At 44.2% G+C, this 506778-nt stretch overlaps 2 protein-coding genes and 1 long non-coding RNA gene across 15 annotated transcripts; all 3 read left to right on the top strand.

The window, feature by feature from the left end:
• The first annotated feature begins 609 nt into the window (after positions 1-609).
• Positions 610-74077, top strand: LOC104846213 (uncharacterized). The gene is made up of 3 exons (XR_775819.2): positions 610-783; positions 42637-42784; positions 69007-74077. It is a non-coding gene; the product is annotated as an uncharacterized LOC104846213 (long non-coding RNA).
• Positions 74078-93951: 19874 nt separating this feature from the next.
• On the top strand, positions 93952-184974 carry ZNF638 (zinc finger protein 638). Of its 6 annotated transcripts, none has more exons than XM_023552755.2 (28): positions 93952-94079; positions 118974-120492; positions 125413-125474; positions 128588-128626; positions 129848-130134; positions 131596-131858; positions 132891-133037; positions 133991-134113; positions 137429-137487; positions 137710-137762; positions 144533-144580; positions 147057-147128; positions 147927-148013; positions 148274-148342; positions 148556-148599; positions 149895-150026; positions 151001-151129; positions 153058-153099; positions 153594-153728; positions 155083-155208; positions 160132-160169; positions 166268-167492; positions 168097-168162; positions 169808-170756; positions 171534-171653; positions 175123-175227; positions 176091-176209; positions 177608-184974. In XM_023552755.2, the coding sequence occupies exons 2-28, from the start codon at positions 119176-119178 to the stop codon at positions 177671-177673; spliced, it is 5922 nt and encodes a 1973-aa protein (XP_023408523.1). In that variant the 5' UTR covers positions 93952-94079; positions 118974-119175; the 3' UTR covers positions 177674-184974. The 6 variants fall into 6 exon arrangements, with proteins under 6 accessions (XP_023408523.1, XP_010591944.1, XP_064124774.1 ...); XM_010593642.2 differs by having other exon boundaries at positions 171549-171653; XM_064268704.1 differs by lacking the exon at positions 177608-184974 and adding an exon at positions 177352-177575.
• A 23893-nt stretch (positions 184975-208867) lies between these two features.
• Positions 208868-451057, top strand: DYSF (dysferlin). 8 transcript variants are annotated; one of them, XM_064268707.1, is made up of 56 exons: positions 208868-209337; positions 236446-236501; positions 237456-237547; positions 265768-265873; positions 275331-275445; positions 277036-277128; positions 277489-277694; positions 280984-281112; positions 281561-281623; positions 282601-282651; positions 283945-283975; positions 284579-284694; positions 285470-285596; positions 288244-288347; positions 294507-294575; positions 294744-294787; positions 299650-299732; positions 309901-310016; positions 310445-310558; positions 312198-312375; positions 312927-313051; positions 315352-315458; positions 321198-321390; positions 323581-323736; positions 326361-326492; positions 326595-326761; positions 327553-327667; positions 327988-328093; positions 328363-328505; positions 330938-331111; positions 349154-349247; positions 349978-350055; positions 358284-358465; positions 361280-361420; positions 362155-362184; positions 363587-363616; positions 373664-373765; positions 373885-374046; positions 375126-375291; positions 375827-375903; positions 387745-387807; positions 413350-413448; positions 424718-424846; positions 425174-425329; positions 427106-427197; positions 429966-430136; positions 430780-430922; positions 433023-433162; positions 435320-435408; positions 435683-435778; positions 436213-436354; positions 439780-439879; positions 443531-443709; positions 445501-445610; positions 447195-447342; positions 450744-451057. In XM_064268707.1, the coding sequence occupies exons 1-56, from the start codon at positions 209250-209252 to the stop codon at positions 450780-450782; spliced, it is 6357 nt and encodes a 2118-aa protein (XP_064124777.1). In that variant the 5' UTR covers positions 208868-209249; the 3' UTR covers positions 450783-451057. The 8 variants fall into 8 exon arrangements, with proteins under 8 accessions (XP_064124777.1, XP_064124779.1, XP_064124781.1 ...); XM_064268706.1 differs by lacking the exon at positions 208868-209337 and adding an exon at positions 225149-225320; XM_064268709.1 differs by lacking the exon at positions 387745-387807.
• Positions 451058-506778: the final 55721 nt, after the last annotated feature.

Here is a 506778-nt window from a genome sequence, read left to right on the forward strand (position 1 = left end):
AATTTAACCATGTCAAACATATTACCTAATTGTCACTAAATTAAGAAAGAAAAATGGATTGTTCTCCACTCTCAATCCTGAACATGAGAATTACAGGGTAAAATGCCTTTTAGTCCTCACCAGGCCCAAATCTCTTCCCTTTCCTGCAATTTATCAACAATGAGACTGCAAATTAGGTCTTTTGATATTCGAACGTATCATACGGGAGCTCCTTTAGTTATCTGCTTCCGTATCTGCTCACCCACACGGGTGACTGGGAACTCCTTCAAAGTAAGGGCTGCTTCTCATTCACGTGTGTCCTCAGGCACTTGTGGCTGGCCCTCAATACATGTTCTGCAAATAGAGGACAGAGAAATATTTGTCAAAAAAAAGAGAGCGAGAGTCCCCCACAATATCAGCAGCGTGTCCCAAACGTCTAGGAATCTCGGCGGGCGCCCAGGACCTCAGAGCCTCTGGCGTCGCTCGTCGGGGCTCACAGCCGCTGAGAGAAGCGCACGGCCCGGCCCACTCCCGCCCCGCCCCCCGGATTCCCGCGCTCCGCGCCCATTGGCTGGCCTCGGAAGTGGGCGGGCCCAACCGCGCGGATCGCCGCGCCCCCGGGCCGAAGGGGCTGCGTGCGCCGATCGCCTAGAGCAGCGCGAGAGCTACGTGCGTGTGTTGGCGCGCGATGTCCCGGGACCGCGTTCTCGCCGGGGCTGCAACCCCGGGCGCAGCGGGGGCAGCGGAGCCGATCCCCCTCTCCGCAACCGCCGCGGCGCCGCGGGTTTCGGATCCGCTGAGGCGGTGAGCGCTTGTTTTTCCTGCGTGCTCCCGGCGCTCGCCCGTCTTCAGGGGCAGTTGGCAGGCGGTGGGCTGGAAGGGGGCGGGCAGGCCTCCAAGGCCTCGGGAGGCGCTTCGCACCGGCGTCCTCGCGTCGCGTGGCTCGGGTCCACATTTCTCCTGGGGACGGTCATCCTCCGGCTTGTCTGTCTTCAGTGCTTAGCAAGTCGTCTGCGTATGTGTGTCAGTCAGCGAATAGCTGGGGAACACCTCGTCCGGGCCGGCGCCCTTCTGGGCACTGTTGGTTGACTTTGCTGTTCCAGCAACTTTTCCTGCTTTGGCTCGCTTGGCCGGCAGCCTTCTGCGGGCGGGTCTTAAGGGAGATCACGATTAATTTAATGATTATTTACACTGCGGGGATGTCCTGGGAGTATGTGAGGGGTTGCTAAATATAGAGTTCGCTTACAAGGGAATGAAATAACTCGGTCAAGTTCGAGCTTTCTTTCCTCTTTTTTTTTTTTTATGTTGTGTTCATTATGATTTGCATGGAATGCCGCATCTCATCCAAAAAATAGATGTTGATGTTCACGGTAATTATTTGAAGGCCACATTGACACTTTTGGTTTCCTAAACAGTAAGCTTTGAGTTTTCTTATTTTCTGGTAACACATTTCTTCCATTAAAAAAATTTTGCAAATTACAGGAACATAAAAGAAAAAAAAAATCATGCCTAGTGTTTCGGGTCCTGAATTTAGAAGGAATATCTTCTTTTCCAGTTTGCTTAGGCTTGCTTTCACCCGCAACTACATACCCAGGTTCCAAATTTTGGAATGGTGTAAATAGCAACGCGTACAACCCCACCTCCTCCTGCCCCAATCCCATTTAACAGCAGAGAGGGAAAATCGGTCACACCCCCGAGCCCGGCTTGGCTTGCAGGCAGTGGGGTCCCCAGCGTTGGAGGGGCTATCCGGCCGCCCCGGGAAGGACAGGAGGACGTGGGTCTGGCTGAGCTGTTGATAGCAGCGATTTGATTTGGATGTTGCGTGAGTCACAAGGAAGCCCAGGCGCATAACTGGTAGGACTCTGTTCTTGTACTAACCCGGGGTGGGCATGGGGAGGGGGGCACGGCATGTTCGTAACAGCATCGGCTCTTTCTCTTCAGCCTTCTGGCCTTGTTCTCCCTCCGGTCCTCTCGCAGGTTTAGTGCGGATGGAGCAGCATGAACTGATTCTTAGAGTAATTAAGTGTGTTGCGCTGGCAGCTGAATACCAGTACTGTACTGCCCTCTCCCAAGTGTTTGTGTGAGTTGATGAGAGCCGGGAGTGGAAAGAATGATAGATATTTTGCAGAAGCGGAATGCTCTAGTGTTGTGTCATCGTTCTTGGCGCTCGTTTCTAGATCCCAGTTCTGGTGACATTGTTCCAGCCTACTTTACCCTTTCCTAAGCCCCCGTGGATTTGTATGAGTCGAAAAGGAGTGCCTCTCTCTTTTCCAGTGAGGTTTAGGAGAAGAGATTGCTGGTTTGAGAAAAGGATGCTATAGTTCAGTCTGCCTCCTCCTGAAGATCAGAAGATTAGGGGATTTTTTTTAATGAAGGCATATTGGAGATTGTAGAATACTGTAATTGTTCTTTCTAGGGTGTCGGAAAAATAGAAATGCTTCTGTTTTATTCAGTGATTAGGAAAAGCTTAAGTACTTTAAATGTACCCTTTAAAATTTTCAGTGCTGCTGTGAATTCTCTTGTAAAATCAAAAAGCACCCCTAGTTTTATCTTTTCTGCAAATCATATTTGCTTATGTTTAAAGGACCTGGGTAGTGTTTTGCAGCCCTAGTTGTCAGGATTCTTAGTGTCTTATTATTTAAACTCTAATGTATTTTTGGAAGAAGAGGTAAGGAGAACTATAAAATGTGGTATTTCCTTACCTTTTGCCTCTGGGGATGTTTGTGGTGGCAAGGAAAACTTATTTAGTACTGATCTATGAGAATAGACTAGTTTAAAAATTTTCTTGGAGACTTCTCTTTTTTTAGAAAATTTACATCGTGTATTATGATTTGTAGAATTGCATAGTATGCCATGTCTCATCCAAAAATAGATTTTTGTATAGGTCACTATGAGTCTGAAGCGATTCAACAACACCTAGCAATTACATATCAATGTAATCATTTGAATGCAACATTAACACTTGTTTCCTAAATAAGTTTTGAGCTTTCTTATTTTATAATAATGCTTTCATTAAAGAATTTTTGCAAACTGCAGAAAAATTAAAAAAAAACTATGCATACTGATTTTTTTTTCCTCCAGTTTGCTGAGGCTTGCTTTCATCCACAACTACATACTCAGGCTCCAAATTTTGGAATGGTGTTAATAGTGTTGAATATGCAATTAGGGGGAGGAGGAGATCACTATTTTATCTTTCTCTATTGCAGTGTCAGCACCACCAAAGAATAATGTGACATTTTCTCCTTCAAGAAAGGGATGTGATGATATAATGCTTTAGTAATTTCTAATGTTACAACCACTAACTTGGATGTGATGATTTTATAATAGCATTAACTCAGAAAACTTTGAGAACTTGAGTCTTTCTATAATCTTTGTAACTTGCCACAACTAAAAGAGTTTTCTTTTTCCCTCTCTCTGAAGCTTCAACATTTTCGTTGCAGCATTCATCTGAGGGTTCTGGTTTTGATATCAAGGTTTATTCACCCCCTATTTTTTACTTACATGTACAAAATTTTGCAGCTTGAGATTTGGGGATTCACTTCTGGAGTAGCTGATGACTCACAGACTGAATGAGGAAAGCACCTTGTCATTTCCCTAAATGTATTTAGAGTCCCTGGGTGGTGCAAATAACATGTTTGGCTGCCATCTGAAAGATTGGAGGTTCGTGTCCACACTGAGGCACCTTGGAAGAAAGGCCTGGTAGTTTACTTCTGAAAAACCAGCCATTGAAAATTCTATGGAGCCCAGTTCTACTCTGACATACTTGGGATCACTGTGAGTCGGAATTGATGCCACAGCAATTGGTACTAGTGTTTTATTGGAGCCTTTATAATCTTAATATGTGTTACTAAATTTACTGTTGTGAGGATTAAGAGACTGATGGTTAGGTTTTCAAGTCAAGATGTAAGTGTGCAAGTTCAGTATGTGCAATGTGATTGCACTGTACATCAAAATGTTAGAAGTAGTTATATCTGGAGAGTTGAGATTTTAGGGGTATCTTTTTTTTCATCATTTTAAAATTTTTTGAAAATAAATTTGTGCCAAAATAAAGAGGTATCATTAACTTTTTAGAAGATTATTTGAGTAGGCAATAATTTCACAAGGCTAAAGATCAAAAAGTTAAAAAAAGATATACAATGGAAAATCTTCTTTCCCTTGTTCTTTATTCCTCCAGTTTCCCTGCCTGGGTATTCATTATTACTACTTTATTGTTAGTCCTTCCAGAGATGTTTTATACATATAAAAGCCAAAATAGATTTACATTTTTTCCTTCTTACGTGTATTTGCAGTTTCCTTCCCTTTTTCTACTTGACAATGTATCTTAGAGGTCTTTTTCACATCAATACATAGAGAATATTCTCAATAAAAGGTTTTTTTCCTAAAAAGTGGTTAGCACAGAAATAGAGGCTAAAGAAAGAAGATGGACCTTGATCAAAACTTTGAAGAGAGAATTAAAGGAAGGATTTTCTTCATGGTTGGGGTGTTGGAGTTCAAGGCTCTCTTGCCATGTGAAGAGGAAGTCACTTGGGGTACTTGTACATGAGGGAAGGAGCTGTAAAGTCTTCCAGTTTTGTTAATCATTAAGTTATTTTTTTTAATTTTACTTTAAAATAAAAGGAATATGTGTAGCTTATTAAAAAAAAAAGTAAAGCGGTTCTTAAAGACTTACTACAAAAATATGAGACATTTGTTCATTCCTCCTTACTCATGTTGCTCTACTGGAAAACAACCGCTTTCAACTCTTTTAGATTTTTCTTCTAGTATCTACCTCTGTCTAGCCAAAAAGTATGCTTTGTAGCTATCTCTTGACTTAAATTATTTAGATATTATTTACTGACTTTTTAAGTAAGTTGAGAGTTGAAATATTAAGATGAGGATTTAACTTCTTTCCCTTCTTCCATCCTCCCAATTGAGACTTTTGTCTTACTATATAGTTAAATCAATAGTTAGGTTTTATATTATTATGTGTAGGTAAATATGAATAACTGATGAGCTGAATGATAAACTAAGATCGTTTGTTTCATTTACCTAATTTTCTATTCAATCTATAGTTAGTTTTTTCCAAAATGCTCAAACACAGTCAAGCGCTTAAACACATTAAAGAATCTATCAATTTAGTTTTTTTTCTTAAGTCTTCTTTCCTATGGCTTTTATTCTTCATGCTCAATCTGGGCTGGTTCTAGGTTTGTAACATGAATTAATATCTTTAAAGAGATAAGAAAAGATACTTCACCCATAAAATAGAACAAGATGTTATGGAAAGAATAATCAGAGAACAAGAAAGAGCTTTATGAAATTAATAAAATTAATCAAAATGAAATACTGAATAAAAGGGCTAGAACATTAAGCTGGAAAAAAAAATGGCCAGAAAAGTTGAAAAAGAGAGAGCTGGAAAATGGAGAAAGATAAAATAATAAAAAGATCGATCCAGGCAGTCCAAAATCCAACTAAGGAAAAAGAGAATAAATCAAAAGGAGGAAATTATTAAAGTAAATTTTACCAAACTGAAAAATAAAAAGGATCTTCAGGTTGAAAGAGCCTGCTAAGTGTGCAGCACAATGGAAGAAAAAGAGAATCACACAAGGTCACATAATCATAAAATTTCAGAATACCCTGAAAAGCTTTCAGACTTTTCAGAAGCACCCTGCGGTTTGGTGATTTGCCAGGAGGACTTACAAGACTCACAATGCAGTCATACTCACAGCTATGATTTGTTACAGCGAAAGGATACAAAGGAAAATCAGCAAAGAGGGGCGCAGAGCCAACATGGCACTATAGACAGAAGCACCATGCCATCCGTCCACAGCGAAGACCCAAAAAAGTAAGTAAAACAGAGACAAACGTCAATCCTGGAACCTTAAGCATCAAATGAAGAGATGAAGAACTCAGCCAAGTACCAAATGGAATAAGAAACTGACAGAGAAGAGAGAGTAGAGAGAGATACACACAGAGGTCCCCTATCAGCTAACGCAGCACGGATTTGCCATCTTGGACTCCTGTTGGAGATTGGTGGACAGGGAGTACAGGAAAGCAGCTTCATGGAGCTCCCAGTAGGAGACAGAGCACCAGTGATAAACGCTTTCCCACTCGCCATCCTTCTCCCTCCTGCTGCTTGGCCTCCACCGCTTCCTAACTGGCTGCAGTCACTCGGCCAGCCAGGAAGAGCAGGGTCCGTGCCTCTTGGATCCACCCCACCCACATTGGAGATTGACGGGGAGGGAGTACAGGAAAACTGTTTCACAGAGCTCCCAGCAGGAGACAGAGCACCCAGTAACCAGTGATATATGCTTTCCAACTCCCTACCCTTCTTCCCCCTCACTGGGCCTCTTCCGCTTCCTGCTGGCTGCAGTCTCTTGGCTGGGAAGCACTGCCTCCAGCCCCGTGCCATTTGGATTCACCCTGCTCACACTGGCCGACTCTGTCAGTGCCATTTGCTTGTTGCTGATGTTGTTTTTTTCTGTTTCTTTTGGTTTCCTCCCTGCCCCTCACCACCTCCCCCTCCTTTCTCTTGAACACCTGGCTCCATGTGCTAGCTTTGCTTCTTCTTGAAAGGCTGTGAAGCCGCACTCGGCTGGGGAACTGCTTTCCACTTTGTACTACCATGTTGGGAGGATCCCTGGGCCTTTTTCTCCTTTTTTGTTTTGTTTGTTTTCTTTTTCTTTTCACGGCTTGGGAACCTCTTCTAGCCAGGCTGTACTGCATGGCCTGGGATCCACTTCCTCGGTCTTTGCAGCTGCACCAGTGGGATCCCTGTAGGCTTTTCTTTTTTTTTTTTTTCCTAATTATTATTATTTTCTTTTTGTTTTTCTCCATTTCTTGATTTCTTGTCTCTCCACTCCAATGGCAAGCTCTCTTAGCACTTTTTATTTGTCTGTTTCTTTTGTTTGTTTGTTTTTTGCTCGTGTTTCTCCTCTCTCTCTTCTGTCCCATGCCCATCTTAGCTCCTCACATCACAACCTCCCCGCTTCTTCCTGGTTACCTGCATCATGCACTGCATCACACCCCCAAGCAGCACAGGCACGGTCTAATGGAACCCGCCCTGCACTGAGTCCCAGCCCACCTGGTAGGCCCTAGTACTTGCCACAAACAACACATCCCAGCCCCTTCCCTTCAGCTGGGCCTGCCCTGCTGCACTGTAGCTGAGTGACTGGGATGCCCATTGGACAAGGAGGTAAAAAGTGTCATGCCCACAGATGAGCAAACAACAAAGAATGCGCAACCTGCCTGCTCAGACATAACCAAATAAAAAAGCAAGACAAAACAAATCTACAATCAATAAACGAAGAAAATAACTTCTGAATGTCCCGAAGACAGCAGACAATATCAAAACATGTAAAAAACAGGACAGGGTGGTTCCAGTAGGCGTCCAAAATAAAACACCAGATGGCTTTCCAGTAGAAGAAAAGGTACTGGAACTACCTGATAAGGAATTCAAATCTCTAATATTCAGAGCTATCCAAGAATTGAAGCAAAAAGCAGACAAAAATGAGGAAAAAATAGACAAATTCATGGAAAAGGCAGAGAAACCCATGGAAAATACAAGAAAATGGAAGAATTCAGGAAAATGATACAGGAACAAAATGTCAAAATAAATTCACTGCTAGAAATCATACAAAAACAACAATTAGAAATTTTAAAAAATCGGATTTCAGAAATGGACAGTGTTATAGAAGGACTGAGGAGCAGGTTTGAAACAATGGAAGACACATCAGCAAAATTGAGGACAAACACTCATATACAACTTTGTTTGAGAAAAAAACCTGAAAAAAAAAACAAAGACAAATGAAGAAACCCTGAGAATTATGTGAGATACAATCAAAAGCAAAAATTTTCAAGTGACTGGAGTTCCAGAACAGGGGGAGAAAATGGAAAATGTAGAGAGGATCACTGAAGAATTGCTGACAGAAAACTTCCCTAATATCATGAAAGATGAAAAATGGACCATCCAAGAAGCTCAGTGAACCCCATATAGGATAGACCCCAAAAGAAAATCAGCAAGGCTTATCATAATTACACTTGCTAAAACCAAAGAAAAGAAATAGTCCTGAGAGCAGCTTGAGAAAAACAAAAAGTCACATACAGAGGGGACATGATAAGACTAAGCTATTATTACTTGGCAGAAACCGTGCAGGCAAGAAGGCGATGGGATGACGTATATAATACCTTGAAAGAAAGAAGTGCCAGCCAAGAATAAAATATCCTGCAAAACTCTTTCAGATATCACGGTGAAATTAGGACATTTTTGGATGAACAGAAATTAAAGGACTATGTAAAAACCAAACCAAACTTACAAGAATTATTAAAGGGAGTCCTTCAGTTTGAGAACAAACGTCAGACCACAGCCTGAATCTAGGATGCAAGATCGTACCAGCCAGATATGAATCTAGGAAATGAACTTTCAAGGACTATTCAAAACTAAAAGAATTACAACGGGGAAACAGAGACGCTAATCTGTAAATGACAACAACGTCAGAATAATAAAAGAGGGAATAAACGATGTCAGTATAGAACTTTCTAATGGAGCAGAAGGCAAGGCAACACCAAGTAATAATAGACTGGATCAAACCTAGGAAGATAAGGGTAAATTTAAAGGTAACCACAAAGAAAGTTGACAAACTTACTCATCAAAGTAAAGAAGAAAAACATAAAGTCTCAGTAAACACAAAATCTACAAAAAACAAAGGAAATAAAAAAAAATCCACGAACAAAAGAAACAGCACAGGAGAGTAAAGGAACAAAGAAAACGTCAGCACCACGCACACAAAAAAAAAAGCACTACAAAATGACAGCAATAAACTCACACCTATCAATAATTACACTGGATATTAATGGCCTAAACGCACCCATAGACAGAGTAACAGAATAAATTAAAAAAAAAAAACAGAATCCATCTGCCTACAAGAGACACACCTTAGAAACAAAGACATAAATTTATTAAAAGTGAAAGGATGGGAAAGAATAGATCAAGCAAAGATCAAAAAAGAGCAGGAGTGGCAGTACTGATTTCAGATAAAATAGACTTTAAAACAAAATCCACCATAAAAGACAAAGGATGGCACTATATAATGATTAAAGGTATGATCCATCATGAAGACATAACCATAATAAACATCTACACACCCAATGACGAGCTCCAAGATACATAAAACAAACTCTAATAGCACTGGGAAGAGAAACTGACAGTTCCACAATAATAGTAGGAGACTACAACACACCACTCTCGGTAAAGGACAGAACATCTAGACAGAAACTCAGCAAAAATACAGAAGATCTAAAGGCCACGATCAGCCAACTTGACCTTATGGATGTATATAGAACACTCCTCCCAACAGCTGCAAAGTACATATTCTTTTCCAACACACATGGAATGTTCTTGAGAACAGACTACATCTTAGGCCACAGAGCAAGCATCAACAAAATCCAAAATACTGAGATAATACAAAGTATCTTCTCTTACCACAATGCAATTAAGATAGAAATGAGCAACAGGAAGAACAAGGAAAAAAAAAAATCAATTACATGGAAACTGAATAACACCATGCTTAAAAACCACTGGGTAATAGAAGAAATCAGAGATGGAATAAAAACATTCCTAGAATCGAACAAGAATGAAAACACATCATACCAAAACCTAAGGGACACAGCAAAGGCAGCCCTCAGAGGTCAATTTATAGCAATAGATGCACACATCAAGAAAGAAGAAAGGGACAAAAGCAAAACATTAGCTACACAACTCAAACAGATAGAAAGAGAACAGCAAAAGAAGCCCACAGCCACCAGAAGAAAGGCAATAATAAAGATCAGAGCAGAAATAAATGAAATAGAGAACAGAAAAACAACAGAATCAACACAACCAAAAGTTGGTTCTTGGAAAGGATCAACAAAATCAACAAACTACCAGCCAAATTGACAGAAGAAAACAGAAGAGGGTTCAAAAAACTCAAATAAGAAATGAAATGGGGGACATTACAACAGACCCAAGTGAAATAAAAAAGATCATAACAAAGTGTTGTGAAAAACTATACTCCAACAAATTTGAAAACCTAGAGGAAATGGATAAATTTCTGGAAACACACTACCTACCTAAAGTAACACAAAATGACGGTGAAAATCTGAACAGATCCGTAACAGGAGAAGAGATTGAAAGGTAATAAAAAATAACTCCCAACAAAAAAAAGCCCTGGCCCAGATGCCTTTCACTAGAGAATTTTACCAAACATTCAGAGAACAGCTTACACTAGTACTACTCAAACTATTTCAGAACATAGAAAAGGAAACGATACTTCCGAATTCATTCTGTGAAGCCAGCATAACCCAGATACCAAAACCATCACAAAAAAAGAAAATTACAGACCAACATCTCTCGTGCTTATAGATGCAGAAATTCTAGCCAATAGAATTCAGCATCATATCAAAAAAATAGTACACCATGACCAAGTGCGATTCATACCAGGTGTGCAAGGATGGTTCAACATTAGAAAATCAATCACCATAATCCACCACATAAATAAAAGGAAAGAAAAGAATCATGTGATCATCAATCAACACAGGAAAGGCATTTGACAAAGTAGAACACCCATTCCTGAATAAAAACACTCAATAGAATAGGTATAGAAGGAGAATTTATTACACAATAAAGGGCATCTATGTAAAACCAGCAGCCAACATCATTCTTAATGGAGAGAGGCTGAAAACGTTCTCCTTGAGAACAGGAACAAGACAAGGATGCCCTTGATCACCACTCCTATTTTACATTGTGCTAGAAGTTCTAGCTAGAGAAATAAGGCAAGAAAAAGAAATACAGGGCATCTGAATTGGTAATGAAGAAGTTAAACTGCCCGTATTTGTGGATGATATGATACTAAAAAAAAAAAAACTCAGTAGAAAACCCAAAAGACTCTGTGAGAAAACTACTGAAACTAGTAGAAAGATTCAGCAGAGTTGTCGGATACAAGATAAACATACAAAAATCAGTTGGATTCCCATACATCAATAAAGAGAATGATGAAATCAGGAAAACAATACCATTTATAATACCTCTAAAAAATAAAATACTTAGGAATAAATCTAACCAGGGATATAAAAGACCTATACAAAGAAAAATACAAAACGGTACTGCAAGAAACCAAGAGAGATCTACATAAATGGAAAAGCATAACATGCTCATGGGTAAGTAGAGTCTACATTGTGAAAATGATAATTCTACCCAAATCAGTTTACAAATACAATGCAATCCCAATCCAAATACCAACAACATTCTTTAAAGAGATGGAAAAACTAATCATTAACTTAATATGGAAAGGGAAGAGGCCCTGGATAAGTAAAGCACCGTTGGAGAAGAAGATAAAGTAGGAGGACTTGCACTACCTGACTTCAGAACCTACTCTACAGCTACGGTAGTCGAAACAGTCCGGTACTGGTACAACAATGGATACATTGACCAGTGGAAGAAAATTGAGAATCTAGATGTAAATCCCTCCACCTATAGTCACCTGATCTTCAACATTGGCCCAAAGTCCATCGAATGGGGAAAAGACAGTCTTTTTATCAATTGGAACTGGCAAAACTGGATGTCCATAAGCAAAAAATGTAACAGGGCCCATACCTCACACCATACACAAAAACTGATTCAAAATGGATCAAAGACCGAAATGTAAAGCCTAAAACTAGAAAGCTCATAGAAGAAAAAATAGAATCAACACTAGAGGTCCTAATACAAGGCATTTACAGGATACAAAGCATAACCAACAACACACAAGCTCCAGAGGATACGCTAGATAACTGGGATCTTCTAAAAATTAAACACTTATGCTCATCAAAAGATTTCACCAAAAGAGTCCAAAGAGAACCTTCAGACTGGGAAAAAAAAATTTGGCTATCACAAATCAGATGAAGGTCTAATCTCTAAAATCTACAGGAAAACTGAACACCTCTACAACAAAAAGACAAATAATCCAATTAAAAAATGGGCAAAGGAAATGAACAGACACTTCACCAAAGAAGTCATTAAAGCAGTCAACAGATACAGGAAGAAATGCTTGAGATCACTAGCCTTTAGAGAAATGCAAATCAAAACCACAGTGATTCACACAATAGAATACTACGCATCGATAAAGAACAACGATGAATCTGCGAAACATTTCATAACAAAACATTTCATAGCGTGGAAGAGTCTAGAAGGCATTATGCTGAGTGAAATCAGTCAGTTGCAAAGGGACAAATATTATATGAGACCGCTATTATAAGAACTCGAGAAATAGTTTAAACAGAGAAGAAAATATTCTTTGATGACTACAAAAGAGGGAAGGTAGGAAGGGAGGGAAAGGGGGATTCACTAATTAGATAGTAGACAAGAACTAATTTAGAGGAAGGGAAGGACAACACACAATACAGGAGAGGTCAGCACAACTGGACTAATCCAAAAGCAAAGAAGTTTCCTGAATAAACTGAACGTTTCGAAGGCCAGTGTAGCAGGGGAGGGGCTTTGGGGACCATGGTTTCAGGGGACAGTCAGGTCAATTGGCATAATAAAATCTGTTAAGAAAACATTCTGCATCCCATTTTGGAGAGTGGCATCTGGGGTCTTAAATGCTAGCAAGCGGCCATCTAAGATGCATCAATTGGTCTCAACCCACATGGAACAGAGGAGATAGAAGACCACCAAAGACACAAGGTAAGTATGAGCCCAAGAGTCAGAATGGTCCACATAAATCAGAGACTACATCACCGTGAGACCAGAAGAACTAGATAGTGCCTGGCTACAACCGACGATTGCCATGACAAGGAACACAACAGAGAGTCCCTGAAGGAGCAGGAGAGCAATGGAAGGCAGACCTCAAATTCTCGTAAAAAGATCAGACTTAATGGTCTGACTGAGACTAGAAGGACCCAGAGGTCATGGTCCCCTGACCTTCTGTTAGCCCAAGACAGGAACCATTCCCAGAGCCAACTCTTCAGACAGGGATTGGGCTGGACTATAAAACAGAAAATGATACTGGTGAGGCGTGAGCTTCTTGGATCAAGTAGACACATGAGACTATGTGTGCAGACCCTGTCTGGAGGGGAGATGTGAAGTCCAAGGGGGACAGAAGCTGACTGAATGGACACGGAAGTACAAGGTGGATAAAAGGAGTGTGCTGTCTCATTAGGGGGAGAGCATCTAGGAATATATAGCAAGGTGTATGTAAGGTTTTGTATGAGAGACTGACTTGATTTATAAACCTTCACTTAAAGCACAAAAAATTAAAAAAAAAAAAAAAGAACTGCCTCTCTTTGCATCCCATCCCACTCCAGCAACCCTGATCTATCTGCCCCAGACCTTCCCAAAGGCACTGTGCTCCTTCCACTTCTGGCCTTAGCCATGAAGCTCTTCCTTCTGCACCCACCTGGTAAATTCCTCCCTATCCCTCAGGACCCAGCTCAAATATCACCTCCTTAAAGATTAAGTCTGTGGAACCATTCCCAAAACCAATTCTACAGACAGGGATTGGCCTGGACTATAAGATAGACAATGAAGCTGGTGAGGAGTGAACTTCATGGTTCAGTTAGACACATGAGACTATGTGGGCAACGCCTGTCTGGTGGTGAGATGAGAAGGAAGAGGGGGACCAGAGTTGGAGGAGTGGAGAGGAAGAAGGTGCTGTCTCATTGAGGGGAGAGCAGCTGGGAGTGTACAGCAGGGTGTGTATGGCTTTTTGTATGAGAGACTGACTTAATTTGTAAACTTTCACCTAAAGCACAATAAATTAAAAACAAAAAAACACGGTGAGACACCATCTCACCCTGGCATTACTGGCACACAGACACAGACACACACACACAAACAGGAAATAACGTGTTGGAGAGGCTGTGGGGAGATCAGAACTCTTATACATTGCTGGGGGACTGCAAAGTGATAAAACCATTTTGGAAAATGATATGGTGCTTCTTTAGAAAGCTACAAGTAGAAATACCGTATGATCCAGCAATCCCTCTCCTAGGAATGTATCCTACAGAAATAAGAGTAGTCACACGGACAGACATATGCATACCCATGTTCATTGCAGCATTGTTCACAATAGAAAAAGATGGAAACAATCTAGATTTCCACCAACAGATGAATGGATAAACTATGGTACATACACACACTTGAGTATTACACAGTGATAAAGAACAATGAAGAATCTGCAAAGCCCCTCATAACATGGATGAATCTGGAGGGCATTGTGCTCAGTGAAATAAGTCAATCACAAAGGGTCAAATATTGTATGAGACCACAACTGTAAAAACTAATGAAAAGGTTTACACTTAAAAAGAAACAGTCTCCCATCTAAGTAAAAAGATTACCTACAGACTGGGAAAAAGCTTTTAGCAATGATACTTCTAATCAGCATCTGATGTCTAAAATCTACATGATACTACAAAACTCAACTACAAAAAGACAAATAACCCAATTAAAAAAATGGGCAAAGGATATGAACGGCCACTTCACTAAAGAAGACGTTCAAGGAGCTAACAGATACATGAGGAAATGCTCACGATCATTAGCCATTAAAAAAAAAAAAAAAAACCCAGTGTTATCGAGTCGATTCCAACTCATAGCGACCCTATAGGACAGAGTAGAACTGCCCCATAGAGTTTCCAAGGAGCGCCTGGCAGATTCGAACAGCCGGCTCTTTGGTTAGCATCCATAGCACTTCCCTATGCCACCAGGGTTTCCTCATTAGTCATTAGAGAAATGCAAATCAAAACTACAATGAGATTCCATCTCACTTCAACAAGGCTGGCATTAATCCAAAAAACACAAAATAATAAATATTAGACTGGAACACTTATACATGGCTAGTGGGAATGTAAAATGATACAACTGCTTTGGAAATTGATTTGGTGCTTCCTTAAAAAACTAGAAGTAGAACCACCAAATGATCCAGCAATCCCACTCCTCAGAATATAACCTAGAGAAATAAGAGCCTTTACACGAACAAATATATACACACCCATGTTCATTGCAGCATTGTTTACAGTAGCAAAAAGATGGAAGCAACCAAGGTGCCCATCAACGGATGAATGGATAAATCAGTTATGGTATATTCACACAATGGAATACTACACATCGATAAAGAACAGTGAGGAATCCGTGAAACATTTCATAACATGGAGGAATCTGGAAGGCATTATGCTGAGTGAAATTAGACAGTTGCAAAAGGACAAATACTGTATTTTCACTAATTAGATAAGAACTATTTTAGGTGAAGGGAAAGACAACATACAATACAGGAGAGGTCAGCACAACTGGACTAAACCAAAAGCAAAGAAGTTTCCTGAATAAACTGAGCAATTCAAAGACCAGTGTAGCAAACCCTGAGAGTATGGCCCCTGGACACCTTTTTAGCTCAGTAATGAATTCGCTCCTGAGGTTCACCCTCCAGCCACGTAAAACAAAAAGAGACTAAAGGAGCACAACAGCCCAGGGGCAAGAACTAGAAGGCAGAAGGGGAACAGGAAAGCTGTTAATAGGGAAACCAAGGTCGAGAAGGGAGAGTGTTGACATGTCGTGGGCTTGTTAACCAATGTCATAAAATGATATGTGTACTAACTGTTTAATGAGAAACTGGTCCTGTAAACCTTCACTTAAAGTACAAAAGAAAGAAAATCAGCAAAGGGAAAAGGCACATGAGGCAAAGCACAGAGCAAACTACATTCAACATTCCAAGAATCCTCCTCCACTGGAGTCACACAGGTCACAATTTCCCCAGCATCAAATTGTGACTGATGTAAAGTTTTGTCTACCATGGCAGCTTGTTATTGGCTCAGTCAAGGATGGAGTACATAATAAGCGAGGTATGCACGGGCTTACTTGTGCTTACTTACTAATATGTAGTGCACAGTTTCACCTGTTTTTCACCCACAAAGGTGTGGTGAAACTCATGTGAAATTGTGTACTACAGATTAGTAAGTAAACACAGTTAAGCCCACTTGTACTTTGCTTCCTGTAAGCCTGTGTGTACTTTACTTACTGGTTAATCTGCTGTTGCACAGTGTCCAAACTTTTTACTGGGGCCTGGTAATGTAGACACTTTCTGCCTGGCAGGTACCAAGACTCCAAGAAGGAAAGCAGGTGTTCAGCATAAACCACATTGTTTGCACAATGTTCAAGCTCAGTAAACCACTCTTATCAGTTAGGGAATGGTTGGAACTTTCCACAGATCGAAATCCCAGATGCCAGCCACTGGCCAAACTTGCAAGCAGATCTTTCAAGGCTAAAAGCCTCAGGCCTGCTGTATTAACTTTTTTCTGCACAGGGCCTGAGGGTCCCACAGTTTACTATGTAGGCTTTCACGTAACCTCGTAACCTCTTTATCATCTGCCTCGTGCCTTATTCTTGCCCTCTACTGGTAACCTGGAGGCCAGAGCCTCTCTGGCTTAATTTCTCCAGACTCAATCTTCAGATTTCTGCTCTGGGGGCTGACAAAGCCAGCTGGCTAACAGAGCAGGAGAGTGGCCCTGGGAAGGGGATATACACCCATTTGTATAAATCCAGTGGTTCTCAAAGTGGGATCCCAGAGACTTTTAGGAGTACCTGATACCCTTTCCAAGGAACCCTGGTGGCACAGTAGTTAAGTGCTCCGCTGCTAACTGAAAGGTCAGTGATTCAAACCTGCCAGCCGCTCCACAAAAGAAAGATGGCTGTCTGCTTCCATAAAAGATTTACAGCCTTGGAAACCCTGTAGGACAGTTCTATTCTGTCCTATGGGTTGCTATGAGTCAGATGGGTGGGGATACCCTTTTCGTAATAATACCGTCTGAGGCTGGGTTCTCTAGAAAACCAGTAAAGTGTATAATTATATATATAGAGATATTTACATCAAGGAAATGGCTCACGAGTTCGTAGCAGCTGGAACATCCTGAGTTTATGGGTCAGAATAGAGGCTTCTCCTGACTCACTTACCTGCAGGGGCTGACAAAGCCAAGATTGGCAGGTCAGAGGCAGGGCTCTTGCTCAGAGGCTGTGGAGGCTGACAAATCCGAAGATCGACGGGCAAGACCACAGGTGAGCCGCTAGCTCAAGCCCCAAGAACCAGAGGTCAGATGAACAGGAGCCAGCTGCAGGGTCCAGAGCAAGAAAAAGCCCATGAGCCTTGCCAGAATGTCCACTTATATTGTTGCAGGCCACATGCTCAAGGAAACTTCTTTTCAACTGATTGGCTACTCACATTAGATCCCATCATAGAGATGATCAGATTAGATGAAATCTCATTTTGGAAGTGATCAAAACATCATAACTGCCAAACCACTGGGAATCATGGCCCAGCCAAGTTGGCACACAACCTTAACAATTATAAATACTAATATGGTATTTGCCTCTTACTCGTGTGTGTAGAGTGAAGTTTTCTGAAGGCTACATGATGTATGATATTGCAATAGACTTAATGTCTATTGTAAAACAATGACACTTCTCACTTTTTAATAAAATATGTGTCTCATAAAAATAATGGGTTTATTACTACTTTTAAATGAAGTAATTGTCACAGAGGAAAAAGTAAAATAATGAGGTTTATTGGAAGTATAGGAATCATTCGAATGGGGAAATGTGGGTTCCGTGGAACTGAAACTGATGAATCCAAGGTGGGGCTATGGCAGAGTCCCAGTTATAGGGCAAAATCAGAAGACACAATCTACAGTAATCCAATTGGTGAACAATGAGGTAAGAGAATCAAAGTGGGGACATTGAAAAGTGGAGCTTTGGATATCATTGGTTACAGAGTCACATTTGGCGGGATGGGATTGGTTGACATTAAAAAAACGAATGATTAGTGTTTAATGACAAGTCCTGGTTATAAGACTTTCATATATGATTACTCAGAGAAACATTCCATATATGAATATATCTTCCTGGGGGTGGTCTATGTGTAGTCACAAGATGACTATAAGGCAGATACCCTGAGAACTGATTGTTAGAATAACTTGCTTAAAGCAGAGCATTTCCTGAGGATGTCTTATATAAATGGTTTGATAACCATTTTCATCAATATACCTGGAAACAATGCATGCCAGCCTTGCAGGCTGACCATGGAGACAAACAATTTAGTAACCAGGTCTAGCTTCCGTTACAAAAGTCAACTACTTCTGTAGTTAAAGCTAGGGTCAAAGATGGAGGTTGGGTCCTGACTTTAGCCATTTTACTTTTAGTTAAGTGCCTCTAAAGTTTAGATAAAATTACTCCCCAATCAAAAATATATTTTTTGTCTGTTTTCTTAAGACAATATTGATAGCTATAACCCACTGTCATGGATTGAATTGTGTTCTGCCAAAACATGTGCCAACTTGGTTAAGCCGTGATTCCCAGATTTATGTTGTCCATTTTATGATCTGATATAATTATCCTCCATTTTGTGATACTATGTAACTATCCTCCATTTTATGTGTCATAAATCCTAAAACTTTTGTGAGGCAGGATTAGGGTAGAGTGTCACCACCTTACTTAAATCACTTTTACTCATCATCTGACTCAAGTCACACCCTTGCTTGAGTCACATCTTTTATCTTACAAAAGATAAAAATGGAGAGTGAAGCAAACAAGAGTAAGGGGGGCCTACATCTGGGTTCTCAGTTCTGTTCCATTGGTCAATGTATCCATTGCTGTACCAGTACCAGGCTGTTTTGACTACCATAGCTGTATAGTAGGTTCTGAAGTCAGGTAGTGCAAGTCCTCCTACTTTATTCTTCTTCTTCAACAGTGTTTTACTTATCCAGGGCCTCTTCCCTTTCCATACAAAGTTAATGATTAGTTTTTCCATAGGTTCGCTATGAGTCGGAATCAACTCGACAGCACTGGGTTTAAAGAATGTTGTTGGTATTTGGATTGGGATTGCATTGTATTTGTAAATTGCTTTGGGTAGAATTGTCATTTTCACAATGTTGACTCTGCTTATCCATGAGCATAGTATGTTTTTCCACTTCTGTAGATCTCTTTTGGTTTCTTGCAGTAGTGTTTTGTAGCTTTCTTTGTATAGGTCCTTTACATCCCTGGTTAGATTTATTCCTAAGTTTTTTTTTTTTTTTTTTTTTAGGGGCTATTATAAATGGTATTGTTTTCCTGATTTCCTTTTCATTGTTCTCTTTATTGGTGTACAGGAATCCAACTAATTTTTGTATGTTTATCTTGTATCTGACAACTCTGCTGAATCTTTCTACTAGTTCCAGTAGTTTTCTCGTGGAGTCTTCTGGGTTTTCTATGTATAGTATCATATCATCCGCAAATATGGACAGTTTAATTTCTTCATTACCAATTTGGATGCCCTTTATTTCTTTTTCTTGCCTTATTTCTCTAGCTAGAACTTCTAGCACAATGTAAAATAGGAGTGGTGATCAAGGGCATCCTTGTCCTGTTCCTGTTTTCAAGGAGAATGTTTTCAGCCTCTCTCCATTAAGACTGATATTGGCTATTGGTTTTACATAGATGCCCTTTATTATGTTGAGAAATTTTCCTTCTATACCTATTCTATTGAGTGTTTTTATTCAGGAATGGGTGTTGGACTTTGTCGAATGCCTTTTCTGCATTGATTGATGATCATGTGATTCTTTTCTTTCCTTTTATTTATGTGGTGGATTATGGTGATTGATTTTCTGATGTTGACCCATCCTTGCATACCTGGTATGAATCCTGCTTGATCATGGTGTATTATTCTTTTTGATATGATGCTGAATTCTATTCGCTAGAATTTTGTTGAGAATTTTTGCATCTATAATCATGAGAGATGTTGGTCTGTAATTTTCTTTTTTTGTGATGTCTTTGCCTTGTTTTGGTATTGGGGTTATTGTCATGGATTGAATTATGTCCCCTGAAAAATGTGTGTATCAACTTGGTTAGGCCATGATTCCCAGTATTGTGTGATTGTATCCTCCGTTTTGTGATTGTAATTTTATGTTGAGAGGATTAGGGTAGAATTTTAATACCACACTTACTCAGGTCACCTCCCTGATCCAAGGTAAAGGGAGTTTCCCTGGGGTGTGGCCTGCGCCACCTTTTATTTCTCAGGAGTTGAAAGGGAAGCAAGCAGAGAGTTGGAGACCTCATACCACCAAGAAAGCAGCACCAGGAGCAGAGCACATCCTTTGGACCAGGAGTTCCTGTGCCTGAGAAGCTCCTCAACCATGGGAAGATTGAGGACAAGGACCTTCTTCCAGAGCCGACAGAGAGAGAAAGCCTTCCCCTGGAGCTGACGCCTTGAATTTGGACTTTTAGCCTACTTTACTTTGAGGAAATAAATTTCTCTTTGTTAAAGCCATCCACTTGTGGGTATTTCTGTTACAGCAGTACTGGATGACTAAGACAGTTATTCTGGCTTCATAGAATGAATTCAGAAGTATCATTTCCATTTCTGTGTTCTGAAATAGTTCGAGTAGTACTGGTGTAAGCTCTTCTATAAATGTCTGGTAAAATTCTCTAGCGAAGCCATCTGGGCCAGGGCTTTTTTTTGTTGGGAGTTTTTTTTTTTTTTTTTTTAGTTACCTTTCAGTCTCTTCTCTTGTTACGGATCTGTTCAGATTTTCACCATCATTTTGTGTTAGTTTGGGTAGGTAGTGTGTTTCTAGAAATTTGTCCATTTCCTTTAGGTTTTCAAATTTGTTGGAGTATAGTTTTTCATAATACTCTGTTATAATCCTTTTTATTTCACTTGAGTCTGTTGTAATGGCCCCCATTTCATTTATTTGGAGTATTTGCACCCTCTTCTGTTTTCTTCTGTCAGTTTGGCCAGTGGCTTGTCAATTTTGTTGATCCTTTCAAAGAACCAACTTTTGGTTGTGTTGATTCTTTCTGTTGTTTTTCTGTTCTCTATTTCGTTTATTTCTGCTCTGATCTTTATTATTTCCTTTCTTCCGGTGGCTGTGGGCTTCTTTTGCTGTTCTCTTTCTATCTGTTTGAGTTGTGTAGCTAATGTTTTGCTTTTGTCCCTTTCTTCTTTTTTGATGTGTGCATCTATTGCTATAAATTGACCTCTGAGGGCTGCCTTTGCTGTGTCCCTTAGGTTTTGGTATGATGTGTTTTCATTCTTGTTTGATTCTAGGAATATTTTTATTCCATCTCTGATTTCTTCTATTACCCAGTGGTTTTTAAGCATGATGTTATTCAGTTTCCATGTAATTGATTTTTTTTTCCCTTGCTCTTCCTGTTGTTAATTTCTACTTTGATGGTGTTGTGATCAGAGAAGATACTTTATATTATCTCACTGTTTTGGATTTTGTGGCCTAAGATGTGGTGTACTCTGGAAAACAGTCCATGTGCATTGGACAAAAATGTGTACTTTACAGCTGTTGGGTGGAGTGTCCCATATATGTCTATGAGGTCAAGTTGGCTGATCGTGGCCTTTAGATCTTCTGTATCTTTGTTGAGTTTCTTTCTAGATGTTCTGTCCTTTACCGACAGTGGAGTATTGAAGTCTGCTACTATTGCTATGGAACTGTCATTTCTCTTTTCAGTGCTGTTAAAGTTTGTTTTATGTATTTTGGAGCTGTGTCATTGGGTGTGTAGGTGTTTGTTATGGTTATGTCTTCATGGTGGATCATACTTTTAATCATTATATAGTGCCCTTCTTTATCTTTTATGGTGGATTTTGTTTTAATGTCTGTTTTGTCTGAGATTTGTATTGCTACTCTTGCTCTTTTTTGGTAGCTGTTTGTTTGATCTTTTCTTTTCTATCCTTTGATTTTTAATAAATTTATGTCTTTGTTTCTAAAGTGTGTCTTTTGTAGACAGTATATTAAGACATCCTGTTTTTTATCCATTCTATCACTCTCTGTCTCTTTGTGGGTGCATTTAGGCCATTTATGTTCACTGTAATTATTGATAGGTGTGGGTTTATTGCTGTCATTTTGTAGTGGCTTTTTGGGGGGTACTGACGTTTTCTTGCTCCTCTTACTCTCCTATGCTAAATTTCTTTTGTTGGTGGATTTTTTTTTTTCATTTCTTTTGTTTTTGTAGATTTTTGTTTTTATTGAGACTTTTGATTTTCTTCTTTATTTTGATGAGTACGCTTGTTAACTTTCTTTGTGATTACCTTAAATTTACCCTTCTCCTCCTAGGTTTGAACCAGTCTGCTATTACTTGGTATTGCCTTCCCTTCTTCTCCATTAGAAAGTTCTATATGTATACCATTTATTCTCTCTTTTATTCTTCTGTCATTGTAGTCATTTATAGATTAACCCTGTTGTAAATCTTTTGGTTTTGAATAGTCCTTGAGAGTTCATTTGCTAGGTTGGTGTCTGGCTGGAGCAATCTTGTGTCCTAGATTCAGGCTCTCGTCTGATGTTGTTTGTTCTCAAACTGATGGACTCCTTTAATAATTCTTGTAAGTTTGGTTTGATTTCTGGATATTCCCTTAATTTCTGCTTATCTGGAAATGTCCTAATTTCACTGTTGTATTTGAATGAGAATTTTGCAAGCTATATTATTCTTGGTTGGTGTCTTAGTTATCTAGTGCTGTTGTAACTGAAATACCACAAAGGGGTGGGTTTAACAAAGAGAAGTTTATTCTGTCACAGTCTAGTAGGCTAGGCTACAAATCCAAGTTCAGGGCATTAGCTCCAGGAGAAGGCTTTCTCTCTCTGTTGACTCTGAAGGAAATCCTTCTTATCAAACTTCCCCTGGACTGGGAGCTTCTCTGCACAGGAACCCCGGGTCCAAAGGACACATTCTGCTCCTGGCACTACTTTCTTGGTGGTATGAGGTCCCCCACTCTGTGCTTGCTTCCCTTTCCTGTTACCTCGTAAGATAGAAGGTGGTGCAGGCCACACTCCAAGGAAACTCCCTTTACATTGGATCGGGAATGTGACCTGAGCAAGGGTGTTATAATCCCACCCTGATTCTTTTTGACATAATCCAATCTTGCCTTATTAACCACAGGCAGAGATTAGGATTTACAACATATAGGTAAATTATATCAATCACAAAATGGAGGAGAGCCACACAATACTGGGAATCATAGCCTAACCAAGTTGACACATATTTTGGGGGGAGACAATTCAATCCGTGACACTTGGCAATTTTTTTCATTCAAGGTTTTATATATGTCATTCCATTGCCTTCTCGCCTGCATGGTTTCTGCTGAGTAATCGAGCTTAGTCTTATTTTTTCCCCCTCTGTAGGTGACTTTTCGTTTTTCTCTATCTGCTCTCAGCATTCTTTCTTTGTCTTTGGTTTTAGTCAGTGTAATTATGATATGCCTTGGTGATTTTCTTTTGGGGTCTATCCTATATGGAGTTCATTGAGATTCTTGGATGGTCTGCTTTTCATCTTTCATGATATTAAGGAGTCTTTCTGCCAGCAATTCTTCAATGATCCTCTCTGTGTTTTACATTTTCTCCCCGTTCTGGAACTCCAATCACGTGCACATTTTTGCTTTTGATTGTATCCCACTTCATTCTCAGGGTTTCTTCATTTTTCTTTGTTCTTTTTTTCTGATTTTTCCTCAAACAAAGTGGTATCCAAGTATTTGTCTTCAGTTTCACTGATCCTTTTCTTCTATTGTTTCAAACCTGCTCTTCAGCCCTTGTATGACATTATCCATTTCTGAAGTCTTGTTTAGCATTTGGATTTCTAATTGTTTTTTTATGGTTTCTGGTTGTGAATTTATTTTGACATTTTGTTCCTGTATTATTTTCCTGAATTCTTCCATTGTTTAGTCTGAATTTTCCATGAATTTGTCTATTTTTTCCTCATTTTTGTCTGCTTTTTCATTCAACTCTTGGATAGCTCTGAATATTAGAGATTTGAATTCCCTATCAGGTAGTTCCAGTGCCTTTTCTTCTACTTGCCATCTGGTTATCTGGTGTTTTATTTTGGACACCTAGTGAAACCATCCTGTCTTTTTTTTAAATATGTTTTGATATTTTCTGCTGTCTTTGAGACATTCAGTAGTTGTTTCCTTCATTTATTGATTGTAGATTTGTTTGTTTTATCCTGATTTTTGTTTTATCTGGTTATGTCTGAGCAGGTGGGTCGTATGTCTGAGCAGGTGGGTTGTGTGTTCTTTGTTATTTGCTTGTCTGTGGGAATGATACTTTTCACTTCCATGTCCAAAGGTCAGGGCCAGTCACTCAACTATGGTGCAGCAGAGCAGGTCCAGCTGAAGGGGAGAGGCTGGAATGGGTTGTTTGTGGCATGTACTGGATTCGACAAGGCACACCAGGGGTCAGTGTAGAGCAGGTTCCGGTAGATTGTGCCTGTGCTGCTCAGGGGTGCGATGTTCAATGCATGGTCCACATAGGCAGGAGGGAGGGGGCAGGTTGTGATGTGTGGAGCTAAGTTGCATATGGGAATGAAGAAAAAGAGGAGAGAGAAACAGGAGCTAAAGAAAAAAAAAAGTGCTGAGGGAGCCTGCTGCTGGAGTGGAGAGATGAGAAACAGAAATTAAGAAAAATTAAAAGGAAAAAAAGAAAAAGAATAAATAAATAAAAATTAAAAAAAAAAAAAGGAAACATCCCCAGGATCCCACCAGCAACTAGGTAACTGGCTCCCAGGCCTTGAGGCACAGCCCATTTAGAAGGGGTGGAGACGGCACACAACAGGTATTCAGAAGACAGGAAAAGAAGGAAAGTAAAGATAGACGAGACTCTGAGAAATGAAGAAAAAAAATAAAAATAAAAAGGAAAAAAGAGCCCCAGAAATCCCACTGGTGTGGCTGTGCAGACCGGGGAAGTGGCTCCCAAGCTGTGCAGTACAGCCTGGCTGGAGGGGCGGAGATGATGCAGAGCTCCACGTATTCAGGAGACAGGAAAAGATGGTAAATAGAGATAATAAACTGAGAAATGAAGAAAAACAAAAATGAGAAAAGAAAAAATAAATACCTTGAGGGATCCCACCAGCGCAGCTTCACAGACGCAGGAAGTGACCCCCAAGCCATGCTGTACATCCCAGCTAGAAGGGGCAGAGATGGCACACAGTGTCATGTATTTAGGAGACAGGAAAAGAAGATACGTAGGGAGAGAGAGAAGAGAAACCGGGAAATGAAGGAAAACAAAGAGGGAAAAAAGAAACCCCAGGGATTCCATCAGCATGGCGGTGTGGACCGAGGAAGCAGTTTCCCAGCTCAGTGGTGCTTCACAGAAAGAAGCTGAAAAAAAGCAACACCAGTAGCAAAGAAATGGCACTGAAGGAGTCAGGGAGTGTAGGTGGGGCAAATCCAAGTGGCACGGAGCCAACGCCTCCCTGCCAGCCAAGCAACCTCAGTCCACTGGGAAGTGGTGAAGGCCAAGCAGGGGGAAGAAGGGTGGGGGGTGGGGAAGCAAGTACCACTGGTTACTGGGTGCTGTGTTTCCTATTGGGAGCTCCATGAAGGTGCTTTCCTATACTCCCCATCTACCGACATCTGACAGGAGTCCAAGATGGTGAATCTGTGCTGCGTTAGCTGATAGGGGACCTCTGCTCATATCTCCTTACTGTCTGTTCTCCGTCAGTTTCTTATTGCATTCAGTGCTTCATTGAGTTATCTCTTCATTTGATCCTTAGGGTTCCAGGGCTGACATTTCTCCCTGTTTTACTTAGTTTTTCAGGTCTTTGCTGTGGAGGGACAGCGTGGTGCTTCTGTCTATAGTGCCATGTTGGTTCTGCCTCTCTAACAGAGGAATCTTTTAATTAAGAAAAATTATGGTCTGTAGTTACATATCATCCTACAGTATCTTTAACCCAAATACAAACCTGATTAGCCTATGAAATAACACCATATGTTTGGATGAATTATTTCCACCACCCCTCATAGAATACATGCACAAAGTAAACATGGCAAATTATATTAATGATATTTTATTACAATACTTTTGCTTTTTTTGACACTTAGCTGTTGTTTCGCTCAATCCAAGGCATAGGTTTGTATGACTTCAGTCTGGGAAAGCCCTAGCCACTGCTCCTCTCTCTAGAATGGGATAGAATTTTTTTTTTAATTGTGCTTTAAGTGAAAGTTTACAGCTCAAGTTAGTTTCTCATAAAAAATTTATACACATATTGTTATGTCAATAAAAAAAATTTTTTTTTAGTATGTGGGGATAGACCAGTATTAGGGAGATGTCATGACACAAAACATGTGTCAACTTGGTTAGGTCCTGATTCCCAGTATTGTATGATTATCTACCATTTTGTCATCTGATGTGATTTTCCTGTGTGTTGTAAATCCTATCACTATGATGTAATGAGATGGATTAGTGGCAGTTATATTGATGAGATCTACAAGATTAGATAGCGTCTTAAGCCAATCTCTCTTGAGCTATAAAAGAGAGAGGTGAGCAGAGAGACATGGGGACCTCATAACACCAAGAAAGCAGTGCTAGGAGTAGACCACATCCTTTGGACCTGAGGTTCCTGTGCTGAGATGCTCTCAGACCAAGGGAAGACTGATGCATCCCAAGGAACTTCCTCCAGAGCCAACAGAGAGAGAAAACCTTCCCCTGGGGCCAGTGCCCTGAATTCGGACTTCTAGCCTACTGGACTGTGAGAGAATAAACTTTGTTAAAGCCATCCACTTGTGGTATTTCTGTTATAGCAGCACTAGATGCCTAAGACAGTAGACTTTCAAGTGGTTTCTCTAGGCAGTCTTATTTGCTTCTAGGAACAAGTTTCCCCTCCAGGCCTGACAATGCCTGAAGGGGTCAGTTTCCTTCCTTCTTACAGTTCAGGAAGCATCTATTCAGCCACCAAGTAGCTCCCTCCTCCATTGTACTAGTGGCCGAGGGCACTAAAATCAATGTAGTTGTGTCAATCTTGATTTTAGTGCCCTCTGAGTTGATGATGAAAGCCAGTTCCTCTGTTCAGATGCCAGAAAAAGCTTTAATGTCTTACAGAAATCTTATGGAACAGTAAAGAGTATTGGACAATGACACTTCATTGTGCAAAAGATTTGCATTTCATGAATATGAAAGAGAATAAGTACATTAATTTTATCACTCACATAGCTGCTGCCTCATAAAACGTAAAATCTACCCCGTAGCTCTTGAGCCAGACAGGAAGGACAGAGGGATCTCCATCTCAACTCAGCAATGTGTTTCCCCCCCCCCAATACTTCCCTTGTCAAAAGATGGTGTCTCTGCCCATCTACTACCACCTGTAGTAGCTGGTTGAATGGAGAGATAGTTGTTGTTGTCAGGTATTGTCGAGTCTGTTGCGACTCATAGTGACCATAAGCGCAACCGAACGAAACACTGCCTGGTCAAGCATCATCCTGACAATTGTTGCTGTGCTTGAGCCCATTGTTGCAGGCACTGTGTCAATCCATTTCGTTGACGGTCTTTCTCTTTTTCGCTGACCCTCTACCTTACCAAGCCTGATGTCCTTCTCCAGGGACTGATCCCTCCTGATAACATATCCAAAGATGTGAGATGCAGTCTCGCCATCCTTGCTTCTAAGGAGCTTTCTGGTTGTCCTTCTTCCAAGACAGATTTTGTTCGTTCTTTTGGCAGTCTGTGGTATATTCAACATTCTTCGCCAATACCCCTATTCAAAGGTGTCAATTCTTCTTCGGTCTTCCTTATTCACCTTTTGCATGCATGTAAGGTGATTGAAAACACCATAGCTTGGGTCAGGCACCCCTCAGTTCTCAAGGTGACATCTTTGCTTTTAAACGCCTTAAAGAGGTCTTTTGCAGCCAATTTGCCCAGTGCAATGCGTCTTTTGATTTCTTTTTTTTTTTTTTTACTTCCATGGGTGTTGATTGTGGAGCCAATAAAATGAAATCCTTGACAACCTCAGTCTTTGCTTATCATGATGTTGCTTATTGGTCCAGTTGTGAGGGTTTTTCTTTTCTTTACATTGAGGTGTAATCCATACTGAAGGCTGTGGTCTTTGATCTTCATCAGTAAGTGCTTCAAGTCATCTTTACTTTCAGCAACCCAGGTTGTGTCATATGCATAATATAGGTTGTTAGTGAGTCTTCCTCCAAACCGGATGCACCGTTCTTCTTTGTATAGCCCATGTTCTCAGATTATTTGCTCAGCATACAGACTGAATAGGTATGGTGAAAGCATACAACCCTGACACACACCTTTCCTGACTAAACCAATCACAGTATCCTCTTGTTCTGTTCTAATGAATGCCTCTTGATCCATATACAGATTCCTCATGAGGACAATTAAGTGTTCTGAAATTCCCATTCTCCTTAATGTTATTTGTAATTTGTTATGATCCATACCGTCGAATGCCTTAGCATAGTCAGTGAAACACAAGGTAAACATCTTTCTTGTATTCTCTGCTTTCAGCCAGAATCCATCTGACATCAACGATGATATCCCTGGTTCCATGTTCTCTTTTAAATCTGGCTTGAATTTCTGGCAGTTTCCTATCAATATACTGCTGCAGCTGCTTTTAAATGGTCTTCAGCAAAATGTTGCTTCCATGTGGTATTAATGATATTTTTTCAATAATTTCCACATTTGGTGGGATCACCTTTCTTGGCAATAGGCATAAATAGGGATCTCTTCCAGTCGATTGGCCAAGTGGCTGTATTCCAAATTTCTTGGCATAGACGTGTGAGCACTTCCAGCACTGCATGCATTTGTTGAAACATCTCAGTTGGTATTCTATCAATTCCTGGAGACTTGTTTTCCACCAATGCCTTCAGTGCAGCTTCGACTTCGTCCTTCAGTATCATCTATTACTGATCATATGTTACTTCCTGAAATGGTTGAACATCGACCAATTCTTCTCGGTATGGTGACTCTGTGTATTCCTTCCATCTTCTTTTGATGCTTCCTGCATCGTTTAACATTTCCCTGTAGAATCCTTCAATGTTGCAACTCAGGGCTTGAATTTTTTCGTTAGTTCTTTCAGCTTGAGAAATGCTGAGTGTTCTTCCCTTTTGGTTTTCTATCTCCAGGTCTTTTCACATGTCATCATAATACTTTGTCTTCTTGAGCCGCCCTTTGAAATCTTCTGTTCAGCTTTTTTACTTCCTCATTTTTTCCTTTTGCTTTAGCTACTCAATGTTCAATAGCAAGTTTCAGAGTCTCTTCTGATATCCACTTAGGTCTTTTCTTTCTCTCCTGTTTTTTTAATGGCGTCTTACTTTCTTCATGTATGATGTCCTTGATGTCATTCCACAGCTGGTCTGGTCTTCGATCATTTGTATTCAACGTATCAAATCTGTTCTTGAGATGGTCTTTAAATTCAGGCAGGATATACTGAAGGTCTTAGTGGGCCGGAGGAATAAAGTCCAACATCTGACATGAAACGGAGTTCTAAGATAAAGAAATAGTGAGGTAGAATGGAGAGAGTTCAGTTAGATTTTTTGAGCATAGACCTTTTTGCACATTCCAAAAGTACATACTCACTATCAATTTCTCCTTTATAATGCCTTCACAAAGTGCCGGCAACTTAGAAATCTTGGATCTATTTAGGAAACACCTATGTAAAACTAATAGAATACAGTCATTTGAAGAAATCTATTCCTGGCACTTTGGCTGTCATTTATCCCCATATTAAAGCAGATAGAAACAATGCTATCCATTTGCTGAATTTATTTAAACAAATCAACTTAGAAGTATCACTGAAGTAAACAAAACTTATATGTAAACATATTGCCATGTTCCTGAAACAGATGTTAACACTTGTAAACATTAATAATCACTTGTTAGGAAAGCTGTCTGTTAATAAGGCCAGTCTTTAGCTAAAGGCCAGTCTTTAACTAAAGCCATTTTGTTTCTTTAGCTTTCCAAGTCTGACAATGCAATACCATCAAACCCCAATCAAATAAAATAAAGACAACATTGGATAGATAGATCAGTACCATTGGCTATAGCTGTTAAAACAGGTTCATTCTTGGCATCACATAAAAACAAGCCAGTGGAAATCAATAACAGAAAAATTAGGGAAAAGAAATCAAATACTTGGAAACTGAAAAATACCCTGCTGAAAAAAGACTGGGTTATAGAAGACATTAAGGAGGGAATAAAGAAATTCGAGAACAGAAAAAGAATTGAAAGAATTAACAAAGCCAAAAGCTGGTTCTTTGAAAAAATTAACAAAATTGATAAACCATTGGCCAGACTGACGAAAGAAATACAGGAAAGGAAACAAATAACCCGAATAAGAAACGAGATGGGCCACATCACAACAGACCCAACTGAAATTAAAAGAATCATATCAGATTATTACGAAAAATTGTACTGTAACAAATTTGTAAACCTAGAAGAAATGGATGAATTCCTAGAAAAACACTACCTACCTAAACTAACACAATCAGAAGTAGAACAACTAAATAGACCCATAACAAAAAAAAAGATTGAAACGGTAATCAAAAAACTCCCAACAAAAAAAAAGCCCTGGCCCGGATGGCTTTACTGCAGAGTTCTACCAAACTTTCAGAGAAGAGTTAACACCACTACTACTAAAAGTATTTCAAAGCGTAGAAAATGACAGAATATTGCCTAACTCATTCTATGAAGCCACCATATCCCTGATTCCAAAACCAAGTAAAGACATCACAAAAAAAGAAAATTACAGACCTATATCCCTCATGAACATAGATGCAAAAATCCTCAACAAAATTCTAGCCAATAGAATTCAACAACATATCAAAAAAATAATCCACCATGACCAAGTGGGATTTATACCAGGTATGCAAGGCTGGTTTAATATTAGAAAAACCATTAATGTAATCCACCACATAAATAAAACAAAAGACAAAAACCACATGATCTTATCAATTGATGCAGAAAAGGCATTTGACAAAGTCCAACACCCATGTATGATAAAAACTCTCAGCAAAATAGGAATTGAAGGAAAATTCCTCAGCATAATAAAGGGCATCTTTTTTATACAAAGCCAACAGCCAACATCATTCTAAATGGAGAGAGCCTGAAAGCATTTCCCTTGAGAATGGGAACCAGACAAGGATGCCCTTTATCACCGCTCTTATTCAACATTGTGCTAGAGGTCCTAGCCAGAGCAATTAGGCTAGACAAAGAAATAAAGGGCATCAGGATTGGCAAAGTGGAAGTAAAATTATCTCTATTTCCAGATGACATGATCTTATACACAGAAAACCCTAAGGAATCCTCCAGAAAACTACTGAAACTAATAGAAGAGTTTGGCAGAGTCTCAGGTTATAAGATAAACATACAAAAATCACTTGGATTCCTCTACATCAACAAAAAGAACATTGAAGAGGAAATCACCAAATCAATACCATTCACAGTAGCCCCCAAGAAGATAAAATACTTAGGAATAAATCTTACCAAAGATGTAAAAGACCTATGTAAAGAAAACTACAAAGTACTAGTACAAGAAACTAAAAAGGACCTACTTAAGTGGAAAAACATACCTTGCTCATGGATAGGAAGACTTAACATAGTAAAAATGTCTATTCTACCAAAAGCCATCTATACATACAATGCACTTCTGATCCAAATTCCAATGACATTTTTTAATGTGATGGAGAAACAAATCACCAACTTCATATGGAAGGGAAAGAAGCCTCAGATAAGTAAAGCATTACTGAAAAAGAAGAAGAAAGTGGGAGGCCTCACTCTACCTGATTTTAGAACCTATTATACAGCCACAGTAGTCAAAACAGCCTGGTACTGGTACAATAACAGGCACATAGACCAATGGAACAGAATTGAGAACCCAGAGATAAATCCATCCACATATGAGCAGCTGATATTTGACAAAGCCCAGGGTCAGTTAATTGGGGAAAAGATAGTCTTTTTAACAAATGGTGCTGGCATAACTGGATATCCATTTGCAAAAAAATGAAACAGGACCCATACCTCACACCATGCACAAAAACTAACTCCAAGTGGATCAAAGACCTAAACATAAAGACTAAAACGATAAAGATCATGGAAGAAAAAATAGGGACAACGTTAGGAGCCCTAATACAAGGCATAAACAGAATACAAAACATTACCAAAAATGACGAAGAGAAACCAGGTAACTGGGAGCTGCTAAAAATCAAACACCTATGCTCATCTAAAGACTTCACCAAAAGAGTAAAAAGACCACCTACAGATTGGGAAAGAATTTTCAGCTATGACATCTCTGACCAGTGCCTGATCTCTAAAATCTATATGATTCTGTTAAAACTCAACCACAAAAAGACAACCCAATCAAGAATTGGGCAAAGGATATGAACACATACTTCACTAAAGAAGATATTCAGGCAGTTAACAGATACATGAGAAAATGCTCTCGATCATTAGCCATTAGAGAAATGCAAATTAAAACTACGATGAGATTCCATCTCACTCCAACAAGGCTGGCATTAATCCAAAAAACACAAAATAATAAATGTTGGAGAGGCCGCGGAGAGATTGGAACTCTTATACACTGCTGGTGGGAATGTAAAATGGTACAACCACTTTGGAAATCTATCTGGTGTTTTCTTAAAAAGTTAGAAATACTACTACCATACAACCCAGAAACCCCAGTTCTTGGAATATACCCTAGAGAAATAACCGCCTTCACATGAACAGATGTATGCACACCCATGTTCATTGCAGCTCTGTTTACAATAGCAAAAAGCTGGAAGCAACCAAGGTGTCCATCAACGGATGAATGGTTAAATAAATTGTGGTATATTCACACAATGAAATACTACGCATCGATAAAGAACAGTGAGGAATCTGTGAAATATTTCATAACTTGGAGGAACCTGGAAGGCATTATGCTGAGTGAAATTAGAGGCAAAAGGACAAATATTATATAAGACCACTATTATAAGATCTTGAGAAATAGTATAACCTGAGAAGAACACATACTTTTGTGGTTAAGGCGGGGGGGGAGGGAGGGAGGGGGGAGAGGGTTATTTACTGCTTAGTTAGTAGATAAGAACTACTTTAGGTGAAGGGAGGGACAATACTCAATACACAGAAGGTCAGCTCAACTGGACTGGACCAAAAGCAAAAAAGTTTCCGGGATAAACTGAATGCTTCAAAGGTCAGCGGAGCAAGGGTGGGGGTTTGGGGACTATGGCTGAAGGGGACTTCTAAGTCAATTGGCAAAATAATTCTATTATGAAAACATTCTATATCCCACTTTGAAATGTGACGTCTGGGGTCTTAAATGCTAACAAGCAGCCATCCAAAGAAAAAAAAAAATTTTTTTTTTTTTTTTTTAAACGAGCGGCCATCTAAGATGCATCAGTTGGTCTCAACCTACCTGGATCAAAGGAGAATGAAGAACACCAAGGTCACACGATAACAATGAGCCCAAGAGACAGAAAGGGCCACATGAACCAGAGACTTACATCATCCTGAGACCAGAAGAACTAGATGGTGTCCGGCCACAACCGATGACTGCCCTGACAGGGACCACAACAGAGAACCCCTCAGGGAGCAGGAGATCAGTGGGATGCAGACCCCAATTTCTCATAAAAAGACCAGACTTAATGGTCTGACTGAGACTAGAGGAATCCTGGCGGTCATGGTCCCCAAACCTTCTGTTGGCCCAGGACAGGAACCATTCCCTAAGACAACTCTTCAGACATGGAAGGGACTGGACAATGGGTTGGAGAGAGATGCTGATGAAGAGTGAGCTACTTGTATCAGGTGGACATCGAGACTGTGTTGGCATCTCCTGTCTGGAGGGGAGATAGGAGGGTAGAGACGGTTAGAAACTGGCAAAATGGTCACGAAAGGAGAGACTGGAGGGGCTGACTCATTAGGGGAAGAGTAAGTGGGAGTATGGAGTAAGGTGTGTATAAGCTTATATGTGAGAGACTGACTTGATTTGTAAACGTTCACTTAAAGCTCAATAAAAATTATTAAAAAAAAAAAAGCCAATCACATCAAATAAGTCACGGCTTTTTTTTTTGTCACAATTTGCTAAGTGACGTTAATTATGGTCCTTGTTAAACACATTGGTAAAGGCTGTATACAGTGTACATAATCGAAGATGCACTATTTATATTTACAAAGATACCTGCCAGTTTATTACGATAGAATTATACAGTGCCTGAAAAAGGTGAAACATCTCACACAGCATTGTAATCAATACAGTTTCAAGCAGGAAATGTTCCTTATTTGATCACGATTGCAATAATTACATGAAAATTCTTATAAAAACACTAATGCTCTTCAGGAAATTGATGCATTTTCTACGCACTACAGGTTAAGGCAATAAAAAAATGCATTCCTGATAACTGGAAGTCTTGACAATGTCAATTAAAGCTGTCTGATGCTAGTTTTTGTTCTCCGTCACATCCTCAAAGTTCTGTCTGAATAACTAGTTTGTGCATAATTTTATTTTTAAAGGCAAAAAAGCATTAGTAGCTAAAAAGAGTTGAGAGTGGAAAATACATATATATATATTTAAATGCCAACTTTCAAGAACAAGTAAAATCATGATTTTCATAGAGATATAAAATGCGCACGTTTAAAGATTTTATTTAATTCATTAATTAAATGAGGGACCTGGCATGACGTTACAGCAGTTCAAAGGGAGAATCCAAAGAACAGACAATTTTATTGATTAGGAATATTTAAATGAATATGCAAATGAAGATAGAAGTGGCCTCTTCCACAGTGAAAGAGGAAAGTAAATTGAACCTCCACCATATAGAATTTACATGCCTGTTGTTATTAGGTGCTGTTGAGTTGATTTTCAACCCATAGCGACTCCATGTGACAGAGTAGAACTGTCCCATAGGGTTTTCTAGACGACTCCATGGAAGAAAGACCTGGCAATCTGCTCCCATAAAGTTTGTTGCTATTGTTGTTAGGTTGGTTCCGATTCATGGCAATCCTGTGTAAGACAACGAAATGCTGCCCGGTCCTGCACCATCCTCACAATAATTATGCATGAGCCCGTTCTTGCAGCCACTGTGTCAGTCCGTCTTGTTGAGGGTCTTCCTCTTTTTTGATGACCTCCTACTTTACCAAGCATGATGTCTTTCTCCAGCGACTGGTCCCTCCTGATAACATATCCAAAGTATGTGAGACGAAGCCTTGCCATTCTTGCTTCTAAGGAGCATTCTGGCTGTACTTTTTCCAAAACAGATTTGTTTCTTCTTTCGGCAGTCCATGGTACATTGGGCTAATCTACTGCAAAAGACCTCTTTAAAGTATTAAAAAGCAAAGATGTTATTGTGGGAACTAAGGTGCACCTAACCCAAGCCATGATATTTTCAATTGCTTCATATGCGTGCAAAAGAGGGACAGTGAATAAGGAAGACTGAAGAAGAATCGATGCCTATGGTGTTGGTGAAGAATATTGAATATACCATAGACTGCCCGTAAAGATTACAGGCTAGGATACCCCATATGGCAATCCTACTCTGTCACATGGGTAGAAAATCTACTCAATGCACCTAACAACAGCAGTCTTTATAGGAGCAGATGCCAGGTCTTTCTCGCTCAGGCTGCTGGGTGGGTTCAAGCCAAGTGCTTAACCATTGCACCATGTTCCTAGAGGCAAGAATATTTTGCATTGCTTAGTTTTCTACAATAAAGATTGTTGTTATTAGTTGCCTTTGAGTGGATTCCAACTCATGATGACCCCATGTGTGTAGAATAGAAGTGCTCCATAGGGTCTTCAAAGCTGTGACCTTTTGGAAGCAGATCACCAAGCCATTCTTCCAAGGTACCTCTGGGTAGGTTCAAATCACCAGCCTTTCGGCTAGTAGTCAAGCACTTAATTGACTGTGTCATCTAGGCACTCCTTAGTGAGCCTAACCTCTTGGTACACACGCTGTGTAGTCCCCCTCCTCCCCCACCCAGTGTATCAGGGTTGGTCTGTATACCCATCCAATATAGTAGAAGTGACAGTGTGCAAATTCCAAGGCTTGGTCATAAGATATATTGCTGCTTCTATCGTGATTTCTTGGATTGTCTGCTCTGAGGGAAACGACTGTCATGTTGTGAGGACACACAAGCAGCCCTATGAAAAAGGCTAACTGAAACTCAGTCTAAGCTGCGCAAGTGGCCACCCACCCAACCAAACCAAACCTGTTGCCTTCAAGTTGATTCTGACTCACAGCGACCCTGTAGGACAGAGTAGAACTGCCTGAGATCTATTTCTTAGCTTCCCTGGCAGGTGGGTTTATCTTTCTAAGTTCTTGGCAGCAGAAGGGGTATGTGTAACTTGTGGCTCTTGCCTTTAAAAAAGAATTTCTCAATCTTTTCTTCATTATCTTTCCTGCAAGGAGCATTTTTAGACTTTTTTTTTTTTTTTGCTAATTGCCCACACCCTTGAAATTTTAATAACCACAAATAAATACTGTTATGTCTGTTTATGCATTGTATATGTATATCTGCATTATCCATAAAAAGACTAAAACTACCCCAAACCAGCATTTGCCCCCTTGGGGGCGATATTACCCTGTTGAGAATGCATGCTTTAAAAGGACAGAGTGTGCTCTTCTTTCTGTCTCCCTTTTGATGGGCTGAAATGCAGACTTGTGTGGTGAGCTAACTTCAACCGCGAAGACCGGGGAAACACGAGCAACAAGACAGAAGGAACCTGGAGGCCTAGACAACATCACAAAGCAGAGCTGGTAGCCCTTGTCTAGAAAGTTGATTGAGAAAAAAAAACTTTAAGAGCTCGACTGTGAACCAAAAAGTCGGAAGTTCAAATCCACCAGCTGCTCCTTGGAAACCCTACGGGGCAGTTCTGCTCTGTCTTATAGGGTCGCTATGAGTTGGAATCAACTCGATGGCAACAGGTTTGGTTTTTTTAGTTTGTTTTGGAACCTTTGTTTCAACAGCATAGCCTGTGTTGTAACAAATAAGGTCCCTGGGTGGTGCAAACGGTTTGCACTCAACCACTTAACATAAAATGGGACTTGGGGAGAAAGGCCTGGTGATCTGTTTCTGTAAATATTGCAGCTAAGAAAACCTTACGGAGCAGTTTTACTCTGTCACACGTTGGGTTGCCATGAGTCAGAATCGACTCAATGGCAGCGAATTTATTTATTTTTTTTTTTGGTTTGGTCTTAAAAACTGCTGAGCTTTAAAAAAAATGCTCTTCTTTTACTTATATGTCAACCAGACCTGTTTATATTCTAGAAATATCTGCAAATGCCTTATGATTGCCAGTACTAGGAATTGTATAAATATTAACATTACTTGATCCAAAATTTGGGCACCTCTAAGAGATTAAAAAAAAATTTATTTTTTTAAGAGATATATATATATTTTTAAGTGATATTTTGGAGCCCTAGCGGTGCAGTGGTTAAGAGCTGCTTAACCAAAAGGTTGGCAGCTCGAATCCAATCGACTTGACGGCAATGGGTTTTATTAAGTGATATTCACAATCACTTAACCACGATGTTACCATGGTTTATCTGGTTGCAAATATTCCAAGTTTGCAATAGAGTAGTTTTGTTTGTTGGGTTTTTTGTAACCAGTAGTTTTGAAACAGTAGAGTGTACTAAGAGTACACACAGGATCTTCTCTAAATTCAGTTCCCTCAGGGGTAAAATTGGTCTAATAATAGTACGTAATAGATTAGATGAGATCATTGTAAATTACTGAACATACTACCTAATTTGTGCTAAGTGCCAATACATGGTAATTACTATTAATACAATGAACATTTCTAGGTACATTTGAGAAACTTGAAAAGAGTCTGTTGTTAAAAATTTAATTCTCAAAAAATTCAATAAAATGATAGTGTAAAGGAATAAATAAGGATAAACGAGAGTGGAAAAGGAAACCACAGAGATTTCAAACTTTTAGAACATTAAAAGTTGCCTTAGAACAGTGGTTCTCAAAGTGTGATCCCTTTGGCAGCAGCAGCGTCAACGGGGAATTTGTTGGAAATGAAAGCCTCACACCTACTGAATCAGAAGCTCTAGGGGTGAGGCCCAGCAATCTGTTTTAACAAGACCTTCAGGAGATTCCGACGTATGTTAATGTTTGAACTGCACTTCCTTAGCAGAATGGAGATTCTCTTGAAAAGTAAGCCAGTTCCCCAACACCCCCTCAGCCCCCAGTATCTGCAGGCACCAAGTGCCAAAGAAGGCAGGGGTATCCCATCATCTTGAGGTAACAACAATTAACACTCTGGTTGTCACCTTTTATGCATATATTTAATTTTACAGATACAAGATCATATTGACACTTAGAAGTTTTTTTATTGTGGTAAAATACATGCAACATAAAATTTGCAATCGTAACCATTTTAAGTATGTATTTCAGAAGCATTAATTATAATGTTGTGTAGCCATCACTGTTATGTTTCCAAAACTTTTCCACCATCACTGATGCTTTCTAATAGTTCCTTTTTTATTTATCTATCTTTTTTCCTGTTCCACATTCCCCTATAACCAATGTTAGCATTGTAATATATGTATATTTCCATACTTTTCTTCATGCTCATATAGATTATATATAGATACAATGCACAGAGGTTTTTCTCTTTTTTAGAAATTTAACTAATCAAGTTTTCTATTACTTCTTGAGTCATTTTTATAATTTATATTTTTTAAAGAAATCATTTGTTTTCTTCAGGTTTTTAAATTTGTTGACATGGACTTGCATATATAATATTCATTTGCAATTTAATCTCTTTGATATCAACTTTATTTCTGATTTTATATTTTTGTTCAAACCTTTACCCATGTCCTACTTCACCAAAATCAGAATTTGTCTGTTTTACTGTTCTTTCAAAAAACAAGTTTTAGAGTTTATATATTTTGCTGTTATTTTTTAAATTTATCTCAGGTTTATTTTATCGTTATTAAAGGAGCCCTAGTGGTGCAGTGGTTAAGCGATTGGCTGCTAACTGAATGCTGGGCATTTTGAACCCACCAGTCATGCAAGGGGAGAAAGATGTGGCAGTCTGCTTCTGTAAAGATCACAGCCTTCGAAATCCTATGAGGCAGTTCTGCTCTGCCCTGTAGGGTCCCTGTGAGTTGGTATCAATTCAATGGCAATGGGTTTGGTTTTGGATATCTTTATTTAAAGACCCTCTTCTTTTTTTTTTTGGTTCTTATTCTTTTTCTTTATTATGAATAATAATTCCTTCACTAAAAAAAAAAACAAAACAAAATAACTTTATTTAATGATGAAGGCATTTATACCTCTAGAATTTCTTGTGAGGACTACTTTAACTCCTAGGTCAATATTCCATTGGTTTTGGTCAAAATTTTTCTCCATATCATCACTTTCTAGATGGTTTGTGATTTCAGTTCTGATTTTTTTCTTTGATCCAACAGTTATTTAGGGACACTTTGTTTATTTCCTTTTTGTTATGATTTTTAAAAATCTTTTTTATTATTTGTAATTTTATTGAACGATTAGAGAATATGGCATATAAAATTTCCACTTTAAAAATTTTTTGATCTGTTGTTTATTTTAAATGACATAGTTTCTTGAGCATTTTTAATCTGCAGGTTTTTCACTTTTCATAGGGAAGAATGACATTGCTAATTTCTTCTCAGATAGGCAAGCAGAATTTCTGCCATGTGGCACTAGTTTTTTTTTTTTTTTTTTTTTTTTTTTTATGGAAGGGTTAGGAGGCCATTGGTGGCTCAGCGGTGGAATTCACGTCTTCCATGCAGGAGATCTAGGTTTGCTTCCGGGCCAAGGCCCTTCACTCTCAGCCACCACCTGTGTGTCATTGGAGCCTTGCATGTTGCTACAATGCTGAACATGTTTCAGTGGAGCTTCCAAACTAAGAAGACTAGGAAGAAAGGCCTGACAATCTACTTGTGAAAATCAGCCACTGAAAGCCAGCCGTATGGGTCAGAGCATCTGACCTGTAACAGGTCATGAGGACGACACAGGACCTGGCAGCATTTCACTCCCTGGTGCATCCTTCGTGCGTGTGATCTCCATAAGCCAAGGTGGCCTCGACAACAGCTAATGATGTGTAAGAGTTATGACGCAAACCAGCTACAGAGACAGGATGAGAGTTTTTCTTCCCAGGAGTTTTTTTAATTTATTTTTTTTCCTCTACAGGCTTAGTTTAGAAGAGAGAGTATCCCCGTTTGGAACTCTGTTTTGATTAGTATAAAGACATTTTGAATGACAAAAAGTTAGGAGACCGAAGCCATTAAAAATAAAAAGCAAAAACAAAAAACAGGCTTTTTGGAAGAAACTGGGTGTTCTAGGAAGTTGGCCAAAGTTTGGTAGAAGGCTGCTAAGCCCCAGCCAAAAAAAAAAGGGGGAGGCCTTTTTGTTGAAAAGAGTTTGCTGTTTGCTTTGCTAGTTTTACTAAGAATATAGACTGATGTTGGTAGAATTTAAATCTCATGATGCTTAGAGGGAGGTGATTGAGGCAAGATGTTCCAAAGTGATGGGCTGTGGACCATTTGCTCTTCACAGTGTTTTAAAAGTTTTTGAATTAGTTACCAACACTTTAAAACAAACCAATTTCACAAACACACACACATGCACTCAAGTCCGAATTTCCAGGGTTTAAGTGTTAGTAGTCATTTATCCATTGTACTTGTGCTGCTGTTTTTCCACTGGATTTCAGAAGGAAGGGAAGTATATTTTGGGTCCAGTTTTCTCCCAAAAGTGGGGAAAGAAAGAGTTCCTTTAATTCTTTTAAAAAAAAAAAAAGTTTTTTGGATTTTTTTTTTTTTTGGTAGAAGTGAAGGAAAAAGCAAAAATTCAATGAATATAGTAATTATCACCATGAATTGGATACTAGGACTTGAACTTCAGATAGTTCAAGGCTTTGCATAACACCCTGATCTCCCATATGTAGTTTAAAGGCTAAATATAATATAATATATATATATATATATATATATATATATATATATATAAAATCTGTTAAAAGAAACCAATCTGTACATATCATCCAAGGGAGAATCTTTGCCTCAGTTTACCAGTAAGGAATGGCTCAAAGATTTGGGTTTTTTGGTTGATATTACAGCCAATCTAAATACTGCAGATATTTCTTTACAAGGGTGTTCATAAGCAGTGCCACATTTATATGATTGATTTCTCTCATTTCTAGCAAATATGTGTTTTGGGGCAAATTTTTTTGAGGGGGGCAGCAAGGAATAATCTGGATCACTTTCCTATGCTGAAATTGGTTTCCAGATATAAAAATTATGGCCTTAACTTCTTTCCCAAAATTGTGGAATTTAAAACAACGGTTCTTTGGTTTTATAGTTTATAAAAATGAACTAACGTTTCTTAATAACAATAATATGAATTGTTGTTGTTGTGTGCCATTGAGTCAATTCTGACTTATGGGCACCCTACAGGACAGAGTAGAACTGCCTCATAGGGTTTTCAAAGCTGTAATCTTTATGAAAGCAGACTGCCACATCTTTCTCTTGCCGGGCCGCTGGTGGGTTCCAACTGCCAACCTTTTGCTTAACAGCCAAGCACTTAACTAAGGTGCCACCAACTTATACCAAACCAAACCCAGTGAGTTGATTCTGACTCATAGTGACCCCACAGGGCAGAGTAGAACTGCCCCATAGAGTTTCCAAGATTGTAATCTTTATGGAACAGGCTGTCACATCTTTCTCCTGAGCAGCTGAGAGCTTAAACATTGAGCCACCAGGGCTCCTTAGTGCACCACCAGGACTCCTTAATAATATGAATACCCAGTGCCGTTGAGTCGATTCTGACTCATGGCGACCGTATAGGACAGAGTAGAACTGCCCCATAGAGTTTCCAAGGAGCACCTGGCGGATTCAAACTGCCATCCCTTTGGTTGCAGCTGTAGCACTTAACCACTACGTCACCAGGGATTCCAATAATATGAATAAAAATAGAGAGCTACAAATGAAAGCACCAAAAACTACGTATTGTAATACTGGGCACCAGAATCCTACAAATACTTCCAGAGTAATTGCCCTAAATTTAAAAATCACTATGCAAAAATTTCATCTTTGTTTGAAAGTGTTTGCGTTTAAGGGGAGTGATTTTCTATGATGAAACTCAGTTAAAAAAAATTTGCTGTTCTTCGTTCAAGGATCCAGGCCTGAATTCTGTACACATTGCATGCAGTTCTAAAAACAAGGCCTCACGCTGAGATTTTGGTACAGGAAAGGGTGCTAGGTTTTTGGTTTTAGATCCAAGATGTTAGGAGCTATAAGAAAAACTTAATAGTAATAAAGTGTTCCTTTTTTTATGTGTATTTTTTCAGTTTCAAGTGTATAATTTCTAATATCATACATGCTTGTATTATGTCACATGTCTGAATCACACAGTTCATTAAAAATAATGTTTGATCCTATTTCTGGAGTTTGATTTTTCTTTTATTTTGCTCACTTTAACTGTTTAGGTTACCAGCTTGGCCCTTACAGGTATTTGAGTTTGTGACCTTTATAGGTGAAAAGTAAAATCTCAGCTATACCCTCGGGCGAGATTGCTGTGAAAATATGGCAACCACTTTGTTCTAACGGACCTTATACTGTTACCAGTTGCCCTTAACTTAAGCACTAAACATTTTCATGGTGGTTTGCTTCATGATGACGGTTCAAGGAGGTGAATGTTGAAAATTCCTTCTTATTTAATCTCAACATTGTAAATACATATTAGACTGCCCCATATCATGTAACAAGATTTTTTTCCCTTCGCGCATCCTGCATCTCCCAAAGAATCCTCAGTGGACAATTCTCTGAAAGCTTCAGGGCAAACCATTTAAAAACTAACACCCACAAGCTGTTTAGACATGTAACTGTGTTTGGACATGAAGCGTTCAGGTGAAGACCCAGAGTCTGTGTTTTCTTTTGCAATAACTCCTGAGTTTCTGTTGTCTGATTGCCATTTTTGGTTTAACAGATGTCTGCAGTCTATGAGAAGCTGCTTTGTCCTCCCCTCTCCCTGGCAGTGCTATCCTCACCCTGGCTCGGATGCAGTTATGGCTCTGCCCTTCAATTGCTTGCTGTGTGTTGCCTTTTCGTAGAATTATAGACCATAAAGACTCTAGGTAAGCTTTTGACCACAGAATTTTTTTTTTTTCTCTAAAGTTCCCAGGCTCTCCCAAGGAAAACAAAGAGAAGGGGAATGGAAAATGTTTTTCTAAACCTTAAATACTTTGTAGGTACTGAATTATTACTATTAATACATCCTTTTTTTTCCTCCCTAAAGTTGAGTGTCTGTTGGGGTGTTTTCAGGTTCATTTTGGTGAATGTTTCAGGAAAAAATGTATTTATATAAAGAAATGACAATACCAAAGGGTAAAATGTTTACCTTCCACTCTTCACATTTCTCTTTGTTTCCTTTTGATTCTCTAAATGAATAATTTCTTTTATAAGGACCAGCACAAAGCTGGTTCCTATGAGCCAGAGGTTAAAGATGTCCCAAATGTCCAAATTTTCCAAGCTGCTGTACCATTCTATCATCTAACATCAGCTATTCCCTGTCACCTCAGCACTCTCCCTCCTGCCTTTGGGTTCCCTAATTTGCTACAAAGTCTCATAGAACTCATGATCCAAAATGTATAAAGGAATTGGCTCATGCAGTTGTGGAGGCTGGCAAGTCCCAAATTCATGGGTCAGGTGTAGATGTTACCCTGGCCCTCAGTCTCTCCACACAGGCACTCAGCTTTCTTGCTCCGTGGACCGGGAAGCCAGCTGAGCCATCTCCTATGGGTCTCCTGCCGATTTCTCCTTCCTTAATGGTGGTGGGCTCTTCTCTTTCCCACCTCTGGGGTGTCTCATTTCAAGCTCAGCGGGATGGCAAAACTGACCAATCCCCTTACCATGAAAAAAAAAAAAAACCTTTGCCGTTGAGTCAATTCCGACTCATAGTGACCCTACAGGACAGAGGAGAACTGCCCCATAGAGTTTCCAAAGAGTACCTGGTGGATTCGAACTGCCAGTCCTTTGGTTAGCAGCCATAGCACTTAACCACTACACCACCAGGATTTCCGACCAATCCCTTTCCCCAAACCAAACCTATTGCTGTCAAGTCAATTCCGACTCCTAGCAAGTCTATAGGACAGAGTAGAACTGCCCCATAGAGTTTCCAAGGAGCACCTGGCAGATTCAAACTGCTGATCCTTTGGTTAGCAGCCATAGCACTTAACCACTATGCCACCAGGGTTTCCCGAATCTCCTTAGTGGATCACAATTACCCTATCACGTAGTCCCACCCAGTCATGTGGGAGGAAATTACAAGACCATGGCTAGAAAGGCCACACAAAAAGCAATCCATTACACTGCATTCTTATTTGGAGTCAGATAGGTATAATGGGAGGTATGTTTCTGAATGCTGCCTTCAGCGGTTCTCCAAGTGTGCTTCCTGGACCAGCAGCATCGGCATCACCAGGGAACCTCTTGGAAATGTTAAATCTTGGACTCCAACCCAGACCTACTGAATCAGAACTCTATTGGGTGGTGGGGTGGACAGCAACCTGTGTTTCAACAAGCCCTTTGGGTGATTCTGATGCACGCTAAAGTCTGAACATCATTGCTTTATGTAACTTGAATTAGACCTATATTGAAATTGTACGTGGATACCTATAAAAGTTCTCAAACTCCTTCAGCATCTTCTGTTGTTTTGGAAGACTGGGATAAAGTGTAGACTGTGTGATGAACTGTGGGCCTTTACCCTAGCTGGTTAGAGCTTTGTGGTAGTTACCATAAGCTGATCTACTTAATTGTGCTCATGCAGAACCTGTACAAAGATCAAGAGGCAGAACAAGGGGATACAAGATTTAAAATTAGAAAAGATGTGCAGGAGATTTGTATCCTTTCACCTTACCTATTCAGTCTATCTGCTGAGCAAATACTCTGAGAAGCTGGACTATGTAAAGAAGAACATGGCACCAGGATTGGAGGAATACTCATTAACAACCTATGAAATGCAGATGACGCAACTTGGCTTGCTGAAAATGAAGATTACCTGAAGCACTTACTGATGAGGGTAAAAGACCTTCAACAGGGATTACACCTGAATGTGAAGAAAATGGAAATCCTCACCATTGGGCCCATAGACAACATTATGATAAATGGTGAAGATATTGAAGTTGTCAAGGATTTCATTCTACTTGTATCAACCATCAACGCTCATGGAAGCAGCAGTCAAGATATCAAACAACTTATTACATTGGGCAAATCTGTGGCAAAAGACCTCTTTAAAATTTTAAAAAGCAAAGCTGTCACTTTGATAACTAAGGTGCACTTGACCCAAGCCACGATATTTTCAATCAGCTCATAGTATGTAAAAGTTGGATAACGGAAAAAGACCTAAGAAGAATTGACACATTCAAGTTGTCATGTTGGCAAAGAATATTGAATATACCATGGACTTCCAGAAGAATGCACATATCAGTCTCGGAGGAAGTATGTCCAGAATGTTCCTCGGTAGCATTGGGAGACTTTATCTTGCTTACTTTGGACGCATCATCAGGAGGGACCCATCACTGGAGAAAGACATCATGTTTGGTAAAGTAGAGGTCAGCAAAAAAGGAGACCCTCCATGAAATGGATTGATGCAGTGGCTGCAACAATGGCCTCAAACATGGCAATAATTGTGAAGATGGCATAGGACTGGGTAACATTTCATTCTGATATACATAGGGTCATCATGAGTCAGGACCCACTCAGATGGCACCTAACAACAACCTTCGTCAGACTGCCTTGAATGACAAGAACTAATTGTTGAGGTAATGGATGAGCCGGAGCTGCCTTAGGCATTTCCAGAAGTCATTTAGCTCTGTCCTCACAGAAACTATGGAGCAGAAGGGAACCTAGGTTTTGAGACATGGCCTAGAGCAATTATTCTCGTCTTGGTTACTTAATGTGAGTAACTCACTGGGGGAAAAAAAAAAAAACTCTGAGTAGGTACCATTCAGATTAAATTTTACACACTTTCTTAGTCAAGTTATCTATATTTTGCACAGCCTTTCTATGTAATTTCAATCTAATTTTTTACTGAACAATTTAGGTTTTAGTATAAACAATGTTATTTTAAAGAGTTTTACTGTAAACTTCTTTATGTACATAGCTTTTCTCATTTATTTGAATTGTTTCCCTAATATTCCTTAATACTAATATATTTCTGGGAGCTAATACATAAGAACATAGAGAGATTTTTATACTTCCCGGTAAGGAATATGATAAGGAGTATAAATATGAATTTTATCATTTTTCTTTATTTTATTTTAGTAGGTATTAAATGGTACTTTCTTTTTATAACTTTTTTTTCTTTTTTTGATGATTACCAAGGCTGAACACGTTTCTACATGTTTATTTCCTGTATGTATTTCCTTGGACTTCATCTATTTGCGAGTTTTCTAGATATAAAATTATATACATATAATTTCTATATATTATTTCATGACACTGGTTCCATTTACCTTGTTTTTTTTTTTTTTTAAACTCTACCGTAGTTGGGATTATAGAAACCCTTGTTACAAAAAGGAGCCCTCATGGTTAAAGCACTGAGCTGCTAACCAAAAGGTTGGCGGTTTGAACCCACCAGCTGCTCCGAGGGAAACAGATGTGGCAGTCTTCTTCTGTAAAGATTACAGCCTTGGAAACTCTATGGGGCAGTTTTACTCTGTCCTTTAGCATCACCATGAGTTGGAGTTGACTGGACAGCAGTGGGCTTGGTTTTTGGTTTTTGAGTGTTGCGAAGAGTTAACACACTTGGCTGCTCACAGAAAGTTGGACTTTTGAGTCCACCAAGAGGCGCCTTAAGAAAAGACGTGGCCGCTGAAAACCCTGTGGAGCACAGTTCTACTCTGGCACATGTCGGGTGGCCCTGAGTCGGAATTGACTTGATAGCAGCTGGTACTGTAGTTAGAATAGAGCTGAGTTTGCTTTTCTTTTAATTTTTTGAATGCTTGGTTAGTAAAATAGACCTACTTAGTTTTGTTTGATTTACTGTGACACGGATTTGTAGATTTATTAACTTTTCTCCAAATAGCAATCAATTTATTCCAGTAAACTTTTATTAAATAATGAATCTCTTCGGTTACTTTATCATGCTTTGAACTATCCTATATTCAATACTATTTTTAAGATCTATTTCTGGGACTCTACTGTGATCCAGGAGCCCTGGTGGCACAGCAGTTAAGCACTTGACTGCTAACTGAAAGGTCGGCGGTTTGAACCCACTAGCCCCTGGGAAAGATGTAGCAGTCTGCTTCTGTAAAGTTTATAGCCTTGGAAACCCTCTGGGGCAGTTCTGCTCTGCCCTATTGGTCGCTCTAAGTCAAAATCGACTCGACCGCAATGACTTTGGCTGGGGTTTACTGTGATCCATGAATTGACTTGAGGGCACCTAATAGCAACAACAACTTTGATCCATTGTTCTGTATTTCTGATTTTATACCCAAACTGTATCATTTTAGCTGTTTTTGCTTTATTTTATTTTTGCAATGTGATATAATTTGATGAGTAAGAGCATGGACTTCAAAGTCGTAAAGAGCTGGGTTGGATTCTGTATTTCTGCAGGATTTACCTGCTGTGGGATCATGGGTAAATTATTTAACCTTTCTGAGTCTTAGTTTTCCTATCTTTAAAATGATAATGTAGGGCTGTTGTATTAAGTGAAATAATATTTTTAAAGTTCCATACATTATACTAAGGAATTAGTAATAATAAATGGTAGTTATTAATGTTATTAATAATAAATAATATGTGATAAAAGTGATGGGCAGCCCTTGATGTAGTTTAATTTTATACTACCAGTGAGTGGAAAGAGTTTTGTGTAACAACTGTATATTATAAATAAGATTTTGATTATGTTTTTAATCAAGAGCACCAACTTTTTAAAAAATACTTTGTGTCTAAGAACTTAATTATAAATTAATAAAATTTTTCTCTATTTTAGCAGGTATTAAATGGCACTTTCTTTTTATAATTAGGTTGGTGCTTTGGGAATTAATGCAAAGTAAAGTGCTATGGAAAGCAGCATAGAAGAGTAGCTTTCAAATTTTTTATATAAATCTTATTTGAGAGGGAATATGTGTACAGCAGAACATCTACCAATTCAATAATTTCTGCATGTACAGTTCAGTTACGTTGATTACATTCTTCAGATTGTGCAACCATTCTTGCTATCCTTTTCAAATTATTCCTCCACCATCAACATAAACTCACTGCCCCCTGAGCTTCTCATCTAACCTTTCAAATTCTTGTGGTCACTTTTATCCCATATAGGTAGTTCTTCAAAAAAGCACGATGTTCAAGTAAAATGTTTTTTACTAAATAAGTTAACTTATTGTTTGGTTTAAAGACAACTTCAGGGGATAGTTTAGGTGTAAGGTTTAAGTTTAAAGATTATCTCAGGGCAGTAGCTTCAGGGAATCCTGTAGCCAACTGTTTTTGCTTTATAATAGAATTTCATTACTAATAGAGCTAGTTCTTTGTCATTGTTCTTCCCCACTCCAAATAATTCTTTCACATTTTTATCTCTTAATATTTCCAAATGAAATTTAGAACAATTTTTGTAGTTATAGAAAAATCTTATTGGTATTTTAATTAATCATACTAAATTAATTGTAATCATTTCCTTCTCATATTATTTTCCAATTTCATGTGTTACATAGTGACTAAAACAGTCAGGTAATATTTCAGAAGACTGCAGTTTAAGAGGTGGTGAAAAAAAAATGCTAACACGAACTACAGACTTGAATTGCTTGACTCAAAAGTCTCCAATTCTAAGAATGAAGAAAACCAAAGACACTAGGAAAATATTAGCCCAAAGGACTAAAGGACCAAATGAACCAGAGACTCCACCCACCTGAGACCAGAAGAACTAGATGGGACCTGGCTACCACCAATGACTGCCCTAACAGGGAACACGAGAGAATACCGACCAGAGCAGGAGAAAAATGTAGAACAGTACTCAAATTCATGTAGAAGGACCAGACTTAATGGTCTGACAGAGACTGGAGGAATTCCCGAAACTGTGGCTCCCGGACACTCCGTTAACCCAGAATTGAAACCGTTCCTGAAGCCCATCGTTCAAAGATTAGACAAGACTATAAAACAAAAAACAAGACATGTGAGGAACGTGCTTTTTAGTTCATTCAAATATACAACACCAAATGGGCAGCTCCTGTCCAAATGCAGAATGAGAAGGCAGAAAGGGACAGAAACTGGTCAAATGGACACAGGGAACCTGGAGCAGAAAGGGGGAGTGTGCTGCCACATTGTGGGTATTGCAACCAATGTCACAAAGCAATACATGTGTAAATTTTTGAACGAGAAATTAACTTGAACTGTAAACCTTCACCTAAATCACAATTTAAAAAAAATTTTTTAAGTGTCTAATTCTAGGTCAGCCTAAAGTGAAAAAGGAATTCTATTTTGGAAAGTAAATGTAAATAAAAGAACATTTACGTTTTGTAGCTTTATGATATTTCTGCAGTGATTTTGTTGTCTCAGGCTAAGATATATTTGTGAAAAATGTGTGTATATCCTTGTGTGTATTCATGGGTATGGATATGCTTTTCTGTCTGTCTTAGTCATCTAGTGCTGCTGTAACAGAAATACCACAAGTGGATGTCTTTAACAAAGAGAGATTTATTCTCGCACAGTCTAGTAGGCTACAAGTCCAAATTCAGGGCGTCAGCTTCAGGGGAAGGCTTTCTCTTCTCTGTCGGCTTTGGTAGAAGGTCCTTGTCATCAATCTTCCCTAGTCTAGGAGCTTCTCAGGTACAGGGACCTGGGTTCCAAAGGGCATGCTGTGCTCCCTGCACTGCTTTCTTGGTGGTAGGAGGCTCCTCTCTGCCAGGTTCCCTCTTTGATACCTCAGAAGAGATTGGCTCAAAGCACAATCCAGTCTTTTTTTTTAATTGTACTTTAAGTGAAAGTTTGCAGATCAGTTAGTTTCTCATACAAAAATTTACACACACGTTGTTATGTTACCCTAGTTGCTCTCTCTATAATGTGACAGCACACTCTTTCCACCCTGGATTTCCTGTGTCTGTTCAACCATCTTCTGTCCCTTTCTGCCTTCTCATCTCACCTCTGGACCGGAGTTGCCCGTTTAATCTCATGTATCTCTCATCTACCTGAGGTAAGAAGCACACTCTTCACAAGTATCACTTAATCTCTTATAGCCCAGTCTAATCTTTGTCTGAAGAGTTAGCTTTGGGAATGGTTTTAGTTCTGGGTTAACAGAGAGTCTGGGGGCCATGATTCTGGGTTTTCTCCAGTCTCAGTCAGACCATTTAGTCTGGTGTTTTTACTAGAATTTGAGCTCTGCACCCCACTTTTCTCCTGCTCCATCAGGGACTCTCTGTTGTGTTCCCTGTCAGGGCAGTCATTGGTGGTAGCCAGGCACCATATAGTTCTTCTGGTCTCAGGCTGATGGAGTCTCTGGTTTACGTGGCCCTTTCTGTCTCTTGGGCTCTTATTTTCCACAGCATAACCAGAATGATCTTTTCAAAATACACATCTGATCATGTTATTCTTTGGCTTAAAATTCTTCAACCAAGAGTGGTTAAGTAAATTCTAGGCTCTCCATAAAATGAAATATCCTGCAGTTGTTAAAAAGAATGAGGTAAAGCTCTTTGTACTGATATAGAATAATTTCAAGAAATTATTGTTAAGAAAAAGAAATGTGCACACTGCATGTTTTAAAAAGGGTAGGAAAATAGATAGAGTAGAATCATGTATTAAGTTACTCAAAATCACTAAATCACGTAAGTAAAGAGAAGATAAATATATACAGTATTACTAAACAGGGGGAGGGGCCTGCCACTGCCCTTTTTTCTACTTCATGACTGTATACTCCATCCTGTAACAGTCTATGGAAATAGCATGTAAATAATTTTAAGGGTTTTCCTGACCATTTATAAAAAAGGCATATGTATAATTCAGGAGGCCAGACAAGCGGACAGTAGTGGTTTTCTTACCACACTGTGCAGGGCAATTCATTTTGAGATTGTCTCACACACTGAAAGATTTTTAATATATTTGATTTCAACCATTAAATGCCATTATTTCCTCAGTAGGTCCCTGGGTGGTGCAAATGGTTTTCACTTGACTGTAAACCAAATCCCTGGTGGCATAGTGGTTAAGTACTACCGTCACTAGCCAAAAGGTCGCCAGTTCAAATCCACCAGGCGCTCCTTGGAAACTCTGTGGGGCAGTTCTGTCCTAGAGGGTCACTCTCTTATAGGGTCCCTATGAGTCAGGATTGACTCGACGGCAATGGGTTTGGTTTTATGAGTTTTTATAAACTGAAAGGTTGCTGATTTGACCCCACCCAGTGGCACCACAGAAGAAAGACCTGGTAAATCTGGTTCCTTAAAGATTACAGTCAAGAAAACTGTATGGACTTCGTTTCTACTCTGTACCACATGCGGTCGCCATGAGTTGGAACTCACTTGTGGCAATGGGTTTAGATCCTGTTATCGGGTCAACCAAAGGATCACTCCTACAGATTTTCAAACATTGGCGGGTGGAGGGATAGGAGTATATGGCTCAGGTCTAGAACACTAGAGAGAAGAAAAAAGAAATAATAAAGATTCAAAAAGAAAACTGAATGAAAAAGAATTAGAGGAATTGACAAACTTGTCTTTAGGATTGTGTCTTGGTCATCTAGTCCTGCTATAACAGAAGTACCACAAGTGGATGGCTCTGACAAAGAGAAGTTTATTCTCTCATGGTACAGTAGGCTAGAAGTCCGAATTCAGGGCTCCGGCTCCAGGGGAAGGCTTTCTCTCTCTGTCGGCTCTGGAGGAAGGTCCTTGTGATGCATCAGTCTTCCCTTGGTCCGGGAGCATCTCAGCGCAGGAACCTCAGGTCCAAAGGACACATCCTGCTCCTGGCTTTCTTGGTGGTATGAGGTCCCCATGTCTCTCTGTTTGCTTCTTTCTTCTATGTCTCAAAAGAGATTGGCTTAAGACACTATCCCATCTTGAAGATTTCATCAATATAACTGCCACTAATCTATCTCATTACATCATCATGATAGGATTTACAACACAGGGAAATCACATCAGATCACAAAAATGGTAGACAGTCATACAATACTGGGAATCATGACCTAGCCAAGTTGACAGATATTTTGGGGGGACACTATTCAATCCATGACAGATTGGTTGCACAGAACTGTCTATACTGTACTCGAATAATGAATTTAAGGGATTTTCAAAGGTTACTTTGACCACAAACAAGGCAGAAAAGCAGGAAAACTGGGTGCACTTAAGTCTTACCTGGAGTCAGCTGGAAGTTTAAGTTGAGCTCTTAGTCACCAGTGCCAGGGAGCTGCAGGGAAGTAGACATATGCCTGAAGATCTCATCAGTCCTCACCCTCAGACCCTCACCCTGAAGTGTTCCTCTGGGACCTGCACTTGGCTTATCCCCCAGTGCCAGCCTGTTCCTCCTCTTCCCAAAGAAGGGAAGGGGAAGTACTCCTGAGAGGGGAGACCAGCCCTGAGACGAGGAACTAGGGTAGTGACTAACTTTCTACTTCTGACTTGACTTAATGTATTACTAAATTAGACTAAGGAAACCCAGGGCCAATTCAGCATAAAGAAATGTCTTGAGACTGTTGTAACTGTGAATTCACACAGGCTTCTGCTCAGCAGGGACTTGGTGGGATAACTTTCTTTAAAAAGGGATGGCAGGCCTTGGTCTCGTTCTTCAGTAATAGAGTAGACTGCGCCCAGTTTAGTCACCACAATTCAAAACCGATGTAGATAAACTTAGAAGCCCACAGAATGTGACCAAAATGATCAAATGCAGGCAAAATATCAGCCCTAAGATTGGCACTGGAGGCAGGGATGACTTGGTGTGGAATTCTTGCCTTCCATGCAGGAGACCTCTGTTTGAGCCTGTCCAACGCACCTCATGTGTCGCCTGTTAATGGAGGCTTGTGTGGTGCTATGATGCTGAACAGGTTGCAGGGGAGCTTCCAGACTAAAATGGACTAGGGAGAAAGACCTAGTGACCTACTTCTGAAAATCAGCCAGTGAAAACCCTATGGATCTCAACGGTCTGAACCGCGGGACTGGAATGTATTTCTTTCCATTGTGCATGGGGTTGCCAGGAAAGGCCACAAGATGGCGACAGAACTCTAAAATGCCTGTTTTTTGTTTTTTAATGAAAGAGGAATTATCCAGTAAGATGTTCCCTGATGAAAAGCTGGGAACATATTTATATTATAGATATTTAAGCATATCTATATATTTTTTCTTTTTTGATAGATTTTTTTTATCATGCTTCAGATGAAGGTTTACAGAGCAAATTATTTTGTCCTTAAACGATACACGTATTGTTTTGTGACCCTGGCTGCCAACCCCACAGCCTGTCAACACTCTCTCCTTCTTGACCTTGGGTTCCCCATTATCACCTTTCCTGTCCCCTCCTGCCTTTCTCATCCTTGCCTCAGGGTTAGTGTGCCCATTTAGTCTCCTTTTGTTTTATGTGCCTGTCTAATCTTTGGCTGAAGGGTGAACCTCAGGAGTGACTTTAAAAACCAAAAAACAAACAAACAAACCTATTGTCCTTGAGTTAATTCTGACTCATAGTGACCCTCTAGGACAGAATAGAACTGCCCCATAGGGTTTCCAAAGAGCAGCTGGTGGATTTGAACTGCAGACCTTTTGGTTAGCAGCTGAGCTCTTAACCACTACACCAGCAGGCCTCTGGGAGTGACTTTGGTACTGAGTGAAAAGGGTGTCAGTGGACCATACTCTCTGGGTTGCTCTGGTCTCTGTCAGACCGGGAAGTCTGGTCTTTTTTTTTGAGTTAGAATTTTGTTCTACATTTTTCTCCTGCTCTGTCCAGGACCCTCTATTGGGATCCCTGTCAGAACAGTCAGTGGTGGCAGCCAGGTACCATCTAGTTGTACTGGACTCAGCCTGGTGGAAAAAAAAAAACAGCCTGGTGGAGGCTGTGGTAATTGTGGCCCATTAGTTCTTCGGATTAATCTTTCCCTTGTGCCTTTGATTTTCTTCATTCTAAGAGTATATTTCATAACTTAAGAAATGTTCGGAATACTTGCTCTGACATTTTTGCAATACTGTTCCATTGTTTAGGTGAAGGATTTCATACCTGTTAAAGAACAACATTGGTGAATGAAGTAGATAATTGTCTCCCAGGCTTTAGGAGATGACAGTCTTGCCTCCTTAGCTTTCTGCACTCCTTTTTTTCTGCCATCTGTCCCTTTCCACCAAGACTTCATAACATGAGGAAGGCAATATTGTGTAGTGGTTAAGGGCATGGATTCTGGAGCCCAGCTGCTTGAGTTCAAATAGATTCTACCAATTACAAACTGTGTGACATTCAGTGAGTTACGTAACTCTGTGCCTCAATTCCTTTTTCTGTAAAATGGGGATAAAATATTGCCCACTTCGTTGGATCACTCTCAGGATTAAACGAATCGATACATGTAAAAAGCACTTAGGATAAAGCCTGGCAAATAAAAATGTGAAATTTTTTATGGAATTGAAGTTTAAACATTTTTGTGTTTTTTTATGGAGTTGCCTTGTTTTAATTTATGAAGTATACGAATGACATGTTAGAGAATTTTCTTGTAGAAAAACCTTCAAAGTCAAATCCAGTTGCTTTTGATTTCAGTGGTATTTGATAATTTTTCTTTTTCCTCTCCGTCATATTTCCCTATTTCCTACCTTTAAATTAGTCACTGGAGAGAGTTAGGATTAGTCACTAGATAAAAAAATTATTTTAGGATTTTGTTTACCTTACTTATATAAGTTTACTTTATATATTTTTGAAAAAGAATATTAGTTGCTATGTTCCCAGAAAGTGAAAACAAGAATAAGAAAAGACAAAGCTAGATAGATTTTTATTCTATAGGTATTGCTATCTGTACAGAAGAAAGACCTTTTTGATAATCAAGAAGTAGTTTTTAAATGATACTATGCCTTACTTTAAGGAGCTCTGGTGGCATAAGGATTAAGTGCTGGGCTGTTAGCCAAAAGGGCAGGGTTCAACCCACCAGTGGCTTTGTGGGAGAAAAGACCCGGCCATCTGCTCCCATGAAGATTACAGCCTGGGAAACCCTATGGGGCAGATCTACTTTGTCACACGGGGCCGCTGTGAGCCATAATTGACTTGATGGCACACAACATCACTCAGTTGAAGAAATAGAATGTTACTAATACTTCTGAAGCTCTAGATACCCCTACAGATCCCAGGCCCAACCCTGACTTCATGATTTCTTATTCTCGTACATTAAAAAATCTTTTACCATTTATGGACATGTTCACAATGATTGTTTAGATTTGCATGTTTGAAAACTTTACATGAATTGACTAGTATTTTAGGTATTTTGCAACTTGCTTTTTAAGTCAACATTGTATTCCTGAGGCTTATCTAGGTAGATACATTTAACCACAGTTCATTCATTTTCACTACTGTATGGTATTCTATTATGTGACCATACCATTTGTTTTGCCAGTGGCCTGTCAGTGAAAAATCGTACTAAAATCAAGAAGACTTTTAATTTTCCTTTTAAAAATCAATGTTGCTATGAACCCTTTATACCTGTCTCCTGGTACAGGTGTGCAGGAGTTTTTGTAGACTTCATACATAGGAGGATTATGCTGGATATCTACGAGTAGTTTTCCAAGGGGACTTATCACCATACCCTCCTGCCAACAGTGTATGAGTGTTCCTCTGTATCATCACCAATATTTGGGTTTTTAGGTTTTGCCTAGTGTGTGCAAGATGGTCTCGCCCTTTGCTCTAATCATTTTGACCTGCTTCTCATTCCTCAGGACCTTTGCACTTAACTCTTTTCTCTGCCTGGAATGCCCTCCATCTCCCAACCCTATAGCCTCCTCTTTCACCTCCTTCAGACCTTTACTCCACCGTTGTGTTCTCTGTGAGGCATTCCCCGTGGATTCCATTTAAACTTTGACACCCCTTGCTTTACTGCTTGTCGTCCTTTACTGCTATACTTTTCTCCACAGCGCTCGTTACCATTGCCTTTCCCCCACTGAAACATAAGCTCCACAAGGGCAGGGATTATTATTATTTTTTTTAATAATTTTTATTGTGCTTTAAGTGAAAGTTTACAAATCAAGTCAGTCTCTCACATATAAACTTTTATACACCTTACTACATACTCCCATTTACTCTCCCCCTAATGAGTTAGCCTTCTCCTTCCTTCCAGTCTCTCCTTTCATGACCATTTTGCCAGTTTCTAACCCCCTCTACCCTCCCACCTCCCCTTCATATAGGAGATGCCAACATAGTCCCAAGTGTCCACATGGTGCAAGTAGCTCACTCCTCATCAGCATCTCTCTCCAACCCATTGTCCAGTCCAATCCATGTCTGATGAGTTGGCTTCGGGAATGGTTCCTGTCCTGGGCCAACAGAAGGTTTGGGGACCATGACTGCCGGGATTCTTCTAGTCTCACTCAGACCATTAAGTCTAGTCTTTTTATGAGAATTTGGGGTCTGCATTCCAGTGTTCTCCTGCTCCCTCAGGGGCTCTCTGTTGTGTTCCCTGTCAGGGCAGTCATCAGTTGTGGCTGGGCACCATCTAGTTCTTCTGGTCTCAGGATGAGGTAGTCTCTAGTTCATGTAGCCCTTTCTGTCTCTTGGGCTCATAATTACCTTGTGAGCTTGGCGTTCTTCAGTCTTCTTTGATCCAGGTGGGTTGAGACTCACTGATGCATCTTAGATGGCTGCTTGCTAGCATTTAAGACCCCAGACGCCACACTTCAAAGTGGGATGCAGAATGTTTTCTTAATAGATCTTATTTTGCCAGTTGACTTAGATGTCCCCTGAAGCCATAGTCCCCAAACCCCTGAAGGGCAGGGATTTTTATACGTTGGGTTCACTGCTGTATATCTGCAGCCTAGAGTACTATCTGCATCATAGGTTTTACTACATCTTTTGTTGAATGAATTGAATGAATCTCATTGAAATTTCATTTGTGTTTTCTTCATGATTATCAAATTGAGCATATTTTTATTGGCCAGTGGTGTTTCTTCATCTGGTCAAATCTTTTAATACTTCCTTACTAATTTGTTGGGGCACTTTAAAAATTCAGATTTTAACTCTTTGTCAATTACTTGTATTAAAAATATTCTTCTACTTTGTGACCTAACTTTCTTTTTTTAATTTTGTTGTCTTTTGATATACGGTTTTAATTCCAAGTGGTGACGTTCGTTACTGTTTCCCTTTATGGTTTTGTTGTTGGAGTGTTGTGTGAGTAATTATTCCTTATCCTGAGGTCATAAAGCTATTTTCCTATATTTTTTCTAAAAGTTTTAAAGCTTTGCCTTTTATTTTCAGGTATCTAACATACATGGAATAAACTTTGGGGAATGGTGTGAGATAGGAATCCATTTTCTTTCATATGAATAAGAAAGCACCACTCATGGCTTAGTCCATCTCTTCTCTAGTGATCTCACATTTCTGCTTCATTATTTTTTTGTCTGTCTTTACACAATATCACACTTTTTTATATAACTTTTACTCCTGATAGCTGGTGGAAGAGTGCTTTTCTCCTTAATCTTCTTCCATAGGCATATCTTGGCTATTCTTGAGCCATTATTCTTCCTTATAGATTTTAGAATTAGCCTATCAATTCCCAAAACATGCCCAGTTGATATTTTGATTGAAATTCTATTAAATGTATACATGTATTTGGGGGAGAATCCATATATTTATTATATTGACTGTTCATATTTATGGAGCCCTGGTGGCACAGTGGTTAAGAGCTCAGCTGCCCACCAAGAGGTTGGCAGTTCAGATTCACCAGCCACTTCTTGGAAACCCCATGGGGCAGTTCTACTCTGTCCTATAGGGTCACTAGGAGACAGAATTGACTCAACGGCCATGTTTTTTTTTTTTTAATTCGTATTTATAAATGTAATATATAGCTCACATTTGTTTAGGTCTTCTTTAATATGTTTTCAGTAAAGTTTTTAATTTTCTCCACGAAGAAACTTATCATTTTAAAGATTTACTCTCAGTACCTTGATTTTTATCACTGCCATAAAAAGTTGTTTTTTCAGTACATGTATTGGCTTTTTGTTGGTGTGTAAAAGTGCTGTTGATTTTGTAATTTGACCTTATGCTCAGTTACTTCGTTAAGCTATTTTATTAATTCTAGTTATTTCTCTGTAGATTTTTTGCAGTTTTCTATATGGACAGTTAGAGCATCTGCAAAGAATGATAATTCTATTTCTTTTTTTCTAATCCTTATGTCTTTTATTTCTTTTTCTTGTCTTACCTCATTGACAAGACCCTCCAATGTAATTCCAAAAAAAAAGAAAAGCAGGGATAATAGACATCTTTGTCTTTTTCTGATTTCTGCACCTTGTTTATTTAATTAATTTCTATATGTGTATTGTTCACCTTACATTTGAAAGACCTTTTTTTTTAATCACATTCTTTATCTAGAAAAACTATTTTAAATAGGTCATGTTATCCACACAGTGTTCAAAATAAAAAAGATATGAAAGGGTGTATCCCAGCCACCCACTGTACACAGTGTTCTTTCTTATGTATTTTTTTTCACCAAATGTAGCTCAGTGAGGATTCCTGATCATTATGCAAACTGATTTCTTTCCTTGGAATCCAAAGTGCTAGTGTGTCCAGAAAGTGCTAGGGGCAAGCCCAGAAACAATGCAAATTTAGCATACCTGAGAGATTATGTTTTCAAAGAATCCTCTGTGACTGTGGCACTCTTTAGTCAAAACCTGAGGACTCTTATTCTCTATACTTTTGGTGTTTCAGGTGAAATTTTAAATCTGAGGACTGTGTTGTCACCTGCACAGAAAATTTTAAAAACTAGCTTTTGCCACAAGAAAAAGCATGATCATCGTAGAAAAATTAGAAAGCAGAAACGAAAATAAGTGAGGAGAAAAAAATAAACACCTCAATCTCTGCCACCCAGAGACAAACACTGTTAACACCTTGTATATCTTTTCAGACTTTTTATGAGATGTGTCTGTGGATATATGATTACATATATATATTTTTTCGTGTGTAAAAATTGGAATATACCGGAAGTATTTTACAATAAACCTTTTCAGTAAATCTTATAAATCTAAAAAACATTTAAATCTTATAAATCTAAAAAACTTTTAGTTGGTGAATAATATCCTATTATATGGACATAAAGCTATTGTCTGGTTTGTCCTCAATTGTTTTTGCAAGCTCATCCTTCCTTCATAAAAAAAAAAAATCCTTCATAGTCATTGTATATTGCCTATTTTCAACACTTGGCCTTGACCATCATCTCTTCTCACTCTATATCTCCCTAGGTAATTTCAGCCAGGGCCCACAGCTTCACTTATCAGAAACATGCCAGTGACTTTCAGGTTGATGTCTCTAACTCACAAGCCTCTTTTGAGCCCCAGCCTATGTATCTAACTGCCTACCAAGTATTTCCACTTGCTTGTATCAAAGATACCTCAAACTCTACATGCCCAAGTGAAACAGAACTCATGAATTCCAGCCCCACTCCCCAAACCTGGTCGTCTTCCTGTGCTCCCTGTCTAAGTGAATGGCGTGATCATCTATCTACTGAATAAGCCATGAGCCTTGGAATCACCACGGGTATATGCTTCACCCATCCCCCATACCTGCTGAGTTACCAAACAGGCCAATTTTTCCTTGTAAATATCTCAAATCTTTCCATTTCTGAGTGTCTTCACTGCCTGCATCTTAGCCTACCTTATTGTCTTTGAACAGACCAACTGGTCTCCCCGCATTCACTCGTTCTATAAATTCTTTACACCAGTATATTTCAAAGTACTGTGCTGAAGGACCAGTTTTAAAAATAATGTTTTAAATCTGTCATAGACCAGTACTTCTATAAAATACAATAAAAATAAATAACTACAAAAAATGAAATAAAAAAGACAGATAAATTGCATGCCTCATTTTTTTACTGTTAGATTTAATTAATAACATATGCAAAGGAAAACCCTGTTTCCCCAGACAGGATCACTTCCACTGGTGCAGGAGTTAGGACTTCAACATATCTTTTTGAGGGACACAATTCAATCCATAATAGAAGATTTCGAATTGTTATTATATAATTGTCTACTTCTCCCTTTAATTCTGTCAGCTTTTGCTTTATGAGAGGGGTTGGTTCAACAGCAGATTACATCAGGCAAAAGAAAAAATCAGCAGGCTTGAAGATAGTTTAGTTGAGATTACGCAATCTGAGGAGCCGAGAGAGAAAATAATGAAGAAAAATAAGGAGTCTAACAGACCTGAGGGACATCATCAAGCATACCAACATAAACACAATGAAAGTCTCAGAGGGAGACTAGAGAGAGTAAGATGTAGAAAGAATATTTGAAGAAATCATGGCTGAAAACTTCCCAAATTTGATGAAAGACATGAATTTGCACATCTGAGAGAGAGAGAGAGATTTATTCTGAGGAATTAACTCATGCTATTGTAAAAAAAAAAAAAAAAAAAAAAATTTTTTTTTTTTTTTTTATTGTACTGTCAAGTCGAAAATTCATAGGTCAGGCAATGGGCTGGAAATTCCAGCAGTCTTGTGTCTGAAATCTGTAGGTCACATAGTAGAGAAGGGAGGGAAATTCTGGCAGGATGTCTATTTATACTCTGGAGGCAGAATCCTCCCTTGGGAAACCTCTGGTTTTGCTCTTAATTCCTTCAGTTGATTGGATGAGGCCCACCCACATTATGGAGGGGAACCTGCTTTACTTAAGGCTAATGGATTTAAATGTTAGTCACATCTAAGTATTTCATAGCAACATCCAGACTAACGTATGACCAAACAGCTGGGCACTGTGGCCTAACCAAGTTGTTCCTGTAGGTAGTGTATAGTTTCATATGCATTTTTATGCAGTCTGACAATATCTGCCTTTTGATTGAAGTCTTCAATCCATTCAGATTTAATGTGATTATTGATAAATTTGGATTTACATTTGCCATTTTACTTTTCATTCTCTGTATCTCATGACTTGTTTTTTGTCTCTCTATTCCTTCTTTACTGCATTCTTTTGCATTAAATGAATATTTTCTAGTGTAACATTCTAATTTCTTTAATGATTTAATATATTACATATATTAAATATATATATGTATGTGTGTGCATATATATATATATGAAATGTGTGAGTGCATCTGTAGGATAAAACTCCTAGCAGTGGTGTTGCTGGTTCAAAGAGTATGTGCATTTGTAGTTTTGATAAAACAAAAAAACCAAACCCGTTGCCATTGATTCCAACTATAGTGACCTATAGGATGGAGTAGAACTGCCCCATGAGGTTTCCAAGGTCCGGCTGGTGGATTCGAACTGCCGACCTTTTGGTTAGTAGCCGAGCTTTTAACCACTGTGCCACCAGAGCTCTGTAGTTTTGATAGATATTGCCAAACTGTCCTCCATAGAGGTTATAACGATTTATACTGCAAATAAGAATATATGAGAGGGCTGATCACCCACACCCTAACCAACATAATCATATTTTTTTTAATCTATGCCAATATGAGAGAAGAGATAGTGTCTCAATTTATATATATGTGTATGAGAGGGGAGATACAGTGTCTCAGTTTATATATACATAAACAATCTGTTGCCGTTGAGTCGATTCCAACTCATAGCAACCCTATAGGACAGAGTATATATACATATACATATACATATACATATACATATACATATACAGATACAGATACAGATACAGATACAGATACAGATACAGATACAGATACAGATACATATACATATACATATACATGTCCTCGGGTGGTGCAGATGGTTTGTGCTCAACTACTAACCTAAAGGTTAGAGGTTCAAACTCACCCAGCTTGCTACAGCAAAAAGGCTTGGCAATATGCTTCTGTAAAGCCTACAGCCAAGGAGGGGAGATGAAAAGTCAGAGGGGGACAGAAACTGGCTGAATGGACATGGGAATATAGAGTGGAGAGAAGGAGTGTGCTGTCTCATTAGGGGGAGAGCAAGTAGGAGTTTATAGCAAGGTCTATATAAATTTTTGTATGAGACTGACTTGATTTGTAAACTTTCACTTAAAGCACAATTAAAAAAAAAGCTTACAGCAAAAAAAACCCTATGGAACAGTTCTGCTTTGTAACCCATGGGGTCAGCAAGAGCCAGAATCCACTCAATGGCCATGGATTTGTCTGGCTTTGGTTATACATAATATGTTATGGATTGAAATGTGTTCCTCAAAAATATGCGTAGTAGATTCTACCCCTTTAGCTGTGAATATAAACTCATTTTGGAATAGGGTTTTCTGTGTTATGTTAATGAGGCCTTACCAAGGTATATCTTAGGCCAATCGCTTTTGAGATATAAAAGAGCAGTTTAGGCACAGAAGCAAGCAAGGACAAACTGGGGAAGATAGATGTCGCACAAAGATCACAAGGAACCAAGGTACAGAAGCTGAAAGAGACAAAGATCTCCTCCTAGAGCTTACAGAGAAAGAGCCTTTCCCCCAATAATATACACATAATAATTTTTTTTAATAATATAAGTTTAAGTTGAAGCTGAAGAAAATTGAAACAAGTCCACGAGAACCAAAATGACTTCGAGTATATCCCACATGAATTTGGAGACCATCTCAAGAATAGATTTGACACATTGAACACTAATGACCAAAGACCAGACAAATTGTGGAATGACAAGGACAGCATACATAAAGAAGCCAGAGGTCATTAAAAAGACAAAAAAGAAAGAAAAGACCAAAATGGATGTCAGGAGAGTCTCTGAAACTTGCCCTCGAACGTAGAGTAGCTAAAGCAAATGGAAGGTGAAGAAAAAGAGCTGAACAGAAGATTTCAAAGGATGGCTCCAGAAGACAAACTAAAGTATTATGATGAAATGTACAAGGGCCTGGAATTAGAAAACCAAAAGGGAAGAACACACTTGGCATTTCTCAAGCTCAAAGAACTGAAGAAAAAGTTCAAGCTTCAAGTTGCAATTTTGAAGGATTCTATGGGCAAAATATTGAATGATGCAGGAAGCATTAAAAGAAGATGGAAGGAATACACTGTCAGTCACTGTACCGGAAAGAATTGGTCGACATTCAACCATTTCAGGAAGTAGCATATGATCAAGAATTGATAGTATTGAAGGAAGAAGTCCAAGCTGCACTGAAGGCATCAGTGAAAAACAAGGCTCCAGGAACTGACAAAATACCAATTGAAATGTTTCAACAAAGGGATTCAGTGCTGGAGGTGTCTAGGCCAAGAAATTTGGAAGATAGCTACCTGGCCATCCAATTGGAAAAGATCCATATTTGTGCCCATTCCAGAGAAAGGTGATCCAAAAGAATGTGAAAATTATCAAACAGTATCATTAATATCACACAGAAATAAAATTTTGCTGAAGATATTTCAAAAACAGAACTGCCAGAAATTCAAGCCAGATTCAGAAGAGGGTGTAGAATGAGGGATATCATTGCTAATGTCAGGAGGATCTTGGCTGGAAGCAGAGAATACCAGAAAGATGCTTTCCTGTGTTTTATTGACTACACAAAGGTATTTGATTGTGTGGGTCATAGCAAATTATGGATAACATTGCAACAAATGGGAATTCCAGAACACTTAATTGTGCTCATGTGCAACCTGTAACTAGGCTAAGAAGCAGTCGTTCACAGAACAAGGGGATACTATGTGATTTAAAGTCAGGAAAGGTGTGTGTCCAGGTTGTATCCTTTCACCATACTTATTCAATCTGTACACTGAGGAAATAATCCAAGAAGCTGGACTATAAGAAGAAGATACGGCATCAGGATTGGAGGAAGACTCGTTAAGGACCTGTGATATGCATATGACACAACCTTGCTTGCTGAAAGTGAAGAGGACTTGAAGCATTTACTAATGAAGATCAAAGACCACAGCTTTCAGTATGAATTACACCTCAACAAAAAACAAAAATTCTCACAACTGGACCCATAAGTGACACTATGATAAACAGAGAAAGTATTGACGTTGTCAAGAATTTCATTTTACTTAGATCCACAATCAACGTCCATGGAAGCAGCAGTCGAGAAATCAAATGATGCATTGAATTGGGCAAATCTGCAAAAGATCTCTTTAAATTGTTAAAAAGCAAAGATGTCTCTTTAAGGGCTAATGTGCGCCTGCCCCAAGCCATGGTGTTTTCAATTACCTCATATGCATGTGAAAGCTGGACAATGAATCAGGAAGAATTGATTCCTTTGAATTATGGTGTTCGCAAAGAATATTGAATATACCATGGGCTGCCAGAGGAACAAACAGATCTGTCTTGGAAGAAGTACAGCCATAATGCTCATTAGAAGCAAGGATAGGGAGACTTCATCTCATATACTTTGGGCATGTTATCGGGAGGCACCAGTCTCTGAAGAAGGACATCCTGCTTGGTAAAATAGTTGGTCAGTGAAAAAGAGGAAGACTCAACGAGATGTGTTGACACAGTGGCTGCCACCATGAGCTCAAGCATAATGATTTTGAGGATGGCACATGACTGGGCAGTGTTTTGTTCTGCTGTACAAAGTGTTGCAATGAGTTGGAACCAACCTGATGGCACCTAACAACAACAGTTTTCCGTTGTATGTGTATACAATATTTGTTTATTCATTCATCTGTTCATGCATGTTTGGGTTGTTTCCACCTTTTGCCTAGTGTGAATAGCGCTGCAATATACATTAGTAGGCAAGTTTCTGTTAGCATTCCTGCTTTCAATTCTTTTAAGTATGTATCTAGGATTGGGATTGCTGGGTTACGTGGCAGTTCTATGTACAACTTTTTTAGAAACTGCCAAACTCTTTTCCACAGTGGCTGTATCATTTTTGCATTCCCAGTATCAATGAGTGAGGGTTCTAATTTCTCCACAGCTTTACCATTCGTTGTTTTTTTTTTTTTTTTATCATAACCATTCTAGTGGTTTTGATTTGCATCTTCTAAAGGTAATATTTTATTAATAAAAAATTGTTAAGTTCAGCACAAATGTAAAGTAAACAAAATATTTTTGATGGACATCTGGTCTGAAATTGGGTTAATGGATTTTATCTACAGTCTCATGTCAGCCTTTGCATTAAATTTATATTAGTTGCATAAAATGGAGAACATCCTGATTCACATGGATAAAAAGGCACAAATTCTAACAATATTTTTGGTTTGTTTAATAGATTTTATTTTAAGCATTAATGTATAAACACCAACCAGATAGCAGAAATACATTTTTTAAAAAGTGTGTAAAATCTGATAAGCTTTGAGTTTTTTGTAAAGCCATCTCAATAATCAGAATAATGAACATATCCGTGACCTGCAAAACTTTCCTTGGTGCTCCTTTTTATCCCTCCCTTTCCATCCCTCATATGTAGTCTCAGCAACCACAGATCTGCTTTTTCTTATTATAGACCAGTTTTCGTTTTCTAGAATTTTATGTAAATTTTAAAGGAATCAGACAAAAAAGTAAATACTGTGTGACACATTTACATAAACGTAGTATTTTGACATTCATCTATGTAGTTGTGTGTATCAATAGTTCATTCACTTTTACTGATGAGTTGTTTTCCATAGCATGTATATACCACACTTTTTTTTTTTTACCCATACACCTGTAGAAGGTCATCTGGATTGTTTCCAGGTTTTGGCTATTACAGTAAAGCTGTTATGAACATTTGCATACTAGACCTTAGTTTGGACAGACAGTTTCGTATGAAATGGCTGGGTCATATGGAAAGTGTATGCTTAACTATTTAAGAAACTGCCAAACTGTTTTCCAAAGCAGTTGTACCATTTTACGTAACCTCCAATAGTGTATGAGAGTTACAGTTCTTCCATATCCTGACCAATACTTGGTATTGTCAGTCTTTTGAATTTTAGCCATTCTAATAGGTGTGTAAGGAACCCTGGTGGCACATGGTTAAGCACTTGGCTGTTAACTGAAAAGCTGGTGATTCGAATGCACCCAGCAGCTCTGAGGAAGAAAGACCTGGCAATCTGCTGCTTTAAAGATTATAGCCTAGAGAACCCTATGGGCCACTTCTACTCTGTCACATGGAGTCACTATGAATCAAAATCAACTTGATAACACCTAAAAACAACACTAGGCGTGTAGTGGTATATCACTGCAGTTCCCTAATGACTAAATGGTTTTTTTTTGTTTTTTTTTTTTTAAATGTGCATATAAGAGTTTGGCTGACTCCACCAGGTGCTCCTTGGAAACCCTATAAGGCAGCTCTACTCTCTCCTACAGAGTTGCTATGAGTCCGAATTGACTTGACGGCAGTGGGTTTGGTTTTTTTGTTTGTTTGTTTTTTTGCCATCTGTATATCTACCTTGGTGACATGTCTGTTCAAATCTTTTGCCCATTTGAAAAATTGGGTTGTTTGTTTTATTGTTGAATTTTGAGAGTTCTTTTTTTATTTATTTTTAAATTGTACTTTAGATGAAGGTCCACAGAACAAACCAGCCTCCCAGCCTCTCATCAAACAATCAGTACACATATTATTCTGGGACATTGGCCACCAACCCCATGACATGTCAACATCTCCCTTCTCAATCCTGAGTTTCCTATCAGCAGCTTTCCTTTCCCCTCCTGCCCTCTTACTCCTGAGGTTCACCCTTCAGCCAGGGGTTAGACAGACCCATAATGCAAAGCAAGACTGGAGAGGCGCACCAGCCCAGGGGTGAGGACTACAAGGACTAGAGAGTTCTTTATGTATCCTTGGTATAAGTTTTTTGTCAGATATATAATTGGTAAATATTTTCCCCCAGTCTGGGACTGTGTTTTTATTCTCTTAACAGTGTCTTTTGAAGAGCTAAAGTTCTTAATTTTGATGAAATCCAATTATCAATATTCTTCTTTTATGAATCATGTGTTTGGTGTTGTATCTAAGAAATATTTGCCTATCCTAGGGTCACTAGATTTCCTCCTTTGTTTTCTTTTAGAAGTTTTATAGTTTGGGGTTTTACATCTAAATCTATGATTCATTTTGGGTTAATTTTTGTATATGGTGTAATTTACGGATCAAGGTTCAATTTGTTTTGCATGTAGATATCCAGTTGTTCCAGTGTACCACTTGTTGAAAAGGTGATTTTTTTTTTTAATCTATTGATTAAAAAAATACACTGCCTTTACACTTCTGTTAAAAATCAATTGACCATATGTGTGTGGGCTTATTTTGGCATTCTTTATTTTGTTCCATTTATCTATTTATGGCCAATATCCTGCTTATTGTAGCTTTATAATACATCTTTAACACAGGTATTCTAAGTTCTCCAAACTTATTCTTTTCTAAAGTTGATTTTGGCTATACTAGGTCCTTTATATTTCCACCTGAGTTTTAGAATCAGCTTGCCAATTTCTATTAAAAAATACTCTGGGATTTTCATTGAAATTGTGTTGAATCTATAGATCGATGTGCGGAGAGTTACATCTTAGCATTATTGAGTCTTCTGATCTATGAACATGGTATATCTTTGCATTTATTTAGCTCTTTTAAAAGTTCAGCAATGCTTTGTAGTCTTAGGTATGCAGGTCTAACACATTTTTAGTCAGATTTACCCCTAAATATTTAATATTTTTAAATTTTAAATTTCCATTTTTTGTCACCAGCATAGAGAAATGCAATTGATTTTGTATGTTAATATCATATCTTGCAACATTGCCAAACTACTATGTTAGTTCTAGTTGCTTTTCTGTAGATTCCATAACATTAACCTAAAATATGTGGCATTAGTTTAGCCAGCAGGCAGCAGACATCAAGGACAGGGATATTACAGGCTGGAAAACTAGTGAAGTTTTTATGTCACCACAAAACATTAGAAAAAATTGTCAACTCAACACTTTGGAAGGCAGAGCATGTCCTCTTTCAATCTGCAGCTGTAGGGAAAATGGTTGGAAAGATGATTCTTTGACCAATGAGAGAGTATTGGCTGCTTCCTTCCTCTCTTAGTAAAGTCTTTTGAGAAAGATAAACTCAGGTAAAAGCAAGTTGTTTTGTAAACAGAGATGAAAGTGAGCCAAGTAGTAAATTAAGAGGTTGCCTTTCCAACCAAACCTACTGTATCTGCTGGCTGCAAGTGCACTGCCATCAAGTTAACAGATACAGAAGAGAGTCTTTCAAATAGAAAAACAGTTAGGGATAAGAAATATAACTAGATGAAATCTTTAGCTATGGTTATTTGCAGAAGGAATTGTCTGGAAGCAAATAGATCAGAAATCTATTCAGTACTTATTTTTAAAAATTTAATTGACAGTGAAGCTACAATCCAGCTGAAGTTTCTGGGGCAAATGTCTGTGTTTATTTGACTCTAAAGGAGCCCATTGGTGCAACAGTCAAGTGCTTAGTTGCTAACCAAAAGGTCGGTGATTCAAACCACTCAGTAGAGCCATGGAAGAAAGACCTGACGATCTGCTCCTGTAAAGATTACAGCCTAGAAAAGACTACAGGGCAGCTCTACTCTGTCATATGGGGTCACTATGAGTTGCAAACTGATGCGACAGCACCTAAGAACAATTTGACCCTGAAATAACTCACAGCAAAATGACACCAGTAAGAAACAGGGTATAAAAAGATGTACATTCCTTTCAGTGTACACTTCAGATGCAATCATGGAGGATCATAGTTTAGAACCTCCCAGTGGGTAAAGCCAGGACCTTCAGATGCAACGAGCAGGGAATTCCTTCTAGAAAGCAGAACTAGGGTCTAATCAAGAATTTACTCCTACTGCCTGGGAAGTCTTTGAAATTTCCCCTTTGCGACAATTACTTAGGCTATGGACCAGTGTCTACTCCTCTGTCTCCATTATTCTTTTTCCAAGTTGATTTTCATATTCCTACTTCACCATTCTGTATTGGGTGTGTGGTGTAGGATAGGAGAATAGATAATTCATCTTTTAGTTTATTGGTCAGTGGACCCCAGGAGTTACATCCAGATTTGTAAAAGACTGAACATCATCTTCAGATCATGGACTTTAAACTAGATGCAATAATTGCTCAGAACTTGGGATTTTCTTCCTTTAGGATGTGATGTCTTCTATATGTCAGAAGAAGTATATGTATGATGGTTAAGGTTATGTGTCAAGTTGGCTAGGCTATGACTTTCAGTGGTTTTGGAAGATATTATGTAATCATCCTCTATTTTGTGATCTGATGTGAGCAGCCAGCCAGTTGAATGTGAAGTTTCCTTCGGGGTGTGGACTGCATCCAATACACATGGATGTTATGGCAAAGCTCTCTCTCTCGGTTCTGCATTTGATCCTGCATTTGCCTCGTCATCCTCTGACCTCTGGTTCTTGAAATGTAATCCAACAGCGTGCAGATTTTGGATTCGCCAGTTCCCATAACCCTGTGAGTCAGCAGCCTGCTGCCTGACCTGAAGATTTTGGGTTCGTCAGCCCCTGCTATCATGTGAATCAGGAGAAGCCTCCAGCCTGCCGCTGACCCGTGCATTTGGGACTTGCCAGCCTCCACCATTGCGTGAGCCATTTCCTTGAAATAAATCTATTTATTTACATATATGCTTCACTGGTTTTGCTCTTCTAGAAAACCCAGCCTAAGACATTATGCATGGATATTTGGTGGCCGGAGGAGTAGACTGTGGTAGAGTTGTTCGCCAAGGTACATTCTCACCTTCTTCCCTTATTATTTATCAATTATTGTCGAGTTGATTCTGACTCTGGCAACCCTGTGTGTTTGAGTAGAGCCATACTTAATACGGTTTTCAATGGCCGTGATCTTTCAGAAAGAGTTTGCCAGTGCCTCTGGGTAGATTTAGACTGCCAACCTTTTTATTAGTACTGCCAAGTATTAGCTGGATCCATGGCTGCCCAGCTGGAGAACTTTATCACTTATCTTTCCAGTAGATGTAGCTGACTCTAACCAAGGCAATGGAATGAATGGAAATGATATGTGCTACTTCTGGTGCGCTTTTTCTTTCTTCCTTTTGCCTGGCTAAGATGTAAATGTGATTGCAGGGGATGAGATGGTCACTTAGTACCCAGAGATGGAAGTCATGTATTAAGGATGGCAGAGTTGCCTTACCAGTCCTGGAACAGCTAGCTCTAGACAAGTACATGAGAGAAAAAAAAAAAAAAAGACTATTTTCAGATGTTATCTTTTGGTCTCGATTAATCTCTTAATCTATATCTCAACTAAAAGGTTTTAGATTAAAGCATTAAGTATCTTTACCTACAAGAGCAAGGCAGAGCAATTCTTGAGCAAATGCAGAAGACATTTTTGCTAATGTAAGTCAGAATTTAGGTCCAATTAAATTCACTGCATAACCATTTGTTATGGATTGAATCGTGTCCTCAAAAATATATGTTGTAAATTCTAATACCTTTTATACCTGTGTTTATAGTCCTATTTGGGAATGAGTTTTTTTATTATGTTAATGAGACAGTATCACTATAGGGTATATTTTAAGTCAACCTCTTTTGAAACGTAAAAGAGCAGATTAAACAGGCAGCAAGTAAGCATAGATGGGGATGATAGGTGTCACACCACATGTCTTAGTTGTCTATTGCTGCTGTAACAGATATAGTACAAGTAGGTGGCTTTAAAAAACAGAAATTTATTTTCTCACAGTTAGGAGGCTGGAAGTCTGAATTCAGGACATGGGTTCTATGGGAAGACATTGTTTGCTCTGCGGTAAGATCCTTGCCCCTTGGTTCCTTGGTGATCTTCATGTGACGTGGCATCTATCTTTTCCTGTCTCTGCTTGCTTAATCTTCTCCTATTATATCTCAAAAGAGATTGACTCAAGACATACCCTACTTTAATACTGCCTCAGTAACATAGCGAAGAAAACCCATTCCCAAATGAGATTATAGCCACATGTATAAACACCCATTGCCATCAAGTCAATTCTGACTCATAATGACCCTATAGGCCAGAGTAGAACTGCTCCATAGGGTTTCCAAGGAGCAGCTGGTGGATTTGAACTGATAACCTTCTGGTTAGCAGACAAGCTCTTAACCACTATGCCACCAGGGCTCCACCACATGTATAGGAGTTAGGATTTATAACACATATTTCTTAGGGATGCAATTCAGTCTATAACATTCTACCCTTTGGCCCTTAAAAATTCGTGTCCTTCCTACATACAAAACATAATCATCCATTACATCATCCCAAAAGTCTTATATTAACTCCAAGACCAAAATCTCATCTTCTGAGTTATCTAAATCAAATATGGGTAAGATTTTAGGCATATTTCATCCTGGGACAAAATTCCTCTTTATCTGTAAACCTGTGAAATCTAGAATACAAGTTTTATGCTTCCAAAGTAAAATGGTGGAACTGACACAGGGTAGACATAGTCATTACAAATGGGAGAAATTTGAGGGAAAGAAGCAATAATGGGTACCAGCAGAACAAATTACAGTAGCTCTTAAGACTTGAAAATAATTCTCTGTTCTCTGAGACCATCTGGGCAATGGCCCTGCCCTTCAGACTCTGAGGGTTGGCCATGCTTTCTGGTTTCTGGGTGTAGGCCCCTAGGCTTTGGGTGGAGGCCCCACCTTCCAGGTCTACTAATATAGAAACCCTGCCTCCTCTGCTTTGTTTGGCCCCGTTCTTCTGGTCCATCTAAGTGGCAACCCCACGACCTCAGCCTCAGTAGGCTCCGTTCTTCTGCCCTTTGGGCATTGCAACCCTGCCACCTCATCTCTGGGTGAAGGCCCCATACTGCTGTCACACCTGAACAGCAGCCCCATGCTCTGGAACTGAGTTGGTGGAGTTCTGACTCTTTGAAACCCAAGAGGCTGTGACTCCACCCTTTGATGCCTAGTAGTTTGTGGCTCCACCCTCTGCTCCTTCACACAGTTCTGTTTATCTCTACACTCCTTCAGGGATGGTCCTTGTCTTTTCTTGAAGGACAACGGATATAGCTCCTTTGGCCTGTTCCCTGCCTGCAGAATTCCAGGAGGCAGACAGCTTTCCTTTCTTTCATCCTGCCTCTGTCCCCTTCAGTCTAAGAAGATGGGTTTTCTGCTGTGATAGTTGGTTAGATCCATCAGTCACAGGCTTAACCTCTTTAACAAAAGATTGTGTAGCCTCGTCCTTGGTAAAAATTCTAGAACACATATCCTGAGTTTGTACAACAGAATTTTCCAAATCTTTATAAGTTTTGTTTTCTTTGAGCATAGTTCATTTTTAAGTCCATACCTTTCCTTTCACATTTTACTACAAGCAGCAAGGAGAAACCGTGCAGCCCCTTTAAGATATTGCTTAGAAATCTCCTCAGCCAAAAATCCAAGTTCATCACTTAAAATTCTACCATCCACCAAACATTTGAACATAATTCAGACAAGTTCTCTGCCACTGCATAAAAACAAGTTCTCTGCCACTGCTCATACTCCTCCCCTGTCCAACCACATGTTCACCATTTTCTTTTGAAGTCTCACCAGCAAATCATTTAATGTCCACATTTCTAGTAACATTTTGTTGCTGGCACCATACGTATTCTCTGAGACAATAGAGACTTTCTCTGTGGCTCTCCTTACTTGCTTCTGCACCGTCATTGATTGAATTTTTTCCCCCGGAAATATCTGTCAACTTAGCTAGGTCATGATTCCCAGTATTGTCATCTGATGTGATTTCCCTATGTGTTGTAAATCCTATCACTAGATGTAATAAGATGGATTAGTGGCAGTTATATTGATGAGGTCTACAAGATTAGATACTGTCTTAAGCCAATCTCTTTTGAGATGTAAAAGAATCGAGCGGAGAGAGACAGGGACCTCATACCACCAAGAAAGCAGTGCCGGGAGCAGACTGTGTCCTTTGGACCTGAGGTTCCTGCGCCGATATCCTCCTGGACCAAGGGAAGTCTAAAGCATCACAAGGACCTTCCTGCAGAGCTGACAGAGAGAGCCTTCCCCTGGAGCTGGTGCCCTGAATTCGGACTTCTAGCCTATTGTACTGTGAGAGAATGAACTTCTCTTTGTTAAAGCCATCCACTTGTGGTATTTCTGTTATAACAGTACTAGATGACCAAGACATGAGCCCTCACCAGAATTGCCTTTGATGTCCATAATTCTTCCAGCAGTCTATTCAAGGCAATCTAGGCACCTTAAAATTCTTCCAGCCTCTACCCATTACTCAATTCCAAAATTGCTTCCATGTTTTAGGTATCTGTTACAGCAGCGCCTCATTCTTCTGGTACTAAATTCTGTCTTAGTTATCTAGTGTTGCTATAACAAAATGCCACAAGCGGATGGCTTTAACAAACAGGAATTTATTTTCTCACAGTTGGAGGCTAGAATTCAGAATTCAGGGTGCTCGCTCTAGGAGAAGGCCTTTCTCTCTGTCGGCTCTAGAGAAAGATCCTTGTCTCTTTGAACTTCTGCTTCTGAGAGACCTTCACATGACTTAGCATCTCTTTTACCCCAACTCTCCTTCTCTTGCTTAATTTCTTTTAAATCTAAAAAGAAATTGACTCAAGATACACCCTATACAAATCCTGCCTCATTAACAAAGACAACCCATTCCTAAATAAGAGTATAACCACAGGCATAGAGGTTAGGATTTACGGGACAAAATTTTTTTGAGACACAAATTCAATCCATAACACCATAGTACACTTAATGTGATCTGATCCTGTATGTGATATTATGGAAGAAGACCCAGCGCTTGACCACCTATTTCTGGATTGTTATATAGAAAGAAACTTTTCTGTTTAAACTGCTGCATTTTGGGTTTCTTTGTTATACCACAGAGGATACTTACACAGCGTGCTAAGGAATAAACATTGTTAGAATTTGTGGGAAGACCAGAGCCTAATCACAAAAGTAACAAATCAAAGCAGTGTATGTCAGATCGGGAGGTGTGTAAAGCAAAGACTGTCTCAGTGTAGAGGAGCTCAGAAGGAACTACGTGGAGAGTCTGAAGAAAAGGAATTTCCAGTGATGAATATGGAATGATTGAGGGCAGGAATACTTAATTCTCTCCTTAAAACAACAACAAAAAGCTTGTTGCAACTTTTCTTGCTATTATTCTGGTAAATGAAATAAGAAACCCCAGTTTTATAAAAAGAAACTTTGAATAATAAATTACCACATCCTTAAAAATGTTTATTTTTTATAATTATAGCAGGAACACATATCCGTTGGAACACTTTACTGTAACCATGTATAACATTTTCAAAGAAGTTTAAAGGAAATAAAAATCAGCAGAATCCCACTATCCTGAACAACAAAACTGCAAACATTTTTATTTCTTCTTGTCTTTTTTCAATGAGTGTACAAGTGGTTGTATGTGTATTTTTGTATAGTTGAGATCATACTGTAGTTCTGTTGTGTTTTCTCATTTGACTTTACGTAAGTACTTGTCCTTGATATTAAAAAATTTTCACTTCTTAGTTGCCGAGTATTTCTAGCATTTGCTTAACTTCATACAATCCACTAGAAAACATATAAAAAGCAAATCAGTATATATCAACAGGCAGCAATTTTGTAAAAGAACAGAATATTTCCTTTGACAGACAATGACCTTATTATTACTATTATTTTTTTCAAATTACTCATTTGACCAAGCTTTCACAAGCCTAGAAGAGACAGTTTAGGGTGTTTTCAGGAAAGGACTGTAGAAATTACTTCACGTAATCTTATAGCAAAAACAAATGAAAAGTAAATATTGATGGATCACAATAGAAGGTCCTGGACAGAGCTAGAGAAAAATGTAGAACAAAATTCTAACTCACAAAAAAAGGCCAGACTTACTGGGCTGACAGAGACTGGAGAAACCCCGAGAGTATGGCCCCTGGACACCCTTTTAGCTCAGTAATGAAGTCATTCCTGTGATTCACCCTTCGGCCAAAGATTAGACAGGCCCATAAAACAAAACAAGACTTAAAAAAAAAAAAGTAAATATTGAAGTACACTTTTGTCCAAGGGAAATCTAAATTACAAATAAGACAATAAATGCTTTAATGCTATTTGTCTGGCAATATCCTACAATACAGTAGGGCTAATCCTCCTGTCCTTCTTATGCTATAGTCCAGACCACATTAAAACAAGGAGATAACTAAACCCATGGGGGAGGGCGGGTCAGAGTTTTCTCATTTCTGTGGGTATAATTCGAAGTTTCTTCCCTCATCAGGGATTATCCACCACTTTGGTAGAACAGGAGCCCTGGTGGCACAGTGGTTAAGAACTGGGCTGCTAACCAGAAAGGTCAGCAGTTGGAATCTACCAGCTGCTCCTTGGAAGCCCTATGGGGCAGTTCTACTCTGTCCTATAGGGTTGCTATGAGTTGGAATCAACTCAATGGCAACAGGACTTGGTAGAACAATTGTATAAAACCAAAATTTTACATATGGAAGTCCCAGTTTACTTACCTGGCTCCATCTGTTGCCAGTTGGAAACCCCAGGTTCTGCTCGGCATGGCTCATCTCAGCCAACAAACCAGAGACCAAGGTGGAAGAATAGAAATGTGCCTTTATTTTGTTGGACAAGGAAAGGAACAGTCAGGGCTGCTGCCACCAAGACTGCTCAGCAAGGGTGAGGGGGAAGGTTGCTTTTAAGGGGCCTACAAGTAGGAAGTTCACACAAGTTACATCAGCAACATTCTTAATCATACTTCACAGGCGCAATGGCGTTTACAATAACTTCATGCATCACATGTTCAGACAATAACTGTTAAACTCGACCCAGAGGTGGGGAAGTTACTATGTATGAAGTATTCAATGAGCTAAAAGGTTACTGGATGTCACCATGGCCCCAACCCAGTTTCCATCAAGTTCCTCTAATTGTGGGCAGTGGTTAAGGAAAGGGGAACCAGGATTTTAATATAAAGCTACAGGGGATGCCAGCCAAGCTTCCTGAGACAGTGGTATTTTCTGTAGCCTGGAGACCTCTGTCTCACATCCACCTTATTTAGGCTGAAAATCTGTCAGAGGAACAAATGCTATTTCTTCTGATTTGAGCAACAATAATGATCCGACCACAAAACCAAACCAAAGCTAATGTCATCAAGTCGATCCCGACTCATAGCGACCCTACAGGACAGACTAGAACTGCCCCATATAGTTTCCAAGGAGCGCGTGGCGGATTTGAACTGCCAACCCTTTGGTTCGCAGCCATAGCACTTAACCACTACACCACCAGGGTTTCCAGTGATCCAACAGCACCATCAAATTCACCTAAACTGCACTAATGGTATGAGTGCCTTGCTCCTCTATTCCCCCCTCCTGTGCGATGAGTTTAAAGTATATTTTATTACCTAAAAAAAAAGAAAAAAATTTTATTTTATTACCTATCTACTGTTAAAATTAAACAACTCCCCAGAAGCTTGGACAACACTCCAAGAACCCTGGGCATCTTACCATTAAAATGTACCGCTGCGAACCAGCTTCATTAATCTCTCAAGAATGCCCCTTCTTGTTTTCCTAAGGACTTGATCACTTTGAAGTAACAGATGGTAGATGTTTAACCTAAAAGTTTCTTTTTTCCCAAGACCTGTATTTTGTGTATTCCATGTGACTTGTTCTTCTGAGCGAGTGTATAATCTTCAAAGAACAAACTATATTCTTTCTTTTATCACAAGATTATAAATGGCTTATAAGCCAAAAAAAAAAAACACTTTGCTATAGTTGATAGCTTCTCCAGAATTGTTTCTTTTGCAAACGTGTCTCTCTCTGTCTCCCTATCTTTGGCTTTCTCTTCATAGTTGTTGGCTTTAATTGTCAAAGTCTTACTGTTTTTAACACTACCCCAAAAAAAAAAAAATTTTTTTTTTTTTTTTTACACAGTCCTGGGGCCCTGGTGGCACAGTGGCTAAGAGCTCAGGCTGCTAACCAAAAGATCTGCAGATGGAATCCAGCAGCTGCTCCTTGGAAACCCTGGGAGGCAGTTCTAATGCTAATCTGTCCTACAGGGTTGCTATTAGTTGGAATCAGCTCTTCAACAGTGGGTTTTGTACCTTAACAAAGAGCCCAGGTGCTGCAGTGGTTAAGCTTATAGCTGCTAACTCAAAGTTTGGTGGTTGCACCTGCTCCATTCGAGAAAGACGTGGCAGTTTGCTTCCTTAAAGACTTAAGCCTTGGGAACTCTACTCTGGCCTACAGGGTCACTATGAGTCAGGATTGACTCCTTGGCAAGGGTTTTTTTTTTTTTTTTGGTATACATCTAACATACAGTATATTGTTACATTGAATGTATCTTCTCTTTCCTAGCTTCTTGAGAATTGCGCTTAGTTTCCATTTTGGATACGTACCTGGTGGCGTAGTGGTTAAGTGCTACGGCTGCCAACCAAATGGTCGGCAGTTCAAATCCGTCAGGCGCTCCTTGGATATTCTATTGGGCAGTTCTACTCTGTCCTATAGGGTCGCTATGAGTCGGAATCGACTGGACAGCACTGGGTTTGGTTTTTGGTTTTTTGACTAATTCTTTTAGTAATTTATCATTGTAATAGCTCCAGCGGAAATAATACATAAATTCCAGTAGTCCCTAAGGAGATGATGAAATGTGAACAAACTTTAAAATCAAATTACAGCACAAAGGCTAGGCATTATTAACTCTTGGCCATTGTCGCTGTACTTCGTGCGGCAATTAGTACATTTGTACTTTCAGCAGAGAGCCAGAAAAAAATGGCTCGGTGCCACCTTGACCAGATACTCCCTTCAGGGAAAGAACACACCAACAGTCCGTTCTTGACAGAGTAGAACTGCCCAATAGAATATCCAAGGAGCGCCTGACGGAATCGAACTGCCGACCCTTTCGTTGGCAGCCGTAGCACTTAAGCACTACACCACCAGGTACGCATCTAAAAGGAAAACTAAGCGCAATTCTCAAGAAGCTAGGAAAGAGAAGATACATTCAATATAACAATATACTGTATGTTAGATGTATACAAAAAAAAAAAAAAAAAACCTTCGCCAAGGAGTCAATTCTGACTCATAGTGACCCTATAGGCCAGAGTAGAGTTCCCAAGGCTTAAGTCTTTAAGGAAGCAAACTGCCGTCCTAGGTAACCTAGGCTCGAGGGCGGCCGCTGGCATCATCAGGAACTCACGCGGCCTCAGAGACCCGCGCCCGCCTGCAGCGCGTCGGAGCGCAAGCGGGTTCCGCGCCGCCGCCTCCGAAGGGCGTCAATCTCGGGCTCTGCCGGCTGCAGGTCCGCTGTCCCCTGTGGTCTTCTGAGTCACAGCGCCCTTCACCTAGCGCCCCGCCCATGCTCTTGGCCACGAAGAGGGTTCACTAGCTCTTCTACAGACTTTTTCCCGTCCCAAGAATGGGCAATTCTGCTTCTAAGATCGTCAGCCCTCAGCAGGCCTTGCCCTGCGGGAAAGATCCGATATTAGTAGCGGGTAAGGACGCCTGCACGCACAAAGGGCGCCGAAACAGCCGCTGCGCAAGCGCACGAGCTTCGAGCGGCTGTTTTTGTTTACCCAGCGGGGAAGGAAGACTTGGGCCCGCTCGGGTCTGGTTTTTAGGCTGGGGTTTCGCGCAGGCGCGATGAGGCGCCAGCAGGGGAAGAGAAACAGTAGGGTCTGCTCTGGTGGGTTCGAGCTGTCTCTCCTTTCTTTTTCTTAGCTTCTCACCTTGCTAAAACAAAACACTCTGAAGGAATCTAGTGTGTTGATATAAGTCGCGTAGTCTGTAAATACCCTGGCGGCTTCAAACTTTGGTTAGGAAAAGCACTGACCTAACCTCCCACCCTTTCTGACAGGTGTGCGCCTACGGTGATGTGTTGTGTTCCCCCTATCTTTTCTCTTTTTCGCGGGGCGCTGCTCTGGCCACTTGCAGTGATAGTACAGTGCTGTGCTGGCATCACTGGGAGGATACAGAACGATGAAAACTTGAGCGTTGGAATTGTATCTCAAGCCAGTGTTGTGGCTGCTGAAATTATTCTCAGCCTCAGGTTATCCTCTAGGACACCCCAGGTTTCCCCAGTTGGTAGAAGCTGCTCTGGCCCTACTCCTTACTCTGCGTGGGCCTAAGTGGGCGCTCTGCGTTCTTCAGTCAGGTGGGACCCTGTGCGTTAGTGGTGCTAAGGTTATTTACTTTTTAAAATAATTTTTATTGAGCTTTAAGTGAACGTTTACAAATCAAGTCAGTCTGTCACCTATAAGCTTATATACACCTTACTCCATACTCCCACTTACTCTTCCCCTAATGAGTCAGCCCTTCCAGTCTCTCCTTTCATGACAGTTTTGCCAGTTTCTAACCATCTCTACCCTCCTATTTCCCCTCCAGACAAGAAATGCCAACACAGTCTCAAGTGTCCACCTGATCCAAGTACCTCACTCTTCATCAGCATCTCTCTCCAACCCATTGTCTAGTCCCTTCCATGTCTGACGAGTTGTCTTCAGGAATGGTTCCTGTCCTGGGCCAACAGAAGGTTTGGGGACCATGACCACCAGGATTCCTCTAGTTTCAGTAAGACCATTAAGTCTGGTCTTTTTATGAGAATTTGGGGTCTGCATCCCACTGTTCTCCTGCTCCCTCAGGGGTTCTCTGTTGTGCTCCCTGTCAGGGCAGTCATCGGTTGTGGCTGGGCACCATCTAGTTCTTCTGGTCTCAGGATGATGTAAGTCTCTGGTTCATGTGGCCCTTTCTGTCTCTTGGGCTCATAGTTATCGTGTGACCTTGGTGTTCTTCATTCTCCTTTGATCCAGGTGGGTTGAGACCAATTGATGCATCTCAGATGGCCGCTTGTTAGCATTTAAGACCCCAGACGCCACATTTCAAAGTGGGATTCAGAATGTTTTCATAATAGTATTATTTTGCCAGTTGACTTAGAAGTCCCCTTAAGCCATAGTCCCCAAACCCCCGCCCTTGCTCCGCTGACCTTTGAAGCATTCAGTTTATCCCGGAAACTTCTTTGCTTTTGGTCCAGTCTAGTTGAGCTGACCTTCTGTGTATTGAGCATTGTCCTTCCCTTCACCTAAAGTAGTTCTTATCTACTAACTAATCAGTAAATAACCCTCTCCCACCTTCCCTCCCTCCCCGCCTCGTAACCACAAAAGTATGTATTCTTCTCAGTTTATACTATTTCTCAAGATCTTATAATAGTGGTCTTATACAATATTTGTCCTTTTGCCTCTGACTAATTTCACTCAGCATAATGCCTTCCAGGTTCCTCCATGTTATGAAATGTTTCACAGATTCCTCACTGTTCTTTATCGATGTGTAGTATTCCATTGTGTGACTGTAACATAATTTATTTATCCACTTATCTGTTGATGGGCACCTTGGTCCCTTCCAGCTTTTTGCTATTGTAAACAGTGCTGCAATAAGCGTGGGTGTGCATGTATCTGTTTGTGTAAAGGCTTTTATTTCTCTAGGGTATATTCCGAGGACTGGGATTTCTGGGTTGTATGGTAGTAGTATTTCTAACTTTTTAAGAAAATGCCAGATTGATTTCCAAAGTGGTTGTACCATTTTACATTCCCACCAGCAGTGTATAAGAGTTCCAATCTCTCCGCAGCCTCTCCAACATTTATTATTTTGTGTTTTTTGGATTAATGCCAGCCTTGTTGGAGTGAGATGGAATCTCATCGTAGTTTTAATTTGCATTTCTCTAATGGATCTAGTCTGAGACTGTCTCTTTATTGGTGCATTTAGTCCATTTACATTCAACGTAATTATAGATAAGTATGTGTTTTTTTTATGTGTTCAGTGCTGTCATTTTGATGTCTTTTTAGTGTGTTGTTGACAATTTCATTTTTCCACTTACTTTTTTGTGCTGAGACGTTTTTCTTTGTAAATTGTGTGTTCCTCATTTTCATAGTATTTGACTTTATGTATGCTGAGTTGTTATGTTTTTCTTGGTTTTTATTTTGAGTTATGGAGTTGTTATACCTCTTTGTGGTTACCTTAATATTTACCCCTATTTTTCTAAGTAAAAACCTAACTTGTATTGTCTTATATCGCCTTGTATCCCTCTCCATATGGCAGTTCTATGCCACCTGTATTTAGTCCCTCTTTTTGATTATTGTGGTCTTTTACATATTGACTTCAATGATTCCCTGTTTTGAGCCTTTTTTTCTTTTTAAAATTAATCTTAATTTGTTTTTGTGATTTCCCTATTTGAGTTGATATCAGCATGTTCTGTTCTGTGACCTTGTGTTGTGCTGGTATCTGATATTATTGGTTTTCTGACCAAACAATTTCCTTTAGTATTTCTTGTAGCTTTGGTTTGGTTTTTGCAAATTTTCTAAGCTTGTGTTTATCTATAAATGTTTTAATTTCACCTTCATATTTTAGACAGAGTTTTGCTGGATATATGATCCTTGGCTGGCAGTTTTTCTCCTTCAGTGCTCTATATATGTCATACCATTGCCTTCTTGACTGCATGGTTTCTGCTGAGTAGTCTGAACTTATTCTTATTGGTTCTCCTTTGTAGGAGACCTTTCTTTTATCCCTGGCTGCTTTTAAAATTTTCTCTTTATCTTTGGTTTTGGCAAGTTTGATGATAATATGTCTTGGTGTTTTTCTTTTTGGATCAATCTGAAATGGGGTTCGATGAGCATCTTGGATAGATATTCTTTCGTCTTTCATGATGTCAGGGAAGTTTTCTGCCAACAGATCTTCAACTATTCTCTCTGTGTTTTCTGATATCCCTCCCTGTTCTGGGACTCCAATCACACGCAAGTTATTCTTCTTGATAGAGTCCCACATGATTCTTAGGGTTTCTTCATTTTTTTTAATTCTTTTATCTGATTTTTTTTCAGCTATATTGCTGTCAATTCCCTGGTCCTCCAGATTTTCCACTCTGCATTCCAACTGCTCGAGTCTGCTCCTCTGACTTGCTATTGCATTGTCTAATTCTGTAATTTTATTGTTAATCTTTTGGATTTCTGAATGCTGTCTCTCTATGGATTCTTGCAACTTATTAATTTTTCCACTATGTTCTTGAATAATCTTTTTGAGTTCTTCAACTGCTTTATCAGTGTGTTCCTTGGCTTTTTCTGTAGATTGCCTTATTTAATTTCTGAGGTCATCCCTGATGTCTTGAAGCATTCTGTAAATTAGTTTTTTATATTCTGTATCTGGCAATTACGGGATTGTATCTTCATTTGGGAAAGATTTTGATTCTTTAATTTGGGGAGTTGTAGAAGCAATCATGGTCTGCTTCTTTATGTGGTTTGATATCGACTGCTGTCTCTGAGCCATCTCTAAGATATTGTAGTGATATTTGCTCACCGAGTCTTATCTTGTTTTGTTTTCTTTCAATATACGTAGATGGGCTACTAGATTGCGCTGTCTTGATTGTTGTAGCCCTTGAATCACTTATGTCCTATTACCAGCTGGTTTGGGCTGTTACCAGATGTATAAGCCTAAGAGTCCATTCACTATTCTTGAGTAGAATCTGATTTTGTGACACCAAGTGTATGGTGCAGACTGTCACCTATCCACCTAGAGAAGTAGTGGTGATAGTTGTGTGCACCAGATTCTAGTAGCAGCAGGGTTTCACACTCCAGGCGGGGCAGGATGCTGACAGGCTTCCGCCAAGTGCCAGTGAGGTAGGTATGTCTCTATTCCTAAAGCACTTTGGTGAGTGGGCTCTGCAGCTGTACCTCAGGCCCCCAATGCAAGTACCTCTACAGATTGGTAGTTGTCACCCTCCTTAGACCCCTAAGGCAGGAGGCTAGGTGATCTGGGGGGAGCTTCAGCCCTCAGTTCCCTGTTGTGGGTCAGTGAGGGCTCTGTTGAATACGCAGAGATATCAGACCTGGGAAACTTGTCTTTCCAGTAATCCGCTAAAACAATTACAGTCAGATCCCTATCAGAAATGCCTTTGCATTATAATAGCCACCTTGTTCCCTGTAGGGATGAAAGCCCAAGACTGTGGATCACATGTGCTTGGCTGGAGCTGGTTCTTGTTTTTAGTCCAATTAGGGAAGGATTTTTGGTCCCTGGGTTTTTTGTAGCTGCTTCCCTCAGGCCAGTAGAATGGGTTAGGAAAAGACCAAAAAAAAAAAAAAAAAAGGAAAAGAAAGAAAAACTGCAGGGCAGTTCACTCTCTGGCTCAGGAAATTCCAATGTTAATGAAGCTGCCTGGGAAGGGGAGCGGAGGGTTCAGATAAATAGGAGAGAGTAGCACCCCAGAATATAGACAAAGTTACTTATCTTGCTTGGGATGACTGTTTTATCTGAGAGTCCCGAGGGGCGTGTTGACTGTGTGCGCTGGCTGGGTAGAGATTGCCCCCGAGGGTCAGGCCGCGTCCCGTGCTTGCGCTGTCTCTGTAGCCGTGGTTAGTTCTTCCGCTCCCAGTCCAAAGCCCATCCCAGTCCAAAGCCCAGCACCAGGGTTCCCCGGCTGGGACGCTGCACTCCCAGCTCCGAAACCAGTCGCTGCTTCCCGGTGGCTTCTCCTCCTGTCAGCCGCATCGCCGCACTGCCTGCGTGCACTGGCTGGGCTTCCCCCGAGGTCAATTCTGGGTGGTAGGGCTGCGTCCCGTGTTTGCGCTGTCTCAGGATGCCGTGCTCAGCTCCCCTGCGCCCAGTCCAAAGCCTGGCGCCAAGGTTTCCTGACTGGGACACGGGCTCCAGGCTCTGAAAACAGTCGCTGCTTCCCCGTGGTTGTTCGTTCTCAGTCTCTGTCACTCAGGTCAAGTCTTTAGATCTGTGTTTGATGGTCAGGGTTCGTAGATTGTCATGTATGTGATCGATTCACTTGTTTTTCCGAGTCTTTGTTGCAAGAGGGATCCGAGGTAGCTTCTACCTAGTCAGCCATCTTGGCCCCGCCTCCTGATTACAGCTTTATTATCAAGGATTCAAATCAGGATCAGCACAAAGAAGAAACGCATGAGGCAGGTCTGGGAGGTCTACCAACAGGAAGCTTCTATATCCCAAAGAGGGCACATGTCTTTGTGCTAAGGTTATTTTTGAGCAGGGCTTCTCAAACTAAAAAAAAAAAAAAAAACTCTAGTCAATAGCATACAAATACTTTCGGAAAATACAATAAAAATGAATAACTAGAAAAATGACCATGTGTTTCCATATTCCCTCGAGTTGATTCTGACTCATGGCGACCACTGCCCTTGTAGTGCAGTGGTTAAACTGTTGTGAACCCACCAACCACTCTACGGGAGAAAGATGTGGCAGTTTGTTTCAGTAAAGATTACAGCCTTGGAAAATTTGTGGGGTAGTTAACTTGACATGTTGTTGGGTACCATGGAGTCAGCTCAGACTCACAGCGACCCTAGGTATAACAAAACGAAACACCGCCCGACTCTGTGCCGTCCTCACAATCGTTGTTATGCTTGAGCCCATTGTTGCAGCATGTGTCAATCCGTCACATTGAAGGTCTTCCTCTTTTTTGCTGATCCTCTACCAAGCATGATGTACTTCTCCAGGGACTGATCCTTCTTGATAACATGTCCAAAATAGGTGAGACTAGCATCCTGGTTGTGCTTTTTCCAAGACAGATTTGTTTGTTCTTTTGGCAGTTCATGGTATATTCAATATTCTTCTCCAACACCACAGTTCAAAGACGTCAATTCTTCTTCTGTCTCCTTTTTTTTTTCCTCCTTATTATTAAACGTAAACCAAAAAACCAAACCTGCTGCCTTCGAGTTGATTCCGACTCATATAGTGACCCTATAGGACAGTGTAGAACTGCCCCATAGAGTTTCCAAGGAGCGCCTGGTAGATTTGAACTGCTGACCTCTTGGTTAGCAGCCGTAGCACTTAACCACTATGCCACCAGGGTTTCCATTATTTAACATAGTAATGTTAAATTGCTAGAAAAGTCTTCAAAAGCATACTGATTTCTGTCTCAGCCTGGTGACAAACATTTCCTACACAGCACTGGTCTACCTGACCAAGGACCATATTTTGAGTAGATTACCTTAGTACAGTGATTCTGAAAGTGTGGCCCCCAAAACAGCAGCATCACTTAGGGGGCCTTGCCCCTGACTACTGAATCAGAGACTGGGGTGGAGACCAACCTGATTTTAAACCAAACCCAATGCCATCGAATCAATTCTGACTCATAGCGACCCTGTAGGACAGAGTAGAACTGCTTCATAGGGTTTCCAAAGGAGGGCTGGTAGATTTGAACTGCTGACATTTTGGATAGCAGCGAAATGGAAACAAGCCCTCTAGGTGGTTCTAATGCACCCTGTAGTTTGTAAACCACTGTCTTAGAGCTCTGGAGGGTTAAGTGATGAATAATCTTTTACTTCTGGTTTAATGCCAAGGTAATTCCTGCATTTAAAAATGTTCTATGAATGCTTCCAATTTTCTTTTCCTTAAAGCATTTTTGAGTATAGGAGGAGGTCATGGTGAACATTTGTACTATCTTATGTATACTCAGTATGAGATTAGAGAAGGTAGAGGTTTGTTGGATTTGACGCAGTTTGGAAACTGACACTGTGTGACCAGTTTCTCATTCACCTACGTTAGCAGCCTCTATTCCCTCCTTCTCTGATAACTTCACCTCCAATCCTATGCCACCTATTCCCAGCCCTAGAAGTTTACTTATTTTTTACTTAAAATCAGATAATGAATTTTGAAAAAAAATCAGATTTTTCTTTAATTTTATCTAAATTTTATAATTAAAAAAAAATCCCTCTTACAAACCAGGATTCATAAATGGACATTTAAAGGCAATACTTCTAAATGCTGAACTTCCCCAGCTTGTTTACTGTTTTTACATACTACAGTGTCTTTGGTATGCCCTCCCAGACACCTACAAAACAAACAAAAAACTATTAGATTTCTCAGCCAGTTCAAGATTTTACCTTTATCTATGTGTGCTGTCCACTACTCTTCTGTCAGTTCATTGTACTGTGGTGGCTTGCATGTTACTGTGATGCTGGAAGTAATGCCAGCAGGGTCACTGTCTTAGTTATCTAGTGCTCGTCCATCTGAGTGGCAACTCCATGCTTAGAAACTCCAGAGACCATGGCTCCACCCTTTGAAACTCCTGAGGTCATGGCCATACCTTTTGAGACTGAGGCAGCTTGGCTTCTTGTGTTGTCTCTTCAGCTTCTGCTTCCTAGTTTCTGGGCCTCTTGGCTCCTGGGGCCTCACTCCCACATCTGCCCTGCTGAGGCAAGTGCTCCGAAGCTCTGTAGCTCCACCAATAAGTGCCTGGAGGCACCCCACTGTGCCAGGAAGCCGCCTGTGCACAGGCACTTGGCTTTCTTGCTCTGTGGGTCAGCAAGTCTAGCTTCACCAAAAAGTGCCCAGAGGCACCCCACTCCACCGAGAAGCCTCCTATGCACAAGCACTCAGCTCTCTTGCTCCATGGGTCAGCTCCGGTGCTGTCTGGTGTTGGTCTCCTGGTTCTGTTGCTGCTGGTTCACTGCAGTTGCTGGCTCTCTGCTGCTGCTGCTGCTACTGCTCTTCTATCCATTCACAGTTTCAAAACCACTTCCACATTTTAGGTATCTGTTAGAGCAGCACCCCACTCTTGGCACCAAATTCTTTCTTAGTTATCTGGTGCTGCTATAACAGAAATACTATAAACGGATGGCTTTAACAAATAGAAGTTTATTTCTCCACAGTAAAGTAGGCTAAAAGTCCAAATTCAGGGTGTCAGCTCCAGGGGAAGGCTTTTTCTCTTGGCTCTGGAGGAAGGTCCTTGTCATCCACCTTCCCCTGTGCTAGGAGCATCTCTGTGCAGGAACCCTGGGTCCAAAGGACACAGCCTGCTCCCAGTGCTTCTTTCTTGGTGGTGTGATGTCCCCCATCTCTGCTCACTTCCCTTTCCTTTTGTTCCTTGTAAGATAAAAGGTGGTGCAGGCCATACCCTAGGGAAATTTCCTTTACATTGGGTCAGGGATATGACCTTTGTAAGGGTGTTAGGATCCCACCTTAATCCTTTTTAACATAAAATTGCAATCATAAAATGGAGGACAACCACACAATACTGGGAATCATGACCTAACCAAGCAGACACATATTTTGGGGGGATACAATTAAGTCCATGACAGGATTATTCACATTTTACTGTTGAGGAAGCTAATTATTCATATCACTTAAATTAAAGCTCAAGCTAAAATTCTCCTGTTGTTTCTAAATTTCATGTCATTGTTCACTAATTGAAGCATCATACTTTTAAATCATGTTTTTAATGAGTTGAGGCCCTAATCTACAGATAACCAGTGCACTAATTAGGTATAAAAAAAAAATTTTTTTTATTAGGTATAGCTATTTTTTTAAAAAATTACTCTAAAATTTAGTGACTTAATATAATAACATACTTTTTTTTTTTTTTAATCCTCACTGTTTCTATGCATTAGAAATTCTGGAGTAACTTAGCTAGACAGTTCTTGTCTAGGGTATCTCATGAGGTTGTATTCAGAATGTTGTTGACTTAGGCTGTAGTCATCTGAAGGCTGAACTGAGACTGAAGGTCTGTTTCTAAAGTAGCTCATTGAAGTGGCTGGCAATTTGGTGGTGGTTGTTGGCAGGAGGCTTTAATTCTTCCCCTTATTGGCTTCTCCACAGCCTGTTAGAATGTTCTCACAACATGGCAGGTGGCTTTCCCCAAGGAGCTATCCAAGAGAGGGAGGGAGAGACAGGCAGAAGTTATCCTTTTTAGGATCTAACCTCGGAAGTCATAGGATGTCTTTCTGCCACATTCTGTTCATTAGAAACAATTTACTAAGTCTGGCCCACATTTGAGGAAAGGGGAAGTTGCTTCGTTCTTGAAGGGAAGTGTGTGAAAGAATTGTGTACATATTTAAAAACTACCTTAACAAGAAGAGGCAATGTGATGTCTGGTCATCATTGCATCAGCTTTGATAAAATCTCAGAAGAGTAATTGCCTGTTTTCTTGTGTTAGTAATATATATATATCCGGATACCTTGTAACCTGGAACAAAAACTGCAAAATTCAAGTATCAGTAAGAACCCAATTTTCTTGATGTTTATGTTATTTTGCAGGACGGGAAATGGCTCCAGGATTTCTCAAACTTTTCATCATGGCCCTGTGTCTATCCCTATAGTTTAGATTTGGATTCTGAAGACAGAAGGGCAGTCATTGCTCCAGAACTTTATGTATTGTAACACTTGCATTTGAGCTGAAATGGTGATGAGATTCTTCATGTCATTGAGACAAAGCCCCATTGACACACAGAAGAACGTTTGTGATGACTATTTTTTTTTTCAATACTTTCAGGCATTGGGCTGTGAACGTTCCGAGCAGATAAAAGCTGAGCTCTGAATAGAGTTCAGATAGAGCTGGATAGAGCTGCTTAGTATTTATTGTCTGGCCACGCAGAAAACAGAGTACGTGAAAGAAAACAATGGGGAATTGTGGAAGAGCGTGATGGTAAGGAAAGAATGGGGAGTAGGATACCTTTTTTTAATGTCAATAATATTGGTAATTTGCCAACAAAAAAGACAACACAGTCATAAAATAGGCAAAGGACTTGTAGGGACATTTCACCAAAGAGGACATTCAAACGGCCACCAAGTATGTGAAAAGATGCATAATGGCATGAGCCATCAGAGAGATGCAAATCAAAACCCCAACGGAATACTATTTCACCACCCTGGTGGTGCAGTGGTTAAGAGCTATGGCTGCTAACCAAAAGGTCAGCAGTTTAAGTCCACCAGCTGCTCCTTGAAGCCTTATGGGGCAGTTTTTCTCTGTCCTATGGGGTCAACTCGATGGCATTGGGTTTTATAGGGTCGATATGAGTCGGAATCAACTCAACGGCAACAGGTATCGTTTTGGTTTTTTGGTTTTAGGATGGCTAATGTTAAAAATAAAGCAAAGAAAAACAATCAAAAAAACCCAGAAAATAAAGGTTGGCATGGATGTGGGGAAATTGGAATCCTTGTCTATTACTGGGAACACAAAGTGGTACAACTGTTGTGGAAAACAGTGTGGTGGTTCCTCAAAATCTTAAAAATAGAACTACCATAAAAAAAAGGACCCAGCAATTCCACATTTAGACATACACCCAAAAGACTTGAAAGCAGAGACCCAAAAAGAGACTTGTATACCAATGTTCACTGTAGCACTGTCTACAATAGCCAAAAGGTGGAAACAACCTAAATGCCCATCAACAGATGAATGGATAAAAACAATGTGGTACCTACATATGATGGAATACTACTCAGAGAGTAGAAGAAACAAAGTCTTGATAGATGCTACAATACAGACGTAGCTTGAAGACATTATGCTGAGTGAAATAAGTCAATCACAAAAGGATGAGTATTGTATGACCTCACTTGTATAAAAAGACAAGAGAATGCCAAAGTATAGAGACTAAAGTTTATTAGTGGTTACCAGGGGCAGCAAGCAGGGGGAAAGGGAGGGGAGAGGCTAATGGTGATGGAACAATTGCATTGATTAAGGATGGGATTGCACAGACAATTACTGTAATTGTTGTCAGTAAGTTGTACACCTGTAAAAAGAACTGGCAAAGTTGTGTGATAGATATGCTTGTAACAACAACAACATAAGAGTAACTGCTGAGGCTGCTTATGTTCAGTCAAATACCTCATGGGATTTGGTTCCTTGGTTTGGAGGTTTAGGGTCATGGTTTCATGGGACTCCTGAGATAATTGGCCTACTAACATGTTTAGTACTTCTGTTCTATCTCCAAGTGCACTGGTAGTGCCCGGGGTCTTAAAAGCTTGCAAGTGACCATCCAAGGCTTGACAACTGGTCTGTATTCACCCGGAGCAGCAGAGGAAGGAGAGTCAGGAAAAGGAGGATGTGATGGTTAAGGTTATGTGTCAACTTGGCTAGGCCATGATTCTCAGTAGTTTGTCGGATATATGTAATCATCCTCCATTTTGTGATCTGATGTGAGCAACCAATCAGTTGAAAGCCAATCAGTTTCCTTGGGGATATATATGTCCTGTAGGCAATATATATGGATGTCTGGCAAAGCTTTCTCTGGATCCTGCATCCAACTAGTCATCCTCTGACTTCCTGTCGTTGGGATGTGAGCCAATAGCCTGCTGCCTGACTTGTAGATCTTGGGATTTGCTAGCTACCGCAACTCTGTGAGCCAGCAGCCTTCTGCTTAACCTGCTGATTTTTGATTCATGAGCCCCTGCAACCACTCGAGTCAGGAGAAGCCTGCAGCCTGATGGCTTACCCATGGACTTGAAGAATATATATATCCATATATATATATTCTTCACTGGTTTTGCTCCTCTAGAGAACCTAGCCTAAGACAGAGGGTATGGAATGTGTTGCCTTCATGAAAAACTGCCTCCTCTGCCACAAGACCAGAAGAACTGGATGGTGCCTGGCTACCATTACTGAATATTTTGAGCAAAGATGCTGTAGAAGAATCCTATCAAAAAGGGGAAAATGCAGAACGGAATTTAAAATTCTTATAGATTCTAGACTTTCTGGAGCCATAGGGGCTGGATGAACCACTGAAACTATTGCTCTGAGATAATCTTTAAAACTTAAACCAAAAATATCCCCTGAAATCTTCTTAAAATGAAACAATGGTTTAACTTAACTAGTAAGAAATGTCTGCCTTGAGCACTATGCTCTTTTAAGAACTGTCTGTATGGGATTAAAGTGACAGTGGCAACTCAGAAGATTAGATAGGAACCTTAGGGGGCAGTGAGTTTATGCAAATGGGAGAGGAACAACTCAGAAAAGGAGGGTGAGAATGGTTACACAACTTGAAGAATGTAATCAACTTCACTGAATTGTTTGTGTAGAGACAGACCATTGAATTGGTGTATGTTTTGCTGTATATATGATCAATAAAAGATAAAAAGATTTACTACAGGGGGAAAAAAGAATATTGACAAATTTCTGGAAGTGGTCTAGGGTGATTAGAAGGCATAAAAGCTTGGAGTGGCATGAATATAGTAGACCAAAGATAACCAATCTTTTTCTTAGGAATGCCATGAATATTGATAAGCATCTTCCAGTTTACAGACATCTTTGGGCAACATAGTCTAGCCCTCTTCCCGTTCCTCTTTACTTGAAAGAAAACCGAAGTATGTACAGTGAGGTTAGTATCAGAGTAGGAGCTAGAAAGGTAACTCTTGTGATTCCTAACCCAGTGTTTCATTCAATATTACCCTTTGTCTTAAGATGCCTATAAGACTCTGCATTATCTGGTTCCTCATGACTTCCCCATCCTCATGTTGTCCTTCTTCTCCATCATTCCACCTCAGCTGAGCTGGCCTCCTTGTTATTCCTCCAATACCCAACTTGTTCCTACCCCAGGATCTTTGCACTTGATGTTTCCTCTGGTTGGAGAATTCTTCCTGTGGGTATCTGCATGGCTTTTCCCCCGTCTTCCTTTACATCTCTGCTCAAATGTCACCTGATGAGAGAGGACTTCCCTGACTACCATATCAAAAGTGTTTTCCAGCCCCTGCTTCATCATTTTCTCTTTATCTGCTTTATTTTCTTCGTTTTATGTTACCATATTATTTTCACTAAAATGTAAGCTTTCCACTAAATGTAAACTCTAAAATATTTTCACTAAAATATAAACTCTGTAAGGGCAGGTACTTGATTTTTGTTCATTGATGTGCCTTCCAATGCTTAGAATAGTGGCACAAAGTAAGTATTTGATATAAGTCAAATTACATCAGTTCTTTGCTCAAAATTATCCTATCTTATTTGCTGTAACAATGAAAGCTCTTAAAATGGCCTGTAAGTATGCCCAATTCCCCTCCACCTCATTTCCTCTGTCCCCACTTGCTCATGCTATTGTGGCTTTGACAGGCTTCTTGCTATTTCTCAAGTACACCAAGCTGGCTTACACCTTAGAACTTTTGTATTTTCTGTTTACCCTGCCTGGAACACTCTTTCTGCCAGATATCTCTACTACTTATTTGCTCACTTCAGTCAGGTTTCTGCTCAAATGCTGCTTTCTTCATGATGTCTTAAGGACTTGACCAGCCGATTTCAAATTGTGGCCTCCCTCACCTCTGCCTGCCGTGCGTCCTAATCTTGCTTTATTTTTTCTCCATAGCACTTATCACCATCTGACATACTGTATATTTACTTGTTTATTGTCTGTCTCCCTCACTAAGGCTATATGTGCCATGAAGGCAGGACTTAGTGCTTTTAGCTTGCCATTAGTTCTCTGGTGCCTAGAACAAAACCCCTGGCACAGAATATGCCCTCAGGTAATATTTATTTAATTAGTTAATGAATGAACTGACCCATAGGTAGACAAATACATTGGTTAGACAGACTGGAGGGCCCATAAATCCATTTTTATATATGAGAACTTAATAGATTTTTAATTAAAAATTTAATAAGGTATATTTTTTAAAAAGACTTTCCCCCCATCCTTTCCTATGCTTATTATAATGTGAATAAAAGAAACACATCTGCTTGGGTGCTGGGTGAAACCAATGTGTAAGGTGCAGGGTAGATAGTGTGATTTGTGTCAATTTGACCAGATTTTGCCCAGTGATTGAGTTTTTGTATTGGTGCAATAGAATAACCTTAAGTTATTCAACTTCTCTCAATACAGGGTTTTTCATTGGTAAAATGAGTATTAAAAATATCTACCACACAGGTGTACCTGTTGCCATCTAGTTGATTCTGACTCCTGGTGACCCCATGTGTTACAGAATAGAACTTCTACGTGGGTTTTTCTTGACTGTAATCTTTTTGGATCCCAAGCCTTTCTTCCATGGCACTGCTGGATGGATTCAAACTACCAACCTTTAGGTTAGTAGTCTAGTACTCAAAAAAACCAAAACCATTGCCATCCAGTCCATTCCAACTCATAGCAACCCTACAGGACAGAGTAGAACTGCCCCATAGGTCTCCAAGGCTGTAATTGTTGCAGAATCAGACTGCCTCATTTTTCTCCCGCAGTCCAGCACAAACCATGTGTCATGGATTGAATGATGTCCCCCCAAAAATGTGTGTATCAACATGGTTGTGCCATGATTCCCTGTATTACATGGTTGTCCTCCATTTTATGATTGTAATTTTATGTTGAGAAGATTAGGGTGGGATTGTAACACCACCCTTACTCAGGTCACCTCCCTGATCCAATGTAAAGGGAGTTTCCCTAGGGTATGGCCTGCACCACCTTTTATCTCTCAAGAGATAATAGGAAAGGGAACCAAGCAGAGAGCCGGGACCTCATTCCACCACCTGCGCCTGAGAACCTCCTCAACCATGGGAAGATTGAGGACAAGGACCTTCCTTCCTCCAGAGCTGACAGAGAGAGAAAGCCTTCCCCGGGAGCTGATGCTCTGAATTTGGACTTTTAGCCTACTTTACTGTGATAAAATAAACTTCTCTTTGCTGAAGTCATCCACTGGTGGTATTTCTGTTATGGCAGCACTGGCTAACTAACACCAACCTTTAGGTTAGTAGTCCAGTACTCAAAAAAACCAAACCCACTGCCATCCAGTCCGTTCCATAGCAACCCTACAGGACAGAGTAGAACTGCCCCATAGGCTCTCCAAGGCTGTAATCTTTGCAGAATCGGACTGCCTCATCTTTTTCCTGCAATCCAGCACAAACCATGTGAAATGACATATAAAAGGTTTTTCAGAGTGTTGGGCTTTTAGCTCAAGAAGCTTTAATTGAATTCTAGTTTCCTGATGTTTTGAGTGGCTGATACGTATCAAATCATTGCTATAGGAATGCAAAAATTAAAAAAGAAAAAGTAAAAGGTGAGAGGATAAAGGAAACAAAATCTTAATAAATGTACAAAACATCCTAGTATCAAATACCAGGTATTACCTATTTTAATGTTGTTACTGAAGGCAAGAGGTCCCTGGGTGGCACAGGGTGGCACAAACTGCTTGTGCTGGGGGGCAGTGGTTAACAGCTGGCTGCTAACCAAAAGGTGAGCAGTTAGACTCCACCAGCCACTCCTTGGAAACCCTATGCGGCAATTCTACTGTATGCCTTGGAATGACTCAAGGGCAACGTTGTTTTTTTTTTTTAAACTACCCAAAAGTTTGAGAGTTCAAATCCACCTAGCGACACCACAGAAAAAAGGCCTAGCGATCTGTTTCTGTAAAGGTGACAGCCAAGAAAACCCTATGGAGCAGTTCTCTGTAACACATGGGGGTCATCATGAATCTGAACGACTGGACAGCAACGGGTTTGGTTTTGGTTACTGAAGGCAAGAATGATCAGGGAAGACTTAATGGAGGCGGTCACACTTAATATAGGTCTCAAAGATGTGCATAATTTTGCACAGGATAGGCAAAGACACTGTATTGCTGTCGGTACTTGAGTTTTGCAGTAGACGTCTTGGAACGCCACACTCGCGGGGGCGACCCCTTCCGGAACTAAGCTTCTTGGCCCCTTGTGCCTTGTAGAGAGTGCGGTGCCGGTGGCACGCAGGCGCCGGGAGTAGATGAGGGCTCGCAAAGGCTTCATAGCGCGCATGCGTGAAGCTCTCTGGAGGCGGTAGCTTCTTCGTCGTCGAGACTGGAGGCTGAGTGTTAAACTTTGCCGGGCAGATATGGGATTCGGCTGTTAGTCGGGTGGCCATAGGTATGACTGCTGCTTTGTGGGGAGTAGGGCTAGAGGGTGGGAGCCCGTAGCGTGGGGGTCCTGAGCCTTTTCTGTGAGATCCGGCCCGACTATTGTATCTGTGTCGCAGCGGCTGCGCACAAAATGGCGGCGGGCAGACGGGGAGCGCGGGAGGAGGTCGGGGGGCCCTGGGGGTGAGAAGGAAAGCTCTTCTGCCCGGCCGCCGCGTTTATTCACCTCACTGCCCCGGAGGGCCGGGTCGGGCACCGTTTCCAGGAAGCTGTCTCAGGAAGAGTCGCCTGACGCCGTTGCTTTGGGCCAAAGGACGAGAACAGCCCTTTCACTAGGCCGTAGCGGCCCCTTCCCCATCGGCGCAGGGCTGCCGAGGCCGCGCCAGGCCTGGCAGTCGGAGGAAGCGGTGCTGAGGAAGCACGGAGAAGGGAGTAACCATTCCCATCGCGCCTTGAAGAGAGGCTTGAATTGAGCCTTTTTACAAGCGACGTTGTGCAAGAAGCATGGAGAGAAGAGCATGTTTGTATATGGGGCTGAGGAAGGGAGAGTTGGGATGAAGGAGGGGATGTTACCATCCAGCGGCGGCTTTTGCGGGTCGGTGTTCTCTGCCTGCGTTGTGCGGGTATGAAAGCAAAGAAAATGGCACCTCTCTGGGGGATACAGAGGGCATAAATGGCTGTGATACTTATTTACAAATTCCTCACGAATCGTGAATGTGGAACGTTAGTGATTTTGTTGTTTTTTTTATGTTGATTCCTAGGTTGGGCCCCGTTCTCCTAAAAGGGGGAAATGTATACCACACACTTGGATCTTTGAGGACATTTGAAACAGTTAGAGGTTTTGTAGTATGAGGCAATTGCTAAATGAGGGTGGCTTTTGTTACTACAAAATCTGTACTCGAACTAGACAGTGAAGACTGCCTCAAGATAATTTTTCTTAATCTTAAAATTTGTCCGAGGCGAAATTTGAATAAAAAAACAAAACTTTAATCCGAAGGAGTTCTCAAGCGCTTTATGTTGATTCAAATTATTTTTTTAACCAGCTATGGAATTGTGCACAAAATTTTTTTTTACTCTTGTTACAAAGGGTTAACTTTTAATTTTCAGGGATGCTGTGTTTGCTGGTTTAGATTGCAATTAAAATTGATAGCCTGGGGAAAAAGTTTAGCAAAAAAAAAAAAGATGAATTTAAGGACGTTTTCACAGAAAAAGGCATGATTTACATCACTTCAAAATAGCTTTAGATTTTTGGTAATGATTGGACATTCTTGGCCTGTGTTGTACTCATCTTAAGATTTTTTTTTTTTAACAGCATTTCATATGCATTTTATTTTGTATTACTGTACTCAGTAGTGTGTATTTTTAAATATTTATTGTGGGGTCCAATGTGTAAAACACTTAAAATATGCTTGGGCATTCCCTCCTTGGTCATTCGTGTTGAAGCCAAATGGGGTACAGATAAAACAGTTGAAAAAAATAAAAGAATCTTATTGGCTTGTTTTCAGAGTATATTTACTCATGTCACACATGTATTATGCTGAGTATTAAGTTTTGTAATCTTGTATCTTGTTCTGGAGGGTGTGTACAGCAGATGCTCTGGTTTGAAAAAAGGCTTCTCACAATCAGTCCTCAGTTTGTACTTCATGGACGTCTTAGGAGTTTTTCTTTTTAGTTCTCTTAAAAAGGTGATCCCTGGATTTTTTTTTTTTTTTTTTTTTTACGTAGAGAAAGAAAATGAGAGACAAATAGTGTAGTGGAAAGAGACTAGGCTTTGGAATCAGAAGATCTGGATTCAAAACCTTTTTTCCTCTTAACTCTGTGTGTGAATTTGGGTAAGTTATTTTAGCCTTATGAACTTTTGTTTATCTGTAATATGGTGATAATTTCTTTCTGGCCTGGGATTGTTGTGAAAAATAAACAAAACAGTGTATGGAAAGCTCCTAGCCCTTGGCACAGAGTAGATGTTTAATATATGTTAGCTGCTATTTTTATTAGAACTATTGAAGTGTTTAGGCAGCATCTTTTGATTAAAAAGTGCAACTGTAGATACCCTGTTTTAATTAAAAAAGAAAAAAGTCAAAGGAATTTAGACTAAGTAAAATTTTGGAACTGCGAGATCATCTAACTTTCATGTGTTTTGTGCCTTTATAAACTTTATACATAACCTTTCGTATTGGACTTATCAAAATAGGTTGTAACTATTTGCTTATATGATTGTTAGGTTCATCTTTATGTCTGCCCCAGTTCCTGATATTAGATACCCAGATGTTGAGTGAATGAACTCAGCTTATTAGTTGGCAGAGCCTAGGCAATAACACAGAACCTTGGACTTCAAATAATGCTCTTTCCACTCTGCCTTAATGGTCGGTCATAGATTTGAATGGTCAGGGTTTGGATAAATCTGTCCAAATTCTTAATAAAACACTTTATGTAGTTAAACAGTGCTTCTGGTATGGGTACTCAGTAACGTAGTTTGGACTGTTTTGCAAGGAAGCAGGTAATGAATGTTGAAACGTGATGGTTTAAAGATCCTCCAGACTGTTTCTAAGTTTATTTAGTCTTTCTTTGCTGCAACTTATTTGGTCTAAACTTTTGTAGTTGAAAATGGAAGGAAAATAAGTACGTGGAAGATGAGAAAATAATGGAAAGGAAGAAGAATGAGGAAAAAGTGAGGTATAGAAATAAAACACATAGGGTCAGGAATAATAAAGTTTTGGAATTGAAAAGAAAGTTCGGGGAGCATAGGAGATACAGCTATAAAAGTACATAAATTTTGGAGTATTGCTTGCAAACTTTAGGACCTCCTAAATATCAAAATGTATTTACTGTTCCAGTCTTCTTCCAGTTTTTATACATTTTTCCTGCCTTATTTCCACAGTCTTTGTTTTATTAAACTTTCAACTGATTTCCCCATTGTCCCTGTTAATGAGAAATGTTTGCAACTTTCTTTTGAATTTCTTTCTAAAAAAAAATTTATTATGGAAAATACTAAACATGCAAAAACAGAATTATATAATGATTTTCCCACATACATATCATCAAACTTCAACAGTTACCAGCTAATGATGGCAGTCTTGTTTTGTCTTTACTTCTCACCCATTCGATTATTTTTAAGCAAATCCTATGTCATATCATTTCATCAATACGTAGTTAAGTATTTTTCCCTAAAATATTTAAAAACATTACACCTAAAATTAATAATCATTCCTTAATATTAGATATTCATTCAGTATTCAAAAGTCAGTGTGTATGTGTATCTGTACACATACACACAAACATTTAATCATGTTATGCCATAAATTTATGTTATGGCATAACATGATTAAGTGTGTGTGTGTGTATGTATATGTATGTATGTATATGTTGCAGCTAAGATCCAAGTAAGGTTTATATGTTGCAATTGGTTGATGTCTCAAATCTATTTATAAGCTCCCCATCCACCATTTTTTCCCCCTGTAATTTACTTGTTGAAGAAAAACTTGTCTTTTTTATACATTGTTTTGGTAATGTTTTGCTTCTTCAACATCTTCTGAATCCATGAGTTTGATGTGAATTTAAAAATGTACTCATTTTTAGGAAATACTATAAGAGCTGGAAGTAAACAATTCCTGTTTCTAATACTATTTTGTAATTTTCAGAAATTACCCATCTTAATGAAAGGAATAAACACCTACCAGATTTTTAAATAAAGTATTTTGTTTAATATCTTACCTTTTTTTGAGCTTCTTTTGAGTGTTAGGAGTTTAATTAAACTTCGTAACAACATTTTGAGGTGGATACACTGTTTTTGCCTCCATTTTTGACATGGCAAAACTCAGGTTAACCAGCTTGCTCAGGGTTATATTGTTAGCAAGCAGGAGGACTAGAATTAAGGCACTGAATCTATGGTCTAAGTTCATAAAAACACTACCCTATACTTCTTCTCTAAAGCTGAATTAATAGTGCTAGATTTTACTTAGGGGAGTTAACCAATTTTGTATGAAGTCATTCACTGGCTGCTCTCCTGACGACAGGGTGGGTATCTTCAGATCAGTGGAAATTTCCCCAAAGATCAGATTATTATGGATTGCATAACAGGCTGACTAACAGTCAATAGTTAGGGAGTAAACATACAGAGAACGAGAAGAACCAAATCCAAAGATTTGTTCGGGGCTGATGCTCTTTATCATAGTGTAGATTCTTTGCCTCTTAGCCATACTTGGTTATAGTCTTTTTGACTTGGTGTATTATTGAGTTAAATAAGAACTCTTTAATGTTGGCCATAAAATGTTGGGTCATTAACTAGTTTTGAATGAATTCAAGCTCTGGGTGCAAGGGAATTCTCTTTCTCTTCCAACTTTCCCTCTTCCACTTTTCCTCTATACATAAACACACACGGTTGTTTTTTTCTGAAACTGTTTGAAAGTAAGTTATATAGATCAGGGTTCGTTATCCCTAAATACTTCAGTATGTGTTTCCACAGAATAGGATATTTCTCTTTCATTACTGTAGTACAGTTATCACCTTCAGTAAATTTAACAGTGATAAAATTTATTTAATGTACCATCCGTCCATATTCCAGTTTTGTTGGTTGATCTGATAATGTCCTTTATAGCAGTTTTTCCCCCAGTACATCTGGAATCAATATTGAATTTTAATTGTCATGTCTTTTTACTGTTCCTTAATTTGGAATGTTTCCACGGCTTTATCTTCTGTGAAGTTGACATTTTTGAAGAATACAGTCTGCTTTTTTTTGGTAGAACATTTCTCACTTTGGATTTCATGTGACCTTTTGATTAGATTCAGATTATGCATTCCTGGCCAGAAAACTCACATAAGTGATGTCATGTATGGAGGTATATGATGTCCACCTACTCCTCATTGGTGATATTAGTTAACATGTCCGATACTCTTTTTTCCCTTTTAATCAATCTGTGGGAGATAGTTTAAGACCATACAAATGTCCTTGTCATCAAAATTTCCCCCTTGATTTAATACCCACTTAATGATTCATACCGGAGCTAGTCTTTACTATGATGGTGGCAAAATGATGGTTTTTAAGTCCAGGAGTTACTCTACATATACCGTGGTACTCGGCACTCTACAAGAGCCCTCCTTTCTCCTTTCTTCTTTGTTGTTACATTCATTGGTATGGATTTATGGACTCCTGGTTTTTTCAGTGGTGTATAGTTTGCCATTCTTTCTTTCCCCTACTTCATATTTGTATGTATTTTCTTCTATAGTGAGAGTCCTGGTTCTTAACATCATCAAAACATTCACACATTTCAGCCCATACGCATTGATAACATATCTTAAGTAGTTTCAGAATTGCTTTGCCCATTGCCCACACCACCGCAAAAAACAAGCCTACTAAAAAGAATTTGTTTGCAGTTCTCTCCCTTTCCCCAGCTCCAGCCAAGACTGAAGGTATATAAATCACATATTGTGTTCACAAATTACTTGGATTAATTTTCTTTTTCCCCATCAGTGGGTTATGATACTTAGATTTGGAATACGATCGATTTAATTCATTCAGTTTGCTTTCAGTTTTAGATCCCCCCCTTCCCATCCTTGATGATTTTATTGTATTTTTTTTCATAATGGCAGATAATTAGTATGTTTCCAAAAGTCAAAACTATGCAATGAATTGTACTTAGTGAAATGTCCTATATTTCTTGCATACTTTGTATCCAATACCCCTTGTAGGTAACCAGCCTCATTATTTTCAGCTTTATCCTTCCAGTTACTCTTTGTAACCATAAGCAGATTTTATATGTGTATATATACTTTTTTTTTTCTTATTTTTTCTTTTTTACACAAAAGTTGGCATACTATATATGCCCTTTTGTACTTTAGACTTCTGATGCATTTGGCCAGATTGTTTTAGGTATGTTTAATTGAAGACTTTGGAAAAAAACAAAGCTAAACCCATTTCCATTGAGTTGGTTCCAACTATCAGCAACCAGATAAGTAGGACAGAGTAAAACTGCCCCGTAAGGTTTTCAAGGGGTGGCTGGTGGATTTGAACTGCTGACCTTTTGATTAGCAGCCGACCTCTTAACCACTGCATCACCAGACTTTGGAAACCCACCTTTAATTACCTTAGGCCAAGTGGGAACATTTTTTAGTCCATGCAGTTCATGAAAGACATGAACAACCGAATGGCAGGGGGGTCAAGGATGCAGTTAGTCCTCAGAAACAGTTGGAACTGGGCATTGAAAGTTCTTACTGTAGTTATCTCTTGACCCTGCTTACCTCTATTATGTTGGCTTTATTTTGTTTCAGTGCTTGTGCTTTCTCACTAAAGCAGTAAATATGGCTATCACAGCATTTGTGTTTTATACTACATCTACCACTTTTTCTCATTTCTTGTTAAAAAAAAATTTGCAGCAAGATTTCTTGAATCTTCCAGCTTGAATCAGGTGGTTTCTCTTTGACTATTTATTGAGATGGCAGGGCACTCATGTACTGGTGTTCTTGTTGTTACATGCTGTAGAGTCGGTTCTGACTCATAGTGACCCTGTGCACAACAGAATGAAATGCTGCCCAGTCCGGTGCCATCTTCAGAATCATTATGCGTGAGTCCATTGTTGCATCTACTATGTCTGTCTATCTCCTTGAGGGCCTTCCTCTTTTTCGCTGACCCTCTACTTTGCCAAGCATGATGTCCTTCTCTAGGGACTGATCCATTACTAATAATGTATCCAAAGTATGTGAGGTGTAGTCTTGCTATCCTTGCTCCTAAGGAGCATTCTGGCTGTACTTCTTCCAAGACAGATTTGTCCATTCTTTTGGCAGTCCATGGTATATTCAACATTCTTCTCCAACGCCACAATTCGAAGTTGTCAATTCTTTGGTCTTCCTTATTCATTGTCCAGCTTTCACATGCATGAGGCTGTTGAAAACACCATGGCTTGTGTCACGCACACCTTAATCTTCAAGGTGACATCTTTGCTTTTTGATACTTAAAAGAGGTCTTTTGCAGCATATTTGCCTAGTGCAGTGGGTGGTTTGATTTCTTGACTGCTGATTCCATGGGGGTTGATTGTGGATCCAATAAAATGAAATCCTTGACAACTTCACTATTTTCTCTGCTTGTCATGATGTTGCTTATTGGTCCAGTTGTGAGGAATTTTGTGTTGAGGTGTAATCCATACTGAAGGCTGTAGTCTTTGATCTTCATCAGTAAGTGCTTCAAGTCCTCTTCACTTTCAGCAAGCAAGGTTGTGTCACCTGCATCATACAGGTTATTAATGAGTCTCCCACGAATCCTGATAGCCTGTTTTTCTTCTATAGTCCAGCTTCTCAGATTATTTTTTCAGTGTACAGATGGAGTAAGTACGGTGAAAGGATGCAATCTCAACATAACACCTTTCCTGAATTTAAACCATGCAGTATCCCCTTATTCTGTTTGAACAACTGTCTCTTGATCAATGTACAGGTTCCTCATGAAAATAATTAAAGAGTTCTGGAATTCCCACTCTTTGTAATGTTATCCATAATTTGTTCTGATCTACACAGTCGAATGCCTTTGCACAGTCAGTAAAACACAGCTGAGCATCTTTTTGGTATTCTCTGCTTTGAGCTAGGATCCATCTGACATCAGCAGTAATAACCCTAGTTCCAAGTCTTCTGAGTCTGGCTTGAATTTCTGTCAGTTCCCTGTTGATGTACTGCTGCAACCGCTCTGAATGATCTTCAGCAAAATTTTGCTTGCATGTGATGTTAATGATATTGTTCAGTAATTTCCAGATTCAATTGGATCACCAGTATGTATGTGGTGTGCATGCTGTTAAAAGAAGAAATAAGATACATATGAGGGGAAAAAAAAAACCCATTGCCAGCGAGTCGATTCCATCTCATAGCGACTGTATAGGGTGGAGTAGGACTGCCACATAGGGTTTCCAAGGAGCACCTGGTGGATTCGAACTGCTGACCTTTTCGTTAGCAGCGGTAGCGCTTAACCACTATACCACCAGGGTTTCCTATACGAGTATACTCACACGTTTATCAAAAAAAGTTGTTTTCCTGGAAAAAATAATACCAAAGCATTGTCATACGAGATTACATGATCCTCATGGAGATGTCTTCATGGGATTGTGCATTTTGTTTATATCTCATGAAATGATGCTTATCATTCCTTCCAGATCGCAGTGAAGTTTGTGATGCTCTTTGTAATGCAGCATGTTTCTGATTGCTTACATTTGCTTTGTTTCTTTGACCATTTCCTGAAGGCACCACATTTTTGGCGTTTTACTCTCCGGCTTGATGCTGTCTCCACACTGGTGACACCGTCAACATTTTGACTTGCATACCTTTTATAAGATATGAGAGGACAAAACTAATGTTAGAAAAAGAGTTTGCCAAGTGGATCTGTCTACATGGTAGCGATTAGCAGATTGTTAGTTAAACTGAGGAAAGCAGAGAAAATCATCTTAGTGTTTTGTGACTGTACAGTAGGACTCAGTGTTGAATGAACTGGCTTGTGCAATAACCGCATTTTCAGGTACCAGAACACCACCAAGTAAGGTATATAGGTATGTACCTAGAAAAATGTTAATGCTGGTTTTCTCTTTGTGGTAGGATTATTGAAAATTCTTCTTTTCTGCATAGAATTAAGGTGGTTTTTCTTTCCTTTTTTTTCTCTGACAAGGGTGGGAGAAATGAAATCTGTATTTTTTTGTATTAGAAAAACAAAGTATACAAGATAAATTTGCATTTCCATCTCTAGGCTGACACATGTAAAGAACACTGAGAGGTACAGGTTCTTGTGATCTTGCCACTTGCTGGTTAAGTTGGAAGGCTTCCCTTAGTCCAGGGTTGTCGTGTGACTCAGATGAGATAATGAATATGAAAATGCTTTGTAAACCATGAAGTGCTGTCAGATCCAAGTGCCAGGCTTGATAGAGTCCTTTTCATTATGAATCTAATGGAGCAATTATGATCTGGCTGGTTAAATTTTAATGATGCTTTTGAATGTTGAGAGATTTCAGGTCTGCTGATACCTGTAAGGAAAAATTAAGGGTTCCCTTCCTTCCTGAAAGAGTGCATCAAAATAACAGGCAGTTCTTGACTGTCCATAGTAGTGGACGTCTCAGAAACACCTCATGGGATCTAATGGTGATATCTTCTGAATCCATTAAGCCATTTCTTTATGCCTCAAGCAGTCAATTCCTACCTGGTGCTTCTAAAATAATTTTTATTTATATTGAGCATTTCTTACTTTGGAGTGGCATGTTTTAGTTCTTAAAAAGACAGAGTTTTGGACTGCTACGTGTCAAAATTACATGTCAAAATCATAAACCAGTCTTAAGGAGTTCAGAATGTTTTGTGACCATTAAATATCCTGTTTTAAAGAATATTAAATATGGGAAAATAAAACGTCAGTTGAAAATAGCAAGTAATGCAGTTCTGATTTCGTACAGTAAAGTTTGGTATATTTGTCTCCTCCCCACACATGTGCATGCGAGCACATACAACTAGGAGAAACTGTATCAAAATACTAGTTTACTTTGGATGATGGTTTTATTGGCAAGGACTTCACTTACTGCTGTTTTAGCTTCTGTAACAAGCATATATTATATAATCAAGAATTAGAATTTATTTTAAAGGTTTAATATTATTCGTGGTTGTTTTCAGAGTTAATAATTAAGAACTCAGATCTCAAGTCAGTTTTTCCAGGTTTAACGATTTCAGAAGTTGGCCATCTGTAAATTCTAGATGAGCAAACTTCAAGACCAGAGCTCCTGGGGCTAAGCAAAAAAGGGTATTGTAATTTTGTTGTTTTTCAGGTGTTAATACCAAATTTAAATCAGTTGCTGCCTAGTCAATTCTGACTCACAGTGACCCCGTGTATGTCAGAGTAGAAGTGTGCTCTATGGAGATTTTTCCCCCCAGAAATAGATCACCAGGCCTTTCTTCCGAGGTACCTCTGGATAGACTTGAACCTTCAACCTTTCAGTTGTATCAGTATCATTTTCCGAAGGCAGAGAGCTCATTTATTTATTTTGGTGTGGCATAACCTAAATTTTAATCAGAGAATTCTTGTCAATAACTCTGTTTTGCTTAATTTTACTTTATCTCACAAGTTAACTTTTTCCACTGAAAGGTAGAATGAAACAGAGACAGATAGTGAAATATGAAGTTTTTAATAGCCGATTAAAAAAAATCAGTTGGGAAGGAAGGGTATAGAGAATAACTACAATGAGATATTAGACTTAAACTTGAATTTATTCATACATTACTTGTTAATCATAACAAATTAGGTAATTTTAGCTTTTGTTAGATCTTGGTGTGGTAATGTTAGATTAGATTGCGAAGAATGAAAATTTCAATAACCCAAGTTGGTTTTATACTCTCTTCCTCCTCTTTGTTTTCTGTTAAAAAGATCGTACGTGGCACCTAAAATTTTTTTTATTATGGAATTTTCAAACATGCAGAAAATAGAGGAAAAGGTAATGAATCCCTATAACTGTAGATTTTTAGTTCATAATAGCCAAAGAAAGGATACAGCTTTACATTGGAGTATACGATTGTGTATTGAGGGAGCTTGTCCCACCCCCCCACCCCAGTCTCTACACTTTTAGGTGTTTTTTTTTTTTTTTAATAATTTTTATTGAGCTTTAAGTGAGCATTTACAAATCGTCAGTCTGTCATAAGCTCACATATAAGCTTATATACACCTTACTCCATACTCCCACCCTAATGAGTCAGCCCTTCCAGTCTCTCCTTTCGTGACAATTTTGCCAGTTTCTAACCCTCTCTACCCTCCTATCTCCCCGCCAGACAGGAGATGCCAACATAGTCTCATGTGCCCACCTGATCCAAGTAGCTCACTCTTCATCAGCATCTCTCTCCAACCCATTGTCCAGTCCCTTCCATGTCTAATGAGTTGTCTTCGGGAATGGTTCCTGTCCTGGGCCAACAGAAGGTTTGGGGACCATGACCGCCGGGATTCCTCTACAACTGACTATCATGATTCCATTTACCAGAAGAGCAATTAACATTGTGGTTTTTCTAGGATAGGGTTTGTTCTCTAGAAATTTAACTGCATTCTTTTGAATCCGTTCAGCTAGAGATTGTGTTTTGTATGAATACGGATAACCTAACCCGTTGCCATCCAGTCGTTTCCAACTCATAGCGACCCTCTAGGACAGAGTAGAACTGCCCCATAGAGTTCCCAAGGAGCACCTGGTGGATTTGAACTGGCCTTTTGGTTAGCAGCCGTAACACTTAACCACGATGCCACCAGGGTTTCCATGAATAGGGATATAAGTGTTTTTCTTACAATTTCTGTTTTGCTTACCTCTTTCCCTTTTTTTTCTAAATTTAAATACTTTCTTCTTTGCAGAGGCAGAGATTTAAAAGGCACTGATGCTCGAGAGTATGGCTTGGCTTGGCTGCCTGCCAAGCCCCTGCTCAGCAAAGGAGAGTGGAAGGGAGAAAGAAACGTTAAGCACTCCTTGGTCAAAGACTGTACTTATTTATGTTTCATCTAATTCAGTTCTTAAAATAATTCAGAGAGGTAGATACTTTTCCCATTTCACATGAGAAAACTGATGCCCAGAAGGTTAATAGCTTGTTGAAGTTATCTGTAGTAAATGGTGAATATGGTAGAATTCAAACTCAGGCCTATATGATCAGACTTCTTCTCTGTCTCATCAGCTGTGCTGTGTCTTAAGGAATCCTCCATTCTTAACCTAACTTACACTCCTCATTTGGTATATAGAAATAAGCGCTTTTTTTCTTTAATTGTGCAAAAATTTACACACACCTTGCTATGTACTGCTAGCTGCTCTCCCCCTAATGAGACATCACACTCCTCCTCTCTACCCTGTATTTCCCGTGACCATTCAAACAGCTCCTGTCCCCCTCTGCCTTCTCATCTCGCCTCCAGACAGGAGCTGCCCACATAGTCTCAGGTGTTTACTCGCACCAAGAAGCTCAGTCCTCAGGGGTATCATTTTCCCTCTTATAGTCCAGTCCAGTTTCTGAAGAGTTGGCTTCAGGAATGGTTCCAGTCTTGGGCTAACAGAGGGTCTAGGGAATAGGGACCATGACCTCTGGGGTCCCTCTAGTTTCAGACCATTAAGTCTAGTCTTTACAAGAAATTTGAGCTCTGCATCCCCCTGTTCTCCCACTCCATCGGAGACTCTGTTGTGTTGCCTGTCAGGGCAGTCATCGGTGGTAGCTGGGCACCATCTAGTTCTTCTGGTCTCAGGCTGATGTAGTCCTTGGTTTATGTCACCCTTTCTGTCTCTTGGGCTCATATTTACCTTGCATCTTTGGTATTCTTCATTCTCCTTTGCTCCAGGTGGGTTGAGACCAATTGGTGCATCTTAGGTGGCTGCTTGCTAACGTTTAAGACCCCAGATGCCACTCACCAAAGTGGAAGTAAGTGCTTTTGAGTATGGCTGAAAAAATTCTATTGGTACTATATTTTAGTACTAAGAATAATAGATGTCATGCAGTGATCTAGGATCTTTTCTGATGTTAATAATCTTTAAAACTTTGAGGAAGATGATGTCTTCATTTTATAAATGAGGGAACTGGCCACTAAGCACAGCAGGGATTTAAATCTGTGTCTTTTTGCCCTCGTATTTATTTTACCCTGTCTTGGTGCCTAGTTGTAGTTCCTCTTTTCATATCCCTGAAATAATAACCTAACATTGCAAATATTCTTTAAATATTTAAGTGAATTCAATTACTGAATAAAAAGTTTTTCAAATACCAAAGTATCAGCTTAGAAATGAATTTGAAAGACTGTATATTACTTCATTGAGTTATGTCAGTTTAATGTGTGCCATAGGAGATGATCAGAAGGATTCTTCTAGGCTGGCACTTCACAAGAAGTGGATTTGATTCAGAGACAGGAGTAATCTAGGTGGTGAGGTATGAATGAAAGTATGGAAGCAAGATTTGTGGGACATGGTGGTGGTTGTTAGTTGCTGTTAAGTCGATTCCGACTCAGGGAGCCCCTGGGTAGACCAAATGGTTAAGTACTCAAATACTAACCGAAAGGTTGGTGGCTCAGACCCACCCAGAGGTGCCTCAGAAGACAGACCTGGCAATCTGCTTCCCAAAGGTCATAGTATTAAACACCCTATGGAGTAGTATGACTCTGCACTGATGGGGTTCACCATGGAAATGGTTGTTGTTGGGTGCCATCAGGTCAGTTTTGACTCAGCGACCTCATGTGATAGAGTAGAACTGCTCCCGTAGAGGTTTCTTGACCGTAATCTTTATGGAGGCAGATCCCCAGACCTTTCTGTCACAGGGCCACTGGATGGGTTCAAACCACCAACCTTTCAGTTAGCAGCCAAGTGCTTAACCTAGCAAATAGACTGATTTGGCTTTAGCAGAAGGTTTGAGTTAAGTATTACTAGCTAGTAAGATGTGAAGGGTAGGTTGAGATTAAACCCAAAGCCGTTGCTGTTGAGTAGATCCTGACTTATAGTCAGTCACCTTATAGGACAGTGTAGAACTGCCCCATAGAGTTTCCAAGGAGCACCTGGTGGATTTGAACTGCTGACCTTTTGGTTAGCAGCCGTAGCACTTAACCACTATGCCACCAGGGTTTCCAGATTGAGATTAGGTTATAAATACTAAATGCCAGGCTGAGGCATTCGGACAGTATCTTCTAGGCAGTGGTTAAGTGAAGATTTTAATGTAGAGAATGATATGCTGAAAGAAATGTTTTAAGGATATTAATCTGACAGGAGCCCTGGTAACGCAGTGGATAAGAGCTCGGCTGCTAACTGAAAGATTGTCAGTTTGAATCCACCAGGTGCTGCTTGGAAACCCTATGGGGCAATTCTATTCTGTCCTACAGGGTTACTATGAGTCAAAATCGACTCTACAGCAGTGGGGTAATCTGACAGTGACAGAATGAGTTGGAATGGAGGCCAGCTGTGGTGTAGGATGATGAAAGCTTAAAGGGCTGTAGTTGTGAGGGAGAAAAGAACGTATGCGTGAGAGGTATTGACAGGAATACATAGAAGTTTATGAGTATTTAGAAATGAAGAATACAGAGCTTTTTTAAAAAACCTTGGTGGCTAAGAGAATTGCTGTAGAGAGAGGCAGAAGATTAAGGATGGATAGTTTTTGGACCCAGTCCAAAAGCCAGTAAAAACAGTAGCTAACATAGCAGTTGCCATAAAGGAAATAGGTTCCCATCACATATTTCTATCTCCATAGATAATTTTATCAAATAGTTAATAGACAATGTGGATATTTTATGTAACTGAAGCTATACTTTGTCTTGGTCCAGAACTTTATAGCTTTGTCAGATATATGCCATTAATAGATTAGCTTATTTATAACTTGCTTTTTATCATTCCAGCGCAGCTGTTTCTTTTTATTATAGCATTTTGTTCAGAGGAGTCCTGGTGGCACAGTGGTTAAGACCTCAGCTGCTAACCAAAAGGTTGGCAGTTCTAATTCCCCAGGTGCTCCTTGAAAATCCTATGGGGCAGTTCTCCTCTGTCCTGTAGGGTTAGAATCGACTCGATAGCAATGGGTTTATTTTATTTAGAAACTTTGCCCATAAAATTATAAATTTTCTGAAATTTGGTAAGCACATGTTAATAGGACCTTGTTGTCTGAAATCTCAATTTTCCCAGTTCTCTAAAAAGCTTTGAAGGCGCTCATCCTATACAACTCAACTAAAGCATCCGTTACCTCTTGCAGCAACCTTTTTCTGATGCCTTAGTATTTTTGTGATACTGACAAACTGTACTGCAGTTGATTTACTTTCTTTTTATTGTTGGATTGTAAGCCTTTGGCTGTAGGAACCATTTTTAAAACTCCAGGAACTAGAATAGTGACTATCATGTAATGTTGTTGTTAGGTGCAGTGGAATTGGTTCCAACTTGTATATACAACAGCATGAAGCACTCCCCAGTCCTGTACCATCCTCACAATTGTTGCTATGTTGGAGCCGATTGTTGGAGCCACTGTGTCAGTCCATCGTTTTGAGGGTTTTCCGTCTTTTTTGCTAACCCCCTGCCTTACCAAGCATGATGTCCTTCTCCAGGGACCGGTCCCTTCTGATAACATGTCCAAAGTATGTGAGACAAAGTCTTGGCACCCTCACTTTCAAGGAGCACTCTGGCTATACTTCTTCCAAGACAAAAGACTTGTTTGTTCTTCTGGCAGTCCGTGGTATAATTAATATTCTTCGCCAACAGCGTAATTTGAAGGCATCAGTCATATAGTAGGATCTTAAAAATAAAAAATTGGGATCTCAAAAATAAAAATGAATGAATGACTCTGAATTTCCCTTTCCACCACAATTGAAAAGAAAGAAGGGGAAAAGGCCTATGAAATAAAGAAACAGTCTCTGAGAAGTTATTGGCCACAGCAAGCAAATATGTCCTCGCCTTCCCTCACCCTACAGTAGCCTGCAGGATTTGCATACTTGTGAGAAGGAACTTTCTAAACTAGTGACATTGCCTGTTAAATAGTTCTTTTTAATTAAAAAACCAACAACAATATTTAGCAAAGCCGAGGTGTACAGAAATGGTAATAGCAGCAAAAGGCAAAAGCACATGCTAGTGTAGGACAGCCAGAAGCTAAAAATTGGGTAAGGAAAGGTGAGAGGGGGAGAGGGAGTTGTCATTTTTGTTGTTAGTTGTTCTTGAGATGGCTCTGACTCATGGTGACCTATGTATAACAAAATGAAGTGTTGCCCAGCCCTGTACCATCTTCATGATTGCATTGGCATGTTTGATTCCATTGTTGCAGCCATTGTGTAGTGCCCTACAACCTAGGGGGTTCATCTTTTAGCACTATAATGGACAGTGTTCTGTTGTGATCCGTATGTTTTCACTGGCTAATTTTCTGAGGTAGATCGCCAGGCCTTTTTTCCTAGTCTGTCTAAGTAGGTGTCATGGTTAAGGTTATTTGTCACCTTGGCTAGGCCATGATTCTCAGTGACTTGGCAGATATTATGTAATCATCCTCCATTTTGTGATCTGATAGGAGCAGCCAGTCAGTTGATAGGGGGGTTTCCATGGGGGTGTGGCCTGCATCCAATGTATAGGAATGTTCTGGCAAAGCTTGCCTGCTCTCAATCCTGTATGTGACTCGTCATCCTCTGACTCTGGTTCTTGGGACGTGAACCAGCAGCCTGCTGTCTGACCTGCAGATTTTGGGATTCGCCAGCCCCTGCGGTGCAGTGAGGCAGCAGCCTGCTGTTGGACCTGCCGATTTTGGGTTCGTCACACCCCTACAACCATGTGAGTCATGAGGAGCCTCTAGCCTGATGCCTGAGCGACCTGTTTGGAACTGGCCAGCCTCCACAACTGCCTGAGCTAGTTCCTTGAAATAAATCTGTCTCTCTGTATATTTACATTTATATATGTGTGTGTGTGTATTTATACATGTTTCACTGTTTCGCTTGTCTAAGAGAAACCAGTCTAAGACAGTAGGGAATCTGTGCTGAAACCTTGCCATCATGGGTGACCCTGCTGGTATTTGAAATACCAGCAGCATAATTTTCAGCATCATAGCAACACCCAATCCACTACAGTATGCCAAACCAACAGTTGGCGATTGAGTGAGTTGGCACAACCACCTAAGTTTAGCCTTCAAGTCCTAGGTTCTGAAACTCCCTATCATAAGCCTTTTTGACGACTAGGTGAAAGTTAGATTCTTTCAGTTTGAATTTATTCTCCCCTTCCCCTTCTTTCCCCAAAATCACTTTTCCGAGGTATTACTCCACTTCCTGGTTTCAGTACTAACAACTTAACCTCTGATTGAAATTCGGAAGCTCTTCTCCAACCCAGAAGGAGCTTTCATGTCTTTTCTCTGTGGTTCCTGACCCTAATCATAAAAAAAAAAAATCATTAGAAACCTTTAATTCCAATACTATGGTGTATGCTCTGGGCCTGTAAAAAAATTTTAGAACCTCGGCTGATTTTTATTCTAATCTGTATTTCTCACTACGGCAATGGATGCTATGTATTCCATGACTGGGAGAAAAAAAATGAAAAGCTTACTTAGGAAAACCGCTTATCCAGAAAGTGGCGTATTCTTTAATGATTATGGATAATAAAGGGTAATATAGTAAAACCTGTGAAAGCTGGAACTTGTGTAAGGAAAACCTGCCAGAGAGGGAAAAGCAAAATATTTTCTAGTACTAGAGAACAATAGAAAAGTGGCAAAACTGCACCCTGTCAAAAGCGGAAAACTTGAGACCCTTAAAACAAGGCAGCCCTGTTGAGTTCTGGCTGTCACAGGTTTCACTGTATTTACTGCATTAAGCATTTGTTGTAAGTTTCTGGCTATTGGTTTTTACCTTGATGATTATATGAATCCTATGATATTAGCAATATTTTCAGATTATCAGCAAATCAGTGAATGTCATCCTTGGTGAAACCCCTTGGTCTTTATATTCTAATAGCAAATTTGGAGAACCTGGAGCACTGTCAAATTTCCTGGTTTAGGATTAGAAGCCTGCTTGACTTTGTTTTTTTTTTAATTGTGCTTTAGGTGAAAGTTTACAGCTCAGGTTAATTTCTCGTACAAAAATTCATACACATACTGTTATGTGCCACTAGTTGCAGTCCCTGTAATGTGACAGCACATTCTCCCTTTCCACCCCACGTGTTCCATGTGCATCCAACCAGCTCCTGTCCCTTTCTGCTTTCTCATCCTGCCTCTGGACAGGAGCTGCCCGTTTAGTCTTGTGTAGCTGTTTGAACTAAGAAAGAAGCACATTCTTCAGGGATATTATTTTATGTTTTATAGTCTAGTCTAATCTTTGTCTGAAGAGTTGGCTTTGGGAATGGTTTTAGGTTTGGGTTAACAGAGTCTGGGGCCATGTCTTCGAGGACTCCTCTAGTCTCAGACCATTAAGTGTGGTCTTTTCACGTGAATTTCAGTTCTGCACCACACTTTTCTCTTGCTCCATCAGGGACGCTCTGCTGTGCTCCCTGTCAGGGCAGTCATTGGTGGTAGCTGGGCACCATCTAGTTCTTCTGGTATCAGGCTGATGGAGCCTCTGGTTTATGTGGCCCTTTTGAGCCTGCTTGACTTTAGACATAGGTGATGGTAATACCATAACCAAGAAACCAAACCCAGTGCTCTCGAGTCGATTCCAACTAATAGCGACCCTATAGGACAGAGTATAACTGCCCCATACAGTTTCCAAGGAGCATGTGGCAGATTCGAATTGCCAACCCTTTGGTTAGCAGCCATAGCACTTAAGCACTACGCCACCAGGATAATACTATATACATATGTAATTCTGTTTACTTACATACATATGTAATACTTTTATATGGGTATTTCATCATTAACTAGCATTTTATTTTTTCTCCATAATGGTAGTTAATTAAAAATAACTTATAGTTAAAACATTATTGTAGTTTCGTATTTTGAGCGATATTTTTGAATCCCCCTCAGATTGGCATTAGCAGTTACCCGTTTTTTAATCTGTTTGTATACTCCTATAGTTAACGTAGTTTAAATATACAGTAAAATGATTGAAGAAATAAAATCAGGAATAAACCAAAACCCTGTTGCCATCAAGTTGGTTATGACTCGTAGCGACCCTGTGGGACAGAGTAGAACTGTCATATGGGGTTTCCAAGACTGTAAACTTTACGGAAGGAAACTACCACATCTTTCTCCTGCAGAGTGGCTGGTGAAAATCAAGGAATAAAAGATCTATTAAAACGAAGTAGCCCTTAAATGCCAATAGTGAAATTTGGCAATAAAAAAGGAAGTAGGGAATACAAGAGTATAAACAAAGCTGTAATAGTCAATTGTTAAAGGAATTGATGAATGGAAGTATTTCTAAAATACAATATTGAAGCAGGAAAGTACTTTCTAGCTTTTTTTTCAAGTAAGCTCATTACTTTGGAGTCTGTTTTAAAACCCATATTTTGTCTCTTTTTTTCCTGTATAAGCAATTTTTGTAGAAAAAAGTCTAGTGAACAGTATGCTTTTTATTGCTATAAATTTGTTGTTGATATTTGTTAGTGTTCATACATACATAGATGGATTTTAAGACTAAGACAGTTGCAGTCATGGCCCACGATACGCTTTTTTGTAAGTGTCATTTCATATATTCATTTTTCCAATACTAGCATAATCCACATGCTTTTCTGTCTACCAGTCAGGTAACTGAATGGTAAAAGATACTTCGGTTTCTCTTTGTATATTTATGTCTTAGCAAAGAGCAGTGATAAGTTTGAATTAATAATTTAAGAATAACTAGCTAATATGCCAGGCTTAGTTCCTTGCCCTAAATTCTCAAACATCTACTCATTGAACCAAGAGCGTTAAAACTTGTGTAGCTTTTGTTATTGCTAGATTGATCCAAAAAAAATAAAAAAGAATTTGCAGTACCGTGATGCTTGTGGATGTTTTTCCTTTACCCTGCCAACATTTGATTTTGTTTTTTGTTAACCAAAGAACCTAATATATATAATATTAAAGCTAATTTCAACTAGAGGCTACTGTACAAGTTTGTGCAGCCAAAATGAGTGCAAGAGATGATTGATAACAGAATTATTTTATTTACAAGATAAATTCAAATAAAGATATTAAATCAAGGATATAGTTACATTTTTTAAGTGGTGGTTTCTCATCTTCTAGAGAGTTGGAACATTGTAGTGACTTTTTTTGTTAATTTCAGGGTTACCTTGGAACATTGCTTTATTTAAGTAAAGTGGTCTTTAGATTTCTGAAAGACTTGTGTGCTATTTTTTTTCTGTTTGTAATGGTAAATTTCACACATACCAATATGATAGTGAAACCCCAGTACCTATCACCTAACTTCTGTAGTTATCAGCTCATGACAATATTGTTGATCTCCATCCCTTTTGATTATTTCGAAGCATAATGCAGGCATATTGTTTTATCATAAATATTTTAGTATGCATTTCCAAAAGGTGTCTCTAAAAACAGTACCATTTTCAAACCTACATTAATAATGCCTGAATATCAAATAGTGAGTTGTTAAAATTTCTCATTTACCTCATTTTTTAAGATAGTTTGTTCAAATCAAGATCCATACATTGAGTATACTGAGAATTTAATAGATTTCTGGTGCAGTGGTTAAGAGCTTGGCTGCTTACCAAAAGGTTGGCAGTTTGATTCTTTCTACCAGCCACTCCTTGAAAACCCTGTGGGACGGTTCCAGTCTGTCCTGTGGTTGCTGTGAGTTGAAGTTAACTAGACGGCAGTGGGGTTTTTTTTTTTTTTTTTGGTCCTTTAAATTCATAGCATTGTGGTTTTTAACCTTTTATAGGCCATGAATTCCTTTGTGGTTCTGATGAAAGCTATGGATCTTTTGTGCAGGAAATGCTCACAAGTACACTTAACACTCATCCCCCCCAAGAAAAAATCAAACCTGTTGCTGTCAAGTTGTTTCTGACTCACAGCAACCCTAAAAGACAGAGTAGAACTGCCTCATAGGGTTTCCAAGGAGCACCTGGTGGATTCGAACTGCTGACGTTTTGGTTAGCAGCTGTAGCTCTTAACCACTACACCATCAGGGTTTCCCCACCTTCACCCCAGCCACCTAAATTTGTGTATACTTTTCAAGGAGTTGATGTTCCTTCCAAAGTCCACAAATCCACAGGTTCAGAACCCTTGATACGTATCCCTTCTCTCGCCCTCCGCCTCCTTATATTTTTGTTGTTGTTGAAGAAACCAGTTGTTTTGTTGTGTAGCTTTTTCAAGACAAGCCTAGCGTTGACTTCATCCCTGTGGTATTGTTTAACATGATTCTCTAACATCCCCTCTCCCCCTATTTCCTTTAAACTGGTAGTTACATCTAGAGGTTTAATTACATTCAGATTCAGGTTCTTTTTGCTTCCCAAGAATACTTCATAGTGCACGTCCATTAGGAAGCACATAAAAATACGGTTGTCTTTCTTTGCAGTGTTAACAGCTTTTAATTACGATTGTACAGATCCAATAATTTGTTATTTGGAAAATACAGTTTTCTAATTTAGTCATTCTTTCTTTATTAGCTGGAATACTTCTATAACGAGAAACTTCCCTGTGCCAACTATTTAGTTACCCTGAAGTATAGTTTTTAAAGGAAAAGCAGAAAAAGTGTGTTTTTGTTTTTTTCCCTTTATTTTTTAACCAGTTTTCAAAATAATGAGTGATTTCCTCATATCCTATAAGGGCAACAAATGAATTTTTTTTTTTAATATTAATTAACTCGTGTGTTTAGATGTTTTGATATGTTTCGACCCATAGCAGTTAGCTTGTCGATGCTCGGATTGTTGTGATTTTGGCCAGTGAGAGTCTCTAAGTTGGGTCCCAAGTTCTTTTGATACGACTTCAGTGGCTTTTGGTAGCGTCCTTGCTGTGTACAAAGTGTCGCAGGTTAATCTTAAAACATTCTCTGTTCCGTACGTGGAATAAGCTATTTTCCCAGGGAGTCCTCATTTCTATTAGTTAGGAAATGGTATTTAGGAATCCTAGTCTTAGCAATAAGGTACTGCCTTAGTATTTTCTAGTCCTTTTCACACTTAAATATTATTAAGATTAAACATGTCATGAGTCCATAGAGTGTTACCTTATTGATCTTAAAATTTGTATCTCCCATTTCCCATGAGAGATAGTTTTACCAATATAATTGTGTTCACTTTAACACATAATTCACCCACAACAATCTCAGAATATCAACATTCAATACTATGATTACTGAAATCAGTTTAAGGTTTTTCCCCTTAGTTCTTGTCCTTAGGGTATATCCTACCAAGGTTGTATAATAGTATTTTCCTCATTCCTTTTTACAGCTATGCAGTATGGATATACCACAGTTTATTCAACCAATTTTGAGTCTCTGCATACCCTGTTAATTGCAGAGGCATGTAAAGGGAAAATTTCAGGAGGTAATTCTGCCCTGATTAATAAATAATGACTGTCCCAAGGGTACACCAGTGTTTCCCCTACTCTTTCAGTCCTTCCCTCAGACCACCCCACCACCACCACCCCATGATCTAGCAACTAAAAGGTTGAGGGGGAATGGGAGGAGGAGGGGCTTAGGACTCTGCTTCCACAGTATAAGGCAAGTTACTGATCTGATTGTCCATCGTTTGTGCTTTACCAGTGTCAACCCTGGAGAGATGCGTGAAGGAAAACTCAGCTTTGGGAAATGTAAAGTGAAAACAGGTTTTTGGTAAACAACAGGGCTTTTAGAGCGTTTAATGTGCTAACAGAAATTGTGCACCTCTAAGAAATGGTGGCATGTGCATTGCTTTTCAAACTTCCTTGACAAGGGAACTCTTGGCAAAGACTTACACAGTCTTAAAACAGAACATTAGTATTCTGCAGAATACAGTTTGTGAAGAACTGCTCTGCAGTGCTAGGCACGTTAGGAAATACATAGATCTTTCCTTTAAAATTTAAAATGTAGATGCTTTAAACTGATACTTGTTCACAGTTGCACGTAGTAATCGCTATGAGTCAGAATCGACTCAACAGCAATAGGTTTGGGTTGGGATTGAAATCTGTACCTTTTCTGTTTTATTATGGAAGAGAGACAGTATCTGGAGGAGCTCGTGCACCTGAAGTCGGGAGAGCAGTCTTCACCAAGTGGGGAAAATGGTGCAGAAAGAGTTTCAGTAACTTTGACAAATTGCTTGCTTAAGAAAGGATTGTATTTGTTTAAGGATTTTGGTTAAAGAAAGTTGTTTTTGGAGGTATTTTTATTATGTAGAAGGTAGGCACAGTTTCACATGAGTTAGGATTGTTTACAAAACCTGGAGTTTGTTATAAATGAACATTATTTACAGAGAATTTGAGTATCATTGTACAGTAAGATTGTGTCTGCTGCTGTGTAATTTTTGTTTTTGTGTTTCATTCTAATTTGAAAATGAATAATCTGTGGGGAAAATGAGGATTTTTGATATGATCATTCAAGTGGTTTAACATATTTGGGGGTCTTTTGAGAAGAGTGGGATCATATACTTGGGAAATAAGATAATTAAAATTAAATCCAAAATTAGCAAGATGGAGATTGACTAAATTTGATTGGACCTGAAAGTAAAGCTAAGAAGAAAAGGGAATGAGATACTCTAGATTTTTAAACAGAGAAGTGATGTGGTAAAAATGTTCTTTTGCAAAGATTAAATCTAGTGGCAACATGCAAGATGGTTGGAAGGGAGAGTGTTAACCAGATAAAGCCCATTTCTCAGCCAGATTAACATTTTACTTATGTACATAATGTGTAAGTAAAGAAAAAAGTTCAGTAAAAGCTGCAAGAGCCAGAAACCTGTCAGAGAAGAAAAACACAAATATTTTCCACCAAAACAAGTGATAGAAAAGTGGCAGACTGTACCCTGTCAAAGGCGGAAAACTTACCAGACCCAGGAAAACAAGGCAGTCCCATTGAGTTCCAGCGCTTATAGGTTTCACTTTACATAGTAGAGTTATAGGTGAAATTGTTGCTTGGACTGGATAGTTATTATCAAGTAGTATCCATAGTGTGGGTTTTCCATAGCAGGCATAGATGTCTCAAGATCTCACATTTCCCACTCTGCATTTCTATCAGGTGTGAAAGTAGGGACCTGATGGGAAGTATAACCAAAACCCACTGGTGTCAGGTTGATTTCTACTCATAGTTACATTATAGCACAGGGTAGAACTGCCCCAAGGCTGTGATCTTTATGGAAACAGACTGCCACATTTTTCTCCCTCGGAGCAGCTGGTGGGCTCAAACCACTGACCTTTTTTGTTAGCAACCAAGCACTCTGTAACCACTGGCCAACCGGGCACTTTGATAGGAAATACAGGTATAATCTATACTTTTTTTTTTTTTATTAACTGGGAGCATGAAGACAAGTAATGTGACTGCTGACCTTGGTCCTGAACGATAGTTAAAGGAGTATTTCTCTGGGAGGGGAAGTAAGTCGGGGTGGATAGTGTTGCGCTCTGATAGGCTGGGCAACAACCAGTTTTAACTGTTCGAGTGTTTGAGAACTGCAAGATATTCTTGCTCACATCTATTAGTGGTTAAAAGCAAGCTTGGCTTTGGGGGCCAGATTACTTCAACTGAAAATCCTGACCCAGCCATTTATTAACTGTGTAACCTTAGGAATATTACTTAACTTTCTGTGCCTTAGTGTCTTCCTCTGTAAAACTGACCGTGTCTCAGAGGGTTGTGAGAATTAAATGAATCAATCAATCCGTGTAAAGTGCTTAGAATAGCATTCAGTGTCTGGACAATGCTCAGTAAAGTTAGCCATTGTTACTCTATCAGTATATATTTGTTCTCTCACTACGGAGAGAGTCTAAGAGTAGCGTGACTAGTTTCGTTACATATTATGTTGTATGTTAAAACCAGTTCTGTTATGTATACTGCTTTGTCAAATTGTGTAGTTGAGTTATTGGCAACATGTTTTTAACCGTAGGAGAAACAGCTTTTAATAACAAACCAAAGCATAGTTTAATTGCATTGTGAAAATTACTAGATGTAAAGGCTGATTATAGGGAAGAAGGTATCTTAGAGAAATGAGTCTTATAAAACTTGAGGTTTACAGTTCCTGTTTTCATTGTTTGCAGGTTTGATGACATTAAATGTATATTCATTTCTAAGTATTTAAATGTCTTCATTTTTTCTTTCACTATTAAAGTGTGAAATAAATTCCTGATTTTTTTTCAAGATTATTTAAAAGAAATTATAATTAGCACTCAGCACCTAGGACAGCATCCAGCACACCGTAACATACATGAAGTCTGCCTTGAAGTTTGAGGTGTGTGTTTTGGATTCAGGAAAGAATAGAAGAAAAAGTTTGGGGGAAGTTTTAAATCCTCATAAGCCCTTACTCTAAAATATGTGAAATGCAGAATGGGTTTCATGGCTTTATTTCAAAATGTTTTACACTGCCTGTAGAACCCACTTCATGAAGTAGTTTGAGTTAAAATGATCTAATGTTTGTGTTTTAACTTTCAGCTTTGTGTTATTCTTGGAAAATTTCGCACCACTTGTGAATTCCTTGAACCTGGGCATTGCAAACCCACTTCTGTTGGGCCCATCTCCTTTGCACTTTGCTCAGATTAAGACTCAGTTGGCGCTTCAGCAGCTGAATGCCGTTGCCTCACATGGTTCAACACCACCTTATACTTTATTAAATCAGGCTTTCTTGAAAATAGCCATGTCGAGACCCAGGTTTAATCCTCGAGGAAACTTTCCACTTCAGAGGCCACGAGCACCTAACCCTTCTGGGATGAGGCCTCCAGGACCATTTATGAGACCTGGATCTATGGGTCTTCCAAGATACTACACAGCAGGAAGAGCCCGTGGAATTCCACACAGATTTGCTGGTCATGAATCTTATCAGAACATGGGACCACAGAGAATGAATGTTCAGGTAACTCAACACCGAACTGATCCAAGATTGACCAAAGAAAAATTGGATTTTCATGAAGCACAGCAAAAGAAGGGGAAGCCTCATGGTAGCCGGTGGGATGATGAGACTCATATATCTGCATCAGTAGGAATGAAACAGAGTTCTTTAGCACAGGCTACAGAGCAGAGTCCTAAAGTACAGAGTCGATATACAAAAGAGAGTGCCTCAAGTATCTTAGCAAGTTTTGGATTATCTAATGAAGATTTAGAAGAACTCAGTCGCTATCCTGATGAACAGCTAACTCCTGAAAATATGCCATTAATTTTGAGGGATATAAGAATGCGGAAAATGGGGCGCCGATTACCTAATTTACCTTCTCAGAGCAGAGGTAAAGAAACACTTGGTAGTGAGGCAGTTTCAAGTAATGTGATTGATTATGGGCATGCGAGCAAATACGGCTACACAGAAGATCCACTTGAAGTACGTATTTATGACCCCGAAATTCCAACTGATGAGGTCGAGAATGAATTTCGGTCGCAGCAGAGCATTTCTGCATCTGTTCCTGCTTCAAATATGATGTGTAATTCTGTGTTTCCTGTTGAAGATGTGTTCAGACAGATGGACTTCCCCAGTGAGTCCTCCAGTAATCAGTCTTATTTCCCAGTTGAAAGTGGAACCAAGATGTCAGGCTTACACATTTCAGGAGGACAGTCAGTCCTAGAACCTGTAAAATCCGTGAGCCAACGCATTAGCCAAACAGGTAGCCAGTCAACGAGTCAGTCTCTCATTACTCCATCTATGAACCAGCAACCTTTTTCTTCTGAATTAATTTCAACTGTAAGCCAACAAGAGCGGATCCCCCATGAACCTGTGATTAATTCATCTAATGTACACGTTGGATCAGGAGGAAGTAAAAAGAATTACCAGTCAGAGGATGACGCTCCCATTCAGTCTCCCTTTGGGATTGTGAAAGCATCATGGCTACCAAAGTTTTCACATGCTGATGCCCAGAAGATGAAGAGACTTCCAACTCCTTCTATGATGAATGATTATTATGCAGCATCTCCAAGAATATTTCCACATTTGTGTTCTCTGTGTAACGTAGAATGTAGTCATTTGAAGGTGAGTGTTTTTAAAGATCACTGTATAATGATACTCAGCGCCTAAAGTTCCCTCTAAATTCTGATATGTATCCTGTGTTAACTAAGCATTATGGAAATGGAAGAATTAATTTTTACTTCAACATCAACACTTAGTGGTACTCTGTAAGTAACTCTGGCTTAAGTACTGAATGGAGTGTTAGGTTTTCTGAATTCCTGTTACTGGGCATAGCACATAATTTGCCAATTTATTTTGAACTTTTAATTAGTTATGGTGAATTCCAGAAAATACTTATACAACATAAGCTTCGTATTTATGACAGTGTCACCTGAATCACCTTTATCTAAATAAGGATTACTTCTCTGTTAGTGTGAAAATATAAAATGTCGACATAACACATTTGTTCTGCACGCTTTTAAGAGACACTGTATTGTATAGCCTTGCATGTATCTGCCTATCTTGGGCTAACAACAGTTAATGTGGATTTATATATTTTCTGACTGTACCATCTAGAGACTTCAGTATCTCATGAGAAGAAGCTTCCTAAACCCATAGGAAAATTTGAGTCAATGTGAGTGAACTATTTGAGGACCACTCATAAGCAGGAATAAAGTATAAAAGGATGGAAATTTTGAGAGAAAGATCTTCAAAAAATAAACTCTACCTTCATGATCATATAGATAGAAGTTAGTATTTTGCAAAGATGTTGAAGAATGTAGAATACAGTATACTGTTTGATAGTAATAATTGGTGGATTTAAGTAGGAATTTCCAAGTAAGTTTTATTTACTTATATATGTTCAGAAGCCATTGTTTCTAATTACTGAGGTATATTTATATATGTGTATACTAATGTGTAAATATGCCTCCTGACATTAAATTATAAAGGGTCAGGAGGGACCGTACTTTCCAAAGGAACAAGCATTGGTTCAAGGCCATAGCATTGGTTATGTACTTCAGTACACAAATCTGTAGGTGATAAGCCTCTTACTGTTTTTTCTTCTTCCATTGCTGTCCTTTTATTGTTTTTCTGTACCCACCCACAGGGCTTCAGCCAACAAGATGTCTTAAGGTTAACTCTGGCCAAGGAAAACAGCCTTGCTGCTTGTCAGCAATACTCATTCTAGCCAAATTTGCTGAGTTCAAGTAAAGGGAGTAATTGCCTTATCCCCACTAAAAGGGATAGCAAAGCCTTTACCTTAAAAAATCTCAATAATTCAGAAGACTTAATCTATAAGTAGCTCTGGCCTATGTACTGAATAAAGTATTAGGATTTCTGTATTCTTGTGATGGAGCACACCACAATTTCTCCAGTTATTTAGAACTTTTAATTAATCATGGTGAATCACATAGTAAAAATAAATATAAAAATAAAGATTTAATTTTTATTTTGTGCAGTAGAAGGTATGCATTTACTGAGTAAATATTTAACGATTACCAGTTTTGTACACGACTGTGTTAGATGCTAGGAGCCCTGCACTTGGCTGCTAACTGAAAGGTTGTTGGTTTGAACCCACCAGCCACTCTGCAGGAGAAAGATGTGGCAGTTTGCTTCTATAAAGATGACAGCCTTAGAAATCCTATGGGGCAGTTCTACACTGTCCTGTAGGGTGGCTATGAGTCAGAATAGACTCAACGGTGGTGGATTTGGTTTATATTAGATGCTAGGCAGAAATGAACTATATAAAATTTTGTCCTTTTTCTTAAGCAGTTTATACAGTCTCATTGAGGGGAGAAATTATACATCTAAAGAGTTAAACATTAGAGGGAAACAAATGGTTCAGTGATTGTATTCTACTTGTCTGAGTGTGGTGTGGGAGAGATATTTAATATTTCTGTCTCAATTTCAGGCTTATAGCAGTTGAGGCCAGCATTGTTAATTTATTAACATTTACTGTGTATCTAGCAGTATGTGATTTCAAAAAAGTGTAAATATGCTTTCTGGTATCACAGGGCTTTTATAGCCTAGATAGCTAAGACTATAATTGACAATGACTAAGTCTTTCTGAACTGGAATTATTGGGGAGTGAAGTCTTTATGGAATAGGTTGAAGGTAGGTCTTGAGTGATGAAGTAGGCTTTAGATATGCCTAGGAACAAAGGGATGACATTCCAGATAGGAGCAACAGTGTGCAGATAGGCAAAAGTTCTGAGAAATGACAGGTTGCATTGGAATGGAATGATGATCATATTAGATACGTATGAAGACCTTGAAAAGCTAGCCTGAGGAGGTTAAACTTGAGGTGAGAGGCATTAGGAAGCTAATTAAGTTTCTTGATATGTGAAGTGACATGTTAAAAAGTAGATTTTAAGAGAGAAATCTGGCTGAAGTGTGCAGGGTGAATAGAGATGAGAACAAGTAGGGTAGGATGCCTAATTAAGAAGCTTCTCTAGTTATTCAAGTGTGAGGTGGTGAAAGCTGGCATTAATATGGTAACAGTAAAAATTTGAGAGGAATAGAAAGCATTTAGTGATCACTCATTAGAGCTCACTGGTACTGTTGGATGTGGTGGAGTCGATTCCTCCTCATAACAACCGCATGTGATGGAGTAAATCTGCCCTGGAAGGTTTTTTTGGCTGTAATCATTATGGAAACAGATCACCAGGTCTGTCTCCCGCAGAGCTGCTGGGTGGGTTTGAACAGCCAAGCTTTGGGTTAGCAGTCAAGCACTTAACCGTTATGCCACCAAGGCTCCTTTAGAGCTCGTAGAGATTGCATTAAAAACAACCTTTTAACAGTCTGAACAGCACAACGAAACGGATGATCAGAGTAACGAATTCTTTCTTCACTAACGGATGGCCAGATGATAGGATTTTACGAACATGGACTTTAATGGTACAAATGACCTCTCTCGTTTCTGTGATACATTTTTGCTGCCTTGTAAGAATGCAAATATATGACATTATAAATATGTAGTCAATAAATGTAAATTAGTAATTGTAAATTTTTTCCTGCTAAGTAACAGCTGACAAATGTTTGTCCCCTACCTCGCAATCTTTAAAACTATAGCCTGAAGGTGATGTACTTTGAGAAGGCAACAATAGAAAGTGAAATAAATTTCTTTTCCAAACTGGGGTTCAGACTTCGGAGGAGGCGGAAATAAATGCTCATATAACCTGTCCTTGGTTTAGAAATGATATTTTTCTGACTGATAGAAATAATTCAGTTTGAGAAAATACTGACCAATGTAAAAGATTTTTGAGGTAGTTGGAGCTCTGATATGGGTGGTAGGTATTTTCAGTTTCATTCTGGATCCACTCAAGTCTATAGCCGTTGCAGTAATTCCTGCATAGTATGTAATTAGCACTTTTTCTCTGAATAGGCAGTGCTACTGTGGATCCTGATCAAATCTGGATGCTGTTAACTAGACAGAGTCTAGAAATTGAGATGACATAGACAAATTTACTGAGTTGAAACAGTAATGTCATTGAGTGAGGTGGGTCTTTTAAGACAGTAGGAAGTGGGTGTGTGTATATCTGTGTTGAACTAAAGACAGTATGCCTAAAATAAAGAAGGCAGCTACCAGCTTCAGCTGATAGATGCTAGGTAGTATGCATGTCCAGTATCTTGTTTCTTTCAAGAAAAGCTGGAAACCTGGATTTGAGGGCAAAATCTCTGTGTTTTTAAGAGTTGGCAATTTATTCAAATAAAACATTTTATGGTCCAAATAAATCACACCCAGTGCACTACCTGCCAGTGTGTCTGTTTGATGTAAACAGTATCCAGTTAATAACAAAGACCGGTGTTTAGCCTACTAGGGAATCTTAACTGCCAGTCTCTTCTGGCTTTTTATTTGTATCACTGAGCAGGATATGTAAACATTTCCTTTTTGCAGTCCACAGTTAGTTTCATGGCTTAATGGAATAGTTCGGGAGTAGCGCATAACTTGTTGCTAACTTGTGGCTGGATATTGCAAGTAGCATGCACCTATTTTCAGATAGTTCTGGCTAAGGCAGAATCCAAAATTGTGTCAACTGTGGCTTAAACTGTGGAAACTGCTAGTTCATCTTTAACAGTGATATAAACTAAAATTTTTGAAATGGAAATGAATAACGTTTTTCTCAAGAAAGTTTTAAAATACAAGACTATATAGTAACTTTTTTGCCTTTTTAGATGCTGGAGGAACAAAATACATTGAATAATATACACATTGCATTCAACTAATTATTTCACTTTTGGGACCGTATCTTTGAAAACTGTACTGTCCCCCCCCCATCAGATGTATCTTCCAGGAGCTATTTATGGGTACAGATTGTAATTTTAAGGCAGATTTGTTTGTTAATGAAGTAATGTATAAGAAAGCATTTTGTTAACTGTAAAGCTCTATGTGTAAGGGCCATTGTTCCTTTGAAATGGTGTTACTTTCCCTTAAATATTGAAAATCTATTTAATCAACAGGAGTTTTTCCCATTTTTACTAGCCTTATCATTTGCCAATATAGTATTGGAATGTTACTGGCTTAAGAGGTAGGATTTTTTATTGATGTTGATGTTGTTAGCTTGAACTCTAAAGGTGTGAGTCATTGAGACCCTGTTTTGAAGATCCCATTTCACAGATGCCATTTTGTATGTAGAATTTTTGGTGTTCTTCAGGGTGTTGATTTTATGTTTGAGATGAGTTATTTTTTGATCCATGCCTTTAATTGCTTCCAAGTTTAAATATATATTTGCTTTCAAAATGAGTGTTCATGGGTATGATTTCTAGAATGCTTTTCATACTGAAATAGTTTAAAATGAGATCAGTGAGTATGGTATTAAGTGCATTTGTTTGGGGCCTTTAAATTTTGTGAAAATTTTATTGAGCAGTTAAATGCTATTTATAACTAGATCTGCTTAATTTTTAGAAAAGAAAAAAGAATCTTGGTGTGTCATTCTGAAAAGCCTAGTTCACTAGTCATCATGAGGACTATTCTAATTTCAGCCCTCTTCTCCTTTTACAATAGGATTGGATTCAGCATCAAAATACATCAACACATATTGAGAGCTGCCGACAGTTACGTCAACAGTAAGAACATTTTTTCCCGTTTTTTACAGATAGCACATTTATAAGATAGTTCATGTTGAGATAGGGTTGTTAAATACTTCTACTGTGATACTTCGAAAAAAAACATTTTTGGAAAGCTATTGCCTGCTTAAAATATTAATTTTATAGAAGTACATTTAATGTTTTTTCAAAGGGGGTGAATTAAATAAGATCAACAGAGTGATAATAACATGTTCTTGGGCAAATGCATTTGTGGCACCTGTTTTGGTTTTTACATTGTTCTTTATGAAAACATCACAAAATTTTTTTGAGATTGTTATCCAGAACTCTTTTAGTCATGAGTGACAAATCCAATTCAAAACAGTTTTTAGAAAGTGAAAAGGACTTTATTAGCTCATTTAACTAAGATGTTGAAGGAAGTTAAATTAGTTCTAGTTTCAGGACAGCTGAATTGGGTGCTCAGACAAAAACCAGAGTGTCAGAAATGTCTCCATTTCTTACCTCTTTTCTTCTGCATTGGCTTCGTGAAATGTCAGGCAGACTTTCTTCACATGGCAAAATGGCCTCCATACTTCTAGACTATAAAAATGGCGTAGGGGAAGTGTCCGACCTCCTCCCACCCCATAAGGGGGAAGGAGAACCAAGATCAAAAGCACAAGGCTGATTGCTCTGAGGTGGTGGTGAGACACATCTCTCCACCATCTCTATCAGTTCTTACACCAAACTGTGCTTCCCACAGCATTCTCTACTGGGCTTGATGATTGATTGCAGTGGCCACACAGAACTCAAAGAAGAAACTCACAATTATGGGGTTTATTATGAGGGAAGTAACAGTTACAATTCAGGCACAAGAATACTCAAGATATAGTTCTTCCATCAGGATAGCCCCTCCCCACCTATGCTCGCAGGCATGCCTCTTTCTGGCCCTCAGTCTCTGCCCAAAGCTTTCTCTCTCCATGGGCCAGGAAGCCCACCGCGCCATCTCTGGCTGCTGGGTCCCTCCTGCTGGTCTCTCCTTCCTTGGTGGTGGTGGGCTCTTTCTCTCTGCTCTGGAATTGGCTGTCTCTTAAGGCAAAACTGACAGTCCCCTTAGTAGGCCACAGCTACCCTATGACGCAGTCACCTGGATGGGAGTTCCAAGACCACGGGTAGAAAGGCCACACACAAAAGTAATTAATGCACTGCATGGACTTCAGTGATCTGTGTAGTTGGCTCTTCCAGGAGTCAAAACAAAAGTTACCTCTTCCCCCAACTCCTGCAGAAGTCCTTGGTTTGACTCTTTTGGTCTACTCAGTCAGTGTCAGGCGCCTATTCCTGGAGTTGAGAGTGGAATAAACCCCACCTAAATTATAGATTAAGATTAGAAATTGATGTTGGTTCCCAGTATGAAGGCTATGGATAGGCCTTACTGCCAGTGTAAATGGAGAATCTCTCCTAAGCCGTATATCTTCCCGCGGGCACCCATTTTTTTATGAAGGTGAGGCATTTAGGTGGGAATGAGCTATTTACATGCCAGGAGCCCTGGTGGCGTAGTGGTTAAGTGCTTGACTGCTAACTGAAAAATTGATAGTTTGAATCCACCCAGCGAATCCTTGGGAGAAAAGACCTAGCGATGTGCTCCCATAAACATTACAGTCTAGAAAACCCTATGGAGCAGTTTTGCTCTTGTCACGTTGGGTCACTATGAGTCCAAAATGAACAGCACCTAATGAGAAGAGGATTTTACGCCCAGACTCAGAACTGAAGCAACTCAGGAAATTCATCCTTCAGCCTAGGATTAGATAGGTCTATAAAACAAAAGTAATGCACGTGAGAAACATGCATATTAGTTAAGTCATGTATATGAGACCAAAAGCAATGATGAGAAGGCAGGAAGGGACAGGAAAAATGGATGGATGGAAAATGGGGAATTGGTGTGGAAGGGGGAGAGTGTTGACACATGGTGGAAATTGGAACCAGTGTCACAAAACAATTTGTGTATAAATTGTTGAATGAGAAACTTATTTTTCTGTAAAGTTTCAGGTAAAGTGCAATTAAAAAAAAAAAGATTCTAGCTGCGTGCACTGCCATCATGTTAAGGCCAACAGCACTGTATACCTATTAAAGCCTTTGTCTACATAGGCCTATTATTTTTTTCATCAACATAGGACTCGGATTTTAAAAGCATATGCTTTCCATGCCTGCCACTTTAATGCTGTACCCTATTAATAATTTTTTTTTTTACCTTAGTCAGATTGTGTGCTCTTGAATAATACTCTTCATTACTTTCTCTCCTCTGCAAAAAAAAAATTTCACAAATCAACTCAATTTGATTACGTGCTTGGAATCTTGCCATGGCAAAATGTGATACCCCATTCTTTAAAAGTGCTGCACGGTGTTCCATTGTGTGGATATACCTTAATCTGTTTAGTCATTCCTCTGTTGACATAGATTTAGGTTCTTATTCCTTTTGTTAAGGCTTACCGTCTCCTCCCTCTCTTTTTCATAAATGTAACCTTGTTATCTTTATGGATTATGACACAAGGGTAGTTTATGGAGAGAAAGTCCAGTGCATCAGACTTCTAGTATTAACAGTATAATAAATATAATAGTTATCGTTAAGTGGTAGACATTATTCTGAGTGTATTACATAATTCATTTAATCTAAAACAACCTTATTAGGTGTAGGTATAACGTTTATTCCTGGTTTCACCAGTGAGGAAACAGCAGAGAAGTAACTTCCCTACTGTCATACAGCAAATAAGAGGCACAACTTGTCTGTCTGACTCCTGGATCTTTGCTCCTTTTTTTCCCTCAGCATATTATTTTGAAAATTTTCTAAGTCTCAAAGTATTGAAAGGATAGTAAACGTTCATATACTTTTGACCTGTATTTATCGGTTATGAATTCTGAGGCCTTTAAGTATAAGGGATGTGTCTCCTTTCCCTGATGTGTCTACTGGTGTAATACTTTTATTGTTTATTGAATTAGACGTTCAATAAGTAATAAAAGGAAATTTTCTTATTTTACTGTACTAATAAATTATTATGCAAACTTAGCTTTTGAGCAATCCTTCTGGTATTTTGCAGGAAAAAAATTGGTCTTTATCGTCTTATTTTAGCTGTTTTTTTTTTTTTTGTTTATTCTTGAAATAGGTATCCTGATTGGAATCCTGAGATCCTCCCGTCAAGAAGGTAATTCTTTTTTAAATAGTGATATTATTAAAACTTGATTTTCTTTTAAGATTAAACAAGTACTTTTTAAAAAAATACTATTTTAAATCGAGTCCTACTATTCATCATTTTTGGAGCCCTAGTGGCACAGTGTTTAAGAGCTCAGCTGCTTGCCAAAAGGTTAGCGGTTTGAATCCACCAGCCACTCCTTCAAAAACCCTATGGGGCAGCTCTGCTCTGTCCTGTATGGTCACTGAGTCGGAGTCGACTTGACGGCAGCAGGCTTATTCATCATTTTTAGGAGCCCTTGTGGCACAGTGATTAAGAGCTCAGCTGCCAACTGAAAGGGTGGCAGTTCGAATTCACCAGCTGCTCCTTGGAAACCCTATGAATTTCTACTCTGTCTACTCTGTCCTTATACGGTTGCTATGAGTCAGAATTGACTTGATGGCAACGAGTTTGGTTTTTTGGAGGGGCTTATACATCATTTTTATTTTTAAAGAGTGGACAAATGCAACAGACTCTATGAATCTTTATTTAATCACTCCAGCTCAAAAATGGTAGCTCTCATCTTTGGACTTCTACTTTCTCTAGTCTTTTCTGAAAATATTTTATGCTGACTTTTACTACTATTTTATGAGATCTGAGATTGTAAATGTCTTGAAGGCCAAGAGCGGCCTTATTAAGCTCACTGAATATAGGAACCCTATGTAAAATACCCCTTTGAATAAACAGAGACCAATATTTTTTCCTTTTCTCTGTGGTTCCCTAGGGCGCCATACTCAGTGTGTATATATACAAATACGACAGTCAAGAAACATTTGTAGACAGTGTAAACTTTCAGGATAAAAATGATTGAAAAACACTTGTTTATTAAAGTTGTTTCCTAAATTGTGTAATTGATACTTTCAAAACGAAATTAGATGCAACATTTTTATGGAAAAAGCTCAAGAAATTGATGATGATATTCTTCTATAAATTAGTAAAACAGAGGGATCCAGTGGAGCCCGAGAGGACTGATTATCTGTTCTAATTGTTGCATATTTACCCACAAGCCTGAATTTAGACATAAAAAACAGGGCTTTTTGTTTTTGTTTTTTTAAATGTAAATACACATTAGAGTTTGGTATTGCTAATAATCTGTTTCTAAGAAGATACTTTTGTCATTTAATATAATTTAAATTTACATTAAATTCTTTAATCCTGCCTGTTTGTTTTCTTTGTTTTCTCCCTGTTTTGTAGAAATGAGGGCAGTAGGAAAGAGGATCAAACTCCTAGAAGACGTTCCCATTCTCCCACTCCTAGGCGTTCTAGGAGATCAAGTTCAAGTCACAGGTTCCATCGATCCCGAAGCCCAATACGTTACATATATAGACCGAGAAGTCGAAGTCCAAGAATTTGCCATCGTTTCTTTCCTAGATACAGATCCAGGTCCAGATCCCCTAATCCAGCATACCGAGTTAGAGTTCCATTTAGCCCAGAGTATTATCGATCACTTCGCCCTGAAAGGACATCAAGGAGATCATCAGGTATACTGATGGCCATGAAATAATAAATCTACTTCTTTTGACCAAAGTTTTTGTTTTGTTTTGTTTTTTTATTTGCATTTTCTTATTTCTGTATTTCCAGTATATTTGAAATGATGACTTAGGTACTACTGCCAATATTTAACAAAAGTTCACATTTTGAGTTATTTGTTTCAGCTCTTTAGAAGGTTCTTAAGATATGAAATGGTCTGTATTTTTAAATTTTATAACTGCTATATGATATTTGACCCACACCTCAACCTAGTTATTCTTCTTTCCTCCAGAAGCTGTAGGAACAAATGTGGCAGAGTAGTACACCTGTTCATCCAGTATCAAATTCAGAAATAAAGGATATACAAACATCTTAGCTTGGCTAAATTGATTAGAGATTTATCTTCCATAAATTTATTGAAAACTTTTTTGAAATTATTTATATTTTCAACCTGTTTCTTAATAATCAGCTTAGTGACCTTTGTAGAAATAGGCCATAGATATTAAAGTACACCTGTACAATGAAAGAGATCAATTGTTAGCATTTAGGAAATAACTGTGAATAGATCTCTTATTGTATTCAATATATTCTAAAAGATGGAACGTATATATAGTTACATTAACATGTATAAGGCAGTAGTTCTTGAAGTGTGGTCCAGGAACCCCTAGAGTATTCCCGATATCTTCTCAGGGGTCCCTTGAGGTCCTCTCTTTCCCAACTACTATCTGTGTGAGGCGGATGTTCTGTATATACTTCAGTCAAAACAATGTATCCAGCAGATTGACTACAGAAGCAGACAAGAGAATCTGGGTGTTTTCAGTGCAATATAAATATTTTTGCAAAACTGTACAGTGGTGCTACTCTTCACATTAGTTTTGGGTTTTTTTTAAATACAATTATTTTTCATAAAATGTGTTATATATAGGAAACCCTGGTGGCGTAGTGGTTAAGTGCTCTGGCTGCTAACCAAAGGGTTGGCAGTTCGAATCTGCCAGATGCTCCTTGGAAACGCTATGGGGCAGTTCTACTCTGTCCTGTAGGGTCACTATAAGTGGGAATCAACTTGATCACACTGGGTTTGGTTTGGTTTTTTGGATGTTATACATGTTAACATGAGTTTTTTACATTAATGAATTAGTATTCGTAAAACTGTATTTTAATTTCTAACATGATAAATATAACATAAACAGAAGCTCTTTGGGATCCTCAGTTTTTAACAGTATAAAAGGATCCTGAAACAAAAATGTAAGGGAAGTTCCCTGAATATAGGAACCCCACATAAAATAGCTTTTCGAGTAAACAAAGACTATTAATTTTTTCCTGTGTGTATGATTCCTGTTTAGCTTAAGAATGACTCTTCGTGATAAATATTTGAGCATCCTGAGGAATTATTATTTATTTTATAATTTCCTGAGATGATTCCTACCTTAAGTTCTTTTCAACTGAAATTTTATTTATATTCTTTTTACTAGATAGGAAAAAAGCCTCAGAAGATACAGTACAACGATCAAGACATGGATCAGAATCAAGTAAAAAGAAGCATGCTGAAGCAGTTGATAAAGGACATTCACCAGCACAAAAGCCCAAAACTAGCAGTGGGTCAAAATCATCAGTTAAATCTACGAGCTCTACAAAGAGTGATTCAAATACTCGTTATAAGTCAAAGAATCCTGAAGATGGTAGCTTACCAGAATGTAAACAGGTGTCTGATAAAGGTGTTTCTGTTCAGCGTAAGGTTAGTAATTGATCGTTTGTTAGCACAAGTATGCATACATTTGTTATTATGGCAAATAGAAAACAAAGATGACTGAATTTTATTTCCAGTAAGTTTGAAATGGTGACTTGTTAAATTATGTTGATACAGAATATTTGTAATATTAAAAAGTATTCAGGTATTTAGGTACAAGTTCTCAGTATTTATATACATTAAAGACTTTCAGCTACTATTCCCTGCCCACAAAGAGCTTATATTCAGAAGGATAAACTCAATATAATCAATCTGCAGTTATAGAATTTTGAAGGGAATTGAGAAGAAATTGAATATGGGGAAAAGTTTAAGGATGCTAAATTTGTCTGATAATATATAAAGATGGTTTCCTTTTATTTCAAAACTTCTGGGTGGTTTCAGTAGAACGTTTAAAGTTTTTAGTCAATTTTTAACATAGGTGGTTTAATGATTGGCAGTTTAAGACCATCCGGCAGTGCTGCAAAAGAAAGGCCTGCCAGACTGCTTCCGTAAAGATTACAGACAAAATCCTACAGAGCAGTTTTACTCTGTAACACTTCGGGTTGCCATGAGTCGGAGGCTGACTGAATAGCAGCTAAAAACAACATATATTAATATAAAAATATTATACTTATCTAGGATATCATTGTCAGTTATTAAAATACAAGGCAAATAAAGCTATAATTTTTGGCTTCGTTACTTCATGGGCCATACAAGTTCATTAAATACTCTTTAATAGCTCTGTTCCGTAGGTCTTGATCATTACAAAATGCTTAGTGACAGAAAGGGGTCTACAAGAGCATCTTTGACTAGTTACCTATGAACTTTTTACCACTGTTGGGTGTGAATGGTGTAACATCAACACGTATGTCTTTTTACTTTTATTTAAAATTTTTTCTAAAGCGGTGCAAAAATACTTAGGCAACACCCTTTAAAGGACTAAGATTACTGGTAAAAGAAATTATATTGGGAATTATTGCCGTTATTATCATTGTACTCAGTGACTTAGTTTATTTTTAATTTCTTCTCCTGCAAACATAGCTGCGGAAAGACCAGTCTTTGAATTATGGTTCAGTTCTTGTTGTATCTGAGTTACCAGAGGATGGCTGTACTGAAGAAGATATTAGAAAAGTATTTCAACCATTTGGAAAAGTTAGTGATGTACTGATTGTTCCCTATAGAAAGGAGGTGAGTCAGTAGATCTATTCTAAAAATGCATAGAGTCATTACTTAAGTGATTATTTAAAGACAGATGTTGGAGCTCTTAGCCGCTTTATCACATAAAATTGTTCATTGAGAGTTACATAAACTTTTGGATTTGAATGTACAGAAGTTCTAAAATACTATTTTTTATGTATTTTAGAACAAAGATTGGCGTACTTTTTCTGTAAAGGGCCAGATAGTAAATATTCAGGCTTTACCGGTGGACCATATGGTTGCAACTACTCAAATCTGCCATTGTAGTGTGAAAGTAGCCATAGATGATATATGTAAAGGAATGAGGATGGCTATGTTCCAGTGAAACTTTATTTACAAAAACAAGTGGCAAGCCATAGTTTGCCAACCCTTGTTTTAGAATACCAGTCAAGTTGTACTACAACAAATAATTTCATTTGTGCAGTAAGGATTTATTTGCTTATGTGTTGTTTTCCTGTAACTTACCTGATAAAGTTAATCAAAACTATGAACAACTCTGAGCTAAGCAAAACATAAATTTGTGAGATAAGGGAACATGGTGATAATTTCTTCTTTATTGCAGGAAGCCTTAAAAATTTTGGACTTGAAGCAAGGTAGACTAGATCCTGTCTTCCTTTTGTTGTTTCATGAGCTCTGTCTTCCCATTTCCTCTTGTTCCAAGAGCCTGCCATGGAACATTGTGTCCCTCTTCTTAACCTAGGTAGTGGTATAGAAATTCTGAAAGTAGACAAGGTTAAATGTCCATTTTGTATGTGATAACATCTTAAAGATTAAAATATACTTTTAACAAAGCAAAAAGAAAGGACTTGAGGTGATTTCACAGCCTGTATTCCACAAGGAAGTGTTAAGTCCATTTAAAAATTCGTGGAGTTCTTTGTTTTTATAAAATGCATAGAAATTTAAAGTAGATTTTGGAGTAAAAAGGGAATAAATTTGCTTTTTAGGCTTACTTGAAAATGGAATTTAAAGAGGCAATTACTGCAGTCATGAAGTATGCTGAAACAATGCCTCTTCTGATAAAAGGAAAAAGTGTGAAAGTATGTGTTCCAGGAAAGAAAAAATCACAGGTAAACTAGATTTAGATATAGATGATTCATTGTTATTAATGATGAGTTTAACTTCTGTTAAATATAAAAAACCTGTTGCCATCGAGTCGATTCTGGCTCATAGCGACCATATAGGACAGAGTAGAACTGCCCCATAGAATTTTCAGGGAGGGCCTGGTGAATGAATTCGAACTGATGTTCTTCTAGTTAGTGTCCATAACTCTTAACCACTGTACCACCAAGGGTTTCTGTTCTTAAGTATAGTACAGAGAAGTATCCAAAACATAAATATGTATCACTCAACAGATCATATGTATAAATTCAAACACACTGAAATTAAAACAAACACACATTATTCAATGTTAATGGCAAGCAATAGACTTGGAGAATATATTTATATATACCCTTTGCTGTTGAGTCAATTCCAACTCATATGACCCTATAGGACAGAGTAGAACTGCCCCACAGAGTTTCCACAGCTGTAAATCTGTGGAAGTAGACTGTGACATAGTTCTCCCTCAAAGTGGTTAGCAGCAGAGCACTTAACCACTGTGCCACCAAGGCTCCTTACTTATCCTATATAATATAAAATTAGCAAACATCCGTGAAACTGCTTTCTAGGTCACAAAATAGAACATCGATAACATCCTAGAAGCCCCCTGCATGGTTATTCCCGATCTTTATACCCTCTCTTCTCTCCATATGTAACCACTAATTTGATTTCTAACGCCATAGTTATATAATCACATAGTGTATATATAGTATATATCCTTTTGCGCCTTTGCTTCCTTAGAGGTACCATGTTTATGAGTTTCGTCTTTCTAGATAATCTTCTATATTTTAGCTTATGTGTCAATAATAATACCTATAGGATTGTTTTGTTGATGTTAATTGCAATCCAGCCACCTCTAACTCATGACTTATGTTTAAGAATGAAGCATTGCCCAGTCCTTTGCCATCTCCGTGCTCTTTGATGTGTTTGAGGCCATTGTTCAGGTTATTGATTAAAATTGATAAAATGCTCCAGTAATTTTTGCTTGCATATGTGTATTCTTTTAACTTTGTATTTTTATTTCCATGTTTTTTTATTTTTACTTTTCCAGTCAGTGCTTTGATTTGGAAAGCTAACCATGTTAGTACACACAAGTTTTCCTCACTCTTTTTAACTTCTGTGTGGTATTACTTTGTATGAAGTGCCACAGTTTATTTTGCCAGTTTCTTACTGATAGACATGTAGATTATTTATAGATAACACCAGATTGCTCTCTAAGTAGCTGTAATAATTTACATTCTGGCAGTTTATGAGGATATATCACCAACATCTTAATATTTTTAGTCTTAAAAATCCAGTATGTAAAAAATACCATCTAGTTTTAATTTGTATTTTCTTGATTATTGGTGAACTCCAGCATAACTCATTTCTGTTATTAAGTGAGATGTCTTTATTGCTTCCCATTTTTTTTATTGGATTATTCGTTCTTAAAAAAATTGATTTGTAGGTATTCGTTATTTTAGATACTAATTTTTTGTTATATATGAGAAGTGACCTTTTTCAGAAGCGGATCGCCAGGCCTGTCTCTTGAGGTGTCTCTGGGTAGGTTCAAACCACCAACCTTTCAGCTAGTAGCCCAACGCTGAATTGTTTGTGCCACCCAGGGACTCCTTGAAAACCCTGTGGAGCAGTTCTGGTCTGCACACGTGAGGTCACTATGAGTCAGGATCGACTCTACGGCAACTAACGACATTTAAGAAGTGTAATCCTCTAGTCTCTTGCTTGTCATTTCCTGCTGTTTGCAGTGATATATGTGTGTGTGTGTATATATATATATAGGAAGTTTTTAATTTCAGTGTACTCAAATATTTGGTGTTTTCCTCTTAAGCCTTTTGCTTTTGTTTGTTCACTTAACGTATCTTTCCCAAAACATTACAATCAAAATGAGGAACTTAGGAAATGGAGAAATTATGATATAAGCTGAGTGACAGTGAAAGTGAAACCATTTACACATAGAGTAAAATCTAAATCATATTTTTATAAAATAACGTAAATTGCAGAGTATATCACTGAAAATTAAAAAAAAATTTTTTTTTGGTCTAAAATAACATTATCAAAAACTAAAATGTATCCAAGAGACAAGGGTTAAGCTTTTAACTTACACAGAGGGAATCAATAATTTCATATTTCTTTAACAATTTAAGGTAACCACCTAGTAGAATAAAAACAGGAGGACAGGTATCTTATCATGGAGGGGGGAGGTAGGTGATTTGGATAAAATCCCATATATTGTCCAGGAAAAAAAAAAGGGCAAAGACACTCTAAAAGGACAGGGAATGCTAAAATAAGATGAAAATAATTATGAAATTCAGATGAATTCAGCTAGTATTTATTGAACATCTACTATTTGCTGAATAGTACTTTAGGCCCTGGGAATAGATTAGTAAATAAAACCAGAAGACCGTGCACTCACAGAGTTTATTTTCAAAGCCTGGGAGAGAAAAAAACACAAGCAAATAAATATGTATGTGTATGTGTGTGTAGGCACACACATACATGTTAGTTGGCAGCAAGTGGTGTGGAGAAAGACATTAAGAAAGGGCAGTAGAAGTGCTCTTACTGGAAATGAGAAACTATAACTTCCAATAACATAGTTGGAGAAGGTCTCATCGACAAGGTGATTTTGAGCAAAGACCTTGAAGGGTGTGAGGAAGCAAGCCACATGCCCTGGGTCACTAGCTATCCAGACAGGAGGAACAGCAACTCCAAAAGACTTTGAGATGTAAAGATACTCAGAGTACAGGAAGAAGGTTATAGTGGTTAAGGATGGGTGGGGCATATGGTGTAAACTCTTACAGGCCATTTTAAGTATTGGCTTTTTCTCTGAGAGTGATGGAGGTTTTTCAGTTTAGGAGTGGCAAGACTAATCCGGCTTTCATTGAAAATAGATTGGGAGTGGGTTAAATGACAAGAAGCAAGAAAGGACAATTAGGAGGCTACTGTAGTAATCAAAGCAAAAGATGATAGTCATGGGCCAGGGTGTTAGCAGTTACACATCTGAAATGACGTAGATGTGTTAGAAATAATATTCTTGAAAGATAGTAAATGATAAAATATGGGTGAGTGGTAAAAGGCAAGTTGTAAAGTTATGCTGAAATTGAGGAAAATAATTTTATTCTATTTCTGTATAAAAAGAGAAAGGTAGTAAGCATCTATACTTTCAGGGTTTTAGAGATTTTAGATATTTTAGTTGGATTCTATGCTTTTCTGTATTTTCTAAATTGCTTTTTATAATTGGGGAGAAGAAACTGAATTTTTTTGTTCAAAATATTATTCCTTCATAGAGCAAAGAGGTGAAGAAAAAGACTTCAGATTCAAAGAAAACATCTGCATCTACTTTAAAGTAAGTGATTCCATGATTTCATATGTGGAAACGAATATATATATGAAATAGGAGATTTTAATATTTGAAACAGTTTTTAATATATTTTATCACTCTACAGTTTAATGGGCATTGTTCAGATTTAGTCATTTTGAACTTTTAGATTTAAGCATCACATTTTTAGAAGTTCATAGAACTTAGAATTTCTAAGTTTCTGCTGATTTTTTTTCTTCTTTTAAATAGAAAAGATACAGATGCTTCGAAAGCTGTTGAAACTGTGACTTCAACTTCTACTGGTAAGTTGTTGCTTTACTTGTGTGTATAGGAAGTTTTTAGTTTCAGTGAACTCAAATTTTTGGTGTTTTTCTTTTATGCCTTTTGTTTTTCTTGATTATTGGTGAACTCCAGCAACTTTTTGTATAATTATTAGTCATTTTTATTGTTTAAGTGAATTGTCTATATCACTTTCCATTTTTCTGTTGGATTATGAGTATGGGTGTATATATTTTTTAAAATTTTTTATTGTAAACATACATGTAACAGATCATTTGCCTTTTGAACATTCTTCATATGTAAAAATCAGTGACATGAGTTGTTATGCATGTCATGTTGTTCAACCATTATCTGTTTCCAAATTTTCTCATCACCCTTAACAGAAGCTCGGTGTCCCCTAAGCAGTGTGTCTCCAAACTAGCATGTCCCCCTTTTCCCTTCCCTCCCTCCTGCCTGATAACCAGTAATAAACTTTGGTCTCTGTATACTTGTCTGTCTTGGATATTTCATATAAGTGAAATCATACAGTATTTGTCCCTTTGTGACTGACTGACTTCACGCAGTATAATGTTTCCAGGGTTCATTCATGTCGTGGCATGTATTAGGACTGCACTTCTTTTTATGTATGCATGTGCCACATTTATCCATTCATTGGTTGATGGACATTTCGGCTGTTTTTACCTTTTGGCTGTTGTGACTGCTGCTACAGTGAACATTGGTGTACAGGTACCTGTTTGTGTTCCTGCTTTCAGTTCTTTTGGATATATACATACCTAGGACTGGAATGGAAACTCCGGTGGCGTAATAGTCGGCAGTTTGAATCCACCAGGTGGTCCTTGGAAACTCTATGGGGCAGTTCTACTCTGTCCTCTAGGGTTGCGATGAGTCGGAATTGACTCGATGGCACTGGGTTTGGTTTGTGTTTTTTAGGACTGGAATTGTTGGCTCATATGGTAATTCTATGTTTAACTTTTAGAGGAACTGCCAAACACTTTTTCCACTGTGGTTGTACCGTTTTATAGTCCCATCATCAATGGACAAGTGTTCTAATTTCTCCCCAACCTCACCAACACTTGTGTTTTGTCCTTTTAATCAGCCATTTTGATGAGTATGAAGTGATATCTCATTGTGGTTTTGATTTATATCTAATGACTAATGATGTTGAGCATCTTTTCATGTGCTTATTGGTCATTTGGATTTATTCTTTGGTGAAATGTGTGTCAGATGAGTATACTTTGCCAGTTTACTAGAAACTTGCTAAAAGATGATATTAGATTATTTATTGTGTTTTAATGGAAGAGACTTAAATTGCGTTCTTTAGGCACCGGTACTAACCAGTTAATATTTAATACTGTAATTATGGAATCCTTCTGGAGTAAATATAAGGACTAGTGAGATAATGTATGTAAAACATCTGTTACAGTTCCTAGATTTTAATAGCATTTTTTTTTAAGTGTTTAAGTTGTTTACAACACCTCCTTCTAAATGGACTGGCAAAGTATAGAGAATAAAAAGTTGCTGCCAAGACATATACTCTTAAGACTAGTAAAAATAAACAGCTTTATACTAAAAAAAATCAAACTCATTGCCATCAAATTGGTTCCAACTCATCGTGACCCTGTAGGACAGAGTAGAACTGTCCCATAGGGTTTCCAAGGAGCGCTTAGAGGATTTGAATTGCTGACATTTTGGTTAGCAGCCATAGCTCTTAACCACTATACCACCACGGTTTCCAAGACAGAAGAGCTAAAATAAACAAAAACTCAGAAAGTTAAGTTGTTAAGTATGTTCTGTTTTAGGAAGGCATGTGTGTAGTGTTTTAGATTTCTATTTAGAATAGGTTAGGAGTTTAAACTGTGACTTGAAAATTGGATTTATAGGGCACCTCATTTCCCCATAATGTTTAGTTGGGTTGTGTACTGAAGTTATTGGAAATTAGTAGAAGTAACTACGCATGACGTCTAGAGGGCAGTAAGTTTTGACTGAGGTTTTAAATTAGATTAGACAATGCATATGAGAAGATTACTTCAGCTGGGAAGATGACATAAAAATAACAAAATTGAGATATCACAGAAGGCTTCGAAGGGTTTAAGTTTGACTCCATTAGTAGCATTTCTCAAAATATGTTGTGTGAAAGACTAATTCCTAGGAGATATTTTGGGTCAGATAAAGTTTGAGGTGTGTATTACAACTTTTTAAAAAAAATATTTGCAGAACACAAGTCGTGCATAAAGTAAACTTATTTAGCTTTCTAACTTGGCTATGGTGCAGCCTATTTTTTGTGTAAAAGACTTAGGAACAATTGATATAGACTCTGGGAAACTACCGTAGAGAAAAAGGAAAATTGTTTTTGTTTTTTTAGATTTCTTTGTGCTTTAAGTGAAAGTTTATAAATCAAGTCAGTCTCTCATACAAAAAATTTATATACCCCTTGCTATATACTCCTAATTGCTCTCCCCCTAATGAGACAGTATGCTCCTTCTCTCCACTCAAAAATTAGTTGTTTAAGATTCTTATATAGGTTGGATAAATCAGAGAGGTGGAAAAATCCTATTGAAAGAACCAGGTGTGATTCACTTTGAGGTAATGAAGACTGGATATAAGGTTACTTAGAATGTGTGGTAGGGTAACATCTGAATTTTGTTATATACAGTTTTTTTAGTTGATTAGATATAAAAAATAAGAGAGAAATTTTTTTTTTTTTTATAAGATTTCATTCTGGGTGGATTTGGTTAGAAGGATGTTGTAATATTACTGACTATAATAGGAAAAGTAACATCATGATAAAACAGAGAAAATATTAAAGTTGTCAGGAATTTTATTTTACTTGGATCAACAATCAATGCCTGTGGAAGCAGCAGTCAAGAAATCAAATGACAGATTGCATTGAGCAAATGTGCTGCAAAAGACCTCCTTAACATCTTAAAATACAAGGTTGTCACTTTGATGACTAAACTGTGTCTTACCCAAGCCATGGTATTTTTCATATGGATGCAACAACTGGACGATGAAAAAAGAATACCAAAAAAGAATTGCCACATTTGAATTATAGTGTTGGAGAAGAATATTGAATATACCAAGGACTGCCAAAAGAAGGAACAAATCTGTCTTAAAAGAAGTACAACCAGAATGCTCCTTAGAAGCAAGGATGGCGAGACTATATCTCACATACTTTGGACATGTCAGGAGGGATCAGTCCCTGGAGAAAGACATGCTTGGTAAAGTATAGGGTCGTTGAAAAAGAGGATGACCCTCAACATGGTGGATTGACACAGTGGCTGCAAGAATGGGCTCAAACAATGGTTGCTGGGCATGGTGCAGGACTGGGCAGTGTTTCATTCTGTTGTACATAGGGTTGCTATGAACTGACTTGACAGCACCTAACAGCAACAACAACAAAATGGTTTTGAAGACCCTAAACCCAGACTCTCACAGCACTGGACTGTGAATGGGATATAGGCAGGAGAAGCAGAAGACATGGCTCTGGGCACAGCCTTTCCAGCTTTGCCCTTTGGGCAGGCAGATGCCTATGGCAGGGTTGTGGGGCTTCGGGGCTAGGGTTGCTTCTGCTCTTCAGGTCACGGAACATTGGGGCAGGGCTGGGCACACTGTACTTCCTCCTCACATGCTTCCTCTCAGTTTCCTCGATGGTAGCCCCAAGCGGGGGTAGTCTTGCTCCTGAATATTTAGCAACTTGCTGAAGTTCATCCCTAAAGACAAACTTCTGCCTCCCAGGGAAAGTAAGTCGGCAACCCACACCCCCTAAGTAGCCACACACATTGGATACTCTCTGGCCATGGTGATGCAATGGTTAAGAGCTCGGCTGCCAACCAAAAGATCGGCAGTTCGAATCCACCAGCCAGTCCTTGGAAACCTTATGGGGCAGTTCTCCTGTGTCCTATAGGGGGTATGTGTATGCGTGAGAGAAAGAGAGAAAAAATCAGATGGGGAGGGTTAGGGGTCAGGATGGGGCTGAGGGGCCCAGCAAGTGGCTTGTCTTGGCCTTAGAATCTTGAGGTCATGACTCTGGGCTTAACATGTCTTGAATAACCTCATACCCTCAGCTTTTCTCCTCAGCTTGGCTGTCCCCCCTTCTCCCGGCCCAGTTGACTTACTCCAGCGGGGCCCAATTGACTCACTCCAGCGGAGCCCAGTTGCCAGAGGGTCTCCAGCCCTTGCCGAGGCCTGTGCTGACACCCAAGCTGTGTGAGCAGGTGCAGTGTAAGCGGAGGCTATCCTGGCCAGCTGGTCCAGCCCCAGTCACTGCATGATTCACTCTGTTTAAACCCTTCCAGCCGGCCAGGGCACTGATGGTTCGTGACCTGCTGGGAGACCAGGCCTATGGCATAGCCCCCAACCTTAGTCTATGAGAGGCAAACCCCTGAACCCCAGGTCACAATCTGCGTGGACACAGCTGCCTCACCTGGCTTGGGAAGGCAACTATCACTCCCATGACATCCTACCAGCCCCAGGAAGGGCCGTGGAGATTGTATCCTACAGTCTACACCTGCAAAGTCTCTCCCCAGGAGACAGTGGCTGTGCCTTGATGTGTGTGCTCCAGAGCTCTTGCTGTCCCTGGCAGTGGAAGAGGCTGGAGTCTCCCTCCCTCTTAAATACTTTCTGGATCGATCAGATGGAAATCATTAAAATAAGGATGCACACTGGAGATGGTGACCAGAAGCGGGCTCCCGTGAGGTTTTAATATAGGGGGCTTTATGGGGATTGTCCCAACCCAGGACTGCCTGTACCTAATACACAGTTTCCACAATGTCCAAATCACATAACATCCCATTTCACAGAATGTGTCACGGACGTTAAGCGATGCAGTAAGAGAAATGAAATCTTTGTACATGCTACGATATGGATATAGCTGGAGGACATTATGCTGAGTGAAATAAGTCAATCACAAAAGGACAAATACTCTGTGACCTCACTTATAAAAAGACAAGAAGAGGCAGATGCACAGAGACTAAAGTTTATTGGTGGTTACCAGCGGTGGGAGGAGGGGGAACGGGTGGGTTAACAGTGATGGAAAAATTGCATTGATTTAAGGATAGAGTTGCACACTCGATGATTGTAATTGCTATCAATACATTGTATACCTGTAAAGAAAAAAGCTGAATTGGCGAAAGTTGTGTGATATATTTACAACAACAACAAAATGGCTGCCGAGGCTGCTTATGTACAACCAAACACCTCAGGGAATTTGGTTCCTTGGTTTGGCGGTTTGGGGTCATGGCTCCATGGGACATCCCAGTTAATTGGCTTTATATCATGTTTAGTGCTTCTGTTCTACCTCCTAGTTTGTTGTGTAGTGCCTGGGGTCTTAAAAGCTTGCAAGTGGCCATCCAAGGCACAGTTGGTCTCTATTCATCTGGAGCAACAGAAGGAGAGTCAGGAATAGGAGGAGGATATGGAATGTGTGGCAGATTGCTTCCATGAACAACTGCATTGCTATGAGACCACACAAAAAAAAACTGGATGGTGCCTGCCTACCATTACTGAAGTTTTTGATCGAAGATTCCATAGAAGAACCCTGATCAAAAGGGGCAAAATGTCGAACAGAATGTCAGATTCTTGTAGACTGCAGATTTTCTGGAGCCATGGAAGCTGGAAGAGCCCCTGAGACTGTTGCCCTGAGAGATTGTATTTTTATGTAAATAATGTGTGCCTTCTACGTTTATTTGCCAACTGCTCACTCCCCGTACGAGGTATTTTTGTAATTGCACTAAGCTTATTTCTTTTTTACAGCAACATGTTTAAAAAAAAAAAAACGACATAGTAGTGCTTCTGAAAATACTTCAAGGGAGGAGAGAGCAGCTGGTAAACAGATGTTGAAGGAGCATGGTTTTTGCATAAAAAATATGTTAATATTTAAACCTTAAACCAAAAATACTTTTGAAATCTTCTTAAAATCAAACAGTAGTTTAGCTTAACTAGTCAGAAAGGTTGCTTTGAACATTATGCTCTTTTAAGAACTATCCATTTGGGATCAAAGTGACAACAGCAGTTCAAAAGATGGGAACCTTAGGATGCAGTGAGATTATGTTAATGAGGGAGAAACAACTCAGAAAAGGAAGACGAGAATGGTTGCACAACTCGAAGAATGTGGTTGATGTCACCTAATTGTACGTCAAGAAACCGTTGAATTGGTGTATGTTTTGCTGTGTGTATTCTCAACAACAAAGTAAAATTTAGAGGAAAATGTTTTTGCATAATTTTTTTTTTTAATTACCTGTGTGACATAGGCTGAATTTGTTAATATATAAATAACTCTAATAAATCATTAAGGAAAACTTCAACAACTTAAAAGGTAAATTGGCAAATATTATAAATAGGCAGATCACAGAAAAAGTTACAGGTGACTCATAAACAGGAAAATAGACATAGCTTTACTCTTAGACAAAAATGAAATTATAGTAATTTCCATTGCAGATTAGAGATTAATAATTTCTTTAATATTATGTGTAGAAATGGGAAAGCCACACTCTCGTATACTGTTGATGGGAATATTAATTGGCACAGCCTTTCTGGGGGGACAGTATGATGTTCATCGTTAAAATTTAAATCCCTGTGCTTTTTGACTCAACAAGTCCATGTCTGAGACATATCCTACAGTTGTAGTACCATGGGCATAAATAGATGTGTGTAGGAATGTTTTTTGGCAGTGTTCTTTGTAAGAGCAAATGGCTCTGAACTGAATGATAGCTTTCAAAATCATTGCCAGATTAGCTCTTTCTTAAAACCAAATGTTATTTGTAATGAACATTGATATATTTTCCTGTCATTCTAGCCAAGAGTGGGCAAACCAAGACATCAGCCAAAGTGAATAAATCTTCAGGTATGTTTCTGATTTGAATTCTAGACATACTGTTGTTAGGTGCCTTGAGTCAGTTCCTACTCATAGCGAGCCTGTCTGTGTACAACAGAATGAAACACTGTCCAGCCCTGTGCCATGCTCACAATCGTTGCTATGTTAGAGCTCATTGTTACAGCCACTCTGTTTGTCCATCTTGTTGATGGTCTTCCTGTTTTTTGTTGACCTTCTGCTTAACCAACCATGATGTCCTTCTCCAAGGACTGGTCTCTCCTGATAACATGTCCAAAGCACGTGAGTCTAAGACTTGTCATTCTGGCTCCTACAGAGCGTTCTGGCTGTACTTCTGAGACAGATTTGTTCTTCTGGCACTCCATGGTACATTCAGTACTCTTTGCCAGCACCATAATTCAGAGGCATCAATTCTTCCTCAGCCTTCCCTTATTCATTGTCCAGCTTTCGCGTGCATATGAAACAGTTGAAAATACCATGGCTTATATCAGGGGCTCCTTAATCCTCAAAGTGACATCTTTGCTTTTTAACACTTTAAAGAGGTCTTTTGCACCAGATTTGCCCAGTGCCGTACATTGTTTGATTTCTTAACTGCTGCTTCCGTGGGCATTGATTGTGGATCCAAGTAAAATGAAATTTTTGATACCTTCACTATTTTCTGTTTATCATGGTGTTGCCTATTAGTTAGCTTAATTATTTAAGAAGCATGTAGTATTAGTATTAGATTTCATGTGACATAGTATGTGCTGAGTTTATATTAATCTTTGAAATTTATGATATCCAAATTTTTTTTAAATGACAGCTAATAGATAGTGCTCTTTCCTTGTAGTAATTATGAAAATAAGACAATTTAACTGGAGAAACTATTTCTTAGGAAGAATATCACATATTTCACAACGTTGCTCTCTGTTTACTGTCTTTTACATAATAGGCCAGGTAGCAAATATGCAGCAAATTACAGGTTGTTTTTTCAGTTTTTAAAACTATAATGGGTTTTAAAGAAGCTAATAAATTTATTCTCTTTCCCCTAGCATTATCTATCCTCCTTTCCGATTTCTCTCGCATTTTTGCTAAATGCTGGTTAATTCAGGGTCACCTCTTTAAGTGGATTAAATTATCTGCCCTGTAATGTTAGAAAGGATATAGTCTTGAACTGGCAAATACCATTATTGTTAGTGGCAGCTCCAGATTTTCAGATAGTAGTGTGGGGGACGGCTAGGAAACTTGTCGTGAAGCTGTATATACTTAGCAAACACATTGATATTACTTAGATAGAAAATTTATAGGAGTCACAGACGGAGGTTAGGGCCAGGGGTGCCCCATCAGCCATCTCTTAACTCTTGGCGGTTAATTCTGGCTGTTCTTTCCTTAAACTCTGATACCGAGACAGAAGTCAGAACTAATAAAGTGAATTGGCTTGTGATAATAACGTAGTGACAGTGAAAGAAGTATCTTAAGGGCTCACTAAGGCTCAGCTTACTGCAATGTGGAAAACTTGTAAATAACTTAAAACAATAGAAAAAAACCAACTTGTGAATGACTAAGCTAAGTGGCAGTCTAAGGATTGGTATTACTATTTTTGAGCAAAGTTGTTTTTTTTTTGTCTGTCTTTGAATATAAGGGGTGGATTTTTAAATGATTTGATTCATTTTTGTGAATATCAGTTCTTTTTATTTGTATGATAATTTTTCAAAAGCATTATTATATTCTCATAGAGTTCCTGTTAAGTACTAATGGCAGTCACCACCTTTGTTTATAAATTGAGAAACCTACATAGAAATCAGTTGAAATTCTCTCAGAGGTTTTACGGTTAAACTTAGAATTCTCCTTAGGTCTACTGACTTCTGATCCTGGGTTCCGTACTCATGTTACCTCACGAGCTGTTATGAATCCTGATTTTCAGACCTAAATCTTTGCTATTGCTCTCTGTGTGGAAAGGATTTTAACTCCCTGGTGATCTTCTCAGCCACATTCTGATGATCACAGTCTTTATAAATAGCATCATCTTAGAAAATAACAGTAATAGATGCTTGTGTACAAATAAGGGTCAGAGCAATTTAAATAATATTGTACGAATAGGACCCAATGAGAATGAGTCAAAGCAATCTTTATGTGGCCTGACCATGATGTAGATATTCCTGAAGGCTTTTCAATCACCCGAGGACCAAGGAAGCATGGAATTGTTTTTGTCCTTGGAGTTAGCATTTTTGCTTCCAGTTGATCCACACATAGATTTATTTAACTTGCCTGAATGTTACTTTCAGAACCCTTGTGGGGAGATGAATTCTTACGGTGTGATATTTTTCTTCCTAAAGAAATGATCATTGCTAGATTTAGAAAATGGCCTATATTCCCAAAGATGATAGCATTTTATGTTTTTGCATAAGATATAGTCTGTAGCTTTCATATTCCTTCTCTACAAGATTCTTTGGGGGATTGTTGATACTAGCTAAATAAACCAGTTTTGACCACAGCTTTTGTGATTTAGGGAAATCGGCAAGTTCTGTAAAATCTGTGATAACAGTAGCTGCTAAAGGTAATAAAGCTTCAGTTAAAACAGGTAAGATTATTGGGAAGGAGAGATTTTTATTAAGCTTATTCTTAATTCTGCTTTAAAGAATATAGCATCAAAAGTAAGTTTTAAACTCAGACAATTTAAAGCTTGATAATTTATAACATGTATAAAATGTTTAAGAGTTTAGTAGCTGCTTTGATACTTAAAATTTGACATGTATGGGACTTTTTTGGGGAGGGCTGCTTTGATCTTGTACAATATTTGCCATTGTAGGTATGTTTTTGACAGCTATATAATTGTGGGCTGCTCTGGTATTTTGGTCCTAGAAATTGCTTAATCTTTGTTTTCCTTAGTTTAAGACAGTTAATTCATATTCTCTTCCCTGGCTTATATACTTCCTGATGTTTGTTACTTTTTAAAAAAGGATTCTTCCATGTTATGAGAATGTATTTCCTCCATAAAGAAATGGTACACTATTTAAAATAAATGTAGCGTGTTGAAACTAGCATGATTTCTTTATTAATAATATCTTCTTCCAACTAACTGTCATTTTAAGGAACCTTTTCAGAAATTACAAAACATGATTTTTCACGTGTGTGATTATGGTATGTTTCTACCACACGAGGGTTAAACTTGTGACTCATTTATGGCCCTCTACAAAAATTATATCAGTTTAAATGTGCTTTTAATCTTTTGGGTAAACAGTTACTGAAAGTTAATAGAAATAATATATGGAAAAGAACTACTTTTATAATGTTTATTTATTTACTAATACACTAGCGTGAAACATGCTGAATGATTGAATAGACCCTGAGAATAATGGTGCATTTCTACTTTTAAAAGCAAAATCTAGTGGAAAGAAGTCTCTGGAAGTCAAAAAGGCTGGCAGTGTCAAAAGCAAAGACCCCAGTAAACCTGTGACTGTACCAGGTAAGCTTGAAATATAGTCATTCCCTGCTTTCTTTCTTTTAGATCATTTTGGTGTACATTTTGAAATTATTGTTTGAAAATCCTAAAAGGGATTGTTTTGTTTTTCAAGGAGAAAACTTGTCTTGGCTTTGGTTTAAGTCAGCCTAAGGAGACTTGATATAACAAAATAAACTAAACCAACTTAAGGTCATGTTCAGATTCATCAGTTTAATTATATTAGTGTGCTTTTCTAGACTACTAAAGCAGACTGTTTCATGCAGAAAATTCTGAAACAAAGACCAGTACGGAAGCCAAAGCCACTGAAAACAGTATTAAAGAAGCTGTTTCAGGTAGGTCAATAAAAAAAAAAATAGGTTATCTCATTTCATTCTAATAGTTTTATAAGTAGAAAGGAAATTAATATTTTAAGAAATTAAGTACTTAATTGTGTATTAGTCAAGTGTATACGTAGCATATATATGTACACATGTATATTGCAGTACTGGGGTCATACCTAAGTGAAACGTATCTGTATGAAATGTTATTTTATTTTGTGTCTCAAGAAGCTGCTTTGGAGGCCACAGAAAACCAAGAACCAGTTAGCAAGGTCAGTTTTTCTATTTTACTTCTTTAAAGTTTAAGAAATTTTGACACAACATGATACTTTTGATACTATAAATACAGATATATTTGTGTAAAAAAAAATGTATAGGATTTGGCATGTTGAAAGATTTCAGTAGTTTGTGTCTTTATTAATACGGTTTCAGCTCAGAAACCTTGAATGGCAGAGTAAGTCACAGAAATGAAATAATAGATTATCAGTAAATATACATATTTTTGAGGACTGCTTTTCAGTGAGAATAACACATTAAGACAAAATGGCTTTTTGAGTAAACAAGAGGTTGTCAAATTAAAACTGATAAAATTTTGTGTAGTCTTTATAGAGGTGAATGGGAGATATTTTAATATTTAGAGTACGAGTTCTTTTTTGGAGTAGGGAGGGGTTTGCAGTTGTATTTGAACGGAATAAAGTTTACTTCATTATGTCCCTGTGGTTACATCTGTCATTACAAGTATATTAAAATCTCATTAAATTAGATTTCACTGATGTAGATTTTAAGATTATTCAAGTGCTAAGCATAAGGTTGTTTTCCTTGTAGATCCATTGATCAAGCAGTTACTAAGTAGTATGTCTTACTTATATTACTGTTGTATTTTAAGAGTATTTTAAAGTACCAATAGAGTATTTTAGATTCGTTTATGAAGACAGTTGTCATGATAGTGAAATTACTCTCAGCTGGTTTATGAAAATTATAACTTCCCATCTTTTTTTCAAAGAAGAGTTACAAATTGCCAAATTTACTATAGTATACCTTTGGAGATTTTCTTAGCATCCACCAAAGGAGAAATTGGCACTGATGAGAGAATTGCTTTGAATAGAAAAAATTCAAGAGACTGAAAGGCAGTGGGGATTGCTAAGGGATAAGCTCATTTACATAACCTAAAAGTGATCATCTTGTTCAGGAAGGTTGGAAGGATATACATGATTTAAAGTTTGGAAATATGTTAGCATCACAAGGCACAGGAGTAACAATATTATGTGAAGGGAAGGAGTTGCAGTCAGAAACAAGAGAACTTATGTTTTTAAACACTGTTTGAAAAAGAGACCTAAAGACCTGTAATTATTCTGTGCACTTGAAAAGAGTAAATTAGCATTTTGTTTTTGTTTTCTTTTTTAATTTGAGGTTCTCTCCAGCCTCCTGAATTGATCAGGCTTTACCCAGTGTTAGATGCAGTTTAAGTACTAATGTAACATATGATCTGCAATATAAATTTAAATAAATATAAAAGTAGTTAAAAAAAAATTTTAATGTGAGTTTGATTTTTTAACTCATTTTGAAGGAAACAGAAGAAATGTGCGTGGTCCTTGTGTCTAATTTGCCTATTAAAGGATATTCTATAGAAGACGTTTACAACCTAGCAAAACCGTTCGGTGGTTTGAATGATATTTTGGTTTTGTCATCTCATAAAAAGGTAAGAATTGATAATAGCTGTTCATACTATCTGCAAGCATATTTTGAAAAATATAAAATTCACAAAACTAGAAAAAAAAGGGGCTTTTAAAAGCTGTAACTCAAAGTAATTAAACTGTTTCAAGCCAAGGGATTTTTAAATGTAAAACATATATCCCTTATTTTAGTATTGTTTTAATCAAGACATAATTCTGATGAGGAGGAGAAATGGTTTACTGATGTCAATTTTTTTTTTTTTAACCACATTTTCATTTAATAGAAAATGTTTTACATCTTTAATATGTTTAATGCAGAGTTTTTAAATTTACCTTATAAAACTTTATGGAATCTTATCTAACTAGTATTTCTAACCATTTTGAGACCTCAGATTTATGTCATCAATACTTAGAATCACCTAGGCTTATCTGTGCATCTAAATTTTCTCTAATACATATTTTATAATTTCAGAACCACACAATAATATTTATTTTTCATACTAAACTTGCAGAAGGTGTTTTAAAGGAGGAGGGATTTGAGGAAAGAGTTTAAGTAATGGAAATGACACTATTAGAGTGGTAGAAAGTGATGTTCTTACAATAGAAAGCAGTTGGCAATTAGTAGAAATCTTTGAAAGTAGAGTTAGGGTATCTCTTTGCTGGTAATTGGAGCTAATGTGCTTGAGAAAAACTCTAGGAGAGGAGACTCAATACGAGTGGTAAATGTAGCTTCCTGTGTCAAAATTAGATTATTTGGATGGTTGCACAGCTCTAAATATATGAAAAACCATTGAATTGTATACTTTAAGCAGGTTACTTTATAGTATATAAATTACATCTCAATAAAACTAATAAAATATAGATTATTTGTCATACGCAGAGACAATAAAAATGTTTTTATCTTAAAATAGGTTATTTACTTGACTCTATTAAATGTTTTCAAGGAAAAGTCATTTGAATAAGATTTATTTTTTCACTCTTATAATTTCTGTTTTAAAAGGCATATATAGAAATAAGTAGAAAATCTGGAGATTCTATGGTAAAATTTTATACCTGCTTCCCAATATCAATGGATGGAAATCAACTCTCAATAAGTATGGCTCCTGAAGACATGAACATAAAAGATGAGGTAAATGTCACTTTACCAACATTTTTACTAGCATGTCATTAAGTTTCTTAACAGATGTATTGACATCTGTTATCTTTTTTAGTTTTCTTCTTTGGATCTTGAATACAGTGAAATACCCTTTTAGAAATTTCTTAACTGTTTTTCTAATCTTCCAGGCCATTATTTCATGAAATCTTTTTATCTAATTTATTAAGCATTCCATCACCAAATCCTGTTGAAGCTTTCTTTGATCTGTGTTTAGTATAAAGTCTGATTAAGAGCAACAGTTCTAAAGAGTAGACAGCCTGGGTTCAGATTTACTTGACAGCTTTGTGAACTTGGGCAAGGTTGTTCTGTTCTCTAAGTCCTTGTTTCTTCATCTGTAAACTAGGGAAGGCCTGCCTCATAAGGTGTTTGTTGAGTTTGGAAGAAGGAAACCACATGAAGTGCTTACGTTTAGCACATAGTAAGCACTCTATCGATGTCAGTTATAATTTTTCTTTTTTATCCTTTTATCCCTACTGTAACTAGCCCTTGACCCCTATGTGACAATTTTGGAATCATCTAGCAGTCTTTTGTAAATCTCACCTGTTTTCTTTTAGGTACTGTGAAAGCTTCTCCCTGCCCCTCCATACTCTACTATCCCACTGTTCAAAGTTACTTCCATAGTGTAGGAATCCTATTACTCATGCCTGTTGGGGTGGAAACAAAGTTGAAACCTATTGTCCGAGAACAGGCTTCTCATTTATATACTGTGTATCTCACTGCTGTTTTCTGTTATCCAAACTGGAAACCTGGAAATTATCTTTAACTTCTTCTCTCATCCTTCAGACATTTAATCAGTCACCGAGTTTCATCTGTTTTAATTCCTAAATATTTCTGATTTTTTTTCTCTTATCATCATCCCATCAGCCATTACTTCATCTTTTAAAAACTGTGGGCTACTAAAGTAACCATCTAATTTTTCTTTTTACCTTCAGCTTTGTCTCCCTCAAATATTTTCTTTACAAAGCCATGAAACTTACGTAAAATTCAAATCTGTTCAAAATCATCTGATTCAGAAACCATGCAGTGTCTCCTTGTACCTGCAGACATTTACTTCTGAATGCCAGGAGGCACTAGGTAGGGTTATTAGAATCTCTAGGGCAAGGCGGGAATCTGTAATTTGAAAAAGCCTTTCCTTGAAAACTACTCTAACGTGACATAATTGCTAGGATTGTATTATACGTGCCTGTCCCTGGTGGCACTGTGGTTAGGTGTTGGGCTGCTAACCAAAAGATCGGTAGTTCAGGTCCACCAGCCACTCCTTGGAAACCCTATGGGGCAGTTCTCTGTCCTGTAGGGGTAGCTAATGAGTTGGAATCAACTCAATGACCATGGGTAACGGGTAATGTCGAAGTATGTTTAAGAACCGTAGTCTGAGTCTCCACATTCTTTTCTGGCATACGTCAGCTTTCCATTAGCTGGCATTCGCTAGCTTTAACGTCATTGTCTCATGCCACTCTTGACCTCTTATTTTATAATTGTGTAGCTCCAAATCACTGTATATGTATGGTGTGCTGTTTTTCATTAGCCTGCATCTCTGCTCTTCCTCATCCCCTACTTAGCTAAGTTTTTGCTTTATAATTTCAGTTCTCTTCCGTCTTCTAAATTAAATCTGTGATTCCTTTCTTGTAAACTTGAATGTCCTCCCCTAAATGTTACTACCTCATTAATCTTCATGCATGTAGGGGAGTAGAAAGAATGAAGGTGTTCATGGAGGGTGGGACTTGGATAACTAGTTTAGGAAGAGGGAAACATTTTTGGAAGGAACAGAACTTTTGCTTTCTCCTTGTTTTATGAAATACTGTTAGATGCATATTTATATAGATTATTATTTTATAAATCTTGACTAATTAAATATATGAATTAGAATGAATTTACACCTTCAGCCTTTATTTATTTTTTAGGAAGCTGTATTTACAAACTTGATTAAAGAAAATGACCCAGAGGTGAGTTTTGCATTTAAATTCTTTTTGTATACTTCTTTAATTTGTAGAAAATTTTTTTGTTTGTTTGGTTTTTTTGAAATGTAAAGAAAGAAAACCTTAGTACTAATTTTAAGATACTGAGGTGATGGAGCTGTCAGATGGGTCTTCTTATTAGCCAAAGATAAGAAATCAAGGGTTAGTCCCTAATATGAATTATATTTCCAGATAATGGAATGTATATTAAGTGGTGAAATAGAGAAATTACTTTGAGGATGTTTTGACTATATACTATGTTGATAGAAGAAAAGATTATACCTCCTGTTTTAGTATATTGTTTTACTGATAATGTAGATCTAAAATGAAGGCTCCATGGTCTTAACCCACGTGGTCATTTTCTTATTCTTCAGAGAGGACATCATCTGACCTCTGAAATATTAAATTACTGTTAATCTGTGTTTTACAGTTTGATACTATAGCTGCGTTTTTCTTTTTCTATGCTGTCCCTTAAACTATAGGCAGATACAGATAAAAGTTACAATCGATTTGTACATCTTGATAACTTACCAGAAGATGGACTCCAGTGTGTACTTTGTATTGGACTTCAGTTTGGAAAAGTGGATCACCACATATTTATGAGTAATAAAAACAAGGTAACAGAATGGTCTGTGTTTTGTAAATAATATGTTGCTGAATCATATTCTCATGGTCTGCAGTTTTTAATTTAGCCTCTGAACTGATGCATTTATAAATATTACTCAGCCTCTTAGCAGAACTGTGATGGATCAGGATATTTTCTTCTGGACTGTGACAAGAAAGATGAAATATGGTCTTTCTCCTCAGAACTCCTAGTTTTTAAGGGGGAAATAAGACTAACACAAGGGAGCAGAAAGGTAATTTAGTACAAAGACAGGAAGTTTAGACCTTAACCTTTATGGTCCCTTAGTTAACCTTTGTGACCTTGGCTAAATCAGTTTATACTTTGAGTTCTAATTTATAAAATGAGATGTTGTCAGGTATTTTCTAAAATCTCTTCCAGCTGTAAAACGCACAGCTTTAACTTTGTTTAGATACATGGAAAGAATAATAAAATAACCATTTCTTACTTTCATGATTTGGCCCTTTCCTTAAAAGATCCAGAAATTGTTAATCTATTTACATTTACTGTGCCTTCTGCATATAATGTTTATTTCAGGTATGTATCCATTATAAAAAAAAAAAATTTTTTTTTATCCATTATAATTAAATTTTGATGAACTGTACCCTATAATGGAAACCCTGGTGGCCTAGTGGTTAAGTGCTACGAGGCAGGTCAAATCCGCCAGGTGCTTCTTGGAAACTCTATGGGGCAGTTCTACTCTGTCATATAGGGTCACTACGAGTCGGAATCGACTCGACGGCACTGGGTTTGGTTTTTGTGTTTTTTTTGTTCCCTATAAAGTCAGGGTTTCATGTTAAAGTTGGTAGTGCTGTCAAATTGATTTCAACTCTTGGTGACCCCATGTGTGACGACAGAGTGGAACTCTGCTCCAAAGGGTTCTCAGCGGCTGGTTTTTCAGATGTAGATCACCAGGCCTTTCCTCCAAAGTGCCTCTGGGTGGGCTTGAACCTCTAACCTTTCAGTTAGTAGCCAAGCATATTAACTGTTCGCACCAACCAGGGAACTCCTTGCCAATACTTACTTCATAAAAAAATACCTAACTGACCAACAACTGGCTCCATATGTCTTTTGACATGCCTCCTACTGATACATAGAGTGTGTTTGGTTGCTTTTGAAATAGTGTGATATAGGATGGAAGAGGATGTCACAAATGGCATGTAGGAATGCTGTAATCATCTTTAATCTTCTCTTTTTAAGTTACGTGTCAACTCTCTTCAATTGTGCCTTGCAGCATTCCAAGAATTTTCTCTTGTTGACTTTGAAATAAGGATTAACCTTAACCTTTGTGGTCACATATTTGGGATTGAAAGGAAAAAATATTGATACTGTTTCTTCTTTATTCAAAGGCAATTCTTCAATTAGATAGTCCTGAATCTGCTCAGTCAATGTACAACTTTCTGAATCAGAATCCACAGAACATAGGTGACTATGTATTGACCTGCACATTATCTCCAAAACTGGACTCAGCAGAGGTAAGATTTTTTTGTATCAACTCCTGTACTTTAAGAAATTGAGGAAAGTGTAAGAGGTTATTGTTCCAAAGCACAGATACATATTTTCTGAAGGTAATTTCAAGAATTATTCTCAGGCGGTAGTCAAACTGATTTTGAATTTAGATATTCCTTTTTAAAATTTGTTTTGCAGTCTATTCAGTACGAAGCAGTATTGTTGTTTACCTGCTATCAGTTTGGCCCCTGACTCATGGCAACCCCGTGCACCACAGAATGAAAACATTGCCAGTTCCTACACCATTTTCCTGACTGGCTGCAGATTGGACTGTTGTGATCCGTAGAGTTTTCATTGGCTGATGTTCAGATGTAGATCACCAGGCCTTTCCTCCTACTCTGTCTTAGTCTGGAAGTTCTGCTGCATGGCAACACACAAGCCTCCGCTGACAGACTAGGTGGTGGCCTCACATGAGGCGCGTTGGCTGGCAGTTGAGCCCGGGTCTCTACCACCGAACCACCACTACTCCGTGGAGCAGTGTAAATTTGTCTCATTGAAAATGGGATAATTTCGAAACTGTAGGCTAGTAAATCTTAAAACTTATTATGGACATAAGTGTAGAGTGAATTCATATATGTAGCATGATTGTTTCTTTCAGGTTGAAGCTATTTTGAATCTATTTTGGTTTTATCCTGGTATATTATAAACTGTTTTTATATAATAAATAAGATTTTACAGATTCTTGGCTTACATAATAATACATGTATGAAAGCTATGAATAGTCCCCCTTTGAAAGAATTAAATTCTAACTTATATATGTTTTCTCTAATAAAAAATCCTGTTGCTGTCGAGTGGATTCCGACTAAAAGTGACCTTATGGGACAGAGTAGAACTGCCCCATGCGGTTTCCAAGGAGCAACTGATTGATGGATTCAGAGTGCCGACCTTTTTGATTAGCAGCCGTAGCTCTAAGGACTGTGCCACCAGGGGTTGATTTGAACATATAGTGTCCGTTATACCCATTCAACAAATGACAAAAATTCATAAAACGAACGAATACTGGAGGCAGGTAGACTAATTTCAGGGTATTTTAATGGTCTGTATGAGAAGTAATGAAGGTTTGAGCTAAAGAATAGACTATAAAGTGGAAATAAAACCTGCCCCCAGAATTTTGTGATAACAGTTTTTAATTTCCCACTCTTAAAAATGAGTTAACTTATTTATATTACCCTCTCTTCTTCCATATCCCACATTTTTGTTACCTGTTTTGTTACTTACATATATAATATGTTACAGCCTTTAGTTCTGTAACTATAGTTAACCTGAGTCCCTGCATATTTGAAAATGACTTTATTTTACTCATACATATGTCATTGATAGTTTGCTAGGTATAAAATTCTGAGCTCAGTTTTTGTTTTTTGGTTTTTTTCATTGTTTTTAGCAACCAATATTGCTGAGAAGTCGAATTTCAGTCAGACCTTTAAGAGTTGTTTTTTCTCCAAAAGCTTTGGGATTAATTCATTAACACATTAAACAAGTGTTTGTCTAATTAACTTTCTATGCCAGTACTGTTTCAGGCACTGGGGATATATTGATTAACATAAGAGTCAATATCTGAATCCTCAAGGAGCTCCTGTTTTAGTAGAGAAACCAAATAGAACCCACACCAGGAATTCCCTCTACTACCTCATAGAGTTTCCAAGGAGCAGCTGGTAGATTCCAACTGCTGACCTTTTGGTGAGCCACTTAACAACCACTGTGCCACAGGGGCTCCATATTATTCATAGCATATGAATAGGATAATACACTCTTAGAAGGAAGATCAGCTAGTACAAGTATTATTCAAATTTGCCCACCAACCACTGGCACCAAAGATGAAGAAATTGAAGATTTTTACTAACTTCTGCAGTCTGAAATTGATCAAACATGCGATCAAGATGCATTAATAATTAACGGTGATTGGAATGCAAAAATTGGAAATGAAGGATTGGTAGTTGGAAAATACAGCCTTGGTGATAGAAACAGTGCTGGAGATCACATGATAGAATTTTGCAAGACCAACAACTTACTCGTTGCAAATACCTTTTGTCAACAACATAAACTGTCTATACAGGTAAACCTTGCCAGATAGAAAACACAGGAATCAAATTGACTACATCTGTGGAAAGGGACAATAGAGAATCTCATTAACATCACTCAGAACAAGGCCAGGCCGACTGTGGAACAGGCCATCAGTTGCTCCTGTGCAAGTTCAAGTTGTAGCTGAAGAAAATAAAAAGTCCACAAGAGCCAAAATACGACCTTGAGTATATCCCACCTGAGTTGAAGACCATCTCAAGAATAGATTTGACGCATTGAACATTAATGACTGAAGACCAAACGAGTTAAGGGATGACATTAAGTACATCATACATAAAGCAAAAGATCATTAAAAAGGAAAGAAAGAAAAGAACAAAATGGATGTCAGAAGAGACTCTGAAACTTGTTCTTGGACGTAGAGCAGCTAAAGCAAATGGAAGAAATGATGCAATAAAAGCTGAACAGAAGATTTCAAAGGGCGGCTTGAGAAGACAAAGTATTATAATGAAATGTGCTAAGACCTGAAGTTAGAAAGCCAAAAGGGAAGAACATGCTTGGCATTTCTCAAGCTGAAAGAACTGAAGAAAAAAATTCAAGCCTTGAGTTACAATATTGAAGGATTTTGTGGGCAAAATACTGATCGATGCAGGAAGCATCAAGAGGAAGATGGAAGGAATACAGTCATTGTATCAAAAGAATTGGTAGACATTCAACCATTTCAGGAGGTGGCATATAACCAAGAACCAACCAATGGTACTGAAGAAAGAAGTCCAAGCTGCATTGAAGGCATTGGTGAAAAAGAAGGGTCCAGGAATTGATGGAATACCCATTGAGATGTTTCAACAAAAGGATGCAGCACTGGAGGTGCTCACTTGTCTGTGCCAAGAAATTTTGAGGGATTTACCTTGCAACCGACTGGAAGAGATCCATATTTGAGCCCATTCCAAAGAAATGGGATCCAGCAGAATGCAGAAATTATCAAACAATATCATTTATACCACATGCAAGTAAAATTTTGCTGAAGATAATTCAAAAGTGGTTGCAGCACTACATGACCAGGAACTTCCAGAAATTAAAGCTGGATTCAGACGTGGAATGAGGGATAACATTGCTGATGTCTGATGGATCTTGGCTGAAATCAGAGAATACCAGAAAGATGTTTACCTGTCATTGACTGTGCAGAGTCATTCAATTGTATGGATCATAACAAATTATGGATAACATTGAGAAGAATGGAAATTCCAGAAAATTTAATTGTGGTCACGCAGAACCTGTGTATAGAACAAGAAGCAGCTGTTCGAACACAAGAAGGGGATACTGCATGATTTAAAATCCGGAAAGTGTGTGTCAGGGTTGTATCCTTTTACCATACTTACTCAATCTATATGCTGAGCAAATAATCGTAGAAAATAGTCTATATGAAGAAGACTGCAGCTTTAGGATTGAAGGAAGAGTCCTTAACAACCTGCGATGTGCAGACGCTTTCTAAAAGCAGAGAGGACTTGAAGCACTTACTGATGAAGATCAAAGACTACAGCCTTCAGTATGGATTACACCTGAACATAAAACAAGAATCCTCACAACTGGACCCGTAAGCAACATCTTGATAAATGGAGGAAAATACTGAAGTTTCGTGGGATCCACAGTCAACTCACATGGAAGCAGCAGTCAGAAAATCAGAGGACGTATTGCATTGGGCAGATCTGCAGAAGACCTCTTTGAAGTGTTAAAAATGTCACTTTGAGGACTAAGGTAAGCCTGACCCAAGCCACGGTGTTTTCAGTCACCTCGTATGCCTGGGAAGCTGGATAATGAATATGGAAGACCAAAGAAAAATTGATGCCTTAGAATTATGGTGTTGATGAAAAATACTGAATATTCCGTTGATTGCCAGAAGAACGAACAAATCTGTCTTGGAAGAAGTACAGCCAGAGTGCTCCTTAGAGGCAAGAATGGTGAGGCTCCACCTCACTTACTTTGGATGTGTCATCAGGAGGGACCAGTTCCTGGAAAAGGACATCATGCTTATTAAAGTAGGTCAGTCAAAGAGAGGAAGACTGTCAACAAGATGGATTGACACATTTGGCTGCAAACAATGGGCTGAAACATAGCAGTAATGGTGGTGTAGTACCAGGTCTATTGTTCACAAGTTCACTGTGAGTTGGAACCAACTCGATGGCATCTAACACATTTAAATTTTTTAACGTATAATTCTCGGTTTTTAGTCTGACAAAACTTTTCTAGAAAGACAGTTCTCAACCCAGAGCACATATGATTCCCATAGGAAAAGCTTCCAGCTTATATATATAAGCTCTACAAGGGCAGAGATTTGTGGCAGTTCTATTCATTCATGAATCCCAAGTGCCCAGGACAGTGTTTGGTTCCTAGGCAATCGTTTGTAATTCCTGCTTCCTTTTTCAGCCCTAGGACATTGTTTTCTTCGGAATTCAGATACACATTTAAAAGGATTAGTGTTAAATTTTGTCCAGAGCTGGTAGCTGTTTTGAGTTAATCGATGTCTCCTTTTATAATCAAAAGTTTTAAAAAATAATAGTTCTGCAAGGAAGATGTTATTTTCAGGTTTATTGCCTATTTTTTCTAAGCAAAAGGTGGTATTTCTACGCTTTTAAAGTTTCTTTAAAAAGGTTATTTATATCAACATTAAGCAAATTTCTTTTTTCTCATAAATTAATGAGATAAACTCTAAAACTGATATTTGTGTGGACACTGAAAAGTATGTTTTGATATGCTTTTAAGATATATTCTTGTTTTTTAGCTAAGACTTTAAGAGCTGAAAACATTGCAGTGATGGGTTAAATATTTAAAGTCCAGTAGAATAGCCTCTAATAAAATATGGAATTATGTTACAGGCTCAAGTTGAGAAAGACTCAGAACAAGGAAAAGAAAGGTATGTTACTTAAAGTTTGCTAACATTTTTACATAATACTAGTTATTAGATTTTATTTTCATATTTTATGATAGTTGTTCATATGCAGCAAATAAGTTCCTGTCTTTCATGTTTGTACATTCTGTGTATGTGCGAGCCTGTTACGGTTTTATTTTTCAGTTCTGTTTGACCTGAGGGGGAGGGTAGTGTTTTTGTTTTTGGTCTCACTCAGATATTTACTGGTTATTAAGGAAGACTGAATGTATAACTGGTTCGAATGAAATGTATAAATGACTTTTTAATTTTGTTGTGTTGATATAAATATGACTTCTTATAAAATGTTTTGCTGTTTTTGAACTAGACTCTGTGGTTAGTGTTACGTTGTTTTTGTTACATCCTTCTATTCTAAAATGATTGAACATAATAGTAGAATTTTAATCTTTTTGTATAATCCTTTTTAACTTTATTAACTTGAAACAAAGGTAACATTCAAGTTTATTCAGTTATTTTATCTGGTTTGTTACCCCAAGTATACTAGAGAAAATCTTGGTCTTAGCATTAAAATTGGGTCAGGGAGACAGGGAGAACCTTTAAATTATCATTTTCCAACTCTCAGCCTTGAAAAATGGGAATTAGCTTGCTTTCAGGACATTTTAGCTTACTGTTTAATGTGTATTTTGATACTTTGTAAAAGCAACTGTGGTGAGATGAAGGGATAGTATAAAAAAAATTATGTACACTGCTTTGTGTTTTCAGAGGATGAAAGCTTGTCCTTTAGTCTACACAAACTAGTGACTCAGAACCTTGTTTTGGCCACATGTAACTTCTCATTTTGAGGAATACCCCCTTATCACCACTTTCCCCTTGCCTCACCAATCAAAAATCTGCCTTTCACTGCTCTTCAGTGAGACTCACTGATGTAGAATCTCTCTTTTCCCTTCCTTATGAGTGATTCACTCATATTTCCTACTGTCGGCGTCATAAGAGCTTGTAGAGCTTTGAAACAACAGCTTGAAAAGTTTAGTATGGAAAGTGTTTAATTTTATTTAGTGCGCTGTTGAATTTTAAGATGCCTGAAAAGCAATTTTTATGGATTTTTATTCTTAGTAATGAAGTCTTACAAAATAAGACTGTTCTAAGTGATAAAAGTGACTATGAAGACATTAAAAATACATTGGTAACTTTTAACAACAGATTGAACATCATTACAGCAGTTACGTTCACATACTTAAAAAGTAATACTTCTAGCAATGTTTGATATAAAAGCCCACAAAGGGCTCAGTAGACCTACAGCTTGGCCACAGTTACTCTGTAGCTGGTAAGTAATAGGCTCTTGGAAAGATCCACTGTACACAGATTTCCATTTGACAGATTTTTTTCCAGGTCTATAAGAATAGCTATTATCTGTACTTTGGTAATTCTTTTTCTTCTCAGTAGTTAGACTTTTATCTGAAAATGAAAGATACTTCTTAATGATTTTGCATGTAGTTGTCTAATCTTACAAAATTAATTAAAATGTTCTAGTGCTAATAAGTTATTAATTCTCATTTTGCAATTGGTTTTTTTTTTTTTTCTGAGTTACATAGCATTGGTGAAAAATACGTGCAATATGGTCAGAATATTTCACTTTTCTTTTGGAGTAAACTAATCCTTAGACAATATTGTGTGTTTGAAGCACTTGCAGGTACTACTGTATCATAAATATGATCCTTTGGGTCCAGTGTAAGCTACTGAAATAGATTTCCTACTTAAAGGAATTCTCAAGTGGATATGTTGATAATTTAATAATAACCCATGTTTTGCTTGTACCACCCCTCCTTACACGCACACACATACACACACACTAGTAAACAGGATTTATTTATCATGTATGTAAGGGTCCAAATGAGGATGCTAGGTGAAATTTTCACCAGTTCACTAATAATGCTGGGGAGTACTGCTGGCCATCTGGAATAAACACTACGCTTCAGTATTGTTAAATCTTAATCTAAGGTTTCTTAGGCTATGTGTGGTATGGTGTTAAGCTTTGTTCTCATACCCAAGTTTTATTGTATGCCTTTTCTGAAGATTGTGAAACTGGTATTGTAGGGGGGAATTAGATACCTGTATCCTGAGATATTTCAGATTTAGTATTAATTGAATAAGAGTAATGGAATCCTACACATTTCCTTCTTTTGTGAAAACTGCTTTTACAAGATTCCTTCCTGGAATCTTTTTTTTTTTTTTTTAATCCCAATTCCCAGAATATGGCTGTTTTACTTTGATCTTTAAAAGATTGGCCGGAGCCCTGGTGGTGCAGTGGTTAAGAGCTATGGCTGCTAACCAGAAGGCCAGCAGTTTAAATCCACCAGCTGCTCCGTGGAAACCCTATGGGGCAGTTCTACTCTGTCTTATAGGTTTGCTATGTGTCAAAATTAACTCAGTGGTAACGGGTTTGCCTTGTGTAAGTCTTTACATCCCTGGTTAGGTTTATTCCTAGGTATTTCATCCTTTTGGGGGCTATTGTAAATGATACTGATTTCTCGATTTTGTTTTCAGAGCCCTCGTTAGTGTAGAGGAAAAAAAAACAAACCCATTACTGTTAAGTCGATTCCAACTCATAGCGACCCTGTAGGACAGAGTAGAGCTGCCCCATACAGTTTCCAAGAGCACCTGGTGGATTTGAATTGCTTACCTTTTGGTTAGCAGCTATAGTTCTTAACCACTATACCACCAGGGTTTCTGTTTTAGAGGAATCCAGCTGATATTTGGGTTAATCTTGTCCCCGGCTGCTTTGAGAATTCTTGTACTAGTTTCGGTAACTTCCTTTTGGAGTCTCTGGGATTTTCTGTGTATAGAATCACATCATTCATGAATAAGGGTAGTTTTACTCCTTCATTTCCTTTTCTTCCCTTATTGCTTTTGCTAGAACTTCCAGTACTGTGTTGAATAGGAGTGGTGATAAAAGGGCATCCTTGGGGAATGCTGTCAGTCTTTCTCCATTGAGAGTAATGTTGGTTGTTGGATTTGCGTACATGGCCTTAATTATTTTGAGGATTTAATTCCTTTCCTTTGTTGCTGAGAGTTTTTAGCAGGAAAGGGTGTTGGATTTTATCAGATGCCTTTTCTTTGTCAATTGAGATGATCATGTGATTCTTTATTTTTGTTTTATTTATGTGATGAGTTACATTGATTTTGTAATGTTGAACCATCCTTGCATCCCTAGTATGAACCCTACTTGATTGATGTATTTTTGTTGTTGTTGAATTCTTTTGGCTAGAGTTTTGTTAAAAATTTTTGCTTCTTTATTCCTGAGAGATACTGGTCTGTAATTTTCCGTTTTAATGATGTCTTTGCTTGTCTTTGGTATCAGGGTTATGCTGGCTTCATAGAATGAATTAGGAAGTATTCCTTCCTTTTCTGTGTTCTGGAATACTTTAAGTAGAATTGGTGTCAACTCTTCTCTGAATGTTTGGTAGAATTCTCTGTGAAGCTGTCTGGGCCGGAGCTTTTTTTGTTGTTGTTGTTGGGAGTTCTTTATTTGTTTTGTTGTTTTAATGACATCTTTGATTACTTTTTTTGTTATGGACCTGTTCAAATTTTCTGCTTCCATCTGTGTTAGTTTAGGTATGTTGTGTGTCCATTTCTTCTAGGTTTTCAAGTTGTTGCAGTATATTCTTTCTTAGTATTTTGTCAGGATCCTTTTTATCTGAGCTGGTTCTGTTGTAATGTCACCCATCTCATTTCTTACTTTGGTTATTTGTATCTTTTTTTTTTTTCAGTTTGGCAGTGGTTCATCAGTTTTTTGATCCTCTCAAAGAACCAACTTTAGTTTTATTGATTCCATTGTTTTTCTATCTATTTCTGCTCTGATCTTTATTAATTTTATTTCCTCTGGTGACTGTGGGCTTCTTTTGCTCTTCTTTTCTACTTATTCTAGTTGTAGGGATAAGCTGTTGATTTTGGCTCTCTTCTTTTTTCTCAACACTGAGACTTTTTCCCATATTAGCCAGAAAAACAAGATACTAATTTTGGGTGAATAATTTCTATGAAGAAAGCACTATTATTTTTGAAGACCAACACATAAGAACAATTGTGAAATTAAAACCATTTTCCAAGTAGGTTTGTGTTTTCTGAAGTGTAGAGCTTCATAGTGATTTATTTTATATTGAAAATCATAAACGGTGTGTTGGATTTTGTTTTTGCGGTGGGGTGTACGAACTTCAAACATGGTAAAAAGGGAAAAACTGCCTTGAGTCCGGAATCAAAACTTCCACTGTTATTTTTCTAGCCCAATAGATCCCTTGTTTGTAAAGCCTTCAGGGTTTATACACAGTTCAGATCAAAGAATTTGAATTTAATCCTCAGTGTTAGAATTGAATCTTGTAACTTAAAAACAATGACATATGTTTTGAGAAATAGTATTCATATAACTGCTATAACTGTCAGTGTCACAACTTTTCTTATCTTTGTTATAGTTACGCTTGGCCACAGATTTTATTTTGATAATCCTAAGACGTTGGAACACTTAAAATCAGTGAGTGATGTCTGAATATAAGGGATGTGAATTACTTCACATAAAAAACCTTGAAACATTTTCCAGTATACAAAGAGTAGCTTGCACAAATGAATAAAATGCATATTGGTTAAGGACTATGGTTACTGAAATATTCAACTTAAAATTGATTCCTTAAGCTCTTTGCTTTTACAACATTTCATAAAGAATGGTTCCTCTGATCTCTTAAAAAGTTTGCTCTTTTTGAAAACTTAAACTTCCATCTTTGTGAGAGAGGACTGGTTTCTTTTGGCTCAAATCATTAGGCCATGGTGATGGTAGGCGCTTAACAGTTTTTCTGAGCTTCTGAAATATAATTAAAACATCTCAGGACACAGATACACATCGTATGGCATGGTTAGTGAAAGATCATATGGCCTCCTTTTGAAAAGCATTAGCTGTTGTCAGTGTCTCATTCCTTCCTTCGTTGAAAATAGGAGAAAAAAGTCAGTATTCTTTACTATGAGGTAGCGATGTGGCATGATTACTTTCAGGTGCCTTCCTCTAACCTGCTGCTTCTAATGTAACTATGTAAATATATTTTTTAACCTTTTATTGGTGTTGATAGCAAGCTGGACATTGTCTTCAGAAGCTAAGATTTTCCTGTAATTCTTCAGGATAACCTGTGATGTGTGGAAATTTAATGTAAAAAATAATTTATTTGTGTGTCTCGGTGAAGTAGTGGAATTACGGAATCACTGTTTGTTTACTTTGGATTTAGAAGACCATGATGTGATAAGATCAATTGCATGTATTTTCTCCATGTCTTCTGAATAATTTTACTTAAATGTTTAAGTTATGTATTGGAATTTTAAATGATTCCCTGTAACTGGAAGAATTTCTTTTAACATATACCTTCTCATAATGTAGCCAGAGACACTTAGATTTTATTGAAGGGCTATATGCTCATGCTGAGTTTCTCCTTTAGCTTTAAATCTCCAACAGAGTATGTAAAGGATACTTTCAAAGAAAGCTTTAAGTATTATCATTAATACGATTTGGAAAATTAGAAACAAATCTATTTGAGATCCAAAAACAAGAGGCATTGTGACTTAGAATGTAGCCTTTTCCCTCTACCAGTTTTTTTTATATTCCTTTCAGTTGGGGTTCACTTATAAAATTTAAAATTTCAATGCATGGATGATTAGTTTCATTGTAGAATTATACACATATTTTATTATTTCAGTTTCCACTCTTGCAAACATGGGACCTAACAGTTTGAGGTGCCACAGATTCACAGTCCTCCTTCTGATGTCAGGAGCGAACTAGATCCAGGAGGAAAAAAACTGGTCTTAAGGCATATGATCATATCGATAACAATACTTTTGCCATTATTTCCTTTGAACTAAAAAGAAACCTGCAGTGCAGGGTAGAATCTCTTTTAAAATTTTATATTGTTCTCACATACTTATGTGAAAACACCTTAACCATTTTTTTGCTGATTGGCTGGATTTCCTAATGCTTGCTAATGCATCAGGAAGTCTTAACAATTGGCATCAACAGAGTTATTTATAATGGTTGAATTCTCATCATAGTTTGATTTTTGTTTGTGTTTTTTTTTTTGTTTGTTTTTAAATACTTTTAGCCCCGACTTGAAAAACAGTCCAGTTGATGAGAGTGAGGTGCAAACAGCAGCTGATAGTCCCTCTGTTAAACCTAGTGAGGTTGAAGAAGAAACTACTCCCAGCATTCATACAGAACCTTCTGTACAGCAGGAAGAGCCTTGTGAGGAACAACTTGAAAAGCCACTATGTGAATCTGACCTCGCTATTGAAACATTGGAAGTTGAGACTCAAGGAGAGGAAATCAAGGTGGAAATTCCTTTGGTAATACCTACTCAAGGCAGCATTGAATTATTCTCTGAAAATGTAGAGGAGTCTGCTTTAAATCAGCAGGTGTATACCACTGACTTTGAAAAGGAAGAGGCAGAAATTGTTAACCCCGAAACAGAATTATCAGTTCCTGACAGTACATTTATAGAAGAAAGGAACATTAAAGGAATTCTAGAAGAATCTCCATCTGAAGCAGAAGACTTCTTTTCTGGAATTACACAGTCTGTGGTAGAAGACGTAGCTGAAATGGATAAACATGAAACTGTTTCAGAAACCGTACTGCCTGCCTGTGTTGTGGCCTTAGTACCAGGAATTTCCATTGGGGATGAGAATGCGATGAGCAAAAAGGGTATGTCTGAAAAAAGTAACATCGATGAAAAGGAGGAGAATGAATTTAATACTAAGGAAACTACAGTGGATCTGCAAATAGGAGCAGAGAAGGCTGAAAAGAATAAAGCTGGGATGGTGGCAGAGAAGTTGGAAAAGATTGTGGCAATAATGAAAGAAAAGCCTGCAGAAAACACTGTGACCAAGTCATACCCAAATAAAGGAGTGGGTCAAGCGAGTAAGCCTGATGAAACTGGTAAAACTAGTATCCCGACTACGTCAAATGTATCTAGCAGTAAATCAACCTTCAAGGCTGCTATAGTCTCTTCTCCAAAGGCAAAAACTACAGCTTCAAAAACTGAAAATCAGAAAAGTTTTCTAAAATCTGTGCTCAGAGATCAAATAAATGCTGAAAAGAAACTTTCAGCCAAGGAATTGGGTCTCCTTAAACCTACAAATGCCGGGTCAGGCTTGGGAGAAAGCAGCAGTAAATCCAAACTCACTCAGAGTGGTGTTACCAGAGGTGGAAGTGGAAGAATATCAGCCCCACAAGGCAAGGATTCTAAATTGGATTACAGGGATATAACAAAACAGTCTCAGGAAACAGAGACTAGACCTTCCATCATGAAACGGGATGACAGCAACACTAAGGTGAGGAGGGTAGGAAGACTGGCTCAGTGTATCTTTGAAGTGATTAGCTCTGCTGCTCTAACTATGGAGTAGGAGATGTAATCTTGTTTCATACTTCATCTCCTCACTCCACCCAAAGCTCCTATTCCCTTTTTTAAATGATGCCATTGATTTAAGCCAGTAGACATTTAGAGTATCAAACTCAGGTTCATAATTTATTAACAGGTTTCAAAAGCATTGTTCTGAAAAAATTTGGTCAGAAGTCTAACTTTGTGGTTAAAATGGCTGCAGTGAATCTCGTAAGGTGATTTAGTACTCTACTTCTGAATGGGAAACAGTTTTCTTATTTAAACTGAATCTTCCTTTATCAGGTCACTTACTGATTACCCAACTCAGGCATTGTGTCTATAGGGAAAAAAAGATGAGTAAAACTGAATTTAACTACAGCTTTTAGAGACTATGCCTGTACTATTTGATGATTGGTGACTTAGTTCTGTATACTTGTTAAATGCTGTATTTGCTTAATTGAATGTGATTGGATAATGTTTTTTTTTTTTTTGCCCCCAAGAAGAACATTAGTAACCTGGCAATAATTTTTTTCTGTATTTTTTATTTAATATTTCAGACTTTGGTTGGGCAAAACACTAAGAATCCTAAAAGCACCACTGGTAGAAGTTCCAAGTCTAAAGAGGTAAGAAATGATTCACTGACCCTTTTCCACCCCTCCAGAGCAGAATTCACCTGTCTTATAATTTATGTGGAGCCCTGGTGGCAAAGTGGGTAAGAGCTCAGGCTACTAACCAAAACGCCGGCAGTTCGAATCCACCAGGCACTCTTTGGAAACTCTATGGGGCAGTTCTGCTCTGTCTTATAGGGCTGTTAGGTGTCAGAATCGACTCAACAGCACACAACAACATAACTTAATCTTCTTTATAAGAATTAGTTAATTCGTATGCTTAAAGAGCAAGAGATATAGAGCTAGGGACAGGAATGAGATGTTCTATTTTTGACCATATCATTAATTTACTTTTAGCATTGAGATAGGGTTAAATAATAAGTTTGTGTTCTTGGTGGAAACTTTGCAAACAGTTAAGCAGGAACAGAAGATGAATTAAAGTAGGAAAATACCACCAATCTCATATTAATAGGGAATAGGTTATAAACATGAAATGAAGTCATATATAAGGGAGAGAAGCATTTGACTATAGTGAGTTCACTCAGTGGAACTGCTAAACAGGTGATCCTTTTTGGTCTGGCTCTAATTTAACCCAACTGGATGGGCTCTAGAGCCCATCTAGGAGCCCTGGTGGCTCAGTGGTTAAGAGCTACAGCTGCTGACCAAAAGGTGGGCAGTGCAAATCCATCAAGCGCTCCTTGGAAACCCTATGGGGCAGTTCTACTCTGTCCTATATGGTTGGGATAACTCAGAATGGACTCAAGGCAGAGGGCTTGGTTTTGGTTTTAGGTGGGCTCTAAGACATACTTTTCTGAATTCTACCACCAGACAAACTTCTTAAATTTTATATGTGATTGATATTTTAGGTTTCAACCATTTATAGAATTTTTTTTCCATTATTTCACTTTCTTTTCCTCCTGGTATGGGATAGATTTGGATCTGTTTTCTTGGTGCAAAGAGTAATGTTAGTAGCTTCAGAAACAGAAGAAAAGGTTGTGGTTTGTTCCATTGGCTTAATAAGTTGATAGTGCAATTGCTTACAGACTTCCCCAAAAAGCTGTTGGGTATGTATTCTACTGTCATTGTTATATGTACTACTAATTGCATACTAAATGTGCGGGAGGCCTGCTGAGAATTTCTTTTCATTACTGTTAGCACCATTTTTCAAATTTATAGATACTATCTTTTTAAGTATAGTTACATTAAGTTATAGTAACTGCTTTCTCAAAATGTAAACTTTATTTCTTAGCATCTTATGTCATAAAATGTCTTTGGATGGATGGGTGGATTGATATGAATTGGTCATTGAAACAATCTAATTGGCTGTTCACATTATATTAATAGTTTAATAAATGCTTTAAATGTATTTCGTGCATCCTATTTCAAAACTTATACATCATTTAGGAAATAATAATAACCTTTTCTTTATTTTATAGAAATTAAGTAAAGGTAGAATTAGGTCGATGTTGTTAAGATTTTTACCTTTGGAATTGTTTATGAATTAAACTAATTCATTTGTGGGTTCTTTTTTTTTAGTACTAATTTTAACCTTTGGAACCTTGTTTGCACTGAAATTCTAACAAATGATATATTGGGACTATTTGGAACCTAGCCAGTGGTCAGTCGTTATTCTCAACACTGATTTTTAACTTCCCAACAGGAACCATTATTTCCATTTAATTTGGATGAATTTGTTACTGTGGATGAGGTTATAGAAGAAGTGAATCCTTCTCAAGCCAAGCAGAATCCACCAAAGGGGAAAAGGAAAGAAGCTCTCAAAAATACCCCTTCCTCTGAACTTAACTTAAAGAAGAAGGGGAAAAGTTCTGCCCCTCATGTTGTTGAGGGTGAATTATCTTTCGTAACATTGGATGAGATTGGGGAAGAGGAAGACGCAGCTGCACACCTAGCACAAGCTCTAGTCACTGTGGATGAAGTCATTGATGAAGAAGAACTAAATATGGAGGAAATGGTAAAAAATTCAAATTCACTTCTTACATTAGATGAGTTAATTGATCAAGATGATTGCATTTCCCATAGCGAACCTAAAGATGTGACTGTCCTGTCAGTGGCTGAAGAACAAGACCTTCTCAAACAAGAACGCTTGGTAACTGTGGATGAAATTGGAGAAGTAGAGGAATTACCTTTAAATGAATCAACAGACATAACTTTTGCCACTTTAAATACTAAAGGAGATGAGGGAAATACTGTAACGGATTCCATTGGGTTCATTTCTTCTCAAATGCCCGAAGACCCTTCTACTTTAGTTACTGTAGATGAAATACAAGATGAAAACAGTGATCTTCATTTAGTGACCTTGGATGAAGTAACTGAAGAAGATGAAGACTCTCTGGCAGATTTTAACAACCTTAAAGAAGAGCTTAACTTTGTTACTGTTGATGAAGTTGGAGAGGAAGAAGATGGAGAAAATGATTTAAAAGTTGAGTTAACACAAAGCAAAAATGATCATCCCACAGGTAAAAGGGGGGAGAGAAAAAAGAGAGCCATGGACACAAAGAAGACAAAACTTGCCTTGTCCCAAGTGAGTCAAGTAAATGAGAATGTTAAGGAAGAAGATTTGAAAGCCATGATTGAAAGACATTTAGCTGGTAGGTACTTGGCAATGATAATTTTCCTGTTTTATGAGGGAAATATAGTTAAAGCTAATTTTAAAATACAGGTTGGCATTACTAATAATTTCACCCAGTATTGTTATAAGAAGGCAACAAATAAACATTTATAGCTAGTGATATGTTTTCCAAAAAAATGTGTTAAAGTTTCACAGATTTCTCTTAAAGAACAGAGCTTACCCTCAAGTTATTGCACATCAAGAAAAGACAACAAAAACAGAAAGCAAGCTAGAGTACCCAGATTAGAACTGAAGTGAAATGGTATCTGGGAAAAACACAGCTTTGGATAAGCAGAAGGATGTTTGCCCCAGAACTGCTTCCCAGTTTTTGTTTTGACATAGAATTTAGAGAAATTCATAAAGGTACTATTTTACTTTTAAGTAATATTTTGGTGGTACAGAATAATAGGTCAGCTTACTTTGAAGACTTGAGGGAGATCAAAATCATTTCCATGTAAGAAAATCTTGAAAGATTTGTCTGCACTAAGAATAAAACAGTAGAAAGATCCTACAGGTTTATGGAGCAAATCGGAAAATTACGTATAAGCTGTCTGGAACAAGATACATGGAAAAAAGAAAAGGAGAATGTTTAGACTGATGCTGAATATTTTTTAATAGACTTCTCCTATTTTATATCAGGAATAGATTTCCTTTCCAGATTGGGTTATTGTTTTGTTTGCAAGTGTAAGATGTTGAAGTTACTTGTTATTCAGGGTTAAAAAGCAATTTAAATACTGTTACTATAGCAATAAATTAGACTTTCTCTTTAAAGCTAAAACGCCAACCAAGAGAGTTAGAATTGGGAAAACACCACCATCAGAAAAAGCTGTTGAAACAGAACCAGCAAAAGGTGAAGAGGTCTTCAGAATTAGTGAAGGTAAAGCAGGATTAATGGAAGCGGGGGGAGGAGAGTAACACAGCATGAGGTAGCAGTTAAAGTTCCAAAGATCTACAACCTAAGAAGAAAAGTAGAAAATAAATGAAATAGAGGAGGGAGAAAAAGGCAACCTTATAATTATTAGATCTGGGTAAAGACTTTTATCTTTGTAATTTAGAGAGATAATGGAAGTAACATAATGTGAAAAATTTGTGGAAATGATCCACAAAAAGTTATTGCAACCATGTTGCAGCTTTAGGTAGAGATCATTTATCAACTATTATGTGTGGACCAGGAGCCCTAGTGGCACAGTGGTTAAAGTGCTCTCCTGCTATAACTGAAAGGTTGGCAGTTCGAGCCTACCAGCTGCTCCTGTGAGAAGGATGCGGCAGCCTGCTGTAAAGATTTACAGCCTTGGAAACCCTATGGAGCAGTTCTGCTCTGTCCTACAAGGTCATTCTGTTTTTTTAAATACATCAACCAGATCCCTTGCCTTGTGGATGCTGCAAAACAGCCAGCCAATGAATGAAATAAGATATCTTACTGACATTAATGCAGTTTATCTAGAAACGAATAGGGAACAGTATCTAGTAAGGGAAAACATTCTAGCCCCTCAACAAATATTTGTCATTGTTTCTGTCATACTCAGAGCCGAATACTAAAAAGTGTAAAAAGCACACAGTTCCAGATCTTAGGGAGTTTACTGACTTGGAGAGGTAAAGCAAAAAAAAAAAAAAAAAAAAATCAACTGTTAGTATGAATTAAACAGCGCTATAAGGGGATTCCTTTTACTGGTCTCTTTGCAGCATCCTTCTTTCCCTCTTGGTCTTCTGTCTTATTTTCTCTAAAGAAAAACTGCCAACCAGGATTCAGTCTCAGAGGTTTATTGAATCTGATCTCAGCTGGGTCCTCCACAAGTGTTGCACGACAATCTGTTATAGACCTTTTTTCTTTCCCATTTCCTAACATGGTGTAGTAATATGAGCTTTTGCCCCTTTATGCATCACCTAGCCCATCCTAACTGGCTGACCTGGCTTTCATTTCAACTTAGCAGGGCATATACAGAATCTTTCCTGTCTGCCAACTTGTGTTTTATCCACATTGGCTCCTTTCACATGAAATATGGTCAAGTCTTTCCAATTAAGGAAAAAGTATCCTTACCACTTGGATCCCTGTAGCTCCCATCTTTTCTCCTCTTTATATTTACTTCTTTTGGTTTCTTTAGTTTCATTCTCTACTACTTTCCTGAAACTGATCTTGAAAAAGAACCCCCATTGGATTCCTGTCATAATTGGAGGTTTTTTGGTTTATTTCTTCCCCTTTAATTTTATTTGACTTTCTTGCATCGTTTGTTTTTGTCAATCATACCTTCTCTTTTGAAGCTTTCTTCCTTAGCCAAGTGGGTACTATTCTTCTCCATAACCACTCCTTGATACCAAGCCAGAGTTGGTGGTTTAGTAAATTAACCTAATAGCTCCTAGCATGATTTCATGAGACTTTCTGGGATTTTTGTGTTATTGGGCAAGTTTAACTACCAGCTGGCCTGGAGCTACCTTAACTGAGTAATACAGAAGGATGATTTTTATTTACTGCCTAGGTAGCAATTTGTTTTCATTAATGGGTGATGTGTTTCACAAAAGGAGCCTGCTCAAAAGTCACTTTTCCACACTATTTTTTTTTTATAATAATCTTTATTGAGCTTCAAGTGAACGTTTACAAATCAAGTCAGTCTGTCACATATAAGCTTATATACACCTTACTCCTTACTCCCACTTACTCTCCCCCTAATGAGTCAGCCCTTCCAGTCTCTCCTTTCGTGGCAATTTTGCTGGTTTCTAACCCTCTCTACCCTCCTGTCTCCCCTCCAGACAGGAGATGCCAACACAGTCCCAAGAGTCCACCTGATACAAATAGCTCACTCTTCATCAGCATCTCTCTCCTACCCATTGTCCAGTCCCTTTCATGTCTGATGAGTTGTCTTTGGGAATGGTTCCTGTCCTGGGCCAACAGAAGGTCTGGGGACCATGACTGCCGGGATTCCTCTAGTCTCAGTCAGACCATTAAGTCTGGTCTTTTTAAGAGAATTTGGGGTCTGTATCCCACTGATCTCCTGCTCCCTCAGGGGTTCTCTGTTGTGCTCCCTGTCAGGGCAGTCATCGGTTGTGGCCAGGCAGCATATAGTTCTTCTGGTCTCAGAATGATGTAAGTCTCTGGTTCATGTGGCCCTTTCTGTCTCTTGGGCTCATAGTTATCGTGTGACCTTGGTGTTCTTCATTCTCCTTTGATCCAGGTCCACACTATTTTGAACTTAATTTGTTTTAATTTACTTAAAAGATAAGTGCGCCTTTGGAGTTGCAGAGCAGATGTGTTTGAGGAAGATTACTTTTGGTGAGGAATAAACTCCTGTAGCAAGAGACTGGATGCAAGGAGACTGGGCCGTTTTAACCGTCAAGTCAGGAAAAGGAAAGCAGGCTTTTTTATAGAGTGTTCAGGACTTGGTGACCAGTGGGATGTGAGGAATAAAAGAGGAGTAGACGATGATTTCAGAGTCCTGGCTATCCCCTCAGAATTGGTAAAGAGTAGTTTAAATAATGGAGGGAGCACTGAACTTGAAATCACAACTCCTGGGTTCTAGTTTTGTCACTTACTGGCTATATGTCCTTGGGCAAATGTGTTCATTACCTCTCTTGATTTTGCTTTCCCCATCTGTGAAGAAATAGGAATGATAATGATTTGATCTGCCTGTCTCACATGGGATAAAAGCTAAATGAACGATGTATATGTGAAAGGGATTGTGAAATACTGTGCAACAGTAAAGGAGTCCCTGGGTGGTACAAACAGTTAAGCACTCAACTACTATCTGAAAAGGTTGGTGGATTGAAAAAAGGTTACAGCCTTGAAAACCCTATGGAGCAGTGCTACTCTGTACACTTGGGGTCACTATGAGTCAGAATTGACTCAATGGCAAGTAACAACAATGTGCACCAGTAAGGTTTTTCAGTTACTGAGGGTAACCAGAATTGCTTTTAGTTTCAGTCTTTCTAAGTTGAAAGGGCCTTAGTACAGAGCATCAGAATCGTTCTCTGTTCATATTCTTTGCCCATTAATTCCCACTCCTCCTACCCCAATACCTTGCATATACTAGAAATTACTAGTTAACTCTTACTAGTAATTATAAAAATTGACCTTCTTTGAGATAATATGTAAATAAAATATGCTGTTAGCTTTAGCCTTGTACCCCTAAATCCATTTAATGAAGCTGAGCAGATTTACCATCTGCTCCTTACATCAAAGAACCTTGGAGAATATTGTACAAAGAGTGGACAGATTGGTTTAAGCAAGGAGGGTTTTCTTAGAGAGATGAGTTTTAAGTTTGTCTTTGAAGGCGGGGAGGATTATAGCTTCCTAGTCTATAAATCTATTTTGAATGATGTTTTATCTTTTCTTTGAAAAAACTTAATGACTTCAGCTGATGAAGAATCTGGATTAAGTGACTCAGAACCAGAGCAAAAACGCAAGAAGATTGAGGAGGACTCTCCTTTAAGCAGATCAGTGGAATCTGATGTCCCTGCAGGTAAAGTATAGTGACTTTTTTTCTTAGCCCTATGAAATATAAATTCAGTACCATAGTAAGTGTTATTTAAATGAGTACTTGAGTATCCTTGCTTAGATGGTTTTTTATTTTGGAGTGAAAATTGGTCAGTTTTGCACAGTGGGATTTCTGGAGACAGCTTATTGGGCTGTTTTTTTTTTTTTACCTGACAAGACTGTTTTCATTGCTTCCATGAAGCCTGGAATATGTCTCCTCTTTTATTCTGCTGCTTTCTCTGCTGCTGAATAACTAAAATAGCTGTGGTGAAAAATTGGTAAAATGTTCTTCCTAGGCAGAAACTCCAGTTAAGCAGAACACGCTGAAAAGCTTAGCTAACAAACTGTGTTCATCACCTGCTAAGGAGAGCCGGGGAGGGGACCTTATTTGCTTAGCCAGCATATGCCTTAAACAGGCAGTCGCTCATCATTCTGTCTCTTCACCCTGCTTTGTTGTAACGGGATATTCCTAAGAAGTTTATTTCAGAGACTCAGTATCCGATTCTTCCTCAGTGACCTGGTATTCTGAAGGACTGCTGAGCAATTCTTTGTTCTCTAAAGATTCTCCATGGGCACCTGTTTCCCTTGCAGCATACCAGTGCAGTGGCATTTGGGAATTCCCTGGAGGTTCTGGGATACTACAGAATTTGCTTTAAAAAATAAAATGAAGACATATGTTTTGTGATTAAAAGTTTAGTTGCTCTTGATCCCTAGATATATAGCGGTATATACTATGCTTAAGTATGTACCATGCTTAGTATGTTTGTTACGTTAAGTAAATTGATCAGCACAGCTATAGATAAATTATTAATTTTCCTTCTTTCTCTTCCCTCTTTTTTTGTCCTCTAGATTTGGACTTTCTTGTACCCAAGGCTGGATTCTTCTGTCCAATTTGTTCCCTCTTCTACTCAGGTGAAAAAGCAATGATAAATCACTGCAAGAGTACACGTCATAAGCAAAATACAGAGGTAAATAGTTTTTTAGTCTTTACTCTGCCGCATAAAATCCGCAGGTGCTGTTATTGTCTTAAAGGGAATTACTTAAATGTCTACCCAAAATGTACATTCTTTGCCTTTGGGAGAACTTTTGAATGTTTACACAAGTTTGTTCTTAAGTCCAAAATTTTATTTTTCTTCCTCACTGTGTTTTATTCTGCTGCTCTAGTCACGTACACAATTAGCATAGTAAAGCTTCTGAAATATCTTGACAGAAAGAATTCTGCTTAACTTTGTTTAACCCATTTCCTAAATTGACTGGCTACACTTTTTTCAGTTGCACCTTTCTTTGGGAAATGCTACTCTAGAGAATCTTCGTTAGCCTCAGTGAAGCAATGGTTCTGATTGCTCCCAGATGTTTGAGAGTTGTTTTGCATACCCTCCCTATTGAATTTGTGGCACAGGCACACATCTAACATTTATTGAGCAAGAATGTGTTGTGAGCTTATTAAATCTACTGTCAACTTTATGAGATAGATGCTATCATACCAATTTTAAAGATGAGGAAACAGGCCTAAAGAGATAAGTAACTAAACCCATCACACATGTAGGTAGTGACAGAACTAGAATTTGAACCAGCTCTGTTTTATTCTAGGCCGAAGTCTTTAAACATGGGCTATGCTACCTGTGCTCTCAACTTAGTTTATCATGTCATCTCTCCATGTAAAATCTTCCAGTGGCGTCACATTGCACTTAGAATACTTATCATGGGTCTGTTAAGCCCTCCACAGTCTGATTCCTGTTCTCTGACTTCATTGTTCTTCACCGTTTTTGTTCGCTACGTTCTGGCTCTTCTGGCTCTCTCGGTTCTGTTTTTCATACATGAAAGACCCCTTGCTGCCTCTGTACATTTATATTGCTGCTCCTTTGCCTCCTCCCAGTCCCACATGCGTGGCTGGTTCTCCCTTATCTTTTGATCTCAACTCAGGTATCAGCTCCCAGAAAAGCCTTTACCTCAGAAAGACCTACCTAAAATAGAACACACTCCCACCTACCTCCCCCCACAAAAGGGTCAACCTCATTCAGTTACCTTGTTGTATATCTTTTATAGTGCTTTCCACCATCCAGATTTACCTCGTTCACTTATTCCTTTATTTTTTCTCTTTCCCCACTAGAATGTAAACTCCATGAGGTAAAGGACCTTACCTATCTTGTTGACCACTGAACCCCCAGACCAAGCATAATGCTGGTGTATCATAAATATGAGATGACTGATGAGTGAAAGGAAACAATGTTAATATAAGGCACAGTGTTTTCTTATTGTGTAGAATCAGGCTCTTGTAAATTGTAACTACAATGTAATACATTAAATATGTTTGCACACGAAATAACCTCTAATAAGTATTTTGTATTGCAAATTGCTTTTAACAGAAGTTCATGGCCAAGCAAAGAAAGGAAAAGGAGCAGAATGAGGCTGAAGAAAGAAGCTCTAGGTGATTGGGGGGAAAAGAAAAAATTTCATTAGAAATTCATTTAGGGTCCAGTTGATTTGTGTATTTTGTTATCACTTAATTTGTAACTTTTGTTTCAGAAGCAAATATTCATGTTGTACAAATTTCTGATTGCCCTTGATGTAGAGAGACTGATGGGGAAAGTATGATGGGTTTGATTTTTATATCAAATCATCAGGCATGGATAAATATCTTTTAGAGTGTTAAAATAAATGTTCCTACTGTATATTTAAAATACCGTCTTGTGTTTGTGGCTGATTTATTAAAGACTTGCTTGCCTGTGATTGTAGACAAGGTTCTTTTCTACAACCCCTGTGGCCTGGGCATGTTTGGAATTCTTCATGTGTTTTTGGAATTCATAGCATGACAGTGTTTCACTGAGTTTCCACCATCCATATACAGGCCAAAGGTTTCTTAAACTTACCAGTTTTCTGGGTAAAATTAGATTATATCATGTTTGGCCCAGGTAGGTTTGAGTAAAACTTTGCTTGTTTTTTTAATGTGCTGGGAAGATTTTTTTTTCTTGCTTTCGATAACACCTGCTGTTTCTGCCAGGACCCACTTAAGTAGCACCTAGTAAGTCGAATCGACGGCACTGATTTTTTAGTAAGTCAGTTAGCATTAACTTGAAACTGCAAAGCAGCCTTTACTTCCCATGGACCCCAGAGTTTTATTTTTAAGCTATTTGAATTATTGAATATATTTGTAAGAAGTTGTAAAGGTACAAAAAAATGATTCAGTGAATTGTTAGGAGGTACTAGACACAGCCCTGTACTGTGAATTTTTAGTTTAGGTCATGCTTCAAGCTTTGCTTTTTTTTTTTTTTTTTTTTTTAATGTCTGATTCCTAAGTTTTTTCCAGATTAGAACACATTAATGAATAAGAGAAAGAGGGTGAATACAGAGAAATTAAAAAGAACCCCTTTTTTAGGTCTCCTACTCACTGTCACAGCACAGGGGTTTCCTTGCTGTTGGGATGAAGTGGAGTGAAGAGCAGAAGGCGGCAGCAACTTTTTCTTGGTTTCCAAGCAAACTGCACACGCATTTTAGACTTAGCCATAATAGCCTGAGCAAAACTGCAAAATACTACCTGCCAAAGTCTAGGAAAGTGGGGGTTAGGGAAAGGGTGGGTGGCTTGTGAGCACCAAGATTCTGCTGTAATTAAAACCATGTGGGTGAATGAGGTAATAAGAGGAATAACCAAAAAAAAAATCCGAACCCATTGCCATCAAGTCGATTCTGACTCGTAGTGACCTTATAGGACAGAGTAAAACTGCCCCATAGGGTTTCCAAGGAGCAACTGGTGGATTTGAACTGCTGACCTTTTGGTTAGCAGCCAGTCTCTTAACCACTGTGCCACCACAGCACCAGGGCTCCAGTAAGAGGGATAAGAGCCATAAAAAAGCTGAGGAATAAGGTGCCAGCAAGTTAAGGCAGAACAGTCAATCAGAGTAAATAAGAACCTTTTAAAGAATCTTTATTTCCTGGTCTGCTTCTAAAGCTTTTAAACCCAGAGAAATGATAACCTTTAATTTTTTACAAACCTTAGAATTTGTATCTTAAGAACTTAAATGTCAAACTCTTATTTCCTTCATATTAACTATCTGGGAAAAGGATATTTTCACTTTCTAAATTGCAGTTCTAAATTAGAATAAAAGGAACCTACTAAAGCATAAAAGTGGTAGTGGTATTTTTATGTTTCATCCTAGTGACAGATGTTGGTAGTTAATTACATATAGCAAGTAATGTTCGTCTCTGTTGATTTCTGCATTTAAGGCTGAGAATTTTTATCACTGGGCTCCAAATACAAAAGATTTTGTAAAAATAAGCGTATGCTTTTTGCATGTAATTTTAGAAGTGTTTTTCAGAAAACCTTGGAATTCTTCTTTATCCACTCCATACACATGGCTGTCAATTCATAGCAGCTTCTGCTTATTAGTTGATTGTGAGATATAATTTGGATTGTAGCGTACATTTAAGTCTCCACCATTCCATCATCTAGACACCAGAACAAAATGTGGCACTCAACATGACCTCTTCAGAAGTTTCACTGTGCCAGCCACTTTGAGAAAGATGTACTTCTGTCAGCATGGCACTCCAATAAAAGTTTTTACATTTGATTACTTTTGCTGACACACAGTGCTGTGGAAACTCTTCAGGACTATCATTTTGAATTATTTTATACAAAAATAAGAGTCAGGTTTTAATTTTGTTTATTGTTATTTGTGGAAAACTCAGACATATCTTTAAAAAATAGAATAGGATAATAAGTCTCAAGGCCAGTTTGTGTGTGTGTGTGTGTAGAGAGAAATGCACACACACATGTGTTTTCACTCCTGCACCTCAATGTATAGTATCAGAGTAAATCTCAGACATTATATGATTTTACCCATAAATGTTTTATTAGTATTTCTAAAAGATAAGAATTCCTTTTAACTTAGCCAATAGCATAAAAAATACTAATTTTAATCAAAATCCAGTTCCAATTAAGAATAAATTATTTATGACATAAACAATTTGGCACCACCACCAAGAATAACCAAAAAATGAGTATATGGGTACATAAGTAGTTGTATAGACATGTATGTGTACAGGGAGGTACAGGAGTGTACATGTGTGCATAGATAGAAGAATATATGTATGTATGGATAGGTATGTGTGTGCACATGTATATATTCATAGAGGTCACAGTTACAGATACTTCTCAGACATAACCAAGCACCTTGTGAGATTGATTTTCTGGGTTTTTGAAGGCTTCAGACTGTAGTCTCATGAAACAACTCAGTCAGTTGACATAATACAATTCACAAAGTTCATGTTCTGCATCCAAATGAGGTGAGTGGCGTCTGGGTCTTAAAAAAAACTTGTGAGCAGCCATCTAAGATACAACTAATGGTTTCTGCTCATAAGGAGCAAAAGAGAAAGAAGGAAATCAAATTCTCAGAGAAGAAACTAGGCTATAGGACTAATAGCCTACACGAGACACAGTTTCATCCAAACTAAGACTAGAAGAACCTAGTACCTGGCTACCACTACTGACTGTTCTGATCAGGGCCACACTAGGTGGACCCTAATAGAACAGGATAAAAACCACAGAACTCAAATTCTTAGGAAGTCCAGACTTACTGGACCAGTTGAGACTAGAGGACTCCCTGAGACTGTTGCCCTGAGATACTCTTTAAACCTTGAACTGAAACTATCCCCTGAGGTCACCTTTTAACCAAATAACAGATAGGCACACAAAATAAAGGATTTTACCCATGAGTACAGGGTTCATTTAAAAAAATCCACGTAAGACCAAAAGGTCAACAATTAAAGCAAAGATGAAGATAAGAGGCAGGGAAACCAGAGTACTGGAAATGGAACAACCAGGACACAGAGAAAATGTTGACACGTGAAAAATGTAACTAACATCACTGAACAATTTGTGTAGAAATTGTCAAATGGGAACCTAATTTGCTGTGTAAACTTTCACTGAAGAGACAATAAAATATTTTTTAAAAAATCCGGTTCAGATTTTCAACTGTCTCATAAATGATTTTTGCTTTGTTTTACATTGTTTGAATCAGGATCTAAATACTGTCCATGTTACAACTAACTGATAATGTTTTTTAAATTTATTTTTAATATATAGACTCTCCTTCCCTCTCCTTGCAGTTTATTGGAAGAAACCAGATCTTTTGTTCTGCAAAGCAGTGCTGCTCAAAACGTAGTCTTTGGACCCAGTGCCAGTTCTTGCACTGTTACCAGTTAGTACAGAAATAGAGAATGTTGAGAAACTTTACCATAATTTGACAGAGTAATTTTATGTCTGTGCTCTAAATCTAGAAAAATTTTTAAGTGGGTATTTTGAGCTTGTGTGTTTTGTGTTATTTCACTTAATAAAAATACACTTTATTGTGTTTTACAAAGGTATTACTCTGTAAATTAGAAAGAAATTGGCAATAAAAAAGAAACCGATCCATCACAGATAGCTTGAGAAGCACTGCTGTAAGGTTTCCCACACTATGAATTTTGTGTGTTATAGTTTTGTTTTTTTAATAATTTATTTTGTTGTTGAGAATATACACAGCAGAACATAATACCAATTCAACAATTCTGCATGTACAATCAGTGACATTGATTGCATCCTTGAAGTTGTGCAGCCATTCTCACTCTCCTTTTCCGAGTTGTTTCTCCCCCATTAACATAAACTCACTTCCCTCTGAGTTTTCTAGCTAATCCTTCCAGTCGCTGTTGGCAATTTGATCCCATATACCAAAAAAAAAAAAAAAAAACTTGCCGTTGAGTCACTTCTGACTCATGGTGACCCTATAGGACAGATTGGAACTGCCAACCTTTTGCTTAGCAGCCTAACTCTTAACTGCTGTGCCACCAGGGTTTCCTTGATGCCATATAGATAGATTTTAAAAGAACACAATGTTCAAGGCAGGCATTTTTTTACTAGTTTGACTAAATTGTTGGTCTCTTTTAAGATGACTTCAGGGGATATTTTTGGTTTAAGGTTTAAAGATTTATCTTGGCAATAGTTTCAGCGGTTCATCCAGTCTCCACGGCCCCAGAAAATCTAGAATCCATGAAAATTTGAAATTCTGCTCTTTCCCCCTTTTGATCAGGATTCTTTTATAGTCTTTGATCAAAATGTTCAGTAATGGTAGGCAGGCAGCATCCAGTTGTTCTGGTCTCATGGCAAAGGAGGCAGTTGTTCATGGAGGCAGTTAGCCACGCATCCCATATCCTCCTCCTATTCCTGATTCACTTCCTCTCTTGCCCTAGGCAGATAGAGACTAATTGTACTTTGGATGGTGGCTTGCAAACTTTTAAGAAAATCCCAAGCACTAGCAATGAACTAGGAGGTAGAACAGAAACACTAAACATGAAAGTACACTAAGTAACCAGGATGTCCCATGAAACCATGATCCTAAACCTCCGAACCAGGGAACCAAATCCCATGAGGTGTTTGGTTGTATGTAAGCAGCCTCAGCAGCTACTCTGTGTGTGTTGTAAATACATCACACAACTTTTATCAGTTCAGCTTTGTACAGTTGTTCAGCTTATAGCAATTACATTAATCGGCTGTGCAACCCTACCCTTGGTCAATGAGATTTTCCCGTCACCTGTAAACCGAAGGTCGGTACTTCATGAGCAGTCACCTCCGCTTTCCCCTTCCCTCCTGCCCCTGTGTGTGATAATTTTGATGTGTTTCGCTGTTCTCTGCATATCTTGTAAATGAGTAGTGGAACGTAGAGACTTGATCAGATTTGGGCTCTCTTTTCTTTTTGGCAAGACCATAAGTAGTGGCTTAGTTTTCCTGATCAGGAGGAAAACTGATTGATTTCTTGCCTTGAGATTTTAATAGCAGCTGATGCTTAAAGCCAAGTTCATTTTATTCATTAGGGATTTCAAAATGGTGATATTTTAATTCTGTAATTCCTTATTTGTGTGTCAGCTAGAACCCTTATAAAAAGAGAAACTTCCACTTTGCTGTTTGGTTCATCAGTGATACTGTTTTGTGTAAGACATGATTTAGGTATTTGATGTTTTTTTCTCATTTACATTTTTTTCCCCAAAATAAGTTGTTTTGTTGGCATCCTCTGATCAGATCAATTCAGGTATTGTTTTGTTTTTAAAATTGAACTCATGAATTTTTAACATATTTGATGTTTCAAAACTTGGCAGTACTTGCCTTATTGATGCTCAAATTGTCCCATCTTTGGCCCTTTTAATTTGACTCCAGAGTCCATTTAACATGACACTACTAGTTTTCATAGCTTCCTTGCTATCTACTAGGCCTAGATGTTCTTGGGTCATCTTGTATACTTCCTGCCCGAGACCCGAAATCAGCCATTTCAGTAAAAAAGATTGGATAGTTATGGGTGCTTATTGCCACTGTGTTAGTCATTGCTTTCCAGTGGACATAGAAGTCTATATTTTGGTGTTAAGAGAAAATGCATAGTGATTGTACTGATTCTTTCCATTCCATTTCAAAACTATCAGGGTCTGTATTTACTTCAGTCTTGATTTTAGTTCCCTTTTCTCCCATGCTGAAAATTCCAGTTCTAAAGGACACTGTGATGATAGAATTAAAGGATCACAAAATTGCTTAACTTGATCTCACATTACACACACTACAGTCAGAATAACAATACTAAGACCACAGCCAACAACATAATTATTGAAAACAGGATTTTTTTTTTTTTAGTTTTGCTTTTGTTTTGCCCTTAGGGTATATCCCACTAGGGATACAGTTTCAGCTTTCAGGGTTTTCAAGTCACTTGGGATAGTTCTTTTAGTAGAAGCCAATCGGTAATCATCCCCTTTGCCGTGGTGATTCCCCAGTTTGAGCCAGCGAGACCTGAAGGGAGGTTTTCCCAGGACCTCTAAGGAAGGAGGGGCCGCCTTCTATATAGAAACTCAGAAATTTTGTTTCTAAGGTAGGTAGCTCTGAGTGTTTCTGGTTGCCATCCTCCAACCACAGGTATCTCCAGGCTTTGAAAGAAACCTACGCTGATGCCAGTAAAGCAGAGAGAACAGTAAATACTTGGGCTTGGGATGACATCTTTGAGCTATTGGATCAATCAACATAGAAGCTACCCTACCTCTGTACCTTCAGTCCTGAAACCCAGTACATTTCCTTGTGTTTAAGTCAGTTTACCAGGGTTCTACCCTATCTCATATAGCTTTGAATGTTTAGCTAGGGAATTAGAGCCTACCCATTGTCATTGGAAAATTTTCAGAGGCTTTTCAGTTGAAGGTATCCCACATTTTAAAAAATCACATTTGCACAGTGTCTTTTACATGCCATCCATTTCTGAGCCGCTGTAAGAGAACAGTGTTGTAGCTCACCACCCTTGGTCTGATGTGACGTTGCAGCTTCTCTTGTTCGTTTGTGGCTGATGTCCGGTAGGCTTCTCTCTCCAGCACTTGCCCCTGGTTTCTCTGCGTGGTTTCAGCCAGTGGGGAGCTGGGGCAGGAGATTAAACAGAGGACAGTGAGGTCAGGGTATTGTTTTCTCCTGGGTTCTTCCCTCTGGGTCACCTCAGTCTGACTTTGACCTTCAACCAAAGATCACTATATCTTTCAGTGTGGCATTCTCTATAGGACACTGTCCTGCCGGGTTCCCGTAACTAGAGATTGTTGTTACTACTCAGGGGTGCTGCAGTAGCCCTGGTGTTCCTCTAGAGCCTGTCCACACCTTTGTAAATAGTCCTTTTATTAAACCTTCCTTGAATTATCCTACTGTCTAAAACACTATTGAAAGAGATTAAAAAAAAAAAAAAAAAAAGAACACTTAAATGCAAAGATATTCCATGTTCATGGATTGGAAGAGTTAATATTGTTAAGATGTCAATACTCCCCAAAGCAACCTATAGATTCAATGCAATCCTGATCAAAATTCCACCAGCCTTCTTTATAGAAATAGAAAAAAAAATAAAATTTAAAAAAATTTTTTCTATTTATAGAAATAGAAAAAAAAGAAAAACCATTCAAATGGCCACAAAACACATGAAAAGAGGCTCAACATCATTAGCCATCAGAGAGGCAAATCAAAACCACAATGAGATACCATTTCACTCCCACTAGGATGACTAAGATAAAACTGAAAATAATTGTTGGGGAGGGTGTGGGGAAATTGAAACCCTTACCCGTTGCTGGTGGGAATGCAAAGTGGTACAGCCATTGTGGAAAACCATGTGGTGGTCCCTCAAAAAGCTAAAAATAGAACTACCATATGACCCAGCAGTTACACTCCTGGGTATATACCCAAAAGACTTGAAAGCAGAGATTCAAAAAGAGACTTGAACATCAGTGTTCATTGCAGCACTATTCACAATAACCAAAAGGTGGAAACAACCTAAATGCCCATCAACAAATGAATGGATAAACAAAATGTGGTGCATACATACAATGGAATACTACCCAGCCAGTAGGAAAAACAAAGTCTTCATACATGCTATGATATGGAAGGAGCTGGAAGACATTACACTGAAGTAAGTCCATCACAAAAGGACAAATATTGTATGACTTCATTTATATAAAGACACAAGAAAATGCAAATGTATAGAGACCAAAGTGTATTAGTGTTAACCAGGAACAAGAGGGAGGAAGATGGGGGGGAGAGGAGGTGTTTAAATGGTGATGGAATTAGCACATTGATTAAGGGTCGGGTTGCACAGCTCATTATTGTAATTGCTGTCAATAAGCTATACACCTGTAAAAAGTCAAACTGGCAAAAGTTTTGGTGATGTATTTACAACAACAAAAAAGAGTAGCTGCTGTGGTTGTTTATGCACAACCAAAAGCCTCATGGGATTTGGTTCGTTGATTTGGAGGTTTAGGATCACGGTTTCATGGGATATCCCAGTTAATTGGCCTAATAATATGTTTAGTGTTTCAGTTCTATCTCCTAGTTTGTTGCTAGTTCCTGGGGTCTTCTTAAAAGGTTGCAAGCGCCATCCAAAGCACAACAATTAGTCTGTATTTTCTTGGAGCAACAGAGGAAGGAGAGCCAGGAATAGAAAGAGGATATGGGGTGTGTTGGTAATTGCCTCCATGAACAACTTCCTACTTTGCCATGAGACCAGAATTGAATGGTGCCCAGCTACCATTACTGAATATTTTGACTGAAGATTCTATAGAAGAGTCTGATCAAAAGGGGGAAAATACAGAATTTCAATTTTCATGGACTCTAGACTTCCTGGAGCCACAAAGATTGAGTGAACTCTCGAAACTATTGCCCTGAGATAATCTTTAAACCTTAAGCCGAAAATGTCTCCTGAAGTCTTAAAACCAATAGTCTAGATTAACTAGTAAAAAATGTCTGCCTCTAGCATTATGCTCTTTTAAGAACTCTCTGTATGGGATCAAACTGACAACAGCAACTTGAAACATAGGGACCTTAGAGGGTGGTGAATTTATGTTAATGAGGGAGGAGCAGCTCGGAAAAAGAACTTGAAGAATGCAATCATTGTCACTAAATGGTACATGTAGAAACTGTTGAATTGGTGTATGTTTTGCTGTGTATATTCTCAACAACAACAAAATTTAAAAAGAGGACAGCCAACATGACACTCAGTGGAGAAAGACTGAGATCTTTCCCCTTAAAATCAGAAACAAGACAAAATTGCTGCTCTCACCACTGCTCTTGATACTGTACTGGAAGTCTGAGCCGGAGGATTAAGGTAAGAAAAAGATGAAAGGTGCCCAAATTGGAAAGGAAGAGCAAAATTATCCCTATTTGCAGACAACATGATCCTTTAAATAGAAAATCCTAAAGAATCCATAAGAAAGCTTCTGGAACTAATAGGGGAGTTCAGCAAACTGTCAGGGTACAAGCTCAACATAAAAAAATCTTTCAGAAATATTGTGTATGACCGCTATTACAAGAACTTGAGAAATAGTTTAAACTGAGAAGAAAATACTCTTGTGGTTACGAGAGGGTGGAGGGAGGGAGGATAGGAGAGGGGTATCCACTAATTAGATAGTAGATAAGAACTACTCTAGGTGAAGGAAAAGACAATACAGGGGAGGTCAGCACAACGGGACTAAACCAAAAGCAAGTTGCCTGAATAAACTGAATGCTTTGAAGGCCAGTTTTTTATAGCAGGGGCAGGGGTTTGGGGACCATGGTTTCAGGGGACATCTAAGTCAATTGGCATGATTAAGAAAACATTCTGCATCCCACTTGGAAGAGTGGTGTCTGGGCTCTTAAACGCTAGCAAGCCACCATCTAAGATGCATCGATGAGTCTCAACCCACCTGGATCAAAGGAGAATGAAGAACAAGATGCAATGTAATTACGAGCCCAAGAGACAGAAAGGGCCACATGAACCAGACACTACATCATCCTGAGACCAGAAGAACTAGATGGTGCCCGCCTACAACCGATGATTGCCCTGACAGGGAACACAACAGAGAACCCCTGAGGGAGCAGGAGAGCAGTGGGATGCAGACCCCAAATTCTCATAAAAAGGCCAGACTTAGTGGCCTGACTGAGACTAGAAGGACCCTGGTGGTCATGGCCCCCAGGCCTTCTGTTGGCCCAGGACAGGAACCATTCCCAAAGCCAACTCTTCAGACATGGCTTGGTCTGGACAGTGGGTTGGAGAGGGATGCTGGTGAGGAGTGAGCTTCTTGGATCAGGTGGACACTTGAGACTATGTTGGTATCTCCTGCCTGGAGGGGAGATGAGAAGGTAGAGGGGGTTAGAAGCTGGCGAACTGGATACGAAAAGAGAGAGTGGAGGGAGAGAGCAGGCTGTCTCATTAGGGGAGAGCAATTGGGAGTATGTAGCAAGGTATATATAAGCTTTTGTGTGAGAGACTGACTTAATTTGTAAACTTTCACTTAAAGCACAATAAAAATTATTTTTAAAAAATGAGTTAATTTCTACTCATACTGACCCTATGGGACAGAATAGAACTGCCCCATAGGGTTTCCAAGGCTGTAATCTTTACAAAAGCAAATTACCACATCTTTCTCCTTCAGTGTAGCTGGTGAGTTCAAACTACTTACCTTTTGGTTAGCAGCCGAGCGCTTTAACGATGGTGCCACCAGGGCTCCTCTCCTATGCACTAGCAATAAACAATCTGAAAAGGAAATTAAGAATTCCATTTATAGTGGCACCTGAAAGAGTAAAATACTTAGGAATAAATTAACCAGGGATGTGAAAGATTTATACAATAAAAAAATACATTGCTGAAAAACAGGTTAAAGAAGATGTAAATAAATGGAAAGACATTCCATGTTCATGGATTTGAAGACAACATTAGAATGTGAGTACTACCCAAGGTGAAATATCTAGAACAGGCAAATATAGACGAACCTGAGTTTGTTAGTGGTTGTACCAGGGCCAGGTGAGAGGAGGAAAGGGAGAATCATTGTTTAGGCAGTATTGCATATCGGTTAATGGTGATAGAAAATTTGGTAAGGAATATGGATGATGATTGCGTATCACGATTAATCAAAGTCCCTGAATTGTATACGTAAAAAAAGGTTAATTGGCAAATGTTGGGTTATATGTATTTTTACTACAATTAAAAAAAAGAAACCCCTTTTCAAGCAAAATCCTAAAATGACAAAGGGGGAATGTTTTATTAGAAAAATTATCCTAGTGTCAATGTGCCATCTATTTCTTTTTGAGACCCAGAGTGATAAAGTAATTCGTTCTGGAAGTGGCTTTAGGAAACTGGCCTTCAAAATTGGGTTCTGGCAAACAAACGGATTGGACAAACAGTATTAATATCAGATATATTAGACTTCAGAGCAAAGAATATTAGAGGCAATGAGCGACAGCATTGGGTTAATGAGAAACATTGCGTAACGATAACAAGGGCAGTCTACCAAGAAGATACAGCAATCCTAAATGTGTATGCAGCAAACAACGAAGCCTCAAAATACCTGGAAGCAAAAGCTGATAGAGCTAAAAGGAGACATAGACAAATCCAATTAATTGTTGGAGACTTCAACACCCTACTCTGAGCAACTGATAGAACTACTAGAGAGAAAATCAGCATGAGTATAGAAGAATTGAACACCGTCAATCAACAGGATCTAGCTGACGTTTACGAACACTTCACCCAGTAACAGCAGAATATGTGTTCTTTCCTAGTAACCGTGGAACATACTCCAAGATTGATCATGTCCTGGGACACAAAACAAACCTTAACAAATTTAAAAGAATTAAAATATATTGAATTATTATGTTCTCTGGTCGTAATGGAGTCAAACTAGGAATCTACAACAGATAACAGGAAAACCTCCAAATACCTGGAAGTTAAACAGCACACTTTTAGATAATCCATGGGTCAAAGAGTAAGTCTCAAATGAAATTTTAAAAAATACATAGAACTGAAAAATGAAAACAGAACATATCAAAATCTCTGGGATGCAGCTAAAGCAGTGATGAGAAGAAAATTTGTAGTGTTAAATGCTTACTTTATGAAAGAGGAAAAATCTCAAATCAATAAGCTAAGTCCCTACCTCAAGAAACTAGAAAAAGAAGAGCAAAATAAGCCCAAAGCAACCAGAAGGAAGGAAATGGTAAGAGCAGAAATCAATGAAATTGAAAACAGAAAACAATAGAGGAAATTGATGAAACAAAAAGCTGGTTCTTTCCTAAATTAAAGAGCTAAAACCATAAAACTCTTAGAAGAAAATATAGGAGAAGATCTTCGTGATCTTGGATTTGGCAATGGTTTCTTAAATATGACACCAAATGTACAGGCAACAAGAGAAAAAAAATTGGACTTTACCAAACTGAAAAACTTGTGCATAAAAGGACTCTATGAGAAGAATGAAAAGACAACACACAAAATGGAAAAAATATATGCAAATCATATCTGATAAGAGGTTAATATCCAAAATATATAAAGGACTCAATAATAAAAAGACAATCCAATGTAAAAAGGGGCAAAGGACTTGTATAGACATTTCTCCAAAGAAGATATGCAAATGGCCAATAAGCACTTGAAAAGATATTCAACATAATTAGTAATTGGGGAAATGCAAATCAAAACCACGAGGAGATACCACTTCACACCTACAAGATGGTTATAATCAAAACAGGAAATAACAAGTGTAGGCAAGGATGTCGAAAAATCGGAACCCTCTTACACTGCTGATGGGAATGTAAAATAGTGCAACTGCTGTGGTGAATCTTTTTGCTTATGGATGTCCAATTGCTTCAGCACCAAAACAGATCATGGATTTAAATGTCCTTTCCAGTACAAAACACGTTCACCTTATCACATCATCCCCAAAAGTCTTAGCCCCTTCATTCAGCATCAACCCAAGCCCAAAATCTCATCTTCTGAATCATCAAAATTAAGTATTGGTGAGACTCTGGGTGTATTCCATCCTAGGGTAAAATTCCTTTCCATCTGTGAACCTGTGAAACCTAGAACACGAGTTACCTGCTACCAAAGTACAATGGTGGAACAGGCACAGGGTAAACATTTTTGTTCCAAATGGGAGAAACTGGAGGAAAAGAAGGGATCCCAATACCAAGCAAGACCAAAATCCAGCAGAGCAAATCTCATTAACTCTCAAGGCTTAAAAAGAATCTTCTGTTCTCAGGGACCTTGTGGGCAATGATTCCATCCTCTGGACTCTGCGCATTGGCCAAGCTTTCCAGATTCTGTGTGGCGACCCTACTCCCTTCACCCCAGGTGATTCTGTTTTCCTGGCCCACTGACACCGCAGCCCTACCTCCTTAATTTTGTGTGGTGACCCCATTTTCTGTCCCACTTGAGTGGCAGCCCCACCCTCTAGAACTGAGATGGTGGCAGTGGCTTCACCCTTTGAATCCTAGGAGGCTGTAGCCCTACTTCCGTGCTCCTTCCGAAAGCCATGTCGATCTCTGAACTGCTCGTGGGATGGTCCTTTTCATGGATGACAGCAGATGCTCACAACCAAGTAGCTCCATTGGCCTGTTGCCTGCCTATAGAATCCCAGGAGGCAGATAGCTTTCCTTCATTTCATCCTGTCTCTCCCTTTCAGTCTAAGATGATAGGATTTCTGCTACAGTGGTTTCTGACAGTGCCACCATTATGGATGGCCTTATCCATCACCATGGAATACCTCACAGCATCGCTTTGACAAGGAGACACATTTATGGTAAAATAAATGAACAATGGGCTCATGCCCACAGACTTTACAAATCTTACCGTATGCTCTCCCCAAAAGCCTAGAAGCAGCTAGCTTGATGATTGGAATAATCTGTTAAAGACTAGTTATGGCACCAGCTGGAGGCAACATCCTGAGAAGTTTGGATGTTGTCCTCTGGAATGCTTTCTATGCCTTAAACAGAGGCCAATATATGGTGCCATCTCCCCCATGGCCAAAACACATGGATTTGGGCACCAAGGAGAGGAGTAGAGGTGGCAGTGCCCATCCATTTGAAGGATTTTTACTTTCCATTCCTGTGATCTTGGCCTCGGTCTTTTTGAAAGTCCAAGGGCCCAAGAGAGGAATATATACACGAGGGAATAAGACCTTTGGGGGTTCCTCATGCCACTGAACCAACAGGGAGGGAAAGGGGTCACTGTACCAAATGGGAATGGTTGGTCTTGTTTACCAGGAGAAAATTGAGTTGCTCCTACACAGTGTGGGCAAGGAGGACTTCTGTTTGGAAGCAGGAAATTGATTGCAGTGACCCTTGTAACTCTCTTGCCCAATAGTCCTAACAGTTGGAAAACTGCAGTAATACAATAAAGACAAGATCAACAAGGACTCAAATCAGCCTAGCCTTTATACTGGCAGAGGGTAAGAGGGACATGGAATGGGTAGTGAAAAAATTAAGCTTGTTGTTGTTAGGTGCCATCAAGTCAGTTCCAACTCATAGCGACACTATGTACAACAGAACGAAAACACTACAATAGCCATGTTATATGACTCTTGTTTTTTAACGTCTTTTCCCCTTTTTGTCTTATATGCTGGGTGGCACAAACTAAGGATTCTCTGACAAATAATCCTAAAACCACTGAAATCCTAAAACCACTGAAAGGAGGGTTCAATATGGGTAAGGATTGATCTTAGAGCCTAACCTACAGGAAAGAGGAATTACAAGGGGTTACATTGGAAGGAAATGTATTTTCAAATATTTGGGGCTTCAATAGGATCTGATTTCTGGATCAGACATTCAGGTAACTATTGGGCAAGAGGGAACAGCAGCTATGAAGTACTGTGACTCTAGGCATGAAAGACTGTCCTGGCTTGTCCTGTTGTCTCAGCAGGGTCTTTGGGTCAGTCCTGTTTTTCTCAAACTAAAGATGTAAAGAACCTCAAGAGGTCTTCTTCAGCGGGCACTATAGGAAGAAAGCTCTTGGGAAGGGCAAGGATTTTCCAGGGTCAATGAATTAGGTGTGTTCCCTAATTTGGGGGGAACTTGATTAATAGGGTATGTTATAGAAAGTCAGAGCCTCACATTAGTAACATGGTTTGGGCCTTGAAAACTGGTCCTTGCCCTGGCGAGCACTCATCCTGAAGATGACCCCCCCAGTCTTCCTGCTTTGTCTGCTTCTTCAACTAGTTCTTTCTTGTTGGTCAGGATTAGCTTCCATGTCAGATACTTTGTTTCTCAGTCCATCATCTGAGAGATGGAATTGTCTGTAAGTCAAGGCATTAGTAGGTTCATATCTCTGAGATAGCATAACTTCCCCAAATGTCTACAGAGTGGAAGTCTCTCCTCACCACCTCAGCTTGCCTTGCACTAAAATCATCACCACCATTAATCACATCCTTGTTTGCCCTCTTCTTTTATCCTCCCCCAGAGCCTTTCTTACATGAGTTTGGTGAGGATTTACATGCAGGGCTACATCTTGATCTACAGGACTATTTGTCCCTCCTTCTGGTAGCTACACTTCTTTCAACAAGGAGTATCTTGTTCATATACTAGTTGAGTTTATGTAAATCCCTTTACTGTTAAAACCTCAAATGCCTCTGACAAGTTTGTAGATGTCAAAGACCATAAACATTATTTGTGGCTACAGTTCTAAGGCTTTAATCTTATGAAACACCAGTCATACATTCTAATAGTAATAATAATGGTCAGTATTTATTGAATGCCCACTCTGCATCAGGCACATAGATGTAAAGCACTTATCGTACAAAGCATATATTTCTATTTTCCCCACTTTACAGAGAAGGAAACTGAGGCTCAGGAAGGTAAGGTAACTCGTCCAAGACTTAGCCCTATTAGGCAATGAGAGCTAAGATTTGTATCCAGGTAGTCTGACACCAAAGCCACCCTCTTACGCTGCTGCCATTGTTCTTTTCTTGTCCTTCTGGTTTTACAGTTTTTAGCTGAATTTTATCTCCCTCACCTACTCTCCCACCTCCCTCGTCTCCCTTTTTACCTCTTAAAGCCAACCTCCAGACAAACAGCCTTCTCAGCTCTTCTGAAATGTAGTCCATCTGGACTCAAGTGTGCATTCATCTGGTATTTTAGGTTCTGATCCCAAATGTTCTTTGACACCACCTAGGTCAGTGACTGTGGTCTTTAGTCTGCATAAGAATAACTAAGGAGATTTTAAAATCCAGATTCCTGGGCTGTTCCCAGAGATTTGATCCAACAGGTCTGTGAGTGAAGGGCGACCCAGGTGTCCCCATGTTTTATAAGAAGATTCTGATTCAGGAGACCTACAGATTAACCACTCACTTTAAGAATAACTGATAAGGCAAATACTCACTTCTCTTGTCTTTTCTTGTTCAAAGTCCCAGCCTTCAGTCAAGGAGGGAAGCAATGAAAATGCTATCAGTTTGTTGCGGTCTTAGCTCCTAGAGGTGTTTTTTAAGCCTTTTTTGGTGGTACCATTTTATCTTCCTGTGGATCCACAAGAGTCCTTTAGTATGTGGGCTTCAGGAAGCTCTCTGGCTCATCTGTGTCCTCACACAGGCTCCTCATTGTCAACGTCAGCTCTGTCTGTGCCTTAGCAGGGAGCCATACAGCACGAATACGCAGACTCTTCTCCCTGGGATGAAAGAAACAGGTTCTTTCACATGTGTTAAAATTGGTGCCCTTTGGGGCTATTGTGGCCTCTTCCAGAAGAGGAGATAACCCAGCTTTGGAAAAGGTTTTATTCCTGTTCTATTCCTCACTCTGTCATCTTGGTTTGGGTCTTCCACGGCTCTCTCTGATGCCTTGACTTCTGTTTTAGTGTGTAGGCTTTCCTTCATCCTGTCTAGAAACTCTCCATCCTCTGGAATAAATTCAAAAGGAGGATTGTGCAGACTGAGCAGCGTGCATTCATCACAGGGCTGTGCTCCCTGCAGTGCGGCAGATATGCTGCTCTCACTCCCTGCTCAGGCTGAGGGCTTGCAGGGGAATTTCAGACCCAGCCGCCACCCCGCTCTGACCTAACACACTCCTTTTCACTGTATTAGCAGCCATGCCTGAATGGATACTAACAGTTTCTATTTATTGAGTGCTTACTAAGTGTCTATTCTGGTAGAGTCTCAGGAAAATTCCTCTGATGAGAAATTGAGACCCTCTGACATTCATTACATCAGCAGTTTTCTTTCTAAGGAAAGCAGATGAGATGACCAGAGAGAGCAGTGTCTGTAGTTCTTAGTAAGTTTCACAAGGATCTGTGTGGCCTTTTTCAGAAGAAAGAGGACATAGAAATCATGCAGTGTTTTCATGTTCCCTGTTAGAGGCTGTCTCTGGTTAACAATCATGGTTGCTCCTTTTTTTTTTTTTTTAACAAACGAATTTGTTTTCTCATAGTTTAGATGGCTAGACACCCAAACTCAGGGTGCTGGCTCTAGGGGAAAGCTTTGTCTCTGTCAGCTCTGGAGGAAGGTCCTTGCCCCTCCACCTTTTTTTTTCTTTTTTTTTTTTTCGGTTACTCCTTTTTTTTAATGTTGCAATTGGAAAACAGTATTGTCTTAGTCATCTAGTGCTGCTGTAACAGAAATACCACAAATGAATGGCTTTAACAAAGAGAAGTTTATTCTCTCACAGTCAAGTAGGCTACAAGTCCCGATTCAGAGCGTCAGCTCCAGGGGAAGGCTTTCTCTCTCTGTTGGTTCTGGAGGAAGGTCCTTGTCATCAGTCTTCCCTTGTCATCAGTCATCTCAGCACAGGAACCTCAGGTCCAAAGGATGCACTCTGCTCCCAGCACTGCTTTCTTGGTGGTATGAGGTCACTGCATCTCTCTGCTCACCTCTCTCTTTTATATCTCGAGAGATTGGCTTAAGACACTACCTAATCTTGTAGACTTCATCAATATAACTGCTGGTAATCCATCATATTACATCATAGTGATAAGATTTACAACGTATACAGAAACCACATCAGATGATAAAATGGTAGACAATCATACAGTTATACAAGGGAATCATGACTTAGCCAGGTTGACAGATATTTTGGGAGGACACAATTCAATCCATGACAAGTATCAAGCTTGTGCCTTACTCTCTCGATGAGGTTGCAGAGCTGACCCTTCATTTCTGTCCAGAAACGGTAAATAGGGAAAGTGGTCTGAACATTCCTGTTTCAACAAAGGTCTGGTTGTATTGTCAGAGGCTTGATGTATTCATTTCCCAGTGCTGTCCTAACAAATTAAAACAACCTTGGCAACTCAAAACAATCAAAATGTATTCTCTCACATTTCTGGAGGTCAGAAATCCAAAATCAAGGTGTTAGCAGGACTATGTTCCCTCTGGAGGCTCTAGGGCAGAGGTGGTTCCTTGCCTCTTCCAGGTTCTGGTGGCTATAAGCAGTTTTTGGCATTCCTTGGCTTGTGACCATATCACTCCAATCTCTGCATCTGTTTTCACATTGCCTTCTCCTCTGTGTGTGTCTGTCTAACCTCCCTCTGGCTCTCTCTTAAAGGGATATATGTGATTACATTTAGAGCTCACCCAGATAATCAGGATAAGCTCTTGTCCTTAAGATCCTTAACCTAATCACATACTTTGCCGTAACAGGTAATACTCAAAGGTTCCAGGGATTAAAAACCAACAACCTGTTGCCGTCTAGTCAATTCCAACTCTTAGCGACCCTATAGGACAGAGTAGAACTGCCCCATAGGGTTTCCAAGGAGTGGCTGGTGGATTCAAACTGCCAACCTTTTTGGTTAGCAGCCCAGCTCTTAACCACTACGCCACCAGAATGGGGCATTTTTTCCTCCTTGCTTACTTGACTGTGGGAAGTAGGTACCTTCTGTTGTCAGCCTCCAAAATCTAGAAAGCTGAGCCCACACCATGGCCCTGGACAATTCAGATAATTGAGGAATCTCACCTGCAGAGGGCAGGCAGAGAGTAGACATGAAAGCATTTGATGGGAAATAAAGGAGTAAAATCTTTCCGAGCAGACTGTCTCCTGATGTGCTGCAAATTCTTACTTGCTGTGATCAAAAGAATAAAACTCCCGTCTAGGCCAGACAGGAGAGGCACTCCTAATCTTGGAAGACCCTAAAGTAGTGCTTTATATAATTTTATTCTTGTTTTATCTTTACTACAAACTATGGTTATCTTCATCTTGCAGATGAGGAAACAAAGGCTCAAAGAAGTTAAATCTGTAAATGACTATACAGAAACTAGGATCTAACCAGGTTAACATCCCTACTCCTTCCCCTCAACACAACCCAGACCCACCAGATTCTTCTGCCCAGACCTGAGCTCATAGATCAAAAATGGGTTTACCTGGATGATTCAATAAGTTTTTCTTAAATTGTCCAAGTCGGGGAGGGCTCCGCTTGTTGTTTGTTTCTTTTTCTCTCCCAGAGGAGACACTAATCAGTAACTCCAGGGAGAGTTTTAAGAATTGAGCAAACTCAGCTGGTAAAATATAGGTAAATCTAAGCAAATATAGATAAATTTTTATATAACCTCAGGATAAGGGTGGAATACCACGGCTTGAATTGTGTCTCCCCAAAATATGTGTTAATTTGGCTAGGCCATGGTTTCTAGTATTGTGTGATTGTCCACCATTTTGTCATCTGATGTGATTTCCCTATGTGTTATAAATCCGATCCCTATGATGTTAATGAGGCAGGATTAGAGGCAGTTATATTAGTGAGGCAGGACTCAATCTGCAAGATTAGGTTGTGTCTTACACCAAACTCTTTTGAGATATTAAAAGAGAGAAGTGAGCAGAGAGACGTGGGACCCTCATACCACCAAGAAACAAGAGCCAGGAGAATAGCATGTCCTTTGGACTCAGGGTCCATGCACTGAGACACTCTTCAACCAGGGGAAGATTGATGACATGGACCTTCCCCCAGAGGCGACAGAGAGAGAGAAAACCTTCCCCTGGAGCTGATGCCTTGAATTTGGACTTGCAGCCTATTAGACTGTGAAAGAATAAACTTCTGTTTGATGACATCATCACTTGTGATATTTTGGTTATAGCAGCACCAGATAACTAAGACGTACAGGTAAATCTAAGCAAAAACAGGTAAATCTTTATATAACTTTAGGATGAGTCTGGGCTCACTTATTAAGATACCAAAGCTAGAAGCCATGAAGGAAAGAACTGATAAACTTAACTACATAAAGACTTATAATGTCTGCATGTCAGCCAGACTGTCTACAGAGTATAACTCTCATCCTTGGGGACTTCCTGAGCTGAAGCAGATTGACCGCCTGTTTTTCAGTTCCTCCAGCTCGAGGTCCTGACTTTGATAGGGATGTGGTATATGAGGATCACCCTGTAGAGTTGTTCAGTGCACCACCTGTATACCTATACGTGGCAGCCTGATGGTTAGTCTTTCAGGATGACCCAGGTACCACAGACCCCAAAAATCCCTTGACAATAATACACACACACATACATCTAGACCTCATCTTGCTCTCTGTGCAGTTTTCTGGGCTACACCAAGGCTCTAACTCCTCATATTCTCCACTCCCTCTCTTCTCTCTGGTCCGAGCTCAACCATAATTCCAAAGGGATAGTAGGCTGAAACATAAGATACTGGTGGTACTTAAGGAGCCCTGGTGGCACAATGGTTAAATGCCCAGCTGCTAACCAAAATGTTGGTGGTTCATACCCACCAGCAGCTCTGAGGGAGAAAACACCTGGCAATCTACTCCCGTCAAGATTACAGTCTAGGAAAAACCCTATGAAGCAGTTCTACTCTGCCCTACAGGGTCAGGGTCACTATGAGTTGGAATCAACAACACTCAACAACAACAATGGTGCTTAAGACACCTTGAGTGTCATAACCAAGTTTCTTTTGTAGCAAGAAATAGAATGTGTTTCAAGTTACCCTAAGCAAAATGCAGAGGGGTTTACTATAACGACACTGGTATGAGTCATGATCCTTGAGAAATAAAGTTTGGGTGCATACCTTCTCACTCAGGGCTTATTTCTGCACAAACTGGGCTGTGCAGGAAAAGTTTGAAGAAAGCCTGCCATACAAATAAGGTAGAGACGTTGCAGCAGGGATGTGTAACCACAAAGAAAACTGGCTCTTTTCAAATCACTTTAAAAATCAAACCCATGGCCACTGTGTCGATTGCTACTCATAGTGACACTACAGGGCAGAGTAGAACTGCCCCATAGGGTTTCCAAGGCTGTAAATCTTTATGAAAGCAGACTGTCACATCTTTCTCCCGAGGAGCAGTTGGTGGGTTCAAACTGTCCACTTTTGGTTAGCAGCTGAGCTCTTTAACCACTGCACCACCAGGGCTCCTTTAAATCACTTTAGTCATATCATATTTGCAAGCAGCTAGTTGTTTCTTAGATCCAATTTTAGCTCTGCCTGAGAGCAGGTTCATGTTACTTTATGTATTTGAATAGGGCCAAACCGTACTTCTTTAAAAATAGGCCATAATTTGGACTTTCCCTAGATCAACAGGGTCTCTTGCTTCTCCCCAGTGAAATTAACTTTTACTCCCTACTTGGGACCCTTCTCGAAAACTTGAATCTGGCCAATGTCTGTCACATGCAGGGCACTCTTTAAATGTTGGTTAAATGAATGAACGAATGAGTGAATCAATCAATCAACCACTCCATTCAAGCCAAAGATTTTCCTCCAGCAACACATAATGGCCAGGTTCTCTGTCAAGCAACTTGATTACTCCACCTGCTGTACAGAATTTTTCTCCTATTCCCTCTCAGATCTGTCTTGTTCTCTCCATTCCTACTCTTACTACCTTGGTCCAAGACACTATCATCCCTTGCCTTGTCAAAGAGTAAAAAACTGTAGACTCTGTTAAAGGGAAGATACAGTTTAAACTTAGGATGTGTTAGAGCTCACAGAATGCAATCAAATGCTCTGAAGAATCACAGGCATCTATGCAATGTTTATATTGTCAAACCAGGAACTAACAGCATAATATTCTGATTGGTGCTTGGTGAGGCAAGATAGCTGAGGGCGGGATATCTGGAAACGGTGAACCTTCTGTGATTTGTTGAAAGGCTAGATGTGGGTTTTGTTCTGAGAACAGGTGGTAATGATTAACTTGCTTAAGGGAAAGTTTCTTTGAGAACATTTTACATAATGGGTTTTGTTAGCTCCCTACCCCTGATTTCACATGATGTACTTTTGACGTTAAGTTTGGTAAAGCAAAGGGCCAGAGAAAAAGAGGAAAACCATCAACTAGATGGATTGACACAGTGGCTGCAACAATGGGCTCAAGCATAACAACCATTGTGAGGATCGCGCAGGACCGAGAAGTGTTTGTACATAGAGTCGGAACCAACTCAACGGCACCTAACGACATCTTTTGACATTGGTAGCTTGGTTACGGCTTATAAGAAAGCAGTATGTGCTCAAACATTATGTTGTTGTTAGGTGCTGTCGAGTCGCTTCTGACTCATAGTGACCCTATGTACAACAGAACGAAACACTGCCCAGTCCTGCACCATCCTCACAATCGTTGCATTGTTTGAGCCCATTGTTGCAACCACTGTGTCAATCCATCTCATTGAGGGTCTCCTTTTTCACTGACCCTCTACTTTACCAAGCATGATGCCCTTCTCCAGGGACTGATCCCTCCTGATAACATGTCCAAAGTATGTGAGACGACGTCTCGCCATCCTCTCTTCCAGAGAGCATTCTGGTTGTACTTCTTCCAAGAGAGATTTGTTCATTCTTCTGGCAGTCCATGGTATGTATATTCAATATGTTTGGCCAATAATACTATAATTCAAAGGCATCAATTCTTCTTTGGCCTTCCTTATTCATTGTCCAGCTTTTTCATGTGTGTGAGGCTATTGAATACACCATGGCTTTGGTGAGATGCACCTTAGTCTTCAAAGTGACATATTTGCTTTTTAACACTTTAAAGAGGTCTGTTACCGCAGATTTGTCCAATGCAGTAAGTCGTTTGACTTCTTGAATGCTGTTTCCATGGGCATTGATTGTACAATGAAATCCTTGACAACTTCAACATTTTCTCCATTTATCATGAGGTTGTTTATTGGTCCATTTGTGGGTATTTTTGTTTTCTTTATGTTGAGGTATAATCCACACTGAAAGCTATAGTCTTTGATCTTCATCAGTAAGTTCTTCAAGTCCTCTTCATTTTCAGCAAGGAGGTTGTGACATCTGCATAACACAGGTTGTTAATGAGTCTTCCTCAGATCCTGATGCTGCATCCTTCTTCATATGGTCCAGTTTCTTGGATTATTTACTCAGTAATAAGTATGGTGAAAGAATACAACCCCAGTGTGCACTTGTCCTGATTTTATAAACCATACAGAATCCCCTAGTTCTGTTTGAATGACTGCCTCTTGGCATGTGTACAGGTTCTTCACCAGCACAATTAAGTGTTCTGGAATTCCCATCCTTCACAATGTTATCCATAATTGGTTATGATCCATGCAGTCAAATGCCTTTGCATAGTCAATAAAACACAGGTAAACATCTTTCTGGTAATCTCTGCTTTTAGCCAAGATCCATCTTATATCAACAATGATATCTCTCGTTACACGTCCTCTTCGGAATCTAGCTTGAATTTCTGGCAATCCTCTGTGGATGTACTGCTGCAGCTATTTTTAAATTATTTTCAGCATAATTTTACTTGCATGTGATATTAATGATATTGTTCAGTAATTTCCACATTCTATTGGATCACCTTTCTTTGGAATGGGCACAAATATGGATCTCTTCCTGTTGGTTGCCAGGTAGCTGTCTTCTAAATTTCTTGAGAAAGATGAGTGAGCGCTTCCAGCGTTGCATCCGTTTGTTGAAAATCTCAGTTGGTCTTCCGTAAATTCCTGGAGTCTTGTTTTCAACAATGCCTTCATTGAGGCTTGGAGTTCTTTCTTCAATACCATTGGCTCTTGATCATATGCTTCCTCCTGAAATGGTTGAACATCAACAAATTCTTTTTGGTACAGTGACTGTGTATTCCTTCCATCTTCTTTGGATGCTTGCTACATAGTTAAATATTTTGCCCATAGACTACTTCAATATTGCAGCTCAAGGCTTGAATTTTTTCAACTTGAGAAATGCGTGTTCTTGCCTTTGGTTTTCTAACTTCAGGTCTTTGCACATTTCATTATAATACTTTATACTTTGTCTTCTTGAGCCACTCTTTGAAATCTTCTGTTCAGCTCTTTTACTTCTTAATTTTTCCCTTTCGCTTTAGTTACTCTATATTCAAGAGCAAGTTTCAGAGTCTCTTCTGACATCCATTCTGGTCTCTTCTTTCTTTTTTCATGTATGATGTCATCCCAGAACTTGTCTGATCTTTGGTCATTAGTATTTAATGTGTCAAATCTATTCTTGAATGGTCTCTAAATTCAGGTGGGATATACTCAAAGTCGTCCTTTGGCTCTTATGGACTTGTTTTAATTTTCTTCAGCTTCAACTTGAACTTGCCTATGAGTAACTGATAGTCTGTTCTGCAGTTGGCCCCTGGTGTCGCTCTGACTTTTTTGAGTTTCTCCATCGTCTCTTTCCACAGATGTGGTCGATCTGATTCCTATGTATTCCCTCAGGTGAGGTCCGTGTGTACAGTTGCTGTTTACGTTGTTGAAAAAATGTATTTGCAATGAAAAAGTTGTTGGTTTTGCAAAATTCTGTCATGAGGTCCCCTTCATCATTTCTATCACAAATACCATATTTTCCAACTACCAATCCTTTTTCTTTGTTTCCAATTTTCCCATTCCAAATACCAGTAACAATCAATGCATCTTGATCACCTGTTTGATCAATTTCAGACTGCAGAAGTTAGTAAAAATCTGCAATTTCTTCATCTTTGGCCTTAGTGATTGGTGAGGAAATTTAAATGATAGTTCTATTAACTGGCTTTCCTTGTAGACATATTCATGTTATGCTATCACTGATAGTGTTGCATTTCAGGATAGGGCTTAAAATGTTCTTTTTGACAACAAATGCAACACAATTCCTCTTCAATTTGTCATTCCTGGCATAGTAGACCATATGACTGTCTGATTCACAATGGCTAATACCAGTCCATTCAGCCCACTAATGCCTAGGCTATAGATCTTTATATGTTCCATTTCATTTTTGATGGCTTCCAATTTTCCTTGATTCATACTTCATACATTTCACATTCCAATTATTAACAGATGTTTGCAGCTGTTTCTTCTCATTTTGAGTCATGCCACATCAACAAATGAAGGTCCCAAAAGTTTTACTCATTCCATGTCATGAAGGGGAACTGCCGGAAATTCAAGCTGAATTCTGAAGAGGACATGAAACCAGGGATATCATTGCTGATGTCGGAATAATTCTGGCTGAAAGCAGAGAATATCAGAAAGATGTTTACCTGTGTTTTATTGACTATGAAAAGGCATTTGTCTGTGTGGATCATAACAAATAATGGATAACATTGTGAAGAATGAAAATTCCAGAACACTTAATTGTGCTCATGAAGAACCTGTACATAGACCAAGAGGCAGTCATCCAAACAGGACATGGGGATACTGTATGGTTTGAAGTCAGGAAAGGTGTGCGTCAGGATTGTATCCTTTCACCACACTTATTCAATCTGTATGCTGGGCAAATAATCCGAGCAGGTGGACAATATGAAGAAGAATGCTGCATCAGGATCTGAGGAAGACTCATTAACAACCTGTGTTATGCAGATGACACAACCTTGTTTGCTGAAAGTGAAGAAGACTTGAAGCACTTACTAATGAAGATCAAAGACCACAGCCTTCTGTATGGATTACACCTCAACATAAAGAAAACAAAAATCCTCACAACTGAACCAATAAGCAACATCACGATAAATGAAGAAAATACTGAAGTTGTCATGGATTTCATTGTACTTGGATCCACAATCAACATCCACAGAAGCAGCAGTCAAGAAATCAAACGACGCATTGCGTTGGGCAAATCTGCTGCAAAAGACCTCTTTGAAGTATTAACAAGCAAAGATGTCGCCTTGAAGACTAAGGTGCACCTGACCCAAGCCATAGTGTTTTCAATTGCCTCATATGCATGCAAAAGCTGGATGATGAATAAAGAAGACCGAAGAAGTATTGATGCCTTTCAGTTGTGGTGCTGGTGAAGAATATTTAGTATACCATGGACTGCCAAAAGAACGAGCAAATCTGTCTTGGAAGAAGTGCAAACAGAATGCTCCTTAGAGGAAAGGGTGGTGAGATTATGTCTTATACACTTTGGGCATGTTATCAGGAGGGGCCAGTCCCTGGAGAAGGACATCATGCTTGGTAAAGCGAAGGGTTGGTGAGGAAAGGAAGACCGTCAATGAGAGATTGGCAATGATTGTGAGGATGGCACAGAACTGGGCAGTGTTTCGTTCTGTTATACATAGGGCCACTATGAGTCAGAACTGACTCAACGGCACCTAGTAACAACAACTACTATTTTGAGAAGCCAGCTCTTCCCCAGTTATATTTTGAGTGCCTTCCAACCTGTGGGGCTCATCTTTTGGCGCTATAACAGACAATGTTCCACTGCTATTCATAAGGTTTTCACTGGCCAATTTTTTAAGAAGTGGATTGCCAGGTCCTTCTTCCTAGTCTGTCTTAGTCTGGAAGCTCTGCTGAAACTTGTCCACCATGGGTGACCCTGTGGGTTTTGAAATAAGTGGCATAGCTTCTAGCATCACAGCAACACACAAGATACCGCAGTATGACAAACTGACAGACAAGCCACCCCAGTATGACAAACTGACAGATGAGTGGTGATTAAACAGTATAAAGAATAGAAAAATAGCAATCTTAAGACAACTGTAAGATTAGTGAGCCATAATTGTAAGACCTCTGGAGTCTTACAAACAGGCCATGTTCATTAACCTTCTATTGTTTTCTGAAAGAACAAGTTTTAAGTGTTTCAGTGAGCCTGATTACCTGAATACAATTATGTGAAACTTGATGAGCTGCTTCTAAAGGTTAGTTACAGTTTAAGGAGCAAAAAGTTTTCTCAGTGTTATCTATATAAAGTTAACTGTTGCTAAGGAAAAAAAGCAGGACAAGCAAAATGGGGTCTTAAAAGACAAACATGGAATTTGGCTTAAACCTGAGCCAGCCCTCATCAGAAGTACCAGACACTCTAAATTTAAATCCCTTTCATAGCCTTAACCTTCTGCTGCTATGGCTTCACCTGGTCTCTTCCCCTCCACTCTGGCTTCTTGCACTTCACTCTTCAAAAAGCAACCAGAGGACAACAGCAAAAAGATGGAAGCAACCAAGGTGCCCATCAACAGATGAATGGATAAATAAATTATGGTATATTCACACAATGGAATAAATATGCATGATATAGAACAGCGATGAATCTGTGAAACGTTTCATAACATGGAGGAACCCGGAAGGCATTATGTTGAGTGAAATTAGTCAGTTGCAAAAGGACAAATATTGTATAAGACCACTATTATAAGAACTCAAGAAATAGTTTAAACAGAGAAGAAAATATTCTTTGATGGTTACGAGAGGGGGAAGGGAGGAAGGGTGGGAAAGGGATATTCTCCAATTAGATAGTAGATAAGAACTACTTTAGGTGATGGGAAAGACAACACACAATACAGGAGAGGTCAGGACAACTGGACTAAACCAAAAGCAAAGAAGTTTCCTGAATAAACTGAATGCTTTGAAGGCCAGTGTAGCAGGGGCCAGGGTTTAGGGACCATGGTTTCAAGGGACATCTAAGTCAAATGGCAAATAAAATCTATTAAGAAAACATTCTGCATCTGACTTTGGAGAGTGGCATCTGGGGTCTTAAACACTAGCAAGCGGCCATCTAAGATGCATCAATTGGTCTCAACCCACCTGGACCAAAGGAGAATGAAGAACACCAAGGACACAAGGTAATTACAAGCCCAGGAGACAGAAAGGGCCACATAAACCAGAGACTACATCAGCCTGAGACCAGAAGAACTAGATGGTGCCTGGCTACAACCGATGACTGCCCTGACAGGGAACACAACAGAGAACCCCTGAGGGAGCAGGAGAGCAGTGGGATTAAACAAACAAACAAAAAAATGCAGACCCCAAATTCTCATAAAAAGGCCGGACTTAATGGTCTAACTGAGACTAGAAGGACCCTGGTGGTCATGGCCCCCAGGCCTTCTGTTGGCCTAGGACAGCAACCATTCCCAAAGCCAACTCTTCAGACAGGGATTGGTCTGGACAATGGGCTGGAGAGGGATGCTGGTAAGGAGTGAGCTTCTTGGATCAGGTGGACACTTGAGACTATGTTGGTATCTCCTGCCTGGAGGGGAGATGAGAAGGTAGAGGGGGTTAGAAGCTGGCAAAATGGACACGAAGAGAGTGGAGGGAGGGAGTGGGCTGTCTTACTAGGGGGAGAGCAATTGGGAGTATGTAGCAAGGTGTATATAAGCTTTTGTGTGAGAGACTGACTTAATTTGTAAACTTTCACTTACAGCACAGTAAAAAAAAAAAAATTATAAAGCAACCAGAGGAGTCCTTTGAAAAGTATATCTGATCCTATCAGCCCTTTGGAGTTATCAGGCCTTACTTAGGCAGCTTCCTGCAGGCTCTGCACGGTCCTTACCTCCTCCAAGGCCTCCCTTCCCCGATCAGCATTCCACTCATGCTGGTCTTCCGTCAGGTCCTTACCACTCTCTTCCCTTTCCTCCCAGGGGTCTTTGCCAAGAGCGTTCCCTTCCTTCCTTCTGGAACACTCCACCTCCACCTCTACCTCAGGCTTGCCCAGTGGACTCCTAATTGGCCTTCAGATTTTCAAATAGCTGTCACTGCACTCTGGACACAGTGGTTAAAGAGCTATGGCTCCTAGACAAAACGTTGGCAGTTTGAATCCACCAGAAGTTCTAACAGGGTCAGTATGAGTTGAAACCGGCTCAACAGCAATGGGTTTGGTTTGGTTTTGGCCCTCAAGACTAGATGAGGGCTCCTTGCTATCTGTTCCCACATTCCTCCACTTTGTCTTTTATGGCGCTTAACAGATTGGTAATGGTATACGATTGGCTTGATTCTTTGATAAATGTCAGCTTCCTCCACTGAAATGGACTCCCTGAATGGTCACTTCTGCTCATCATTGTGTCTGTGTCACCCAGACATTGCCTCGCATTTCACAGGACTCCATACGTATCTGTTGAATGAATGGTTGAATTTCAACCACCTCTCCTCAGCTCCCCCACTGGTACTGTGCTAAAGGCAAAGAAAAGGGAACGGGATTTGCTGCAGTAGGACAATTAAGTGACCACAGGGAATGTTTGTTACCCCGACCTTGAAATTACAGCCCATTTGTGGAGCTTTAGTCCCTCCTAGTCCCACATTATAGGGCAAAACCAGCCCCCTGTTAGCACCTGACCCTTCCTGTCTTGGGAGTGTTGGCTGCCCCACTGCTGCTGTGCTGTGAAGTTTGCTGACAGCTGTGCACCCATCCAACTGGCCCTCTTTAGAAGGTGAGTCACACTGCTGCTGGGTGTGTGGATCTACACAGCTCCCGGAAAGCAGTTTAGCAATAGGTACTAGAACCTAAAAAAGTCATGTCCTGTGACCTTAGAATTCCAACACTAGGAATTCAATCTGAAGTACTAGCAGAAGAGACTTATATACCAGTTTATATAACAGCAAAAAACTGAGAAACACATAAACGTGTAACACAGGAGAAGACTATGTGAATCTAGTACAGTCATATGATAGAAAATTATGTAGCCACTGAAAAATTTATGAAGAATTATTTTATTTTAATATGCTTTAAGTGAAAATTTGCAGTCCAAGTTAATTTCCCATACAAAAATTTATACACACATTGTTATGTGACCCTAGTTGTTCTCCCTATAATGTGACAGCACACTCCTTTCCACCCTGGATTTCCGCTGTCCATTCAACCAGCTCCTGTCCCTTTCTGCCTTCTCGCCTTGCCTCTGGACAGGAGCTGCCCATTTAGTCTCATGTATCTACTTGTGCTAAGAAGCACACTCTTCACAAGTATCGTTTTATGTCTTACAGTCCAGTCTAATCTTTGTCTGAAGAGTTGGCTTCGGGAATGGGTTTAGTTTTGGGCTAACAGAGAGTATGGGGGCCATGTCTTCTGAGGTCCCTTCATTCTCAGTCAGACCCTTAAGTCTGGTCTTTTTACTAGAATTTGAGTCTCGCACCCCACTTTTCTCTTGCTCTGTCAGGGAGTCTCTGTTGTGTTGACTGTTGGGGTGGTCATTGGTGGTAGCCAGGCACCGTCTAGTTCTTCTGGCCTCAGGCTGATGGAGTCTCTGGTTTATGTGGCCCTTTCTGTGTCTTGGGCTCATATTTTCCTTGTGTCTTTTGTGTTCTTCATTCTCCTTTGCTCCAGGTGGATTGGGATCAATTGATGCATCTTAGGTGGCTGCTCACAAGATTTTAAGAGCCCAGACTCCACTCAGCAAAGTGAGATGCAGAACATTTTCTTAATAAACTTTGTTATGCCAATTAACCTAGATGTCCCCTGAAACCATGGTCCCCAGACTCCCACCCCTGCTACTCTGTCCTTTGAAGTGTTTGGTTGTGTTCAGGAGAATTCTTTAGCTTTTGGTTTAGTCCAGTTATGCTGACCTCTCTGTATTGTGTGTTGTCCTTCCCTTCACCTAAGATAATTCTTCTCTACTGTCTAGTTAGTGAATTCCACACTCCTTCCCTCCCCACCCTCGTAACCATCAAAGAATGTTTTTTCTGTGCTTAAACCTTTTCTTGAGTTTTTTTTAAATAGGGGTCTCAAACAATATTTGTCCTTTTGCAACTAATTTCACTCAGCATAATGCCTATTTATGAAGAATTTTTAATGATTCAAGAAAGTGTTACATAATTTTTTTTTTAAAACAGGATACAAAACTGCATATACACTCTGATCTCAGGTATATAGTAAATACTGTAGTCTACAGGTATATATATGTATGTATACACACATTCGGATGAAATAACCTGGATTAGTATATATTCATGTTAATACTGATTTTCTTTTTCAGAGTCAGAGATTTCTTTCTTCATGCTTTTTGTGTTAAAAGTATCATGTGTTGCTTTTGGGGGGAAAAATTTTAAGGCTGCTGGCGCTGCTTGTCAATGAAATTCTTCAGTCCTGGGCTTCTCCTTTGAAGAGCGCCCGCCCAGCGCCCGCTCCTCCACCCCCTTGGAGCTCTGGCCTCCCAGGGCGGCCGGCTGCCTCCGGGATATGAAAAAATAGAGTGCGCGAATCCCTGCCGCAGGAGGAGGCGCCGCGCTCGGCCGGAGGTGGGAGGTCAGGGGTGGGGCTGAGCCTCTCGCTCGCCGGTACAGGAGGAGATCTGCGCTCTGCTGGGCGGTCGGAGCCCGGGTCCAGTCCCGAGTCATCGCGGCCGCCGCCCAGTCCGCTGTTCCACGGCCAGGTGCAAAATGCCGTGTCATAGGGAGAGTCCGTGGCCGGAGCATTAAATTACGGCTCAGCAGAGCCCGGGTAGGGCGGCGGGGGTGGAAGCCCCTGTCTTCTGAGCGTCAGCTAACAAGTAGGGTGAGCGCAGCCGGGGCGGGGACAGAGTCCAACCCACCGGAGCAGCGCAGGGGTACCCTGCTTCCCTTTAAGAGCAGCAGCTGTGAACCACGAGCGAGTGCTCCTAACCGGCCTCGCTCCACCAGCCGGTCTCCAGTGAGCGGACACAGGAGCCGCGCCTCGGCCCGCCCGACCTTCCCCAGCCCTCTTCGCGCCCTGGGCGCACCGGGCCCTCCCCGCGCCAGGCATGCTGAGGGTCTTCATTCTCTACGCCGAGAACGTCCACACCCCGGACACCGACATCAGCGATGCCTACTGCTCTGCAGTGTTTGCAGGTAGGAGTGGCCCGAGATCCCGCCGGGTGGGTGCTGCGGGGGAGGAGGGGAGCGGGCAGAGTCTGGCGGGTACGCAGCGGCGCCCCACCCTGGAGATCACCTGGAGGTGAGAGACAAGAAGGCTGTTGGCCTGGCCTGACTGCCGGTGAATGTTGCAAAGACACACATCCGTGGCGAGAGGGAACTCAGAGGGAAACTGAGGCTGCGAGAGAGATGTGGCAGAGCGGCCTTCTCCAGGCCTGGAAGCGGAGTCCGAGTTGGGGCTGAGATGGGGCAGGAAGGCCGGGACCAGGATGTCTCCTCTTCCCTCTTCTGCATCTATTAAGAGGTCTTTCTGACCTGTGGGCAGCAAAACACAGTACTGCAGGGCTCCCCTCCTCTCCCTAGATGGCCGGAAGGCCGGGACCTAGGCCTATTTATAACCCAGCTCTCCTCTCTGGAAGCCTGGACCTGGCTGTTGTCCTCTGTCTTTGCTCTTTCAGAGGCTGGGGTGGCAGGCAAGCAGTCTCAGGGGTTAGCGGCCTCAGTCCCCCACACCCCCTCCGTTCCCGGATCTTCCCCTTGCTTTGGGCACAGGGAGGGGGGAATTTAACAGCCGGCCCAGCTATCACCAGCCCAAACCTCTAGAGACACCCCCTCCCCAAACAGACTGACTCTTTCGGGGTTGGAGGCAGTGGGATGGATGTGTGTGTGTGTGTGTGTCTCCCCCATCAGATTGAGACGTTCCACAGGAAGGTCTCTACACAGTCATGACTGGGCTTTTCCTCCAGGGGGCTGGGCCCTGTCTGCTTCTCCTAGGCTCCTCAGAGCCAGACTCAGAGCTGGAGTCCACAGGGCTGGGTATTTGGGTTTGAAGCCATCCTGGAGGAGAAGGACCGGGGAAAGGAATTTGAGGGCCTGCCTACCCATGCATCCTGTGGGTTCCCCTCTCAGCTTCCATTACCTGCCTCTCTCCTTCTCTCAGAGATCTGACTTCTAATCTCTCCACATCCCAGGACTGTGCTAACAGCGAAAAACAAAACTCCACTGTTGTCGAGTTGACTCTGACTCATGGCAACCCCATGGGACAGAGTACAACTGCTCCATAGGGTTTTCTTGGTTGTAGCCTTTATGGAAGCAGATTGCCAGGACTGTGCTAAAAAAACAAAACAAAACAAAAAAACCCAAACCCGTTGCTGTTGAGTCGATTCCGACTCATAGCGACCCTATAGGACAGAATAGAACTGCCCCCTGGAGTTTCCAAGGAGCACGCGGTGGATTTGAACTGCCGACCCTTTGGTTAGCAGCCATAGTACTTAACCACTAAGCCACCAGGATTTCCAAGACTGTGCTAAAAAAAGGCCCCCAGAAATCAGAGCATCTGCTGGTCCCTGGCTATCCAGCATAGACCCTTCCTTTCAGTTTCATGAGCTTCTGGATGTACGGGATCCCAGAAGCCCATGTTCACATCTGCTGCCAGACACTCACACCTCTGAGCACATGTGACACCTGGGATTTTCCAAGAAGCAGATGCTCAGAGAACTCAGGCGCATGTCCACACCAGCACACATAGATGTGTGCACAACAGGTACACACACACTCTTGGGTGTGAGATCTGGGGGTTCCCTGTGTCCTTGTGAACTCGGGGTGTGTGCTCTGCAGGGATGGGGGAGACGCTATCGACCAGGGCTGCCGAATGGGCCCATGGCCTGGAAAGCAGAGCGCACAAAAAGGAGGGCTGGGGAGGAGTATTCTGGCTTTGCTTTTTCCCTAACATACTGCTTTGGCCTGTTCTAGACCAGCTTCCCACACTTGCCCCTGGAAATGAGCTTGATCAAGGGGCTGAGGGTGGGAGGCAGACGGCACCAGTGGGGATCCTCCATGCTTCCTCTCTGTATCCTCAGCTCTGGGCAGGCCAGGCCAGTGGTTCATCTGCATGGCCTGGAAGTAGTAGCCAAGCTGAGGGCCCTGGGCTCTGCATTGCACAACTCCAGGTACCATTCACTCTGTAAATATTCCCTTGGCTGCAAGGATGAAGGCTACTGTTGCTGTGCTTTAAGCAGCTGCCTCCCACGCCAGCACCCCTCCCCCATTCACAATCTCCTAGCAAGAGCCTGAGGAGATTTGTGAATGGCGCCCTCTGGAGCTGGGCAACGCCCAGTGTGCGCTTGTCCGCAGCAGCCCTGACAGGGGCCACCTTGTAGCCCCTGCCTCTGCTCTCAGGAGTCCTGTCTCTCTGGTCTCCACTTAGCTTGAGCCAGCTTTTCCTCCACCTTCTCTGACCACATCCCCAGATCCCCCCTACCCACCCCTTACATACAGACATTTGTCTCACCTCACGATCCCCCCTCCGAACCAGGCCTCCTACCCAGAACCCTCAGAGGAGAAAGGAGAAAATGAATAATGAATGGGGAGGTACTTTCTAACCCCAGAAGTGCTTTACACACAGAAGTGTGGCTTCTTTCCTGTCATTATTTCGGCCGGAGAGCCTAACTGTGGCCCAGTCCCCTCCACCGTCCATCCTCCACATTTACATGTCCCTGACATGCCCCCATCACTCACTCCCATGCCTGGCGTCTGTCTGTAGTCCTGCCCTATGCCAGCAGTCTGGCTTCTCTCAGGGGGGTGGTGGGGGGGTGTCTCCCTCTCCCTCAGGGTCCAGACCTTGCTGTGGAGGAAGGAAACACATAGTCTGCGCTGGCCATGAGCCCCTCAAGCCTGGGGAGGGGGCTGGCTAGAATCCCTCCCCGCTCCCCCAGTTATCTCTGCCACGGACAGACAGTCACTGGTCACAGGGGAATTGCAGTTTCTCCCCTCCCCCACCCCTGCTCACATTCCACCTCCTGCATTAGCCAAGCTCTTAACCCATGTCCAAATTTGGCCTCTTTGCTGCATTCAGGTCTACTCACCCTCCTCCTCCCAGCCTGGGCCAGGTTGGTGAATGATTACACAGGAGGCTGTGGTCTCTGGGACACAGTGCTCAAAGCAAAACAGCCTTCTGGGAAGCCTTCCTTCGGCAGCTGACCCTTCCCAGACTCTTTAGATTTTTGTCTCATAAAGTCCCTCCTTTGGCCAGAAAACTATAATTATTCCCTAATGATTAAAAAAAAAAAAAAAATTTTTTTTTTTTTTTTTTTTTTAATGATACCTCACGGCTCCTCTGTACATGTATAAACTCATTTCATTTTCAAACAGCTCCGTGAGCCCAAGGGCACGGGTATTATCTCATTCCAAAACCAAACCTATTGCGGTCGAGTCGATTCCGACTAGAGGACAGAGTAGAACTGCCCCATAGGATTGCCAAGGAGTGGCTGGTGGATTTCAACTGCCAAGCTTTTGGTTAGCAGTCCAGCTCTTAATCGTTGCACCACCAGGGCTCCATCCCTGTTTTACAGAGGAGGAAGTAGGCCCAGAGAGGTGCAGGAGCCTGACCAAGCTTATGCAGTGACCAACCACCACTGGCCCCCTCCTCAGTACTGTCTCTTGCTCTAAGCATCCATGGCCGATGAATATGAAAGTGTTTTGGGAAGCATACCATCTGCTGCCCACACCCAGGGCACCCTGGGCCTGAGCCAGCTTGGGGGAGGGCTATGCTTGGGTTCCCCCGGCATGGGCTGAGTCAAAGTAGAGGGGAGGACAAGGTTGCACAGAGCTCAGCGTAAGACAGATGACCAAAAGATGGAGGATCCTGACTTTTAAAAATGCGTATTTATCATCAGGAGAGGAAATGGACATTTATTAAGCACAAACAATGTGCCATTCTCAGATGCTGTTTCTTTAAAACCCTACAACAAGCCTATGAAAGAGAATTGTTCAACTGATACGATGCTTAACTCTGTGCCAAGTACTGTTCTAAACAGAACTCATTTAATATGGGCTATATCACGTTCTAGTTATAATATGTACCAGGCACTTGTATACATATATGTACATATATGTGTATACACACATAAAACTCATTTAATCCTCCTAGCAACCCCATAAGGTAGCGACTATTACCATCTCCAGAGCCCCTGGGTAGTGCAAAAGGTTAACATGCTTGGCTGCTAACCAAAGAGTTGGAGGTTTAAGTTCACCCAGTGGTGCCACAGAAGAAAGGCCTGGGGTGATCTACTTCTGAAAGATCAGCCACTGAAAACCCACAGTTCTTCTCTGACACGCATGGGGTCACCATGACTTGGAGTTGCCTCGAAGGCAACTGGTTTATCATCATCTTCATTTCATGGATGAGAAGACTAGGTGCTAAGGGATTAAGTAACTTGCCCAAGGCTATACACTGCTAAGGATCAGAGCCCAAACTGAAGCCCAAGCAGTCTGGCTTCTCATGTTAAGTGCTCTATTTGCCTCTTTTTCGGTTCTCATTTACCGGAGACAAACAGTAAAAGGTGGAGGGACAGGATTTGACCTTGGATCTGGGTCAGACCCTGCAGCCCAATCTCGGTCTGCCATGTCGACTCCTGACATCCTGTCGGGTCACACGCATTGTCCTTGCTGGCGCCCACTCCCCTGCACAGCCAGACACAGGCATCCTAGCCATCCACCTCCGGCCTTGCAGGTGCTTTCTGACCTCAGGGGCTCTCTTCTCTTCTGTATCACCTTCTCTTACGTGATGGGACCAGTCAGTCACCAGTTGGCCCCGGATGCTCCCTCTAGACAATGCCTTCATGAGTACCTTCATGCCAGGCCATCTCACAGGCCTCTGATGACTGTGGTGACCGCTTTGGGTCTGATAAGCTGAGGTCAGGGCGATGGATCATGTGGCACTGAGGTGGGCAGCCTGCAGTGTGTGTGGTGGCAGGCCCTCTGGGGCCTCTGGGAAGGGGGCAGTGTAACCTGCAGGCCCCAAGCTTGGCTGGTCCAGCATGAAGGGAAGCTGGGTGGAGAGGCTCAGGTGGCAGATAACTGACAGGTTTGGCCACACTCTAGTGCACTAAGGGGATCAAACAAGAGCAGAAAAGGGTGGTGGCTAAGAGTATAGACTCTGGACCCAGACTCCCTGGGATTTTGGACTGTGAATCACATCTCTATCATCTAACAGCTGTGTCTTTGGGCAAGTCACTTAACTGCTCTGTGTCTCGGTTCCCTCATGTGTAAAGTGTTGGTAATAATAGTACCTGCTTCTGAGGGGTGGTTCTGAAGAGTTTGTGTTCATGTATATAAAACACTTCAAATAGTGCCTGGCATTTAATAAATGTTAACTATAAAAACTATTTTTTTAGTTTTTATAATCAGTATTCCAGGCCTAAGAAAATATTGCACATACCCAAGAAGCCTTTTCAAGGTCTCTCTCTCTCTCTGTTTTTTTTTTTTTTTATCTGAGAAGTTTTATCATCAAATGTTTGTCTATCCACTGTCCTACCAGTCTGGGTACAAGTGGCTGGGTAATGGGTGGCCATCCCCCCTGCTCCCAGGGATGCTGGCCCTGTGTCCTCTGACTGCCCCTCCTGGAATAGCCTGTTCTGAGCTGAAGGCATTTGTCCTGATGGCTGGTGGCTGGTTGTAGGCCTCACAGTGGTGCTACATCTTTCTTGGAACATACATTCCTTTGGTGACTCCCTTCTCAGTCCCTCTCCCTAGGCCAGCTCGCTCTTTTTTGACTACTTGTGTACTAGTGTCTTTCTAGATTGATGCATTGGGATCCAGTGCTAGCAGGAAGAGCTCTAACCTCAACTGTACCCTTACTGTGTGCCAACCAGGCACTGTGCTGGAGGCACTAGTGTTTTGTTCAATCCTCCCAACACCTTCCAATCATTCTCTTGATTCTACAGAAGCGGAAACAGACTTTGAAAGTTCAAGTCACATGCCTAAGGTCACACAGCCAGAAAAGAGTGGAGCTGGGTTGGAAGCCCAGGACTGATTATTTCCACTCTAGGAGGGTTCTTCCCCACAGTCACTGTGATCGTGACTGTAGCTGGAATCACTATGATGTGTTTGTTCTTACACTCTGGGTGGACACACAGATGCCGTCATTTCCCATCGGTTGGATTGGGGTATCCATGGGACCCAGAGTCTTGAATAAATGTGAGGGCAGAGGGAAGAAGCCTGCATGGAATCATCCATGCTCCTGGAAGATTCTGGACCTTGGCAAATGTACTTTTAAAGATTTAAGGGATCCTGTAAACTCACATGCAGAGTGTCCATGTCAAGTTTGGTGTCTGTGAGAGGAGAGGCAAGGCTTGTTTGCCTCCCAGAAACCACATGTTCTGGTCTTGGGAAAAACCAAAGCTCCAAGACAACATTAGGACAACTGAACCAGAGGAAGTGAGCTGGCCCAACTCCAACAGTAAAAAGGAGCCCCCCTCTTAGAAGCACCCTCTCCCCCACTGTCATTGAGGTACAACCCCAAACATGTAACAGAGAGGACTGTCTCACATGGTCACAAACTCACATGCCTACAGGAGCCTGGCAGGCAATGTAAGAAGAGTGTGCCAGTAGGAAGAGCATACGTGCGCACTGGGTGAGTGGTGGCCACTGGGGTGAGCTGAGAGGACACACCTGGTCTAGAGGTGCCAGAGGATCAGCGTTGGGTAGAGAGTTGGGGCCTCATGGCACAGCTTCTCTGATTTTTCAAGACAGGCTGTAAGTCCAGATTTGTATGGGAAATCTAACGTTTAATTAAGGTACTATTTTGTTATGGAAACCCTGGTGGCATAATAGTTAAGTGATACGGCTGCTAACCAAGAGGTCGGCAGTTCGAATCTACCAGGCGCTCTTGGAAATTCCATCGGGCAGTTTTACTCTGTCCTATAGGGTCACTATGAGCTGGAATCTACTTGAAGGCAGTGGGTTTTGGGTTTTTTGTTAAACCCAAACATTGTTTTGGCCAAAGCCAACACAACTGCAGGTGGGGTTGTGTACTGTGGGCGGCATGGTGTTTCACTTAATCCTGGAGGTCTTGGTCCTAGGCTCTCAGGAGAATAAGTGCCTGGCCTCCTCTCCTCTCACTTGGGCTTGCCAGTCAGCACCTATCAGTGACTACACCAATAGGGCACATGGGGGAAGTGACGTAACCAAGACTTACCAGTATCTATTGCTGTCCAGTGGATTCCGACTCATAACGACCCTATAGGACAGAGTGGAACTGCCCCATGGTGTTTCCAAAGATCAGCTGGTGGATTTGAACTGCCAACCGTTTGGTTAGCAGCTGAGCTTTTAAACACTGTGCCAGCCAGGGCTCCGACTAAGACATAACTTACCTCTATTGACCCTGAAAAGTCATTGCCGTAAACATGAACTCTACGTAAAAAACCGGACTTGCTATGCAAACACAGCTTCCAAACAGGATTCCTTACCCCTTCCAACCAAACTGTGGCTCTTAAGCCAGCTTGATCCCCTTCAGGGTAGGACTGTAGTCGCCTGGGTTGCTGAGAAGCTGCCCTCACTCACTGCCTCAGGTGGGATGCAGAACTGGCTGCTTGTAACCAGCCCTAACTAATGGGTAGTGTAAACATGATATTCTCACACACTAACCTTACAGTTGAGGTGTAGACAGTAGGCTGCTAGGTTTCCAGATTCTTCTGTCTTGTTGCTCTGCTATCCCTAGGGGGCGCTATTGACAACATGGTCTGAGGTGGCTCACCACAACAATCTATGTTCCAGCCGGTGGAAAAAGGGGCATGAGGAGATATGCCCTTTCCCTGTAAGGACACAACCGGTCACATATCCCATTGGTCATCACATGGTCTCAGGGTCACATCTAGCTGTGAAGGAGGCTGGGAAATGTTGTCTTATATTCGGATGGCCATGTGACCAAGTAAATATTTTCTACTTCTACAGAAGAAAAGGATAACCTATATGGGGGCAAGGTGAGGTTTCAGCCACACTCTCTACTCTTTTTTTTTTTTCTTAAATTTTTATTGTGCTTTAAGTGAAAGTTTACAAATCAAGTCAGTCTCTCACACAAAAACTTACATACACCTTGGTACATACTCCCAATTGCTCTCCCCCTAATGAGACAGCCCGTTCCCTCCTTCCACTCTCTCTTTATGTGTCCATTTCGCCAGCTTCTAACTCTCTCATCTCCCCTCCAGGCAGGAGATGCCAACATAGTCTCAAGTGTCCACCTGATCCCACACTCTCTACTCTTTCGAGCTTCATTCCTGAGGCAAGACTTCTTGGGAGGAAGCCCCATTGAGTTACTGGGTCCCAGTATGAAGTCTCCAAGGGAACAGTTAAATGTCTGTTTAGGGGCAAGTCCTGGGCAGTGAACAGCAACCAGACCAGGAAAGTTAAAGGTTGGGTGGGAAAGAGGCCTCAGGAAGTGTGCAGGGATCAGGCCATCAGCTGTTGCTTTCCTGATTTGCAGAACAGGTGTGTGGATCCACTGTTCCCTGGATACAAGCCGAGTGTTTGTGAAAGTCCCTGGGAATGTTCCTGTGGAAATGCTAGATAACCCCCCTGTAGATTTCCTGTGCTGACTCTGATGGACTGGGTCAGGGATGGGGGCAGGATGGGGTGTGGTAGGGGGAAGGAGCAAAGCTTCCAATCATTGTGACAATTAAAAAAAAAAAAGCCTCATAATATCCAAAATTCCCTCTAGGGGGCAGTACTATCCTCTTAGAGAACCGCTGGGTTAGACTCATGTGGGGTGGAGCGTACACTAAGGAGCTAAGTTTAGTGTCCACTACACCAAGTCCAAGCTAGCCCTGGGCATACCTGAGTGACTAAGATAGCCTGAGTCTCTCCCCTCATTGACCCCATAGTCTAGCTAGGGAGGTAGACATCAAATAAGTAACTACACCAATGGTTATGAATTACAGTTTTGATACGTGCTAAGAAGTATTGCAGAGCCCTGGTGGCACAGTGGTTAAGAGCTCAGCTGCTAACCAAAAGGTCAGCAGTTCGAATCCACCAGCAGCTCCTTGGAAACCCTATGGGGCAGTTCTGCTCTGTCCTATAGGGTTGCTATGACTCTGAATCAACTCGATGGCGGAAGAAGTACTGCTATGTGGCTATTTGCCAGAGGGACCTGAACTAGACTGGGAAGTCAGGGATGGCTTCCCTAGGGAAATGGTGTTAAAACTGAGGCTCGAGGGGTAGCCCTTCAAAGAGGAGGGGAAAGCAGTTGCACATTGAAGGGGTAGCAAAGCTTGGAGCTGAGAGGAAACTGGGCGTGTTCTAGGAACTGAGAAGACACTGAGTTTCCAACAGGGGAAACTGATCATATCATATCATATAAAACAATTATGACCTGGTCATATTTGTTTATTTTAAGATCACCTTGCTGCAGCATAGATGATGGACCAGAGTGGGGCAGAGTGCCTGGGAGGTGACCAGATAGAAGGCCCTCCCAGTGGCCCAGACAGGAGGTGGTGGTGGTGAGACTAGGGGAGGCATTTGGATGCTGTGGGCGCATAGATGGTACCAAAGTCATGGGTGTCAGGAAGGGTGATTTAGGCTGCAAGAAACCAAAATCCTGGCTCAAATAGAGTTAAATTAAGAAATAGACTTAGCCGGATGAGTTCACCTAACTGGAAGTCTGAAGGTGTGCAGGTTCTGGGCATATATGGTGTACAGCTCCATAGTATCATCCTGGACCCAGGCTGCCTCCACATTTCTCTCTGGTCTGGTGTCCTTGGTTTCTCTTCATCACTGGGCTGATTGGCAACTGGATCTACTTGCTTCCTTATTCACGTGAAGCAGGGGAGGGAGGGCTTCTCCAATCATGGAATATAAGTCTATGCCTTCAGGGAAGCAAAGACATGCCTCCTTCTCTAGACCAATAGCCAGGAGATGAACTCAGATAAATGAGGATTCACCCTGGAGCTGGGGCTGGGAGTTCTACCTGAAGAGTTGGGCTCTATTAGAAGGGAGGAAGGGGGCCTGAATGGTGGGGAGCCAACAAGTGCCCACCTCATTAAGAGGGTGGATGAGGTCACCCAGGCAGAAATGCAGAGTCAGGAAGGAAGAGGGCTCAAGAATTCTGAACAAATTACAACCTTGAAGCCTGGGGAGAGGACAGCCTCAGAGCCTCCTTCCTGTTCCTCCACCCCATGACAGTCAGAATGCTGGCGCTTTTGTGGGTCTTCCACTTCTCCTTGAGAGCATTTCTTAGGGTGCCTTTAGATGTGGTTGGCTCCCTCTGCTGTCTCTATCCTCTGATTGTGAGCTCCCTGAGGACAGGGGCATGATTTAGTCCCAGGTCATAGCACAAGTCTTAGCAAGTCAAAAGTGCCTGATGAATGGGTATGGGATTCATTTATTCTTTCATTCAATTGTTTTGATAATAACTATGGAGTACCTACTTTGTGCCCGGTGCTGTTCTAGGTGCTGAGGATGCAGCAGTGAATACAGCAGACAAAATCCTTGGATTAGACAGTCTAATGGGAAGATGGAACATAAATAAGACACACTCATGATGGAATGATCAGTGCTAAAGAAAAATAAAGCACAAAAGAGAGATGGGAAGTGAGGAGAGGAGATTTGTAGGTTTAAGCTGGGGAGTCAGAGGAGGTCACAGTTAAGTGAATATCAGAAGGAAGGGAGGGAATGAGCCTTGTGGATACGGGGTTGGGGAGCGGTGGCGGGAAGTGCATTAAGCCAGAGGGAACCTGGCTTTGAGGAAGGCACTGGCCTGACACAGCGGAGGAACAGCTAGAAGGCTAACTTGCTTGAAGAAGGTTGGGGAGAGTGACAGGAGAAGAGGTCAGGGAGATGGCGGTGGTGGGGTTATCACTTTCCCAGTAAGGACTTTGGGTTTTTCCCTGAGTAAGATGGGAGCCACAGGAGGCCTTCATTGTCACACTGTCCCTGCCTACTCATTCATTTCATCTGTATACAAACATGATGTTATTTTTCTCAATAAGATACCTTCTTGACCTTCATCTATTAAATAATTTCTCTCTTTATACAACAATATCCTTTGAAAGAGTTATCCATACTTTTGTCTCCAATCTCTCTCCTCCAAAATAACTCCAAACCTGTTGCTGTCGAGTTGATTTCGACTCATAGCGACCCTACAGGCAGAGTAGAACTGCCCCATAGGGTTTCCAAGGAGTGGCTGGTAGATTCAAACTACCAACCTTTTGGTTAGCAGCCAAATGCTTAACCACTGTGCCACCAGGCCTTCTTCATCCTCTCTCAAACCCACCCCAGTCACACTTGCAACCCCACCACTCCACCGAAACGGCAGATCTTGTCAGCTCTCCTTCAAAATATATCCGGGATCCCACCATTTCCACCATTTCTGTTGTAATCACCCTGGTCCAGGGCACCCTCTTCATTGCCTGAATCATTGCAATAGACTCCTTGAAGGTCTTCTGCTCCTGCCCTTGCCCCCAACAGTCTATTCTTAACCCAGTCAGAGGAATCGTGGTCAAACAGTCAGACCATGCCACTCCTTTATTTGTTTCAATGGTTACAAAGCAGATGGTGAGAAATGGTGGGATCCTGGATATATTTTGAAGGAGAGCTGACAGGGTTTGCAGCTTTGGTTGAACGGTGAGGTTGCAAGCATGATGGGTGGGTTTAAGAGAGGCTGGAGGAGAGGGATTGGAGACAAAATATGAACAATTCTTTCAAAGGATATTGTTGTAAAGAGAGAGAAATGACTTAGTAGATTAAGGGAGAGTCAGGTCAAAAAGGTGTCTTATTAAGAAAAATAACATGTTTGTCTGCAGATGGAAAGAATGGGTAGTCAGGGAAAGCGTGATAACGAAGGAAAGAGGGGGAGGATTCCTGGAGTCTTGTCATTGAATGGGTGAGAGCAGAGGGGATCTAGTGCCCTTGTGCCAGTTTCTTGTTAGTTAGGAATAAGGTCATTCATTCATAATAACAGTAAAGAAGGCAAAGTATTTGGGGACAGATGTTGATGGGGGTTAGACATGAGCCAGAGAAGTTCTGTTCTCAGTAAACAGGAAGCAAGCTGAGAATGGGAGTAGGCAACAGTCTGTGGTAGTTTGAGGACCCGCCCACTGCAGTAGAGTCAATTCCGACTCATAGCGACCCTGTAGGACAGAGTAGAACGGTTCCATAGGGTTTCCAAGAGGCATCTGGGGGATTTGAACTGCTGACCTTTTGGTTAGCAGCCATAGGTCTTAATCACTACGCCACCAGAGAAGATGAAATAGTCATCTAGGAGAGCGGGAGACTGAAGAGGCTACTGAACTATGTCTGATTGCCCGGCAGCACGAAGGGTCCATTTGAGATTAGGGGTCATGGATTTAAAGTGACACCAGTCAGCTTAGCTATGTTTGTCTCCAACATGGTTAACAGTTAGGGTGCAGATGTGGAGTTGGCAGAGAGTTGGATTTCACCTGGGGAGCCCTGGTGGTGCAGTGGTTAAGAGCTCGGCTGCTAACCAAAAGGTTGGCAACTTGAATTCACCAGCTGCTCCTTGGAAACCCTATAGGGCAGTTCTACTCTGTCCTGTAGGGTTGCTATGAGTCAGAATCGACTCAAGGGCAACTGATATTTTATGATTTAGCCTACCACCCGTTTCTGTCACTTTGTCATACTGTGGAAACTTGTGTGTTGCTGCGATGCTGGAAGCTATGCCATCAGTATTTCAAATACCAGCAGGGTCACCCATGGTGGACAGGTTTCAGCGGAGCTTACAGACTAAGACAGACCAGGAAGAAAGGTCTGGTGATCTACTTCCAAATATTAGCCAATGAAAACCTATGGATCACAACAGAACAATGTCTGGCGTGGTTGCTTTGGACACATCATCAGGAGGGATCAATTACTGGAGGAGGACATCATGTTTGGTGAAGTAGAGGGCCAGCGAAGGTGTAGGAGACTCTCGGTGAGATGGCACAACAGCTGCAATGATGGACTCAAATACTGTGGCAATTGTGAGGATGAGCAGGAATGGGCAACGTTTAGTTCTCTTGCACATAGGGTAACCATGAGTCTGCCTGTCCATCCATCTGTCCGTCCATCCACCCACCCATCCATCCATCCATCCATCCATCCATCCATCCATCCATCCATCCATCCATCCATCCGTAAAACTTGTTGCCTTTGAGTCAATTTTGCTTCATAGCGACCCTATAGGACAGAGTAGAACTGCCCCATAGAGTTTCCAAGGAGTGGCTGGTGGATTCGAACTGCTGACCTTTTGGTTAGTGCTGAGTTCTTTTTTTTAAATAATTTTTATTGTGCTTTAAGTGAAAGTTACAAATCAAGTCAGTCTGTCACATATAAGCTTATATACACCTTACTACATACTCTCATTTACTCTCCCCCTAATGAGTCAGCCTGCTCCCTTCTTCCAGTCTCTCCTTTCATGACCGTTTTGCCAGTTTCTAACCCTCTCTACCCTCCCATCTCCCCTCCAGACAGGAGATGCCAATGCAGTCTCAAGTGTCCACCTGATACAAGTAGCTCACTCTTCATCATCATCTTTCTCCAACCCATTGTCCAGTCCCTTCCATGTCTGATGAGTAGTCTTCGGGAATGGTTCATGTCCTGGGCCAACAGAAGGTTTCGGGACCATGGCCGCTGGGATTCTTCTAGCCTCAGTCAGACCATTAAGTTTGGTCTTTTTAAGAGAATTTGGGGTCTGCATCTCACTGTTCTCCTGCTCCCTCAGGAGTTCTCTGTTGTGCTCCCTGTCAGGGCAGTCATCGGTTGTGGCCAGGCAGCATGTAGTTCTTCTGGTCTCAGGATGATGTAAGTCTGTAGTTGATGTGGCCCTTTCTGTCTCGGGCTCATAGTTATCGTGTGACCTTGGTGTTCTTCATTCTCCTTTGATCCAGGTGGGTTGAGACCAATTGATGCATCTTAGATGGCCGCTTGTTAGCATTTAAGACCCCAGACGCCACACTTCAAAGGGGATGCAGAATGTTTTCATAATAGAATTATTTTGCCAATTGACTTAGAAGTCCCCTTAAGCCATAGTCCCCAAACCCCTGCCCTTGCTCCGCTGACCTTCAAAGCATTCAGTTTATCCCGGAAACTTATTTGCTTTTGGTCCAGTCCAGTTGAGTTGACCTTCCCTGTATTGAGTATTATCCTTCCCTTCACTTAAAGTAGGTCTTATCTACTAACTAATCAGTAAATAACCCTCTCGTACCCTCCCTCCCTCCCCTCTCTCGTAACCACAAAAGAATGTGTTCTTCTCAGTTTATACTATTTCTCAAGAACTTATAATAGTGGTCTTATACAATATTTGTCCTTTTGCCTCTGACTAATTTCACTCAGCATAATGCCTTCCAGGTTCCTCCATGTTATGAAATGTTTCACAGATTCGTCACTGTTCTTTATTGATGCGTAGTATTCCATTGTGTGAATGTACCATAATTTATTTAACCATTCATCTATTGATGGACACCTTGGTTGCTTCCAAAGCAGCTGAGTTTTTAACCACTGTGCCACCAGGGCTCCATCTGTTGTTTAAAAAAAAAAACAACAAATGGAGCCCTGGTGGCACAGTGGTTAAGAAACATGCAAATGCTTTATCAAAACAAGACAAGAGAAAGGCAGTTGAGACTTCTTGCAGCGTAGTGGTTAACAGCTGTGGTTGCTAACTAAAAGGTTGGGAGTTCGAATCCACCAGGTGCTCCTTGGAAACCCTATGGGGCATATCTACTCTGTGCTATAGGGTCTCTGTGAATTGGGATCAACTCGATGGCAACAGGTTTGGTTTTTGGTTTTCTATGGAGGTTAGTGGAAGGCCCCTGGGTGGTGCAGATAGTTTGCAGCCGATTATTAACCTAAAGGTGGCAGCACTGAATAAGAAAGGCCTGGCAACCTGTTTCAGTATAGATTACCACCAAGAAAACCCTATGCAGCAATTCTGCTCTGTAGCACGTGGGGTCGATGTGACTGGACTCTACAGGTATGGTATGGATATATGGAGGTTAGGGAGGACTTGGGAGGAGGAAGGAAGGAAAGTGCTTGCCTGGTGCTGGGTGCTGGAGTGTTGGGATACAGCGCGGGGAAGGGGGGGGCGGGAAACTAGGGCCCTATGATCAAAAAGTTCTTAAGCTGACAAGAAGCTAGACGTAACACCTGAAAGCGTGCTAAGGGCGGTCACGCTCAAGGCTTAAGCTCTAAACATTTTTCCCCACTGTGGGAAGCGGGGGCCTAGAGATTGGGGGGTGGGGTGGGAGGAGGCGAGCTCGTGCTCCAGGGAACGCAGTGCGATTAGGACACAGACCTTCAATTCCCGAGACAAGCGACCCCAGGTTGCTCTGGAGAAGGCTGAGGGGAGGGTTCTCGCGGACTGGATCGTTGGGGTTTCCCCCAGCACGGTCGCCTGGGCAGAAAACCGGAAGGTAGAGGACCCGCTCCGAGGGCCAGTGACGGGATGAGTGGGCAGAGTCAAGCGGCGCGGGGAGCGGAGCTCAGGGCGCACCGCAAGCTCGGCAGCTCTGCACACTCCTCCTTCGGCTCTCGCTCCAACCTGCAGTTACCCGCAGACACACTCTAGTCCCTGCTTCTGAAGGATCTTTCCCTCCTCTTCCCTTCACTATTTTCTTCTTGGCACCCACTCTCCGAGCGCTGGCTGTATGCCGGCCCGGGCTGGCGCAGTGGGAAGGGAACGCAGAGACACGCTGCGGCCGGCGAGGTTGGCACCGTGTGGGCTCCCTCGGGCAGGGCTGACTGGCCGGCCGGCAGAGCCGTGCTAGCCCCGGCGCTTCCATTCCTGGCCGGGGGTGGGCACAGGCGCTGCAGGGGGACCAGAGCCCCCAAAGGCGCCCTTCTGACCCCTGCCCCGCCCACCACGCGCAGGGCGGATCCGGGCAGGGGCCGGAGCGGGGAGGGGCCCGCAGAGTCAGTGTCCGGTATCCTCCTGGCGGCCAGTCCTGGGCGTCTCTGCCAAGGCGCAGCGAAGGCGACAGCCTCCTTTGGCGCGGCTGCACCCACTCGGCCAGCGATCCGGGCGCTTGCTTGGCCAAGGCCTGCTGTCCGGTGCTCCCGCTCCCGCCCTGCCGGAGCGCCTCTGAGCGCCTAGGGCCGCTGAGCCATGCTGTGCTGCCTGCTGGTGAGGGCCAGCAACCTCCCCAATGTGAAGAAGGACCGGCGAAGCGACCCTGTCGCCAGCCTGACTTTCCGAGGTGAGAGCCCCGTGGCGGCTGCGCCCGTGCGGCTGCACCACCCGACCTTCCGCGCGCACTGTCGGGTTTGCGGTCCCCGCTCCGGCACTAACCCCTGTCCAGGCCACAGTTTCTCCCTCTGACGGCAGAAATCTCAGCCCTGCCTTCTGCCGAGGGTGGAGTGAAGATGAAACAGAGCCTAACAAGTGCCATAGTGCTTTGAAATTTTGGAACACTGACAGTGCCATGATATATCAAAGGTTAACACTTTTCTAAGACCGATACCCACAGGGAATAAAGGGCTTGGCAGTGGGGATGAGGGAGGGTTGAAAGATGAGTACAGAAGGGAGAGAGGAATCAGCGCCACTTAAAAACTGGAGGTGTGGACAGTGTGCTTTGAAAGTTGTGCCTTTATTTCATTCATTCAGCCATCCTTTATTGAAGGCAGGCCATCTTGGCCTTCTCTCAATCAGGAGCAAAAGGGACCCATCAGAACCACTCTGGCCTTGACACAAGGAATTTTGAGGAGCTTCAAGAAGAATGTTTTTCCAAATTCAAGAAGCTTAAATACCAACATGTAATATTTAGACTAGCAAGACCTACCCAGCTTCCATGCAGGCCAGTGGAGCTCATGCACGGCCACCACCCAGCTGTCCGTGGAGACTTGTGTGTTGCCATGATGCTGAACAGGTTTCAGCGGAGCTTCCAGACTAAGATGGGCTAGGAAGAAAGGCCTGGCAATCTACTTCTAAAAATCAGCCAGTGAAAATCCTATCGATCACAATAGTCTGATCCCCATCCCCGTTTCTTTCCATTGTGTGTGGGGTCACCATGAGTCAGGCCGACTCATCAGCAGCCGAGGACATCTCACTTTGAAACAGCAAATGACTTACAACCCTCCCCTACTCCACCCTCTCCTCGACAGGCACCGTTAACCCCCACTTCACAGCCAAGGTTCCCATGGGAGGAGGTGTCTCAGGAGAGGGAAAGGGAAGAGGAAGTATCTGTCAAAGTTGAGAGAAGGAACAACAGCTGTGAGTCAGGACTCAGGTTCTTCACAGAAAGATACATAAGGAGAGGAGAGAGTTTTTCCCTTAGTCGAGAGGGGTAGGTACCCTGTGACTTTGTGCAATTAGAAAATATGTACATCATAAAAGATGGTCAAATGTAGAGGGAAAAGTGGTTGGAGTTTTTTGTGAGGTTTGAAAATAGTGGGGACATCAAGGGGGGTCTTTAGCTCTGCCCCACGATCTCCATCACCTCCCCAACCAAAAAACACATTGCTGTCGAGTCTATTCTGACTCACAGCAACCCTATAGGACAGAGTAGAACTGCCCCATAAGGTTTCCAAGACTAATCTTTACAGAAGCAGACTGCCATATCTTTCTCCCACTGAGAGACTGATGGGTTCGAACCACCAACCTTTCGGTTAGCAGCTGAATGCTTAATCATTGCACCACCAGGCCTCCTTTCATCATCTCTGCAAGTACCCCCAAAATAATAATGATGGATGAAAGACACAATTTGGCAAAGTGAGACCTATGTGTGACTTTTATTCTTTGTTATGGGACAATTTACATTTTATTTGTTTTTTAAAAAAAAAATTATTGTGGCTATATTTATATATGTATATAAAACCACAATAAATTTATATATAGATAGATATATAAAATTTGCCATTATATATATATACAGTTTAATATGAAATTATATATATATAAATTTAACATATATATATAAAATTTTAACCATTTTACATGTACAATCGTAGGGCATTAATGACATTCACAGTGTTGGGCAACTTTCACCACTATTTCTGAAATTTTTCATCACCCCAAACAGAACCCTGTACCCATTAAAAGTCATTTCCCACTCTCCGCATCCTCGGCCCCTGGTAACCTCTAGTCTACTTTCTGTCTCTATGGATTTGCCTCTTCCTAGATATTTCATATCACTGGAACCATGCAATATTTGTCTTTTTGTGACTAGCTTATTTCCTTTTTAGTTCCCTTAGCATAATGTTTTCAAGGTTCATCTGTGTCAAAGCATGTCTTAGCATGTCTCAGGACTTCAGTCCTTTTTATGGTTGCTTTTTATTCCTCTTTTCTTGAAAAGTGTGAATCAAAATATTTAGAAAACATTATTTCCATCAATTTGGTGACGTGCCTGGGTGCTCACTAGGCAAATGCAAACGCCCCTAGCTCTCCTCTGCCCATCAGATGCTGCTTAAGTCATTCCTGAAGAGAAGTTGCAGAGTCAACCCTGGCTGGGAAAGAAATGCCCTCAGGACATTGAGGCCCAGTGCCACATCAGCTGGGTGTGGACTCTGAAACTCTTTTGGGCACGTTCACAGCTCTTTCCCTGGGGCCTGTAACAGTCTTGTGATGGGTAGCTATGAATATCCCCATTCTACAGATAAGGACATGGAGGCCGGGGGAAGTTAAATGATGTCCCCAGGTTAGTGGTCATGGCAGGGAACTGCCAGTGCTTGGAGTGGGGAGTGCTGAGTCAGGCAGGTGACAGAATCTGTTGAGGCCCCTCCTGACTGCTGCCCTGGCCCAGGAACTTCGAGCATGTGCAGCCTCTGTCCCCTCAAAACCTCTGCATTCCCCCTCTTCACAATGCTTTATTATTCATTTGCATGGATGAGCCCCTAGTACCCTTGAAACAGAGTAGAATGTAGAGTCTCCAATGTCTCAAATCTACTTGTCTTTAGAAGCCCAATTGTGATGCCACCTTCTTCACGAAGGCACCCAGTATTCCCCTGGCTGTCCTTAGTCTCTCTCTATGGATGTCACAGCACCTTGCGGGGTCAGCTAGAGTACTTTCCTCAGCTGGCTGTGCTCGGTACTTAGCTTGTGCACATGGTCTCCCTCCCTCAGGACACCTGAGAGCAACCACCTGTCCTGTTCACCTTGATGTCCCAGTGCTGAGCACAGGCAAGTGCTCTGTGGAGTTTGTGCCTATCTGGCCCAGCCTCTAACCACCCTCCAGATGAGCCTGGGTGCCTCATGCAGCCAGGGCGCAGTGGTCCTCACACTTCACCGTGCCTGAGAATCACTTGGAGGGTGTGTGTAAAACAGATTCTGGGGCTCCCATTTGTAGAGATTCCCATCCAGCGGGTCTGGAAAGTGACCCAGGAGTTGGCATTTTAGCAAATACCTGCTGTAGGTCATTTTTTTGAAGTGATTAGAAAAATTGCTTAGACCTTAGAAAGATTTATTTGAGATGCTGGGAAAGTTGAAATTAATGTGCTCCCTCTCTAAAGGGTATTCAGGGTAGACTTTGGTCTGAAGCACTGCTTAGGGAGGGAGGCCATTAGAATCCGGCCCAGAGCGCCAAGGCTGGGGGTTCTTAACCCTGGTTGCCCATCAGAATCACCTGGGGAGCTTCAAAAAGGACTGTTAACAACCCACTAACTAAACCTCTGGGAGCGGGCCCAGGCATTTTGGGCTTATTGTTGCCGTTGATTCGATTCTGACTCAGAGTGACCCCATGTGTGCACAGTAGAACTGCACTTAATAGGGTTTTCAAGGCTGTCACCTTTCGTAAGCAGATTGCCAGGCCTGTCTTCCGAGGCACCTCTGGGTGGATTTGAACCACAAACCTTTCAGCTTTAGTCAAGCGCTTAACCATTTGTACCACCCAGGAACTCCTTCTAGGGCGGGGCCCAGGCCTAGATGTTTCTAAAATGTCTCCAGTTGTTTTGAATACGCAGCTAGGTTTGAAGACTACTGAGCCCAACTCCCTCGTATCTTAGATGGGCTGTGGCCTGCTCGAGAGAAGCTAGCCTGCACCCTGTGCTCGGCTCCCACACACTGCCCCAAATGCATGGGCCTGGGCTGGCCACACTTTCCTTGCAGTTGTTCCCTGGGCATTCCAGCCTCGGATGTAATTTCAAGACCTGCCTCCCAAAATAGATTATGAGCTCCGGGGGGCTGGACTCTGAGGATAGTTTCCTGACTTCCCCAACTAAAGGCCTCAGGGTGGAGGCTAATGAATACTGGTCATTCCTTGGTTCTTATATTCCAGAACCTGGGGCATGGTAGATCTTTTTTGACAAAGTTCTTTGTGAATGAGCAGTTCATTTCTATAGCCTTTAATCTGTACTTCTCTTCTGTCCTGCCCATTTCCACCCCTTAACGTGACTGTGCATGTCCATTCATTCATGCATTTAGTTTATATTTAGTGAACACCTACTATGTGCCTGGTGCTGTTTTATGTGTTGGGGATGCATCCAAGAACAAAACAAGATCCCTGTTCCCTTGAACTCAAATGTCTTATTTCCTGGAACACTGGGTCTCCTGTATCCCCCACTTGGTGAATTTCTACCCTGATTCACCCCAGCCCACCCACCAGAAACCCCAGAACATTCTGACCCCTCTCCTCCCTTATCCCATCAGGTCCGCTCTTCCTCCCCAAGTCCCTCCAGCCAACCCTGTCCCCTGCTTCCTCCTCCCCTTTCCTCTGTCTCCTGGAGGGTCTCTAGAGTTAGGGCAAGAGCCTGGGGGTACCTTATGGAGCCTCTGCAAGATGGGAAGGCAGCCAGCCATGCCCTTTGGCTTCCTGGGTCTGAAGGCGGAGAGGGTGCCTGTCCTCAGGAAACACTCTTGAGGAGCAGGTGTGACTCACTCATCTGAGTAGGGAAGGATGGATGTAGGGACACTGGGTTCTCTGAACCTGGCTTTTTACACATGAAAAGTGACTTAAAAAATAGAAAATTGCTTTCTTTTTGTGAACGTAATACCTACTGAATGTAATAAATGAATTTTTTTAGATAGGCAAGAAGCAAAAGTAAAAAATAGCCGCCAACCCTGCCCCTTTGAATGAACTTGTTAACAATTTGATATATTTCCTCCAAGATTTGTAGAATTTTTTAAAAACAATTTTGATTGTGAAATTTAATATGCAAAAAATACATAAAGTATAAATGTATCCTTCAATGCAGTGGTTCTCAGTGGGGGCAATTTTCTTCCAGGGGACATTTGGCAATGTCTGGAGACATTTTTGATTGTCACAGTGGGGGGGTTGTATGTGCTACTGGAAATCTAGTGGGTAGAGGCCAGGGATGCTGCAAACTCCCTACAAGGCACAGGACAGCCCCCACCACAAAGAATTACCCAGCCCCAAATGTTAATAGTGTCCAGATTAAGATGTCCTGCTTTAAGGAACAAATTATGAAGTATATATCTATGTAGTATCACTCAGGTTGAGAAGAGAACCTTGACAACTTCTCCCTCTAGAAGTCCCCAGCTCCTTCACCTTCCTCCCTAAAGGTAATCCCACCCCAGAGTTTTTTTTTCAAATATTTGCATATTGATATTTTCATTCAACCATAAACCGGGGGCATTTTTCTATGTCAGTAACTGTTCTTCCACACAACCGTTTTAAATGGCTGCCTGTAATTCATTTAATCAACCCTCCATGGATGGGTACTAGGTTACCTCAAGACTCAGTACATGTACAGATATATGTATATGAAAATATAGCCAAAAGTTTCATGTAATAGTACCCTTATTATGAAAGATGCACTGAAATTTTCTTTTCTAGTCTATTCTGTCTTTAAAAAGATATATTGGTCAACTCAATGGATGTCATGGCCCACTAATGGGTCCCAACGGGCAGTTTGAAAAATGCTGCCTTAATGCAATGGTGGCGTAGTGGTTAAGAGCTTGGCTACTAACCAAAGAGCTGTCAGTTCAAATCCACCAGTGGCTCCTTGGATACCCTATGGGGCAGTTCTACTCTGTCCTATAGGGTGGCTGTGAGTCAGAACCAACTTGATGGCACCTAACAACAAAACAACAATGCAATGGGAGACTCTGGTCCAGGAGTCTGGGGTGGATGGGGCTGTGTGGGCCTGGGGGACCAAGTGAAGGATTTCAGTGGGGGGATGGAAGAGGCCTCCCTGGTGGGTACACTCCTCTTCACTGAGTCCTTCAGTGAACACCCTGGGCTTCTGTAGGATTCTCACAGATGCTTGCTGGCCCCCACTTTTGAAGTGCAGTCTGGGGAGAGGGCACAGTCCACTTACCTCCACCCCAGCATGAGTGGTGGGATTGCCTGTGTCTTTAACTGTTTAGCCTGTGAAATGACTCACATAAAGCCACATCTCCCAAGGACAAAATCAATTTTCAGGGACAGGACAGGTCTAAATCCATGATGAGGAAGGAACTCTGTTCTTAACTGCTTCCTGATTAGCAATGTGCCTTCCCCTTCCTTAGCATCTGTAAATCATGTGACTGTGCTGGATTCCGGTTTCATTTCTTTCTTGCTCCTCTTTGGGGCTGCAGCACCCATCAGTGACCCTCCCTTCATGACATCAAGAGAGTCCAAGAGTTGGCCGTCCTAAACAGGACTCAGTGAAGCCTTATCAAGGGCCTCAGTTGTCCTCATCTCAGGGAAGACAGGAAGTGGAAAATGTTTAAAAGACACTTAGTACAAGAGTTTGGCATACATATAACGCTCAATTAACTCTAGCTGGGATCCCCAGGAAATGAATTTCCGAGTGGACAGTTCAAGAGAGGCTGCAGATGGAATTTTCCATGTTATTTCTCTAGGTTATGAGAAGCTGACCTGTGATAGCAGAAGAGAAGTGAACATTTAGCTTGCATCTCGTGTCCACTCAAAACTCAATGTGGTAGACACTCTTATTATTATCAATTTACTGTGGAGGGAACTGAGGCCTAGAGAAGTTTTGAGACCTATGTGAGGTCACATAGTCAGTGGCTGTGGCTGTTATTGAATGACTCCAAGGCCATATTTCTAACTCCTGCTAGAGCCATACTAAGAGCACACAAAGGGATTCAGCCAAGGCAAGCTTAAACCAACACTCAGACAATAATTGGTGTCCCTCCCAGGACACCTCCTCACACCCCTAATTGTGCCTCCTTCCACCCGCTCTATCCACTGACACACACCCATTACACAGTCTTATGGTGTTCCCTGAAACAGATTTCACAGTGCAACTAACCTTTAAGAAGTTTAAAGAAATAGCACTTGTTGAGTTTTGGCATAGTATCAAAGAAGGATCGCCATTCCTTTCTGAAAGTTTATTAAAATACGCCTTCTTTTCTAACTACATATTTGGCTAGATTTTATTTTTCATAAACTTTAACCCAAATGAGATCTCAACAGATTGAATACAGAAGTAAGAAACGAGAATCCAGCCAGGCATTAAAGAAATTTAAAGAATTATAAAACAGTGCCACTTTTCTCACTTTTTTCCTTTGTTTTAGAAGTCATAATTATTTTTCATCAAATTTGTTATTTATGTTAACATGTAATGGGTTTATAATTTTGAAATTAATTACTAAATATTTTTAAATGTCTGTTTTAATTTCTAATGTAGTAAATATTGATAGATACAGCCCACCTAAATAAAAGCTCTTTGGGGTTCTTAATACTTTTTAAGAGTAAAGGAGTCCTGTGATCAAAAAATGTGAGAACCGTTGCCCTAAGGTTTCACAGCAAGTAAGTGTTCTCTCATGGTCTGCACCATTCTAAAGTCCACATTCTTTGCCAACAACAGTGATTTACAACAGGAATGAGGAGTTGAGAGTTCACCCTTTCCTACTGGGGCAGGTTTATTGGAATCTCTGGGGGAAACACTTTCAAACATCCTGTAACACAGAGTCATTTCTGTTCCTGATGCTTAGTGGAGAAGTCGAGACTTTGAGCCCTTTCTGTGCTCCTCTTAATGCAAAGCACTGCAGAGCAAAACCTGATTAAGTGACTTCTCTCTTTGCTTTGGGAAATAGCTCTTTCTCTCAGTGGGTCAATTCATCTTCTTGGAAAGAAGTTCTCCCTGCTGTGCTTCAGGGGACCTTCCTCACTCTGATCCTCTCAACCCGTTCGGTGGCCCCTGAAGGACGGAGGTCAGAAACGCTGGCCCAAACTTCTTGTTCTGGGGATTACCCAGAGAGAGAGGAATGCTCTTGTGTGGGGTCTACGGTGGACTAGGGGCTGCAACTCAGGCCCCTTCCTCCCAAGCCCAGGCTCTTTTTTTTTTTTTTTTTTAAATTTTTATTGTGCTCTAAGTGAAAGTTTACAAATCAAGTCAGCCTGTCACGCAAAAACTTATATACACCTTGCTACATACTCCTAATTTCTCTCTCCCTTAATGAGACAGCCTGCTCCCTCCCTCCCACCACTCTCTCTTTTTGTGTCCATTTTTGCCAGCTTCTAACCCCCTCTGCCCTCTCATCTCCCCTCCAGGGAGGAGATGCCAACATAGTCTCAAGTGCCCGCCTGATCCAAGAAGCTCACTCCTCACCAGCATCCCTCTCTAACCCATTGTCCAGTCCAATCCCTGTCTGAAAAGTTGGCTTTAGGAACGGTTCCTATCCTGGGCCAACAGAAGGTCTGGGGGCCATGACCTCTGGTGTCCTTCTAGTCTCAGTCAGACCATTAAGTCTGGTCTTTTTATGAGAATTCGGGGTCTGCATGCCACTGCTGTCCTGCTCCCTCAGGGGTTCTCTGTTGTGCTCCCTGTCAGGGAAGTCGTCTGTTGTAGCCAGGCACCATCTAGTTCTTCTGGTCTCAGGCTGATGTAGTCTCTGGTTTATGTGGCCCTTTCTGTCTCTTGGGCTCGTAATTACCTTGTGTCCTTGGTGTTCTTCATTCTCCTTTGGTCCAGGTGGGTTGAGACCAATTGATGCATCTTAGATGGCAGCTTGCTAGCGTTTAAGACCCCAGGCGCCACTCTCCAAAGTTGGATGCAGAACATTGTCTTAATAGATTTTATTATGGCAGTTGATTTAGATGTCCCCTGAAACCATTGTCTTCAGACTTCTGGCCCAGGCTGTTTTGTGAAATGATCTTCTTGCACAGAGACATAGAGCCTGGTGTTAGGAGGAGGTCTCGTGTTTATCTCTCCTCACTGCCTTCCCTTCAGGGTTCACCTGCCCTAAAGCACCAAAACAGGCCTCCACCCCTTCATGCCCAAGGCTCCAGAAGAAGCTCCCGCTGTCTGTCGCCTGGGGCAGTGTGGGTCAGGTCTCAGCCATCACAGTGTTAGTTCTTCCTGTTGTCTACCCCAAAGCCATTCTATATTCTCTTGGCCCAACCCTCACATGCCAGATAGAGCTGCTTTAGGACAGCCTGCTTCAGACAGACCCATTCAAATCTTTAAAGGATTAGGGGAATTTTTAAAAATTGAGGTAAAATTCACATAACATATTCACTCCTAGGCCTATACCGAAAAGACTTGAAAGCAGAGACTTAAAAAGAGACTTGTATACCAATGTTCATTGCAGCACTATTCGCAACAGCCGAAAGGTGGAAACAACCTAAATGCCCATCAACAGATGAATGAATAAAGAAAATCTGGTGCATACAGACAATGGAATACTACTCAGCCAGTAGGAGAAATGAAGTCTCGATACATGCTGCAGCATGGACGGAGCTTGAAGACATGAGGCTGAGCAAAATCAGCCAATCACAAAAGGACAGATGTTATATGACCTTACTTTTATAAAAACACTAGAAAAGGCAAATGTATAGAGACCAAAGTTTCCTAGTGGTTACCATGGGTGGAAGGGAGGGGGAAAAGGGAGGTTAACAGGGATGGAAAAATTGCACAGCCAATTATTATAATTGCTGTCAATAAGCTGTATACCTGTAAAAAGCTGTATTGGCAAAAGTTGTGTGATAGATATATTTACAACAACAACAACAACAAAAAGAGCAGCTGCTGAGGCTGCTTGTGTACAACCAAACACCTCACGGGGTTTGATTCCTTGGTTTGGATGTTTAGGGTCATGGTTTCATGGGACATCCCACTTAATTGGCCTATTGACATGTTTAGTGCTTCTGTTCTACCTCCTAGTTCGTTGTGTAGTGTCTCGGTTCTTAAAAGCTTGCAAGCAGCCATCCAAGGCAAACAATTGGTCTGTATTCACTTGGAGCAACAGAGGAAGAAGGAGAGTCAGGAATAGGAGGAGGATATGGAATGTGTAGCTAATTGCCTCTGTGAACAACTGCCTCTTTTGCCCTGAGACCAGAAGAACCAGATGATGCCCAGCTACCATTACTGAACATTTTGATCAAAGGTTCCGTAGAAGAATCCTGATTGAAAGGGGGAAAAATACAGAACAGAATTTCAAATTCTTGTGGAATCTAGACTTTCTGGAGCCATGGAGGGTGGATGAACCCCTGAAACTATATTGCCCTGAGATAACCTTTAAACGTTAAACCAAAAATATCTCCTAAAGTCTTCTTAATACCAAACAATAGTTTAGCTTAATTAGTAAAAAAGGTCTGTCTTGAGAGTTATGCTCTTTTAAGAGCTATCTATATGGGATCAAATTGACATCAGCAACTCGAAAGTTTAGATAAGAACCTCAGGGGCAGTGAATTGATGTTAACAAGGAAGCAACTACTTAGAATGGCTGCACAACTCAAAGAGTGTCATCATTGTCACTGAATTGTACGTGTAGAAACTGTTGAATTGGTGTATGTTTTGCCGTGTATATTCTCGACAACAACAAAATAAATAAAATTTAGAAAAAAATTCACAAAACATAAAGTTCATCATTTCAGCCATTTAAAAGTGTACAATTTAGCTAGTTGTTAGTCTATTCATAATTTGATGCAGCCATCATCACTGCCCGATTCCAGAACTTTTTCATCACTCCAAAGTGAAACCCTGTACCCATTAGCAATCACTCTCCATTCCAACCTCTCCCAGCCCCTGGCAACCACTAAACTACTTTCTGTCTCTTTGGATTTGCCTATTCTGGGCATTTCATAGAAGTGGAATCATAAGATATGTGAAAGTGAATTTTTAAAAAGAGAAATGGAATATTTTCTCTGATCACTTGTTTGTTAGAATCAGAAAATGTACATTGTAAATTTTTATCTGAAGTCGGGAATAACAATAACAAACTCGTTGAGAAGAGTCAGCCTGGGTATTTTCTTTGAAAAGTCTCCTGATTGGGCTGTCGCTCCTTGACCCCTAGCTGAGAGAGAAGCTGTGTGACATTCACTGTGGCTCTCTGGCTGGGCAGAATTCTTAAGGGACTGGTGAGCTTTGTAAGGTCTCACTTAGTGGGCAGGGAACTGTTAGGTGGGTCTTAGAACCTAACTGGGTGGAAGGTGCAGGGGTGGGATACATCTCTGAGCACTCTCCTTGTGTCTGTCCTAGGGGTGAAGAAGAGAACCAAGGTCATCAAGAACAGCGTGAACCCCGTGTGGAATGAGGTGTGTGAGTTTTTTCACTCTCTCTCCTTTTCTTCCTTTGCTGCCTCTGCAGGGACAGGTCAGGGGGCCCCGGGGGAGGTGGCTTTCTTTGTGGTATCCTGAAGGAGAGGAGGGGCTGGAGGTCCAATGAGCCAACTAAATCCTCCTGGCTGTAGACACCTGGGAGGAGGGTTGTGGCCTGGCCTGCCAGGTAATAAAGGCAGTGCCCCTGGGATGTGGTACAGGATGGGAAGGAGCAAGAGGCCCTGTTCCTGTTTCCGCTGTTCCCTCAGTTCTGGCCACTCTTGCCTGCCTTGTCTCCCTCTCACAGGCTGGTCTTCCTGCCCAAAGCTCACCTCCTCCCCTCAGCCCTCCCTGATTAACCAGGTCCTCCTGGGGCTCCTATGGCCTCTTCCCTTTCCTCCCCCTCCCTACATGTGGCTTCTGTGTGGTCCTTGGGATGCCCCGGCAACCTTGCCTGGAGTGGGTCAGGATGCACAGGCAAACCTTGGCTCTGAGGAGGATCATGGGGCCCTGGATGGGCCTTCCCAAAGTGGCACTAATCCATGCTGCCTCCCAGGGGCCTGGCTTCTGGACCAGTACGTGTATCTTAAGGACCCTACAGGGTCACCTGGCATTTTCTCCATCTGTGCTCCCAGCCTGGCTTCTTGGGGACTGGTTAGAGTTGAGTCGGGGAAAGAGGGCCCTGGGGAATCTGACCTCTTCTCTCTCCTACTGCCTTCTGGTCTCACTGCCATCTCTGAAGCTCTGAGACCCTAGTATTCATCCACCCACCCGCCCACCCGCCCACCCGTCCATTCACCCACCCACCCACCCACCAGCATCACTCATGGATGCCTGCTCAGTGCCCCGTGGCGGAGGGGGAGGGGGGTGGTGGGGTGGTGAGAATGTACCAAATACAGCCCTTTCTCCTAGAAGGCTACAGTTAAGATGGCTTTTCTCCTTTTCTTCCAGGGCTTCGAGTGGGACCTCAAGGGCATCCCCCTGGACCAGGGCTCTGAGCTTCATGTGGTGGTCAAAGATCATGAGACAATGGGGAGGAACAGGTGAGGTGGGTGAGGAAAGGGTGCTCTGAGCACTGAAGGTGGATGCAGATTCCAGGATCCCAGCCCTGGCTCCCCTAGGGACTTGGATGTGCCTGAGGGCTGGCGTTTTGACTCAGAACCTGCTTCTGTGGGCCTGCCCTGGGGGTAGGTGTTGGGGAGAAGCCCTGGCTGCAGCCCCGGGAAGCTACCTAGGGGTCAATGTGAGAGCTGCCAGGCTGCCCAGCGCCAGGCTGCAGGGAAGGGAAAATGAGCTAGAATCAGGTGTCTACACGTTGGCACAGATATCGTGTGCTCCAGGGAGTAGGTAGGAAAAGGATCCCTGTCTCCTGCTCCAGCCCAGAGGCTCCTGGGGGTGGGCCTTCTCCACTGCCCAGTGCCGCTGGTGAGCGCAGTGGGGACATCCAGGCGGCAAGCAGGGAGAGAGAAGCGGCGTCTATTGTGAGCTGTCGAGGAAGGCGTCATGGAAGAGGTAGAACTTGAGGTGAGGTTTATGGCTTAGAAGCCTTCAGAGTAATAATGGTTAGCACTGACTACGCATCTCCCTGGGGCAGCGTTTTCTGTGAGTTATTACGTTTACCTTATGCGAGGGGTTTTCCAGGCAAGGGGAATAACAGAAGCAAAGTTGTGGTGGCAAAAGTAGGCAACAGGTCTTTTCCTTGTCATTCAGCTCCTGGACCTCATGGTGGTGGTGGGTGGGCAGGAGCAGCCACAGGACCTTCTGGCTGTGGGCGTGGGGAGGGGGCGGGGAGGGATGGAGACACAGCCTATGAGCACACACAGTGTGGGCTTCAATGTCAGGGTAGGAGTTCGGTGGTCCCTGCTGGGCAGGATGAGAGCACCTGTGTTAGGTGCCCACAGGAGCAGGTTCAGGCTCATGGTGCCACTTACTGAGGTCAGGGCCCAAGGACCTGGGCATGGGTTTGCTGTATTGTGACCTGCTCACAGGGGAGCCTTTGTTTGGAATTGGGTCAGCCTATGTCTGAGGCCCAGGGGAGGCCTGGCTGTGTTACCCTGGAGCAAGGGAGGAAAGAGAGAGACAGAGGAGAATTCAGGGACTTAGGCGAGGCAGAAGGGGGTCTCAGGCTATGAAACACCTGGAAAGTTTGAAATCTTAAAAAGCTTGGAAAGAAAAACCCAACTGCCACCGTGTATCTGGGGCTCTGCAGGGCGTGTGGGAGGGTGTGCGGGAAGGTGGGGCACTTTCTCTGAGCTCTTGAAGGTAGGGCTGCGAGGTTGGGGTCCCCAAATGCTGCCTAGAGTATCCTGGGCCCATCATGTCCAGCTCTGGACCTCAGCAGCCTCCACCAGCACATGAGGTACGGTTAGAATCAGTTCACTCTAAACTACCTTCCAATACTGACGTTTGGTGGAAAACAAGGTGGCCTGTCCCAAGCATGAGAGGTCAGGGAGGGAATGACATAGGACTTGGGTGGTCCTTGAGGCCATCCAGGAGGAGGGCCACTCAGACTGACCTGGAGGCAGGAGTGGGCTTTGGAGAGGTGAGAAGGGCAGGACATGCCATGTGCAGGTGTGGAGGTAGCTGGCATGACAAGTGCAGGCCCAGTGGGGCCAGGTGGGGAGGGGCCTAGATGCCAGGCTGAGGATAATAATAGCGTAGCTGCAACAACTAATGCTTACCTAGTGCTTAGCTGAGTGGCTGGCCCTTTGCTGAGTATGTTTATACAGTGTCTTTTTTTCATCAGGTGGGTATTATTATAATTGTCATCATTACACATGGGGAAACTGAGGCTCCAAGAGGTTGGGTAATGTTCTCAAAGGGCAGTATTGGTGGAGCTGGGATTGGAGGGCAGGTCTTTGTGATATGCTCATAATCACTGAGCACTTTGTGGCTTTTGGAGGCTCCTGGAAGCCCCGGGCGGGTGCTGGGCCCTTCTGGAGAGTCCAGTTCCCCTGGTTCTGCTGGAGTTGAGAAAGCTGAGTGAGACAAAGGCTGGAGAGTCCGGTTACTACAGGGCACGCGGAGGAAATGCCTGTTTCCTTTTTATTATGACATTCAGCATTTTCCAGGCCCTACAGGAGATTTCCAAAACCACAAAGGCAACATGTGAGCAGGTTCCTGCACATATTTTTGATCATTTCAAGTGCCAGGCTGGCCCTCAGGGTGACACTAGGCCAGTGTCACACACAGGCTAGCCTGACCCTGTGGGCTAGAGATCATGCCAGAGGCAGGAACATTGCACCTTGGGGCCTCCTGTTGGCCTCTATGGGTGTTCTTTAGCTCCTGGGGGGCAGCCAGCTCCCTGAAATCAGTACCCCACATGCCCAGTTCACTGCAAAGCCAGTTTGCTAAAAACCAGGTCCTGAAACATCTAATTCACTAAACTTACCAATTTACCAAAAACTTCTTTCTTAAAACTGTTTCAATATAATTTTCTATTTTCCCAAGCATATATCTTAATTTTGTATTTCCAGCAACTAAATATTAAATCTTAATTAAACTAAATTTAAATTTAAAACTATTTGAAGATATCAGAGGTTTCCAAAACAACAGTCAGGTATGGAGTTTTGACTTTGTTTCAGGAGCAAGTGGGGTACGTGGCCTCCACAGCAGTTTGCTTGAACGTAAGGTGCATGACGGTACAACAGTTTGGAGCCGTGGGAAGAGGGCAGGTTACCTACAAGGTAATCCTGTAATGCTCCCCATGATTAGATGCCAAAGTACATTCTCTGTATATGTGAAATGTGAGAAAAGAATCAAAGATTAAAAACTGTGAAGTTGTAAAAGTAAGAAACAAAAACAGGAAGCAACAAGAGCAACCATCCAGGGTCAGATTATCCAATAAGCAATGTGTGCACAGGTCCAGTTGTGCCTTCCTACCAATCTGCAGTGCACAATTTCATCTGCCCTCACCATATCAACCAACCAACCAACCAACCAACGATCCAACCAACCAACCAACCAACCAACCAACCAACCAACCAACCAACCAACCAACCAACCAACCAACGAGCCAAACAACCAACCAACCAACCATCCAACCAGCCAGCCAGCCAGCCAGCCGGCCAGCCAACCAACCAACCCATTGCTGTCAAGTCGTTTCCAACTCATGGCGACCCTATAGGACAGAGTAGAACTGTCCGATGGGGTTTCCAAAGAGCAGCTGGTGGATTCGAACTGCTGACCTTTTGGTTCGCAGCTAAGCTCTTAGCCACTGCACCACCAGGGCCCCCACCACATCAGAGATGTGGTGAAATCTCTGTGAAATTGCTCACCACAGATTAGCAAGTAAACACAAGCCCATGTGTACCTTGCTCAGTGTAAGCAGGTACCTACCCTGCTTACTGGTTAATCCGCCCGTGCACGTGACATATTAAATTTTGAAAGCAAGACGGAAAAAAACAAACAACCCAGTGAAGTCAGTTCATCGAACATTTTGAATTAGACACCTATCACTGCCCTCAAGCTGTCATAGTGTGGCCAGGAAGTACACAGGGAGACAGATGTCTGTGGTAGGCATGGTGGGTCACAATGACTGAAGTCTCAAATCCCACACAGCCACCCCTCCGTTTCTCGGGGTCCCGGCGTGTCTCCTGTGAGTCCACTACCAGTCTTCCCGGAGCCTCTCCCAGGTGATGAGCCGTAGGCCTCCATGGCTGTTCACACTCTCAGCTGTCCTCACCCTCCCCTCCTCTCCCTCTTCCTAACCTCCACCCTGTCTCCCTCTGTTTCTAGGTTTCCCCTCAATGCCTCGCTCGTTGTCAGCAGCCTCTCACTTTGCACCTTTGCCTCAATTTGTCTCTTGCTTTGCTTCTTTTCCTTCCTCCCCCTTTTTCTCCTTCTTTTATTCCTTCTCACCTCCGTTCCTTCCCCCTCCTTGACCCTCTCGTCTCCACTCTCTTCGCTCCCAGTGGCTTCTGGGGAATTGACATTTCTAGGTTTTCCCAGATGACTGTTGGCCATACTGGGGTGACCTAGTTAGGCCAGACTGGTCTTGGGAAGTCTTCCATGCATCAGGAGTGGGGGCTTTGTGGCCTGGAGAGGGTCTTGGGAAGCCCTTCATGCCTCAAGAGGAGAACCTTGGTCTGGGAGTGTCTCCAGGCTGCTCAGCACTCTACCCACCCACAGAGAAAGGGGCAGCCCCAAGCTGGAGGAATCCCTGTGCCAACTGCAGGGGTGGGTCAACTTTGTGTCAATAAAATCAGGTTTTAAATGCACATACAAGGATTTTCCGCTGCTATGAATGGGAGAGGTTTTTAGGTATGAATGGGAGGCACGTCCGCAAACCCAGCTGGACAGGATGCTGGAGTCGCAGATGCTGGAATCCTTTCCCAGGCAGTGGAAAATTTTACATTTACTCTGAGCTTCTCTGAGAGAAACTGGAAGGGAGGCCACCCTGATGCCTGACCAGGTACCTTTGTTGAGGCCACACATTTTGCCCCCTGGGACATTCAACCCAACCCAACCCAACCCAACCCCACCCCACCCCACTGTTGTGGAGTTGATTCTGACTCATAGTGACCCCATAGGGTTTCCAAGGCCAAAAATCTCTACAGAAGCAGACTGCCACATCTTTCTCCCTCAGAGCTACAGGTGGTTTTAACTACTGACCTCTTAGTTAGCAGTCAATTGTTTTAACCACTGCACCACCAGGGGTTCTTGACAGGCATCCCTGAATCCGTTGCAGCTGAGTCGATTCCGACTCATAGTGACGCTACAGGACAGAGTAGAACTGCCCCATAGGGTTTCCAGGGAGCGCCTGGTGGATTTGAACTGCCAACCTTTTGGTTAGCAGCCTGAGCTCTTAACCACTGTACCACCAGGGCTCCAACATGCAGTCCAGGGCTTCTAATCCAGGCTAGACAATAAAATCACTTGGGCAGCTTTTGAATACATGAAGGCCGGTGGCCCACCCCAGAGGCTCTGATTTAATTGGTTTGGTGGAGGTGGGGGTGGAAAGGGCTGTGGGATCATTATAAACTCCCCGCGATTCAGTTGTGCAGCCTGGGCTGAGACCTGGGTACCAAGACTCTAGACCAGCACGGCCCGATAGAACTTTCTGAGATGATGGAAATGTTTTGTGCTGGCTGGTATAACCAAGGAACTGAATTTTAATGTTTGTTCAATTTAAATAAATCTCAATTTAAATAACTACCTGTAGCTAGTGGCTGCTATGTTGGAGAGCGCAGCTGTAGATTTTTAGAACAGTGTTCCAACCCTGGCTTCTTAATGGAATCACCGGAAAGCTTTAAAAATACCAGTGGGTAGGCAGTATTGATGAAATGGGAAACTCTGGAGTGGGGTGCAGCCATCAGTACTTTTAAAAACTGCCCAGGAGATTCCAGCGAACATCCAGGGCTGAGGATGTCTGCTTTAGAGTGAGCTTGGCACTACTGAAAGGAACTGCTCTCAGTTGTTTTTTCATGAAATGGCTGAGAAAGAAATATAAACTGTCATTCTTGTAATAGTTTGTAATTATTGGTGGAAATAATCACCACAAAATAATAATGGTTAAATCTGTACATGGCAAAATTGTTCAGGGAATTTTAAAGCTGATGGAAGAACCCTGTTGACACCTGCCAACGTTGGCTCAGGACAACTGGACTTGATAGAAATAATCCCACAAAAGCACACTCGAAATGGCAGGGAGCTACAGTTGGTACAGCACGATGTGGACCAAAAAAAAAATGTATACACCAAATCTGTGTTGTGAAATTTATACAAAAAATAGTTGTTCCTGGTCAAAGTAATACTGGTAAAATAAAAATGAAAATGGTAAAAAAAAAAAAAAAAAGGAAACTTTAACTTTATAGAAAATACATCAACAAATTAAAACTACCTGCCATTGAATTGGCTCATTTATGGCAGCCCCATGTGTGTCAGAGTAAAACTGTGCTCCACAGCTATGGTTTTCAATGGCTGATTTATCAAAAGCAGATCACCAGGCCTTTCTTCCGAGGTGCCTCTGGGTGGACTCCAACTTCCAGCCTTTTGGTTAGCAGCTGAGCATGTTAACTCTTTGCAGCACCCTGGGGACTCCATCAAAAAACTGAACTATGTTAATTTAATTTGTTCTGGAAAATGCCTTTCAGTGGAAACTAATTAATGTATGTGTATGACATATGGAAACCCTGGTGGCGTAGTGGTTAAGTGCTACGGCTGCTAACCAGAGGGTTGGCAGTTCAAATCCGCCAGGCGCTCCTCGGAAACTCTATGGGGCAGTTCTACTCTGTCCTATAGGGTTGTTATGAGTCGGAATCGACTTAATGGCACTGGGTTTCGTTTTTTTTTTTGTATAATATATATATATGTATATATATATTTTTTATTGTGCTTTTAGGTGAAAGTTTACGTCTCGAGTTAATTTTTCATAAAAATTTGTACACGTATTGTTTTGTGACGTTGACTGCAATCCCCACAATATGACAGCACACTCCCTCTTTACCCTGGATTCCTTGTGTCCATTTTGACCAGTACCTCTCCCTTCCTACCTTCTTGTCCTGTTTTTGGACAGGAGGTGCCCATTTAGTCTCATATATCTGATTGAACTAAAAAGCACGTTCCTCATGTGTATTATTTTTTATTTTATAGGCCCATCTAATCTTTGAAGAGTGGGCCTCGGGAAAGGTTTCAGTTCTGGGTTAACAAAGCATCTGGGGGCCATGGTTTCAGAGGTTGCTCCAGTCTCTGTTAGACCACTAAGTCTGGTCTTTTCACATAAATTTGAATTCTACATTTTTCTCCTACTTTTCTTGGGACTTTCTGTTGTGTTCCCTTCAGGGCAGTCATTGATGGTAGCTGGGCACCATCTAGTTCTTCTGGTCTCAGGCTGGTGGAGTCTCTGGCTCATCTGGTCCTTTAATCCTTTGGGCTAGTGTTTTCCTGTAGTCTTTGATTGTCTTCATTCTCCTTTGCTCTGAGTGGGATGGGATGAATAGATATATCTTAGATGTCTGCTCACAAGCTTTTAAGACCTTAGATGCTACTCACCAAAGTGGGATGTAGAATATTTTCTTTACAAATTATGTTATGCCAGTTGACCTAGATGTCACCTGAAACTATGGTCCCTAGGCCCCAGTCCCAGCTACTCTGTCCCTCAAAGTGTTTGAATGTGTCTAGGAAATTTCTTTGCTTTTGCTTTGGTGCAGTTGTGCTGACTTCCCCTGTATTGTGTGTTGTCCTTCCCTTCACCAAAGTTGACCCTTGTCTACTATCTAGTTAGTGATTTCCTTTCCTTCTTCCTCCCCACCCTTGTACCCATCAAAGAAAGCTTTTTTTCTGTGTTTAAACCTTTTCTTGAGTTCTTATAATAGTGGTTTCATGCAATATTTGTCCTTTTGTGGCTATTTCACTTAGCATAATGCCCTCCAGATTCATCGATGTCGTGAGATGTTTCAGGAATTCATCATTGTTCTTACTGTTGCGTAATATTCCGTTGTGTGTATGTACCATAATTTGTGTATCCATTCATCTATCGATGGACATTTATGTTGTTTCCATCTTTTTGCTGTTGTGAATAGTGCTGCAGTGAACATGGGTGTGTGTATGTCTATTCGTGTGATGGCTCTTATTTCTCTCAGGTGTATTCCTAGGAGTGGGATTGCTGGATCGTATGGTATTTCTATTTCTAGCTCTTTAAAGAAGGACCATATCATTTTTCAAAGTGGTTGTACCATTTTGCATTCCCACCAGCAATGTATAAGAGTTGCAATCACCCCACAACCTCTCCAACATCTCTTATTTTGTGTTTTTTGCACTAGTGCCAGCCTCGTTGGAGTGAGATGGTATCTCCTTGTAGTTTTGATTTGCATTTCTCTAATGGCTAATGATTCTGAGTATTTCTTCATGTGTCTGTTAGCTGCTTGAATGTCTTCTTTGGTGAGGTGTCTGTTCATATCCTTTGCCCATTTTTAAATTGGATTTTTTGTCTTTTTGTTGTTGAGGTGTTGCAGTATCTTATAGATTTTAGAGATTAGACCTTTGTCTGATTTATAATAGCCAAAAAAATTTTTTCCCATCTGTAGGTACTCTTTTTACTCTTTTGGTGAAGTCTTTTGATGAGCATAAGTGTTTGATTTTTACGAGCTCCCAGTTATCTAGTTTTTGTTCTGGTGTTTGTTCATTGTTGGTTATGGTTTATAAACTGTTTGTGCCATGTATTAGGGCCCCTAGCATTGTCTCTATTTTTTCTTCCATGATTTTGTTTTAGATTTTATATTTAGGTCTTTGATCCATTTTGAGTTAGTTTTTGTGTATGGTGTGAGGTATGGGTCCTGTTGCATTTTTTTACAGATGAATATCCAGTTATGCCAGCACCATTTGTTAAAGGGACTGTCTTTTCCACCATTTAACAGACTTTGAGCCTTTGTGAAACATCACCTGCTCATAGGAATGGATTTCCGCCTGGGTTCTCATTTCTGTTCCATTGGTTTATGTATCTGTCGTTGTACCAGTGTCAAACTGTTTTGACTACCAAACTGGTATAACAGTTTCTAAAATCAAATGGTGTGAGGCTTCTCACTTTATTCTTCTTCTTCAGTAATGCTTTACTTATCTGGGGACTTTTCTTTTTCCATATAAAGTTGGGGATTTGTTTCTCCATCTCATTAAAAAATGCTGTTGGAGTTTGGATCAGGATTGTATTGTATCTGTAGATCGCTTTGGGTAGTATAGACATTTTCACAATGTTGAGTCTTCCTATCCACGAGCATGGTATGTTTTTCCACTTATGTAGGTGGCATATGATATTTTTGATTTAAACGTTTTGCGTATATAAACATGTAAGTAAAAATCTCCATGGGGTCAAAACATGCAGTTGTCAAAACACCACAGTCCAAATGCCTGATGCTTACCTTGACCAGAGTAACTCTGGCCACCAGTCCTAACTAGACCCCAGGGTAGGATGGCCAGATTTAACAAACAAGCATAGAGAGACCCATTAAATTTGACTGACCCAAATATTGCATGGGACATACTTACACTGAGAAGTTATTCATTGTTTATCTGAAATACAAATTTAATTGGGCATGTTCATTTCCTAGGAGCCTGGGTAGTGCAACTGGTTTATGATCAGCTCTGAAGGCTCAGGGGAAGATCCTTTCTTGTCTTTCCCAACTTCTGGTGGTCCCAGGCATTCCTTTGCTTATGCTAGTGTAATTCCAGTTTCTACTTCCATCTTCTTTCTGTGTTTCTGTGGCTCTGTGTCTCTTCTCTTTTTACAAGGACACTAGTCATACTGGATTAGGGCCCACCGTATTCCAGTATACCCTCCTGGTAATTAATTACATCTGCAAAGACCCCCATTTCCAAATAAGGTCACATTCACAGGTGCTGAGGGTTAGGACTTGAACATATCTTTTTGGAGGACAGAGTTCAACCCACAACACTGGGCATCCTATATTTTGTCTGGCAACCCGACCCCAGGGTTACTGTGCACCCAGTCCTGCTTGTTTTAATTAAGCTCTCTAGAAGGAGACTAGATGTACACCAAGAATCAGCCAGGAGGCATGCCATTGCCTCTAAAGCTTTCCTTTAGGTGTTGACAATAGCATTCTCTTTGGAACAGTGTGATCCATTCACAACCTTTTACAGACTTGGTGCCTCTGTAAAGTGGGGGCATGAAGGACTTCTCAGCTACTTATAGAGTGCTGCCTGCCCTCACCTTTCCCTGTGGTCCAGGCCATCGGTCATGGTGTCTGCAAGTAGCAGGACCAGACCCAGGAGGCAGCTCACAAAAGCCTCCCTGAGCCTTGCTGATCCTTCCCCTCTTCATCTCCTACCCCAACATGGGGCTGGATGACCTGGTCCAGTGGTGGACTTTGGGAAGAGCTAGGGTCTAGTCTTAATTAACTGTCTAGTACTAATTAACTGTGTAACCTTGTGCAGGTCACCTAGCTGCAGAGCCTCGGTTTCTTCCTCCGTGTTGTTGTGTTGATGTTAAAAAGAAAAAAAATTTTTTTTTTTTTTTTTTGTTGATGTTAGCTGTCATCAAATCAGCCCCCGAACTGCTGCTTAGTCCTCTCCATGTGTTACAGAGTAGAACTGAGCTCCATAGGGTCTTCTTGGTTGTAATTTAAAAAAAAAATAGTTTTTATTGTGCCTTAAGTGAAAGTTTTCAAATCAAGTCAGTCTGTCACATATAAGCTTATATACACCTTACTCCATACTCCCATTTACTCTCCCCCTAATGAGTCAGCCCACTCCCTCCTTCCAGTCTCTCTTTTTGTGACCGTTTTGCCAGTTTCTAACCCTCTCTACCCTCCCATCTCCCCTCCAGACAGGAAATGCCAACACAGTCTCAAGTGTCCACCTGATACAAGTAGCTCACTCTTCATCAGCATCTCTCTCCAACTCATTGTCCAGTCCCTTCCATGTCTGATGAGTAGTCTTCGGGAATGGTTCCTGTCCTGGGCCAACAGAAGGTTTGGGGACCATGACCGCCGGGATTCTTCTAGTCTCAGTCAGACCATTAAGTTGGTTGTAATTTTTATGGAAGCAGATCCCTGGGGCTTTCTTCTACGGCACAGCTGGGTGGATGCAAATTGCCAACCTTTAGGTTAGTAGTTGAGCACAAATCGTTTGTGCCACTCAGGGACCCTTTGGTTAGCAGCTGAGCTCTTAACCACTGCGTCACCAGGACTCCTATTAAATCAATTGCAAAACTCCACCTAAGGACCTGCCACAAAGGGGCGCTCCATAAATGTTAACTATCACTGGGTACATCCCCTTTCCCTTAACCCCTTGTGCTGCCCTCCTGCTGCCCCAGTTGCTTCGAGTCCCACTGACCCAGCCCTGCTCTCTGCCAGCTATGGTCTGGAAAAGGACTAATTCATACTGAAGTGTTAGTGGCAGCCTATGGCTTAATGTTTTGCTCATTCTTAGAATCCTGAAGGATGCTGGTTTGCAATGGTGAACATTCAGGCCTCATAACAGGGTAGTGAAGAGATATTTTGGGGATGGTGGGTCTTCCTGACAGAAACGACTATCTCCAGGAGGGCTGTCTCTGACCCTGGAATAGGCTTGGTACCCCAGGATAGAAGTGTGTATGTGTGTGTGTGTGTGTGTGTGTGTGTGGTGGGGCAGGGGCTGCTCTGTTGCCTCCTGAGACAATGAGGTTCATCTGCTGGGCAAATGTCTGGGCTCCAGGGAGAAGCTGAACGCGAGTTGTATTCCTCTTGGGCATGAATGCACCGGAGATGGCCGAGGCGCCTGGGGGAGAAGACTGGCCAATTGGAGTGTGCTGACGTGACTGGGGTTTTATCCTGGGAGGAGTAGGTGGTCTAGGACCCCCAGGCTGTTTACTGGTGCTGGCCAGGGGAGGGGTAGTGGCACTAGAGTTCCCTCAGGGACCTCCTTCCACCAGTCAGTTCTCTTCCTGGCACTGTCTGTGGCCTGGACCTCCATTTTCTCCTCAACACAATGCCAATCACAGTACCCGCATGGCAAGGTGGTTATGCAGTTTAAATGAGACAGTGCGTGCATGTCAAGTGCCCACTGTGTGCTTGGCACATTGTTCAGTCTGTGGAGGCTGTTGGTAGTAGCAGAGTCAATAAAGGCACACCATGTTTGTAAACCACACAAACATGTGAAGACTGCTCCACATACATGCCGCATGTGGACACACGGGAGCAGCTGCGCGTGCACAAACATGCATACATACATACATGCACACACTCTTTTATTTAAAAAATATAATGAATGTCATTGAATTGTGCATATAGAAATTGCCAAATTGGTATATGTTTTGCTGTGTACATTTTCAACGACTACAACAAAATAAAATAAATTATTAAAAAACAAAAACTGAAAAAGAACTCCCACAAGACAATCAAACTTGCCAGCAATCTCCACTACTTAAAAAGTGGTAGAGGACAAAATGCACCTTCTCTCACCCCTGCCCATCCAGCCCTGCCCTTCGCTCTGGAGGAGCTCAGTGCTAACGATATGGTGCATGTGTTTCTCGACTTTTCCTAAGCATGTGTAGGCATCTGATTACGGACATGTGTGTGCATCTACTGATAGAAAAATGGATTTATGCTAAACGTATTTGTGTGTAGCTTGCTTTTTGTCACTTCATCATGGACACTTCCCCAGGTCGGTATGAATGGATCAACCATATTTTTAAATGGTTGCGTGGCATCCCAAAGTATGGATGTGCCACAATTTATCCCTCCATACCTGTATTGACCGGTATTTAGCGTCTTTCCAATTTTTTGCTCTCAGATGATTATACGGTGAACATCTTTATCCAAATGTCTTTATGTCCTTATACTATTTTTTCTCTAGAATAGGCCCTTAGAGGTGAGATTACTGGATCAGAAGGCAGGAGCATATAAAACTTGCATAACCCAAAAAAACCCATTGCCATTGAATTGATTTTGACTCATAGCAACCCTATAGGAAGGACAGAGTGGAACCTCTCCAGAGAGTTTCCAAGGAGGGCCTGGTGGATTTGAACTGCCAGCCTTTTGGTTAGCAGCCGTAGCACTTAACCACTATGCCACCAGGGTTTCCAAAACTTGCATAGATCCTGCCACATTACTTTTGAAAAATGTTGTCCAGATTTATGTCCACCAACTGGGTAAAAAAGTGCCTGTCAATCTTATTTTTGCTAGTATGGTGGGCAGAAAAACAAAAAAAGTATCTCGTAATTTGTGTTTGTGTTTCCTTGATTGCTTGAAAATCTGTACACATGTTAATTGCTCGAACATCTGTACACATGTTAATTGCTCATTTGTATTTCTTCTTCTGCGAATAGCCTATTATGTTTTGGGTTGCTTGTCTTTTTCTTATTAATTTGCAGTTATTTTGCATATTTGAGATTTTATTAGGAATATTAGTGCTCTGTCTGTCTCATGTATGGAGGGTGTTTTCTCCCTGCCTGTCACCATACCTGAACCAGCTAATTCATACTGAAGTGTTAGTGGCAGCCTAATGTTTTGCTCATTCTTAGGATCCTGAGGGATGCCACTTTATAGCCCAGGCTCTGCTTGTGATAGTGTCATTCCTATACACGAGTGGATTCTCACCCACACGTGTATGTGTGCGCACAGACATCACGGAAAAAGTCAGCATGGTAGCTTGCCGTTGTTGTTGTTGTTAGGTGCTGTCGAGTCGGTCCAACTCATCGTGACATAGCACAACAGAACGAAATGCTGCCTGTCCTGTGCCATCCTCACAGTCTTTGTTATGCTTGAGACCCTTGCTGCAGCCACTGTGTCAGTCCATCTTGTTGAGAGTCTTCCTCTTTATCGCTGACCCTGTACTTTACGAAGCATGATGTCCTTCTCCAGGGACTGGTCCCTTCTGATAACACGTCCAAAGTATGTGAGATGAAGTCTCACCATCCTGGCTTCTAAGGAGCATTCTGGCTGTTGTTAGGAGCTGGAAAAAGGAGATGTAAGTTTAGCTTCTGGGTTTCGGAAAGTCAGATTGCAGGCCCCCCTTTCAGAAGCCCTTGGGAGGCTGTTTTGGGGAGGAATATTTACAGTTCCCTAGCCCATTGTTCTCAGCATGTTCGGAAGAGTAGACCATGTCCTGATTTTTCAAGGATTTTTATAACTGTATTTTGTGCTGGACTCTATCCAGGAAATCCCTGAGCTTTGGAATAATTTTTCTTTTGTCTTTCTCTGGACTGAAGTGGAAAACTACTTAGAGTTACCCTTGGGCCGCCCCTGGGGAGCTTGATACTGGCAGGAAGGCTGCCAGAGACCAGGCAGGGGGTGCACAGTGTCCCGCTGTCCCTCATTTCCTGCCCCTCAATACCAGGCATGCACAGCTGAGGACTGCACAGGGGCTCTCGGTACTTCCTTGCTGGGGTGCCTCGGCCTCCTCTGAGGGTGTGTGTCCCCTTCCAGGACAAGGGCCCTCTGAGTTTGCTGTTATGCCTTACTCATTTAATTTAATGGGGGGAAGATGCAACCGACTCAGTGATGGGTTTGAGTTGTTTTATGTATATACATATACATTATATATACATGTTGTTATTGTGTGCTGTCAAGTCAATTCCGACTCATAGCGACCCTACAGGACAGAGTAGAATTGCCCCTTAGGGTTTCCAAGGAGCGGCTGGTAGATTCAAACTGTGACCTTTTGGTTAGCAGCCTGAGCTCTTAACCACTGTGCCACCAGGGCTCCAAATATATATGTATGTGTGTATATATATATATATGCACCAACTCAAACCCATCTCTGACTCAGCTGCACCTTCCCCTCACTAGGTTAACTGAGTATGTATACACCTACGCATGTGCACGCACGTGCACACACACACACACACAGAGATAGTTATTAGTTGTTAGTTGCCGTGAAGTAGATTCCGACTCATGGCAGGCAACCCCTTGAGACAGTAGAGCTGCTCCACAGGGTTTTCTTGGCTGTAATCTTAATGGAAGCAGATTGCTAGGCCTTTCTGTTGCGGTACTGCTGGGTGAGCTGCCAGCCTTTAGGTCAGTAGTCTAGTGCAAAGCATTTATACCACATAGGGACTGCTTGTGTGTGTATATATATATATATATATATATGTGTGTGTGTGTGTGTGTGTGTGTATATACACACATATATTTAATTGACATATAGTCTTTGTTTTACTGTCAAAGATAAAGAATAAGTAACTAACACATGGAAGCCCTTCTGGATCTTTAAAAAACTCTTTATTTGGAAACTTACAGAGAAGTTGGAAAAATTATACAAAGAACATCCATCATACCTTTTATTCAGATTCACTTGTTGACATTTTACTCCATTTGCTTTATGATATTCTCTCTCCCATTTGAGGGTCCTGTCAGCACTACTGGGTCACTTTTCTTTGGGGTACCTGGGGAAGGGGGGCTTGTCACATGTCCACTGCTGCTTCATTCTAAGCTGCTCCTACTTCTCTCCCATCTTCTTGCTCCACGGCATGACGCTTGGCACTTGCGGCCTTTGTCCTTTCTGTGCTGTTCCACCCTGGGCTGCCCCATCCCATCATTCTTCGTGCTCACAGTGCTCCTGGCATACCGTGGAGGCCTGGGTGACTGATGGAGGGACTGTCCTCTCCCCCTACTGCAGGTGTGGAGACCACTTTCAGTGGTCCTCAGCCATTGACCACAGGGTTGCCTCTCTCTGATTGCCATGCCTGCACCCCACATTGGACCTTTTTCTTCTACCTTTCCTCCCCTCTCCTCAGGGCCCAGCCTTCTAGGCCATCCCTGAAAACTCCAAATGCTATTCCCACATAGCGTAGATGACCGGACCGTCCAGCCTCCTCTCCACATGGGGGTTTAGCCTGTCCAAAAAATATAGCTCACGAGCTTGTTAAAACAAAGTGACCACACATCCCTGATATACTCAACAAAGAACCACCAGATTTGGAGTTAGATTTTTTTTTCCTTAAGTTGTACCAGATCAAATTTATGGGCTGGGCTCCCTCTCCCGTGGATTAAGCAAACTAAGGACCCTCCTTTTCTGTCATGATGTCACGTGCATTCAGTGGGCTTTGTGGAGTCCCAAAGGGTCCAGTGTGGGGTTTAAAGAAAAGTCTTTGGAGTCAGTCTTTGCCTGCCCCCCCGCCCCTTTTTCCAGTTGCCATTGAGTCGGTTTGCACCACCCAAGTACTCCACTTGCCTTGTTACTTGGGTGAAATTGGGCAAGTTAATCACTTTTCCGAGTCTCAGTTTCCTCATCTGTAAGGTAGATGGAACTAATAACAATACCCAACAATAAGGCTGGTGTCAGTTTAAGTGAGTCATATACATCAAGTGCTTAGTACTGTATTGAATATACATACAGTCAGTAAGTGAGGGGGTAGAAACCCTGAAGGCATAGTGGTTATGTTTTATGGCTGCTAACCGAAAGGTTGGCAGTTCGAATCCACCAGGCACTCCTTGGAAACTCTATGGGGTAGTTCTACTCTGTCTTATAGGTTCGCTATGAGTAGGAATTGACTTGACAGCAACGGGTTTGGCTTTGATTTTGGGAGTGAGAGGGGCAGTCATTACTAGGAGGTAAGCTCCATGAGGGCAAGAACTAGGTTTTGTTGGAAGTGCTAAATAGGATTTGTTGAATGAATAAATTATAATAGCATTAAGAGTTTTTATGTTCCATTTTAAATTTAATTTTTAAGTTGGTAAAACATTTAAGGGGTTATGAAAGCAGAAACTATAAAAAAAGCAGCAAAAATTCTCCCTGTCATCTTTTTCCCCCATTTGCCCAGCTCTTACCCTTCCTCATAAATAACCAGTGTTCCTAGTTTCTTATGTCTCGTTCCAGAGTTCTTACATACCAGCCATCACCAATGTAGATTCTAACATTCTCCCTTTCGTACAAAATAGGTAGCGTATTATACACTTCTTTGTAGTTTGTCTTTTAACTTAACAACGTATCTTGAAGATCTTCCATATACATACATGGTAAAAAACTTTCCCCTTATTTTTATAGCTGTAGAGATCTGGTGGCTTAGTAGTTAAAAGTGCTCGGCTGCTAACTGAAACGTTGGTGGTTCGAATCCATCAGCTGCTCCTTGGACCTATAAAGATTACAGCCTAGGAAACCCTGTGGGGCAGTTCTCCTCTGTCCTATAGGGTCGCTGAGTCAGAATCAGCTTGATGCCAATGGGTTTAGTTTTTTTGGTATAGCTTTCCACCGTATGCCTGCACCATACTGTACTTACCCTGTCTTCTATGATGGGCATTTGGGATGTGTCCAGTGTTTTGCAAACAATGATGTAATAAGGCCTAAAGTTATTTAAATAAAATTGTGTTGATTTCTTCATGCTTCATTAAAATAAGCTTACTTGGCCACCTTCATTCCCACCCTCCCGTATACTACTTAAGGCTCAGACTTGGGGGCCTCCACCCCGTAGCTCTTCTCCCTGTTCTGATAGGGCGGTAGCACTACTGGATGATGAATTTGGGAGCTAGTCCTTTTTCCATGAAGGAAAAATGTGTGCCCTGTCAAAATGTAAGCTGCATTGGCCTTTCCCTCCCTCCCCCAAGCCAATTCCTGCCTTCTCTTTCTGTCTTTGGGTTGCAGCAGCTCTTTCAACCCCCACACTTCTCCAGCCCCCACATTCCAATAGCCCAGAGCACAACAGAGCCCAGAGAGACCACCAGGACTGGGAGGCTGGGGAGCCAGTGGCGTATTTCTGCCAGTAGGCCGCACAGGACAAGAGGGGCCATGCTCAGAGCTGGCTCCCAGGCAGCCAGGGCCCTAGGCAGGACCACCCCCCCAGGCTCCTCCTTCCCTGTTTGACCCCCATTGATCCTGTCTGCCACAAACATCCTCTGGTTGGTGCCCATGAGCTTGTGGCATCTCTGGTGAGCCTCAGTCATGATCTCCTGTGGCTGTGTTGACCTCAAATGGGGGTCTCCTCAGGGGTCTTGGCTCTCCCAGGTTTAAGACCCCCTGGATAAAGCCACCTCTTCTCCATCGTCTATGGAATGAATGAATGAAGAGTGACCATCAGGATTTCCTGGGATCCTTCAAACCTCAAGCCTGCCCCACCTTTTCAGGTCCCCCTTCGTTCCTCCAGCCCCTCCTCTCTGAGCAATCCTCCTTCCCCACTGCCTACTCATGACAGGGCCTGCCTCTTCCTTACACCCAGGGATTCGATCCCCACAACCTGCTCCCTAGGCTTTGGCACAGGCAGCCCTTGCCCCCTGGGGAATGAGCAAATGTGAAACTGTTCAGTTCCTCGAAAAGACTGGGCCCCGGGTCTGTGCGGGCGGGTGCATTTCATGGCCCCAGAAGACGTCTAACGGAGGAAATAACAAGCTGTCAGTCAGAGGCGCTCTGGCCAGCCTGGAGGTGCTTGGGCTGGCAGGGGTGGGGTCGGTGCTTCCTTCTACATTTCCGCTCATTGTTCCCGGCGCCACTTCCGGGAATTCTCCGGCGGGGGGGGGGTCTCGGGCTGTGGAGGCTGGGCTGCGAGAGGGAGGAGGCGGCGATCTGGCTTGCTCTTTGCCCTGTGGCTCGGCACCATCTCTGGCCCCTGCATCATGAGGACCCCCAAGCTGGAGCTCCAGCCACCACGTACAGCTGCCTGCTTGAGCAGATCTGCTACCGCTCTGTGTTTCCTGCCAGCACAGCCCAGCCTCTGGGTTCCCCAGGCTAGAAGCTTCAGAGATCAGGGGTTTCGCCACTGGGAAATGGGAAGCCTGAGTTCTAGGCCTAGACTCTGCCACCCACCTCCTTGAAAAGCCACTTGGCGCTGCAGTTCCAGTTTTCCTTTGATGGACAGGGTGATTCAGATCTCTGCTGTTGCATGGATTCATGGATCTACTACACCGATTGCCTGGTCTCCCACCCGCCCTTATTGTGGTAAAAATATATATAACAAAACATTTGCCAATTCAGCAATTTTTACATGCACAGTTCAGTGGCATTGATTACGTTCATCTTGTACAACCATTACCCCTGTCCTTTTCCAGATTATCCCACCACCTCTAACAGAAACTTTGCCCCCTAAGCAATGACTCCCTTTGTCCCCCTTCTCCCATCCCTGGTAACCACTAATAAATATTGGACTCTATACATTTGCCTGTTTCATGTAAGTGGGATCATACAGTATTTGTCCTTTTGTGACTGACTGATTTCACTCAGCATAGTGATTTCAAGGTTTATCCTTGTTGTGACATACGTATCAGGACTTAATTTCTCTTTATGGCTGAGTAATATCCCATTGTATGTATGTATAACATTTTGTTTATCTGCTCATCTGCGGATGGACCTTTAGGTTGTTTACACCTCTTAGCTATTGTGAATAGTACTGCCACGAACATGGGTGTACAGTTTTCTGTTTGTGTTCCTGCTTTCACTTCTTATGGGTATACACCTAGGGTTGGGATTGTTGAGTCATATGGTAGTTCTATGTTTAACTTTTTGAGGAACCACCAAGCTGTTTTCCACAGCAGCTGTACCATTTTGTATTCCCACCAGCAATGAATAAGGGTTCCAATATCTCCACACCTGTTGTTTTCCATTTTTAAAAAAAATCATAGCCACTGTAGAGGGGTGAGATGGTATCTCGTTTTTGTTTTGAGTTTCATCCCCTTAATGGAGCCCCTCAATCCCGAGTCCCTGGGTGGTGCAGACAGCTGATGTACTCATATACCCAGAGGCACCTCAGAAGAAAGGCCTGGGGATCTACTTCCGAAAAACGAGGCATTGAAAACTCCATTGTGCACAGTTCTACTCTGACATAGTCCACTTGAAGGCAACTGGTTTGGTTTTCAGAACCAGCAGACTCTTATCATCTTGTGGGTTCCTTTGGTAATAGACAGTGATGTGTGCTCAAGATCAACTTATCTAATTTTTTTTTTAAAGGGAGAGATGTTCACTAATATTCATTCTAGGACTCTAATGCTAGTTATCGTATTTTCTAGAATTAGGGCTGACTTGTGTTATACTTCTTTATTGCAGGGAGCAGGCTTTGTATCACTGGTGGGGCTCCTGGAGTCAGGGATGGGCCCCCAGGTTTCTACCCCAGGGCTCAGTGTGGGGTCTCAAGGGGACTGGACGGGGTGGGGGGGAACCCCTGTCACCAGTGTGTTGATTGAATAGTGTCCTAAGGAACCAGGTAATGCCAAAAAGACCAGGTATTGGGAACCATGTAAGTGATGTTGAGAAAAACTTAAACGCTGCTTCAAGTTAAAACAGAGAAGTTTATTAAGGATTCAAAACAACTGCAATTGGGGAACTACGTAGCCCATTGAAAATGGAGCCAGATGGTCCTGGGGTAGTTTTGTTATACAAGTGTTCTTATGGGGTAAAAAGAGGAACCACACCATGGGGAGGGCAGTTACAGGAAAATCAGTGAATATCGTAGTAATCCCACTCGGATAGGTTACTGATTATTAACAGTGTAGTTAGTGATTTTTTTTAGTGATTACGGATCATTTTGCAGGATGCTTAGATCATGGCCGCAAGATGGACACTGATGGATCGAGTAATCTCTCACACGGACACGCTTGCTACTATGGTTTACTCTAGTGGCAGCTTGAGTTATCAAACATTTAAACCTCGGATGCCACACCGTAGTGATGACTGATCACCACTGAGCGTTTTCCTTTTACCTTGACATAGTGGAGTTCTCCTCTTCCGGCCAGGCTGGCCTTATGTCGCTTGCAAAGGAGTAACCCTCCTTCTGCAAGGTTTCCCTGGCCTCACCATGCTTTAGAGGGGGACACTCTGGTGAGCCTAAAAAGGGGGAGAGAAAGAGGTGACAGTGTCAGGTGCAGTGGGTCACAGGCACAAGGGCTGACTCATCATCCTTTCAGTCCTTCAAGTGGAGTTTCATCAAGGTCATCCCTAGAAACCCTACGGGGCAGTTCTACTTTGTCACAGAGGGTCGCTATGAGTTGGAGTTGACTCAATGGCAATGGGGTGGGATTTTTTTTTTTTTAATTATTATGACAATGATTATTAAAATCTATTTTAACGAATAAAAATTGTCTCTAAAAGTGGTTTTACAAAAAGAGGTCTGGATTCACAAGGGAAAAACCAAAATGTCAGAATAGGGGATTTATGCTAAAACTGCAATTTGATAATGGAGAAAAGGAAGGGTTGATAACAAAAAGGAAACTTAAGCATTTTAACAGCTCATATCTGAAATATCTAATTTATAGAGAAATTTAAGCAATAGGTATAACTGTCATCATGGGACATAAGACAAATAGGGTAGTTGATCTATTTGATTAACAATAAGCAAATATGCTTGGCAGCATTACCGTCTATCATTTACGTGGGAAAAAACATTGTATCACAACATGGAATAACTTGAAGTTTATGGAGTAATTAAAAACAACATAGCAAAACAAATAGAAAAGCAAAGAAATTAATATAAGCAAACTTCATCTATACGTTCAATTTAAATATTTTTTTAGTTTACTCAGTCAGGGTAGCTCATTTTGGTTCCATGCTATTCTGGATTTGCCACAGCCTGTGAACCCATCAGCTTCTACATAAGAGTTCTGGAATCATGATTTGATCTCGTCACAGTCCTTTTCATGAGTCCATTATAGTCCATCTTTTTGTTGAGATACTTCAGTGAAATGTCTTTAGTAAACCATCAAAGTAAAAACTTATCTGCAGATAACAAAATTTAATATGGCTATGATTAACTTACAATAATTCTTAAAAGTGAAAGACTTAATGGAAATTACAGAAGTAATTTAAAGCCAAAAGTCAATTAAAAAGTACCTCTAAACATAATGATTAACCTTATTTTCAAAAAGAGCTTCAGATATAACATGTAACAATCTTGAGACATAATACTATATAGTCAGGATATAACAAGAATATACCAAAATTATCAAATCTCTGAATATCTGAACAGTAGTAAAAAAAATTTCATGAATAAATGATGTGAATTCCCCAGTCAAACCATTGGCTTTGATGATGTTACATTAAAATAATAATAATAATAAAGTTGTAACTAAGTTAGCAATTGAAATAATAAAATTTTGACATAATATTATGTGTTTGCAATCTAGTATCAGGAGTATTTTATTAACATATACATTCTAACTTAAAGAAAATTTGGTACCTTTCTTGGCAACATGTTTCATATAATTCATGACATTTGAAATAAATCCTTTGGGCTTTTTATGAAGTTTTAAAGCGGTAAAAAGTTTATCACCGGTTATTGAGAAATAATACTTAAGGTATTTAAAGCAAAGATTTTAAAGGTAAAATACCTTAGTCCCCTCAAAACTATGACACTTTATTTCAACTTAGGAACTTTAATGAGGTTGAACTCTTTGAGGCTGATTGTATAAATAATACAATTAAACTCAATTTTGTAACTAAGGAAAATTTTGTTATTCTAATCATGAGAAACTCAAAAGCTCTTAAAATTTTTAAGAATTAATTTACTAAACCTTAGTTGTAATAACTAAGAACTTTAACTATTTTAAATAACCTTCTTTTTGAAGTCTCTCCTCTTAGTTGTTTATTGTTAGAAAAGTAAAAGTTAAACCGGTTTTTTAATGAACAAAATGAATTTATCATTTCCTAAAAACCACAGAGACTTTTTAATTTTATAAGTGCTTATTTATCATTAAACTAACTAGAAACATCATAGCTTAAATTCAACAATACTATTTAGAGGCAGAAAATTATTACCTTCTCTTTTGCATGTTTTATAAATCTGGTAAAACAAAAGATAACTTGAGAATAACTTCAAGGCCTAGTTGTACGAACCAAACAATTTATCTTCTTCTGTGCACTTTTAAATAGACTATGCAGCTACCATAGACTCAACTCATGGCTTTTAAGACAAGGTAAAACTTGTCTTAAAACAAAAATTATATAAATTGACTATTATTTGTTAAGAACTAAGAAGTACATTATAAATTTCATGAAATTAATCAAGGCAAATCTGGAAAACAAAAAACTATAGACATTTATTGATAAACAGACAATTACCAATAAGTAACTAGGTGGGTGGGCTGAGTTTTGGGGAAAAAAAAGAACAGAGATCTGTATACAGAAAATGACTTCCAATTCTTCTTAAACATTATAGTTTTTTTTTTTTTTCCAGACTGTGGATGGCAATTTAATTTAGATCATTTATTCCCTCCCTTTTGTGGTGGGCTAAAGAACTTGAGCCATCCACGAAACTATTTTGAGAGACTATGAGTGTTTGGAGGGTAGACGGAGTGGTTTCTAATTAATGACTCTCCTTTTTTGTAGCTTTTATGTTATTACAGAAAAGATCTCTGTCTTTTAGTTTCCCTGAGGCTGGTTATGGAAACCCTGGTGGCATAGTGGTTGAGAACTATAGCTGCTAACCAAAAGGTCAGCAGTTCGAATCCACCAGGCGCTCCTTGGAAACTCCTATGGGGCAATTCTACTGTGTCCTATAGGGTCGCTATGAGTTGGAATTGACTCCATGGGCAAAAGGTTTGGTTTTTTTTTTTTTTTTTGGAGACTGGTTATGCTGACGGTTGCTGGCCTGCTGTGGGCAGTATAGAGTTGCATATCTTCATGTTCTCCTTTTTTTAACTCAAAATATTTTTTTTAAGATGACCTGCTTTTTACAATAAAAATAAACAATACATTTGCTGTCTAAAAGGTTGTTGGCTTAAATTTGAAGTTGTTGGAGTTATAAAGCCATAGGTTTATCTGGTTGTATTTGTGAGACTTTTTGTTTAAATTGTCCCTTTTGTTTGTTTGTTTTTTTAATTTATAACAGTCTTTTTTTTTTCTCTAATACCCAAGTTCCTTGTAATAATTGCAAGTACTGGGAAGGAAAAGATTAGGTGGAAACTCATTTTCTCTACTAAAGCTTTAAATTATTTCCAAACGCACTCAGTTGGTAGCCTTTGGAATAGTTACTAAGAATCCACCAGGTGCTCCTTGGAAACTCTACGGGACAGTTCTACTCTGTCCTATGTTGCTGTGAGTCGGACTCGATGGCAACGGGTGTACTCAAAAACAATCCAGAACAATAACCCTAAATACCTTAGCCTTGAAAACTTTAGTTTTAAAAGCTTAGTTTTTAGTAATTCTGTTTTGAAGGCTTACTAGTTCCGAATCAAGTTTACAGAAAGAGGGATTAGCTCTGACAGCCAGAAAGAGGAATTTTCACTGACGAGAGCAAAAAGAGGAAGTACCTTGAAGAGCAAAAAGAGGAAGTATTACTAGGTAGACAGAAAGAACAGTTGTAGAGTTTTAACAAGTTTAAACAAATATTATACAAAATTTTTTTAAAAGTTCTAAAATAAAAATTAAAACTATTGAAGGCTTGAGCTAGTTTAAAGTTTAGACCTTTCAGGCTCAACAATTCTAGTGAGGGCTGTCAACGATCAACCATTATTTAATCAACTAAACCAATCAACTAAGTTACATCTTATTACATTAATCAATTAATAAATCAATTGATTAGTAACTAACAATGCTAATGGCATATGGGTTCTGATATTTCCACAAACTTGAAAACTCTCAGGATAAACAATATTTGATTGCTGTTGCTAACGAAGATAAGATTTATACAAGTAATACTTGGGTATGCTTCCCCTGGAAAAAAACAGAAAAACACAAATTATCAGAGAATTCAAACACAAAAAATGTGAAATTTGATCTGAGAGGTTACTTATGTGTTTGCTGGTTTTGTGAATGGGTTCTTGAAGACTCTTGAGGATGTTAGTTACAACTTGCTCTTAGAGACTGAAAAGGTGCATGGAAAAAAAAACACTTTGTGTGCTTAGAGAAATTAAAGAAACTTTTTAGCGAGTTAAGTCAAAAGAACAAAAAGAATTCTGTGTTAAAGAGTTTGGATAGAAGAGTTTAGTCAATACCTGTCTGTAGTAGCCTTTGGGAATATACCCCAGCAGCTAGGCTACTAGCATCAGGAATTGTCCCAGTTTTTCTTGCTAGAAAATCAGAAATTAAGGTTTCTGGTAGCTTCTGACCAGAAAAGAAAAATTGTGTACACTTTAAAAAGGGGAAGTTAGAAGGAATTTCAGGCTTCAACTCTTGAAAAATTCAGGCATTAGCTCTGAAAACTCAGACTTCAAAAAGCTCTGAAAACTCAGACTTTAGATTTTAAAGTTTTCCTATATATCCAGTTCAGCTTAAGTTACTTAAAAGGGTTCTGGAGACTAAGTTGACATATTATAAAACAATAAAAACTTTATCAGAATGAATTTATATTAAGGTCTTCAAAGTAGCTATTAGAAGCCTAGGTATACTAAGCAGTTTCTCCAAGACTTAAAAGACTTCCTTCTGAGAAAAAAAACTAACATGGCTTTTGAGACAAGACACACAAAAACTTAAACATGAAATGAGACACCCCTCACTAAGATTGCAACCACATGTGTGAAAACCATTCTGGACTGGAGCCTTTCACCCAAAAAAAAAAAAAAAAAAAAAAAAACCCCAAAAACAAAACAAAGCAAAAAAAAACAAGTGAAGAAATCTTAATGGGCATTTAAAGAAAAGCACAGTGAGTTCGCACAGCCTGAACCAAGCTGCCATTAGCCAGATAACAAACTCATCAAAATGCTCTTGTGTGAGCTGAAAGTAAAGAGATAAAAGACCGTTAACAAACCTCAGAGGTCTTTGGAAACAGAGGGCAGAGGTCCTTGGTCCAAGAGGTTATACCTGGAAATGACTCTTAAGAGTTGGGAAAGTGGATTGAGCAGCAAAGGGCTCATATGGGCACCAGCATTTCACAGTCCCATCCTGGGGTCATTTAAGCTGGCAAATTGACTTTGGATCCCATGCCACTGACACCAAAATATTGTCAAGAAAAACTTGAATGCTGTTTCAAGTTAAAACAGAGAGGTTCATGAAGGGTTTAAAATAACTGCAATTGGGGAAATACCTAGCCCATTGAAAATGGAGCCCTGTAGTCCCGGTACAGTTTCATTATACAAGTATTCTTATGGGGTGAAAACTATAAGGGAGGCAATCATGAATATTGTAATATTGATTGGAAAATCAATGAATATTGTAATAATCACACTCTGATTGGTTACTGATTATTAATACTATACCCATTGCCGTCGAGTCAGTTCTGACCCATAGTGACCCTGTTGGACAGAGAGTAGAACTGCGGCTGGTGGATTCGAACCACTGATCTTTTGTTTAGCAGCTCTATCAGTTAACTGCTGTGCCACCAGGACTCCATTAATAGTAGCGTTAGTGATTACCCGTAGTTTTACAGGATGCTTATCTCATGGTCACAAAATGCTTACATGTGTTTTCTTTGTCTATCTTGCCGAAATATCTTGTTGGCAACAGGACCCACACAGCACCCTTCCTGAGTACGTGTATTTTCAGGGGTGTAGATGGTCACTTGGTTAAGACCCCTGAGGGTATATGGTTTCACATCCTGGTTTTGACCACCGAGGAAAAACATGTTTTTCTAAAAAAACATAGCTGTTAGTCTAGAATCCAGGTTAAAATTAGATAGGATGGTCAGCATAGTATGCCTCTGTCTCACAGACTGTGAAAGTTGTGTTTTCCTGAGACACTGACAAGGCTTTAATATCCAGATATATAAACTCCTACAACTTAGCAACAAAAAGACAAACAATTCAGTCAAAAAATAGGGGAAGAATTTGAATAGACATTTCACCAAAGAAGTTATACAAATGGCCAACAAGCACATGAAAAGATACTCAATGTCATTAGTTATTACCGGCAGTCCTTGGGTTGAGAATGAGATCCATTCCTAAGTCTGTCTTTAAGCCGAATTTGTAGGTAGTCACAGGTACATAAGGTTCTTATTTATCGTCAGTTAAGTCAAATGTTAGTATATAGTATATATTTTACCTTTCTATGCATATAGGGTCGCTATGAGTTGAAATTGACTCGACGGCAACTTTTTTTTTTTTTGGTTTTATGCTTATAAAGGAGCCCTGGGGGCGGAGTGGTTAAGTGCTCCACTGTTAACCAAAAAAGGTCTGCAGTTTGAATCCTCTCCTTGGAAACCCTATGGGACAGTTCTACCCTGTCCTATAGGATTGCTATGAGTCGGGAAGGACTCTACGGCAACAGGTTTGTTTTTTTTTAATGCATATAAAACACTTCAGAAACACTTCCAAACTGTGCAGTGTTTTGTGAGTGTCACAAAATAGCACGTGCATTTGTTATTATGAATCATTGTATTTAACTCAAACTTTTAATATAATAGACGTTATGGCAGTCTGTTTTTAAGGAAGAGTTGTCTGTAAGTTGGCCACTCGTAACCCAGGGACTGCCTGTAGTTGGTTTAGCAGCCAAGTGTACCACCCTGAGACTCCTGCTGGTTCTGAGTGGGATGAAAACGCAGGAGTTGTACAGTCGAGAAGCGAAATGCTTACATAAACAGTTTAAACTAGCAACTAATGAGGTCAAGATGGGAGTTTATTTCATAGGGTTATAAAAACCCATATTCAAACAAGTTGTTACAGAAACCAGAAAAAGGATGGTCCCAGATGATAGATGCATTGTTCATCAATTAGGAAAAACCAATTAAGAGGCAAATGATAAGAGCTCATCTGTGCCTGTTTCTTGGACCAGTAAGGCTTTGTGCCCTGTTGTGGTCTGATTCCCAGTGAGCAAGCAGAAATCTGATGGGAACGCCAGGGGACAGGTTGTGACTGAAGCAGGCTGCTCATGGCCACTGGTTGCAGCCTCCACTGCAGACATGCGGAATGCACGTGTCTTAGTTTCCTAATGCTGCTATAAAACAAATACCACACAAGTGGGTGGCTTTGAAGAACAGAAATTTATTTTCTCACTGCTCAGGAGACTAAAAGTCCAATCAAGGGCTTGGCCGTGTTGATTCTTTCCTTGTTGGTAGCGCTGGGGGTGTTCCTTAGTTCCTTGGTGACCCTCATACGACATCTGTCTTTTCCCGGCTGTGCGTGCCTCTGTGTCTCATCTGTTCTTTTTATAGCTCAGAAGTGATTAGATTTAGAACCCACCCTATTAGGGTATGATCTAATTAACATAACAAAGGAAACTGTATTTCCAAACAGGATTGCATCCCCAGGAATAGAGGTTAGAATACCAACTCATATTTTGTGGGTACACGATTTAATCTATAACAATGTGTTTTGCCCATTTCTTAGTTTAGGGAACCCAACCATTTTCCTTGGCACTCTTTGAACTGTCCCTTCGCTATCACCGTGTGGATGACCTGCTCTTCCTAAGAGCCCATCCATATATGACTGCTTGCCTCAGAGATGTGGCCTTGCTGTGTGGGGTGGTGTGGATGGTCCTGGGGCTCTCTAGAGAGTGGGCTATGTCTCTCTGCCCCAATTTTCTTTTTTCAGGCAGGATCCCTGAAGACAGGCAGGTTTTTTTGTTTTTCATTTACAATCATCGCTAGTCAGGTCCTGGGAATCAGTAGAGACCACCCGAGTAGACAGGGGTCCTATGAGATGCTAGGGCTCAACAGCAATGCAGGTCTGATGGTGAGAAATTGCCCCTGTCTTCAGGAGACGCTAACCTATGGATTGTCAAGGTCTGCTGGGGGAGACAACCCGTACCCTAGTCTGACAGGGGAGGCAGCGCTGGGTCTCTGTGGAACAGCAGAAAAGGGTCAAGGTTGACAGTGGGGGAGGGGGAAGTATGGCTTATCCTTCTCCCACACCTGGTCTTCCCAGGGGCCTGGCCTGCTGGGGATTGTGCACGGGGTGAGTGGGGATCGGGTGGAGGAGGAGGAATCCCCTGAAGGAAATTGGTGTTCTAGATCAGCATTGTATGGCAGTGGTGGGATGAGGGTTATGGTGGGAAAAGCCAGGAGCTTTGGGCTATTTTTCTACATTTTCCTTTCCTCTCCTGCCAGGTTCCTGGGAGAAGCCAAGGTCCCACTCCAGGAGGTCCTTGCCACCCCTAGTCTGTCTGCCAGCTTCAATGCTCCTCTGCTGGACACCAAGAAGCAGCCCACGGGGGTAAGTGCCCATGGGGCCTCTGCACTAAGCTGGTTTCTGGTCTGAGGCCTTGCCTGGTGGCTCTCTCCCTGGGCCCTGCTTTGTGACCCCAGCAGCAGGTATAGTCCCAGGAACCAGGCCTGCCCCCAACCCTGGCCAGAGCTATGGGGTGCCCAGGAGGGACACTGGGCTGACAGAGACTGTGGATTGGGTGTGGGGCTTAGGCCACAGAACCACCCTCCCGTCACAGTGTTTCCAGGCCCAAGTTGGCCTTGCCTCACACTAGCTTGGCAGGCACCTCAGTCTTTTCCTGTCCATTTGGCTGCCCCTCTTCCCCAGAGGGAGGCATAGTCACCTCCTGGGATTGTTTTTTTGGTAGAAACCTGGTGTCTTCCCAAGCTTCCTCCACAGCCTTGGTTGTAGCTCCCCAATATCCCTGGCTGACCTCCCTCATGGCCCAGCCCTTTCTCCAGGTTTGGAATATCTGAGTCATCTGGGTCACAGATGACAAGGGAAGGGAGACAGACATCCCCCTTGCCTGCCCACCAGGACCTGCCAGACCCCTTCCTTTTCCTCCATTGTTCTTCCCGCCCCGCCCCCAGCCTTCGCAGTGCTCTCCGGGTCCCAGCGGACAATTCCTGGCCATCATCTCTGGCCTCCTGTTATTTTTAGTGAGCTAAATATACTCTGTGGAGTTCTTTCTTCCTGGTCAGTAGAATTCCTGACCTTCCCTCTGGGTCAGCCCAGTCACCCAGGATGCACTGGGGAACGCTTGATTTGGAAATACTTCCTCCCAATGGCGCCTGGGGGATTCTGGGCCCTGAGTTCTCTCAGATTCTGTGTGTGTATGTGCGAGTACATGTGTGTGTATGAGAGAGAGACAGAGATTGAGAGAGAGGGAGAGAGACTGAGAGAGAGAGGGAGATTGAGAGAGAGACAGAGAGAGGGAGAGGGAGAGGGAGAGAGGCTGGGAGCCCTTGGCTGGCTTGGGGAGTCAGGAAGGGGCTGGCCTGGGCATACCTCTGTATGGTGCCACCCACCCTGGAGAAAGGGGGTGACTTACTGAAGTCGCACAGTCAGTCAAAATCCAAACCCCTGTCAGGAGATAGAAGGGACTTGGGTGGACTCCTAGTTCACTGGACAAATAGTTCACCACCTTTCTCATGCTGGAGTTTGCTCCTAAGGTGTCTTTGGCCAGTTATGGCTGGGATGCTTCCTTGATGAGGAGATGCCCACTTCCTAGGAGAATCCATCCCGTTCTCAGACAGCACTCACTATTAAAATGTCCTGCTCGGTGCAGTATTCACTGAGCCTGTCTCTCTCACACCCTGAGTCCCCTCTTACCTCTCCAGACTCCTCCTTGGAGTCAAGGAGGGCCCCAGAGACTTCTGGGACTACCCTTTTGGGGAATCCCAAAGATGGCAATGTTGTTGTTGTAGTTTACTGCCGTTGAGTCGGCCCCCAACTCGTGGCCTTTCTTCCTAGCCTGTATTAGTCTGGAAGTTCTACTGAAACCTGTTCACCATCATAGCAGCATGTAAGCCTCCACCGACAGACAGGCGGCGGCTGCGTGTGAGGTCCATTGGCTGGGAATTACACCTGGCTCTCCTGCCTGGAAGGCAAGAATTCCACCACTGAAATACCGCTGCCCTCAAAGAGGGCAGTACCTAACCCTAAATGCATGGGGCACTAATGCAGGGATTGTAGGCATCGTGGCAGCTGGTGAGAGTGGTGTTTTGAGTCGAAAGATCTGCTTTGTCTCAGGGATGGGGCTGCCTACTCTGGCTGTGTATCGGTCCCCAATGCCTCAAACCAGGGTGTCTCATTTTCTTACTGAGCTGCTGAAATAGCTCTCCATTCTAGCCCTCTATGCATCCATGACACAGTTGCTTCCTCAAGTTCTTCTGCACCTGCTCCCTTCCAAGTTTAAAGGCTCATGCAGATCCCACTGTCTGGGCTTCATGCTCTCCATCTGGGAACCTACTGCCTTCTCTTCCCTGGGCTGGGCCCTCCTGGTGCTCTGCAGGGCTTGACAACCCTTCACCAACTATGTCTCCAAGAAAGGTGTGTGAGAGCCAGAAGGTGATGGATGGGAGGGGGGCCAGGTCTGCTTGGTTTAGCTCCTGGGCTGAGCATGGGCTGGGAGAAGCAGGACCTCCTTCCCTGCTGCCCAGAAGGCAGCTCTGGCCTGTGGAGAGGGAGATGGACCAGATTCTAGTCCGTGACAGCTCTTAAGTCACCAGGAAGCCCCAGGAGGGTCCCGAGACGCTCTGAGCTTGGGCTCTGTGCCTGGAACTTATGCAGGCTGGCTGCAGTGCAATGGAAGGCCCAGGAAACTTGGGATGTGCTCAGAAGACACAGGGAGCCCTGCTCAGGAGCTGAGGGTTCTCACTGGCTGAACTGAGGGTCGGCTCACTGGCCATTCGCCAAGGCCTGATTTCTGAGTTGGGCCTATTGGGCATAGCCTGTTGGGAGTCCGCATTTGGTTTCAGCCTGGATTCCCTCTGAAGGCTGAAGGGACCTGCTGGTGGAGTGATAGAAGTGAAGTCTATGGGATCCTTGGAAAACCCTGGAAGGAATGAGAGGAGGAGGAGGGGCTGAAGAGGTGTGAAGTCCTGCTGCATCTGTTTGTTGCTCTGTAGTCTCACCCAAGTCCGTTCAGATATGGCACTCTGGGCTGCGTCTCATGGAAGATTCTAAATCCACCCTCAGACAGCTTCCAGGCTAATGGGGGAAACCTTTCCCCTGTCCCAGAGAAGCCTCTAGGCCCGTGGGGGTGCCGGGCACACATGTAGGAAAGAATGAAAACGCAATGAAAACTGGTGGTATCGCCTCAGCTTTAAAGGCCAGAGTCAGATCAGAAAGGGAAGCACAGTGAAATCCAGTGGCCAGATGGTTCCCGGGTAGCCAGGAGGGCACTGCATGTTGGGATTAGGGACCAGAGGTGGCAGACACAATGCTCTGGTGAATCCCTGAGTTTTCTTCAAGGAGTTTGAAGATTCTGTGAGCAACCCCTACATCAGCTCAGAGCCATATACCCTCTACCAGGTCTGGAGGTTGTCTGAGGGAAAGATAAGTGAGACACAGGCACATAATGGGGTTTGCCCACCCACTCATGAAGAAGTGTGTGTTGGGGAAAAATTGGTATCTGGCTGGTTTAGGGCTTGGCCTTGCTGAGCTCAATGTTGGAGAGCTGTGGCCCATGAGGGCTGCTCCTGAACTGAGCATGGTAGGATGGGCAAAGGGCCCTAGAATCCGGCCACATAGCCTGTAGGGGTGCCAGGGAGACTGGGAGGATCTGATGATCCCTTGCTTTGCCTTTAGTTTCCTGGGCCCTTTTAGCCTAGGAACCAGATAGAAACCTCCAGAGTTCTGCTTCTGCTGATATTGTTGACTGCGCACCCCAAGATGGCAGATATGGGTGACTGAGGTTACGCTGAGCTCTGGGGCATTGTGTTTTGGTGGGCACGTGACTGATAATGGTCTTGTGGCCTACGACAGAGATGTTATGGATTGAATCATGTCTCCCCAAAATATGTGTTGTAAATCCTAACCTCTATGCCTGTGGTTGTAATCCCATTTGGGAATGGGTTGTCTTTGTTATGTTAAGAAGACAGGATTAGTGTAGGGTATGTCTTGAGTCAATCTCTTGAGATATAAAAGATATTAAACAAGCATTCGAGAAGCAGAGATGGGGGAAGAGAGATGCCAAGCCACATGAAGATCACCCAGGAGCAGAAGCTCAAAAGAGACAAGGCCCTGCCTCCAGAGAAGACAAAGAAAGCCTTACCCTAGAGCCGGCACCCTAAATTTGGGTTTCTAGCCTCTTAAACTGAGGAAATAAATTTCTGTTTGTTAAAGCTACCTACTTGTGGTATTTCTATTACAGCAGCACTGGATAACTAAGACATAGGATAACCTCATGGTGATGCCAGGGCTGGAGACCTGAGGAACTGGGCTCTCAGATGGGGTGTGTTAAAGTAGAGGTCCTTGAAGAGGGTCCCACTGGGGGCCCTAGGCCAAGGTCATGTGTTCCAGGAAAGCATTGAGCTCACACACGTTCCATAGGAAGCAAATCTCAGTTCTGGTTACAGTCTGGAGAAGGGGATGGGGGATGAGGTATGACGTCATGGTGAGGTGAGATCCTGACCCTGGATGGGGCCCATAGACATGCACCCCTTTCCTCTCTATCCCCAGTAGAGCTAGAGGCCTCCAGTATTAACCAGCCCTGATCCTGAAGCAGGTGTCTGGGTGGTAGAAAAGTTTTCTTCTCGGCTGCTTACCTAGAGGTTGGCAGTTCGAACCCACCCAGTGGCACTGCCGAAGAAATGCTTGGCAATCTGCTTCTGTAAAGATCACAGCCAAGAAATCCCTATGGAGCAGTTCTATGCTGTAGCACATGGGGTCTCCATGAGTCAGAATCCACTCCACAGGAATGGGTTTTTTTTTGTTTTTGGTTTGGTCCTGAAGCAGTGGTCCCAGGAGCCTGCCCCCTGGTGGTGAGATCTGTTTCTAGATCCTGGGCTGTGCTCTGTAGCTGCCAGGGATGCCCCTGGGGCTCCTTGGTGGACCATGCTGGAAGTCTAATTCAAGTACCCTGGGCCGCTGGGATGTTGCCAGTTCTTTAAAAGTTTGGCCATTTCTTTAGAAGGGGCTGTCAGTGTAGAGGTACCCGATGCTTAGGAAATCCCAGGAAGGCTACCTAGATGGTTTTCGTACTCTGGGGCTGCGGCTCCATCCTGGCTCGTGGAGGGCTGCTCCTGAGCCCCTGGGCCTAGGTGCTGTCACCCAGGCATGTGCAGAGCAGGTACGCTCCTGTGGCTCCACCTGTGCAGGGATATGTCCATCAGAAGCCCCCAGGTGGTGTTGAGGAGGTGGGTAGTAGGGCAAGTACCTAAAATAGGAAGGAATGGTCTTCAAGGGAATCTAGTTTCTGGGTCAATGTTCCCCAGTCATGAAGGGTTAGAAGAACCTGGGGCCTGAAAGGGGCTGAAGGGCGGTCAAGGTGTGCCCTCTTCAAATTGTTGCTCAAATGTCCTCCCCTCACTGAGGTCCGCTCAGATTTAATACTGCAATCTGCACCCCTTCCTCTCTGCCTGTCCCTCTTACTCAGGTTTGCTTTTTCTTCTCTTTCTAGTATACTGCATAACTGATGTGTTTATTTCATTTATTATTTATTGTCAGTCTCCTCTGCCAGGATGTATGCTCCAGGACATCAGGGGCCTTGGTTTTGTTCATGGAAGTATCCCAGTGTCTTGAACAAGTTTGGCCCACAGCAGGTGCTTGATATGCATTTGTGGGAGAAATGAATAATCTAATTAACGAATGAATGGGTCAGAGCAGATATGTTAGGCATGCCCCCGTCTTCCAGATGCAGGCCCAACTCAGCTGAGCCAACCCAGCATCCCACACAGAGCCAACTTCACAGGCAGTCACACAGGGCCCTGTGCTCAGAAGGGCCCTGAGCTTGGCTTAACGTTCTGTTGTCGCCATATTGAAATTCTTAATGATTGTTGAACAAAGGGCCCTGTATTTTCGTTTTGCGCTGGGCCTGCATATTACGTAGCTGGTCCTGACCCCGCACTACTCCCGGAGGGTGGGAATCAGCATAAGGGGGTGGGAGCTTTATCTGTGTCTGCTGAGTGAGATTCCTGTGGTTAGAGCAGAGGCAGATTTTAAAACACCTTTTATTTTGAAATAATTTAAGATTTACAGAAACAGTTTCAAGAATAATGCAAAGAATATTTTGTCCTAAACCATTTGAGATGACTCTATTGCCAATCTGCTGGGCCATTTTCTATGATTACAGGCATTCTGCTACATAACCACACCACAACCTTCAAAACGAGGAAACTAACTCTCATGCAGTGCTGCCAAGGAGCCCTGGTGGCACAATGGTCAAGTGCTTGGCTGCTAACTGAAAGGTTGGTGGTTCGAACCCACCCAGTGGCTCTACAGGAGAAAGATCTAGTGATCTGCTCCTATAAAGATTGCAGCCTAGAAGCCTTTATGGAGCTGTTCTACTCTGTCACTTGGGGTTGTTAGGAGTTGGAGTCGACTTGATGGTGCCTAACAACAATAAGCAGCACTACCGCCTAATCCGCAGGCCCCACACCAGTTTTGCCAAGTTTTCTACCAGTGCCCTTTGTAGCAGAAGGAGTCAAGTAAGGATCATGTGTGGCATTTAGTTGCCCTGCCTCTTAAGCGGAAACCCTGGTGGCGTAGTGGTTCAGTGCTATGGCTGCTAACCTAAAGGTTGGCAGTTTGAATCTGCCAGTCACTCCTTGGAAACTCTACGGGGCAGTTCTACTCTCAACTATAGGGTCACTATGAGTCAGAATCGACTCAGTGGCAGTGGGTTTGGTTTTTTTTTTTTTGGTCTCTTAAGCATCCTTCCACCTGGGGCATGTCTGACTTTCATAACTTTGTGACCTTGGCCAGTTCTTTTGCGAAGTGTCCTTCACTTTGGGTTTGTCCGATGTTTCCTCATGATTAGATTTAGGTAGTACATCTTTGGTAGGAATATAACTCAAGTGATGCTGCGTTATCTTCATGCATCCTGTCACGTGGCACAATTTTGACTGATTTCATTACTGTAATGATAACCTTGGTAGCGTCTGCTGGATTACTCCACTATAAATCACTCCCCCCCACTTTCTAATCAGTAAGAATTTTGTGGGGAGGTACTTTGTGACTCTGTGAATGTCTCATTCCTCATTCAACGTTTATCCACCAGATTCAATACCCACTGTTGTTTCTTGGTTGAATTCATTATTATTTTGATGAGTGCTGAATGGCGATATTCTAAATCAGTTCTCTGCATTAATCAGTCGGCATTCCACTGTGAGGAAAAGATTTCTCCTCTCGTCATTTATTATTTCTCTAATTATATATGGAGCCCTGGTGGTACAGTGGTTAAGAGCTTGGCTGCTAACCAAAGGTCGGCAGCTCGAATCCACCAGCTGTTCCTTGGAAACCCTATGGGGCAATTCTGCTCTGTCCTAAAGGGTAGCTATGAGTCGAAACTGACTGATGGCAGTGAGTTTGGTTTTTTTGAATTCATATATTCCTATTTTATAATTTATAATAGACTGTTTTCTTAATAATGTACTCCAAATGTAACATTGGCATCCAATTTTTAGAATAGAATGTTTTCTATATTCTTATTTTATTCAGTGGTTTAATCCGTTACTATCATTATTTATTTTAATGTCTAAATTGCCCCAGCTTTGGCCTGTGGGAGCCCATGATAGCTGGCATCTGTGTCCTTTGATATGTTTCTATCCTTCTTCGAGCATTTTTCTTGCTTTCTTGCACAAAATGATGTTCCAGGCCTGTTTTGTACCTTCTCTGTCCTAGCCCTGGAATTAGTTATTTCTCCAAAGAGCCCAATTTGCTTTTGGATGGAGTGGAGGAAAGCCCAGGACAGTTGTTAAAAACGCAGATGCCCAAGCCAGCCCCAGACCGACTGAATCTGAATCTCCAGGAGTCAGTTGTGGGTGCGGCTGGTGCAGGGTGAACTGGCTGCTCAAGTGGCGACCCCTGGTGGTGGTTCAGGAGCTCTCAGTGGTGGATATGGCAATACCTAGGATCCTGGACTTAATTAAAGGGGCTCAGTTGCCTACTGGGGCCTCCTCCTGGGATCTTCAGGGAGGCTGAGCTGCTCTGGTTGCCTCCTTTAGTGTTCTGAGCCCCACCTCCTCACCGACCCTGTCTTCCTTTGGCCTGGCTGTCCCTGGGAAGCTCCAATCAGGAGATTGAGCTTGAACGCTCGGGATCTTGGTACATTCGGAACCTTCAGCCCTTTCCATCAAGGAACCAGAGTTTGCTCCAGAACAGGGCCTGTCGTTATTTCCTGGATATCAGGAAAATATTCTGAAAGACAAAACAAAAAGGCTTTCTTTTTAAGGATATTCATTTTAGCTTTATCACAACAAAAATTTTGTGAATGTCCCTAACCCTAATATTACTCAGTAGGGGTGTGTAGAGTGAATTATGCTAGAGCGACTCAGATTATGCATTATTAAGAATGATTTTTATAAAAGGTTCATCAAAACCTGGGGACATGCTTATGGTCTAACTTTAAGTAAAAGAAAATGTGTTGTCATGTGCTGTCGAGTCGATTCCGACTCAGCGGCCCTGTAGGACAGAGTAGAAGTGCCCCATAGGGTTTCCTAGGCTATATCACGTTTCTTCCACAAAGTGACTGATGGGTTTGAACCATGAACTTTTCAGTTAGTAGCTGAGCACTTAACCATTGTGCCACCAGGACTCTAACCAAAACTAAACCAAACCCATTGCTGTCGAGTCGATTTCAACTCATAGCGACCCTGTGGGACAGAGTAGAACTGCCCCATAGGGTTTCTAAGAAGCAGCTATTGGATTTGAACTGCCAACCTGTTGGTTAGCAGCCCACCTCTTAACCACTGCACCACCAGGGCTCCATCAGGGGTGTAGGGTACTCTATTTTTTATACAACAGAGCTGTATGATATTTGTTTAAAAAGACTGGAGATGATTATATCAAAATGTGAATAGTGGTGGAATTATGGACAATTTGGGGTTTTTTTTGTATTATTTTTCTTCTTTAAGGTTTTTTACTTTCCTACTTTCTTCAGTAGAGCATGTATTACTTTGATAATAAAAAAAATAACAAAATAGAAAAACAAGGCTGCCCCAGGAGGCTTACTGGACCTGAGGTACCAGGGGACGGCTCAGCCAGGTCCCTGCTGGCCTAGGAGCTGCAAGACTGGCTAGCCTGCTGAAGCAGTCACCTCAGTTTCAGGTGCTCCTTTGAACAATGCTGGTCTTGTGGTGGTGTCGGGGTGGGAGCACAAGGCAGCTTTCCCCTTCCACGTGAGTGGGGCGGTCAGTTGCTCTCCTCCCGGCTGGTCAGAGCCGGAGCCGCTGGGGTGGGGCTGGGGAAATGGGGGCTTCTAGAAGGGAAGAAGACTCAGAGAGGTGAGCGGCACCCTGAGACCTGGGCTGTGGCCTGAGCAGAGCAAAGCTGAGTTATCTGCGCAGAAGCAAGGGAGGGCCCTTGGATAATCAGAGGCACCAAGGGAGACTTTTCCTGAAGAGGGGCCTAGGCTGAGAGTTGAAAAATCCTGCAGGAGAGGTAGGGTCCCTGATTCACTTATAGATAATTACTATGTGCTCTGTCAACTAATTTAATCTGCATTTTGACCCTATGAGGCAGTTGACGTTGCTGTCACTACCCCCATTTTATAGATGAGGAAACAGGCACAGAGAGGTTACACAGCTCCTCAGTAGCAGAGCTGGGATTCAAACCTAAGTGCAGATTCTGTGTTCTTAACCACCTGACTATGCTGATGGGTCACTGTGAGTGGCTTGGCCACAGCTTCCTATACCTGAGCCCTGTCAGAGCCAGCTTCCTTGGTGTGAGGGGTGCAAGAAAGAGAAGGATGGTGGTCCCAGGCCACCACGCTAACCTGCTCTCCCCTCCTCATCTCTTCCAGGCCTCACTGGTCCTGCAGGTGTCCTACACACCACTCCCTGGAGCCGCGCCTCTGTTCCCATCCCCCACTCCTCTGGAATCTTCTCCGACTATGCCTGACCTGGATGTGGTAGCTGGTGAGAAGCCCACCCTTGCCCTGGCCGTGGTACCCAAGCCTGGGGTTTGGGGACCACAGTGAGGCTTCAGCCAGCCTTTGCTGCCTCCACCAGGTTAGGGGCTGCCCAGGCCTGGAGAAGAGAGGACAGGGTAGGTGGGAGTCTTGAGAACTGCCTTCGAGGCAGAAAGGACTGTCATGCAGAAAGGACTGTCATGCAGAAAGAGGGGCGGGAGGAGTGCTCCCCTAGGTGCCACTGGGACCAGTGTGAGGAGGCTGCCCATCGCTGTCCAGAAAAGGGGCTGTGCTGGGCTGGGCACCCTGCACCTCTGAGGTGGGTGGGTGCCTTAGAGGACATGCCCATGCCAGGGTAAGGTTTGTTCCAGGTTATTCCTGGGGCCCCACCCACTCTGCAGAGCCACATGCTTCCCTGTCCTCTGCACTGGGTGGCGCTGGGCTCAGAACCCAATATGCCTTTGGGGACGCCATGTGACAAAGGAGCTAGCTTTCTTTGAAGAAGTCATTGGGTGAAGTTAGGGGACCTGGTTACAGTCGTGCCCTTGATACCAAGTAGCTTTGTGGCTTTGGGCCAGCCACTCTCTCTGGACCTATGTTTTATCATTTGTGAAATGAGGAGATTGAATTAGTTCCATGGCTGCCTTCAGCTCTCTTCACTAGCTGGCTTGTCGAGTGAGGGGGTTTGACTTGCCAGTGGTGGGCCTGGGAGGAGACAGAGCTGCCTCTGCTTATCTAGCCTGTTGGGTGGGGAGCAAAGCTACAGGTGGCCCAGTAGGGAACATGCCCCTAGGTGAGATTCTAGAGTTTCTCTCATGGTGAAGGGAGCTGGAAGCAAACACGTTAAAACCCGAGCAGCCATTTTCTGTAATTGTGCCCTCAGCCTGAACCTGGAGCCAGGGGCAGATTAACCAGTAAGCATGGTACGCACCAGCTTGCACTGAGCAAGGTATTTTTTTTTTTTTTAAATGCATGGGCTTAATTGTATTTACTTGCAAATCTGTGGTGAACAATTTCACATGGGTTTCACCACGTCTGTGCTGTGGTAGGGGACAGGTAAAATTATGGCTGCACATTGGTGGAAGGTGTAATTGAACCCATGCTTACCTTGCTAATTTACCTTGCTTGTTGTGTAATCTGGCCCTGCCCAGAGCCCAGCCCCATGGGAGGCCTCGTGGTGAGGGAGGCAGAACAGGGGCCATCTTATTGGGGTTTGCTCTGTCCAGACCTAGAGAGGGTGAGATCAGCCTGGGCTGGGGTAACCTCAGAAATCCTGAGCTGGACTAGAGTTGGAATTGGTTGAGGGGAGGAAGAAGGGGTGTTCCTGGTGACAGAGGGTGGGGAGGCTGAAGGGCCCTGAATCCTCTGAGGCCACTTTGAGGTGGATTCGACAGAGAACCAGGGAAGCTTCTGAAGGTGACCAATTCCTAGCCCTGTCTGAAAGGTGGTGAGAAGACACAGTCTTGACAGACAGAGCAGCTTTGTGCCAGGCTGGGGCCAGTGGAGAAGCAGGGCTGGGGTTGAAGTGCAGTAAGTTGGCTTCTTCCACCCCAGTTCCCACCTGTCCTTCCTGGGCTGTGCCCTGCCCATGTGCCAGGTGGGGGACAGAGCCGGGCCGAGACTTGGTCCCTGCTCAGTGACAGCACCGTGGATACAAGATACTCCGGAAAGAAGTGGCAGGCTCCCGTGGGTGAGACATTGGCCAGAGCCGTCCCAATCCTACAACTGTAACCGTCTCACTTGTCGCCACTGTCAGCTCACTAGAGTGGGAAGAGGTGGCCGGAGGGCTCATCCTTCAGGACTTGGGGCCGGGAGGCTAGGGCCATTCTTATTTTCTTCCTGCTGACTAACTGGACTGACTGCCCTCACATTTCAGCTATTTGAAGCTGTTCTTTCTACCTCATCCATCCTGGCTCACTCAATGGGGAAGGGGCAGGGGAGGTGGGTGGTGGGTCTTCATACCCATGCCCTTTGGATCCTCTGCAGTCAGATTGGGTCCCAATGGGCAGGGCCAGAGGGACCCAGCCCTCATCGGCACCCTCTTCCCCAGACACAGGTGGAGAGGAGGACACGGAGGACCAGGGGCTCACGGGAGATGAGGCGGAGCCACTCCTGGACCAGAGCAACACCCAGGGCCCGGGGGCTCCCACCACCCCGAGGAAGCCGCCTTTCCATCCTCCCCCCTACCACTCTGGGAGCAGAAGGAAGAGAAGCTCGCGCAGAAAGCCCCTGTCGGATAAACCGCAGGACTTCCAGGTGACAGGCTGGGCTCTCTGACCCCAGTTGGCTCCTTTAGCGGATCGACAGCTGCTGATGCCTGGGTCTGATCCTAAAGATACCTGTGGGATCCTAAAGGCCCCTCCTGGGTCAGAGTCTGGTTCCTCTGCACTGGGGAAAGATACTGAATGCAGAGTTCATGTCTTGGGGCCTCAGAACAAGCCTTTGCCCATTGTCTTAGACAGGGTTTTGCTCTACACCTCCCTCGCCCCGCCCCAAAAAGACGAAGGAAGGAAGGGATTCAGCATATCTTTGTGTTTGTTTTCCCAACCAGGGTTTATGCATTTATTTAGCTCCTTGCTACTCAAAGTGTGGTCTGTGGACCAGCAGCCTGAGCATCAGCTGGGAGCTTGTCAGAAACACAGAGCCTTGGGCCCCACCTCAGACCTGCGAACTGGAATCTGCATTTTAACAAGATCTCCAGATCTAAGAAGTTCTGTCTGGCTATATTTTCCCTCTGTCCATCCCTCTATTATAGCTGTGGATTTTTCTGAAAGTCATACAGAAATTGAATTTGTCCAAGCTCTTCACAGATTAAAGATGTTAATATGAATCCCCTGACATATTTTTATCCAAAAATCCATCTCATTTTGTTAGCCTTTCGATTTTAGTCTTTTGCTTATACTTTTTCTTTTCTGCGGAAACCCTGGTCGAGTAGTGGTTAAGTGCTACGGCTGCTAACCTAAAGGTCGGCAGTTCAAATCCGCCACGCGCTCCTTGGAAGCTCTATGGGGCAGTTCTACTCTGTCCTAAAGCGTCGCTAAGAGTCGGAATTGACTCAGCGGCAACGGGTTTGGTTTTGTTTTTTTTCTTTTCTGCAGAATTTCCATTTTGATGTAGTCACTTTTAAAAAAAATTTAATTGTTCAGAACAACTTTTTAAAGTTAAAAATGGGGAACTGAAGTCTCTATTGAGTGCAACAAATCATAAAAATAGATTTCATTTCTAAATCACGGTTATTTAAGCAAAAGTTCCAGCTATAACCACTGTATTTAAGAGGCAAAATTCTAACTTCCATTCTGTTATTCTTAAGACATGTTCTTAATGCCTTTTTTCTTTTTATAAAAGTTATCTATGTTTAAGATGATGCCTGGCTACCACCAAGACCACTCTGACAGGGATCACCACGGAGATCCAGACAGAACAGGATAAAAATGTAGAATAGAATTTGAATTCACGAAGAAAGACCAGATTTACTGGTCTGACAGACACTGGAGGAACGTCTAAGACTATGACCCTTGGACACGCTGCTAACCCAGAACTGACACTATTCCTAAAGCCCACCTTTCAGAAAAAGATTAGACAGGCCTATAAAACAATAACACATATGAGGAATGTGCTTCTTAGTTCAATCAAGTATATGAGACCAAATGGGCAACTCCTGTCCAAAAGCAAGATGAGAAGGCAGGAAGGGACAGCAACCGGATGAATGAACACAAGGAACCTGGAGTGGAAAGGGGGAGCGTGCGGTCACATTGTGGGGATTGCAACTAATATCAGAAAACAATATGTGTATAAATTTTTGAATGAGAAATTAACTTGAGCTGTGAACTTTCACCTAGAGCACAATAAAAAAAATGTTATTTATGTTTAAAGGAACCCTGGTTGCACAGTGGTTAAAGCATTTGACTGCTAACCGAAAGGTTGGCAATTCAATACTGCCAGTGGTTCCGTGGGAGAAAGATGTGGCATCCTGCTCCCAAAGAGATTTACAGCCTTGGAAACCCTATGGGGTCGCCATGAGTCAGAATCGACTCAATATCAGTGGGTTTGGTTTTGGTATATATGTTTAGTGTAGAAAATTTGGAAAATACAGCAAAATGAAGAGAATAAAATCACTCACCCACCTTCCTATTTTTACTAATAATATATTCTTGGATAGTATTCTGTTTTTTTTTTTAAAGAGAGAGTTGACCAATAAATAAATAATTGCTGATTGGAAATTAGAACCACAAACATCTTATTTTGCCATGAAAATTGTTTTAATATTTACCTAACATTTGGGAGCATGGGTGTTCTTGAAATTGTCATTTATTTAAAGTTCAATGGAGAAAATTCTTAATTTTTTTCTCAGCGTGTGAGAAAGCATTATATCTGAGAATATAAAGAAAAAAGACTATTTATGGGGTCATTTCATTATGTGTGTTTGATCTCTAGGGGAATATCGATAGAGAATGTTACAGCTGCCTAAAAATATAAACACCAGTGGGCTCTCGGGTTGGGCTTGTGCCCAGTTTTTTTTTAAAGTCAAAATATATTTTATTCCGGACCTCTTTCAGGTCTGATTCAAATTTCAGTTGTCAGAGCAATACAGTGCAAAGAGAACTGTGACAACAATAACAACAAATGTGCCTAGAAGGGATAAAAGGGTGGTTGGGGACAAATCACTGTGACACTGAACCAAAATACATCACAAGTGTGATCACCATGGTCCAGGACAGCATTGTTGTTAGCTGCTGTCCAGTCAGGCCCCAATTAATAGCGACTTCACGCATAAGGGAACAAAACGCTGCCCAGTCTGGCACCATCCCCATGAGCAGCTGTGGATCATACCATTGTGATCCATAGCATTTTCATTGGCTGATTTTTTGGAAGAAGATCTCCAGGCCTTTCTTCCTAGTCTGTCTTAGTCTGGAAGCTCTGCTGAAACCTATTCAGCATCATACCAACACACAAGCCTCCACTGACAGATGGTGGGTGGTGGCCAGCCATAAGGTGCTTTGGCTGGGAATCGAACCTGGGTCTCTCACAGCGGGCAAGAATTCTACCACTGAACCACAAATTGGACAGCCTAGAACATCTATATCAGTCTTCCTTATGCAATAATCATGAAAATTGAACAATAAAAGTTTTTTAACATGTGTAAAAAACTGCCAGGGACTAGTTTATACTTTTACAACAATTTTGCAGGTAACTGGATAACTAAGGAATAGATACAGACATTTCAATTCAGTGCTATAGGTGGGCTCACAGAATAAGACCCAAAAGATCCTTGGCCCAGCCCTAGGTTTAATGCTATGCACTTACTTGGGGCTGCCTGGCAGTTCTTATATGGAACTATTGAATTTTATTGATGCAAGGGACCTTGGTGGGAAAATATGGTTGTTTTTATAATGCTCATCCTAATTTTCTTTTCAGTATCCTTCCCAGGATGCCCACAGTGAGAACAGTCCCAGAGATTTGTGACTCTCTTGGGGTGGTGGGTCAGAGGGCAGGTGATCCCATCCTTGCCGCTTGCCAAGTCCTTTCTTCTCCCTCCTACTTTCAGATCAGGGTCCAGGTGATCGAGGGACGCCAGCTGCCAGGCGTGAACATCAAGCCTGTGGTCAAAGTCACTGCTGCCGGGCAGACCAAGCGGACACGGATCCACAAGGGAAACAGCCCACTCTTCAACGAGGTGGGGGGCATTGGGCAGGGCTCCCAGCCTGGGGCACATCCATTAAGGCTAGGACCTTGGTGGGCCTTCCACACTGGGAGCCCAGAGCAGACACCCGGCCAGGCATTGGTGGGGTTTTATAGAGGGCCCTAACTTTGGGTTGAGATCTGTGCCAGGTCCTGGGCTCCAGCTCTTTTTCCTGCCTGGGGCTCCTGCTCTGCTCCACACCCTGTCATCCTGTAGGGCCAGCCACCCACCCTGTCCCTGAGTTGACAACCTCTGTGAGGTCAGGGTGGAATACTTGTTGACTCCTGGGCTCCACAATGGGCTGAGCTCAAGCCGTACTTCCTGCATGGATTGAAGTGAAGCTGGTGGCGCGGAAGTGCCAGACTTGTGGGTGGTGGTGACCCTCTCCCCACCTGGGGGTCAGCAGGCACTGATTTGTCTCTCTCTTTCCCTGAACCAACAGACTCTTTTCTTCAACGTATGTGAATCTCCTGCACAGCTGTTTGATGAGCCCATCTTTATCACGGTACATCTCAGCAATCAAAGCTGTGTGTCTATGCATGCATGTCAGTGTGCACATGTGTGCATGTGTGTGCACATCAGCCTGCATGTGTGCATGTAACTGTGCATATGTTCATGTGTGTATGTATGTGCATGTCAGTGTGCATTTGTGTGCACACCAATGTGCATGTATGTATGTGTGCATGCAACATGTGTGTATGTGAATGTCAGTGTGCATATGTGTATGCATGTGCATTATATATCCCAGTGTGTATATGTGCATGTCAGTGTACATGTGTATACATGTCAGTGTGCTTGTGTGCCTGTAGTGTGTGTGTGTATGCCTGTGTGTGTGCCTGTCAGTGAGTATGTGTGTGTGAGAGGGAGACTGAGGGAGAGAAGAGAGAAGCATTAAGGCCAGGCCTGGACGATGTGGAACAACTTTCAGTCAGGCTCTGCTGGTCACAGAAATGCCTGCAGCAGCTCCGAAGGGAGGCTGCAGCTGACAAGGAGCCCCACTGTCCCACATCCCCCAGGTGCCTCAGGCTAGGGCCCTTAAATCCATGGCTGCAGCAGACACTTTGTTCCTCATCTTATTTTATTTGTCCATGTGCCTGCTTCTGGCAAGATTTTATTTCTCTGCTCCCCCATGTGTAGTGTAGTGGTTAAAAGTGTGTACCCTGGAGCCAGGCTGCCTGGATTTTAGTCTCATCCGTGTCACTTAGGAGTCGTATGATTCTGTAGAAATCTAGTAATGTGTCTGTGCCTCTTTTCTTGGTCTGTAAAACGGAGGTAATAATTGCACCTGCTCAGGGGGTGTTTGTGAGGGTTAAACATTGCTTAGAATGGTCTCTGGACCAGAGTAAGTGCTGTCTAGGTGGTGACTCTGTTTTGGGAGGCTGCTGTGGCCTGAAGCTGGGTGAAGTTTTGGTGGGAATCTGGCCCCTGTCTGGGCCTCAGGTCTACTTGTAAATGTGAGTTTTCCCTTGTCTTTTCCCCCAGGTGGTAGATTCCCGCTCGCTCAGGACAGACGCTCTCATTGGGGAGTTCCGGGTAATTGTTTTATTTGTTTTGAAAGCTGTCAGTTCAGGATTATCCATGAGTAGAGGCTTTTCTGGATAACACGCAGGGGCTGCCGCTCCAGAAACCCTGTCCTCCTGGGTCTGGGCAGGCCATGTGGGATTGGAGTTTTAGCAGCTTTCCTCCTAATTCTGACCATCCGAGGCCCCTGTGACATTGGCCCTCTCTGCCCTGACCTGACTCTGACGGTGGCCTGGGGAGTGGGGTCTGGATGCGACTCCAGGGCGGTGGAGAGAGCAGGAGCCTGTCGGGCTGTTGGTTTGCTCCGGACAGTCCAGAGTGAACAGTCCACTGCAGAGGACCGAGGACTGACTGTACCTTTCAGCTCAGAGGCTGGGTTAACAAACTGCATGAGGTAAAACCAATAAAACCGTATGTGTCAGATAGAACTGGGCTCCATAGAATTTTCAATGGCTGATTTTTCAGAAGTAGATCTCCAGGTCTTTCTTCTGAGGCACTCTGGGTAGACTTGAAGCACTAGCCTTTTGGTCAGCAGCCAAGTGCTTTAGCTCTTTGCACCACCTTTCGGTTAGCAGCCAAGTGCTTTAGCTCTTTGCACCACCCAGGGATGCATGAAGTAAAGGAGCTAATAATGGGGGATCTGAATGGCACTTTAATGTAATTTTTATTGACTTCCTCATTTTTGAATCTTCCTGCATTTATCAGAAGGAAAGAAAAGGCACAGGCTTATTTTAACCTGCCAGTGCTATCCAAATAAAATATGCCTCCCATCTCTGGGCAGCAGTCACGAGGTACAAAGCTAAGCCTGTTTCCCTACAGAAGCATTCTGTAAAGGGATGGGCTTCAGCCTGAGTCATCCTGTAACAAACAGGACCTTAATTGTGTTTTGAATCTCTAATCTTTGAAACACATTCACGTTCTGTGAACCCGAGGGTTAAGTTTAAAAATCATTATTTTATAATTTTTTCTAATTATAAAAATAATCTATGCCTTTCATAGAAAATTATAAAACCCAGGAAAAAATAAAAAAGAAAAGAAAAATCACCTGAACTATCAGCCAGAGATAGCACTGTTTTTGTTACATTTCCTTTCTTCTTTTTTTGTATGCACAGATAAACTTTACCTAGGTGGGTTTACCATGTGTTCTGCTTTCTTTCCATATTATTATTGTATGATGAACGTTTCCCCATGTCACCAAATGTTCTTTGAAAAACATGATTTGTAATGGAGTGGTTTAATGCATGATACTTACGTAGCACTTCAGGGCCCAGAGTCTGATTTGCGTTTTCCTCTCTTTGATTTCAGATGGACGTGGGTACCATTTACAGAGAGCCCCGTGAGTTGAGTTCTCACCATTTGGTCCACATCCTTGGATGCTGCTTGGGGACACCCATTTGGGACTCCCATCCTTCCTCCCTGGGGGTTTTAGAGTTGAGAAGAGGGGTTTGAGCTTGGTGGTGAGAGCTACAGGAATGAAGACAAGGCAGGGTTTCACACACCGGTAAAGCAGGTCCTACTAACGCTCTCCTGTGCCTACAGTTGGCCCAGTCAAGGGTGCCAAATCTGGAATGTCCTGGGCAAGAGTTTCTGGAGACCAGGGTAACCTCAAACAAGGACAGGCCATTTGGGTGATAGGTCTAGGATTTCTCCATGCCCCAACTTCTGCCCTGGTCTGGGCCTCCTCAAGTCCCTGAGAGGGGAGAAAATGGCCTCTAATATACTTGGCCCTGACAGCCTCTTGTAGAGGCCCCTGTTAACAATTCTGACTCTTACCCACATTAACACTCAAGGTCCCTTTTGGTTCTAGAATTTGAGCCCTTCCCCAATGTCCCAGGACAAGCCCTTCAACTCACCCACATGTGGCCCTGGGCTTCTGGATGTGGTTGCAGATATAGGTCCTTTCAATTCTGGGGTCACCCATGGATACTGTCTCTTTTAGGACATGCATATCTCAGGAAGTGGCTGCTGCTCTCGGACCCTGATGATTTCTCTGTTGGAGCCAGAGGCTACCTGAAGGCGAGCCTTTGTGTGCTGGGGCCCGGGGATGAAGCTCCTGTAAGTACACTTCCCTGAATCTCAGTGTCTCACCATAGCACTGGATGGTGGAGACACCAAGCAAAAAATGAAACAAAAACAACTTAATTTTTTTCTAATTTATAGGAATACATGTTAATAGTGAGAAATGTGGAGCATGTGGAAAAGTATAAATAAAAACCAAATCACTCATAATTCTACCACTTAGGGATAGCTGTTATTAATATCTTGCTGCATATCCTTCCGGAACGTTATACATGTATGTGTATTTTTCTTTTTGCAAAAATGAGATTATTCCATATATATTCAATTGTAATTGATTTTTTTTGTGCTAAAAAAATATTGTCATCTGTACATATCAATAGGTAAAGTTATAAGTCATAGGTGGTAAGCATGAGAAAGGTCTTGAGAGTTGGGAGGAGGGTATTATCAGCATCTTTGCACACAACTTAGATCTCCACCACTTCTTTACAATTTTTTTTAATGGATGACATGGGAAATAGACTAGATTTTGTTAAATACCTGCTGTGCTCCAGATAGGTACATTTACATCATTATCAAAGCTAATCCTTGTCACTACCCTGTGAGGTCGTTATTATTGTCTCCACTGTGCAGATCAGAAAGCTGTCTCAGGCTTAGGAACTTCCCTGAGCTGACAGGCAGTAAGTGGCAGAGTCAGATCTGCCTTACTTCAGAATGCACCCCTGTGAGGCGGTGAAAATTGAGCTCTTAGAAAAAGAAGGTAAACCATTGTGCTCAAGAGCACGTTAGGAATCATACTTGGTTTGCTCTGCAGCTGGAGAGAAAAGATCCCTCTGAAGACAAGGAAGACATCGAAGGCAACCTGCTCAGGCCCACTGGTGTAGCCCTTCGAGGAGCTCACTTCTGCCTGAAGGTCTTCAGGGCAGAGGATTTACCACAGAGTAAGTCTGGCACCCTCTATCTGTAGGGAGGCCCCCAAGAGACTTTCACTGGGCCATTATGAAGGCAGACCTCACTTTGGGGGAGACCTCTTGGAGAAGAAGCCTCCAGCTTGTAGGTCTTTGGGGCCCTTTCTCAGTTCCTGTCAGAGCCTCCCCCTCCCCAGGGGCTGCTCTTCTGCTCCCTTCCTGCCCCACCCCCCACCCCATTGACTTCCATCCTCATCCCAGGGTCTACTAGAGACCTGTGCAGGGCCCAGCTCTCCCTCCACTCTGCTGGGTGAGGGAAGCATCAAGGCCTTTTTGGGTTTCCCAAGGATTTTACTGTTCTTAACAGCAGAAAAGAACTTAATGAAAAATAATAAATACTAATAAATCTTGAGACCAGTAGCTATCCCTGGTCTCCACTGCAGTGCCTTTTGGGCCTGGTCTGGCTGTTAAGCCACTCTGTGGACCCATTTTCTTGGTTCTTACTGGGGAGTCAGTACCACTCAAACTCTCTGGGCTGGATCCTGTTGATTTTCCCTTCCCTCTGTGAGGAGGCCATGGCCTGCAAGTCTGCAGACCCTGTGCTGGGAAACAGACACTGTGATATGGGAAGGGCTTGCATGAAGGACTCCTGGTACCCATTGTCTCACAGATGAACACCTCTGGTCCACTACTGTAACCCACTAATCTGGTTTGCCTGGGACTGTCCTGGTTTTAGCACTGAAAGTCCAATGTCCCAGGAGATTCTTCAGTCTCCTGCAAACTGGGATGGTGGGTCACCCTCGCTGTGGCCATTTCCTCATCCTCCCCGTTCTCCCCCGAGGAAGGCCATTGTGGCCACTGCCAGATTTCTTACGGTGGCTAGCCTGGGATTGGACCCACCAAGTGTTCGGCAAATGCTTGGAGAATTATATTGAATATTTTAGAGCTGTGGGTGTCAATCCTGGCTGCACATTAGAATTGTCTAGAGAGCTTTAGGAGTCCCTGGCTGGCACAAATGGTTAAGCACTCAAGTACTATCTGAAAAGTTGGCAGTTCAAATCCACCCAGAGGCACCTCAGGGAACAGGCCTGATGATCAACTTCTGAAAGGTCAGAGCCTTGAAAACTACGGAGCACAGTTCTACTCTGACACACCTGGGGTCGCTGTGAATTGGAATCAACTCAGCAGCACGTGCTTACAGAGCTTTAAGAGAATACGGATGCTTGGGCCCCACTTCCAGAACTTCAGAAGGACTTGGTCAGGGGCTCGATTTTTTAAAGACTCATCAGATGATTCCTTTCCTTGGCTCAATTGTAGCCACAGTTTTAGAGTGTGCTTTATCGTAATCAAGCCAGTCGCTGTCCCTAGCAGAGAAGAATCAGTGCGAACACTTGCAACTTGGGGCTCTGTTTACAAATTTTGCCTAAAGCTAATAGTTTGAGAGTTTTGGCTTTGATTAATGGTATCAGTAAATAAAATGGATTCTTTCAGTACAAGCTTATTTGAACCAACGTTCATGGGGAAAGGCTTTAAATAAGTTGTTAGCTGCTGTCAGGTCGGCCCCCAACTCATGTCGACCCCAGGTGTTAAATAGGTGTTAAAATACATGCCAAAAAATATTCTGCATTTATTGGCTGCAATTACGTAGGAGTGACTGGGTGAGCTTCCAAAGGGGCATACCAAAAACCAAACCCATTGCCATCGAGTCGATTCCAACTCAGAGTGACCCTATAGGGCAGAGTAAAACTGCCCCATAAGATTTCTGAGGAGCAGCTGGTGGGTTTGAACTGCCGACCTTTTGGTTGGCACCTGAGTTCTTAATCACTGCACCACCAGGACTCCCCAAAGGGGCACAAAAAACCAAAATCTGTTGTCTTCTAGTTGATTCCAACTCATAGCAACCCTATAGGACACAGTAGAGCTGCCCTATAGGGTTTCCAAGGAGTGCCTGGTGGATTTGAGCTGCCAACCTTTTGGTTAGCAGCTGAGTTCTTAGCCACCAGGGCTTCCCCAAAGGGGCATAGGGGAATGTAAATGTTTGCTTTTCTTAAGGCGAAGGAGTTTTATGTTTAATTCTCTGTAATGTTTTGTAAATATAAATGAAAGCAGAAGAGATGGGTAAATAGAACGTAAATATTTTCTAATGGTTGTTACCCATTGTGAACATGTAGACATTTGTTAGTACCTAGCCTTTGACTGTTCTCCTCCTCTTCCACATATACATGGAAATAAACTAATTCAGTAAAAAATTTGATTTGGTACAGCATAGATTAAAACCTCAAAAAAATAAAAACGGAATTGACTTGTTGGTTGAGCTCTTCCCAATCACTGTGCTAATGGATCTAAAAGAAAATGTCAGACAGATATCCATAGTGGGATATTATAACAACTCTCAGTGCCTTTCTGGCTTGTTTACTGTCCTTAGTGATTTAGGTTTCTAATCAGTCAATTAGCCTTTGAAAGCCTTTGGAGAGCAGTGGGGACAAGCTGTCTGGGGACTAGTGCCCTCAGGAGATGCTGCTCTAACAGTCCTACCTCCCGAGTCCCTGGGCCAAGGTGGCCACGGCCACGGGGACTTTCTCAGGGAGTCCCAGGACTGCCTGGAGACAGGTAGGTGGGAAGAAGGGGTTTAGGAGGTGGGACAGTAGGTGGGCAGTGACCGGCGTGTGCTCCTCCCCAGTGGACGATGCTGTGATGGACAACGTGAAGCAGATCTTTGGCTTTGACAGTAACAAGAAGAACTTGGTGGATCCCTTCATGGAGGTCAGCTTTGCTGGGAAAATGGTAAGGAGCAAGAACGTCAGAGGGTTCTCTTGGGACGGTAACTGTTGGGGTCCATGTGGACGGGGTGCAGCAGAGTGCAGGACAGAGTGAGGTGTACACATTGGCCCCAGCACCTCCATCAGAGGTAACGTGTATGGGGGGCCTGGTCACGGTCCTGGGAGACCCTCACACAATCCCAGCTCTCTGGGGTGGCCACGCAGACCAACGAGGACATGTTCCCCTTTGTGATTAGCAAGCCATCCGTGTGTGATATCTCAGCACCGTGCAGATCTCCTGTTCTCAGCCACCTCTTACCTAATGGTTTAAGGTTCCATTGACCTTGTCTGAATAAGTGATTGCAAAGTGATGGTTTTCTAATTATCATTCCTTCCATCTTTATTAGCTAACATTTTTCTGTAAAGCAGAACCTTCCTCTTCCCACTCCTTTGAGTGTACTATAGCCCTTGGGAGAAGCCCTGGTGGTGCGATGGGTAAAGTGCTTGGCTGCTAACAGAACGGGAGAAAGACGTGGCAGTCTGCTTCCATAAAGATTACAGCCTTGGAAACCCTATGGGGCAGCTCTACTCTGTCCTTCAGGGTTGCTGGGAGTCAGAGTCAACTCGATGTCACACTACAACAACAACATGGACCCCAGTAATTTTTATTAATTCAGTGTGTTAAGATCAGTCATTCTTGTGTTGACGTAAAAATTGTCCTGACGTTGGCCATTAGGAGCCCCTTTAAGCTGGCTCTTCCATCCCAGAGTCCTGCATTAGGTCTCAATGAAAAGGTATGTGGGTAGGTAACTTAGATTTTAAACTCATTTCACCCTGAGGTGTAAATGATCGTTGCATACCCATAACCATTAGGGAAGTAACAGTTACAATTCAGGCTCAGGAACACCCAGGATACAGTTCTTCCTTCAGGACAGCCTCTTCCCAGCTGTGCTCCCAGGGACGCCTCTCCCTGGCCCTCAGCCTCTGCCTTCTCTCTCTGCCCACCTCCCTGTCTTCTGCTGCCCCACGTCTGTGCTGCTGGGTCTCTTCTGCTGGTCTTATCTTCCTTGGTCGTGGTGGGCTCCTCCTCTAGGCTTTGGAATTGGCTCTCTTTTAACGCAAAACTGACCAATTTCCTTGAATTACCCTATCACACAGTCCTGCCCAGTCACCTGGGTGGGAGTTACAAGACCATGGCTAGAAAGACCACACAAAAGTAATCAATTGCGCCACACCAAGTGCAGGTTTTGGTTTGGGCATGGGGTCAGGGCCTGATGCCCTGTGCATGGCTTTAGGGGGCTGTGGCAGGATGCAGGAAGGCAGGGAGGAAAGGTGCAGACTGGGCGGTGTTGCTGGACACTTGCCCCAAGGACTGGGATCATTTTTCGTAGTTGAGGATAGGGAAAGCGAGCCCCAGACTGTTTGTATCCCACATTTCCAATATGGTAGAGTGCTTTGCTGGTACTAGAACCAAGTGGGACTTGCCTTCGAATTCAGGGGCTTTCCTAGAACCTGGGTCTCAGAGCTAGGGGGCTTCTGGTTGCTCCTGGTTCCTTGCCAGCACCCTTGATCCCCTAGCTCTTTTTCTGCTCTGAGATGCCCTTGCCTGGCCCTGGGGGATTTTTCTAGGAAGGTGCTGGAGATGGGGGACCAGGCCAAGGCAAGGGGCTGTATAAAGCTGATTGGTGGGTGGGTTCCTGCGAGAAGCTGTGTTCCCTATTTCCCTCAGGAAGGAGAGAGAAGGGCTAAAGGATGCGGCTGAGAACTTCCTCCTGGAAAACTTCAGCTTGATTGGCCTCTTCTGATGGTCCCCAGCCCTTGTGACCCAATGTCTCTCCCCTGAGCCACCTCCTTGTGCCCCCCATTCTCTCTGCTGTCCTTGCTGCACCTTTCTGCCTGCCCCTTTCTCTGCCTGCCCCTGTGTCACATTTCCTCATTACACTTTAATCTGAACATCCCTTGGCTTTTGTTCTCTGTGCCCTCCCATCCTATCCTGGCCCTCTTTGCATTTCCTTTTATGGACACTTGATGGCGCCACTGCCTAAGATGTCAACCGTACCTGATTTGACTAAGTTACTAAGGGGATTGAAGGGAGGGTGTGTGTCTGTGTGTGTGTGTGTGTAGGCCTGCATCTGGCTACCAGCAGTCCTGCCCCAGGTCTGAAGGAGGCCCTGTGGGCATTGCTTATGGGACTGTGGGGGGAATACCTGGACTTTCTTGTTCCAGGGAGCTGGAGGCAGTGTTGGCAAGGCCTCTCAGCTGTGTGTTAAAGAGTCCTTTCCTTTTCTTTTCGAGTTGTTAGTTACTTCCGGATTTAAAAAGAATTATCTAATTTTTGGATTAGGTGATATATACAGGCAGACTATTTTCATATATTATATATATATATTTATTATGTCTTTGTCTCTATCAATCAATCATGGAAAGCCTCCCTCCACTCTGTCCCCCCACCCAACAGTCCATCTGTTCCGCTCCTGCAAAGAAAGCCATTATTAGTTTCTTTTGTATCATTCTGGTTTCAGTATGCATATACAGGCACATCTGAGTATAGATTTTTATTTTTCACCATTTTTAAACATGTTATTATGTGCTGTCGAGTCAGTTCTGACCCATAGCGACCCTACAGAATAGAGTAGAACTGCCCCTTAGGGTTCCCAAGGAGCGGCTGGTGGATTCAGACTACTGACATTTTGACTAGTGGCCGAACACATCGTACTCACTGCTCTGCACCTTGCTTTTTTCACTTAATATAACTTGGAGATGGTTCCGTATCAGTATGTAAAGCAAGTCCCCATTCTTTTTAGACTTGCATTGTATTCCATGGTGGATGGACGGTAATTTACTTAACCTGTCCTCTATTGGTGGACACAGGGTTTGTTCCAGTCCTTACCATTTCAAGCCCTGCTGCAGTGAATGACCTCCTACATTCTGCCCTGTACGATGATTTCTGTAAGAGAACTGTCCAGAGGTAGAACTGATAGTGAAAGGGCAGAGGCATTTGTACTTTGGGTAGAGTTTGGCTAAGTGCCCTCTGGAGGGGGGGAACCATTTTGTTCTACCAACAAAGTATGAGAGCAGTTTCCCCGTAGCCTCACCAACGTGGCTGCCAGACTTTAGTGTTATTGTGAGTCTGAGAGATGGTATCTCATTCGTTTTATTTGTGTCTCTTATTATCAGTGAGGTGAGCATCTTTGTATACATTTCTGCCATTGCCCATCGTTCCATTGGCTTGTTGGCCTCTCTTCTTTCTTACTCCTCTCTTTGCTAATACAAAGGCCAAATTCATGCCCCTAGTCTTTGCCTGGCTCTATTTATGACGGGGAGGGGGAGAGTGGGGACAGCGGCTGGCACTGGGTGTGCCCCAGAAGAGGTTGCACCCTTATTTGATGGAGGAACTGACATCCCTGATCTAAGTCAGATACTCATTAAACGAGATCATGCACATACAATGCTTAGCACCAATGTAGGGCCCATAGTGAATGCTCTGAAAGAGGCTGCTTCCTATTTTTTTTTTTTTAATTTTTATTGTTCTTCAAGTGAAAGTTTACAAATCAAGTCAGTCTCTCACACAAAAACTTATATACACCTTGCTACACACTCCCAATTACTCTCCCCCTAATGAGACAGCCCATTCCCTCCCTCCACTCTCTCTTTTCGTGTCCATTTTGCCAGCTTCTAACCCCCTCCACCCTCTCATCTCCCCTCCAGGCAGGAGATGCCAACATAGTCTCAAGTGTCCACCTGATCCAAGAAGCTCACTCCTCACCAGCATCCCTCTCCAACCCATTGTCAGTCGGATCCATGTCTGAAGAGTTGGCTTTGGGAATGGTTGCTGTCCTGGGCCAACTGAAGTCTGGGGGCCATGACCACTGGGGTCCTTCTAGTCTCAGTCAGACCATTAAGTCTGGTCTTACGAGAATTTGGGGTCTGCCTCCCACTGCTCTCCAGCTCCCTCAGGGGTTCTCTGTTGTGTTCCCTGTCAGGGCAGTCATTGGTTGTAGCCGGGCACCATCTAGTTCTTCTGGTCTCAGGCTGATGTAGTCTCTGGTTCATGTGGCCCTTTCTGTCTCTTGGGTTTGTAATTACCTTGTGTCCTTGGTGTTCTTCATTCTCCTTTGGTTCACGTGGGTTGAGACCAATTGATGCATCTTAGATGGCCGCATGCTAGCGTTTAAGATCCCACATGCCACTCTACAAAGTTGGATGCAGAATGTTTTGTTAATAGATTTTATTATGCCAATAGACTTAGATGTCCCCTGAAACCATGGTCCCCTAACCCCTGCCCCTGCTATGCTGGCCTTCCAAGCATTCAGTTTATTCAGGAAACTTCTTCAATTTTGGTTTAGTCCCGTTGTGCTGACCTTGCCTGTATTGCGTGTTGTCTTTCCTGTCACCTAAAGTAGTTCTTATCTACTATCTAATTAGTGAATACCCCTCTCCCACCCTTCCTCCCTCCCCCCTCTCGTAACTATCAAAGAATATTTTCTTCTCTGTTTAAACTATTTCTCGAGTTCTTATAATAATGGTCTTACCCAATATTTGTCCTTTTGCAACTGACTAATTTGACTCAGCATAGTGCCTTCCAGATTCTTCCATGTTATGAAATGTTTCACAGATTCACCACTGTTCTTTATCAATGCATAGTATTCCATTGTGTGAATATACCATAATTTATTTATCCATTCTTCTGTTGATGGGCACCATGGTTGCTTCCATTTTTTGCTATTGTAAACAATGCTGCAATGGACATGGGTGTGTATATATCTGTTCATGTAAAGGCTCTTATTTCTCTAGGATATATTTCAAGGAGTGGGATTGCTGGATCATATGGTTGTTCTATTTCTAGCTTTTTAAGGAAGCACCAAATCGATTTCCAAAGTGGTTGTACCATTTTACATTCCCACCAGCAGTGTAGAAGTGTTCCAGTCTCTCCACAGCCTCTCCAACATTTATTATTTTGTGTTTTTTGGGTTAATGCCAGCCTTATTGGAGTGAGATGAAATCTCATTGTAGGTTTGATTTGCATTTCTCTAATGGCTAATGATAGTGAGCATTTCCTCATGTATCTGTTAGCTACCTGAAATGTCTTCCTTAGTGAAGTGTCTGTTCATATCTTTTGCCCATTTTTTAATTGGGTTATTTGTCTTTTTGTAGTTGAGTTTTTGCAATATCATGTAGATTTTGGAGATCAGGCGCTGATTGGAAATATCATAGCTAAAAACTTTTTCCCAGTCTGTAGGTAATCTTTTTACTCTTTTGGTGTAGTCTTTGGATGACTGCTCGATGACACGCAAACCTCCTAGGACCTATAGATCTGAATTTAGTCTTACCTGTGGCCCCTGATGGAAACCCTGGTGGTGTAGTGGTTAAGTGCTACAGCTGCTAACCAAGAGGTTGGCAGTTCGAATCCACCAGGCGAAACTCTATGGGACAGTTCTACTCTGTCCTATAGGGTCACTATGAGTCAGAATCTACTATGGCAGTGGATGGGTGGTGGGTGTGGCCCCTTTGGGGTGGGGCCAGGGGCCTGGCGCCCCCTTGTGGACTCTGAGGGCGTAGTCGGCATGTGAGCCAATGGTTTTGTTCAGTTTCCAGCCCTGCTAGGTTTGTGTGTGGAAAAGCCCAGTCTTTAGAGCAGGGCTGATCTGAGGCAGACTGTGGCTTATGGGGTTTGTATTGTCGCTGAATTTGCCTCTGTCTCTCAGATGCCAGTGCCTGACCCCTAGTTCTGGCCCTCCAGCTGCCGCCGCCCCCATCCCCTAGCACTCACAATCTTCCATCGTGGAAGATGATCTGGGCCGATGGGCCAAGGGAAGAGCTTCGGGCTGTAAGGTCCCTGGGAAAGCCGATCTGGGCTTAGGGCACCCGCATTTAGGGCCGTGACCATAATGAGTGGTGGAGGGATTTCCAGCCAGGGTATAAAATAAGGGTAGAAGGGCTGTGGCATTCAGGTCCCCTGTCCCCACCTCCCCCACCAGCTCTGGGTCTGACCTTCCATTGGCCTTTCCTCTACAACATTTTCCTGGTTCTGAGCCCACTGCACCAGGCCCCAAGGCCTCCAGGGCCTTACACCCAGTCTGAAGAGCAGCCAGCATGGTAGAAAGTGACCTCTGGCTAATGTAGTGGTCCCCAGGGACCCCAGAATTCCCATGGGCAGGACCCACCTGTCCTTTGTGTCTCCTAGCTCTGCAGCAAGATCCTGGAGAAGACGGCCAATCCACAGTGGAACCAGAGCATCACACTGCCTGCCGTGGTGAGAGCCTACCCTGCGTGGCTGGCCTGCGGGGGCTCTGGGCTCCGGAGGGTCCAGGGCTCCTTTCCTTGCCAACATCCCACCTGCCTCCCAGATTTCTGCTTGGAGGAGGCGGTGTCACTTTCTCCAAAGGGCCCCACTCCTGACATGTCTCTCTTCCCTCCACAGTTTCCCTCCATGTGTGAAAAAATGAGGGTTCGAGTCATAGACTGGTGAGTTGTGAGTCTGGGACTCATTCTTTTTTTTTTTTCTATTCTAGATATTTCATACAAGTGGGATCACACAATACTTGTCCTTTTGGACTGACTTATTTCACTCAGCATAGTGTTTCCAAGGCTTATCCATGTTGTAACATGTATCAGGCCTTCATTTCATATAGCTGAGTAATATTCCATTGTACGTGTATACCATATTTTGTTTATCCATTCATCTGTTGATGGATATTTAGGCTGTTTCTAATTTTTGGTATTGTGAATGGTGCTACAGTGAACATTGGTGTACAAATATCTGTTTGAGTCCCTGATTTCCGTTCTCTTGAGTATATACCTTGGAGTGGAATTCTGGGTCATTGAGTCTGGGGCTGTTTCTAGGCAGGTGTCATGAGGGGCACAGGGTCATTCAGTCCAATTGGGTTCAGTCCGTGCCTAGTGAGAGGGCACATTTCAGGTGGGATAGTCTTCCCCGGGGGAGGCCGGAGAAGGAGGGGGTATGACTGTTCTTGGGATGCCTACTCACAGCCTTAGGGATGAACAGGGCAGAGCCAGGTAGGGCTGTCAGGGCTCTGAGGAGGAGCCCAAGGTCCCTGAGGGCAGGAGGGGCCAGGGAAGGCTTCTTGGAGGAGGTGGGGCATGTGTTGGCCTAGGGGGTGGTGGGGATTTGACAAGTTCAGGGTGAAGGTATTCCATGAGGAGAGGATTATAAGTAAAGGTTCAGAAGCTGGAAAGAGCACAGCTTCTGGGAGGAAGGGGTGTGAAATCCTGAGGTGCTGGTAGGAAGGGACAGGATTTTATTTAGGCTGGGGAAGTGGGCCAGGTTTCCCCAGCAGGGGCCACCACTGCAGCCTGGGAACAGATGAGGGGAATAGCTCCAGGGCGTTTTAGACAAATAATGGTATATAACACTTACTGAGGAGGCCCTGGGTAGTGCAAACCAAAAGATTGGAGGTTGGAGTCTACCCAGAGATGCCTTGGAAGAAAGACCTGGCAATTTACTTCTGAAAAACCAGCCATTAAACACCCTATGGAGCAGTTTTACGCTGACACATTTGGGTTGCCATGAGTCAGCTGACAGCTCTTTTACTGGTTTTACTGGTAAACACTTGCCGAACACTTACTGTTTGCCAGGCCCAGACCTCAGCAAGCACTTTACATGTACCATGGATTCTGCTGTACAGACGAGGAAGCAGGTTTGGAGATGTGGAATGACCTGCCTGAGGTGACACAGCTAGGAAGGGGCAGAGGCCAGACTCAGCCCCCAGCCTGCCACTTCCAAAGCCTGTGTCCTTAACCATTGAGCTGTGCTGCCTCTCATACTTGAAGGGGCCATTAGGGGCTGACACATGTGATCTCCAGGACTTTCCATACGTCAGGCTTTCCAAAAAGAGAGAGTTGTCCTCTCTCTGCCCCCAAACAGTCTTGGCCGTGTGGTTCCCCAGCGTGTTCTCCTTTGGTCTCGGGCCCTTGGCACCCCCAGCCAGGAGGATAATGAGAGAACAGGGAAAAACCCCCAGACCACAGAGCCATTAAAGTGTGTGCCAGTTCCCCAGGCCTAAAGAAAACAGCTTGTGAGAATTAGAGGCGAGGAAAGGGAACGGTGAGGAGGGCCAGTGAGGGAGAGGCCCCTAGGGCCCTGACCACCGGTATGTACCACCGGGAAGCGGTTTGGAGGAGAGGTGTACTTTACGTCCACAGAGCAATCTCTCCATTCCAGGCCCTGATGTGTGTGTGCACGTGTGTGTGGTGCTGATGGTGTATCTGCGTGTCTCTGCACGTGGGTGCATGTGAGTGTGTGAACGGGCTTACAGTGTGGTGTTCCGTGCGTGTGTGTGTGTGTGTGTGTGTATGGGCCTCGCTCGTGCCCTGGGAGCTATGTTGATGGCAGTGTACTGTACAATCCAAACACATTACAGAATCTGGTGGTTGCATTTCTGGTTTGGGTTGAAGTGGCATTTTTATTGTGAGTCTATTTTGAGACTTGCTATATTTTCCAAAAGCAACCCCAAACCCCAAAACCCAACTCTTGGCCAGAAGGTATTCTGCTGCTGCAAGTTCCTACCCAGAAAGTGCTTTCTTCCCAGAAAATGCAGATAAACTTCTGTTACTACCTGAATCCTGGAAATGTGATATAGTTCACATGGCCCTTTCCCTGTAACTTCATCTTCCATTCAAGTCTTGAAAAATTACTTTCTTCTTAAAATATAGAACCTTGCCAAAACCGTTGTTGTTAGCTGCCATTGAGCTGACCCCCAGCTCATGGTGACCCCCATGTACAGTGGGATCGGACTTGTGATCTGTAGGGTTTTCTTAGCTGAATTTTGGAAGTAGATTGCCAGGCCTTTCTTCCTAGTCCCTCTTCGTCTGGAAACTCTGCTGAAACCTGTTCAGCATCATAGCAACATGAAAGCCTCCACTGACAGATGGGTGGTGGCCGCACATGAGACGCATTGGCCAGCAACTGAACCTGCGTTTCCCGTGTGCAGGGTGAGAATTCTACCACCGAACCCCCCAAAACTACCCACCCCATAAAAACCAAACATCTCTCCCCTCATTCTCCCCTCCTCACCTGACTGAGAGGTTTCACAGAAATCCGATTCCACTGGTCTTTTCTTGGAGCTGGTCCTGAAGGAGGAGCCCTGGTGGTGCAGGGGTTAAAGCACTTGGCTGCTAACTGAAATGCCGGCGGTTCAAACCTACCAGCTACTCCATGGGAGGAAAATGTGGCAGTCTGCTTCTGTGAAGATCACAGCCTTGGAAAGAAACCCTGTGGGGCCATTCAGCTCTCATTCAGGGTTCCTCTGAGTTGGGGTCAACTTGACAGCGGTGGACTTAGTCTTTTTTTTTTTTTGGTCATGAAGGCAATTTAAAATGCCATCATCTCTCAGTTCTCTGGTGTTAATAATTTCATTGTAAAATGTTTAAGGACATTTTTACCTCCCCGTTCTTATGGATATCTTCACCAAGATAAAGATCTGGGCTAACAATTCACTCTTCTGAATGGAACCCAGTGGCCCTGATGGAAAACTTAAAAATCAAAGCTTAATCGCAGCGCTGGGAAACTATAAGTACAAAGAAGGCAGGAAGGGCAGCAGCACACAATGGGATATCTTTAAAAGAAAAAAAAAAAAAAAAACACCCCCCCATGCCGTCTGTCTTTCACGGTGGGGTCAGATGGATCAGAGCCTCACAGCCAGGCACACAGAGTGCTCTTAGTAGGGAGGAAGGGCCTGAGTGAGGACCAGGAATAAAAGGGAAAGTGTTCACTGTGAAGCTTCCTGAAGGAGAAGTAAGTCTAGCCCAGCCCAGGGTTTCTCAGCCTTGCACTATTGACATGTCGGCTGGTACAGTTCTTTGTGGCCCAGGGTATCCTGTGCATTGAAGGGTGTTTAGCAGAAACCACGGCTTCTACCCACTAGGTACTAGAGTTGTTGCGTGCTGTGGAGTTGATTCCAACTCATAGTGACCCTGTAGGATACAGTAGAACTACCCCATAGGGTTTCCAAAGCTGTAATCCTTATGGAATTGGAAGCAGGCTGCCACATCTTTTCTTCCACGGAATGGCTGGTGGGTTTGAACCACCTACCTTTCAGTCAGCAGCCGAGCCCTTTGTCATGGTGCCACCAGGGCTTCTTAGATACTAGTAGCACCCCCCACATACCCAAAATGTCTTCAGACCTTGTCGAATGTCCCTTAGGGGTCAAAATTGCCCTGGCTAATACCCACCGGCCAAGAAGGAAGCAGCAGTTTGTAGCACTTAAAATTCTGGTTTCACGTCAGGTGCTCAAATCCCAGCTTTGCCATCTTGGCAAGTTATTTAAACTTCCAAACCTCAGCTTCTTCATGGGAAATTGGGGCTTATAGTAGTGCCTACCTCACAGGGCTGTTGTGAGGATTAAATGAGCTAACTTGAATGAAGACACAGTGTTTAGCTCTTAGTAAATGCTCAATAAATGTTAGTCAGTGGAGCTTCCAGACTAAGACAGACCAGAAAGAAAGGCCTGGCCATGTACTTCCGAAAATCAGCAATGAAAACCCTATGGATCATAATAGTCTGATCCTGTTGTGCATGGTGTCACCGTGAGTTGGGGGCGGACTTGAAGGCAGCTAACACCAACATTGCTATGGGGGGGCAGTTTGGGGGGGCACAGAGGGAGGGTCTGCACAGGATGTGACTGACTTATTGGTTAATCAATCAGTTAGTCACACAATCCCCTACACTGCCGGGAGAGGAGAGAGATTTTCCTGTGGGCGGCAGGACAGGCCCCTACAACGCCTGGGAGCAGCCCTTGTCATGGGAACGGGACTCAGGACACCCCTCCCTCTACCCCTCCCTCCCCAGCTGGCCTTGGGGCTCTGAGCCTCAGTTTCCTCCTCTGTGTAACTGAGATGGTGATGAAAAGTACGCGTTCCTCAAGGCTATTTGGAAGATCCTGTGTGATGAAGGAGGTCGTTACAAGTGTTTACTGAGTCAGATACAAACAAAAGGAGCCGTGGAGATAATATCTTCCGGGTCACTTGTGTTTTCCCTGGATCTGGATGTTTTCTTAGCTCCTGAACAGCCTCGCACTCCCCGGCCATGCCTCTGGCCTCCTTGCTCTCAGCCTGGGCAGCGCTCAGGAAGTGTCGATGGTTGGCAACATGGACTAATTCCCTTAAGGGAAGCTCGAGCAAATCTTTCTTTCTAGTCTCTTCTTGCCTAGGATCACCAGGCCTCAGAGGGCTGGGGCAGCTAATGCTGTGTAACCGAGGGAAGCCATTTCCTTCCTGGGTGTGCTGTGGCCTGCGAGTCCCTTAGGCACTCAGGCCCTCTCTGTCCCCTTGGTCAAGGCACTCAGGCCCTCTCTGTCCCCTTGCTCTAGGGACCGTCTCACTCACAATGACATCGTGGCCACCACCTACCTGAGTATGTCCCAAATCTCCGCCCCTGGAGGAGAAATAGAAGGTAAGTGCCACCTTTTTTCAGCTTCTGGTGCCCCAGGCTCCCCTTGTCCCTCCCCACCCCCCACCCCCCACCCCAGTCTTCATACCTTGTTGGGGAGTTTGCAGAAAAGGGAAGATTATAAGGCCCGTACTGCCCATTTTCCGTGGAGAAGGGCTCTGCCAATGAGGGTGATGGAATGGCAGACGTTTGGGATTCTCCACCTCTCAGATGGTGGGGTAGATAACCATGGAGATGGTACAGAGAGGAATAGTCACTCCCCGCCCCCCCGCCCCAGATAGTACTGGTGGGCTGTGGCCATACTGTCCACTGGGTTCTTTGTGGCCCAACTGAATTCTAGCAGTTTCTATCTTGAAATATCTCTCATTGGTCTATTAAAAAGTAATCCATGATTGTTTTGTAAATTTTAAATAAAGAGATAATGTGAAAGAAGAATATAAAATTTACTCATGAAATTACCCATAAGCTTATCCCCAGACATGAAGAAACTATTACTATTCTAGGGCCTTTCTGTATGTATGTATGTATGCACATGTGGATGCATGTATATGTACACGTGTACACATATATTATGTATACGTATTTGGTTTTTTTTTTATATATGTATATACGTATACATAATTAAAAAACAAATTGTTTTGAAAATTGCTTTTTGCCACTTGGCAATTCGACATAGATGACTTTTCATGTTATTGAATGTTCTTTAACAATACAATTTTAAGTGACTACACATATTCCATTTTCTTTTTTACACATATTCCATTGTTAATTAAGGAGTTAATGTTGAATATGTAGGTGTTTTCTAATTTTTCTAAATTTTAAACAATTAATTTTGTAAGGAATATTTTCATACCTGAGTCTTTGGATAAATAACCCAGAAGTGGAATTGCAAAGGATTTAGCCATTTTAAAAGCTTTTTTAGTTTATATCAAAATTGCCCTTTAAAAAAGTTGGACTAATTTGCACTCTGGTTACTCCCATAAACCTATTTTCCTGTACCCTCACCAATATGGGGCAAAATAATAATATTAAAAAAGAACTTTGTTAATTTGATGGGTAAAAATAGCATCTCATTGTTTGTGTAATTTTTGTTTCTTTGACAGCTGAAGTTGACCAATGCAAATTTTAAAATGTTTTAATAATGATTTTATACTTATATGTTTTATATTTATTCTATTGTGAGTTATCAGTTCGTGTTCTTGGCCCATGTCTCTGATGGTATGTTTGTCTTTTTCTGATTGGTTTGTAAGAGTTTTGTATATGTATGGATATAAACTTTTTCTCTGTCATATACGTGGTGCATAATTTTTCTGTTTTATTTTAATCACTTAATAGTTTTTGAAGTATAGACATTTAAAATTTTTATGTAGGCAAATCTATTAATCTTTTTCCTAGTGAATAAGGTAGGGATCTAACAACTTTTTTTTTTAATTGTTCTTTGGTGGTACCAACACTATAAACTGAATAACATTTTCCTATATTTTGAAATGCCACTTTACCACCTACTAAATGTGTTCTTTAGCCTGTTTCTGGATTTTCTATTTTCTTCAATTGGTATGTCTACTTATTTCTCAGGTTTTGGTGTCTGGGTTATGCTGGCTCTGTAAAATTAATTGGAAAGATTTAAAGTCTTCTCTAACATCTGGAACAGTTTATATAACATAGGAATATAGTCTTTTGAGGGTTTGAAAGAATTCACCCATAAAACCATGTGGGTTGGGTGCCCTTTTGAGCGGGTGTAGTACTAGCTCTTTAAAAACGTTTTCAATTTTTCCTGTGATCATTGTTATTTTTAGCTTGTTACTTTCTTTTTTTTTTTCTAGTCAATTTTGGTAATCTATATTTTCCTAGAAAAGCATCCATCATATTGAGGTCTTCTAATTTATTTACTTATTGTTTTATTTTTTATTGTGCTTTAAACAATTAATACACATATTGTTTTGTGACACTGGTTGCCAACCCTGCAACGTGTCAACCCTCTCCCCTTCTTGACCTTGGGTTCCCCATTTCCATTTGTCCAGCTTTCTTGTCCCCTCCTGCCTTTGCCCCTGGTCTGGTGTACCAATTTATCTCATATACATGGTTGAACTACATGTGTTATTGTTTGTTTTATAGGGCTGTCTAATCTTTGGCTGAAGGGTGAACCTCAGAGGTGACTTCAGTACTGAGTTAAAACGGTGTGTGAGGGCTATACTCTCGGGGTTTCTCCAGTAAGTCTGGTCTTTTTTTGTGAGTTAGAATTTTGTTCTACGTTTTTCTCTAGCTCCTCTATTGTGGTCCCTGGTAACTGGGCACCATCTAGTTGTGCTGGACTCAGTCTGGTGGAGGCTGTGGTATTTGTGGTCCATTAGTTCTTTGGACTAATGTTTCCCTTGTGTCTTTGGTTTTCTTCATTCTCTCTTGCTCCAGATGGGGTGGGACCTATTTACTCACTGTTTTGCAGATCAATCTTTTATAATTTAAACAGTTCTACCTATGATGTTCTCCTCTTTCTTATTTCAAATGCTATGTATTTGAGTTTTCTCTCCCTCTCTTTCTTAATTAACGTTGTTAGAAGTTTGTTTACTTTATTGGACTTTTCAAAGAATCCGCTTTTGAATTTATTTATTTTCTCTTTCTTGATTAACATTGTTAGAAGTTTGTTTACTTTTTTGGACTTTTCAAAGAATCAGCTTCTGAATTTATTTTTCAATTAGAATACTTTCTTCGTTTTCTAATTCTTTATTTTCTGCTTCATCTTTTTACAGTTTTTCAACTTTCTTTAGGATTATTTTATTTCCATTTTTAACTTTCTAATTTCTTGTGATTATGTAAAAAATTTCTTAAATAGTGGAAGTATGGTTTCTGCCTTATATGTCATGCTTAAAAGGCTGTCAGCAGCCTCCCAAATATAGTTATATTTAACTATATATATATTTTTACATTTGAATATTTCATCTAGTTTGAATTTATTTTCGTGTATATTCTGAGAGCACTCTGGTGTGATTCCTTTGTGGGTAGTCTATTTTTTTCAGGCTAGATGCTTATAGGAATTTATCTTTTTTCATGTAGTTTAAAAAATTACTTGAGTCTATCAAGGTTTCACTGAATTTTGTCTGGGACATGGTGAGTTCTTAAATCTGAGCCGAGGAATGTGTTATTTTATTATAACACAGTAACATGGACACGTGGAGGCAGGATAGGGTAGGGTAAGAGCTGGAGCTTTGGAACCAGGCAACTTGGAGTCAGATTTTGTTCTGCTTCTTTGAAAGTCGAGTGAGTTGCTCCAGGCTCCTTTCTATAAAATGGGGGCTATTATGAGTTCCAATCTCACAGGGTGGTTGTAAGGATTCAATAAGATTATAAATGTAAAGTTCTTATAGTACCTCGTACATTTTAAGCCCTGATGTTATATTTTCTATTTGATACCATTATTATTGGCTTTCTGCATCACTAATCTGATTTTTTTCTTTTCTGCACCAATTCTGCTCTTTACTGCTTCCCATATGGTTTAAAATTTGCTGTTGCATTTTTAGTTTCCTGTCAAGTCCTTTCCCTCTATCATTCTTTTTATATTATCCTTTTCTTCTTTGCTCCCTACCTATTCTTTCTCAGAAGTTTTGCTTTTTTGTTCCACAGAGGCCCTGTCCTCTTGCACTCTGTTGAGGGTTCCAAGTAATTTCCTGAAAATTTCAGATGACGCTCCCCTGAGTCTTATAGATGCTGCTTTTCTGTCCTGCTGGACACTGTTATTTTCCTCCCTTTATTTACTCTCACAGGATCTGTTCCGCGGGAGCGTTTCTTTGCAGACGGTGTGTGTGGGTCTCTGACCAGCTGTGTCCTGGGTCAGTCCCCCGCTCAGACCTCTAGAAGGAGAACACGTTAATGTGATTGGTTTCTGGCAGACTCTACCAAGTGCTCCTGAGTTGGTGTCTTCTCTCATTCTCTCTTATAGCTTCTCTGAAACATTTTTTTTTTTTTTTACTTTTAATTATAGAGACTTTCAAACACACGCAGAAGTAGAGAATTATATACTCGGCTTTGTCATCTGGGTGCCCTCTCCATTCAGATTCCACCTCTGGTACATTTAATGGGTGGGATTCACACAGAACTACCTTCCAGTGGGCTGCTCTCAGAGCTCCTCCTGCCCCAGAGCCCTCTCCGTCCTAACTGTGGAACTCCCTGTCCCAGAATGCAGTCCCCCTCACTACTAACTGCTCAGACAGTTTCTGAGAATGGCCATCCTGGATACACAGGCAGAAAGAGTTGAGGCGAGGGCAGTGTAGCCGGGGAGCCACCTCATAGTTGGACTTCCTGGTATGGAAGGAGCCTCGCCTCCATGTCGGTGCCGTCCTTGGCTCTGAATCCAGACCTCCTATTTTCCGACAGTTGCCAGCTATCACCCATCTGATGGAGAGTTTAGATCCCGACCAGGTTCTAGTGTCTGAATCTCCTGTCCCTTGTCAGTCTTCGTTTCTGGAGGTGACATTGTTACTAGGTTCTGTCGAGTCAATTGCAAATCGTAGTGACCCCATGTTATAGAGTAAAACTGCCTCATAGGGTTTTCTAGGCTGCAATCTTTTTTTTTTTTTAACTTTAATGTGTTTCATGTGAAAGTTTACAAGACGAATTAGTTTCTCATTCAAAAATCCATACAAATTGTTTTGTGACATTGGTTGCAATCCACATGATGTGTCAACACTCTCCCCTTTCCGCCCATTCGTCCAGGTTTTCTGTCTCTTCCTGCCTTCCCGTCTTTGCTTTTGGTTAGGTGTTGTCTACTTGATTGAACTTAAAAGCACCTTCTTCACATGTGTTATTGTTTGTTTCATAGGCCTGTCTAATCTTTGGCTGAAAGGTAGACTTTGGGAATGGCTTCATTCTGAGTTAGCAGGGTGTCCAGGGGCCATAGTCCCGGGGATTCCTCCAGCCTCTGTCAGACCAATAAGTCTGGTCTTTTTTTTGTGAATTGGATTTTGTTCTACATTTTCCCCCTGCTCTGTCCAGAACCCTCTATTATTATCTTTGTCAGAGCAGTTGTTGGTGGTAGTTGGGCACCATCTAGTTCTTCTGGGCTCAGGCTGGTAGAGGCTGTGGTTCATGGGGTCCCTTAGTCCTTTGGACTGATATTTTCCTTGTGTCCTTGGTTTTCTTCATTCTCTTTTGCTCTGAACATGTTGGGACCAATCGATGTATTTTAGATGGCCACTCGTAAACTTTTAAGACCCCAGATGCTACTCACCAAAGTAGGATGTAGAACATTTTCTTTATGAGCTATGTTTTGCCAATTAATCTAGTCTGTAATCTTTATGGGAGCAGATCTCCAAGTCTTTCTTCCACAGAGCCACTGGGTGGGTTTGAACTGCCAACGAAAGGTTGGCAGCTGAGCCCTTAACCATTGTGCCGCCAGGGCCCCTTGATGGTGATACTGGTTAGCCCTGATCTTTTTCTGTATCAGCATACATATTTTAATAGGAAGGTGAGAAGGGTGCAGATGTGCCCACTAGATGGCGCTCAGGTCATTGGCAACCCAGTGTGCTTTGGGTGGAGGTGTTCAAAGGCAGGAGCGCCTTCCCTCACAGACGGTTTAGGAAAAGGAGGAGAATCTTCATGCAGCCAGGTCACCAGTTTTAAATAGGCAGTTAAGTAGTTCGGTCCATGTAACAATAAGAGTTAAGTTTATTGGTCAAGCTCAAGTTGTGCTTTATAACTGTTCAGGCTCCCTGCTGTCCTTCCCTTGGAGGTGTGTCTGCCTCTGAGGGGAGCCTCTCTCCAGGCTCTGACATCAATGCTTGCCTTGCTCCTGGCCAAGCTTCCCCCACTTGCCCTTCTGAGGTCCCTTCAGAACCCATCACTTGAACTTTCCTTTTAGGTCTATTGTATTTTTTTCTCCATATTGTGTGGTTCTAGCACATCTGGGTGATCCACAGCTCTTCCTCAAAACCAAGACTAAACCAAACTGTTAAAAAAATTTTTTTCCCCTATCTTCCCACCCCGTGGTTCACCAGATTATTTGGTTCAGCCAGGAGTGTGTGTTTCCAGTAAGGGCAGGATCCAACACTAGCCTCTTAAGCTCTTCTGCCCACAGGTTTGCTTGGACACACTTAAGTGTTCCCTGGACTCTGTGCTCAAGAGTATTTAGTAAAAAAATACTTTTTGAAAAGGAGTGCTTTCCTTTGAAGTTGCTGTTTCTTTTGAAGGTAAGACCTGTGAAAGCAACACAGATAAAAAAAAAAAACTTTATACATATGAAAATCACGCTACGTAAATGGCACTTGCATCCTAAAGTTTTTCCACAGTTAAAAAAAAATTCCAAGTTAGTTTCTTTTTGTCCTTGGGATAGTTCTCGGTTTTCCCTCTTGCTTGGCATCGGCTGGTGTCCGGCAGCCCCGTGCTGTGGGCGTTGGAGGTACATAAAGGGGCAGGGCTGGCAGCTGGGAGTGGGGACACAGGTGTCTCCAGGACTGTCTGAGGGCTGTGATGTGTGGCTCCCTGGGCTGGCGGCCTTCTCTGTGTCTCTTTCAGTTTCCCCAGGTGAGAGTCAGGCTTGGCTGCCCAGGCCAGAGAACTGGGAGTGTCCCTCTGTGTTTTGGGGCTGCCACAGCCCCAGTTCCCTGGGCTTAGGGAAAACACATCAACTTGTGTTTTGGCAGGAGGGCGATGAGTAAATAGAGACTTTGTCTGGAGTGGCTTCACTGGTCGCTGTGCCCTTGACTTTACGAGCTCTCTGCAGACATAGGGGAGAGAACCTGGGGTGATCCTCAGCACCTGGAGACCAGTGACCCTGCCTGAAATTAGGAATCATTGGTCTAAAACATCAGCAGGGCCAGGCCATGTCTTACCTTGTGGTCCCAGTGCCTAGCAACTGTGCCTGGTTAGGTTTGTGGAATGAATGAATGAACAAATGCATGGGTGAATAAATGAAAAAGAGATGCTGGATCTGCAGGTGGGAACCAGACTACTCCCGAGCCACCCCCTTGGTCTGCCTAGCCACCAGAGGCGTGTGTTGGTCAGCTGGCTGGTGGGATTAGAGGCCATCCGTGCTGGGCTGGGGCCCTGTCTGCACCAGGATTCAGGGTCAGGCTGTGGGTGGGAAGCTAAGTTTGACTCCGCAAGAAGCACATGGAGGTCAGACCAGTGACCTTGGCCTCATTAGCCTGAGATAACTGGCCAGGCCTGTTTGTAATCATTTTGAAGGAGCTTAACATGGAATCTGTTTCCTTCCTGTGGTCCCTGACGGCTGCTCTCGTCAGCTGCAGCTGTGCCCGCCACGCCTGTCCTCTCCTCTTGCTGCCACTGAAAGCTCCCCTGTGGCCAGAGGCTGGGCTCCCCCACTGATGAAAACCTATTCCTGTGGATATGAAAATGGCCATGAATTATAATTTCTGCAGCCCTGACTTCTGCCAGTTGGCATTCCTGGCTGAGGCTGGCTGCGGAGAGCCAAGGGGTGGGTCCCAGGGCCTCAGGCCCCACCTTCAGCTGGGTCGCTGCCTCTGTCCTTGCTTGTCCAGCCTGTCCTCATGTCCAGGCCTTCACTCTCTCCTCTCTTCCTTTCTCTGTGTCTCAGCTCATTCTTTCTTCACAATGTTTTGCTCGACTCCACAATCGTGGACCTATGGGAAAATAGTAGTAGGTGTTTTCTGGGAGGAGATCCACAATATTCTAGGTAAAGGTGAACGATGAATGAAATACAGATTTTATCAACTACGTCCCCGGGCTTGGCCATGACCCTGGACTTGGTTACACTTTGAAGAGAAGGAGAAGTTCAGCGGCAGGAAGAGGCAGAATCTGGAGAGGACAGGGGAAGAAAACTGAGCATCTCTCGCTCCCTTGGGGGCATCTTGGACCTCCCTAGAAGTGAGGGAGATGTGTCCAAGTGTCTCCTTCCTTCTCTTGTTTCTACAGTCCTTTACCAGCATTTAGGGGCACACCCAAGTGTGCAGAACCTTCAGCTAACGAGCAAGGTCTGGCACTGTACTTCATTCGAAGTGGCAGGTCCCAGTGCCTGCTGTTGTGAAAATGCAACATGGAGTCTTCAGTAGCAGTACTGGAAATAACCACTAGATGGCGATGTTGTCCCTTGAAATAGCGTCTTTCGGAGCACGTGGGTCTCAAGCGTCAACCTTCCTGCTGTGTAGGAGTGCTGGCTGTGCCTCCCTGCTTAACTCTGACATCTGCACTTTGTTTCCCTCACTTATCTGACTACAATGTGGAAAAGCACTTTTTTTTTCTTTGTCATTTCTTGAATGTATCCAGTTGAATTTGGGGTCCAATTTTCAGTTGACAAACAATGCACCAGCATTCACAGACACAGCTGGGAGAGACCTGGGGGCTCCCCATGGTGGGGGGGGGGGCTGTGTCTGCCTGGGGGTGTGTGAAGGTGGAACCATCAAGGATGTGATAAATTCACAACTTGGGTAGGGGCGAGGCCTCTGGCCACATCTGTTTCCCACACTGAACTGTCTTTCCATCTGTCTGTCTGCTATCTCTCATCCACCTGCCCCGTTCTCCTAACCCTGCGCCTCCTCCCAGCTGTGCCCATCCTAACCCTCTTTCCATTTCTTTACGCTTCAGAGGAGCCTCCAGGTGTGGTCAAGCCTCCTCAAGCCACAGACCGTATGTTGCCTTCCGCTTGGGGCTGGCAGGGGGCGGGGCCTTTTGTTGTGGGAAGCTTTGTGATTTGCCCGAGCTGGGACTGAGATCCCCTGAGCTCACCTTTGGCTGTTACCTCTGAACCGCTGTTTAATGTGCAAATTGCTTGGAATGTTTTAAGGGCAATTCCTTCCCAGTCAGGGCTGGGGTTGTTGCTCAAATGAGCCCACTCTCTGACAGGGAGGGGTGGGGCCGGTATAGGGGTGTGCAGGGTGGGGGGAGAGGGGTAAGCAGTGACCCAGAGGAGGCCAGGGTGAGCAGAAAACTTTTGAAGTTAAAATTCACTAGGTAAATCATGATGAGATGATTAGCAGTGCTGAAGTTGGTTCCCTCAGCCTGGGGGGTGGGGCACCTCTGTCCTGGGTGCTAGAGCCCTGGCTGTGCTGGGAACAGGAAGAGGGGAAGTGATGACAGACACAGGGGTCCTGGTGATGGGGGCCCAACTTGTTCCTCTGGGGGGTCGTATCTCATTTCTCAGAGGCCTGCTTACACCCTGCTCCTGCCCTTCCCCTTCCTCTCCAGGGTCTCAGGAGAGGTGGGACTAAGTGTTCACAGTGATCCCCCTTAGGTCTGGCTCAGGCACTTCCTGCCGAAGCCATTTATTCTGTGCCAACCATACCACATTGTTGTGTGGTTTGGGTCTTCCCAGATGGTTCCCTCTCCTGCCTCCACTTCCCACCTTTGGTATTCTGGAAACATCCTCTTCTCCCTTACTGTGAAAGGGAAACCCTGGCTTTTGGGGGTTTTCTAAGTCCCACCAGAGAGGTCCTGTCCTGGGAAACTCAGCCAAGCTGGAAAATCATGACATTAAGTAAAGGGAGTCTCTGCAGAGGATGGAAATTACGTGGAGAAGAGATTTTCCCTCATCAGTGTTCTAATTCTCACTCCTGCTCTCCTCCAACCTGTCCCCCTGAGAGACTGCTCTCTGCACAATGCCAGTGGGGGCGGTGCTGGGAGGAGGCAAGGCCATTAGCTTGTCAGGCTCCACTGCATAAGGACCCAGGGTAGAGGGTGGCAGGAGGGGATTTGCTTGGGGGCTGCCCTGTGGGGAAGGACCCCTAGCTTACCTTTTGGGACAATGGGACTCCTCCCCGGACCCCTGGGAGATGGCTTCTCTGGGTCTCCTTTCTGCCCGCTTGCCTTGGAGGGCCTGAGGCACTGGTAGAGGTACAGGATGGAGGGCAGTCTGGAGTGGGTGTGGCCTGAGAATGGGGACCCTGTGCCCCACCTTTGTGTGGAGCTGAGTGCACAGGCTTTGAGCCTAGACTATTTGGGACCTGCTACTTATTGCCATGTGTTTCTTTGCATCTCTGAGCCTCGGTTTCATCACCTGTAAAATAGAGCTAATAAAAGTATGCATGTCTGAGCACAGTGGAGAGGATTCCAGGAACTTAAGTGAGCTCATGGGAGCTATCGTTAGGTCACTGTTCTTCACTTACTGGGGCTGCATCGGTGCATGTACTGGGGACTCAGGGCCAGGGACGGGCTCAGGCCTGAAGGTGGTGGGCCGGCCCCTCTGATCCCTGCCTGTGTCTCCCAGCGGACGACCATCTAGGCTTCCTCCCCACCTTCGGGCCCTGCTATGTCAACCTCTACGGCAGCCCCAGGGAGTTCACAGGCTTCCCAGATCCCTATGCAGAGCTCAACATGGGCAAGGTGAGCCAGTCTGAATCCAGTGCAGGCCCTGGCAAGGGCAGGATGCCAGGCCGCAGGTGCTCCAGGTCCCCAGGCCTGCGTGTGGGGTCTTCTACCCCAGCCTGGGTAGCATCTGGGTCCAGCCTGGATTCCCAGGGCCTGATGGGGGCTGAGCACACCCAGGGTCACGTGGCCAGCCCTTCAGAATCCTTCTCCTAGCCCCAGGGGGACCCAGGCCCTGCCCGTCTCAGGTTTCATCTTCCCTCCAGCTGGGTGGGAGTCTGGTGCTCACCATCTGGGTGGCTTGGGCATGTCCCCTGATCCCTCTGGGCCATGGTTCCCCCATCTGCAGAGTGATGCAGGGACCTCCCAGGTGCCTGGGAGGCTAGCGACCTCAGGGTTCACCTCCTTCACTCCCCTGCTTCTGGTGACGCGACCTCCACTCTCAGGGGGAAGGCGTGGCCTACCGAGGCCGGCTGCTGCTCTCCCTGGAGACCAAGCTGGTGGAGCACAGTGAGCAGAAGGTGGAGGACCTTCCCGCAGATGACATCCTCCGGGTGGAGGTAAGGGAGTCTCTCTAGGAGGGACTGGCCTTGAGCTGTCCTGCCCAGGGAGGCCTCGGCTCTGCCCCACCCTCAGTGTGCCTGCACTCTCTGGGCCTCATGTCTCAGCTGGGAAGTAGGAATGTCACAACATCCACCCTGCCTCCCTCTGTGCATTCAGAGGCTCAAAGAAGATAAATGAAAGCATCAGAAAAGTCTAGAGCTTGATGCAAAATAAGGTGTAGTTTTATAGTAACAATGTCAGAATAGCTAACATTTATTAAGCACTCACCACGTGCCAGCAAGGAGTCCCTGGGTGCCACAGACGGTTAAGTGCTTGGCTGCTAACTGTAAGGTTGGAGGCTTGAGTCCACCCAGCGGTACCTCTGAAGAAAGGCCTGGAGATTCACTTCCAAGAAACCAGCCATCAAAAACCCAGTGGAGCACAGTTCTACTCTGACACACACGGGGTCGCCAAGAGTCAGAACCGACTCGATGGCAACTTGTTTGCACTGATAGCACTAGACAGCGTGCTAGTGACCCACACATCTTGTATCAGTGAATCCTCTCCGCACCCCTATGAGGAAACTGCTGTCATTAACTTCACTTTATAGATAAGGAAACTGAGGCTCAAATGTATCCAAACAGCGAACGGTACAGCTGGGCCTTGTGTCTTGGAGTCTGCTGTATGGAGTCAGCACAGTGGTTTAAACTTTCAGACCCTGTAATCAGGTGGCTCTGGGTTGAATCCTGGCTCTGCCCATTCCAAACTGTGTCAGTTTCCCTATCTGCAAACTAGAATCTGTTGCTATCGAGTCGTTTTCAACTCACGGTGACTCCACGAGTTACGGACTAGAGCTGCTGCCCTGCAGGGTTTTCTTGGCTGTCATCTTAATGGAAGCAGATTGCCAGGCCTTTCTTCACAGTAGTGCTGGTAAAGTATGGGTGATAATTATACCTGCCTCATCAGGTTGTTGCGAGAATTAAATGAATTAATACTTGTATGCAGTAAGCACTTAGTAAGTGTTAGCCGTTAGTCCTATTTACCTGAAACCCAACTGTCTAACTCCTCTTGCTCTCCGCCTTCTGTGAGGAGAATTGTAAAATCATCTTGGTTCAAATTAGGGCATATTGTTGAGTGCCTACTGTGTCCTTAGCTCTGTGCCAGACACCCAGTGGGGACAGTGAGATTAATTCAGTCCATGCAAGTGGCAGATGGCAGCCTGTGTGGATCGAACAGCTGGCTGGTGTGGAGGAGAGCTTGGGTAGCATGGGCGGCCTGGGCAGGGAATGGTTTAGAGCTTTCGGCCCCTTCTGAATGGAGATGAGGCCTGGGTTGCCCTGGTGGACCCTGTGGGAGACCAGCTCCCCTGGTGCTGTGGGGCCATTGCTGCTAGTTTGGATTAAGGAGCAGCATGACCTTGGAGGAGCAGGTCTTATTAGGGAAATGTGGCCAAGCACACACAGACCTGGAATGAGTTTCTCAGTTACTAACCAAATCTGGACATTGTTTCTTAGTTGGAACACTTGCTATCTGTCTGTCCAGCCAGGAGTTACTGGGCACCGGTCACGGCCAGGGGCTGCTGGATGTGTGAGCCCTCCCCATCCTGGGAGTCCTCTTGTACCCCTCTGTGACCCTGTGCCCGCCCTCTGCTCTTAGAAGTTCCTCCGGAGACGCAAGTACTCCCTGTTCGCTGCCTTCTACTCAGCCTCCATGCTCCAGGACGTTGACAACGCCATCCAGTTCGAGGTCAGCATTGGGAACTACGGGAACAAGTTCGACACAACCTGCCTGCCACTGGCCTCCACTACCCAGTACAGCCGGGCCGTCTTTGACGGTGAGCCCAGAGGTCGGGTGCCACCATGGGGCCCAGGACACAGGGCAGGGGCTGAGTCCTACGTCAGGCCTCCTGTGCAGAGCTGCTGGAGGCCCATGCCGAGGCCCAGCGCTGGCAGACCTGCTCGGGGTGCCACCTCTCCTTGCTTCCCTCCTTGCCCCGCCGGGGTTCTCAGACTGCATTCCAGAAACGGCCGTGGTGGGCGTTGATCTTGACCTCCTGCAATGATTACACTGTGCCTGTTGAACTTGGCCTTGAGATTTTGGGGAGTATGTGCTTGGATTCCCTGGGTCGTTCTAACAGCTCCTCTGTCCTGATGTGCTAAGGAGCCCTAATGAGAGCAGCAGCTGTCTGTTCAGTACGCGAACGCAGCTCAGGCACCTCATTAGAACACGTGCCACGTGTGTCCCTGGGGAGTTCCTGTGGGAGGGGCAGGTGTCTGTCTCCTTCCCAGCCGTGCCAGTTTCAGCCCTGAGCACCCAGGAGGCCCAAGCTCTGCAACTCCCATCCCCCGTCTGGCCCAGTACTCAGGCCCTTTTCCCCGCTGCCAGGGTGCCACTACTACTACTTACCCTGGGGCAACGTGAAGCCCGTGGTGGTGCTCTCATCCTACTGGGAGGACATCAGCCACAGGATCGAAACTCAGAACCAGCTGCTCAGGATTGCCGACCAGCTGGTGAGTGGAAATCTGTACAGACTTGAACACCTATGGGTGCCCACACCTATGGGTGTTCTGATGGTGCCACATCTGCAGCCCTGGGTACTGGGAAGAGAGGAGAGGGGATGAGAACAAGCCTGGGGAACCCCTGGTCTGATGTGGGAGGCAGCACAGAGAAAGAGGGCTGAGAGGTACCGAGCTAGGAGCAGGGCAGAGCCTTGAACTATTCGTTCGTTCAATCATCAAATACCCTTAACTCTTCCATATGCAAGGGCTTGTGTAGAAGCTGGACCCCCAGAATGGAAAACGGTCCTGCCTCTGGTCTCAGGGGGTCAGTTGAGTAAAGGAGAGAACAAGTTCACCAAGGCCTCTCATACAGAGGTTTCCAAACTTAGATTCAGGGTGACATTCCAGAGAGAGAGAGGGAGAGAGGTGGGGCTCAGAGGAGAGTGGCTAAGGAGCCTGGGGAGAGCATCATGGGGCAGTGAGTAGACTGTGGAATGAGTTCAGGGGGGATGGATGGAAGGTGACAGCCCAGTTAGGATGCCATTGCGGGGTCTGGAGAGAGTGCCAGATACCAGGAAGGAGATGACCTTGGGGAGAAAATGGCACGCCTTGAACTAAGAGGACTTGGTGGTCAGTTGGGTTTGGGGGCGAGAAAGGGCTGTGAGAAGTGGCTTTAGGTCTTTGGTGGGCAAAGTTGTGCATGAGACTGGGAAGTTGAGGGAACTGGGAAAAAGAGCAGAGTGTGCAAGGCCGGGTGATGAGTTCTGTTTTGGATGTGACCTGGGCCTTCAAGGGAGTTACCTATGATGCTGGGAGCTGCTGACCTGGCGGGTGGTGCTTGGTAAGAGAATGGAGGAGAATTGAAACCCAGCAGAGGTGTAGAGGCCAAGGGAAGTGAGAAGGCCAGGTGGGAGACTGGTGGTCATGGTGGTGATTTCAAGGTCGTTTCTGTGGCCTGCATGGGGTGGAGGCTGACCCATGAGGATCATGGCTCTTGGGCAATGGAGGAGGCAAGTGAGGCCCACTGCTGAGAAGTTGTGGGGCAGGGGTTGAAGCAAATGAGGAGCTGAGTCAAGGAAAGGAGGGGGGTGGAAGAAACTTGGCTGAGGAGGTGAGCATAGTTAAAAGGAAAGGTTGAAGGGGAGGGTGAAAATTGGGGTCTTGAAGTAACTTGGGAGGAGGGGCTCCAGGCCCAGGTGGAGTATCTTGGTGGCCCATGCCTTCCCTGAGATGGGCACTTCAAGAGGAGGGAATAGGAGGGGAGGAGACCAGGATACACCAAGATGGGGGAGAATTTGGAGTCCATGCTGTAGAATTCCAGACTCCATTGTCTGGTTTCTTCTGTCACAACAAAACTCCAGGGTCAGTGACAGCAAGGGCTGTGGTTTCTCTTTCTAGGGTCTGTCCCTAGCTGAGGAAGGCTGACAGGTGGGGAGGGTGCATGGGGGACTGAGAGACAAAGCCTTGGCCTCATGGGTCTCCTGTGAGTGGTCCTGCCTCCCCGCTCAGGTTGAGGCCCGTGGAGATGGATGCAGAGGGAAAGAGCTCCAGGGAGGAGACCAGGTGTAACCAGGGGTGACCAGGGCTATGGCGGTTTGGAGAAGGAACTCCCTGGGGTTTGAGGTGGTCTGAATGCCTCTGCAGAAGTGGGGACTTGACCTAAGCTTACTGGGTGATAGAATTTGGACAGGAGAGAACGTTCCAGGTGGGGAGATGGAATGCGCAGGGTCTCAGAGAGGGTCCCTCACCTGTGCAAAGTCAGACCTGGCTTGAAGTGGAAGCCAGTGAAGAGCAGGATGAAACCAATTTCTTAAAAAAAAAATTTTTTTTAATCATACTTTAGTTGGAGGTTTACAGAGCAAACTAGTTTCTCATCAAACAGTTAGTACACACATTGTTCCATGACATTGGTTAACAACCCCACGACATGTCAACAGTCTCCCTTTTCAACCCTGGGTTCCCTATTACCAGCTTTCTTGTTCCCTCCTGCCTTCCAGTCCCTGCCCCAGGGCTGGTGCACCCCTTTAGCCTTGTGAAACCAACTTCTGCTGAAGTTGTACACATACCTGAACTCCTCATGACCACAAGTGAGGTTGAAACACTAGGCTTGGGAATTTGGATTTGTCTGAGTGCGTGGAGCCCTGGAAGCTTCTTGAGCCAGTGCAGACCCTGGATTGTCTGCTCCGGGCTCTGTGTTCTTTGCTCAAACTGTTTATTCCTGTTTGGCTCAGGGGCTGGGCTGAGGTGACAAGGCCTGTGGCTGGGGCCCAGTATGTAACCCCCACCCCCCTCCTGCCCTGCCTGTTCCACAGGAAGCTGGCCTGGAGCAGGTCCACCTGGCGTTGAAGGCGCAGTGCTCCACCGAGGACGTGGACTCCCTGGTGGCTCAGCTGATGGATGACCTCATCACAGACTGCAGGTAGGGGGTACCTGGCGCCCCCTGCGCCCCCCTCCTGGCTCAGCAAGGCCCACTTTCCCGGGAGTGCTGGTGTGTGGTGGTGAGCGACGGCACGTCTCCCAGCCACGCTTGGCCAGCGGTCCAGCCCAGGCTGAGTCCGAAGGTGGTGGAGCCAGCACGGGGAGTTGAAAAGGTGACATTCAGAGCAGGTCATAAATCTCCCTGCAGCAGCGGCAGCTGTGGGCCTGGGGCGGGCCAGCTCACCTGAATGGGGAGCATTGTGTCTCTGATCCCCGACCTCTTATTTCCCTGATGGAATCTCCAGGAGAAGCTGGGGGTGGGTGGTGCCCCTCCTTCTCCCAAGGCCATGTGGGGGACCTCGGTTTCTGTTTAGCTTTCTATTGACGAGGCTGATTGTCAACTTCAGGAAAAGGGTTTCTGGGGGATGATGGAGAACATGGGGGCTCAGAGGCCTGGCTGAATGGGGAACATCTCAGCATCTCCTCCCCTGCTAGGTGGTTTTGGGCCAGCTACCACCAGTGTTGAAACTCGGTTTCCTCATCGCCAACCTGATGATATAACTACTTTATAAATATCACATGACTAGAGTACCTGGCCCTTAGGGAATATTTAATAAATGATAGCTATTGCTACTATTTGGAGCCCTGGTGGCATGGTGGTTGAGAGCTTTGGCTGCTAACCAAAAGACCGGCAGTTTGAATCCACCAGCCGCTCCTTGGAAACTCTGTGGAGGAGTTCTACTCTGTCCGGTAGGGTTGCTATGAGTCAGAATCAACTTGATGGCAACGGGTTTGGTTTGGTGGCCCAAAGGTTAAGTGCTCAGCTACTAACCAAAAGGTTGGTGATTTGAACCCACCAGTGGCTCCTCTGCAGAAAAGACCTGGCATTCTGCTCCTGTAAAGATTATATCCTATGTTACCCTATGAAGCAGTTCTGCTTTGTCATACAGGGTCACTATGAGTCAGAATGGACTTGATGGCACACAACAATAGCGACATTACTATTTTTAAGAAGAAGAAATGTCAGCAGACTTAGATTCTAGTCCCTGTAACCAGCTCTGAGGCTCTGGGCAACTTTACTTCCATGGACCTCAGTTTTCTCAGCTGTTAAGCGGACTTAATAAGAAATAATTGTCTTTCTACCCCATATGGGGTTAAGTATGAATATATGCAAATACATTCTGTGCTGTCCCCTAAACTTCATGTCCCCCTCACCTGATTTAATCCCCCTTTTGGTCCTCCACCCCTAGTTGGGAAACGCCTCCCTTCTCCCTGGTGGTGGGATTCCAGATAGGCCATCACCTATCCCCAGACCTTTCTGAAGTCTGGCAGGCTTGGTGCCAGGCTTCCAGGACACACTGACACCCTCCAGGGGTGATGGATACAAAAGTGAGCAAAGAAAGTCAGCGTTTTGGGGGCCAGAGGCATGGGCTGCAGCTCAGAGCAGATATATCCCATTCAAATTTCATCTCATTCATACAGATCTAATTCAGGGGTGCTTCCTGGAGGAGGGGGTACTTGATGTGCACTCTGAGGGGGCAGTGGGAGTTAGCCACCCCTGCTGGCTCCAGGGAGCCCAAATAGGACAGGCGTTAGGGCTCTGGGAGAGCTCAGCAGGAGAGCTGAGAGGGCCGCTTGACCCGCCGCAGCCCTGTGGCTCACTGGCTTCAGTGGGAAGGCGAGAGGGTGGGAGGTGGTGGAGGTGGGCCATGCTGGGAGACCGGGTGAGGGAAGACTGGCCATATGGTTATACAGGTGAGCTGGAACAAAGGCTCTGGGAGGGGTGGGAGGCCGAAGGCAGCAGACGGCAACGTGGATTATTCAGAAGATATCAGAGAAACAACAAACTCTTAATGAGCACTTTTGTGACAGGCACTGTTCTCAGGCTTTTACCTGTATTAATGAATTTAATTGTCATAAAACTCTTAGGAGGTAGGAACTGGAATGAGCCCCATTTTATAGGTGAGGCAGCTGAGGCACAGAGAAGTTAATTAACTTGCCCAGATTCACACAGCTAGAAAGTGGCAGAGCCTCCTCGCTGTACTGCTCTGTAATGGCCAACACTTGATGGTGGGTTAGATGTGGGAGCCAAAGGAAGGTCCAGAATGATACCCAGACCCTGGTCAGGGCAAATGGATGGACCCTGGGGGTTACCAGGAGGAGGAGCAGGTTACCAGTAAGATGAGGAGTCTAGGACTGGCCATGTGGAGTGGCAGGTGCCCGTGGGACATGTGTGAAGAAGCTGGCCTTGGGGTCTGGAGATCTAATGACAGAGCAGGGCTGGAGGGCACACATGTGTGGGCGTGGCCAGCATGTGGAGGGCCTGCAGCTGTGGGGGCAAAGCTCACCAGGCACTGGTGCTGGTACCCCTGCTGCAGGCCATGCCTGCAGTGACTTGCTGGGCCCTGTTCGGCAGTTGGGCGGCCTTGGGGTGCTGTGGGAAGGCCAAGGCACTGGGTTCTGCTCGTGACTCATGTGCTGTGTGGACCTGGGCAGGTCTGAGGTTCTGCAGCATCTGAGATGGGTGGGACACAAGTCCTGGGCTGCCCTCTATCCCCTCAGGGCTCTGCTCTTGGGGGATTTGGCTAAAACACTTCTGCCAAAGCCTGGCCCCCTGAGTCACTCTCCTGGGGACAGAAGGGTAACCCAGGATCTCCTGGGGGTACTGGTCTCAGGTCAGGAGCTTGGGAGGGGAGCCAGGCTCGCAGCCCCTTAAAGAATGCCCAAATGGCTCTCTAGGGGAAGAATTCCAGGCATCAGGACAGATTCCCTCAGGAATCATCCGAGGCCACTGACCAGCCCAGGGGCTTCGGCAAGGAGTTTTCTTCCACCTCCCACTCTGATGTTGAGTGCCATCACAGCTGACGAGCCCAGGCAGCCAGGTGTGGGCCCTGAGCCAGCTTGCCATAGCCAACTGCTGGCTGCCCCCCCCCCCACCTTATCCCAAACCTTCACTCATTCCTCCAGCCAGCCTCTGCCTACATCTCCAGCACCAATGTTCCTCAGACCCTTCTCCTGGCTCATCTCCCTGGGGAACCCCCTCCCCTACAGGCCAGCGGCGCCCACTCTATTCTTCCAGCCCAGCCCTTGCCTCTGATCTCTAGACCACAGACCCACTGCCCGCTGGATGTCTGCATGTGACGTTCTGCCAGCACATTCATGCCGTGTCTGAGGCTATACATGTCCCAGAAAGACTTCATCACCCTCCCCATGTGTCTTCTTCTGGATCCATCAAAGCCAGATGCCGAAGGTGAAGACTGGAGCTGGCTGACTACCCTCCCGGCACTCTATTTTTTCCTCCCCAGCCCTGTTGGTTCTGCCTCTCTGTCCTTGGCCTGTCTTCCTTCCTCTCCTGCCCCCTCATGCTGGCAGCCCCCTGGGCTCCAGCCCCCTGGGCTTCAGCCCCCTGGGCTCCAGCCCCAGTACATTCCCCACCATCTTCCCAAGACTCGAGTTGGACTGTGCCCTGCCTGCTCCCACTGCCTCAAGACAAGTTCCAGCTCCTGTCCCGGTAGACAGCCCTGTCTCTGCCCCACCGCCTGCCTCTAGGTCCCTACCAGTCCTACCCCGGCCTCTGTGCTGGCCTGGCCCACCCTCACTACCTCCTCACACATGCTTTCCTGTTCCCAGCCTTCCTTCTGTGCAGACACTGCTCCATCGGCCAGAGCGCCCTCCTCGCTCTCCTTGGCCTGACCAGCTCCCGCCTGTCCAGCCAGGAGCAACTCTGGGCCCCTTATTCCAGGAAGTATTCCCAAGCCTGAGGCTGCTTAAGGGAGCATTGTGGCCCGTTCGCCTCTCTGACCCGGGGTTCCCCGAGGGCAGGGCTGGTCTTGTCTCTGGATCCAGGCCCAGTGGAGCTGTTGCTCTTGAGTGGAATGAATGACCCTGAGGCCAGTTCATTCTGGCCCCCTCTGGGGCAGCTCGCCCTGAGAAAGGCACCCACTGGGATCCCATAGGCAGCAGCAATCTCAGGAACAGTCAGCTCTGTGCCTGTGCCGCGGGGTCTGGCCTGCCATGCAGTGATTTCCCAGTCAGCCTGGGTTGGCAGGCCTGTGTTTGGGCTTGGGGTGCAGCGTGACCCATGCTTCCTCTTCCTGGTGTCCCTTTTTCCCTACCCCCTGCCCTGGGCTTTCCTGGGGCAGGAAAGGGCCAGGCATTTTGTTAGTGGCAGTCCTGGCTACTGGCTGTTTCTTGGGGGAGCCTTGGCTGGGCTCGGGGCCTCCATGAAAATCTCCCTTTGGTGGTCTGTATCACAGTCCCTCCCAGCTCCCGACCAGGCTGGGAGCATAAATCACCGGGTTGGCTCTGCTCTCCAAGTCCCACTCCAGACCCCGCCTGCCCCCACTCTCGGGCCCACTCAGGCCTCGTTCCCAAGCAGGCCCTGGCCCAGAACTGGCTCCAGCCCCCCTCCGCCCACCGAACCTGCCCCTCCGCGCTAAGCGAGCGGGGTGGGGTGGCGGCCGCCCCTCGCTGGCCAGGGGCAGCCCTGTCCGCGGCACCCTCAGGGCAGTAAATATTATATTACTACAGGGTGTGCAGTACGTGACCTGAGACAGGCCCCGGGGCTTAAGTTTCCCGAGATGGAGTTTGCGTACCACTCCCCCCACCCTAAAAATTCAATTAAAAAAAATAACAGGAAAAATGTAGTGCGGCGAGGGCCTGCCAGAGTGGTGTATCTGGCGGCGGCGGTGCCGCTGCGCTCCGGCGGTAATTGGTTCTGCATAGCTCGGGGAAATTGGCACAAAAATAAATCAGCCGGGAGCCGGGAGTCCAGACGCTGCGGGGAGGGGAGCGTGAGGTGGGGCGGCGGGGGGCTGCAAGTGATGGGAGCAGAGCTGGCGGAGCCGCTTTGACGGATGTCCTGTTTGGGAGTCCAGGGCTCGGCGGGGTGCAGTGGGGGCGGGGCACCCCCAGACCCTCAATCAGGGACAATCGAGAGGGGCCCTGCTTGGCCGGGAAAGCACAAAGACGCCCCTATTCCGTCCTGCAGGGCCATGTGTGTGTACTGGCCCAGGAAGCTTGGCATGGTGGAGAGCTGCCATGTAAGAAGGACTTTTAGGGAGCCCCGGTGGGTTGGGGGGGCTCAGAGTTCTTTGCCTCCAAACAAAGGTTTAAACCAGCCCCCACTTGGGGCTCAGGGCTGTGTTTCTGGGACTACATGTATGCCCACCTCCTCCCCAAAGGCTTCCCGAAGCAGAGGGTGGGGAGGGAGGGGTGTTACAGGCCGCCCGGGGCTGACACATCTGTATTACTGGCTGCGGGCCTCCCCACAGCGTCTGCAGTGGCTTGTCAGGGGTCCATAAATTTCCTTCTTCAAGAAAGTGTGCGTACAACAGAGGGTGGATTTGTTTCAGTGGAGGGCAACTTAGCCAGCACTTGGGACTCTGCTGTAGGACTGAGGGGGCTGGGCAGGGACCCTCTGGACCTCGGAGAGCTTGCAGTCAGCTGGGCAGAGGAGACATGCTCCAAGGATGGGAGGTTGAGGATAAGTTCCAAACGAGCAACCTGGGATCAGGGCGGTGGGACTTCAGAGCAGGGAGGCATTGGGCTGATGAGGCTGGGAAAGGGTTCCCAGAAGAGGTGAGGGTGGAGCACACCACGCAGAGTTGTCTGTGCACGTGGGCTAGGCTGGAGAGCACACAGGGCAGGCTGAGCACACAGCAGGCAGGCTGAGGGTGTGTGCACGTGTGTGTGCAGGCCTGGGCCTGGGGAAGCCATTGCCTTCTGTCTGCCCTCACAGCCAGCCGCTGGGTGATGTCCACCAGACGCCCTCTGCCACCCACCTGGACCAGTACCGGTACCAGCTGCGCGTCCGCCACCTGAACCAGATCACCGAGGCTGCCCTGGCCCTGAAGCTTGGCCACAGCGAGCTTCCTGCCGCCCTGGAGCAGGCTGAGGACTGGCTCCTGCGTCTCCGTGCCCTGGCGGATGAGGTAGCTCACCCTGCATGGTGCCTTCCTTCCTCTACCCCCTGCTGCCTGGAACATCAGAACTGGGAGGGACATGGGGATGGTCTGGACATGATCCAACCCTGGCTCTATTGCTGGGCGACCTTGGGCAGGTGACTTAACCTCTCTGAGCCCCAATGTCCCCACTGGCAGAGGAGGAGGGTAGTAGCTACCACATAGGATTGTTAAGAGGTTCAATGGGATACTGGGAGTTATGGGGCTACACAGAGCCTGGCACATAGCAGGTGCCTAATAAATGCCCCCTGTCTGCCAAAGTCTGTCAGAGACAGAGGGCCCAGTGCCAGGGCTGCTTCCCCAGGAACCTGATTCCTTCTTGCTGCCAACCAGCACCTGTTGGTGCCTGGCCTCAGCCTGCCTCACATGAGGCCCTTGTTTCCTGCCCTTCTGGATGGAGACTGCTTTCGCAGTAACTTGGAGCTTCGTCACATCTAATCAGAGAGAACCGGCTTCAGTTTGTTTTCAGGGGCACCCTTTCCCCACCTGCACCCCTTTCCCCAGATCTGTGAGACTCGACGTACCACCCAGTTCCCCGGGTAAGCAGGTAGCTTCCAATTTGTCTGGAGTGAGGGGACAGGCCTGCTCCTGTGGTGGCAGATATCCAGAGCCACGTGGGCGCCAAGGGAAGAGGTGGGGGATGGTGAGGAAGGAGCTTCAGACCAAGTGGGGGAAGAGAAGGCCTGGAGGAGGACTCCAGGAGGAGCGACCTGTGGAAGGGAAGAGGATGGTTGCCTGTGAGGTGGGAAGGGCTGCTCTGGAAGGGAACCAAAAAAAAAACCAAACCCACTGCTGTTGAGTCGATTCAGACTCATAGCAACCCTATAGGACAGAGCAGAACTGCACCATAGAGTTTCCAAGGGGCACCTGGTGGATTTGAACTGCCAGCCTCTTGGTTAGCAGCCATAGTACTTAACCACTGCGCCACCAGGGTTTCCTCTGGAAGGGAAGGTACCTGGAGAGTCAGCCTGGATGCCTCCCTCAGCAGGGTCTATGGGCATGTGCCCAGTTATTGGCAGACAGTTGCTCCTCAGCCACAGACCGACCCTCACAGTGGCGCACATCATCCCCTCATGCTGGTCATAGGCCACCCTCCATGATCCTGGCTCTAGACTCAAACTGGAACTCTCACCACAGAGGGTTGAAAGTCAGCAGGGAGAGACTGGCTCACACTTGAAGCTGCATCAGAATCCCTTGGAGGGCTCGTTGGGAGGCACCAGGAGTTTGTGATCCAGCAGAGCTGGGGTGGGGTCTGAGAATTTGCACATCAGATTCCCTAGTGGTGGGGACAGCTCTGGGACCACACTTTGAGAACCATTGGTGTGGTGTTAAAAGCACACATTTGGAGTCAAGAGACTTCTGGGTTGGCCCCTAACCTCTCTAAGCCCGAATTTACTCACCTCCAATGGAGATGCCCATCCCTGCCTCAGGGGCTTGCTGAAACCATTCATATGAAATGCTTGGTGTTTGCCCCACGAGCATCACCTGTCATTTGTGGACCTGACTAGAGGCCCAGCCCCATCCCTGGGCACACTTGGCTCACTAACCCTGGAAACAGATCAATTGTTGCCCAACCAGCCATCTCTCCATAGTGTGGCCACTGGGAGCAGTTCCTACTCACTGCTAGAGACCCTGAAGGGGTCAGGGGCCTTGCAACTTGGTTCCAGGTAGTCATCATTTTCAGAGCCCACTGTCACTGGGCCCAGAAGAGTGTCAGGCTACAGGGACCCCTGCTGTTAGAGAGGGGGGTAGGAGTAAGGGTCCTTCTGTGCATCAGCTGCTGCTCTCAGGAGTGAGGAAGAGGGGTGACATCTTAGGTGTAATGTCTTCTCCCAGGTGAAGGCAAGTCCTCCAGTACTTTCCCCAGGGAGGAGGGAATCTAAGAACTCAAGCTCTGGGCTCCAGGCAGGAGTTGCTCTTCCCAGCAAATATGGACTCAACTCTGAATTTTTAGCAGGCTCTTTCTGTGAGCCAGGGGCAGCCCCATGGCCTGTCCTCAGGGAGTTCACAGCACTGAAAAGAGGTGCCCAGGCAGCCCTGGGTGGTCACGGGGGAGACCTGGTGTGGGCAACACATGGGAGGTCTGCTCGGGGTGTGGCTGCAGGGCTGGGCCTCGGCTGTCAGTGGCCCTGCCGTGACCGCCCGCCACCCTCTCTCCAGCCCCAGAACAGCTTGCCCGACATCGTCATCTGGATGCTGCAGGGAGACAAGCGTGTGGCATACCAGCGGGTGCCCGCCCACGAGGTCATCTTCTCACGGCGGGGTGCCAACTACTGTGGCAAGAACTGTGGAAAGCTGCAGACGATATTTCTGAAAGTGGGTTGCTTTCTTCTGAACTCATGATTGTATTTACTAAACACAGGGCCTTCCTCCCTCCCCTCAGTTTTCCACTCCTCTGCCCATCTTAGAGTCCGCTCACAAGGGTCTTTGGGTAAAACAACAAGGTCCCCAGGCTCTTGGAAGCAGGTCTGTTCATTCGCTTACCATTCGCTCCAGGTGGCTCTGCTGGCATTCAGGGCCTCCCCAGACTCAACTGCCTGTCCTTCATCCCAGCCTGGCCCACCTCCCCACAGCCCCCTTGGCTCTCAGCCTTCCCCTCTCCCACATCTCTCCACCCATCCACACCAGGGCCACCTCCCATCACACTTCTTCCAGGAAGTCTGAGTGGATGTTCATGATCTCATGCATATGTTGGCCAGTCATTCTCGTTGCCCCTGGGGCAGGTGGAGAGGACAGGTCCTGCAGCACAGCACGCTTAGACAAGGTGCCAGGGCCGGTTGGAACCCTGTGTGGCCTTGGGCTGGTCATCTAACATCTCTGAACTGCTCGCTGCCTTCTCATCTGTAAAATGAGGATAAGGGTGCCTATGTCACCTACTTTGGGGGTTACATTAGGTTTATGGGTCATGCTGATCCTAGATCATCATGAATGTTAGTCTTCTTCCTTTTTCCTCCCCTTTGGGGGAGATCCCTTGCTCCCTGGGGAGATTGGGCTCCATAAACAGTGTGATGGAGGCCAATCCAAGGCCAGGGTGAGCAAGTGTCTGCACGTGGGGTCTTTGGTACGTCAGAGGAGAGGCCGACTTTGCCTAGAAGTGGGTTGCCTCTTGGGCGGTGGGCTGCCCCTCCCACCTGCTCACATGCCAACTTGGGGCACCTTTTCGGTGCTATCTTAACCTCTTAGAATCTTGCTTTTCACTCTCCTATGCCAGCTGTAGCCTAGTAGGGCAGAAAGGAGAGGAAGGCACAGAGGTGGCACACTTGAGTGGGTTAAGCAGGGCTGGCTGTCTGGGTAGAGTGGAGATGGGGTGGCAAGAATGTGCCTGGTGGACTCGCTGGAACCGGAAGAGCTCCAGGCTCTGACCTCTCAGCCTGCAGCCTCAGGGAAATGCAAGCTGAAAGATCTTCCTGATTCCAGGCAAAGGAAAAAAAAAAAAATGTAGAATTGTTTCTCGAAGTCTTCCCCACTGAGTTTATGAGCCCCGCCAGTAGCTCCTGAGCAAGCTCTACAAAAATGTTGGCAGCAAGCAGAGACCAAAAAAACATTGGTGTTTCTTAACTTAAACCAAAGTTGGAAAAAATGAGCACCAGCAGAGAGGGAGAGGAACCCCAAACTAGACATTTCTTTATTTGCTGTTGCTATTTTGGGTCCAGCAGGCTGGCCCGTCTGGTGGAGGGCAGGGGAGAGAGCTGAGGGTGGACAGGGGAAGGGGGGGGGGTCGGGCATTCTTGCCTTCTCCCTGGGGCTAGTGGTTTGGAGGGGAAAAGGCAGCTAACTCATCCCGGAGGGAGGGGACAGCTGAAGCAAACTGCACTGGGGAGGTTTTCAGGGGGGTGGCTTGTGGGACGAGGGGCTCCTCCAGGCTTCACTGAGGATGAACCAAAAGGAGAGGGGCTGGTGTGCAGTAGGGAGGTATGAGATGTCACTGCCTTGTCATGTCTTGAGCCTCTTACCTTCCCGGGGCTCTGCCTCCAGTTTGGGACCCCATACCTTGGCCTCGCTTTCCTCTTCTGAACCCATCGAAACTTTCTCCTCTCCCACAGCTCCCTGTCCCAGAGGAGATACCCCTCCAAGTTCACGTACACTTGACCTAGGTACTCAGTGTCTTACCTTTTTAGGAGACGATGCATTATCTGAAGGGTGAGGAACTTTTGCTCCTCAGGTCATATCTGATCCTTGGTTTCAATCAAACAGTGAAGTAATTGTGGAGAATAAAAAAATTTTTTTTAATGTTGTGTTGTGGTTATTCCATTTTGGCAGAGCTTCTGAAAGCTTCAGGATGAAAAGCAGTTGAAGACCAGTGAATAGTGGTTAACATGCAGATAAGCACTTGAAAGGGCAGGGATATTAGATGATACACTAACGTCCTGCCAAAAAAAAAAAAAAAATACTGAAAATGAAGGAGGAAGCTTTAATTTCTTCTCCTTCCAGACCTGGATCATTGTACTTCCTCTAGAAACAAGTTCTAGAACTCTGCTGTCCAATACGGTAGCCACATGTGGCTATTTAAATTTCAATTACTTAAAGTTAAATACAAAATCAGTTTCTCAGTCACACTAGTCACATTTCAAGTGTTCAATAGCCACATGTGGCTAGTGACTACCGTATTGTACCACACAGATATAGAGCATGTCCATCATAGCAGAAAATTTCATTGGACAGTACTGTTCTAGCAGAGAATGGAAATGAGGATGTGGTAGGAGAAGGGGAGAATGGGATCTAATGTGGCCCCTCTGCAGAGAGCAACTAAATGGGGCTGATGTGGTTCTTTCCCTTGGTGGGATGGAATCATGGCAGGTGGGAAGAAAGTTTCTTAATTATACACTTGTCTTCGATTATATTGTGATAAGTCCCCCAACGGGGCACACAGCCGTGTCCCCCAGTAGGGACATTGTGATCCTGACGGGGGCTGTGTGTTTCTGTCCTTCTCTGGTACCCAGTATCCGATGGAGGGGGTGCCCAGAGCCCGGATGCCGGTACAGATACGAGTCAAGCTCTGGTTTGGGCTCTCTGTGGACGAGAAGGAGTTTAACCAGTTTGCTGAGGGAAAGCTCTCTGTTTTTGCTGAAACCGTGAGTGCCTGCCAGCCCAACCCCTGTCTTCCACATCCCCCCCCCTCCCCGCAAGAGCTGCCCATGGCCCTGACTCAGTTCTCTGTTTTGCTTGCGCTCCAGTATGAGAACCAGACGAAACTGGCCCTGGTTGGGAACTGGGGCACAACGGGCCTCACCTACCCCAAGTTTTCTGATGTCACGGGCAAGATCAAGCTACCCAAGGACAGCTTCCGCCCCTCTACTGGCTGGGCCTGGGCTGGAGACTGGTTCGTGTGTCCAGAGAAGACGTGAGTTGTGGGTAGGGAGGGCTTAAAGATAGCCAGGCCAAGCCACCCCCAGCGACCCCTACTCTGCCCTGCCCCTTTCTATGGAGGGCTCTGACTTTCTGAACCCCCCTGCCTGCTCCTGCAGCCCCCACTTGAACTCTCCCAAGACTGTGACTCTAACAACCAGAAAGTCCTTTATTATTAAACTATTTACCTTACATCCATCGGTCATGTTCTGCTCCTACAGGACACCACAGACAAGCCCATTCCTGCCTCCACGTGCGCACCGTTCAGGTGTTGGAGGCACGCCCTCACACTCCCCTGAGTGGTCGTTTCCCACTCTCAGTTCCTCTCAGGACAACATTGTCTTCTCCATCTTCACTGTTCTCTCTACTTTCTCTGCTCTCTTCCTGGTTGGTTGACATCCAACAACTGTTTGTTTTGTTTTTTACTTTTTTTCCTTGAAATAGGACTTATATATTGTAGCCAAGCACTCCAGTCTTAAACCTACAGCTCGATACAATGTTACATTTCTACAACTCTCTTTTGAGCTTCAACTACCCACCAGGCCTTTGGCAGCTTTCATTTGGTCTCACTTTCTCTTTCCTTCTCTTGTCTGTGACTGTCTCTCCATCTCCCCCTGCCCCCGTCCCCTTTCTCTCTCTCCCCTTGTCTCTCTGCACCTCCTATCCCCCTCCCCTCCATTGCTCTGATAGTTGGGTGGGATGAGGCTGACGCATGCAGGTTGGCCCAGGCCCTGGGGGTCGGGTGGGTTCTCCACGGAGGAGGAGCTCTGATGGCACTCTCCGCAGGCTGCTCCATGACGCTGACGCAGGCCACTTGAGCTTCGTGGAGGAGGTGTTTGAGAATCAGACTCGGCTTCCTGGGGGCCAGTGGATCTACATGAGCGACAACTACACCGATGTGGTAAGGGGATGCTTATGGGGCGGGTGGGTCTGCACTTTCTGGAGTCCTGTGCATATCAGGCCCAGGAGGGCCTGTGCCTCAGAGAGGGCTGGGGTGTATCTCCCCAGCTCCCACCTCGCCAGCTGTCAAGCTCTGGTGTACAGGGGATGGTGTGGGGCCCGGCGTGGGGAGGACACTGACCTGAGCCACACTTGTCTCCAGGGGCTCTGCCCTTCTGTCTGGGGCTTTGATGCTGTGCCTCATTTAGCTGTGTCTTTCCAGTCTCCCTAGTAATGTCTGTCTGTCTCTACTCATGTCTGTCTGACCTATTTTGCTCCTAGAATGGAGAGAAAGTGCTTCCCAAGGACGACATTGAGTGCCCACTGGGCTGGAAGTGGGAGGATGAAGAATGGTCCACGGACCTCAACCGGGCTGTGGATGAGCAAGGTGGGCAGGCATATGGGCCCTGGGAAGCCTATCTGGCTAGCTGTCCGGGATTGTTGGGGGTGGGATGACTGAGTGCAAGGGCCCCTTGGCCTGGGATCTGGCCTTCACTGGGCTACTTCATTGGGGGACTTCCTGAAGGCGGCCCCCACTTCAGGCTACAAATTAGGACTATGGCTGTTGGCTGCCCAAGAGTCTGTGAGCCTACCCCAAATGGTCCCCAGGAAATATGGGAATTGTGGGGCAGTTAGTGATGGGTGCCCCTCCCCCAGGCTGGGAGTACAGCATCACCATTCCCCCGGACCGGAAGCCGAGGCACTGGGTCCCGGCCGAGAAGATGTACTACACACACCGACGGCGACGCTGGGTCCGCCTACGCAGGAGGGACCTCAGCCAAATGGAAGCAGTGAAGAAGGTGAGCCCGGGGGATGGTGGGTGAGGGTGAGAATCCTGGTGGGGCCAGGCCAGCTGGGCACAGGTACAGGCCTGCGTGCACACAGAGATACGAAGGTATGCACATGGTATGTACGAAGGCACGTGGGACTTACTTGAGATGCACACAGATCACACCTGGCACACACACACAGACACACGCAAACACGCACAGATTGTACCCAGCACACACACACGCAGATCATACCCAGCACACACACACATGCACACAGATCATACCCAGCACACACACATGCACACAGATCACACTCGACACACACACCCAGATCACACCTGGCACACATGCACACAGATCACACCTGGCACACACACACAGATCACACCTGGCATACACACAGAAATCACACCCGGCATATACATACACAGATCACAGTGGCACAGACACATCACACCCAGCACACACACATCACACCCAGCACACACACATTACACCCAGCACACATACTCACACAGATCACACCCAGCACACACATGCTAACATGGGTCAGACCTGACATACACATAGATCACATTTGGCACACACATGCACAGATCACACCTGGCATATACACACATCACACCCAGCACATATATTCACACTCATACAGATTATACCCAGCACATGCACACTCACATGGATCACATCCAGCATGCACACACATTACTCCCAGCACACACAGGTGCAGAGCTCACACCTGGACCTGGAAGGCACAAGGCCTACGTGGAGTGTGTGTTAGGTTGGGTTCCCTAGAGGCTGATGTGAGACAGGGATTTGGCTACATGTATTTTATTAAGGCAGTGCTTTCAGGAAAATCCAGTAAAAGGGTGAGAAACTCGTAAGGGTGTGTCCTCGGGTCAAGTCAGCCTTGGCCTGAGCCCTGGCACATGGAGGGGAACACCCTGGAGAACCACAGAATCATCCTCACTGGAAGCAGTGAGCCTGGATTTTTGGACCCTCTTGGCCATCAGTCATTGGCTGAGGGCGCTAGGGGCAGGCGAGGGCACATGCCATCCCCAATGAGGTGGCCCCCTTCAGTCAAGGACAGTGCTCTGGAGCTGTTAGCCGCCGACACTCAAGGTAGCTGGATTGGTGTCCCCTGAGTGTGCTGGCCGGGTGGAGGGTCTGGGTGGGCTCCTTGAGCATTTGCTAGAGGGTGTGTGCACAGTGTGACTGTGCATGCACACAGTTGTGCCCAAGGGACACAGACATGTGCAGAATGGTTGTGGTCTGCCTGACATCTGAGGTCAGTGCAGGCCAGAGGCTGTTTCTCCTGGACCTACTCTGTATGCTTCCTTTCATCCCAAGCACACATCTGAGTTTTGGCCCAAGAATCGGGCCTCCCCCAGACTAGGAGGACCTCTGGCATGAACCAGGTCCCTGCCTCTCTCTCTGGACACAGAGAATCTGGAGAGGAGTGTCGCTGGGTCCAGGGAGGGGCAAGGCTTTTAGGGAACAAGGTGCTCCTAGTGCCACAAACCAGACAGACTCAGCTCTCTCCCTGAGGGGGACCCAGTAGACAGGGACGAAGTCTTGCCAGGCAGGCATCCTGCGCCCACTCCTCACCACGAGCAGCCTTCCTGGGAAAGGGGCACAGCTGGCCTCCGGGACTGACACTTGTCACAGTGCTTATGGCCCAGACCCAGGGTAGTGTCTGAGGATAGTCCCAGGCCTCTTTCTCCCAAGAGCTAGATGGGGAGGGGCTTCCAGTGGAGCAAGAATGAGCAGGGCTCCCTCCAGACCCTGGGAAAGGGTTCGCTTGGGCTCACCCACCCATTGCCCCTTGCCCCCCCGTCTCCCCTTAATGTGCCCAGAGCCTCCATAAGGGCAGGGCTGGGTCTGTGCAGATGGGACAGTTTTCTATTAGACTGGGCTCTCTTAAGGCAGGTCCCAGCTCTGGGGCTTCTTGGCCATGGGGAGGGAGTGCAAGGGGACCCCTCCACAGCTGACCTAGGCCTAGCACCTTAGAGAGAAATAGCCTGGGGTTTGCGAAATGAGGTCTTTGTTTTACTCTGACTGGCAGATCCACATCTATTTTTATAAGCCAGGATGTGAAGAAGTAAAAGAAAATGGCAAGAAAACCTTGGATCCATGAAATCCACCCATAATTCAAATAAACCCAAAACCCAGTGTTTTCACCAATGCTTCAGTCTACCTTGAATACCTTCCCTTTCTGGCTCCTCACTTGTCCCCACAGCGCAGGGGGCCTCTTCTTTCCTCCTCTGTTTCTGACCTGGGTCTCTTGCTACTATAGAAGCTGCTCAAAGCCCCCCTCCTTCAGGCAGCCCCCCAGGTTGCCCACATGGAGGGTACTGGCTTGGGGGCAGGGAGACAGGAAAGGCACAGCTGGAACTGAGCTCAGGACTCCCTGTGGCCCCACAGACCAGCCTCGGAGTCTACCTGTTTTCCCCTTGCAGCACCGGCAGGCGGAGGCGGAGGGAGAAGGCTGGGAGTATGCCTCGCTCTTTGGCTGGAAGTTCCACCTGGAGTACCGCAAGACAGATGCCTTCCGTCGCCGCCGCTGGCGCCGCCGCATGGAGCCCCTGGAGAAGACGGGGCCTGCTGCTGTGTTTGCCCTCGAGGGGGCTCTGGTACGTGGGGCTGTGCTGTCCTGGGTGGGGCGGATACTGCTTGGTTTCCCAGGGCTATTTGGGGCTGATGTGGGGAAGGCGTAGGGAGCCCCAGATTAGGGCTTTTGGAAGGAACACTGGCCGGTCATTGCGTTTCACTTCCTCTGAGTTGCGTGTGGGGTAGTGGGCACTAATCTGGGCATCCTCCTAAAATAAAACAGCTCCTTTCTCAGCACCGGATGACCGGCTGGTGCTTTGAGCAGAGTCGGGAGGGCGTTGGCCCTCTGATCAGCTGACCTGTGACTGGAGCCCAGGGACCCTGGCCCTTTTTGAAGAGGTGGGTGGGCATGGCGATGGGCTGGGGAGGCCTTGCCCATGGTAGTAGCCAAAGAGGTCTGGTGACCAATGAACGTCCTTAGTTGGACATGTGTCCTCCTGGGATAGAGGCCATCTTGTGGACATCCCCAGGAACCTGGGAGGAGATGTGCTTCAGAACCTGAGCCCAGGCTGGCTGTCTTGCCCCATTGTGCACTTCTGTAGCCAGTGGAAGGTTCCAGGTTGTCCATGGTCTGGGTGATGGACTCTCAAAAAGAGATGGGCAGGCCCTTCCTGGATAGTCTCAATGGGGACAGTCAGGGCCGAGACACAGCCTGTTTCCTCGCTCTGTTCGCCTGGGGATTTCCAGAAGTGGGTGAGACGCCACCTCTAAATCCAGTCAGAAATCCAGTGTGCCCCTTGTGAGGGCTTTAGGCTGTGACCTTGGGGAGTAGGGACCCCCAGCTGCACTTGCTGATGGAATCTGAGGGTGTCCATGTGTAGCCAGCTGTGTGTGTGTGCACACTTATTTGGTTCTGGAGAGGCACCCTTGGTCTAGCCCTGGACTAGGCTGCCAGCAGGGGCTGTACAGTGGGCAGATCCAGTATCTGATGGAGTGAGAACAGGGAAGGGAGTTGGGGCCAGCAGTCGCCCCGAGAAGGAGCGGGCAGGGGATGGGATGCCCTGTCATTCTCAGGCCGTGATGGGTCGGCCAGGCCCAGTGGTGGCAATATGGAAGAGGAGACCCTGGAGGCCATATGATGTCAGAGGAGTATCACAGGCTCAGGAGGGAGCCCCTCTCTGGTCTTGGGGCCAAGGCCGGGATCTAGTTCCTAGTTGGGGCAGGGGAGCTGAGGGCAGATAGGCAGAGCCCTGAACTGGTACCCAGGCCAGGGCCCGAGCAGGGCAGGATGGAACTGCTGCCTGGGTCAAAGCTGGCCATAGCCAGGGAGTCTCATGGGCCAGGGCTGGTGTTCAGTGGCTCCTGTCTTGAGTCAGAAAAGGCCTAAGTTGGGCATGGGTGGGGGCAGGTGGTGGTCATGTGGCTCCAGCTGAGGGGTGGGAGGATAAAAAGCTGTAGAATCAGAGCCTGTGGCAGGTCGCAAAGTCAGGGCCAGGTCTGAGAAGGTGGAGCATGCACCCTGAGTTACCAGGCCTCATTTTCATCAGACGGAAACTCAGCTCGAAGTGGCCTAGAGAGAAGGGGGATTTATGGGCTCATGTGTAGTCCCTGAGTGATGCAAATGGTGAATACACTCGGCTGCTTACTGAAAGGTCGAAGGTTTGAATATACCCAGAGGTGCCTTGGAAGAAAGGCCTGGCGATCTGCTTCCAAAAAAAAGTCAGCCATTGAAAACACAATGGAGTGCAGTTCTACTGTGACACACGTGGGATTGCCAAGAGTTGGAGTCAACTCCACGGCAATGAGTTTGTCTTTTTTGGGGGGCTCACATAGCTGAGTGAGCCCAAGAGATGAATCAGGCATTAGGTATGGCTGGAAATAGGAGTTCACAGAGTGTCACCAGGGCTCTGTTTCCGACTCGCTGCTCTGTCTTCACTTCATTCTCACAAAGGGTGTCTCCACGTGGTGGCAAAGATGGCCACCATGATGAAAGGCTTACCTCATCCTACAGCGAGCACAGGCTGCCCCACCATCACTGTCTGTTTTCCTTGTAGGTAGAGATCCCAGAGAAGAGAGTACTGCTTTAATAAGGCCAGGATCAGTCTTATGAATGAGGACTGGCTGTTTGGGTCAAGTGCCTGGCCCTAACCAGGCCAATGACTGAGGGCAAGAAGTGTGGTGTTCTTTTTGGCCATCCTGGGCTGTACCCCTTCTCTGTGATTGACAGCCCCACCAGGCTAGGGAGATAGTGCTTCTAAGAAGGAAAAAAAAAAAAAAAAAAAAAAAATTGCTGGGCAAAGAGTTACAAATAGCGACCATAGGCCTTTATTTAACGAACAGTAGTGGGCCAGTGTGAGTTGTTGAACAGAGGACTGTTCTGGTCCGGGCTGGGCTTTAGGGGCATAAACCAAGTAGTTGGGGAGGGTGGTTGGGGAGAGAGAGCCTCCTGCCAGGAGACCATTCAGGAGTCTTGGGTGGAAATCTGGGCATGAGGTGATCATTTGGGTGGGAGCAGTAGGACCAGAGTGGAGGGAGGTGAACAGTAGGGCTTGGGAAGGGGAGTCAAAGAGGCCTCAGAGGCTCTACTGGGTGGACAGCGGTACTGTTCCCATTGCCAGGCCTCAGGCGGGGTGTGCCTCGGGCTGCGATGAGTTCACGTTTGGCCCTGGCAAGTCTGACACACGGTGAAGTGCAGGGTGGGGAAGACGGATCTGAGGCTGCCTGCCAGGCGGCCTGGAGCAGGGAGGCCAGGAGGGGTGTGGGGGCCCAGTGTCAGCTGTGAGGTGAGAGCCGGAGGGAGAGGGAGCGGAGAGGGAGCGGACAGGGAGGCCAGGGATGCCCGGGATGTGTGGACAGAAATGTGAACGGATTCTGGAGCTGGCCTGCCCTGGAGGACTCCCCTGCCAAGCTTTCATGGTGCAGTGACTGGGAGAAGGAAGGGGACATTTATTTCCCAGGAACAGAGAAGCCAACTGGCTTATTCTCGAAGGTGGGAGAAAACAGCCTGAAGGATCACTTAATCGAGAGTCAAGTCAGCAGAGAGGGAAGGTGACTGATTGCAATGCAAATGTGAACCCCTCTGACTTCTTTGGGAACTTGGCTGACACAGAGAACCAGAGGGGGACCACTGGCTGGAGAGGTTAGATCCCCCAAACCTTGAGTTGGAGGGTCACAAAGTTTTGGAAAGCCTTTAAGGGTGTCAAGTATTTGGACAGGATCACAGGCGCATTTGACAATAATCGTCTGGACCATGCTGCAACTGAGTGAACTTAGCTCCTGTCAACCCCAGCATACACACACACGCGCGCGCACACACACACACGCTTACACATGCATGCACAAGTCACATTTACATGCTTCCTGCCAGGACCCAGGACAGCCTGGGGTCCCCATCAAGTGCCCAGCCTCCATTGTCTTAGGCCTGACATATACTGATGCCCCAGCAAGGCACTGGGGCTAAAGTGCCCCTCCATCACAGGTAGATGGTTGGGTTTTCTGGGCACCTAGGTCCCAGCTCCTGTCCCGAGTGCTGGTCTTTGCCCACTGGTCACTGCTGCCTGTTTATTCATATGGCAAAAGCATTGTGGAATGGGCAAGGCTTCTGAGTCAGGCAGATTTGATTTGATTATGGCTTCCTCTGCTTACTAGCTATGGAGAGGTCACTTACCCTGTAGTGACTCTGTTACAGCATCCTGAAAGTTAACCGCGTCCCAGGGCGACTGTAAAGATTAAATGACATGATGCATGCGGAGTAGCGTTCCTCAGGCTTAATGAGCATAGTAACCATTTGGGGAGCTTGTTAAAATGTAGACTCTTCTTCCAGAGGTCTGGGTGGGGCCCAAGAGTTTCCGTTTCTAACAAGCCCTGGGGGTGATGCTGATGCCACTGGTCCAAGGGCCGTCTTTGGGTAGCAAGGGTGTGGAATACAGAGTGCCTCATGAAGATGAGGGTGGTGGTCATATCAGCCCCCCTTGGATGCCTTTCTGAGAGATGCAGGTGTGTCTATACCTGATATGGCCAAAGGTGTGTGGCCAGTGTCCTGGCGAGGGAGGCAGAGGGAGATGGCATGTTCTCCATGCTCCGTAGGGGGAGAAAAAAAAAACCCATCTTTATTTCTAACGATTTCTCAGATCTGGTGGTGGAGGCCTGGCCCATGGGGAACTCCTGTCTGATGAGGGAGAGAGTTTACATGTGAGTGCAGAGAAACCCAATGGAATCTGCATCTTTGAAGTGCTGGAGGCTGGAACAAGTCATTCCAGAGTGCGGGTACCTGGTGGAAGACAGCTTCTCAGAGGAGGGCATTGTGGGGCAGATCTTGAAGGAGTCCAGGGAAGGACTGTAGGTGGGGGCCAGGTGGCCTTCCCAGGAATTGATCATTTTGGGATGTCTGTGCCCCAGGACCAGGCCTGTGGTTTCCCCTGACCTCCTACCACCCCTTCTCTGGCCCACACATCCACCAGCAGGCTGGGCTGTGCTAGCCAGCTCCCTTCTCGAAGATGTCTCTGGAAGGCAGGCCCTGTCTGCTCATTAGCACGGGCAGCCTTTCCCTGAAACTTACTGCAGGGGCCAAGCCTGGCTCCCTCTGCGGAGCGGGAGGCCCTGGCTCCGTCTGCTAATCGTCTGCTGTCTCCATCCCGAGCATTATTTTATTTTCGTATTATTCTTTTTCCAGCTAATATCCTGGCATTCCCAAAGACACCGGGTTTCATAATCTTCCTGGCGTTCCCAGGGAGCTGGGAAGCGGAGCACAAAGCCTCTATTATAGCGAGTTCCATCCAGCCTCCCTCTCCTCGCCCCACACCCCTTGCTGCCGACGCCACCATCACCACCACCGCCGGCTCCCACCCAGTCACCCCCTCCCGACACCACCCCACCGGCCTCTCTGGGAACTCTGGTGACGGCTGCCGGGGATGAGCTCACAGAATCCATCCTGTCGCCCTTGTCCTGGGCCTGCCCTCCATGCCCGAGGATTTTTCCAGAGCCCTGTTTCTGTGCTTGGCCCTGTGTTGGGAAGGGTTTTCTGAGATGCCTGAGCCCGGGCAGGGAGAGGAGGGGACGTCCACAGCCTGGGCTCATAGTCTGGGAGATTTTTTGAGCTGGAAGGGACTCTGTCATGTTCGGAAGGTGCTCTTGACCTGACCGCAGAGCTGTGGGGCTCTTGAAGTTGGATGCAAAGCTATGCATGTGTGATATGTGTGTGTGATGTGCATGATGGCCATATTCTGGCATAACGTCCATGGTTTCATCTGACTCTCAGGGAGATCCAGGATTCAAAAGAGCATAAACCCCAAACCCAAACCTACTGCCGTCAAGTTAATTCTGACTCATATTGACCCTATGGGACAGAATAGAATTGCCCCATAGGGTTTCTGAAGTTGTAAATCGTTATGGAAGCAGACTGCCACATCTTTCTCCCTCAGAGTGGCCGATGGGTTTGAACCACCGACCTTTCTGTTAGCAGCTGAACTCTGTAACCACTGTGGCACCAGGGCTCCTCAAAAGGGCATAAGAATGACAAATTACTAAAGTCGATTTTACCATGTGGTGAAAACAAGGCTGAGAGCTTTACGTATGCACTGTCTCATTTTATCCTCACAATGACCCCATGAGGCTGGATTCTGTTATCATTCCCATCTTACAGTTGAGGATACTGAAGCTCTAGAACTGTGCGGCTGTTTAAATTTACACTTAAAGCAATTAAAATAAGTAATTCAGTTTCTCAACCACACTAGCCACATTTCAAATGCTCGAGAGCCGCGCCTGGCCATTGGCTGGCCTGTAGGACAGAGCTGCGATAGAACAGTTCCATCCCTGCAAACAGTTATGCTGGGCAGCGCTGCTCTAGAACAACTCTGAGCCCCTAATGTTACCCCAGGAGGAACTCAGGCCCTAAAGGGCTTTGCCCACTATACAGCATGAGTCAGTATTACAACCAAGACCAAGACAGCAGGCTTTTCTGCCCCAGTTTCCCAGGTGTCTCCTGACCAGTGGCTAAGCCACCCAACTGATGCTTTCATTTCCCCACTCCTATTAGGGCTCAGTGGCTGCCCCCCTGCAGAGGGCCCTTTGGGGTAGGGTCCTAAGGATGGAAGGTTTGATTGGCAGACTGCTAGGCAGCTGGCTGGAGCCGTCGGCCCTGGGCATCACCCTTCCTGCCTTGTAGCCAAGCAGCCTCACCTCCCTGGGTTTAGCTGGGAAGCTAGACAGGAGTTGGCATCCTTGGGCCCACCCCAGGAAGCCTCCAATTGGCTGGCAGAAGTCTGAATTCTGACCTTAAGTAGAGAGGACCTGCAGAAACAGGCCTCCCAAACCCTAGCCTCCAGGAGGGCAGGGAAGAGCAGCTGGGAGTCAGAAGTGCTGGGACGAGGGTCAGGGAGAAGCTGGTGCTGGATAGGAATAACTTAGGATGTCTTCCCAGAGGCGATGACTTTCAAGCTCTCTTAAAAAGGGGGTCAGACTTGGATGGGGGGAAGAGGGGAAAGCTCTGGACCTGGGTGAAGCCATGCTGTACACAGGGCACCCAGGCAGGGTTCCTGGGCAGGTACTTTAAGCAGGACAGCATCTGGAAGGTGGGAGAGGTTTGCCTCAGTAAGTAACCGAGTCCACGGCTGGCCTGTGACCGGGCCTTTGGAAGATGGCTGTGTGTGTCACTGGACCCTGATTCTTGAATATTACTAATTGAGCTAATTACTGTTCCCCACCTGCCATGTGCTAGCAGGAGCACCTGAGGGCTGGCCCCTCTCAGGCATGGCCTCCCTGTCCCTTCTGCTCCCCCAGAGAGAGGACAATTTGGGCAATTCCTCTAAATGCCTGGACCTGGATCTGTCTGAGAGCATGGTCTGATCCCCTTGTTGGCCCACTCAGGATCTGGATGCTGGAGTCTGGAGGATCAGTTTGTGTGTCTATGTGTGTACCTTAGACAGAATGCAAGCCCATGGACGCTTGGGTGCTGAGGAGTCATGGGTGTCCCAGTTGGGTAGGCCTGTTGGATGTCCTCCATGTGCGTCATTGTGTGCACATGCATGAGGGTCCGTGACCACTATAGGGTCACCATAGGGTGACTGTGTACTTTCTTGTCTGGTCTGGGACACTATCAGTAATTATGCTGGAACAACAGGTGTGTGCGAGGCTCATTCTGGGCAAAGTGGGGCATAAGTTGTCCTAATTACTGAGGTGCTCTGGCATGGGATGAAACCTGCTTGAGAGTGCTCTGCAGCCTCCATATGTGGAGACATGGAATCCCTACACACACACACACACACACACCCATGCACACACGCGTACATGCATGCTCGCGCCAGCCCACACGTGGCATTCCTGGATTCTTCAGGTTTCCTGATTCCACTCCCAGCTCCCCAGGGGCCAGCCGGTCTTTTCACAGAGTTCAGCAGCTGCTTCCAAGCCCTGGCTACAGCTGTAAATTAAATGGGGTTGCACCCTTGCCTGCTCTTCCACTTACGGCTGCAATCAGCCCTGATTAGGAAGGGAGGCCTGTGTGTTAACCTCATTCCCTCTTCTAGAGGGTTCTTCTTTGGCCTGGCCTGCTGGCCTGTGTGGGGTTTTCCTGGTGCAAGCTGAGGCAATCCTGAGGGTGGAGCAGCTGGGGCAGTGAAGTGGGTCCTAGGTGGCCCACAGCCCTGACTTGGCATTCAGTCTTGTCCTGCCCCAGAGCCACCCTGCTCAGGTGCTCTGAGTTCTGATGGGGAAGAAGGAGTCTGGGAAGAGCCCTAAGTGTGGGCTGCGAGACCTGGGCTCTGCCAGGTCATTTGCTGTGTACCCTACGGAAGCTATTAACCTCTCTGGCTCCCAGTTTTCTCACTTTTCAGACGGGGATAACAACACAGCTAAAATAATAACCTACTATTATAGAGCAGGGGTTGGCAAATGACAGCCCACAGGCCAAATTCGGTCTGCAGCTTGTTTTTCTTTAAATAAGGTTTTACTGGACCATGGCCAATGCTCATTGTTGATGTCTTGTCTATGGCTGCTTTTGCACTTAAATGGCAGAGCTGAGCAGTTGCAACAGAGACTGTGGCCTGCAAAGGTGAAAATACTTACTATCTGGCCTTTTACAGAAAAAGTCAGAGGAGCCTTGTTCTAGCACATACCATGTGCCAGGCACTGCCCTCTGCCCTGTTCACATATTATCTCATTTAATCCTCCCAGCTGTCCTAGCAGATAGATTCTTTTTGTATGCCCATTTTACAGATAAGTACACTGAGGCACGGAGAAGACAAGGAGTAATTATTCTAGCTGTGTTTCCTCACAGGCGTACCTTGATGGTCATACAGATAATGAACGGCCAGGTTGTACGAGGTTCATAGTACTTTCCCCTCCTTGTTGTGTTGCTGTTTGAGTGTTCCAGCAACACTGATTGTGAAGGCCACCTTAGGGCAGCGATGTGCTGGTAAGGGTTTAACAACCTGCTCCCCAGAAACAAAAACAGCCCTCACTTGTTGCATTTGCTGATGTCCACGGTGTAAATATCCCTGCCACGGTCATTTTGAAGCTACCAGCATGACATCACTGAACGTGGAGTTGGGAAGAGATGGACTGATGCATTAAGCAGAAATAACCCCAAGAGCATAAAACCAAAGCCAAACCAAACCAGTTGCCATCGAGTTGACCCTAACTCATGGTGACCTCTTGTGTGTCAGAGTAGAACTGTGCTCCCTAGGGCTTTTAGTGGCTGTTTTTTTTGTAAATAGATCGCCAGGCCTTTCTTCCAAGGTGCCACTGGGTAGACTTGAGCCTCCAACCTTTTGTTCAGCAGCCGAGCACGTTAACCATTTCTATCACTCAGGGACTCCACAGGTAAGAGTAAACCAAAAACCAAACCCAGTGCCGTCAAGTTGATTCCAACTCATAGCGATCCTATAGGACAGAGTAGAACTGCCCCATAGAGTTTCCATGGAGCACCTGGCGGATTCGAATGGCCAACTCTTATGGTTAGCAGCTGTAGGACTTAACCACTACACCACCAGGGTTTCCATAGATAAGAGGTAGTAAAATAGCTAGGAAGTGATGAATTTTGAGTGTTTATCCCTTTTAAAAAAAAAATATTTCTTTAATTATAAATTTACATGATTTAAATTTTATTAATGTCTGTGTTTAACAGCCAGCTTACAAAATTCCTGAAAATTTCATCATCTGCTCTCAAAAGCCAGTGTGAGAGGGCTCCAGCACACAGCTGCTCTCAGGGTCGCCTGACAGGCATGACCGTGACAGTAGTGCCCTTCCTGACAGCTCTGTTACCTGTGATCTTTGGCCTATCAGGTGTAGGAATTGAGTCCTCACAGGTAAAGTGAGGTAGGGCAGCAGGCCTCACGGTTGTTCACACACACTCGCTTGACTCTACTGGGCAGGAAAGGCCCAGCTCTCTTGCCGGCCACTGTAGGTGGGGCTGCCGTGGAGCTGCCACCTGGCTGCTCAGCCCTGGGAGCCCCGCTGCTTGGCCTGTGCCTTTTTGATGCCTCCATGTCTCCCTCCGGCCTCCCTCTGATAGTTCCAGAATGAGATCTCGAGGCCTGTTTCACCAGCTCGCCATTGCTCAAGGGCGGAGGGTGAGTGAGGGAAAAACCAGTGTAGGGAAGTTGTGGGAACAGAAGAAATCTCACGTGCTTGTGGTCTTGCTCTTGGTCTTGGGTCAGGTTTAGGGGGGCCAAGAAGTTCCCTCTGTAGGATGCTGTTTCCCCAGAGCCTGTATACCTCCTCCAGGTGTGGTCACACTGGGGTCTCCGGACAAACATCAGCTCTTGCCGGCTCAAGAGGGCTGGGCTACTGCTCTGGGGGCTCTGAGGGGAGCCCCGTGGCATCTGGGAGGTAGGGGCTTCCCACACTCTTAAGCCCAGGCTCCTGCAGAGTCGTGGCCTCCAGCTGGGCAGCAGCAGTGGGCTGGAGGTGGCCCAGTCCCCCAGGCAAGCAAGCAGCAGGATCCCTTACATAGCTGCATAGCTAGCCCCAAGATAGAGTGTGTGGCCACAGACCGCGGGCTGCCAGCCCCAGCCTGGGAGTCGCGTCCACATGAGCTATTGAGGCAGGAATGTGACTGTGGGAAACCCAATGCCCTTGGCCTGGCCCTGGGCTGGGGCGGGGGGAGTGGGTAGGTGTCGCGGGTGGGCAGAAACCAGAGCATCAGCCACCCCCCCGCCCGCCCCCGCAGCCTGGCTTTGCCCAGGGCCCCAGACTGAGAGCAGAAGGAGAGTAGCCCTCCCCATCACCGCATTTGCCCTGCCCTGGTTCCACATCCCAGCTTTGCCCCTCTAGCCAAGCCTTTCCCCTAAGCTCAAGGCAGGCTGCTCCTTCACTCAGCCCTCACCCTCCCTCCTGCTCCTCCTCCAGGAAGCCTTCCTGAATGAGACCAAGGGGCTGCCCCATTCCAGTCCATCCCACAGATGGCCTCAGCCTGGGGAGTGAGTCTGCGTCAATTGCTCTTTCTGTAACAGTGTCAGACCCTGAGAGTGGAACCGAAGGGCTGTCTGAGGCACACCTCACTGTCCCTTTCCTAGGAGCACAGAGGCTGCATATGTGGCTTTGGATGAGGGAATGCAAGAGATTCATTTCATGGACTAAATCCTCATTGGGAACCTATCACGTGCCAGATGCTGGACTGGGTGCTGGGGATAAAGGAACATGTATACCTTGCCTAGTTGCAAGGAGATCGGTGTTAGCTAGAGACGTGTGTGATGTAAACAGATGTGAAATGAAGCCCGCTTGGAAGAACAGATAGTTCATGTTGCTAGAACAGGCTCGGTAGGGGCTGCTCATCAAGGCAGGGCAGGTAAGGCAGTCTCCATGCCTCGGTGATGACTGGGCTGAAGGAAGAGCTCAAGTTAGCTCAACTGGGAGGGCATTACAGGTGGCAAAAGCAGCCTGTGCAAAGGCCCTGTGGCAGAAGGGAAGATGAAGGATTTAAGACATTTAAACAGGGGGGAGGGTGTTGTTTAACATGAGACAGGAGATGGAAGAGCTAGACTGATGCCGCTAGTACCATTACTGAGGGCTGGTTATGTGCCAGGTCCCTGGGTGGTGAAAATGGTTTGCTCTCGCTTACTAACCTAAAGGTTGGTGATTTGAACTCACCCCGTGGTGCTGTGGAAGAAAGGCCTGGTGGTCTGCTTCCGTTAAGATTATAGCCAAGAAAACCCTATGGAGAAGTTCTATTCCATATAACGTGGGTCATCATGAGTTGGCATCGATTCAATGGCAATGGGTTTTTGATTATGTGCCAGGTACCTGCCAAGAGCGTGTGTGCATCATTTCATCTTGTTTTCACCAGTGGTTCTCAACTGGGGCAATTTTCCCCTCAGGGCATATTTGGCAGTATCTGGAGGCAACTTGAGGGGTGCTACTGGCATCTAGTGGGTAGAGACTATGGATGCTGCTAAACACCCTATAACGCACAAGACAAGCCCGGTAACAACAAAGAATTATCTGGCCCCAAACGGCAGTAGTGCTGAGGTTGAAAAACCCTGTATTTTCTATATTCCTGGTCCAATGCAGCGGGTGTTACTCTGGTTGCCATTTTACAATGAGGAAATGGAGTCTCAGGAATTGGGCTTTCCCTCTTCTCCATCCCAGCTGCCCTTACCCCAACCCACACTGGCAACCCCAGGAACATTCTGCTCCTTCTCCCCTTCCTGGTGCCTGACCTGGAGTCAGATGCTTGGGGAGCATTCTCTCTGTTGGAGCTTTGGGGTCTGTAAAAGGAACCAGTCACCTAGATTTTCAATTCTATGCACATGACATGCAGCTACCCATTGTTGGCCACCCATTGTTTGGCTTAAGTTACTTTGTTTCTCTGTGTGGTAGCTTCCCTACCTGTAAAATGAAGACAGTAATTGTACCTGGGTGCACCTGACCCAAGCCATGGTATTTTCAACCACCTCATACGCATGTGAAAGCTGGACAATGAATAAGGTAGACTGAAGAACTGATGCCTTTGAATTGTGGTGTTGATGAAGAATATTGACTATACCATGGACTCCCAGAAGAACGAACAAATCTGTCTTGGAAGAAGTACAACCAGAATGCTCCTTAGAAGCGAGAATGGTGAGACTTTGTCTCACTTACTTTGGACATGTTATCAGGAGCAACTAAACCCTGGAGAAGGACATCATGCTTGGTAAAGTAGAGGGTCAGTGAAAAAGAAGAAAACCCTCAACGAGATAGATTGCCACAGTGGCTGCAACAGTGGCTCAAACATACCTTCTATGGTGAGGATGGTGCGGGACCAGGCAGTGTTTGTTAGTTATGCTTGGGGCTGCTGTGACTCGAAGCCAACTTGATGGCACCTAACAGCAACATAAAAGTTGTTGTGAGGGTTAGATGAATCCGTAAGTTTTAAACTCTTAAGAGTAGTCCCTGACCTGTATTAGTACCAGGGTAGTGTTTGTTACAAGGTAGCAAACCAGGCAACACCTCACTGCTGTGCCTCCTCTTACGCTTTCTTTTCACCTCTGTTGACAGTGTCAGGCTCAGCTCCCAAGAAACTTCCTTTAACTCCAAACAATTCCCTCCAGAAAAGGGGTGATTCTGTATGAGAGAGGCACTTGGGGTGGGGGGGAACTCCCCTTGGATTTCAGTCAGTGACTCAGTAGACTATTTACTGAGGGCTCTGTGTGCCAGGCACTGTACGAGGTGCTGGGCCATAACAGTTCTCTTGTGGAGCCCACGTTCTAGTCAGGGATGAGGTGACAATAAGCAAAGAGGTTAATATATCAAACAGCTGGTGGTAACAAGTGCTATGAGGAAAAATTAAGCTAAGTAAGGGGGTAGAGAGTGCCCTTGTGGGGTGTGTGTGTGTCTGTGTGTGGTGTGGGGTGTCTGTGTGGGGAGATGAGTGTGTGAGTGTGGGGGGGAGATGGGGTGTGTGTGTGAGTATGTTGGGGTGGATGTGTGTGATGTGGGGGGTGTGAGTGTGTGGTATGTGTGTTTGCATGTGTACAGGGTAGGATGTAGGGGTGGTTGTGTGTGAATATGATGTGTGGGTGTGGGTGTGTGTGATTAGGTGTGGGGTGGGGTATGAGAGTGTATGTGGTGGTGTGTATGAGGGTGTGTGTAAGGTGTGTATGCTAGAGTGGGATTTTTGATGGGATGATTGGGGAAGGCCTCTCTGAGGAGGTGACATTTTATGTCTGTATGAAAAGTAATGTCCATTTTCTGACTTGAATGTGGGAAAGGCCTGGCACATGGAATGCTGGAGGGAAGGACTGGCGGAAGGGAGATGCTTTCCAGAAGTTCTGAAATCAGGTTTTCACGAGGCTTCGTTGTTGCATCTGAGACAAATTTCTGAGTGTGGGCCATGCCAATGACCAGATGTGAAAACAAAACAGACTTCAAAGTGGAGAAAGTGTGACCTTGGATTATCTGTGTTAACTCACAGACTGATCCCCTGACCTGGGCTGGCCTTGGTCACCAGCCTCCTGGAAGCTTATGCTGTGTTCTCACCGGAAGTGTTCATTGATTCATTCACCAATTATTTATTGAGCATCTGCTGACTATGAGGGGGAGCCCTGGTGGTGCAGTGGTTAAGTGCTACGGCCGCTAACCAAAAGGTCAGCAGTTAAATCCACCAGCCGCTCCTTGGAAACCCTATGGGGGAGTTCAACCCTGTCCTACAGGGTCGCTATGAGTTGGAATTGACGTGATGGCAGTGGGTTTGGTTTTTTTGGGGGCGTGTGAGGTGTTCTGCTGCATGCTGGATGTACACTGGGAACCTCATAGAGCTCTCAGTGGGAAGAGACAGACAAGTAAACAGATATCTACAGTGTCAGGTGTCAGGTGCAGTAATGGGGTCATTTGAGGTGCTATGGGCGCACATAGAAGGGATGCCTATCTTTGCAGGGTGACTTAGTAAGATGAGATGGTACAGCTGAGGACACATTAGCCAGGGAAAGAATGGGCCAGAGGGGACTATGTGCAAGAGGCCTGGGGGCAAGAAAGGACCCCCCCCCCCTCCAGCATTCCAGCTGGTTTGAGTGTGGAGGCCAGCACAGAGTGTGGGTGTTTGGAAAGCCCAATTCAGAAGTCACAGCTGGCCCAGGAGGGAGAGTTGACCTCCCCTGTGTTCCCAGGGTCCGATGGGGATGTGTGGAGAGCCCAGCTCTCTCTGGGAAGGTCAGTGGGGCAGAGGAGGTGAAGACGTTGGCCAGCTGGGCAGGTGGAATTCTGCCTGTGGTGTGAAGCAGGGTGGCCGTGAGGCTGGGGCTCCGGCTGGGAGAGACTGAACTTTGTGGGTGTCCGTCAGCCCTGTTGAGGTGTGTGTGTTTCCCCTGGTTCCCTAAGTAATGCTTCTCCCCAGCCATCCCCCTCCATCTTCTTGAGCTGAGGCGAAGAGGGCCCTGAAGACCAGCTGTGTGGGGTGGCTGTGACTTCTCAGGCAGGGCAGGTGGAAGGGCCTGGGCAGTGCCAGGGGCAGTCCCAGGAGGGGACGCTGGGCTCTTCTTGGGAGGGATGACATCCTCAGTGCCTGAGTCTGCTGTGTTCTGGAGATATCTGGCCCTGGCCTTCATGGAAATCCCAAGGAGGGCGACACCTTTTCTGATCTCAGGCGGGAGGCCCTGCCCTTGGACAGAGGCCCAGAAAGTGCTGCCAAAGCCCCAGACAGAGGCGGTTAGGTGGGAGTGGTGCTGAGGGAGGGCGGCGGCCGGGAGAGGCCCTCTAGAGGAGGTGCGAGGTGAGTGGGGATGTGCCCTGGCAGCCAGCCTCAAGCAGGGAGGTCCCTGCAGGCGCCCGGGAGGGAGAGCGAGTGATGCGACCTTCCCCTTCGCTCAGCCAGCGCCTGCCCACAGGTGGGGCACGTGTGTGACAGGGCTGAGGGGAAGGGCCGCAGAGTTCGGGGCGCCCCTGCGCCCTGCCCCCAGCTGAAGCTCCCCTCCCCCACCATTCAACAGTGAGGTGCCCCGAGTAGCGTCACCACGCGTTGTTGCGCTCGGATGCCGACCAAGCCCTGTTTTCAGTGGCGACCTGAGATCTGCTTTCCTTGGCGTCCCTGCTGGCGCTCCCTCCAGGCGCTCCGCTGCCAATTCCAGGTGCAGCGGCCGGAGACGCTGCGGCCAGAGGGGTGCGTAACCACACTGTGGCCCGACGACAAGCTGGGTGCCTCACCTGGCAGGAAACCGTGTCGCCTGGGTCCACACCTGCCCAGGAGGGAGGCTTTGGAGCATCGCGGCCTTCCCTTCCCTGGCTGCATTGTGACCCCCCTCCCGATGTGGTGTATGTAAGAGATTGATTTCTGCCCAGGCCTGTGGCCCGGGACTGAAATGTGCACTTTTCCAGCTTCCTGGGATAATTTTGAACAAATATGGGATATGAGCTCCACCCTCCAGTGCAGTTGTAAACTTCATAGTTTATGGGCCCCACTCCCCCCGTTATTTCTGTCATAAGATTATTAATGAACAGGGAGCCACCAACAAGTCAGCTTTGACTCATGGAGACCTTATATACAACAGAACAGAATGTTGCCCGCTCCTGCGTCATCCATGGGATCACCAGCATGCTTGAGTCCATCATTGCTGCTACCATGCCAGTCCATCTCATTGAGGGTCTCTCCCATGCTGGCCCCCTTCTTCACCAAACATGTCTTCCTCCAGTAATTGATCCCTCCTGATGATGTGTCCAATGCAAGAGAGTCAGACAGTGTTCGGTTGCAATTCATAAGGTTTTCATAAGCAGGTTTTCAAAAGTAGCTCACCAAGCCTTTCTTCCTAGTGTGTCTTTGCTAGAAGCTCAACTGAAACCTGTCCGCCAAGGGTGACTGTTGTGGTCTTTGAAATACCAGTGACATAACTTTCAGCATCATAGTAGCACAGAAGCCACTACAGTATGACTGACAGACAAGCGATGGAAGATCAATAACTAACATTTATTGAGCCTTTACTGTGTGCCAGGCAGTGTGCTAAGAACTATGTGTACTTAATTTCTGTTAACAATCACAGCAACTCTCTGAGATAGGTACTGTATAATTACCCCAAAATTACGGACAAAGAGATAGATTCAGAGAAGAAACCTGCCCAAAGTCACATAGCCAGTAAATGGTGGGGTCAGTATTGGAAAACAAGCAAGGCCCATGTTTGATCTCTGTGTCAAGGGGTGGGGTCACTGTCCTTCCTGTCAGAAGGGAGGCTGTCTGTCCTGAGTGTGTGCTTAGCAAGAATGGAGCAGGAGCCCTGGTGGCACAACGGTTAAAAACTCAGCTGCTAGCGGAAAGGTTGGCAGCTCGAACCCACCCAGCAGTTCTGTAAGCGAAAGACCTGGCAGCCAGCTCCCATAAAGATTACAGCCTAAAAAACCCTATGGGGCAGTTCTACTCTGTCACATGGGGTTACTATGAGTTGAAAGTCAACTCAATGACACCAAACAACAATAACGACCTTTAGGATGCATTTCTTTGCTGACCCCAGAGCGACCGGGGCAGGCTTCACCTCAGTGTCCTAAGATGGCCTGAAGGACTGGGTGGTTGACAACACTTGACCAGAGAATAGTACGAGATTGCAATGGGAATGAGCGTGAGTTAAGGCAGCTCTGAGGAGCTAGGCCTGTCTGAAGCTGAGGGCTGGGTTTGTGGGAAGTAAACCCTGATGTTGGATCGGGAAGATGGGGCCAGACCACTGGGGGTCTGACCAGGAGGCTGGACTGGACCCTTCAGCTATTGAGAGTCACTGGAAGATTCAGGGACAGAAGTGAAGAGGTGACTGTGGGGAGTGAAGATGGTCTGGCTTTGGGATGTGGGCTGGATCAGGAGTGGGAGAACAAGTGTCCTGAGAGGCTTCTCGGACAAGGGGGTGTAGAGCTTGGCCTTGTGAGTGGGCATGGTTTGGAGAGGAGGGGCACTGAAGTGTCGTGGAGTCTTGCACTTGGAGGCACTGGGGGACTTTGTAGTTGATAGCTGGGGGCTCTGGGGAGATATCGAGATTCCTGGAGAAATGGCTGGAGCCAGAGAGGAGTCAGGGCAGCCCAGCAGAATGTCCCCAGCAGAACTGGTCACTCTCGGTGGGCCTGAGTGGGATGAATGGGCCATCTGACGGTGAGGCCAGGGTATTCTTTCAAGGATGTGTGCGTGTTACTGTGTTGGGGAGAGGGACTGGGCGAGGAAATGGGGTGCAGACCACCTTGTGGCTTAAGCCTGCTGCCTCTGAAATGGAGCAGGTGATAGTCTGGGGAGAGGGCGAGGAGGGAGAGGAGTGAGGGGCTGCAGAGAGAGCAGATAGCATGGGTCTCTGGGTCACACTTTTGGACCTGGCTTGGGCTCCTGGCTGGGGAGGGGAGTGGGCAGGGTGTCGAAAGCCAAGTCTGGGAGGCTAGGCTAAGGTGTGACAGCACATTTCCTGCCCTTGGTGGGGCCTTGGTTGTTGCGGGGTCCCTAAGCCCCCAGACAGTACACATGAGGGGCTGCAGTAGGGCAGGGGTGGTGGTAGGGCAAGGAGAGCATCAAGGAGGTGGGCGTCTGGACCAGGGAAGTTGTCTAGTCTTGGTGTCACCAAGTGTGGTTCGTGGCTCAGTGCTTAGAACCCAGTGCTTATGAGGTCAAGGTGATAGAGTTCACTTCAGCTTTAGGCACAGTGAGTGGACAGACTCCTGCTCCTGTCCCTGGCCCCAGATCATCCCTAGCCCTGTCCCTCAGCCTGAGCCCTCCTTACCCTCGCTGCGGTGGGAACCAGTGAGAGGTAGTGAATGATACAGGGCAGATCCCGCCCCACAACAGTGCCAGCACTGTTCCAGATATGTGGGGGTGGAGGCCGAGGGGTCCCCAGAGAGTGATAGGCTAGGACCTCCACTTAACTCATCCCTAGTGGGAAGATCCTCATTTGATTCTCCCTTGAGAGGCCCTTAGAGTCCTTCCTTCTGTCAAACTTTGACCTCTTTGGCTGGAGCAATTCAAAATTCCGTTCATAAGAGAGGGAGAAGAATTTACCACTGTCCTTTGTGATTGGAGATTGGGGATGCTTTAGGAGAGGATGAGCGCCCACAGAGTGAAATCGGGGTCCTGACGGCCCCACTTCCCGCAGCTGGGGAACATTGTCTAGAGGTTTCCTGGCCCCAGGGCCCTAACTCTCTGGACCAGTCTTCCTGCCACCCCCAGTCTCCAGGGTCAGAGTCTGCTATGACGAGCTTTCTGTCTACAGGGCGGTGTGGTGGACGACAGGAGTGAAGATTCTGCATCTGTCTCTACCTTGAGCTTTGGTGTGAACAGGCCCACAATTTCCTGCATCTTTGACTGTAAGTGATGCTTGGCGGTGAGGAGGGTGTGTGACCTTACATTTCTGTTGGTGTGGGGGTTATACGGTCAGGTGTATATGTGGGGGGCTGTGGATAGCTGAGTCTGTGCCTCTTTTGGGTGGGTCAGTGGCTTTTGCAGCGTGTGTGTGTGTACATGTGCATGTCCCTCTGTGCATGTGTGTATACGCATGCGCATCTGTGTGTGTCTGTGTATGTCAGTGTATGTGGTGTGTGTGTCTACATGTGTGTCTGTGTATATGTGGATATGTGCACTTCTGTGTGTATGTCTGGTGTATCTGTGCATGTGTGTGCACTTCCGTGTGTGTCTATGTGTGCATCTGCATGTATGGTGTATGCTTCTGTGTGTGTGCATCTGTGTGTGTGGCGTGCACTCCCGTGTGTGCGTCTCTCTGTGTATCTGGGTGTATGGTGTGTGTTTCTGTGTGTGTGGTGTGCGTTTTTGTGTGCGTGTATTAACTCTAAACTTGAAATCAGGCACTCAGCGCCCTGTGCCTTCTGGCTGTGCCGTCATCTGTTTGGCCTCTCCTCCTCTTCTCTTCCTGCTTCTCTGTGCCCTCTCACCCAAGGACACATCACTGAGGTGTCCACCTTTGAGCTGTGGTGTGTTCTCCTGATCCTGTGAGAGGATCACTCCTGTCCTTAAACTAGGGACAGACTCCATCCTCCCCTCTGGCCCTCACACTGGATCTCTGTTTCTTCCTTTGTGAAGATGGGAACCGTTACCATCTACGCTGCTACATGTACCAGGCCCGGGACCTGCCTGCGATGGACAAGGACTCTTTTTCTGGTAGGTGAGGAAGGAGGGCTGTGGACTGAGAGCTGGGGACTAAGAAGCCAGGCCTTCAGATGGCAGGGACCATGGTCTGAGACGTCTCCTTTGTGGGTGGGATGCTGTGCTGGCTGACAGCGTAGAAGGGGCTGCTGTCACCAGGATCCCTGGGGCCTCCTGACTGTCAAGTGTAGCAGCCTCTTGTCTGTGGTCTGCTTGACTGTTCTGCGGGGTTTGGCCTTGCTGACTGTCCCTCCTTCCTGAAAGTACCTCTGGCCTTGGCCCCCAGGATCTAGCCTCCTACTTCCTCTGCTCTTACTCAGCTGCCTTGTTGCTCCCTAAGCCTGATGTTCCTGGGAGTCCTGCCTGTGTCCTCTCCTCTGGGTGTTGGGGTCCCTCCCCTCCCCAGATCTAGTGACCACTCATGTATGGGAACCTTCCAGGCCTTCAGCCTCTCCCAACCTTGTCCAACCACAGCTAGATATCTCTTCCTCCCCCTCGGGATCTTCCTCAGAGGCATCTTAGTTCATCTTGTCCAAGCCAAGCTCCTTGAGACCCCACCACCCAGACCCCACCTCCTCTGCTTTTCTGGCCTTGGTCCTGGCATCAGTGTCCATCCATTACCCAGCCTGGAAGTCGTCACTCACTCAGTTCTGCCGGTTCTGGCTCCCAAAGCTGTCTCAGATTGTGTTTCCCCCTCTTCAATGCCATGGCTGCCACCTCACACTGGCCTCGCCCCTTCTTATCTGGGCTACTCTGGTCATCTCCTGGCCTCCCTGCCACGTTCCACACGGCCCCTGACATATCTGGTCACGTGACGCTCCCCTTATTCAAACATAGGTGCTGACAGATAAATCCCTGACTCTTTAGCATGACAGCCAAGGTTCTTTGTGATCTAACCCCTGAGGAACCTGCCTGCTTCATCTTTCTGCCCATTCTTCTCTATCTGCACCTCTGGCCCCACCACCTATCCACACTTGCCAAGCTCTTCCATATGCCTGGCTTTTTGCACTCAGTGTTCCCTTTGCCTAGAATGCATTTCCTCCTGATTTTTAATCCAGCCAACTCCTATTCATCCTTCAAGACCCAGCCCAGATGCCTGCTAACCCTTCCTTGAGCTGAGCCGGTTACTCCGTCCTCAGGCCTTCCTCAGCTCCTGGCCTGCCCCTGTCTCCTGCCTGGCCTGTCCCTCTCCTGGCCTTCCCCTTATCCACTGCATAGGGTCAATTTCAATCTGTCTCTGACTCATCCCTCCCACTCTGAATGTGACCTCCTCCAGGAAGGGGCCTTGTCTTACCTTTGAACCTGCAGCACTTGGTCTCCAGAGAACTAGCATTTATTGGGCCAGGCACTTTACCGACATTATTTCATACAACCTTTACAACTACACTGTAAAGTAGGTATTCAACATCCCCATTGTTCAGAATGAAGAAACTGGGACTCAGGTAAACTAAATTGCATGAGTTAAAATAGCTGATAAGTGATACAGCTGGTAACTGAAACCAAGGCTATCACTCTTCCAATGCTTGCTCTTCGATTGAGTAGAATCAGTTATTCCATGAGAGTGGCCTTCTGTTCACAGAATGGCTGGTACTGCTGACAGCCATCTGCCCGGCCTCCTTCCTAGCCAGCTCCCCATCCCTACGTGGGCGAGCACTGTTTCCTGCTCCCCAGCAGCTAGGGCTCCCCCCGCATTCCTCTCTGCCTCTGTCTCAGGGACATGTGCAGCCAGGTGCAGGGTGAATGGGATAATTTCTGAGCTTTGGAGCCGGGGTCCTGAGAGTGTCCTCTGTAAAGCACATGCAAAACCAGCGCACAGGAACTGGCGGGCCAGGGGCAGATATCTGCATCTGCAATTTGCTGGGAAACATTGCCAGGATGCTTTCTGACAATTAGAACTTACCCTGAGAAAAAAGAAATAACCAATTCACAGTCTCCCGTCCTCTCCGTTCCAGGGAGGATGTGAGGGGTGAGGGGGCAGGCACAGGTTTCTGCAGGGTGGGTGGTGAGGCAGGGGCCCAGGTGGGAAGCCCCTCATCCTCTATGGGCTGGGCTGTCCCAGGACCCCGCAGGAGGGAGCACCTCCAAGGACTCAGCTCGAGGAGCCAGCACTCACCTCTGGGGACTGCAGTGGCAGGGTCAGCCTGGCACTGGCCTGGGGAGACGTCACACTTTCCATCCTGGCCCTACTCCCTCCCTCAAATAAACATCCCTTGAGCTTTGAGGGCACTGCCCAGGGCTTCCTCAGAGGCCACTGGTTTCTGAATGAAAGGCCCGATTGAGCAGCTGCTGGAAAAGAAAACAGCAGCCAACACGGGTGAACCTATAAAACCCAGAGTGTTTATTTTCACTCCCAAACCTTAAACCAAAGCAATTCCTCCCCTGGAACTGACCTTGGGGCGACTGGCGGCCGAAGGCTGTGCATGGCCACCGGATGGCATTTCTCTGAGGAAACTCAAGTGTGAATCGGAATGTCTGGGGCCAGGGGAGGGTCTAGCCCAGCGTCTGTCTCTGGTAGGCCTTTCAGCCTGCCCACCAGGGTGTCTGGGACAGAGAGGGCTCTCCTTGGGAAGTGCTCTTGTGACTCCGATCTGCACTACTCAGAGGCTTACTGAGCTCCCAAGCCCCGAAGTACTCTCCTTGCTGGCCTCAGTCCTTCAGGGCCCTGCGTGTGCTCTCTGCTGGTCTCTCATATGGTCTTGGGGCTGCCCTAGGAGTTGGGCCTTCTCTGTTACTTTTCCCATTTGTCTGAGAGCAGCCCTGGCTGGGGGTTTGGGGTGACATTCGGGAGTTCCCCAGAAATACTTGTTGAATCATATCCAACTCTGTAGAGGGGATGCACACAGGCCCTTGGTGGAGATATTGGCATCCAGGTGGCCTCAGGGTTGCACCTTGGGTGGGATTTGGGCATATGGCCAGCTTCATGTCTCTGCACCAGGGAAAAGGTGTGTGTAGACATGTGCTTTTGTGTTTATCAGTGTGTGACAACTAAAAAATATAAAATGGTGCTTAATTCAAATGACTTCTGTTTGGTATTGAGAGGGGGTTGCTTTATGAGCGAGTGCTTACTTTGAACTGAATGGATATGACTCTAGAGGACTTAGAAGTCATGTGTCCTCAAAACCACACTTAGCTCCTTCCTGCCTACCACTTCAGTCTGGACTGTGGTGCATTGCTTCCTGAGCAGCAGCCTGAGCTGAGTTGCCCTTTGCTTTGCACAATATTTCTCAAAGGGAACTTGGGAAGGGGCTGTCTGCTTTGCCAAATTGTTCTGCTTTGCTCCCTCCCCAGGCTGAGAACTGGTATTGTGGCTTGAAGGAGCCATAAGATAAAGCTGCTTACAGAGCTGCCACCCAAATGGACAGCACTGGTGTGAGATCACATTATAGGGGTGGCCCTCAGCTTGGGGGTGCCCAAAAACTCCTCTTTGAGGGTCTCATAGGTCAGTGGGCTCAGTGGCCTTGACTTGGCTGACCGAGCAAATGAAAGATGGCTAGTAGACCAGATGCCAAGCTATGACTTTACTGGGAGCCGGGGAAGGACATCTTGAAAGAGAGCAAAAGGTCTTGTGCCCTCTTTGCTGGTCTCATGGCTCCTGGGAAGGCAAAGGTGTGTGCCAGCTGGGTGATCCTGAGGGCTCTTGTCAGGGCAGGCCACAGTGAGGTCTGAGGACTCATGGTGGCCCCACAGCTGGGGCCATATCTGTGATAACAAGTGCTTCTGTTTCCCTCCAGATCCAGACTCTGTCTTTGGTGGTGCTGGAAAATTCTTGCTTGTTGGTCTTCCAGTGTCTGGACTGTGTTCATGGCCCTCCCCAATGTTTGTAACACAGCCTTTTGTTAAGGTTGACTCTGGTTAGGTCATCTACCTGACAAGCTTAAGTGTATTGGAGGCTTGTGAAATGCTTTACTTACAGAGGGTTCCTGAGTATGAGAGACTGGGAACCCCTGTGCACTGGGAGATTTACAGTGCTCCATGGCTTTTTTTTTTTTATGGCGTAGGAGGGGCTCCACACGGCGGCAGTAAAGAAGCCTGATTAACCTGTTCAAATGCTCATTAGCTCCCCAGAGAACTCATGTCTCAGAACACATTCCGAGAAACACTGATCTACAGAATTCAGTCCTAATTGCTCAGCATGAGTCTAGGAGCCTTTGTGATCTGCCTCACCTTCCCCTCCTACCTCCTCTGTTCCTGCTGCCCTGGGTGCTCCCTTTCTCTCACTAGAACAACTGCTTGCTCTATCCCAAGTGTCCCTGCTCTTTGGCGCCTTAGCCTGTGCTGTGCTGAGTGCCTGGAGCACCCTTTTCCTTGGTCCATGTTGGCTGCCTGCCGCCTCATTCTTAAGACTCAGGTTAAGAGACCTCCTTTGGGAAGTTTCAGTTGGGAGCTGCCACCCCCAGCACCTTGTACACACACTATTAATCTGTGAATTGCCCTGAATTGTAATTGTGGTTTGGCTATCATTTCCAACCGATAGTCACCACCTTAAGAACTTGGATTGTGTCTCATTCATCATCATATTCCTTGCATTGTGCTCACCTGCTACATGCTAGTCAGTTAGTAGCTGTATATTGAATGAATGATGCATTATAAATAATGCATTAGTGAACATCTTTGTACATATGCCTTTTTGGTTAATTAGGATGATTCCAAGAAATATGGGGAAAAGGGTATCAACAGTTCTATGTTTTCAGGGCATACCGCCCAATTGCTTTCCTGAAGCATTGCTGAATCGCTTCCAGAAATAGAGAGCAGTATCTATTTCATCAAATATTCGCCAACATCGGGTTTTATAATTTTAAACAATTTTTCTTAATATTGCAGAAAGAATGTTGTTGCGTTGTAGTTCTAGTTACATTGCCTTGATTACTAGTGATCTATTCCACCCGCTTTTGAGGGCTCCTTTCCAAGGAGTATGGCATGGTCGAAGGAGCACTGGACTAAGAGCCTAGGGTCTAGTCCTGGCCACATGTGAGCTTGGGCTAGTGACTTGGTCTTTCTGGGGCAAAGCTCTCTCTTCTGACAAATGGGAATGACACCGCTGCCCTGCCTCTGTCCGAGTGGTCTGGGCTGGTTGGTGGGAAGGCCCATCAGGGAGGTGGAGTGTACTGTGACTGTAGCTGGTTCCTCCTGGCTCTGTGGGAAGGGTGTGGTCTGGGGAGCAGGGCTCAGCACAAACACCTGGTTATAGGGCTCCGGGTCCAGCGAAGGAATCACCTGCCTGGGGCCTGGCAACTGGACCTTGCTCTTGTGGCAGTGGAGTCTCGTAGAATTCTGTGCACTCATGGCTGGCGTGTCCCCAGTGTGGCCTGCGGCCTCAAAGGACTCTCCAGTCCAAACCTGCTTCTGCCTCAGCTTGGGGTGATCCAAGAGAGGGTGTGTGCTTTCTGTGTCTTGGTGCATGAGCACAAGGGCAGGTGCCGGCCCTCTCCAGGGTGGGGTGCAGCTAGGCTGGGATGGATATGGAAACCTAGCCCCCCACCTTCCCCTCCACCTCTCCTGGGGAATCTGCCTACTCTACCTTTGTTTTCCCGGAAGAGGGATGTGTCTGTGAGTCTGTCTAACTTCCCTTCATCTGCCCACCTTGTTGCAGCAACACCGACTCCCCCCACCCTTGTTTCTTTTTTTCTTGGAGGGGCTGGGCCCGGTGGGGGAGAGGCCCAGCCCTGCACACAGTAGCCCAGTGTCTGCAGCCCCAGGCCTCCAGGCCTGCTCTTTACAATGCCTTTGTTGTGTGTTTTTTCCTCCCCTGGGCGGCGGGGTGTGACTGGGTGATTTTGTTTGAAAGCTCCCCCCACCCCAATGCTGAGCTCATTGCCTTAGCTGATGGGGCTGCTGGAAGGAATGGGGCTTCTCAGGGCCAGCGTGGGGGGTGCTGCCAACACCAATACAGCGTGCACAGCCGCTACAATGTGCAATTGTGATCTTTGTGTAAACGCTGTCGGTCTGGGGCCCGCACGCTTATAAAAATAAAGCGTTGGGAAGCACGGGGGGCAGGAACAAAAGGGGCTTTTTTGCCGGGTCTCTAATATGGTTTTATTTATCAGAACGCGCCCTCTTTCCCTTGCTGGAACCAGGGAGAGGTTCTCTGCCGAGCTTGGAGCTGATGGTATCACAGCCAGACAGTTTCATTAAATGCACAGACGCCGCTGGGCTCTGCCAGGGGAGGGAAAGAGCTTGGGGCCAGGCCTGCCAGGGCTGGTGCATGGAAGGGGGGGGGCATGCCAGGAGGTTCTACCATGTGGGGGCTGGCGAAAGTGCTGGGCACTTCTTCCTTGCTCTTTTTCCTGCCAAGGGCCTCCTTTGCCCTCATCAGGTTCAAAACCAATTTCTTGCAGGAAGCCTCCTTGCTTGACCCCGTGGTACTCTTTTTTGGTGCCTACAGGCTGACGGGCAGGTGCCAGGCTGGTGGCTGCCTCCTGTTGGCCAAAGCCAGCATTGTCAAACCAGTGGGTGCTCCTGTCTCCTTCTCCTAACTTAAGTCCTCCTCATCCTTAAAACCCACCCCTTGGGTGACAGCCACAATCATGGACCCTGCTCCTTCCATCCCCTGATGGGAGTCCTCCCCATTGGCCATCCCAACCTTCTCATCTCTGCTATGGTCACTCTTTGCCAGCCCCTTCTCTTTGCCATCTCCTGGACAATGACCATGCCATGCCACTCCATGTGGCCAGGCAGCCTGTCCTGCACCCTTCCCTTTGTGTGAAAGAGCTGTCTCCTCATGCCAGTCCCAGGATTGCAGCTGGACATCCCAACACCCTTCTGAGGCCATTACCTCCAAGGCCACTGAGCCCCACTTGAGGCTACATGGGGAATTAGTGGCAGTGCCGGGGCCGGACTGTGGATCTCAGAGGGCACAGGGCACTGCAGGCTGGAGCAGGTGCCAAGGACATAGGGCGTGTTTTAGGGCATTTGGGCTCAGCCCTCAAAGACATCCAGCATCCAGCTGTCAGCCTCCTGCCTTCCCAGACTTTTCTGTCCCTGGTGCCCTTAGCATCTGGCACTTGGAATCTTTAAAAATAGCAACACACTGAGCCCTGACTCCAAGCCGATGTCCTAATGGAGGAAGTTGGAGGAGCCCCTTCTTCCAAGCCCTCTGCACCTCTTCCAAATCACGTGCACTCAGTGCCATAGGACTGGCAGCATCAGCATCACCTGGGAACCTGTTAGAAAGCACATTCTTGGGTCCCATCTCAGACCTGCTGAAGCAGAAACTCTGGGCCGGGTCCAGCTTTCTGTGTAAGCCATCCAGGTGATTCCGTTGGAGCTCACATTTGAGAACCATGGCCCTAGAATCTGTTCTAGTGATACCAGTGTGCCTTGGGGGCTATTAGTGAGTGGGTCTCAAGCCCTCGTGGCTGGGGCTAGCAGGCTGGGAAGGAGACTGGGGGGCAGCAGGAAGCTGCAGAGGCCTCTGGTTTTCTCTCACACTACCCACCACTAAACATCTCTTGAGTCCATCTGCTTCTCTGCAGCGCCACTTGCCCATCTAAGCCACCACCATCTCCACCTGGACTTTGGCAGTAGCCTCCTAACTGGTCTCCCTGCACCCTCTTCTGACCCCTCCAGTCTGTTCTCCACATAGCAACCAGAGAGTTTGTGGACATGCAGATCTAATCATGCCAGTCAGATGGCATCCCAGAGCTCTGCTCTAATCTTGTTCCTCAAGGAAGCCAGCACCTTTTAATCTAGTCTTCAAAGCACTGATCACAATTGTCATTTTATATTTGCTTGTGTGGATTATGGAAACCCTGGTTGCATAGTGGTTAAGTGCTACAGCTGCGAGACAAAGGGTGGGCAGTTTGAATCCGCCAGATGCTCCTTGGAAACTCTATGGGGCGGCTCTATTCTGTCCTATGGGGTCGCTGTGAGTCGGAATTGACTTGACGGCACTGGATTTGGTTTGGTTTTTTTGGTGTGGATTATGGTTTTCTCAGCCCCTAGCCTGGCATGCATAAAGTACACAATCAATGCTTGTTGGGCAAATGAATTAATGAATGAGTGGACTATACAGGCACTCACTTCCTCTAGGTGGACCTTGCCCCAGGTGGCCAGCCCAGAAAGGAGACACAAGGGGGAAAGTCTCTGGGTCTCATGCCCACCTGCTGGGACCCAGGCTCCACTTGCCCCTGGTGGCCTGCCAGCAGCCTCGTGGATTGGCCAGGAGAGCTTCCCTGCTTCTGAGCAGGTGACACTCAAGGTCTCTGCTGTGTCCTTTCTCCTTCCCTGTTGCCCGGCTCCCACAGATCCCTATGCGATCGTCTCCTTCCTGCACCAGAGCCAGAAGACAGTGGTGGTAAAGAACACCCTGAACCCTACCTGGGACCAGACACTCATCTTCTACGAGGTGGAGATCTTTGGCGAGCCTGACAGTGTTGCTGAGCAGCCGCCCAGCATCGTGGTGGAGCTGTACGACCACGACACCTACGTGAGCCTGCCGCCCCCGCCCCGTCCCCTGGCTGTCCTCCTCCTCCTGGGGCTCAGGGAGAGGCTGCGAGGAATGGGCCTTTGTGGACTTCTGTTGCCCAACCAGATGGGCGTCCCGAGGCTGGGACTGATGGCCTCTCCTCTGACCCCCACAGGCTACAGAGTAATTAAAAACTCATTTAGAGTAATTAAAAATGGATTGCTAGCACGTGTGCCATGCCCCTGGCAGACAGTACTAATCAAGCGCAGCAGAGACAAGGGACAGATCTGGAGAGAGCCCTTGGCTGGGTGTCAGAGGCCTGGGTTTTCCCTGCCTCTTGCTTGCTTATATGATCCCGGGCCCGTCCCTCTCCCTATCAGAGAGCTGCGTTGAATCCACAAACATTCATCCAGCGCTTGCCTTACTGGGCTGAGTGACCCCTCACCTGGGGGTCCCAGGCTAGGTGGGAGGCGGAGAATCATGCAAGCAGAGAATCTACTATGGAGACAGGGTTCCTGAGAGCCAGGTGCTACTTGTCCAGTGTCCCACAGCGGTGGGAACATTCTATACTTGTGCTGTCCAGAATGGGAGCCTCGAGCCACCTGGGGCTATGGAGCACCTGAAATGTGGCTAGTATAACCAAAAAACAGAATTTTAAATTTAATTTTAATGAATTTAAGTTTAAACATAGCCATAGGTGGTAGGTGGCTCCCGTATTGGACAGCACAGCTCTAGAAGTTTCCCAGAAGGGAACGATTACCGTGGACTGGAATGTCAGGGAAGGCTGTGGGAAAGACCCAGGCCTGGAAGAAAATGTGGCTTGCGGTGTAGGGTGAGGCAAATTCTAGTATGGCATGGGGGCAGGTGATGGGAGACACTGAGGAGAGGAGAGGGCAGGCTGGGAAGGAGGAGAAGGGAGGACGATGCTGAGGGAGCCGGGGACTGATGGGAGCAGAGCAACATTTTAAAAATAGGAGATGGGTTGCCATTGGAAGGGAGCAACTGTGGCAGCCCAGTGAGCATGTGGCAAAGAGGGCCTGGCCGGGGCTGAGGGTGGCAGTGGGGAGGCGGGATTTGGAAAATGTTTTCCAGAAAGAGTTGCCATGACTGGATAGCAGATGTCCTGGGGGGAGTGGTGACCAGGAAATGGGTAGGCTGGTGGGAAGCTGATGGCTGTTGGCAAAGAACCATTGTCCTGAGCTCCATGAGTGCTGCTCTGCTGCCCTGACTGCCCAGGTGTTCCAGGTGGGGAACACAGGACTGGAATGTGAGAGAAGGCCTGGAATGCAGGAGAAGGCCTGGGGTGGGGAGGTCAACCTGGGAGCTATTCCCCTGAAAGGAGAAGCCAGTGCTGCGAAGAACGAGCACCTTGAGGAAGCGTCTCTTTGGGTCTGTTTGGAGAAGAGCAGAGGGCCAGCCTGGCTTCTTTGTGGGAGGAAGAGGCAGGCAGAAAGGTGGGAGAAGTGGCGAGTACAGGGTTAGGGAAGCTAAGCAGAAGAATCTGGTACAAGGTGCAGGGTGGGCCGGGATGCAGACAGGACAGGGCCCCAGGTCTGGCTGAACCGGAGCTCTGTGTGGGCCTGGCCCAAGTACCTGCAGGACCCCAGAGGAAGAAGAGCTATGGCTTCTTCTGGGCGGGTGGGCTCCAGGGTCCTGGGGGAGAGCTAGGGGCATGCCTATTGTAAATATTTTAAAACAAGGTAGTTCCTGTTGGCAAAGAACCATTGTCCTGAGTTCCATGAGTGTTTCCTTGCTGTCCTGGCTGCTCAGGCCTCTACCGGGACCTCCAGACCTCTCCAGGACCCCCAGACCTTTCCAGGACCCAGCAACTAAAGGGCAGCACCTGGCCCAGGAGGGGCTTCCAGATCCTCTCCTAGTGTTAGGTCTAGCTTCTACTCTGAGTGGTTGGTGTCCATGCTGGACTGTCACCTGCTGGTGTGGCATTTATGCAGGAGCTGAGTGCCCATTCCAGGATGGGGCTATTGATGCCTCCAGTTGTAGGCTGACTGCAGGCAGGGCAAGGGACAACGAGTTGTGAAGGCCATGGAACCATCTGGTGGGCACTGCCCACTGCCCCATCCTTGAGGAAGCTAACCACAAGACGGGAGTCCACAGGCCAGCCAGATCACAGACACCCATATCTAAGGGGGGAGCTTGAGCAGGGCTGTGAACGATGGCTGAGAAGGGTGAAGGGCAGTCTAGGGGTGGGGCATGGCTCATGCCAAGTGGGGGGCCGAGAGCCAGCAGAGGCCAGCCTGCTGGAGCAGAGGATATGTAGGGAGGGAACAAGGCAGACTAAGAGGGGTAGAGCAGGCTGCAGCCAGAGGCCTTCGGACCTGGAGGAGGAGTTTGGACTCTACCTTCCAGGCAGCAGGGAGCCACAGAAGGTACTCGATCAAAAGAATGAGAAGGTGAAAACTCCATTTTAGCACCACTCATTTCATTTGATGAGCGTGATCTCAGTCTCCCCATCTGGAAAATGGGGGATTTAAATAAATGAAATGGGATATAGAAGTCCTAGGAAATGTCAAAACCCCTTCACCGCTGAGGTGTTAGAGGAATGCTTGGAGCTTGATTAAATGAAAGCAGGGTATGCTAGCTTGACGTGCAGGGGGACTTCCTGATGTGGTAGGAATTCAAGTCCAGCATCAGTGGCCAGCAGCCTGGGTGGGGTATGGTCCTCGCCTTCCCCTAGGAGGGCACAGCTCACTGTTCTACAAGACGGGACTGCCTGGACTTCCAGGCTCCTTTCTAGTTCAGCGGGCTGGATGCAGGCCTGGTGACCTCTCTGAGGCTGCCCACAGCTCTGATTGTTCTTTCTCCATGCTGGTCTAGGGTGCAGATGAGTTTCTGGGACGCTGCATCTGCCAACCAAGTCTGGAACGGATGCCCCGACTGGCCTGGTTCCCGCTGACCAGAGGCAGCCAGGCGGCAGGCGAGCTGCTGGCCTCCTTTGAGCTCATCCAGAGAGAGAAGGTGAGAAGCACATGGTAAGGTACAGAGGGTGGGGGAAGGCAGGCCTCCATGATGGGAGGGAACTGCCAGTACGTTCTGTTCCCCCTACCGGGGGCCTGCACTCGGGGAGTGCTCCGGGAGTCAGGTCTCCTGCTCAGATTGGTTCTGCTCATCTTTTCTGAACCCCAAATCATGGCATGATCTAACATTGGGGTAAACTATTGGAAATCTGGACCAAACGAGAATGTCTGAGTACTCTGGCCATTGGATTTATTCTTCACTGGATTACACACTAACATGGTTCCTGTGGGGAGGACCTCTGTGGTCTGGCAGGGAGAGGGGGTGGCAGTTTGAACTGCAGTGACAGGTAGGGGCAGGACCTCCCACCTAGTGCTGGCTCTGTCATGGCCTGGCTGCAGGACCCTGGGCCAGTGACATCCCTGCTACAAAACAGGGGTTTTGGGTTAGCGCTCTGTCTTCAGACTTGCTGTTTGTATGGCATGAACCCCAGTGCGTAATTCAGATATAAACAAGGCTGTTCTGGGGGAAGTGTTTGGGGGCACCCAGCATACTGCCAACCTGGCTTCCCCTTGCACACCCCCCAACTCCTGGGCCCCCAGGTATCTCTGAGGAAGCCCCAGGCCTCCAAGGAACAGAGTCTGCAGACCCCTGGAGATATTCCAAGAGTGTCATTGAAGATGTGTTATCCTGGGTGACAAACATGTGACTAAAGCTCTCTTTTTCTTCCGCCCTAGCCGGCCATCCACCATATTCCTGGTTTTGAGGTAAGTCTTGCTCTTACCTTTCTTTTTCCTTGTGTTAGCAGCACCCTCCCAGGTGGGAGGGATGATCAGGTGTACACCTGTACCATCCTGCCTGGAGGCCTGGATAGTGCCTTAAGCAGTGGAGGACCCGGGTGGGGTCACAGGGGCAGGGTTCTCATCTACCTTCAAGTCTCCCTGCCCAGCTCGGGCCTTCTCCGAGAATCACGAGCTCTCAAACTGCAGGGCCCTGTGGACATCCAGGCCGGTGGCTCTCAGCTCACGAGAATCCCCTGGGCAGCTTAGTAATTACAGTGCTCAGGCCCACCCCAGACCAAATGAAACCCTCTCCGGGTGTGGGGCCAGAGGCACTGAGACCTCTCAGAGCTGCCTAGAGGAGTTTGATGTGCAGCCAGGGCTGAGAACTACAGATGTAGCCTGGTGTCCTCAAAGTGTAGTCTGACCAGCAGCAGCATCACCTGGGATATTGTGAGAAACGCAGATTCTGGGTCTCACTTCTAAAGCACTGAAACAAACTCTGAGGGTGCCGTCTACAGCCTGGGTCTTAAGCCCTCTAGGGACTCTGATGCATGCTCGAGTTTTAGATGCTCTGATTGAGACCCCAGTTTCCCAACTAATTGTTCACGCTGTGACCCCGTTTTTTCCTTCTACTGCTACTATAGGACTTCATTCCCTTCTCGGCTGCCCTCCTTCCTGGGGGTCATGGTGGCAAATGTAGACCTCTCACTGGTCCCCAGGGTATTTAATTCAGGACACACTATTCTAGACCAAGCTCTGCTGCAGCTCTGAGATGTGAGCATTTGGGAGCTTTCTGGATGCCCCACCCCTCACAAGGCAATTCTTACCATACAAGCCCTCCTGCCACACCCTCTGCTCCCCTCCCACCCCACACTCTGCTCCCCTCCCCCATCCCTGCTCCGCCCAATACACGCTCCCTCTCTCAGCCCTGCTAACCTCTGAGGATCCTAGGTTTTTTCTCCTTGGCTCCCCAAGTCCAGAGTCCCCGGCAGGGGCAGCAGCTCCAGTGCCTCAGAGTTGTCTTCTGCCTGGGCCTGCTGCCCCCGGGTCCTGGACCCTCCCATCACCTGTCTGTCACTCCCAGAGACCCCAGGCCGTAGGCCTGTGCTTCAGCTTTGCCACCAGTCCCTCCGCATTGGTGTCTGTCACCCCGTCTTCTCATGGGTCACGCGGGGGGCATGAGGGGAAACACACCCCCACACCCTTGATGGGAGCTGGTTTCTGTTGGTTGCTCTCAGCAGTGATACCTGGTGGGCTGATCTTTGCCCCAGCCCAGGGCAGACTGGCCTAGGGGAGTGCTCCTTGTCACTAAAATGAACTTTTACCCTCCTCTCTTTCCTCCCTCCACCATCTCCTGGATGCGGAATGTACCATACTCATGGTCCAGGTACAGGATACATCAAGGATCCTGGAAGAGGTGAGCTGGGCCCTCACAGGTGTGGCTTAAGGCTGGGGGTAGGGGAGAAGAGACAGAGGGAAGGTATAGGACAGCCCTCCAGGTTCTGGTGCCCCAGTGGGCATCTGTCGTATGGAGGCCCCTCTCCAGCCCATTCTGATACTCTGCATGGGTCCAGGGCTACCTGGCTGTGTTCTGGATGATTCTGGCTTCAGAAGCCTTGTTCTACTGGGAGGCCAGACTTACCCAGACAGTAAACAGAGCAATGCAGTCTCATCAGGTCGAAGACCAGGTAGCATGTTTTCAAGAATAAAATGTTCAGAAGGGGCCAGAGCAGTCAGGGAACACTTTCTGGTAGAGGCGGTATCAGCCAGACATTGCCGCAATGCCTAGGAAGAGGTGGGGTAATGTACCTTTGGTCTGGGTGGCCAGGGTCCAGATTGAGGCCTGGTTGGTTTGGGGGCTGAGGTGATTGGGATTCCTGAGGACTGGGAAGAAGTTTGGGGTTTGCATCCGGGCAAAGCAAGGTCACGTCCTTTGCCATGGGGGATGAGGAGCACATTTCCTATGCCTCCAGTTCATCTGTGAGCAGAGCCTCACGAGCAAGCCCGGACACAGTCCTGGGCAGAAAGACTGGACCGAGAGCCCTGTTCAGATGGGGAGTTGGGAAAAGGGCAGCCACTTCCTGCCATCAGGGAATCCCCAGGCTGGGAGCGGACACCATTTGACATTTTCAGAAAAGTGCAATTTGGACTTGAGAGTGCAGGGTCAGGATGTGGGATCCACAGGCCCCGCGCCCCTTACCTCACTTCCTCTTCGCTCCCAGACCGAGGTGGGGTCCGCCAAGTGAGCTGGCAGTAATTGTGCCTGACAGGCAGCCTCCTGCTTCTGGCTGCAGTTACGAAAGACTGCCGATTTGGAAAGGGGAGCGGAGCTCTGTCCAGGGAAGCAGTACGGAGCCCTCGCTCTTGATTAAGAGCACTCTGGGGCCAAAACCCACAGCCTGCTCTAAAGAAAACCCAGCCCAGGGACAAGTTATTAAAAAAGTTACAATACTTAACAACTGGATTTGTAATATATAGCAATGAAGACTCGGATTCCGAGAGCAGGGATCTTGCTGTGGGCTCGTTTTCAGGAAGCAAATCAAAGTTGAAGCTTGGCAACCAGACCTTGAAGAGGCCAAGTGTCCTGCTGCAGGCCACAGGCTGAGACGGGGTTCAGGGAGGACAATTTCTGGGTGTCTGCTGGGCACGGGGCCAGCAAAGCTGGCAGGTTCAGAGGGTCTGAGGCCCCGTGGCGTGAATGGAGGTAGGGAATGGGCTACTAGCTGGTCCAGGGAATAACCCCAGAGATGACCTTGTGGGCCTCTCATCCCCAGTAGCCCGCTGCCACTCACGTGACCTGGAGCTCATAGCTGGCTCCCTATGGCTTGAAGACCAAGCTTCATGGCAAGATCTTGGGGCCCATTTGGTGTTAAGAAATCCAGGGGGGTATGATGCCGTTAAGATGAAAACATCTGGGATAGGTAAATCCGTAGAGACAGAAACTAGATTGATGGTTGCCAGAGGTGGGGGAGCGGGACTGGGGAGCGACTGTTGATGGCTATGGGGTTTCCTTTTGGGACAATGAGGACATACGGGAACTAGAGAGGTGGTGGTTGCACAGCGTTGTGGATGTACTGAATACCACTGAATTGTTCACTTTAAAATGGTTAATTGTATGTTGTCTGAATTTCACCTTAATTAAAAAAGGAAGAAGAAAAAGAATCCTGGGGTTGGGGGAGCCTAGGTGGAGGCAGGTGTGTGGAGCCACGTGCTGGCCCTGCAACAAGCCAGCCTCCTCTAGCTGTATTTCTGTCTTTGCTGTGGCCAAGCCACTGCCTTGTATAACCCTCCACCAGTCCACCAGGCTCCCAGCCTTCCAGCCTCCATCACTGTGAAGAATGCTCCAGCCTCTGGGAGCTTAGATTCTGGGCCACTGGCCATGGGGAGCCCTGCACAGCTGGGCGCGGAGAGGGCTGGAGCGGTGCATTAGGAAGCTGTCTGTCTGGATGGGTTGGGGAGCGGGGGGAGCAAAGAAGGCCAGGAAGGAGGCTTTTGAAATAATTGCAGTAATGGGGACGGGACCTGGACTGGAGAGGGATGGGGTGGGGGGCATATGGCAGCAGGTGGGTCTGCGGGATGGTTTCTGGAACCCCTCTAGCGGGAGTTCCTTTCAGCTAGAGTGGCAGCCACATGCAGAGGTTCACACACCTGTGCAAAGTAGATTGAAAACCTTCTGGAAGACCAGAGTGCAGATAAGTGAGCTGAAGTGCTGTCTGCGGTGCTGAGGTTCTCGGAGCAGATGGAGGACGTGGGGGGTGGCTTCCTGGGAGGTATGACTCTGAGCTGGCTTTGAAAGCAGGGATTGGGAAAGGGGCTGGGGGAGGTCTACAGGATGGCCACCGGGTGCAGGCAAGGGGCCCAGGCAGCAGTCCCTGGGGCTGGGTCACGTCACTGCTGGGGGCTAGTTTATGCTCATCTAGAACTCCTGGTGGTGTAGTGGTTAATTTAAGTACTACAGCTGCTAACCAAGAGGTCAGCAGTTCAAATCCACCAGGTGCTCCTTGGAAACTCTGTGGGGCAGTTCTACTCTGTCCTATAGGGTCGCTAATGAGTCGGAATCGACTTGATGGCAGTGGGTTTGGTTTTGTTTTTGTTAGAACTGCCCTATCTGGGAACTGCTGGTGGAACGAGAGCCGTTGTGCTTTGTTGAGGCTTTGGTACTATGGAAGGAGCCCTGGACCCTGGTGGAGAGAGCCATGGAGCGCAGGGCTTCCTTCCTGCTCCCTAGCCCTGTCTTTTTGTCTGTGCCGCATGCTGTCTCCTGTTCCCTCTCTTTCCAAGGGCCTTCCCCTCTCCCTGCTCTCGATTTGTGTTTCGCTCTTCCTCTGTTTGCTTCCTGGCCCAGGCTCCCACTCTCCCTCCTTCTCCCCGCCTCTTCTTAGCCCTCTGTCTCGTTTCTTTTCCTCTTTTGTCTGGAGAACAAAGGCGGTCCGAGCTGCCAAAAGGAATGAGTTCAAAGAAACTGCAATTTTAGATTTCCTGAGAACTGGAGAGCGTGTGCACGCATGTGTGAGTGTGTGCGAGTGTGTACACTTGAGAGAATGCACATGCACACACGCACACACCCGCACATGCATCGAAGAGGTGATGGCGAGTCACTTAATAACCAGGGTGCCCTGGGGTAACAGAGCATGTGTGGAGGAGGACCCCACCTGGGACCATTTAGTGGGGAGCAGGGGCTTGCTGTCCTGAGCATCTTAAGGGCAGACATGGTTAGGAGTATTACCCCTTGGTTCTGCTGCTTCTCTGCTCTGGTAGAAGGGACCCAGTGCTCCGAGCTGGTCTCACTGTGGGCTCAAGGGGTCGACCAGATGTCGCTCAATTCCCTCGTTCAGATCCAGGCAACAGGGTACAACTTTTAGTCTGAGATGTACTCTTGCACCCCCAGATCCACTAGAAGGAAAAGTTTCGTGTTTTGCAATCAGAAAAATAAACCCAGTGGTCCCCCATCCCCCCAATCCCTCCCTCAAGGCCTTAATTTAAAACACTGTTTTTCCTGGGAAGTGTAATTAGAGCAACATGTTTTTCCTAACGAGCTGGGTGGGGCTGGCAGACAATGGAGCCCTCCCAGCCGGCCTGGCTGCCCCCGCCTGGAGCTCCCCCCAGGAGCTGGGATGTGAATGTCCAAAGGGTCCCCTGACTGTCCCTCGCTGGGTAAGGTGGGGCTGTATGGGCTAGTGGTGACAGGGCTGACCTAGGTGGCTGGAGGGCCTTGCCAATACTTCTTCTGGCTCCTGGAAATAAGTGTCTGTCTATATGATGGCCCCAGGGCTGGGGAGGCAGCCCTCCTCATCTCTCAGGGCCCTCAGCAACCTTACTGAACTGACCAGAGGGGCGGATAGACTGAGACCAGAGGGATGGGTAGACTGAAGGGGTGGAAAGGTAGACTCTGCTCTGATGGGCACAAAAGCACCTCACTTGTCCTCAGGCGCTCCGTGGTCTGAGGTGGGTTGATGAATACCCTGCGTGCCTGTAGATCACCCCTCAGTGTGGGAACCCCAGGCCTTCCCAGTGTTCATAGTGGGAAGGGTCTGGTCAAAGGGGACTTCATCTAATTAGGCCTATATTATGTGGCTGCCCTTGAGGTCCCTGGGTGGTGCCAATGGTTTGTACTTGACTACTAACCAAGAGGTTGGCGGTTTGAACCCACCCAGTGGAAGAAAAGCTTCCATGAAGATTACAGCCAAGAAAACCCTAAGAATACATGTAATACATCTGTAATACATGGAGTCACCATGAGTCAGAATCGACTCCATGACAATGGGTTTGGTTTTTGAGGTCTGCAGTCCTCAAGACCCCTACCACATGGAGAAGAGCAAAATCAAATTGTCCTGGTGGCCTTCAGTCTGAGATGCACTCTTATACCCCCAAGCCCACTACAGTCACTACAAATCAATCTACAGCCAACCGCCTGTGCGGCAAGGTATAACTGGTCCCACAGTTCCACAGCCCACCCCTACTGAGAGTCACTGACCTGGAGGGACAGTGTCATACCTCTCAGGTAGGCTGGGCCAGAGAAGGCTGAGAAACTTGGGAGCAGGAGCTAGCAGTCTGCCTGGGGCCATAGGACTCCCCATGTGAGATGATCTGGGACCAGTTTGGACCTCGGGAGCCTGGGGGCTGCGTAGGGTTGCTTAGACAATCAAAGTTTTAAGAATCAGAAAATAGGGTTATAAAAAGTTTCTGGTGTGGTTGGCAAGGTTTTTTTGAGGATGGAGAGCTTGAACTAGGCCCTGAAAGATGTGTCAGGTTCAGAAGGTTGTGCGGGAAGTCCATTCAAACAGAGGGAGCAAAGAGCCAGCTGGTGGTAGGGAGGACCTGAGAATCAGGCTGGAGCAGACCAGAGTGTTGGGAAGGATTTCTTTATCCATCCATCTACCTGCCGACCCAGCCACCCATCTGTCTGCTATGCTACCCTGCTCTCCTTCTCTTCAGTTATTCATTTAAAATAATTTATTTATTGGACAGGGGATTCAGCTGTGGTCTCTGCCTTACAGAGTTGCTGGTTTAACCAAGGACACACATAAATAAGCACATAGAGATGGCACAAGGTGATGTGTATCAGAATGGGAGTAAGTCCAGAGAGATATGGGAACCATGAGGGTACTTAACTGAAGCTCAGAGCACCAGGGGAGACTTAAACGGAGGTCTGAAGTCTCAGTAGGAGGTAGCTAGATGAAGTGGGGTGGAAGAACATTCCAGGCAGGGGGACCAGTGAGTTCCAAGCCTCAAAGGCTAAAAAGAGCGTGGTGCCTCCTGCAACCTGCTAGTGTTGAGCACGTCTGAGGGAGGAATGGTGGCTCCTCACTATTTGGGGCCTGGAGAGGAAAGGTGCCTGGTGAGAGACGAGACCAGAGAAGTCAGTAGGAGCTAGAAGATGAGGGGTCTTGGAGGCCAGGTCAAGGAGTTTGACCTCATCCTGAGCGAGTAAGGACCTTTGAAGGGTTTTAAGAAGGGAGTGACCTTATTAGAAAGATTACCTTAGCTGCAGAGTCTAACATGCATTGGTTGTTGGGAGGAGGTGTGCAAAATCAGATGTGAGAAGACCACCTAGGAGGATATTGGTGAATCCAGGTGAGGGAGCATAGTGACCCGAACCAAGGAGAGAAGACAAGTGGATGGACATGAGAGATACTAGGAGACAGAAATGCCAAGGCTCGGTGATCAGTTTGACATGGTGATGAGGGGGAGGGTGGCATAGGGATTTTTGGCTTGATTATCTAGGTGGATAGTGGAGCCAGTTTCTGAGACAGGAACATTTGAAGAGAACAGATTTTGAAGGGAAGAGAAAGAGTCCAATTCTGGACAATTCTGCATGGGAACCTTGGACACATGAATGTAATGAGCAGTAAGAGGTTGGGAATGTGGGCCAAGAGAGGGCTAAGGAGCCCTGGTGTTTCAGGGTGGGTGGAGGAGGGGGGCTGCTAAGGAGACTCAGCAAACAGATGGTAGGAGCAGCCAGAGAGGCTGGGGGTGGGGGGGTTAGCAGTGTGGAATCAGAGAGACCATTTTAGGAAGGAGGCCAAGGTCAGCTGCTGAGCGGGTGAGAGAGGTATGAGCTGAAGGGTGTCTTCTGGGTTGAGCTACAAGCAAGTCATTGTTGACTTTGGAGAGAAAAGTTTCAGGGGAGTGGGGGTAGGGTGGGAGGAGGACAGCAGAAGCAGAGTGTGTGGGGGCAGAGAAAGGAGTAGAAGCGAGGGAGGAGAGGCTGTGAATGTAGACAGTTCTTTTCCGGAAACTTCACTGTGAAGGAGGGAAGAGAGTTCCGGAGGCTGCTGGGGGTGGGGGGGTGGGGGGGCACAGAGAGGAGGGCGCAGGTGCAGGTGGATCTGAGAGATGTCTGTGTCTTTTACCAAAGAAGAGAAAGATCCAGTAGGTAGTGTGAGAGACTGGGGAGGAGTAGGTAGAGGTTCAGAGAGCTACAGGGTTTAGACATCAAAGCACAGTAGTAACTCAACAGGCTCCCAGAAGGGCCGCGAGGCGTGCTCAGCAGTAGGGGTGAATGCTGTGGTGGCAGCTTGCAGGCAGGGTGGAGGGGGGACCTGGAGGCAGGGATCCCAGGGAGGTGCAGCATGTGGCAGGGAGCAAGAGGGTCCCAGGACGCCTGAAGACAAGGTGGACAGAGGTGGTGGCCTGACGCTGAGGGAACTGCCCCGTGACACATCTCTAACGTGTTTCTGCTTGTCTCTCTTTCCTGCCTCCGCTGGCCTGGCACTCTACAGCTGTGTGCACCTGCCTTCTTCCTCCAGGGCCTCCTCCACACGGTACTAGAGCTTAACCTCCTCCAGATTCTTGCTTCCTTCTCTTTCTTAATGAACCGGTAAAAAAAAACCAAACCCGTTACTGTCGAGTTGATTCTGACTCAGCGACCTGGTAGGACAGAGTAGAACTGTCCGATAGAGTTTCCAAGGAGCACCTGGTGGATTTGAACTTCGAACTGTTTGGTTAGCAGCGTAGCCCTTAACCACTCTGCCACCAGGGTTTCTGCTTAACGAACAGGCTCTTGAAAATGGGTGACCCAAATGTCTACACATGGGTCCTCAGTGTATAGATAGGAATGTTGCCACCACAGAGCTCAAGGGAGGCTGGAAGAAAGATGAGATGTGGATATAAGGGATAAAAGGAGTCAAAGGGATGCTGCTCAGAGTGTGGGGGCCCAGAAAGGACAGTTCCAGAGGGAAATGTATTAATGAGTTTTCCTTGGCGATTTCAGGGGAATGTTGCAGTCCTGTGAGAAAGGTTTGGTCTTTCTGCCTCTCGACCCTGGGGAACTTGAGTTCCTTCCCTGATCCTTTTTTTTTTTGGCCCCTTTTCCTCTAGGGCTTTTGGCTCTAGGCCTACATCGAGTTGGGCATCAGCCCCAGGCAGGCACGAGTGGGCCATGAGCTGGCCAGCAGGCACAACCCTTCATTTAAAGAGGCGACCCCTGTCTGCACAGCCGCTGCAGCTGGTGACTTCGAGTGCCAAGGGTGGGCGGCAAGCCAGGGGTCTCCCTATCATACAAGCCCTGCCTCCATTGCTCCAGGAGGTGTCACATAGACTGAGATGTGCAAGCACCCTGGGAGTCACACGCTGAGGCGGTTTGCGTGTCACCCTTGTCTTGAAGGCACCTCATCTCTCAGGCGGCCTAAACACGCCAGTGCTTCCTACATCACACCCCTACATTGTGCAGCGGGAGGAAAGTTCCACAGATTCCTTCACTCTGCCTGGGTGACTTAGGGATGGCTATAAAGCCAGTGCTGTCTGAGAGATGTCCCTGATGGATCAGCTCTCCTCAAGTCCTCCTGGGAAGATCAACCACGACGACAGTTACAGTAATAATTAGTCATTACTGATTATTAAGTACTTTCTATGAAAAAAAAATTTTTTTTTTTTATGTGCTAGACCTCATTACATTTGTTCTCATTTAATTCTCAGAGCCACTTCGTATAGGCATTATTGTCCCCAATCTTCGTATGAGGATACTGACTCACAGCGGCTTAGTAATTTGTCCAGGGTCAAACAGCTAGGAAGTGGCAGGGCTGAAACTTGAATGGAGGCCTGTCTGATTCTAGAACTGATCAGCTAACCATTACCAGTCAGGGAAGTGCAGTGTCATCTCTGAGTCACTGGACAGAAGTGACAGCTGGCGTTGGCTGCAAAGTGGTTCATGGAGGTGGGAGGAAGCTGGTGTATTTCTCCGTTCCCACCATCTACCTCAGGGCGTATGTGAATGGATGCAGCACCCTTTGAGAAGGAGACCCAAGCAAGTCACTTGGAAAATGCAAAGCTCCCATCGTTGGTTGAGTTTGCACAAGGCAAGCTCTGTAAAGTGTCCGGTATAGCCTTTTAAATTAAAGTTCACATTTACTGAGTGTCAGGGTCTCTGTGCATGGACATGCAGGTTGTGCACTACACAAGGCACCGTGGCTAAGGGGGTGCAATTTCTAGGATAGATATCATCTACTTATATTTATTAGATGATATCTATCCTGGAAATTCTATTTGTATTTAATAGGAGCTCTTATTTTTTTTTTTTCCTGGTGGTACAGTAGTTAAGCAATGGGCTACTAACCTAAAGGTCAGTGATTTGAACCCACCATGGCAATCTGCTTCCATTTGGATTTACAGTCTTGGAAACCTTTTTGGAGCAGTTCTAGTCTGTCCTATAGGGCTGATATGAGTCGGAATTGACTCGACGGCAATGGGCTGGGGCTTGGATTTATATTTATTATAACCATTTTCCAGTAGATGGCAGTAAAGTGTCTCTCTAATAAACTAGCAAAATATGATAATTTTCGAACATGGAAGTAAAGAGTCTTAAGAAAGGGACATCTTTCTCTAATTGTCGCAAAGGCGCCACGTGGGCTAGCAGTGGTTGTCTTATTGAGAGTTTACATGAACCAGACACTCTTCTTGATGTGGTACAGGTATTAACTTCTTCAACCCTTGCAATAACTTTTGAGGTTGATGTAATTTTAATAACTATTTTATAGATGAAAAATTGAGCCATAGAGAGCAAAATAAGTTATTTAACTCAAGGAGTCAGGATTCATACCCCGAGAAGGTGTTCCTACCCGCTGTGCATCCTTCCCGGGACTTGGTAGTTGGCTACTCCTAACGCATGACAGTACCTGTCTCCCTTGCCCCAGCATGCTCCGCCATATAGTTCTTCATGATCACTGGGCATTCTTCTCCAAGCCTTTTTGGCCAACTCTTGGTAGGACTGACAGGACACATGCCGTGCTCCTTCCTTCCTGATCTGTGGTGGTGAGAGAAGCCCTCCAGCCATGCTCTTTGGTGCTTTGTGGATGGGGAGTGTTTATATGCCCTCCTCCCACTTGTAAATTGCTCTGCTCTTTCTGGCTCACAGTGCAGGTTCTCTCTCCATCCTTCCACTGGACAGGTGTGACAGAGGGGGCTTGGGGCTGAAGGGTGTGCTGGGTATGGGGTGGGGTGGAGGTGGAACACCAGAGCAGGCGGTAAGTCAAGAAGGTCTGAGCCAGAGAAAAAATCACTGGCCTTGAGGGAAGGGACGTGTCCCTTTCGGGACTGAGAGTGCTGTGTGCCAAGAAGGGGCTAGAAAGAGAAGGATGGTATGGAAGTACCAGGGTGTGCGTGCGTGCATGTGTGCATATGTGCATGCGTGCATGGGTGTTGGGAAGAGGGAGATCCTGAGCAGCTCATTGCTGCATCAGAGCCTGCATTAAGGAGGGAGGGGCAAGTTGGGCTGCATTTGAAACGGGGCCACCTAAACTGTGGGCCAAGGTACTTGAATTGTGGCCCTGAAGAAGACGGTGCCTGGCAAAAACTGACTTAGCTCTCTCATTTCTGACTACCTTTTTGCCCACTTCTGCATCTTTGCTCTCTGTTTCTGTGTCTCTCCATGCATGTCATTCTTGCTGTCCCGTCTTTCTCTTTCCTTGCCTCTCTGCCTTGGTCTTCCTCCCACATTTGTCTCTGATCCACCTGCTGTACCCTGCAGTCAGAGGACACCGACCTGCCCTACCCACCACCCCAAAGGGAGGCCAACATCTACATGGTCCCCCAGAACATCAAGCCAGTTCTCCAGCGGACCGCCATTGAGGTGAGCCTGGCCTGGGCAGTACTGGGGCTGTGGAGTAGCCTGGCGCTTCCTTTCCTGGCCCAGCCCAGTGGGTCCTGGTCCTGGGCCCTTGCTAGTGCTTTCCTCATTCTATGTCCCAGATCCTGGCATGGGGCCTGCGGAACATGAAGAGTTACCAGCTGGCTGGTATCTCGTCCCCAAGCCTTGTGGTGGAGTGTGGGGGCCAGACGGTGCAGTCCTGTGTCATCAGAAACCTCCGGAAGAACCCCAACTTTGACATCTGCACCCTCTTCATGGAAGTGGTGAGCCCCAATCTGCCTGCTGTCCACTTCCAGAGTCCTGGTGGCTAGCATTTCCTTATGGCAGCTTGGGGGTCCTGCCCTGACTCACCAGCAGGCCCTGAGTAGGTCATGATACATTTCTCCCCTCACTATTCCTGTTCTGTAAAATGGGAGGAAATGTTCACAGTCTCCTCACTGGAAGCATCTGAGCTCGTTAATAGTATGAATGGGGCCAGCCTGCTCCCTCCTACCCAGATTCCAAATCAACGGAAGCCTCGAGAGCTGTTCTTTGGCTGGTTTCCCTTCCAGGGAAGCCTCAGACTCTGGAGCTCCCTTCAGGGGCCTGCCAGGGCCCTGACCTTCAGTAATTTCTCCAAACCTTCCATGACTGGGTTCTGCCACTGCCTTGCCCCTCCGAGGAGCATGCCCCCCAGTGCTTCTTGCCTGGGTTGGGTCCCCCAGCCCTCTACAGCTCCCTTGGCTGCCTGGGCCTAGTGGCCAGAGAAAAGCAAGTCTGAGGAAAGGAAAATGGTTGCAAGATGAAAGCACTATAGAAATTCCAGGCCCAGTGGCTGTCAACAGGAGCCTCCTCTTGGCTGAGCCAAAGCCGCCACCGAAGGAGAGCATATAAATTATTTCAAGTTGTGTTCAAAGTGCTGGGGGGAGGTGGGGGGAGAAAAAAATCTCAGTCTGTAAGCCAACTCTTGAGTATCCACTTGGGGGGGACTGCCTGCAAGAAATGTTGAATCCTGGGCCAACTTCTCCCCTGTCCTCCCTCCCCGGCTAGTGAGGGTTCAGGGAATGTAGGCTTGCTTTAACTCCAGGCTGAGCTGGATGTATTTGGAAGGTAAAGCTGAGGGGGAAAGTCAACCACCCCACACGGCAGTCAGGCAGACAGAAAAGGTGTGTGGCTTCTCTGCACCATTGGCCAGTTCCTGGGCTTGGTTAACTACCACTTTGGATTTATGGCTGTTGGGAATTATCGGGGGGTTTATAGCATTATCTGATCCTTGCCCTGTGAAGAAGGGCCTCCCCCCAGCCAGATTTCCCAGAGAGGGAGTCCAGGCCCATGCCCAGAGTGCCCCTCCCCCTCTGCCCAGATGCTGCCCAGGGAGGAGCTGTACTGTCCTCCCATCGTGGTCAAGGTCATCGATAACCGCCAGTTTGGCCGCCGGCCTGTGGTGGGCCAGTGCACCATCCGCTCACTGGAGAGCTTCCTGTGTGACCCCTACTCAGCGGAGAGTCCACCCCCACAGGGTGGCCCAGGTAGGGAGAGGGGCTGTTGGTAGGGAGGGCCAGGGTGGAGGAGGCCCCAGGAGCAGGCATGATTTCTCAATTGAGATGTGTCCTACTGGGACCTGAATGAGAAGTTAAGGCTTAGCTAGACCAGAAAGCAGAAACCTCACCTTCCTCAGGGCTTAGCCTAGCTCGGAGCTGGGCACACCAGGAACAGATGACCAGTCCTGTGGGAGCTGAGAGGCGAGTGCTCCAGTGAGGGGTAGTGGTTGTGGTGGAGGAAAGTTGAGGAAGAGAGATTCAGGGACACAGCAGGAGGTGAGCAGGGAGAGAGAGAGAATTGGGGAGACAGAGAATGGGAAGAAAGATGGGGAAGACAAAATGGGAAAAAGAAGAAGAGGGTGGGAGAAACAGAGATTGGGAAGTGTGGAGAGACAGAGGTGTCTCATCCTGCAATTCCCTGGTGCCCAGTGGGGGCCTTGGTCTGTGGCTGAGTCTTGTGACTGGTAAGAGGCTGCATCTAGAGGAAACCCCTTCTCAGGCCTGGTATTGCTCTCCCCCACAGATGACGTGAGCTTACTCAGTCCTGGGGAAGATGTGCTCATCGACATTGATGACAAGCAGCCCCTCATCCCCATCCAGGTAGGATGGGCACTGGTCCCCAAGGGAGACACCAACTCCCACCAAAAGCTGGTCTTGAGTGCCTCCTTCTACACTTCGTTCCTTATTTCTTCGTACTCCTTCTCTCCTACCCCTCCTTATCCCACAGCCTCTATAAAATGTCTCCCTCTGTGAGGGGGATCTTTTAGTCTAGTGGGGAAGCTGTGGTCTTCTGGGCAAGACTCTGTCCTTTTCCCCAGGAGCATGGGGGAAATATGACCCCTCTACCTTGGGTCATGTTGAGAGCTTTCCCTTGGAGAAAGTAAGTAAGTCAGGGTGAGAGGAGGAAGTATGAGAGAAGGAATATGGGGAGGAAGTAACTGGGCTGTCTCTGGGGCACTACAGCCTCTATCACTCTATCCCAGCCAGTATCCTTCCTGGAGGGCAGATTCATCTATGGACTTGTGCTTGGTGGCACCTTTGAGGCAGCTCAGAAAGAGGGGCTTGTGTCTAGGCCAATAGCCCCTTTCCTTCCATTCTGCCCACCCTCCAGGAAAAGAAGGGGAGAGGAGCAGGAGAGGGACCTTACTTCAAGGGTATCCAATTCTATGGGCATGTAAGAGTCACCCTTTTGCTATATACTCAGCACCCTGGGGCCATTTGGTGACCCAGGCGCCAATTCCAAATGGCATGGCAGGAGGTCTGGGCATCTTTTACAGAGCGGGGAGCACTCTCTTCACCTTGGACCCTGGGGTGGCTCCAGATCCTGTAGGATGGAGACCGTCCAGCCCTTCCCACAGTGAAGATGGAGAAAGGCCTCATCATGAGTACCAACCTTGAACACTCCACCTGTTCCACATTGTCATTGTCTGTTCTGGGTTGTCACCCTACTCGCTGCGCTTTGCAAGATGCTGGCCACACCCCTGGCACCCTTCCAGGCCTAGGTAGACAGCACCGTGTATTCAGGCCAATGGCATATGTATTCACCCAGGGATGGGAATGGCACTTTAGAGGGTTCTGTTTTCTTTGAATCACCAATCATTTTAGGCTTCAGAACAAGAGAGCACACTTGGGTCCTGGGCGGGGCACAGGATCCTTGAAGCTCAGCTTTGAAGCCTCTCTGGAGATGTGTTTACAAGGGCTTCACTCTTTATTTAGGGATTTTTTTCCTTCTTTCTCTCTGTTTCTATCATCTCATCATCTCATCTTTCTGCCACTTCCACGGACATCTCTGGTGTTCAGGCCTGTGGCCATGCTGATGCTAAGACAGGAGGTCTTGCTCTATAGTTTCACTGCTGTGAAGTCAACAGTCCTGGGCTCTCCCCTTCACATTTCTCCAGCCTCCATGGCTCCCCATAACTCCCACTCACCACCCTTTCTGTTGGGGAGACCTTCTGCCCCTGTCCTCTTGGCCAGCTTCTGACCATTCTTTAAGACTCAACTTGGTGTGATTTTCTCTGATTCCTCCCCTTTTCCTGCTAGTCCTTGTCTGTATCTTGGTCACTGCACTTGCCTTACATTCTACTTATCTGTCTGTGAATGTCAGAATATTTCCAGACTCAGCTCAGAGCAGAGACTGGAGCTCATTCCTCTTTGTATCCTCAGTGCCTAGCACAGGACCTGGTTTGGAGGTGGCATTCCATAAGCGTCTGCCTGGATGGATGGATGGGTGGGTGGATGGATGGATGGATGGATGGGTGGGTGGATGGATGATGGATGGATGGATGGATGGGTGGGTGGATGGATGATGGATAGATGGATGGATGGGTGGATGATGGATGGATTGGTGGATGGATGGATGGATGATGGATAGATGGATGGATGGGTGGATGATGGATGGATTGGTGGATGGATGGATGGATGGATGGATGGATGGATGGATGGATGGATGGATGACCTACCCACTCTCTCTCTGGGTCTGAGAAGGAATCTGTCTTGGCTGGGCAAACCCAAGTAGAAATTTCAGATAGCCTTACGAGGAATTCAACTAAACTCACTGCTAGTGCCTTCTGGCCTGTGTGGGTGTTTGTAGCTGAATTAAGCAGATGATTTTCCCCAAGCTCCAGGCTGCTTAGTCCTGGCTTCTGTTTTCTGTCCCCTCACTAAGCCTGTCTGAGACTGTGTAGGGAAGTGGGGGCCTGCCCAGCAGAATTTCCGTTCTGTGTGTACTGCCCTCAAAATGTCTACAGACTCAGATGGGAAAGGGCTATTTTGGGTACTGCTGGCTATGGACAGCATAGAGGAAAATGGAGAGGAGGCCCAGTCTGGCTGCCCTCCTGGTGTTGATATGAGTGAACTGGGGCCAGGGTCTGAGCCAGAGTGGGGTCTGTGTACCTTGTGGGAACACAGGGCCTCTCTGGCTAGCGTTGCTGGCCAGGCAGAGGGTGGGGAGCTGGGATGTGGGCTCCTGGAGGTGTGCCCACAGAGGGAGGGGCTGAGCCTCTATGGCCATAGAGGTTGGCAGAGAGAAGAAGGAAACATGATCAGCCTGCTCTGGTGGAGGAGGCTTGGACCCTGCCCTCACTGAGCTTCTCATCTGATGGAGGAGACAAAGCCCTATTCTCAAGGAGCCCCATGTCTGGCAAGAAGATCATTCCTTGTCTCCAGGGAGCCCTGGCCTGATGAGTCTCATTGAGGGCTCTGAGGAAGCCCCCGGTCTGGTATCTGATTTTGTATTGTTTTTCTCTGGTACCCACTGATCCCGTTTGGCTGATCCAGGAAATTTTTTGCTCTCTCATCTCATCTAGAGCCCTGGCACTTTGGAGAAACCAGACTGATCCAGGAGGCAGTGGGTTCTAGTTCCAAATGGTTTGCCAGATAATTCTGGCTGAGCTTACATCCCGGCCCTCCCTATGGAGATAGAATGGAGGGCCCTGGTCCTTGGGAACTGGAGGGTGACAAAAAATCTGGCAGAATTTGAGGCTTGCCTAGCTGCTGTCTGCCCATCCTGTGTTTCTCCACAGCCTGGTTTCTTCTCATGGCTGGTACAGCCCCCACTGCTGTGCTTACCACACTCTGGCTGTGGACCCAGTTTAGGGCTCTTCTCTAGCTTCAAATACGCTCTTGCCACGTTTAGCCCCCTGTATTGGTCCCCTCTTGTCTCGTTCCTCAGTTACACCGACTCTGCTTGTGAAGCCTTCTCGCCATCACCGGCCCAGCTCTTGGGATGAAAACTGTCACACATTTAGAAAAAATCATCTCAGATGCTTTCCTATGTTGAGGTCATCAGCTGACACTTATGATGGAGCGTTTTTCAGGTTTCTAGAACTGCTTCAGTTTGAGTGGTGAGTGGCCAGTTCTGGAGATGACTCAATACATATGCGTAAGGCAGATCTGGACGCTCAGCCTTCCAGGGCTTGTAGGTCAGTGTGCATGAGAGAGAGAGAGCGAGAGAGAGAGCGAGAGAGAGAGAATGGAAGCAAGTGTGTGTGCAACCTCTTGAACTCTCAAGGGGACTGGGCTGAAGGTGTGTCTAGGCCTGGTAGTGGCATGGAAGAATTTTGCCTTTAACTTTGAACTTTCTCAGGGCAGGCCTGAAGTTAGATCCTCTGAGGGAGCACAGTAGTACTTCATTCCATTATTTCTCTGCTTTTGAAGAAGGATGAATTCATTTTTCCCTGATTATAAATATAATACATGTCTGTCAGTTTGTGGTACTGTGGGGGCTTGCATGTTGCTGCGATGCTGGAAGCTATGCCACCGGTATTCAGACACCAGCAGGGTCGTCGATGGTAGACAGGTTTCAGCTGAGCTTCCAGACTAAGACAGACTAGGAAGAAGGACCTGGCGGTCTACTTCTCAAAAAAATTAGCTAGTGAAAACCTTACGAATAGCAGTGGAACACAGTCTGATATTGTGCTGAAAGATGAGCCCTTCAGGTTGGAAGGGACTCAAAAGACGACTGGGGAAGAGCTGCCTCCTCAAAGTAGAGTCAACCTTAATGACATGGAGGGAGTCAAGTTTTTGGGACCTTCATTTACTAATGTGGCACAACTCAAAATGAAAAGAAACAGCTGCAAACATCCATTAATAATAAACACGGAATGTACAAAGTATGAATCTACGAAAATTGGGAATTGTCAAAAATGAAATGGAATGCATAAACATTGATATCTTAGGCATTAGTGAGCTGAATGGACTGGTATTGGCCATTTTGAATCAGAAAACCATATGGCCTACTATGTTCGGAATGACAAATTGAAGACGAATGGCGTCACCCTCATTGTCAAAAAGAACATTTCAAGATCTATCCTGAAGTAAATGCTGTCACCTATGAGGAAGACCCGTAAATTATTATTATTCAAATTTACGCACCAACCACTAAGGCCAAAGATGGAGAAACTGAAGATTTTTACCAACTTCTGCAGTCTGAAATTGATCAAACATGGAGTCGAGATGCATTGATAATTACTGGTGATTGGAACGCAAAAGTTGGAAATAAAGGATTGGTAGTTGGAAAATAACAGCCTTAGTAATAGAAACAATGCTGGAGGTCACATGATAGAATTTTGCAAGACCAGTGACTTCTTCATTGCAAATACCTTTTTTTCGACAACATAAACAGTGGCTCTACACCTGGACCTCACCAGATGGAATATACAGGAATCAAATAGACTACATCTGTGGAAAGAATCGATGGAAAAGCTCAATATCATCAGTCAGAACAAGACCAGGGGCCGACTATGGAACAGGCCATCAATTAGTCATATGCAAGTTCAAGCTGAAACTGAAAGAAAATCAGAGCAAGTCCATGAGAGCCAAAATATGACCTTGAGTATATCCCACCTGAATTTAGAGACCATCTCAAGAATAGATTTGATGCATTGAACACTAATGACTGAAGACCAGACGAGTTGTGGAATGACGTGAAGGACATCATCCATGAAAAAAGCAAGAGGTCATTAAAAAGACAGGAATGAAAGAAAAGACCAAAATGGATATCAGAAGAGACTTTGAAACTTGCTCTTGAACATAGAGTAGCTAAAGCAAAAGGAAGAAATGATGAAGTAAAAGAGCTGAATAGAGGATTTCAAAGGGCAGCTGGAGAAGACAAAGTAAAATATTAAAACAAAATGTGCAAAGATGTGGAGTTAGAAAACCAAAAGGGGAAGAACACACTCAGCATTTCTCAAGCTGGAAGAACTGAAAAAAAAAAAAAAAATTCAAGCCTTGAGTTGCAATATTGAAGGGTTCTATGGAGAAAATAGTACATGACGCAGGAAGCATCAAAAGAAAATGGAAGGAATACACAATTACTGTACCAAAAAGAACTGGTCCACATTCAACCATTTCAGGAGGTAGCATATGATCAAGAATCAATGGTACTGAAGGAAGAGGTCCAAGCTGCACTGAAGGCCCTGGCAAAAAACGAGACTCCAGAAATTGACAGAATACCGATTGAGATGTTTCAGCAAATGGATTCAGCACTGGAAATGCTCAATTGTCTATGCCAGGAAATTTGGAAGAAAGCTATCTGGCCAACCGACTAGAAGAGATCCATATTTGTACACATTCCAAAGAAAAGTGATCCAACAGAATGTGGAAATTATCGAACAATATCATTAACATCACACACAAGTAAAATTTTGCTGAAGATCGTTCAAAAGTGGCTGCTGTAGTACCTGGACAGGGAACTGCCAGAAAGTCAAGCCAGAGTCAGAAGAGGATGTGGAACCAGGGATCATTACTGATGTCAGATGGATCCTGGCTGAAAGCAGAGAATACCAGAAAGATGTTTACCTGTGTTATACCGACTATGCAAAGGCATTCGACTGGATCATAACAAATTATGGATAACATTGTGAAGAATGGGAATTCCAGAACACTTAATTGTGGTCGTGAGGAACCCGTACTTACACCAAGAGGCATCAGTGTTGTATCCTTTCACCATACTTATTCACTCTGTATGTTGAGCAAATAATCCGAGAAGCTGGACTATATGGAGGAGAACGTGGCATCTGGATTGGAGGAAGTCTCATTAACAACCTGTGATGTCCAGATGACTTAATCTTGCTTGCTGAAAATGAAGAGGACTTGACGCACTTACTGATGAAGATCAAAGACTGCAACCTTCAGTATGGATTACGCTTCAACATAAGGGAAACAAAAATCCTCACAACTGGACCAAGAAGTGACATCATGATAAATGGAGAAAAGGTTGAAGTTGTCAAGGACTTCATTTTACTTTGATCCACAATCAACACCCATGGAAGCAGCAGTCAAGAAATCAAACTATGCATTGTATTAGACAAATCTGCTGCAAAAAATCTCTTTAACGTGTTGAAAAGCAAAGATGTCACTTTAAGGACTAAAGTGCACCTGATCCAAGCCGTGGTATTTTCAGTTGCCTTGTATGCTGGACAATGAATAAGGAAGACTGAAGAAGAACTGATGCCTTTGCATTCTGATGCTGGCAAAGAATATTGAATATACTGTGGGCTGCCAGAAGAACGTATAAATCTGTCTTGGAAGAAGTATAGCCAGGATGCTCACTAGAAGCGAGGATGGGGAGACTTCATCTCACATACTTCGCACAGGTTATCAGGAGGGACCAGTCCCTGTAAAAGGACATCACGATTGGTAGAGTGGAGGGCCAGTGAAAAAGAGGAAGACCCTCAGTGCGATGGATTGACACAGTGACTGCAACAATGGGCTCAAACATAACAGTGATTGTGAGGATGGTACAGGATTGGGCAGTGTTTTGTTCTGTTATACATAGGGTAGCTATGAGTTGGAACCAACCTGATGGCACCTAACAACAACAAAAATACATGTTTATTATATAAAATTTGGAAAATATTGAAAAGCAATGAATAGTTAGAGATCACCTCCAAACACAGTCTGAACATACTACTGTATTTTTTGCAAATAACATGCCCATGTAAATAGTGCATAGCCATGTAATGCTCAGATATGAGGAAATTATGGGAAAAAAGTTCTGGCATAGTGCACGCATGCATATACTACGCATGTTTTGTGACAATTCCAGAGGTGCATTCTGTCCTCGTTTACCCTCATGCATTAGTCTGAAAATGTTACTTTTGATCATGTTTGTAAAATAAAGGTATAAGCCATGGTCAAAAAATCGTGGATTGAGTTTGGTGGTACCCCGGTATTTGGAAAACAAACAATTGAAGCCGTGGGTTTGTTTCTGTTAATTTAAGTTGATGATTATATCCCCTTTGCTTTTGAGTCATCAGTCAGAACCTTGAACCTACTGAGGCCTGTCCATACACCACGTGCTATCAGTTGGAAGCATAAACAAAGTGAAGCCTCCACTGGCGTAAAAGACATCGAAGAGCGATCAATAGGAATCTCGATTCAATCTGCATTGATGTAATTATCACAGTCGCCTTCCAACTCTGGCTTTTAACTGGAGGAGTAAACAAAGCAAAATTGATAACACCATCGCTCTTGGCTCAACAGTTGAATTTGAAAACCTTATCAGATCATCTTAAGTGAAACCGTTAAGCTATGTTAGGTCTCCTTATTTCATAGTTCAATTATGTCTTCTTAGCGACAATGTCTTTGATCAAAGATCATAAGCCACCTTAGTCACATGCTTTCGAGCATATAAAAATACCTTGCTTGCTTCTTGTACACCTCACATTTGAATTTTGTGATCCCTTTACTAGAACCAGCCAGTTATCAATTATATTGTGCACATTTTTTCGATTTATAAATCTAAATGCTAGAACGCTTTAGGATCATGGCAGGAACTAAATACAAGTCCTACACTGCTGGCTTCAAACTGAAAGTTGTTGCGAGGGCAGAAGAAACAAGCCCCAGAGCGGCATCAAGAGAGTTCAAGGCTGGAGAGTTGTCCTTTCTCAAATGGATAAAGCAGAAAAAGGAGCTGGAAAAAATGAGTCCTCCAAAACGCGCACACTGTGGGCCCAAAGCGAAATGACCTGAGTCGGAGAACAATTTGAAAGAGTGGATTATTTCTTGAAAGGAATCCCAGGTTTCAAGGTGGGTTTCATCTAGATTTTTAAATTCAGGAAAAGGAATGGCCTTTCTGTGAGAATGAGAACCACTGATGATAATGAATGAATAAACTAAAATGGCCTATATCTTAGTTATCTAGTGTTGCTATAACAGAAATACAACAAGTGGATGGCTTTAACAAAGAGAAATTTATTCTCTCACAGTGTAGTAAGCTAGAAGTCTGAATTCAGGGTGTCTGCTCCAGGGGAAGGCTTTCTATCTCTGTTGGAGGAAAGTCTTTGTCATCATCTTCCCCTGGTCTAGGAGCTTCTCCACACAGGAACCATGGGTCCAAGGGACACACTCTGTTCCCGGCGCTGCTTTCTTGATGGTATGAGATCACCCTGTCTTTCTGCTCAATTCTCTCTTTTATATCTCAAAAGGATTGATTTAAGACACAATCTAATCTTGTAGATTGAGTCTTGCCTCATTAACATAACTGCTGCTAATCCTACCTCATTTTACATCATAGAGGTAGGATTTACAACACATAGGAAAATCACATCAGATGGCAAAATGGTGAACAATCACACAATACTAGGAATCATCGACTAGCCAAGTTGACATAAATTTTTTGGGGGGGACAAAATTCAATCCATAGCAGCCTATTTTAAGATGAAAACACAATTTCTTCTGGTGACTTTTGTTGATGTCAAAGAAATTGATTATCAATAATTATGTTTCAATTTAAGATTTATGAAAGCAATAAGATATAAACAACATCTTGTTCTTGTAGTTTTAGGCCTAGGATCATTTCTTACTTACTAATTTCTAGCTCTTTGTGCAGTCATACTCTTTGGTTTCAACATGGTGTCCGATTTCCATCACGAGAGTGTTCAGTTCACCATTGGCTGCACTCGGTTGAGGAAAATACCTACCTTAAATGAAGTTCCCATGAGATCTGTTTTATCCTGGTAACATTAAATCTGTTGGACAGAAAAGAAAATTGAAATTAAAGTCAGCAACATGTGAAAAATGTTGGTATAGTATGCTTATGAAAATAATGCGTGGGGAGGTTGCGTGGTTTGCAAAAAAAGTATAACGTGCACATTATTTATGTAAAAATATGGTACTAACATTTTATTCTCTTGCTTTGCTTTTCTTCCTGCACTGCTTGTTCTGTCTCTGACTCTAAATCTGACTCCAGTTCTATCTTTAAAACAAAATTGGGGTCTTTGTTTACTCATCTGCTTTTTCATAAACTAGTTTTTGGTGTGCTGATTTTGAAAATAAGAACAGAAACAGTGTGTAGGAACAAACATACACAGACCATGTTGGCTCTCCCAGTTTCCTGCAGAGGTCTTGAGGCCCAAAGGTGCCCTTAAAGTAGAGGTGGATCTCCTCCCACCTCATACCTTCCCCACCTTCTAGGCACTGAGAAGCCCCTGGTGTGTCAAGGGTGACTCTTGCCTATCATTCTGAGAGGCCACCCTAAGGTGGGAGTTTTTTCTGTAAGTCTCTGGAGAAGGAAAATTTCTGGAGATGGGGATAGGTGTGTGCTGAGGAAGGATAAAGAGAAATGAACCCTTGGGAAGTTTCCATTCTAGCTGAGAGAGAGATGAGAAGTGCCTGGCAGATCTCAAATGTGGATACTCAGAGTGATATCAGGTGATGAGATGTTTTATTAACAAGGATACCAAAATCTTGAACTCTTTTGGCCCTGGGAGTCAGCATGGGCTAAATAAGCAGGAGAAGCTTCTCTGAGGAGGAGGGGCTAGAGAAAGACCTCAAAGTCTGTGTGGGGTTTGAATAGAGGAGGAGAGAGAAGGGCTTTCAAATATGCTCTTGGCCACCAGGAAAGTACCAAGACAGTCCAAGATCCTGGTACTTTCCTGGAAGGTAAATGAGCTTAGGTAAAGGCTTAGAAGTGGAACTGTGTGTGGTGGCGGTGGGGTATGTGTGTATGAGTGTGTGGTTGTGGTGTGTGTCTGAGTGTGTGGTGGTGGTTTGTGTCTGAGTGTGTGGTGGTGGTGTGTGTATGAGTGTGTGGTGGTGGTATGTGTATGAGTGTGTGGTGGTGGTGAGGTGTGTCTCTGTGTGGTAGGGGTGGGGGTTATCAAGGAGTCAGGCCTGGCAGGCTCTCCTGGAGAAAGGTCAGCAGTCCTGTTCTTCACACCCGTGGCTAGGGGTGGGTAGGGCTGACCTGTTCCTGGGCTCCGAGGCCGTGGGCTAACTTCGAGCCTGCTGCTCTGGTTATAGTCTCCAGGTTGCCGTGAAGGTGGGAACGTGCTCCTTGAACCTGAGTGGCAAATTATGCCAAGTCCAAAGGAGAACATATAATTTCTGAACCTGGACCAGATCTTTGGAGCACTATGTTTAGCTTTATTTTTGTCCATTTTACTCTGGTGAACTACTGGTTTCCCTCACACCTTTCTTAAAAAAGAGCTGTATCAAAAATAAAAATAAGGCTTCTGTGGGGTTCAGAACGAGAACAGGAGGGCAGAGCTGCTGCCTGGCTGGCCAGCCTCTGGCTGTTTAGGGACTTTGCCTGGAGTTCATCCGGTCCCTTCCAGGGTCACACCATGCCCACCAACATGTGGCCAGTGCCCCTGAGCCATCTAGCGGCCCGACTGGGTGCCCATTGGCCATCTGCCCTCCTGCCTGTGATTCTGGCTCTGAACACCTCTGAGGGCTGGTACAGGGGAGGGTCCCCGTCAATGCCGTTCTCTTTACAGAGCAGGGGTGGCCCTGTGAGTTCCGCACTCCCCAGAGGTCTCAGTAGGGCTTCATCCGAGCTCTTCTGGTCCCTCCAGGGAATGCATCTCCCAGGTCTATCCTGCCGAGGAAGGGGAGGACAGCTGGGGTTACTCCCAGAGCTCCCGACTCGAGGCTCAAAGGAAGGGAGGTTCTAACCCTGGACGCTCTGGGTCCCAGCTGGTCTCCTAACCTCTCCAGCCTTGCCTCCTTTTGTCCCCTTTCCCAGCCCCTGCATTCCTGAGCCCTTTGCTTCTTCCTGAATGTGTTGTCTTCTTTATTCCCTGGCACCTTTTGCACCTGCTATTCCCTCTGTACAGGATGTATCTCCTTGTCCACCCATAGACTGGTACTTATTCACCCAGAGCCCCACGACCTTCCCTGGACAATTGCAGTGGCCTCTGAACAAGTCTCCCTGCCTCTAGTCCTGATGCCCAGTCCCTCCTCAACCCTGCAGTCCAGGGATTCACCCTGTGAGGTATTGATTCTTAGTACTGGGAGATGGCAAGCAAGTATTTGATGCCCAGAAAAGAAAGCAGGAAGTTTTCTGTAGTATAGGGGTGGCAGGTTGGACTATAAGACTCTCAAAGTCCCCTCTGATCCAGGGTGTGGGATGACTTCTAGGATGCCCTGGTTTTTGTTCTTGAGGAGAGACTTTGAAACCCACACTGGCTTAGGAACCATGCCCAGCAGGGACTCACCCAGTGCTGGGTGGGGTGATCTAGCTGCTAGAAGAAACCACCAGGGATGGGGAGCTTGGACTGTCCCTGAGATTTTGGAAAGGCAGGGAGAACATCTGAGAGCATGACAGTGAGTTGATGAGTCCCAAGGGCAGTGAGAAAGTGGGCAAGAGCCAGGTACCGGTGAGCACCTCCCATGTGTCTTATCCTGTGCTGCGTGCGCACGTCTTTTGTCTCATCCGTATTCGCTGTTGCCCTGTGAGGTGCACACTGGGCCTCTCCTCCAGGTGGAGATGCTGACTCAAAGAGGTCAGAGGACTTGACCAAGGTCACGCAGCTGGTAAAGCAACGGAGCCAGACTTGGTGAACTCCAAACCACATGTTCTTTCCCCAACCCTTGAGGCCTCCCTGGAGGGGGAGCAGAGGGTACCTGGCCGTAGGAACTCCACATCCTTGGGGCTGTGCAGTCTTCCCAGAAGTGCTTTCTCTAATCCTGTTGCTAACCAGCATGTTTAATTTGTAGCTTGCAGATGGTCTGTCGGGCTCGGCCCCCATTAACCTGGCATCTTCTCCATCCAGTCCTCATGTATGTATTGTTTACCTGCTTGTGGGCTCCTTGATTTCCCTTAGGGGTGGGGGTAGGGAGTAGGTGGGGTGCAGGGGAGGGGAGAATGGGAGGGGAAGGCAGGAGGTGTTTCCTGAGCCTCTGCAGAAAACAGTCACCTCTCATTCCCCTGTGCAGTAAGGGAAGGACCGGGAGAAAGCCGTGGGGTAGGTTCTCAGAAACAGACATCCTTGTGTACCAGATGCTTCTAGGGTTTATCTGAATCCTGTTTACTCATGTGAGGGTTAGGGGGTTGGGTGGGGTCATATGGGCCAGTGGGAGCTGGGAAGTCTCTAGAGTAGACCCTGGCTACTGGGACATGGGACCATGGCAGGTGGCCTTTCTCTGTTCTTCCAGATGCATGGAGAGCGTGTGTGTGAGTGAGGAACAGTGGCTGTCCGGGTAGATTCTGAGAGGTCTCCCTGGGCCAACTGGTGGGCCTGTAGTTCCCAACAGGGCTACTGCCTGGCTGCTGGGCTGATTTTCTAGGTGTCATCTTTATGTGTCATGGGCCCTTCTTGGTAGATGACTTTCGTTTCTAGCCTTTAACATGCATTCATGAAGCCCCATGATGAGGGCCCAGGGGAGCCCCCCATCTGCTGGGGGAAGGCATAATAGATAGGACTGGGCAAAAGGCAGTGAGTTAAATTCTATTCATGGTGCCAAGGGGGGATACTCTTGTATTGAGTGTCTTACAGGCTGAATAAAGACAATAGGGCTTCTAGGAGGCGGCAATATATAGTTTTTTATCTTTTCTGATTTATCCATTGTAGAAAATATGGAAAACACAGAAAAATGTAAGGCAGAAAGTGAAAACCAACCCTATTGTTACCAGCTGGAGAAAAACACTATTGTATTAAGATTTTGGAGCATCTACATTTTTAGATGTTTGTAAAGCATGTGTGCATACATACATATATATATTTTACAAAATTGGAATCATATTGTACTTTTTCATAATCTGTTCTCTTTTTTTTAACTTAAAAGTGTATTGCGAATGTTTTTCTGTATCTTTATATTCTTTAAAGACATGGCTGCATGTTATTCCATTATATGTATATCCACCGTTTTAACTACTCTTCTGTCATTGGACGTTTAATTTGTTAATTTCCAATATTGTCTTCTTTTGTGTTCCTTAAAGTAGTTTTTTTTGGTTGTTGTTTAGCTTACTTTATATAGGTCTAACCCATTTCTTGTTAAGTTTATTCCTAGGTATTTTATATCACTGGTTGCTCTTCTAAATGGAATTTTTTTTCCCTTATGACATTGTCTAAACTATTGCTAGTGTATAGGAAAACAATATTTTTGTACGTTTACTTTAAAACACTCTTTATTAAGCTCTTTTATTAGTTCTAACTGTTGTTAATTGATTCTGTTGGATTTTCCAGGTAGGTAAGGTTGTTTTTTCGCAAGTAATAGTTAACCTGTGACTTTCTTTCTAGTAGTTGTACCTTATTCCTTTTCCAGGATAACATTTGATCATTGAGGTGCTAGCAGGCACTTACTTAGTCGCAGATTCTAAGGAGGATGCCCCCACCATTATCCCATCAATTATGATAACAATTGTTAGTTTCAAATAGGTATTCTTGATTTTGTTAAGGTTGTATCTTTCTAGTCATAGTTTATGGCTTAAAATTAGTTTAATATGTGAATTTAAATGATCAAATTCCATTTGGCATATATCAAGATAATCATATTGTCTTTTATCTGGTTAATATAATGTATAATTAACTGACCTGCATTTCTAAGGGAAAACAGAATAGGTCAATTGGTCATGATATTGTAATTTATTACAATAGAAGGCCTCTTGTCTGATGCAATCAAGACAAATAGCGGGGGGGGGGAGCTAATTGAAAAAGTTGGTTAAGTAGGAACTTATTAAAAGGCGTACGTACATAACAAACATTTTATTTTTAACCATATCCATGTAGCCTTCATCCATCAGTCATTTGACATGATGCCAGGGTCTCTTTGAATTTGAATCTACTGATCCCAGTGTCATGTCATCCCTATGGTATAAACCATGCCCCAAATGAGTTAGCTATGATTTTTAGCCTTAGGCTTATTAAAATTGAATGAGAACTTAACGATACGTGCCAAAAAGTCTGAGTGTGGAGGTCTTTTAAAGTTTAAGATTCCCCAACTACCTCTTATGTTGTCTCACTTAGACTTAATTTTCAGCATAAAAAAATAGCAAAAGGATTCCATTAGCTTACATAGAAACAAAGTCCTTTCTTTTTTGCATTCAATTTTTATAGGTTTTTATAATATCTAATTTATTTGTTTACATAATTACCACATTAGTACAACTGGCATAAACAGGTTTGGAGGTTTGGGGACAAACACAATTGACTCTTGACTTGGTAAACACACAGCTCATCTCCTGGGAGCTGCAGGGCACATTCTAGAATAGCTCAGGGATTCTGCTGGCTTTGCACCTCAGAAGACCAAATGCCCAGCTGTGTAAATCCTGCTTAAGGCAGGAGTTTCCAAGAACTTCTATGATATATTTTTGAGTTGATTTGCTGTTCCTTATTGAGGATTTTTGCATCTCTATCAAGAAGTACTACTTTTTAGGCTGGCTTTTGATATCAGGGTTATACTAGTTTTGAAAATTATTTTGTGAGGCGTAACGTATTTCCTGTGCTCTTAAACAGCCTCTATGGCCTGAGAATTATTGTTTCTTAAAGGTTTGAAAATACACTAGAGTCACACTTGGTGAATTTGAATTCTAAAAGTTGGAAATTGCATCATATAAACATTTTAATGGTCTTGCTTTATGTATGAAATGTGAAGTAGTACGAATCCCTCCAAATTAAAAAAAATGAGGAACAGTCACATAATTTAAAAGCTGGTAGGCCAAAAAAAGGGAACTACCAATTCTAGATGGTGAACAGAAATACCTCTCTTTTCTAGGGAAGGGCATTGAATTTTGTGTGTTTTGAACTATAGATGATTTTCAGGAATGCATATTTTTTATAATATGGAGCCACTCAGTACTCATTTGTAAAACTGGGTCCAGCATCCTTATTTTTGGGAGGGGATTCACTGAGCCACTTTCTCCTTGTTGATTCAATTTAGTAGCTTATATTTCCCCAGATATTGCCTATTGGATTGGCATGGGTTTGTACGTATTACTACTGTTTTCAAAATGTAGGCAAAACAACATTTCATAGTTATTTTTCATCCAAAGAACTAGCTCTTGAAAATTCTGCTAATGTTAAGTGCACTCTTTTAATTTTTAGACTCAAGTCTTTTTTAAGCTCTCCGCCTCTGAAATTCATATTATTTATTGGCTCTCTTGGATTATCACCCCTCCCCCTCCCTTTGTTGTTTAAGAAATCCTTTTTAAGGAGACGTTTGTTTACATTCTGTTGTAAAAATTCTAAAGTTTTGCTTTTTATATTTAAGTCCTTATTCCATCTGGAATTGATTTGTGTGTGTGTGTGTAACTGTGAGGTAGAAATAAGATTTCTTTTTAGATTTCCCCCATATAGAAAACTAATTGTTTCACCTCATCACAGACTGACCTGTCCTTTCTCATTCATCTCCAGCAACCACTCTGCCCTATATCAGTTTTCCATGTAAGTGTGAGTTGGCCTTTGGGCTCCCTATTCTGTTCCATCGTCCTATTTGTCTTTCCCTGTACCATTGCTCTGCTGTCTTATTAATACAGGTTTATAATAAAAAAAAAAAAAAAAACCAAACCCAGGGACGTTGAGTCGATTCTGACTCATAGCGACCCTATAGGACAGAGTAGAACTGCCCCACAGAGTTTCCAGGGAGTGTCTGGTGGATTTGAACTGCTGACCTTTTGGTTAGCAGCCATAGCACTTAACCACTACGCCACCAGCATTTCCAGGTTTGTAATAAGTCTCGATATCTGGCAAAGGAAGCACTCCACCTTGTTTATTTTCTGGAGTGCCATTGCTATCTTGCCCTTTGCTCTTCCACATTAATTTTAGGATCAGCTGTCAATTTCTTAAAGCTGTTGAGGTTTGTGACTGAATTACAGTGAATCGGGATCAACTTGGTGAGAATGGACATCTTTATAATTTTGTCTTTAGGAACGCGATACGTCTTTCCATTTATTTAGGTCTTCTTCAATGTCTTTCAATAAACTTTTATAATATTTTCTGTAAAAAGTCTGGCACGACTTTTATTTGATTTAGTTCTAGCTGTTTTATTCCAATTGGAATTTTAAAGGTACATTTGCTAACTAGTTGTTGCTGGTATATAAATGAAATCTATTCTTACATACTGATCTTATGTCCAGAAATTTTGCTAAACTCTCCGATTAATTCTACTGATTTGAGGATTCTTCTGGGTTTTCTGTGTAGTAAATTATATAATTTGTGATTAATGATAGTTTTGATTCTTCCCTGTCTTCATACTCACCCTCCCTGCCTCTCTGCCTCCCTCCTTTCATTCCTTCCTTTTCCTTGTCTTGTCTTATTGCACTGGCTGGGACCTTCAGTTTAATGTTTTGTGTAACTAGTAATAGGGAGAATTCTTATCTGCTTCTCATTTGTAAGGGAATAGTTTTATGTTTCACCAGCGAGTATGCAGATGAATGATTGCTAGTTGTTGAGCATTTTTTTAAATCATAGATATTCTTAAATTTTATTGAATGCATTTTATACATTTGTTGAGGTGGTCATATGATTTTCTTCCTTTAATCTGTTAATGTGGTGACTTACATTAATAGATTTCTAAATGCTGAGACAACTGCATTTCTGAAACAACCTAACCAAGTCATGGTATCTGTTTTCTGCCTTGCTGGATTCAGTTTGCAAATAATTTCGTCTAGGATTTTTTTATTTTTGTTTTTTGCATCAATTTTTACGAGTGACAGTGCCTGAAGTTTCCCTTTTTCATATTGTCCTTTTCAGCTTTGGTATTTAGGTAATTTTTTTTTTTAATCTTGTAAAATGCCTTGGGGAATATATGATGTTTCTCCTCTCTGAAAGCATCTAACATTGACATTGTCTGTTACCTAAGTATTTGGTAGATCCACTTTAAATCTGTTTAGACTTAGTATTCTCCTTGGGAATATTTTAAACTTGCTGATTTAATTTATTTGATGTTTATAGGAACATTGAAATTTTCTATTTCTATGTGGGTCACTTGTGGTAATTTATGTTTTATAGGAATTTATCCATTTCCTCCTAAAAATTTATTGGCATAACATTTTTCATAATAACCTCCTAATTTTTCCAAAGAACTTCTCCGTCCAGTTGTGGTCCCTGCTTTTCATTCCTAAAATTATATTATTCTTCCCAGAATATATTAAGTTTTTTTAGTCTTTTCAAAGAACCAACTTGAAGGTCTATTGATCGCTAGTATTTTCTACTTTATTAACTTCTGTTCTTTATACTTTCTTTCTATTTTTGAGGAGTTTATTTTTTAACCAAGAAAATTGGATGTCTAGTTTATCAGTTTCAAACTTCTCTCTTTTCTAATGTAAACTTTAAAGGCTGTAAAATCCCCCCTAAATACTGCTTTATGCATCTCGCATGTTTTTGATAAGAAGAGATTTTGTTATTTTTTGGTTTTACGTATTTCTAAAATTTCCGTTGTATTCCTTTCTGACAACTGACTTGTTTAAAAATATATTTTGGAAGTTTCTAACTTACGTTTTTGGTTACCTTTTTGTTATTGATTTCTAGCCAAACTGTATTCTTGTCTGGAGAATGTGGTCTGTGAAGTGATTCTTAGAAATGAGATGAAACTTGCTTTGTGGCCTAGTATATAATCAATTTTTGTAACTGCCTTGTGTGTGCTTGAAGACAGTGTGTATTCTCCAAATATGTGTTATATATAACATGTCCATTTACATTGAATTTGTTAATTGTGTTATTCAAATTGGTTTTCTTTCTGATTTTTTATGTGTGGTTTATCAATTTCTGAGAGAGGTTTATTATAACACCTTGTTTGATATTGTATCTGTCAGTTTCTCCTTGTAATTCTGGCTACTTTCTTTCACATATTTTGATGCTATGTTATTAGGCACAAATAAGTTTAGAGCTGTTACATCTTTCTGGAGAACTGAGCCTTTTCACAATATGTAGTGAACTTTTGCTCTTGCCTTTTTAAATATCTACTAATGAGTTTTGCTTTAAAATCTATTTTGTCTGATGTTGATATAACTATAATAGCTTTCTTTTGTTTAGCATTTTCCTGGTATAGTAAAACCTGTGAAAGTTGGAACCTGTGTAAGGCAGAAACCTGTCAGAGGAGGAAAACTAAAATATTTTCCACCAAAACGAGCATTAGAAAAGTGGTAGGACTGCACCTGGTCAAATGTGAAAAACCTGAGAGACCCAGAAAAACAAGGCAGTCCTGATGAATTCTGGCTCTCGCTGGTGTTGCTGTATATCTTTTTTCTACCTTTCAGTTTTTCTGTGGCTTTATGTGTTAGGTGTCTCTCTGATGAACAGCAAATAGATGGATTCTTTTTTTTTTTTTTTTAATGTATTCTGGCAACCTTTTCCTCTTAATTGGAGAGTGGGAGTATCCAATATATTGAGTTTGCTGATATATTTGGATTTTATTTTGTATTTTGTTTTCTATTAGTCTTGCCTTTTTTTTTCCCTCGTTTGTTTTCTTTTTGAATTGAAAGATTTCCCACCCTTACATGTTTCCATCCTTCCTCCCTTTTTCTAGGTTAGGAACCATGCGCTGTTTCCCTTCTTTTAGTGATTACTGCAGACATTTTAACAAGAATGTTTAGCATGGCGATATCTAAATTTAACTGATACTTATTTTTTTTGTTCTAGCTTCTTCCAGAATATTACAAGGGACTTAGAATGCTTTAACTCCAATCACCTGCCAATTTACATACTTTTGTTGTTGAATATTTTAGTGCTATCTTTAATAACTACATTTAAAAAGCATTATTGAATAATTATTTTTTAAGCAATTTTTTATAGTTATACCTGTGTTTACTTTTTTTTTTTTTGATGTATTTCAGTCTTTTTCCTCATGAGTGTATTTTCTTTCTTCGTGAAGTAGATGTATTGAAATCCCTATATTAGAATCTGTTCATTGTAAACTCTCTCACTTTTTAATTGCCTGAAAATATTCTTACTTTACTCTTATTGTGGAAATATTAGCTTTGTTGACAGTTATTTCTCACAGAACTTTAATGATATTAATTCACTATCTCTAGCTTTCATTTGTGCTGTTGTCTTCCTAAATCTGAGATCTGTTTGTTTTTTTTTTAATTTTTATTTCTGTATTAGTTCTGGATACCTCTCAACTATTATCTCATCAAGAATTTCATGTTCCCCTTACTGGTCTGACAGAGACTGGAGAAACCCAGAGAGTATGGCCCCTGGACACCTTTTTAACTCAGTAATGAAGTTACTTCTGAGGTCCATCCCTCAGCCACAGATTAGACAGGCCCATAAAACAAAACGAGACTAAATGGGCACACCAGCCCAGGGGCAAGGACAAGAAGGCAGGAGGGGACATGAAAGCTGGTAATGGGGAACCCATGGTCGAGAAGGGGAGAGTGTTGACATGTCATGGGATTGGCAGCCAGTGTCACAGAATAATGTGTGTATTAATTGCTTACTGAGAAACTAATTTGCTCTGTAAACCTTCATCTAAAGTACAATAAAAAAAATTTAAAAAAAGGAACTGCATGTTCCCTAGTCTCTCTAGCATTTCCTTCTGGAACTCTGATTAGATTTATGTTGGACCTTCATACTGTATTCTCTGTATCAGTTAAACTTTCTTTCATATTATTTGTTTTTCTGTGCTGCACTCAGTTTCTGAAGATATTTCTTCTAGTTCACTAATTAGGCCTTTAGCTTTTTCCAATCTGCTATTGAACCCCATCTAAAAGCAAAGAATGCTCCTTAGAAGTGAGAATGATGAGACTTTGTCTCAAGTACTTTGGACATGTTATCAGGAGGGACCAGTCCCTGGAGAAAAGCATCATGCTTGGTAAAGTCGAGGGTCAGCGAAAAAGAGGAAGACCCTCAACGAGATGGACTGACACAGTTGGCTGCAACAATGGGCTCAAACTTGATAACTACAGTGAGGGTGGTGCAGGACCAAGCAGTGTTTCGTTCTTTTGTACATAGGGTTGCTTTGAGTCAGAACCAACTTGACAGCACTCAGCAACATCATTGAGTTTCTAATCTAAATTGTTCTACTTCCATTTCTAGAAGTTCTGTTTTTTTTTCTTCTCACATTTGCTTATTTATTTTTGAAAGTCTCTTTTTTCTTTGCCATATTTTTGATACTTTCTTTAAAACAGTTGTCTTAAGTCCTATTTCTGACAATTCTAATTTCTATTGTCCTTAAAGGTCTGATGCTACAGTTGGTTGTTTCTAGCTGGCTTCTGCTTATGGTGTCTTATTCCTTACGTGTTTCACTATTTTTTATTGCAAATTCATATTCCTGGGAACTTTATATGAGATTTCTTAGAGTCCTGGATGGAAGTCACATTCTTCCAGAGAGGATTTGTGTTTACTTTTGCCGGATGCCTGGAGATACTGCAAACCCAGACTCGCTTTAAACTAGATGTTCAACTTGCGTCTTTTTGGATTCCATCGTCAGTGTGCATTTTGACTTCTTATAATCCTGGATTTTTGTTTTCTCATTCCCCCCCAAAGATTTTCTTTACATTTCCCTCAGCTCAGCCATGTATTTGAAAGGGACTTATAAAAAAAATATCTTACCTGTTAATTTAGGTGTTCTGTACTTGGGGGTTTCTCTAGTTTGCCATTTTGCTGGAAATCAAAGTCTTTGTTATAATTTTAATTTTGGCAATCTTGTTTTTTGTCATGCAGGTTATTTCTCCTCCCGGACTATATACTCTGATTTCTTATTTGTGGTCGCCTCTTGAGACTTCCTATAAGCGTAAATTAGTAATTTTTTTCTTCTGTTTCTTACTCAACTCTTAAGCATAGGGAGACATTTGTCTTAGTCCTCATTGTATCCCCCTTATTTCTCTCCTTTGTTTATTTTTAGAGAGGGAAGTCCTTGCTTCTTAAGTGTTAGAAGCTCAGGTGGATTTTATCCACATCTGTGTAGGTCTGCTTATAATCTCAAGATAAAGGGAAGAAGGAAACAGTTGAAATTTGCCAGGTTTTACCTTGCAAGTTAGAAATCCAGCAGGGTGGGAAAAGTAGGAGGGAAACCGGGGCCAGAGACAGTGACCTGGGCTTTTCTTCTGGGCTGAAGAGTTTGCTTTCTATGTTTGTTGTGACATGCAGGTATTAGCTAGCCAGGTCCCAGCTGCAGTTCTTGCCTGTGGACTCCTACACAAGGATTTCTTAAGTGAGGGATAGTTGAGCCACTCCTAACAGGTCCATCGGGCAGGGATTTTACTTTAGAGAAGTTTCTACAGTCTTGGATGGGTAGATCCTCAACCTTGTGGGCTCAGACACCTGATGGATCAACTGTCTCAGGGCTGGATGCATACTCTTCAAGCTTCTAAACTGAGTTTGCTAGCTGATGAGTTTACAGTCAGAAATATACCTCGCTGGAGGATGTGACCTTGGTTGTGTGGTCTAGCCCATGGTCTCTCTATAGGCTTACTAATTGGGAAACCAGATTGTGACTGGAGGTGAGTGAAGAACAGAACAGGGAGAGGTAACTGTGGCAGCTGACGAAGATGGACTGATACATCTGTCTCTAAATGCTGGGACAGCTTTAGTCGCCAAGTCAGGGAACTTCTCTCCTGCTGGTGCTGGCATGGGCACTGTTCACATGCAACTCTTACCCTTTTTTTCCTCTTCTTCCAGGACTGATCAGTTCCTTTGTATCACCGGCATCCTTTCTCTAGATGTATTAGTACATTCCACCCACTTATGGGTAAGACTTAGTGCAGGAGCCATTCTTTCTCCTTTGAGGTGATTTTGCCTCTCCTTGCTCAGAACAACTATGATTTCACGGTCTAATTCTCCGAGGGCAGCCCTATTTCCCTTAATTCCTCATTTTGGGGGGATGCCTCGTTGCAGCCCATGAGTACTGACAACAATTTATTCAAAGACTTTGAAGCGAAGGTTTTCTGAGCAAAGGAATCAATTACAGGGTGTGGCTCCCTAGTGAGGAAATATTTCCATAAGGCATCCAAGTCAGTTTGTCTCCGAACTTTATGGTTGCACCTCTGAACGTGAGAGTTGGAGGCGAGCATTTTAACTTTAATAACATTAATGGTTTCGCCTGCACTTTTGAACATATCAGATGTGCTAATTAGGAAGACACTTCTTAAAGTAGATTTCCTAAGGACATGTATATGGCAATATTGGTTTAACAAGAATTCCTGTATGTGCTTGCAAAGTAACAAAACTGTACTTCTTTAAAAATATCCTCCATTTCAGATGTGTTGCCAGCACAGCCTAGCCTCCCCCCCGCTCCCATTAGTTCTGATTAGGGAGGTTTGATGCCTGTCACTGTGTGTAATCTGGACCTTCCTTTGTGAGTCATTCCTGCTCTCATTTTCTCAGAGCGCATACAAATCGCCCATCAAATGACAAGTGAAGGCACAGGGGAGGCGAGGGGAGGGAAATCAGAGCCGAAATCTGTTAGCTATTTGGAGTAATTGGTTATTTGCTGTGTTTGCTGGTTGGGAAGCAGAGCACATACTTTACGGTCTCTTCTGTTACGGGGGCTGGAGTCACCCGCCGATATTGGATCCTCGTTGCCGGAGCCCTTGGCTCTGGGCGCCTTCCCCCTGCTTAGCATTCCTGTGGTCTCCTCGGGGTGCACCCCTCCTCTCCCCGATGCACACTGCAGGGGGGACAGCCTGGGGTGAACCTTGTCTGGCAAACTCCAGGGCCCCATCAGGGAGGAGAGGCCCCCTCCAACCAGCCCTCCTTGTCCCCACCCCCACCCTACTCTACCCTATCTCCCCAAGAGGTCTTTTCCCAGATCCCTGAGGGACCTGTTTTCTCACCCAGAGGAAAAAGACTCATCTCAGAGGAAAATCCTTGGCTTTTCTTGGAAATATACAGGACAGGAAGCTCTCTCTGAGGTCTAATTTAATGCTTTCCTACCTCTATTGGTCCTGTCTACAGTTTTCCTCCCAGCCTGGGCTGAAACAGTGCTTGCAACTTTGATGCAGTGCTCACTACTGAGCACAGGCCCCCTCTCAGGACACTTGGAAAAGCTTATTAATCACCTAGTGGCTTTAACACTTCTCTCACATTAGCTGAGGCATGAGGAAACCAGGCTGGATAAGAAACAAGTTTGAAATATAATATATTTAAGACATAGTGTGATTTTGGTGTATGAAAATGCACATAGTAACCAGAAAGTAGGTTGACTTTGGCATATAGTACGCTCCCCAAAATACTTTTAAAATTGAATTTAAGATAGCTAAGATTAGTGTCTGTTGTTTGATGAATGCTTCTGCAGTCCTGGGAAGGCCTTCAAAAATAGTTTTTCTCTTAAGGAGATTGTTGGAACTCTTGTTAAGCAAAAACTGTCTACATAAGCAGAATGAAGGTAAGGTACGCTTTTGCCCAGGCCCTACCGGAATCATCACAGCTTCCAAATTGCTTTGTTGTTAGGTGACGTTGAGTTGGTTCTGACTTATAGTGACCCTATGTACAACAGAATGAAACACTGCCCAGTACTGTGCCATCCTTGCAATCATTGCTATGTTTGAGCCCATCATTGCAGCCACTGTGTCAATCCATCTCATTGAGTTTCTTCCTCTTTTTTGCTGACCCTCTACTTTACTAAGCATGATGTCCTCCAAGGACTGGTCCCTCCTGATAATGTGTCAGAGCACATGAGACAAAGTCTTGCCATCCTTGCTTCTAAGGAACATCCTGGCTATACTTCTTCTAAGATAGATTTGTTCATTCTTTTGGCAGTCCATGCTATATTCAGTATTCTTCACCAACACCGTGATTCAAATGCATCAATTCTTCTTTGGGCTTTCTTACTCATTGTCCAGCTTTCACATGCATATAGGGTGATTGAAAATATCATGGCTTGGGTCAGGTAGGTGTACCTTAGTCCTCAAAATGATGTCTTTGTTTCTCAACACTTTAAAGAGGTCTTTTGCAGCAGATTTGCCCAGTGTAATACGTTGTTTGATTTCTAGACTGCTGCTTCCATGGGCATTGATTGAGGATCCAAGTAAAATGAAATCCTTGGTAACTTCAGCATTTTCTCCATTTATGATGGTGTTGCTTATTGGTCCGGTTGTGAGGATTTTTGTTTTTTTATGTTGAGGTGTAATCCATACAGAAGGCTGTGGTCTTTGATCTTCATGAGTAAGTGCTTCAGGTCCTCTTCACTTTCAGCAAGCAAGGTTGTGTCATGTGCGTCTCACAAACTGTTAATGAGTCTTCCTCCAATTCTGATGCACATTCTTCTTCATATAGTCCATTTTCTTGGTTTATCTGCTCAGCATACAAATTTAATAAGTATAGTGAAAGAATACAACCCTGACGCACAATTTTCCTGATTTTTGACCATGAAGCATCCCCTTGTTCCATTTGAATGACTACCTTTTGGTCTATGTACAGGTTCTACATGAGCACAATTAAGTATTCTGAAATTCCTATTCTTCACAATGTTATCCATAATTTGTTAGGATCCACACAGTCGAATGTCTTTGCAGAGTTAATAAAACACAGGTAAATATCTTTCTGGTATTCTCTGCTTTCAGCCGAGATCCATCTGACATCATCAATGATATTTCTCATTCCACATCCTCTCCTGAATCCAGCTTGGAATTTCTGGCGGTTCCCTGTCCATGTACTGCTGTAACCGTTTTTGAATGATCTTCAGCAAAATTTTACTTGTGTGTGATATTAATGATATTGTTGGATAATTTCTGCATTCTATTGGATTTCCTTTCTTTGGAATGAACATAAATATGGATTTCTTCTGGTAGGTTGGCTAGGTATCTGTCTTCCAAATTTCTTGGCATAAATGAGGGAGTGCTTCCAGTGTTGCATCTCTTTGTTGAAACATCTCAGTTGGTATTCCATCAATTCCTGGAGCCTTGTTTTTTGCCAGTGCCTTCAGTGCAGCTTGGACCTATTCCTTTAGTACCATTGGCTCCTGATCATATGCTACCTCCTCGAAATGGTTGAATGTCGGCCAATTCTTTTTGGTACAGTGACTCTGTGTATTCCTTCCATCTTCTTTTGATGCTTCCTGTGTTGCTCAATTTTTTGCTTATAGAACTCTTCAGTATTGCAACTGAAGGCTTGAATTTTTTTCTTCAATTCTTTCAGCTGGAGAAATGCTGAGTATGTTCTTCCCTTTTGGCTTTCTAACTCCAGGTCTTGGCACATTTCATTATAATACTTTGTCTTCTCAAGCTGCCCTTTGAAATCTTCTGCCCAGCTCTTTTACTTCATCATTTCTTCCTTTGGCTTTAGCTACTCTATGTTCAAGAGCAAGTTTCAGAGTCTCTTCTGACATCCATTTTGGTCTTTTCTTTCTTTCCTATCTTTTTAATGACCTTTTGCTTTCTTCATGTATGATGTCCTTGATATCATTCCACAACTCATCTGGTCTTCAGTCATTAGTATTCAACGTGTCAAATCTAGTCTTGCGAAGAAGAATAGATCTATCTAGAATCATCAAGAATAGATTCTGAGTTAGTGATGTTTAATTGCTTTCTTCATAAGTTTGAAGACTGTTGGAATCTTCTTTTACTCAACCTGTTGGGTAAATTCCATTCCTTATGTGCTTTCTGCGTGGACATATGTGGTTATATTGTACTCAGAGGACCAAGTCATAGCCTAAATATCTCCTGAGCTGGGAAAAAACCAGCAAGCTGGGATTCCCCATCACTTTCCCACCCAATTTGAGTTCCCCATCTGGAACAGGCCAATAATCAAATTATCAGGTCCTGACCTTTCTCTTCTCACCATCTGCTTGACTTTGCTGGATTTCAGGCTTACTTATTCACTGGGGCTTTTGGAAACAATTCAACGTTTTGGTTAAAGGTCTTCCCTTTCTTCCTACCTCTGCTGATCCAGCTAGAAGTCAGAGCAAGCAGAGTAATGATCACTTCAACAGACAGACAAGGAGGCAGGATGACAGGGAGTGTCAACAAGAGGTCAAAAGCCCAGTCTTCCACTTGTGGAAATAATTAAGTGCTTTTTGTTGTGAGCATGTAGAGTTCTGCTGAATCAATGTGGTAGCTAGCTGTGTGCATGTGTTTATGTGGTTTTGGGGGTTTGAGTGGTTTAATATGCGTGGAGTGGGGTAGGTTTGGAATTGGTGTGCTTGCATGTCTGGGGGCGTCTGTCTTGTCTACATGTAGCCATGAATATTTATATGTTACGCGTGTGTTTGTATTTGCATGTGCATGAGCAAGTAGTCTCAGTGTTTTAAACCTCCAGACATTAGAGAAATAGAAGAATCATCATATCATTATTTCAGGTATGCAGTTGTTGAGCTATGGCTCAACATCAGTGAGATCAAACTGATGATGATGGCAACATCAACAAGAGCATTTATCACGGCAACCTCTACAGGTCACAAAATAATCTTCACAGACACCATCTTAGATCCTCACAATAACCCAGTGTTGTGTTGTTAGATTTTTACTATCTTTATGATGACTTATGCTTAAAGAGAAGTTACTTTTAACACAATCTAGTATGTCCACCTCTGGATTGTGGCAATGAAGGTTTGCTTAAAATCATAAATACTAACAGATTTCTTGGCTAGAGATGGGTGTAGATTTCCATATACTGACCCAAGGTTTCACATTACGGCCTTGGTGATTAATGAATTTGACCAGAAGCTTTTCTCTTTGATTCATGTTCATCTGGGGAGAGAACCCAAGTGATCTGCCTCTCCCACCCCCTCTTTTCAGACTTCACAGAAAGGAAGCCTTGAAACTGTTGTTGTCAGGTTTGCTCTGTATATTCATGAAATATTTAAGGCCCATCAAACAATAATGGCAGATTAAATGTTTGAAACGTACCATACTGATTTGGGCCTTCTGAAGGATTAGGATGCCCATTAGACTGGATCAAGCCTGGAGAAACATGTCTTTGTTATGTGGCTCTGGTTGCCCAAACATTAAACACTGGCTATTAACTGAAATTGGAGAGGCTAGCCAGTCTATGCCTGGTCAGACTTGGTTGGTTGGCTGAACGATGTGGGGCCTTGAACCTTGGGCATGGGGGAGTAAAGTTTTCACAGCCAGACTTCTTATTAAAATCTGAGATGACACTTCAAAAAATCAAGCTTTTTGCAGTTCTTTCTTCTCCCTGCAATGATCCAAGACTGAATGCTTAGCTATTGCAAAATGAGGTCAGGAACCCACTTGGAATTAGAGAACACATAGCCATTTCCCTTTTGGAGCTTTGGATTCTGGGATTCCAATAACATCAGAATGTTAGTTGGCTTTGGCACATCTGAGTTAAGACATGCAAGAGCTGTCCTGTTTTTGTGGGGCTGGTTCTTACGGGTGTGCTAACTTATTCTTGGACTTCCTGGGAAAGAGAAGGAAGAAGTAGGCTTGAAATAACTCCATCAGAAGCCAGATTAGTGAAATAGCAGGAATGATATTTTCAAGTCACATCTGCGAGTGTGTTAAAAATATAACTTTATTTTTCTGTAATTCTTTTTTGGAGCCCAGTTTTCCTGAAGGCAGAAAAGTCCTGATAATCTTTAACATTTTAGGATTAAACTCAGTCAGATTTGGGCTTTTCCTTCCCCTCTGGGAGGCTGTTAAATTCTGGGTTGGGCTTATGTGATGTCATGACCCCTACCGAGAGGGACCCCTGGTCACCAGTGTGTGTCCATGCTGTGTCTATAGGCCCATCGATTACTGGACACACAGACCACACTGCATTTGCTGACAGCATCTTCTCATCTTGATCATAAGACCCTTTCAGGTCCCCTGTCTTTCTCAACTAACTTTCAAGTCCTTCTTGGGAGCATGTCACAATGTGGCAATTCTCCCAGCCACACTGGGGCCCACAGGAAATGCCGAGTGCTCCCTTAGGCTCTCTCTTCCGTGAGACTCATGCAGCCATCTTTTGTCAAGTGCTCCATGGCCCAACTCCTCTGGAAACTTCTGGATGGCTGCGGCTTACCAGATCACCAAAGTTATGGGGTGGGGGGTGGGGGGTCTTTTTCCATATGCACTTTGGAGCCAACCTGAAGGGCAGGGCCCCATATAAGGATCCATTACAAGTCCCTAATATTCTTGCGTCCTCCTCTCCCCTCCATTTATTTATTTATTTATTTATTTATTTATTTTTATCTCCTTTTTCTGGTGAGGAAAAACTGGCTGGGGAAAACGTTCTTTTAAACCTTTTTTGTTTCATTGACATGTTATCAGCCTTTGGAAGCTTAAAAGACAAGAATCAACTTTTTTGCCTTTTCTTTGATGTTCAGGAATTCATGTATCCATCAAACATTATCTGAATTTCAAATATGTGCCAGGCAATGTTCTAAGGACTGAGGATACGAGTGTGAAAAGAGATAAAGATCTCTGCTCTCTTGGGGAAGCAGTTGCCATTGTGTCCACTCACGGCAACCCCACGTGTGTCAGAGGAGAACTATGCCCCATAGGGTTTTCAAGGGCCGACTTTTTGAAAGTAGATTGCCAAGGCTTTCTTTGAGGTGCCTCTGGGTAGACTGGAACCTCTAACATTTTGGTTAGAAGCTGAGTGTGCTACCTGTTGGTACCATCCAAGGACTCCCAATAAACAAATACTAAGTAAAATACATGGAATGTCAGGTACCTGGCTATTGAGAGTAGATAGGGGAGTGTGGGGCAAAGGTGAAAGCAGGGAGGCCAGCTGTAATAATCCAGGGTGAGATGATGAGGACCTGGGCCAGGGCGGTAGTGATAGGGGAGGAGAAATGTCTGATTCTGAGTATGTACCGAAGGTGGCGCCAGCAGGATTTACAGATGGTTTGGTTGTGGGCAAGAGGAAGAGGAGTCAAAGATGACTCTGAGGGTTTTTGGCTTGAGCATCTGGAAGGAAAGGTTTGCCTTTTACTTATATGCAGAAGACTGTGGGAGGAGCAGAAACCCTGATGGCGTAGTGGTTAAGTCCTACGGCTGTTAACCAACAGGTTGGCAGTTCAAATCCACCAGGTGCTCCTTGGAAACTCTATGGGGCAGTTCTACTCTGTCCTATAGGGTCACTATGAGTCGGAATCGACCGCACTGGGTTTGGTTTTGGTTTTGGGTGGGAGGAGCAGGCTGGGTGGGGGAATGATCAAGAATTGGATTCTGGACATGGTACATTGGAAATGCTTATTAGATGTCCAGTGGGAGATGTCAAATAGGCGGCTGGATAAACATGTCTGGGGTTCACTGGAGTCGCTTAGGCGGGAATGAAATCAATGAGGGACTCATTAAGATGGGTGTTACTTAAAGTTGTACGAGCCGAGGAGGACCCCAAGGGTGTGGGACAGGTAGAGAGGAGGAAAGGTGGAGCACTAAACCCTGGGGCACTCAGGTGATTAAAAGGAAGTTGACAAGGAGGAATCCTCAAGGAAGATTGAGGACTGACAGCGAGGTGGGAGCACTGGCAGGGAGGTGGGAGGAGCGACAGGGAGGTGGGAGATTAGAAGAAGGTTTACTGTGGAATGCAGAAAGAAAATGGAGACAAATGTCACTGAGCAGCAGGTCAGCTGGTGTTACCAGGAGCTGGGAAGGTCGTCAACAGCCATTTGTCTGCTTGTGGGAACCAGCTGGCCAGACACTGGTCGCGCCTTTGAGGGATGAGGAAGTTGCAGCTGAGAAGGGTTCTGAAGGAAAACTGGGGGTGTTAAGATTTAGGTATTGTTTATGGCTGTCAATTGCTTGTTCTTTTTTAAAAAAATGATTTTCTTAGAATCAATGCTCAAGATTTCTTGCTTTTTCTGTTTTGTTTTGTTTTTTAGAGGTTTATTTCACATTTGTTCTTTTTTAAAAGACAGTTTTATTAAGATTATTCATATACCATACAATTCACCTATTTAAAGTGTACAATTCAGTGGTTTTCAGTATATTAACAGACTTATGCAACCATTACCACAAACAATTTTAGATTTTCATCACCCCAAAAAGAAATCCCGTACTTAAGAGCAGTCACCCCCCTGTATCATTCAGGGTCTTCCAGAGAGCCATAACCAACAGGATACCTCTGTCTCTATCTCTACCACTACATCTATATTGTTTAAAGGATATGTATACAGTTTAAGAATTGACTCAAAGGATTGTAGCGACTGGCAAGTCTCAAATCTGTAGGACTGGCCTGCGGACTGGAAACTCGGGCAAGAGTTGATGTTGCAGTTTTGAGTCTAAAATAAGTAGGGCTGACCATAGGCTGGAAATTCAAGAAGGATTTCTATATTAGACTTGAGACACAATTCTTTCTTTGCTGAGAAATCCCAGTTTTTGCTCTTAAAGCCTTCAACTGATTGGATGAGGCCTACCCACATCATCAAGGGCAATCTCCTTTAAAGTCAACTGATTGTAGATGTTAATCACATCTCCAGAATACTTTCACATCAAATCTGGACTTTTGACCAAACAACTGGCTACCATGGTCTCCATGGCTCCCCCGCAGCCAACAACTTCTCACCGCTGGGCAACAGCTAATCTTTCTGTTTCTATAGATTTGCCTGTTCTGGACATCTCACATAAATGGAATCATACAATATGTGGTCTTCTGTGACCAACTTCTTTGACTTAGCATGACGTTTTTAAGGTTCATCCATGTTGTAGCATGTATCAGTACTTCATTCTATTTTAAAACCTAATAACATTCCATTGTTTGGCTATACGACATTTTGTTTATTTGTTCATCAGTTGATGGACATTTGGGTTGTTTCCACCTTTTGGCTATTATGAATAATGCTGCTATGAACATTCGTGTACAAGTTTTTGTGTGGACGTAAGTTTTCGTTTCTCTTGGGTATATACCTAGGAGTAGGATTGTTAGGTTGTAAGGCAGTTCTGTGTTTAACCTCTTGAGGAGTTGCCAAGTTGTTTCCACAGTGCTGTTCTGTCTTACATTCCCACCAGCAGTGTACGAGGGTTCAGTTTCTCCACATCCTCACCAACATTTGTTATTTTTCATTTTTTCATCATAGCAATCCTAGTGGGTGTGAAGTGTTACCTAATTGTGGTTTTGATTTGCATTTCCTTAATGGCTAATGATGTTGAACATATTTTCATGTGTTTATTGGCCATTTGGAAAATGTCTGTTTAAACCTTTTGCCATATTTTAGTTGAGTTATTTGTCTTTATTATTGAGTTATAAGAGTTCATTATAAATTCTGGCTACAAGTCCATTATCAGGTATATAATTTGCAAATATTTTTTCCCATTCTATGGATTGTCTTTTTACTTTCTTGGTGGTGTTTTTGAAGCATCCTGCTTTTGTCCTTTATTTTAAAAACGACAATTTAAAAAATTAGGAAAGAATACGTGTACACAATAAATTAGAAAAATTTGAGTGAAACAAAAAAATAAAAGGAATAAAAAAACTAAAAAAAAAACAAACAAAACCTAAACCCATTGCCAGCAAGTCAATTCCCACTCATAGTGACCCTATAGGACAGAGTAGAACTGCCCCATAGGGTTTCCAAGGAGTGCCTGGTAGATTCGAACTGCTGACCTTTTGGTTAGCAACCATACCTCTTAACCACGACACCACCAGGGTTTCCAAAAGGAATAAATAGACCATTTATAATCTTACCATTCAGAGGTAATTACTGTGAACATTGGGGCTTAATCTTTTTATTAAGATGAGTCCACATTATTTATTTCTTAACCTTTTGAAAATCTCATTGTTTGTGAATGGCTTCCCATATCAATAAGTATATTTCTACAGCGTCATTTTTTATGTTTACATAATATTTTATCATACGCATGTGCCATAATTTACCCAAATAGTTCCGTATTGTTGGATATTAAGTTGTTTCCAATTTTTACTGTATAAATGAAGCTACATCTTTATGCATATCCATGATTACTTTCTTTGGGTAAATTTCTAGAACAAGATTGCTGGGCCAAAGTGTGTGCATGTTTTTCAGGCTGTGGATACATGAAGCCAAATTGCCTTCTGGAAAGATTGTGGCCAGCCACACTTCTGCTGGCAGTTTGTGGGAGAGCCAGCCCTTGGCAAAGAATCTAACCTGGCCCATGCAAAAACAACAACAATGATATTATCGGTAATAGTAATTAACCCCTTCATTGTACTTATGTGCCAAGCCCTGTCCTAAGCACCTTATATATATGGACTCCTTTATTCCTCAGAGTAACTCTGTCGAATTGGTGCTATTATCTTTCTATTTTACAGATAAAATAATTAAGGCACAGAGAGATTAAGTGATCACCAGGTTAAGCGGTCCAAGGTCACAACACACTTCTAGAAAGTGGCAGAATTTGAACCCTGGCAGTCTGGCTCCGTAGTCCTGGCTCCCAACTACCCAGATTTATTGTTTCTTTATATCTATGTTACATGAAAATGATTGGCAGAGGCAGCTGCATGTACAAAAGCCCAGAAAGGACAAAGCCCGGTGATGTTAAGCACAATGCTAGCTGTTGCTTTAAGATAATCCTTTGTGATGCTAAGGAAGCTTCCTTTTATTTTTAATTCACTGAAAATTTCATTTAGGAATACATGATACATATAAATGTTATCGTCTCTCCCCCACCCCCACCCCCCTTTTTTTTCATGCATCTTATAGATCAGAGATTGGCAAACTTTTTCTTAAAGGGCCAAACCAAACCAAACCAGTTACCATTGAGTTGACTCTGACTCCTGATGACCCCTTGTGTGTCAAGTAGAACTATGCTCCCCAGAGTTTTCAGTGGGTGATTTTTCAGAGGTAGATCAGCAGGCCTTGCTTCCAAGGTGACTCTGGGTGGACTAGAACCTCTAACCTCAAACTACCTGGGACTCCCTTAAAGGGCAAGACAGTAAATATTTTAGGCTTGGGGGCCATAAGATTTCTGTTGCGAGTACTCAGCTCAGCTGTTGTAGCTGAAAAACAGCTGCAGACAGTATTTAAATCACAAAACCAGATGGCTGGCCCGTGGGTTGTAGTTTGCCAACCCCTATGGCAGATGATCAGAAACCCTGGTGGCACAGTGGTTAAGAGCTACGGCTGCTAACCAAAAGGTTGGCAGTTCGAATCCACCAGGAGCTCCTTGGTAACTCTATGGGGCAGTTCTACTCTGTCCTATAGGATTGCCATGAGTTTGAACTGGCTTGATGACGATGGGTTTGGTTTTGGTTTTATTGCAGATGATCAAGTGGGTTTTCTCTTCTGACTCAATGATACTGAGCTGCTCTTGCGTTCTGGAATAATGCAGGCTACCATGCCATGCCGTATCTATTGCTACATTCCATTTGCTAATATTTTGTTTAGGATATTTACATCTATGTTCAGGAAGAGATTAATACCTTTTGTGTGTGTGTATTTTTGTCAGGCTTTGCTTCATGAAATGAATGGGGAAACTTTTCATCTTTTTCTATGCTGTGGAACAAAAACAATTTATTCTTTGAAAGACTGATAGGACTTTTCCTCAAAGAATCTGTCTTGGTTTGATGTCTTTTTTGGAGGTAGTTCTTAGAGGTTACTTACCCTTTCTTTCATGGCTATCAATCTCTTCATGGTTTCTACTACTTTTGAATCAATTTTGGCAATTTATATTTTTCTAGAAAATCATCTATATTTTCCAGGATTTTTGTCATTGATTTGCATTTAGTAAATCTCTTAATATTTTTATTTTTCCCCGTAATATCTTTGCATTTGTTCTTTCTCATTTCTATTGGTGTTGTTAGACGTTGTTGGGTGGATGGCTACGCAGAGTGACCCCGTGTGACAGGGTAGAACTATCCCATAGGGCTCTCTAGGCTTCCTTATGGGAGCAGATCACCAAGTCTTTCTCCTGTGGACCTTCTGGGTGGGTGGGTTCGGACTGCCAACCTTTCAGTTAATAGCTGAGTGCTTAACAGTTTTTGCTACCGTGCCTCCTTTGTTATTGGTATACCTGCTTTAAAAAATTAGATTTGACAACAGTTTATCCATTTTATTGGTCTTTTGAAAGCTTGCTCTGGGATTTAATTCTACTTTCTAATATATTCATTTCTGCTTATCATTTTCAAAATGTGATCTTCTTGCTCTTCCCTTTCTAATTTCTTGAATTGTTGGATTATTTATTTTTATTTTTTGTATAAAAGCAAAAACACTTAAGACTGAATTTTTCCTGGAGTACAGGGTTGGCTTCAACCCACAAATTTGGGAGGCATGGTCCTCTCGTGGTTGGTATTTTCTAAGTATCTGTGATTTTAGTTTTGGTTTTCTCTTTGCCCAGGTGGGTCTTATGGATATGCCTTCAATTTTTAAAGGGTTGAGATTTTAAAAAATTGTGTTTTTTTTTGTTTGTGTGGTTAAAATACATATAACAATACATTTGCCAATACAACATTTCATTTTTTTATGTGTACAATTCAGTGACATGGATTACATCCATCATGTTGTGCAGTCATCACCAGACTCCATTTCCAAATTGTTCTATGACTACCAAAAAAGATTGAAATTTTAAGTTGAAAAATTTTTCATTAATTTCTAGTTTGACTACTTGCGGACAGAGAGTGTGACTGATATGAGTTTTATTTCCTGGACCTTATTGAGGTTTGCTTTGAGGCTTTTTATTTTTTCTAAGTGCTCCTGGGGTGCTGGAAAAGAAGGCGTATTTTCTGTTTTTAGATTACATAATATTTGTCTATTTAATTGACACTGTTAATGGTATTATTAAGATTACCTGACTCCATTTTCTTTTTTTGTACATAGTTTCTCAAAATAGGGGGAAGTATAGTAACTTTCCCTCAACTCTTGTGTTCCTGTCATTTCCTTGTACCAAACACACTGGTTGGTGCCCATTTGTGCCTGAGTCTGCACTTCAGTTATACACTCAAATCTTTAAGTAATTGTGATGGGAAAGAAAAGACTTAGAGAAATCAAACAGCAAAATTGAATTCCATTCTAACCATTGCTACCTATGTGTATGTAGTTGCCTGTGTGTTAGTGTGTGTCTTTGTGTATGTTGTGCAATATATGTGTCTGTGTAAATCTGTTCCTCTGTGTGTTGGTGATTGTGTGAGTCTGATATGTATGTCTGCATATGTTTGCTCAACCATAGCATCTTTTTCTTTAAACTGAATTTAATAAAACATCAGGGCTGGGTTTTGCCTTGCTCAATGCTAGCTTTTTCTAGAGTGGTCACAAGTTAGAAAGCTCTGCTACCCTGTATCCTAACCCAACTGAATCTCTTTTCTCTCTCCTGGCTGCAGAGGTTCCTCCTGGTAAGTCGGTCAGTCAGGGCTCACTGCAGACTCAGATCACTCTACACCTATTTTTTTGTGCTGGGTGTTGGGGGACCACATTTTGGCCACACAGAGGTTGTTAGGACCACAATTCTAGGTTTTGGGGGAAACAGTGAAAACCTCATCTTGCACTCTCCCAGTGTGCCTGTTCACCTACCCTGAACTGACTCTAGCTCACACCCACCCTTAATAAGCTGGAACTCAAAGGCCTGGGCATTGGTTTAAAGGAAGCCACCGGCATTTTTAGAAACCCTGTGACAGACATTCAGTTCATACTATAGAATCAGAGGGTGTCAATACTAGAACGTTCCTGGGAGATCTCCTAGTCTATCCCGTCATACAGAGGAGGAGAGTGAGTCCCAGAGTGGGCTCTCCCACACCTTGTCTTTGACCCTTTCCACTAAACTGGGTGAGCTGTAATGGCACTAACAGACTCAGACCAAGTGCCCAGCCTGGGAGGGGTTTTGGGGGAGACCTGGGGAGGAATGAAACTTCATGTTTAGGGAGCTTGCTAACTCCCCACTCAACAAGGCACACACACATGGACACACAGCTGCCTGCAGACACACCATGTGCAGGGGCAGTTGACAGTGCGGAGATCAATGTGCGTGTAAAAATGACGTGAGGGCAGCTCAGACCTCCCCATCTAACTTCACAGGGAGGGAGGAGAATCTTTATCACCATCAACAGCCCAAGGCTGATTTCTATGAGGTAGAGGTCAGACATACCTCCACACTTCAATCTTTTTACCCAGTTCTGACACCAGCCGTCCCCTCTACAGCACTCTCTACTTCTCTGCTGGGTTAGATAGTTCTTTGCAGTGGCCGCACAGAACTCACAGATAATACTCACTATTATGAGGTTTATTAGGGAAGTAACAGATTACATACAATTCATGATCAGGAATGACTCAGGATACAGTTCTTCGATCAGGACAATCTCTGCTTAGCCATGCCTGCAGGCAGGCCTCTCTCTGGCCCTCGGCCTCTTGGCCCTCAGCCCCTTGACCTCTTGGCCCCTTGGGCCTTTTGGGCTGGTCCAGCCTTTACCCTCCTGCGCAAGTATTACAAAGCTCTTTAGCTCTACCAATGATTGCCCACTCTACCAGCAAGCCTCCTGACTGATGGTGCTCAGCTTTCTCACCCATGGGCCGAATAGCCCGCCTCGCTGTCTCCTGCCAGTCTCCTGGCTCTGCTGCTGATGGTTCTCTACTATGCTTGCCGCTGCTTCTTGCCATCTTGGGCCATCTCTGATGTTACAGTTTTCTGTTTCCTGGGTGTAGGAGGTTCTCAGCACAGGGACTCCGGGTTCAAAGAACGAGCTCTGCTCCTGGCTTTTTTTTTTTCTGGTGATAGTGTTGTCCCCCCCTTTCTGCCTCTGGAATGGCTCATTTTAAGCCTATTGGGATGGCAAAGCTGAATCCTCTTGCTGGGCCACAAGCACCTTATTTGCATACTCCCACCCAATCATTTGTTTGGAGTTACATGACCATGGCAGAAAGGCCACATAAAAGCAAGCCATCACACTGCAGCATGCTACAACAGGGCTGTCTACCTTTTCGTACAAAAATGAACACCTGGAGGAAGGAAAGGGCAGAGAGTGTGTTGTCACAAGCCTCCCCTGTTCTCCTCTAAATCCCCACATTTAGCATCATGTAGTGGGCATTAATAAGTATTTGTTGATTTTCGGGGACCCTGTCTTGATTTGACCTTGGGGGAGGCAGAGTTCTGATGTCTGATGTTTGCTTTATTGCTGAGGTGGGTGAGTCAGTTTTCCTGGGTCTACTGTGTTCTGTTCATAAATAACATATTACTGACATTTTTCCCTGAAGAGTTACCTTATATACCCTCTGACTTCAGCCTCAGTATGCCCCTGGGTTACAGGGGTACTGTGATCCTTATGCCCACTCACAGAAAAGAAAAAAGAGGTACGAAGAGCTTAACAGAATTACCCCATGAATGGGGGGCAGACTCATGGCTGGAGTATCTGCCTCTCAATACCAAGTACTGAGTTAACACAGCTTCCTCTGGCTTCCTCTGTTTTATGCAGCTTTTAAGAGAAGAAAAAAAAATTTTTTTTTTTTTTTTCTCTTGCTCCTAGAGAGGTGGGAGGTTCTGGCTCTCTTCTCCCCAAACTCACTCCAAAGGAGTGTCTTGCCAGGTATCTGGTTCAGAAGGACCTTGCTTGCAAGTTCTCTTTCTTAAACAATCTCTTATTTGTACCCATCCAGGAGGAGGAGTTCATTGATTGGTGGAGCAAGTTCTATGCCTCGATAGGGGAGAGGGAAAAGTGTGGCTCCTACCTGGAGAAGGATTTTGACACTCTTAAGGTGAGGCCTCTCTCCAAAATGGTTCCATTCAGCCTAACAGTCACTGAGCAAATGCTATGGACAAATGGATACAACAGAAAGAGAAAATGTATCTTTTTTTTTTTTTCTCCTCATTTGGTGAGGACTGATGAATCCTGATGAACTAATTGGGGTGAAAAGAGTCACCCACAGGTTTAGAACAAGAAGTCAGTGTGGGCTGGGGTACCCAAGAAAGTATTTCTGGGAGAATACTGAAAAAATACTGAAGTATTTATGGGTGAAATAATGCCTGGGATTTGCTTTAAAAGACTTCCCACTGACCCGCACCACCCCGCCCCCCCCCCAAAAAAAAAGGTTAGATAGATGGTGCTGGGTGGCCTTCTGACAAATTTTCAAAATATTAGAATTAAAATTGCAAAACATTGCAAATTCTTAAAACTTGGAGATGTATACTTAAGGAATTTGTTATACTACTCTGTTTCTTTTAGTATTATTTGAAATTTTCTATAATAAAAAATTTGTATTAAAATGAAAAAGGAAGTCAGTTTGAGACTGTACCTTTGATTCTCCCCACCCCCACAACGGGGGTAAATGTAAAAATATGGCAAACACTGTTTCTGTGAAGAAAACCAACCAAATTCGGGTATTTTGAGGAAACACCATTACATTTTTTAAAAGTGGGCTACTTTTTTAAAAAGATAACCAGAGCCAACTTCAAAGTTATTCCCCATGGGAATTGTATAACTTCCTGGGTAGGGCTTCCAGATAAAATTCAGGATGCCCAGTTAAATTTGAATTTCAGAAATAAACAATGAATAAATGTTTAGTGTAAGTCTGTTTCAAATATTGCATGGGACAATCTTACCTAAAATGTAATTCATTTTTATCTGAAATTCAAACTTAACTGGGTGTCCTGTATTTTCATTTATTAAATCTGGCAGTCCTACTCCTGGATCATAAATGGGGGAGATTCTGCACCCCATGATGACCTTGACCTTCTAGGCCTGGAGAAATGGGGACAAAAAGTGGGTACAGGTTTTTAGACATATAAGAAAGGCCCAAGTAAGTCCCTAAAGGGACTGGATAAATTAGATTTGAAGCTAGATGGGGTAGTGTCTGGCTTGGGCTTTCAAGTGATATGAAGCTAGATGGGGTAGTGGGTGGCTTGGGCTTTCAAGTGATTCTGCTGGCTTTGGTGGACACTCTGGAGGGTGATTTCACAAGGCGGCAAGAGTTGTCTTTGACACAGTAGAGGCTTCCTGGTGAATTGTACCTGGAGATTTGGATGCTCAGAGATGAAACCACAGGTAGCAACAGTGCCTCCACAGGCATAGGCCTCCTAAGGCAGCAAGTTCTTCATTGACTTGGTAGCTGAGTGTTTGAGGTTGGGCAAAGAGACAGAACTATTTGTGTACCAGGAAGAGGATCCGACACATTAGGTCTGGCATGTGGTACTGTGGCCTTGCCAAAAAATGAGAAACACTAAGCAAGAATGAGCACTCCTGCCAAGATGGCCCATGGCCCTGGCCCCCCTCTCCGCTCCCTTAGAGGCTGGTTGTTGAATTGGCACCCAGCCTTCCAGCTTGACCTTCCTAAAGAGGTCTCTGATAGCATCCAAGTGAAAATGCACTGTCCAGAACAAAATGCGTTCAACCTGTTTCTGGGGCAAAGTACCAGGACTCTGGTCCCTTAAAAAAAAGGGATAAATAAATAAAAGAAAAACCATCACCAACAACTTGGGTCTTTGAAAAATAGCCTGTAGCATTACGGATAGAATGAAGCATACAAAGGGTAGAGGAAAAACGTTTTGGAAATTTCTGGTGTAAGGAAACAAAACAACTCAGAGTCTAAATAACCAAAGATACAGCAAGAAAGCATAAAAACCTGATATCATGGAAAAAAACAATAGAAATAGAACAAAACATATTAGTTTTCCTAATGAATAAAAATGGATTAAACTCTCTTACTAAGTAAGAAAGACTCTCAGACTACATCAAAGGTCAAAATTTATTATACTGTCTTTAAAAGACAAACCTAAAACAATACAACTCAGACTAGCTAAAAGATAAATATTTTTAGGAAAGATATAATAGGTAAATGCAAACAAAGAGAAAGCAGGTAGAATTTAAAGTAAAAAATCAAGATAGAAAGGAGTGTTTTATATAAGTAAAAGGTATACATCTCAATGGAAAAGCTCTCAAATATTTATGCATTATGCATACAATAAAGCTTAGAAATACGTAAGGCAAAAATCAGTTGGAATATATAAATTAAAACCTCACAGAACTAAAATTACAAAACGACAGAAATTAAAGTTGTAGTGAGGATTTTAATGCACCTTTATCCTTGACGTATCAAGCAAACAATGAATAAGTAAATAAAATATCTGAATAACAAAATAAATGTTTTTAAAGTTATATCAAACATTTTAGCTTTAAAATAGAAATTGAAGGATAATAAAAAATAGAGAATACACTTCTTTCTAATGTCCAAAGAACACTTTAAAAAATTGATTATATTTTAGTTTAGAAATAAGTTACCAAAAGTAGAAAACACATAAGACAGATTAAAATGCAATAAAATGAGAAATTCACAACAAAAATTCAAACAAACAAACAAGCAATACAAACAAATGAACAAACAAACAAACCCCAACCACTTGGAAATTTAAAATATATTTTACTGGGACTTCCAGTATGAATATGGCTGCATAAGTCAGCATTTTCACCCTTTTCTCCTGGAAATCATACCCACAAGCTCCATTTTCAATAAAAGTTGGAGACAAATGAAACCCACAGGCTCCAAAGTATATGTAAGTGAAGAGAAGACACATGAAGAATGATAAAAGGGCCTAGTGGTAGCAAATCTTAGCAAGCCCCAGCAAAAATATATTTCCTTCTGATAAAATGTTGGTAATTATTTAAGACATGTTACGGTACATGGTGATTTATTTCTATTCTCTTTACTTTTGTATATGCTTGAAAATTTCCATAATAAATAGTTAAAAATTGTTGTTAGGTGCCATCAATTTGGTCTCAACACATAGTGACCTCATGTGACAGAGTAGAACTGCTTCATAGAGTTTTCTTGGCTGTAACATTTACAGAAGCAGATCACCAGGTCTTTCTCCCACAGAGCCGCTGGATGAGTTGAACTGCTTTGGAAACAGCCTCAGGCTGGTGACAGAAGCCCTCCTAGACCTTGTTTGGTTCAGAGAAGCAGAGAAAGTAGAGCTATACAAGAGTCACACAGATGAGCCACATTTTCAGGAAGCAGTCTACCTCTGAGGCAGGAACAAATGATATAGCTGGTCTAGGAAAATCTAACACATTTAGTGATAATTAATGATATGAAAAATGGCACAGCAATAATTCAAATATAGTCTGAAAAAATAAGAGAAAACATACATCAAAACTTATTAACAAAAGGAGGAATACCCACCAGAAAAACTTTGCCATGGAGCAGATGAGATGAAATATGTTGCTTTGAACTTTTCAGAAATAAGACAGTCAAAAGGAATGAAAGAACTCAAGGAATGGTGATATGAGAGGAAATGAAATTCATATTTCATGGGAGAACTCAGGAAAGATGAAGAAAATCAAAACCTTCTTAGAAAGAAAGATGAAATTGGAAGGAGCATAGGGGAGAATGGCCACATTGGAAAACACGGTAAGGAGCACAGAGGATAGAAATGATAAAAAATAACCAAAATGAAATGGAAATAAAGAATTATAAAAGAATAAAGAGAAAATGATATAGAAGACAGGCAAAGGAGATACAACATTTGCATAATTGGAATCTCTGAGGAAGATAAAATAGTGAAAAACAAAACAAAACCCAAACTTAAGCTTATAATAGTTTAATAAAACTTTTCTGAAATGAAAGAATACTTGAATCTACATTTTGAAAAAGGTTCACCATGTGTCAGGAAAATTAACCCAGGTAGGTCAACCCTGAGGCATATCCTGTCATAGTTACTGGACTTTAGAGATAATGAAAGAATTCCTTGGGTAGTCATATCTCTTTCCCTGCAAAAAACATTATGTAATTTAAAATAAGAAATCAGGGTGGCTTCAATTTCTCTGTAACAATATTCAGTGCCCAAAGACAGAAAAGTATCATGTATAAAATCTTCAAAGAAAGAAAAGGTGACCCAATAGCTTTATACTCAGTGAAGCTGTCCTTCAAGCATAAAGACTGTAGACAAATACTTTTGAGCATTCAGAAACTAAGAGAATATTGTTCCTCTGAGCCCTTCTTGAGGGAACTACTAGGGGATAAACTTTAGCCAACTAGGCGATAACTAGAAAAACCACACACACACACACACACACACACAACTGGTTGTAATCGTATTTTACCTTAGAACTAAAATGAAAATGAATGAAAAGGTTTAGAGTAACAGGGCAGAATTTATATGCCATATATACTGAGAATGTAGAAATGATAATACTGATAAAAATTGGATGGAGAGGTAGGAAAGAGGATGGGATGTAGAATAACGACACTGATTGCCATATTATAGAATAAACAGAGTTAATAGATTTTTTTTAAATTGGCAAATCAAATAATAGAAGTATAAACACATTTAATGGTACAAAGATAACTGTTAAGGAAGTTAATATTGACTAAAACTGGGTGATAGAGAAGGGAGGGAGAAAGAGATAAAATTTGATTATTTTGTCATTGCTATAGTAGGGAACCAATAAATACTGCCCCTAAACACATAGCGGTCTAAGAGTATTATCAGAATATATCAGTGTATATAAAGTTATAACAATACTAGAACATAAACTCAGAAAGCAGAAGCCACCATTTTAATATTGGACAAGAGGGTATTCAGGCCCCCAGAATTAAAAGAGACAAAGAAAGGCACTTTATAATGCTAAATGGTACAATTCAATGATATAACAGTTATGAGAATATCTGTGTGCAAACTAAAACTGAACATAATGTTTATGAAACACAAAACCACAGAAAATATAAGAAGAAATAGAAACACATTGGTAGGCAGGCAAAGACATATCAATTTCTCTGAGTTCATTTCAGATTAAGGGGACAAAAATATGGGAGGATATAGAAGGCCTGCCATAATTATTAATTTGATTAATATATATTGAACTCTGTAGCCTGAAATTGGAGAATACACCTACAGCATATTTACAAAATTGACCATGTAACAGGTTGCAAAGAAAACCTTAATAAGATTGCAGTGACGTAAAATTAGAAACCAATAACAAGATCAACAACTGGAAAAGCTTCTTCTTTAATTTGGAAAATTAAAAAACTAAAAAACATCTCTCTCTTTTGTAAAAGTTCTTCACTGAAAGAGTAACACAGACTGAAATTACAGTGTATCTAGGAAGTAATTATAAAACATCACATACTAGAACTTACTGGTGATAGCTAAAACAGTGCTCAGGGAAAATGTATAGCCTTAAAAACTTACGTTAATTAAATGAAAGAATGAAAACTAAGCATCCAACTCTTAGATCAAATAATAAAAATAATACCGTAATCACTAAATACCAAGAAAATGAAAACATTATATCGAAATACATGTGGCAATGCCAAGGTGGTAGTAAGCAAAAACAATCTCATAGCAATAAATATTTTTATCAGAAGATAGAGAGAAAAATAAAGCCTCGTCTTAAGAAGTCAGAATAACAAAACAAACCTTAAAAAGACAGGAAGAAGAAAATAATTAAAAAAAAAAAAAACCAAAGGAGAAGTAAGGATTAGAAAAAAGAAAATAATAGAATTGAGAAATCATTTGAGCTAGCTCTTGGTAATGAACCAGTTAAATAAATAATTCTCCAACTAATCTAACTGGGAGAAGTAGAGAAAACAAAGCTAAAGCCCATAATGAAAACAGGGACGTAACAGCAGAGATATTGGAAAGTTAGAATATTTGGGGGAAATCCTAAGTATGTCTCTACGGTAATAGATTTTAAAATCTCCTTGAAATGCGCTAATTTGGAAAAAAAATTACCGAAACTATTTCAAAAAACAACAGAAAACTGGACAGTTCAATAAGCATGAAAGAAACAGGAAAATTGGTCGTTTTGCTAAGAATCACCTCGTTAGAAAGAGTTGGAGTCAGGGAATTATGGTGAGAATTTTCCCAGATTTTCAGAGGATAGATAATTCCTGTGATATATGTACTATTCCAGAGCAGAGAAAAAATTAAGAGGTAGAAACCTTGATTTTTATACAGCTGGAATTACCACACAGCAAAATCTGATAAAGCCCACCCAAACCCATAAATCTCACTTATAGAATGAATAGACGTACAAAATCTTAAATAAATAATAGAAAATGGAATCTAACGACCTATTAAAAGAATAAGTCATGAGAGCTGAATTGGCTTTATTCCAGGAATATGAAATAGTTCAATATTAGGTAATCATTAATAATTCATATTAATATGTAAAATTAGCAAAATTATGTAAGTAGAAGCTGAAAAGCATTTGATAAAGTACAATATTTGTGGATGACTTATAAAAAGAAGTAATGCACTGGAAATAGAAAGGAGCTTCCTTAATGTTATAGAGTATATCTTTCAATCCTATAGCCAGTGCTTCTGACTCTGTGACTTAATGAGGTCTCTGTAGCCCCTGAAATTGAACGCTGTATTTCTCAAGAGTATTTATAAATGCATTTGTCTGGGCATAGAGTCCATAGATTATTATTATTATTTTTTTTATTGTGCTTTAAGTGAAAGTTTACAAATCTAGTCAACCTCTCATACAAAAATTTATATACACCTTGCTATGTACTCCTAGCTGCTCTCCCTCTAATGAGACAGCACACTCCTCCTCCCCACCCTGTATTTCCCGTGTCCATTCAGCCAGCTCCTGTCCCCCTCTGCCTTCTCATCTGGCCTTCAGACAGGAGCTGCCCACATAGTCTCATGTATCTGTTTGAGCCAAGAAGCTCACTCCTCACCAGTATCATTTTCTGTCTTATAGTCTAGTCCAATCCCTGACTGAAGAGTTGGCTTTGGGAGTGATTCCAGACCTGGGCTAACAGAAGGTCCGGGGGCCACAACCTCTGGGATCCTTCTAGTCCATAGGTTAAGATGTTGAGTGAAACACTAGGGGCAGTGCTAGGAAAGGACTCACCATTATCATTTAACAAAGTTCTGTACTTCTAACCATCTCAATAAGTCAGCAAAAAGAAATAGGACATTCTGTGTAGAAAGGAGGGACAACATTATTGAGAACTACCTGAAAAAAGAATGGAACCATCAGGAGAACCCAGTAAGATGACAACTATTTAGAAAATATAGTGGAAGAAAGTTTCACTTTCACGATACCAACAACAACAAAATGTAACTTAACTAGGAATAAACTCAACAAGGCATATGTAGACTCTTTGAATATACTACAGCTCCTCTGTCAGTTGGTCATACTGTGGTGGCTTTCATGTTGCTGTGATGCTGGAAGCTATGCCAGCAGTATTTCAAATACCAGCAAGGTCACTCATGGTGTACAAGTTTCAGTGGAAATTCCAGACTAAGACAGACTAGGAAGAAAGGACTGGTGATCTAGTTCCAAAAATTAGCCAGAGAAAACCCTGTGGATTGCAACAGAACGTTGTCTGACTGGCTTGCTTTAGACATATCACAGGAGGGACCAATCGCTGGAGGACATTGTGGAGGGCTAGCAAAGGCGAGGGAGACCCTTGGTGAGATGGATTGGCACAACAGCTGCAACGATGGACTTGAACATACCTGTGATTGTGGGGATGACACAGAACCAGGCAACATGTTGTTTTATCGTACATAAGGTTGCCATGAGCTGGAGTCAGTTTACTCGACAGCAATCTATCTATCTGCCTGTCTGTCTAGCTCTATCATCTATTTATCTATATCTATATGAGGATGACTTCAAATTGTAATAAAAGAAGACTTGAATAAATCCAGAATCAGATTATATCCCTGCAAGATGAAAGTCAATACTGTAAAGATAACAATTTTGAAGGAGGGAAGGAGTTGAGTAATTTTAGGTGTGTCGCAATTCTAACAAAACCCACAAAGACAAGTTTGCTTAGAGCTGTACTGAATGTTTCAATATTTCATGTGGAAGAATAAGTGTAAAAGAATAGCCAAGAAAACTTTGAAAAGAAAGAATAAAGAATAAAGAGGGTAGATTTTTCTACCAGGTATCAAAGCATGCGATGAAGCAACAGTAATGAAAACATTGTGGTGTTGGTGAGGAATAGACAGACCAACAGGAAGAGAATAGTGGACCACAAACAAATTGAAGGATGTGTAAACATTTAGAATATGACGTAGGTCACTGGGTGAAGAAGAGAGAGCTTAAATATGATACTGGTAATTGGTCAACCCCTTAACCATTTTGGGAAAAAATTGATTGAATTCTTACATTGCACCATGTACAGTAATAAATTACAGATGAAATAGAGACTTGAATGTAAAAAAAAAACATTAAAATCTAGAATAAAATACAGTTAATTATTTAATAATCTCTCCGTGAAGACTTTCTAAGCATAATTTGAAAGGCAAAGGCCTTAAAGAAAAAAGGCCAATAGATGAGATCATCCAGTAATTTCTAGTATTAGTATGTCTAAAAAACTTTCAGATATATCATAAACATGATTAAAAAACAAATGACAAACTGGGGCAAAATATTTGTCACACATTTGGTAGGCAAAGGGTTATTATTTTAGACATGTCATCAGAAAAGACCAATTGCTAGAAGAGACCATCATGTTTGGTAGAGGGTCAGCAAAAAAGAGGAAAGCCTCGATGAGATACATTGATACGATAGCTGCAACAATGGGCTCAAACATACCAAGGACTGGGAGGAGGTTGCTGGACCAGTCAATGTTTCGTTCTGGTATATGTAAGGTTACTATGAGTTAGAGCTGACTTGACAGCACCTAACAACAACAATATCCTTCACATGCAAAGAGCTCTTTCAAATCACTGCAGAACAGAAATCAAAGATTAATCAAGAGATAATGAGCAAATGGCAATGATGGGAAATTCACTTGGAAGAAATACAAGTGGTTGATCAACCCATGCAAATTTCTCTAGTAATGAAAGAAATGCAAAGTCAAAGTCCAGGATACCAACTTTTGTCTATCAAATTAACAAAGTTAAGAAAGGGCGGAAATGTGTAGTGAAGATGAAGGACTAGGGAGATGGGCTCGTTGTACCCTGCAGGTCAGCAGGTAAGTCCATACAATTTTTCTAGAGGGCAGTTTGGCTGTGTGCATCGAAGGTCTTAAAATGTGTATATGTTTCAACCAGGAATTCTATTTCTCAGAACTTAGCATAGAGAACAGCTTAAACAAATGCACAAAGCACATGTATAAGGACGTTCCTTGTGCTTTTAAAAATAACATTAAAAAAACTGCAAAACTAGACTGCCACATCGTTCTCCAGCACTGCAGCTGCTGGGTTCAAACGACAGACTTTTGGGTTAGCAGCTGAATGCTTTCAGATTATAGCCCAGGAAATTCTATGGGGCAATTCTACTCTGTGCTATGGGGTTGCTATGAATCAGAATCCACTCGATGGCAAACAACAACAACGACGGTTAATAATATGCATGTCGAAGTGTCTACGAGTGAAATAGACTGATATCTGCAACTTACTTTGAAATGCATTAAAAAATAAGATGGATTGATGGATGGATGGATAGGTGGCAAAGCAAATAAAGCAGAATGTTAACAATCTTAAAATGTATATGTATTTTGTCCCTTTGGTCATATTCTTCTTTAGTAAAATGGATGACTTATCTTTCACGATCAGGTGACATGCCTAAAGTCTTTCAATAAAAGTGACAATTAATGTTTGCCAAAAAAAAAAAAAAAAAAAACCCTGCAAAACTGAATGTTCACTATAGTTTATGGTACATTTGCATATTATGATGCCATTAAGAAGGATATTGTAGAAGTATATTTTTTGACATGCAAAGATATTCATGGTACACTGTTAGGTTGAAAAAGCAAGTTACAGCACAGTTTACATCCTAGGATCCCATTTTGGTAAAAATAGACAGTAAATACATAGAGAGAAAATATTCAAAACTTACCAAATGTTAACCAAATAACTAGTTGTTTTGGGGAATCAGAATTTAAGACAATATTAATCTTTTCTTTATATTTACTCATATTTTTCTAAATATGTATCACTTGCATCATGAAATATTTCTTGAAGAGTCAGAACTTGGACTTTGGGGGCTAGGTAGAGCTCTAGCTGGGCCTAAACGAGAAGTAATATTTAACAAGACAGAGAAAGGAATTTACCTGAAGTAGCTCATCTGTCAATTTCAGATATAACCAATTTAGCAAGTATAGTAACCTGGTGGATTCACAGGTGGATTAATGAGGTGGCTCGACACAGTGGCTGCAGCAATGAGGTCAAGCATAACAACAATTGTAAGGATGGCGCAGGACCAGACAGTGTTTCATTCGTTCTGTTGTGTGGGGTTGCTATGAGTCAGAACCAACTCGACGGCACCTAACAACAACAACATTAGCCTGTTAATAACGTTAACATCACCATTTATTAGGTACATTTTATCATCTATAAGAAAAAACTGCAGCTTCATTTAAGCCTAAGTAAGTCGTCCAAAACTCTGGCCTAACACTGGCTGTTTGAGAAGAGACAAATAAAATTGAGTTCACAGATTTAAAGCGGTGCTCAGAAGACACACTTAGCCCCAAATTTGATACCATTGTCACCTGGACATCCTTTCCTGGACAGTGAGCCTTTTTGCTTGAAATGTTGACCCTTTAATTTTCTAGAGTTCCCTAAGTCTTCAAATAAAAAGTCAGTTAGTTTTACATTTATTTGCTCAACTGTGATCTTATTCTATTAAAAACTGCATCACTCAGATATGATGACTCTCAGGTACCTGGAATGTTTGATTAACCAGAAGACCCTATTCCTCAATGGCCTGAACGAACATCTTCCCCTCATAACTACTTTCTCCTAATTTTTTTTCTCTTCTTTCTCTTTTACCTCCATTACTTGCATCCATTTCGTCTCTGCCTTGGTTCTTATTTTCTTCTCTGCCTCTTTTCCTTCTTGGCTCTCTTTTACCTCTCCACATCTCCAACCTGGCCCTTCTCTTTGCCTGTGTTTCTTTAATTCCCTTTTTTCCTTTAATTCTTTGTTTTTGTCCTTCTCTCTCCTCTTCCACTCTTCCTTTACCCTCACACTGTTACGTTTCCCTTCCTCTTCCTGCTTCCTCTTCCTTTGATGTCCCTCTTCTTTCTCTCTTTCTCCTGTCCCCCATCACCACATATGCAGGTCTACGACACACAGCTGGAGAATGTGGAAGACTTTGAGGGCCTGTCTGACTTTTGCAATACCTTCAAGCTCTACCAGGGCAAGACTCAGGAGGAGACGGAAGATCCATCTGTCATTGGGGAATTTAAGGTAAACCCTTGAAGGCATGACCGTAACCCAGGTGGGCTTAAGTCTGTGGAGTGGCAGCATGAAGTGAAGGGAGAGGGAGCAGGGGCTACTGGTAGTATTGCAGTGATGGCCTGGCCTGGTGTTGATGTTGGTGACCATGTGGTGGCGGAGGTGGTGGTGGTGATGGTGATGCTGCTGACGTAGAATCTGATGATGTTGATGGGATGGCGTTGGCCTTGGTGATCTGTATGGTGATAACTCTGATAGAGATGAGAGTAATGGTCATAATGCTAATTGTGTTGGTGACAATGATGATAAAAATGAAAATTGACCTCTCATTCTTTGCAGGGCCTCTTCAAAATTTATCCCCTCCCAGAAGACCCAGCCATTCCCCTGCCCCCAAGACAGTTCCACCAACTGGCTGCCCAGGGACCCCAGGAGTGCCTGGTCCGCATCTACGTTGTTCAAGCATTTGGCTTGCAGCCCAAGGACCCCAATGGGAAGGTAACATTCCTAGAGTCCTCGCCTTCCTATAGGATAGCAGGCCTGGGTACAAATGGACTGCAGAATCAGACATAGTCTGTGCCCCAAGGAGCTGGGAAGCCAGTGAAACACATACAAAACTGAGATGCAACTGAATGGAATTCTATCAAGGGCCAAGGGCTCTAGAAGGTCAGAGAAAGCCAAGGTCATTACTGACCTTTGCAATAATGGGGAAACTTCCTGGGAGGAATAAGACTCTTTGGGATGGAAAGAGCTTTGATAGGCTGGGAAGAAGAAGAAAACAGTCTTTTCAGAGGGGTTAAAAGCATAGGCAGAACTTTGAAAGAAGAATGTTTAATGTGCATTTAGAACAATGATGAGACGTAAGGATTAAGCGTGTTGATGGTGTAGGTTGGGATTGGACTTTGTAGGGCTTTTAGTGGTGACGCTGGAAGGAGAGAAGGAGAGAGGAGCAGGACCAGTAACTGGGCCCTGCCCCACCACGGCAGAGCTTGCGCAAAAGGAAAAAGTAGTCCTACGGATCCTGTCTTCACTTAAAACTTTGATATTTTGTTCATCATGGATTGTTAGCACTCGTTTAAATTTTAAAATGTTGCACCAAAGTATGATTTTTCTTGATTACTGAGGTTTTTGGCAACTCTTTCAATTTTGTGCCTGGGGCAAGTGCCGCAGCTGCCTACTGTAGTCCAGGCCCTGGGTGGAGAAGGGGAGTTTGAAGGAGGAAAGGAGTCTGGAGTTCCAGGAAAATGGGGATGGGAGGGCAAGAGTAAAGTTGGAAGGAGAGAGTGAGAGAGAGACAGAGCAAGAGAGCAGAGGTGGAAGATCACTGAGTTTAGAGATATGAAGGTAGGGTCCTCTCTTGTCTCTTTAGAAGGGTTGCGGCTTGGCATTTGCCCTTGAGGCCTGGTATCTGACCCTAGAACCCTGCCTTTCAAGGCCGAGAAGCCATGGCTGCCCTGCCCTGCTGCTCTGCTTGAGGCATCACACAGGGCAGAGTGGAGCTGTCCTCAGCCCAGGCACCACCACTGGCCTTCAAGATGTGGTCATGGCCAATGAACCTTCTCGATACCACACTAAACCTGGGCACTGCACAGCCCCAGCTGCTCCTGGAGGCTAGTTGAGGAGTGCTGCTCCTGGAGGCTAGTTGAGTAGCTAAGGCTACAGCCCCACAGACACACGGTCCCGGCCAGTGAGGAGCCACCCCCCGGGTGCACTTGGAGGGAAAGGCTGGAGGCAAGATGGAGGTGGGAGAGAAGACTGTTTGATGAGCTCCCTGCCAGGAGGCGCTACCAGTTAAGAGGGATGGGGCAGTGGGCGGGTCCTGTCCCACAATCAGGGGCCAGTGCCCAGGCCAATGTGGGGAGCAAGTATGGAGGAAACTACTCCCCAACTCCCATTCCATGGACTGGGTTGGGTTGACACGATCTGGCCTTCTCTCTCTCTTTCCATCTATCTAAGCAGAGATCACAGATAGGATCCCAGCCTGGCCTCGTCAGATACATAATACAAGCTGTTGTCTTTCTGAGGATATAGGCCCACCCCTACCCGCCTTCTCACAAATGGGCAGTGGCTTGGGAACATGGAGCATTTAGACATCCTAGATCCACGGCCGGGGCTGTGTGGAGTGTGGTTGGCCCCTGGCCTGCCAGAGCAGAGTTTATATCGCGGCTTCTTGGTAGTTGTCCTCCTAGCCCATTGAGGGGTAGAAGGCAAGAAGCTTCAAAGATGAGTGAGAGAGTGATTTCACTTGAGTATTTCTGTCTCCTCCTCCTCCAGTGTGATCCTTACATCAAGATCTCCATAGGGAAGAAATCAGTGAGTGACCAGGATAACTACATCCCCTGCACCCTGGAGCCTGTATTTGGAAAGTAAGTTGGGTGCAAGCTTGGGCCTTGGGGTGGAGGAGCCAGACTGGATAACCTATCGTCCAATGAAGGAAAAGTGGCTGCCCACTAGGAAGTCCTCGTCTCCTAGGGCAAAGCTGTATTTCCTAAATCTGTGTGTCTGTGGGGCTGTAGCCTTAGCTACTCAAGCAGTATAGGCTTAAGTCCCGGCAGGAGCTCCTAGTTAAACACATGAAGAATTACCTCTAAGATCAGACATCTAGATGGAAACCCAGAGTATGCATTTGCTAACTTTTATCATTTTTTTTAAGATGAAATTTTTCTTTGGAATAAAATTACGGAACTTTTTACAGAAAAGCTGCAAAGACAATACAAAGAATTCCTGTATGTCCTTACCCAGTTTCACTTACCGTTAATATCTTACATAATCATGAACATTTGTCAAAACTAAGAATTTGACATTGATACATGACTGTTAACTAAACTCTAGACTTTATTAGGATTTTACCTATGTCTTTTTATTATTCCAGTATCCAATCCAAGATACCACATGACATTTAGTAATTATTTCCTTTTAATATGTAGTGGATACAGGGGAAGAGTGTGGACTCCAGATAGTAAAATGATTCTTAAAAATCTAAGAACAAGGAAAAGAAGAATCAATGCCCGTTGTGTGGGAATAGCTTTCACGCATCCTGAATTGCAGTTTGGACGTGAGCATAGTTAGGCCAGAGAAGGGAGTGTTGCAGAAGTTTGCAGCTATTTCTCCGGCAGCGCCTGTAGAAGGTGTGTGGTATTCCCATACTGTCGAGTAACACATTGAATTCCTAAACTGGTGTCTGTTGAGTTCATTGTTGCTTAGCCTGCGGCAAGGACCTAGTCAGTCAGACAAAATGCCAGTTTTGAAGGGGAAACGGTCCCGGCCAGTGAGGAGCCACCCCCCGGGTGCACTTGGAGGGAAAGGCTGGAGGCAAGATGGAGGTGGGAGAGAAGACTGTTTGATGAGCTCCCTGCCAGGAGGCGCTACCAGTTAAGAGGGATGGGGCAGTGGGCAGGTCCTGTCCCACAATCAGGGGCCAGTGCCCAGGCCAATGTGGGGAGCAAGTATGGAGGAAACTACTCCCCAACTCCCATTCCATCACCTCCCTCAAATCAGGCCTCCCTCAGAGCACAGCAGGAAACTCTTATTTCTATAACCCATGCATTGAACAAGCACAACTCATGGGGCATAATCAGAACAATTTTGTGCCCTGTACAGGTTTATTCTGTGGGACCACCCGCCCCCTTCCCTGAGTGGAAACTGCGGCAGACAGGCAGTGTTCCTGCTCACTGTTGGGCACAGACTTACACCTCAATCCAGTCAGCAGAATGCCTAGTCCTCAGTGACTAAAGCCCTGAATGGACTGAAGGTGGCCTTTCCCCTCTCCCAGCTGAGCCCACCTTGGGCGTAGCTGGGCTCAGTGTGTGGCTGCGTGTGGAGAGAGGGGAGGTGCTGTGTCTTCCTCCTGTTCCCTGTGTAGTGTTGCCCCCCTTCTCACCTCTGGCCAGCCACCAAGGTTTCTGACTCCTGCATGGCCAGGACAAGGGGGGCTCGAATTCCGGGCGAGGGCCAGTCTCATGTGCTGCCTGCCCTTCTGGTCGGCAGCTGGGGCCCTGTGGGTGGCAGATGCTTACACTGATTCATTTTCTTATGGGTGCGTTCCTGGGACTCTGAGCCCCTTCTGTTGTACCTCCTGTGATGTGGCAGATGCTGGGTCCCTTTAGCTGGCTGCCTCACCCCCCAGGCCCATGGTTCTCAGATGGTGCCCTCCACAATCTCTTGTCATTGGAGCCCCTTCGAGGCCTTTTGGGCAGGGTTTGGAGCTGCTGGGTCTGGCCTCCCGTGGCCTACCTGTACTCTGCAGGAAACACTGTGTTCCCTGCCAAGCCATCATGGCGGGTGGCAGCTCCTCCTGTGTGTTGCCCCTGCTCTCCCCCTGCTTTAGCTTCCAGGGTCTGAGTTGGGCACTAGGCTATCTTCCGCCTGCAGGGAACACTCTTTAATGGGAGCAGAGAGAACACCCTCCACATCTGGCCTCCATGGAGTGCAGGGGTGCTGAGCACAGCAGTAGCTCTTTCCAAAAAAAATCTTCTCAAATTCTCCCGCTATTGCCCTCTGGAAGTAGGTGTGAAGCCCCAAGAGCCAGGAAGTGGATCCCAGGCCACGCCCCTGGTAAATTTTCCCTGAGGCGCTCTGGTACCTCACTCTGGAGTTTCTTGTCTATTGTGTCCTGGCTTCCAGGTTGAGGAATCCCAGGCGGTGTAAACAGTTCATGTGCTCATCTGCTAACTGAAAGGTTGGTGGTTTGAGTCCACCCAAACGTGCCTCAGAAGAAAAGCCTGGTGATCTACTTCTGAAAAATCAGCCATTGAAAACCTTATGGACCACAGTTCTACTGTGACACATATGGGGCTGCCATGAGTTGGTGTTGACAAGATAGCAACTGGTATTGGTTGAAACTTGAGTTTTAACATTTGGCTTCAATTCATTCATTCATTCTGTGGTTTGTCAGACAGGTACCCTCCGTACATGCATGCATACACACACACACACACACACACACACACCCCAGGACCAGCTCAGTCCTGTGTGCTGTGGGTGGTGTGCTGTCAGAGCCGCAGGAGACCCAAGGAGAGCAGGCACTGCGGACCCCAGGGCCACTCCTGGATGGCCATCTGCTCCTGCTCCCACCTGCAGTCCCCTTGAGTGTCTGCTGTGTCCGGCAACACCTGACATGGCACCCTTCCTGTAGGATGTTCGAGCTGACCTGCACGCTGCCTCTGGAGAAGGACCTGAAGGTCACTCTCTATGACTACGACCTCCTCTCCAAGGATGAAAAGATTGGGGAGACGGTCATCGACCTGGAGAACAGGCTGCTGTCCAAGTTTGGGGCTCGCTGTGGACTCCCACAGACCTACTGTGTGTATGTACAGGAGAGCTGTGTGCTGGCCCTGGGCTAAGCACTTCTCAGTATTCTCTCATTTAGTCCAATGGGGGGTATTGTTCCCACTCCAGAGATGAGGAAACTGAGGCTAGTAAGTGATGGGATTAGGATTGGAGCTGGTTTGTCTGACTCTAAGCGCTTGGCTCTTCAAAATGTTGTTATAATAAGATTCTTGAAGTGCCACCAAGGGCCTGTAGAGAGTGGGTACCTGGAAAGAGAAGGAGGAGGGAGGGAAAGAAGGCAGGGAGACAGTATAATGCTCAGGCCCTGACTGAGCCTGAAGGGGAATTGCGTGATGGCCTATGTCAGATGAACTCATATGTGGACGGCCCCTGTGTCCCCAACTTGGGTCTTGTTTGTTCTGATTCTCTAAATTTGGAAATTAGGAACACCTAAGTTCTAATACTGAGTGTATTTAATCAAGTCTTTTTCTCTCTGGGCCTTAGTTTCTTCATCTCTGAAATGGGGGACCACAGTCATGATGAGCAATCAAATGGGGAGCCCACTGTAAAAGTGAAGGGTGGGGTGATGCTATGTGTGTAGGTGCACAGACCACATCACACCCCTCCGCCCTCAGAGCGTCCCTAGAGTGTCTTCCCTTTGTCTTGTGCTTGGACCTCAGCTCCGGACCGAATCAGTGGAGGGACCAGCTTCGTCCCTCCCAGCTCCTCCACCTCTTCTGCCAACAGTACAGAGTCAAGGCCCCCGTGTACCACACAGACCGGGTGGTGTTTGAGGACAAAGAGTACACCATTGAAGAAATAGGTGAGCCACCAAGTGAGCCCCGAAACCATGGTGGCCTCCCCCCGCCTCCTTCTGTCTTGTCAGGCTCTCTCTCACCGTAAAGGCCCCACTGGATATGAATCACACCAGTAGGGTGTGGGCTCAGACCTCTCCAGGTTGGCACAGACAAGCTGAACTCATGCTTGGCACTTTGGAACCAGTATTTCCCTGGGATACTGCTGTGAAAATGAGGGGTCAGGGTGGAGGATGAGGTCAGGGATCAGGGTGGGTCTAAGGGCCAAGGTCAGGGTAGGGCCAGGTCAAAGGTCAGTCCAAAGCTAGGTTAGGCAAAATCAGGGATCAGTCTGAAGCCAGGGTCAGGGTCATGGTTAGAACCAGTTTTCTCCTGGCTTTGGGTTCGTGACTCAGGGTTTGGTTGGACTTTGGGATACAGTCCACCTCTGAGAAACAGTTTCCTACTTGAATCACACTGACCAGCCAGCTTGACTCTGCTGGTACTTTCGGAGCCCCCCATTCACGGCCCCCCTACACCTAAAACACCTAAAGGGCGGGCAGAAGGCCCGAGCTCTTCCCTCGCCCCTGGATGTCACGGCTGAGAATCTTGCCTATTCCCTGAGGCTCAGGGGATGTCTGAGATGCCATGGCCTGCTCTGCCCTCTCCTCAGAGCAGCTCAGCTTCCCTGGAGGTGTTTAAAGGCCCAGCCAGGCCCTCACTTCCTGGTTGTTTCAGGATGTTTGATGTCAGAGTTTACGCTGAAGTTATAAAAGGGAAATGGTGGCTTTGACTCTCTCATCCCTGAGGCCCTCTCATCCTTCTCGTTCTGTTTTCCTAACTCTCCCAAGTCATGGCTGAGCCAGGCTGCTCACTCTTAGGCCTCACCCCTCCTGTTCTCTTTTCCAGAACGTGCATCTGTTTGAGGGGTAGTCTCAGCTCTTTCTACTAGTCTGTGAGCAACATCAGCACAGAGGGCAGGGCTCTTGGCTATAAAGTCGAAGGATGCTGAGGTCAGAAACCCAGAGACTGTATCGTCCAACTGTTTTTACAGATGAGACTGTTGAGGCTGAGAGTGTTAATGGCTTGCCTGAAGCCTTGCAGCCAGTTAGAGGCAGGGCCCTATTCCTGGCCTAGGCTCCTTCTTCGGTGCTAGGCTCCTACTAAGGTGACAGGGCAGGTCTGATGGAGGAAGTGGGTTTGTGTGAGTACATGGGAATCCATGCTGGTGAGCATGGTTGTACCGGTGGACCCCTCCCTCAGGCAAGGCCTCTGTCATAGGGGGCTTCACGTTCATGTTGCCAGCCAGCGGCCAGGCTTCTCAGGGTTAGCACCACCTCCTGGCTGTGCCTTTTTATCCCTCTGTGTGTTCCCCCCATCCATAGCAGCAGTCCTTGACCCAGCCCCTGACAGGAAGGACTGCACCTGGGACGTAAAGGGGGAGGAGGTGAGGGCTACTCACATGCAGCTATGCACCTTCCCTAAATGAGCAAGTGATCTCTGAAACAGCCTAGAATCCTAGCTGCCCTGCTGACCTGATGGATAACTTCTCGGTGCTTCAGTTTTCTTATCTGTAAAATGGGAAAAACAACTGTATTTACCTTCTAGGTTATTATGATTATTAGACGTATTAGTATCTGTAAAGTACAGTGCCTGGCCCATGATTCCTGCTTACGGCTATTCATCATTATTGTTATTATTTTAGGTGCTGCTTTCTAATAGAACAACTTATATGAACCAGAGACTAAATCGTACTAACAGCACTTAGATGGCACATCTGAGGTTGCTGAGGCTCAGAGTTAGGAGTAGTCAGGGAGGGCTTCTTGGAAGCGGTGGGCTTTGGTGGACAGGGAGAATGCAGATTGGTGGAAAGTAGGGACGGCTTTATGGAAGAGACTTGGTAGGAATAATGGTAATGAGAATCTGGGTTTTATGATTATGGAGGGTGATGTTTCCCTTACAGAAAGCTTGAAGGGAGGATGAGAAGAAATGTGTCTGGGCTGAGGGTGAGACTGGGGCTAGGGGCTTCCTGCAGCCCCCAGGCAGCCCTGCTCAGTCTGCTCACAGGGCAGCCCCACCATTACCCCTCACCTGGCCCCTGTCACTTTTTTATTTTGTCTCTGGGACAGAGGCTGGCAGGGTCCCGAACCCACACCTGGGCCCCGTAGAGGAGCGTCTGGCTTTGCATGTCCTTCAGCAGCAGGGCCTGGTTCCAGAGCACGTGGAGTCACGGCCTCTCTATAGCCCCCTGCAGCCGGACATCGAACAGGTAGGACCTGGACCTTGGATTCCAGAGTCTCTGAGCCCCAGCTAGCCCTGCCCTAAGGGCAGTGTGGATGCCCCAGAAGAACCAGCAGGGACCTCAGGATTTGGCCGATCCTTCTTTGACTGTTTCTACACAGTCTGAGTGGTCACCACTGTTGGACAGTGAGGGGACCTCTTGGGCCTGGCCCTCAGGGCCTGAGGAATGAGTCCCAGGCTCCTCCTTCCTCCTTAAGTAGTCCTGGCCTCTGACTGCCTGTCATTCTGAAGCCTTGGTGTCCATCTCCCTCCTTTGCCATCAGTCAGTGGTGTCTCAGCGGGCTGGCCCTGTGCTGGGCGTAGTGGGGTGTTGTAAAAACAGCGTGTATGTGTGTTGGGAGGGGGGGCGGTGTCTGAGCTCCTCTAACTTCACAGGGGAGAAGGAAAATCAAGACCAGTAGCCCAAGGCTGACCCCCACAAGGCAGAGGCCAGACACGCCTCTTCTCTCTGCCATCTTTACCAATTCTGATACCAACCGTCCCCCACACGGCACTCTACTTCTCTGCTGGGTTCAATAACTCATTGCAGTGGCCATACAGAACTCACAGACAATACTCATAGTTATGGGGTTTATTAGGGAAGTAACAGGTTACAAGTTAGGCTCAGTAATACAGCTCTTCGAACAGGACAGCCTCTTCTCAGCTGTGCCCACAGGCACGCCTCTCCCTGGCCCTAGGCTTCTGCCCAAAGGCACTCAGCTTTCTCTCTCCATGGGCTGGGAAGCCCAACATGCCATCTCCTGCTGCCAGGTCTCTGCTTCCAGATCTCTGCTGCCGGGTCTCTCCTGCCACTACTTCTCACTGCCTTCAGGGTTTCAGCTCACCCTCTGTCTCAGTCTCCTGCTTCCAGGAGCTTCTCATTGCAAGGATCCCGGGCCTAAAGTTGGTGCTGGCTCCTGGCTGTTCTTCCTTGGTGATGGTGGGATTCCCTCTTTCCTGCCTCTGGAGCAGCTCATTTTAAGCCCAGCAGGGATGGCAAAACTGACCAACCCCTTTGGTTAGCCACAATTACCCTATGATACAGGGCTGCCTAATCAGCTGGGTGGGAGTTATAAGACGGCAGCAAGAAAGGCTACACAAAAGCAATCCATTACACTGCAGGTGTTCAGACAGGGTGACCAGCGCCCAGTGACAGAAGGGCGGAACAGCCACAAAAAGCAATCATAAGAGGGGCCAGGAGTACCTTCCTATGCAGAAAGGAGGGAGCACGGAGAGACAGCAGTTAGGGGTGTGGCTGGGAAGTCTTCCTGGAACAGGTGAGCTCGAAGCTGGGTTTTCGAGCAGAAGATGAGAGAAAAAGGTTACAGGCAAAGGGAAGGGCCAAGGTGAACCACGAAGATGCCTTTCTGAATGTGAAAGGGAAATCATCCCACCGTTTGGCACTTAGCTCTTTCTTCCCCTGGGTAGTTTGGTCACCAACCTTCCCAAAGTAGTACGACAGGTGTACTACTTCTGTTCTTTCATTCTATGGCTCTGTGACCCTGCAGACGTTATTTAACTAAGTTACTTCAACCCCTCCATCTTTCGTAAGAAGAGATAATGCTGGCTTAAACCCTGATGTAGCAGTTAAGAGCTACGGCTGCTAACCAAAAGGTCGGCAGTTCAAATCCACCAGGCGCTCCTTGGAAATGCTGTGGGACAGTTCTACTCTGTCCTGTAGGGTTGCTATGAGTGGGAATCGACTCGACGGCGATGGGTTTGGTTTTTTTGGATTTTGCAGAGAGGTGCTGAGTGGAGGGGTGGGCAGGTTGAACGGCTCCCAGTGGTGGAAGCCTTCTGAGCCCTCTCATGACTAATCCACGCTCTCTGATTCCTCCGGGGCTTTGTGCACACCATTCCCTGGGCCTCAGATGTCCTGCTTCTTATTCTATCTGGCATATCGAGACTGCTCAGCTGCCACTGTCTCTGAGAAGCCTCTCCTGACCCTTGACACAGGTCCATGCCAGTAGCCTGTGGGGCAGTAGGCTCACCCTGTGGTTGGCCCTGTAGTCCTATTTAGGGCCTCTCCATTCAGAGCTTGGCCTTTCCTCTGTTGTGTTCCCCACGTGTCTGGCACAGGGCAGGTGCTTGGTAAGTGTTGGTTGAAAGAAAAGAGTGATGAGAGAATGGGGCCTTATCTCCACAGGGAAAACTGCAGATGTGGATTGACCTGTTTCCAAAGGCCCTGGGTCGGCCTGGGCCTCCCTTCAACATCACTCCACGGAGAGCCAGAAGGTGACTTACCCCACCCATGGGTTCTGAGCTGAGCTGGGGGCTGAGGGGGTAGGGGACAGGATGGTCACAGCCAGCTGTGGGTGGGACCAGGAGGTTACTCTGTAGGTAGGCTTTGGGCCTTTTGCACTGCAGGGTATAGCCCTCGTGTGGACCTGTGGCTGAGTGTCCAGCCAGGCAAGCAACTGAATCTTCTGGGTCCTGGTGGAAGCCTTGGGACGGTTGCTTGCTTTTGTGGGAGACCTATGTGGATTTGCGGCATTCTTCCTCTCCCCAGGTTCTTCCTGCGTTGTATCATCTGGAACACCGAAGATGTGATCCTCGATGACCGCAGCATCACGGGGGAGAAGATGAGTGACATTTATGTGAAAGGGTAGGGAGTCATTGTCCTTCCCAGTCATCTCTGGTCCTCGCTCTGGGTCTCTGGGGTGTCCCCTGCCTCCTGTAGAGTGGTACCCCATGTAGGGGGTGTCTGGTGTAGGAAAGGTCAACAGAGAAAGGAAGGGGGTTCTTATGGGGGTGGTCTATGCCTTTGAGAGTCGTTCTTCCACCACATTTCTTCTTCTATGCTTATGTTTGGGTTGAACTCACAGGGTTTGAGGATACCCCCAACAGTGGCTGAGAAGTTAGAATGCTTTTAAATTTATGGCCTATTTTGTATACCATGGGGACTTCTTAGAAATTATTTTTGCTTTATCATTTACCAAGTTCATTTACCTTCTTAATTCCTCTGTTTGTCTAAGTTGAGGATACATATTGTGGTGGAAGCCTAAATTAGAAATGTTCTCTAAAAACACGTATGTCTAGTTGGATGGTCGGCTTTGAGGAACACAAGCAAAAGACGGACGTGCATTATCGGTCCCTGGGCGGCGAAGGCAACTTTAACTGGAGGTTTATTTTCCCCTTTGACTACCTGCCAGCAGAGCAAGTCTGCATCATCGCTAAGAAGGTGAGTGTGGTTTCTGGCTCCAATGGTACCAGTCCCAGGGCTTTTAATGTCAGCGTAATCGCACCACCACAGTCACTCTGTGCCACTGTCATACCCACTGCACACCACCACCACTGCCCCATCCGTGTGGTGCCACTGTCCCTACTACTGTCCCATCCCTGAGGTGTCACCGTCCCCATCACTGCTCCATCACTGCAGTGTCACTCTCCCCACCACTGCCCCATCCCTGTAGTGTCACCATGCCCACTATTACCCCCATCACTGAAGTGTAACCGTCCCCACCACTGCCACATACCTGTGGTGTCACAGTCCTCATCACTGACCCCATCACTGAGGTGTCACTGTCCCCACCACTGCCCCCATCCCTGTGGTATCACCATCTCCACCACTGCCCCATCCCTGCAGTGTCACCGTCCCCACCACTAACCCCATCACTGAGGTGTCACTGTCCCCACCACTGCCCCTATCCCTGTGGTCACAGTCCCCACCACTGACCCCATCACTGAGGTGTCGCCATCCCCACCACTACCCCATCCCTGCCATGTCACTGTCCCCATCACTGACCCAATCCCTGTGGTGTCACAGTCCCCACCACTGCCCCATCCCTGCAGTGTCACAGTCTCTACCACTGCCCCCATCACTGAGGTGTCACCATCCCCACCACTGCCCCATCACTGAGGTGTCATCACTGTCCCCACAACTGCCCCATCCCTGCAGTGTCACCATCCCCACTACTGCCACCGTCACTGAGGTATCACTGTCCCCACCACTGCCCCATCACCGAGGCATCACCATCCCCACCACTGCCCCCATCCCTGTGGTGTCACCACCACCATTGCCTCTCTCATTGTGACTGATGGAGAAGTGAGCAAGACACTGCAGGAAGTTGAAGCTTCTATTTTTTCTACCAAGTAGGAGGAGAACCTCACGGCAACATGGTAGGTTGTTTGACACAAATGAGAAGGTTGGAATCAGCTGTTAGACTGAGGGAGAAAGAGAAAGGAAGAGGGAGGAGATGCTAATTGGTGGCACAGAGAAGAATTACCCAGTTGGGGTTGCTGATGAAGAATTTGGGGTGGTTCCATTCTGGCAACAATGTGGTGGCACCACCGGCAAAGAAGAAGGGGAGAGTTGGGCTGGCCCTTGGTGGGATTTCCGAGAGGAGTGGAGAATTTGTGGAAGAGAAGGGTTGGCCTGATGGCCCATGGGGTCTGGGCTAGACTTGGAAAAAAAGAGAAGCCTATGAGGGCTGCTGGGATGGAGAGGAGGACGAGGAATCAGGAGGCAGGTCTAGGAGCTGAAGGGGAGGCACAGTGGGAGGGTGGAAGGGACATAGGGGCAGGAAGTTGCACTGTGAAGGGGAGAGGGGGAAGAGATTGAGAAACTGTCCAGGTGATTCTGAAGTCAGGAGGGTGAGAGGAAACCAGCTTGGTCTGGGGCAGAGCCAGCAGGTCTCGCTGTGGAAGAAGCGGCCCTGGGAGGTGGGGTGGAGCCGTGCCCTCAGTGGGGCTCCAATTAGCTGGTCTGGGCAAGAGGACCAAGTCTGGGGGTGAGGTGGGGTGGGGGTACTCAGAGCCTCTGGGTTCCCCATCCTGCTCAGAGCCAGCCCTCTGCCGGGGGCTCGGGGCCTCTGGCAGCCAGGCTCTCCAGGGACCCCATTAACCAGACGAGGCTGTCATAAAGCACAAGGTCTCCTTTCATCCGGCGGCTTTGAAGCACCGCTGGTTGCCTGGGTCGGCTCTCCACCTGGAGGCCAGCACACCCACCAGGCCCTGCCTGCACATCAGGCACCCACCCTGCAAATAAACAGCTAGTAAAAGGGCCCAGGCCGGGAGTGTAATGAGCGGCTGGGACCTGGGGGGGCTCATTCCCCAAGCTGGAGCCCCAGCCCAGCTGCTCACACCAGGGGCCGTTTGAACCACTGGCTCATTACTGAGCCCATAAACTGGCGGCCAGGAGGAGTGGAGTTGCCGGCAGCCTGTGCAGGCGGCCTGTGCAGGCGGCCTGTGCAGGCGGCCTGCAGAGCCGGCCATAAAAGCCCCGCCAGAGAATGGAGGCACCTGCAGGCGAGCTGGGGCCCGGCTGGCCTGGAAGAGGGGGAGGCCTCAACTGGGGGCTGGGGGTGAGGGGCCAGCCTGGGGGCCTGAGCCCCTTTGCCAACTCAAGCAGCAGTCCAGGCTGCAGCCATGTGCTTTGCAAGGTGACCATTCCTCATGAGACAGTGGTCTTGCTCTTAGGTCCAGCAGACCTGTGGGATCTGGGTGACACGACTCTGAGGCTGTGGCCTTGGCAGCCCTGGCTGAGCAGCAAGGCTGTGTTTTCAGAACATCTACCAGCCAGGCAAACCTGGTGTCCATAGTGCTCCCTGACGCCTCATGGACTATGTCTCTCAGGAACTTGGGTCCAGGCCCCAGCTCCAACCTTGTGGGAAAGCCCCAGGGACAGTCCTTTGGGTCAAGTGTGGCTGGACCCAGGGGCAAACCCAGGCCTCTGCATTGTGAGTCTCACACCCCTTCAGCTGCTCCATGAGGTCTCTGTGGGAAGAAACCCTAGATGGCATTGCCCAGGTGAGGGCTGAGGTGCTCCAAGGGCGGGGGCCTTGGGTTCTGCACAAGTAGGTGGGTGGAGAGACAGGTCCTCTCCCCTCCATTTAGCAGGTGAGCTGTCAACTTTCCAGCACTGTGGGCTTTTGATTCCCCTGGGCAAGCTCTTGGAGGTTATGGTGGGGTGAATGGTGAGGGAGGAACTGGGGTCACTGCCCCCCCCAGTGCCAGCTTCTTGCAGTGGTATGTTAGGAAAGATCCTTCTGGTGATCCAGGGTAGGGGGGACCCACAGGTTCTCAGCCAATCCACCCTGATCCCAAGATCATGTGAGCAGAGTAGGGCTTAAGGGTTGAGAGTAGGGACCTGAGACCTGGCTGTCTGCGTGTGAATCCTGGCTGCCACTTCCTACCTGTGAGGCCTTGGACTAGTTACTTGTATTAGTTTCCTCAGCAGTAAAGATTATATCCCCCTCAGAGGTCACTGGGAGGATAAATGGGCTCATACTGGTAAAGGGCTGACACATAGGAAGTGTGATGTTAATATTATTATGAGTTATCAGACCTTGGGCAAATTCTTTTAATGTCTCCAAGCCTCTTTTTCATCATCTGTGAAATGAGAATGATAACCACGACTCATGGAACTGGAAGGATTAAAACAGTCATCATATGTGACATGAGTCTGTATGGTACCCTTCTGGACCCTGAACGTTGCCCTCTAGAGTTTACCCTTTGCTCTCTTCCTGCCAGGACCCTGTTTCTGGCAAGACCCCAAGGACATCCCACCCTACTGCCTCCTCCAGGCAGCCTTCCAGGCTGGAAGGGACCACTACCATTCTCTAACTTTGCATGCCTGCTTCCTCCTCTGCTTCTCCTCTGGACCAGGATGCCTTCTGGAGGCTGGACAAGACTGAGAGCAAAATCCCAGCACGAGTGGTATTCCAGATATGGGACAACGACAAGTTCTCCTTTGATGACTTCCTGGGTGAGCACTGTTTCCGTCAGCGCCATTCTGCACCGCAGGGGCTGTTTCTGGAACCTGTGCTGTGTGTGTGCCATTCTTGGACCCTTTGCGAAGACTGGGCAGCAGGAGCAGTCTGACTTTCTGCCCTTGGGGAGCTCAGGGGCACTGGGTCCTCAATGCTGAGTGAGGTCTGTGACTCAGTGTGATCCAAGTGGCCACCCAGGGTGGTCCTGGCAGCAGAGGTGGCATTGGTGCTAGGCCATGTCAGATGGTAGGGCTCAGGAAGGGAAGGAGAAAGGGAAGCACAGGTGGAGGCCAGCCTGAGTGTGCTGTGGCTGCCTGGTCTCATGCCCACAGCTTGGGTCACTCCCATCTTATCAATCTCTGTTTCATGGACTGAGCTAGATGAGTAAGGGGATCAAGTCACTCTTCATCCTGGTGCCTGAGTGGCTGAGGGAATGAACAAACAGCTCTCCATTCCCCAAGGATTCTGGGATAAATGGCCATGCTGAAAGCCTCACCTGAGAGCAGGGAGGACCTCGCAGGGGATGGGTTATGGGGATGAGGAGGAAGGCGTTACGTCAGGACAACAGGCTGGGCTATGAGAGTCCCGGGTTAGTGGTAGCTCTGTCACAACCATGAAAGTGAACCCAAGAGAAAGGCAGCCTGGGGAGTCAGGAGCCTGGGTCTCTGGTTCTGCTCTGCCTCTTGGGATCAAGGTGGCCTTGGACAAACCACTGAAGCTCTTCTTAGGTGACCCTGGATCCTAAAAGGTGAGGAGGTCTTTCTAAGCCCTGGGGCCCCAGCAGGGGGCATTCTAAGGAGCTTTTCCTGTTTCCCCCATCCCCACACCATACCTGGCTGGTCACCTGCACACAGGACCAGGAGCTGCTCGAGGACTTCATTTCAGAAGATACAGGGTGTAAAAATCATGGCATAAAATATGGCTTTAGTTATTTTACTTATTATTCCGGGATACAGAATTCACATAGAAAAATTAGCAAATACAGGTAAGCAGAGCCTCTCTCCAACATTTTATTGTAATCTCACCACCCAGAGATAATCTCCATTAACAATTCGGCATATATTATTTCAGATATATGGACAAACATATGTATGTTATATGTGTATTTTATATATACACATGTTGTTGTTGTTAGGTGCCATCCAGTTAGTTCCGACTCATAGCAACCCTGTGTACAACAGAACAAAACACTGCCCGATCCTGCACCATTCTCACAGTCATTGCTGTAACTGAGCCCATGGTTGCAGCCACTGTGCCAATCCATTTTGTTGAGAGTCTTTTTCTCTTTCACTGACCCTCTATTTTACCAAGCATGATGTCCTTCTCCAAGGACTGGTCCCTCCTGATAGCCTGTCCAAAGTACGTGAGATGAACTCTCGCCATCCTCACCTCTGAGGAACATTCTGGCTGTGCTTCATCCAAGACAGATTTGTTCATTCTTCTGGCAGTTCATGGCATGTTTAGTATTCTTCGCCAACACCATAATTCAAATATACATATATATGCATACATACAGGACATGTATAACAAAATGGGTTTATAGTTTATGTACTAATTTCTACCCTGATTTTTTTCAAAACAATCTATCAAGAACATCTTTTCTTGTCAATAGTTATCTCCCTACATTTATATTTGCATCATCGTACTTAATGTCCATCTGATGGTCCGTCGTACAGATGGACTCTGTTTTGCTTAACTAGTCCTTCTTGCAGGTATTCAGGTCATTTCCAGTTTTTCTACTGTGAGTGACACTTCTAGGCATATGTCTTTCTACCCTTTGTACATATCTTTCCATAATTCTAAGAAGTAGATTTGTCAGTCTTTCTAAATTTTAATGGTTTTTGGATCATATTGTTGAATTGCCTTCTAGAAAAGTTTTACTTGTTTTTACTCCCACCTGTGCCCTGTTTGTATAAGAGTGCCATTTTCCCTAAACTCTTGTTATCTTTTAATAATATTTGCCAATGTAATACTTCATTTTTTATTTGTATTTTTTCATTACCTGTAAGGTAGAACATTAGAAATATATTTTATTACCCAAATTTTTGGTGGAATTTTCTCTTTCGTGGCTTTAGAACAATTATCTTTCATTATTGATTTTTCAGAGCTTTTTATATGTTAAAAACACATTGCAAATAATTCCATTTTTCCTCTGCGTTTAATTTTTATGAAGTATTTTTGCTTATGAACTTTAAAAAGTTTTAGGATATAAATCCATCAATCTTTTCTTTATGGGGTGAGGCTTTAGAAGATTAATTTTAAAAGAAAAAGAAAATTCTGTTTTTAAGGAACTGAGAAAACAGTATTCAAAAGCAAGTTAAACAGACTCATCCTTTGTTTTTAAAAATAAAAAACTATAAAAAAGTACTACCTTTTAATTCCATGAGATTTCTTTTTCCCAGCATTCTTCATAATGTGCTTTCTAATTAAATGTTTCACTTTTCAATAATATTTATTTATTTTTAATTGAAAAGTAATGGTTAAACATCTATAATCTTGCCATCCAGAAATAATCTTTTATATAGATCGAGCTGGGATTAAACCATATATATACAGTTTTTTTTCTTTTAATTTTTTTTTTTATACAGTTTAGTATCCTGAGTTTTACTTAATGGTATATTGAGACCGTATTTAAAATTGAAAAGAAGCATATTCAACTGGACCTGAGGGATGGAGAGACATGTGGGTAGGTGGATAGACAGATGAGTACTGATACAGAGATGGATAAATGGATAGATGGAATAGTAACCTGATTAATGGATAGTTACAGTACTCCACAATGGTAGCTATAAATTAATACAGATAGTTAGATCAATGCAGATGGACGAATGGAAGGATGGCTGGATTAAGAAATGAGTGCAAAGAAAGAAAACTTAAAAAAAAAAAAAACTATATTCAATCAGTAGAAACTTTCAGTAGCTGAGCACTCCGCACTGAAAACAAAACAAAACAACCAAAAAAAAAAAAAAAAAACCCAAAACAAACAAACAAAAAACTAATGCCCTTTGCATGATATTCAAGAATTTCCCTGATTTGGCCTGAGAAAACAATTTTTAGGTTTAATCTCTCTCACTCAAACTGTTTAATACCCTAGGCTCCAATTCTGTTGACTCCTTTACTGTCATATTATTGCTATTGAATTAGGTGAAACCACATGAAATTGCTGTTTTTATAGGTCAAATATGGTTGAATATCAACATTTTCATATTGAAAACAGCTGGAGCTGCACAGGGAGGCGATGGATATAATAAAAGAGTAAATAAATCAGGATAGAACAGTGGCTACTTGAATAACTAGGTGGGTAGATCAAAAAGCTGGTGATGGATGTATGTAGACAATGGGTGTATGAACGGATTCATGCATAGTAAGATGGATAATTGAAAGGTGGAAAGCTCTGTTAAGGATGAATAAATATGTGAATAAATTGATGGAGGTATGAATACATGAGCAGATGGATAGGAAGAGGAATAGCTCTAATGAGACAATGGATGGAGAGGTGGAAAGTTTAGGGGATTTAACCCATGGCTAAACCCATGAATAGAAGCTAAGTAGGTGACAGTGAGCTTTTCTTGAACCTGCCCTGCCCCAGGTAGCCCCACTGGCAGCGATTCAGAAACCCCTGGCCAAAAAACTCTTCTCTATTGCAGGCTCCCTGCAGCTGGATCTCAACCACATGCCGAAGCCAGCCAAGACGGCCCAGAAGTGCTCCTTAGACCAGCTGGATGACACTTTTCACCCTGAGTGGTTTGTGTCCCTTTTTGAACAGAAAACAGTGAAGGGCTGGTGGCCCTGTGTGGCAGAAGCTGGTGAGAAGCAGATGCTGGCGGTAAGTCTACTCTTCCCAACCACAATGGAAAATGGAGTGGCTCCTGTAGCAATCACTGGGTGTATATACATGCTTCTTGTTTCTCCCTTTTCCCTTTTTCTTGCCCTCTGTCTCTTGATTTTCCAAGGCATTGTCCCTTTTCCCTTCCAGTTCCCAGGCGTCCTTTCACTTGAGGCTCCCATTCCGGAGGAAGCCTATTTGATTGGAAAGAGGCCCTCATCTTGTGTGGATCCTGTTTATACTCTACTCACTTGGCCTTAACAGAGTGCTGTGTACTGGGACAGGGGACAGAGGTCATATATCCCATTCAGCAGGACCCTTACTTGCCAAGAGGTCTGCCCAGGAATGTGACTGGAGGAGCAGAGTGTGGTCCCTGCTCTGAGTGCAGAACAGCCTTGGAAAGGAATTTAATCCCTGACAGTTTACTTAGAAATGGCCCACAGCCAGCCAACCCTTGAAGTGGCCCTTGAAATAAAAAATTCTTGTTATACAAAAGTTTATAACAATTAAACAAGAAATACTAACATTCCAAAAGAAAAATGAGTGGACATGAATAGATAGTTCACAAAAGAGGTAGACATGGCCATTAAACATTGGGGTGCGGGGAAGCTTTATTTCCCCTAGTAATTAAATAAAGGAATATTTTTAAAATGTGGTAACTTGTTTTTTGGCTATTAAATTAGAAGATCTTTTTTTAAAAACAACAATGTCATTGTTGGTGAGAATGTAGAAAAACAGGCACCCTCATTTATATTTGCTGGGGGTGCTATCTTTTTACTATTTGGGGAAGCAATTTAGAAATGTATAGCAATAAATGTAATGATATTTATGGTCTCTGATCTTGTAGTCCCCCTTCAAAAACCTCTCCTAAAGAAATAACCAGATAAAATAAAAAATTTAGGTCCTGGGATGTTTGTGGCAGCATTATTTATAATATCAAAGAGTTGGAAGCAACCCAAATGAACCAAAATAAGTAGTTTTTACTGAATAAATTATGGTCAGCCATCCCATAGAATATTTTTCAGCCATTTAAAACCAAACTTTGAAGAATATATAATTATATGGTGAAATACAATATATTCCTAAGTGAAAAAAGCAAGCTATAGAACTCTATATACTGCGTATTTCATATACTTGTAGAGAAAAAAAAAAGCTATGATACATAAAAATATTAAGGGAGTTTGTCTCCACAGAGTGGAAGTATGAGTGACATTCTCCTTTCTTTATGTATTTCTAAGTTTTCTACAGGAGCCCTGGTGGTGTGGTGGTTAAGAGCTCAGCTGCTAACTAAAAAAAAGGTCAGCAGTTCGAATCCACCATCTGCTCCTTGGAAACCCTGTGAGGCAATTCTACTCTGTCCTGTAGGGTTGCTATGAGTCAGAATTGACTTGATGGCAATGGGTTTTGATTTTAAGTTTTCTACAAGGAGTAAGCACTGCTTTGATGATCAAAACAACCCCATATCTTTTTTGTTGTTGTTGTTAAAATAACTAAGTGGCCCTGGTGGTACAATGGTTAGTGCTTGGCTGCTAACCAAAAGTTTGGCGGTTCAAACCCATCCAGCAGCTCCGTAGGAGAAAGACCTGGCAATCTGCTTCCATAAAGATTACAGCTTGGAAAGCCCTATGGGGCAGTTCTACTCTGTCACATGGGGTCACTATGAGTCAAAATTCACTCCATGACACCTAACACAGCAACAACAAGTAGCTTTTGAGGTTTGTCCTGGCTGGGCTCCTCTCTAGGTCACCAGCAGAGCCTCTGTGCCCTGAGCAGGCTCCTTCCGCCCCACAGGGCAAGTTGGAAATGACCTTGGAGATCGTAGCGGAGAGTGAGCATGAGGAGCGGCCTGCTGGCCAGGGCCGGGATGAACCCAACATGAACCCCAAGCTTGAAGAACCAAGGTTAGTGCCCAGCCCCTGACCACCATGCCCTGGGGGCCTGGGTGGTACGTGATGGTGACTATAGGCCACCCTACCTCATACCACACAGGAGTCACAAAGTTCATAGGGAGAGCCCAGGCGTAGAGAGGGGCATGCCTCATCCCAGGCTACATAGTAAGTTCGAAGTAAGTGATGGTATCATTCCAGGGAACCCTGAGCTTCTCAGCTAATTCAAGAAACAGATCCTATTGGGTACCCATTATGGAGTTCTTGGGTGGCCAAACGGTTAAGTGCTTGGCAAAAGATTAGCAATTGGAGTCTACCTAGAGGTACCTTGGAAGAAAGGCCTGGTGATCTACTTTTGAAAAATCAGCCATTGAAAACCCTACTACTTCTACTCAGAGTCAACTCGGAGTTGACTTGACAGCAACTGGTTAGGGTAGCTATTTGTTGTGTGCCAGCATGCCATCATAGTGCATGTATGCATTGTGCTATGGAACCTCCCCTACTAGGTGGCTATTCTTATCCCCATTTTACAGATGAGGAAACAATCTCAGCAAAGTTAAATAAGGTCATTTCACTTAAGAAAGTGGTAAAGCTGGGATTCTCAAGCCTGCTGTGATTGGCTCCGGAGCCCAATTGATGTCTTTCTTCTTAACAAGCTGGCTTCCATGGCTCTCCTTTTGTGTTGGTGTGGCTTTTGGAGTGGTCTTTCAGCCTGTCTGAGGGAGGAGGACCCAGGGCTGTGTTCCTGGCCCGTGCTTCCCAGCTTTTCACAGCCTACCAGGGAGCCCTGAAGAGGCTTTGGATCTGTGAAATGGGGAGATCAGTTCTTGGGGAAGTCTTGAAGGCAGTTCCAAGGGCTGAAAGATGGCTGTGGGGGTCATGGCTGCACTTGCCGGCTCTCCCTCCACCATCTGCTCAGCTGAAACTGGGCTTAGTACAGACGACTCACTTTGGCACAATGCTCTCTTGGTGTCGTGGGGCTGGCAGAGCAGTGGGAGACAAGGCCTCTGCCCAGGGATGCTGGGATCTGGTGAAAGAGACAAGAGGTCCACAAGACCCATTGGCTATTATCGAGACACAAAATCCTGTGTGGTCTTTAAGTTGTCCTTGGTTGTGAGTGAGAGAAAATTGGCTCTCTGGGTTCTCTTGCCACCGTCCTTCCCTCCTAAGGACCAGCTATGTGCATCTGGGTTGGTTGCTTGGCTTATCTGGGCTGCAGCTCACCTAACTTGGGGATCTGCCTGGCTTCCAGATCTATAGTCTGTGACTAAGTCCTGGGTCAGGAGGGGGAGGGTGGCAGCGGAGGGGTCCTGGAGAGGTGGGCTGAGAGCTGGCTCTGAGATTGTGAAGGATTTAGCAGGCACCAAGAAGAGGAAGGTGGCACAGGTCGGGTGATGTCGTAGCAAAGGCTTGGGGAAGGGACTGCAGATACATGTTTGGGGCAGTGTTGGGGTGTGGGGGCATGAGGCTGGACAGGTCTTGAGGACAGACTGTGTAGGGCTGGGGCTATTTGACCTGATGTTGCAAGATGAGAGCAGGGTTTGGAGAAACAAGCCCTGGTCAGAAGGTGCTCACTGACCTCTGGGATCTCACTTCCAGGCGCCCTGACACCTCCTTCCTGTGGTTCACCTCCCCATACAAGACAATGAAGTTCATCCTGTGGCGGCGGTTCCGGTGCGCCATCATCGTCTTCATCATTCTCTTCATCCTGCTGCTGTTCTTGGGGATCTTCGTCTATGCTTTCCCGGTGAGCAGGCCTGATGGGGGAGCGCAGCCCCAGGCTAGGGAGCCCCTACTCTCTTCAGGGAAGCATAGACCCTGACCAATAGCAGACCCTGATCTGCTAGGGAGGGCACAGACCCAGACCTCTGGCCTAATGGAGCGTTTCCTAATCTGATGGAGAGAAATAGCCTCTATTTCTCTGGAGCCCCATATCTGATGAGGAAACGCAGCCTCTACTCTGACGTAAAGGAGACAAAGTTCTACCCTTGAGGAGCGCTTAGTCCAATGGGGGAACCTGAGTTCTTGCCCTTGTTGGGGAGACCCATGTTCAGCAAGGCTCTAGAATATGTAACCCAAGGATTGGCAGAAGTGAGGCCCCTGGACTGGGGTGAGCAGGAACCTTGAAGGAGGCTGTGGAACTGGGTCTGGAAGGGAAGGCAAGATGTGGCTGGCTGGGCAGAGGAGAAGGCCCCTTTGTCTGTGAGGTCTGCACCTGCTAAAGAGGGGGGGACCTGGGACTGGGAGAAGGTCTCAATAGCATCTACCTGGAGGATTTTATAGTGTGGGCCCTGCCTCCTGCAGCTAGCTAGTTGTAGGGGAAGAGGCAGGTGAGCGGGGGCCATCTTGGGAGCCTCTCACTTGGCTTGATGCACGTTTGAGAGGAAGGGTTAAAAAGCTGCCAGGTGCCAGGTCAGGAGATGACCAGGGCCACACCAGTGACAGCTACAGTGCCCTCCGGCTCATGGGGCCCTGCTTGAGGGAGGAGGTCCCAGGACTGTGATCCTGGCCTGTGCTTCCCAACTTTTCACAGCCCACTGGGGGGCCCTGAAGAGGCTCAAGCCACCCAGTGTCTCTGCAACTTCAGACCTGGGAGGGATCTCATTGTTCACAGGCTGATACCTGATTTTTAATGTTGTTTTTTACAATTAAAACAAACAAAAAAAATGAACGTGAAAATTTCAAACCTGTATAAAAGTAGAGACACCCTGATCTTAATAGCAAAGAAACAAATACAGAGCGAGGGGAAGAGCCTGGCTCTAGATGGCTCAGCAGGTCTATACACAGCTCCCCATCCAGTGCTCTGGCCACTGTGGGCCTCTGTCCAGGCCACTGACCAAGTGCATGGTCCCTCCCATCAGGAATTACTTGCATGCGAGCTCTTTACTCTGTGAATCCTCCCAGAGATGGAGGGGGGACAAGGATATAGCCCCGCTCTGCACTGGTGATTCCTGGTATCAGCAGGGGGCGTCTCATAGGAGGAGGACTGTTAAAACCACAAATGCTTTCATTCATCCCTCCCATCACAATCTGTGAGCAAGATGGAGGTGAGGGGTGGCTGGAAGGGGGAGAGGACTCTCAGGTTTGCACATCCAGGCCCTGGCTACCCTCTGGGCCAGAAGCAGCAAAGGAGCGTACCTTCGCCCTCCTGGCCCTCAAAGCTGGCTGTGGTTTTCAGAGATTAGTGAAACCTGACTGCAGTGCAGAAGTGGATCCAGGTTGCTGAGACCTGAAGCTTGTACAGTTTGGGGGGACCTCGTTAAGCGAAGGAAGACGAAACTACAAATACAAGACTGGATGCAGGACCACGGAGGCGCATGTGCAAGTGTGGGTTCTGGAGCAGAAGCTGCCGCAGGTGTGACCTGGACTCTGGCTCAGACCCCAGGACTTCACCTTGGTGTTTCCTCCTCTGGTTGTGGAGCCAGGGGAGGGGCAGTCCCCTCTCCTGGTCTGTCCTCAGCCCGTCCTCTCATTCTGAGCATATCTGGCTGCCATTCCGTTAGTGCCTATGTCTCTGTTAAGCACTTGACAGCAACTAACAGCTAGAAAGTGTCTGGGGTAGGGTGGGGGGTGGGCAGTGGTGGTTCAGTGCTGGGTTGCAGTAAAATTCTCGCCTTTCCTGCAGGAGACTTGGGTTCAATTCCTGGCTAGTGCATTCATGCACAGTTACCACCCAGCTGTCAGTGGAGGCTGGTGCGTTGCTATGACGCTGAACAGGTGTCAGCAGAGCTGAAGCTAAGACAGACTAGAAAGAAAGGACCGGTGATCTACTTCTGAAAATCAGCCAGTGAAAACTGTATGGATCACAACGGTCCTATCCCGGTTGTTCGTGGGGTTGCCATGAGTTGGGGCTGACTCGACAGCAGCTCACAACAACAACAAGGTGTCTGGGAGGCAAGGATGTGTTGCAGGGATGAGGCCCATGTCACTGAGGGGTCCCTAGCCTGTTGGGAAGCCCCACTGAAGCCAGAGAGCAATGAAAACAGGTCATATAATCAAATAATCTCTGGTGAGGGGTAAGGAGGTCAGGAGAAAGGGGGAAGCCTAGGACTGAGGCTATGGACCGCCTCTGCCTCCAGGCCTTTGTTACAGGCTGGGTAAATCCTTTCCTCCATCCAAGGCACTCAGTTACCTGGCCAGTCTCAGAGCTATGAGGACCTGCCTGGCTCAGGCCCCAGACCCACACTTTTACGGGGGCCCTCACCTGGCATTGGGCCGGGGGTCAGATAGCCGACTTCCGCTGTTCCTAGCTGTCTCTCCGCCCCTCCCTCCCTGCCCCAGTGGAGGGGGCCCAGGGAACAGGGCCTCTCCCTTCCAGTTGGCCTAATCTCCCACCCTTTTGGAAATTCCCCTGGGAGGAGGGCAAGGGGGTAGCCTGTCTGATTCCTCTCAGCTTCCCCCTCAGAGCCAGCCGGGAGTAGGGCCAGCGTGGGGAGGCAGGAGGCAATTTGGCGGGGAAGGAGCTGCCGGCTTTGTTTCCACAGTTGGCTTTCCCGGGACGGCGCTGGGGAACATACTGTCCCAATTAGGAGCCCTGTGTTGTGTTGTGTGTGTTTTCATGGTTTTTGGGGGGAGAAGTGGGGAGGGGAGATTCCTGTCAGTCATGCAGCAGGCAGAGAGTAATCAGGGGTGACTCCTCTCTGGTGTGACCTGTGTGTGGGTCCTCCCCAGCCACCCCACCGCAACTGTCTCTGTCTTCTAGGCAGGAGAGCAGTGACCTGTGAGCCCTGGGTTCCTCTGTGGGGTGGTGTCGGGGGAGAATCACGGCCCTGCCTTCAGATCACTTGTCTGTTGGAAGAGATCAGGGGCAGGCCTCCCCGGCCAGGCCCTCCATGTCAGAGGAGTCTTCGAGGCAGGCAGTATCTTTAACTCTCATTGATGGGGAAAGGACTGAGCAAGCTTGGAGTCCAGGTGGGAGGGAGGGAGTGGCTGGGTTAGGTTTGCTTGATGATCAAGAGCACCAGGCAGTGCTGAGTATGCGGCCCAGTGTGGATGGTAGGTGGTGAGGGCAAGGTGCAGGCAGGTGGCTGAATAGCCATGAGCTTCCTTTCCCAGCCCCCTGCCTCCAGGCGACTCCACTTGATCCTCCAAGTCCTGCAGTGGAAACAGCCACTCCATGTGACCCTATCATCTCCTCCTTCCCTCCAGAACTATGCTGCCATGAAGCTGGTGAAGCCCTTCAGCTGAGGATGCTCCTGCCCCTGAAGGGGAGCATGGCTGCCCTCCCTACCCCAGGACTGGCCTGCCTCCTCCTCCTAGCTCAGCCGAGCTCCTCTACACCTCTGAGGCCTTGAGCATCCTGCCAGGGCATGCAGACAGAGAGATGGACTGGCACGTGCTTCCAGAGTTGGTAACATCAAGCCTCGGGATCACTCTGCTTTCATCATTTCTTCCCCCTCCACCCAACCTAGCCCTTTTTTGGATTAGCTTGTATTTCAGTACAAAACAGTTTAAACCACAAAGCCGTGTTGGTGTGTGTATATGTAGAGTACCTGAATGGGAGGTGACGGTACGTGGGGGTATGTCTGGGCAGGTGTGGGAAGGCAGGTTAGGGTATGTGCCATCTTTTGGCTGGGTCTTCTCAGGGCAGAAGCAACCAAATGCAATGAGTAGGGGGCCCTGTGGAAATATTTATTCTATTGGCTGGGGTGGGGGGCAGGGTAGGCTTTGAGGCTTGGTGTCTGGCCTGCCTGAAGACCTAGCATTTCTCCTGGCTCCTCTCCTCCCCTCCCCTCCCCTCCCAGCTCTTCTCCAGGACTTGCCCCTTTCTCCATGACCCCTCCTCACTTGGACATCCTTTCCCAGACTGCCCTTTGCTCAGGTGGGCAGTTACCTGTTCCTCTGGCTTCTTTGACCATGTCTAGGCAGAGTTTCCACTGGATAAAAAAGGAGCACCAAGGAAAGTGTAGGGCCAGAAACTCCCTAGGCAGAGCTGTCTGCTGGGCTTCTGACTTTGACCTTGCCCCCGAAGCTCTTGGGATTCTTTGGGATCCTATCTCTCTGCTCCCTCGCCCTGCATTAGAGATCTGATCTGGACAAAGACACCCGTTCTTGTAGTCTGCAGCATGAGCCATTGGTTGGCATTACCTGCAGGAATCAGGTTAAATCTACAGGAGCAGCAGGAACAGACAGAAAAAGCCAAGAGCATGAAAACATCGCGTTTCCAAAAGAGAGGCTTCTGCTCTTCTCGCCCGAGGGGCTGGAGCTCCATGAGCACAGTGTCTGGCCTCCTCTTCTGGGTGGCTGCCTGGTACTCAGGAGGGCTTCTCCTGTTTCTTGCTGAAGGCTTGCTCCCCTGGCCCAGCCCCAAGGCCTCAAAGTGATCTTTCCAGCAACCCTTTGCTCTTCACTGTACTCTGGGACCCAAACTGAGGCCTGCCTTGTTGCCACCTCACTGGCAGCACCAGAGTGATTGCCAGAGGGTTGATGTCCTGAACCCTTCTGGGTGAGGGAGCTGCACCTCAAAAACTGAGTGATTCTCACTGTAGGAGAGCTGGAGGTGGCCCTCAACGTCCAGCTGTCCATGGGCCTGAGAAACTTGGTGGCCAGTCCTGAGAGCCTAACTCCTGAACCATGATGCCAAGTTGCTACACTTCCCACAAAACATGCCACACGGACCAAGGTCTAAAGCTTTTCAGGGAAGGTCACTCTGGAGTCCTCACTGAGAACCCCTGTGTAGAGTAAACCAGTCTTCAGACAAGATTGGAGGTGAAAGGGAAGGACGAGGTGAGGCCACAGTTTCTGGAGGTGGTAAAAGATTTTTTTTAGATTAAAGGAGAGCTGAAAACATGTGAAGAAGGGAGGAGGGAAGATAGGGTAGATGAAAGGCACAAGAGAGAATATGAAGTAATTAATGGAACCCTTTTCTGGAGAAGAAGGATTTGCTTTTTCTTTCAGGTACAGGAAGGCAGGAGGAAATAAACGTATACAATGCAACTATTAGCTGGGTTAAGAGTTGTAGGGGACACTGCCCATTCATTATTTTTTTATTCATTCATTTGCTTTGTCTTGCTGCTGTGGGTTACAGGTAACAGAAAACCATACTCTAATTTTCATAGAAAAGGGAATTTAATGACTTAAGGAAATGGAATCTCCAGAAAAACTGGCTTCAGGCAAGGGCTGATCCAGGAGGTCACCAAAAGCTTGCATTCTGTCTGCCTTTCTGCTCTTCCCCCTCAGGCTTGGCTTCAGTTTTAAGCTGGCTCCACTTCTGGAGCTGGGATTGAAGCTACTCCCTGGAAGTCACCAAGCAAAATCAGGAGGAATGGATGGCCAGGAGACACCATGTCCAGTGAACGCTTACTGAGGTACTATGTGTGGCAGGCTTAAGATGCAGCAATGAACCACACATGATTCCTGACCTTCCATAGCTTCCAGCTTGGCAGGAAAAGCATACCAGGAAACCAGTGGTTATTTGTCCCTTATGGGAGTATTGGAAGGAGCCTGGTGACGCAGTGGTTAAAAGCATCAACAGCTAACTGAAAGGTAGGCGATTTGAACCCACCTCAGTGGGAGAAAGATGTGGCAGTCTACTTCCGTAAAGATTTACAGCCTTGGAAACCCTATGGGGGCAGTTCTACTCTGTTCTATAGGGTTGCTATGAGTCAAAGTAACTTGATGGCAGTGGGTTTGGTTTGGTCTGGTTTTGGGAGTATCAGAGAAGGTGCCCCTTGATAGGGGAAGGGGGAGGAGGGGAGAGGGCAGGAGACTCCCTCAGGAAAGGATGTCATTTACCCAAGGTGTTGAAGCAGAAAAGGGAAAGGGAGTTCTGAGAGGCAGAGATAGAAGCAGAGTCGTGGAGCTGTCTGAGAGCTTGGCTAGTATGGTCAGAGAGAGAGCGAGGCTGGAAGGAAGCATGCCTGAGAGATTAGAAGGAAGAGGGGCTGGAAGGGAGAGGCCAGATGTTGAAGGGCTTTGTGCGTGCAGCTGAGTTTGAACTTCACTCTGGTGGCAATGAAGCAACACAGAAGGACTTAAAGCTGGGTTGACCTTTATCAGAATCATAGTTTTTGAAAAATCATCCTAGCTTAGTTCTTATCCTGGGCGACAGGAGTCCTCTGGGGGCATATGGGCAAGCTTTGGGTTAATAAACTTTATAGCATAAATGCTTTCAAGAGGGTGAGGGTCTAGAGATCTCACCTAATTCTCAAAAAGATGTGTGATCCCCAGTGGTTTGGAACACTTGATCAAGACGCTGTGTGGCTGGTTACAGAGGGGCATCCTAGAAGACTGGTTCATTAGTCCAGGAACTCATTGGTGAAGATCTGAAAGGCAGAGTAGGGGCCATTCATTCTTTTATTCATTCAAAAAATATATATTGGGGGCCATCTGTGTACCAAGCAGGGTGCCAGGCTCTAGAGAGACAATGTTGAGCAAGACAAACATGTTTCCTCCTCTCCCAATTGAGTGGGAGAGGCAAACAAGTAGAATGGCAATGATAATACACTTACGCATAAGCAGAAGTTACAGGGACAAGGGCAGGGAGTGGGAAAGACAATAGACGGAACAGAATGTGCAAAGACAGGCCATAGCATGTTCAGAGAGCTACAAGAATTACCACATGGCACAGAGCAGTGATTCTCAACCAGGGGCAGTTTTGCCCTCCCCCTCCCCTCCCCCAGGGGAATGTCTAGAGATGTTTTTTATTGTCACACCTGGGGAGTGGGAGGAGGCAAGTGTACTATGGGTATCCAGTAGCTGCTAAACATCCTACAATGCACAGGACAGCCCCTCACAACAAAGAATTATCCAATCCAAAATGTCAACGATGCCATTGTTTTGAAACCCTGGTATACGGATGGTGGACTCAAGAGATACTGAGCAATTAGACTTGACAGGGCTTGGATTAACTGGTTAGGGCTGGAGTGGGGGATGATGAGAAATAAATCCCAAATGACTCTCAGTTGTCTGGCTTTATGAATGGTCAGATGCCATTCACCAAGTCCGTTTTGGAGAAGTAAATTCAAATGTGTTTAAGGTATAATTAAAATACCCTTCCTGCCCTCCGTGTCTCCCTGAAGTTAGAGTCTCTCTTTTTCCTTCACACAGTTCTGGCAAGTACTGTCTACACTTGCTGTCTCCAGGTCCTCACCTTGCACCGTAGTCTGAATTCATCCCTGTGGCCAACACTATGGGTTGTCTTCTCCAATAGCAATCCCCCCTCTTTTCCTCCTTGGTAAAAGAACCCTGATATTGCTCAGTCTTCTGTGGGGCCATGTGCTCAGAAAGGAGCCCTGCCCCAGGGGGAGGCATCTTTATTAATTGAACCAATCACAGCTATGCCATTACCCTTGCCAGTGACTGGTTTAAGTAGAGGCATGTGACTCAGTTATGGCTAGTGAGCTGTGAGGGGAAGGTGGTGGTGGAGGTGGTAGGATGGGTATGTAGAGGGACTGGAGCACTTCTAGAAAGGTTGACTTCTCAATAAAAAGGTCCCACAAGGAGAAAATTCTCATTTTTTGCCTCTTAATGTTACTGTGGAGAAATGTAATAACTAGAGCTGTGGCTGCCATCTTCTAATCATGAGGAGACAAGGTTGACAAAGAAAGCCATCACACAGAGGATGGAAGAGAAAGATGGGAAGGACCTGACTCTTGAAGGTAATGAGGAAGAACCAACTCTGGAACTGCCTACCTCTAGATATACTGTTTCATGGAATAATAAACTCATTATTTAAGCCATCTTTGGTTGGGTAGTGTGTTACCTACAGCTCAAAGCATCCTCACTGGTAATTTTCATTCTGTTCCCCTGAAAACTGTTTTTACTGCAGTCACCAACAACCAGTGCTGCCATGTTTGGGAAGCACATCTAAACATTATAAATTTGTTATTCATTATGACGGTTTCCCCAAAGATAGCAGTGAAGTGTTTTGTTCTAATAAAATCAGTGTATTATTATAATAGTTGTCTGATCGATAGACATAAACCACCTTGAGGAAGGGGCACTTTTTCTAGTTCATACAAGGGCATCATCTAGCCTTGGTTGTTAAACCTGTGGACACTTCTCAGTCCTTGACCCTGATGACTCCCAGCAGCAGCCCACAGCACTGAGCATTCTCTGCTTCTTTATAAACTTTCTGTCCTTGGCTTCTGTAATACCACAGTCTCCTGGTTTTCCTCCTCTCCTCCAGCCTTGCCTTCTCAGTGTCCTTCTCTTGGTCTGTAGTGTTTCCCAGGATTCTTCTCCTGGTCCTCAGTTCTTCTTGCACTGCATACCTACTATTCAACCTCATCCACCTGTATGGCTTCAGGTGCCCTCCGGAAGCTAATGACTCTGGAATCCCTAACTCTAGCCTAGTCTCTCTCCTGTGTTCTGGGCATGTTAACTAACTGCCTACCCCATTGGGCATCTCCCCCAACATGACTTGCACGCCCCCAGGGGTGGATTATTCAACAGGCAAGGTGAGCATAGTGCTTACCTTGCTTACCAGATCACCTGTAGTGAACAGTTTCGTATTTTTCACCATGTCAAAGATTCAGCTTCTAGGTGTGGCCGGCATCTGTCTTTCTCCCAACCCCATAACACCTTCCTGCAAAATCAGAGCCTCTTTTCAAATTTACGGTCCCTGACAGGGACGGATGACACAGTAAGCAAGATAAGCATGGGCTTACTTATGCTTATTTACTAATCTGTAGTGATCTTTTTTTTTTTTTTTTTTTAGTGATCAGTTTCACATGGATTTCACTGCATCTTTGATACCCATGTGAAACTTCATTACAGATGATCTTGTAGGCTAGGTAAGCACTGTGCTTACCTTGCCTATTGGATAATCTGCCCCTGCAGGCACGACAAACTCAAAACTTCCCACTCAAAATCTCCATCTTCCACACCATTAAGAAAAAACATTCTTGTCCTCTTGTTCTGTCCAGTGACCCAGTCACTGGACTGGATGTGAGGGTGACTTGAGTCCTAGACTTGAGTCCTACCTCCTCCCACCCCTGCATCCAAAACACCATGAAGCCCCATAGATCTGGCTCTCAAATCAAATTCCTCTTAAGCTACTTCTCTTTCTAATACCATCTCCTCCATTTAGGATTAGGGCCTCAGCAGGCCACCATCACTGAAACTCAACTGCCTCTGCCTTTAGCCTTCTTCCTCCCACTCCTCAATTCACTGTCCACAAGCAGCCAGTCTGAACCCAGCATGGTCGGTGCTTGTTCTCTTCCTCAGAAGGAAGGCACAGGGCCCCCCACAGGCCAGGTCTTGCTTACCTTTCCTGCCTCATCTCCTGTCTTTCTCTCTGTTCTACTGAACTGGACTTGGGGTTTGTCCATCTCTCTTTGTAGACCTGGACTTTATCCGTCTCTTGATCTCAGCTTGGCTCTTTCCTCTGGGCTGTTTCTTCTAACCTGCCGTGGTACCCTGGGCCATGGTCACTCAGTGCCAGTGCCGCTTCTATTATGCCCCTTTTTAACACTTCCTTGAAGCTGCCTGTGGACTCCACTGTCCCCGCCTCCCAGCCCCTTCGACAATCTGCACCTTGAAGGCTAAAATCACATCTCAGTTTTTCATGAGAGTACTGTTTCCTTCAACGAAGGGACTTTAATAGAAGTGTTTCATTGCCAGTTCTCTTTAAATAGCCAATCCCTCTGAGCCATTTCAAATAGGATTTTATTTTCTGAAATCCAGTTAGTTCTCCACATTTGAGACTCACTCTCCCTGCAAGGGGGAGAATAACTCTCATTTGTTAAAAAAAAAAAAAAAAAAAACTTCAGTAAAACTTGATAAGCCTTTCGTATCCAGAACACTCAGCTCCTTTCCCGTATTTTCTCTGCTGGTATTTCTGAGAGAGATAGTCTACACTCATACCACTACCACCACCAGTATTTTTTATCTAGGACAGCCCAGAATAGGGTGGCAGGGAGTTGGACAGACACAGAAAGAGGTATAGCACAGCCTGGCCCTCCCCTGGGCCACACCCCCTCCCCATTTTGCCTCCACACCCAGGGAACTCAAAATGGTCTCAATCCTCCCTCCATGTGTTTCATAAATGTAGGATTATGGGATTTTCAGAGGGGCCAGGTGGGCATCCCCTGACTGGGACATGGTGACAGCCCAGATGATGTTTCCTGCTTGCGAAGGAGACCTGGGTAAGGGCAAGGGTTCACCTGAAATGCTAGGCCCTTAAATGGCTGCTGTGATACTTAAATGAATAGTGGTACCTTTCCTCTCCTTTTCTCATTTGCTTTTGTTCTTCCCTCTGGGGAAAATAGCTATGGTTTCCATTCCCTATGGCTTTGACCCAATGTGGACTTTATACCCTGTTTCTCTGCTTTGGCTTTGGAACTGATTTTTTCATGGTGTGTGTGTGTGTGTGTGTGTGTGTGTGTGTAAAGAGAGACAATAGATAATACAGAGGTAGAAAGAAAGAGATTTGTGATGAGAGACAGAGACAGACAAATAGAAAGACTGTGACAGCAGGGAACAGCAGAAAGATCAAGAACGTCACACAACTGCTGGAGAACATTGTCCCCAGGCTGGTCATCATTCCATCAGGTGGCCGGAGCAAGCTCCATTCCGGCCCCCCTCCCGGCACCCCCCTCAACTGGCTCCCAGGCTTGTTCAGTTAGAAACAGAATATGGGAGGGAGAGAGAGAGACACCCCTCGCCTTGGCCTTCCTCACATGCAGTTGGGGGAACCTCATAATCCAGTAGTTCATTGTAGGCTCCCTCAGTTGACTGGACTCCATTTTCCTTCCCGGGCAGACATGGGGAGGACTGGAGAGGTGTGTGTACTCTTGTCCTTGGGTGGGGGAGGGTGGTTGGTCAGCTCCCAGGGAGAGGGACTGAGTGCTTGGCCTGGCTTGTCTGGTCCCCATGTTTCCACCACCAGCCTGGGCCTGGAGCCCGTCCTTTCATGCCCCTGACAGGCTCAGGAGACCGTTGTGTCCCTCACCCAGCATTCTGGGGCCCACCCCATATTCCTGCTCAGCTTGGGCCTAGGTGGGAAACTTCTTTCAGCAGAGATGTTCTGGGATCTTTTCAAAAGAAATTTGAGTGGGAACCAAGGGTGAAGTGAAAGACCAAAATACACAAAGAAATCACTCACATGTATAATGGGTAATAAATTTTTAAAACACCTGCTGGTGTATTTTGCCTCCTTGTAATCTGTTTTTCCTTGTATTTCTTCTGGAGCACACTCACCATCCAGGCTTGAACAAGAGGATTACTGCTGGAGAACAGGAGGAAGGGGTCAGAGACACCCCAGGACAGGAAAGAGGGAAGGATTATACAGAGGAGTCCTGGTTAGACAGGACAGGGAAGAGGAAAGCTCTCTGGTGCTGGGAGGAGGAGAGGGGAAGAAAAGGAAAGAGGTCAACAGGCCAAACTTTAGGCAGTCGGGGTGGAGGAGGAGAAGGTGGAGCTCCTGCCTCCCTGTGCCCCTTTCAGTCTGGGAAGCCCCAAGTCAACATGACTTTATCACTTGGCACCCTCCAGGGGTAGATGAGCAATGGCTGAGGTGTTGCCCTGGGCTCCTGTTGGCCTGCTTGTGGCAGGGCATCTAGAAGCTTCCACATTCCCTGGTGGAGCCGTTAGAAGTGATAAGGGAACTTGTGGGCCCCAAGAGGCTGGAGGTGGGATGAGGGGGATACAGGGTGGGGAACTCTGGACTAGACTTCAGGTTTGGGAGACCCACGGGTTTAGCAACACAGGTTGGCACACCTCCCCTCCTTCCCCCCCACACCCCCCGCCCCCCGCTTGGAGTGAATTACCCACACCTTGGTAGACATCAAAGTGGGCGCCTGGCAAGGAGACCATTCAAGATCCGGAAGGCAGTGTGTGGACCAGTGACCTTTGCCCATTCCACACCTCACGCATTGGATGTCTTGAGCACACACACAATCCCTTCTCCTAGGAATCTTTCTGAGAATGAGCGGAAATCACTCAAGAGTGTGATTTTGAACTCTGAATTCTTTACCCCAAAGAGATAGATGGAGTTAATGTGAAAGACTGTTTAATGCTTATAAAGACTTGAGTTACCTTCGATCAGCAAGGGAAAAATTTCAGTTGTCATTGAGAGAGTCCCTCCCATATTCTGTTTCTAACTGAACAGGGCAGGAAGAACACAGCTGAAAGAAAAGGACCAGTCGCTGTGGAGTCAGTTCTGACTCACAGTGTATCAGAGTAGAACTGTGCTCCATAGGGTTGTCAGTGGCTGATTTTTTTTTTTTAATAATTTTTATTGTGCTTTAAGTGAAAGCTTACAAACCAAGTCAGTCTGTCACACAAAAACCCATATACACCTTGCTACACACTCCCAATTACTCTCCCCCTAGTGAGACAGCCCGCTCTCTCCCTCCCCTCTCTCTTTTCATGTCCATTTCGCCAGCTTCTAGCCCCCTCGACCCACTCATCTCCCCTCCAGGCAGGAGATGCCAACATAGTCTCAAGTGTCCACCTGATCCAAGAAGCTCACTCCTCACCAGCATCCCTCTCCAACCCATTGTCCACTCCAACCCATGTCTGAAGAGTTGGCTTTGGGAATGGTTCCTGACCTGGGCCAACAGAAGGTCTGGGGGCCATGACCACCGGGGTCCTTCCAGTCTCAGTCAGACCATTAAGTCTGGCCTTATGAGAATCTGGGGTCTGCGTCCCACTGCTCTCCTGCTCCCTCAGGGGTTCTCTGTTGTGTTCCCTGTCAGGGCAGTCATCGGTTGTAGCCAGGCACCATCTAGTTCTTCTGGTCTCAGGATGAAGTAGTCTCTGGTTCACATGGCCCTTTCTGTCTCTTGGGCTCGTAATCGCCTTGTGTCCTTGGTGTTCTTCATTCTCCTTTGATCCAGGTGGGTTGAGACCAATTGATGCACCTTAGGTGGCAGCTTGCTAGCGTTTAAGACCCCAGACGTAGGTGGCTGATTTTTGGAAGAAGATCACCAGGTCTTTCTTCTGAGGCACCTCTGGGTAGATTCGAATCTCCAGCCTTCTGGTTAGCAGCTGAGTGCATTAACTATTTGCACCACCCAAGGACACCAAAGAAGAGGAAGTGACATTAAATTTTTTTTAAATTACAACTCAGAAAAGAAGGGTGCGAATGATTGCACAACTCGAAGAATATAATCAATGTCACTAATTGTACAGGCAGAAATTGTTGAATTGGTGTATGTTCTGTGCATTTTCTCAAAAACAACAACCAAAATAAATTATAAAAAAAGTAAAAAAATTTTTTTGCTCATCTGAGAAATACTGTTTACAATTAAGTCATGATGCAAAGTCCAAGTATTCTTATAGTCCCCCCACTCCTACTCCAGATGTGCAGTCCAGCCTGTACCCAGCCTATTTGAGGAGGCCAGTCTACAGTAGTTGCAGGTGGCATTGTGGGCAGCCCTTCTCTTTGTGGCCCTGCTGCCCTCTAATCTTTGGGGACAGCACCTGAGCTCTGGGAATCTTGGGCTCAACAGCTCAGTGCCTCCTGAGAGTCTCCCGGATGGATGTTTGTAGAGCAGAGATGATTGACAGGGCTTGCGCTAAATCAACATTCAGGCCTTTTCCTACTCAGGTTCCTGTTCCACCCGCTTCTGACAGTTCTGCAAAGTCTCAGCCTCACCTGGCGGCATCCAGGAGTTTAGAATGACCCTCCCAGAATGGAGCACAGCCCCTCAGAACCCTCAGGTTTCCAGGGCTTCTCTCCTCTTCTCTCAGGGAAGAAAAACCAGAAACCAAACCCGTTGTCGTCAAGTCAATTTCAACTCATAGCAACCCTGTAGGACAGAGTAGAACTGTCTCATAGAGTTTCCAAGGAGCACCTGGTGGATTCAAACTGCCAACTTTTTGGTTAGCAGCCATAATACTTAACCACACCACCACCAGCATTTGCCTTCCTCAGGGAAGAAAGTGCCTGATAATTCCTCTCAGAAGAGTTGAAGTATTTCACCCCTCCCTGTCCTTAGCTTTATTCCACTGGCTTTTCTGGGGAATTCAGCTCTGACAACACAATTTCAGACATCTTGGCAGCAGGCGAGGGAGGCATTTTGAGCTGGGAGCTTCTTGCCCTCTCATCAGATCGCAAAGATGGCCTCTGAGCCCTCTGTCTTCCTAAGGGCAGTGGGGCATAGCTTTGCTCTGCATCACTCCTGGATGGCCCTCAAGCTTGCAGTCTGAGGACAGAGATCTTTCTCCCAAGGTCAAATTTGATTTCGAGAAATGCCTTCTGAGACTCCAGAACAACCACCCTTTTGGGTCCTGACTGGAAGAGAAAGTACAAGTGGCCTGCCCTGTGAGCACTAAGCTGTGGAGACCCAAACTCACCTGAAAACATGACAGGGGAGCAGAGCCTCATGGGCCAAAAGACTTCTTCAAGTCCACAGAAGTATTTCCAGTCTGACAGATGACCACAGAGAGATTTTACTAGAGCATGGTGGTTTGGAGGAAACCCTGGTGGTGTAGGTGGTGAAGAGCTACAGCTGCTATCCAAATGGTTGGTAGTTCGAATCCACCAGGCACTCCTTGGAAACTCTGTGGGGCAATTCTACTCTGTTCTATAGGGTTGCTACGAGTCAGAATCGACTCAACGGCAATGGGTGGGTTGGTGGTTAGGAATATGGCTTTTAGAATCAGATACATGGCATTTCAAGTCCTGCTTCTGGCATTTAGCTGTGTGACCTTGGGCCAGTCACTTTACTTCTAGGCCTCAGATTTCTTATCCGAAACACGGAATGATGATGGCTGTTTCCTCTCAGGGTGCTGTGAGGATGATGTGAGATGGTGCAGCACCTGACACTGAGTACTCAACAATGGATGGGAGCTGTTGTCATTTATGTTTTTAAAAAGTGCTGTGCTGTTCCTATTGTTGTGGAGGAAGCAAAGTATTATAGAAGAAGGCAGGGCAGGGTAGGAGGTGGTTTCCCTCTCTGGGAGGCTCCTCCAGTGTGGGGTGGTAATGACCCCATTTCTCTCTGAGCTGGGGTTCCTCCCTGCACGTGGAAAAGGAGTGGAGGAGCTGTGTAGCTGCCCTGATACTCTACAGTGCCACCACAACACCCTGTCCCAGCCCCCACACCCAGCTTCTCCTTCACAGCAGGTGGCAGGCCTCAGCTATGCCAGATGCCACCTTCAGATGGGCCGGGTGAGTCACCCGCAAATGACCAGAATGGAGGTGCCAACAGATGGGTATACCAGAGACCCCAGTTACAGACCCACTCACGCAGATGTCATACTCAAACTCACCTAGGAAACACCCGTTCTTGCTCAGACCCAGCCACAAGTGCACACATATGCACAGATGCACTCACGCTCTCCAAGTGTCCACGCAGGCACACGTGCTTTCTGCATGTGTGTGCGTGTGTGTATTTCACATTGCTGGCTAGAATATTCTCTGGAAACCCAAGCAGAAAAGAGCACGTGAATGTGACCATCATCAGGGATAAATTAATCCCAGACATGTAAAGGATTTTCTTTTTTCATTCTCAGCCCTACTGCAAATTCAATTATGATTCTCTGCCAGCTACTGAAATGAGGGGGCAGGTCAGGATGTGGCTGAGCCTGGAAATGAGGCAGGGCAGGGGACCCTAAGTGGTCCACATCCTCTTCCCCCCAGCCCTGCTGACAGGCTCCAGGAAAGAGTTGCTGTCATTCCTGATTTCCCACCTCGGAAGAACCTTGGGGTGGCAGCAAGGTGCCCTCTGAGAACGAGAAACTGTGGAAGTAGAGCTGTCCCCTCAGAGCTGGCCTAGGCAGTGACCACATGCTGGGTCAGAGCACAGGTTCACCCTTAACAGTTGTCATTGAGTCAACGCCAACTTGTGGCGAACCCATGTGTGTCAGAGTAGAACTGTGCTCCATAGGGTTTCCGAGAGCGGATTTTTTGGAAGCAGATCTCCAGGCCTTTCTAACCAGGTTCCTCTGGGTGGGTTTGACCTACAACCTTGCAGTTAGTAGTCTGGTGCTTAGCTTGCACCACCCAGGGACTCCGGATTGATGAAGGCACCCTAAAAAGGAGGCCGGTCCCATTGCTCAGCAAGACTTAAAAGTCTGTGTCCACCCATTTAGGGAGAAAAAGGTGAGTATCAGACACGTATCTTGGCGATATCCAGGGAAGAGAGATGGCTGGTGGACTCATTGGCAAGGTTCTCTGTTGGCTGTGGCTGTTGGGACCTAAGGCCATGAAACATTGCAATCTGTCCCTTACCCTTCCTGCTCACAGGCAACCTTCTGATTGTGTTTGGCTTCCTGCCAATAGCCTACACACGCACTCCAGATCCACCTAGGGAAAGTACACGTGTAACTCATGCTGGTGCAAGATGTGCTCCCGCTGTACCTTTATACACTGGCATTCTGGATCCACACACTCCTCTCTGAGCTTCACAAATGACAGTCTGCCCATAGGAGTTGCACCCCCCTTCCTCAGGCCAACACAATTAGGGGACCGAGCCTGCAAGCCAGCAGCTTTGTGGGAGAAAGAGCTGGCAATCTGCTCCTATGAAGATCGTTGTTGTTGTGTGCCATTGAGTTAATTCCAACTAATAGTGACCTTTTGGAGCAGAGCAGAATTACCCCATCAGGTTTTTCAGGCTGTAATCTTTACAGAAGCGGATCGCCAGGTCTCTTCTCCCATGGAGCACCTGGTGGGTTCTAACCACCAAACTTTCAGTTAGCAGCCAAGTGCTTAACCATTGTGCCATCAGGACTCCTTCCCATAAAGATTATTGTCTAGAAAACCCTGTGGGGCAGCTCTACTCTGTCACATGAGGGTCCTTATGAGTCAAATCTAACTGAGGGCACCTAACAACAACAGCATGCAAGCATGCCTGAGGGAGAACCCTCCAGGGTCAAGAATGTCCCTGAGAGACCTTTTTAAGACAGGGAACAGAAGTGCCCCCAAATCTGCAAACAAAGTAAAGGAAATGGGCCAGGCAGCACCGAAACAAGTCATTCCCAAGAATAGTGGGGCAGGGTATCAGAAAATAGCCCACAAACTTCTTTAAAGTTGTCTTTCAGAAGCAGCAGCTGGAGAAAACCAGCCCCAGGGAAATGCACAGAACATCCACCTGTGACTGCTATGTGACCTTCCACTAGGGGCAGTGAGGGGCTGCAGCAGCAGCTGGAGAATTGAACTCAGAGCGAGAGACTGCGCAGACGTGACACCCCATAATAAGCCCTGCTACAAATCCCAGAGGCCTCCTGGGACAGGAGCCATCTTAGAAAGCTGCTGCTCGGACACTGTAGTTAACATATCCCCGCCTGTGCCTATGAATAAACATGAATCTTTTCCCTCCCAAGAACTTTTAAAAACCCAGGCAAGTCTTTTGTTCTGGGAGACAGGAGTAAGAGTTACTTAGGCCCTCCTCACCTCTCCTTGCAAAACTCTTCAATAAAGCTTTGCTCGTGTGAAAACTCTTCGTGCCTTACCTGCTCATTCTTGACCAGTGAGAGGCAGGAAACTTATTCGATTTTGGCAACACTTTGGGAGCGGGGGCGGGGGGAGGTATGTGGCCAGCCTTTCCATGGTGCTCCCTCCTTCTGGCTGTGGGGCATGGGTGGTTCCTGTCTGCCCTCCAGGATAGCAGTGCAGTGCCTCCCCCCTCAGGCTGGTGCTGGCCTTCTGTGATAGGGCTACCTTTTCTTACTCTTCCGGAGGTCAGGGCCAGGGTGGGGATGGGGTTACTTTAAGGGGACTGTGAGGATGGGGAAAATTGGTATGTTTGAGTCCATAAGAATTCCCAAGAAGGCCAGGTGGAGGCTGGTTTGAAAAAAGATAGGTGAATTGGCAGACACTAGATTTTTTTTGTTGTTATCTTTTTTGAACTGCGTTGTGAGTGAGCAGTCAAGGAGCCTGAGGCAGGAGTGTAGGGCAGTGAGGTAGGAATGGCTCTAGTGAATCAGAACAGAGACTAGAAGGGGAAGCTCAGAAGGCCTGGCTGGGAAGAGGCTTGTGGGTCTAGGAGCAGGCCTCATGTGGGAGTGGGGGGTGGGGTGGCACAGGGACTCTTGTCTGCCCCTTCCTGGGAGCCCCTCTGGGACCTCTTGCATAATCTAGTCGTGGCCACAGAGAACTGAATTTTCACAGTTAGGCTCAGGCTGCCAGAAGAATGAGAAAAAAGGGCCTGAGGGAACACCTTCCCTGGAGGAGAGGAGGGAGGAGGACAAGGAGGGGTGGGGGACACCCGGGAGCCAGGGATTGTGCGTAAGTGGGGTGGGTGTGCCAGTCTCAGAGGAACCCCAGCCCCTGCCATCCCCAAAGTGGGAAAGGCTCCACTCTGTCCAGCCCGGCTGCCTCAGATCCCATCTCCTGTCCCACCAGGCCAGGCTCTCAGACTCTCCCTCGGAAGAGCCCATTCCTGCCCAGAACCTCTCTACTCTTCCTTCTCTCCTGAGGTAGGGGAGCTCGGGAGCAGAGGAGAAGGTGGGGGCCCCACTTCTGGGAAGCCCAGACCCTCCCCACCTCCAGAGCTGACTCATTTCATGGTGAGGATGACCCCACCTCCAGGCTAGTCCAAGAGGGAGGGCTTGGCTACCGAGTGCCTGCTGCGAGTCAGGCACTGTGCTAGGCACGTTTTTTTTTCTCTAATCCTTACCTGTGAGAGGTAGCTATTTTGAGCTCCATTTGAGAGATGAGAACACTGAGGCTTAGGGAGGACATGGCTGTTAAAGAAAGGTAAACCCAACCACGTTCACTCACAGTACTTGCGCTAGCCACCCACCCACCCTCAAGTCCAGCCTTCCCCTCTCACAACTGGTGCCTTCCAGGCAGGACCCAGAGCCCCTGCCTGGTGGAGCAGGGGTGGGAGAAGGAGGCAGGCAGGAGCCATTGTGTGGAGAGGTAGCACTGGCACTTTGAAGTTTTCAGTTTTTTCATTCACTCAACAAATATGTATTGAGCAGCTACTATATCCAGGCTCAGTTCTAAGCAATGTGAATGGGCAAGTGAACAAAACCAGACAAAGCTCTTGCCGTTGTACAGGCTTCCAGTCAGGGATCCAGGCAAGAGAGCACTTGTGGCAGGGATCAGTGAAGGAAAGTAAAGCAGGGTGAAGAGATAGGAAGTGACTATGGATGAGGAACGGTCGTACTAGTTAGGGTTGGGAAAGAGCATTGGAGCAAAGACTTGGTTGAAGTGAGAGAGTGGAGCCATGCACAACTGGGCAAGAGCACTCCAGGTAGAGGGCACAGTGATGCAAAGGCCCTGAGGCAGGAATGAATTTGGCTTTCTAATCTGGTCACACTGCTTGGGAGTGTGGCCCTCATCCGTGTACACCTCATCTTAAACTTCTTCTGGGCCAGGGAAAGTATCTCTCAGCTCTTTCCTGTCTGTGTTGCCCTTGGTGAAGGTGCCCTCATTCCCTCTAGGTGCGACTGGCATGCCTCTTGGATGTTTTCTTTCCTGTGTCTGGCCGCCTGGAACAGCTGGGGGAAATGCTTCCTGCATTCACACATCTCTTCACTGCCCGATTTAATCCCTGCCCTGGATGCAGTACTCGGGCTATACACTATTTCTAGATGGAAAGAGGTGGTTATTTATTCTATTTGTAAAAATAGCTTTTATTGTTATTTTTTTTTTGTCTTATTGCATAAGTAGTATGTGTTCATTAAAGAAATTTGAGCAAACAGCTAGCAAAATGAAGAATATAAAAGAGCCACTAATCCCATTACCCAGAAAGGACAACTGTTGGCACTTGGGTATCTCTAGAATTTTTCATGTGCATACAAAATATACGTCAGTATTTTTTAAAGATGTGTTCTCACTGTACATAGTGATTTCCAACCACTTCATTGTGAATATCCATCTGTATCACTGAATATGCTTCTAGAACATGATTCTTTGGCCGCATAATAATCCACCATTAGGAGCAACCGTGGTTTAGTTAGCCAGGCCCCTATTGATAGACTTTGAGGTATTTTTCTTTCTTCTTTTTTTTTTTAAGCATCTTGTCTATTGGACTTTTTTGTGGCCATTGTGGGTGGCGATTATGAAGTGTTGGAGCCCTGGTGGCTCAGTGGTTAAGAGCTTGGCTGCTAACCGAAAGGTCAGCAGTTCAAATCCACCAGCTGCTCCTTGGAAGTCCTGTGGGGGAGTTCTACTCTGTCCTACAGGGTCACTATGAGTAGGAATAGACAGTCCTTGAGATATGAGGGCGGGGCAGGATGCCTTAGGATGCCAGAGGTCAGGACAGAGGTCTGGGTAAGGTCACTGGTCCCTGCTTCCTTTTTTAGGGAAGGAGACTCTTAGGGCTGTCAGCCACACCCGCCCCCCAGCCCCCAGGCAAAAGCTGAATCACTGGAAAGACTGAGGAGATAACAATTCAACTGAGAAAACAGATTTCCTACAGCTGTTTGAAAACAGTGCTGAGTGTTGTTGTTAGTTGCCCTCAAGTTAATTCTGACACATGACAACCCCATGTGTAGAGGAAGGACTTCTATCCTGCCTTAGGGCACTGCCTTGATCCCTGCACACAATAGGCTTGGTGGAGAGGGGAGGGGCTGAGTGCATGGTAGGAAGGGAGAGACAAGGTAGGAAGGGAGAGATTACTTGCCCTGAGGTGAGTGTGAGAATCTGGTGTTGATTTCTCTGGTAAGCATTGCTGGAAACCTACTCCATGGGTGAGGGGAGAAAGAGAGATAGGAAGAGAGGGAGAAAGAGGGAGAGGAAGACAGAAAGGTACTGTGAGGACCTGGGACTGTAGGTGCAGTATGCATGAATGAGGCTGTCTTGAGTTATCGATTGTGAAAATCTTCCCTTGCCTCTTTCATGAATAGAAGCCTCTGATTTCTCCATTAGGACAAACTTGAAGCCCCTACTTGCATGGTTTGTGTCTCCCTCGGAGCCCTCATCACCCCCTGCTTACATTAACAGCAATTACTTGGGCAAGCCTGAACTTTTCTCCCAGCTGGCTGGCTTCTCCCCCACCATCTGTGAGGCCTAGGGCAGCTCCATCCCCCCACTACCACCCCGTCAAATGTGAGGTTGTCATATCTCCTTCTCAGAGGTAGTCTGAGATCCAGATGTCAGGAAGGTAGAGTGTGGCACATGGGGCTCAATTTTTTAATATTTCCTTTATATTTTCTTCTCCCACCTTAGACTAAGTGGAACCCATTGCTGTTGATTTGATTCCAACTCATAACGACTCTATAGGACAGAGTAGAACTGCCCCATAGAGTTTCCAAAGAGTGCCTGCTGGATTCGAACTGCTAACCACCACACCACCGGTTTTCCTAGACTAAGTGAGGGGATATAAAATGTCTTCTCCATTTCTGTGTCTTCCCCTCAATGGTGGTCTCCAAACATACACCTCAGGAGGTGCACAAGACACTTCATCAGGGTATGGGAAGAAAATATTTACCTAAAATGTCAAAGACATCACTCATTCCTAATTTGTGATGTGTGGATTGATCCTGGGCCCCCGTTCATGCCATGTGTCAGATGATCACATGGTTTATATCAATAGGTGTTCTGAGAGAAGGGATATTAGTAGCATCACTCTTATTGATTATAACCTTTTGGTGAGAGTCTGGTTAGGAGGATTTATAGATTACGTTATCTGGATTTAGCTAAAGTAACCCTCACAAAATGGACATATGACTTAAAAAGATTACTGCCATGAAACCACTCCTGTTGAAGATAAGCTAACAACACAAGCAGAAGAGGATGGCACAGCTGACTGATGTATCTCCCACCCCAAGCAAGGGCTCTTTGTCAATTGCATTAGGAAGTAAAAAACAATGATGATCTAATCAGACCTGACAAGAAGTCAGTGATACAAATTGAAATATCAAGAGGACCATTACAGTCCCTGAATGGCAGAAATAGTTAAGCACTTGACTACTAGCCAGAAGTTCGAACCTACCCGGAGATGCCTTGGGAGATAGACCTGAAAAGTCACAGCCTTGGAAACCCTATGCAGCAGTTCTACTCTGCACACATGGGGACGCTATGAATCGGAATTGACTCGATGGCAACTAACAACAAGATTTGGAATTAGGATTCACATCCATTATCTGTAGCAGTGGACATTGTCTAAACAAAGTGTACATAGTACATAGATATAATTTTTTTAAAAAGGAAAAAAACCCATGGCTGTTAAGTTGATTCCAACTCATAGGGATCTTATAGGACAGAGTAGAACAGCCCCATAGGGTTACAAAGGAGCGGCTGGTGGATTTGAACTGCTGACCTTTTAGTTAGCAGCCGAGCTCTTCATCACTCTGCCACCAGGGCTCCAGATATAATTTATGGGTGGATAGATAGACATGTATTGGGAATGGAGTACATGCTAAGAATTCTTCACTGATAAGGGTTTGCTATCAAAGCCTCCAACACCTGGCCTGGCACACAATGGGGCTCAGGAAACTTGTGTGGCTCTGATACGTGTCTTTGTATGTGTGTGTGTGTGCGTGCACGTGTCTGTAGCAGTTTTTATGACTGCATAAGTTATCGAGTCACCCCCCTTCTGCTGTTCCCTCCCTTCATTTTCCCTCTCATTTGTCCCCTCCTGCCAGTGGGTGCCCCTGCCTGACCCTCATTAACTCGAAGTGTAAAAACCATTTGTCTGCAGCCCCTCTCCTTGACTCCTCCCCCAGCTGGGGGCTGGGTCTAGGCCCTTCGTTCCTTCTTTAGACCTCTGTGGTCAAATGGTCTAGGCCCCACAGCCCAGGCAGGACTCGTTAGAGAATGACCTCAGGGCTGTTCAGACAACCTACAATGACCCACACCCCTGGGGCAGCCCAGATCTGCCCCTCAGTCCTCAGCAGCTGGTACCTGCCCTGTCTTGGCCAGGCTGCCTCAGAAGGCTGCACAGGTTGTGCACTGCACACCTCTAAGTGTCTCATTGTCAAGGACAGGGATGGAAATGGACTATACTCCCCAGAGCTGAGTAGGGCAGAGCTGTGCAGCCATGGGTGGACATCCTCTCAGGCTCTCTCCTGTCCACCCCCGCCCCAGCCTCCAAAGTAGATCCTGCCCAAGGACCTCTGCTCCCAGCCTTCCCATCTGGGAGGGGTAAGTTTTCATCCATCAGCCCCAGAGGAAGGGGACACAGGACAGAGTTGAAGGAGGGAAGCTGGGCCTGAGAGGAAACCAATTTAGTATCAAGTGCTTAGAACAGTGCTTGGCACATAGCAAGCGCTATAGGAATGTTTGCTGTGATGCCAAGGAGGTGATGGACCAGGCAGGGTGGCCTCTGAGGCAGCATTGAAGGTCCTAAGGACTGAGGAGTGTCCTTTCAGAGGGGAAGCCTGCCCAGAGCAGGAGTGCTAAAACTGTCTTTCCTCAAAGGCAGGTGCTCCTTCTCATCAGCCTGGGGCTCCTGGGGCCTGCGAATGGCATCCCCAGGCCACACCAGGGTCCCCACCCCTGGGCAGGGGACCTGTATCTTTCTCTGCCTCAGTTTCCCCTGGCTGACAGAGTTCCGGCCTTGCCCACAGGCAGCCCAGTAGGCAGGCAGAGATGAAGGAGGGAGAGGGGTTTCTTCCCCTTGCTCCAGGCTGGAGGGGGGCCAGGGAAATCCAGGAGTCAGAAATGGATCCAGAGTTTGTGGCCGGGAGCCCAGCCTGGCCCTGTACAAGGAGGTATTTGAGATTTCATTACTCAGGGGGAGCCACCAGTTGTCTTGGGCAGCGTGGTTTGATTCATGTAACATTAACACCTCAGTGCACAGTGTTCCACTTTGTGGGGAAGACAGGTGGGGCCACAGATGCTGGCTGCTGTGGTGAAGTGTGGGGAGAGTCGGCCTTGCCCATGAGCTGGCTAGGGTCCACCCAAGCAGTATTCCAGCCTGGTACACAGCCGGGAAGTTCATCAGCGCTTCACCTGCCAGGTTCAGCCACCACCTCTCTGGCTTCCTTATTTAGAGGGCCCACCCACCCTCCACTCCCAAATAAGGGTACCCCCCACTCAGAGTAAGTTAGGCAAGACCTCTAATCCCTGCCCTTGTTGTTGCTGTTATCTGCCTTTGAGACAGCCCTCCGACTCCTGGTGACCCGAAGTTTTGCAGGGTAGAACTGCTCTATAGGGTTTATTTGGTTGTAATCTTTGTGGAAAGTAGCCCTGGTGACACAGTCGTTAAGAGCTCACTGCTGACAGAAAGGTTGGCAGTTCGAATCCACCAGCTGCTCCCTGAAAGGAAGATGTGCCAGTCTGCTTCCGTAAAGCTTGGAGCCTTGGAAGCCCTATGGGGCAGTTCTACTCTGTTCTGGAAGACTGCTGTGAGGTGAAATCAACCCGATGGCAACAGGTTTGTTTTTGGTTTAATCTTTACAGGAGTGTTTTGCCAGGCTTTTCTTCCGTGGAGCCACTGGGTGGGTTCGAACGGCCAACCCTTAGGTTAATAGCTGATTGCAAACCGTTTGTACCAGGCAGGCTCTTATCTGTCCCTTTACTCTCCACAAGTTTGATGGCCCAGAGCATCCTCAGGGACCTGGCACAGGTGGGTGTCAGTGCTTAACTAGGAAGGCGGGGGCAGAGCTTCCCGAGGCTCAACTCTGATCCAGGCTGACCCTGTCCACATGGCAGGGACCAAAGGGAGTGTCTGGATTCGGTGACCCTCCTGGGGCCTCTTCCAGGGATGTTCTCACTTGCTCCTTGGCCTGAGGCAGGCCTGCCCTGGCACTGCTTGGTGGCTGCCTGGGTGGCCCTAAGCTGCCCTGGGCTGCCCTCCACTACTGCTCCCACATGGCTGTCCCAGCCTAGGCCCCTCACTGGTCCCTGTGGTGGCTGCTCTGGGACTCACTCAAAGCCACCACTGACCTGCCTCCCCACCCTCTGGGGTAAAAATAGATGTTTCCACCGCAGCCACCTCTGCAGCCTCAACTTTCTCCTACTTGAGCCCCTGCCAGTGCTCGGCTCAGTGAGCAGAGCATGGATTATAGGCCGGAGCCATGTGGCGGGGCCATGTGTTGGGGCCTGCCGAGGAGCCAGGCTGCTCATGAATGCCCTATTGTTCAGGGAGTGACCCTGCCTCCTGCCTGGGACCCGCCCTGCTCACCTCCAGGCCTCTTCCCATCCCTCGGGCTTGTGCCCACCTGGCCTCTCAGTTCCTCGATCCTTACCCCCTCACCTTGTCCCTCCCTTACAGGTCAACTCTATGGGCATTTGATCTGAGAGTTTCACAGGGCCTGCCATCACAAGGGCCTCATACTTTTTATTTTATTTTTTTTAACAATAGCATACATATGCCATTTTAATAATTGTATTTACTAACAGTTTATATTGTTATGGACTACAGTGAAACTTACGGCAATCGACGACTTAAATTTACATTCCTGGCATTTATGGTTTTCCCACATTTGACCATCTATCTATCCTGGAACCTTCTCTATTACTTTTTTTTTCCTCAATTGATTTTTTTAAAATCTACTGTGTTATATAAAGATGTCTATAACACAGTGTTTGCCAATTCTAAGTTTTTCCCATGTACAATTTAATGACACCAGTTACATTAATATATTAATACATTGGGAAGAATGGGAATTCCAGAACCCTTAGTTGTGCTCATGAGGAACCTTTACATAGATCTAGAGGCAGTTTTTTGGACAGAACGAGGGGATACTAATTGGTTTAAAGTCAGGAAAGGTGTACGTCGGGGTTGTATCCTTTCACCATATCTATTCAATCTGTATGCTGAGCACATAATCCGAGAAGCTGGGCTATATAAAGAAGAAGGGGGCATCAGGATTGGAGGAGGTTCATTAACAACCTGCGTTATGCAGATGACACAACCTTGCTTGCTGAAAGTGAAGAGGACTTGAAGCACTTACTGATGAAGATCAGAGACCACAGCCTTCAGTATGGATTACACCTCAACATAAAGAAAACAAAAATCCTCACAACTGGGCCAGTGAGCAACATCATGATAAACGGAGAAAAGATTGAAGTTGTCAAGGATTTCATTTTACTTGGATCCACAATCAGCAGCCATGGAAGCAGCAGTCAAGAAATCAAAAGACGTATTGCATTGGGTAAATCTGTTGCAAAGGACCTTTTCAAAGTGTTGAAGAGCAAAGATGTCACCTTAAAGACTAAAGTGCGCCTGACCCATGCCATGGTATTTTCAGTCACCTCATATGGACAATGAATAAGGAAGACCAAAGAAGAATTGATGCCTTTGAATTGTGGCGTTGGCGAAGAATATTGAATACACCATGGACTGCCAAAAGAATGAACAAATCTATCTTGGAAGAAGTACAACCAGAATGCTCCTTAGAAGCAAGGATGGTAAGACTGCATCTTACATACTTGGGACATGTTGTCCGGAGGGATCAGTCCCTAGAGAAGGACATCATGCTTGGCAAAGTAGAGGGTCGGCAGAAAAGAGGAAGACACTCAGCGAGGTGGATTGACACAGTGACTGCAACAATAAGCTCAAGCATAACAATGATTATAAGGATGGCACAGGACTGGGCAGTGTTTTGTTCTGTTGCGCATAGGGTCGCTATGAGTCGGAACTGACTTGACGGAGCCTAACAACAACACCAGTTACATTAAATCATGTTGGACAACCACCACACTTATTTTAAAGCTCTGTTGTTACTACACTTGAAATTCTTAATGATTTTTGAGCAAGGGGCCCCACACTTTTATTTTGCACCGGCCTGGCAAACTACGTAGCAAGTCCTGCACCCTTAGGAGCTACTAGTCTGATAGAGGAGACACAGTGTTTGCCTCCAGGGATCCCAGGTCTGATGGGGGAGGCATATCCTCTCCCTTAGGAAGCCCACAGATTGGAAGAAAAGATATGGTGCCCTGAGAACATTCACTGTCTGATTGGGGAGACATGGTCTCTGTCCCTTGTGAGTCCGGGCGGGCGCGGGAGACAAAGTCCTTGCTCCCAGGGAGCCTTGGGTCTGATGGGTAGATACAGCCCCTGGGCCTGGGAGCTCATAGATTGATGGACAAGGCATGGCCACTGGCCTTGGAGAACATGCACTGATGGGGAAGACGCAGCCCCTGCTTTTAACAATTCCACAGTCGGAGGGAGGTGTGTGGCGCCCTTAGGCTGATGGCAAAGACAAGGCAGACACTTTTGCGGCAGGGATGGCCCTGGCTGAGCCTCGAGCATTCAGATGGGTGTGGGGAGTCTGAGCAGGGGCAGGGCAGGGGGCCAAGGGCAGGCAGTGGTTCCTCGGAGAGGTGCAGCAAGGAAGAGCTCTGGCCTGGGCCCTGGCAGGAGATGAAGGGGAGGAAGGCAGTGATGATGCTGGCCCTGTGGTGTGCAGGCTGGCTTGTGAGAGGGGTCCTGGGAGGATTGAAGGAGTTTCTGAGGACTTAAGAAGCATGGCCAAGCTCAGATGCTCCTGAGGACGGCAGCGTGAGGATGCAGAGGGACTGCGTGAACGTGGGGTGTTCTCCCAGCAGAGTGGCACCCTGGGGCAGATGAGGCTGGGAGCCCAGCAAGCCCCAAAGGGCCAGGACTTCTTGAGCCCCTGGGACCCACTCAAGCCCGTGGAGGTGGGTGGGGTGAAGGGTGCTAATGAGGTCCTGTGAGAGAAGGAATGTTGATTGATGACTAAGTGTGGGGCTACCTGCCTCCCCAGCCCCAGGGGAAAGCAAGTGACAATGACACTAGCTCTACTTGTACCTTCGGGAGCCAAAGGACCACAGAAGATAGGAAAGATTTCCCTACCAGGGGAAGCTTCCTGGAGGAAGTGACAGACCCGAGGGATTGGACTTAATGGGGCACTCAGAATGCCTCTGCCACCGTGAGTCTCCTTGCCTCCCACAGTGCTGGACTCCCACCTTCACGGCACTGTCGCTTTAGGGTGCACGTTGCCCTTTCAAGGCTCCCAGTCTACAATGAGCCCCCAAAAGTGTCCACGTTAGGAGTGGTCGGTCTTCCTGGGCAATAATGGGCTTCCCTCCTATCCCTGCTCTTTGAGGAGCTACAGCACTCGTGGGCAAAGACATGGCAGAGAAGGTGCACCTTCGAATCTGTCCTTTCTCCTCTCAGCCAGTGCAGTGCCTCCTACATTTCCTTTGGTCTGATAAGGGCAGCCAGCAGCCTGGCATCCCTGGGCAGAGGCATCCAGGTCTTGGGGTAGCTTCTCACGGTCTTCCCACCACACGGAATCCTGAGCAGCAGCAGGGAGCAGAGCACAGTCTTGAGGGAGCACCCCTCATGGCTTCTGAGGGGCAGATTAAATCGTGGTTAGGCCCTGTGTCAATGGAGAAGCTCCATCCCTAGACAAGTCTGTGGGTAACTGTCTTCCCTAGGCTGGTGGCAGCCACTCTTCTCCCCATGGAGCCTGTGAGGGGATTCCTGGGGGAATGGTTGGACCTCATGCTTGGTGGCGGCTGCTTGTCCATGGCTAGGAGGCTCTGAGTGTGCAGTGGGGGTCCTGGGCACACACTCAGAGGGCTGAGGGCTCTCCCAGGGGGCGCAACAGACAGGTGGAGCCTATCCATCAGGAATGAAGGTGGGAGGGGCAGTTGAGGAGAGAAGTGAGGATGGAGAGGTGATGAGGAGAGAGGGCCTTGTGGGACTGGGGCCAGGGCTCAGTCTGGGGCTGGAAACAGTGTTTTTACCTTTGAAAAATGACCCCATCTGCCCAGGTAAGGTAGAGCCAGTGACCTCGGTTGTGGAGCCCTGTGTTTATCACCAAGGGGCACCTTTCAGCAGATAGCTTCCCTTATCCAGGCAACCCAGCACAGCCCCTGCCATGCTCAAGACCAGCTCTGTGGGGCAGTCACATGTGCTGTGGATGTTAGAGAGATACCACAATGCCAATAACCCTTAAGAGCCTCCCCGCAACCCCGTGCCTTTGATGCCGAGTGGTGGGGTGTATAGTGGCCATTTCAGGGCAGAGGAGACAGAGAAGAGCACCTCTACTCCTTGTGTGACTCTTTGAATTCACACCTTGACAGGTCAGGCAGCAGGAGGGAATGCAGTCCGATAATAAGGAGAACTGGATGGTCACCTGCAGTGATAGATCCTGCACCAGTAAGCCAGGCACTTGTGGTAATTCTCTTCCCTGGAACTGGAGGACAAGGACTCACCGCCGGGTACACACCCAAAGCTAGTGGGCCGAGTGCCAACCTCCATGGGGGCAGGACTCATCCTTCCCCTTCTTCTCCTACCCAGGTTGCCACTTTTGGGGCTCAAATCAATCCCACCAGAAGCACCCCGACTTCTGTAGCCCCCACAGCTATGCTTGCCTTCTCAATCCCCACAAAGCCGTTCCTGTGTGCACCTTTCAGCCATAACCTACCTGCTTTGCGGTGTGTTCTGATTGGCCCTCAGGACCCCCCATGTAGGAGAGAGAGCAGCTCCCAGGCTCCCTAGCTCACCTAGTTCAGCCCTCTGAGGCCAGACAGCAAGGGCCCTGCCTAGGCTGCACAGCCAAGTAGGGGAGAAAACAGAGCTCTGTTCTCCTATCTCCTGGGCATGAGAGTCATCACTTATTTATTCATTTATTCAATATTCATTGATTTATTCATTGATTCAATACATTTATTCATTGATTCAATACATATTTATAGCGCATGTGCTGAGCACAGATGCCTGGGTAGGGAGGTCAGACAAACGCACTGGTTCCCGCCCTCAGGGAAGCAGGCAGAAAGCAGAGGTGGGCAAGCAGGTGCTCCTGTGCCATGCCGGGAGGCTGAGGCTGCTTCTCTGCTAGGGAGGGTGTTCAGTCCTACTGGGGTGTGGAGAGTCCCTGGAAGACTTCACAGGGCTGGACCCCTGCCTCCGGACTTACAGTGTAAGGAGGATAGGGTGAGGCAGGAGCTGAGGTCTGAGGAGGCTTGAGTGGGTGGGATGGGGACCCTATTGCCCAGGACTCACCCTGCTCAGGACTGTGGGCCTGACCTCTGCTTGACTTCCCCTCTCACTTCTGGGCTGGGGCCCTTCTTAGTGCCTCATTCGCCGTTTCCCCTCACACCTCGGGAGGAAGTGCCCCTCTCTCCTCACCAGGCTCCCAGCGTGAGTCACGCTCCCCTCCGCCTTCTCCTCCCCTCCCTGTCACCTCCACTCCAGACAGAAGCCTTCATTTTCCCCACCTGCCTCTCTCCTCCCAACCCCCAGCATCTGTTGGGGAAATTGGACCATTTGAAGAATAAAAGAGAAGGCTGGAGGGAGGAAACCTGTCTCAGGGCCCAGCCCACAGCTGGGGTGAAAACCTGGTCCTTGTTAACACCCTGAGCCAGGGACCAGAATGGGGGTGTCGTGTCTCCTTGTTCCTCCCTCAGGGACCAGGGGGTGAAAGGCATGCTGGGAGATGCTAGCCTGAGTTATTGGGAGCAGATGGAAAGTAGTGGGGAGGGGCAGGGAAATTAAGGAGGAAGAGAGTCAGCTTAGGGGCTGGGGTGTGGTAGAGTATGCTTGGAAGGGGGCTGGGCAGACCCTTGCCCAGACCGCTGGGTCCTGAGCCCATTACCTGGAAATATCTCCTCCATGGGAAGTTCTTTTGTCCAGGCTGCAGAGAATTCCAGATTTGGGGTACACAGCGGCCTTCAGGAAGAGCAGAACCAAGAGCTGTGTTTGTCTGGGGGGCGTGTCCCAGGAGAAGCCCCAGTGTATGGACATTGGTGGTCCATACCACTCTTCCCCACCCCTGAGCACCTCTAAGGTCTGAGGATCCCTGTCCAGGAGAGTGGCAGGGGCTGGGGTTGGGGGTGAGAAACATGAGTTTAGGTCTGAACTGAGTACAAGTAAGCTAAGGTCCACAACAGGGGCGGATTCACCAGTAAGCAAGGTATGCCCAGGCTTAATTGTGTTTATTTACTAATAAGTAGTACACAATTTCACACCTTTGATGTGGTGAAAAACAGGTGAAATTGTGCACTACAGATTAGTCAGTAAGCACAAGGAATCCCTATGTACCTTGCTTATCGGGTGACCTGTCCCTGGTCCAGGAGGCTGAGCATGGGGTCTACAGTGAAGGGATGAGGTTGATGTACAACAGAGGGGTGATTCTCAAGGGCATTGTTGCTGAAGACAGAGCTCAGAGGGCTGAAGGTAGTGATGACAGTGCTGTTGGTGGTTGTGGTAGTGATGATGATGGTGATAATTGCAGGGACCAATGTCCTCAGCTTATGTGCCACTCAGATGCCCATACTTACGGGGTTGAGTGGGATAGCAGGTTGCTGAACCTTCCCTGGCTTTCTCTTCAGCACCCCTTCTGTACTTTGGGCTTTTGGGGAAATGGCTTAAGTTGGAAATCTTAATTTGGAAGTTTCTGAGCTCCAGATCACAGCAGAGAAAGGGCAGACCTGGCCCTGCCCTCATGGGGCTCGGCTGAGTATTGGCCCTGGAAACAGGCCCAGGCTGAGCTTGGACAGGCCTGCACCACCTGGCCAGGCTGGGTCCTGGTCTGCATGCCTGGCCCCCTTCTCAGTCCTTGGCCCCTCAGCCCAAAGTTGATGTTCTCTGCAGAGAGCAGTGGTATGGTGTTGAAGTCCCTAGCCACTTTAGATATCAAATGATTTAGGTCCCAGAGGAAGAGGCAGGGCTGGGAAAGATAGGGTCAGGCCAGAGTCAGTCCCCTTCACTCCCATCTCCTGCCCAGAGTCCCCCTTGGCCTCTGTTCCTCAGCCAGTCACTCCTCCCACTTAACCCATGCTCAGGCAGGCCTCGTGGCCCACGCGTCCTGCTCCACATGGCTCGGGCCCAGATTCCTCCGCCAATGTTTTAATTAGATCCCGCGCACATTAGCTGCTCAAATGCCTTCCAGACACCCCGCAGCTGCTCTGGCCCTCCCCGCACCTGCCCGCCCAGCTGGGTCTCCCCCACACCTGGAAGACATTGAGGCCTCCAGCCATGGCCCCTGAATTGCAGCCCCTCCCTGTGGCCTCTAGCCATCAGGGCCAGGAGAGGACAGCCAGATCCTTCAGCTGGCTGAAAGTGGGGCCAGAGGAGAGGCACCCCCCTAGCCCCTGACACTCGGCCTCTGCGCGGAAGGCTGGGGAGTGATTTGTGGCCACAGCACAGGAGACAAGAGACCAGAAGCCCCCTGCCTCCTCTGGGCTAGAGGGGTCAGCATCTCTGGGCCTCTTCCTACTCACCATGCCTAGGGCCTACCTACAGGGCCCTCCTTGGGAGAACTTGCTCAGGGCCCAGGGTGTTTGTCTCTTGTGTGCGCGCGCGTGTGTGTGCGTGCGTGCGTGTGTGTGTGTGTGGACATGGAGGGAATGTGAGGGAAAACAGACAGCTATCAAGTGGGGCTGGGGAAGCTGTGGCTTTGAACTCAGTGGCTCCCCTCAAGAGGGGCAATTCCCAGAAGATTTGCCAGCCCAAATCATTATTCAATGAGTGGCAGAGAGAGGGTCAAATTCAGAGTCTAGGAAAATGGCTCAGGCTTGAACTTAGACTTGTTCCTAGCAATAACCTCCCTTCCTGGTCTGCTGAGTTACACCAACTCCAGGAAGGACCATTCCCATGGAATCAAACGAATCAATTAATTTAACACTTGCTGACAGAGCGCTGATGAGGAGACACCATAAGCCTGTGAGGGAGACATCATTCTTTTTCCCCATCAACAAATAAGACAGAGGCAGGAGCGGTGGCACAGCTTGCTCAAGCTCACAGTGGTTGTCAGTGGTGGTGACAAGGTAAGGATCCCTGCAGTCTCTGCTTCTGTGTCCTGCCCTGACACTGAGCCGTGGTCCCTGGAGCGGGGCAGTGGTGCCCTGTTGAAACATTTCCCCTCAATAACCAGAAGGTGATAGAATGGCTGCCTTCCCAGGCGAGATGGGAGATTCTGGCTCTGTGGCCAGGGGCAGGCCAGCCAGTTCATGTCTTCCAGCCTGTGCTTAGTGTAAAGTGGGAAATTAGCTCACAGACTTGTGAACCCAGATGCCTTCCAGTTACCACAGACACCAGTGCTGATCCCTGCCTGGCAGACGCAAGTACCAGCTGCTGCCCAGAGCCTCTTGCTCCCCCACCCCTAACCTAATACCAAGAGAATGGCTTTTGAGATGTAGATCTCCTTCACTAAATGGGGGTATGTATATATAAAAAACAAACCCATTGCTATTGAGTCCATTCCTACTCATGGCGACTCCATGTATTACAGAGTAGAACTGTGCTCCATAGGGTTTTCTTGGCTGTAATCTTAATGGAAACACTGGTGGCATAGTGGTTAAGTGCTATGGCTGCTAACCAAAAGGTCAGCAGTTTAAATCTACCAGGCACTCCTTGGAAACTCTATGGGGCAGTTCTACCCTGTCCTGTAGGGTCACTAAGAGTCGGAATCAATTCAGCGACGACAGGTAATAGTAATGGTAAAAAAAATCTTAACGAAAGTGGGGCAACAGGTCTTTCTTCCACAGAGCAGCTGGATAGGCTTGGACGGCAAACCTTTAGGTTAGCAGCCGATCACAGACTGTTTGTACCACCTAGGTGCCTTCCACGAAATGTGTAAAGCCCCCAATTTATGAAAACAGATGGAAGCAGAGCTGAGCTGTCTGAAGTCCCGTTTGGGTGGGAGAGGTGCTGAGGAGGCTGATACTGGGATGCCTGGGTCCCAGCTCCCTCCAACCCACTAAGGCATCCTGAAGAGCCCTAGAGCTCCCCAGGCCTTGGGATTTGAGTTACTTTCCTAGGTCATTATCCTGAGGGGGCCAACTACCCATCTTTTGGGGGCCAGCTTGATGCCCTGGTTGGTGCCCCAGGCACCCTCTCATAAGCCTGACTTAGGCCTCGCTCCCTTCCTGCTCCCTCCCCTTACATAGCCGCAATTCTGGGCTAAACTATTTGGTCTGAGGAGGATATGTGAAGTGACAGTGTAGAGCTGAGTTTCATTTCCATACAGTGAGCAATGAAGGGGAGCAGAGACAGCCACCCCCCTGTCCCAGCAGCCATCCCAGCCATGTGTGTGGTTAGTACCTTAAATAGTTTTTCTAACCACCCTCCACCCCTCACTGTTAGTTTCCACAGCAGGAGGCTGGGAGGGGCTGGTTGCCAGGTCCAGCTCCAAATGTCAAGGTCTGGGAAATCTGACCAGCCTCAAGGGGCCTACATCCCCTCTCCCCCTCCCCAGGCAGTGTGATTGTGGGGGCTGGCATGGGGGAGAAAAGCAAAGTTAGCCCCTCACCCCCTTCATGTTCAACTTCTGCAGAATAACTTTGCTGCTGGTCTGGTCCAGGCCTCCCAGGTCCAGGCTCGCCCCTGCCATCCCACAACTCCAGCCAACTCATAGCATGCTACATCTGTGCTGCTCAAGAGCCTGTGATGGCTCTCTACTGCTCACCTGGGTCTATATTAGGTCCTTGGCCTAGTATATAAGTTCCTGCCATCAACTAGCGTAGCCAGTTTCATCCCTGGTTACCTGCAACATAGTTACTCGGCCCTGCTTCTAGAATCAACCTCCTCCTGGAAGTTTCTTTGATCAACGCTAATTTTTCTTAGTTACATTATCTTGTGTTTGGGGAGATAAGCCCCTGTGTGTCTTAAGCAGATATATTGTACCTACACACAACTAGACTGCAGCCTCTGGAGAGCAGAGACATTGTCTTCTGATTCAGTCAGGGGTGAGTTTGAATTCTGTTCTCCTCTGCCCAGCTGACAGTTCAGAGGTGCCCCGGATGAAAAGTCTGGTGACCTTCTCCCAAAAAACCAGTCACTGAAAACCCTGTGGAGCACAGTTCTATTCTGACACACATGGTATCGCCGTGGTTGGAGTTGACTCGACGGCAACTGGTTAGCTAATGCTGATGGGCTGCTGAAGCCTGCCTTGGTCCCCAGATCAGCAAGGTTCAGCCTGGGTCCTCAGAGGGCAGCTTTTGGCCATCACATGCCATCATGCCTTTTCTGCATTTGCGTTGCAGCCTTGCCTAGGGGCCAAGGGATGGACAGCCCTCAGTGGGGTCACCCTTCATCTTCCCTTTTGAACTTTTATGCATGGCCCCTGAGCCCCTTCGCTGGGATTGGTACTGTCCAGGAAATGTGGTCCAGGGCCTTGCTACTTCAAGATCTGGGGAGCAGCAGCATTAGCCTCCGCTGGGAGCTTGTGAGAAATGCAGAATCTCAGGTCCCATTCCAAACTTATTGAACCAGAACCTGCATTTAACAAGATCCCAGGTGGCTCTAGGCAGGCACATTAAAGTTTGAGAGGTATTCATCTGAAGCTGTGCTTCTAGGATCCACAGATCATGACCCAATAACGGGTTCTGGAAACAATGCCGTGATTTGCAATCAGCATTTAAAAAAAAAAAGAGTAGATTGGGAGATATGAGGCACTGACTTAATGAGGGCAAGAATTATTTTGGGAAATTTTGTGCGTTCTGGGTTGTGGTATAAAATGTGTGTCACTATCAAAAAAGTTTAAAGACATCAGTCTAGGGGCACTCGAGGGTGGTAAGAAAGGGGACTTGCTGTGGGGACCTCTGCCTGGCTTCACTCACCCCACCCGCCACCTGGCCGCTCCCCAGCTGCCCTGGATGCCTAAGGGTTTCCCGTCACTGACCACATGCACCTTGTCACCACACCCTGTGGCCCAATGCCTGGGCTCTGGGGTGTGGTAGGGGAGAGCTGGAACCAAAAAGAGTGACTTTTAAAAATAGGTTCTTCTCCAGGTCTATTCCACTGCCCCCCCCCCGCCTCCTTCTCCCCTTTCCTTTTCCAGCTCTTTACCTCGTTCCTCCTTCCCCTTCTCCCGTTCCAAGGTGGAAGACAAAGCCAAGTCCAGCTCATCCAAGACAGGAGTTGCTCTCCCTCCACACTGTAATTTCCCCTTTCCAAGGCCACCCCCACCCATGCCGAGGAGTCAAAATAACCTGGCTGACCCCATGGCCACACGGGCTAGCCCCTCCCCTGGCAGTCTGCCAGCAGCCTCACGCCTGCCAGAAAATTTATCTGATCTTTGAACTTGGTGCTCCCCTGGAGATAAAGCCGATCAGCTGCTAAAGGCATCAGTGCTGCCATAGAGTCGGGCCACATGGAGGTGAGCAGGGCAGGGAGAGGGCACAGAGGCTGGGAGGCAGGCTGCCCAGGGCTGGAAGCAGAGGGGAGGGCTTTGCCCAGCCCACTGCCTGCAGCCGTTTCTCCCTCTCTCTACCTTCATCCCCTGATTTAAGGCTGAAATGGAAGGTCTGAAAACCCACAAGCGGCTCTTCCTTCCTCATCCTTGTCATCATCATCACTACTATAGATGACCCCGTTACATTGTTAGTTGCCATAGAGTCAATTCGGACTCATGGCGACTCCATGTGTTACAGAGTGGAAATGCTCCATCAGGTTTTCTTGGCTGAAATCTTAATTGAAGCAGATTGCCAGGTCTTTCTTCTGCGGAGCCACTGGGTGGGTTCAAACTGGGAGTCCAGTGTAAACCATTTGCATTACCTAGCTTGCCTGGTATTTCAAATACCAGCAGGGTCACCCTCGGTGGGCATGTTTCCATGTCGCTTCCAGACTAAGACAGGCCAGGAAGAAGGACCTGGAGGTCTACTTCTGAAAAAATAGGCCAGTGTAAACCTTAGGAATAGAAGCAGAGCATTGTCTGATATAATGCTGGAAGATGAGCCCCTCAGGTTGGAAGGTGCTCAAAATACAACTGGGGAAGAGCTGCCTCCTCAAAGTAGAGTCAACTTTAATGACATGGCTGAAGTAAGGTTTTGGAGACCTTCATTTGCTCATGTGGCATGACTCAAAATGAGAAAAAACAGCTGCAAATATCCGTTAATAATTGCAATGTGAAATGTATGAAGTATGAATTTAGGAAATTGGAAGTTGTCAAAAATGAAATGGAATGCACAAAAATCAACATCCTAGGCAATAGTGAGTTGAAATGGACTAGCATTGGTTATTTTGAATTTGGACAATCGTATGGTCTAATATGCCATTATGACAAATTGAAGAGGAATGGTGTTGCATTCATTGTAAAAAAGAATTTTCGAGATCATACTGAAGTACAACACTGTCAGTGATAGGATAATATCCATACATCTTCAAGGAAGATCAATTAAGAAGACTATTAATCAAATTTATGAACCAACCACTAATGCCAAAGATGAGGAAATTGAAGATTTTTACCAACTTCTATGGTCTAAGTTGATCAAACATGCAATAAAGATGTATTGATAATTACTGTGATTGGAACGTGAAAGTTGGAAATGAAAAAGGATCAGTAGTTGGCAAATATGGCTTTGGTGATAGAAACGATACTGGAGATCGCATGATAGAATTTTCAAGAGCAGCATCTTATTCATTGCAAATACCATTTTTCAACAGCACAAGCGGCGAGTACACATGTGGACCTCACCAAATGGAAAACAGAGGAATCAAATCGACTATATCCGTGGAGTAAGATGATGGAAAAGTTTGATATCATCAGTCAGGACAAGGCCAGGGGCTGACTGTGAAACAGACCATCAATTGCTCATATTCAAGTTCAAGATGAAGCTGAAGAAAATTAAAGCAAGTCTGAGAGAGCCAAAATATGATCTTGAGTATATCCCACCTAAATTTCGAGGCTATCTCAAGAACAGATTTGATACATTGAACACCAATGACTGAAGACCAGATGAGTTGTGGGATGACATCAAGGACATCATACATGAAGAAAGCAAGAGATCACTAAAAAGACAGGAAAGAAAGAAAAAAACAAAACGGATGTCAGAAGAGACTCTGAAAGTTGTTCTTGAATGTAGAGTAGCTAAAGCGAAAGGAAGAAATGATGAAGTAAAAGAGCTGAACAGAAGATTTCAAAGGGCAGCTCAAGAAAACAAAGTAAAGCGTTATTATGAAATGTGCAAAGACCTGCAGTTAGAAAACCAAAAGGGAAGAACACGCTCAGCATTTCTCAAGCTGAAAGAACTGAAGAAAAAATTCAAGCCTCGAGTTGCAATATTGAAGGATTCTACGGGGAAAATACTAAATGATGCAGGAAGCATCAAAAAAAGATGGAGGCAATATAGACAGTCACTGTACCAGAAAGAATTGGTTGACATTCAACTATTTCGGGAGGTAAGATAAGATCAAGAATGGATGGTACTGAAGGAAGAGGTCCAAGCTGCACTGAAGGCATTGGTGAAAAACAAGGATCCCGGAAATGACAGAATACCAATTGAGATGTTTCGACAAACAGATGCAGAGCTGGAGGTACTCACTCGTCTAAGCCAAGAAATTTGGAAGACAGCAACCTGGCCAATTGACTGGAAGAGGTCCCTATTTGCACCCATTCCAAAGAAAGGTGATCCAACACAGTGAGGAAATTATTGAACGATATCATTAATATCATGTGCAAGTAAAATTTTGGTGAAGATCATTCAAAAACAGTTGCAGCAGTATAACGACAGGGAACTGCCAGAAATTCCAGTTGAGTTCAGAAGAGGATGTGGATTGAGGAATATCATTGCTGATGCCAGATGGATCCTGGCTGAAAGCAAAGAATAGGAATACCTGTGTTTTATTGACTATGAAAAGGCATTCGACTGTGTGGATCATAACAAATTATGAATACCATTGCGAAGAATGGGCATTCCAGAACACTTAATTGTGCTCATGTGGAACCTGTATATAGACCAAGAAGCAGTCGTTTGAACAGAACAAGAGGATACTGCCAGTTTAAAATCAGGAAGGGTGTGCGTCAGGGTTGTGTCTTTTCACCATACTTATTCAGTCTGTATGCTGAGCAAATAATCTGAGAAATTGGACTATATGAAGAAGAAGGTGGCATCAGGATTGGCGGAAGACTCGTTAACAACCTTTGATGCACAGATGATACAACCTTGCTTGCTGAAAGCAAAGAGGATTTGAAGTACTTACTGATGAAGATCAAAGACAACAACCTTCAGTATGGATTATATTATACCTCGACATAAAGAAAACAAAAATCCTCACAACTGGACCAATAAACAACATCATGATAAACAGAAAAAATATTAAGGTTGTCAAGGATTTCACTTGACTTGGATCCACAATCAACACTCATAAAAGCAGCAGTCAAGAAATCAAATGACACATTGAACTGGGCAAATCTGCTGCAAAAGACCTCCTTAAAGTGTTAAAAGGCAAAGATGTCACTTTGAGGACTAAAGTGCGCCTGACCCATGCCATGGTATTTTCAGTCACCTCATATGGACAATGAATAAGGAAGACCAAAGAAGAATTGATGCCTTTGAATTATGGTGTTGGCAAAGAATACTGAATATACCATGGACTGCCAGAAGAACGAACAAGTCTGTCCTGGAAGAAGTGCAGCCAGAGTGCTCTTTGAAAGCGAGGATGGTAAGACTTCATCTCATGTACTTTGGACATGTTATCAGGAGGGGCCGGTCCCTGGAGGACATCATGCTTGGTAAGGTAGAGGGTCAGCCAAAAAGAGGAAGACCGTCGATAAGATGGATTGACACAGTGGCTACAGCAATGGGCTCAAACATAATGATTGTGAGGATGGTGCAGGACAGGGCAGTGTTTTGTTCTGTTGTACATATGGTCGCTACGAGTTGGAATTGACTTGAGGGCACTTACCAACAATAACAACAACAACAGTTTGCCTAGAACAGTTGGGATTTATACCGGTTGTGGGGAATTAATTATTAATAGTGCTCCATTTCACTCTCACAAGTGTCCCAATTTGGATTGCAAATTGTATCATCACCCTCTGTAGGAAAAAAGTCAAGAACTTGCCAAAGGTCACACAGCTAGTAAGTGGTCCCTCCCAGGATGCCTCACTTCCAGCTTCTCCCTCCACTTGGTAGGAAGGGTAGTGTGGATGGGGGTGTGTGCCTGTGTGCTGGGTTCCCAGCCCCTGAGAGTTCCAGCGGAGGCAGTTCACCCTCTAACAATCTCTCACAGCCTGCAGGGTGCAGTAGAACCCAGGGCTATTTCTGAAACTTTGGATTTAGCTTCATAGGTGGGCAGGGCTGAGATGGAGTTTGAGGTGTTGCCCAGGGATGCGGGATCTTTCCTTGGGTGCTTGCTTGAAATCTCAGCTGTGGAGAACTTTAACTTTCTGAGGGCACGAGACACACAGTCTCCATCTTCCTTTTCTCTGCAAGGGTGAGTATGGAGGGTGCAGCAGGGCAAGTGCACCTGGTCATTCATGGTGGGATGGTGGTGGGAAAGCAAGGGCTAGTGTTTTGGATGCTGAGAAACCTAGGGCCTTGGGGTAGGGATTTTCAGTGGAAGGACATTATTAGCTGCAGGTGGTGTGTGCTGGCAGTATATGCCTCATGAACTTGAACTCAGTCTTGGGGCAACAATTTTGAGGCCCAAGGCTCAAGGATTATTGCTTCTTGCTGCCTCATCAGGGATAAAGCCCAAGCCACCAAAGACTTCTGGTATCCCAGCTCCTCCAGGCCACCCAGGGACACTGAACTGCTGAGAGTTTTCTGGCTTGGTCAAGGCTACTGGCCACAAACACAGGAGGCCTGGGATGTTATCCCACTGGACCCAAGCCCTGAAGCTTTGCTGGGAAACTACCACATTCAGTCCAAGGGCTGTGCAGGAAACACAGGTGAAGGGGACATTGCAGTGTTCCTCCCCCAAGGAGAACACGGCTGGTCAGCATGGTTGGCCAGGGATGGAAGAGCAATGTATTCTCAAAAACATATGCACAGACAAATATACACCTAGACATACATATGTAATACGGTCACCAATACCCACATAACCCACACATGCTCACATGTATATAACACATACACACACTCACATACATATATTTCACAGTACTCACTCTCCATATCCATGTACATATACACACATACACACGCACCGACACAAGCAACATACCGAATCATACACATTCATATGTACATGCATGCACACCCTCATGTGTGCATACAAATATGCACAAACCCTGAAAAATGGGTGGATCACACATGCAGTGTCCCTTAGCCAGCCGTGCATGAATGGGAAGTGGTCCCCTGCCATGAGAGATGGGAGGTCCAGAGCTCTAAGAAGGGAGGCTGTGTGTGTGTGGAGTGCTGTGGTTACTAGGGACTTGGAGTCTCAGGGATTCTGGAAAGGGAAGAGCAGGTGATGCTTGGAGCATAAGTGAGATGCAGCACATGAGATGCAGACAGAATGACCAATGCACCCTCAACCAGGCTTTCACCTCGTTGTCCATACTTTTCCTTGTTCCTTTTGTTCTATAACCCCTGTCTTTCTGACTCAGTGAAAAAGGAAGAACAGATTACTTGTAAAAAAGAAACCCAAATTAAATTGACACCGGACTTCTCTCCAGCAATTATTATACAAGAAGACAGTGAATCTTATTTAAAAAATTCTAGGCTGGTCTGCACTGAGTTTTGTTGAGAAATGCAAGGGGCCAGTCCTGTGTCCATACTTGGATTAAGAAGTTTGGAGATAGAAGCTCCCCAATGACCCTCTTAGAAGACACTTTCTCTCAGGACCATGGAGGTCAAAGATCTTTGAAAGCCCACGAAGAGCAGTCAGACTGGCCTCCTGGGGCGATGGGACTGGATGTGGCAGGAGTATGTGGAGTAAGCAGAAGGGAGGCATGCCTGGTGGAAGTTCCACTGCACTGACCCAGTGGCCAAGTAAGCTGGTGTGCTTGGCAACTCTTTGGCCTCTTTCAGGTGTTCTGGATGGTGCTTCTGTGCCCTCTTGCCTGGGAGCAGTTGCTTGAAGCCTGCCTGCTGTAGGTGGCCCTGGGTTTGCATAGGACGGACCCTCCGTCTCTTGGCCTAGGTGGCTGTCTCTTGAGTGTAACCAGATTGGCACCTGTGGTCCTGTGAGGCTATGCTATGCCATGGTGCATTCCACTAACCTTGTTCAGAGGTCAGAGGTTAGTCTGTGGTCAGGGTCAGTTTTGCATCCATGGTCAGGGTTAGTCTGCAGTCAGGGTCAGCTTTGTGGCCAGGGTCAGAGGCTGGTCTTGGCCAGGATTGGAATCAGTCTGAGTCAGTGTCAGGGTCGGTCTGTGGCCACAGTTGTGGTCAGCCTGAGGTCACATTGATGTGACCAGAATTAGGGCTGAGTGTGGCTGGGAAGCATTTTATCCTCAATGTAACTGATTTGGATGGGAATTACAGTGATGGCTGTAACCTCACAAAGCCCCAGCTGGTGATCGGTCTCTGGCCCTTCTTCCAAAGGAGACACATGCAATGTCTCAACATTAGCAACTCTGAGTTCTGAGCTCTGTGGTGAGGCCTGGGATGAGTCCCCACAACTGGAAGGCCTCAGTTTGCCACTGGCAGGACATCTGCACTTGGCCACAGTCTAGGGGGCCCAGTGGGAGCCATGGCAGATGGTGGCTCTGACCCTGGGGCTTGGGATTTGGAAGCCAGGCTTTAGAGTGGCGTGTGGCGTGTGGCAAGAGCTCTTCAGATTGACACGGCTGGCTATGGACTGTGTCTGGGCCTTCAGCAAGACAGGACAACCCTCATTCCATCTGGACCCATTCCTTATCCCCTAAAACAACCAGAGACTCCACTCATTGCTGCTCCCAAGGAAAGGGTAACCAAACAGGGCCTTTGCCCTGAGTTTATGCCTCTTTCAACGTGTTGTTCAGAAGCCTCCCATTCCAGAAGGAGAAACGAGTACAGGAACGGGCTTGGAGGGCTGGAAAAAGGCCAAGAGCCTCTGCTCTGGATCAGCTGGTGTTAGAACAAGCTTGCAGGGAATGAGGTGGCCCAACTGGAGGACTGAAATCCTGGGACCCTCAGGGGCCTATGCATTCCCCATGGGTGTTACTGGAAGCCCTGTTCTGCTCCAGGCCGTAGTCTGGGCTCTACAGGGAAGTCAAAGGTGAACCCGATTCCCCTCTTTCAAGTCCTCCCGTACAGGGCTAGAGAAATGTACCCATTTACTACGCACAGGCAGACACCAGTGGGGGCAGGCTAGGCTCTGCAAATGCCAGAACTGATCCAGTGCTCAATGCTGCACATTAGAATCATCTGAAAAGCTTCTAAAAGCTAAATCAGTTGCACTGGAGTGGATTTTGACTCATGGCAACCCTATGTGTGCCAGAGTAGAACTGTGCCCCATAGGGTTTTCAGTGGCTGATTTTTTGGAAGTAAATCACCGAGTCTTTCTTCCGAGATGTCTCCAGGTGGACTTGAACCTCCAGCCTTTCAATTAGCAGCCAAGTACATTAGCCATTTGAATCACCCAGAGACTCCTGTAGCATAGTGATGTCCAAACTCTACTCCAGACCTATTGCAATAAGAGTCTATGTAAATCAACACTCAAGGAGGAGACAAGATGCCTCCCAGGCCCCATGTACAAAAATTTCCTTAAAACATAATCAGAAATCATGGTGATAATGATGCTAATTAATAACAGCAATAGCAACAACAGTAATAATAACAGCTATTCTTTTACAGAGCCCCTGCTTTGTCCCTCCAAATCCTCACAACTGTGGCAGTTTTAAAAAACATGGCGGCCAAATCCTCTGACCTTACTTCCAAGGAAAGATGGGATCTATGTCCCCTTCCCTGGAATCTGGACTCGGTGACAGCTTGACCAACAGGATATGGTGGAAGTGATTGATGCTGTGCCAGTTTATGGGATCAGGTCTTAAGAAACTGGCAACTTCCACTTTCAGTCTTTTGAGGCATTTGGTCTTGGAACTCAGCTACCATGCTGTGAGGAAGCCAGTGAGTCATGTGGAGAGGCCACAAATAGGTGGTGTCCTGGCCAATAGTTGCAGCTGACAAGTGAGTGAGCAGGACTTCAGGCAGTCCCTCCAGATGATACTGGAAGGAGGAGATGACCTATTCCCATCGAACACTGCCCAAATTGCAGATTTGTGAGCAAAATTAATGACAATTGATGTTTTAAGGCAGGGATAGGCAAACTTCTCTAAAAGACCAGATAGCAAATATTTTAGGCTTTGAGGGCCATTAGTTCTCTGTTGCAACTATTCCTTTCTGTTGTTGTAGTGCAAAAGTAGCCACAGACAATATGCAAACATATGAGTGTGGCAGTTTTCCAATAAATCTTTATTTATGTACACTGAAAATAGAATTTCATATAATTTTCCCATGTCATGAAATTGTATTCTTCTTTTGATATTTTTCCAACCCTTTAGCAACATAGAAAACCATTCATAACTTATAGGCTGTAGAAATGCAGGAGGTGGGCCATGGTTTGTTGACCCCTGTTTTAAGCCATTAAGAGTGGAGTGGTCTGTGACACAGCTATAGATAACAAACATAACTCAGCCATGTGGATACTTTTATGTGAAATTGAGATATGGGGCATTAAGAAACTCCTTTGAGTTCACAGACACACTAACGCATTTACAAGAGGGGTGGGTGGGTTGGAATGGTTAGATTAGCATTAAAAAGATCAGAGAAACAAGAACTGTTTGTTGCTTTCCAGCCATGTTGGGGGGGCGGGGCTCAGGAAATGGGGGCCATGAGGAGGGGTCACACTTGTGGAGTTGGGAGATTTTATTAGGTTTCTCCACAGCAAAGCAAAATCTCCCTCCAAATCATTCCACCTTCCTTTTCTAGTTCCCTCATTCACTAAGCAATCTTCTGAGCAATAATTTGGCTTTTTAGGTAGTAGCAGTTGTCATTGTTAACATTTATTGGGTGCTTTTTTTTTCTAGTGTTTTTAGTGTATGCCCGTCATTGCTCCGAGCTCTTCATGTGTATTAGCTCATTAAATCCTTACAACAATCTGTTAATACCCCAAATTTGTAAATGAGGAAATTGAGGCTCAGGCAGGTTAAGTTAAATTGTAGGGCTAGGATTTGAACCCAGGCAGCCTAGCTCCAGATCCCATGTACTCAACTACTCTGCTATTCTGTTCCCCACTGACCCTGGGAAGGGTTGTCCTGGAGTGGAGGGTGCATTCCAGGTACTAGGAAGGGAAGGTCCCTACTATAGAGGGACAGACTGGCACCTCGTTTGCACTCTGGCTTGTGGGAATTGACTTAATTCAAGTCTATACGTGAGGTGCACTGAGACTCTTCAGCCCCTGAACTGGGACTTGAAAGGCACAGGCCTCCATCTGGATTGGTGGGTAGGACTCTCCTGAGACCTTGTGTGGGGCAGAGAAGACTTGTCAGCTGCCTGGCACTCAGGTCATTTTAGTTCTCATTTTACTTGACCTCTCAGTAGCATGCAACTTATTGGCATAAAAATTTCCCATAACATTCTTCCTAAATCGTCACAGCGTCTGCAGAGAGGTCCACTTTGTCATCCTAATATTGGTTATTCATGTATTCTCATTTATTCTCTGTCTTTTCCTTGACCATCGCCACTAGTAGTTTATTTTATCAGTCCTTTTGAAGAATCAATTTTTAGCTTAAACCTCTCTATTTTACGTTCGTTTTCCATTTCTTTATTTTCTCCTCTTATTTTTAATATTATCTTCTATTTTCTTTGGGTTTATTTTGCTGCTCTTTTCCCAACTTATTGAAATGGATGCTTAACTTTTTCCTTTTCTCATGGATCAAGGTGGTAAATTTCCCTCTTTCTGCTTTGAGCACATCGCAAGTTTTCATATATAATATTTTCATTATTATACAGTTCTAAATATTTCTAATTTCCATTATGATTTCTTCTTTGATTATTGGTTTATATATAAACGTGTTTCTTTATTTCCAAACATACAAGGACTTTTCTGTTATCTTCTTCATGACTGAGCTCTCATTTAATTGCATTGGGACTAGAGAGCATAGTTTTTGGATGCTGTCATATATATATATAATATATATATATAAATAATATATATATATAAGATAAATTTCATTAATCCTGTTTTTCAAAATTTGTATATCTGTACTGATTTTGTTGTATTAGTTACTAAGAGATTGGGTTAAATTCTCCCACTGTGATTGTGAATTTGCTGGGTGTTTTTTTTTTTTTGTAGCTCTAATAATTTTTGCTTTATACACTTTTGAGGCTGTGTTAATAGATGTATTGGTGCAATGATTAAGTGCTTGGCTGCTAACCAAGAGGTTGGTAGTTGGAACCCACCGGCAGTTCTGTGGGAGAAGAGACCTGGCCGTCTGCTTTGTAAAGATTTCAGCCTAGGAAACTCTGTGGGGCAGTTCTCCTCTGTCCTATATGGTCACTGTGAGTAGGAAATGACTTGACAGCACACAACAGCAACAATAATAGAAGTAAACAGGTTAAACTTGTTATATTTTCCCTGTGAACTGAACCTTTTATGACTGTGAATGGGTCTTCTTATCTTTCGTAATGCCTTTCCTTAAAGTCTATTTTGTCTGGAATTAGCATGGCTACTCCAGATTTTCTTTGATAAGTACCCATGGCGTATATCCTTAGGTTTTTTGATATGTCTTAAATAAACACATTTAGTTGAATTAAAAAAAATCCAGTCTGACAAATTTATCTTTTAACCAGAGAATTTGTCCCTTTTCATTTAATGTAATTACTGTTATCCCATTATATTTAAGTATAAACTTAAACTTATTTTGAGCCTCTATTTGTCACTTCTATTTATCTTTTTCTTTCCTTTTGAGTGATTTGAGTATTAAAAAAAAAAAAATTCTCTTTCTTCCTCATTACTAGTTTAGATGCTGCAGTCTGTTTCTGTTTTTAATGTGGCTACCTTAGAAACCACAATATACATCTTCATCTTACCGTAGTCTAAGTTAATCAGTATCTTTACCCTCCCCTCAAATAATATAAGAACTTAGAACAATTAAACACCATTTACCCCCTCTTGACTTAATTGTCATGTATTTCAAGTCTGTTTTCTAAACCCCGCTGGAAAACTCTCATTACTTACTGATTTATATAAGCAATGTTCACTTACATTTACCCACATATTTATTGTTTTCTTTGCTATGCATTCTTTCTTGCATCTGGGATCAGTTTTCTTCTGCCTAAAGAACATCCTTTAGAATGTTCTTTAGGTGGTGTTTGCTGGGATGAATGCTTTCAGTTTTTATTAGTCTGAAATGCCTTTATTTCACCTACATTCCTAGAAGAAATTTTCTCTGACCACAGAATTCTATGTTGGTAGTCATTAACTTTTAGCACATTAAAAATATCTTCCCACTGTCTCCTGGCTTTCATTGTTACCATTGAGAAATCAGCTGTAAGTATAATGCAATTTCTTTGTAAGTCAGTAAACTCCGTAATAATATGTCCCATGCTAATCCGAATGGAGATAGAGGTCAATTGAATTCTGCCTTCATTCAGCCTCATTCTTAGATGTTGTTGTTAGGTGCCATTGAGTGGGCTCTGACTCATAGCCACTTTATGTATAATAGAACAAAACATTAATCTATCCTGCATAGTAGGTATGTTTGAGCCCATTGTTGTAGCCACTGTCAATCCATCTCATTGAGGGTATTCCTCTTTTTCATTAACTCTCTAATTTACCAAGCATAATGCCCCTCTCAAGGGACTGGTCCATCCTGATAACATGTTCAAATAAGACAAAGTCTTGCCATCCTCACTTCTAAGGAGCATTTTGGCTGTACTTCTTCTGAGACAGATTTGTTTGTTCTTCTGGCAGTCTATGGTATATTCAATATTCTTCGCCAACACCATCATAGATAGAAGTGGCTCAAGTTATTGTTTTCTGCAAGGAGTAGAGAGGAGCGGGACTAGAAAATGTGGGTCTCATGATTGAGACATTTTCAGTTCAGTATATGGTTATGATTTTTTTATATGATTAGTTGTATATTGTACACATTTCAATGTTTTTACCTTTGTACTTCTTTATGTCAGTAGACTACCTGAAAGTATTATTTTCCCTTAACTTCAAAATAAAGCAACCTTATATTTTAGGCATTTGTATTTTTTGGACCCGCCCCCCCCCACCACTTATACATTTAAAAAAAAGGCCTTATTTGTATAAATCTATCATTTTTTTCAGGGTGACTTCTAAGATTTTTCTCTGTGATTGATTCTCTGAAGTTTCACTATGATGTGTCTACGTCAGATTTTCTTTTTAAATCCTACTTTGGATTCTTGGACTCCTTGAATCTGTGGATTGGTGTCCTTTACCACCTCTGGAAAGGCATTCATTATCTCTTCAAACATTATCTCTACTCCATTTTATCTCTCTTTTTCTTCCAGAACTTTCTCACTTTATCCTCGATGTCTCTTCTCTTTCATATTTTGTCCATTTGTGCTACACTCTGGATGTCGTGTCATTAATTCTTTAGCTGTCCAGTCTGATGCCAAACCCATACACTTAGTTTTAAATTTCAGTTATTGTACTTTTTGTTCTCAAAAATTTATTTTTCCAAAATCTACTTATATCACATTTTATAATTTCCTGTTCCTTGTAAACATTTTTAACTTTGTCTTTTCTTTCTTTAAATATAGAAGCATAATTGTTTTATAATGTGTGCCTGATAATTCTAGTATCTGAAGTATTTAGAGGTCAGCTTCTGTTGCCTTTTGTTTCCATGTGTGTTTGGTTATCTTTGACTGTGTACTTCTCACTGACTTTAAAAGTAATCCGTGGCATTCTCTCAAGGCCTAGGATGAAATTACTTCTCCAAAGGAGATTTTCATTTCCTTCTGCTCAGCTCTGAGGCCCTATCAGTCTTTAACTTCTTTAGGCCAAATTCAAACCTAGAGGTTCCTTAGATACCCCCAGTGATGTAAACTTGATTGGTGATTCTAGTGGAGAGCCTGTGTGCGTTTTATGATTTTTTAGTGATGAGTTTTCTTGACCTTTCTTTTTTTTCCCCTCTCCTTTCTTCCCTTCACCCTCCCCTTCTTCGTGCCCCCTGCTTTCTTTCTCTTATCCCTAGGTCTGCTATGCACCAAGGAAACCCTCTGCATAATCCTTACATGAGAGTGTTTCTGGTGTGTACACATGTTCATGTGTGTGTTGAGTGGGCACGCTGAGGTTGTAGTTCTTCAGAACCTTAACTTAATGTAGGAGTGTCTATCAGAGCTTGGGGAGGACCTAGGCATCTACTCTCTTCCTCTCTCTATAAGAGGTGTGAAAAATCACAGCTCAGTTTTTTAACTTTTTCTTACAAGATGGTGAATGTCCTCAGGATTGGGGTCATCCTTTACCTTTCTGGGCAATCAGCCTCATCTAGGTTTTGGCCTGGTAATTCCTCACTCTTTTGTGAGCTCTTCTATGTTCTTAAGGATATATTTTTAAAAGCAATATCTCATCACTTTCAGTTGTCCTCAGTGGGAAAATTGATCCAAATAACCTGTCCTGCCATTACCAGAAGTAGATGTCAACTTGCTCCTGTTTTGAAGCACTGCCTTCCGCTGGCTCACAGGACATCACTCTTTCCTGGTGTTCCACCTGTTTCTGCTGCCCCTTCTCAGTCTACTTTGGATTCTCTGTTTCTTTGGCCCAGACCTTAAATGTCAGTGTTCCTTAGGGCACAGCCCCTCTGTGTTGGTTTTCCTCTCCCTCTCCATGTTTCCTGGATGACTCATCTATTTCCTTGACTTTAATTACTACCTAGGATGATACTCTTGGCTCTCAAATCAATATCCCTAGGCCAGACCCCTCTCCTGGGCTCAATACCATATTCCAGTTGCTTACTGGATATTTGTTGTTGTTAGGTGCTGTAGAGTCAGTTCTGACTCATAGCAACCCTATGCACAATGGAAGAAAACACTGCACCATCCCCACAATCACTGCTATGTTTGAGCCCATTGTTGTAGCCATTATGTCAATCCATCTTGTCAAGGGTCTTCCTCTTTTTCACTGACCCTCTATTTTACCAAGCATGATGTCCTTCTCCAGGAACTGATCCTTCCTGATAATATGTCCTAAGTACATGAGACTAAGTCTTACCATCCTCACTTCCAAGGAGCACTCTGGCTGTATTACTTCCAAAACAGACTTGTTCGTTCTTCTGGAGTCCATGGTATATTCAATATTCTTTGCCAGCACCATGATTTGAAGGCATGAGTTCTTCTTCAATCTTCCTTATTCATTGTCCAGCTTTCGCATCCATATGATGGAGATTGAAAATACCATGGCTTGGATCAGGCACACTGTAGTTCTCAAAGTGACATCTTTACTTCTGAACACTTTAAAGAAATCTTTTCAGCAGATTTGCCCAATGCAATACATAGTTTGATTTCTTGACTGCTTCATGGATCCAAGTAAAATGAATTCCTTGACAACTTCAATCTTTTCCCCGTTTATCACGATGTAGCTCATCGGTCCAGTTGTGAGGATTTTTGTTTTCTTTATGTTGAGGTGTAATCTATACTGAAGGCTATGGTCTTTGATCTTCATCAACAAGTGCTTCAAGTCCTCTTCACTTTCAGCAGGCAAGGTTGTGTCATCTGCATAACACAGGTTGTTAATGAGTCTTGCTCCAGTCCTGATGCCCCATTCTTCTTCATATAGTCCGGCTTCACGTGGAGGGTGAACACAGATTGAGAGGCAGTCATTTGAAGAGAACAAGGGGGTACTGCGTGGTTTAACATCAGGAAATGTGTGCATCAGTATTGTATCCTTTCACCATATTTATTCAATCTGTTTGCTGAGCAAATAGTCCGAGAAGATGGACTACTGCTCTGGGATATTTTTCAGGCATCTCAGAATCATCATGTTCAAAGCTAAACTTGTCATTTCCTTCACATCTGCTTCTCCTCCAGTGTGGCCTTTGCAATAAAGAGCATCACCGTGCGTTAGTTCCTGGCTTGACTCGAACAATGTAACTAGCTAAGATATCTAGTAACAAGTTTTACTTACCAAGTATATGAGTGAATGTCTATGGTCCCTTCTTCATAAAGCAGGTAAAATGATTAAAAAAAAAAAAAATCAGATCGTGCCCCTCTCTGCTTAAAAACTCTTCCTTAACTCCCCATTTCATTTAGAATAACATTGAAATGCTTCACTGTAGCCTTCAACTTAATTTTCGTGACTTTATTTTCATTCACTACTCTCCAGTCACCTTGGCCTTCCTTCTGTTTCTCAAATACTGTAAGCCCCTCTCCCCTATCCCTTTCAAGACTTTGCACTTGCTATTCTCTCTTCTAGGAATGGCTTCAAATAACACCCTAAGGTGGACCCTTTCCCCCAACCACTCTCTATTGTATCATCCAGTTTTATTGTCTCCACAGCATTTATTGCTACGTAAAATGGTCTTGTATTTGCTTACTTGTTTACATTATATCCCCTATGCCATTAAAATGTAAGCCCCCTGAGAGTGTTGTCTTGCTCACTCCTGTATCCCCAGTGCCTAGCAAGGCATGTCACATGTAGTAGACACTCATTTTATAAAAGTTAAGTGGATGAATGAATGAATGTGTGCATTTTTTACTTCTCTCTTTCTCTCCTTCCCACATCCAAGTCTTGTGGTTTTTATTTCCTAATTATGTGTCAGGGCTCCCCTCTCTCCAGGGATCCCTGCCTAGAATTTCTCACCCCGCCTTCTTCCCTGGCCTCTAGCAGGCCTTCCTGATTCTCATCCCTTCTTTGGTTAGACTCCCTGCTTGCCCTTTTTTATCACTCTATACTTCTCAGCACACTTTATTGTGGGCAGCCGCCAAGCAGGGTCTTGCTCCCCCTAATACTCGTAGTACCTCGCATGCGACCTTGCATATGATGGGCTCTTGGGACACTTTTGTGGGATGAAGTGGCAGTGCATGACATTGATCCCAGAGTTGGCTGTCCCAGCCTTGCATGGCCCATCTCCTTCACCAGCACCCTTAAAGAACCCCTGACAGCTACAGTTTATAGATGCTTAGGAGTTATTCTGGGCAGAGTTCTTTTTTGTTCTTTTAATTTTTATTATTGTACTTTAGATGAAGGTTTACAGAACAAACTGGCTTCTCATTAAACAATTAGTACACATATTGCTTTGTGACATTGGTTACAACCCCACGGTATGTCAAAACTCTCCCTTCTCTGCCTTGGGTTCCCTATTACCAGCTTTCCTGGCCCCTCCTGTCTGCTAGTCCTTGCCCCTGGGCTGGTGTGTCCATTTACTCTTGTCTCTTTTTATGGCCCCATCTAATCTTTGGCTGAAGGGTGAACCTCGGGAGTGACTACTGAGCTAAAAGTGTGTCCAAGCACCATACTCTTGGGGTTTCTCCAGTCTCTGTCAGGCCAGTAAGTCTGGTCTTTTTTTGTGAGTTAGAATTTTGTCCTACATTTTTCTCCAGAGCAGTCATTGGTGATAGCCAGGCACCATCTAATTGTGCTGGACTCAGTCTGGGGGAGGCTGTGGTAGTTGTGGTCCATTAGTCCTTTGGACTAATCTGTCCCTTGTGTCTTTGGTTTTCTTTGTTCTTCCTTGCTCCAGTTGAGGTAAGACCAGTGGAGTATCTTAGATGACTGCTCACAAGTTTTAAGACCCCAGATGCTACTCACCAAAGGAGAATGTAGAACACTTTCTTTATAAACTATGTTACGCCAGTTGAGCTAGATGTTCCCTGAGATCATGGTCTGAACAGCCCTCAGCCTAGTAATTCAGTCCCTCAGGGAGTTTGGATGTGTCCATGGAGTTTCCATGACCGTGCCTTGGACAAGTTATGTTGGCTTCCCCAGTATCATGTATTGTCTTACCCTTCGCCAGAGTTACCACTTATTTGGGCAGGGTTCTTGCTGAACCTAGGCAGGGTACCCAGGTGCTGGCTCTCAGGGGCAGTGATAAGGAGGATTTATTCCCCATCATCTTCTGAAGTTGGGAGTGGGGCATGACTTCCCACAAGACCACATTCAAGGCAAATTAACCTTGGATACAAATTGGAAGGGGGTTGAGGAAGTGAGGACAAGCAAAACTGTGATAATTGTTAATCGCACCCTTGATAGAGAGAAACTGCTGGACTTCGTGGGGTTTGGGACACATGCTGTGGTGTTTTGGGGCCCACAGACCAGTAATAGGGACAGGGGTTCTCTTCCTGTTTTTCTGTAAGACCTTGATGACTCCAGCCCAGGGAGAACTGCAAGGAAAGCAGCACACTTTGTCACTTTTCAGGCTTGGTGAGCTTGGGAGTTTAAGAACACGTAGGAAGGTTGTCAGGGGACAGTTGTAGTGAGATTCCTTCAGGCTTATGGTTAATAGACCTGGGTGAGGAGGCTTATTTCCAACCACGAGTGACACACTCCCAGCAACGACCCAGGAATATAGGAGACGCCTTCATATAGATGGGTGGGGCTGGGATTTGGGGTGCCTGCTTTATTTACTTCTGTCTAGAAACTCCTGAAAGGGGGGAGGTATAACTGATTACTCAAATCTTGGAACCAAGCTCTGCCCCTAACGCAGCTACTTAGGGGTCCTTAGAGGGAAATGTTCTGAGCAAAGTTTGCCCTGTGTCAGCTCAAGCAGCACATTGGCATCATCCTGGGCATACTGGACAGGATCTTGCTCTGGGGTGCGGGGTTAAGGAAAGAGGGGAGCACGTCTGCCTTCCCTGAGGCCCATGCCTAGATCAGGGCTCCAGCTTCTTCAGAGACCTCTCAGGACTCTGGATTCTGGAATTTTCTCCTAGTCCTCTCACTTCCATTTCTGCCTGTCAAGGATCTGACTTCTCTGGCTTCAGCCTTCTTGGAGAAGAGGTCTCAGCATCAGTCCTCCAAAGAGTGGAAGGTGCCTTGGGCCTTGACCAGCTGGTTTGAACATGAAATGCTCTCTGTTGTCTGTCTCAGGCCATGACCATGCCTCTCCCATCAGACTGACACTCCTAGAATATGCCAACAGAGCTGCCACTCCTGGTCCCCTGGTTTGCAGATTAATCTAGAGCATTGGGGTCCATCGTCACCAAGGCCCCTCTAGCGCTTCCCCTCCAGGCCTTTGGCTTTCGCCTCCTTTGGAGATTTGAGCCGATTTGGGAAACACTCCTGCAGAGGAGGCTGGCACTGTGTCCAGGTCGGCAAGGCTATATTTAACTAGCTATATTTGCTGTCTCACTCACTTGTCCCAACCCTGGTCCTCCCCCCACTCCTCTTCCCCCTCAGCAGCCTGTCCTGCACCATCAGGGCCCCACGCCGGCTCTGCTCACCCAGTTCCAGCTGTGCAATTGTGGTCTGGGCCACAAGGCTATTTTTTGCTTGGTGCCAAAGATTATTCAGTTATCAGGAATGTGTGTTTAAGTGGCCGTCTCCAGAACAAGGATTATAAATAGGAACTTGGGGTCAAGGCCTGGGCCCCAGCATCCTCCTCTTTGTCCCAGTTCCTGTCCTGGCTCTGAAGTTTTCATTGGGGTGAACACCAAGAAGCTATGGTGAGGGTGGCAGACTCCGAGGTTGCTAGGGAAAAGGACCCCAGGCTGGGAGACCACAGGCCCAGGACTCAGCACACCTCTGACAGGCAAGTCATCTACCTCTCTGAGACTTGCTTTTTCCATCTGGGAAATGGGGAGACTCAGACCCATTCAGCAAATGGCAAACACGTGGGTGGTGTCAGTGAATCCCTAGAGGAAAATCCAAGTTAGACAGATGAGTATTTGGAAGGAGAAATTATCAACCATCAAACAACAGTTTTGGGGGCATAGTAGGATATTAAAAAGAAAAGAGCAGGCAAGAAACAGTCTAGCCTACAGAGGAAAAGTATAAAAGCTGAGAGGGAGATCTGGCCTTTGCCTTTAGGGAGCTCCCAGTCCGATGAGAGAGGTTGGGTCTAGGCTTGATTCTGGCACAAAGTGGTTTTAAGCAGAATGAAGTGGGCAGTTTGGGCACAGATGCCCAAGATGAGGTTATATCTTTCTCTGACAGGGTGAGGTCTGGTTCCCAAGGCCCTGGTTCTGCCTGAGAACAGGTCCAGGGGTCCTAACCCAGGAAGTTTGCTGGTGAATGTGGGCCTGAGCACCTGGCCCAAGAGGTTGGGGCTGCTTCCTGGTGGTCAGTGGCCCATCCTGTCCTGGTGAAAGCCATGCTTTCATGACCTAGCTCTTGAAGTTTTGGTTTTCCTCCACCCAGATAGGGGCACAGGAACAGCCTCTGGGGCCTCCATACTGCTCCCCTGGGCTCTTTCCCTGGCTCTGCCTATGAAGAAGGATGGCGGCAGGGGAAGGACGTGTCTGTCATCACCTCACCTCAATTTCCCTGTCTGTAAAATGGCAGGAATAATACAAGCCTCCCTCCCTAGAGTTGTTAGGTATGATAGTGATCTAAAAGGAAAGGGTTTACAATAAACAATAAGGATGTTCTGAGCAGAAGGGCATTTGTTGATCTGAAGGGTCCCAGCCTTCTGATGTCCCCAAACTTAGCCAAATCCCACCAGTCATGTGGCCTCAGCCCACCATACTTGGGGCCTCAGTCTTCTCCTAGAATGTCAGGCTCTTTCATTTGTCCTACTTTCTTAGGGTCTTTCCCACCCTTCCTCTACTTTGGCAAACCTCATGTCTTCATGACTGATCTGGAAGACAATTAAGGTAACCTCTGTTCCAAATCTGTGGGCCCAGCAGGAACCCAACTCCTGCACCTCTTTGGGTGGGGTCAGTGCCTGTCTCACCTTCCGTTGCCAAGATGGGGCTGCAGAGCTATGGCGTTGCAGCTGCAGCTTCGGTCCTCATGCTTGGGCCATAGATGTACATAGGAATTTCTTCTTTTTGATAATTTTGGTTCACTAAATATGTGCTGCAGAGAGATGGAATTGACTGCCCTACATTGGTAAGACTTTTCATTTAAGTTTGCAAGTCAGAAAAAAAATTCTTTGACCCACTGCCATTTTGGTTTTTAAAAACAGTGACTATAGTTGGAGGAGTGGACACTGTCAATGAATGTGCGGTGGGTGGGGCCTGCCTCAAAACTGGAGACTCAGAGGCTCCATGGTGTGAGAAGAGCAGGAGAATGGCTAGGCTAGCCACCTAGCAGGATAAAGGTCTAGGCATGGCAAGCACACAAAGTGTTTTCATGTCATGACAGGCACTTGGGTTGCCTGTGCTGGGTCGATGTCAAGAGCATCCTTTGCCTTTACCTTTAAGGGTTTTCTAGCTTGGCTTGACTGTGCTGGGGGCCCTAGGGGACCTCAATCCTGCTCCGTAGGATAAGAGCAGGTGCCATCAGAAGGGGTTTCCCAAGAGACCCCTAATTGTAGTATGGGGCAGTGGGTAGTCAGGAGAGAAAGAGAGAGACAGACAGAAGGGAAGGGCTTGTGCTTTGCTCGTTCAAGTCCTGACTCCCACTCTCCACCTGGCCCCAGGCCCTGGCTGCTCCTTAGCTGGCTCATGGAACAGCTCTGGGGGCAGAACTCTGGACCAGGATTCAGCCACAGCCACATAGAAGGCTGAATCAAGAAGATGGCTTGAATATTTTTCTCTGAGGGGTCAGCTGCTGTCTCATTTTCCTAAACAAGGCAAGGCTGACTCCCAGCCCAGAGTTTTCCTCAGCAACCTGTATCCCCCATAGGAGAGAACTGGTGTCCTTGCCTTATTCAGGATGGTTGCTGTAGTCATTCCTTGGCTCATAGCTGCATCATTCTAATCTCTGCTTCTGTTGTTACATTGCTTTCTCTCATTCCATCCTTTCCCAGATCCCTTCAGTCCAAACTGGCAGTATTTCTGCTGATAGGACATCCTCAAAATCTTAGCTTGGTGACTAGCCTGGGCCTTCTTTCCCTTCCTGTCAGGCCTACAGCTTAGACCCAACTGGTCTAGACTGCCAGCTTTGGATAACAGGCCTTTACCAAGCCTTCTGCCCTCCCCCAGAGGGCCTGGTGTAGTGGCCCCTCTTCTCAAAAGATGCAGAGCCCCAGCCCCAGAGCTGCATGGGGGCAAAGATAAGTGGGCATTGGTCAGCACAGTCCCACCTCAGAGGCCTAGAGGGAAGGGCCAAGATTCTAGACCTGGACTATACTCCTCATGGGCAAGTCCACCCATCACAGGCAGAGGCAGGACCACGACAGCTCTGTGGGGTGGGCATTACCATCACTGACCTATGGATGAGGAACCTGAGGCCCAAAGAGAAGCAGAGAGTGGCCCCAGATAGCACAGCCAGTAAAAGGAGGAACCAGGGCTAAAAACCAGGTCTTCCTGCCTGTCCCTCAGCATCCCCCATTGTAGGGGGATGAGGTGCCCTGCTGAGAGGTCACTGCCTCCACTCTCTTAGACCTGGGCAAGAAGGGACTTGAGCTTTGGAGTCCTCTCTTTAGTTGACCGGGGCTACAGTGACATCTGGATGCAGTACCCTTAACCTGGACTTGGACTTCTGTGGGCCCCAGTCCCTGTTATCTTCCTTGGAGCACTCTCTGACCCTTTACTCCATGTGTGGGGTCAACCAGATGCCTCAAGGAGCAATGGGACTCATGCCTATGCAATCACCCTGGGGCTGTACAGCCAGGACCAGTTCTGGAGGGCAGTCTGGTGAGTGGATTGCTGATAAAGTATTTTTTATGTGGGATCACCGGAGCCTGGGCTTTCAGAATGGTGCTGACACACTGATTTTGAATAACTCAAATTGTTTATGTAGACAGAAGCCCACTGAAAAGAATTATTTGCCAAGGGCTGTACACACCCTAGGGGCGACCCTACCATCCCCCTGACGTTAAGCCATCTTGGCTGCATTGTTGCTTATTGAATGGATTGATTTTCCCTTTGTTGCCTCAAAACCTCTTTAAAAAGACCTACACCAAGGGAGATTTCCCAAATTCCCTTTATTGCCCCCTCCCCACCATGTTTCACAATCCTTAGATTTTAAAATTGGATCCAGATCCGACTTGCAGGCCCTAGTTCTTCAGCTAAAACAATCTCCCTTTGTCCTGGCCTCTGTGGACAGTGCTCAGCCCCACCCCATCCTTAGCCTTCTTGCAAAGAAGAAGGAGGCCCTCTCACATCCTGGGATTTCCAGGAGCACAAAGATTTGATAAAAACCACCACAGACCACATGAAGGTATTGGATTGTCACTTACAGCTTGTACTTCTCCCCTGAAAAAGGGCATTCTGGATTGTCAATGGTGGCTGTGGGTGAAGGGACCCCACATGGTCGGCATCCTTTGTGCTTGGCACCTGCTCCTCTCTTTGTGGTCTGTTTGCCCTTTTGACTCCTTGGCCTCCTTCTAATACATGTTCTGGCCTGTGCTCCCCAGCGAGTTTGGGATGAGGGATTGGAATTGAACAGAAGTGGAGGGGCCTATATCCAAGGGGCAATTAATTCATTCCCTGGCAGATAAGGGTGAATGGGCCACCCCTCACCCCAGGAGGTCAATGCTGTGAACCACATTTCCTTCCCAGCAGCATCCAAACCATGGGTGCCTCTCTGAGCCTCTTTGTCTCTCTCTTCTCAGTGGAGCTGTCAAAAGCTGAGCCTCACAGGTTGTGACTAATCACTAGCAGATTTTTTTTCCATCCAAGAAGAAGAAAAAACTGAAGATGAAGAAAAAACCCCAACAGTGAATAACTCAGAGAGTTTCCAACATGTGGGTGTTTTTCTGGGACCAAAGATCAGGAAGATTCCAAATGTAAACAATCCCAAAATAACTCAGCTCTCCTAACCCCAGGCATTCCCAGGACTGGATGTCCATACTCCGTCTCTCTCCCTCTGGGAACTCGAGGTCAGAAAAAGGTGGTAGGGCTTGGACGCAGTGAAGAGTTGTTGAGTGGGGCCTTCGGGCAGTATACAAGCTCCATGGGGCTGGGATTAAGTCTTCTTCATCAGATAGTGGTCTTTTGGAGAGACGGGCTTCTTCCTGCCTCATCAGACCAGATGTCCCTGGGATCTGGGACCACGACTATGGCTCTTTATGCTCAGAATCATAAACCATTGTGCTTAAATGAAGCTGCTGCAATTTCTTGCCAGCATAGTATAATGGAAAGAATATGGACTTTGAAATCGCATAGAGTTGGAATCTTGGCTCCACCACTTATTAATTGTGTGGCCTCGAGTATGTTATTTAGCATCTGGGAATCTCCGTTTCCTCTTTGTAAAACAAGGGCAATGATTCTCACCCCAAAATATACTCTATCTAATAGGCCTGGTATGGCGCCTGTTGCCTAAAAAAGGTTCAGTCAATGTCGTCTTCTCCTCTCCCTCTCGCCATGTATGTGTTTTAAGGTTGAAAAATCAGTAAGTTATTTTTTACCCCTCTTTTCCTTAAGAAGATGCTAAGGGTGCTCAAAAGTAGAAATCACTCCTTCTCCAGATTACTGAAAATTATATTTTACCTATGAGTTTTTATTGCAACTCATATGGAAGAATATGTTCAATAAGTAATTTATAAAATATTTCTGGAGGCGATAATGTTAGAGGAGATGGTGGAAGTCTTGGTGAAAGTTATGGAGGTGGTGACAATGGAATTGATGGTATTTATGATGATAGATAATGATGGTGGAGGGAATAATGGTGATGTCAGAAATGATGGTGGTGATGGACACCATGGAGGAGATGATAGAGAAGGTGTTTAAGGCAATGATGTGGGTAGTAGTAGAGATGGTAATGGAGGCTATGGTTGAGGTAATGGTGAAGCGAAGGTGAGGGTAGTGGTGGTGACAGAGATAAAAGTGTTGGTGATGTGGTGATAGAGGCTACGTTAGAGGCGA

The sequence above is a fragment of the Loxodonta africana genome, chromosome 15, assembly GCF_030014295.1.
Source record: "Loxodonta africana isolate mLoxAfr1 chromosome 15, mLoxAfr1.hap2, whole genome shotgun sequence".
NCBI classification, from domain to species: domain Eukaryota; kingdom Metazoa; phylum Chordata; class Mammalia; order Proboscidea; family Elephantidae; genus Loxodonta; species Loxodonta africana.

Excerpts from the sequence above, each read along its gene's own strand:
- ZNF638 (XM_023552755.2), top strand. The coding sequence starts at position 119,176 with ATGTCGAGACCCAGGTTTAATCCTCGAGGAAACTTTCCACTTCAGAGG. Across the intron at positions 175,228-176,090 it reads GGAATCTGATGTCCCTGCAG|ATTTGGACTTTCTTGTACCC; the intron begins GTAAAGTATAGT and ends TTTGTCCTCTAG. Across the intron at positions 176,210-177,607 it reads GTCATAAGCAAAATACAGAG|AAGTTCATGGCCAAGCAAAG; the intron begins GTAAATAGTTTT and ends TGCTTTTAACAG.
- DYSF (XM_064268706.1), top strand. The coding sequence starts at position 225,230 with ATGCTGTGCTGCCTGCTGGTGAGGGCCAGCAACCTCCCCAATGTGAAG. Across the intron at positions 225,321-236,445 it reads CGCCAGCCTGACTTTCCGAG|GGGTGAAGAAGAGAACCAAG; the intron begins GTGAGAGCCCCG and ends TGTCTGTCCTAG. Across the intron at positions 326,493-326,594 it reads TCTCTGTTTTTGCTGAAACC|TATGAGAACCAGACGAAACT; the intron begins GTGAGTGCCTGC and ends CTTGCGCTCCAG.